At 40.3% G+C, this 494,980-nt stretch overlaps 7 protein-coding genes, 1 non-coding gene and 4 pseudogenes across 13 annotated transcripts; 6 read left to right on the forward strand and 6 right to left on the reverse strand.

Annotated features, from left to right (window-relative positions):
* Positions 1-21,973: 21,973 nt before the first annotated feature.
* Positions 21,974-23,257, reverse strand: Becn2 (beclin 2). Its single transcript, XM_020174738.1, has one exon. It carries the CDS (start codon positions 23,255-23,257, stop codon positions 21,974-21,976), a length of 1,284 nt encoding a protein of 427 aa, XP_020030327.1.
* Positions 23,258-27,029: 3,772 nt separating this feature from the next.
* On the reverse strand, positions 27,030-27,125 carry LOC141414558 (small nucleolar RNA U13; annotated as a pseudogene).
* A 22,743-nt stretch (positions 27,126-49,868) lies between these two features.
* On the reverse strand, positions 49,869-83,747 carry Exo1 (exonuclease 1). 3 transcript variants are annotated; one of them, XM_074047206.1, is made up of 16 exons: positions 83,493-83,747; positions 82,761-83,179; positions 82,457-82,557; positions 81,793-81,966; positions 79,236-79,355; positions 78,747-78,870; positions 77,172-77,309; positions 76,521-76,733; positions 75,019-75,206; positions 74,207-74,303; positions 70,357-70,582; positions 67,467-67,713; positions 61,293-61,857; positions 59,237-59,338; positions 57,293-57,486; positions 49,869-55,526 (listed from the first exon to the last, which is right to left on the reverse strand). In XM_074047206.1, the coding sequence occupies exons 4-16, from the start codon at positions 81,951-81,953 to the stop codon at positions 55,391-55,393; spliced, it is 2,511 nt and encodes an 836-aa protein (XP_073903307.1). In that variant the 5' UTR covers positions 81,954-81,966; positions 82,457-82,557; positions 82,761-83,179; positions 83,493-83,747; the 3' UTR covers positions 49,869-55,390. The 3 variants fall into 3 exon arrangements, with proteins under 3 accessions (XP_073903307.1, XP_073903308.1, XP_020030319.2); XM_074047207.1 differs by lacking the exon at positions 82,457-82,557 and having other exon boundaries at positions 82,761-83,082; XM_020174730.2 differs by lacking the exon at positions 82,457-82,557.
* Positions 65,224-65,342, reverse strand: LOC141414442 (small nucleolar RNA SNORA36 family; annotated as a pseudogene).
* A 5,786-nt stretch (positions 83,748-89,533) lies between the features above and the next one.
* LOC141413636 (protein S100-A14 pseudogene) lies at positions 89,534-91,124 on the forward strand (annotated as a pseudogene).
* Positions 91,125-128,693: 37,569 nt separating this feature from the next.
* On the reverse strand, positions 128,694-260,451 carry Wdr64 (WD repeat domain 64). The gene is made up of 28 exons (XM_020174737.2): positions 260,307-260,451; positions 254,122-254,252; positions 242,862-242,964; positions 239,832-239,935; positions 238,564-238,593; positions 237,361-237,471; positions 234,644-234,858; positions 229,854-229,988; positions 209,751-209,830; positions 203,842-203,981; positions 183,844-183,970; positions 180,579-180,727; positions 177,143-177,266; positions 173,616-173,791; positions 170,244-170,414; positions 161,605-161,735; positions 160,747-160,848; positions 159,249-159,318; positions 158,289-158,325; positions 157,467-157,603; positions 155,846-155,951; positions 153,913-153,971; positions 152,073-152,182; positions 139,822-140,010; positions 137,119-137,224; positions 134,839-134,919; positions 133,596-133,709; positions 128,694-129,232 (listed from the first exon to the last, which is right to left on the reverse strand). Exons 1-28 carry the CDS (start codon positions 260,449-260,451, stop codon positions 129,143-129,145), a joined length of 3,273 nt encoding a protein of 1,090 aa, XP_020030326.2. The 3' UTR covers positions 128,694-129,142.
* Positions 215,462-215,565, forward strand: LOC141414354 (U6 spliceosomal RNA). Its single transcript, XR_012439407.1, has one exon. It is a non-coding gene; the product is annotated as a U6 spliceosomal RNA (small nuclear RNA).
* Positions 260,452-272,233: 11,782 nt separating the features above from the next.
* On the forward strand, positions 272,234-313,325 carry Opn3 (opsin 3). Of its 3 annotated transcripts, XM_020174734.2 has the most exons (4): positions 272,234-272,715; positions 303,430-303,749; positions 309,293-309,544; positions 311,367-313,325. In XM_020174734.2, exons 1-4 carry the CDS (start codon positions 272,352-272,354, stop codon positions 311,628-311,630), a joined length of 1,200 nt encoding a protein of 399 aa, XP_020030323.1. In that variant the 5' UTR covers positions 272,234-272,351; the 3' UTR covers positions 311,631-313,325. The 3 variants fall into 3 exon arrangements, with proteins under 3 accessions (XP_020030323.1, XP_073903312.1, XP_073903311.1); XM_074047211.1 differs by lacking the exons at positions 303,430-303,749; positions 309,293-309,544; positions 311,367-313,325 and adding exons at positions 274,869-274,882; positions 276,864-276,920 and having other exon boundaries at positions 272,235-272,715; XM_074047210.1 differs by lacking the exons at positions 303,430-303,749; positions 309,293-309,544; positions 311,367-313,325 and adding an exon at positions 276,552-276,689 and having other exon boundaries at positions 272,239-272,715.
* Chml (CHM like Rab escort protein) lies at positions 276,881-283,807 on the forward strand. Its single transcript, XM_074047208.1, has one exon. The coding sequence runs from the start codon at positions 276,881-276,883 to the stop codon at positions 278,789-278,791; it is 1,911 nt and encodes a 636-aa protein (XP_073903309.1). The 3' UTR covers positions 278,792-283,807.
* A 573-nt stretch (positions 313,326-313,898) lies between the features above and the next one.
* On the reverse strand, positions 313,899-358,581 carry Kmo (kynurenine 3-monooxygenase). Of its 2 annotated transcripts, XM_074047209.1 has the most exons (16): positions 358,435-358,492; positions 353,509-353,584; positions 347,845-347,914; positions 347,504-347,601; positions 346,489-346,578; positions 341,675-341,723; positions 338,977-339,064; positions 336,806-336,971; positions 325,999-326,070; positions 325,081-325,202; positions 322,318-322,465; positions 319,865-319,922; positions 317,490-317,572; positions 315,592-315,693; positions 315,444-315,503; positions 313,899-314,240 (listed from the first exon to the last, which is right to left on the reverse strand). In XM_074047209.1, the coding sequence occupies exons 5-16, from the start codon at positions 346,555-346,557 to the stop codon at positions 314,064-314,066; spliced, it is 1,194 nt and encodes a 397-aa protein (XP_073903310.1). In that variant the 5' UTR covers positions 346,558-346,578; positions 347,504-347,601; positions 347,845-347,914; positions 353,509-353,584; positions 358,435-358,492; the 3' UTR covers positions 313,899-314,063. The 2 variants fall into 2 exon arrangements, with proteins under 2 accessions (XP_073903310.1, XP_020030324.1); XM_020174735.2 differs by lacking the exon at positions 353,509-353,584 and having other exon boundaries at positions 358,435-358,581.
* Positions 358,582-370,312: 11,731 nt separating this feature from the next.
* Fh (fumarate hydratase) lies at positions 370,313-396,483 on the forward strand. The gene is made up of 10 exons (XM_020174732.2): positions 370,313-370,489; positions 377,763-377,897; positions 380,480-380,590; positions 382,938-383,114; positions 385,493-385,675; positions 387,695-387,860; positions 389,515-389,718; positions 391,152-391,279; positions 393,484-393,637; positions 396,290-396,483. The coding sequence occupies exons 1-10, from the start codon at positions 370,364-370,366 to the stop codon at positions 396,430-396,432; spliced, it is 1,527 nt and encodes a 508-aa protein (XP_020030321.1). The 5' UTR covers positions 370,313-370,363; the 3' UTR covers positions 396,433-396,483.
* A 48,753-nt stretch (positions 396,484-445,236) lies between these two features.
* LOC109693429 (RNA-binding protein 7-like) lies at positions 445,237-446,061 on the forward strand (annotated as a pseudogene).
* Positions 446,062-494,980: the final 48,919 nt, after the last annotated feature.

Consider the following 494,980-nt stretch of genomic DNA (forward strand, 5'->3'; position numbering starts at 1 on the left):
GATGTAGGATATTTGCTAGAGAATATTAACATGGCAGCAGATGCATATCTGGCCTTTGATTTTATTAGCTCATTCTTTTCCACCCCTATTGAAAAGAGCCCAAAACATTTTGCATTTACTTAGGACAAGTTAATTATATGCATCAACAGACTAGTTCCAAGGCTGTATTAACTCTCCCATCCTCTGTCATATTAAGGCCTGAAGAGAAAAAGATTACCTGGGTACCCCAAAGAGCATGACACCAGCCCACTTTATCAATGACCACATGTTGATCCAATCAAATGAGTCCACAGGAAGCCTTGGTAAGGCACATGTGCTTCACAGGTGGGACATAAATCTTTCAATAACTCAGCGAGGCTGACTTTCAATGACCCAGACAGATAAGTGAAGCTTTAGGGTGCAGTGTTCTGAGCATGCTCAGACATCCTCTCCAAATCAAGAAAAAAATATTGCATTTCACACTTTTCAACACAGGGAAGGAAAGGCAATGGTCAATTGGTCTCTTGGAGTTCCAAAGACAGCACATTCTCGTTTGAAAAGACTGCTTCAATCTGTGTTCTAGAAGACACAAAGGTTGTCAACTTAGGGAGGTGGCCCAGAACACTGTCCTGCTGCTTGGGCCATGTGACCAAGCAGCTCTCACAGTGTAAAGTTATCTGTGGTGGAGAAAGAGGCTGAATTTGGCTCATGGTAAGCCTTAATACCAATATAGAATTACAGTGTCCATCCCTGGGGTTGAAAAACAGCCATGACTTGCAGTAGGGAATGATTCATCCTTCAAAAATTAGCTCGCCATGGGCCATTAAGAGACAATGCAGGGCTGGTGGAGTGGCTCAAGTGGTACAGCACTTGCCTAGCAAGCATGAGGCCCTAAGTTCAAACCCTAGTACCACCCAAAAACATAAAAAAAAAAAATTTAAAAAGAGGCAATGTGACCCAAACCACTCATTATGTGGTAGATTTTGTCAGAACCATGAAGCGATTAGGAGTAGCTATCCATCCTAAATTGGAAATGGTACATGTAGGATCAGTCACATGCAAAGACAAGGGCACAAGTAAACCACGTGATCAGGTGACCCAGTCCTCATGCATTCTATCACCTTTATACAAGGTCCCTTCTTTTTTCAATCTAATAGCCATGTGGGCAGGGTTCCTTGTGATCAGCTGACAGAGGAAAAAAGAAAGCTAAGTATTTTCCCAAATGGGGAGGCTCAGTACATGGTAAAGGTAAAACCAGACAGTAACTGCACCTATCCCCACCATGGGGACCTGAATTCTCCTATTGGGCAGAGCTTGGGGCAGAGCACCCAGTAATATGGACTCATGGACAACAGAAAATGTCTTGCCTGATTGGTCAGGGGCTTCGAGGAAAAAAAAAAACTTGCTGGATGTTGTGACCCATGTCTTTGATCTCAGCTACTTGGGAGGCAGAGTCAGGAGAACTGTGGTTCAAGGGCAGCCTAAGCAGTACAGAGACTGGTCTCAGAAACAATCTATAACACAAAAGGGCTGGAGGTGTAGCCAGGTGGTAGTGCTTGGGCCTTGGGTTCAATCCCCAGTACCAGAAGAAGGAAAAGGAAGATAAACGAAGAAGGAGAAGAAAGGAGGAGGGGAAGAAGGAGGAAGAGGAGGAGGAAAGGGAAAAGGAAGGAGAAGGAGGAGGAGAAAGAGAAACAAAAAGATTCTTAAGGATCCTTAATTTAAAGATTAAAGACCATTCAAAAAAAAAACAGGAATCTGTGACAAAAAATCTGAGAAAAGCATAAGTGTGGATCTGTAGACATAGAAATGAAGCCTGGATATCTATGTGTCACATGTTGATGACTGCCAGAGAGCATTTACACCGAGACAATACCAAAAGACCCACTACAATTATTTGGTCAGTTGACAAGGTGGACTGTGGTCACCACCACCCAGCTTTCCTGGGGCTCAGACAATGAGTAAATGAAGGAGCACCATGATGACATGGTCACATGGATAGAGGCTAAGCATAGAGTCACAGCATAGCCCCCAACTCAGAAGGGCTGATCTGAATACACTACGCTGCTTCCGGTATCCATGAGCAGCATCAGAGGCCAGTGCGGAGGCCGTGATATAACACGTCTCTCAGGGAGTCCAGTCAGTGGAAGCAGATGGCTCAGGCCTCATTTCACTCCTGGAAGGGCTGCAGTCTCCTGTGTAATGGACATGTACCAGCTGGCTTTTCTGTGCTGTCCATTAGTATGTAGATAAATCCACTGAACTTTTCTAGAGTGTGAACTACGTGCCAGGCTCTGTGCTAGCACAGAGATACCTTAGTTCTTCAATTGCTGTTATGGGCTTGTTTTTCTTCTTGGGGCAAAATAGCAAAATTGCCAGCATTAAAACCATTTCACAAGTTAACTAAGCAGACTGTAAGTACAAGTGACTTCCTAATTTGGTGGCTCACTTGGGACCAGGAACCAGAATCATTTATTTCCTTTGATGGTCTGACTCCTCGATAAAGTGTTTTCATCCATGCTGATCAGATAAGCAAGTCTTACTGGCAGATTGCATGTTAAGGGGTAGATGATAATAAAGGCAAAAAAATAAAGTGGAATGAAATAAAGTTTGAATCTCAGCTTTCTACCTTGAGCTGTGAGTTTGTTTTCCCATTCTGAGAGTTGTGTCTAGGCTGGGAGGTTTGGGGTCTCTTTGCCTCACATCTCCTAGGCCCTCACCAGTCTTTGAGAAGCCAAGGTGAGTTCTCCTGGGGGAACATGAGAGTTTTTAGTGGTGGTCCTGAGACTCTTTCTCCTCTATGCGATGGACACATTGAGGACCACTTCCTCTACTCAGCCCTCCAACCTGCAGAGGCCTCTTATTCTAGAGGTACATATTTCATGTTACCATGGCTTTCCAAACCTGTGTATCACTGTCATCAGCTCATAGTCAGAAAGGATGAACAGTGACTGCCAAGGTAGCAAAAGGGATCTATCCTCGTCACTCCCTGAGCCCCAAACACTACTTGGCAAAAGGAGGCTTATCTCCAATCACATCACAGAACAAGCCAGCTGAGAAAAGCCCTCTGGGACGTTAAAATCATCCTACAGGGGCATACAGAGCAAGATGTCCACCATGTGGAACCTGTGATGCCAGCTTCCAGAGAAGGAGAAGGGGCACTGAAGCTCTAAACTTACTGTACACAGCAAGGGCCTGGGGCAGCAATGATCTTGTATAGAACAGGGGTCCTGGGACTTACCAGTTTGTTTGTTGTTTTGTTTTGGACTTACCAGTTTGTTTGTTGTTTGTTTGTTGTTTGTTTGATCTACTTGAGCTGAGTAGATCAATTGCTCTTCCGCTTGAGCCATACTTCCAGCCCTTTTGGCTTTCACATTATTTTTCAGTCTAATGCTCGCCCAACTGAGCTATCTCGGCTAAACCTATTTTTCAGACAGGGTCTCATGCTTCCTCATCTGACCTTGGATGGCAATCCTAGCTATGTCTCCCACATAGCTGGGATTACAGATGTGCCCCAACACACCTGTTGAGATGGGGATTTGTTGAGATAGGAAGTGTCACTAATTTTTTGCCTGGGCTGGCCTTGAACCATGATTCTCCTGATCTCTGCCTCCTAAGTAGCTGGGATTACAGATGTGAACCACTGCACTGGTCTAAAAGGAAAAATATATTAATCACATATATCAAATGTACAATCTTGAAACTGGGTTATTTGGCAGGGCAGAGGGGGAGCTGAGGGAGAAATGCTCTACAAAGGAGGGAGAGACAACTGGGTCTAATAAGGAAGTTTTGAGGAAAAGGAGAAGAATCCAAAGAACACAGTGTCTTAGAATCTAAAAGATGAACTTTCAGAAAGAGGAAGTGGAAAATTCTGAGTATTGAACGATTAACAACAACCTAGATCAGGGCTGAAAAGTGCTGTGTGCATCTCTGCTGATCCTCCAAGAGCGAGGCCATGCATATGGGGACAGACCCCAGACAGCGGATGTGGCTGCAGGAGCACAGAGGCCCTGAGCTCAGTGGCGAGAGAGATTACGTTGTGCCTGTGAAAACAAGGCAGGAAGGGTGGCAGGGGGTCTGGCTTCCCAGCTGCAGGGCACAGGCAGCAACGGGGTGCTCCTACTCACTGAGCTCTGACTGCATCATTTCATAGACTGGCATGTGGCACATAGAGTTCCACGCTGTCCTCACCACTCTGGGCATGACAGCACACCCATCTTGATAACGTACTCATTTGCCATATGAGATCCAGAGTCTAACTTTCTAGAAACAGGAGTGATAACCCACATCTGTTCCCAACAGCCAGGTGCCTGGCAAAATCAAGGGAACATTGACTGATAGTTATGTTAAGACGGGAAGTCTTCACCAAGTTCATGTTTATACCTTTCTGAGCAGAAAGAACAGCCCCTCCTCCATCCCCACCTCAAGCCTCCCTCTTCTCACTTCCTATCTCACCACCTTGCTCTCTCTTTCCTGGACGCCAAATGTCTTCTACCCCCCCAATATCTGGGTCTAAGGAGGCAGAGGCCGGGCTGGGTGGGGTGACGGCCAGTGCTTCATGTGCTTTGTCTCTGGGACAGGTCGGTCTCTGAGCAGCATGTTTCCCATCCCACAGGTCTGCCCAGTATCACGAGCACAGTTGGTGCTATGGCTGGATCTTAAAAAGAGTCCCCCAGAGCTCATATGTCAACGGCCTGATGCTATTGGGAGCTGCTGGAACCTTTGGGAGGTGGGGCTAGCAGAAGGAAGTTAGGTCACTGGGTGGTCCGCCTTTGAAGTGGATATTGGGACCCAGTCCATACCTCTCTTTCACTTCTCAGTACATGACATGAGCAGCTTTATCCACTACCACCTGCTCCCCCTATCCCCACTCATCACAGGCCCAAAAGCAATGGGACCAACCAACCACGGACAGAAACCTCTGAAACCATGAGCCAAAATAAACCTTTAATTCGATTTTGTTACTGTGTCATAGCAACAGAAAGCTGACTATCACAGTCTTCTGTTTATTAAAATAGCTATAGCTAGGACTCCTATCAAGAGTAGGTGTTCCACATGCACAGGAAATCAATGCAAGTCAACTCCTGTATAGCTATCCTTATCTCAACCAGCAAAAACCCTTGTTCCTTCCTATTATTGCTTATACTCTCTCTACAACAAAATTAGAAATAAGGGCAAAATAGTGTCTGCCAGGTATTGAGGGGGTGGGGGGAGAGGGAGGGGGTGGATTGGGTGGTAAGGGAGGGGGTGGGGGCAGAGGGGAGAAATGACCCAAGCCTTGTATGCACATATGAATAATAAAACAATAATAAAAAAAAGAGTAGGTGTTCTTATTCCAGCCATTTCCCCAAGCTGTCCCTCTCCTTTTCCCCGTGATCCATGTAGCAGTGACATGCTGTGACATGATCACCTCCTGACTGTCTAATTCCTGCCCTACACACCCGCACAAGCAGCACCAGCCAGGAGCATGATGGGGCTGCATAGCATACCAGAGACCCTGCTCCCCCTCCAAAGAGAAGCTTTCCACAGAAGGAAAATGATCTAGCTCTCCCTCTGCCTGAATGAGGATACCTTCCAGGAACACTGCTCCTTTGTTTATTCCATGATCTTTACTCTATGACTCCTTTCATCCCTATTATATCCTTCAAGGTAGGCTGCCTGTTCTGGATGGTAACCGCCATGTCCCAGGTGAGAAAGCCTAGGATATATACCGAAGCCCATGCAATGAAGGACCAAATGCTGCTGCTGGAATTTACTTCCCCTCATCCCAACCCAGTGCTATTTCCTTCTACCTCTGTCTTCAGCCTTCAAAGCCGAGTGCATGTGACTTCCTGGGATCGTGGGGTCTGTAGGGAGCCTTGTATGAGTCAAATACTCTGCTTTGAGCAGATATGCCCTTTGCTTTGAGCAGACCCAGGGTTCAAACAGAAGCCAGGAAGGAGCTTATATGCTTCATTATCCACTGCAGCCATCAGCTAGTCAGTCAGTCCCCATAGTCAGCAGCAGCAGCTCCATTGCAGTGGGTTTTATACCACTATAGACAAAAGTGGCACCCAGCCAAGTTATTATATCTACTGTGCATATGAATCCAGTCATTAGCTTCACAACTAGTTGTCCTTGAGTGGTTACCAAGTAACAGTGTACTTATCTCTAGAGTGCACCCGTATACAGGTGATTAATTTAATAACCACTTTCCTTACACCATGGCTTGGGGAAGTGGGGGGACTACATATGCTGAAGATGAGATTTGGTGCCAGGTGCTATGTTACATAGACCAGATGACTTAAGCCTCCCAGGAAAACCATACTTGGCAAAGTGAAGCCATTTATCCAAGACCAGAACTATCCAGTGGTGAATGGGTAGGAAGGCCAGGCCTGGCGTCAGCTTTGTGAAGTCTGGGCCTGCACTTGGAAATTGCACAATCTGTTTGGATTCCACCTAAGCGAGTTCTGTACAAACGGTCTTGATCTCTGCAATATAGGAATTCTGCCCATACTTTTGACCTGCAAGACAACTAGGGAGGATTAAATGAGATGTCAAAGTTGAAAGCTACTTGGCCAGAGAACAGTGAGCACTTGCTCCTTACTGTCTCACACATCTGCCCTTGTTATCCCACACACCCGAAGTCATAACCCCACCTTTTTTTTGGTGGTACTGGGGCTTGAACTGAGGGCCTACACCTTCAGCCACTCCACCAGCACTTTTTATGTTAGGTATTTTCAAGATAGGATCTCGTGAAGTATTTTCCTGGGCTGGCTTTGATCCACAATCCTCCTGATCTCTGCCTCCTGAGTAGCTAGGATTACAGGTGTGAGCCACCAATGCCCACCCTCCCTTTTTTTTAGAGCCTTTCTTTCAGATCCTGTCTGAAGTGTAGACAAAGCAGTGCCTTTGCCAGATGTGCACACTGGGGTAGGGTCTCTTAAAGGGTAAATGCTTCTTGCTCTGCTCAGCACACTGATGGGGACAAGGAAGGCACCCCCATGTTTTGGCTTAAGGCACAGCAAAGAAAACATAGCTCATTTTAAAGCTTCAGAGGGTTAAGTGACATCACTTGACACATGTTGGTTAGGTGCATCTTCATAGGACAGAAAAATCTGGCTGGAAGCAGGATAAGTGTTGATTGCCTCTTTCTTCAAGGATTCTCTATGATTGAGAGTTTGTCTTTGGTTTCTTTTAAATTTTAGGGGGCGGTACTGGGGTCTGAACTCAGGGCCTTGCAGATTGTTAGGCAGGCACTCTACCACTTGAACCACACCCCCAGCCCTTTATTTTGTTTTAATGGGAGCATTCTGGTATCCTCTCCTTGGAGCCTGTCACAGTGAAGCTAATCCAGTGTGAAAGGGAGGTAGCTAGGAGTGGGAATGAAAGCCAGACTCAGATCCCAACATGTGCTGGGAGCATAGCTCAGTGGTAGAGTGCACATTTAGTATGAATGAGGTCCTGGGTTCAAGCTCCAGCACCTCATAAAACAACTCTTCTTGGTCTCAACATGGTAGTCTACAACTAGCTGACCCCTCCTCACCCGCCAATAAGGCCCACTGAGTTCCAAGGCCATTCTTTTTTTTTTTTTTTTTGCTTCTAACTTTTTTTTTTCTTTTATTATTCATATGTCCAAGGCCATTCTTTTTCCTATTCCTAGTTGGGTTCCCTTCTGTGTCACTGCCCCTTCTCAACCTACATCACCATCCCAACACTTGATGCACATCAGTGTTTACTGAGCACCATGTCTGGGGTGCTTTCTAGGCTGTGTGGATCCAACCATAAACAGAATAAACAAGAGTCCCTGCTCACAGTTTTGGCCCCCAAAGGAACACTCCACCCACCCCCATCCAAAGCAAGCTGGCAAGATGCAGAAGTGGGAAGTGAAGGCTCTGGGAACAGGAATGCTTCCTTCCCACTGGTGGCAACACTCCCATTCCCGGCTTCACCCATCCCCACTGCAGAGCAGTCATCTTTTTACCAAGGACAGCTGAGAGTTGTCAGGAATAGAAGCTTTGGGTTCATGTTGGGAGTATCTGCCTGGGAAATGACCCATACTTCCCACAGCTGCCTGACTTAGCCCACCTTCGGGTTTGAGGTCTGAGGTCTGAGACTGGTATGGGTGACTGTGCCTGCTTCACCAACAGAGCAAACAGAAGTGTGCTGAAGGTGAGGCTAGGTGTCCATCTGGACATCTGTACTGGCACACTGTCATCCACTCCGAAAGGAATCAGACCTCCAATTGCCTTTGTGCTCAAGGTGAGGTTGGGCCTCCAGCTGTGCATCTGTGTTGGCACAGCGTCATCCACTCCAGGAGGAATCAGGCCTCTGATTGACTGATGCAATTGCACTTTGTTGCCTCCCTGCCTCCTTGATGTGGGGGAGCAATGGCAGGATAGGGGAAGTACTTGTCCTGTACTCTCACACTATGCTTCTATTATGTTTACACTTAAGTATTTGAACCAACTGGAATTTACTTTGGCAACCAAGAACTTACCCAGGTTTCATCTTTTTTCCAAATACCTGCCCACTTCACATATGCATGTGGAATTATCTCCATAGACATTCCAATGTGAGTCTGTCTTAGCATCATAACACCAAGGAAACGCCTTACGACGATAACCATCTCTATGATCATTCTTATGGCTCCCAGCAATGCTGTGTACATCGTATAGGTAGTTAAGATTTGGTGGTCAACTATAGAAACAACAGTGCCAACTTCATAGGGAGAAAACAGAACTATTAGGTTTGGGCATAAATGGCTATTTTCACAATGATTGGCTCAGAGAAATCATTATTGATTTGGAGGAGTCTCCCTTTGCAATGCCTTAGTCACCTTCTTTTCACTCTCATAAAATAAATAGGGCCAGATAGAAAATGTAGTTGTTTATATCACCAAAAGCATGGGCTCTAGAGCTAAGCCCAAATTCACTTGAGGGCTTATACTGAAGATCTGTGTTCTACTGTCCATGGGTCATCTGATTAGTGCCTACTTTTATAAATAACATACTTTTGGAATGTCCTCATGCCCACTGGTTGCTGTCTCGGGCTGTTTCTATGCTACCATGGCAGAGCTGAGTAGCTGCAGAGGGGATCACAACATTTACAAGGCCTAACATGCTTATGATCTAACTCTTTACAGAAAATGTTTTGTTGATCCTGTTCTAGGTTTCTCATAAGAGTTCTGTCACCAAGACATCTCAAGGAGGCCTAGAGAGATAACACACACCTTGTAATCACAGCTATATCACAAGCATAGGTAGATGTGTCACAGTCTGAGACCTGCTCTAGGCAAAACGCATGAGACTCTATCTGAAAAGTAAAGCAAAAAAATTTTTTTTAATGATATTGTGGGGACAGACCAGGGTTGTAGCTCAGTGGTAGAGAATTTGCCTAGCATGTGTAAAGACCCTGGGTTTCATCTCCAGCACCTCATTTTTTAAAATGCTGGGAATAAATCTTTTTGTTGTTGTTTTGATCTTGTACGAGATGAGACCCCTAATCCGGTTACCAGTGACTCATATCTGTGATCCTAGCTACTCAGGATGCAGACAGCAGAAGGACTGAGGTTTGAAGCCAGCCTAGGCAAAGAGTTCCCGAGACCCCATCTCTGAAAAACCCAACACAAAAAAGGGTTGGTGGAGTGCTCAAGGTGTAGGCCCTGAGTTCAAGCTCCAGTACCACAGAAAAAAAAAAAAAAGAGAGATGAGAAGCCCATTCCAAGTCTACTGGACTTACTGATTCTGTTCTGCAGAGCCTTTGCCAGAAAAGTTTAATTACAAGCACATCTGCAGAGATCATCATGGGTCAAAAGGCATTCTCTTTTTTTTTATGGAAATGGAATTCAAACTCAGGCCCTTGCACTTGCTAGGAAAGTACTCTAGCACTTGAGCCAGGCCTCCAGTCCTTTTTGCTTTAGTTTATTATGTAGATAGGGTCTCACATTTTTTGCTTGGGCCCCTGGACTACAGTCCTCCTTCCTCTGCCTCCTGGCCTGCTTAGCTGGGATTACAGTCAGCACTACTATGCCCATCCCTTAAAAGGCATTCTTAATCATGGCCCTGTTGTCACAGTCTCCTCCATGCCTCCTCATCCTTTCTTTGCCTCTAAAAGCACATGTGGAAGATTCTAAGTGTCTATTTTTCTTCACAAACCAAGGGAACCATTAGCACCTATTTCCCAGAAAACTCCCCCCAGGTTAGTGGACATGAGCTCACTGTAGTTAGATCCAGTCATAGGGCACTAAGTCTACCCTTTGCACAGTGGGCACTGGAGCGACTGGCTCTTTGCAATGGAATGTTTTGCAGTGTCCTGGCCTCTATGGGCGAGAGGCACATGCCCCACCGTACAGTGATACATTGCCAAATGTCCCCTAAGTGGGGGAGGAAGGGGGTGGGGACCACTGGTCTAAAATCTTCTCAGAACCCCAAGTGTGGTCTTCGGGCTAGCAGCTTAGCAACGGCCTCAGACTACTTCTCAGAATTCCCACGACTCAAAACCTGCAGCTCAAACCTGCTGCCCAGGTGATTCCTAGCGCTGGAGTGGGAGACTCCATGGCCGCTTTCTCTCAACCTGCTGTGAAAGGGCCAGGGCACGCTTCTTTATGTCCATCTGACTGCAGCTCAAGCCAGGTCAACACGGTGAGCACAAACCTTGGCCCAGGACCATTTTCAGACGGCCTGGTGTCCTAGGAGAGTTGGGCTTTGTCATCAGATGGACCTGGGCCAGAAGGGTCTAAGCTGTGGGGCGCAGGAGTTATTTGGTGCCTGTGTCAGTTTTCTCATCTGAAAAAAAAAAAACCCAAAAAACCTAGTCTAGGTTCCAGGACATGAAGACCTCCTGAACAGGCTACCTGGAAAGATGGGTCCCCTTGGCTACGGAGTTTCGCAGTCACGTGTGTGGCCCTGGCAGAAGCGACTCCCCAGATGGTACCAGGTGTCACCCCTCCAGGTGGTTCAGAACCCAAGCGGCCTCAAGCTGACAAAAGCCACCAGGTGGCGCCAACTCCCTCCTTTGGGTTTAAGTGGCTCGTCGGCTGCCAAGTGAATCCCCAAATGTTTAAAGGTCTCCAAGAGTTTATCTAAACCTCTGGAAAGGCCGCACCAGGTGTAAATGGGGGGAGGGCCCTCCCCGCGACGCCCACGGGAAAGAGCGGTGGAGAGCCGGGGAGCAGCCAAACTACTGAAGATAGAACACTGGCTTCCCAGCGCTGCATGCTGCCGTGGCAACCGGCTCCCGCCGATGACGTCATCGCAAAGGCGCTCGCGCCCAGGTGGATTATGGGAGCCTGGCTGGAGAACCACCGTGCGGATATGGGAAGCGGGTACAGGAGGAAACGCAGGACGTCTTTACAAAGGTGAACACTGATGAATATCACCAGCATCAGTGGCAAGCGATGGTACCGGAATGCCTTTTCAGCTCAAGGGATCCCAGCCTGCGGGAGGTGGTGGGGTAGGGGCGTGAGTTCGAGGCCAGCCTCGGTCCCACAGTGAGATTCCGTCCCAAAGACAATAATAGTTAATAAATAAAACAGAGCACCTCCAGTGCTGCATGGTGGTTGCAGCAGCAAACAGTGTAGCCTCCTAGAGCAGAGGGAAACGGGAATGTGAAGAGGTCAGTGGGCAGGACTCTTCCTTAATAGACACTGAGGGAGGAGGAAAAGAAGAAAATAATAATAGTGAATAATACTGAAATTCATCACACCTGTGTAGGAATATGACACAACGGACGTGGGAAAAATCTTCCTTGAGTTAATACCACCTCCAGGGTAGCTTTATATTCAGAGAGCCATGTCCTGGGGAGGGACAGAAGACTTCCCATTTACTGAAAATGACTAACCCCAAGACATTAAATACCATGGTTCCCTCTGAGTGCCGTGTCATTTTGTCCACGTTCCCTCACATTTGGTGTGCTGGCCCATGGCTGTCATTCTGTCTGTCCACCGTCCACCATGTTCAACATTTCAGCACCAAGGCACTGTTTCCTGTTGTACCTGGACATCCCTCCTCTTAGGGACAGCTGTTCGTCTCATTCCTCAAGACTCCAGGCTTTCCCTTGGCTTGCTTATGTGCACCTTCCATTTAGTTGACAATATTTATGTGGGCTCTACACTAGTCCTAGAGCTCTTACTCGATATTCCACAAGGCCTTGAAAGATATTTATTAATGTTATTACCATTTGTATCTTAAAAATAAAATGAAACATTTTTAAAAATCAAATAATTTTCCTAAAAGCACAAAACCAATATGCCTTCAGATCAAACTCAAATGTATCCCATCCTGTGTCCAAAATATTACATAGGACATAGTCTAAAATAATGTTTTTAGGAGAAAGCAGAGATTTATTAGGATGCCGTTAGAAGGAAAGACAATGGTGGACAGTTAAGGCAAAGGAGCATAGCACTACTGAGGCAGGCTAGCAAAGGGAAAATAACTCGCCATGAGACACCCTTCTCTCAAACATATCCTACTCCCTCAGGACAGCCCTGAGCCATTTCTAGAGCAATAAATCACCTGTGAATTTTCTGGGTAAGTGAACACCCTGCTTGTCCATACACTGTGCATAGCCATCTCCCATTGACAAATTCATGCCACTGGCTGGCAGAGTGGCTCAAGTGGTAGAGTGCTTGTCTATCTATTGTGAGGCCCTGAGTTCAAACCCCAGTACGGTAAAACAAAACAAAAAAAGAAAACTTCATGCCACCAAACTCACAGAAACCTCAATATTGATATTTTAAAATGAGAGCCATTAAGATGGGCATGGTAATTCATGCCTGTAATCCCAGCACTTGGGAGGCTGAGGCAGGAGGACCACAATTTCAAGGCCAGACTGGACTACACAGGGAGACCGTGTCATAAATAAAAGTAAATAAGGCTGGAGGAGTAGTTCATAAAGCTCTGAGTTCAAATGCTAGTACCACCAAAAAAAAAAAAGCAGAACCTCTGTAGCTGGGCACCGGTAGCTCACACCTATAATCACAACTGTGCAGGAGGTAGAGATCAGGAGGATCGTGGTTTGAAGCCAGCCTGGGCAAATAGTTGGAGAAACTATTGTTGGCGGGAAATTGAGCTGACAGAGGAGTCTCTGAGGCAGATTAGTGAAGCTTCGTCCACTGTGCCGGCACAGACTCAGCGGACTCGTGTCCAAAGGCCGAACCCTGAGAACAAAGGAGTCTCACCTTAAATACACTTGCAAGCAGGTTACAGAAGCAGAAAGCAAAGCTCAGCCCACGTGTGGCTGCATGTGACTTCATTGGCTCTTTCATCTCCCCAGTGCTATGTGACCTTCACGTTTCAATTCTTTCAGTTTTATCCCTCTGCTTTGCCATCCCTTCCCCGGGTCTCTCAGAACACAGGCTGTCTGTTTCTTTCCTGGTCTCCCCTTTCTTGCTACACTATCTCAAAAAAACCCATCACAAAAAAGGGCTGGTGGAGAGGCTCAAGGTGTAGCCCTGAGCTCAAGCCCCAGTACCGCAAAATAAATAAATAAATGAATCAATAAATAAACAAATAAAAAGCTGGGAACATGGCTCAAGTGGTAGAACACCTACCTAGCAAGCATGAGACCCTGAGTTCAAACCCCAGTACCGTAAATAAATAAATCAACACATTCTCTCCCGAAACTAATTCACATGAGAAGATAAATTACAATCTTCTGATTGCTGGACGAAGACAGACAAATTATACCACAACAGTGCTACATTCCACAGTTAACAGCCTGAAGAACTCTGCCCAAGATACAAGTTTTCACTCCCAATAGCAGAACGCGCACTGTGATTTGTCTTCTGGGCACTCAGAAACGTCACAGGCCCTGCTCATGTCCTCCTCCCAACATCCTCGTCAGGAATCTCCATCAGACACGGAGACACCCGACAGCGTGGAAGCCTGTGTGCTCTGTGTGTCCGAGAGAAAGGGCTCATTCAATCTGGTAGCTTCGATTTCATTAAACTTGATTAGGTTTAATGTAATATGTATAATTGTGGTATGTGACGTTGTACTAAGCGGTAATGTGTAAGTGCATTGAGAGAATTGGAGTTGTAGTGTAAGTTTGTTAGCTATGTCTCTGTCAATCTATCCATTAAAATTTAATTTCAGGGCTGAAGTGTGACTTCAGAGGTAGGGTACCTGCTTTACAAACACAGAGCCATGGGTTCAACCCCAGCCCCATTAAAAAAATTAAAATTCCAGTTTAAAACATTTGTACCAACGTAGGCTCACCAAATGTGTCTATGTCTTTGAAAGTTATACCACATATAGTGTGTTGTTCAGTAATGTTTGCTTTTGAGTTTTGTTTTAATTTTGACAGTACTGGGGTTTGAACTCAGGGCCTCCCACTAGCTAGGCAAGTGTTCTACCTCCCAGTCTTTCCTTCTTTAGTTATTTTTCAGCTAGGTTCTCAGTTTTGCCCAGGCCCAACTACCTCTGCCTCCTGCATAGCTGGGATTATGGACATATATCACCATGCTCATTTGTTCTTTGATATAGGGTCTTGCTAACTCATTTGTGGCAGTTCTACCCATGGGGGGAGATCCCATGGGGTCAAGACAACAGGCTCACTGAGAACAGTCCCCTTCTGAAACATGCTCCATATACCCAGGGTCCTGCACTCCTCTGCTCAAGGCACCCACACCTATGTTAGGGACTGCACAGGCTTCTTTGCCTGTTTTCCCGAGGTGGCCTGTGCTCTGGCATGCACACCTCTAGCCTGGATGGTCAGCTGCTTGCCCAGCTGCGGAGGAAGCTCATGCATGAGAGCCAGTTTGTCCACATGGCAGCCTTGTGGGATGACACCTGGGACAGGAAGACAAGATCATCCCACAGTGTGTCCCAGACTGGGACTTCAAGGTACCCAAGGATTCTAAATTGGAACCTAGCCTTCCAGGTAATTATGACGTGGTGCTTGTCAGGCAGGAGGCTAGAACATGGGCTCAAGTATAGGCTTTCAGGTCTGTGCTGTGTGTTGGTTGATTTGAGGGAGGGTTGTAGGATGCATGGTGGTTTTGCTCTGAGTCAGATGCTGCCACAGATCAAGAGCGGGAGGCCAGGCTCTATGGCTCATGCCTGTTATCCCAACTACCTGGGAGGCAGAGATCAGGAGGATCTCAGCTCGAGGCCAGCCCACGCAAAAACATTTGTTTGTCTCAACCAATAAGCTAGGTATGGTAGTGTGTGTTTGCAATCCCAGCTACTCAAGAGGCATAAATAGGAGGATTGCAGCCCAAACCGGCCTGGGCAAAATGTGCCCAGGCTGGTTTCTTCATTCTGAAAAATAAAGAAAAAAGGGAGGGATCTGGAAGCCTGGCTCAAGTGGTAGAGTGCCTGCCTAGCAAGCTCGAGGCTCTGAGTTCAAACCTCAGAATTGCCAAAAACAGAAAAAAATCAAGAGCCAACTATGCATGGTGGCTTTCCCATGGATTTTCCTTGCAATCCCAGCACTGGGGAGGCAGAGGCAGCAAGATTTTCTTGAGCCAAGGAGTCTGGAACCAATGAGAGATGAGAGGGACAAGAGTTAAGCCTTGTTGGCACACTGTGGAGAAAACAGCACCCTGGGAGTGTTAGTGCTAAGCCTTTATGGTAAACCCCTTGTATATGTTTAATTTTCCTTTAAGTGTGCTAAGATGTTGGGGACCAGGGTGATTCTGCTCCCTAAATAGAAGGGTCTAGCTGTTAGACCCTTCCCTGGTATCCTGCTGCCTTCAGTGAAGGACTGTCAGCCAGCCAGCTGAACAACCCTCATGCCAGCACCAGCTTCCTGAGCCCTCCATGGACGCCTTGAGGAAGCTACACCACAACCACAGCTTGCTGCCAAAGCACAACTCTGGCTCTGAAGGCTCCGACTCAGCAAACAGCTGTCCTGGACTTTTTGCTACCACAAGCCTTGGTGAACTCCAGGTGGCCCTTCATTCATTTTGGCAGGGGGAATTCCCCTGGTGGCTCAGCAGAAGGCCTGACATCGGTGACATGAACTGCATGATTGTCACAGACACCCTCATCTCATTCCTATCTGGCTGTGTAAGCAGGCCGGGCAGCTCACTTTGAGAGTCACCCAGGAGATGCCCTCCTGTGCCTGCTTTGTGTATGTGTGTGTGTGAGGTACTGGGTCTTGAACTGAGAGTCTACAGCTTGAGCCACTCCACCAGCCCTTTTTTGTGATGGCTTTTTTTGAGATAGGGTCTCACAAATTATTTGCCAGGGCTGGTTTTGAACCTCGAAATCCTGATCTCTGCCTCCTGAGTAGCGAGGATTACAGGCATGAGCCACTGCTCACAGCCTACTTTTGAGTTTCATCATTAGCAGAGTAGCTGAGCTGATAACATGAAGAAAGAAATAGCAGTGGAAGTGACAGCAGGGCAGCTGTAACACCCCAGCTGACAGCTGCTATAGCAGAGGTGGTGGTGGCAGCTACTGCAGCAGGGCTGGTGTTGGCTGCTGTGACAGTCTCAGCAACAGTCTCAGCATGGATGGTAGTGGTGACAGCATAGACAGTGGTAAGATGCAGTGTGGGGCTGAATGTGGCAGCAGCCATCACCCAGGTGACATGATGTGGAGCAGAAGCAGCAGAGGCCAGAGGCAATGAGCAGAAGGAGGGGAAGGGGGTAGAGGGAGAGAGAAAGAGAGAGACATACACACAGAGACAGAGAAACAGAGGCAGACATGTATGGAGCTGAGGCTGAAGGTTATACAATTAAGGAGAAACATGAATACGTGTCCCTGTAGGGTTTAGGGCCCCAGCGCCCAGGCCCAAAAAAAAAGCTGTGCCACTACAGGGCGCCACCTGCAGCTCTCTGTGCCCTGCTGCTTGTTGATGATTGCAAACTGCCAAGGGCTCATGATAGGGGAAGAGCTTCTCCTCACTTACCCACGATTCCTATGTGGTGGACTAGAAGGACCCAGCCAGCTGATGGGTATCAGTGAGCCATCCCCAACAAAGCTAAAAATTAAAGTAATGCTGATGGGACATTTTCCATACTGTGCAGGTAGGTATGCTCCCAAGGCCCTCTCTCTGCACTTCTCAGAATTCTTACCTTCTAATTCTAGTGCTCCTTCTGCACAAGCAAGCCCTCTCTGACCTGCTTTATCATTTCCTCTTTACACTGAGCTCCAAGTCATGCTTCACTGTATTAGTCAAAGCACGACAAACCGACAGTTTTCCTCCTCCATTTCAACAATCACTAGGATCTGTTTTGTCTTTTCAGGGTTTTACATATCCCATTAGTCTTCAGTACCTCCCTTATTTACTTATTTTTAAATAAATAATATAAATAAAGTGAGGCAATGTTTATTTTATCTTTCGGATTTTTTGAGACAGCATCTCAGTATGTAGCCCAGGCTGATATGATCCTCCTGTCTCAGCCTCCCAGGTGACAGGATTATAGATGGGTGTCACCAGGCCCCAGCTTTTACTTTTAAATAAATAAACAAAATGGTGATGCTGGGGATCAAGCCCAGCGCTTCATGCTTGCTAAGTCATTGCTCTACCATTGAGCTATGTGCCCAGCTGAGTAGCTTCCTTGATGTATGGCACAATGTGATATCAGCTCATATGTAACACCCACACACACACTGGAATTAGTCATTTCTCTGAAAAGCACACATAGCACACATGAGGTCCTGAGTTCAAACTCCAGTGCCACCAAAAAAAAAAAAAAGGACAGTGTTAGGGTTTGAATTCTGAACCCCATACTTGCTACCTGGGTGCCCTTAACATTTGAGCCACTCCACCAGCCCTCTCTGTAGTACTTTTTATCTTAGAATATATTTACTAACATGACTGCTTTCAAATGTAATTAAAATCATTCTTCTCTTTACACGAGTATGTTAAGTTTTGATAAAATACTAAGTTTAGCTCAGCTATTCAGGAGGTGGAAGAATCACTGGAGCTCAAGATTTCAAGACCAGCTCCCCCACCAAAAAGAAAAAGAAAGAAGGAAACACACTATGTAATAATAGTGTCATAATATGTAATAAAAATATTATTTGTTTCCTGTCTTTCAGTTTGGGAATATAATAAACTCAGTCTTCCATACTTGGTGCCCTGTTTTCTTAAAGAGAAATGTCCAGAGCTCACACCTGTAATCCTAGCTACTCAGGAGGCAGAGATCAGGAGGATCATGGTTCAAAGTCATCCAGGGCAAATAGCTCATGAGACCCTATCTCAAAAAAACCCCTTCACAAAAACAGTAGGGCTGGTGGAGTGGCTCAAGGTATAGGCCCTGAGTTCAAACCCCAGTACCTCAAAAGAGAGAGAGAGAAATGCCCAGTGTCTGAAAGTTTTGTGGTATGCTACTACAAATTGCTGTTTGAAGACAGATGAAAAACACTCTAGAGGTCAAATGCCCCAATCCCCTACTTCTAGGTAAGGGGCTGGGGGGTAGCGTGCAATTGTCTAGTAAGCAAGAGGCCCTGGGTTCCACCCCCATCTTTGGATAAAACAAAACAATAAGCAACAACAAAACCTCCACCTTCCATCTTTTCACTAACCTCAAAAGCCTATATTTTCTCCAATTCGAAATTAATCTCAGCTGGGTGTGGTGGTACATGCCTGTAATCCCAGCACTTGGGAGGCTGAGACAGGAGGCTCTTGAGTTCCAGGCCAGCCTAGGTTGAATAGCAAGTTTGGGCTGCATAGCAAGACCTTGTCTAAAAAAAAAAAAAAAGAATAAGCCCTTCTACCTTCTTCACAATCCAGCCCCTCTGCTTTCCCCTCTGGCCTTAACTAAGGTCCTGTATTCCCCACTGCAACACCCTCCACATTGTATGTTATTTTTTTCTCAGACTGTATTTTTAGTCTTTCTTTCCTTCCTCTTAGCTCATAAAACTCATTTGTCCCTGCTTAGAAAGTCCTATGCTTGCTTCATCTGTGTCCTTCTCCCAATGGCCAAAGGTCTGGAAAGGTTTTCCCCATGTTCACACTTCTTCTTAACCTCCTTTTCTACTGCCTGCTAGGGCTTGCCATGACCACTCTGAAACTCACCACATGCAAGGAAAACTCACTTTCTTGGCGCACTCCTTTTCCTTTTGGTGGTGCTGGGGTTTGAACTCAAACTCTGGGCCTCATGCTTGCTAAGCAGATGCTCATACCGCTTGAGCCACTCCACCAGCCATTCTTGACTCTCTTAACTTTCTGGAACCTGTCTTCTCTTTTTCACATCCTCAGATCACTAACTGTCCATTACCAGCTATTGCCTTTGTGGCTCCTCTGGGCTGCTGTATCTGAGGGTCCCTCCGCTCCAGGCTCACTGATGTGACAGTCGGTCTTCTGTAGTCTACGCTGCTTCATTGTGACTTCACTAAAAAGGTGGGCGATTTGTCTGGCCATAGCCAAGGTTGGGATGGAATTTCAATAGTTCCTACTAACTACAAATTAAAATTTCTTGAGGTGGTACTGGTGTCCTTAGGGATGGTGCTGTTCTGTACACATCCATCCTTTTCTCTGCTAGCACCCTCTCCCCTCAAGCACACTGTAGCACACTGCAGCACAGGAGCTCCAACCCTGCTGGGCATCTAGCTGCCCTCCCCTTCTAAGTCCAGATGCTTCTGTTGAAAATGAACATTCTGGAGTGGAAGCCCGGCTCAAGCAGGAGAGTACCTGCTTTGCAAGCATGAAACCCTGAGGTCAAACCCCAGTCCTAACAAAAATAAAAGATAAAAAAATAAAAATTGGGTTTTGGTGGCTCAAGCCTGTAACCCTAACAACCAGGGAAGCAGAGATCAGGAGGATCACAGTTCTAAACCAACCCAGGCAAACAGTTTTCCAGACCCAACACAAAAAAGGGACTAGGGGTATCATGCCTGCCTAGCAAGCATGAGGTAACACCAGTGTTACCAAAAAAAAAAAGCTTCTTTCCTAAAAATGGGTTTATCTTTTATTTCAGACTTAAAATTTCTTGGTCCATAAGTTTCTGCCATTTAAATGACCTTGATGGAAAATGTGTGTCAATGTGAGAAATTTTGAGATGGGGGCAGAGGCTGGAGATGGAAAGTCTCAAAATGAAACAGGATAAGGCAACAGCAGATTAATTCCATGTGCAGTCACAGTCTTTAATTTCTTTAAGATATGTCAAGAAAGACTATTAAAGCACAAAGAAAAAATTAAAATTCCCTATCATCTCACCACTCAGTGAGAGATGATTTATTCACTCACCTATTCACCAGGCACTCACTATGCTGCAGGTGTTGTGCAGGCCACTTGGGACACCAGCACCCAAGAACTACATATGGACCTGACAGACATCCATAGCAGGCAGGGTCAGAACACTGCGACCTTAGAGTCAAATCCCCAAGAACACTGCTGGGGTGCAGGTCAAGGCACAGTGCCAGAGGCCCTGGGATGATCCCCAGCAAGCTAAAAACAACAGAGTAAATGAACACGGAACAGCCACATGTGTCACTCACACATTTTCCCTGGCTACTTTCTACACTATAACAGCACAAGTCAGTAGTTGGAACAGAGATCGCCCAGCCCCCAAATCCTGAAATATTAACTATTTGGCCTTCTATAGAAAAAGTCTGCTGAGCCTTGCCAGCATGAAGTCCTGTGCAAAAGACATTTGTCATATTGGTTTTCTGTGCAAGGGACTTTGTCACAGTGCTCAAATGTTTATTTTATTCATTTAGCAATACTGGGGATTGAACCAGGGCCTCGGGCATCGTGTGCTACCACTTGAGCCATGCCCCCAGCCCTTTTGCTTTGTGTATCTTGTTTTTGAGATACGATCTCAAAAAAGCTGGACTGGCCTCCAGCTTAATACCTTCCTGTCTCTACTGCAGAGTACCAGGGCTTGCACACAGGTGTGTACTACCACCCAGCTCTCAAGACTCAGTTACTGAATGATTTAAAACTATTCTCAACTTTTTTGTTCTTCCCTCTCTGCCTGCCTCCTCCCTTCCTTCCTGTCCTTGTTTGTTTTTGGTTTTGCAGTCCTGAGGATCAAACCCATGCTAGCCAAGCGCACTACCTCTGTGCTGTACCCCCAGCCCTTAAATGCCTTTTTCTGTGGTTGCTCTGATAGAAAAATATTTGATTTGCTGGGTGCCGGTAGCTCACACCTATAATCCTAGCTACTCAGGAGGCAGAGATCAGGAAGATTGGGATTCAAAGCCAGCCCAGGCAGATAGTGAGAACTTATCTGGAAAACACCCATCACTAAAAAGGGCTGTCGATGTGGCTCAAGTCATAGGCCCTGAGTTCAAGCCCCAGAACTGTCAAAAAAACAAACAAAAACAATTTGCTATTCAACCTAGGCTAGCCTGGAACAAGAGCCTCTTGCCTCAGCCTCACAAGTGCTGGGATTACAGGCATGTACCACCACACCCAGCTGAGACTAATTTTAATTACAGGTGTGAGCCACTGGCGCCTGGCTTTCAAAGTTAATTTCAATGAAACAACACAGCCCAATAAGACACACTTGTCACATTAAATCATGAAAGATTATGTAAAAATTTATTGAAAGTTTCTCAAGGATGAAGAGGAAGATTTTTCACTATATATTACAACACAAACAATCTGAATATTCTCCCTGACCCTACTCTGCCCACAAAGTTCTACTGCATAAAGTTGGCCCTGTTTTTTTTGGCGGTACTGGGGTTTGAATTCAGGGCCTCACACTTGCTAGACAGATGTATTACCACTTAAACCACTCTACCAGCCCTACTTTGTGTTGGGTATTTTCAAGATAGTGTGAGAGATCCTATCTGCCCTTGCTGGCCTTGAACCATGTTCCTCCTGATCTCTGCCTCCTGAGTAGCTAAGATTACAGGCCTGAGCCACAATGCCCAGGCCCCAGTTTTTCCTAATCATAAAATCGCAAACCTCTGCTTTTCTCTTTACCACCCCCTCGCCTTTCATCCTCAGCCTCTATTCCTTCCCTCTGCACCCTTTCATCCTTTGAGTGGATGTGTTGCCAAGGATCAAACCCAGGGCTTCTTGGAAATGTTTCTTAAATGAATCCTTGGTGTGCCCATTTTCTTCTAGTTTTATAATCTGATATCTTCACAATATTCTAGAAGACAAGCTAATCATGGCGGTACCTTATGGATGCCCAACTGAGGCTCCACTTCAAATTAATCAGCATGAACTTGAGAGCCCTGGTCCACTGCTCCTCCGTGTTCAGATGGGTCCTGATGGAGCAGCACTCCCCACTGCCCAGGGCATCCTCCATCAGTCCTCCCTTCACGTGGATCGTGTAGGGCAAGCAGAGACCCTCCTTGCCCTTCTCTGCCTCCTCCTTGAACTGCTGCATGCAGTCCAGGAAGGCCATCATCGCACGGTCAAACTTGTTATTCAAGAAAACATTCTGGCTGCCATCAGAGAACAGGGGCAGCCTCGCACAGTCACCTGTCAGAGACTTGAGGTAGGAATGGTTTCCGCAGGCAACGAGCTGATACCTCTGAAACTTCAGTCCAACCGTGTTGGACAGGGCAAGCAGCAGCAAAGCCACCTGTCCCCAGGCAGCGTTGATCTCTTTCCAGCCCACGGGGACACCGGGGAGACAGCCCAACCTGAAGTTATTGATGATGCCCAGGGGGCCCTCCTCCCAGATCTCAAAGGTGGCATTGAAGATGTCCGTCTGCCTAAGCCTGTGCAGGTGGTGTTGGGCATGCCTCAGCTGGTTCTCCAGGCTGCTCAGCTGGTCAGTGAGCTCCAGCTGTTGCCACTTGAGTGCACTGTAGTCCTTATGGTGCTGCCTCTCCTGCTGGCGCAGCTCCTTGGTCTCTGCCTGGGCTGCCCTCAGGTCTGCTTCTGTTTGCACACGGCTCTCCTCCACGGCCTCCAGCTCCTGAGCCAGCCTAGCCTCCTCCAGCTCCAGGCCCTGCAGCTCTGTCTGCAGCTCCATCTGCAAAGCCTTCTTCTCGGCCTCACCCATCAGCAGGTCAGTCTCCAGGCAGCGTCTGTAGTTCTGACTGTCAAGTTCAACAAAGGTTAACTCGGTGTCCAGCTGCTTTAAAAGATTGTCAGTGCACTCCTCACACAGCGGATGGTCCACATCTTTCTGTCCTGAGAGGATGTCAAACAAGTCTGCAGTGGTCTTCTGGACACTGCTCAAAGTTCTTATGGAGACAGCATGACCGAGGAGAGTGAAGTGGTCGACACTTTTCTTGAACTTCCTGCCACTGTCAGAAAGGAGTCTGCTGGAGGCTCTGGCTTGTGGCTCTCCTCCATCTGTCATCCCTCTGGATGGGCCACCCTCCTCCAGGGCATCTGCTGGCCCCCGCTGTGCTGAGTCCTGCACCTCTGTGGGCTGACTGAGTTTCAGAGGCTGACAGCAGCGCTGGCACAAGAAGCGCATTGAAGACATCATAGAGGTGCTGGCTCTCACCTTGCCACCTCAGTTTCCTCTGGTTCCTTGGTCACTTAGTTTCTGGAGAGTGACTCGTTTTAAATGCCTCTCTCCCCTCCCTTGTCACTCTCAGACTTAACACCTTGCAGTGGTGCCCTTCTAGGTTGCTCTAGACCTCCTTTTGCTCCCCATAGGCCAGTGGCTCTTTCTAAAAGGAAAATCTGATCATCTCATTTTCTTCCCTTAACATTTTCAAGACTCACCTTAAAAGTGATCTTTCTAAACCAAAAATCTGATCATGACTGTCCCACCTTAAAAATGTTTAATTCTCTTATCTCACTTAAGATAAAGTCTAATCACCTTAAACTGACACTAAGGCCCAGCCCATACTTCTCCTGTCTCCTCCATGTCCCTGCATACTACTTGCATTTTAGTTTTTCGAGCAGATCATGCTATTCCCTTTATCCCAAACACACTTTCTTCCCTTCTTCACCTGGCCAGCTCCTACTTATTCTTTAGGGCTGGGGTAGATAGCATCTCCTCCAGGAGGCCTGCCCTGACCTCCAGGTTTAGACTACTCTCATGACACACTTAGCATTCTTTATCACAGCAATGTCATGGGCATACATGGGCATACACAGTTTGGAGGTATGTATTTCACCACCAGCTCAGCCACAGGCTAAGATATTCTGCCTTGTAATTAACAAGACAAACATACCAATCAAAAAGAAGCAAAGACATTGACTTCAGTCAGTCAGCCCCAGTGAAGCACATATGTTGGCCTGAGATACTTGTTCTAAATCAAAAATCTCAGCCTCTACCGTGCTCCTAACGACCTGGTGAGGAAGAACACTACCTAAACACACATGGGAGAATCCGGTTCTTACATTACCAGTAGACCCAATGAGGGGCAGAAAGCCAGCCATAACCAATGGCAGGAGGAGGAGGCTCATTGCTGGGAGGAGGCAGAAAGCCATCCTTCAGATTCACTGGGGAGTGACCTTGGTCTCCACAAGTTTAAGCACATGGGGCAATTGTGCTACACTGGGCCACATGCTGAGGAATGCAACTCTAGGGAGGAAACCACTCCCCATTGATCACCCTTCACTGAAGTCTTCAAACCCCAGTTAGACTGAGTCGCTACCCTGGTGGAATCGGCGATTTATATCTGTTCACTACTTGATCCTTCCTCCAGCTCTTGCTGTATCCTGAGCCCCAAACCACTGGGAGGTGGGAACACCGTGAATATATCCCTACTTCACAGTGAAGAAACTAAGTGTAAGTCAGGCGCTGGTGGCTCACGCCTGTAATCTTAGCTACTCAGGAGGCAGAGATCAGGAGGATCACGGTTTGAGGCCAGCCTGGGGCAAATAATTCAAGAGACCCTATCTTGAAAAAACCCATTAAAAAAAAAAGGTGAAGGGCTGGTGGAATGGCTATGGCTCAATGTGTAGGCCCTGAGTTCAAAACCCAGTACTGAAAAGAAAGAAACTAAGTGCAGAGAAATCAATAATTATTCAAAAAGTCTCTTAGCCCTCAGGACCTCTGCAAAATATTCCTGAATCTATAAAGAATAGGAGTGTCCTCTAGAAGTTGACTGCAGGGTCCACTTTCCCTTCACAGGTCACTCGGTATTCCCAGAGCCTGTCAAGGGGGCCAAACAGGCAACCCTGTGGTTGGTGAGGAGACAGATTAGTTGCTCAAAGTGCTTTAAACAATAATCCGGTGACAGTCATGAATTTAGCAACAAGAAGTTCACGCTGCCATAAAGGGATGCCTGATGTCTTCTAGTCTATGGCCCAGTTGGAAGAGATCCCCATCAAGCCTGCCCTTCCTCCGTTATACTTCTCCCAAAAGGGCTGGGCAGCAGCAGAACAGGACTGGAAGTACCCTCAAAGTACTGGTCAGTTCTGAGTCTAGATTCATCCCTGGGGGTGAAATGGTAAGGCTTAGCTGGTCATGGATAAGCCTATTTTGGTTCACTAAAATTAAAGGAAAACCCAAGCCACACCTGGCTGTGAGTTTGAATCTGACCACAAGGACAATTCTTCAAACAGATGAAGAGAACAGGTAAAAGGCAGTAGGAATTGCTTCCGACCACTCTGAGTTATGTAACCGAATAATGCATACAAGATCATCCAAAATCCATCTCAAAGCCCTTCTTCAGTGAGGAAGTAGACGAGCCTGGAGCACTGCTCTCAATTGGAAAGAAAATCTCTTCTGGGGGGAGAAATGACCCAAACAATGTATGCACATGTGAATAAATGAATAAAAAAAGAAAATCTCATTTCTGGAGATTTCCCCCCAATTCCTGCCTCTTCCTTCCAAGATGGGCTTTGTGAGGCTGGGGAGGTGCCCACAAGGAGGACTACAGATTGGAGAGTGAGGCAGGGCAGGGTTTTGTTACTGCTACATTGCTAGCAGTAACAAAGGGATCTTCATTCCTTGCTGGTTTGCTTGGACTCTTTGCCTATTCTTTCTCATTATTTCCAATTCCTGTCTCTCTTTTTAAACTCAGGGTCTTCACCTTGAGCCACTCCACCAGTCCTATTTTTGTGAAGGTTTTTTCAAGATAGGGTCTTGCAGAACTATTTGCCAGGGCTGGCTTTGAACCTTGATCCTCCTGATCTCTGCCTCCTGAGTAGCTAGGATAATAGGCGTGAGTCACCGAGCCACCGGTGCCTGGCCTTTTTTTTTTTAATGGAACTGGGGTTTGAACTCAGAGCTTCATGCTTGCATAGCAGACAATCTATCACTTGAGCCACGCCTTCAGTCATTTTGCTCTGGTTTTTTCTTTTTGGAGATGGGGAGTCTGATGAATTATTTGCTGGGGCTGGCTTTGAACCACAATTCTCTCTATTTCAGTCTCCTAAGTAGCTAGGATTACAGGTGTGAGCCACTGGTGCCCGGCTCAATTTCTGTCTTTCTTAAACCCACTCTACTGCATCTTCACCATCCCATAGAAACTCTTCCTTACCAAGGTCACAAATGTTATCAGTGTCACTAAATTTTTAACCTCAGCGGACTAGAAAGCAAAGTCTCCTCCTACAAGTGAGGATGGGAGTGAAGACAGAAGAGAATTGAGAGGCTGGCTGGTCAGCTGGAAAGGTCCATGGCTGTCAGGATTGGGGGTACATCATAGCCACGCGCATGTGAGTTGTCACATGGCAGGACTAAGCCAGGGAGAAGTTGTAAGTGGGGGCTGGTGAGGAAAGGTGGCTGCATTACATGATAGGAGGAAAAGACAATGATGGTCACAGTTCTTAATTTCAAAAACTTAGGAGCCAGGGTGTCAGAGTACCAGTGAAAAGTATAGGAGGTATTTGGGGGTGGATGCAATGGGGATGATGGAGGACTTTCGCCCTCCCTCTCAACATCCCCCTTGTGTATATCTTTCCTCTTCTTCCCCTTTGACTCCTCCAGGTACGTGATGCTGTCTGTTGGAGTCAGTCTTGGATTCTAATCTTGATTCAGTAACTGGTTACTTAACCCCCAGAGTGATCAGAATCTTCCTCTGAGAATGAAATGAAACCGAAGCCATCTTGGAGGACACCTTGGCTGGTAAGAGGAAGCTTAGAAACTCAATTTCCTCATCCTGTGTAGGTAGGTTGTCCTACACAGACAGCTAATTCCTGCTTTCTCCTTCCCCTGTCCTTCTTGAAACTTCTCTACTTACCGTTTCCAATTCACTCCTTAAACTTTTGCTACCTGGCTTCTGATTGTTAGTAGAACAAACAAATGATTTGTGCCCCAGTCAGCAATGAAATCTTTTCTTTCTACTTTTTTCTCATGTCAAAGAGGTAACATGTTGACAAGGTTTGAGAGAGGCACATGTCACCAAAATGTGTGGCCACCCAATCATCACACTTATGAAGCAAAAAAGGAGTGATGAATCATAAACAACACACCCCCAAACCTCTTTTCAGTCCTCTTTGGGGTTTTTTGGTGGTCGCTGGGGTTTGAACTCAGGGCCTCACACTTGCTAGGCAGGCACTCTACCACGTGATCCACTTGATCAACCCTATTTCTTTTGTGTTGGGTAATTTTGAGATAGGGTCTCAGTTTTTTTGCTGGGGCTGTCCTCAAATCTTGATCCTCCTCAAATTGCCTGGATCTTCAGTGCTCTTTTTGATTGACTTTTCTTTCTTTAACATTTGAAGTAATTACCATATTCCTATTAAAAGGACAAGAAAAGAAACCCTTATTTGGAGCTAGGAACCAGTGGTCCACCTATAACCCTTGGGAGGCTGAGGACAGCCTGGGGAAATAGTTTGTGAGACTCTATCTCCAAAATAACTAGAGCAAAATAGACCAGAGGTCCATTTTGTATGCTCATAGCAGCATTATTCTACGATAGCTAAAAAATGGAAACAACTCAAGAATCTGTCCATCCATGGACGGAATATGGCACCTACATATAACCAAATATTAGTCAGCCATAAGGAAGGAAATTCTGACACATGCTATGCATGTGTCATACATTTGCTCAGTGAGATAAGTCAGTCCAAAACAATGCTGCATGGTTTTCCTTATCTGAGGTCAAGTTCACATAGTCAGAAGGTAGACTAGATATTTCTGGGGCTGAGCTGGAGGAAAGGGTGTAATGGATGTGGAGTTTTGTTTAGGGAGCTAAATTAAAAAGTGCTGGAGGATGGATGGAATTGGAGAACATCATTCTGAGTGAGGTTAGCCTGGCTCAAAAAACCAAAAATCGTATGTTCTCCCTCATATGTGGACATTAGATCAAGGGCAAACACAACAAGGGGATTGGACTATGAGCACATGATAAAAGCGAGAGCACACAAGGGAGGGGTGAGGATAGGTAAGACACCTAAAAAACTAGCTAGCATTTGTTGCCCTTAATGCAGAGAAACTAAAGCAGATACCTTAAAGCAACTGAGGCCAATAGGAAAAGGGGACCAGGTACTAGAGAAAAGGTTAGATCAAAAAGAATTAACCTAGAAGGTAACACCCACGCACAGGAAATCAATGTGAGTCAATGCCCTGTATAGCTATCCTTATCTCAACCAGCAAAAACTCTTGTTCCTTCCTATTATTGCTTATACTCTCTCTACAACAAAATTAGAAATAAGGGCAAAATAGTTTCTGCTGGGTATTGGGGTGGGGAGAGGGAGGGGGCGGAGTGGATGGTAAGGGAGGGGGTGGGGGCAGTGGGGAGAAATGAACCAATCCTTGTATGCACATATGAATAATAAAAGAAAAATGAAAAAAAAAAAAAATAAAATAAAAAAAAATAAATAAAAAATAAAAAGTGCTGGAGGAGTATGGAGGTGATGGTAGCATGACAGTGTGAGTATTCCTTAAAATTGACGGAAATCACTGTGGGCATGCTTGCTGTTCCAGCTACTTGGGAGGCTGAGGCAGAAGGGCTGCTTGAGCCCAGCGATTCAAGATCAGCCTGGGCAAAGCAGCAAGACTCTATCCCAAAGAATAAAAACAAGCCAATGCTGGTGGCTCATGCCTATTCAGGAGGCAGAGATCAGGAGCCAGCCTGGGGAAATAACTCCGAGAGACCCTATCTTGAAGAAACCCTTCATGAAAAAGGGCTGGTGGAGTGGCTCAATGTTTAAGTCCTTTTAAGCACTACAAAAGTAAATAAAAATAAAACCAGGTTAAAATGGTGTATTTCATGGAGTTCATGGTATGTGTGCATGTATGTACCATAAAGGAGAGACAGAGAGACTAAAGACTGCTCTGCCCGGGCCTCAGAATAGGTTTCACTATTAAGCCTTTGCAGATTCTGTGACTTCAGAGACCAGTGTGGAAACATGAAGTTTCTGACAAAGGACTTCTGCTGTGGAGGCCAGAAACCTCCAGACCAGATATGACTCCCACAGGATGGGAGGGCATTGCTCAGGAGGACTGGGGAGCCCAGCTTCATGGTTCATGTAAACATTTAAAGAGGAACTTCAAGCTTTACTTCTTGTCTTACTTCAGGCTGTCCTTGCTAGCAAGACTGCAGGAGAATTAATTGGATTAATCTGGAATGAGAATAGGTTTTTTAGAACACATACTATCAAAATATTCAAGCTGGGTGTAACATACCTGTAATCCCAGCACTTAGGAGGGAGCTGAGACAGCCTGGGCTCCATAGTGAGATCCTGCCTCAAAAAACAAGTCCGACTTTCTGTCCCAGCTCAGCCTCCCATTTAGGACATGACTTAAGATCATGGTCTGCTTGTTCTGTAAAATGTGCTTAATGCTAGCAACTAAATGCTGGCAGCAATCACTGTGGGCAACGCCATATGCACAGGTGAAGATGAGTGTTCAATAAATGGTCGATAGGCTCCAAGTTGCCAATACAAGCAAGCACACAGCTTGAAGGTCTGGACCTCCCACCTCCCCACACAAGTGCTCACTTACAGTACCTTGCAATAAAAGTTAGCCTGGTGGTACACACCTGTAATCTCAGCACTTGGGAGGCTGAGGCAGGAAACTCTTGAGTTCAAGACCAACCTGGACTACACAGTGAGACTCTGGTTCAAAAAACTCAAAATGAGAATAAGATATAAGTTTACAACAGAGCTAGCTTGAGAAAATCCCCATATAAAATAGTCTTTATTTAAAAAAAGCATTCTCCGAATTTCTACAAGTGGATCTTTGATAGTGCATGTTACAGATCATTGGCTGCTCATAACCAACATTAACATCTTGGGTGTCAATGCCAATTGAAGGTCAACTCTTCTTCCAGGCCAGTCTACCTGCACACCACACATACTGGTGCCTGCAGATCTCGGTGTTAGTTGATGGCATCAATTCTTCCCATCTTTTGTCTTTCTTTTTTTCCTTTCTTCCTGTGGCAGGGCTGCTAGACCCTATGACACCACTCAACTAATTCTAAATAGTTGACAGCTTATTCCACTAAAATTCACTAGTAATTCTCTTCTCTGAGAATCATATGCCAAAGATAAGAGTAATGATCAAAGAGTGAAGTTTTTTGTTTGGTTTTGGTTTTGAGACAGGGTTTTCTTATGTAGCCCAGGCTGGCCTTGAACTCTCAATCCTCCTTCCTCAGCCTCTCAAGTGCTGGAATCACAGGTGTGTGCCACCACGCCTAGCCCTAGTATTGTGATCCTTTGTTGCAAGGAATGCCCTTAGAGATCGCTAAAGATGACTAGGACTGTGAGATTCATACACACCCTAAGCCCTTGGCTATTTGAGCCTGGGAGGTTCAGACTTTTGTTGTCATAGTCCTCATAATCTTCAGCAGGGAGGAAAAGGCCCTGGAGATAGTTCAAGGTTTGATGTCCTGAAGTCACCTTGAAGATGGTGAATGCTCACAGACACAGGCCACCCACTGCCTCCCCTGGCTTCTTTCCGGCAGTCTTCCTCTACACCCTGGGCCCTGGACTCATTTTCCACATGCGTTCTCTCTGCAGGACCAAGCTAGGGCAGCACACTGTCCTGCTCTCCAATCCTGGTCCTGTGGTTCAGGATGTTCACAGGCATGCTGATTCCTTCTGCTCTGTTCTGGTGGGCTGGAAAAATTCTGGACCAGAGCTCAGGAGTCAGCTTTTGCTCATAATTAGCTATGAATTTTCTGTTGGGTCTGTTTCCACATCTGTAAAATGAAAGACTTGAAACAAACAGCAAAGTCCTCAATCTTTACCGTTTTTGCCCTCTTTAGCCAGGGTTGCCAAAAAGTTCTTGTCCTCCACCCAAAGTCCTTCCCACCCCACTCCCACAGAGGTCAGTGCTGGGGTTTGAACTCAGGGCCTACACCTTGAGCCATTCCAACAGCCCTTTTTTGTGATGGTTTTTTTTTTGAATTAGGGACTATTTGCCCAGGCTGGCTTCAAACCGAGATCCTTCTGCTCTCTGCCTCCTGAGTAGCTAGGATTACAGGCTTGAGCCATGGGCACTTGAACTCTTGATCCTGCTGCCCTGCCTCCACCTCCTAAGTGCTGGGATTACAGACACATACCTGTCCAGCTGTAGGATGTTCAGTTTGAGCTGGTGACAGGATTGCTCACCATTACTATTCATTTACTAAATGCTACTGCATTCGGGAAGGGACAGAAGCCAATGTGTGTTAAGCACCCACCATGTTCGTTGACTCAGTGTGGTAACTGTATTACTGCTAAGAAACTTTTCTGCTGGGCGCTGGTGGCTCACCCTGTAATTCTCTACTCCAGAAGCAGAGATCAGAAAGATGGTGGTTTGAAGTCAGCCCGGGCAAGTATTTGTTTTTTTTAATTTTTATTTTATTCGTATGTGCATACAATGTTTGGGTCATTTCTCTCCCTTCACCCCACCCCCTCCCTCTCCCCCCCACCCCCTCGATACCCGGCAGAAACTATTCTGCCCTTATCTCTAATTTTGTTGAAGAGAGAGTATAAGCAATAATAGGAAGGACCAAGGGTTTTTGACATAAGGATAGCTATATACAGGGAGTTGACTCACATTGATTTCCTGTGCGTGGGTGTTACCTTCTAGGTTAATTCTTTTTGATCTAACCTTTTCTCTAGTACCTGTTCCCCTTTTCCTATTGGCCTCAGTTGCTTTAAAGTATCTGCTTTAGTTTCTCTGCGTTGAGGGCAACAAATGCTATCTAGTTTTTTAGGTGTCTTACCTATCCTCATACCTCCCTTGTGTGCTCTTGCTTTATCATGTGATCAAAGTCCAATCCCCTTGTTGTGTTTGCTGGGCAAGTATTTGTGAGACCCTATCTCAAAAAAACCCATCACAAAAAAAGGGCTGGTGGAGTGGCCCAAGGGGTAGGCCCTGAGTTCAAGCCCTAGTACTGCAAAAAAAGAAAAGAAAAGAAGAAGAAGAAAAAAGAAATTTTTCTTCTATATGGGGGACTTGGCTCAGACAGTAGGCAGGGAGGAAGTGACAGCATGCCATCTTCAAGCCCAGCTTTCCGACAGGACTTGTGCTCCTGTCTTGTGCCTGGAGACCAGCGTGTCTCACACAGGAGTGGCTCCTTCATCATCACTGCCCAATTGGAAAACAGCTAGATCCCAGCCCGGCCTGGCCCAGCCAGCGAGACCTGCAGAAACCCTGGGAAATACATGCTGAGTGAAAAGCCATTAAATTGGGGGTTATTATCACAGCAAGGGCTGACCAACTGAGAGGTACCTTCCTCCTATTTTCTCCTTTGAATCCTTGCAAAACAGGCAACAGGACCAGGCTGTTTCCAATAGCTGGAGGGAAAGTAAAGCCAGGTGGAACTTGTCTAACACTTCCTGTTCTCTGCTGGAAAGCCCTGGCTCCTCTCCTTCTGTGAGTCAACCCCGAGGGTGTGACCCTCAAGATGAAAACCACTTCTCTTGGCACAAGCAGAGCATTGCAAGGCTTAACACCGCCCAGGAGGAAAGGGCAAAGTGTCTGACATGGATGGAAAGGCAGTTCGGAAACTGGTTGGGAAGAATAGCAGGGCCCTCATGGAATCAGCTAGGAAATGTTTGTTTCAAAGACTTTTCCAGGTTGGGTGCCAGTGGCTCACACCTGTAATCCTAGCTACTCAGGAGGCAAAAATCAGGAGGATTGGTTCAAACCAAGGCCCAGACAAATAGTTCTTGAGCCCCTATCTCAAAAGTACCCACCACAAAAAAGGAATGGCGCAGTGGTTCAAGTGGTAAAGCGACTGCTTTAAGTGTGAAGCCCTGAGTTCAAACCCCAGTGTTACAAAAAAAAAAAAAAAAAGACTTTCCAAGGTCCTGAGGATTTGTTTTCAGATTTCCTCATCAGGGACATCAGGCCTGGGGACAACTGAGTAACTACAGCTCTGTGCTTGAGGCCTTTGGGAGGCGATTTGATTAGATAAGGCTTTCTAAGAAACCTTTCTGCTAGTGTCCTAGTGTTGAAGGAAGCCTCAACCTGCATGGCTTCCCAGGTGTTCTGAGTTTATGCAGCCTGGCCCAGTCACACAAGGTCTGTTGTTACTTACACAACATTGGGATGATTTTCCTCTTTAGAACATGTGGAACTCTCTAGTTGAGACTGTCTGTTCCTTTTCCCAGAAGAATCTTTTTTTGGTTGGTTTGTTTTTTGAGACAGGATTTTGATATACAGGTCAGGCTGGCCTCAAACTAAGATCCTCCTCCCTTAGCCTCCCGGGTGCTAGAATTACTGGCATGTACCCCTATGCCAGCCTCCCAGAACAATGTTCTTCTGCCTTTCAGGCATGTTGAAACTTCACCTGCTTAAGCAGGCCTCAGTGGACTTCTGCATAGGTGTAGGGGGTCCTCCAAGGTGTTTGCCGTTGTAGCACCTTCATCAACTTACCACTAGTTGTAGTTAGTTGTTGAGATATTTATCGTCTATCTTTCTGTTAGCATGTGAGATCCATCAAGCCCAGGATGGGATCTGTCTTATTAATTGTTAGGGTCCTTATGCTTGGCTGTGAACTCCTGAACAATAAACCCTGTGGTGGTGTTTGAGCCATCTCTCTGCCTCTTCCATGCCTCTTTCATGTTCTAACATTGATAGGAAGCTGCGCTTTAATTTTTAGGATCATCACAGAAAGAATAGAAAATATATATAACTTCAAAACTGGTAAAGTGGCGGAAGAGATTGATGAAATAGGTAGAAGCAAATCATTTTTTTTCAGTACTGGGATTTGAACTCAGGGTCTCACACTTGCTAGGCAGTGTGACTTGAGTCACCCCACCAGCCCCATTTTGTGTTGGGTATTTTTGAGACAGGGTCTCTCAAATTATTTGCCCAGGCTGGCCTCCAACCATGATCCTCCTGATCTCTGCCCCCTGAGTAACTACACAGGCATGAACCACCAACACCTTGCTCAAAAACATCTTTTTATCATAAAGCATTTACACTAAGTGTGAATGGACTACACCTCAAGGATAACTTATTAAAATTTATACATAGTTTTATTCAGTAATAAAAGACATGTAGCTGAGAATTTTAAAATGAAAAAATAGATATCATACAAATATTAGTTTTCCCAAATCTGTTTTGCTGACAGAATTATCTTATGTCATAAAAACACTGTAAGAGATTAAGGCAGAAATACCACTTTGATAAAAAGTAGTTCAAGTCACTAGAAAATGCAGCCACATTAGGCCATGAAGAAAAAACAGGATTCATCACAGCAGAACTGGAATCTGCGGAATAGTGGCCTCTGCCCCACTCCTTAGTAAATTAAGGAGTTTATCAGTGCCAGCCTGTAGCTGAAGCTGGACATTTTAGCTCATTGCAGTGAGGGAGAACCCAGCATGGAGAGCACGGGTTTCCAGCAAGAGGTTAGGAAGAACTTCCCACAGGGCCAGGACTGTGTGAGCTAGGGAGGGTGGAAGGCACTGGCTTTGCTTTGGCTGAGCTGCCCTGCTGTCAGGAAATAGGGACAAGTCTATGATTGGGTGCCCATCTCAGTCAATCTTACCTAGAAGGTGAGAAGAACAGACTGTGGTTAACACTATGACTGGTTAGACAGTAGAAGTCACTCAGCCAGGATAAGGAGACATGGTCATTTCTGTGATTTCAGTGACATTCCTGCTTTTGTCTGTGGTCAGATGTGCTTAAGGGGTGGCCTTGGTTTTGTCTTGACCCACCATGGTCAGAGATGTTGCTTCCTCAAGTGAATGTAGTGAAAGATAATCATCTCATATGCCTCATATGCATTTTAATTTATAGTCCTTTATTTATATGTGAAATAACTTTTTTCTTTTGTCAATGATTTGTTCCTATGCTACTGTATTTTTTTTTTTTTTTGAGACAGGGTCTCCCAGGCTAGCCTGGAACTCAAAATCTTCCTTCTGCCTCAGCCTTCCAGGTGGTATGTGTCACAGCATCCAGCTATGGAATCATGGTCTGAAATTTCTTAACCTACAAGGTTTAAGTCATTATTATGCCCTAACAGCATGCTATTAAACCTAAAAACTTCAGACACTTTTTTTTTGGCAGTACTGGGGTTTGAAGTCAGGGTCTCACACTTGCTAGGTAGGTGTTCTACCACTTGAGCCACTCCATCAGCCTTGCTTTGTGTTGGGTATTTTCAAGATAAGAGTCTCATGAACTATTTCCTCAGGCTGGCTTCCAACCTTGATCCTCTTGATCTCTGCCTCCTGAGAATCTAGGATTACAGGAGTGAACCATTGGCACCGGCTAGAAACATTTATTTTAAAACAGACATAAATATGAATGGCTTACTATGTGCTAATGTTCTAGGAACATTCCATTATGACCACATTGACTCCTCTCCCAAGCACAGAATGGGTGGTTTAAACAATGAATATTCCTTTCTCACAGTCCTGGAGGCTGGGAAGTCTAAAATCCAGGTGCCAGGAGACTGGTGTCTGGTGAGGGCCCACTTCTGCTTCATAGAGGAGGCCTTCTCTTCTAACTTCACATTAGAGAACTAGGAAGCTCTCATAAAGGCCCAGATCCTACTCACAAGGGCTTGTCCTCATGACCCAGTCACCTCCCAAGGACCCCACCTGCTAATACCACCATCTTTGCGGTTAGGTCAACACATGAACAGTGAGGGAATCCACACAGTTAGGTTTTAGCACCCTAAAGTAAATACTTGTATTAATTACATCTTCTGAATGATGACCGGGAGGCACCAGAAACACTGGGATTTTTCTCTCTGCAAGGTGGGAGACTGCACCTTCTCGTTTATGGGGGTGTTAGTACTCTTGACAATAGACCAGTCTGACCCACTTGCCAGTGGCTCTTCTTTAGGCAACCAGACTACTTACAACTGCTGCCATGATTTTTTTCAAGGCTCAGTGTGAAATGTAATGTGTAGCTTTTTGTTTAAAAAAATTAAGTTTCAAGACAATAACAGCAAACCATCTGACCAAGGGGCCTAAGGGCAAGTCGTATGGTCATGGCACCTGCACTGGGCTTGAAGCATTGGGACACAGCACAGTTATGACAGGTCAAGAAGTCAACCTAGAGAGGCTAAGTAGCTCTGTCACAGGCACTGAGGCAGACCCTTGGCCTCTGATTACAAAGCTTGGGTGAGTTCTTTGCAAGACTGCACACCATCTCTAACTGCTGAAATTTGTACTTGCGAAATTGACCTTAACCTGAGGTACCAGCAGGATGGAAAGAAGTAAAGCATAAACAAGGCACTTTTCCAAGGGGTAGGAAGAAAAAAGCAGAGTTGGCCTTACTGCCCAGGACTTGACACCAGGCCTCACATAACTTGGACCCAACTGCTATGAGGGAAAGACAGGTCCTCTAATCCTGGGAGTTTAGAAGAAAAATGACCAAGAAACAGGCTGCTCTTTGTTGAAAATCACAGTAACATTCCAAACTTAGAGACCAGTGAAGGGAGAGAAGGCAGGGACAGACTTGGGAACATTTAAGGAACTCTGACCCTATGACTCTGAAGGACCAGGACAATATGCCTAACTGAACAGCTGGCAAGAGACTGGGGACACCTTTCTTTTAAACTCTTGTAGATTAAAATCCTAATCTTTATGATTGTGATTCTCCCTCACACCCCTATTTCCTGCAGAATAGTTGTTGATAGGACCTATGTGAGTCTAACACTCAGTGCTGCTGGGGACCTCAGCTTAGCTGTGACAAGTCACTGGTTTGGGTTCCCTGCTGTGTTGGGACATGTGGAAATGGGGTGACAAATGCAAGGAAGCATAGGAAACAGCTGGTTTCCCTCCATGATGTAGTTACCATAAAAGACCTCACCCACCACAGCCATGTCCTCTTGCTGTGAGTTCCAAGCAAGTTCTCTCACTGTCATCTTGTCCAGTGAGCAGAAATTCTGTGCCCTGCATGCTTCAGGGTGCTCTCCGGCCAAAGAGAGATGAAACCTTGGCCTTGGCTTTGGAAGAGTTCAGTGTTGCTAGGAGCTGGGCAGGAGAGCTGCGCACAGCATTCAGAGCAGATTCAAGCCAGAGTGGAGGGGCCAAAAGTTGAATGTCTTAATATATGGCATTGGAAACAGGGTTGTTTACACATTCAGAAGCTGAATACTTCCCTCCCTTGTAATACTAAAATACATCCCAGGTGGATCAAACACTCACATGTAAAAGAAATGAAATCCTAACAGATTTAGCAAAGCACAAAGCTTTAGTGGGTAACATTTTATGGCCATGGAGTGGAACAATTTTTCTAAAGACTTCTGTGACATGCATCCCAGAAGCAACATAGGAAAAGAATGAAAAAACTTGATCTCATAAAAATTTTAAAATGTTTGTAAGAAAAGGCCAATCATAAAGAATATCAGAAGAAAAGGTATATTTTGCAGCACTCATGGCAGACAGAATTCTAAAAGAAACAAAGACTCTTGCAAATCAATAAAAAATGATGAATGTCCTCCTATCCACAAGGAAGCAGAATTCACTTAAGAGAAAGTGAAAATTGCCAATAAAAATTGGACGAGATGCTTGGAGAAAAGGTACACCAAATAAAATAGTATTGAGCACTTTTTCCACCTGTAGACTGGGGTAAGTATTTTTAAAGTTTTCTATTTCCAGGGTAGATGATGAAGTGGGGGGACAGACAATTTTGATTTGTGTGTAATCTAGAATAATATTTTAGGAAGAAAGTCAGTATCATTTATCATATTTTAAAATGTTTATACCCTTCACCTATCAATTCTACTTCTAGAAACTTATTCCACAGCAATACCAATACAAATATGTAAGGATACTGATAGCACACATTGTTATTATGAGTGGGGATCTGGTCGATGTCCAGTACCTTGTCATCAGTTAAGTCTCACAACCACTAAGCCATTTTGCAAATGATGAAACTGAGGCTGACAAAAACATGCTGAAGGTCATTCCACCTTCCGTGAGCAAACCCAGGCCAGCAGTTTCTCCAAAGCTTGTGCTTATGACCCTGTCACACATTATTACAGTTGTTCCTCAGTATCCACAGGGAATGGGTCCCAGAACCCCGTGAGGATACCAAAATGTGCAGATGCTTGAATCTACTATAAACAGTGCAGTATTTGCACAAACACATACCCTCCCATTGTTAGGTTTCTCACAATACCTAATTCTATGTCAAGACTATGTAAGTCATTATTATACTGTATTGTTTAGGGAATTATGGCAATAAATATTTCTGTATGTGTTCAGTAAAGATGGAATTGTTTTTCCAAATGCTTTTGATCCTCAGTTGGCTGAATTAGCACCTATGAACTCCTGGATATGGAGGGCTGACTGTATATGCAGTAACAAACTCTAGAAGGTCCAAGTTCAGTAGCAAGTGGTAGATGAAATAAATAATGGTTCATCCAAAGCAATATTATCAGCTACAGAGGCAGAATGAAGTAGATTTGTGCTGGACCTTTCATTTGCTGTCATTAGAACAACCCAGGTCAGAAATCTGGAGGAAAGGAGGGGCCATTTAAAATGTAGTGATAGACAACCCACTTAACTTTTCTCAGGTCTGCACGCACACACACACACACACACACACACACACACACACACACACACGAACTAGGATAATGACACTGCATTGAAGCACGTTCAGGAACATGACTTCTCTATAAAAACTTCCCTGAATTCTTTAAATTATTCTTTTTTGAAAACTATCTATTTTGTTTATTTATTTTGCTGTTTTGTGGTGCTGGGGATGGAATCCATGGCCTCACTCCTGCTAGGCAGGCACTCTACTACAGAGATATACCCCAGTTCACACTGATGTATTAGTATTTCAGCTTTATTTTCACAAGGAAATTGAGTAGATGGTGGAGTTTCCACCCATCCTCTACCCTCACACAGGCATGACCTTCCCATTATCAGCATTCTTCATCGGAGTGGTCCATTTGTTATAGTTGATGAGATGACACTGACACATCATCATCACCCAGCATGCATAGTGTTCACAAGCTTTTCTCGTTTAATGTACCAACATCATTTTACCATGGTATCAAATAGTCTCCAACATCTTTTTTTTTTTTTTTTTGGTAGCACTGGGGTTTGAACTCAAAACCTCACACTTGCTAGGCAGGCTGTCTATCACTTGAACCACTCCATCAACCCTTTTTTTGTGTTGGGTATTTTCAAGATAAGGTCTCTTGAACTATTTGCCCAGGGCTGGCTTTGAACAGTGATCTGCCTGAACTCTGCCTCCTGAGTAGTTAGAATAATACGGATGTGTCACTGGTGCCTGGATTCCAACATCATTTTTCCAGAATACATTATAGAACTTACTTATCCAATTTTCCATTGCTTTAAAATTTTTAAATTAAAAAAAAAATTGCAGAGCTGGGGATAGAATCTAGGGCCTTGTACATGCTAGGCAAGTGCTCTGCCCCTGAGCTACATCCCAGGCCCATGGAGGTTTTCTTTTTTTAAATGAAATATTATTTTAGGTACTGTGACAATAGTGTATTACCTAGGAAAAATAGGTCATTTCCTACTCACATCTCCCATTAGCAACTGCATATGAAGAGATTTTTAAGTTCATTATTTTCAAGGGGAAGTTTTATGTAAGATATAGAAGCAAAGCTAAACCATCACTAACAGAATTTATGTTCTCTTTAGAAAGGTGGGTATTTATTAACTTAAAGAGCTAACTGACACACCAGGGATGGTGTCCTCTATGCCAGTGAATGAGGCAGTCAGTAAAAGATAGGATTCAGGAGGAAAGATTTCTGTGGCTCACTGTGTCATGAAAGTCTTTATGAAGAACCACAATTCTCAACACTGCTGGGCAGTAGGGCTGACGATCTGCAGCCCAGCCCCAGACATTCTGCTTAAATGGGCCTGGGGTAGCTCACACATCTGCATTTTTGTAGCAGTCATGAAGACCCCAATGTAAGATGTGCTTGCATACCCTCAAAGGATGGGTAGGTTCATCAGGAAAAAAATAGGGTGCTAGGTAGAAACAAGGTGAATAACAGAGAAGGGTGTGAAAATGTACAAATAATGCTCAGAGATGGGAAGTATTGATGCAGAAATATACCCTTTTGGTTTATATAAGTGGGAGGAACATAAATGCAGTCTAATCTCTAGGCTCACAGCCTCCTGCTTGTTCCCTCTGATGGCACTTGAGAGTTTATGGAAAGTTTTACCTACAATACCTTATTTGACTTTCATATTCACTGTGTAGGGAAGATAGAAATGATTACCTCCCTGCTACTTAAGGAAACCTCAAACATTACTTGGCCTTTGACTAACATTGAACTTTGCTAACATTTCACAGAAATGAAGAAAAAATTGAAAGATAATTAAGGAGAATTCCATTTTTGATGATAGGGGGCTGTTTCATTTTGGATCACATTTTATTGAAGACAACTTATAATAATAGAGTATGGGAAAAATCTTAAAAGTCTATCAAAAAAGTAGTTCAAAATTTAGAAACTGTGTTATTCAGCCTTAAGTTACAGTGACAAAATACCTGATTATCAACTTAATAAGAGTAAAGGTTTATTTTGGCTCATGGTTTCATTCAGCCACATTTTTGGGGGCCTGTTTTAATATAGTACATCATGGTGAGGAGTGTGTGCTGGAGCAAAGATACTCACTTCATGGCATCCAGGAAATGAGAGAGAGCAAGAGACCAGTGTTCCACAATGATCTTTGATGGCATACCCCCAATGACCTACTTATCTCCCATCAGGTCCCACCTTCAGAAAAGTTCCACCACCTCAGCAGCATCATGGGCTGGGAATCAAACCTTTATCACATGGGCCTTTGGGGGACATTTGAGATCCAAACTACAGAAAGTGAAGAAATAAAAGTGAGCTGGCACACCACAGTCCACCTCTTACCATGAGTCCACTTGTGCCATGAAGATGCCTGCAGATCTGGCCACAGGCCACTGAGAAACTGAACACTCAAGGGTTCAAGTGAAACACAAGTATTTCTGCTACCTCTTTCTTCTTCTTCTTCTTTTTTTGTTTTGGAGGTACTGAGGTTTGAACTTGGGACCTCACACTTGCTAAGGAGTGAGGAACAGTGACCAGCTCCTGTTCCTTCTTGAGTGGGAAGTTTTGGGGCTGGTGGGAAGGAGACCTGTCCCTGAACTTGAAAAATAAATGCTGATCCACCTGAGTACTTTCCCCACACATCCAAGGTCAAATACAAGAGATCTGATCAAAGTTTAGAGGGTTATAGTTCCTACTGCTTGGTAGCTACAAATGAAAATCCTCTGGAAAATCTCATAAATAAGTTTTCAATGGCAAAAAGTAGCACCAAATCAGAGACAAATTAGTACAGCAAGGAAAAGTTACCATGAATAAGAACAAGTAGAAAGCTGGGTGCTAGTGGTTTACGCCTATAATCCTAGCTACTCAGGAGGCAGAGAGCAGGAGGATCTTGGTTTGAAGCCACCTCAGGCAAATAGTTCGTGAGACCCTATCTTGAAAACACCCATCACAAAAAAGGGCTAGTGGAGTGGCTCACAGAGAAGGCCCTGAGTTCAAACCCCAGTACCACAAAAAAAAAAGAACAAATAGAAAAATCAGCTCCTAGGGGGCATGGTGGTCACATCTGTAATTCCAGCACTTGGGAGACTGAGGCTCTAGGCCAGCCTTGTTTCAAACAAATAAACAAACAAAACAACTAAAAACAAACAAGCAAACCAGAAAAATCAACTCTTCCCAAAGCTTGCTGCAAAGACTTTATCTGCTGAAATTATTAAAAGCACATTATTTCTAATGTCTAAAAGTTATGGCAAGTTCAAAAATAGCTTTAGGGCACAGGAAATTATAAAAAGTGAAGTAATAGCTTCTAAATTCCTAATCCTTGTATTCGCTCTTAAGCTTCTCCTAGAACATCGCAACTCCAGAGCACAAATCTAATTGTGTCACCATCTTTAAGACTTTTCAATGACCTACTTCCATATTTTCAAATAACATCCTTAGTGACTTACTGAAAGCAACCTTTCGAAAAAGGAAATTGAAAACTTCTCACAGCTTACTTCCTTAAGCATTCCTTAGGCAGCGTGATATCCAAACTACAAACTGGATCACTGCATCCCAGCCCCAAAAGCATTCTACCAGCCTACCTGGTCTTCTCAGGATGCAGTTCACTTCTCTTACCTGTACCTCAAGGCCCTCACCCCCTCTCCAGGCTTGTGTCTTAGGCTCCTGTTTGTTGCACCCACTTCATTTCTAGCCACAACAAAAAGATTTTAGTTCTTCAAATATTGAAACCTGTTTGCTGTACCTCAAGTGTTTCTGTCTTGGTCTAGCTAATTTTCTTAGATGCCATTTCCTCCTGGAATTATTCCTGGACTCCGGGTCTGAGTCAGATGCCATAGGTCCTTATGAGGACAATGTCCCCCTGCATTGCAACATGCTGACCACCATGAGCATGATAGAAAAACTGTTCAGTGAATAAAATAAAGTTTGAAAATACGTATTTTGCTGTGATCCTATGGTATGCCACTTTCTAAGTAATACTACACGACAGCATCAAGCTTTTATAGAACAACTATTAGAACTGGTGTGTGCGTGTGTGTGTGTAGTTAAGCACCATACTGAGTTCTGAGTTCTGGTATTTGAGAATGTTGAGGTCTATCACAAGGGAAAGGACTAAACCTATGTGCACCTCATAAGAACGAGCACAGCTAATTCTAGCTGGATAGCCATACTTATCAAGTGGACACCATCAGGGTGGAGATCACAGGGCGTTCTCCTTGAGTTTGGCAGAAGTTAGTAACACTGAGAAGCTGGGTTCTCAAGTCACTGTGGATGTTATCTGAAAATAACAGATCACTAGAAGGCTTAAGAAAGATGGTAACAAAATTAGATTTGCACTCTGGAGTTTTGATGGTCTAGAAGCTCAACAGGAGTCCCAGCTACAACAGGCTGGAGGGTTAAGTGGTGGGTGGCGAGGAAAGTTTCAGGACCTGGTTAGTACTGGGTAATCCAAACACCTGACCATTGTTCTGTTCTTGTGTGGCAAGTGAGCACCAGACCTGCACGGGAAAATGGAGTGAAGATGTGCTGCTGCAGTCAGCTCTCCTGGGTAGAAACTGCTTTGTTTCCTTCTACCAGGCTCTTATTTACTAAGGTTCGAGAGGCCCCAAGAGTGAAGACTCTGTGAGTTGGAAGATGTCTATGTACACAGCCCACCCAATGTGGGATACATAATGGGGGTTAGTAGAAACAGTTCTAAATAAATCAATGTAGAGATTCATATTGCTGGGATGGAGAATGTATGTGGAGTACATGAAATCTGGATGCAAATTTATATGGAATAAAGGAGGAAATTTGTGTGAAAACTCAGTTTTTGGTGACACCACTGGAGTCCCCAGTAACAGAACTCTGATAGGTACTGAAGCAAAGCCTGACTTTGGTTTCCTTTAGTTGTCCCCACTTTCCACTGGGATATCCTCACTCTTAGAGCTTTGAAGAGAATGCAAAGTGTTCTAAAAGAGCTCATTAAAAAATCATGACAGATGCTCTGAGGAAGCTGCCTGTATTAGCCGAAACCTTTGAGAGATTGCTTCCAGCTCAGAGACTCACCAGCCACATGGACTTACTGAACCTTACCTGCTATTTTTAGTTTCCGATCATATTTTATTGAGTCCAGCTGGCCAGTGACAACATTAATCCCTTAAGCTCTGCTTTTCCTTGTCCTGTAGACATGAGGAAGGTCCAGAGATCCTAGCAAGTGGACTGAGCATGTCTACTGAAAATTCCCTCCCAGGTATCAGGAAGAACAGGATGTAGTAGAAGCAAAATGCTATTATTGGACTTTCAAAATGCCTGAAAACTGATGGCCCTTTGGTGAAGCTTAATAATTAAAATATAGTACCAGTAAAATGTCAAAATAAGAAAGAAAACTGCTGCTACATAAACATTGGCAACTGTCACTTTCTTACCCACGGTGGTATCTGTGTCTATCCTTAAAAAGGAAAGAAAAGCCTCCAACAGGATCTGTCTTTTCCAGCTGCTTTCAGATTGCCTGCAGGAGCTGAAGGAGGCCCTGTAGGGCTGAGGAACATCAGCCTCTCCTCCCACCTCCACACCTTCCAGGCAGCAGGAGGTCAGTTCTGAGGGTGGAAATGGAACACATCTGCTCCCTGGTCAGAGAAGCCACTTTACCCATGATGAGTTAAGAATTTATCTTTGTTGGGGCTGGGATATGGCACAGTAGCAGAAAGCTTGCCTAGCATGTGCAAGGCTCCACATTCCATCTCCAGCACCACCAAAAGAAAAATAAAGAATTTGTCTGCTCACTGTCTGAGGAAGGTATTCAGAGAGCCTGTTTAATTCTGGCCCCCTCAACATCAGTGGTAAAACCTGAACTAGGGACTGAAAGGTGAGCTGGCAGTACACCTCTCAAGCTACAGCAAATATGCAAGTCAACGTTACTTTCCTGTAGCAGCTCTTAAGTTTTTTTGGTGTGTGTGTGTCTTAGGGGTGGGACCAGAGCCTTGTGCACTGTGAGACAACACTCTATCTCTGAACACCCCCTAGTTTACAGTTCTCAGGAATACCACTCTACAGGCTGTGCCCATACATACTTAGGAGTATTTTGTGGTGACCTATTCCCTCTATTCCTGTTACCTAGATCCCTCTTGATAAACATTATTTTTGTTTCTGATTTTTTTTGTGTGTGCATATGTTGCAGTACTGGGTTTGAACTCAGGATCCCACAATAGCTAGGCAGGTGCTCTACTGCTTAAGCCACACCACTGGCCCTGTGTTTTTGTTTTTAAGACAGTATCTCACTATGTAGCTGGAGCGGGCCTCAAAACTCACAATCCTCCTGCCTCAGCCTCCTCATTGCTGGAATGATAGGCATGCCCTCCCATGCCTGGCAAACATTATCTTTAATAAATTATATTAATAAAACAGAGTTTGTCTTTGCTAAAGAAATTAAGCATATTGGTGGCATATAGGTCCTCACTATACCATGGTCTTAGACTGAATTAGATAAGGAGTTCTGGATAGTGTTATAGTGTCACATGAAACTATTTTAATGCCATAGTAATAAAGCAGATGGAAGATCAAGTTACTTTACTCTGAAGTATTCTGCTTCTCTTCACATAGTCAGGACTGACGCCAAAGTATATCTTTCCTCTCTTAAAGGTAGAGTAGTTGGCCCAGATAAAAGGAGTTGAAATTGGTGTTAAAATCCAGTTGTGTGTCAAAACAGTCTTGTGCTCTGTACTTTTCCAATATATTTTGTCACACTTCTGCAGTTCCAGGAATATGAGTAAGATAGTTACTGTTGTAACTGAGATCTGGCATTTAACAGATGATAGAATGGTGGTGCATATAAGTTAACTCACCTGCCTAGGATCTGACAGAAGGTTCACAGGCTCAGTTCTATGCACAGGTAGGATGCCCCACTGCAATTGCTTCATTTGTTCATTATGGTTTCAGTGACTCTGCTTTCCCATCTGGAAAACATTGCAATTGATTCTGACCACTTCCCCACATTAGGTCCAGGAGCATCTCCTCCATCTCCAAATATTGCTATTTTGGGCCTCCCCAGTACCATTCCATGCTGTCATTGGTAACTGAAGAGTCTTCAAATAAGGATGATTTAGAGGGAGGCAACCAAGCATCTCCAGACTTGTTGAGGCATAGAAAAAAAGTGAGGTGTTTTAAAAAAGAAAATTTGCCTTTCTTCCTGCCTAGGAAGCTGCAATAAGTATTGTTGAGCTCACTCTGTGTCCTTGAGTCCCTAGGGAGGGGAAGAAACTTGGCCTCAGCCATTGGAAGTGTCCATCCCCCAGGCCCCTGCACCATGGACAGCATCTTGCCAGCAATCAGGACAGAGTTGTTTTATGAGGCTCTACGCCAGGCTTGGCCGGCTTGCCATGGTGTGGAATTCCGGGATGAGGCTTTCTCTTAGCCTCTTGTCTCCTTTCTCCACCTGGTATCATCTAACTAATCCCTTGAGCTCTGTGGCTCTCATAATTGTCTTTTTTATTGACTATGAAGAAAGAATTCTACATTTTAAATATCAACTTCATGAGATTTTCCTTTCCATGGTTACCTACTTATTCCCCCTCTTCCTCTGTTTTTGGTTATCTACATTCTATTTTATTTGAGAAAAATAACTATTACAGTATTACCATTTTTAAAATTTTTATCATTTTTACATGGACTTACATGAGTATACATTATTTGGGCCACCTATATTACCATTTAATGACTCAGTCAGGATGTAAGTTATGCTACAGGATCAACTACATCCTGAAATTCAATAGCTAAGCATAAAAAAAGCTTTATTCTTTTTTAAAAAATTTATTTGTTCTATTGTTGTGCTGGGTGGGGGTACATTGTGGCATTTACAAAAGTTCTTAAAATAAAAAATGTTTTATTTTTACCCACATCACAGTCCACTGCACTTCGGAAAGCTCTCCGGGGTCCAAAATAAATTCAGTTCAGAGGTTACTTCAGACCTACAGTCTTGTCATTCAGAGCCCTCTGTTCCTAGTTTAGATGAGAAAACAGATGGAAATAATGTGGTCTCACTGCCTGAGACTGGATGCCTACAGTGGGACCTGAAGAGGGCTGTGGCCTTCCACTGAGGGAATTATGTGACCCTCCCCCTGACTCGTGAGCTCTGATTTTTTCTACTACCATTATTTTCCAAACAATTGCAATGTTCTTTATTGGTTTCACATATTAGCATTTGACAAAAAAAAAAAAAAAAAAGTATGGGCTCTGGAATTAAATCATTTGCACTTGAACTCTGGTTCTATCAACCACTGTTGTGTGACCTTGGTCTAACTGATATACCCCTCTCTCTGTTTCAATTACCTCATGTATAAAATAATAATAATAATAAATAGTGATGTCGACTTGTGAGGCTGTGAGCAGTAAATGAGTTAATACATTAAAAAAAAGAAAGTTTAGAGAAGTGCCTGGGACATACCACTCAGTAAGTGTAAGTTACTGTTTTCACCATTTTCTTGAAGAGCCTGAAAATCAGAGGAGCCAGAGTCTATGAACAAGACAAGGCAACAGACTTCCTCATCAGCATCACCCACTGCCATTATAGGAATAAGGAGGAAGCATATTTTTTACGTTTAACACTGTGCTAATCACTACATTTCTTCAATTATTTCTTCTGAAACTAAGAATTAAACTCAGCAGAAAAAAATAAGCATGCTTTAGATAGTGGGATTTAACTATTCATTCCATTGTGGAATGCATTCCATTGAATTTTAAATTAAAAAAAAATATGCTGGTTGGAAATGTTTCTGTGTTTTTCTTTGACACAAGGTCTTTAGTATGGAACCCAGGCTGGCCTAAAAGTTTTGATCCTCCTGCCTCAGACTCCTGAATGCTAAGCTTGCAGGCATATACCACTATGCCCAAAGTAAGGAAAATATTTGGAGACATTCCTCTAAGCACTCTGCTCAGCCCTGCAGTTCTTAAATAACCACACCCTCTGTTCCCTCTCCTGAATGTATCCAGCCATAACCCTCATCTCTTTCATGAGTCAACTTCAAAGGTATTTGTGTCTTGTCCATGTAGATGAAAAGAGATGTTCTGACACCCAGGCATCCCTTAGATGCAGGAAAGTAGGAAGGAAAAATACACATTACATGTGTCTGCAAAACAATCTGGAAACTGGATTGGAGAAGGAAGTTCAAAGTGCATGTTTCTAAGACCCTGAGCAAATCCTTGCCTTCTGTATCTCTTGCATTTATTGTAATGTACTCTGAGGATAGTAGTCATTGGCCCTGTGGCTTCCTAAGAAGCCTCCATTCTTACAGTGTCTGAGGCTGGCGGGGTCGGGGGGCGGGGTGTCGCGGTGGTGTTGGAGGATGCAGTAGCAATCAGCCACCATCTGAAAGTCTGGTATCTTGGGAGTTTTCCTAGCCTGACCCCAGCTATGTGGTGTTATCCAGAGATGCTTCCATTTTAGCTATAGGATGTTTGGGAGTTGTCTTAGTTCTAAGCTGTAAAACAAATCACCCCAGAACTTAGTGGCTTAAAACAACCAAAAATTTCAAGTTTATTTCACACAGTTTATGTGGGTCAAGATATCAGGCACAGCCTAGCAGGGTTGTTTGGCTGGGGGCCTCTCATAAGAGAACAGGGAAGATATTAGCCAGGGCTATAGTCAAAGTATTAAATAGAAATGAATTTGATTCCAAGATAGCTTACTCACAGGGCTGGAAAGTCAACAAGGGCTGTTAGCACTGGCTGTTTTTTCCCACTTGGACTACTTCATAAAGGTTGCTTAAATGTCTTTATGACATGGCAGCTGGCTTCCCCTGGAACAACTGACTCAAGAGACAAAACAAGGTGGAAGCCACAAAGTCTTTTATGACCTAGCTTCAGAAGTAGCACAATCATTTCTTTCTTTCCTTTTGTGTACTATTATTATTTTAGGGGGTACTGAGGTTTGAACTCAGGGCTTCATACTTGCTAGGCAGGGACTCTAACACTTAAGCCACTCCACCAACCACCACACATCATTTCTGAAACCCTGTGGTACAGACAAGTGAGCCCTATTCAATGTGAGAAAACTCTAATAGCTAGAGACAAGATGCCACTCAAATCTTAAGAGGCAGTGGTCAGTGGGGGACCAGAGGGCTGGCCACCATAGTGGTTATTTTCTGTTCCTGTTTTATAAGCTGGAGATAATTATTTTGACTTCACAGCAATATGCTTTCATTCACTGAGTCAAAAAGAAATTAGATATGTGCACTGTACAGGTACTGTGGCAGGTGCTGTGGATTCAATGAAAAGCAAGAACCAGTCATCGTAGTTTCTTTCTCAGTCTTTCTGGAACTCACAGTTTACTGGGAGACAGGAGGCAGTGAGTGATAAGATAAAGACAAGCAAAAGGAAAATTTCAAGTGTGACACAAAATGAAGACAGATAACTGAGGACTGGGAATGGGTAGTCTCATACTGAAACTATTTTAGCTACCAATTCCTGACCATACCTTCATGTGTAATGTCAGTTCACTGGAATGTCAAAATCAAGAATGGAGATCGGAAGAGAAACTGCTCATACAAAACCCTTCACGGACTCTCTACCACCAAAAAGTGGAGTCTATACCCCATGTTATACCAGTCAAGTCTGACTCCCTCCCTAAATGTCTAAACTTTTTCTTCCTGGCCCCCTTCTCTGACTTACTTTCCGATAGGTCTCAGTTAGTCCTCTCACTTTTCTGCAAACATTTTGTGCATCTCCTTCTCTATGCTTTGGTCACACAACATCAAAGTGTGCCCCTCCTCACCTTATAACAATCTCAAACCCATGCATCCTGAAGATTGTCTTGAGGAACATTTGTCACACACATTCATTTTGCATTAAAATTTGTCAGACATGCTTATTTATTCTTATATACATGAATATGAGTGGCTCTGGCTCGTCACTAGCAAACATTTCCTTAACACTGAAGGGTGTGGAGGGGACTGAGCCACAGCACCTGCCCTCATGGGGTGGCAGGCTTTACGGTTGCATTCCAGTTTCTGTTCTCTGCATCAATGTCTTCAGCTCTAATCTGGTCTAAGCCTACCTGGCAAAATGCCCCAACACAGAAATGGCTTCTCAGAATGAGTCTCATCATGGAAAAATAAGAAGGCTGCCAAACAGTTTACCTTCTTCTGGTCTCTTGTCTGTGAATTAACTTCATATATTTTTGTGGATAGTAAAGCTAAAAAGTTATTAAAATAGTCCTACTTTGGGATGCAATAAACTAGCTTTAAAACAGTAATTACCATGAAATCAGGCAAGACTCTTTTTTTTTCTTTCCCAAATGTAGTAATGAAATATTCAATGCAGCACTGTTTGAACACTTGAGAAGGAAAACATTTTTAAAGAATTTAGTAAATTATGACATATGCAGTTAAGAGACTAAAGACATGTAAATCTATGTATGTTAAGAGGAAAAGGTATTCATATCACATGCAGATTTTAAAAGTTAGCAGCCAAAATCATGTTTTTATAGTCACAGAAAATGAAGTTTTATAAAAAATAAAATACTGATCAACTTCATAATTGGGACTGCATTAGGATCAGGGGTATTAATCAAGAAACTTGAAAATAACTTGTAATGTAATGTTGGAATTTTTATAAGAGGGAGTATTTGTCTTACTTGCAAACTTAAAAGAAATAAAGCAGTACTGTATAGAGATGCGATTTAATAATAAATTCGAAGGTCTTTTCAGACATTAAACAGTGTGAAGGAACTGCCCTCTTCTGGAGATTTTGGAATAGTCATTAAATTATTACTCAAAAATCAGAGAACTCACTTGTTTGGTTCAGAGAATTTGAAGAGGCAATTTCAAGAGTTAGAGGTCAAGCCCTATGTCCTATGAGACATGAAAAAAGAAGAAAACAAATGTTCATTGGTTTATTCAAGGTCACTCTGAATTATAAGCAACTCATAATTGCATGCTAAGTCTTCTGATTCTTATCTGCAATTCTTTGAACTGTTCTTCTGCTTCCCCTAAATGATTAATCAACAAGCATTGAACAAACACTGAAATGCGTTTAGAAAACGTCAGATGTTGTGCAATATACAGTACCTGGTAGCAAGGAGTCAATGAGTAAGAACGTAGAGTACTGACTGACTCCAGTTTTGCTGGGAGATGAGGAACAAAGATGGATAATGCTTTCATTGTGGAGCATCGAACTTAACCAACATTTAATAACAGCACTGCCCTGACCACTGCACCTAGCAACACCTAAGCAACACCTTAGTGTAATAAACTGGATATTGGTGGGGAATAAGTGACTAGATTGCTTCTGGCTACAGAAGCACTTATCAGTTTCAAGTATGATGATGCTACAGCCCAGTTACATTTTTCTGGCCATGGTCTGACTCCATCATAGCCTTCTTTAGCCTAGCATGGTCAGAGGATGAATAGTTTGTGGGAATAGGTCCTCTATAACCAGTTAAAAAGCAAAAATTTGGGAATTTTGCTCCCATTTTCTGTGTGGGGAACAGGAAATGTTTCTCATGTCCCCCCCCCCCCATCTATAATTTACCCTATACTACTAAAATAAATTCTTGCTTAAAAAAAAACTCGGGGACTCCACATCTGCCTAGGGTGAGGAAAGCCTAGGAGATTTAGTCTCACATTAACAATAAAAACTGGACTATCCAAAAAATTCTAACTTTCCTTTCAATTATCAGAGAGCTAGTATCATAGGGCAAGGTAGCCTAAAGTCTAAGAATAGACAAGGCTCTAAGGACGGTGGATGCTAATATTGGCCTACCTCAAACAGAGTGTGGGAGAAAAATAGGGCCTTCACACAAGAGAATAAAACTTCAAGTTTTTAATGAAGTGGAAAAGGGTAAGCATGGACCAGCGTGGGAGCTGGACACAAAAGAGTTCATACCACGTTCAGAGTTCTCCCATGGATCTGCAGGGGGTGTTCTAAAGACAGACTAAAGACAGGGCAGAAGACCAGAAGAGCAGCTGTGAGCTTGGCTCCAGTGGTAGAGTGCTTGCCTGGCAAGCAAGTCCTGGGTTCAAGCCCCAATACCACAAAAAAATGACCAGAAAAACCTTATCAAGAGGTGCAGGCATAGCATATTTTGTTCTACAAAAAACTTAAACAGAGACCACTGCAGCTGAGAAAAGGAAAAGGAAAACATGAATTAATCTATCTCTGAGGAAGGGGCAGAAAACTGTGCCAGGCCCACACATTAGAAATCTACCACTACAGAAGCAGCAGAATCATTGAGAAAGGCTACCATCATGTCCAGGGACACAGGCCGCTAAAAAGTAAGGCTAAGTGGAGGCAACAGAGGGATGATAATCATGGCAACAGCAAAACCTAAACCCAGATTAGAGTTCCCAAGGTCAACTCTACCTGCCCAGTAGTAAGAGGCATAAATACCTTGCACATTAGTAGCTATTGTTCTACGGTAACATGCAGCACTCAATCAACAACCATATACCACAAAAAAGCAAGGAAAAAAGAAAAAACTGTCAACAAGCAAAACAGAACCAGACTCAAAGATGATTCAGATAATGGAAATATCAGGCAAACAATTTAAAATAACCATCACTAATATGTTAAGTCTAGTGGAAAAGGCAGAAAAATGCTTGAATAGGCAAAAGAATGTCAGTAGAAAGCTAAAAATCGTAACAGAAATGCTAGAGATAAAAACCACAATGAGAAATGAATTTCTCAAGACACAAAAGGAATCAGTGAACTTCAAGATGGGTCAAGAAACTGCACAAACTGAAAAATAGAACAGAATAAACATTATAGCATCCAAGAGCTGTGATACAGCTTTGAACAACTGTGTGTATGTACTGCTCAGGACTGCTTGCTAGACAGGCACTCTACCATTTGAGTCATACCCCAGCCCAGTTTTGAATGATGGTTTATGTATAATTCCAATTATCCCAGAAAGAGAATGAGAGCTAAAGGAGGGAATGGAAGAGAACCACACTGCTTAGTATATTTGCATTTTTCCCTTTGTACAGCAGAACCTCCCCTCAGCTGTGCTTCATGGTCTTTAAGACTATAGACTGTCTGGTGTCAACTATGCAGAGTAAGCTTCAAGTCTTTGACTGTGGTGGTAAGGATACTCACATGAGAGATAGAATCTGTTGTGTCTAATTACTGCACTTCATCTACTGTAAGGTACACATTTCAACATTTTGAAAATAATACCTGTGTTAAAAGTTGATGGGATATCAATTTAATGAATGTTTTTCTTTTAATGGCACATAAAGTAAAGCCTCTTACAATCAATGTCTTTGATTTGATGAAGTATTTTAACTATTTTAAAAATATACAGTGAAACAAAAAATTCAAAAAACTACCATACAAAACAGCCACATAAACCAGTAAGTTATTATAAGGCTAATACATTGCCTTATGATATGGCAATACTGTAACTGTTAAATAAGATAGTTATAAGGCAACCATCACATCAACACCAGCCATAAAACCTTGCCAGCCTTCCCAACTCCCTTCCACATGCTTTGTCCTAATGTCAATGCCCCCTGCCCCACCTACAGTAAGCCACTATGATGACTTCTGTAGGTATTATTTTCTTGTATAGATTTGCTATTTTACCACCAAAGCATTTATCCCTAAATAATCTGGCTTTGTGTTTTTTGTAAATGCAGAGCTTCCTTTCCCATAGCTTTCCTTACAATTTAATTGTTCAAGATCACAGGGCATTTAATCTGCAACTTCCCAGTCTAGATTTTGCTAACTCTATACTTGTTCCTGACCTTGTGTGTCCTGCAATTTGGCTGGTAGTGTGTCTCAGACTCATCTTTACTCCTTTCGGCAGAATGATAGGCAACACAGTTTATTGAGAGGCATAAAATACCTGGTTGCCTTTCTGTAATGTTAATATTAGTTGGTGTTCATAGTCTAAACCCATCAGTTGCAAAATGGTGGTCTCATCTCCATTATTAGAACACCAGAGATATTTGCTGTTTTCATCTGCCATCTGATAGTCCAAATAACAGTTCACAGTGGAAAGACAGAAGAATGTTTGGTTTTCCCCTTTCCAAGATAATGAATTAATATGCAATCATCCTCCAATAGTGGTCAACTACTTTTATGATGGCTTTCAATAAATTGCAATTATTTGATAGATTTTCACTATTTATAAAGATGTTATTTCTGCTCTTGATTCTTTCTTATTAAAATAACTGTGTATGAGGTCTGGTGGAGTGCTCAAGTGGTAGAGTTCAAACCCCAATAATACCAAAAAAAAACAACAAAAAAACCCCCAACTTTTCTATAGTTTCATAAAACTGGTTTTCCTAAATTTTAGGAAATCATGGTCATAAGATGATTTTTAAATGTTCAAAACCAGGATATCCTGTTGAGACTTTTTGTTTTGACTGTTTTCTATTCCATTAACCTTTTCATCTCTTAATCAGTTTGGCTCTCTCCCAGCAGTTACTCTTCTGAGGGGCACCCCTTCCTAAAAGTGCCTTAGTAAACTTGGTGAATGAGTTTCCACAATTCACAGTTCACAGGGCATGGCTGTCTTCAGTCTTTCAGACCCTATTGCAGGCCTCTTGCACTCACTCACCATCAGTCACCAAGCCTCTTCCAGTTCAAATGCTCTTCTCAACTTGGCCTGCTGTGCCCATCAGTGGCTGTCTCCTTCCTCTGATTCACCAGAAGAGATGCCAATAACACTTGTGGTCTTGGGTCTGTGGTGGCTTGTCCTCATCCACTTTTATTTTGGAACTTAGAATAGTGTCTTCTAAATTTACTATTAATGCGGTCTGTGGACTTTCAATTATATGAGGATTTGGAAATTGAACAAGGAAAGATAGCACTGTTGCTATCTTTCCTTTTCCTGCTCTGTTTTTTAAAGATTTTAAAAATCCATTCTGTCTTCAGCTTTACTTTGCACTTGTTTCACAGGAACCTGCAAATCTCCATTTACTGGTTTCTGACACTTTCTAGCCATATTTTTTTAAATCTTCCTTTACTTACCTGATGTCTCCACTTCTATTCTGTAAACCCTTGTGCATTTGTAGTACATTTTATTCATCTTCTGACATAAGTGGCATTTGGGGTGAAGAGATAAATATCTACAGACAATGTCTAACTTGAATTCATAAGTTGTTCTGTCATAGAAAACATCGCCCTGCTCCTCTTGTTCTCTGGGTTACTGTAATTCCAGATCTGTACTTGTGTATCTGTATATCTTTGCAACGTGTACCTATCACAGACCCCAGATGTCTTACACAGCACTTAGGGCAGCACTTTTAAATAATGCCAAGGAAGTTTTAGTCCATACTTCCAAACAAGATAGGAGAAAAATGATATATTTTGAAGCCTAAGAATATTAATGATGTAAGAAGTAGTTCCTTTCCCCTGAGGCTGAAAACAATTTACCTTCCCTGTTAACCTACAAATCAACCAAGCTGCTATAAAGCATAGCAGAATCTTTAACCCCTGCAATTACCTCTCCCATCCCAGCAACTTCACTTTCAATTTAACTCTGAAAGATGACAGGAAAGGCAGCTGGAAAACATTAAAGCCAAGAGAAAGTATTTCCTCCAGGATAGTTACAGAATTGTGCTTTTTCTTACAGTAGACAGAATTACTGAATATCTTTCATCAACTCCAAGGGGATTTCCCCAATTAACAATAAAACTTCCAAAAAATGTCAAAGACAAAATTATTCTATTTAGCTTTTTATGAAAAAATTATATAGTTAATATACAAAACGTATTCAATTTTAAAAATTGCATCAATCTACAAATGAATCTTTCAGGCTGGTAAATGACCCATTTTCAAACAGGGAGTTCAAATTGATGATCTTATAAGTGATGTAAGAAAGCAGTTGGCACTTATTGGAATATTGCTCTCTGAACATGTGCACACTCAGGCTTATTAAATATATCTTCTTCTGCTTCTGGAGTGAGCTGGATGTTATCCTTGACTGGAGACAGGGGCTTCTTACAAGAAGGAAGCTTTTCAGAATCTCTGCAAAATATAAAATGAATTTGGTGCTCTTTGGGTACTAATTGTTAAAGAAGAAATAATCTACTTGGAAAATTAGATTATGAATTAGTATATGAAGAAGCTAAAACCCTTTACTGTAAAATCTATTTCAATTCACTGTAGAATACATTCAGGTTCTCCTCTAAATACTTCCAGTAAGTCCTGAATTTTGCTTCTCAATGCCTCCACCTGCTTTCAAAGTTATCTTTCAAGGCAGGTGCTAGGATAGGATGCTACTAGATACGTGCACTGGCTAAGGCAGAAAAGTCCAATAGGGACTTGTACTGCTCCTTAGTGTCCTTCTCAAGTCTGCTAAGAACCAACATAGATTAAACATGGGTTTATAAAAATCGAATAATCATAATAATATTTAGACTTTGTTTGTCTTATCTATTGTACTGACATTTGTATTGATGATGCTACAGCAGAACAGGGTAAAAACTGCTAGCAGATCAGCATGAAGTAACATAGTGACACCAGCAAGGGATGTGGCTCAAATGGTACACTCTAAGCCCTGAGTTCAAACCCCAGTACAACAAAACAAAGGAACAAAATGCACAGTGGAGCTGGGCACGAGAGGGCAGAGACTGAAAGGATTGAGGTTTGAGGTCAGCCTGGGCAAGTTACTTCAGGAGACCTCTATCTCTAAAATAACCAGAGCAAAATGGATTGGAGGCCTGGCTGAAGGGGCAGAGTGCCTGCTTTGCAAGTGTGAAGCTCTGAGTTCAAACCCCAGCCCCACTAAAAACAAAGAAATTCAAAGTGTCAGGTTCTATGGTGCAACTAATCTTAAACTCCTGCTTGTTTAGTTTGGATGGACTGGCAAAGAAAATTTACAGTTATCTAAAAAAAGGCTACCACGATACATAATTTCCAATGACAAATATGTGCTGCCATTTTTCCTTCATGAATTTCAAGTAATACAACCTATCACAACAGATCAGATGGAGAAACAGATATAAGATCCAGCTGAGTCCTATTGAACCAGACAGTAAAAACATGCTTCCTTCATCTTTAACAGTTCTATTATTGTTACTTTTAATGTCTTATTTTCATTTCCAAGATGGTTAAGTGTTAAGAAATGTAATCTACATAAGCCAAACTGTTTTTGAATCCTCAATAATTTTTAAGCATATAAAGGGAAGTTTGAGGACTGCTGCTATGGCTTAATCCTAGACTATACACAAGGTAAAATAAACTATCTGTACTTATTTCCACTCTTTCCAGCTCCTCTGACTATGATAACGTCTGTTAAGAAAGGTTTAATCCTATCACCTGTCTTGATACACTTGCTTTACTCAGTAAAAGAAAATTATAAATTGATATTATGTAGCTAATTCTGAACTCTAACACAAGGGAAGTACTGTGGTTAAATAATGTCACATAAAAGATCTATCTTTTAAAATGGTACTTGCTACTTACATTAGAAGTATGGCAAATGCATCACATAAACTCAATGATTTCCTCCATTTTAGATGTGGTAATTTAGGGAAGCATTAATATAGCTATAATCAACCTGTCTGAAACTTTCTTCTCATTATAATTCTGAGAAGAAGGAAAGAGGAGCTGACACATCTAAGATTTGGCAAAGTAATGGGCTTAACAGAGACTCCAAACCAGACTGAGGGCTGACAGTGAGAGAAACAGAAACTGACTCAGATGAAGCCAGAAAGAGTTGGAAGAAAGGAACTGGAATCATGGAAAAGAATAGTTTATCCTAAATCAGAATAAGGAATCGGACAACTCACTTTTTAAACCCAAAATTCTTCCAGAGCTCACTGATTTTTATCTGAAGTCCCGGCTTATTCTCAGCATCATGATGATTTCTCTTCTGGATGCCTGTGGGCTTCTTGCTCAGTCCGCTGACTCGGGCTGGGATAAGAGGCTTGATCTTGGTTGCAGAAAGAGAGTTCACAGAACTAGATTTATGAAGTCCAGGAACCTGAAGATTAAACAGCCATTTTTATTTCTGTTGTTTTGTGTTCTTTGACAGAGTCTAATTATGTAGCCCAGGCTGGCATGGAGCTCATGAGTGCTGGGACTGTAGGTATGTGCAACTGAAATGCCCATTCATTTTGTTGTTATTGTAAACTGTACATCTGGCTGCTGGTGAATTATTTTTATTTCTATAAGCAAATTATTGTACTGGGGGTACACTGTGACATTTACAAAAGTTCTTACAATATACTATAGTTGAATTCAACACATCTATCATTCTCCTTTATCCTTCCTTCCTCCATTCTTAGAATAATTTCAACAGGTTTCATTTTCCATTTACATAAATTTGTATACATTTCCACTATATTCACACTCCTACACCCTTTCCTTATATCTTCCCCCTCCTACAATGTATATAGAACTTTTAAACCTGTTGAAATCACCATAAGAAGGAGACTAAGGTAAGAGAAAAATAGAGGGGATGAACCAATTTGGGTTATAATACATATATACATGGAGAAGTCACAATGGAACACCCTGTATAGCTATCTTAAAGAAACAAAACTGTTAATGCCCAGTTTAACACTGCTCTAAAAGCAACTTACAGTTAATTTCAATGTATTCCTTATATACTGGAAGACAAAAATAACATAAGCAATGCATAAAATGTGCTATTTACAAATGTATACTACAGAAGTTATCACAATTACTTTAACAGGTAACACATCTGGCATAAAGTTTAAGATTTGAAAGAATAGTGAGTTTCATTCACTCCCACTCTGCCTGTCTTTCCAGAGGTAACTACTATTACCAGTTTCCCTGTGTGTCCACTAAGTCATTTACACACACACACACAAAATCTGCACCATGATTATAACTTTGTTTTTCTTTCTTTTTTTCCCCCTACTTGTGTTATTGGGATTTGAACTCAGGGCCTGCACCTTGAGCCACTTCACCAGCCCTTTTTTAAATTTGTGATGGGTTTTTTTTCAAGATAGGGTCTCGACAACTATTTGCCTGGGCTGGCTTCAGACCTCATTCCTCCTGATCTCTGCCCCCGGAGTAGCTAGAATTACAGGTGTGAGCCACTGGTATCCAGCTAACTTTGCTTTTCTTGATTCCACTTGTTTTAAAACTGATTAATCTAGCTGACGGAATATAAATAATGGGAAAGTTGAAACAAAAACAGTGGCTTAACATGGGTCCATAGTTTTAGGAAGCTCTTTTGTCAGGACATCAAAGCTACTGAGTCACAGTCATACATGCCTTGGGAGTGGCAACATCATCCCATGGAATTCATCCCTAACAAATTAAGAAAAAATATGCACTCAAATATTTACCTACAAGACCTTGGTTGCAATGCTGCTTTGCCAAAACAAAAATGCTTTAGAGTAAATGACCATGATCATAATGGGCATTATATAACCCACGCAATGGTATAATTCATCATAACGACTGTGTAAGTACAGGGAAAAAATCTTTAGTTAGGTACCAACTTAGCATATGAAAAACTCAGTTAAATAGGCTTGGGGCTTGGTAAGGCCCCGAGTTCAAACCCCAATACCATCAAAAGAATAAACAAATAATCAAAAACAAAACAAAAAAACCTATAGGCACAAATATTATCCTAGGAAGTTTGAAAGTTGACTTTTAAAAAAATCAGAATACAGATATTTTGATTTTGCTTGTATTTCTCATTTTCTGGTAACAAAATACATTGTCTCTGATATTAAAAAAAATTAAATAAGGTTTACCTTGTTCCTTAGAAGTGTGTCTTTCTTTGAAAAATGAGGTAAGTGTTGCTTGGAGTTCTGATTACCTTGATTATCAAGTGACTTAATATTGCAGTCAGATTCCTAGATTCCCCAGATCGAAAACAAAAATTGAGACTTTTACTATATAACAGAGTTTTTATGACACTCAAAATAAAGCTTCAGAAAACAGACGAAGTAAAAGCAAATAAACAAATCAAAGCCTCAACAGCACTGTGGCTTTCAGGAACATTCTATGAATCAAAAAAAGATTAAACAGATTTTATGTTAATTGTTAAGAGTTCAATCCTTTGAGAATTAATCTGTCCTAAGAGGAATGTACTATATGTGGTGCAAGAGGTGATTCACTGAATGATTCCCAGTTTAGTCTATTTTGGGGAGGAGGCTAATATTTCTGTGACAGATAGGCTAAAAGATGGCTAGCCCAGAAGACAAGTGTTTGCTGTTCTATTAGCATAACCAGCCTACAGCTGCCAGCTGGTCAGAAAGGCTTCTCAGTAAGTGAAACTGGAAGATGGGTGCAAGAAACAGAATGTCCCAAAGTTGCTCAGTGGACTTGCAAGTATCCTCCAAATAGTGAAGTTTCTATGAAAGACACTGAAGCAGTGGCAACCATGGTGACACCCAAATTGCACCGAGAGAGAGAGAAAATGCAGCCTGCAGCGGCAGCTCGTTTAAAGAAACAGAAAGAACCTTCTAGGCCCGGAGGACAAACTGAGGCAAGAGAAAAGGAAAAGAAAGGCAAAGGTCTCAACAACAGCAAAGATTTGGCCTGGCATACTCAGGACTTAAGATTCCAGTATATAAGCTGATTTGGGCTTTCTCCAAGGCAGAGCAACTTACCTCCACATTTTAACTTGGCTTTTTTTCTTCAACTTGAATCCAATAAACTCAAGTTTCCTTTCTGAATTTGAGTATTTATATATGTTATACTAATTTATTAGATGCTACCCAAAATTCAGGATTATCAGACATCAAAATTTTGTTAAATATTACTATGGCTCTAATTGTTCTCACAATGTGGTAACTATATTTGGTAAACATAAAACAGTGTATGTGTCAGGTACAGTGGCTCACGTCTATAACCCCATATTCAGGAGGTGGAGATAGGGAGAATCACAGTCTGAGGCCAGCTGGGGCAAAAAGTTAGCGAGACTCCATATTAGTCAATAAGTTATGCCTGTGATCCGAGCTATATGGGAGACTGTAGGTAGGAGGATTATGAAGTAAGGCTGGTCCAGAGCAAAAACTGGAAAACAACTAAAGTAAAAACGGGGTAGGGTAGTGGTTCAAATGGTAGAGCACCTGCCTACAAATGTGAGGTCCTTCCTGAGTTCAAATCCCCCTAGTAGCAACCCCCCCCAAAAAAAAACCCCAGTTTCTTACATTGGTAAATATGAGCTAATGGAGATTAAAAAAATGTTATGATGTTATTATGTCATTTAAAAATATGTCACTTCAAGTAAGTACTGCTCATAAGATTCAGTGACATATAATTTTGGAGTTCTGACTTTAGTCAAATTGAAGTCAGAATAAAAGGTTTTAAGAAAAAGGGATTTAACAAAATTGCTATTTTATTCTTATTATAAAAGAAATTTAGCAGAAAAAAGAATAAATGGAACTATTTCTGAAGTACTAAAATGTAGCATATTAATACAGCCAACACATTAATACTCATTTCTTTCTAATTCTCAAACGTTAACCTGAATTCAAGATTATATTAAATAGTAACAGATTTAAATAGTAAATTTAAAGTAATTCTTCATTTTAAAGGTTACAATTCTGCTTAGGTGTTAACTGTGCACAACTTGAGTCCCTTCAAGGAAATACATTGTGATTCAGGAAGCAGAGTTAGTTTAAATGACAGACACAGAAGTCTTACAAATGAATAAAATGGTAACTTTCTACACAGTAGGATTTAGAATGAAAAAGTAACCAGTCATCTCCATAATGCAGGCAAAATTTTCAGTTGTCTGATTAATGCTTTACTTTCTCTTACATATGCATTTGAAAACAAAGACTTTATGATTTGACTTACCTCTGAGTCAGAATCCTTACTAGAAGGCTGAGAGAGTTTTGATGCATTTAAACTGTGTGGGGATAACTCTATGCTTTCCTGAGACTGTGAGGACCAGCCCATCTCATGTAAAGGCTGAGCTTCATCGCCTGACTCATCATTCTTTGACTGAGAGAGATCAGACATGGCCTTGTGCTCTGAGAGACAGGTAGGGGAATCGCTCCTCCTTCGGAACTGTTGCAACACTGTGCTTGCAGAGGGGCTTGGAGTTCTTGAAAAATGTCCAAGACTTCCAGACCAACTAAAACAGTTTCTTAGTGTCCCCAGAGTGGGTGGTGAAACAGTCCTCGTGAATTTGCTGGTCTGGGAAGATGGAGACTCATCATCAGCAAACACAGTCCTGTCATTTGAAATCTGATCACTTGAATTTTGCACATTTGTGTCAACCAGCTTCTGGCCTTCTACATCTGGACAGTCTGACTCACTGAGAGTAGTAGCTTTATCTGCAGCAGCGGTTTCATTTATAGACTGGCTACTTACTTCCTTTGATACACAGTCAACAGAATCCAGAGAACTGCAAAAGAACCTAACAAGAAATAGGAACAATAATTATAGGTATTTTAGAGTTAACTCACAAGGATGTTAAGATTCAAAATAAGAGAGGTTTTGCTCTCATTTCCTATGTGGGAAACAGGAAATACCACTTTTTCTCTCCCCCCCGACCCTGTTGTTCTCACTCTAGAGACAACCCACTTTCAGTCTGTTGAAAGTGTAAGCCTTTCCTAATAAACTTTACTATTACTTTTACTGAAAAAAAAAAAAAAGATTCAAAACAGAATAATGATCCAGTTCCGTAAAAAAAAAAAAAAGTTTCACAGATAACCCAATTTCATAAGTAAAGGCAACACATCTTGAACTTTGTTGATTACATCATTCACACATTTAGAAATTTGACTTTATAATGAAGTTTTCGATAAAATTTTCCAAATAAGGGCAAGCAGTTATATGCACATATATTTAGGACTCCAAATTTTATCTGGACATAATCATTACATAGTTGTTCTCTCCCTTAGCCGTTTTAACCCCCAAACAGAAGTTAAGTTTCTTGAGGGCTGGCACAGTGGCTCAAGTGGTAGCACGCCTGCCTAGCAAATGTGAGGCCCCGAGATCAAATCCCAGTACCACCAAAAGAAAAAAAAAAGAAGTTAAGCTCTTCCAAAGCAGGTACTGACCATATCTTTACATCCTCCACAGTACCTAGGTGAGCAGCTTACACATAGTCAAATACATGAACAGATAGATAGAAATACAACAAAGGACAATTTTCAACTGTTGCCTCATATTTCATAGGAAGCAAAATAAATTAAGACACCAACTTCATTTTACCTAGTTTCCTAGCATTAAGTCACCTGGGAACTTGTAGCAAGACCCTACTCTTATTTTCTATCCTTTAACCTGCTATTTTAAATACTGAGGCTAAGACTTTAAAATCAATCATTAAACTCCATTATTTACTGAAGACACAGTACTTACTCAGTGAAGCAGTTTAAGAAAAAAAAAAAAAAGATTGAAAGACCAGTACATAAGTATCAAGAGAGGACTGATTCAAGGAGAGCTTTTCAGTTTAGAAAGAAAATCCTAGAATCGATGATCAGGTATGTATGAAACTTAAAGAAAATTTACCTCCTTAATAAGCACTGTTCCAAATCCAAGATGATAACTAGAATATTTACTAAATGTTGGGAGTAAAAATCTTGTCTTTCATCAAATCCCTAGATCAGCTGTAGTATAGGGCAGGAAGGGAAGCCTTAAGTAGGCTTTTTATAGGTAGAATACCTAAGAGCCCAGATCTGATCACAAATTCACAGTACTTCTGTGATGCCCAATGGTTTTCCCATGTATCACTTCACAGGTGAAGAGAAGGTGCTGAGACAGCATCCAGGTTATAAAACTAGTCAACTAGAGAGCAGAACTAAAACCTATTACCCCCCCACACACCCCTGCCCCTGTCCCCAGGTCATGGCTACTCCTTCCCTATGGTATTACTTAAAATTGTATTTCTAGATTTCAAAAAATAGACTGAAATATTTCTAGGAGAAGTGTTGGCATAATAAAACAGACTTTCAAACAGATCAGACAACTTTTTGCAGGTTTAAAGAGAGGGGTGACGTGCACATCTGCTCATCTATTAATGATGAGGCCCTGTGCCAGTGGTTCGTATACAGAGCTTCAGCTTTATATTATTATCATATCATCATCCATGTTTTATAAAAAAAAAGTCTGGTGAGTTCAAGATCATTCAGTGCTGGGCCCTGGTGGCTCATGCCTATACTCCTAGCTACTCAGGAGGCAGAGATCATGAGGATCAAGGTTCGAAGCCAGCCTGGGCAAAAAATTCTCGAGACCCTATCTCAAAAAAACACATCACTGGAAAGGGCTGGTGGAGTGGCTCCAGGTATAGGCCCTGAGTTCAAACCCCACTACCACACATACAAACACACACACAAAAAAATCATTCAAGCAGTAAGATGATAGAGCAAGAATTCAGAATCAGAAAGTCAGGCCTGTCAGACTGTTCACATCAACTGTGACCACCCTGGGAAAACTTAACCCTTCAGAGTCTCAATCTCAATTCTGAAAATCATTCATTTTGTTATTGTTTTCTTTTCTTTTTAAGATAGGGTATCACTATCTCACTATGTAGTCTAGGCTGTCCCCTGCCTTAACCTCCTCAGTGCTTGGATTATAGATGTGTTTTTACCACATTTGGCTAAAAACTAACTTTGAAATCTATTTTAATTAGATGTTGCTATTATAACCCAGATCAGAAAATCACACATCAAAGACATACTTCCATTAGTATTTCACAGGAAACTGATAGAAAAAAATTATTTATCCAGGCATCTCAATGTCCACCTAAACAATCTGTAAATAAACTATATAAAATAGGTGTGTATAGTCTCCAACTTGGAGATTCCTTACGCTTCTACAATCACTACCTAAGCAAATCCTACAGAGATACACAGTTAGTATTTTTATTCATCATCTTCAAAGAAGATATCAACATTAAGCAGAAGACAGCCTACTCTCACATGAAGGGAAAAGAAAACCAAGTTCCAGTCATTCCTCCAAGTGACAACAGTCAGCTTTTGGCACCTTTCATTCAGTGTATTCCAGTATCTTTTGCGACTTTCTTTTTCAACACTCCACATTTACTGAGGATGTAGCAGAAGAATCAAAATGATCTGTAACTATATGGTGCTGTGACCTGAGCAGGCTCCATGGAGAGTCTCACCTATTAAACTTGAAGAACAGCAAACAACATTCATTCTAAGTCTTCCAGAAGAATACAGTGACTGGCAAATTCTCTCTTGTTTAAGAGTTATTATATGATGCCTAGATGACTTCTGACACTCAACATTTCCTTTTACAGATTATGGTACCCATTACAATTTGAATGTGTTTCCCAAAAGTTCATGTATGGGGAAAGTCAATCCCCAAACTGAAAAGCTTATGGAATTTGGAGGCAATTAGTTAGATGAGGTCATGAAGGTAAAGCCCCATGATGGCATTATGGTTTTTAAGAGGAGAAAGACAAACCTGAGGCAGCACACTTGCTCTTTCTCACCATATGACTGGTACCCTTTGCCATGCTACGATATGACAAGAGGGCCCTGGCCAGACACCAAGGCGCCAGCACCATGTCTGCCCCTAGACATCACAGCCCCCAGAAACATGTGCTAAATAAACCCCTATTATTTATAAATTACCAGTCTGCAGCATTTAGTGATGGCAACAGAACATGGGCTGAGACATACTACCATTCAAAGTCAACAGGAGTAATGCATGGGACACTGATCACCTACCAGGACTTAACACAAACCATTTAATTCTCTCAACCACCCTGAGTTGTTCCAACTGTCAGCCTCAGCCTCATCTTGTTTTCTCTTCATTTTGAAGGCTGGGAGGTAAATGGATAGGGCAATACTAACCTTCCCTAGCCCATTTCAGTGTTCCAAAGTTTAATTAACAGATAGGAATGCTGAATGAACTGTACTTAACACTTTGGAAAGCACAGACATAATTCTCTTTTTTTCCAGACAGGGTCTTGCTACATATTCAAACTCTTAATCCTCTCTCCTGAGTGCTGGGACTATAGGTGGGCACCACAACAGTGGGTGAAGGGCCTTTTTATTTTTTTAATTTTATTTTGGCAGTACTGGGGTGTGAACTCAGGACCTTATGACAACTTGAGTCATACCATCAGCTCTTTTTGCTTTAGCTATTTTTAAGGTAAGGTCTCATGTTGTTGCCTAGGGCCAGCCTCAGATTGCAATCCTTCTACCTATAGCCTCCTATATTGCTGAGATTATAGTATGCACCACCATACCCAACATATTGGTTGAGATGGGTTCTAAACAACTTGTTGCTCAGGCTGGTCTCAAACCCCAATCCTTTCAATCTCTACCTTCCAAGCAGCTGGAATTATAGGCATGAGCCAACACATCTGACTTGGGAGGTCTAGTGGAAAATTAAGCACCCAGAACTTTTTTCTTCTTTTTCTATACTGAGGTTTGAACTCAGGGCCTACACCTTGAGCCACTCAACCAGCCTTTTTTGTGAAGAGTTTTTTCAAGATAGGGTCTCGCAAACTATTTGCCCAGGCTGACTTTGAACCACGATCCTCCTGATCACTACCTCCTGAGTAGCTAGGATTACAGGCGTGAGCCACCGGTTCCAGGGTTTGAACTCAGGATCTCACGTCTGCTATCAAGCGGCGCTCTACCACTTGAGCCACTCCGTCAGAAGTTATGTTTCTCAGATCAAACATCTCATGAATGAATAGGCCAGGACCGAAATACAGGTGGCCAGACTCCAGAGCACTGACTTCAAAATCTCATTGCCGTTTGCTGTAACTATGGCAATAGCCTAACCAATCTGATGCTTGTACTCCACTTTGGGCCTTTTAAATCCTATCTTCATCGGGCTTGGTCTATCTAAAACTGGCACTGAATCATACCCTTCCTCATTAAAACCTCTAAGTATTTCCCACCACCTCTAAGGAAGAGAAAAGGCTGTTAGTTTGGCACATAAGCCTTCCGTGAACTGGCCTATTTTTGCTCCCCATCATACCTTCCCCCAGCTCGCACTCTGGCAGTAGGAATAGTAGCCACAACCATCGACTTTACCGGACCTGCTTGATTCTGTTTGGAAGGAATGTGGCTGGACTCTTTGTTTACTTACTGTTCATTTAGAGTCAACAGGGACACCCACCTCCTACCAGCCCCAGCCTTCCACTCCTTACACATGCCCTGATCCCTGTACTTAACACACTGTGGAAAAACCTTATGAACCTGTTTTTCCAACTGAACTACAAGTACTTCAATAACAAAAATGTCTTTTTCATTTTTGTAATCACAGCACCCAGCATGGACTCAGGTTCTCAGCTAATATTACAAATCTTTAGTCATCTACATTTTAATATATTTCTGCAAAATGTTATAAAGTCCTCTAAGAAACTATAAGGAAAAAGGGAAAAGGAACGCCCTTAAAAATATCAGAATTTTTGTAATGTGAAATGTAACCTTAGGGGCTACTATCCTTATTTTGATTCTGTATCAAGAGACTAGAGAACTATTAGAAGTTAAAGGAAATAGCAATGCATTGCTGAACTAAGGCAGTACAGAAAATCCTCAATTTACATGGGATTATGTCCCAGTAAACCCAGAGTAAATTAAAATACTAAACTGAAAGTACATTTTTTTTTGATGTATATATACTGGGATTTGAACTCAGGGCTCTGTGCTTGCTAGGCAGGCACTCTACCCCTTGAGCCACTCCACCAGCCCTGAAAGTACATTCAATACACACAGTGAACCAAACAGTATTGGTTGCCTCCTCTTGTGAGCATGTGGCTGCTGCTGATGCCCAGCATCACAAGAAAATCATACTACCTATCACAAGCCTCAGATAAGATCAAAGTACAGTTCCTAATAAGTGCAAAACCCTTTCACACCACTATAAGATGGAAAAATTTTAAGTTAAATCAACACATCAGGAACTGTCTGTATATGACAAAATTATAATCACACCAAGGTCTTATACCTACTTCTCCTTATCAATTAATTCAAGACAAAGTTAAGTATCAGCAGAGTACATAATACAACAAAGAACATTCTGAAAATATAACTATACCTGCTTCTGGTCCCTGGAACCACAATTGCACCACTTTCTTTGTTTTTTCTCATTAAAAATGTTGCAAATTTATTTCTTGTCCTAGGTGCTGTGCTTAAGCTTTCTGTGTGAGTAGCTCCATCTCCCAGGTCAGGCACAATCATTTCAGAAGTGTTCAATAATTTATTATTTCCACAGATATCTTTCTTTGTCTTCTTTATAAATGAAAGAGAATACTGATTCAACAGATCATCTTCTGATAGTTCTTCTACATAAAAACAAAGTCATCTGTTAGTCCTTACTTCACTTGTAGTAAAAGACTTGCCGTTGTCTTCACAGTAGTTCCTATTCTGCAGTTGTAAAGGTCAAGTTTTACTTTTCTTTTGTGATGCTAGGGATTGAAGCCAGGGCCTTGAACATGCAAGGCTCTACCACTTAAGCCATATCCTGAGTCATACTTTTTTTTTTTTAAACTATGCCTCACAAAAGGAAACATAAGATGACTTAAAAACAATTCCCTTATCTATATAATTTTACAAATTGTTAACAATTTTAAGTAAAATTACCCTTATCAAAATTTCAAGACATAATCAAGTCCATATGACTACATGCTTATTATTTTAAGCATCTAATTTTGGATATAAAAAAAGTTGGGACAATTTACATATGATTAATGATTATTTTATATACCATCTGTGTGCTATGGTTTTTGAGGTATACGTGACTATCATATAATCAAAATTAATTTGTGCTCTAGTTCAGATCCTCTTTAGCTATGAGGCCTGAGAAGATTGTCAAGTGCATTCTGTGGTATTAGAACAAGGCCAAGACAGAACACAAAACAAAGTCAAAGACTGAGATGGGTTAGGACACACAGATATGCTAAGGTGCTTTAAATTAGCTCAACTAATTCTCACAGTTTGAACATTTTCCACTCCACAGAGGCATAAGGTATACAGATTATACTACCGTACAATCTTGTATTTGGAGTACCAAAAACTAGAGAAAAATATTCAAATTTCTTTATTATTTATTTATTTGGTGGTACTGAGGTTTAAACTCAGGGCCTTGCACTAGGGCTGGTACTTTACCACTTGAGCTATATTCCCAACCCTTTAAACATAGATCTTTAAAAAGCTATCAATCAGGAAACATCTTCATCCCAGGTAAAAACTAAATCTGTTTATTATACAGGGAGGTAGGAGTCCTTGGAAGAAAAAAACATGTATCTAGGATCCCAGCAAGGCTTCTCCAAGAACCAGTCACACCCATCTTCTCATTAGGTTAAGGCTGTTACTATAGCTGTCTAGTGTAATTATGTAATTGAGCATATCTTGAATTAAGCAGGACACCTTCATATCACTCACATTATCACTGTGGACAATGTATAGCAGCACCTACTGCATATTAGTTACACAGATCTGAAACAAGTTGTACAATCTTAGAGATTACTGCTGACTGTTAGTCTGAAAAGAAGTCAGTCTCATGTGCTCTGATTCCTATACTTGCTCTAATTCAGTTAAAACATTATACAAGCAAACACAACGGAACCAAAACTTTTAAGATGCAGGGAACCACATTTATCTAACTTCCAAATGACTCACATATTACAAGATAACACAAAAATTTTTATAAAGGAGGGTGTATGTGAAAAAACCTGGCAGAATAAAGGTTACAACAGGAATAACAAGACCTATACTTAATAGTAACTTGAAAAATTCAATTATAAATTCAGAAAATGCCATAAAAATCATAAGCAGGCTTATAGAAGCTAAAAGCACAGTGTTTGATAAAGAACTGAAAGAGTGTCATGACTGCAAATATTTAATGTAGTCTGTAGTAAGCAGACCATATCAACAGTCATTACTCACAATGAGACAACTATTAAAGTACTGTATTCTATCCAAAGCACAACCTCAACCTTAGCCTGGAAGAGAAATTCAGCAGGGTCACAATGGCATCTCTAAATATGCAAAGACCAACAGGACTAAAGTTATTCCAATAGAGAGAGAGAGAGAGAGAGAGAGAGAGAGAGAGAGTGTGTGTGTGTGTGTGTGTGTGTGTGTTGTGCACAGGCCCATGGAAAAATTCCACTGATAAGTGGTGGTTGTAAGGAAGCTTAGTTTGGCATACAGAACTTACTGATAATGAACTGGCTACATAAAGTGAATAGACTATCTTAATGGTAGTGTAAGAACAGGAAGGAGCTGATGTGTATCATGTTCTTGCTATGTACCAGGTGCTTTCACATACCTTGCTATGTAACATTACAAGAACTTGTGAATTAGACAGGATCGTTCTCATTTCAAATGACAAACAAAGGTTCAGAGATATTATCATGAAAAAGATTTAAGGGCAGGTCGAGGTGGCTCTCATGCCACCTAATATCAGCTACTCAGGAGGCTGCAGGTGGGAAAATGGCTGGTCCTGGGCAAAAACATGAGATCCTAACAGAAAACAAAACAAAAAAACTAAAGAACAAAAACAGGCTAGGGGCATGGCTCAAGTGGTAGAGTATCTGCCTAGCAAGCATGAGGCCTGAGCTCAAACCCAGGTATAGGAGTGGGGGTAGGTGGTACTCAAAACAGATCATAGCAGCTGGGCCTGGTGAAAAGGTCTGTAACCCAGCTACTCAAGAGGCAGAGGCAGAAAGATCACAGGTTTAAGGCTAGTCTAGGCAAAGTCAGCAAGAGCCTATCTCAAAAACAAAAGGACGGGGGACAAAGCTGGAATGGCAGCAAGAAAAAGGCCCTGGGATCAATCTGCAATACTAGGGAAGAACCCACAGGCCTAAATGTAAGAGCTGGAATTACAAAACTTGTAGAAGAAAATATTAGTGACCTTGGGCTTGGCAAAGATTTCTTAACCAGTACTCACTAATGCTAGCATTTTACAAAAGTAAAATACATACCACTTCTTGGTCTTTTTACCATGGATGACTTCCTTGGAAGATTTAACCCTTCGGTACTAATTACTTGTTTAATGCCCACAGTACTTGGGCTTTCCTTCAACCGTGTAGCATCTGAAACAGGACCCAACTCAAGTCTAGAGCAGTAATACTTATGCCAAATGCTATTAGCAGCAGGTGACTTCTGATATCCTTTGTCACTCCAACTATGACTTCTTGAGGGGGGAGGCTAGAAAAGGAAAAAGTTACTTGAAGGAAAATAAATCAATGCATTTCCCTCTGTATCAACATAAATTATAAATACATTATATTATTCTTAAAAAGAAACAGATTTTAATGAAGTATCTGGTGATATGCCTCTAAAGAATCATTTATGTACTCTTTAAAATGCACTTGACGGTTATAAACCATAAGAATAAGTAATCAGCTATCCTATCTCTAGAAATTGGTTGACCTCAAACCAAAACAGTTTCAGTTACAAAGTACTACTAGGTTTCATCAGACCCAAATTTGGTACCATCTTTAGTGCACAACACTGAGAAACAGAAGTATACTTTGGTCTAAACTGAGCACTGAGCCTTGCATAAAACTTCTCAGAAGGGGTTTAATGCTAGTTAGTATAAGTAATCACTTTTAATGCTAACATAAGTTGTTAACAATTATTACATCAAGACAATGATCCGCTAAGAAAATGTCAGTGATAGTCTAAGAGAGGGACAAAGAGAAAAAAATTAAGATACAAAAAAATGGCATTACTTCAGACATGAATCCCACATGACAAACTCCTACATATACTGGAATTAATTAATTTCTCTATGAAAAGGGAAGTTCTGGCAGGGACTTGGGTTTATGGATGATGGCCACGTTAACAATCATAACCCTGCTGTTCAACTGGACATATTCGGTACTACCAACTATTTTTTAATTTTTGTGACCAAAAAGCTTAAGAATCGTTCCTAATGAAATTATGGTATCACCAAATTCAAATGTTTAATGGCCAAGTAAACATTTTTATGTATCCGCTTTTTTTTTTTTTGGCAGTACTGGTATTTGAACTCAGGACCTCACGCATATTAGGCAGGTGCTCTCCCACTTAAGCCACAACCCTGCTCTATACTCTTATGTTCTTTCGTGAAGATGGCTCTATACCACACCAGATACTTCTATACTGGAGAGGACAGAGTATAGATAAAAATGTCTAAAAGACTTACTAGAAGACCCAAGTGCCTACAGAAGGGAATACCAATGAGAAACTGATTCCACCTGCAAAAACCTGGAGAAAGGCTCATAAACATCAAGCACCAGATATCATGGTGGCCACATATGATGGAAGGGCTGAAAAGGGATGAATTATTTGACTAATGGGCCCCTGTATTCAGCCTGACCAGAAACTCAACACCATTCACCGACAGAATCAGAGCAACTGGACTTTTGAAACCCAGAAAAAAACAGCTAATGTTTTAGAAGGTGGAAATTCTTTGTCTGAAAACAAGATTAAATAGAAAGCTAAATTCCGGATGGCAAGGAACCACTTTATCCCTTCTTAGCTTGCCCCAAATCACAACATCCATTACACTGCTCTCAAAATGCAGACAGCCAAGTTTACATACCCTAAGTAGAAACTGGAGGGTCCCTTTATGGAAGAATATACTATACAGAAAACATCCTAGCAGTGAAGAGATCACAAAGCAAATGCAGTTACTCTTTAGATCATCCAAGAATAAAGCCCAACACCATAAGCCTCCCATTCAGCTTCTGATAAGCTTTTCAGTGCCTCTCCAAAGTGTCTACTACAAACACCCCTCAAAAAAAAAAAAAAAATTTCAGAGAAAACAGATAATGCAAATAAAAGAAAATGCCCAAGAAATTAATATTCTCAGAAAGGTAAGAGACTGTATTCATGATACAGAACTTAAAAAAAAAAAAACAGAAGTACAATTAAAAAAAAGTAGCCCTTAGGTTTCAAAATACGCCAGTAGAAATAAAAAAAAATGTGAGGCTAATGCAACCCATGAACTAAAAGAGTAAATTTAATTAAGTAGCCACATTGTAACTAGTGGCTACCATCCTGGATAGTGCAAGACTAGCTGATAAAAAGGATATAGCAGCATGAATATAAAGTTCATGTAATCTGAGATGATTGACATAAAGTCCTCTTATATTATCATTGTGAAGATTACGGTGCTCTCTTGCTAGGCTTGACTTATTTGACAGTAAAGATAACTTTTCAGTGCTCAACTGGTCATCGGTTTATCTTCTTCAGGCTCAGGGTTCTGATTCCTTTATGTGAACTCTAAGACATTCTTTGTTTGACAATAATGAACATCCTAAGAATTCTCTTAGCATTTTATCTTCTTCTACACATGCCATTTTCTTCAGCCTGGAATCACTCAGTCTTGAAAACTCCTATTTACTAATCCTTGCAAACCAAGGACACACACTGGTTTCTCTTTGATCAAACAATGGAAAGGATGGGTTGGGTTAAATGTGTGACTTGAGCAGGTTACCTAACCTCCCTATAATTCCTCTCTCAACTATAAAATGAAAATAGTACTAACTTCAGAGGCTGGTGATTATAAGAGTCACTGTGTCTAAGGTGCTTAGAGTACCACGTGAAATTCAGTACATGCTCAGAACTGTTATTATCATGAAGCATTCTATTCTTAGGTGGAGTTAGGCATATGCCTTTTGTGTCCATAGAGCCTACTGGGCAAGGGCAAAAACATTTGGACGAGACTGAAGATCATAAAACAGAAATACGAACTAAAAAGATAAACTAAAAAGATAACTGAAAGAAGCAAGGAATCTAAGCAATTAATGAGAAGCCAAAGTTAATTTTCAAGTTTTCTAGTCTAAGAAAATAAAAGCTATCATATAACTGACATTCATTTGTTCATCCAATAACTGTGGTAAATACAATATAGCAGCAAAGATCACAAATACTCACCTTTATGAAGATTATTTTCTATTGGGAAGAACCAGAAAAAGAACAAGAGAAGAAGCCTAAGGTAATAAGTATGCAAAAAGAAAAATATAAGAGCAATATTAAGGGAAGCTGATAAACAATGCAGTTTGGGTTCATGTATTGAGGTTATAGAAAAAACATTTATGTGGAGAACCAAAAAACAATGAGAATTATGAGATTGGTACATAGACGAGAGATGGGTAAAGGCAGAGGTAGACACTTGTGGATTCTCTGGATAAATAAGATAAACTAAAAGTCTTAAAAACTTACAGAAAAAAAAATGTGAATAAGAAAAGAATAGAAAATGAACAGAAATATGAAGAGAGATTAACAGAAGACAGTATCTTAAGAGATACACGATGTAGAAAACGAGTTCAAAGACACAACAGGGGCGCTCACTAAATATTTGCTAAATTAAGAGTCAATAAAAAACAGCATGAATTAAAGGGTAGTATTTTTAGGTTTGGATTTTCAATAATATCAAATGCCAGAGAACCAGAATGGGGTGAGATGGAAAAAAAAAAGGATCAAATGCTTGGTATATTCACATGAAATGCTCAAGTCTAAAGGTTTGATTGATAATATACAATACAGTCACTTTTTAATTTTAAAAACAAGGAGTTGGGGTATGGCTCAAATGGTTAGAGGACCTGCCTAGCAAGCACAAGACCCTAAGTTCAAACCCAATACCACAAAAAAAAAAAAAACCCAAAAAAAATTAATACAGATATTTTGAAAGAGAATTTCTCTGTTACTTTCAGTGTATATGTATACAGTGCACAGATACAGAAATGCTTCAAAGATGCTTAGTAAACAGATTTGCTTTTAATCACAGCTCTTGAAATATAACTAAAACGTGATTTTCTATAGCAGTCATTAAAATGTTACCATAGCAGTATCTGGATTGTAGTCATCAATCTGCTCAAAAGTATTTATATCTTTATTTCCAAGTGCTATTTGAAAAGCTATAGTGTCATCAACATACCTAGGTTGGTAAGATTAAGGAAAAATGTCATTATTGACAACCAGTAAGATGCTACTGTACTGAGATAGGAAAATGTTTTCTATCATCACAGGAAATTTTGAAGGTTGAGGAATCAGATGGATTCTACTTAACTTTCCATAGCATAATTACTAAAATAACAGGTGTAGCTTGCTGGTCTCTGTGTGTCCCTGCAGGAGTTGGCCATCTTCTGAAGCCAAGCCCTGAGTCATCACTTTCACTCTCTCGAGAGAGATAGGGGAAAGTTTTGGCCACCACCTAAATGACTGGGAGCTCTGCCTCAGTCTCAGTGCTGGTGGCCAGCAGTCATGGGAAGGGCATCTTCCCCTGGTGCACTTACATGCCCAGAATGCCCCTCTATGGGTGAGCTTGCTTGCCACAGGGGTTCTCTCAAGTGCCACCTTTGGAACTGGAGTGTGTGCCATTAGAGACTGACCCACTGCCTACATCTGTCAAGTCATCTCAGTAATTCCATTATACAGCAGAGGAGCCTCAAGTTTACAAACAGAATTAAATTTTCACTAGCATGAAATTATAATGAATGAAATGTGGTATTTTCACTATGAAAAAGAAAGAAAAAAACAATTTGCAATTTTTTTAAACTGAAAGTCTCCATAAAAATACTGTAATAATACTACTAATAGTATTAATGGATAAAGAACCATAAAACTCAACCACTGTGGTTCAGAAAGGATACTGCCCAGCGTAGCTTAGTGTTTTGGGATCAATGTCGTCTTCATAGGCATTCAGAGGGACAAGTTTCCTTTTGATGGGATCAAAAACTAGCTGATAAAGGAAAGTATTGTTGGCTCGAATAAATCCGTTGATGTAATCCTCTGGTACTATTACATTCATCTTGAGATAATGTCCAATTTTCTTGATAACCTAACAATGGATACAAAAACATTTCATCTGCAACTGAACAGGGAATGTAATAAGCACAAGACTGACTGCTTACAGAGTGAGAACCTGAACATTCATGTTTCCATCTACATCAAAAATTACCAGCAAACATGACTATGTCATATCACAAATTCTCATTCTTTGACTTTTCTCTTATTAGTCCAGAAGACCAAAAATGCAATTACACATCAAGTTTATGCTGAGGAATAAATTTAAGACATGCTATTGAGTCTCAAATTCCCTTTAATCCAGAAAACAAAACACAAACTTAAAGAATCTAAGAACTAAAAAAATTCAGATAATCTTAGATCACATTTTGAAAGCTAAGTCAACATTCTAATTTCCAGTAGCCAAGGGCACTCAGGCTGTACAGTCACACACAGCACAAGGTTTGCTCAACATCACACTACACAGACAAACATGGCCCATAAGACCACACTGCCACGTGACGTAACAGCCATCATACTCTGTGTAAGCGCATCTGGTAAAGTTCAACGACGACCAACTATCTAATGATGCATTTCGTAGAACATACCCCTGTCATTAAGTGACACATGACAGTATATCAAACTCACAGATGAAGGGAAAACCCAGAAAACTGAAAACTACAGGTTAGCGAGGTCTGTTTCTCTATTGTCACCTGGGCTCTTGTCATCCTACCTAGAGCTCTTTCCATTGTACTAACTTCCCTTTAGCCCTGAGGACTCTTAAAATAGAACATGGGGCTTGTGCTCTGCAGCTCTAAGGGCCTTGTAGAACAGTCCAAGGGGAGAAATGAGCTGAGGTAAGGGTATCAGAGAAATCAAGTAGCAATGATGGACAGTGTCTGAGTTTCCCAGAAGATAAATACCACCTGATTACCAGTGAGATTAAATGCAGATGGTAAGCCATGTTATGGAGATAGGCAATAAATGTAAATTTTTCTCTAATATTGTTTATGTTTTGAAAAATATGGTTTTTTCATGAATGTATGTTACTATGTAATGAGTTTATCGATATGTTTAAATGAATTAACAAATGTGATAAAGGTCAGCAATAATTCTACCCCAGATATTTTGCCCTGAAGTCTAGTCTTCATTTTGAAGACTACTACGGATTTAACAACTGCTGAACCATTGTTCTTCCAACGTCTGTTAGTTGTTAAAAGCGAATCCTAGCATTTTAATTACCTGTTCCTTTCAAAAGCGTAACACTGACTGTTGACTAGTAGGGTATTTAAAATCCACATTCAGAATTCATTCTATTATTTACAAATGCTTCAGAAGTTGAATATGGCACTTGGTAGGTCACTCTTACCTTTACAATATCTGGATTATTAGCCAGTCTTAGAACTTTGCATGCTTTCGCTAATCCAATTCCACGCAGGGATGAGAGGTAGTCACAGCCTGAAAGAATACACATGTAACGGAACTTCTCTTCTGTGAATACATCTCCAAGCTGCCTGCACATTCCTAGCCGAGCCTGGTCAATCTCTAGTCCATTTCCAAGCTGGTCCATTTTTAAAATCACCTTCAAAAGGAGGGGAAACTTGTTAATACCTAGAAACACCACTTTGATTTATCATTATCTAATCCACTGTAATAATTCTAAAAAATCTTTCTCATTCTGAACAAATGTCCAGAGCACTTAAGTGTAAAGCAGCAAAATCCTACTTTGTGTGTTACACAAAATAATAATGATCATTATAAGAACAGATGTAACTTGCAGATATTAAATAAAACAGTAGTTTGGAAGAGGAAAAACTTCAGCTCCTTGATATATACTTCTTTTTGTTTTATTTTATTTTTTAAGACAAGTCTACTATGTAGCCCAGGCTGGCCTCGAACTCACAATCGTCCCGCCTTAGTCTCTGAAGTGCTATGATTACTGGCACATACCACCTGCCCAGCTAATTATACTACTTCTATCCACACAGAAGAGGAGCACATAGTCGCTGCAGTTAAGTACCTTCTTACAGCCAAAAGCTAAGAGATCAGAGTCCTCTGTAATTACAGCTTGTACAATACCAGCTTTGTTAAGGTAGGCCAATTGAGCATCAGCTTCGTATGGAGCCACAATGCAATCTACTCCCTGAGACCGGGCAGCCTGTAAGAGAAACCACAGTGAATATACAGCATGGAACATGGAGAACACTAAACAACAATCTGCTTGAAACACATTTGCTACTAACCTCAATATGTACCTGCTACCATTACTTTCAGAAAACATGTCCTTTGAAAGTTTTTCTACTTTTAGTTCTAGTATATTTTACACTAATCACACAATCACTAAGAAAATTTTTTTTAAAACTTACAAATGTAGAGAAAAGAGATACTGCTATATATCCTAAGGAAGGAAAAAACCTACAGGCTACAAAATTAATTACTTCAGATAAAACTAAACTTCAATCTTAATGGTTATGTTGCAAAAGCATATTAAGATTCCTGTCTGGAGTTTTGCATCTATTTTCCCAACAAAAACAACAGGTTGTCCTGTCAGTCCGCACATCTATCCAACACTGTAATCACTGTACTTAAACCAGGGAAAACACTTTCAAGATAATGTTGCCAAGAAGAGAAGCCATGATTAACAGGTAACTTAAACACAAACTTCTTTGTTCCAAACCTTGAGCCTTGGTACTAAAGGTCTAAGGAAAGGCTTTAGGGAGTTAAGAAATGGTGGAAGAGGCATCAAGATTCTGTGGTTAGCACTTTTGGTGACTACAAGTAGATGTGCCTAGCAGACATTGCATAGCAATGTCCCTCTCTAATCCTTTGGCACCACTATTTGTGTCCGCTCCGGGCTCCTGTGCCACACAGGAGAGGCTCCCCTCCCCTTCTACAGTTATAAAGAACACACGCTATCTCTATATGTCACATGTTCTCCTGAATCCTTGCTTTCCACCTTAACCCATTCAGAAAGATAAGAAATACCCACATAATACAGAACCACAAAATAGGAATTTCAGTGCTTATTTTATCTCAGAAACTGGACAGCGGGACTGCATGCCAGAACAAAGTTGACCCTATCTTTATCATCACCCTTTACCAAGCCACTCCGAACACAAGTCCTAGAAAGGGGAAAGTGAGGGCTGACACTATGGTTCAAGGTGAAGCGGAGAGAACAGTCCAAGCAGGAGCAGATCAAGGAGGAGTCTGCCTGGGGCAGCAAGGTGGGTCAGACAGATCTCTGACCAGTACTCAAGAGTGCAGGTTCTGGTAAGTGCTTAAGATTATAAGGGTGGTGTGAGAATGAAACCCCTAGAAATCTGCCTCTCTATCATTATTAAACAATATGCAATTCATCTATCCCAGGCAATTATCTAAAAGAAAGAGCCTCATTTATTCTTTATAGGATTTTTTTTCCCCTGTAAACTGTAAGACTCCTCCCTTTAAGTGATACCTTTCCCTTCGTCCTGACATCTGTCCTTTACTTTAGTTTAGGCTTAGGAAAACTTTCCTCCCTTGTTTTCCTTGCCCTTCCATAAATTAGCAACTTATAACTATGTTAAGTGAACTTAGCCATCTGTTCTAAATGGCTTACTTTAATTACTTTGTGGGCCATAGCATGTGTGATATTGACAGACCGGGTGAAACACTCTCGGGCTTCTGAGACTTTCCCCTCACGAAGAAGCTGCTTTCCTTTAAGAAGATTGGCTTGTCGTCTTCTGCAAAGGAAGAATATCTCCTAAATATACAAGAAATTTAAGAAGCTGACAAAAAAATAACCATGACAAAACGATCGTTAAAAAATTTTGCTAGACTGGAATGCAGTTTGACTCACATGAAAGTGCACATCAGATCCTTGAGAATATTAACTCAGATTCTTTGGGCTTCCAGACAAAAAAGCAGAGACTAGACACTTTCTTAAAATGATAAGAATCTAACAAACAGAACATTTAAGGAAATTTGTTCATGTAGGAAGCTATAAAAAAACTTCAACAATTTAAGAGTTTAAACATTTGATGTCACATGTCCTACAGCATCTGACCTGAGCACAGTTGTTAAGACAGTAAGTACCTCATCAACTTACTCTCTTCTGGACCGCTCCACTTCCTTCTTAGAAGGCAATGTACATCCATCAAATACGAGAACAGGCTTGATGCCGTGAGACAGTAGCATATTTATAAATTTCATGCAAAATCCTACGTACCTATGGGGAAAACACACATAAATCTTTTGCATCTCTTCATGTAATACTACTGCTCTATTTAGAGACCAGCTGAGACAATTTTGAGGAATGACATTTTTATTTACAAATTGTAAATAAAAATGGTGGAATGGCTGGTGGAATGGCTCAAGGTGAAGGCACTGAGTTCAAGCCCCAGTACCACAAAAAAAAAAAAAAAAAGTTTTCATAGGAAATGGGACTGTTCAGTTAGACTTGGGGTCAAATCCTGCCGTGTACACTTACGAGCCAAGTGATAGCTGTAAGCCCATTGACACTGATTTCCTCAATTATAGACTAAAGGGCTTCAACATCCTTTCTGACATTTAATTGTTCTAAATCTCATCTTTCCTCCTCCATTTTTAAATGTGTGAAACATTTCACATCTATTGAAAAGCTGAAATACTAAGCACTTAATTTCTCCAATAGCACATTATAGCCAAGAAGTTTAATGGTGACACAGTGAATTATCTAACACATAGTCTAAATTAAAACTTGTCCAATAATCCTAGGAATGTTTCTTCTAATCAGAGATGTCCTAGTAAAGGTTTAACAACCAGTTCTAGGGTAGAGCATCTGATTCCATGACACAAATACTCCACAGTAGCAGATAGGCTGGGCCAATGTGGAGTCAGTGAATGCTGTGGTGGAAAGAGATGATGTGCAGTGACCTCCTAGAAGCTGGCTCCAGCACACCATTTGTTTCTACCATTTGTTTCTAAATCCAGGATCTAAGCAGGGATTGTGTAGTGCTTTCAGTTTTGTATTCTGACAAGGCAGTATCAAGAACAGCTGGACTTAAAACTCCCATAATTTCATAAAGAAAAAAGACATTTTAGCTCAAAATAGGAACGGGAAAACACAATCTTAAAAGACAGTCTTTTAAATCAATACAGTCATGTCAATGACAGGTCTACAACGTTATTTTCTATTTGTTGTACATCAATGAGATGGGAACTGCGTCAGGAAAGAGTGATGATTAGGACCTGCTGATGTATGGAACAGTGAATAGGATCCACTGATTACCTATCAAAGCAAAAATTAGGATAAAGCAAAACTATAAAATCATAATAAATTTTAAAGGACATAGCATCAGATACATGGTACTTCACTGACATTTTTCTAAGTTAGCCCACACAGGTCTACTATAAAGGTTTATCATAGACTTATCCAAATTTTCTGAGGAGATGGTGACCTTTTCTGGCTAAAACCTCTATCCAAAGGTGGACAAAAAAAGGAAAAATCAATTATACTAAATATGACTTCTAAATTAACAGAGATTAATTAAAATACACAACAGATACTGTTTACAGTCCTAAAACTTTTTAGTTCAGTTAACATTTATCAAGCACCTACTCAAGGGTAGGCTCTGTGGGTTCCATCTCTCCCGAATTTTAACAACTTAATTAGAAAAAACTCAAGCTCAGGTGTTTGTCCCACAAAGAAATATTCAAAAAAATCCTGAAAGTAGCAATGAAAAACTTAACATTTAGCTACAATTATAATTGTTCAAATTCATCCTGGAAAAGAAATTGCTCTCAAAGAATTATCTTTGGGCTGGAGGTATAGGTCAGTGGTAGGCCAGATGCTTATCATGGAGGGTTTAATTGTCAACACTTCCCCAAAACAAAAAACAAAAAACTCTTAGCAGTTGGAGTGGTAGATGTACCCAGGCTACTTCAGGTTCCACACATACTGTTACAGGTTTCTTTTGTTACTTTTAGTTACATTAACTCTATAAGCCTGAAAGTCCCAAACATTCATTTAACCATAACTACCCCCTTCTTCTTGCAAACAAAGAGGACTAACCTAATTTACCTGTTGTGCATTATGCTTAAGTCATATTAAGATCTGTGAACTTTTCTTCCAGGAGATAAATTATATATTGTGAAAGAAAAAAAAACATAGTATGGCTAAATCTCTGTGGAAAATCTGTCCAAAAATTATACTTGTTTAATACTTCTATTTTTAAAAATGTCCAGTAAATCTCCTCAAATGAGGTCAAGAGTTGAGACTGGATGTCAACAGGTCCCACTAGGATTGGCTATAAGTAAAGTAAAAGAAAGTCAAAATATTTGTCCCTTTGACTCATTTTGCTAACAGATTAGCAGTGTTTGGTTATAACCATATACTTTCTGAAATCATGGATTTTCAAACCATCGTTAAAAAGTTTGTCATAGGTAAGGAATAAAGGAGATAATTTTTGGTCTTTGACCATTAGTGTACAAACACTCTGGCGTAATAAAAAGAATAAACATTAGGTCTATAGAACAGAAGGAAATTTAGCAATATTCTAAAACACAAACTTTCATTTCTTAATAAATTCTGGCACTGAGTGAAAATCCATTTCTGGGAGAGAAAAAAAAAAAAAGCACTGTTTCATTCCAAATTTTCAAAGAATTAATGTCAGGTCCAAACTTACCTATCAGTAGGTTCACCTTTGGCTAGTTTTTCAGCACAAGCTATTGCTCCTTTGTGAAGCCAGCAATAGGTATCCACAGCTACCACCTGCCCTTTGTACTTTCTCACATGGATGGGTTCAGAAGCTTCTTTGATGAACTGTAGTAATCCCTGTATCCCCATTGTGTTAAATTAACTACATGATATGGAGGGAAAAACAGCAATAATTACAGCAAAATGTCTACCAAAAAGCTTTAGAAAAATAAAGTTTAAACTCCCACACAGAAATTGTTATTATTTAGCTAATTAGCTAATAACTGGCCTCCTCCCTGCCAATTTTCAGAGTCTAGAATTTACATTAATCCTAAACTACCGTTTTCATGCTACCTGATAGTTGTTCAATGTTTATTCTTTCCAAAGTGCTTTCATAGTGTGTGAAATCATGTGTGCCTCAAGCTCTTAACACAGTCCTAAGAATAGAGAGGTGATAAAATTTTATGAGCCTCTCCTTTCTTTAAAAATCTACAAAATCGTGCGTGCTGTGGCATCACACTGCCTCTACAAAAGGCCATTAAAGTGCCAATATGCAAATTCACACAGGAGTAAAAACTGAAAAGGTTGTAGAAAGGTAGAGACTCCAACTGAAGAAAAATGAAATGAACAAAATCACAGAAATGGATCTGTACCTTTGTGTACTGAAATTCACTGCATTATTCCAAGCAATTAACACTGGGCAATACAGCAGTGGCGGGGCATAGGGACAACTCCGTCAGATTCTCTTGAAAATCTGTCCCAGAGAAACGTGCATCTAAGAGGCTGTGCAAACACAGTTGCAAGAAGAATGCTTTCACTTCCCACTCCCGGGTAGCCCCTTAGCCCTGTCTACACAGAGATTCTGGACGTGCAACACCAGCGTTGTCTGGCATTTCTCAAGGCAAGTCTCTACCAAATGTGGAATTTGGAAAGTGGCGCATGAGAGGGCGGCCTTACCCAAACGGCTGATTCTCTAGTCCAGGCGTTCTCAGCGTCAGAGGGACTCACTGAAACACCCAGTGGCTTTGAGTCACTAATTTTTCTGACTGGGGCGCGCGATTAGGACGCAGTCCTCAGTCCAGTCTGACAAACACCCCTGGCTGCCCCGACGGCCGTCCTTATACGAGGCGCTTCTGTTCACGCGGAGGAAACGCACGCATCACGCATTCCGTGAGGCTGGGTAAGTTTCTTCCAGGCCGAGTGAACACGTCCTCTGTGGCATAGTCAGCACCGGGCGCCCTTGGCTTGGCACGGGCCCACTGGCGATCACTTGCCGCACCTGAGGTGACAACAGCAGCGACTTCACCGTCCCCCTGTCCCGCGGAGAGACGCGGACGCTGACTGCAGGCCCCTTGAGGACACCGTGCTTCCCGGGGCTGCGCGTGGAGGAAAACAAGTCCTCGTCACCTTTCCCCGCAAGCGGGGAGATCGCACGAAACACTGGGCTCCAACTCTGCGGGGGCACGCGCGCCGTGGGACTACCAGGCGTCCGCTCCCGCCGGGTCCGGAGGCCCACGCACGCCACAAGCTGGCCTTCCCTCCCTGGAAGACACTGGGTCTCGCGCAGACCTGGGGGACCGACGGGAGCCCCCCGTTAGCCTCCGCGCCCATCACTTCTAGGGAAGGGCTCTGTCCGCCTGCTGGAGAGGACACCCTGAAAACCGCCCGCAACGTCCCACATTCACTCACTTTGAAACCGCCGCGGGTCCGGTAGAATACAGGCAACTCCGAAGCAGCAACACCTGAAACTCCTTTCAATTTGCGCGGGAACGCGTGCGACCCCGCCCAGGGGACGTGACGTCAGCCTCCCGCGTCTCCATTTCCCACTCTTATCCGGGTCCTGAACCTTCTGCCTCTCAGGGTGCAACAGGGCTTGTTGCTCCAGCTCCCTCGCCGCCAAACGCTCGAATCCGGAGCGACTTCCGGAAGGCTGGGCCGGCTGGTGCTACCGGCGGAAGGGGAAGGACGGAACGGAAGTTTGGGTGTTTTCGCTCGCGCCAGGGTTGCTGGGAGTTGTAGTTCTATCCTGGCCGCAGCTCCAGTTCTGGGCGCTGGAATCAGAAGAGTGTCGCTGCGCGTTTGTGTGGAGGTGTGTTTTGCTGTTGCTTTAAACTAAGAAAAAAAAGCCCCGCCAAAATCATTTCCTTGCTCCACTCACTCCCATTTCTTCATCCTCTCTCTGGAATGACCGGTCGCCTCCGTGCAAACTGAAGTTAAACTAGAATTACCCTGGCCCTTTTCCCTATTCGATAGTGTTATTACTATAACCTGTCTTTAGCACTTACGTAGTGCGGGGCTTCATCGCTCTCGGATAGAGGTCAGGAAAATTTACTGGATTAAAATGGGCCTTGGTACACAGACTAAAGACACACTGGACTCGGGTGGGCACTTGGGGCTGGATTATCGTCCCTCTAGCTTCACGTTCTCTTCATTGGCTTTTTAAGGAATCGGTAATTTTGGAAGTCGGGTCGCTGGGCAGCACATAGTGTCCACTGGCTCTGGGGCAGGAGAGTGCCGGGAGGAAGCCGTCCTCGCAGAGGACAGTTGCTTTCCTCATCCCCTTGCACCTCCGGGAAAAGACCCCTTTGCTCCGCCTTCTTTCTGGGGAAAAGACGCCTTTTGCATCCTGACAATTAACTGCAGAATTAAGTATTCCTGGGAGAAGAAACACGAACCATAAAAACTTTCTCTAAATGTGCAGAATCCAGAACATCTGGTGACTTCCCTGGTACCTGCCACAGGGCAGGGTGTTTTTGCTGGCCACATCCTGCATCTTCTTTGGTTTGCTGGCTTTCCAAATACATCTTTGTCTTTGCTCCAACAACTTGTCCCAGCTCATTGGCCTTTTCAAGTAGGGAGCAGCAGTAACACTCCAGACCTGGCCACTCCTTCTGTCTTTGGAATAGTGTAGTGAAAATATTGGGGCAAAATATTAGGCCACACCACAAAGGATGTTTGGGCTTTAGAGATCAACAGGGACTAAAGGCATTGAATGGAGGAAGAAGTGACCGCATTGTTTCCCTTCTTTCATACTGCTTTTCAAGTCTGCCTAACATCTATACTATTACCGTAAATATTATTGAAAAGGCAGCACTTTTGAACAGGGTCTCCTTTTTGCTAAGTATATTAGTCTGTTTTCCATTGCTATTAATTTCTGAGGCTAGGTTACTCATAAAGGAAAGAGAATGAGCACGGTAGCTCATGATTGTAATCTCAGCTACTTGAGAGGAGGAGATCAGGAGGATCATGGTTCAAGGCTATCCCAGGCAAAACATTAGTGAGACCTGATCCCAACAAATAAGCCAGTAATGGTGGTGCATATCTATAATTCCAGCTATGCAGGAGGCCATAGGTAGGAGGATTGTGGTCTGAGTCTTGAGACTGGCCCTAAGCAAAAATGAGAGGCATTACCTGGAAAGTAACTGAAGCAAAAACAGGCTGGGTGCATGGCTCAAGTGGTAGAGCACCTGTCTAACAAGCACAGGCCCTGGTTCAGATCCCCGCTACCCCCAAACATATTATTTAGCCCACAATCTCAGCACCCCAGATCGTGATGTCAGCACCCCCTTGGCTCCAGTGAGGGCCCCTGGCTACGTGACTGCATGGCAGATGGCATCAGGGAGACATCACAAGGTGATACAGATAGCCAGAGAGAGCAGAACTAGCCGGGGTCTGTAAGAATCACATCAATCCCTTCCCAGGGCAGCACCGGTGCCTAACTAATTATTGTAGATTAAGCTCCACCTCTTTTTTTATGGGACTGGAATTTGAACTCAGGGCTTTACACTTACAAAGTAGCCCTCTACCACTTGAGCCACACCTCCAATTCATTTTGCTCTGGTTATTTTTATGGAAATGGGGTCTTGAACTATTTGCCCAGGCTGGCCTCAAACTATGATCTCCTGATTTCAGCCTCCCTCCCAAGTAGCTAGGATTACAGGCATGAGCCTGTAATGATCAGGCTTCCAACACATGACCCCTTGGGTCCAAGTCAGAGATTCTGATAGAGGAAATATCTCCTCCCACAGTGGGAGCAGTGACTGCATCTCCAATGACTTTTGCAGATACCACAACTCTTCTATGGCCCCAGAGAATTCACTCATCTCAATGCTTCAGAATTTTGATTTTGTTTTGCTTTGATAAAAAAAATAAGTTACACAAAATTCAGAGAATGCAGTCCATTTCTGGGTGAGCATTGGACTTAGTCATAGGTACAAAATAGATACTGTTCTTTTGACTTTAATGGAAAAGCATGACTTGCAACTGGCTACAAGGTAGTAAGCTGATGGAAGACATCCAGTCACCAGATAGCCAGAGGGGACACTTCTACTGAAGTCTCCATGAGACATGTCTTGAAACAAGGAAACAGATACCAATATATGAGCAGCGTGAAACCAGCTAGCACAGAATGCTTAGTGAACAGAAATCAAGATGGAAGGGCTGAGCCGCACAAAAGGCTTACATGCTTACCATAGAGTGGTCCTGATGCCCAGGGCCAGTCCCGCACGCAGCAGATGCTCTCAGAGTGACACAGTAATGATTTTCTGTCCACTTACTAGTCCTTCAGCCTCCAGGGGACTCACTCACTCAGCAGTTTATTATCAGAAGCAGAGAACAAGCACACGCCTTAATCCTGCATTTAAAATCTAGTAAGTGTTTTCACCAAAACATCTGTGTCTGGTCTGTCCACTGTTTTCATCTGAATTTGTCTGCATCCCTAATGTATGTGGATGTCTTTTTTACCCTTTATGTACTGCCTCAGATGTGACTTGGAGTCAATTGTGGTCTATATTACTCATTAGCTGCTTATTTGCTGACTTTAGAAAAAGGTTTTGTATATCTTTATTTTTCAATTTCCTTATCTGAAAGCTAGGACGAAAATAGACCTGACTGGCCTGCTTCCTAGGATTGTGACGATTCAACAAGATAACGTATATAAAGTATACGGTTCAATGTCTGGATCGCCACACGTAATGTTAGTTAAGTGAAAAAAGTTTACACTGCTTAGCTGTGTATAGTGATTTCTAGTTTGCTTACATACCTTTTTCATCTTTTTTTTTTTCTATAACCTAGTGAAATAGCCAAGTCTGCCCTTCGTCACAAGTGAGAGAGGTTTGGTCTCCAGTGTCACCTGTAATATCATAGTGGTAGAGGCAAGATGTTTTATTTTAAAAGATATTTTCATCCTTAGATTATTTTCCTTTTCACAATCTCATACTATGTCCTTTTAAAATGAAACTGCTGATCTGTTTGTAGTTGATTTGTCTGCCTTCATTCATCATGGAAGAATTAAAATCTTCCCTGCAGATCTTACCCTGCAGTTCTTCATCCTGAACCTGTGGTGTCTCTCAAGAATGGCTCTGAAAATGGAACTGTTAAATTAAAATTACGCCTATGCATGTTATTGCTCATTTCTGAAAAGTTGCTGACATTTGTTTAGTTCCCTAAGGAAAAAAATTAATTTTACTAAGCAGAAGCACCCTTGGTTATAAGTGATAGAAACAAAACAAAAAAAAAGACAAAAAACCAAAAACCCTCTCAATATGGCTTTTTTAAAAACAGGAATTCCATGGCTGGAGGATTGGCTACACTGGTAGGCACCTGCCTAGTAAGTGTGAGGCCCTGAGTTCATATCCCAGTGCCACAAACAAAACAAAACAAAACAAAAAACTCCACAAGAATTATAGTTTGAATTGTGCCTCCCTCTAAAAAAAACCAACCAAACAAAAAAAAAAAAACAAACAGGAGAACATCATTCTGAGTGAGGTTAGCCTGGCCCAAAAGACCAAAAATCGTATGTTCTCCCTCATATGTGGACATTAGATCAAGGGCAAACACAACAAGGGGATTGGACTTTGAGCACATGATAAAGCGAGAGCACACAAGGGAGGGGTGAGGATAGGTAAGACACCTAAAAAATTAGCTAGCATTTGTTGCCCTTAACGCAGAGAAACTAAAGCAGATACCTTAAAAGCAACTGAGGCTAATAGGAAAAGGGGACCAGGAACTAGAGAAAAGGTGAGATCAAAAAGAATTAACCTAGAAGGTAACACACACGCATAGGAAATTAATGTGAGTCAACTCCCTGTATAGCTATCCTTATCTCAACCAGCAAAAACCCTTGTTCCTTCCTATTATGGCTTATACTCTCTCTTCAACAAAATTAGAAATAAGGGAAAAATAGTTTCTGCTGGGTATTGAGGGGGTAGGGGGGAGAGGGAGGGGGCGGAGTAAGTGGTAAGGGAGGGGGTGGGGGCAGGGGGGAGAAATGACCCAAGCCTTGTATGCACATATGAATAATAAAATTTAAAAAATAAAATAAAATAAAAAAATAAAAACAGGAATTCCATGGCTGGAGGATTGGCTACACTGGTAGGCACCTGCCTAGTAAGTGTGAGGCCCTGAGTTCATATCCCAGTGCCACAAACAAAACAAAAAACTCCACAAGAATTATAGTTTGAATTGTGCCTCCCTCTAAAAAAAACCAACCAAACAGAAAAAACAAACAGGAGAATCTCAAACCCCAGAATGCCAAAGAGTGACCTTATTTGGACACAGGGGATATTCATACATAGATTTGTCTAAAGGACAGATGCATTAAAAGATGCGGGGAGAAGATGGCCTTTACAGCAAGGGAGAGAGAGTGAGCACATCCCTCCCTCTCAGCCCTCAAAAGGAATCCACGGTGTGGACACCTCCATTTCAAATTCTAGCCTCCAGAATAGAGATGATAAATTTCCATTGCTTAAGCCAATTAGTTTGGGGTACTTTACAGCACCCCTAACAAACAAATACACCCTCACGTTCCCAAGTTCAGGAGTAACTCAAGCATTTTGTCATCGTGGCTCTAAGGGAGCAAATGCCATCATAAGACTTGGTATGTTTCATTATCTCTTTTTCTTCTGTGCTGGTATTTTACCATCACAGATCAATTTCCTCTCTTCTTCACATGTCTGAAACCAAGATTCAACTTACAATTTCGTCTTATGTTTCTTTGTTGTTAGTAGTATATAAAACACTGGCATGTCTTATAACTAACGGTGTTTTAGGAAACCTAAGTAATTGAGTGTTTACAGCCAGGCTTTCCTGTGTGCAATCCTTTCAGCTCAGATCTTAATATCAGAAAGTCAAACACGATTGTCTTTATCAATTATTTCAGCAAAAAGCCCCATGCAAATGCTCATTGACTGGCTTTGGGCACACCCAACTCTAGAAAGCAAATTTGAAGAAGGGAAAGGGAATCTTAACACCACTAAATTGCATGCCAAAGGCGATTTCCCAGAGGTTAAAGAAGAGCTGTTCCTAGGACAAGGAGGGCTAACTACTTCCTACTTCGGAGGCCTCTGCCACCACAGGTGCCTGCCTATGCCAGGCACTGTCACATGACCTTGCTTGGTTCTCATTAGGACTTTGGGAAGCAGGAAGCATTTCTGTATCTGTTTCACTAGCCAAGAATCGGAGGCTTGGTTCTGTGGGCAGAACTGAATATTATCAAACAGTGACAGAGTGCCTGAAATGAGCAAGACACTCCCTAAGGATGAAAAATACAAGAATGATTGTCAACCTGGTGCCTAAGATGCTCAGAGACCAGTGGAGAGACAGACCCTCAGCACCAAACAGCTTACAACAGAATAAAATAGCACCAACACAGAAATCAAAAGTGTAGAACACAGTACTATGAAAATAACTAGATCTGCTTTGGCAGGAAGGGGGCCGAGTACGGAACGGGGATGGATTTTGCACACCCTTCAAATAATTTCTTTAAACCTCACAGCTCTGGGAAACCAAGGTACTGTGTACCTTGCAAAGAGCCCGGTACACAGTAAGTATGCCCTAAATCATTATAGAGTGAGTGATTGAAAGGGCGGAGCAGATCGTATTGCGAGAACCTAAACATCATTGGGACCCATTTTACCTTACAAATGTCTTCGGTCATCTGTCTGCTAAACTTGCCCATTGTCTCTTCATTGTCAAAACCCCCCCTGTTTTGATGTAAACACATTTATTAATTTTTCCCTTATCATTTATGGGTAAGAATTTACAGTAGTGGGGGGTTACATTGACTTAAGCACAATATATTTACAGGTAAAATACCAACGCAAAACCCCACTGAGCAATAAACAGACCTAAACAATGAAAGACAGGAATGGAAACAGGTCATAGCAAGGGGAGGGCACTAACAGAAGAAGGAGGGTAAATGAAGAAAGCAAAGAAGGTAAATATGGTTGACATACTTTTTATACAGATATGAATATATCAGGTGCCTGCCTGGTCCATTTGGAGCATTCAAACCTGCCTGTTGAAATCACCATAAGAAGGGGACTAAGTTTAAATAGGATTGTATTGGATTTAGATAAATTTAGTTTAACTTGAAAAACTTTGACATCATTGTAAAATTCAATGAACCCATTTGAAGCCATTTGCTTATGTAATCATTTGTGAGGGCTTTTTATGAGCCTTTTATTTCCCCTTAGAGATCTTGTATATTCTGGTTAGATCAGTTCTCTGACACTTTATTGCTTTACTTTTACAAATTGTAACTCCTTTTAAATTTTTCTAGTTGGTTATTTCTGGTAGAGAGAAATGCTATGATTTTTGTAAGTTGATGTTGTATATGGCAATCCTGTGAAAATGTATTTTTTCTTACATTTTGTTGAGTTGTACAAACTCTTTATATTAAGAACATTCACACCTCCTGTCCTGTCTCAGCGGCTGGCTGCCAGCAGGCAGATCGTGAGCTGTTGGTTGCTCTGAGGCAGGCTGTAGGACAACAAAACTCTCACCAAAGGACCAAGTGTACCAGGACCACGAGACTGTGTTGGTCAGCCAACGCTGAGGCTGCCCAGGAATTCAGTGATGTGGAGAGGGCCATTGAGACCCTCATCAAGAACCAGGCACTGGTGGAGGGTGGGAAGGAGATGCTGACCTCTGAACTATGGGACCTGGTTACCCGAACTCATGCGGAGCAACTGTGGGCTGGAAGAGAAAATTGCCAACCTGGGCAACTGTAACGACTCTAAACTGGAGTTTGGGGGTTTCTGGGAGCTGACTGGAGAAGCAGCCAAGAACATGAAGTTGGAGAGCCCTGTCCCTGGGAGTTGAGAACCTCCCCGTGAAATTCTTGGGGGGATGTAGGGGAAGAAGGGACCTTAGAGACTATGACCCAGAAATAAAACTTCTTTCAGCCACCTCCCTATTCCCATCCTGCACCTCTCCTCATCTCTGCAAAATTCAGATGCATAACGGCCTTTCCCAGGGACTCTCTGCACCCCATCCAGGGTGCTCCGGGGATGCCCTACTTAGAGCTATGGGTCCGGGAGTCTGCACCCCAAGGAAGCTGAAGGGATGGACTGGGGCTGGGGAGAACGTGAGGAGGGATGCTGGAAAGAGAAGGATGGTGTAAAGGCCAAGCGATTTGGCAGTGGGGAAGGGCTGTGGGAAATGATTTGAGGAATGGGGCTGGGAATATGGCTGGATATTTGGTACTAAAAAGGGTCTCTGAGAATTAACCCTCTCAATCTCCAATCTAAGATAAGTCTGTACTATGCGGTCCCTTGGTCTGCTCCCAGATCTCTCATCCTTCTCCTTAGGACTGACTCTTGGCAAGGGCGGATGCCGAGGGAAGCAGGATTGGGGGAAGAGGCTGAGGAGAGAGTGACTTTCAGGTGAGAGGACCAGCTGGATACTTGGGTATTTATAAAATGATGGATGTTTTGTAATATTTGATTAATAAAAAAATGGAAAAAGCAAAAAAAAAAAAAGAACATTCACTATTTGTAATGTAATATTTGTTTCCCTGGGTTGTCATCTTACTTTTAATTTTTTTTTTTTTTTTAGTTCAAGGCTTAATATGAACCTCCAGCAAGAGTGGCAGTACAGCATTGGTGAACAAATAGGCACGAAGGCAGTGAAGCAGAAAAGAGAGGCCAGAAAGGAGCCTGAAAAAAATACAGTCGATTATCTTAGATAAAGCAGCTAAGAGAACTCAGTGGAGTGAGCATTGACTTTTAATTTTGTTTATAATGTTTTTACAGTTACATGTTTTAAATTTGTCAAGGAATCAATTCTGTTCATATTACTTTGTGATCTTATCCAGTGAATTTGTTTTATTTAGCAAAGTGAATTATGTTTTCCATTGTTTTTGTCTACAATAGCAATCTGCTTTCCCAAAATACAGATCGCTCCATCTAGGCTGGCCAAAGCTGTCAAAAAAAGTGTGCTGTTACTTTTTATCCACTAGGGGCCAACACTTGCTTGGAAAATGATATGCCTTCTCCAACTCACCTTTTCCTGTGGAAAGGAGGAGGAAACTGACTAAAGAAACCTCAAGCAAAACAAGTCATTTTCATTTACATAGATGATATAGGAGAACTGATACAGAAGAGCCTAGACAGAGATAAAAGGCTATTTTTAAAGGCAAGAAGTTACACAAAGGGATTCCAAATAGTTTTTTTAACGGAAAGAAAATAAATGTAGAAAATTAAGTAAAAGTTTATAATCTTGCTAAAATTTAACTCAGGAGAAACTACAAACTAACATATAAGTAAAAAAAGATTCGGCTTCTATTCAAAATCCATACTAAGCTTTAGTAAATAAGAAATAGGTAACAAAACCCAGCAATAATGTCCTTTTCTTCCTTCACCTGTTCTTTGCTGCCTCCCACATGCTGTAGGATTCATGCACAGGTCCTGTAGTAGAAAACAATTCTGAAACAAAATAAAACAAAACAAACAAACAAAAAAAAACCCCAGTTGTTTTAATTGAAATGAGGTGAGCTATAGGGAGCACTACCCTGAAGGACCACTGTAGTCCCAAATAGTCATTGAAAGGTGATTCCTGTCTGAATCTCACTGATGTTCTTAAAATTATGTTTGTCACGCAAAGGAAGGAAAGAAAGAACTAAGGAAGGTTGGGAAGGAAGGAGGGAAGTCAGGCCAGCGAGCAAGGCTACAATTCTCTTATCTATGAAAACACAAAGGACAACCAAAAACAGCGCCTTACATACAGATGACTTATATTTAGGCCTGGGGAAGAAAACACGATCAAAGCTGCTATAAAAAGCAAGGTGCTATTATTATTACAAAGGTCATACGCAGCTTGGGACCTGGCTTCCATAAGTAGGGCGCTACATCATATAAAATATGAGAATTCATGCTATAAAAGAATTTATTTTTATATCAGTTGAAATAAGTGTATGAAAGATTTATGTTTGCATGTGAGATGAAGTACAGTCTAAAAATCAACTCAAATATATCCTAAACATGACAAAAATTACATTATAAAGCAATTTCAAATTAATTTATTTCTGTTTCATTTGATTTAGTACATATAAAAGGTATGTGCATTAGGAAGAATATATTTATCAGTACTAAGCAGTACCATAAATTATTTTGTAAAGTTTATTTACTTAAATTTAACTACATTTATTTTTGTATGTTAGTAAAAGGTATGTACATAAGGTAGAAAATGCAAATACAACAAAAAGGTTTTCTTTAAAAAACAACAAATGCTGGGGAGAATGGGGGGGACCCTTATACACAGTGATTAGTCTAGTCTCTGTGCACATCAGAACTATCACACAATATTGATATACCTTTTCTGCATATATACCCAAATGAATCAAAGTCAGTTACCATAGAGTCACCTGTGTATCCATGTTAATTACAGCACTATTCACAATGGCCAAATTATAGTATTGTAACTAGTAGTTCTATGCCAGAGGCCCAACTCCAGAGATTCCAACATGTCAGGTCACCCAGTACTCAAAATAAAGAGACAAGAAGTAATGTGACAGGCAGAGAAGTCTTATTATGCAGTACGGGCACTGCCTAGGAAGAGGCAAAGGAAGCCCATCTTTGAGGTTTGACATGAGTTTTAAGGTATAACTAGAGAAAGAATTGTGGCAGTGGGGGAGAGGGATACATAATGAAACAGTTCCAGACAAATGTGTCCTGGTTTTCTGGAGAAGTTGTTATTATCATCATTTGAGTGAATAAATTTGGTTCTTGGGAGATGACTATTCCTGCTCCAGCCTCATCATTATACAGTGCCAGTATCCTCATTTGTCCTGTGAGGCTCTGCTGACCCTTTCCTTGGGGGTAATTTCAGTCCCTCAATTTAAAGATGTTATTGATTAATCCTGTACTTCCTAGAACCCAAGATAATAGTAGGGGAGAGAGACTGGAAGAGACAGATGTAAAACCGAGATAAGGATGCTCAGCTTTGCTCTAGCTTTTAGTTAATTCATGACCCTAAGTAAGGAGTCAGTGCTTTTTAGGAAAAGTAATTTCCAAATGTTGTATTATCTGTTGTAGTATCAGCCTAGGTGCCATCTGCTGATAAATGGGTAAAGAAAAATGTGGTATACATACATAATGGAATTTTATCTAGCTATAAAGAAAAATGAAATTATGTCTTTGCAAGAAAATGGATGGAACTGAAGATCTTCATATTAAGTGAAGTAACCCAGTCTCACTAAAGCAAGTATTACATGTTTTGCCTCATATGTGGAGTTTTTTTTGGGGGGGTGGGGGTGGGGAAGGACATGGATGTAAGGGGGGAGTATGGAAGGGAATAAAAGGAGATGGGGAGAGAGGACAAAAAAGTAGACAGTACACTGCATATATGCGTGGAAATGTCATAATGAAGCCATCATTTTGTGTAATTAATATAAACTAAGAAGAAAGAGAGGGGGAGAGATGGAGGAAGAAAGGAAGAAAGGAAGAAAAGGGCTTCTTTGATAAGTCTGCTATCTCTCTTCTTCATCCCTTTTCTCTGGTCTCTTGGCACCATCATCCAGAAGTAACCATTATTGGCAGTTTTTTGCCATCAATATGCATGATTTTTTTTACAGAAATATTAGCATGATACACAATTCCATAGCTTGCCTTAAAACACCACCAATAACAATAATGATTTAAAATAGCATGGTTTGTTCTTCATTTCAGATCATTTAGACAAGAATGAAGTATGCCTTGTTCTTCTTAGCATATGCATTCCTTTGGGTGACTGTACCACCGTTGATTGGTCTAGTCTCCCATTGGAAGATATTTGGCTCATTTTCAGACATTGGCTACAAAAGATCACAATTCAGTGATATTCTGTATATCTGTTTCTTTTGTGGGAATATGATTTAAGGATAGAAACTAAGAGGAATTGATGGGTCAAAAGGTAAGAATGTTTTAATGTGTACAGGTGCTACAAAATTGCCCTTCTGTGGGTTGCAACCAATTTATATTCCCACTAAGGGGGTGACTATCCCACCACATTCTCTCCAAGATTGCTTCCTATCAAAGAGTTTGTTCTTTTCTAATCTGTTGGCTAAAAAAAAAATCTTCTTGTGATCTTAATGTGCATTTCTCCCATTATAGGTAAAATATTATCTTTCATTTTTAAAATCATTTTGAGACAGAGTGAGCCAACTCTTCTCAGGGTGTTTGGCTAAGAGCTAAGCACTATTAAACACTGTTATATGTTAATGATAGGTCTTTACTGTAAGCACCTTTTTAATGTTTACTCTTCCATTGTTAGGGCCTTGTAGCTTATCTTTTTATGTTTTCATCTTATTTTTTTAAATCTCATTTATTTATTTTGGCTATAATTGACAGCAGTCAGACCCTTCCCTTGTGCCTGCCTGCCTTGGAGCCAAGAACTGCTAACCTGGTATCCTCTCTTTTGTCAACTAACTGCTTTGAACTCTCTACGGATGCCTTGAGGGAATTACACTCCAGTTGGTGGAAAATTGCAACAAGCCAGGCCCCTGCTCCCGAAGGCCTTCCTCCAGCCAGGCCTGCTTCAGCTATCCCAAGCCAAGGGGAACTGTAGAGACCCTTCTCACCTAGCAACTACTCTCACTCCCGCTAGGGGGCGCACCTCCCTAGTGACTCCATAGAAAGTTCGTGATTAGTGGAATGGGAAGCTGTGCAGTGATTGGTGCAAAAAACAATCCTATATATGCATGCCTCCTGCCCCTCCACACGCAGCTTGTTCAGCTCACTTTTTGAGCCAGCTGGGAGATGGCGTCCTGTGCTCTCTTCTGCTGCAGCATTAGGCCCAGTAAAAGGCTTCTCCTGAGTGGTCTTTTCTTGCTTGTTTGTGATCTTTATAATGGGTAGAGAGCCAGCTGAGCTGGCAACATGAAGAGATGACCCAGAGCGGGTAGTAGCTGTGCACCTCGGGCGAGAAGGTGGCTGGAGAGTTCCCAGGAGTGACCAGGAACGCTGAGAAGAGCCAAAAGGAGACACTGCAGGCCCCAAGTGCTGGAACAGTTCCAGCTGCCGAGCTTTAAGGGTCAGGGTCTAGACAGCCAAAGTTTAGGCGCTGGAACACTAGCTGCGGTCGAGGGTCAAGGTCCGGACACCCAATGCCCAGGAGCTGTAGTATCAGCTGCTGCTGGAAGCTGAGGGTCCCAACGTGCAGGGCTCAGAGCTCCAACACCATCAGGCCCTGATCACTGCTGCCGCTGAGAGCTGAGGACCACAGCAGCTGCTGCAGACCAAGGCCCAGGGCAGCAAGCCTCCAACGCGAGCACCGAGAACATAAGCCTCTGCACTGGAGCCTGGCACCCTAGGCCAGCGATTTAATGACAATTCATCTTTCCCCATTGAATTGAAGGGGCTGTTTCTCACAGCCTGCCTTCCAAAATGCTTTTGGTCTGTTCCAGACCCTTTTAATTGATCCGCACCCTTTGTGTATATTATATAGGGCTAGTCTGATTACGATTGCACCATAACATGATTTAATGTCTAGGAAGTCTAGCCCTCTCTTTTTAAGGTTTTCTTTTCTGGAACATAAATATCTTAATTTACCCCTATGAAATTTGAACTAGCTTATTTAAATTTTGTTTTTATGAATCACATAGAATTTACATATTAAGGACTGAGATTGTGACTCAGTGATAGAGAGTACTTGCTAGAGTTCAGTCCCTAGCACTGTGATAAATAAACAAACAAAATTTATACATTAGTTAGGGAGGATTTCCATTATTATGAAATTCTGAGCAAAAAACAAATTTCAATTTGTCTTTTATATCCCTCAATTTAAAGTTTTTAATGAAAAAATTTCAATGTAGCTTAAAAATTTTTAATATAGATTTAAAATTATTCACTACAGACCTTGTATGTTTATTGTTAAATTTATTCCTAATAATATTTTAATTACTATTGCATATTATCTTTTCCTGCATTATATCAATTATTTAATTGCTGTTTTTCTATAGAAAAGCTACTGGGTTTTTTGTTTGTTTTTGGTGCTGGAGCTTGACTCAGGGCCTCATGCTTGCTAGACAGATACTCTATCACTTGAGCCACCCCACCAGCCGAAAAGTTACTCATTTTTTAAACATTAATTTTATATTCAATCAATTTACTGGATTTTTTTCTAGATTGTAATGGCTTTTGAAATAATTCACTTGAGATTTTAAGTGAGAAAAACATAGTTTAGAACTTCTTCAGTTTTCATTTTTAGGGAGTAAAGTGAGAATATACCTTAAAAAATTAAAGTTGCACAATTCATTTTTGTTGTACATAGAGCCTTTACTTACAGAATAAATATGGATCTGTTTACAAAGTTTTCATAGATTTTAGTTTTTGAAATGTTTGTAAGCATATACTGTACAAAATCATTGGTTCCATTGTCACATTTTACACGTGTGTAATGTACTTTGGCCATATTCACCCCCATTACTCTCTCTTGTCCCCTTCCCCCTCACATTGGTCCTTTCACTCTTCTCAAATAGTCCCCCTTCTACTTTTATGGTATATTTTAAATTAATAAGAGAGAGAAATTAGGAATTTACTAGGAAAAATGGTGAGCTCTTGATTATCACTAAGAAAATTAGAAGCCCTGGTTAATAGCCAAATGCATATAATTAAGATGAACATTATTGATCACAATATCTATTAAGTCTTTTGTAGTATGGGACCTGCATTGAAATTCCAGGCTAAATTCTAAAAATTGCGGCTGACCCAGTCCGGCTATGTGAGCACATCCTTTAAGCCTGAGGCCCCTGTAGCTGATGTAGAGAGGACCATGGTGTCCTTTCCTGCCATTGAGGCCTGCTGCTAATGGACAGTGATTGCTCTGGTCTGCTTCTTAGTTCTCCTTAGCTGGAGATGAAAGAATGCTCTCTGACCCTTCACAAAAGGAAGGGGAAAGAAAGATATGAGAGCATCCCTGATTCATTTGAATATGACTTGGTGATGGAGTGTCAGAAAGTCAATAACTGTCATCCTTATCAGAATGGCAGTGCCATGCATCCCATCACCCTTGGACTGGGCAGCTTGTTTCACCCTGTGGAGGCTCCCCTGCTTAGCTGGCTTCCTTGAGGTTAGCATTGTGCATTGGCAGGCAGCCTGCTCCTCCCTGCCAAAAAGTATTTTGTATTCAATTCACATTTTGCTTCCATTTATTTTTATACTTTAAGAAGAGTACTGAATGCTAAATATGTCTAAACACATTCTTTGTGCATTCAAGCATTTCTGTTAGGCAAGCCAATAAATTCTCCAGGCCTCTTTCTATTCATTTTCACATTGGCTATAATCAGCTAGGTAGAGCGTTAGAAGGAGAGTCAGATGTTATTTATGGAGTGTTCACTTCATAAATGGGCTCATACAATAAATATTGTTCACTTTGATATTAAAATATTTAATATTTAAATATTGCCACTTTAATAAGCTTTCTTGACTTTGTAAATAGAATTCACCTTTTTTAGTGATTTATAATTACACTGTACTGTGTAACTATGTATTAATTATAAGTTATTAACATAACTATCAATATAACAATATTATGTAATTATTACACAATCTTATTATGTATTAAGTTCTGGTATATCCATAATTTAATTAATCCCTTATTGATGCAAATGTGGGTTGTTCTGGCAAAATTTTATTGCCTTGGGGCTGGGGGTATAGTTCAGTAGTAGAGTGTGTATTTGGTTTGTTCAAGGCCTTGGTTCAATCCCCAGCATGTCTCAGAAATTCACTGCATTCAGTATTGCTCCCTTTAACCCACGGTAGATAGCCAGACTTGAGAATGAGGATAGTAATAGAACCCACACTTCATCCAGAACAAGAGCAGTTTTTGGTAGAGCAGAAGCCACCGTGTGGCAGCAGAGAACAGTCAAGGATGGTGGCTGTGATGAGGGCCAGGAGTGTGTGGCTTTGAGGGCCCTGGCGAGTGATCTGACTTATAGGAGACCATGAGACACCCACAGTAGGTGGATTGTCACTTCAAGTAATCCACATTGGGAGAAAATGGCAAAACACTGGTACCAATGCTATTATTACTAGCTTTATTTTTTTAAAAAGATGCCACCATGATGGTGCCAGTATCTTTTATACTTTGTCTTTATCTTTTATACTAAGGAAAGAATTAATTTGAAGGAGAGTTGAGTAAAAGCTGCTCTCTTACCCTTCCAGTCTAAATCTATCTAGAAAGAATAAACTGGGGAATGAAGTTAAAATGAATTATCCTATGAGAGAAAAGCCTATTTCTAAAAAAAATGAATTTGGCCCTCTCAGGAAAAGAAAAAGGGAAGAAAGAACCAGTAATTTACAAACTTCTTGATTTTTTTCTTACTTTCTTCTCCCCAGTGCTTCAGTTCTACTCCATTTTCCTTCAGGTCCCTTCCAAATCTACACCCCATTTCATTAAAATTCCATAAGGAACTTCTGGATATTGAGTGAACTAAAACTGCTCTGGGGGAATTAAAAATACAGTAAGAAAACAATAGGCTCAGACTTACTTGTCATTTAGGAAATTGGAAATAATGGAACCAAATGACACTCTGAACAGATTTTGAAAGTGAAGTAATCACAATTGCATTCTAGTTCATATTTGATATGAAATTTAAATATAATATATAGCTCTCTGAGTATATCTCATATTGCATATAATTTAGATTTTTGAAAAACTGAAATAATCATATTATATGAAGAAAAGTACCAGAATAAACTTGATGCTGTAGTTTGAATCTAGAATGCTCTCCAAAGGCCCATGTATTAAAGGCTTGGCTCCCAGAGTGCAATCTGGAGGTGGTGGAAACTTGAAAGGGTGGTGCCTAGTGGTGCCCTTGAAGAGGACCATGGGACCCTCGGCTCTTTTTCTTTTTCTCTTTTGCTCCCCTGCTATGAGGTAAATATGTGCCACCACAGAGCCCAGAGCAACAGGGCCAATCAGTCATGGACTGGAAACTTCAAGACTTGGTCAAAGTAAGGTGATTATCTCTGGGATTTATTAAAGTGGCAGAGAGCTGACTAACACACTTGGTTCTTAAAAAAGTAGCAAGCTATTCTGGAATACCAAGATACCATAACACTGTATTTCAATCATTTTTTGGGCAAAGAAGCACCAGAGTGGTATACTAAGCCAACAACTAGAGGCAGCCTACGAAATGGGACTGAGAAGCCCAGCACAGTGACAAAGTTGGAGCTGCAGTCAGAAGTCCTAGACTCAAGAAAGCTGATGTCTTCCTGGGTTTGGAGCAACCTGTTCCTCTCCTTGGGCCTTACTTTTTTTGATTTTTAATGTTTAGTTTGAATTGTCTTTAGTTTCTAGATATCTTTGGGCTTTGTACCCTGTGGCCAAACATAGGCCCTCTATCTGCCTGATACCTCGAGTCCTAGCCCTTCCCTGACACACTACACTGGCAGGGCAACCCAGTTCTCCAATACTGGGTGACAATTTTACTTCAAGGATTATGCTTCCTCCAAGAGAATCAGGTTTTTTTATCTTTTAATCAAATGACAGGCTAATTGAGACAAAGGTGAGAGTGAAGAGTGAACAGGCTTATTGTCTTGCAGTAAGACATACCAAAGCAGAATAAGTAAAGTAAGCAAAAGGAATATATGAAAATACAGGCAGGTAAAAGAAAATTACTGGAGCAGAGCGCTTGTAACAGACCCAACACTGTGTATCCATAGAAGAAATTGTCTGAAAGGTCTGGGGTCCCGGTACCTTCAAGATGATACGAACAGGTTTAGATTACTGTTAAGTCATCAGTGATAACAGTTAAGGACTTGTTAGCTCAACCAGGTCCTTGGTGGCCAATGCATTCTCAGAATGAAGACCCTAAAGTGGAGTCAACATGAGATGTGTGTCAGATGGCAACCTAAAGGCACTGGTATAGACAGTCCTAGAAGGTGTGTTATCTCAGTTTCCAGATGTCAATATTTGTAGGGAAAGGTTCCAGACACCAGCTATCTCATTTGAATATTGACACACAGTTGTCAACATGGATATCAGTAAGCCAGTTGTTTTATAAGAGAAAGCTCAAAATGAAGTTAGTGTTGTCAAGGCAGTCATGTTAATCACAATTATAATTCCAACATATTCACAAGATTCATAACATGGAAAAACACACATCATAACATTCCCTAGTCACGACTCATTTGTTTGGAAAGAGAGCTTGGCTACTTCCTAGTAACCATTGTGCCCAGTCCTTGTTTGTAGTCTCATCTTTCTTTTCTAGGGCCTCTAGTGCCTAGCATTTGTTTCCCCTGAGCTGAGATCTCACTCTTTTAAGGGACAATGGCTTAGACTTGCCCTTCTAGGCTTTCCTGACTTTTGCTTCTTCAGGGAGGTCACATCCTGGTTCCCGTCACTCAGATCCCAAATCTAGGCACCATTTGGTCACCTCCAACCCAAGGAAGAAGAAGCAAAGGACATATGAATACCTGACTGCTTTCTCCCATGTGATGCCATGGCTTCTCTTCCATGAGTTCCTTGAAATATCTTTGGCTAGCACACTTCCACGCAGAGCTCATCAGTCCACATTTTCATGTTGTGGTCCTATTAAGCACTAGGAAGAAGATGGGAAGTGTCCTCTCACCATCTGTGGTAAACTCTGCCATCTTTTTTGTGGTGGAAGTATAATCTTGCTATGTAGTCCAGGCTCGCCTCAAACCTGTGATCCTCCTGTGTCAGCCTCCCTGAATACTGGGATTATAAGCAAGTACCACCATGCTATCATTTTCTCTAGCTATATGATCTCAGTTTTCTATGGTATTTTTAGGTCAGCAACTCTTTCTCTGATTGATTTTGGTAATTGGACAGTCTCCCTTACCCAGCACTCTAAGAAGGAACCTAAGGAGCATGACTCCCTGGAATACAATTTGAGTAACACTGGGTGTGCATCATTCAAAACCATCCTCCACAGACTTCGTTGTCCTTCTGTTCCTGAAATGCCTTGGCCCCCTTCCATCTGGGTGGTAGCTTGCTAATGCAGTAATGCTAATAATGTTAGGTGGAGAGGGCTTTATTTCCTAACTGCCCCGGCTTTGGAACCAGAAATTAGTCCCAAGACATCCAGCTCTTGTCTCGTTCTTGAGGCTTGGCCTCCATAAGCAAACAAAATGACAGCACAGCATTTGTAGGTTCTGTCCCCACTAAAGGATAGAACTCGCCTGTGGTCTTCTATGATACAGGAAATGACTGCTGTGGAGACTGAGTGAACTGAATGCAAATTAGGAGGCCAGAGGTTCAGATCAGTTTCTATCTTTTACATTCAGTTTATTGACTGTGTTTTTCATTTCTTCAACTCTGATACAGAAGTAGTGATTATTTCCTAGGAAGGTGTTAGAATATATGCAAGAGCAAACTTTCTGAGTGTCACTATTTCCCCTCCGCTTCCCAATACCCATGCTGAGTTTCTGTTCTAAGGAACTTTCCATTCTATTGTACTCCGGATCATGGTTGGGTTTGCCTTTGAACTGAATCAGTATTCACAGGAGAAAGGATTTTCTCTCCAGGCAGAAAGCTCTGTGGGTTTGTTTCTGTTTTTTTCAAAAACACATCTGAAGCTGCTTTGACCATGACTTGGAGTCTTAGAATTCTAACTGGTGATGGATAAAACACATGAGTTTTAACAAGATGTTTTTATTTTTCTTTTTGTTATTGTGAGTAACAGAGGAAATGTCAGAACTGACATAGATTAAAAACCTGACAGTTGCCAGAATGTGAAGTTTGTTTTTTTCTCTCTTTGGTTAGATTTGTCGTGTTCATTTGGGAAAGGGCAGCATAGAAAGGAGAATAGGATGTGGAGATGTCAGGGGATTTTTTGAATGTAACCCTTGCACGATAAGAACATAGTGGAGTGAATAGGTGAAGAAAAGCTGGAAAGATGTAAGTGCACATTTCTACTCACATGTGATTAAATACATATATATTTTTTCCTAAATGGTTTCACATGCACCAGTTCATTTGCACTCCACAAACCCTGTGATGTAGGTATTATAATTTTCATATTGTAAATGAGTTAACTCATGTACAGAGAACATCAACAACTTTTCCCAAACCATGCATCTGTGGAGTCAGTCTTTGAGTGGAGGGACGGCATTGCAGAGCCTCTGTTCTTTACCACAGACTCTGAGTTGTGAAGAGTGAGAGTTTAGGGAATTCCTTGAGGATTCAGGGTCACTTGAGGTAAGTGTGGGTGTCTAGTGTCTCTTCAAAGTAGAGTAGATCCAGTCAATCAGCCCCTCTAGAAGAACCAAGACAGTCCTGGAACCCCAAATGAAATATATTCTGGGTTGGAACTCAACTGGCCTGCAATTTGAAGAGAGGAAGAGGGATTCTACTAATTGAAAATTATCTTGTGAATACTATATAAATCTCACATGGTGCAGGTGAGTTTTGTAAACTATCTTCAATAGAGTATAAATAGTAAAATTAACGAAGCCTTTAATCTTTACTATTGCTTCAGCATATCATTTTCCTACACACAGCCTATTTATAAGCCTGTTTTAATGAGACTATTTTCAGGAGATGGACAGAAATGAAGAAGCAAATTTCCTAGCAAACACTGCAGATGAGTCATTATATGCGTATTCATGAGCAATACGGAAACTCATTCGATTAGCCCTGCCATTGTAAGACGTTTGGAGGAAACGTTAGAAAGTTTAGCTCATTTCTATTCATTGAAAGATTTTATTTAGCCACCTGTGCCTCTGTGCTTTCTTCCAGTCTATGGGTTTTTTTCTATAAAAAAAGCTCTAAAAGTAGATACAACATTCCTTTTATAATCAAATGTCTCCTTCAGAAATGTTGCCATAATAAAAATAGTAACTAATACAGATGGCATATAGTTATGAGTTAATTTAGATGCAACCATCATTATTTAATAATATAAAAATGGGAACTGGTGGTATAAATGTGCATTCTTTTTAGTCAGTCCCTACCTATCTGATTTCTAAATCTTGCTGACCCCTCTAAGTATTGCTTTTGTCTCTCTGATTTTAATGTGATATTCTTTTCCTTTAAAAATTGGGTGACATTTTTTATGTAGCTTAAAAATATTTTCCTCCCTAAGCCAGGAGATTTGTGCCTTTGCCAAACTGGGACGTTCCCTGTGTCCATGTGTTTTCTGCACTGGCTTCCTTCCTTGTATCTGTAGCACTTGGTTGCTTACATCTGATTCCATCTATTTCCTCTCTCAGGTGATAAGCTCCTTAAGGACAGAGCTCATCTTATATTTTCCTGAGTATCTCTAGTTTTTAAAATTCAATGTTAATTTGTTTGCGCAAATTAATATCCAATTCCTGTATTTACCTACTTATTTACTTATCAAGTAAAAAAAACAGTGGTGTCTCTATAAATGTAGGCATTTCATTAATAGGTAAATTAACATCTTTGGGCATCCAAAGTATAATAACATTCCCTCTTTTCTCTCTCCCTTCCTCCCTTCCTCTGTTCCTTTCTTCCATTCTTTTTTCTTTCTTCTTCCTCCTCTTTTTATTTTTTTTTCAGTATGAGGGATTGAACCCTGGATGTTGAGCCTGCTAGGCAAGCACTCTATGACTGAACTGCTCCCCCACCCCTATTTCTCCTAAGTGCTTCTAGATGAATTGAGAGTACAAGCACACAGCCAATATGTTCAAGTATTTATTACCAAAACGAGCATAGTCATCCTGTACATATCTAAATACAAGCCACATAAATATAGTCCATTTAATTAATGGGCTATAATTAATGCCTACGTAGGCAAAACTTGTATCACACATTAACCTTGGAATATTTTGGAGCTTAGCCAACTTTTCTGGCAATATCTAGCAAACTTCTAGCCATCTTCTCCCCAGCTCCCCAGCTGGTATATTAGTTTAGTGAATGCCATACACCTTCAGTGTCAATCTGTAACACAATTTAGAAAGTTAAATCCATTACAAAAATATAAATTTCAGAATCAAGTAAAAAGCATATGTAGAATACGAGATTCTTCCTATCTTACTTGCTGTGATAGCTTGGCTACCTGCAGTCTGACTTGAAGTTTTGCCTGTCCTTCTTTATACTCACTCCTGAGAGCTTTTCATTGTTCTGCTCTGCTTTTTCTGTAATGAGTGCTTAAAAACTGCTTTTGCTGAGGAGATGACTCCATACTGGGCTCAAGAATTAACTGAAGTCAGGAAGCTGTCAAATGACTTGGATGTCCCTTTTCCATAGAAATGGAACAACAAATTGCCAGTGGGGAAAATGTAACTGGAATATAAAAGGAAAAAGCTTTTGTTACAGCCAGCTTGCATGCTGGACAGGTTGTTGTGCTGGTTATTTAGGAACTCAAACTGACATTTTTCCTCTCTCCATGCTGAAGAGACCAAAGTTAGCATTCTTTACTTGTCAATTAAACTTGGTAATCTTCTCCACCTTTTCTCTCTCTGACCACCAGAAAGAGTAAATGTGTCAATGAAGATATACAGCCAGGAGGACCAAGACTGTTACCTTTTGCTGGACATGCATTTTGTCATGTACTCAAACAGAGCCCCTGAGCTTCCCTATACAAAGCAGATAATTTCTCTCAGAAGTGGGATAACATTGCTTTGAGAGGTTGACTCTCTCTGTCCTCCTTTTTGGCTAATAAATAATAAACCTTATTTCCTTTTCCTCAAAATTTCTTGTTATTTATGAATTGGCATTGAGGCCAGGGTACTGGCTTTCCAGCAACACTTCTTCTCCTTCTGTCTTCTGTGTGTGTGTGTCTCTTCAGTTAGTCCTTCAACACATGAGTTCTCTCTCTCTCTTGCTATTTCTCCCTCTCCCTCTCTATCCCCTTACCTTATTCTTTCTTTTCAGTCTGGATGGATCAGATACTCTGACAAACTAATCTTCCTGGATGTGTTCTCAAGAGAGGATGAAGGTATTATGGTAGGTATGGTTAAATAGCTAGGTATCTGGAAGCGATGTTTTCATTGGATAATTCAGGAAGATGCTACTCAGAGATGTTTTTCAGATAGCAGTTGGTGGATGAACCTTTCAAATGCTTCCAAATTGAAGACCATCCTCTCATTCCTGGGCAGGGCTGAACATATGGATGCAAGATGACTGATTAGAGACTACAAGACTAACAGCTTTATTAATAGGAACATCAGCTTATTTGATTGTGAGCTGAGGTCCCTGCAGGCACCATCCACTTGTATCCTGATGGAGGTCCACTTGGACCACATCCTGACAAGGAGTCTGAATGGTCATTTTAACAGATGACCTGGCTGACAAGGAGAACAGTCTCAATTAACTATGAGGTGCCTGTTATCATCCTTGTTTTTGTGTAGAGGAGATTGACTGAGGTTTGTCCTATCTCAGAGCCTTAGGCTTGATCAGGCATTTGAATTCATAGTCCATGCACAACCACTTCTACAGCCCCTGTCCTTGAACACTAATGAGAGCAGGGTGTGTCAGTAAGAAACATTCCATTTCCGCTCTCACAGCACCTGATGCGTAGCCTCTACCCTGTGGATGTGATTTGTGGCTGTGAGACAGGTTTGCTCTCTTGGTCAGGGCCAGCACTCACAAATTGTCTTTCATGGGCTTTGTCCTTCACAGACTAACATAGGATGTGAAGTTTGTGGTTGCGTTGTTTCATTTGTTCATCAAATTTATGAATACCTATTGATAAAGTAATAATGTCGCCATTTTTTGAATCGGTAGCCATTTTATCCTCAGGCCTCACTTCTTTGCCTCTTTGATTGCTGGCTTGTGCCACCACAAACGGAGACTCCCGTGCACACTCTAACTTCCTCAAGCTCCCTCTTCTATAAAAGCCACGCCTAGCCCAGAGTCTGTGCTGCGCCATCTTTCCCTGGCCAGCCTGGCAGTTCAAGCCTGCCATTAAACTTTGCTCTTGGACATGAAACTTTTCTCATGAGCTTTCTTTGGAAGCAGCGTTTTTCCTAACATTTTGGTGCCGTGATTTGGATCAGGTGTGCTCCCGGCACTGACTTGCTCTCCCGGCTTTTCCCCCGCTCATCCTGCCCTCTCTCTCTCTCTCTCTCTCTCTAAACTCCCATTCCCTTCCTCCAGGATCTGAGCTGCTTTGCCGGAACCCCCGATCCTACAAGACGCCCTCACTGCTCACAGAGAATTTCCTCTACCCCAGCGCGCCTCCAATTGCCATCCACCACTGGTCAATCCTCCCTCAAGGTCCTCTCTCAGTGAGTCCTCCTTGCAGGCGGAGCCATGATCTCACTTTCTCATTTCCTTGAAATCCTAGCGCTAGGTCTCGGCTTTCTGTCATCTCTGGGGACTGGGTCCCCTAGGACTGTGGGCCCCCGGTGATGGAGACGTCTCTCCCGGGAGTCCCACCTCTACTCTCTCCTGAGGGATCGATATCTCGGGGATGCCCATCATATTCTCTCCTCGCTTCAGGCCTCACTATGGAGGTTGGACAATCCCAAATTCCTTCAGACTCCCTATTGGGATGTCTCCTGACCAACATTGGACCCCTTCACCTAATGCCCCAAAAGCTCATTTTTCTCTGTAATCAGGCCTGGCCCCAATACACATTAGATAATGCCTCCAAATGGCCACTTAATGGCACTTTTGATCCCAATATTTTAAGGGATTTATACAATTTCTGTGAGCGTGATGGTAAATGGAAGGAAATAGCCTATGTCCAATCCTTTTCCTATCTCTGCACCAAACCCTCCCTCTGTACTTCCTGTTCCTTTGCGCAGGCTCTATTAGCTTCTAAACTAGCCTCCAAACCATCTAAATGCTCCACCCTCTGCCCTACCTTCTAAGCCACCTTAATATTCAGAATCTCCTAATGCGTGCTTCCCCCTTCAACAGGTAATGGTAGAAAGTAGGCGAATCTGTGTCCTCTTCCAGCTTTCAGATCTAAGGGAAATTAGAAAACATCTGGATAGCTAAACTTATGCCCAGACAAATGCATCCAAGCCTTTATCTCTGTGATCCAAATCTTTGAATTGACATAAAAGGATATTATGCTTCTACTAGACTAGACTCTTTCCTTATTAGAAAAGCAATGGGTTCTGGCCCAGGCCACTCAGGTTGGAAATGATTACCATTTACAATGAACCCCAACACTAGTGGCACCTAAAAATGAGGGAATAAATGTGTCTATACCTATAGGGGCACAGGAAGTCCCCATGACAGAGCCACAATAAAAGGGGCTGGTGATATGGCTCAAGCAGTAGAGTGCCACTTTGCAGACATAAAGTCTTGAGTTCAAGTCCCAGTATGGTCAAAGGAAAAAGAAAAAAACATTTGGGGATAAAGAAGCAGCTCAGTGGGAGAGTGTCTGCCCAGCATGTGCAAGGCCCTGGGTTCAATTCCTCAGCATTGCTAAATCAAAAAAAAAGAAATGGTAAGGAAGATAAATGGCATTAATGTCACTTCAGCCATCTCATAGTGGAAGGGCTAAAAAGGGCCAAAGTCAAACCTCTAAACTATTCCCAGGTAACTGTAGTGCAGCAAGGCTCTGAAGAAAACCCCCTTACCTTTCTGTAGCATCTGAAGGATGCTATCAGAAAGCATACCACAGTGGACCCAGAGTTACAGGTGAGAGAGGTTCTCTTCAAAGATAAATTTCTAACAGTCAGCCCCAGATATTCATAAAAAACTCAAAGGCTGTGGCTGAAAGGAAAAAAGCCATTGAACCAAGTAATACAGCTAGCCATGTCTGTATGTATAGCTTATGTCTGTATGTCTGTATGTCCGGGACCTTACTAACAGGACAGAAAAAGATAAGAGACATCATGACCTCATTGCTGCTCTCAGAGAGGGCCCCACCTGACTGGGGCCTGCATCCTGAACTTGCTACACTGGTGGACAGGAGGAGCACTTCTGCAGAGAATGCCCAGAAGGGGGACATCTTGGGAGACAGCCCCACCCCCAACCAGGACCCTGCCCTCTCTGCAAAGGTAACCACTGGAGGTCTAAGTGCCCCCATCTTCAGATGGAAGGTGAGGTGCCACCTCCTATGGATTGATGGGTCCCAGCCTCCTGTCCACACTCCACTTCTTGGCATCAATGTTGAGGAGCCTCAGGGTAGCCATAATGGTAGAGAAGCAAAGGTCATTTTCCTCCCAGACGGTGGAGCCCATTTCTCTGTCTTACCTTTCTCTCTGGGTCCCCAGTCCAATGACAAAAGCTATAATTCAGGGCAAATCTGGCCAGCAACTAGAGCACTAGTTTACCTGGCCTCTGGACTGCTCTTGGGGAGACCTCCTCTTCTGTCATTCTTTCTTCATAGATCCTGAAACTCCAGTGCCTCTGCTGGGGTGGGATTTACTATCTCAACTAAAAGCTCAAATTCTCCTCCCCCAAGGCAGCTATCTTTGCTGCCCCTTCCTTCAGGAACAAATAGATTCCACAGTGTGGACTGATGGGATGACTGTAGGGTGAGCCAGGATGGCTCTCCCTATTCAAATAAAATTCAAAAATCCCTCACAGTTTCCCCACCCAAAACAATATCCCCTCAAGCCTGAGGGATGATGAGGCCTTATGCCTATCATAAATTCCTTAAAAAAAAAAAAAACAAGGGCTACCAATTAGTTGCTCCAGCTGCATTAATAAATTTAAAATTCTTATAACAGTTAATTTTAAAATACAAGTTACAAAGTAAACAACTGGAAAAGATATAGATAGGTATTGAATGTATTTTTTGAGAAGTTAAAGGAAAAAGGAATGGTTTTTTTGGATGAGAAAGGATTTTGTAAAGAATGGTTTGTCCTAAAGATTGTTTCAAATAGGAGGGTTAAGGACAAGCCATGAAAGGGTTTAGTATGTTATATGAAGGTCTGAGTAAGTTTTAAAAGTATATAATAAAAAGCTTCGGTGTGTGATAAAGTTAAAGTTGAGTATAAGCTGAGAGTTGCCTAAAAGATTTTTAGGGTCATGTCAAACTAAAATCAAATTCTCTATGTCTATAAAATAATAAGGTTATCTTAATATTGTTCTGCTCTGAATAACATCTACAGAAAACTGTTATAGGGAATGATTTTATCAAAGAAATTATTTGTGTTTTCTGCTGATCTTGTCAAGCTTTAAGTACTACTAAATCAGAGTTCATTTATGTATTTGCTCATGTGTCTTAAATGACCACCTTGTAACAATGTTGTGTCTATACTTTATCTAGATATGGTACAAACATTTACAAAGTTAAAAATGCAGATTTATATAAAATAATGAGCTAGAGCTCTCTTTTATCCAAGAGTGTTACATTTAGCCTAAATCCTGACAGTCAGCCCCTGCCTCCCACAGGTCATCTACCTAGGTGTGTTCTTAAAAGGACAGACTCACTCCCTGAGTCATGAGGGAATCGACCCAATCCTCTGTTTCCCACTCCCCCATACCATAAAGCAGCTTACAGCTTTTTTGGGAGTTACAGGATTTTGCAGAATCTGGATCCCTAGATATGCAGCCCTTAACAGACACATTTTTATGCTCCTTCTAATATTTCTATTTGGGTCTTACATAATAAATGCTCCAAATAATGTATGGCTGCCCATTTCTCTTAGGACACTTGCCTCCACCAGACCCTGCTCCTCTGGCTGACTATCTACCTTATCTTAACCTTCTCAGGGAAATTCTCAGAGAGCATGCAGACCAGATCCTGCCCCACCCTATAACAATTTCTGTTAAACCAGGGGATCTTTTTCTCCTAAAGGATCCTTACAATGCCCACTGCTGTCAAGTCCAATGGGATCCCCGAGTGGCAGCATCTTTCAAGGATAAAACATTGCCCACCAACTTCAGACTCTTCCACTACAGCAAAGGATGAGTACTTTTGTGTACCGCTGGGCCCCATGCGGCTACACCTCTCCCATAAACTCTCTCCTTCTTCCACCCCTACATAAGTTCTTAGTCCTCATCTGGCTCTTAATTTTCCACCATAGGTGGATTTAAAACACTGGTGGGCAGTGAGTCTAATTCTTGGAACATATAAAATACTTCCCTGCTTCCTTCCTTTAGTTATGCGATCTTTTGGGCCCACCATTATAGAGACTACTATAGAAAGAGAAACAACTGCACATGTAATGATGCAACTCCAAAACCAATGAGGCCTTGACCTGATCACTGCAAAGATGGGTGGTCTCTGCCTGTTTTTACAAGAAGAATGTTGCTTCTATGTTAACCAGTCAGGGGTAGTAAAAAATTAAATTAGGCAACTACAGGATCAATTAGAAAAATGGAAAAGGGAGTTAGAAGACTCTTGGAATCCTCTAGGGAAGAACATTTCACAATGGTTCTCCTGGCTATTGCCCATCCTAATGCCTATGTTTCTTGCTCTCCTATTCTTAATCTTCCTCCCTTGTATCATACTGCATGTCTGCTACTGCTAATCAAAAATTTAACCAGTTGTACCTCCAGGGATATCAACCTCTCCAAAACCACCTGAAAAAACTACTGTGAAGGCCCCATCCAGTACGCCACAGAAGCCTGAGGATCTTGCCCCATACAACAGCCCCTGCCAGCAAGAAGCAGCTAAAGAGACTGATGCTTTGCCCCAATTCCTGATCCTCAGCCCCTACCCTCATCATTATTAAAGAAAAAATGAGGGAATGATAGAGTAATAATGTCGCCATTTTGTGAATCAGCAGCCATTTTATCCTCAGGCCTCACTTCTTTGCCTCATTGATTGCTGGCTTGTGCCACCACGACCGGAGACTCCCTCGCACGTGCTAACTTCCTCACGCTCCCTCTTCTATAAAAGCCACACCTATCCCAGAGTCAGCACTGCGCTATCTTTCCCCAGCCAGCCTGGCAGTTTGGGCCTGCCATTAAACCTTGCTCTTGGAAGTGAGACTTTTCCGTGAGCTTTCTTTGCAAGTGGTGTTTTTCCTAACACCTATTACATATGCTTCTATTATTTCATGTAGATTTCTAGATACAACATTTATGTTTTCCATTATTACATTTCCAATATTTTTGGCTAGAGTAAATGAATTGGTTTGGTACTTGTGTAAATTTCTGTGCCATATACATCTTTGTTTCAAGGTTAGTAAATATATACTTTTGTTAAATCCTTTTTGATTTTTGCTTAGGAGAAAAGAAATGGGAGGGCAATGTTTGTAACTGTTGAGCACTCTGGTAGGCACTGCATGTGCCTTAGTTTACTGGATCTTTCTTTCATATAAACATGGAGGCATCATCTGCTCTGAGGATGTGAACAGCAAAGCTGAATCTTGCAAAGGCCAAGAGACCTGCTCCATCCACAGCTAGTAAAGGAGCCGCAGGACTTGAAGCCCGGTCTGTCTGGCTGCTCGCTGTTGTCTGCTGCTCCCTTTCTTAGCCCTTTGTGGTTACTTAGTTAGACAACTGGGCCAGGAATTTCTCTCAGCAATTTTTTTTTTTTTTGTGGTACTGGGGCTTGTATTCATCATCTTGCACTTACTAGGCAAGCACTCTAACTCTCTAGCCATATCACCAACCTCTTTTGCTTTATTTTACTTTTCAAATAGTCTCATGCTTTTTCCCCAGGGCTGGGGTCACACTGTGATGCCATTCTCCTACCTATGCCTGCTGCAAAGCTGAGATTATAGGAGTGAGCCACAATGCCTGGCCTCAGTCCAGCATTTCCTTATATGTGATGAATGATGCTGCCATGTCTATCTCTTTCCCCCATTCTTGTCAGCCTCTCTGTCATCAATTCAATTTCAAGCAAAGAAACTTGAAGGCGCTGTCCTTACCCTTTTGTCTCTGCTTCCTCACTCCCACTCACTGCTCCTTAGCCACTGCAAGCTTGTCACTTGACTTTTCAAGGTCACTAAATTCCTTGAGTTCTCATAACTCACAGTAAACCATTCTGCTCTGAAATTATCTGACCTCTGTGAATTAACAGATATACATATATCTATGTATATATAGACATACAGATATATATATATGAAGGAAAATGATGTGAAGAGACACAAGGAGAAGATGACTAAATAAAATTAATATATCCTAATAAAAATGTTTTTAAAAAAGATGGCAGAGGGGCTGGAGGTGTAGCTCAAGTGGTAGAGCATCTGCCTGAATAGCAAGTGCAAGGTCCTGAGCAAGGTCCTGAGTTCAAATCACAGCACCCCCCACCAAAAAAAGGCAAGGGAGAACATGATGTTTGGAATTAACAATGTCATGCTACACTGGTGTTCTAGAATCTGATGCTTAGAATATAGAAGGGTATGGTATTCTTTGAAGAAGATGGGTGTGGGGAGAGAGACTGGAAAGGAACCAGATCAGTATCTGGTAAAATGTTTGAAGACAGATCTTCTTCCTCTTGTATCAATCATAAAATAGTTTTGAATTTCAATTGGGAACGTTTTAGAAGTTATATAACCTTTCCTATATTTCCAAAGAGGAAATGAACTGTATGGTTGGATTTTCAATGCCACAGCCCAACTCCTGAAAATTCTGATATAATAACAAATAACTCTAGAGGAACGTTATATGGAGGGAAATAATGAAAATATTCATTTGAGAGTATTTTCTGACAGTTGCATATTTCTTCTAGTCCTTCTAAATGACTTTTTAGTAACATTCTCCTTTGTTTATAATAAAGCTTTTAAAATAAAAGGAATTGTATGAACAAAAGCAGAATTCATGATCAGTTGCAACAAATGTTTTTCTTCATCCCCTGAGGTCTATTTTAATCTATTTTGTTTTCTTTCTTATTTTTTCTCTTCTTTTCTGACTTATCCTGATTTTACTAATTACAAAGAAACAAGGTTTTGAATTCTCACCCCCTTTTTCTTTACTCTGCATGCCTATTTATGTTGGAAGGTCTAAGTTCATCACCCAGACCCCTTGACGTTTATGAGCCCATTGAGTGAGGAGGTGCTCTCTTACTCATGCAAACATTTGCTACTGAAATTTGGATTTGCAGATAGACTTGGTTTTATTTTGGTCATGCTTTATGATAAATGAGTCAGCTTTGAGATAGGAAGTTATTACCTACCAGATAAACATAGAAACAGATGAAAGGGAAACAGAAGCCTAGAAGAAAATTTGAAGACAAATTTTATGCCTTTTTAGTCTTCAAAGCTTGAACTACAAAATATATGTATATACAGTGAATTTTCAGAATGGTAAAAATCCTCTCTATGATACTATAATAGTGGCTACATGTCATTATACACTAGTCCAAACATAGAGAACATGAGAGTGAAATGATGGGACTGGCAGAGGAGACCAAGGGAGGAAAAAAGGGGGAAAGAAAGGTAGCAATCAATAGTGAAGTGCATTACATCTGTGTATGAGCAAGACACAAGGAAAAGACACTGAAAACTGTTAAACAACACAGGCTAGGGGAAATGGGCGAGAAAGTGCAGTGGAGGGGCTTACATTGACTCAAGCACAAGGCATGTAGTGGAATAGTACCAAGGCAAAAATCCATGGAACAATGAACAGACACCTAAACAATGAAGGATAAGAATGAAAAGCAGGTCACACTGCAGGGAGGGCACTCACAGGAGGGGAGGGTAAAAGAAGGAAGTAAAGAAGGTGACTATGGCTGATGTACTTTTTATACAAGAAGGAATATAGAATATTTAAACCCGCTGAAATCACCATAAGGGGACTATGGTAGAAAGGCAAAAAATGGAGATGAATCAATTTGGGACACAATACATGTATACTTGAAATGTTATAATGAAGCTCCCTGAGTAGCTATGTTTTTTTTTTCAGTACTGGGGCTTGAACTCAGGGTCTACAACCTTGAGCCATTCCACTAGCCCTTTTTTTTGAAGGGTTTTTTTGAGATAGGGTCTCACAGAACTATTTGCCTGGGCTGGCTTTCAACCACGATCCTCCTGATCTCTGCCTCCTGAGTAGTTGGGATTACAGGTGTGAGCCACTGGTGCCCAGCCTGAGTAGCTATCTTAAACAAACAAACAAAAAATTTTGTTTAAAAAATGAACAGAAAAGTAAAACAGGTCCTGTCTGGGGGTTGGTACCAGTGTGTGTGTGTGAGGGAAGATATAAGTGAGAGCTGTTGAAACTCTTCTGGAATGGTGGGAGGAGGGATAAAGGAGAATGATGGAGGGGGTGAACTCAACTATGATGTAGTAAAAGCACTTTTGGAAATGTCACAATGAACCCTTTGTACAACTACACTATACTAATAAATAGATAAATAAATAAATGAATAAATAAAATTTTGAAGAAAAAAGAGAGTGAATCCTCATGTAAACTACAAACTCTGAGCAATGATGATGTGTCACCTAGGTTCATCTTTACGGCAAATGAACCTCCGTAGTAGGAGGCTGTACACGTGAGGGGCATGTGAGGAATATAGAGAAGTCGCTTTACTTTTTCTACTCTTGTTTTTGGTATTGCAGCACTTTATTTCTCCTTATACAATGATGTGTTGCTGGTGTGGGGGGCAGAGTATGAGAAGCCTATGAGAACTTGGCATAAGCACAGCTATGCCCAATAATCTGCAGGCTGAGTTTGGCACGGTCCCAGCTGCAGAAGAAGGCAAAGGCAAAATGCAGCACAGCTGCTTTTCCTAAGTTGTTTACGTTCAGAGAATAGCAACAGGAAGGTTCTTCTTTTTCCCAGTAACTACAATGCCACACCCCCTGAGAACTGTTGCTCCACCTCCTGTCCTGAAGAAGGACAGGGAGCTGTTTGAAAGGTGGGCTGCTGAGGGCTGCTTGTGAAACTGCTGCTGATGCTGCTGAGGTGGTTGTGTGTCTCCATCCCAGCTTTCTGCACTAAAAACTCTAGATACAGGCTTAAAAACGCTATGCTAAAGAAAACATGGGACAGTGCAAGTCTAAGGACCGAGACCTTAAGAGTTATGCTAATGCAGTTTTTAGATGCGCTGCTATTGTTTGTCTGCAAGTCTTAGCACTGAGACTTTAAGAAAACTAAAGAGAAAACCTGAAACAGTGTGAGTCTAAGGAAAGAGACTTTAAGGGATAGAAAAGAAGCAAGATTTTAAAGAAAGACTTTAGAAGTAAGGCCTTAAAGAATAGAGAAGAAAAGAGATTGTAAAAGAAGAGTTATTAAAGAAAAGAAGTAATGAGGTTGTTGTGTGTCTCCATCCAGGTGTCCAGCACACCTGACCCCAGCTTTCTGCATGTTTGTCTTCTATCTTTTGTCCTTTCTGCATCTCCAGTTACTCCCAGTTAGGTTTCTAGGACAAGCTCTCACGGGTCTGAGAGCTTGGGCCTAATGTTCTCATGTAACAGTAGAAAACCAAAATCTGTTGTCGTCTCTTAAAGAATTGAGTACAAAATACCTTACATAAATTAAAAGGATGAATAAATTTACAGGTATAAATGCAAACTGTTTCCAACTCAAGGCAAAAACAACCCATGGCCCTCAGGAGGGAAAAACACGATTAAGAACGGAAATTGGGTCTTTCTCACCCTTTGAGACTGGCAAGACGGGGAAATCTTGCCAGCCTTAGAAATCCTGAAACTGCTCAGGATCTTCATGAGGTAGTCTGTCAGCTCCCAGCCAACCAGGTCCAGAAGCAAGACAGTACAGGGCACGGTGTGTGTGGACCTGGTCAGGAGCCCATGGCACTGCTGGTGATGATGCTGTGCTCAGTGGGGTACTTCAGGGTCAGGATGCCACGCTTTCTCTGGGCCTTGTCACTCATGTAGGAGTCTTTCTGGCCCATGTCCACCATCACGCCCCAGTGCCAGGGGTGCCCGACAATGGAGAGGACCATGGTCCTGGGAGCGTTGTCTCCTGAAAAGCCAGCTTTGCACAGGCGGAGCCATTGTCAATGACAAGCGCAGCACTTTCCTCCTCCGTGGTGATCGGCAGAGAACCAGGCTGCAGAGCAGTAGAGTTCACCAAGGGAGACCTCTGCTCAATTTTGCTGTGGACCTAAAATTGCTCTAAAAGATGAAGTCTATTTAAAAAGTGTGTATGCGTATCCATATAATCACCTATCTGTAAAAGATCTTGTCCCACAAAAATACACATTAATTTACCAAAATACATATGATACAGAAGTATAAAGTAAATGACTTGGACAATCTGTACCAGAGGAATATTTGTGCAAGAATCTAAAACATGGTGTACACCTGTGATCCTAACTCTGCAGGAGGTGTAAGTAGGAGGATCCTGGTCCAATGCCAGTCCCTGTCAAAAAGCCTTTCAGAATCAAAAGATTTTTAAAAACCTATTTGAAAAGTAACTAAAGTAAAAATCACTGGAGATGTGGCTCAAGTTGTAGAGTGCCTGCCTGGTGGAAAGCCCTGATTTCAAACCTCAGTGGCACAAAAAAAGAGAAAATATAAAATATAATTATGTTGTAAAGCAGTTTCTGAGCCAGATATAGGTGATGCATGCCTATAATCCCAGCACTCAGGAACTAAGGCAGGTGGATCTGAGTTTAAGGCTAGTGTGGCCAACTTAGCAAGATCCTGTCTCAAAAATAAATAATAAAGTAAAATAAAACAGTTGTTGGAGGAATGGTACAAATTTGGTTCTAAAATTTCTATATTGTCAGGGAGAGGAGGAAACAATATCCAGAGATCAGAATTATGGTGTCCATAATTCAGGTTGATTAGTTCTCTGGACAAAGCGCAGCCTTTCCTAACCCTGAGCCCTGAGAGAGAGAGCTGTAAGGGTCCATGTGACCTACACTGCTGTCATTGCTGTACCCTGGAATAAGTAGGGCAGCAAATTCTCTGTGAGCATTTATTAGTGTCCTTCAATTTAGGTACAACAAAGCCAAAGAAGCCAGTGAGGAGAGAATTTGCAAGGATGCTGTCAGAGGAGGGAGGTACAGGCATCAAGCTTACAAATTCATCATCTTACATTTTTCTGTGTGTTACAGTATTTGCTGTTAGCGATAACAGCTCTTTGGAGGGCAGGCTGGCAGGCACATTCAGCTTTGGCTTGACCTAAGCAAGAGGAGCCTGGAGTTCTGGAGACCATGACTTGGTGGTGGCTGAGACTGCAACTTACATTGTCTCTCTGCTCTTCACTTTCGACAGCTTTTATTCACCTCCAGTGCCATGGAAATGCACCAATCAGAAAGGAACAAGTCATTTTGATTTAGTGTCTTCAATTGGAATATGGTAGTTACAGGACAAAAATCACGTGATAGGTTGGATGTTGCAGAGCAGACACCACGCCATGAGCAAGAAAAACAGCACGCGTTACCAGCACATCATTGGTGGCTTTTAAGACGTGGCTTGATAAACAAGACAGGTCACACCCTATTTTCCAGACCCAGAAATCAAGGATCAGGAAATTTAAGTTTCTTATCTGATGTCACACAGCTTGATTCCAACTGGTCTCTTAACAGTGACCTAATTCCAAGCCCCTTTGCATGTCTCCCTGCACCATGTATGTGAAGCTGCCATTGAGCAAGTCCTTACAGAGACCTGCTCCATGCCAGGAACTGTTCTAGATCTTGGGGACACAGCACATGTCCGTCAAACCAGAGTTTCTACTCTGAGGGAGTTTACGTTCTAGAGAAGGGTAATAGATAATAAAATATAATCAAGTACTATAAAGAACAGGAAAGGAAGATTAATAGCCAAGGTAGCAGTGGGAAGTGGGTAGAGAAGGTGGATTTCAAATAAGATAGTCAGAAAAGGACTCTTAGGGTGTGACTTTTGAACACAGATCTCAAAAAGAGGGGAAGGGGCTAGAGACAAAAGTCCACCTGATCTGCTGACTGAAGCACATAGTGCTCTCTTTTTGATTCTCTGCATCCATATGTTGACCCATATAGTTTAGACTTTTTTTTTGACTACTGTAAAATTGCTATTGGTGATTATTATCACATTGGTAATTATTATGAACTGTTCTCAGCTTGATGGGAGTAAAATCTGCTAGACTAGAAGAAATTTAATTATGTCATCCTAAAATGTGATAAAAATATGGAAAAAATATCCTGGTCACACACAGAAGACTTGGCAAGGCCAGGGTGAGCTCAGCCTTGAAACTGGGTTGAATTAAATAACAGATGGGACTTCAGGATATAGAATAAAAAGCCAGAGTGTCAGGGCTAATGTTTGTATCCTCCACAGAGTTCATCCAATAATTCTTTTCAGTCAGACTTTAAAAAGTATAAAACTTCCTTATCCTCAAAGGGTTTAGACAGTTTAGTTTATTAAAGATGAACAGAACAAAGCAAACAAACTCCATGAGATGTAAACAAATGAAATAATAGGAAATGGCATATAGCTGAGGGTGGCTTCCCAGAGACTCTCAGACACTCTGAGGATGCCCACAGGGTCTGGAAGGGCCCTGCTCATATTTCTTTCTTCTTTCCTCCTTCCTTGTTCCCCTTCCTTTTCCTTTCTTTCTTTCCCTTCTTCTGCTCCTTCTTCTTCTGTAGGACTGGAATTTGAACTCAGGACTTTGCACTTGCAAAGCAGGCACTCTACCACTTGAGCCACTTCTGTGGTTCATTTGCTCTGATTATTTTGGAGATGGGGTTTCAAGAACTATCTGCCTGGACTGGCCTTGAACAGCTATTCTCCTAATCTCAGCCTCCCAAGTAGCTAGGATTACAGGCGTGAGCCACTGGTACCTGGCTCACATTTCTCTCTTATTTTGCCCTAGGGTCAAAGGGTTACATTCCTTATTTTGCAATGCTGAATTTCTCTAATAGATGGAGCAGTGAGTGATCAGGTACAGTTCCTTTGGTCTTAACACTTAAGTCTTCTTTCACGTTTCCCACTGAGTATTTCTTAAAGAACTCACACTGCAAGTGAGGCAAATCTCCTGGGGAGACGAAAATGATCTCCTGAAACTGAAATGTGATGCGTGCCACACCCTTCACCCTGCCCTGTTACTCCTCTTCTGCTGGATTAAGAAATGAACACGATCTTAACAGCTTCAAACAACACAAACTAATTATCTCAGCGTTTTCCAGGCCAAAGTCTGAAATCAGTCTTGCAAGGCAAAAATCAAAGTGTCAGCAGTGCTGCGTCCTTCTGAAGGCTCCAGGAAATATTGCCTTAGTTCATATGTAGAATCAATATTTTTTGTATTTTTCTTTTCTATTGGTTCGAGGACATAATACCAACAATAACAGTAACAGCAGGAATAATGGTACAATAGTAACCACTTCAGTAGTACTTCCTATGGGTGGGGCACAGACCGTTCTCCATATATTAACTCACTTAATTTTTAATTGTTCTATTGACAACAGTCTTACGAACTAGGGACCACTCACATGCCAAGATGGATGAAATGTCACATGACTTTTTTTTTTTTGTCTGATCCCAAACCAGTCCAGGTTAGGACTCTACCAAGTAGTTATCAGCCATCTCTGAAGTGTCCTCACATTGGTATTTCAGTTAGATCTTGGAACCAGTCAATAGCACTTCATCTTTGATTCCAGGCTTTCACTACAACCCAGCTGCAGGCCCTTGAATCATCCTCTCATCCGAGTGCTGTTCACAGCCTGCTCCATCCTGGCTTGTCCTCACACTCCTGCCCTATTTTCTAGTCCTTTCTACCAGGTATGACAGAATCTCCATTCAAATGCAAGCTACTCCATTCTCTGAAGACAATCTGGGCCAGAAGGTGACAGGATGCATTCTAGGCATATTTTTCTCCGTGCCCTGTAGAACCACTTCTCCATTCCTTCTCAGAAAACCTTCTTCCCTGAGCTCTATGCTCTGCTGCTGGGTCATCTTTTCTCCTTCTCATAGTGCTCCTAACTGAACTTTTGTCACTTCTTCACATTTACTGTGAACTACTGGTTCAGGGTGTTTGCACCCTTAACATCTTTGTATTCTGTGGCAATTCATTTAACTCAGAACTTCGGAGTTCCCTGATTCACCTCCAGATGTCTTCACTCCAGAAATTTTTCCCAGAAATATTTCACTGTGATCCTTAATTGTCTCACCTAGAATTGCTCTACTTTTATGTTCTTAAATCCATTAGCCCACTCTGGTCATAACCTACTATTTGTCAATCACTCTTTTTTTGTTCGTTCGGCTTTTTGAGACAGGGACTCATCATGTAGCCAGACTGGCCTCCAACTTTCGATCCTCTTGCCTCCACTTCCTGAGTGTTGGGATTATAGGTGTGCATGCACCACCGTGCCAGCTCTCCATCACCTTTCTTTCTTTCTTTCTTTTTTCTTCCTTCCTCCCTCCCTCCCTCCTACATCCCTCCCTCCTACCCTCCCTCTTTCCTTCCTTCCTTTCTTTCCCTTCTTTCTTCTTTCTCTCTCTCATTCTTTCTCTCCATCCCTCCCTGTCTCCCTCCATCCCTTCCTCTCTCCCTCCCTCTCTCTCTCTTTTCCTCCCTCCCTCCTTCCTTCCTTTCCTTTCTTTTTCTGTGCTGGAGATCATACCCAGGGCCTAGCACATGCTAGATATGTGGTAGACACAGGCCCTGTCTACCACCGAGCTACATTTAGCCCCTCACTCTTACTTTTTAACTCACCTTTGACTGTACTAGGTAGTTCATGGCCATGCACTTTCTCCCTGATTATCTGTATTCTTCTTGATTCACTGTCCCAAGGTCTGCCATATTATCACTGCCTTGCTGTGTCACTGAATCACTTATCTCCTCCTCTTGTCTTTCCATCTGGTTCATTCTACAAAATCTCCAGGCAAACCACAGAGCTTCTCATTCCTTCAAGAGCCATAGAGAAGACCCCATAACTCCAAAGGCTGAGATCATTACAAATTCATGATGTTTAAAATATAGCAGGACCGTCAGTGTTACTTGGCAGTCTGTTATACCTTCCATTCTTCAAGAATATTCACATTTTCTCATTTGTACAACTGTCTACCAAAAGCCCATCACCAATTTTACTTGAGATTCTCTAATGTTGTCATCATGTGGGCTGAGGAATCAGATGGACTCCGATTTCACTTTAAGCTTCTCCACTTCCTGCAGATGTGGATTTGGGCAAATTACTTCACCTCTCTAAGCCTCCACCTTCTCATATGTAAGTGGAAATAGCAATGCCATTATTGTAATATGACACTCATTGAGAAAGTCTGTCTGGTGTTTCACATGGCTCTGATACACAATAATTACTTGAACCAAAACAAACCTTTTCTATTTATAAAAAATAAAAACAACATAAAAATAAATACATATTAGTTGTTTATTTTTCATAGGGTAAACTGAGATAAACTGGCAGAACTTCTCTCAACTGTCTCCTGTGGCAGCGACTAATTCATCCTCATTTGCACCGTTTCCTTATTGCTCTGAACACAATGGGAGATGAGAACTGCCTCTGGTCAGCTGTGGATGTAGCTCAGTGGTAGAGTACTTGCCTGGCACATATGAGATCCTAGGGTTCATACCTAGTACTGCAAATAAGTAAGTAATAAAATGAAAGAGAGCGAGAGAGAGAGATTGCTTCTGGTCTCAGGCAAACCTGATTTGTTAAATATCACTGGTATTTTCTATACCTTCATTTTCTCTTTCTTTCCTTTCCTGAGTCACTTATCAATGTCTTTAAACATCTGCCATATTGAAAGTATCCTCTTACCGTTCTATATCCAGCTCTCCTATGTCACAGCCAAAAATGTTATTTTTCAAAGGAGAAATATAGACTAGATGACTCAACATCCTTGGGGTTATGAGAGAGCTGAGTGAAAACATCACAGCCCAAATAGTCTTCTGTTATTTTATTTGATGTCATTGCCAAATGGCACATCACTGAAACTCTTTGAAACTCTTGGCTTCTATAATACCTTTTTCTGCTATTTCCACCCCCCTCCTACATCTCTGTTTTTATTCTAAGCATCTTCTCTTACCACCTCTTCATCTCATCCTTTTTTTTGTGGTACTGAAGTTGAACTCAGGGCCTCACACTTGCTAGGTAGGTGCTCTATCATTTGAGCCACTCTGCCAGCCCCATCTTTGTCTCTTAACACTGTTATTCCTCAGGGTTCTCGTCCTTCTGTTCTCACCTTCTGCACTCTCTGGTTGATCCTATCAACACCTACTGATGTGCCTAATTTTCCAGCTTGTGATTTCCAAATCTGTCTCTGACCCAAAACTTTACCAAAACCTGAAAATCTGAAAGGACATGTAAGTACCAGAAATAATTATAACTCAACATTGAATGTGTTAAACACTGCACTACACTACACTACAAAGGAAGTTCAGAAAAAAACAACATGTTATCATAGAAGCCACATACCAAAAAACAGAAGCTTTCGTCACGATCGATTGTAGGAAAGATTTTTGAGAAGAAAATGAATTTCATCAAGCTGTGAAGTTTGATAAAATTAAAAACTGGAAGTATTTGATGGTCATGAGCAATGAGAAAAGGAGAGTGAGGGAAAGCCTACAATGTAGCTTATGTGAGAAAATAAAGCTAAATGTGTGGGCTGGGACTGGTTCCTGCAGGATAGCATTTGTCCTTGGTTGTGAGTGAGAGCCCAATGAATTACATGTGTCTTGCGTGGTTTTGCCATTAAAGTAGTAGTACTTCATGTTGCATTTCCTTTTTTTCTATGGTGCTGGGGATTGAATCTAGGACCTTGCACATCTAGGCAAGTGCTCTACCCCTGAGCTATATCTATAGTCCACAATTTCCTGGTTATTTAAAATAGAAAAATAAAACTTAGTACTCAAATATTTTGCTTCCTTAAAGCAGGGCCTTTTGAGAGCTACTGAGTATATACCGTCTGAGCATACACGATGGTAAATCTTAATTTAGTAAATGTCTTCACACTAGATTCAAGCATCATATCCATCTAGTCAAAGTTCTTAAATAGTGCATCAGTATGTCTCTGGCATTTCAAAATAGAGCTAAGGAAGAAAACATTATGCTGTTATAATTAATTTGGCTTTTACACGTTAGAAATAAGAGGACACACCTATGCTGTGTTATTTTCAGAGAAGCACCTGTAATTAACAGCTTGCACCCTTCTCTCACAGTTCATTATTCAGAAAGAAAACTAACATTATTAAAAGAAGCTAGTTTATTTTTTAGGGTGCAACATGCAACCATTCTAAACATCAGGTCATGACAACACTTTTGGTTTATTTTTGATGCCATAACATGTAATTTTAAGTTTTTTTTAAAAAATTCCATTGAGAATAGCACACTTACAGAAAATTGAACACAACAAGGATGTGAAGCTTGATTTATCATCACAAAGTTTACACCACTGTAACCATTGACAGATAAGGAAATAGAAAGTTTCCAGCATCTGGGACTGTAACAGCCTTTGTGTGTGAGCCAGAGTTTCTGTCAGAGGAAGCAGTGGAGGACTGCAGGAGAAGATGGGCTGTGTCGCAGGGGTTGACTTTGTGCAACTTTGAGAGCTTAGCAAGCAGTTGACACACAACTGCTGCTTCTAGGTCTCATGCTAGATTTGAAATCAGCAGGACACACCATGTGACCCAGGGATCAGAGAAGCTAAAGGTCTGGCGTGGTTATAGGAATAGAGGTTACCCTATACCCAGGTAAGCCAGGAGCTCAGAGAAATGGACACTAAATGCAACAGTAGCAGGTACCCCATATCCACCTTTTGTGTATAAAAATACATGGCTGCTGCTTCACTTCTGTCTTCTGTATCGTGCCATGTTCCAGTATCCTATACTGACCAGAATTATGGAGAAGAAAATTCTGCACAATGTGGTTACAGCAAAGCTTAGTTGGCATAGTACAAATCTACTACTTTCGCTGAATTAACTACTCTTCTGCTGAAAAGGTAATCACTAACCCAATTCTTACAGCAACCACTTACTTGTGTTTATTTTTCATTATAAACCCATAATTATTCATTCCTAAAACACTTTAATCATATATATTAATTTATATAAGTGGAATCCTTTACATTTTGCTAATTCATATCTGACCTCTACAAAACATGATCCATCCATGTTTTGGTCATAATTGTTGTTTATCCATTTTCAGTGGATTTGTGTATACTCAGATTTATTTATTTTATGTTTTCCACTAATAATGGGCATTTGAGTTATTTCCAGATCTGGGCTATTGTGAGTCATCTGCCATGAACAATCTTTTGGTATGCCGTGCATATTCTGTGAGATACACAGACCAAGATTGGAGCAGCTGGGCCATGGACTGTGCATTGGTTCAATGTTAGTAGGTAATGCCAAATTGTTTTCCAAAATGCTTAAATCAATTTATACTTTCACCAGATATGGATAAGAATTGCTGTTGCTCCACATCACTGACATTGGCATTTGTCTTTTAATTTATTTTTATTTATTTTGAGATAGGGTCTCACTATATGGCCTTGGCTGACTTCAAACTCACAATTCTTATGCTGCACTTTCTGAGTGCTGAGATTGCAGGCATGCTCCACCATACCCAACCTTCTTGCTCCCTTTATTTTCTTAATGTGTATTGTGATATTAATATGAGATGTCACCTTTCTTTTGGTTAAGTTTTGTATAATACACTTTCCCCATATTTTTCTTCAACAATTTGGTGTCCTTATATATTAGACATATTTCTTGTAACAGTATTTAGTTGGGTTTTGCTTTACTTGATCCATTCTGATAAAACTTTTTCTTTTAATTTTCATATATATCTTATTTGGGCCAGGTGCTGGTGGCTCATGCCTTAATCTTAGTTACTTGGGAGGCTGAGATCAGGAGGATTGTAATTTGAGGCCAGTCCAGGCAAATAGTTTGTGAGATACCATCTCCAAAATAACCAGAGCAAAATGGATTGGGGGTGTGGCTCACATGGTGGAGCACCTGATTTGCAAGTGTGAAATTCTGGTTCAAACTCTAGTCTTGCCCCCCCGCCCCCAAAAAAATCTTATTTGGCATTTGGCTGTCCCTCCTAAATGATATTTTTCTCTTGATTGGAGGTTCTGGCATTTATTTCAAGAATTTGAGGATATTATTCTTTATTTCCTGGTCCTCTTCCTTTTCATTCTGTGGAGAAGCTGGCTAAAGGCAGTCTCCTCAGATTACTTATGAAGACAATTTGCACTTTATTTCATTCTATTGCTTCCATAACTTCCTTTCTTTACTATTTCCTATAACTTTAATATGAAGCATGTAGATTTGCATTTATTTTTACTAAGATTTATTTATCCTACCTAAAGCAAATGACACTTCCTGAATCTGGCTATTCTTAGGTTTTGAAAGAAATTGGTGTATTGCTATTATCCTACTCTTTCCTTCTGAAGCTCATTACTTTTACTCTATCATCTTTTTTTCCTCCTCTCTTTTCTGTTTTTCATATTCTAATGAGTCATTACAATAATTCCTTCTAACTTGTTTTTCAGTTCACTAATTTTCTCTTTAATTGAACTACTCTAGTGTTATATCCTTTATATTTTGCTGAAAATTTTTGTTGGTATAGAATTTCCACTTAGTTCTGTTCTCATCAGCAAATTCTAATTTTCTGCTGAAATTCTAACTCTTGTGTTTTCACAGTTATGAGTGAGCTATGTCAGAAACATAGATGGACATGTTTGAGTCTTTCAACAATGCCAGAATTTATTGCAGAGTGATAAATTCACACGCCACATCAATTTTGTTGGTTTTAATTTACCAACTACTCCTGATTTTGCTTGGTACTTGTGGGTATTGGCAAACACAGATTCCTTAATTCCAATCTTAATTACCAATATTAACTCTCAGATCACACGCCACCTTTCACACAATGATGAATAGTTTAGAGAATGGCTAAGAAAGGGTTAAAGTGACTGCAATCCAGTGTCAGGTGTTAAAGGAGCCTTAGGGAAGGCAGTGGGAGAGATGCAGAGAGTGTCACTGCAGGTGGTTAGATAAGATAATAACATAAGAATCCATTACCCAGCCGCAGAACTTTCAGATACAGGGCTGAGGGAAGCACAGAGCTGGTTCTAGCACCAAGTAGATCACTTCAAACAGGGGGCACAACCATTGAGTTAAAGCCCCATGGGACAGAAGTATTAAGATATTCATAATTTAATGTCAACAAATCATACCTTTTTTAAAATGGTTAATCAGTCTGCCATTTCATGGATGGAGGAAAACACAAAATTGTTCTGTATATTATATCATAAGTATGTAGACTATCTTTTTTTTTTGAGGTACTAGGGGGAACCCAGGGCCTTGCATGTGCTAGGCATGCACTTTACCTCTGAGTTACACCCCAGCCATAGAATGTCATTCTTCACAGGAGGTTGATACAAATCCTTTATAACATACAAAAATGCTGAGTTATTAGGTAAATCCTAAGTGGGTCAAAAAATTGTAGATTTCTAGTATAATAGGCTTGATAGTGAGTTCCTTTAGCAAAAAGGGTGGAAGATGTCAGTTTAGGGTCTTGAATGCCATATTAAAGGGATTTTGTGCTTGGCAGGGTACTCAACATTGCTTGTTTTGGGAAATCTATGCCTACAAATGAAGTGGCCTTTTTAACCATGGAGATTGAAAAATGGAGAATGGAATTTGTTAGACTGCAAAAGCACAAAGAGAGAGACAAGGAGAAGGCTCAATGTCAGCACAGGTTTGTGCAGAAGAAGGAACCTGCAGAGGGGTTCTCCAGCAGATGCTAGAGCCCACTGCAGCTTACAGACTGGGGGATTTATAGGAGAGGAAGGACCTGGAAAAGGGTGGGGGAATTTTTTTTCATTGTGGCTTGTCCATTGCTGGGGGTAGTCAATGAACTGGGTCTTGTGTTCTTGTACAGGTGCTGGGAAACAGGGCATTTCAGTCACAGACCAATGGCATAGGCTGCCGCTAGAGGTAGTCAAGGAACTAGGTCTTGTGCTCTGCTAGGAAACAGAATGTTTCACTGGGTGGGGAGTGGTAGGAGGGCATCTCTACTGGAGCCAAACACCTCTAGGGTCAAGCAGGGTTTAAGATGGCATTAATGATGTCAAGTTGAGGCCTAACAAAATCATTTTCATAAATTCCTCAAAAGTTTTCTTTTTAGAATTGTTTTAAGTAAAAAATTTTCTGGCATATTTAACAGGCATTTGATGTTCCATAACTACATTCTCTTTTCCTAGAGTTTCTTCTTTTATTTGAGTAGATTATACATACTGTTTTAAATTTTAAAATGCTAATGATCAACATTTTCTCTTGGAATGTTAGTTTCTTGGGTAATTAAAATAAAGAAAAAAGCTAGAAGATAAAAACAGTAAAAGAAAACATCACATTCCTGTTAGTAATAAAAATCAGCACATGACTGTGAATGGAATGCATATAAATGCGGAATTTATATGAATAACATTTTTTTTAGTTCCTCAAGCATGCTGGGATTTTAAGAATAATAAAACCCTTCACAGAATGGGAGCTCAGAATTTAGAAGAGATCACATTTTTTTCTTTCCAAGTGGCCTAGTGCTTTACGGAAAGTAGACTGCTAAGCTGGAAACACATCAAATACTCAGAATCACTTCCTGAAGGGGCCCAGGGCAGCTAACCTCAATCCTGAGACTAGATGCATGCTTTTGACATGTTAAAATTGAACTCATTATTGATCAAGTTTAGATGCTTTCATTTTTTACATGCATGCCCATGAAAGATATTGATTATTTGGCCAAAAATACCAAATTGAATCCTAGACTAATTAAGAAAATGTCAAAATAATGAAAGAGAGAGAGAAAGCAAGCAAGACAGAAAGAAAGAGAAAAGATGAGCCCCAGAAACTTCAGGTACCATTTAAGTTCTATTTTTCTGGACTCTTCTAAATTAAATATAAATAATTTCTGACTTCAAGAAACTGAATATTTTCTCCCAGATGACATTTCCCTAAATGAAGTAGACAAGTAACAAGAAGACTGACTGACATGCTTTCTTTTTAATAATAATGCTTTTTGTATACCACACAGCATAACACACAGTTGATTTGCCTCTTACTGAACACATTCTATCAATTCTGGTTATGGACTAGGTGAACAATAGGAGAGCATAACAAAGGCTAAGCGTTGGTAACCATATGATGTTAGATCTACTTAAGCTATTGATTTCATTTGTTTCCTGTGTCATTTTGTTGACGATAATCAAGAAACAATGCTTTTTGGTTAAGTGGATTTCCATGTGTGAAAGAAGGTAGCCCACTGGCTGCAGCTGCTGCTTGCTTGTTCCAAAAGTTGAGGTCACCAGAACTTCTTAAGCAACCTTCTCCATCAGTAGGATGACCTGAAGGTCCTGAGATGGGTGACAGTCGGTGGACACTCATGCTCATCCACACCTTCTATTCTATGTGCAGCACAGCAGCCAGTTCTGAATTCCCTATTTACTTGGCATCATGGCTGGGAAGAAGGAAGAAGCCAGATTTATTTGTGGAACTAGGTTCTTTTTCAGACTTCTCTTTCTTGAAACCTATGAAAGAAAGAGCACGTTAATTAGTAGCTAGCACAATATGCAAACTCAGTTTTCCAGAACCAACGTTCACCATTATCGAAAGATTTTTTAAACTCTTAGAAAAAAGGCATAGTTACTTACTTAAGAGTCCTGTAGGTCTCCAGGCAAAAGAGTGTTAAAAATAGAAATGTTAAAGCTACTTGCCGGAATGAGGGGGGTAGCCATCTAGGCTTCAACTGCAATTTGGAAAGGATTGGTTCAAAACAAAACAAAGCAAGACTTAGATAATTAGTGATGAATACTGTATATTGATAATACCACAGTCCTCTCTCACTGGTAGGAAAATAAAATCAAGTGGTGATCACACAAATGAGAAAGTCTCTTCTGAATTGGATATTTGGAAGAAATAAGCATAAAACTTTAAATTCATTTAGTTTGGATCAAGAAATATCTAATTTTGTCAGTAATGTTCAACCAGCATTTGTAACAGGCACCATCTGGACGCCATATATTTTTGGAGATATTGGTAGGCTTGGTAATGTGATTTTGCAACACATATCAATTTAAGTTTATGGTCTATTCTGAGAAAGAGAGATTTCAAAAAGGTGGAGGTGGCAGGAAGAGGAGGTGCAGAGTCACAATGTTAAGGAAAGGACAGGAACCCTCTAAGGTCTAGATTCAAGCACCCAAAGACCCCTTTGGCTTCACTGCTAGGTCACATTGTTCCTCCTCTTCCTCCCAGGAAAACTGTAGGAGGCTTCTTTCCCAGATCAACCCACCAAGCATAGCTGAGGGAACTTCCCCAGCTGCATGGGTCTCTCTTTTATTTTCTATACTTCTGCTTCTTTTTAAAGCTCATTATTTTTTTCAGCAATTTTTATTTTCCTTTGGCAGCACTGGGGTTTGAACTCAGGGCCTCACACTTGCAAGGCAGTTACTCTTACTACTTGAGCCTCTCCGCCAGCCCATTTTTTAGCAATTGTTTTCAGTGCCTCTTAGGTGTCAGCTTGTTCTAGACATTGGAGTTTAGTAAGTCAGACAAAGTTTGTGACTTTACAAGTTTTACATTCCAGTGGTATAGAAACAAAAATAAATTTTTTTTAAGGAAGAAAAGATGCCATGGAAATGGTGTTAGAAAAGAAAAAGTATTGTTATATTATACAATGTCAGGTGGTAATCAGACCTATGGAGAAAAATGAAGCTGGATGAGGGGACAGCATTCATTATTTGAACACTGCAGAGAAGGTTATTCTGACCAGGAGAACCCGGCAGCTCAGGCACCTCTGAATTACAATGCATTACATTTGAGTATCCAGGCTCTGCTGTTAAACTTGTGAGCTTCAATCCAGATTTATTACCAGTTCCTTTTGGGATCTTAAATAAGTTACTTATGTTCTTAACTGTAAAATGGGATGATAATTGTAATTACTTCAAAGAATTATTGCAGAATTATGTGAAAAGTACGTATCAGCACACAGCATTGGACTGGCACACTAATGTGAAAATAAACATTAGTCATTATAATTAACAATATTACTGAGTTAAACTTTTTCACCTAAAACAAAATTGTAAGACTTTCTCTATCATCAACTATCCCTTGGAGAAACTATGGAATATGCTATTAGATCACTTTACTATTTTTCTATGATTGGATATGTTTCTACAATTTTGAAAATGGGTTGCAATTCATGAAGTTTGAATGCTTCGCCTCTCTTCCCACATTTATTTTTTTATTCTGATTTTTTCGCTTTTTTAAAATTCATTTATTCACATGTGCATACATTGTTTGGGTCATTTCTCCCACCTGCCCCTCACCCCCAAAATGATAAGCCATGGTGTGGTTCCACTGGGGTATGAAACTCATCCCACATTTAAGCTTTTTGGAAAGTTTAAAAGATCCATGTTTTCCTATACTATGGTTAGGGTTTTTTTAATTGTTTAATTTTTAGGAGACTATATACCATTTAAAGCTGCTGATACTTGGAATCAGCATGACTTACTATTTAAAAATAGAAATCAAAATAGAGATACCTGTTACTGAACTCACTCAGAGGACTTTCTTGCCTCTACGGTGGGTTCCTTGATCTAGGAATGGGTTATGGTAGTGAGAATAATGCAGAGCACATTGTGGTATTCCATAGATGTTTATTTCACTAAATTGAAATCTTGACACTTTCTGAGGTCATTTCATGCCCACTTTCCTCGAAATACTTTTTATGAAAATAGGCATTTGATATTCATTTATTGATTATATTTCACCCACTATTTTATTACATAGGCTGTCTGGGATCCTAACATTCCAGACACCCAACACAGTGGTGGCTTTAATCGGTTCCAGTTTCCAAATTTCATTGTCTTCTTTTAAGGGCACAATTTTCTAAATAAGAAATTTCATTTGAATTTTATTTTGGAAACTAATTTCATCTCCCTGGCCAGGTTTAACAATTTTTCTTCATTGCATCAGAAGATATTTCTAAGTCATGGGTTTGTGGCACCTTTTCTGTAAGCAAATGGAGATGTCTATCTCCTTTGCCTTTATATGTGATCAATTATACATCAAAATGATGAAGAGAAAATATTTATGAGAACAGAAAATATTTAAAATTCCTTTGTGTTTGGACAAATAGTTTTTTATTCTTTATGATATCTGGTAAAATTAATTATAGTAGAGTCAACTTCTGATTATCTGAGTGTAGATCAGTCATTATGCAGATTAACTATCACTAATTTTTTTCTTGTGGTACTGGGGATTGAACTCAGGACCTTAGAACATGCTGCCACTAAGCTATATCCCCAACTCTTCATGGCTAATTTAAAATTTCTTATTGCCTTCCTATTGTTGCTTAAAATGTATTTGTCTATATTCCTCCTGTCACTTAATATTTATTTGAAAAACATAGGTAAAGGCTGGGTGCAGTGATTTACACCTGTAATCATAATTATCTGGGATTTGAGGCCAGCTTGGACAAAACGTTGGTGAGACCCCCATCTCAACCAACAAAAACTGGATACAGTAGTGTGTGCCTGTCATCCTATCTATGTGGGAAGCTTAAATAAGGTCCAGGCTGGCCCAGGCATAAATGCAAAAGCCTATTCAAAAACTATCTAAAAAAACCAATAGGTCTGGGCGTGTGGCTCAAGTGGTAGAGCACTTGCCTAGCAAGCATAAGGCCCCGAGTTCAAACCCCAATACCACCAAAAAAAGAAAGAAAATGTAAACATGTTTCATATCATGTGAGATAAAGTTTAAAGAAGAATACAAATATGGGGCATAAAATAGATGAATTATAAAACCCAATACAAATAATTTTTTATTATCTTTTAATTTGGGGTTATTTGTACCACGGTGTTTCATCCTTTCATTAAAATAATTAAAAGAAAATATTATTTTTGTAGAAAACCCCTCTGCTGCCAAAAGCTCTTACTTGAATTGGCAGTGTTGATTAACAGAATCATTTATATTCTCATTACATGCAGAAAACCATCAAAATTATGGTGAAAATTTCCATGTTAATTAAGTAAAGCAGCTTTTTCAAATGACTTGTGTTGTTGTCATTGTCTTTGTAATCTATTATTGAGTTAGATGCAGGAAATAAACCATTTCCTCTCTGTTACTAATCTGATTTCAAGCTAAGTCTTCTCTTAATGTTTGACCTATTTTAACGAATATAAAAATGATCCCAGATTAAGTCAGGCCTATTTGAACTTCTAGAACTAGAGAGAGAAGATTGGAAGTGCACAGGCCATTGTGGTTTACTAGAGTGAGCAAGAAACTTGGAGTGGAAGATCTCAACTTAGCTCCTAATTAGTATGTGATCTTTCGTAAGTCATTCGACCTTGCTATAGGATCTAGCTTTTTTCCAACTCTAAGATGAATCTAACATTTTCTTTGTATGTAATGTGGAAATAACAGAAGCATTTATAAAAAATACTTTGTAAAGTGAAAAACTTTGTGTATTGATTCTGTTAATACATGGGAAAAAATTCTTGCTGGGGAGACAGAGCCTACTGACTGACGTCATAGCTCCATCCTGTATAGGTACAAGAAGATGAAAAAGCAAGAATGGTCATGCTTCTCAGCTGTGTTGTGTCAAATTGCCTGGCTGCTAAAACAACTCCGTGAATTTCTGTTGTGAAGCAGTAGGAAAACCTCTTTTACTGTGAGTCGCAAGTTCAGTTGGATTTTTTTTCTCCTACTCTATCCAGGAAATTCATGATTTTCATCTTGCCAAGCTAAACACACATACATCTGGAATATTCATAAAAATAAGGATGGAATAATAGTAGGCCCAGAATGTTTCTGGGAACAGAGAAATAATTAAAAACCCAACAGAGAGGGGTAGATTGTGGAATTAGAGTCCACTGTGGAATTGGAACTTACTTTCTCATGTTGAACATGGACTCCTTTCTTCTTTCCTGAAATGCCATCTATTGACTCCTTCTGTGCTTCTGAACCAATGAGTGGAAGGAATCTTAGACTAGTGGGGCTTGGCACCTAGAAGTCATAAATAGAGCAACTCAGACATCCTTAAAGTGGTTACTTCTGTAATGTGAGCTCAGGGTGGGCATGCAGATGAGAAGGTTCATTTGCTTCAAGCCACACCCCTGCCCCCCATTGTTCTTTTTTTTTTTTGAGACAGGGTTTTTGTTTGTCTTTTTTTGTTTTTGGGGTGGTACTGGGGTTTGAACTCAGGGCTTCACACTTGCTAGGCATGTGCTCTACCACCTGAGCCACTCCACCAGACCTGTTTTTTTGTGTTGGGTTTTTTTGAGATAGGTCTTATGAACAATTTGCCTGGGCTGGCTTCAAAATGCAATCCTCCTGATCTCTGCCTCCTGAGTAGCTAGGATAACAGGCTGAGACAGGGTCTTGCTATGTAGTTCAAGGCTGGCCTTGAATTCAAGCTCCTCCTGCCTTAACCTCCCAATTATAGGCATGTGCCATCCCAGTGTTAATTCTTGATAGTCACTGTTAGCATCACCTGTTGGCTTTACCAATTACAATGAGTGTGTCATTGGAAAAGATAAGTAATGTTTAAGATATGTGTTCGATGAAGCTGAAATATTAGGTATTTGTTTTATTATTTCTTGGATTCATTAATTAGTTCTTTAACATAGGTTACCTTGGGAGCAGAGTTGGAGGTAGGGATTTGAAAGGAAACAAGGGGCAAATGGATCCTGAGCAGACAGGCAGCATGGGCACAGTAATAGAGGACTGGTGGACCAGTGATGTTTATGGTATGGCAAATTGTCTGGCATGTCAGGAGTATAAGGAGGGTCCGGGGAGAGGGTGATGGAAAATGGGGTCCAACAGATTAGGCAGAGGCCAGATTATAACATGTTTGTATGCCAGGCAAAGGCACTGGATTTTATCATGAAGGTGATGAGGAAGTAGCTGCTAAAGCTCAAAATACCTACCATGTGCAATGGCAGATGAGTGACTCGAACTGTGCTCCACAAAACCAGAGACTCTCCTGGGACTGAACACCATGTGTCTATGGAAGCATCAGTGGGCCTGGTTATGTGATTTTCCCCAACCTTGCTTGGTAGCCCACGGTCAGAAGAGAGAAGTGAGATTTCATATTGTTCTGTTACCCCTCTAGTCCTAGAAACCTGTGACTTACCCTGTATATAGGCAAAGAACCAAAAACAATCCCTGCCTCTCTGTTTTCAGTCATGAAGCCTTCCAAGGCGTACCTGCGAGTCTGCAAAACAAAGCAATGAGTATTTACAGAAGAGGGCGCATTCTGTCAGGGCAAACACCTGGCCCACGTCCCCACTCTCATTTCCTAGCTGTACATCTTAGGCAAGTTCCTTGCCTGTTGACAATTACGAGAATCAAATAAGAACATTAAAGACCATGGTAAGGTGTTACTCAAATGTAACATTTAGTATCGTCTGACAAAAGGAAATTAACAGAAAAGAAGTGAGTGGATTAATATTGCATAATGAGAATGAAAAGGAAAGGGCAAAACAAGATTGCTGAAGAAAATTAGAGAACCCAAAGTAGCATGCATTCAACTCAACTTTAGCCCTGAAGCTTTTTATTTTACCAGCCAATTGAGGAAGAAGGCTGGTGATGTTTGGGGCATTCAGTTGTTTCAAGGGTTCCATTACCCATTTAACGATTTCCCTGAATTTATGTAGTGTTTCACTTGTTACTGTAAAAATGATTTCTTATCTCTAAATTGAATATTAAAAGTGAGTACCAACCTTTATTTCTAGGTTGTGCTATTTCGATCCTATTCCACAAAGCTGACCATCTAATGTATGTTAATGTACAGATCTTTGCCTATAGAAAGCTTATGATTTAGCCAGGTGTGACAACTCATGCCTGTAATCCTAGCTACTTGGGAGACTGTGATTGGGAGGATCATGGGTTCAAGACCAACCCAGGGAAACAGTTTGCGAGACCCCCATCTCAATCAATGACTGTGCATGGTGGCTCTTGCCTGTCATTCCAGCCATGTGGGGTGCACAAAAAAGAGGATTGTGGTCTAGGATAGCTCAGGCATACAGTGAGACCTTATCTCAAAAATAATCAGCATGAACTGGGGCATGGCTCAAGTGGTTGAGCACCTGCCTAGCAAGTATAAAAACCTGAGTTCAACCCCCAGCACCACAACAATTAAAAAAAAAACAAGAAACAAAAAAAATATATGATTTAGTGGTGGGGGTGAAAAGTAAAGACAAAGACACAAAGAACTCTAACTCAATGTAGAACATACTAAGTGAGAATGTTATGAGCTGTGATGAGAGACTAGAGAGGCTGGGGCCCTCAGAAAAAGTGGAACTTGTTAGTAGAATTTGCTGAGAACCTAAAATGTACCTGGCAAGTATTTTCTCAATCTTCACCACTCTTTAAGGGACTTCATTTTAAAAAAAGCAAGAAAATATTTAAAATCACACCAAAGTCTGTTAGACTCCATGTCTGGTGACTATACTTCCTGTCACCCTGTGTTCAGGAAAAAGAGGCAGATGACTTGTATTTGGGCAGGAAGGTAGGGTTTTGACAATTGTTTTATTTGAAAATCATTAAATATTAAATATTCGTTAAATATGATGTGGCTACTGTAAAAGAATAAAGACATGAGGAACATTCCTGGATCCATTGGCCTGCTGCACGCATTAGGACCATACCTCAGATCTGAGGTCCTTGGTGTTGGTTCCCTGGCCTCATTCCTGCTCATCTGCCTTTCAGACATTAATATCCTGAACTTTGTGATTTAATTCTTTCTTTTATTTACATAATTGTATCTTATATGTTTTTTGTCAACCAATATTTTTACCTTTTCTTTTTTTGTTGGGTCTGGGGTTTGAACTCAGGGCTTCCCACTTGCAAAGCAGACACTCTACCACTTGAGCCACACATACAGTCCTAATTTGGCACCTATGGAGGTAGAATAATAGCTACCAAAGGTGCCTGCACCCTAAGGACCCCATCCTGTGATTACTGCTTATAGACAAACCCAGCAAAAGGGATTTTGCAGACATTTCTAATGGTAAGCATGTTGAGGCAAAGGGATTTCCAGGCTTATCTAAGTGTGTCTAGTTTAATCATATGATTCTTAAAAGCAGAGAATGTATCCTGCTGGGTCAGAGGCCAAGTGACTACATGGTCAGAGAGATGCAGCGTTTCTGGCCTCGAAGATGAAGGAAGGGACCTCAACTAAGGAATACGGACTCCTCTGGAGCCTCCAGAAAGGCAGCTCTGGCGACACCTTAATTTCAGCCCATTGAGTCTTACGTCAGATTTCTGACCTACAGAATTGTACAATACTAATTTATGTAGCTTATGCTGCCAAATTGGTGGTGATTTGTAACAGCAGCAATAGAAACTGATATACTATTTGCATTCAGACAGTGAAGTTTTTTGTTTTTGTTTGTTTGTTTGTTTTAGCTACCTTAGGGGAAGAAAGAGACTTGAAATACTTAAAATCATGTTCCACTTCAAAGGCCTTGGGAGGTGCACGTTTGAAAAGCAATGACATTGAGCTCATTTTTGTCCACCTACACATAAAGATACAAGAAAAATGTTAGGTACATACCTGTACACCCTTCATTCTCTACCAACTAAGCGAATATCTGCTATGTGCTTCCTCTGTGGTCCCCAAATTCCCTGGCTTCTCATGTCACCAGTCCCAATGATGCTCTTCTTCTACCTAATTCTTAATCTACTTAGCTTCCCAGATTTTCCTCCAGGGAAACACAGCAATTACTATTCTGCCTGAATATTCCTTATAAATAAATTCTTCAATGGCTGCATAGTGCGCATGGGGCAAACTCTTTAATACATTCAATGCTTGACTTACATTTGACCTAGGGAGGCCTCCTCGATAGTTGAAACTTACTTAGGTATATTTACGATGTCATTACTAAGCATTAAAAGCATTTTAAAAGACAATAAATAATATGACCTGAGATGCCCATGTTGCTACCGAGAAGCAAAATTGTTTAGCAATAAGACAATCTGAGCAGTTAATCCTTCAGTTAAGCTATCTTAAACATACCACCCCCTTCCATCCTTCCATATCTACCATCTACAACTGTCCCCCTGCTTGTACCTTCTCCATTAGTGATTATGTATTTGCTTCACAAATATCTTTTGAGTGCCTTCAGGGTGCTGGCACTTAGCTACAAACTAGGGATACAATGTATCAAACAAGTTCCTAATCCTCAAAGGTCTAATAATAGAGTGAAGAAGACACACATTCACAAATTAGAATACATTGCCTTAAGGATGGAGACACATGGGTGTTCAAAACTAAGCAGTTACTCAAAAGATGAACTTGGGTGAAATTTTCTTGGTGAACTTGGCCACATCTTGATGAGGCTCGGCTCTGCAAGCCCACTTCTTACATTTGAGCCAGCCACCTTCTCATTTGCTCCTAACTGGCCACCCCAGTGGCGTCTCTGCAGTCGCCTGGAGCCCTTCTTGGTTGTTACCATGTTTGGACTTGTACTTTAATTTTGTGTAGATTCTGACTCTTAGATTCTGTTCCTATTTACAGCCTTTCTACAATCCTTTGCATTAATGGCATTGGGTCTCCCAGCTTTGGTTCGTTTAGGATTCCTTGAGAGGACTTTGTCTTTGACAATCCCTGTGGTGCTTCCCAGTTGACAATCATCCAGTTGTCTGTCCAGGTTCTGATTTGCTGGGTCATCTCCAGTCTAGGCGAGTCTGGCCTCCCCAGGGCTAGACATGTTAGACCCTCACTATTGAAGGCTGAGCTCTGCTGATATGGAGAGCTCAGGTGACCACCAGTCTCTTCCCCTGTAACAAAGGTCTGACCATAGCCAAAGAGGACTGGAATTTGCAAAAGCACAAAGCTTCTTCTCATTCTATATGGGAGGAAAGTTTTTCTCTTCTTTATGCCTCAAGTCTTCCATAAAAAATAAGCAAACCCATGAAACAAAGTCTTCTTCAACTCTAGAGGTGTATGCCTTCTTTAAAAAGCGAAAGCTGTACTATGAGTTGTTGGTACCAGTTATCCCGCCTCCCCCCACACTTTCTCAGTCTTCTAATGATCTCTATTATATAAAACAATTGATTTTTATTCACAATAACTTTGAAGGTTCCAAATACAAAGTAATAAGAAGAAGATGGAACATCTTATGTATCTGATTAGATACATATATTGAAAAATCACAATGTACTACATAAATATATACAATTATTACATGTTAATAAACTTTTAAAAATGCTTAAGGACAGGGAAAATCAAAGTAATCAGTTACCCTGCTTTGATCGTTACCATATAAATTATCAAATGTGACCCTGCACCCCACAGAATTATGCAATTAAAATTTAAAAAGCACTCTGTCCTCACCTTGTATCTTCTTATTTCTCAGCCATATGCTTTTCTCCCATAATCCACTGAAAATCTACCCCCCATAGTCATCAGTCTCCTTGTCATGTCAAGTGTGTACGTGTGTACTTTTCTATTGTCACTCCCCAGTTCTACAAATGGGTCCTTCTCTAATCCTTTCTCTTTCTTTCCTCCCTTCCTTCCATCCTTCCTTTCTTCTATCTCTTTCTCTTTCTTTCTTTCTCTCTCTCTTTCTATAAATGGGGCCTTCTCTAATCCTTTTTCTTTCTTTCTTCCCTTCCTTCTTTCCTTTTTTCTCTTTCTTTCTTCTTTCTTTCTTTCTTTCTCTCTCTCTCTCTCATTCTTTCTACAAATGGGTCCTTCTCTAATTCTTTCTCTCTTTCTTTCCTACTCCCTCTCTCCCTCCCTTCCTTTCTTTTCTTCCCCCTGCCTTTTCTTCCTTCCTTCCTTCCCTCCATCCTCTCTCTCTCTCTTTCTTTCTGGACTCCAAGATTAAAAAACCATATAGTCAATCATTATTTGGTGCCTTTGCTTAGGCAAGGTCCTTTTGGTCTTCTTTGATTATACTCTACTTCCCCTTTGGTTATTAAAAATTAGATGTTCCCAGAAGTACTACTACAGTGGATTACAGTTTTCATTTGTATATTTCTCCCTCCTTCCAAAATATGAAAAATTTTGGACTTTTCATATTTGAATTCTTCATGTGCAGCACAGTATTACATTATCATAATTGTTTAATTCTTGTCTGTTCATCTGAAGGAAAAGCAATGGTCTTACCTTTCCCGGTCAAATATCAGAGGATATTCGTATTTTTGCTTCTTCTCTGTGAACTTGCTTTCTTCTTTTATTTCTATTGGACATTCAGTAACATCACAAGGCAAAATGAAGTCGGTTGTTTGTGATAAATCAAACATTCTTCGCTGTCCAAAATATCCACAATAATGTCCATTGAGGGCCTGCCAGAGCCTGAGGGAAGGCAAGGAAAGGAAGATATGTAACTGGAGAGTTGAGAAGTGATTCTATCCACAGATTGTCTGTATGGACTGCACTGTCTTCCCTAGGATTTTTAACTTGATTTCTATATCTTCCTACTAAGTAGTGTGGAGCTTAGCATTAAGTAAGCTTTTTTTTCAAACCCTGGTTTCAAGCATATTAGACAAGCACTCTATCACGAGCTACATCCCTAGCCCATATAGGAACATTTTTATCACTTAGCGCTCTAATCTGCAGCCTTTCTGGGAAATGTCAATTTGAATCTGTTCTTAGGATCCTCCTCTATCCAAGCCAGAAAACTAGGAACGGATTTTTCTACAAACAAGTTTGCTCCCATAAGCTAATCAGAACCCACATTGACTGACAGTCTTTTAGTTGAATTAGGCCTTTGAATGGGTTGTATCTCAGCTTTCTACTTATGAAATCAGCAGCACAGAACTTGTGGGAGGAGAGCCCCAGGGATGCTTTTAGTAGAATCAAAGTCTTCTCAAGCTCCTACTATTATGGAGCCACCATACTAATTTTTATGGGTAAGTTCTGACATAGTATGTCAAAAGAAGTATCTCTTTACCCAAATGCATTATTTCACTATCAATTCACTCCAAGAGGTCCCTCTAAATAGCTCATGTGGTTTCAAGTAATATAGAATGTTATTAGCAGAAGTGTGTGCCCTATATCATATGGAAAAATAAAGTGGTACTCTGAAGATTTTCCTTTTATGTCTTGATTTTCACCTCAGAGGAACAAATGATGGACACATAATCATGTGTTATGCTGCAATGACCCAGAAGGTGAAGGACAAGCTGAAAAAATAGCAGTAGGTCCTACAAAGTGAGGTAGGCTCCTGTCTCAAAGAGGTAGGTACTGGCCCGGTGTGGTGGTTCATGCCTGTAATACCAGTGATGTAGAAGCATAGACAGGAGGATCATGGTTCAAGGCTGACCCAGGCAAAAATGGGAAATCCTTCCTGGAAAATAACTGAAAGCAAAACAGGACGAGGAGGTGTAGCCCAAAGCAGTAGAGCACCCACCAAGCAAGCGTCAGGCAGTAGTACTGCCCTCCCCACCACAAAAGGTAAGACCCTGAGGAGCAGGCAGAAGCGGAGACAGCCTGTCCTTGCAGTTGACAGTGTCTAGAGGACATAAGCACCTCGTATCCCACCCAGATTTAAATCTGCCAACATTACAGGTTGTCCTGGCTTCTCAAAGCCAATACCAAAGGGAAATACAGACCAGCTCTTTAAACACAAAAGTTGGAAGGGTAAAGGACTAACTTTGGACAACATTGAATTTATTCTGCTCTTTTTTTTAAATTTATTTATTCACATGTGCATACACTGTTTGGGTCATTCCTCCCCCCTGTCCCCCTCCCCCACCCTCTTCCCCACCCCCTTTATTCTGCTTTAGACCCAACTAAAGCAACAGACTCTCCTTGTGTCCTGGTGTTCCATGCTGCAGGTAGAGCTCTCCCAGGTAGCTTCCTGTCTCTCTCTTTGAGTTCCTGGCCTTAGATATGCATCCTTAGCTACCTTGATCCTTACTTTAATTCCCTGAGGTTGTGTCTGCACACTGATCCAGTCCCAAATTTAAGCCTCAATTATGTTTATTCCCTGTTTTAAAAGCATAATTTTTTTTGAGACAGTCTTACTTTATAGTTCGCTATGTAGGAAGGTAAAACAGGTCCTGTCTGGATAATGGTACCAATGGGGAGGGGGAGGATATAAGGAAAGGATGAAGGGGGTGAATATAGTGGAAATATTATGTACTCATGTATGTAAATGGAAAAATAAGACCTGCTGAAATTATTTAGTATTAGGGGGAGAGGTGATAAAGGAGAATGATGGAGGGGCAAATTTAACTAGATATATTGTAAGAACATTTGCAAATGTCACAATGTACACCCACTACAACAATAATATGATAATGAAAAACTTAAAACAAAAACAGGCCAGCCTCAAATTCATGATTGTCCAGTCTCAGTATCCTGTGTGCTGGGATTGTAGGCATGTATACTCTCATCCAGCTGCAGTATGAGCTTCAACAAACTAGATTTAGAGTGTTAGAATTATTTGTCTCTTTAGAAAGTAGCAGTTCATATTAGCAAAAGGATGTAGCTTAGTTACAAAGAGAGTCAAGACAGCTACTATTTTTTTTTTCATTTTTCTTTTATTATTCATATGTGCATACAAGGCTTGGTTTATTTCTCCCCCCTGCCCCCACCCCCTCCCTTACCACCCACTCCACCCCCTCCCGCTCCCCCCCTCAATACCCAGCAGAAACTATTTTGCCCTTATCTCTAATTTTGTTGTAGAGAGAGTATAAGCAATAATAGGAAGGAACAAGGGGTTTTGCTGGTTGAGATAAGGATAGCTATACAGGGCATTGACTCACATTGATTTCCTGTGCGTGGGTGTTACCTTCTAGGTTAATTCTTTTTAATCTAACCTTTTCTCTAGTTCCTGGTCCCCTTTTCCTATTGGCCTCAGTTGCTTTAAGGTATCTGCTTTAGTTTCTCTGCATTAAGGGCAACAAATGCTAGCTAGTTTTTTAGGTGTCTTACCTATCCTCACCCCTCCCTTGTGTGCTCTCGCTTTTATCATGTGCTCATAGTCCAATCCCCTTGTTGTGTTTGCCCTTGATCTAATGTCCACATATGAGGGAGAACATACGATTTTTGGTCTTTTGAGCCAGGCTAACCTCACTCAGAATGATGTTCTCCAATTCCATCCATTTACCAGCGAATGATAACATTTTGTTCTTCTTCATGGCTGCATAAAATTCCATTGTGTATAGATACCACATTTTCTTAATCCATTCGTCAGTGCTGGGGCATCTTGGCTGTTTCCATAACTTGGCTATTGTGAATAGTGCCGCAATAAACATTGATGTGCAGGTGCCTCTGGAGTAACAGTCTTTTGGGTATATCCCCAAGAGTGGTATTGCTGGATCAAATGGTAGATCGATGTCCAGCTTTTTAAGTAGCCTCCAAATTTTTTTCCAGAGTGGTTGTACTAGTCTACATTCCCACCAACAGTGTAAGAGGGTTCCTTTTTCCCCGCATCCTCGCCAACACCTGTTGTTGGTGGTGTTGCTGATGATGGCTATTCTAACAGGGGTGAGGTGGAATCTTAGTGTGGTTTTAATTTGCATTTCCTTTATTGCTAGAGATGGTGAGCATTTTTTCATGTGTTTTCTGGCCATTTGAATTTCTTCTTTTGAGAAAGTTCTGTTTAGTTCACGTGCCCATTTCTTTATTGGTTCATTAGTTTTGGGAGAATTTATTTTTTTAAGTTCCCTGTATATTCTGGTTATCAGTCCTTTGTCTGATGTATAGTTGGCAAATATTTCCTCCCACTCTGTGGGTGTTCTCTTCAATTTAGAGACCATTTCTTTTGATGAACAGAAGCTTTTTAGTTTTATGAGGTCCCATTTATCTATGCTATCTCTTAGTTGCTGTGCTGCTGGGGTTTCATTGAGAAAGTTCTTACCTATACCTACTAACTCCAGAGTATTTCCTACTCTTTCTTGTATCAACTTAAGAGTTTGGGGTCTGATATTAAGATCCTTGATCCATTTTGAGTTAATCTTGGTATAGGGTGATATACATGGATCTAGTTTCAGTTTTTTGCAGACTGCTAACCAGTTTTCCCAGCAGTTTTTGTTGAAGAGGCTGCTATTTCTCCATCGTATATTTTTAGCTCCTTTGTCAAAGATAAGTTGCTTATAGTTGTGTGGCTTCATATCTGGATCCTCTATTCTGTTCCACTGGTCTTCATGTCTGTTTTTGTGCCAGTACCATGCTGTTTTTATTATTATTGCTTTGTAATATAGTTTGAAGTCAGGTATTGTGATACCTCCTGCATTGTTCTTTTGACTGAGTATTGCCTTGGCTATTCGTGGCCTCTTGTGTTTCCATATAAATTTAACAGCAGATTTTTCAATCTCTTTGATGAATGTCATTGGAATTTTGATGGGAATTGCATTAAACATGTAGATTACTTTTGGCAGTATAGACATTTTTACTATGTTGATTCTACCAATCCATGAGCATGGGAGATCTCTCCACTTTCTATAGTCTTCCTCAATCTCTTTCTTCAGAAGTGTATAGTTTTCCTTGTAGAGGTCTTTCACATCTTTTGTTAGGTTTACACCTAGGTATTTGATTTTTTTTGAGGCTATTGTAAATGGAATTGTTTTCATACATTCTTTTTCCGTTTGCTCATTGTTAGTGTATAGAAATGCTAATGATTTTTCTATGTTGATTTTATATCCTGCTACCTTGCTATAGCTATTGATGATGTCTAGAAGCTTCTGAGTAGAGTTTTTTGGGTCTTTAAGGTATAGGATCATGTCGTCTGCAAATAGGGATATTTTGACAGTTTCTTTACCTATTTGTATTCCTTTTATTCCTTCTTCTTGCCTAATTGCTCTGGCTAGGAATTCCAGTACTATGTTGAATAGGAGTGGAGATAGTGGGCATCCTTGTCTGGTTCCTGATTTTAGAGGGAATGGTTTTAATTTTTCTCCGTTAAGTATAATGCTGGCTGTAGGTTTGTCGTATATAGCTTTTATAATGTTGAGGAACTTTCCTTCTATTCCTAGTTTTCTTAGAGCTTTTATCATGAAATGATGTTGGATCTTATCAAAGGCTTTTTCTGCATCTATTGAGATGATCAAGTGGTTTTTGTCTTTGCTTCTGTTAATGTGGTTTATTACGTTTATTGATTTTCGTATGTTGAACCACCCCTGCATCCCTGGGATGAAGCCTACCTGGTCGTGGTGAATAATCTTTTTGATGTGTTGCTGAATTCGATTTGCCATTATTTTGTTGAGGATTTTTGCATCAATGTTCATTAAGGAGATTGGCCTATAGTTCTCCTTTTTGGAGGTGTCTTTGCCTGGTTTTGGGATAAGTGTAATACTGGCTTCATAAAATGTGTTTGGCAGTTTTCCTTCCCTTTCTATTTCATGGAACAGTTTAAGGAGGGTTGGTATCAGTTCTTCTTTAAAGGTCTGATAGAATTCAGCAGAGAATCCATCAGGTCCTGGACTTTTCTTTTTGGGGAGACTCTTGATTGCTGCTTCCATTTCATTTTGTGTTATAGGTCTATTCAGGTGATTAATTTCCTCTTGGTTCAGTTTTGGATGATCATATGTATCTAGAAATCTGTCCATTTCTTTTAGATTTTCAAATTTATTTGAATATAGGTTCTCAAAGTAGTCTCTGATGATTTCCTGGACTTCCATGGTGTCTGTTGTTATCTCCCCTTTTGCATTCCTGATTCTACTAATTTGGGTTTTTTCTCTCCTCATTTTAGTCAGGTTTGCCAGGGGTCTATCGATCTTGTTTATTGTTTCAAAGAACCAACTTTTTGTTTCATTAATTCTTTGTATGGTTTTTTTGGTTTCTATTTCGTTGATTTCAGCTCTTATTTTTATTATTTCTCTCCTTCTATTTGTTTTGGGATTTGCTTGTTCTTGTTTTTCTAGGAGTTTGAGATGTATCATTAGGTCATTGATTTGGGATCTTTCAATCTTTTTAATATATGCACTCATGGCTATAAACTTTCCTCTCAAGACTGCCTTAGCTGTGTCCCATAGGTTCCGGTAGGTTGTGTTTTCATTTTCATTGACTTCTAGGAACTTTTTAATTTCCTCTTTTATTGCATTGATGATCCATTCTTCATTAAGTAATGAGTTATTTAGTTTCCAGCTGTTTGCATGTTTTTTGTCTTTACTTTTGTTGTTGAGTTCTACTTTTACTGCATTGTGATCAGATAGTATGCACGGTATTATTTCTATTTTCTTATATTTGCTGAGGCTTGCTTTGTGCCCTAGGATATGATCTATTTTGGAGAAGGTTCCATGGGCTGCTGAGAAGAATGTATATTGTATAGAGGTTGGATGAAATGTTCTGTAGACATCTACTAGGTCCACTTGATCTATTGCATATTTTAGATCTTGGATTTCTTTATTGAGTTTTTGTTTGGATGACCTATCTATTGATGATAATGGAGTGTTAAAGTCTCCCACAAGCACTGTGTTGGCGTTTATATATGCTTTTAGGTCTTTCAGGGTATGTTTGATGAAATTGGGTGTGTTGACATTGGGTGCGTACAGATTGATGATTATTATTTCCTTTTGGTCTATTTCCCCTTTTATTAGTATGGAATGTCCTTCTTTATCTCGTTTGATCAATGTAGGTTTGAAGTCTACTTTGTCAGAGATAAGTATTGCTACTCCTGCTTGTTTTCGGGGGCCATTGGCTTGGTAAATCTTCTTCCAGCCTTTCATCCTAAGCATATGCTTATTTCTGTCGGTGAGATGAGTCTCCTGTAAGCAACAAATTGTTGGATCTTCTTTTTTAATCCATTTTGTCAAACGGTGTCTTTTGATGGGTGAATTAAGTCCATTAACATTAAGTGTTAGTACTGATAGGTATGTGGTGATTCCTGCCATTTAGTTATCTTAGTTGTTTGAAGGTTTGATTGTGTGTACCTAACTTGATGTTACTCTCTACTGTCTGGCTTTTTCTTATCCTGTGGTTTGGTGCTGCCTGCCTTTTCATGGTTAAGTTGGGTGTCACTTTCTGTGTGCAGGATCCCTTGCAGAATCTTTTGTAATGGTGGCTTTGTGGTCACATATTGTTTTAGTTTCTGCTTATCATGGAAGACATTTATTGCTCCATCTATTTTGAATGATAGCTTTGCTGGGTAGAGTATCCTGGGGTTGAAGTTATTTTCATTCAGTGCCCGGAAGATCTCACCCCACGTTCTTCTTGCTTTTAATGTTTCTGTTGAGAAGTCTGCTGTAATTTTGATGGGTTTACCTTTGTATGTTACTTGTTTTTTCTCTCTTGCAGCCTTCAATATTCTTTCCTTAGTTTCTGAACTTGTTGTTTTAATGATGATATGTCGTGGAGTAGTTCTATTTTGATCTGGTCTGTTTGGTGTCCTGGAGGCCTCTTGCATTTGTATGGGAATATCTTTCTCTAGATTTGGGAAATTTTCCGTTATTATTTTGTTGAATATATTACGCATTCCCTTCGCTTGCACCTCTTCTCCTTCTTCGATGCCCATGATTCTCAAGTTTGGTCTTTTGATGGAGTCAGTGAGTTCTTGCATTTTCTTTTCACAGGTCTTGAGTTGTTTAATTAGTAGTTCTTCAGTTTTTCCTTTAATTACCATTTCATCTTCAAGTTCTGAGATTCTGTCTTCTGTTTGTTCTATTCTGCTGGATTGGCCTTCCGTTTTGTTTTGCAGTTCTGTTTCGTTCTTTTTTCTGAGGTTTTCCATATCCTGGCTGTTTTCTTCTTTATTGTTGTCTATTTTTGTCCTGAGTTCATTTATCCATTTATTCATTGTGTTCTCTCTTTCACTTTGGTGTTTATACAGTGCTTCTATGGTTTCCTTTATTTCTTCTTTTGCTTTTTCAAATTCTCTATTTTTATTGTCTTGGAATTTCTTGAGTGTCTCCTGTACATTTTGGTTGACCCTATCCAGTATCATCTCTATAAAATTCTCATTGAGTACTTGTAGTATGTCTTCTTTTAAATTATTCTTGTAGGCTTCATTGGGTCCTTTGGCATAGTTTATCTTCATTTTGTTGGAGTCTGGCTCTGAGTTTCTGTTCTCTTCATTCCCCTCTGGTTCCTGTACTAATTTTTTGCTGTGGGGAAACTGGTTTCCTTGTTTTTTCTGTCTTCCTGTCATTGTCCTTGGTGTTGTTACTGTCCCTGTACTGTGTGTAATTAAGTATTTTCTAGCTTGTAATAATAACAATGGTAATATTGAGAATGGAAGAGTGAGCTGAGATGGAAAGCAAGAAGTTAAAGAAAAGGGGAAAACAAATATACAGACAAGAGGGAGAAAGCAGAACAAGGTATCAGACAAGAGAGTTTCAAAGGTATAAACAGGGAGTGTTAGTGTACTAATCGACAGTAAGCTGAACAGACAATAGAGTGACAGAGAGAGGATTGAAAATCAAAGATAAAAAAAATAAAAAATAAGTATATGAAAGTAATATCTATTTATAAAAATGAATTAAAATAAAATGGAAAATAGAAAATTTAAAAAAACAAAAAAAAACCAAAAAACCAAAAAACTTCCAAGTTTATATGCAATGCAATTTCAGTCTTAATAATTTGGATGTCCGTCTCAATCTCCAGTCCTGGAGTTGGTGCCTCAGATGTTGTTCTGTAGTTGTCTCATCAAAGGGGATGCATAAAGTAGGATAAAACTACACTCACACACACACAGAAGAAAAAAAAAAAAAAAGCCCCACCAAGTGTCCCCAGTTCAAATGCAATACAGTTTCAGTAAGTTTTTCGGCTTGCAGGTGTAATTCGGTTGTTCTCTCATCAAAGGTAGGGAGAAAAAGAAAAAAAAAGCGTCTGGAGGCAGTTCTGAGAGTGGTATCTGCAACTGTGGCTTGCCTGCCTGCTGCTCTCAGCCTGTAGCTGGCGGCGTTATTTATGCAGATCTCTGGGGTGAGCTTAGCACTCACCTGGTCCCACAGGCTTTGTTTGCTCAGAGTTCTCCTGTGCGGGGGAGGGGGGCCTCTGCTACAGGCTTTTCCCTTTCCAAGCACTGGGAAAGGCGACACTGCCCCGCGTTGTCAGGCCTGCGTGTTTATTTACAGTTCACGTGGGAAGTGGGTCTTCCCTCCTCTCACAAGCGTCCCCGCTCCTGGTTGCTGGCGCGCCCCGCTCCCGCCAGAGCCTCTCCGGCCCGCCCGGCTCGTTTATTTCCAGTCCCGGGAAGGATTCCCTTCCCCCAATCTTCAGCGCTCAGGGCGCCCCACCCTCTTTCCAGCGTGTCTTAACTGTTCTTATTGCTTAGTACTCAGTTTCTCTTTTTTTCCCGGGTGGAGGTCAGTCTGTCCAGGGGGCTATGCTGCTCTGGCCCAGGCTTGTCTGTGGGGGAACCGCGGTACCGCGAAGCTCACCTGGTCCGCGTCTTCCCAAGCCGCATGGGCGCCGGCCACTGGCGGCCCGGGGGCCTCCTCGGTTCTCCGTTTAACGTGAAGTGGAGATTCTCTGCGCCGGCTGGAGGTGTGGAGGGGTCAAAGTTATGCCTTTTCTCAGTGATTATGCCTGCAAAGTGTGTCTCCAGCGTCTCTCCAAGATTTCACTATAGGAGGCTCGCTTTCTGCTTCCTACCTCTAGCCGCCATCTTGGAATTCTCAAGACAGCTACTATTAAAGCAAGTGCTTTGAGTATCTAAGGAGCCTTCCCTTTAAAGGAACCATAAAAATAAAATTCTCCCTGTGAAGGACAACTGGTTTGAACAGTGCCATGGTCTGAATGACTGTGCTCCACTTCATTCATATGCTGAAACTTAATCCCCAGACTTGTGGTTTTGAGGTGGAGCCTTTGGGAAGTATTTACCTCTTGAGGGCTCCACCCTGGTGAGCAGTACCAGAGCTTGTCCTGGTCCATTTTCTGTTGCTATAACTGAATGCCACAGGTTGGGTAATGTATAAAGTATAAAGGTCCATTTGGCTCCTGGTTCTGAAGTCTGGGAAATTCAAGATTGGGTTGGGCGGTCGCATGTGGTGAGGTCTTCCTGGCCGGTGGAGACTGCAGAGTCCTGAGGCCATGTGGGGCATCACCATACCAGGCAAAGCACTTAGCTCAGGTCTTTCCCTCCTCTTCTTACAATCTCAGACCCATTGGAGCAGGGACCCACCTTATGGCTGTAGTTAACCTTGATTACTTCTCAACAGTCCTAGCTCCGAAGACTGCCTCACATTGGGGATTAAATTTCAACATGATTTTTGGTGGGACGTTGAACTATAACAGTGCCTTTTAAGAAGAGGTCTGAAGAAACTTGTTTATTCCTTAGCTAGAAGGCGCCATTTATGAAGCACAGATACTCAATCTGCTCTTGCCTTGATTTTGGACATTCCAGCCTCCATAATTGTGAACACTAGGTTTCCATGGTTTATAGATTACTCAGTGTACAGTACTTTCTTATAGTAACCTGAACAGACTAGACAAGAGGGGGATGTTCACAACAACACAAGCTTGTATACATGTGGTTGGTGTGTGTGTGTGTGTGTGTGTGTGTGTGTGTGTGTGTGTGTGTGTTACAATCTCCAGTTAACACTACACTGATGGATGTCTAAAAATAAACTGGAGAAAAGACCAAGGGACTGAGTAGGTAAAGACATCTATAATAGTGAAAAATTCATGTTCGTAATCTTTCCTACAAGGAAAACAACAGGTCTTTTCTTTGTAGAAGTAGCTCTAACCATTTGTTTCCAAATAGCACCTTAGCCACAGATTCACTTGAATTCAACATTTCTGAAGGTCTTCCTTATCTTTCTACATTATAATAGCTTTTAAATTCTCCTTTATTGTATTTATTTATTTTTGGTGGCACTGGGGTTTGAACTCAGGGCCTTGTGCTTGGTAGGCATGGGCTTTACTGCTTGAGCCACACCTCCAGCTACACTGTAATTTTTAGTGACTCCTCTCTTAGTGGCCCAAACACTTGTCTAGTTGTACATGTCAGGTGCCTTTTTGACACTCATCACTTACCTCTCGTTACAGGTACAGCTTGTGTCTTCTTCATCTCATCGGCTAGATGGTCCTCAAATTTAAACCACTTGCTTCCAGCACTGTTACCACTCCCCTAAACTTAGCCTCTCTGTTCACCATGGACTTCTGTCTTCTTGTATCCACTTTTACTGCCTTGCAGTCCATTCTTTTCAAAGGTGAATCAGATCATTTTGTTCGCCCCCTAAAATCCTTTAGTGGCTCTTCTTTCAGGATGAAGACAGAAATCTTTAACAATGTCTCCTAGACACTGTCCCTGCCTAACTCTATCCTCAAGCCACACAGATGGCTAGGATCTGTTGAATCTCAGACTTGGACCTTTATCCAACATCAAGTATCCCTTCCTCTTTGCTTATATTTTGTTTAAACTCTCTCATACACTCCAAAGCCTCTCTCTCTCCCTCTCTCTCACCTAACTTCATTTTTAAGGGCATAATTCATTACCATGATATTAAGACATTTCAATAGGCAGGAATTTGTCTCTAAAAATAATGTTTCCTATCTTTCTCTTTATATATGTATATGTGTTTTGAGTATTTTGTTTGTATGTACTTAGTATTATGTAATTAAAAGCAATGTAATTGCTGAGGCTCATGCCTGTAATTCCAGCTATTCAGGAGACAGAGATCAGGAAGATCATAGTTTGAGGCCAGCCCAGGCAAAAAATTCTTGAGACCCCCATCTCAAGCAATAAAACATTGCTGTGGTGGTGCGCCCTTCATCCCAGGTGCAAGGAAGCATAAAGAAGACGGTGGGCACAAATGCAAGATGCTCAAAAATAATCAAATCAAAAAGGGCTGGAGGCATGGCTCAGGTGGTGGAAAGCCTTCCTGGAAAGCCCAAGGCCCTGCATTCAGACCCTGGTAGTATCCAAACGACAAACAGGAAGGCTTTACAAAATCAATCACAGAGAAATAATTCGCTCACTCTCTTTTCTCAGTATTAGACTTCCTTTTTGTTTGTTTGTTGGTTTTCCTTCCTTCTTTTTGAATGTTTGTTTGTTTGTTTGTTTGTTTTATTTTTTTAGGCACAGGGTCTTGCTCTGTTGCCCAGACTATCCTGAGCTTCAGGGCACAGGCAGTGACAGGGACTACAAGTGTTCACACCATGCCCAGCTAGATGCTCTTTCCTGTAACTGTTCTATGACTTTTGATTTCAAGCCTCCTTCTGTGGTCTTCTCTAGGCTTGGGTCTAGCTCTCTGAGCTGTCTGTCTTGTTCAATTCTGTGAAAGACTCCTGAAAATATTTGTCAATACTTTTTAACATAGATGAAATGGGCATGGCATCTCACTCTCTTGAGTATAGAAACAAACTGCAAATCAGTGGTGATTTTCACGAAGTCCTTCTGTCTCCTTTCTGTTAACCAATGAGTCAGTTTACCAAGGTTGCATTTGAACCTGCGACTTCAGCTCTAGCATGATCTCTTTCAGCTCTCACACTGGGAACCCTGAGTTCTCAGTGGAACGTATTCTTACCTCACAGAGCCATCGATGGAGGCAGTAAGCACTATTTGCTTTTCTTCCACATACACCACCTGAACGATTTCTAAAGAATGAGCACGCCAGGAGAGCAGCTGCTTGAATTTCTGGAAATCAACAATAAGACAAGTGCCTTTGGATACATCAAGAAGTATAATCTTAAGCAAAGTTATTTCTGATTAGAGAGCCATGTTTAGGAGCGGATAGACAGCTGTGCTAGGTGATTAAGTCACTGCTCCAACTGGCTCTCCTCTTGCTGCCTGAGGTACCAAAAGTCCCAAATTTAGAGACTGATTAATCTGCTCATATTCCTGAGAGGGGATGCATCTTATGACTCCAGCAATTTCTCATGGAATTGAGGATTAGCGCTCATTTAGCTGATGGTTGGTAGATGACTAGATGGAGGAGCCGCCTTAGGAGATTTTGTGGGAAACTGAGGGTAAAGATAATAACAAATGGGGGGAACAGAGCTGAGAGGCGAAGGCCCAGAAGGAGATTATTGGCAATAATACTTTTTAAAATGGTATTTAGAATTAAATTCAGGGCCTCATGCTTGTGAGGCAAGCGCTCTACTGCTTGAGCCACACCTCTAGCCCTTTAGCTCGCTTGTTAGATAAAGTCTCACAGTAAGTTTTTGCCTGGCTTGGACTTGAACCAAGATCCTCTGGTCTTTGCCTGCCAAGTAGCTGGCAAGACTTTTCTTTTTTTATTGCTGTGCTGGGTGGGGGTACATTGCGGCATTTACAAAAGTTCTTACAATATATCAAATATATCATACCTGAATTCACCCCCTCCACCATTCTCCTTTATTCCTCCCTTCCCCCATTTCTGGAATACTTTCAACGGGTATCATTTTTCCATTTACATATATGAGTACACATTATTTGCACTAATGTTTGATGACTGACCCTTAAATTAGCTTTTTATAGCACATAATAACCCCAGAAGCAGCTGCTGACCCACCCATTTTATCTAGAGAAAGACCTGGCTAGTTTGTTCATTGGATGGGATGTAGGGTAGGAATTCCCAAAAATAATTGATCCAGCTTGTTCTCCTTCAAAAAGATCATTGGGGTCAATTGTTAGGTTCCTTCAGGTTTATCCTCAAATTGGGAGTCCTCAGTGGGCCTCAGCACACACCTCTACGTCATGCAAACTAGGGTTACTAATCTGGAATCTTGCTCCGCATTGGTGTCCCTTTGAGCATGTTCCCCTCTCTCGTGGATGAGTACACTAAGACCATACGTCTTTCTGGGTCATCTTCCTGGTCATTTGTGTGACCAAAGTCCTGGCAGTTTGGAGCTCTTCTATGAGTCTTCTATTCATTTAGACTTTAATAAAGTTTAGGCATGGCTGGGCACCGGTGGCTCACACCTGTAATCCTGGCTACCCAGGAAGCAGACATTAGGAGGTAAATTCCTCTTAAATTTTTTGTCTCTGACTTAGTTTCCTTTTGGCTGTTCTTAGAGAGCCAGGGTAGAATCTGCATTCTCCTACATATGTTTCAAAGCCATTCAAGAATATCTGGTCATCTAAAATCTCTCTCTCTCTCTCTCTCTCTCTCTCTCTACCTCTCTCTCTGTGTATTTCTTTCTTAGTTCTGGGGATTGAAGTCAGCGTTTGCACATGCTAGGCAAGCACTTTACCAGTGAACTATACCTCAGATAGGATGGTATTCTCTGAATTAAATGTTTTTGTCATGTAGCTCAAATTACAATGGTGTATTTGCCTTAAAAGTGGAGACATTTATATTTCTATCTTCCTGATATCTAGTCCAGAGAAATTCTCAATAAATAAGCACTGACCCATTTATTGACATGGAAAGGTAAAGTTCATACCTTTTCATCATGAGGTGGATCCAGAAAGGAACCGATACTGCAGAGGACAACGTGTCCTTCTGTGTAAAATTTAAACATCAAAATTCTTAATCATATACCACACTGTCTAAACAAATACTACCGAGAGTGCCAAGTCTTCTTTTTTTGATGCCATTTTTATCAGGCATATATATATATTCACATTCTATTCTCTCTCTCTCTCTCTATATATATATATATATTCTATTCCATTCAATAGAACTTGTTATGTAGCCCAAACTGCCCTCAAACTCAAAATCCTATCCTCCTGAGTGTTAAGATTACATGTCTGTACATAAGTCTTTATACACAGCTATTATTTTATTTCTGGGTTAGTAAGTCATAATGATGTTGTTTTATTCACTCAGTCAAAGTTTTTTTTTCTAGAGCTCAGGGTGGATACTAATAAACCAAATTGTGTCCAGTTACAGAGATAGTCATCCTATAATTCAAGGACAGTTACAAAAACCAGATATAAAAAAGCAACAACTATAACTAGACATATCATGACATAGCACGAAAACAAAGATAAAGGAAGTGTCAAAAAAGCAGATGGGGAAAAAATGTCAAGGTAAGAATAACATGAAACTAAGGAATCATGCTAGTAAGAGAATAAGTGGAGCAAAATATTTAACGTGTTGTGGGAATAAAAGACACCAGCATAGAATTCTGTGCTCTGAGAAATTATCTTTCAAAACTAAAGAAGAAATACTTCCTAACATCAACAAGAACTGAAGGAATTTGTCACTAGTAGGTTTACTTTGCAAGAAATGTTAAAAGAAGTTCTTCAGAGAGAAGGAGAATGATATAGGTCAGACACAGATCTACATAAAGAAAGTAAGAAGAGTGACAATGAATAACTTAAGGTAAAATAAAAACATCTCTTTTTCTTCATTAGTCTAACACAGAGCAGTTTCTACAAAACAATAATAGCAATAATGTTCTTACAATTATAACTTATGAATGACTGACATGAACAAAAGCAATTATTCAAGTATTATAAAGCACACTATCAATGAAATGATATAGTGTTATTTGAAAATGGACATGGGACAATTATAAATATATAAACTCTAGGCCAACAATTAAAAAATTTTTTTAATAAGAAGCATGACTAATAACACTAAGAAAGGAAAAAAAATGGAATTATACAAAATACTCAATTAAAATCAAGAAAATGCAGAAAAAGAGTGGAAGATAAAAATAAGAACAAAAGCAACAAACTGAAAATAGTAACAAATATAGTAGATATTAATCCAAGTATGTCAATAATCATTTTAGATATGTATAGTCTAAACATACCTAATTAAAAGGGAAAATGCTGTTTCATTCTAATTCTAACAAATTAACTGTTTTGAAAAACATAAAGGGAAACAGTAGTCCAGCTGAAACTGTTTTACACATATATGAGTGTTCACACACATTATCTTTCAAAGTATGGGAGAGAAGATTGATTCAAAAGGCAGAAGAGGAGAAATAGGAAATAAAAATGAAAAGAAGCACTAGTATTTGACGGAAGAATTTAAGTCCAACTACATTAATTCTACCAGATATAAAATAAGGTTCCCCCTTGAGGAACAATAACCCATTTCTTTCTACTGTATATCTCTACTTCCTTTCATAATGAAGGTTAATGTAATCTAAGCCTTTCGTTTTAAAAATTAAAACATTATATAATTCCCAATATGAAGAAACAGCATGCCTTGCTTTAAGTAAAGACCTAGAATAAGATCGGTTCTCCTGATGTTCATTCACTCTTCCGTCTGTCCAGCAGCTATCCCAACTATCTCAGACCTGAGTATAATTCTTAGACTTTCTTTTGTCCTATTACATGTCATGTACTGTTCCTATAGCCATTTTTATATCCTGTCAGTTGTTAAGGTGCCTGTTGGTGAACACGTAAGTAATCCCTTACCCATGTTTCCAGCCAGCAGTATCCTGCAACATGAATCAGTATTCAGGGACTTCAGAGAAATGGCAGAATGCTTCGTGAAGGGTAGCAAGTCTTTCAGTAATTTCCCCTGTATAAAGAACAAGGTGAATATAGCTTCTTCCATGATAATAAATTCTATAAAACATTAATGTTGAAGCTGAATTTCAATTTATACACCTCCAGAATTCTCTGTTATAAAAATATGATTCCCTTTGTAATAAAAAATCATCTAAAACTATCCATAGAGACTTATTTCTTTGAAACTAAATACTCTACAGGTGCAGACAGCCAAGCATGGAGACTCTACTACATATAGTGTCTACAACTGGGGCCGTCCATGACTCTTTTCATGAAATTCCTCAGGTGGTATTTCCAAATACATATTCTCCTTTTAAATAAACATTCTTTTCTGGTTTAAGTGTATCATCATTGCTTTCACCAGGAATATTTGCTATTTTTTAGAAGTATCTACTTTTAAATATTGGTGCAAGATAAGGGATTGTAAGAGATTCAAATCCAAACAATTTTTTTCCAGCATTTAGTATAAGCTAGCAGTGGGGATATTAAACATGTCACCTGCTGCTTGCTTCCTGAGACTTTACTTGGGTGTAATCTCCTGTTTCTCTCAGTCTTTTATTTGTCATGGACAAAAATAAAGGCACTGCTCTAACACCAAGAGCATCTCAGAAATAGCTTGTATTTTCAAACCAGAGACATCACTACTAGACTAGCATCTACAGATAGACTTTGAGCTGGCCTGGGACACAGTCCTGTTTTTCTGTTTTGTTGGATCCATTTTCTGTCACAAAACACTGGTGTTATTTCCTGGGTTCTCCAGTAGAAAAGAGTCTTATCACAAGTAGGACACCTCCCTGCCTCCTACCCAAACTCCTCACGGTCCTTCTTCCATCATCTTCTGTCCTCTTCATTTTCTTCTTAATTTAGGATGTATACCCCTCCATCCAAAATCTTGTAAAATCTTCTGGTGAACTAAAATTATTATTATTTCATGGTAAAATGCTTAAGGGCATTCAAAATGATGTGATACCATCTTCCAAGAGTTCGGCTCACTACAAATTTGTTGTATACTCAACATTTCAGTGTTCTTTTACTATAACTCATTACTAATATCCCTGATTATGATTTAAGTATCCAAACAGAATATTTATTTATTTATTTATTATTGTTTTATTATTCATATGTGCATACAATGCTTGGGTCATTTCTCCTCCCTGCCCCCACCCCGTCCCTTACCACCCACTCCGTCCCCTCCCTCTCCCCCCCACCCCCTCAATACCCGGCAGAAACTATTTTGCCCTTATCTCTAATTTTGTTGAGGAGAGACAAACAGACTATTTAATGGCATTTATTCATACTCAGCTTAAAAGAAAGACTTGAAACATTTTGGATGATTTGTTCTTTTGAGTTACTAAAGTGACCTACTGTGAAGCACGCTCAACAAGCAGGCTGCAGACTGCCTATTTGGCTGGAGGGTTGAAAAATGTGAGAATTGGATGCCATATGGACAAAGACAAAGATTCATCCAATTATCTTCTTTCTCATCCCATCCATTTCATTCCCACGAAATACCAAGCCCCATTACCTCCATCGTCCACAGGCGGAGGTGTCCGTCCTCGTGCGCAGTGACTAGGATAGGAGGCTGAGGTTCTGTCACATTAGGAACTAAAAGATGTTTTTTGCCTGCTGGCTGTTGCTCTCCCACGGTATCGGCTTGATCGCCTATGGGGACATTAATAAGCTATCATGTTATTTGTAATACTTGGAATGCTAGATTTTGTGTAATCTATGTAAAAGAACGTAAAAGGGAAAGTAGACAGGAAAAGAGTAAAACAACACATGTTTTTCTCCAGAGTTTTTTTTAACTCAAAAAAATTTCACAAAATGCAGAACAAAGAAGTATTAAAAATGGAATCCTGGAACACTGGAAAATCTAAGAGGCTTATTTTTGGTCCCATTGCTAAAGCTTCTAGATGCTGCTCCTGACAGCTAAAAATGAGTTCTTCCTCTAGCATGCCTACACGTCCCGAATGGCTTATAAATCTGTATGAATTGTAGGAAGATGGGCTGGAGATTAACAAGCTCAGTAATATTTTGGACTTTAAATACCTAGAATTAGTATTTTAAAAAGCATCATCATGCCTTTAAGACTACCAGATCCCATAACACCTCAACATTTGGTCACAATAAGAACATACATTCATCAAAGTATTTTATCATATAAAGTCCCTTTTGTAAAGAAGTTGTCTGGATTCAGGTGTAGAATTCATATGTAGAATTCAGGTGTAGAAGCTCAGTGGTAGAGCACATGCTTAGCATGTATGAGGCCTTAGGTTCGAGCCCCAGCACTGCAAAAATAAAGAAAAGAAGGAACTGCTTTATTCTAAAGAAGAGATATGATACTGACCTTTCACCTCACTGTCATGTATGCTTTGCTTGCTTCCCTAGATGAAAGGAGAAGGGAGAGAAAATGTACCTATGACATTGTAAGGAAATGAGACATACAGGATGTCTAGGTTCTCTGGGTAGCTAAATGTGCATTCCTAAGCACTAACTTTAAAATTATTTTAAAAGTAGTTCTTTGAGAAATATATTTCAGAGGATTTTCGTGTTCTTTAACATGGAATGCATAACCCACCATTTTCCTAGTAGCTCAAGAATGCACAGTGAAAGCAGAAATTATACACCCACTGCACACCCAGTTCTTGGTGTACGTGATGTCCAATCCTGTTGGTAACATACAACTAAGTCTTCATTACTCTCTTTTTACTGATGAGGAAATAGAAACTCAGACTGAGTGATAGTGCTAGATGCAGGACCTGGACAGAAGTACATATCTTTGTCTAGCTTACAGATCCCTCATACAAGCTTATTCTTTCCAGCATGCTGGTTGTTTTAAAATAATTTTTGCTGTGAAAACTTTCCTTCAAGCAAAATCCTAATTAGAAATACAAGAGGTGAAAATGTGTAATATTGGAGCTAAGAACATAGTTTGAAAACAACTGTATTATAGTATGTGTTGCAATATAATTACATTACATCCTATCTCTTCTCCCTGTGAAATATAACAGCTTTTAGCAAAAAAAGTTAAACTTTTTTAGACTAGAGATAGTCTAAAGTTACTTTATTATTTTATGGTGTAAAATAAAAATTCATATTTTATTTTTATTAATGCTCATGTATTAATTATTCAAAGACATGAATGCCTTGAAAAATAGAAACAAAATGAAAAAAACGCTGCAGACATTGATTTTCAGGGAAACACACATTTCTCCTTTACTTTCCACCAGAGGAGGGGCTCAGATGCTCAAGATCACTATTTTTGAACTATTAAGTGTTACAGGAAGGCACATTATTTTTTGCCTACCTTGCTACTCTGTGCACCCTTGCTAGAATCACATTGGGTTGAAGAACATATGGAATCTTGACTTGATCTCCTAGAAGGGGAGGGAAGAAACCCAAGGATGGAAAGTTAAGATATTCTATCATACTTAAAGAGTGTTCTTTTCTGCTTTAATTTCAGTTGATTGCTTCTTTCATCATCTAAGAATACCAGGCCACCCACTTATGAAACTAATCACACCTTATACTTTGTGTAACATATGTTCATTAGCATGGTTTGATGGGAGACAACTAGGGAGCTTGAACAATTAAAGGGTACCGCTGCCTGGGTCTGGGAAATGCAAATCTAGCCTGGCCCATTGCCAAAACTAGATTGAGTCAGTCACCAAAATGGCAGGAAGTAGGTGTGGCTAACTTCCTGCATTATTGTACCTTGTTCTGGCCTGATCCTGTGTCTATCATGGTTTTCTGAAAAGGGTTAAAAAGTGACTTAGGGTACTGGTGCAGATATACCTAGTATTAAGTTCTTAAAATATTCTCCAAATAGTTTCAATGAAATGTCAAGCAAGAGGTAGGAAAGATGTTACACTCTTGCTCACGGGTAGGTAACCCCAGACTAGCACAGAAACTTATTTTTTTGTTTACTTTTTAATTTTATTTTATTGTTTTTACATTTACATACAAGTGTATACATTATTTGGGCCACCCCCCACTTCCTGATCTGCCCTCTTGTTCTCCGATTTTGTTAAAGAGAAGACATGAGATAATTTTAAAAAGATAGAGTTTTTGCTAGTTTAAGATAAAAATAGCTATACAGAGAGATTCCATGCACATGTGTGTTACAAGCCACATTGGTTCATCACTCCCAGACCTCTTCACTACTTCCCGTTCCCCTTCCCATAGTGGCCTCTGCCAGCTTAAGATTACTTTATTTGCTTCTCTACTGTGAGCAAATCAACCACATTCAAGTTTTAGGTTTCCTTTCCTTTCCCTATTCCTCCTGTGTGTGTTCTCCCCTTAGTGTGACCAATGTCCAATAATATTACTGTATTTGTTAGCACAGAAACTTTTGATTTCTCTCCAGAAAGGTGTTTAACATTGCCTAGTCCCTAAAAACAAGAGTTCTAAAGCAAATATAAATAGGAAAAATACCATTTGTCAAATATTTAACAAATAACCTCTTGCTGTCTCAGGAGTAGAGGGAAATTGCTCAGCTGTATTACATGGAGTAAGAAATCTACAATATGATCTTCCAACTTTTCCCTCCAAGGCTTACCTTTTGCTTTACAGCAGTTACTAAAAGTGTGGCCACGTGAGCATTTCTCATTTCTGCTACTGTTGAAAAGGGAGCTATAAGGCTGGTATCTAAGGGAATCACACAGTGCTTAGACCCCTGACGACCACCCCAACTACCTAACGACAGTGACAGCAAAGAAAGTTGAAGAAAGTCAGCCTAATTTCTTTCTTCTGTTGACCATTCCTCAATGCTGGGACCACAGAAGTCCGGGGAAGTGCTGAGTTACCTTGCACATTCGGGAGGACGGAAGAGGAAGAGTATGTCGTTAATTCTGAAGCGCTTGGGATCCAAGTCAGGGTCCACAGTGAAGCAATCTTCAGGTTGGTACCTTAAAATTAGCATTAATTTACATGAGAAGTTGCACAAGTTAGGTAACTTGCATTCCTTACATCCTGTATTCTACAAACCTAATCAACTCCTAAAATGTTGATATCATTGAACATGAATGGAAGACCTAGAGAAGCAGAGTTTGAATATGTCTAACTTAATAGGGCCCTGTATAGCCACACTGGCCCTTGCTGATACCACCCTGTGGAAAATTGAATGTGTTGGGATAGTGAGAGAGAAGGCAAGGCCTCGTAGAAGGCCTCTTAACAATTCACTTTGGTGACTGAGTAGATGCTGGTGGACTAGGAATGAAGGAGGAGGAGAAGTGTGGGGGCAGGGCAGGTTGGACAAAGTTTTAAGCTTGAAGGCTTGAAGGGTCTAGGGAACAAGCTAGATGGGAATTTCCCATAGACAACTAGATATGTGTGTTTCAAGTTTGGAATATATTAGCATTTGAGATTATAATGTATTTTGAGTACTTGTTGAGGTCATAAACTTGGACAATATCACACATGGAAAGATCACATACTCATGTCAGAACAGTAAAGGTGAAAGCTATTTGTAATACATATATTTAAGGTCTACATCACATACATTATCTTGGAAACTTGACAGTAAGAACATAGTGTCTTCATGAACATAACCTCAAGAAAAGCCTCCCTTCAGAGTCACAACACTTCTTCTTTTTTTTTAGGATTGCATGTTATTTTGACTTTCTACAATAAAACTCTTATATTAAGGCAAAGACACAACTTACACTTCTTTGACAGTAGATGCTAGGAAATTCCATAAGATGATCATGCCATTTGAGGTTCCAGCAACTATCAAATTATACCCTTCTACTTGCAATAAATCAATGCAGCTCACCTCAATACTGATGTCAGGAGTCTAAAAAAAAGAAGGCAACAGACTTACTGACCGGTAGGAACAAGAATGCTATGTGCAAAGATTGTAGTTGTGATGAGCTTAAAAGAAAATGTCTTATTCTAATGTTTTTAAATCACGGAGCATCAAATTCACTAAAATATGTTCTTTCTGGCATTAAAAAGTTTTGACCTGCAAAATTCATTAAAACAACAAAAATAGTGGCTGATGGAGTGGCTCAAGTAGTAGAGCTCCTGCTTAGCAAGCATGGGGACCTGAGTTCAAACAGTCCTGCCAAAAAATCTAAAAATAAAATAACTTTCTACACTGCCTCCTTTCTCTCAGCTTTGGTCACCAATCATTAGATTATCTTCCTATCTTTCTCTTCCCATCAAACATCTTGAAAGAATGTTTTACATTAGCTGTTCCACTCACTGGCTATTCCTTCTCTTGGACACTCTAATTGTCTGGCTCTGCTTCCCAGTTCTCTGGACACCTTTCCTGTTTAACATGAAAAACTTCATGTTAACAGACATTGATACTTTTCAATTCTCTTGCCTTGCATACTTGTTAAGCACCTTAGGTTGTTTGACTACAAAGTTAAGTAGGATGTCTGTGATCTGAGAAATGTGTATTTTAAGGATGCAGATGAAGTGCTGATAACTGAGCAACTTGAAAGTGCTGTTTTGGAGGCATGCATAGGACTAGATAGGACACAGAAGAATGACATTTAAATAAGATCAGAGGTCACTTGCTCCTGCAACTTCATTGTTCTCTCCTTCCTGAAACAACTTGCTCTCTTGACATCAGACTCTCCTGGCTTTGCTTGTGATATGGTTTCTATCTTACATGTCTCCCAAAGGTCCATATGCTAGAGGCCTGGTGGCCAGCCTGTGGTGATATTGGGAGGTGATGGAGCATAAGAGGTAGGGCCTAATGGAAGGAAGTTAGGTAACTAGGAATGTGCCCTTCAAGGGAATATTAGGACCTCAACCCCTTCTTTTCTTCCTCCTCTTCTTCTTCTTCCTCCTCCTCCTCCTCTTCCTCCTTCTTTTCTCAATCTCTTCCCCCATACACCTTGATCTCATTCTTGCCTCTTTCTTTTCCTGGCTGCCATTAAGTAAGCAGTTTCCTCTACCAAACAGTTCCACCATTTTGTCCTACACACCTAAAAGCAATGGGGCCAAGGACCATGGACTGAAACTGTCAGCCAAAATAAAAATTTTCTTCTTTTAAGTCATTTGTCTCAGGTATTTTGTTACAGTGATTGAAAGTGATTCATATAGACTGCGTGTCTATGGTCTTTTGTTTTCTGTTTCCTAACTAGTACCTTCTTACAGTGTTTGCCTTTTCAATACTAATATAATGCTCTCCAGCAAACTTGCTTTTTTCTTTTTTCCAGTTCTTTCTGGGTGATCTCAGTCCCTTGTGTTTTAATAATAGGCCCAATGTTAAATGACCTCATATTCTAGTCTACTCCTTTTTCAAAAGCTTCAGGCTCAAATACTCAATTCCCACTTAGGAATTTTATAGACATTTCAAAGTAAGTATGTCTAACCCATCACCTTCCTTAAGCATGATCCTGGAGTGGCCTTGATTCCTCTCCCAATTGTGTGGCCTCCATCTCTAATTAATCAGTTGCAAGTTCTACTACCATTATTGCCTGGATAGTTCTGAAATCTTCCTCCCCATCTCCACTGTTGTGAACTTACATCTTTCAACTCTAACCATAGACTATGGCCTGAATTTTCTGCTTTTAGTCTTATCCCACTCAAATCTGTCATGTAGGCAGCATGAAGAGTGAACACCACACAATGCAAATTTGATTGCATCATTTGTCATTTAAAGCCTTCTGTGATTTCCCATTCCTTTCTCCTTCTCTTCTTTTCCTTCTCCTCTCCTCCTCCTTCTCCTCCTTCTCCTCCTTCTTCTTCAGTGGGAGTGGGTGAACTCAGGGCTTCATGCTTGCAAAGCAGGCACTCTACCCCTTGCGCAATACCTCCAGTCCATTTTGCTCTAGTTATTTTGAAGATGGGGATCTCATGAACTATTTGCTCAGGCTGGTCTTAACCCATGATTCTCCTGATCTCGGCCTCCCAAGTAACTAGGATTACAAATGTGAACCATGGGTGTCCATGGTTATAGGAGCCTCAAGATTCTTTCTGTCATGAGCACAATCCAGTCCCCTTTTTTTCCAGATTATACAATCTTACCTCTATAACTTGGATCATACTATGGCCTCCACTTGGGGTTCACTTTGCCATTTCATCACCCTTTAGAAACTCTTATCTGGTCCAGCCGATTCCTAGTAATTCTTTATATCTTCTTCAGGAAAATTCCCTTCCCTGAGCCCTTTAAGATCTCTGCTGTCCTCCCAAAGTGCAGGAATCTTCCCTCATTAATCTTGACATCCCAGTGCTAAAAACATCACATGCTCAGTTACCAAGTACTTATAAGCAAAGACTTTTAGGGAATCTCCAAGTACCATCCATGGTTTTCCCAGGTGACATTTGTATTTCTTTTATAGAGTAATTTAAAGTATGCAGAAAAAAAGAGGTACTATAACACCAGTTATGACAAATACCAAAAATACAATCTCAAAGGCAGTTCCATTGCACGTCAGTAGTTCATTATGTAATTTACTGCTATCATTTTTCATGTTTTGTTACCATGCAGTCCCTTGACAACTGCCTCAGCTCTGCCTCACTATGCATTCGTCTTTCCATTTCCATTGGCCAAAGCAGGGTTCTATACATCAAATGCATATGCTGAACTTAGCATTCCTAATGATGCCTAGACTCAGAGGGAAAAGTAGGCTAGGATTACCCTGTGAAGAGATGCATTTTGTTTTATCTTTTGCACATAACATGTGATAGCATTATTATGACATAGACATTGTACATATTTTCAAAGTCCTTTTAGCTAACAATGAAGCCTATTTATTTAAATTGGCAATGAATGGATTTCAAATTGCTGTGCCAAACTGACATTTGTTTCAATACAAGGAATAATAATATTATTTCTCTGTCCTATAATAAAAAGATAGTTTCTAAAAAATCTATAAGACAAGCTATAGTATATTGTACATTATATCACAGTTGTTTTAGTAATGTTAGGGTAAAAAAACTAACACTTTTATTGTTCCTTCTAAAATATGAAATTTTCTTATATTCCTTAGTGTTTGACCCTGTAAAAGCTGAAAATTATAAGATCTTTGAGCTAATAAAAAAGTTTAGGCTTAAAGTTGTGGGTTTTTTTTTTTTTTGTGGCACTGAGATTTGAACTCCAGACTTCATGCTTTCTAGCCAGGTGCTCTAATACTTGAGTCACTCCACCAGTCCAGACCTAAAGTTTTATAAGAACTAAAAGAGTAATTTCCTCACTTTCCACAAGCAAGTTCTCCAGACCCTTCACCTCTCACATGTGTATGCCTGCACCTGACTTCATTGAGAAAATGTGAGAACCTCACAGAAACAGCTTTCTGAGAGATTTTAGTTGTTGTTTGATGGTACTGGGGTTTGAACTCAGGGCTTCATGCTTGCGAGGCAGGTGCTTTACTACTTGAACCACTCCACCAACTCAGCTATCTGAGAGATTTTTAACTAAGTTTACTAATTTAGTATATACAGCTATTTCTGAAATATTTTGAAATGTATTTGAACTCTAGTTGATAGTGATTAGCCTTTTGTTGATCACAAACATTTCAAGAATCTTAAGAAAAAGTAATGGTGGCATTCCACTCAGCAGAACAAGGGAGAGGCTAAGAAGACGTATTTCAAACATGTTATGCTAAATGAAAGTAACCATTCAGGATGCCACTTACGTGACATTTAGAAAAACAAATTTATGTTGAAAAAAATTAAAACAGTGGTTGCCTCTAAGGGGAGGTAAGTGTTGACTGGGCACGGGCGTGAAGAATTTCCTGGGGTAATGGTTATGATCTTTATCCTGATAGGACTTGGTTTGTTTATGTCACTCTTCATGTTATTGAATAGCAAAGTGCAATTTTGTGCTTGGGGTGGGGTTGCAGTACTAAAATTTGAGCTTAGGGCCTTGTGCTCACTAGGCAGGAGCTCTATAACTTGAATCACAACCCAGCTCCTACCACCCGCCTTTCTTTTTTCAGGTAGGGTTTCGAGATTTTTGCCCAGGCCTGGACAGTGATTTTCTTACTTAAGCTTTCCAAGTAATTGACAGGACAGGCATGTGCCAGTATACACAACTTTTGACTTGAGATGCAGTCTTGCTAACTTTTGCCCAGGCTGATCCCAAATCACTATCCTTCTGCTCTTTACCTCCTAAATAGGGGGGATTACAGGCATGAGCCACCATATCCAGCCTGTGCATTTTATGTACATTTCACTAAAACAAATCTGTAATCCAATAGTGACCAGTTAGTGATGCATAGGCTGGACTGTTTAGGGATGATGTGTGTCCATGCTTCCAACTTCTTTGGAATTATAGTATAAAAATAAGATTGTGTGGGTAGAGGATGGATAGATGAATAAATATGTGAAGTAAATTTTACAAAATGTTAATGGTTACATTTAAGTGAGCAATATATGTGTGTATTCACTGTATAATTCTTTCAATTTTTATATGCTTGAAAAATTTTATAATAAAATGTGGGGAGAAAAAAGCTATGAACCTTGCATTCCTCGGAAAAGAAGCTTTGCAGTTAATTTCAGAGACTGTTTTTTTAGACTCCCAGATGCCTATTCATGGACAGGGAGCCCATGGATTTCAGAGTGAGGTCTCTGATTTGGTAACTTTTTTTTGAGTCAGAGTTTTGCTATGAAGTGCAGGCTGGTCTAGAACCCTTAGTCCTCCTGTGTCCATCTCCCAACTGCTGAGAATGTAGGTGTGTGCCATCATGCCTGGGCTAGCTCTATAACTTTTGAAGATCTACCATTAAGTACTCACCAGGAGAAATCTCCTCTATCTCCTTTTTCCTGTGTTGTGGAAAATAAGATGGCTTCTTTCAGTCTGCTTATGCTTATGGAATTCAGATAATGTACTGAATAAAAAGCCTGATGATACCCCTTTTTTTTTTAACTCAGGGCTTTCACCTTGAGTCACTCCACCAGCCCTATTTTTGTGATGGGTTTTTTTGAGATAGGGTCTCATGAACTATTTTCCTAGGCTGGCTCTGAACCCTGATCCTCCTGATCTCTGCTTCCTGAGTAGCTAGGATTACAGGCATGAACTAATGGTATCCAGCAGTATCCTTTCTTGATTTATATTTTAAAACAATAAAAACATCAACAATAAAACAGGTGCTTTTATTATTAACCAAATGATGCCTCCAGAGCAAGTTGACAAGCTTACAAAAAATGAAGACTGTGAAAAAGAAAGATGGAGTTTTATTATTGAAAAATCCAGTTAAAAGTACATGACAGAAACATGATAAAACAGGGGCAGGGGTTGTGGCTTGAGTGTTAGAGCACCTGGCTAGGAAGTGTGAGGCCCTGAGTTCAAACCCAGTCACTGTCAAAAAGAAGAAAAAATATGAACTAATAACTGGCCAGAAAAAGTGAGCCATTTTTGTGACCTTCTGATACGGTCCCATACTTATTAAAATCTAAGAGAATTAAAAAAGAGATTGATAATTAAAGAGATTGGTATTGATAGAAGGATAGATTGATAAGCTATTTTTTGGATAGATGAATGAATTCCCTATTGAAGCCTAACGATCTACATAGTTCTTGATAACCAGAAAACTTATCTATGTCCACATTCCTCCACGTCAGTATTGACACAGCGAAGAAAGATCCCACACAAAGTGAAAACACTAAGAACAAACCAGAAAAAAATATTTGGAACTTGTATCAGACAGGACTAATATCTCTAATATACGTAATGATTTATTTGTATGTATATATTCCTATTATATAAAAAGTTTTCAAAACATTTCAAGAAAAAGAACAACTTAGAAAAAATAGTCAGAAGATAAAAACAAATGACCCATACATGTATATACTAAAAGGTCCACTCACTATTAATAAAAGAAATGCAACTAATATATCCCAAGTCAGGATTTCTTTTTCATTTGACAATATGCACTGCTGGCTAGTGGAAATGTAGAATTGTGTGACTGCTATGAGAACTTGGTAATATTCTGGAAAATTACACAGAATTTACTTTTTGACAGTAATATCGTTTCTAGGAAAATATTCTGAAGATTTACAGTGAAAACTTTGAACATATATTTAAAAGTTACACATATAAAGGCTGTTTGTTAAATAGCCTCACTCAGAGGACTTGTTGAATAAACCATGGTATATACATTCAAACAAAATACTATAGAGCTTTCAAAACAAAATATGAAATATGAGTACACCCACATTCATACAGCATTATTCTCAATAGTCAAAAGGTGGAAGTAATCCAAGTGCCCGCTGAGAGATGAATCACTAAACAACACGTGGTTTATGCACCCATGCAATAATAGCATTCAGCCTTTAAAAAGAAGGATATTCTGACTCATGTTGCAACATGGATCACCTTGAGGACATTATATGAAGTGAAATAAGCTAGTCACAATTTTGCAAGACTGAAGACTTCTAGAGATGGATGGTGACTGTGGGTGTGCACTGACGTAAATGTACCTAAGCCCCTAACTGTATACTTGAAAATGATTAAGATGGTCAATTTTATGCTAAATATTTTTTACCACACTTTTTAAAATGGAAAGATGAAGATTTCTACAATTTTCTCCAAAAATATTATTAAATGATATAAATAAGGAATATGTAATCTGCATGGTATTCTATCATTTCCTTAAGAAGGGGTGGGAGGGAACAAAGTATGGAGAAGTATTTGATTATAATCTTAGAAACAAATAAAAATCTTAAGAACAAAAGGTTGAGTGTGTAGATTAGGGAGGGAACAAGGGGGCCAGGATAGGAATAGAAGTTAGGAAAGACCTTGTTTCATATCTCAGAATAGAACTTGTTTTGCAGATTTCATTTTGGAACTCTTTAAATGTTTTGCAAAAAAATAAGAAAAATAGTGATGAGTTTTTGTTTTGTTTTGTTTTTTTGTCTGTACTGGGGTTGAACTCGGGGCTAGGCAGGGGCTCTACCACTTGAGCCACTCCGCCAGCCCTTTTTGTGTTTGAGATAGGGTGTTTTATTTTTGAGATAGGACCTGGCTTAGTGCCCAGGCTGGCATGGACCGTGACCCTTCTGTTCGTGGTTACCAGATAGCGTGGCGTGAACATGTGCGTAACGCAATGTAGTCTCGCAGAACTTTGCGCCCAGGCTGATGTAGAACTATGATACTCCTGATTTCTGCCTCCTGGGTAGCCAGGATTGCAGGCATTGACCGTCATGCCTTGTCTAGAAAGGTTTATCTTTAAAGACAAATTGCAGTAATAAATGAAGCTTAATGGCAAAATGGTAACTCCAAATGAAATAACAGACAAAGGTCTGACAGATGCTGACAGACAAAAAAGGCAGAGAGTCATTCTATGAATCTCGATGGAATACACAGTACCACCACCATCCATGATGAGGTCTTGCTCGAGAAAAAGAATCAAAGTTGTAAGCAATTAACTAGATTTAAGTCCCAGGTTACAGGAGTTGCAGAACTCTTAAATAGTACCACAAGGATACAATCGGCAGCATCCAGAGAGTGTGACGCTATTGCGCAATTCTCCAGTTTTTTTGTTTTGTTTTGTTTGTGGCATTGGGGCCTAAACTCGGGACCTTCACCTTGAGTCACTCCACCAGCCCAATTTTTTGTGATGGGGTTTTTTGAGATGGGGTTTCAGGAACTATTTGACTTCGAACTGTGATCCTTTTGGGAACTGCCTCCTGAGTAGCTAGGATTACAGGCGTGAGCCACTGGGGTCTGTCATGTTCAGTTTCTTTAGCACATAAATTGTTAGGGAAAAAGACAGATGATAAGATATTTACACATTAAAAGGTACTTTAATAGATTGTTCAGCCAACTGCAGCCAAAGGATCTTGTTTTATGCTGTTTGAAACAAAGTAAAATAAAGAAAATTGTGAGAAAATTCTGGGAAATTTGAACACTGAGTGGACATGTGATGATATTAAAAACTTCTTGTAAATTGTTTTCAAAACTATCTTAGAAGGTAGTGGCATTGTCGCCATTTTTGACTCATTATTGTTTAGAGATACATTCTGAAATGCTCGGTGGTGAAATGACATCATGTCTAGGACTGGCTTCAAAATCTATTGGTGGAGGATGCGGGTAGAGCCCTTGCCTAACAAGTTTGAAGCCCTGAGTTCAATCCCCAGTACTTCCCAAAAAGAAAATCCGTTGGTGGTGGGCACAGGAAATGGCAGGAATAAAGAAGAAATTTGGTCATACACAAAAAACTTAGGAGCTGAGAACTAGTACAGAGAAGCTCATTACATATATTTATTTATTATATATATAGATATTCTGGAGAATATATACAATATATTTATTTATTATATATATAGATATTCTGGAGAATATATACAATATATTCTCCAGAATAGAATATAAAAACTAAAAAAATCAAGAAATGAAACTTACATTACTATGTTGAGAAAGGCTTGTCTGAACAATTAATTCAACAGCTGGGAACGGAACAGACATGCTCCTCTCCTTAGTGTTCAGATGCACAACGTGGTTTCCGAGCTGCAGGTAAGGCATGGCGTCAGGCAGCTCCCAAATCGCTGTGAGGAAAACGTCATCCTCCTTACCCTGTAGTAGAACCCACAGAGATGTGAGCGCTCAGTGATTTTTATTTGAACTCTTTTAAAGACACAGAGAAAAGGACTACACAGTGATACATCCGTCATCCAGTTTAACAAATCTTAAGCCTTATCTTATCCCGTGCTGATATAATTCCTTTTTCTACTGACCGTATTCACAAACCTGAATGTGATGTTAGTCTCAGAAGTTCAAATAGCTCTACATATGCACACAAATATGTTATATGCCGTATATATGTATAATGATACTGCTGTCAGGCTTTTAGCCATTTTATAAATGTTATCAAACTCCATGGCTTCTTCCGTTTGCTTATTTCACTAGTATGATGTTTTTAGATTTACACAAATTATTACATGGGACTCTAGTTCATTTATTTTTAACAGTTTTATACCTTAAGATGAGTATTCTACAGTTTTTAAAATTCACTTGCAACCTGGATGTTGAGATTGTTGCCAGTTTTTCACTGCTGATCTTTATGGACAAGTGCAATGCTTTCTAGAGAGTATGACCAGAGTAAAATTATGGAATTACAAGATATGCATATCATCAACTTTACTAGATACTGTCCACTGGATCTTCCAGGTAGAATTATCCATGTCCACTCTCACCAGAGTAGATGAGAGTTCCCCTTTCTTTACATTCATGTACATTTGTACAAATAACTCATTTAAATCTCAAAAATATTAACTGAAATAAGCAAGCAGAAGAAGAATCCATGCAGGCAGACAGCACTCTACAATGGCTAAAAGGCTGAAAGCAATGTCATATATATGTATATGACACATGTGTGTTCTGTGTATTCATGTGTACATGAACAAGTAAACTTACATGCTGGAATTATTTGATTTAGTCTTTTTTTTTTTTGGCCTGTCTGATAGTTTGAAATGGGACAGTCTAAACTAATTAAAATATGTTAATTACATCAATTGTACTTCCCTAATTGCTAGTGAGTTGAACATTTTTCATGTGTTGGTGAGACAGCCAGCTGGGTTTCCTTGTCTGTCCTTTGTCCATTTTCTACTGGATTCTTTGTTTTCTTTCTGGATTTTTGAAATTTCTTTAGATATTTTGTCCCCTAAGTCCCCAATTATTTGAGGCATAGTTGTCTTCTCACAGTCTAGGACTTGTCTTTTCATTTCGTTTTATTTAAACATGCTATTATTGTTTGAATGTAATAATGATACCTTTGCCACAGACCATCTATGAATATGGCATGTATCTTTCCATTTACCCAAGCTTTTTATTATGCCCTAGGCAATTTTTTTCACAAAACTCTTGTATATTTTTTGTTAAATTTATTTTGGGTACCTTACATTTTTATTTGCTATTATAATGCAATCATTTAGTCTATATTTCTGCTTTCTAACTGGTTATTACTGGTGGGATTGTGTTAAGTTTTGATTTTTGAGTTTTGTATTGGAATAAAAGCCAAAATTTTAAGACTGGTTGATCTTTCCAGGTGGAAAAGCAGCTGTGCTAGAGTGGAGAGAATGATGGTGTCAGGGTGAAGTCAGCTGATTTCCAGTCTTAGTTCTAGTACAACTGTAGATAAGTACATATTCTCTTTGGGCTTTATTTTTCCTATTTGTAAAATGAGGACTTTGACTGATTGATGGATAAAGGCCCTTCCCTTAATGAAAACTTTTGATTCCAGGTGTGGCTCTCACACCTGTATTCACTCATATCTGTGTGAATTTAAAGATATAAGTCAGTAGTGTGCATACAGCCTAGACTAGTGTTCACATCATTGTGGGAATAGGCATATTCTTAGATCCAAGCAGCGAGCTTCTGGGTCCCAACATAACATGACATGAAACCCCTTATCTCAGGAAGGCTGGGCTCTGACCTTTGACCTCTCATAATGTGAGTCACCAGAATTGAACCCTGATTTGCTGTGGAAAACTTTCAGGGCAAAAGTAGCAATGGTATTTTGGTTCTTTGTCTCAGGCTCCACTTTCATTTAAATTTTTATCTATTTATCTTATTATATTGTCAGCTCTGTAGAGCTAATTAGGAGATTTAAAAATTCCCCTAATATCCCTTCTATATTTACTATTATCTATTTTAAAAGAAGTTTCTTATATTTCCTTATTCTTTCAGTCCTTAATGAGTACCTATTATGGGCTGGGCAAGAATACGAATATAAATAAGAGAATATTCTGCCCTTACCAACCTGAATCTACAGGTCCTGAATGGAGTACCAGGATAATCAAAGTGAAAAACACTGCAGTAGAACCCACATCAAACAATTTTGATGTGTGAACAGAACCATGGTTTTTTGCGGCAGCATTCCTTAAAAAAGGAATGTCTGTGACAACTGTCTAAGAGGAAGGGCATCCTGGTGAGCAAGTGCAAGATCTTTAAAAAGGAAAATTGTCCTATTGTGCTTCAGAGTGTGTTACTCAGACGTTCCTTTCCATGGTGCCATGTTGGATTGTGCAGATAACAAGGGAAGAGTATATTGAGTCATGGAAGTTTTTCACTCCTTTTCTCTAACTAAAAGGCCATTAGTCATCTTCACCCATGCTGGTATTTCATGATTGCTGTCCTATTCTGGACTTATTTTCTGATCTTAGTTTCCAGAGCAGAATAATCAAGGCAATGAGTCCTTGAGTTCTAGATGACAGAGTGAGATCCACTCAGCCATGATAAATTATTGTAGCCTCCACTTTAAATTTGAAGAAGGCATTTAATATTCTTAGGTGGTTACAGAAAAATAAATTAGCCTATTTTAGTCCTTCTAAAACAGGCCTGAGCAGATTGCATCATTAACCTTAAAATAAACAGAGCAAGTTTGGTGAGAAACAGAAAAAGTGACTTGAGCAAGCCTGGATGTACTGTAGGTTATAAATGACACAGCCTTGTGAGGAGCCAGTCTGGAAAGCCAAATGAAGGCATGAGCTGTGTCAGTGGCAGCAGCCGTGTGTAAATTCAACCTCCAGACGGACCCAGATAGAATCCTGGCCCATCCAGCAGTAAGAGCGCAGTGGACAGGATGCTGGGCCAAGCGTCTGTGCCTTTTGCTTTTTCTTTGACCTGGGCAAAGTTAGCTATGTCACAGGAAGGGTGGTGAATACATGCTATCCTCAGCTGGCTGGCAAGACAGGAGTTAAACGGGCATCATTTGCTGACTCACTGGGATTTCCCCAACGCCACCTATAGCACAAATATGAACATGGCACTGTGAACCTGGATCATTTTGATAGTCCCATTCCGCTCCAAGACAAGGACCAGGTACTGGTGTTTCTCTTCAGATTTGAGGAAAATTAGGCTCTGCAGCCAGTGCTCCTCCTCCTTCCAGTCCTTTCCTTCTGGCAGTGCTTTCAACTCTTGCCCACTTCCAAAGTCCCAGATCTTAACTGTTCCTGAGCACACAGAGGAAAAGACCTGTGAGTACAATAAGGCATAGAAAGCCTTGCTCTTAGCTCAGGGGACATCAGTCCCATTGAGAGGGTTCTACAAACAATTTATCCTGTATTTATTTCTTACTAAGACTGGCAGGTAAGTCTCCCTAACCTTGCTGTGCATAAAATATATTTCAGTGTGCCTTCATTTGTCATAGGCTGATAAAAACAAACAGGGCCAGACAGTCTCTTGAAGTCTGTGACCGTTTGCTTTGGTTTGGATACATGTCTCTCAAACGCCCATGTGTTAACGTCTTGTTCTCCAGCTTGGTGCTATTGGGAGATGGTGGAAGCTTTAGGAAGAGGGGCCTTGTTGGAGGGCCTTAGGTCATACTGGGGTGTCACTGAGTGGGATTGTTGGACTCTGGCCCCTTCCCTGCTGCTAGGGGGTGAGCAGCTTTGCTTCAACATGCACTCCCATCATGAGGTGCTGCCTCACCACAGGCCCAAAATCAACAGGCCCAACTGACCATAGGCTGAAACCTCCAAATCTGTGAGTTAATATAAACCTTTCCTCCTTACAAGCTGATTGTCTCAGGTATTTGTTACAAAACACAAAGATGCCAGACACAGTTTGCTTTGAAACCCTCAGACTCTCCTTACTAAATTGTTTGTTTTCTTTTTTAGTTAGGGTTTCACTGTGTAGCCCAGGCTGGACTTGAACTTACTATGTAGCCAAGGTTGGCCTCAAACTCAAGATCCTCCTACCTCTCCCTCCCAAGTGCTGGGATTACAGGCATGAGCCACTACTCTGAGTGCTGAGATTTCTTTCTTAAGTGAACCTTTTATGTCTATTCTCCCAGTGCTTTTGGCTTGCTAAGCACCCCCATACAGGAAGGTTAGCTGTCACACTTCCTATGGTGCTGATATGTTTCAGGACTTTAGCTCTTATTGGATAATGACAGGTTTGAGAGAATTTTAACAGGTTAAGAAACTATCAAGCTTGGAGCTGTTTCGTTGGTTTCATGGGGGAGAAGAAAAAGGTGTCAAGTTTCTTTTTTCAATATTTGAAATACATTGTGTCAATACCCAATTCTCAGTGTAAATGTATTTGGTGGTAATTAGGTCATGATGGCGGAGCCCTAAGGAATGAGACTAGTGCCTTTATAAAATGATATTATAGAGCTTCCTCATCCCAGTTCTACCATATGAGGACACAGCCAGAAGCTTCTGCCTATGAACCAGAAAGGGTCCTCACCAAACACCAAATCTTCTGGGACCATGATCTTGGGTTTCCCAGCTTCCAGAATTATGAGAAATCAATGTCTGGTACTTATAAGCCAGTTTGTGGCAGTTTGTGATAATAACCCAAATGGACTGAGACAGTTCCTGATTACCATTAATTTCCTTCACTTAATTTAAATGATCTGGATGAAGGGACCTGAAGGGATGGCAATCAATATAGTGGGTGATCGCCTATTTCTAGCTCATTGCTGTGTAGAGAAGTGTCCTTTCACATAGGCTTTTCCAGTTGTCACCCTAAGTTTAGAATCCAGTGGGTTCCTTTCCCAGCATGCTTCTTCCTCTCTTTAACCCTAACATCCCATTTCTTATCCCTCAGTCCCAGTCCCGCTGGACACCCAAGGTTTCCACCATGCTGCTTTCCTTCCCCTGTGCTAGGACCTCCATCAGGAACACATATGCCCTATCATCTCTCCTGTTCACTACCAACATTAACCACTGATTAAATACCCCCCAAACGCCTCATATGCAGTAATTTCTCTGGATATAAAGTGAATAGTTCCTGCCCTCAAGGATTGTATGGTCTTTCAGGAACATAGTCATACAAAGGAAGTTGTCATGTTTTCTTTCATTCCTGGTTAAGACAGACCACAGTCCCATAGCCCAGCTCTCCTCCTACCTTGGGATTTTGGCTGTCCCAAGTTAGGCAGAGAGCAGGGAGAGGTACTGTGTTCAGTTCCTCCTAGGTGGTGGTGAGGGTGAGATTATGAGAGGGGACTGATCATTGTGGCCAGAGCTGCAATGAAATCAGAGAATCCTACTTCTGGTGGTCTTGAACCTACAATGTCTGTCAACTTAACTTATGTAGCTCTGGGAAGGACAAACAGTCAATATTTAAAAGACTCTTACATTATAGGACTAACAATATAAAATGTGACTTGTTTGCTTGAAAATACTACTACTGTCAGCCATATATTAAGTTGCCTAATTGATAAAAAAAATTGTGTACATTGCTCAGAATTTCTAGGATTAGAATTTCTCCTATGAACATGGGGTGCACTTATGGCACAGTAAGGCTAAGTTTTTAAAAAATTGTTAGAGTATATTGATTGTACAAGGGGTAGACTGCTTTCTTAAGCATTGCTATAGGAGGGAATAATGCATTCCAGGGTCTTGCACTCCGGTTGCATTTATTTGCGTCTCAGCATTCCTGATTTTCTTTCATGCAGTGTTATCTTCTGCTCACATTTTCAAAAATCAGATTTTCACATCAGGATGCTCATTTGTCCCATCAATTGGTTTGTGAGTCAGCATTTATTTAGTAAATATATCCCTAGAATAAGCTTATTCTATGTAGTGTATGCAGCTGGCCATATCATCTAGGCAAAGCAGCTCCTTTGTAGGAGTTCAGAACAAGATGTGGTAAAAGTCTGCAGCTCTCCAGTTCCTGGAAGGTCTGGCAGAGCCGGCAGCAGAAGAAACATGAAATAAAGTACTTATCCTGGACCTGACATTCTCCCAATTTGGACGTGCCCCATGCCTCCAAGGAGTCTAGACATAGAAACAAGTCCAATATAGAAGTTTAGGCATTCTACATCAAGGTTGGCTGGATATTTTATCTGGTCCTCAAATCTACTGTAAACAAAAATGTTGTAGGAGCTGGGGATGTAGCTGAATGGTATAATGCGTGCTGAGAATGCATGAGGCCCCGAATTTAATGCCTAGCACCACAGTGTGCGTGTGTGGCCATAGCATTAGATCTAATGCCTGTCACTTGGCTAATAGTACCTCAAAGAAGAAAGACAGAATGCACCAGTGCAACACAGACCCTTCCACCAAAGATTAAACAAGATGGTGTATGTGACGGGCTTTGTGAACAGTGACAGTTACTATATAAATGCAATGTAAGTTATTGATTATTTTTCACATCACTGCTCATTAAATATGGCCATTCATATGCCCATTAAATGAGAGACTATCACTGTTCATGGGGACACAGCCCTCTCTCTGACGTATTTCCCCATGCACACTAATTCGTACTCTCCCTCCAACCCAAAAAATGAATGAGTTCCTGGCACATCTCCTCAGAACACTAAAGCAGAAACATTATATTCTGAACATTAGTCTGACCATTGTATGCTCCTGTGGCAAAAAGAAATCCACTTTCATCAATAGAAGCGCAGGTCAGTTCGATATTGAAGCCGTGAGGATCTAAAATATGATATATTTGGAGGCCAGTCTCAAGTTCCCATACCTGTAGAAAAGAACAGCAACAAAATCAAGTAGTTCATAAAGTTCTTATCTAAATTTTTCCATGTTCAAAACAGCCTCCAAATTGGTGCTCTCCACACCTGTCACCTTTCCCAGCCCTGCCCTGACTTTGATTTGATCACAGAAAGTTCTAAAGGATGTGTGCTGTCCTGTCCTGTGGTGTATCTGCTGCAAATTTACGTGACTGAGACTGTGGTCAGTTGTTACTTTCTACAGTTTGGCTCTGGAATGTCCTTCAAACACCCCTGCATTAGAGGTGTGGTCCTCAGCTTGGTGCTATTGGGAGGTGGTGAAACCTTTACAGGTAGGGCCTAGAGGGAGATTTCAGGACACTGGGGGCAGACGCTTGAAGGGGATATTGGGACCTGACCTCTCCTCTCCTCTCTCTCCCTTCCTAACTACCATGAGATGAGCAGCTTGTTTCACCTCACACTCCTGCCATGGTGTACTGTCTCATTAAAGAGTCAATAGCAATGGAACCAACCAACCATGCACGGAAACCTCTAAGTCTGTGAGCCAAAATAAGCCTTTCATCTTTTAAAATTGATTATTTCAGGTATTTTGTTATGGTAATGGAAAACTGATAAACACATTACTATAGTGTGAGACAAAGTTAACAGCAAGATAGAAATAAACCAAATAAATGTACAACAGAGAACTTAGGGAATGAGGGAAAAGATAAGAGAATGACAGAGCATCAGTAATATCATAAAACACTACATCTGTGAAGGTAGAGGATATAAGGATGTGTATTAAAAGCTGTTGAAAATGGGGGATGGGAGGTAAAGGAGTAAGGGAGAGTGATGGAAGGGGTTGGACCAGAATAAAGTACACTCACAGTGGAGATACACTGAGAAACCCCTTTGAACATCAACTTAAATATTAAGAACGAAATACAGGACTGTAAAATAGGTTCAGTGTGTGTGTATGGAGGGGGACACTAGTGGGAGGAGAAGGGTGAATGAAGGAGATTAGGATGAGGGTATATGGTTGATGGGTTTCATATAGATATATGAAATAGAACAGAGAAACCTCTTGCAATTGCTTTAAGTGGGGTGGAAAGGAGGTTGAGGGGAAAAGAGGATGGCAATTAAATGAATGTACAATATAAGCCTAATCAGAATTGTCACTATGAATTCCCCCTGTACAAAGAAAATATCCTAATAATTTATTTTAATGTAGAACAGAGAAAAAAATCAAACTATATTTATTTCTAAGTGACAGTCATCCAAAATTGTAGCCAGGGGTCATGGGACAGAATGTGTGATGAACAGCATATGAGAGGAAAGAGCTCACTAAGTAGTTCTCTGATTAGAAAAACAGGCCAAGAGACAGAGATAGAGAAAGAGGATAGGGCAAGACTCAGAGGAGGCCATCTGTAAATGGGTCAGATTTAATTTAAAAATCCAAAGACATGTCAACATTCATCATTCTGTCAGGTGTGGTGGTATACATCTGCAATCCCAGGACTCAGTAGGCTGAGGCAGGAGGACTGTGAGTTTGAGGCCAGCCTGGACTACATAAAAACACTCTATCTTCAAAAAAAAAGAATGATCATTCTCTCTCTTTGGAAAAGCCATAAACCTGTGGATTTACCATCTGAATCTCTCCCTCTTTGTGGGTCTGCCAAGTTCAGATGTAAATTTGACAGCAAGTGAGAAACAGAATTGCACTGGCAATACAGAGTGGTTGCCCTTGAGGCATTGGGGCTGGGGTCAAAGGGCACAGAAATGGGAAGGTACACTTCTCCTCCAGGGAACTGAAAGACAGCTGTTGCAGTTGGGGAAGAAGGAGTGTAGAAGAGAGGTAGCAATTGTCTGGGGACCAGTCATGAGCTGGGAAGTGCTCAAGCAGGATTTGAATGAAGTCAGCTTGGCCTGAAGCCCCAAGTTGCTAACCTGTGTGTGTTTCCAGATACAGATGAGCTCTTTAAGGGGGGGAGAAATGTGGACCACTGCATGAATGAGTCTCAGGGTCACCCATCTTCCATGCCTGAAGTACAATCTGTCTCCACCAATCAGGTATAAAACCCCACCTAGATGTCCCTGCCCCTCTCCTCTCCCAAATAGGGAAAACAGACTTCCCTTCAGAGGTCATTAGTGCACAGAAAGCAGGGCAAGTTTTATTTTAGTTTTTATCTTTTTTTTATTTTTAGGTATTACCAGAAATGAGTGATAGTTAACTGAACTCAGGAGTTGTGGGTAAGGCAAATCTGGGCCAGAATTTGGGGGTATCTGGAGGAACTCTAACCACTAACCCATACAGCTCCTCTTAGAGAGCATGCATGAAATAAAAGAATGGACACCTCCCACCAGCACTGCCAGGTGATTTCAGTGGTCATAATGACAGTCACAATTAGCATGGCCCAGTGCCATGCCTCTCACCACAGCAGTGACAGGGACAGAGGGATAGTGCATGGAAGTCATGGGTGTTCGTGGCAGACAAACACAGGCTCATATCCCAGTCCTTGTGCTCGCTTTCTGGGCAAGTCACTTATCTCTCTGAGTCTTGGTTTCCTCATCTTTAAAATGGAAGTCTTTATCTGTACACAGGGAACTTTCAAGAGGATTAAATGAGGTAATAGATTTAATGCTTTTAGCACATATCCTGTACCTGGTTAAAGCTAACACCTGTAAATTTCTTTCCCTTCCTTCTTAGCTCTAATCATAGCTCGATTAAAAATTAAATAAAAATACAAGCTAGTTCTCTCTGTCTGCTATATTTCCTTTAAATTTTCTGGTTTGATAGGAAGCACTGGCATTAGTTATCCAATTAAGCATGTAGGTGCCATGTGGTTTGAGCTGGCTTAAATTCTGTTTTCCAGGTATTGATGAAAGCTTAGAAAGAGCTCTAATGCAGCCGGTCATGGTGGTACACAGCTGTAATCCCAGCTATTCAGGAGGCAGAGGTAGTAAGATCACCATCTGAGACTTGCCTAGGCAAAAGTATAAGACTCTATCTAGAAACAAAAACCAAATGACTGCTGGCAGAGTGGCTCAAGTGGTAGAGCACCTACCCTAGCATCCATGAAGCTCTGAGTTCAAACCCCATACTACCAAAGAAAATAAAATTAAAAGAAAAAAGTCATGATTTAAAAAAAAAAACAAAACAAATGACTGGGGCATGGCTCAAGTAGTAGCCTTGTGTTAAATTCCCAGCACTGCCAAAAACAAAAAAAGCTCCAATGTAAGGTGTCATCATATGTACCGGTGCATTTACTTAACCATGAATGATTTACCTGTTAAAATCCTATTTGTTCTACCTTTTCCTGTTGAAAGAGACAGCATGCACTCACCTTAATTATGGACTCAGAGCAGATAGTGAGCACTTGGTGGAAATATTTGTTGTAAAGCATGACATTGATTTCCCGTTCATGAGTGTGAGGAATGTGTTTTGTGTCTTGAACCATCCTGGTCAGAGGATACATGTCCATAACACTCGATCCTGGAATGTAAGTAAGAGTTTCGTAATGCTCAATATTAGAACTTGGGGATTACAAAGGATTTTACCTAACCAGTTGGGTTTGGAAACAGCTGGCCAGTGAGATTAGTAATAGCAATGCCTATGAATTTAATGAGGTAAAATACACTCCCTTTTTTGATCAATACACAAATGTGATTCAGCCAGAGAAAAGCATTCATTTGGGACTTCAGGATTTTTCAAGCATAGGTCATTTTGACCCCCAATTGCCTCGCTTCTGTGGTCCACTTGCCATTCTTTGTTGTGCCCGCTGGATGGCTTTCCATCTGTTGCACAGCAAGGCTGCTGATCAGTGCACAGCGAATGGAAGCTTCCTCCCTTTAGTGATCAAAAAGTGTTGCTACAGAGACCCTTTCAACTAGCAAACAGTAAAGTGCTCTGTGATTAAATGTACTGAATGAGAATGATTCCAAATCAGTGCTAGTGACATCAATGTCAGCAATGCAACATCCTCTGTCAATCATCACAGTGGCCTGGGCCTGAGGTAGAGAGCATTTTTCTAAGTGTACTTGGTTTGGTTTTACACTTGTACTCTTTATACTAACTATAGTACAATATCATTTAACTCTTAAAACCAACTAATCGCGTGCTCTTTTTTTACTGTAATTTCTAGAAATACTGATAAAATCTCAAAGCATTCTGTAGTTCAAAAAAATGAATCTTCTTGCATTGAGCTTCTGAAATTTCTCCAAAAATATCTCAACCATGTAAGTTTTAGCGGGCATTACTAAACACTTTCTTAAAGTGTTTGAATTTTATGATAAAATCTGTTTCTGTGTAAAAAAGAACTGAGCAGGTTCACTTGGTAACATTTCTCAGCTCAAATACCTCGCCAGGGAACTGTGGGAGGCAGGAAACTAGGTAATCAAACCACACTTGGAGCTTCACTGAAGATCCTTGAAAGTGAGACTGGCAGTCACTAACTTAACTCAGAAAAAAGTCAACAAAATTAGATTTGCTTGCAGACAAGTGACAGTTTTCTACTCTTCTGGCTAGTTGTGCTACATCTATGGAACAAGGAAGTACAGAGAATGAATGTGAGTGGGATTCAGGAGAATCCTTTGATCCAATCTTCTGCTATCCTGTTGGGGACCAGGCATGAAACCTGGATTGGGAAATAATAGAGCTCGCACAGCCTTTCCATACTAGGAGCTTGCACAGCCTCTCCTACGATATTTTTCCCAGCACCTGGCATCTTGACTTTTGTTCCTGCATCTCCTTGAAGAATACAACCTGCTGTGTCTGCATAACAGCCCCCTGATGCAAAACTAGATAAAGTACCAGAACTGTTAGGAGACTCCCTGATGCTACATTAATCAATACCTTAGATAAGGTGTCCTGCGTGCCTTGATGATTCCAGAACTGATGTGTTGTAATTAAGCTTCTATAGCCTTAGCAAAATTAGTCCACCAAACCTCACTCCTTTTACCTTGTATCAAAGAATTGTTGAAGCTTGATTTTTACCTGAGTCTTTTCCTTGTACTGACCTATACAATAAACACTCTGGCTCAGGTAAGCAGTCACATTTCCCACCAGGAATGTGTAGCCCTCCCAATCCCACTTTTCTGTTTTATATCTATATGTCTGTGTGTGATCATGTCTCATTGCCCTCTGCTGTTAGTCAGGTTCATGCAGCACCCACACAGGTCGCAGGCACTAGTCAGTTGAACTGTTTGAGGTTTGATTTTGCCATTTACAAAACAGGTGGTTGTATGATAAAATGAAAAGTTAAAAGACTAAGCAAATGGTTGCTGCCTTAGTCAGCATGACAGTATTGGCAGCAACAGCAGTGCCACACTCTACAAAGCACCTCCAGAGGGCAGTGGTGCTGTCACTGTGGCTTACAAGGCTGCCCTCAGGCTATCTCATTTTAACCAAAGCATGAATTCATAACACTTCCTGTGATTCTGCTGTCAAGTTGATGGCTACAGCCAATGTTTGCAGTTTTAGTGGTTAAGCAATACATAGCTCTATTTTTGTAAACAGAAGTACTACCAAAAGTATATAGGATTGTGAAGAAATTTTGATTTTTCTGTTCTTTCTTCTTTTGTCTTGGTATTTTAGTCCTCACTTCCTGTAATGATAAATAGGATGAATGCCAAGCCCACTAATCAGGCATGCAAATTGGGGCACCAAGAGACCATTTCAAGTCATGCTAGTTTTAGAGGAGGACAGATAGGTGGAGGGTGCTTACAACTGGATCTATGTTCTGTCTCACAAGATGGAAAATTATTTATTGATCATGAAGTTTTAGTTCACTCCTAATCTAGGAAAAAAAGCACACAAAAGTTAAAAATAATTGTATTCAGCACCAGAAACAGCACCAGTCATTCCTCTGACTTAATTAATCTCACAGGAACTGGTAGCAGTGGGTCAGTGGGATATGCTTAGGGTATGCAACTCTGGCTTAGTGTTCCAGAAAGAAGAATTAATATTAGTACCATTCGTTTTTCTTCTAAACCTAAGGAACAGCATTGACCCTAAATGACTAACAGGGTACCTTGTCTCTTAGTGTGTCTGTCAAAGTAACCACAAAAGTTAAAAATGGTGGCAACCAATCTGTTGGAATCAATGGTCAGGATCTGTCATCCTGGATCTGCTCCTTTTTCTCTGTTGCTCTTTGTCTAGAAGCAAAGGCAGCTGGGAGGGTTTGCACCCTTCTTCCCCTTCTCACCTCCCCACAATCTGTGAGGCCAAGTTGCCTTACCACAGAAGAGGAGCTCATTCTGATGCATGCTGGAGCCAACACTCTAAGACAGGACCATACTCCTGCTCTTAAAAGTCAATTCATACCCCTCAACAAGCACCAGGTTAAATCCATCTTTTCTGCTCCACCAAGACTGTGCATTTCCAGGTTCAAGACCGCAAAGAACTGGACTGGTATTTTCAGAAAAGTGCAGTTGCATGGTTCATCCACTTACCTACAGAACAAGGGGAAAGAGTTGAATTGAAATAAATATCGTGGTTTGTAATTTTCCCTTCTCATTTTTTCCCACAGTAAGTGCTCAAGTGTGCTTTAAAAAAAAAAAAGTTAAAACTCAAGATATGAGATTTATTTTCTGTTGTTTGGGCACACATACCTGTGATAAGCATGCCATGATTGGCATCATATATCATAGAATAAATCTGCATGTCTCCTGGTCCTCCCTGGCTGTCATGGAAGACTTGTAGCAGGGAAAGAGTCTGTATATCCCACACTCTGAAAACCTGGGAGCATAAAACAGAGTTCACCACTGTTTATACTTTATCACTGAAGAGTTGTAGGCAAAGCATTTTTAGAGTCTGAAATGTGATCTTATACACTTGCAACAAAGTGTGATTTATGCCGTGAGCTCATGACTATACAATTGCTAAGCTTCCGTTGGATTCTTCGTCTGCTTACTGGTCATTAGTATCAGAGAAAATTAGCAGCAGTGATTAAAATTTGCTTAAGGGTAAAGCTTTAGGAAGTGGGCAACAGAACTAAACAGAACTTTTTCTAAGGAAGAAATCCAAATGGCCAAAAAAACACATGAAAAAATGTTCACCATCCCTGGCCATAAAGGAAATGGAAAACAAAACCACACTAAGATTCCACCTCACCCCTATTAGAATGGCTATCATGAAAAACACCACCACCAACAGGTGTTGGCAAGGATGTGGGGACAAAGGAACCCTCATACACTGCTGGTGGGAATGCAAGCTAGTGCAACCACTCTGGAAAACAATATGGAGGCTTTTTAAAACACTAAACATAGATCTGTCATATGATCCAGTGACCCCACTCTTAGGGATATACCCAAAGGAATGCGACTCAAGTTATTACAAAAGCACCTGCACATCCATGTTTACTGCGGCACTATTCACAGTAGCCAAGCTATGGAAACAGCCAAGATGCCCCACTACTGATGAATGGATTTTTAAAATGTGGTATTTATACACAATGGAATTTTATTCAGCCACATAGAAGAATGAAATTTTGTCATTTGCAAGTAAATGGATGGAACTAGAGAACATCATCTTAAGGGAAGTTAGCCAGACTCAGAAGGCCAAAAATCATGTACTCCCTCATATGCAGATTATAGACCCAAAATAAATGCAGTAATATTTTAGACATGGGTCACACACTAAGGGGAGAACATGCATGGGAGAAATAGGGAAAGGGAAGGAAATCTAAAACTTGAACATGGTTGATGTGCTCCCTGTTGAGGAGTGAATAAAGTAATCTTAAATTGGCAGAGGACACTATGGGAAGGGGACAAGGAAGTAGGGAAGAGGTCTGGTAGAAATGAACCAATGTGCGTTGTAATACACAAGTGCATGGAAGCAGTGCTAGGAATCTCTCTGCATAGTTATCTTTATCCCAAACTAGCAAAAATGCTATGTCTTTCATATTATCACTTATGTTTTCTCTTCAACAAAATTGGAGAAGAGGGTGGAACAGGTTCTGCACAGAAGGGAGTAGGGGGAGGTGGCACACAAACAATGTATATACATGTAAGTAAATGTAAAAACAATAAAATAAAAGGAGAAAAGGAAAAAAAAGGGTAAAGCTTTAGGACCTGGATTTTTCCATCATCCTAGAAGGGAAGGGGAAACAATATTTATTAATATTTAAGAATCTGGCAGAATAATAAAAGATTGATTATGACTAACAGTTAGAAGTCATATTTCTCTTTTGACTATGGATGAGAAAATAGGGAAACTTTTAATAAGTTTAGGTGTGAGGTTTCAAATCATTCTTTTATGATTTATGAAGATGGGAACAACTCCTAGGAATGTCCCTCTCCCCTTACTCAGAGAGATAAGAATTATAGAAATGAATTTTTAAGGATAGTATAAATATAGTAAGAATGCAGGGAAGTTGGTTATTAGCATCTTGAGGGGTAAAGAGAGCTATGTAATTATTCAAATAGAACTTGAGTTGGTAATAGACACTAAAAAGAACAATAATATACAAATTCAGCACAACTAAGTCAAGTTTACACTCTGTCACCTGAAATAACTGATCTTGGTCTTCTTTATTATTCTGGCTTTTTGTTTTGTTTTGTTTTTTGCAAGTTACAATGTGATTGAACTTCCCACTCTTGGTAGGAATGTAAATTAGTACAGCCACTATGGAAATTAGTATGGAAGTTCCTAAAAACTCTAAAAATAGATATACCATATTTTTTTGCTATATCACTCCTGGGTATATACCCAAAGAAAATGAAGTCAGCATCCAATAGAGATACCATATTTATCATGACACTATTCACAATAGCCAAGCTGTAGAATCAGCCAACTTGACTATAAACAGATTTGAATGAATAAAAATGTATGATATATGTTAGTCACACTTTTCATTGTGACAAAATACCTGAGTAAAGCAACTTAAGGAAGTAAATATTTATATTGATTTCAGTCCATGTTCATCTGGCTTCAATGTTTCTAGACTGTGGTAAGGTAGAACATCATGGTGGAAGGGTAGGTGGAGAAAAACTGTTCACTCATGGCAGCCAGGAAGTAGAGAGAAGTATAGGTAGGGGCCAGGGCAAGAGACAGCTCCAATAATGCATCCCCAATGAGCTACTTCTTCCAGTGAGGCTCCACCTCCTAAAGTTTCCAACACATCCCAAAATAGTGCCATCAGCAGGAGACCTAGTCTTAATGCATGAACTTATGGGGACTATTTCATATTCGAACCATACAGTATATAAGCACAATGGAGTAAAATGAAATCATGTCATATGAAGGAAAATGTTAAGCAAAATTAGCCAGACACAGAAAGGTAAGTATTGTGTTGTCTTTCACATGTGGAAATTAAAAAAAAAAAAAAAGACTACCTGAAAATAGAATAAAGATTATGAGGGAATGGAAAAGGGTGGGGGGAAAAGGGAAGGGCAAGAGAAAGTAGGAAAGAGGGGGATACAGTTAAAGCATGGTGTAGGCAGGTAGGAAAAATCACAATGAAACCATTTTGTATAATTAATAGGATTAAATAAATATTTAAACAAAATTTTTAAAAGCATACTTTAATTTCAGAAGAATGTAGAGGAAGAGAGCCTTAGGAATGTAAGAATTAGAAAGAATTTCCTAGAAAAGCACCAAAACCATGAGTCATGAAGGACCGATGAATTTAACTAATTTAAATTAAAAATCTTTATTCAATGAAAGCAACAATCACAAAGACACAAAGGTTTTAAAAATCCCTCAAATGTTTATCAGCATGCCAGATAAGTAATGTGACACAAACATACAAAAGAACCCCACACAGCAGGTGAAATAAACGAAGCAGAGTCTGGGCTTTTAGCTCAGAGGTAGAGCATTTGCCTAGCATGCATGAGCCCTTGGATTTGATCCACAGCACCAAAAAGAAATAAATAATAAATCAATAAACTGCCATATTAAGCTATATGTAATCACATGGATCAATTTCAAAATGTAGTATGGATGAGGAAAAAAATGAAATTTCAGTAGGTCATATTCACCAAAATATTTATAGTATCAATTTTATATAAAGCATGTAAAATCAAAATATATTAGGGACATTAACCCATGTTCTAGAGGTATAAAACATTGTATGCTTATTTATAATTAACAAAAACACAACAAAAATTCATCTCCTTTAGACAACATCCATTGATCAACTGTCTAATTTAGATCTTCTTCCTCCTGATGCCGTAAAACCTGTTTAAATTAACAGCAATTAGGGAGAGATCCAAGATGGTGACTATGGAACAGAAGCAGATAGCCTGAGCTCCGACTCCAAAACCTTGCTGAATTGCTGGAGTCACACTTGGCAGAAGTAAAACACCAACCACAATCTAACCTTTGACACCTGAACTCCTAGCCCTGGAAAGCTTCCCCACAACACATTATTCTGAGAAAACTTGAGGGTTGCCACTACCACCACAGCTGCTGCTGCTGGCTTCAAACCTGCATGCAAGACATTCAACAGACCAAACTGGTGAGCACCATGTGTCATGCAGAACTCCCCCAGCCCTCCATAAGCCAGCACAGCCCCTGGGCAGACTGACTCCCCCCCAAGAAAAACTAAACAGTAAACAGCAAACTGTAATCTAGTACAACAACAGAGAGGGCAGGAATCTGAAAGTGCACCAGAGAAGCAGGGGAAGAACAAGGATCTAATCTTGGTGTGAACTATCAGTAAACAAATGCTGGAAATGACCCAAGCCTTGTATGCACATATGAATAATAAAACAATAAAAAAAAATGCTGGAGAGGCAGGAAGGCTGAGAACAGGTGGGTGATAAGCCACCCCCAAAGCAGGGCAGGTAGCAGATCACAGAGCTTATCTCCTGAGCCAGCAAGCAGCACCCAAAGCCAAACTGCCCTACAAAATTGAAAAACAAATACAGAACCACCATAACACACTGACAGCAGGGAGAGGCTGATAGAACACTGACCCTGCCACAGAGAAAAGGGGTGGGGCAAAGATATAAGCCCCCAGCCTGGAAATCCCAGTAAACAAGCACAGCAAAAAGCTACCTCCAAAGCAGGGCAACTAGTGGACTACAGAGCTAATATCCTGAACCTGAGGGCAGCATTCAAACTTAAACAGCCACACTTTGCTGGGAGAGAAGCTGACCAAACAGCTGCAGCTGAAGGGTAACACAGCTATCAGCTGAGGATATCAATATCACGAACCACCCTGCATGATCTGGCAAACCAACCTCACCTCACAATTTCAATTCTACTGGTAGACAGAAGAACAAAGCACGACTCACAAGCCAATCACCTGGTGAGACCATGTCAGAGCTTCTGTTTATATGCTAATACCAGGAATGGATACCTGAGGAGGAACTCCAGAACTTAAACTAAGACTGACATTCTATTGTTCCTGAACCTGGTGTTTTTCCTTTTTTTATTTTGTTTAGTTTTTGTTTGCTTTTATTTGTTTGTTCATTTTTTCCTGTTGATTTCTTTGGGTTTTTTTCCTTTGTTTTGTTATTGTGGGTTTTCTATTTTTATTCCTATTATCTTTTTTCTTTCTCTTTCTATACTATTAGCTTTACCATCATCATCTTCTCATCCCTACTCTCATCCCCTTCACCCTCTCTTCTCCTCCTGTGCTAAAATCCATTGCTCCCCTCCCCAACAACTCGTTCTGCCCCTTCTCACCCACTCTCTTCCCATGCCTTCACCTTCCCCACCCATCTTCCCCACCCATCTTCCCCAACCTGTCACCAGACTACCCCTCACTCCTACACACTCACCACCTGCTGACCAACCTACTATATCAACTTTACACAACCCCAAACCCCTGCAATCCCTGACACAAGCACCCTCTACTACAGAAATACACCTAAACACACACAAGGACCACAAAAACCAGCTTCCCCAACTCACCCACCCCACTTCAACCTCCAACTTTAGCACCACCCTATCCAACACCCAAATTTCTGTAGCTAGCATTACAAACATTAACCCCCCAACTCCTGCTGCTTATAGATATTACCACCAAGGGGTCTTCTATATAATATTTAAACTACTGGTTGGGTATTAAACCTGTGAATTAGTTATTACTAAATTACACCCAGACCAGGGACAGAAACAGCACATTAACCTAGCTAAAAACCCAAGACAATCACAACACAAAAATTAAATTAAGGAAAAGAAAACAGGTGACTGAAAATACCAACTAGCCTATGAAGAGCACAGCTGCACAGTACAAGTGGAGTGATGTGAAGAAGAAAAGGGGATGGAAACCACTCTCCTAAAAAAATAACTTAATACAGGATTCAGAGGGAAATGAAGAAAATGGATACCCAGTTCCAGACTCCAACAAAACAAAGATAAATGACACCAAGGAACCCAGCGATGCCCACAAAAACACCCTCCAAGAAGAAATCCTGCAGGTAATCACTGAGAATTTCATGGAGATGATACCAGACACAGTTAACTAAAAAATACAAGAGGCACTCAAGAAATTTCAAGACACCAAAAATAAAATGAGAAGACACAGAAACAAGTAAATGAACTCAAAGGAGCCCTAAATAAACACCAAAGTGAAACAGAGAACACTATAAATAGAGAGATAAATGAATTAAAGATGAAAATAGACAATATTAAAGAGGAAGTGACCCATGACATGGAAAACCTCAGAAAAAAGAATGAAACAGAAACACAAAACACAAGGAAGTCCACTCCAGTAGACTAGAACAAGGAAAAGACAGAATCTCAGAACTTGAAGATAAAATAGAACTAAAGGAAAAACTGAAGAGCTATTAGTCAAACTACTCAAGACCTGCGAAAGGAATATGCAAGAACTCATCGACTCCATCAAAAGACCAAACCAATCGTGGGCATTGAAGAAGAGGTCCAAGCAAAAGGGATTTGTAATATATTCAATAAAATAATAAAAGAAAATTTCCCAAATCTAGAAAAAGGCTTTAGAGAAGCCTCCAGGACACCCAACACACTTGACCAAAATAGAACTTCCCCATAAAATATTACCATTAAAACAATAAGCACAGAGAATAGAGAAAGAATATTGAAAGTTGTAAGAGAGAAAAAAGAAATAACATACAAAGGTAAACCCATCAAAATCACAGCAGATTTCTCAACAGAAACCTTAAAAGCAAGAAAGGCATGGAGTGAGGTATTCTGAGCACTGAATAAAAATAACCTCAACCCTAGGATACTCTATTCAGCAAAGGTATCATTCAAAATAGATAGGGCAATAAATGTCTTCCACGATAAGCAGAAACTAAAACAATATATGACCACCAAGCTACCACTATGAAAGATTCTCCAAGGAATTCTGCACACAGAAAATGAAAGCAAACAAAACCACAAGAGGACAGGTAATATCAAACCACAAGAGAAGAAAAGACAAGGAAAAGGACAATAATATCGATTTAGCTGCACACAATCAAACCCTTAAACAACAAAAACATCTAAATGACAGGAATCACCACATACCTATCAATATTAACACTGAATGTCAATGGACTCAACTTCCCCATCAAAAGGCACCATTTGACAAACTGGATTATAAAGGAAGGTCCAACAATTTGTTGCTTACAGGAGACCCATCTCATCGCTAGAAATAAGCATAGGCTTAGGGTGAAAGGCTGGAAGAAAATTTACCAAGCCAGTGACCCCTGAAAACAGGCAGGAGTAGCAATACTTATCTCAGACAAAGTAGACTTCAAACTTACATTGATCAAACAAGATAAAGAAGGACACTTCATACTAATAAAAGGGGAAATACACCAAAAGGAAATAACAATTATCAACCTATATGCATCCAATGTCAGTGACCCAATTTCATCAAACATACACTAAATGACTTAAAAGCACACATAGATGCCAACACAGTAGTAGTGGGAGACTTTAATACCCCTCAATCACCAATAGATAGATCATCCAAACAAAAAATCAATAAAGAAATTCTAGAACTAAATCACACCACAGATCAAATGGACCTAGCTGATGTCTACAGAATATTTCAGCCAACTTCTGCACAATATACATTCTTCTCAGCAGCCCATGGAACCTTCTCCAAAATAGATCATATCTTAGGGCACAAAGCAAGCCTCAGCAAATATAAGAAAATAGAAATAATCCCATGCATTCTATCTGATCACACTGCATTAAAACTAGAACTCAACAACAAACACAACAGTAAAAAACATGGAAACAGTTGGAAGCTGAACAACACATTGCTCAATGATCAATGAGTCATTGATCAAATAAATGACCTAATGCTACATCTCAAACTCCTAGAAAAACAAGAACAAGCAAAACCCAAAACAAGCAGAAGGAGAGAAATAATAAAAATAAGGGCCAAAATTAGTGAAATAGAGACCAAAAAAAGAAAGAAAGAAAGAAACATACAAAGAATCAATGAAATAAAAAGCTGGTTCTTTGAAAAATAAACAAGATTGACAGACCCCTGGCAAGTCTGATTAAAATGAAGAGAGAAAAAAACCCAAATCAGTAAAATCAGAAATGCAAAACAGGAGACAACAAACACCACAGAATCCAGGAAATCATCAGAGACTACTTTGAGAACCTATATTCTAATAAATTTGAAAATCTTGAAGAAATGGACAGAGTTCTAGATACTTACGACTCTCCAAAATTGAATCAAGAGGATATTAACCACCTCAATAGATCTACAACACAAAATGAAATTGAAGCAGCAATAAAGAGTCTCCCAAAAAAGAAAAGTCCAGAACCTGATGGCAATTCTATCAGACCTTTAAAGAAGAATTAATATCAACTCTCCTTAAACTTTTTCATGAAATAGAAAGGGAAGGAATACTGCCTAACTCATTCTGTGAAGCCAGTATTACACTCATCCCAAAACCAGACAAAGACACCTCCAAAAAGGAGACCTATAGGCCAATCTCCTTAATGAACATCAATGCAAAAATCCTCAATAAAATAATGGCAAACCAAATCCAACAACATATCAGAAATATTCACCATGTCCAAGTAGGCTTCATCCCAGGGATGCAGGGGTGGTTCAACATACAAAAAAACCTATAAATGTAATACAGCACATTAATAGAGAAAAGACAAAAACCACTTGATCTCAGTAGATGCAGAAAAAGCCTTCAGTAAGATTCAACATGACTTCATGAGAAAAGCTCTAAGAAAACTAGGAATAGAAGGAATGTACCTCAATATTGTAAAGGTTGTATATAACAAACCTATAGCCAACATCATACCTAATGGTGAAAAACTGAAACCATTTCCCCTAAAATCAGGAATGAAACAAGGGTGCCCACTCTCTCCACTCTTATTCAACATAGTCTTGGAATTCCTAGCCAGAGCAATTAGGCAAGAAAAAGAAATAAAAGGAATACAAATAGGTAAAGAAACTGTCAAAATATCCCTATTTTGACAGGGAGCCACATCTGCTCTGAGGGGCTTAGGAAGAAACAAAGGTTAAAAGATTTCATAAAGAGACTGAGTTGGTGCAGAGAGGAAAATCAAAGAAGATAAACAAACTCTGGGGTGGCAGAATGGAATATTTATAAGCTAGAAATTAAATATTACATATGAGCAAGTAAACTTAAATTACAAGAAATTCACTGTCTAGTATCAATAAACATATTAGTGCTGATTTCAAACAAACTGGGAGTACAGGGGTTTATAGAAGAATTTTTTCAACAATGGGAAAAAATTATGAAGCTGATTAAGTTCTAAAATAAGAACTAAAGTCACAAGTCACAAAATGCCAAAGGACAAGTGAATGCTTTGCCTGCACTTTTTGTGAGGAATAGTTAATAAATAACAGTGAATTAGAAGTCTGAAAACAAGCTTGTGCATGCTCATGCTCAGAGTGCAGATTGTTTTGATTCAGCAGTTTTTCCTGGCTTTCCTTCCTGCAAAATTCATGCAAATTACTATCACAAAAATGTGCTCAGAAAGCACCTTTTTTTTTTTGTAAGTGTTTATCATAGAATGATTAGAGTAGAATGTCTGAATTTTTAGGGGCTGGTTCTGGGTTATAAAAAAGGGTACATCCTAGTATAAAAAAGTGCAACACTAACCACTCATACAAAATTCACTGTACATCAAATAATCCCAGAACTCTGGGCAAGGCACCTTGGGGCAATGCCCAATAGAAGAAGCGCTGCTACTGGTCTTGAGTAGATCAAAGTCCAGACAGACACAGGGAGAGGACAAACAGTTCTTCTGCAGTGTAAATGTTTGAAGCTGGGCATTGGTGTCTCACACCTGTAATCATAGCTATGCAGAGAGCTGAGATAAGGAGGACTGAGATTCAAAGCTAGCCCTGGACAAATAGTTCTCGAGACCCTGTCTCAAAAATACCCAACACATAATTTTACACAAAGGTGCAGGGATTATGAAATGCCTTTGAGAGTTAACACAGTGCCATGAACAAAAGGTAGATTGGCAAATTGGCACAGGTATAGCAGTGCAGTAGAAATGGCAGGCACTTGACATCTGAGTAGGGAATTCAATGTAAAAATGTATTTATTAGGTTTTTACAAGTAACTTAATAAAAAATGTTCTAGCAATGTGGAACTAAACTTGTTAATTTTATTATTTTGTTCTCACAGTTTTTTTCTTGTGTGATAACTGGCAAATAGAAAATGAGATAAAGACATCCAACATGGTTTTTTAAAAACTAACTTTTTAATTATAAAATTGTTGCATGTACTTTTAAACAGTATGCTACAATTTGGATCTAGAATGTCCCCTGAAAGCCCGTGTGTTAAAGGCTTGGTCCCCAGGGGGTGGTGAAGACTTAGCAGGAGTTCTTAGGTCACTGAGGATGTGAGCTTGGAGAGAATCCTGGGACCTCAACACCTTCCTCTTCTCTTTTGCTTCTTGGCCACGAGGTGAGCAGCTTTGCTCTATCATTTCCTCCTGCTATGATGTTCTGCCTCATTACAAGCCAGAACAATGGAGGCAACCATCATGAACTGAGACTGCTAAAACTAAGACAAAATAAACCTTTTCTCTTTATAAGTTAATTACCTCAGATATTTTGTTATAGCAATTGAAAACTGACTAATGCACAGTAAAAAACAACAACAGGTATTCTTTCCTACCTATCACTTCCTTTGGCTGCCTCAGTTTTGCTTCTTATGCTAAATCATTGTTGAAATCATTGTTTGAAGATACTGTCTTGCTTCATCACTTAACAGCTGTGTGGCTTTGGGTGAATCACTTAGCTTCTCCAAGCTCAGTTTATAAGGCAGGAGTAATATCTGTGCTTATCACAGAGATTTCATAAACATTAAACGAGTTCATGTACACAAAACTTGCATGTGCACTGAGGTATATTTATCTATAGATTTACTTAGTCTTTTAAATGTCTGCATAGTATTCTTTTGTACAGGTGTTCCACAGTTCACTGTAATTAGACCCTTATTGTTGGAAATTAGACTTATTTCCTTCATTCTCTTTATTAAAGTGAGAGTGAACCTTCTGATATGTGTAACTTTGTAGAATTCACTGCTTTAGGAAGCAGTCTAACTACAATTGGGTGATAAATTATTAGAAGTAGATTTTTGTGTCCAAGGATGTGAGCATTTTCAGTTTTGTTAGTGGTTGCCTTTCAGGAAGCTTGTCAGTCCTACAGTGTCTTCCAGATTTCAAAGTGCAAACTGGCTTTCATGTGTAGGTCCAGTTTTGTGGGCACATTGATCTTGGTGTCTGTCATTTTTAGGTTTTGTCATGAAAGACTGGTGGCACTTAGGCTTTATTTGCTGCCCTTGATTTTTAGCTCCTTTGGGCATAGATAACTTCAAAATATACGCAGAAAAGTGGCATGCACAGGACTTAATGACTGACCGGTATTGCCACAGGAGAAGCCAGGCTTCCTAGGAGGCTAGTCCTAAGACATAGCCACTTAGCTAGCCAAGGAGCAATGCCTGGCTTCTTTGGGAACCATGTTTTATGAGAGATGAAGGTTAAGATCAACAGAATATCCAGATAGTTACCCTATAGGAGTCATAGTGAATATGAGTGCGCAAATATGTGTGTGTGGAGGTGCAGAGGTTTGAGGGGTCTTAAAGCTGGTGGGGGGATGAGAAGAAAGTCTACACAATAAAATAGTACTACAAAGACACTCACACACAATGTAATTGACAAAGGAAAGGTCCTAAAAGGCAAAACTCAGAAACAGCATGGCTCATCTTAAGTGCACATTCAGTAATAGCAGAGTGCCAGGTTATAACACAGAGAGTGATAGTCACACAAAAGCAAGCTCATGTGAGGACTGGTTGCCCACTGTCTTTTGATCTCCTTAGCTCCTGTGGCTGAGAACCAGCATGGGGTTTCCTTAAAGGCTATCTATGAGCTGAGCACTGAACTCCAAAGTGTGTGCTCTTATTCTCTTTTTTGGGGGGAGGGTCTGGCAGGGGGTTTGAGTTCAGGGCCTCACGTCTGCTAGGCTGGTGCTCTACCACTTGAGCCACTCTGCCAGTTCTGTTTTGTGCGAGGTTTTTTTAGAGATAGCATCTTGTGAACTATCTGCCCTAGCTGGCTTCAAACTTCGAAACTCCTGATCTCTGCCTCTTGAGTAGCTAGGATTACAGGCGTGAGCTACTGGTTTACCCTCTTTTTTCAGTTTGTATTTTTTCTTTCCAAATGTCCACTCATATTTTGTTAGCTAAAATTTCCTAATGTATCTTCATCTTCCCCAGAAGTGTTTCCTATAGTCATTCTGAGGAAAGTTTTGAGATTCATACCGATTACACTTGAGAATGTTGTAAATCACGGTTAAACCAAAATGTTTAACTCAATTGTCCCAAGCAGGCAGAACAAGGACAGAAGTTACCAAAAGGTCAGAAGCCATAAAACCAAGCTCTCAATTATGGATGCTTCCAGCAATCCAAAAAGTAAGAAAAACAAACATACACACGTGCATATGACACCACATAAAATAATCCCATACAGGCAGCTCAGGAACTGATGCAAGGAAAGATTTCATGTAATACCACTTAAAGACACCATATTTTGGAAAGGGCCAGCCATTCTTCCTGTCCCTTGGCCTGTTGTGAGCATCCCCATTTGTCATTCCCCAGAGGGTCAAGAGCTCTATATTTCTCTGGTGGAGGTTTTATGGAGGACAGGGTATTTCACTGAGATTTGAATGAACACAATATTTGGGAATGGGAAGAAAGATGTTTTGGACAAAAGATGGAAAAGCACAGTCTCTAGGTAAGAGTTTGATAAAGCTCAGAGCATCCAAAGGTGGTGATAAGTGAGCCAAGTTGAAAGGAGCTTTAGTTTCCAACTATAGAGAATATTAAAAACTGGGAAAAAAAATTTAGACTTTATTTGTAAGGCATGAGGTGCATTTCAGATATATAAAAAGGCACTGACAAGGGTGCAGGTGATAGTACAATATTTGGATGGCTTGGAGAGGAAGGGACCAGAGGTGCCTTCTCATATTCACCTTCAATAGGGAGTCCCTTGGTAGATCTGAACCAAGTGATTGCTATGGAAGAAAGAATTAGATGATGGATATGAGACTCATTTTAGGGGTTCAGATTTACCTGTTCCTGGTGTAGGGAAGCAGAAGTTTCCAAAGTAACTATGAAGTTGGATCACTATTCATTGAAAAGAAATGATACCAATAACAACTAGAGGAAAACCAGAAGTCAGAAAAATATTTGATGTGAAAAGAAAATTCGGGGAATTCCAAGATGGTGACTAGAGGGAGGAAGCAGAAAGTGTGCCTCCTAAAGTAAAATCTTGGAGAGATGCTGGAGATACACCTTATGGGCAAAACCACTGAGAAGAGGCAAAACTTTGACTCCTCCACACCTCCAGCTTGCGCAGAGCATCTCCACTTCATGTTGAAGGGAGAAACCAGGAAGGATCCTGTACCACCACCAGATGCCAGCGTCCAGACAGCTTGGGAAGATGTGGACCACAAGGTGAGCTAAGCAGTATGCAGTACTCTCACAGACTACCCTGGGCCAGATCAGCATAGCCCCATGGACAGACCGACCCCAACTCAGGGAAAAAAAGAGAAACTGAATAATAAGCAGTAACAACAAAAAAAAAGACACATAGCAAAGAGGGTGGGGCACCCTGAGCACTGAAGAGGGGGGGAGTGGAATCCCTCACGGAACTGTAAATAAACAAGCTGGGCCGGAGAAGGCAGAAGCAGCGGCACACACCCAGCAACCAAGAGCGGGAAAGCTTGTAAAAGTGGAGGTGGGAGGAAAACTCCACAGGAGAGGGGGGAAGACCCACTTCCCATGCGAGCTGTAAATAAAAACACTGGCCTGAGAGAGTGGGTGCAGTGTCACCTCCCCCAGTGTGCTTGGAAAGGGGAAAGCTTGTAACAGTGGCTCAGGCACAGGAGAACTCTGAGTAAACAAAGCCTGAGGGGCCAGGTGAGTGCTAAGCTCACTCTTGAGATCTGCATAAATAAAGCCTCTAGCAACAGCAGGCTGACAGTAGCAGGCAGGCAAGCCACAGCCCCAAATAGTCATTCATAGAACTGTCTCCAGACTCTTTTTTTTTTCTCTCTCCCTACCTTTGATGAGACAACAACTGAACTACATCTGCATGCTGAAAAACTTACTGAAACTGTATTGCATTTGAACTTGGGACACTTTGTGGGTTTTTTTGTTTTGTTTTGTTTTGTTTTATTTTGATTTTTCCAGTCTTTTTCCCCTTTGATGAGACAACCACAGAACTACTTCTGAGGCACCATCTCCAGGATTGGAGGCTGAGGGATGAACACCAAAATTATTAAGCCTGAAACTTTATTGCATTTGAACTTGGAGATTTCTTTTTATATATATTTTTTTTTCATTTATTTATTTTTTACTTTTATTTTTATTTATTTATTTATTTTTATTTTCAATCCTCTCTCTGTCTCTCTAATGCCCGTTCAGCTTCACATTTTATGAAGCCAGTATTACACTTATCCCAAAGCCAGGCAAAAACACCTCCAAAAAGGAGAACTATAGGCCAATCTCCTTAATGAACATTGATGCAAAAATCCTCAACAAAATAATGGCAAACCGAATTCAACAACACATCAAAAAGATTATTCACCATGACCAAGTAGGCTTCATCCCAGGGATGCAGGGGTGGTTCAACATACAAAAATCAATAAATGTAATAAACCACATTAACAGAAGCAAAGACAAAAACCACTTGATTATCTCAATAGATGCAGAAAAAGCCTTTGATAAGATCCAACACCATTTCATGATAAAAGCTCTAAGAAAACTAGGAATAGAAGGAAAGTACCTCAACATTATAAAAGCTATATATGACAAACCTACAGCCAGCATTATACTTAATGGAGAAAAACTGAAACCATTCCCTCTAAAATCAGGAACTAGACAAGGATGCCCACTATCTCCACTCCTATTCGACATAGTACTGGAGTTTCTAGCCAGAGCAATTAGGCAAGAAGAAGGAATAAAGGAATACAAATAGGTAAAGAAACTGTCAAAATATCCCTATTTGCAGATGACATGATCCTATACGTTAAAAACCCAAAAAACTCTACTCAAAAGCTCCTAGACAACATCAATAGCTATAGCAAGGTAGCAAGATATAAAATCAACATAGAAAAATCGTTAGCATTTCTATACACTAATAATGAACAAACTGAAAAAGAATATATGAAAACAATTCCATTTACAATAGCCTCAAAAAAAATCAAATACCAAGGTATAAACCTAACAAAGGATATGAATGACCTCTATAAGGAAAACTATAAACTCCTAAAGAAAGAGATTGAGGAAGACTATAGAAAGTGGAGAGATCTCCCATGCTCATGGATTGGTAGAATCAACATAGTAAAAATGTCGGTACTCCCAAAAGTAATCTACATGTTTAGTGCAATTCCCATCAAAATTCCAATGACATTCATTAAAGAGATTGAAAAATCTACTGTTAAATTTATATGGAAACACAAGAGGCCACGAATAGCCAAGGCAATACTCAGTCAAAAGAACAATGCTGGAGTTATCACGATACCTGACTTCAAACTATATTACAAAGCAATAACGATAAAAACAGCATGGTACTGGCACAAAAACAGACATGAAGACCAATGGAACAGAATAGAGGACCCAGATATGAAGCCACACAACTATAAGCAACTTATCTTTGACAAAGGAGCTAAAAACATATGATGGAGAAAAGACAGCCTCTTCAACAGAAACTACTGGGAAAACTGGTTAGCAGTCTGCAAAAAACTGAAACTAGATCCATGTATATCACCCTATACCAATATTAACTCAAAATGGATCAAGGATCTTAATATCAGACCCCAAACTCTAAAGTTGATACAGGAAAGAGTAGGAAACACTCTGGAATTAGTAGGTATAGGTAAGAACTTTCTCAATGAAACCCCAGCAGCACAGCAACTAAGAGATAGCATAGATAAATGAGACTTCATAAAACTAAAAAGCTTCTGCTCAACAAAAGAAATGGTCTCTCAACTGAAGAGAACACCCACAGAGTGGGAAAAAGTATTTACCAGCTACACATCAGACAAAAGACTGATAACCAGAATATATAGGGAACTTAAAAAACTAAATTCTCCCAACACTAATGAACCAATAAAGAAATGTGCAAGTGAACTAAACAGAATTTTCTCAAAAGAAGAAATTCAAATGGCCAAAAAACACATGAAAAAATGCTCACCATCTCTAGCAATAAAGGAAATGCAAATTAAAACCACACTAAGATTCCACCTCACCCTTGTTAGAATAGCCATCATTAGTAACACCACCACCAATAGGTGTTGGCAAGGATTCGGGGAAAAAGGAACCCTCTTACGCTGTTGGTGGGAATGTAGACTAGTACAACCACTCTGGAAAAAAATTTGGAGGCTACTTAAAAAGCTAAATATTGATCTACCATTTGATCCAGCAATACCACTCTTGAGGATATACCCAAAAGACTGTGACACAGGTTACTCCAGAGGCACCTGCACACCATGATTATTGCAGCACTATTCACAATAGCCAAGTTATGGAAACAGCCAAGATGCCCACTACTGATGAATGGATCAAGAAAATGTGGTATCTATACACAATGGAATTTTATGCAGCCATGAAGAAGAACAAAATGTTATCATTCGCTGGTAAATGGATGGAATTGGAGAACATCATTCTGAGTGAGGTTAGCCTGGCCCAAAAGACCAAAAATCATATGTTCTCCCTCATATGTGGACATCAGATCAAGGGCAAACACAACAAGGGGATTGAACTTTGATCACAAGATAAAAGTGAGTGCACACAAGGGAGATATGAGGATAGGTAAGACACCTAAAAAATTAGCTAGCATTTGTTGCCCTCAATGCAGAGAAACTAAAAGCAGATACCTTAAAAGCAACTGAGGCCAATAGGAGAGAAGGACCAGGAACTAGAGAAAAGGTTAGATCAAAAAGAATTAACCTAGAAGGTAACACACATGCACAGGAAATCAATGTGAGTCAACTCCCTGTATAGCTATCCTTATCTCAACTAGCAAAAACCCTTGGTCCTTCCTATTATTGCTTATACTCTCTCTACAACAAAATTAGAGATAAGGGAAAAATAGTTTCTGCCTGGTAGTGAGGAGGTAAGGGGGAGAGGGAGAGGGAGGGGACGGAGTGGGTGGTAAGGGAGAGGGTGGGGGCAGGGGGGAGAAAAAAAATTAAAAAATAAACATTTAAGAGATTGGAAAGTCTCCCCCAACTCCTGAGCATGAATGGCTTCACCTTTTTCTATAAACAGATATTATCTTTCTTTGAATTTTCTAGAAGGGCTATAGTTCTCAACTCATAGCATTTTCCTTTTACTATCTCAAAACCTTCACTACCCTTGTAACACCATTTTTTTTAAGTTTAGTGTTTCTTTATTACAAAAGTAATCACTAGTAAGAAAGAAAAAAAGCAAAAAAAAATTAATTCAGGGTAGGTAAGGGAGGGGGCGGGGGGAAGGGGGGAGAAATGACCCAAACATTGTATGTACATATGAATAAAAGAAAAAAATAATCCATCCACAACCTTGTCAACCAAGTAATCATTAAAACATCTTACTACTAATTATGATAATATAAGATGTGCAATTGTATATTTTGAACTGCGTAATTATATACTCTTTCATCACATTGCACACATAATATTGTTTAGATATTTTCATGTCAGTATGATCTATGTGTTAAGTACGATATTTCCACCATATAAAAGGAGATGTCATAACTTATAAAATTGAAGACTTTTTTCTGAATTTTTACTGGTTACCTCTTTTCAGCAGCAATATTGAAGTATCGTCTACCTGCCATAAAATTCACCTACTTTATAAGATTCTATCAGTTTTAGTAAATTTACAGATGTACAAACTTTGTCACAGTCCTGTTTTAGATGGTTTCCAGAAAATTCTAGATCTTTAAAAAGAGAATAAATTATTTCTTATCGAGATCCCTTAAGTAACTTTTACAATTGCCTGCAGGTGTGAAAAGCAGGCACCTTGTATGTACAAAGCTGACTTTGGGTGTGCACAGCATCCTACATAAGCCTATTTTATCCACTGTGGAGGTGGTTAATGTGGCAGTCCCCTGACCCACCTCTCGCTTTCCTCAGTTCCTGTACCCACAGTCACCTGAGGTCTGAAAGTATTAAATGGAAAATCCTCAAAATGAGCAATTCAGAAGTTTTAAATTGTGCACCATTCTGAGAAGCCTGAGGAAGTCTCCTACCATCCTTCTCTGTCTGGCCTGGAATGTGAATTGTCCCTTTTTCCAATCTATCCACATTGTACACTATTAGTCACTTAGTAACCATCTTGGCTATCAGAGTGACTGTCACAGTCTTTCAGTGCTATGTTCAAATAACCCTTATTTTACTTACTAATGGCTCCATAGTGCAAGAGTAGTAATGCTGGCAATTTTATTACAGTGCAGTGTTACAATTATTCTATTTTATTCTCAGTTATTGTTATTACTCTCCTCTTGTGCCAAATTTATTCATTAAATTCTATCCTAGGTATACATGTATAGGAAAAAAATAGCATATATAAAGTTCAGTATAATCCATGGCTTCAGGAAACAAATGATAACAATAACAACTAAAGGAAAACCAGAAGTCAGAAAAAAGATTTCATAGGAAAAGAAAATCTATCTTTACATTTGCAGAAATTTTAAAGAACATGAATTAAAATTGCACAATATGAAGGTGATGAACTGACTACATATTTTTGTGTACAGTGAATCAGTTTTTTGCCATACACTGAGCAAACCATCCTCTGCTCATAGATTTTAAATGCTACTTTTATTATATACAAAATTGTCACAAACATATTCACTAATTCCTGCATTCTCTCTTTTGTTTATAGGTGTGGCTATTCCTGCTTGCACATCTGCTGCTCTGTTTAATTTATTGTGGCTTTATACTATATTATTTTAATATCTGATTAAGTATCATGTAATAATTATATCTTCCAAAGTTTCTAAGAGATTCTTGTATGCAGTGTTTTTATATTAACTTTAAACTTAGCAAAGCAATACTTAAGTAATTTTAAAGAGCATTCCTGTATAGATTAATTTAAAGGAAATTATTTTTATGTTGTTTGGTTTTTGTTTTTGAGACCAGCTCTTTTTTTTTCTTTTTTTTTTTTATTGTTTTATTATTCATATGTGCATACAAGGCTTGGGTCATTTCTCAAGAGATCAGCTCTTGTGTTATATCCCAGGCAGGTCTGGAACTCAAAATCCTTCTGCCTCAGCCTCCCACATGGGTTAGGGTGTGCATGCCACAGAGACTGCACTGCAGCCTCCCTGTGCAGGACACAAATGTCTCTCTGCTCAGCTCTTAAGTAAAAGCCTGTCAGTGAGGCTTCCTGCTGTCTTAATGTTAATAGTGAGTGTTCGGTTTTCGGATCATTCCTAGGCAATTGTATTTTTGGTCTTGTGAATGTTATCCCTAAGACTATGCTTTCCTAACTAGTTATTGTTCTTGAAGAGCAATTTATATACTTTTGTAAATTGCTTTTATAAGCAGTCACCTGATTAAACTTATCCTTTGTAAATAGTTTAAACTGATCTTACTGAACTTTTCAAGCAATCACATTATTTGAAAGTACAATTCAGTCTCCTCATTTCTAATAAATCCATTTTTTGTGGTTACATTATATTGGTCAGAACATTTAAAACACTGTTCCATAACAATGGCAATATCAGAAACCCTTTTTCTGTAACAATAGCGTTCTGTCTACAATGGGCAGCCACTTGTGTCTTACTACTGAGGAAAATGCAGGATTTCTTCCCATTATCCTATCCTTGTCTTCAAACACTTTCTTTTTTTTTTTTTAATTCTAGTTTTAAAATTTTTTTTCCTAGTAAACTAGTTTTTTTTTATTATGATATTATTGTACTGGGGGTACATCATGATATTTTAAAAGTTCTTACAGCATATAGTTGAGTTCACCCCTCCACTTCCATTTTCATACATGAGTACATAGTATTTCCACTAGGGTCACCCTCCTCCGCCCTAAACGCACTTTCTCCAGGCAGTCAACAGGAAGAGCCAGGGCTCATCGTTGCCTTCTCCACACTGACCATTTCTCAGTGGCTTGTGCCTTCCAGTAGGCGATTTTCAGGAAAGGCTGCTTGCTTCGGTTGTGCTCTCTTCTCATTACCTTTGCGGAGGAAAGGCTGACGACGTGCTGGTCTTTCTCATTGGTGACGATCTCGGTGATACTGAACATGTGTCCCACCAGCTTCCCCACCGGCTTGGTGCTGATGTTGGGGTGCCAGAGCCGGAGCACTTTATCATCGCCTAGAAAGGGCAACAGTGAAAGATGCGTTTTCTCAAGTGCAGGTTGTACTCTGATCTTGCTTCTAATAGGAAACCTCAGCGGTTTCTCCCAGGACGCCGCTGGGGACCAGCCTTGTGTGCGTCTGCTGCCTCTTGTCCAGGCTGTTTTCTGATCTTTGTGTTTACATATACAAATATGAGTTCTCGTAAGTATTTTATGACTACTTTCTTGATCCAATACTTTCCTACTTTGTCATGCAGCAATACATCATTGGTATTTACAAAGATTATTTCAGGCAGCTGCTCTTTTGTTTTTATATACTTAGATTATGCAAACATTATAATAATAAAAGAAATCAAGGGACGAAGAATCCTGGACAGAATCTCCACCATTAGAACAGATCAACTTTATAAATTTTTTTCATCTTTGCTTCTAGCACATATAATTTGTACATAATTACTATCATAACACAGATACTATATTTTAATTGTTAAAATTGTCTGAGTACATAGAAAAGATTGAAACAGTACAAAGAGCATAACTTCCATTTTTAAAAAATCTTTCCCCCCCAATCCCTAGTTCCCTTCCCTGTACCAAATACTGTTAACTTTTTAAATATAAATTACATATTTTATATCAACTATTTTTTTTTGAGACAAGGTCCCACTGGGTTGCCCAGTCTGACCCCAAATTCCTTGCTTGAGAGCTCTTCCTGCTTCACACCCTGATAGCTGGTGGGTGTGCTCCCCCATTCCTGGCTCCCACTCACATATCTTATGTTTGTGGAAGATCATGGGCCCATGTGCTCATCCTATCACTTTAGATGTGATTGAACAGCTTCTTTATCCTTTTTAAATACATTTTTATTCTCCTTCTTTATTTTGGAGACAGGGTCTCCCTATGTAGCCCAGATTGGCCTTGAACTCACAATCCCATCTTTCAAGTGCTAGGATTATAGGTGTGAGCAACCAAACACGACTATTTTTATTCTTAATTGACATATAGCAGTTGTACATTGTAACATTTCAGTACATATGGAGAAAATGTGTAATAATCAGATCAGGTTAAATGGCATATCTTTCACCTCAGACGTATATTTCTTTGTGCTTTCTTTGGGAGCACTCAAAATCTCTGCTAGCTATTTTGAAATATTCAATTAATTGTCAACCATAGTTACACTACTGTGCTACAGAACACTGGGAGGTACTCTTCCTGTGCAACAGCATGTCTGTAGCCATTAAGCATCAATTTTTGTTTTCTATAGTGCTGGGTACAGGGTCCCACGCATGGCTCTACCACTTGAGGTATGCCCTTAACCAAAGCATCTTTTCTTTACCTTTCCCTCTCCACACCCTTCCCAGGCTCTGGTAACCACCGTTCTGCTCACTGCTTCCTTGAGATCAACTTTATGGCTCATACATATGAGTGAGAACATGTGTATTTGTCTTTCTGCGTCTGACAAATTTCAGTTAACAAATGTCCTCTTGTTCCACCCGTGCTATTGCAAATGATAGAATTTCATTCTTTTTTTATGACTGAATAACTTCCATTGCTATTTCTCAATTTCCATCTATTGATAGATTGCTGTCAATTCTAGTTTCTTTATTCAGCAATACTGTAATAAGTAGTTACTTAATTTGTGTGATCTTTTCCTTCATTCAGATTAAGTACTGAGGACAAGTTCCCATGAGTAGGATCATTCCATTAAAGGCTATAAACATTTGGAGTAGCGAATCCCAAGGCTTCTAGTTTCATTAGTCTGATCTGCACATGAATGTTACCATGATTTAAAATACTTGCTATTTTAATAGGCATAAACTGATACTTCACTTTTGTGTTCATTTAATTTTATAACAGATAGTGCTGTTGAGTATTTTCTCCCATGCATTGCTACTAATTTTATCTCCTTCTGCAAATTGTTTGGCTACATCCTTTTCCAGTGATTGATTGGATTTAATGACATGAAAAATAAAACTGAATCAGAAATTTATCATCACTTGTGCACACACACGTACATAAGCATGCACTTTCACACACACATGTGTATCTACTTTTATAACAAGCCCATGTCCCCTTCCTGGATACACAACTCATCTGTATTTCCCAGGCTTCCTGTAGCACATGAGGTTACGTTATGTGTTGAAGCCCTCATCCTCAATGCCATGAGGCCTTTGGGAGACGGTTAGGTTTAAATGGGGTCACGAGGATGGGGTCCTCATGATGGCATTGATATTCTTAAAGAAGAGGGTTTGTTGCCCCTCTCCCTACCATGTGAGGACACAGCAAGAAGGAGGCCATCTGTAAGTCAGGAGAGCCCTCACTAGCCATGCTGACACCTTGATGGTGGACTTTAAGCCTCCGAAACTGTGAGAAAATGAATTTCTGTTAAGCTATCTCATCTATGGTATTTTGTTATGGTAGCTCGAGCTTATTAAAATAGCAACCAAAATATTTTAAGGACTATGGTAGATGAGTGAATAGGATATTTCTTAAATTTAAGCCTTCATGCTGTCTTTAACAGCAATAACAAAACTTCTTGAGAACTTACTGTGCACTTGGTATTTTACTGGATGTTAAGGGTACAAAGAAATTATACACATTGTCCCTGCCCAAACTCTACTTTTTGAGATGGCCCAAACATAGTATTTTAGACTTAACTCCAACATTTCTCTTCCAGGGCCCTCCCAGCTTCTCCAGTGCGTTCAGTTCTGTTTTCTTCTGCAGCACCGGTCCTATTCATCTGTGGTTATCTGTTTACGTGTCTGTCTATTGTTTAGCTGTGAGCCTTGTGTTTCTTATTTGTGGCAATGCTTCACAAGTCGTAAATGCACAATTCATGTTCATCGGAAAATACTTGGACTATGTCTATTTTGATTTGAAATCTGGCTCTATCACCTTTTTTTTAATGGAATGAATTTATATGTATTTATTTATTAGGTGGTGCTGGGGTTTGAAATCAGGGCCTCGTACTTGCTAGGCAGGTGCTCTACCACTTGAGCCGCTCCGCCAGCCCTGGCTCTGTCACTTAGGCGCTCTTAACCTTGAGTATGCTGCCCCATCTCCCTGTGTCTGATTATCTATATGGTGGGAATCGATGGAGTTGTGTCATGGTTTTATTATTGGAATAAACGGGATCATGCATGGATAGCTGAACAGCTTCTGGACTGTAAGCTGAGTGTTTTTATTGCAACTAGTTATTGTTGTTATTCCAGGTTCCTGCCTTCTACAATGTAGTCTACAAAATGTTTGGGGGAGGGGGAGACAAACTTTTACACAGATACATGAAGCATAATATTCCCTGCTTTTGAGTATTTATAATCCAAGGATAGCAATTGGGCACAAATGAAATATATAGAAAGAAAGTATATATTCACAGAAAGTATCAAATCTGAAGATAGGACTTTGTTATAATAATGTATGATGGTTTACAAGGGGTTAATTCCCTGTTTCTTTGTTATTTTTCATCAGTTTTCTTTATCTTTTTTTTACTTAAGCCAGGATTTAGATAAAGCCACTCAGGATTTAGATCACACTTTCTTTTAGCAAGGTCTTAGCTAGTCACTTCATCTCAGCACATCACTTTTGGTGAAATGAGCCAGACCAGTTCACAGAAGAAAGCAGGGGACCTAGCATCCCAATGCTCCAGATCACCATAGTCCAGGAAGAGCACAGGTCGGGGGCAAAGAAGGACTCACCCTCAGATCTGCCACTGACTCCCACGACTGGAGGCAAATTGCTTTCAAGACATGGCTGCTTCCCATCTGTAAAATTACGAACTGCAGTGCTTCCAGCTGTGAGGTGTCACGGTGTGCTCTGGAGGCAAGCTTCCTTTCTTATGTAATGAGAAGATCTGAGGTTCCCGTTTCCTGCTTCCAACGGGACAACTCACCATGCAGTATCCTGCATGCTCTGCTTTGCAGGAGCACTGCCACAGTCACTTTACTTGGCATTGTTCAGAACCTGGGCCTCAGCCCCACAGCTTGCTTGAGATAATGCTGGCCAGGACCTCCCCTGAAATGGGCACCGTCCCTCCTGGAGGGTGAGGTGAGGCTATCCCCAGGAGAAAATCAACAACTGTGTATCACAGGAGTAAGGCTTCCACCTGACACTTGTCCAGGCCTCCTGAACTAAGGGCTGCGCCCACATGCACCATGGAGAACACTCAGCCTTCTCCTGTCTCCTACCAACTTGTCCAGCTCTGTGGATGCCATGGATGTTAGCAGAATCGTCACGCTCTGTGCATGGTGGCTTTTTAAAACCAGAATGAGCAAAAAGGCAAGGGATACTCAGTTCTCTGTGCCTATAGGATTCATTTGTACTACTTTGTGTTATATCTTTCCATGGATTTGTCTTATTTGGACCGCTAGATTTTGAATTCTTGAAGGTTAGGAATACATCCTGATGCAGCTAAGGTTTATACAGTCTAATCCACAGCAGTTGTATAAAAAGCATTTGTTGAATAAAACATGGAAAAACTGTATGCAAAGCCCCAAATTATCTTGGAGATAGATTATTGTTTATATACACTAAACTTCCCATATGAGGATCTCTCTCTCTCTCTCTCCCCTCTCTCTCGTGGTTTTGGGGGTTGAATTCAGGGCCTCATGCTTGCTAAGCAAGGGTTCTGCCACTTTTAGCTTTTCTGCCAGCCCTTTGATTGGCACTGGTTGTTTTGGGGATCAGGTCTCCCCTTAAGCCTGGGCTAGCCTGAACTTCCATCCTCCTGATCTCTGCCTCCCAAGTAGCTAGGATTACAGGCAAGCCACCAAGCCTGGCTTAATTCTTTAATTATTAATTAAAATAATCAGAGATATGCTATTTTGTAAAAAGTTCTTGATGGTCCGCAAGTAGTGCTCAGGAAATGTTCAGAGTTGTTTTTTCTTTTTTGGTAAGTACCTGTGTTGTGTAGTGTTGGGTTGGGTTTCCTGGCAGGAGCTTCTGCTTCTTCAAGCCCATCAAGTGTCCTGCACACTTCACACCCAGCTTTCATGGCACATTTGAGTCACCGGGTGGCACACACTGTACATTAGTGATGTGCTGAGCTGAGTCACTAATGAACAAGACCATTGTCCTGGGGAAAGGTGTTTTCGGTTACTGAGAATTTGCGTTTTCTGCTAATAGATGCTCCATAGCTGTGACAATTCAACAAAATACACATGGTGAAAAGAATTAGTTGCCTGTCAGTCACATTGCTACATGTTTCATTGTCTTCATGAGAGCTAGGAAACCAATAATTAATAAGTTTTTAAAGCTGTGGATAAGAATTTTTCCCCTCCTCCAGCAGGTGAGCAGGCTTCCTGTCTTCCACTTTATTCACTCCTTAGAAGCTGTATTCAAGGTTCTGTCCCTGATCCTCTTCTCTGTCAACTCTAAAACACTGACTATGGGTCCTTTTGGTCATGGACTCATTTTGAGAGTTTAATAAAATTTTACTTTCTCTCCAGAACAAAATACACATAAGCACACAAGGGTCATTCTTGTGTCCTTATGGAGCTCCAGGACTCCTTCAGAATCTAGGACTTATGCTCTCACACATTCAGAAACCTCTAACGGAAAACAACAATAAAGCAAATTATAACAAAATGCAGGAATTTTGTTTCTTTCACATATTCTTGGGCTGAGGAAGGCTTTTTTAAGTGTCACATGAAATCCTGAAGCCATGATGAAAGGAAAGGGCAGATTGGATTTTATACACATTTTTAAATTCCACAAAATATTATTCGTCATAAAATACAAGAACACTGTCTACAAAGCAGAAAGCCTCTCTGTACCGTGCACTGTCCTCCTACCTCCAGTGACAATGACATTCGCCTTTGTACAGTAGCAAAAAGTGTTTGCTCCTCGTGGCATGGCAAACTCTCGGACAGGCCTGGGAGACAAAAATTAGATGTGAAAGGCGTAAGCTTTTCTTTACAAAGCTAATTCTGACTTACAAATAGATTGCATTGAACAGGCACATCTGTAAATCATCTGTCCACAGACAACCTTCTAAGGAAGCACTGAGTTCTCATGTTCTACGACTTGCACCAACGGCCCTCAGAGGCACGTGGTGAAGGTTCAGTCCTAGCCGTGGCACCCTTAGAAGCCAGCAGAACCCTTAGAGGTGATGACTAGTGGGAAGCTTTCTAGCATCAGCACTGGCCCTTGTAGGTGAGTGGCACCCAGCGCCTTCCTCTTCCTCTCTTGATTCCTGGCTGCCATTCTATGAAGAGTTTGGTCAGCCACGTTCTCCTGTAATGTGCCACCACAGGCACAAAAGCAATGGAGCCAACTGGCCATGGACTGACACCTCCATAATTGTGAGGTAAAAGAAACCTTCATTTTTAAGGTGATTTCTCTCAGATATTCATTGTGATATTGGAAAGCTAACTAGCCCATTTAAAAGTATAAAAACCTGTGGCAGCTGGCATGGCTCAAGTGGTAGGGCAATTGCTCTGAGTTCAAACCATAGTTCCACACACAAAAAAGTATAAAAACTAGCGTGTACAGTGGCTGATGCCAATAATCCCAACTATACAAGGTAAACAATCCCTATACCCTGGAGGCATAGATCAAGAGGATCATGGTTCAAGGCCAGCATGGGCAAAAAGTTACTAAGACCCTATCGCAACAATAAGCCAGGTATGGTGCTTCATTTCTGTAATTCCAGCTACATGGGAGGAATATGTAGGAGGATCATGGTTTGAGGAAGCCTGGGCAAAGAGCCCAAGACCCCATCTGAAAAATAGTTGAAGCAAAAAGGATTGAGGCCATGGCTCAAGTGGTAGAACACTTGCATAGCAAGGTCAAGATTTGAGTTCAAATGCCAGTACCAGAAAAAATTAATAAAAGTGTAAAAACTATTTTTAGTTTGTTGATATTATAAAAACTGGTGGCCAATTGGATTTATCCCTTATCACCCCACACCCATTGTTTTCTTTTCCCTCTCCCCCCACCAAGACAGAGTCTCACTATGTAGCTCAGGCTAGTCTCAAACTTGCAATCTTCCTGCCTCACCTTCCCAGGTGCTGGGAATACAGGCGAGCACCACCATGCTTTGCCAGGCCATTGTCTTCCAATCCCTACTTGAGGTACACAAAGCACAAACTAGTCAGGCCTGTAGTAGCTCCACCCTACATCCTCAGTACATGAATTATTCTTTTTTTTTTTTAATATTTTTTTATTTTTATATGTGCATACAAGGCTTGGGTCATTTCTCCCCCCCTGCCCCCACCCCCTCCCTTACCACCCATTCCGCCCCCTTCCTCTCCCCCCGATGAATTATTCTTTAAATGCTTTTAGTATGCTTCTTAGTTCTTAGGCAAATAAGAAAAAGAAACCAACATTTATTGAACTACCTGGGCCAGGCAGTAAACCAGGCACTTTACATGAGTTAACTTAAGTAACTTTTATAGGACTAAGAGGTAGCTATATTAATTCCCATTCACAGATGGTAAAACTAAGGCTCAGGACAGCTCAGTGGTCCCAGAGCTAGTGACTTCAGGGACAGAAAACAGCTCTGAGTACTCCACAGCAGCCCTAGGAAGGACACCATCATCTTTCCAAGACAATCACCTGCTCTGTGTTGGGTAACTAATAAAAAAAGAACGCAGAGTAGTTAGTTCTCATCTGTGGGAAACTGTAAGGCTCTCAGGAGCTAGAGGTTTGATTACGTGTGGATGTGCTCTAGGTGGCATAATTAATTGCAGATGCTCATTTTCTTCCTGGCACAAAACAATTGTGAAATTTCCGAATTATAAGCAGGATGGTAATCACTCCTGAAATGGAAATGTTTTGAGAGGAGGCTTTTTCCTGCCTTTTGGGAGCTTTGCTGGCTCTTATCAACAGCTGGCCAATTCTGTATTTGTGTGAACATAATTTCATCTGGCTCAGCCTAGGACTCATTACAGGAAATTGCAGCAGCAGGAACATGTCACATCTAGGAATGGAGGACGCCAACATTCACACTTGAGATGGTTCTCCAAGGCTGTTCAGAATGCCATTGTGCTGTGTCACTTGAGGAAGCTCTTCACCTTCTAGATTTAGCAGGAGAGAGACCCAGAAAGGAAGGAGCTGAAGTGCTCAGTGCATCTGACTCAACCAGTCAATGATCTCTGTTTGCTGATTTGTCAGAGTGTTTTTATCTCAGTCTCCTGACTCTCAGCTGATTGTATCACTAACCTAATTCTAAGAGATCAGGTAAATACTAGGAAGCCCAGAATTGGTCTCAAAGACCATTCGACTATTTAAAAAAAAAAAAAACAGATGCCCTTGAGCAAAGACCAGAATGTTCTGACTAGTTAGAAAATTAAATCTTCCTGATAACCTAAGTGTTTCCAATGACTAAGTACCAAATTGATGGAACACTATGGATGGTAGGAATGCAAATTTCCTACAACACCATTACCTAAATTAAAAATGCATTCACACATACGGTTTTAGGAAACATGTCAGCAAAAAGATGCACTAAGCCCAATAGAACTGGTGTGTGCATGTGTGTAACAATACAAGAATAGAAAGGAATAAAGTAAGAAAAAGGAGACTGCAGGAGTGTGAGTGACTCAATTCTGCTCTTGAGTCTAGCTCCACACAAAATAATGTTAGACTTGTCTAGCTTCGTGATAGTTTTAGGGCCATATTTTTCCCTGAGAGAAAGATATACAATCTAAGTGTGATTTTACAAAAAGGCTTCTACCTCGTTTAAAACTAAACACAGAAAATCACGGCTCCATTGACCATTAGCTCCTCACACCTGCAAAAAGGAAAGGTTGGAGCCATCATGATTTGTTCCCAAAGGAAACTCTAGCTATTTCCTTTCTTCCAGTGTTGAAGCATTTATTATCACCATGGATTTTGACAACATGTGAAGATAGAAGTCTGTGTAAACTCCATTCTCCATGCTGGCAAGGTGGCACATGCCTGTAACCTCAGCACTCGAGAGGCAGAGGCAGGAGGATCCTGAGTTTGAGGCCAGCCTAGGCTATATAGCAAGACCTTCCTTAAAAAAGCAAATCTAATCAAAATGTCCATTTAAAAAAAAAAACAAAACTTTTTTTGGTGGTACTAGGGTTTGAACTCAGGGCCTCATACTTGCTAGGCAGGTGTTCTACCACTTGAGCCACTCACCAGCCCCAAAATATCCATTTGTCATGAAAGAGCATAAGCAAGTAAAAGCAAACAATAATGCCTTTGATTGTAACATCATTTTGTAGTTTTCAAAGCACCATTTTCCATCTCAACTGATTTGAACACCCCAAAATCCTGTGAGATAAAATAACCTCAGAAAACAACCTCATAAATGAGGTTATTGAAGTTCATTCAAATCACACCCAAGACCACATGGCCAATACATAAGGGGCAGAGATGACATTAGAGTTCATGTTCTCTCCCCAAAATTCATCCCTTCACTCATATTCTGTCTTAGTAAACGCTCCTCCCAAGAGAAGCCTGGCAGTCGCCTACTTGCAAACATTCTTCCTCTGGGTAAAAATCCACGTGTCAGGCTTCACCTTCTGAAATCTCCTCAGGGAGATCTCTCCTGACTGTCCTGTCAGAAGCAATGCCTCCCATCAGGCTCCATCCCCTAGCACTGCTTTACTTCCACCACACAGTCACCTAAACTCAGATGCTTATTTGCTTATTTTCTCTCCCACTCCAGCATGAGCTCCTGAGGGCAGAGTTAGTCTCTTACCCTGGCGTGTGAATCACGACTTGGGATAGATTTGGGTCTATCATAGGCACACAGTCAATACTGTTAAACAATGAAACACATCCCTTTCGTTTATTCTTCACATCGTGTAGAATAAAACTTATAAACTATATAAGAATCCATTCTCTCTCCATTCCTACTTCCACAGCTAAGTTCAAATCCTCATCATTTCTCTTCTAAAGTACTTCCGTATCTTCCTCACTTGGTCTTCCTCTCTTCCACTCACCTTTCCCTAAACCATTCTCTAATTTGCTGCAAAGGTGATGTGTCAAAACACACACACACACACCACATAGTTTATCACTCTCCTGCTTCAAGAGGTCAATGGCTTCCTCTATGCTTTGGGTTAAAATTCCATCTCTAGCAACGTATCAGATCCTTTCATCTTGGCTTGTCTAGCCTCATCTTTCCAACTTTTCTCCTCTCAGTGTTCCAATCATAGTCAACCACTTGCAACTTCTAGAACTTACCATCTCCTTTTCCATTTTCATACTTTGCAAATACCATTTCTTTAATGTCCATTTATCCATCCTACATGCACTCTGTTGCTTTGCCTGGATAACTCTCCTGAAAACTCCTTCAGGAAGCTTTTCCCAGGCTCCCCCCATAGTCCAACCTTAAGATCCTCTTGTACTCTCTTCTCCTCCCCATCCCCTCTCTTATACCTACACTGTCACGCTTATCTCCCTCTGTGCAAATCATTTACTATTTTCTCACTTATCAGGTACAAGATCAAGGATCTAGTCTGATTCATCTTCAACTCTAAGCACCAAACATAATGACTCATCTTGAGAATTTGTGAACAACATATATTTGGATTCCTACTCTAGAGTTTCTTCAGAAGTCATCTATGTAATCTTGCTAAAATTATGAAGCAAATCAGAAAGAAACTGTTAGATAAAATCATAAAAATGTTACTTTTTTGTAAAGATACACATTAAGATTAATTAAAATGTAATAAATACAAAAATTGGGATATGAAAGGAGTATCTAGCACAGTCAGAACAAGTCCCTGGAGTAGGTACTACCTGATCCTTAATGGATCATGAAGTTTTGAGGACAGGAAGAGAGGAGAGTAGGGAGGAGGTATCAGGCCTCAAATGTGTACAACATTCCAGCATGAGGCATCTGGAAAGCAGCAAGAAGTTCAGAGTTACAGCAACAAGTTCAAGGTAGAGTGCAGAGGGTTCCACAGGGGCCAGGCCACAAATGTGCTCTGTGTAGGGGCTGGAAAAAAGTGGAGGTATTGAGATGACTGGATGTCATCTTCAGAAGAACATGTGGGAAGATAAATGGCCAATATTTTGACAGGGATAAAATGGAGGCAGGAGACCAGTTTGATATATGAGCCTGGAGAGTGTGAAGGAGAAAGATAAGGAAGACTGATTCAATGAGTGTTTATGAGGCAATCTACAAAGTTTCATGAATGATGGTTTGGGAGAGTTGAGGAAGAGGAAACAGTCATGCCAAGTTTCCAACTGGGCTGATGAATGGATCATGGTATAGCCAAGCAAAATGCAATATGCTATAGTTGGTATATATTTAGGGGTGATAGAAGTTAAGTTAAAATATCATCATTGGAGTTTGAGGGGCTATGGAATATCCAGGTGAAGATGGTGAGCAGATATACTTGTAACCAAAATTCAGTTTGGGTTTCACCAGTACATGTTATCCATGTGTGGGAGAAGATGAACATCACCCAAGAACAGCAAGAAAATGAGATAAAAAGTTACTAATAATAGGACTCTAGAAAATGACATTAGCCAGGGCAAGCATAAAAAGAAGAATCACAAAGAAAAAGTACAAAGAGTAATACTCACATCAGCAGCACATATACTAAAATTAGAACAACACATAGATTAGCATGGCCCTTGCGCAAGAATGACACACAAACTCATGGAGAGTTCCATATTAAAAACCAAAAAAGAGAACAAATAGTTCTGAACATCTAGGAGAAAATCGGCTTTCCAGAAACTTCTGCCTGAGGAAGATGGGTGATACGGGTGATACTGAATGCCCCAGGGCTGTCTGATGCCACAGAGTTGCACGGTGGGGGCCACATTACAGAGGAGTACAGCAGGAAAAGGCAATGAATGCAGAGTTCCCTTTCCAAAAGCTAGAAGAGGAAGAGAAGATACAATACAATGACAAGGAAATTGCAGACTAAGGGAAAGGTTACTCATATCTGAAGAGACTCAGGCATTAGTGATTGACAGTTGATTGATAGGTTAAAAATAAGCAGAGTAGGAACAACAGGGAGAACAAGACCTTAGAGAAGGTATTGAGCCCACCAATGCAGGTTTAATGCTCTAAGACAAAAAGAAAAGAAGTAAAGTAGGTGTGGACATAGACACTTATGAAAAGTAGAGTATGTTGAAGAACGCCCCCTCCAGTCTTCAGGTTTTGCATATGTAGAAAGATAGTGTATCAGTGGACAGTGGACCATTGGGCTAGGCACTGAAGAGAATGGGAGAGGAAGTAGATCCAAGGATGAGAAAAGGGGTGGAAGGGTTAGGATTTGGTTGATGGATGCAGTGGGCAGGCAGGGGTGTAAGGCAAAGGAGAATGCTAGAGAGATATGAGCCCAGATAACTGACTTAGGGTCAGATGGGTGGGAAGGAAAGACAGTCAAGGAGAAAAACTGAAAAATGCAATATAATGGCAAGATAAAAGTATCAGAGGCCTCAGGAACTCAATGAGGAGGTGTGGTGAGACTTAGAGCCTTCAAGATTGACAAAGTAAAGCACAGAGTCAGAAAGAAGGATCCTGAAATTTCTCAGGTTCTAGGTGACAGGAGGCAGAGAGCTGTCAACACTGTTCAGATAATCTCTTGATTTCTATTGAATCGTGTAGATTCAATAGATCTACACATGATCTAGACCAATCATGTAAAGACATTCTTTAAGAAGGAAGAAATTAAACCATTCTGTCTCTCTAAATGCAGGTGTGATGTGTTTATTGTGACTATTGTAACTTTTCTTGTTCATGAAATCACTACCAAGTTTAATTTTTAGTCTTCTCCAACAGAGAAAAGACAGCTTCTTCAACAAAAACTGCTGGGAAAACTGGTTAGCAGTCTGCAAAAACCTGAAACTAGATCCATGTTTATCACCCTATACCAATATTAACTCAAAATGGATCAAGGATCTTAATATCAGACCCCAAACTCTAAAGTTGGTACAGGAAAGAGTACAAAATACTTTGGAACTAATAGGTATAGGCAAGGACTTTCTCAATGGAATCCCAGCAGCTCAGCAACTAAGAGATAGCATAGATAAATGGGACTTCATAAAACTAAAAAGCTTCTGCTCAACAAAAGAAATGGTCTCGAACTGAAGAGACCACCCACAGAGTGGGAGAAAATATTTGCCAGCTACACATCAAAGGACTGATAACCAGAGTATATAGGGAACTCAAAAAACTAAATTCTCCCAAAATTAATGAACCAATAAAGAAATGGACAAGTGAACTAAATAGAACTTTCTCAAAAGAAGAAATTCAAATGGCCAAAAAACACATGAAAAATGCTCACCATCTCTAGCCATAAAGGAAATGCAAATTAAAACCACACTAAGATTCCACCTCACCCTTGCTATAACAGCCATCATTAGCAACACCACTAACAACAGGTGTTGGCGAGGATGCGGGGAAAAAGGAACCCTTATGCACTGCTGGTGGGTATGCAAACTAGTACAACCACTCTGCAAAAAAATTTGGAGGCTTCTTAAAAATCTAAACATACATTTACTGTATGATCCAGCAATACCACTCTTACAGACATACCCAAAAGAATGTGACACAGGTTACTCCAGAGGCACTTGCACACCCATGTTTATTGCAGCACTATTCACAATAGCCAAGTTATGGAAACAGCTAAGATGCCCCACTACTGACGAATGGATTAAGAAAATGTGGTATTTATACACAATGGAATTTTATGCAGCCATGAAGAAGAATGAAATCTTATCATTCACAAGTAAATGGATGGAACTGGGGAACATCATTCTGAGCGAGGTTAGCCAGGCCCAGAAGATCAAAACTCGTATGTTCTCCCTTATATGCAGACTTTAGATCAAGGGTAAACACAACAAGGGGACTGGACTTTGATCACATGATAAAAGAGAGAGCACACAAGGGAGGTATGAGGATAGGTAAGACACCCAAAAAACAAGATAGCATTTGATGCTCTCAATGCAGAGAAACTAATGCAGAAACTTTAAAGCGACAGAGGCCAATAGGAGAAGGGGCCAGGAACTAGAGAGAAGGTTAGTTGCAGAAGAATTAATTTAGAATGTAACACATATGTACAGGAAAGCAATGCAAGTCAACTCCCTGTATAGCTATCCTTATCTCAACCAGCAAAAACCCTTATTCCTTCCTATTATTGCTTATACTCTCTCTTCAACAAAATTAGAGATAAGGGCAAAATAGTTTCTGCCTGGTAGCGAGGGTGTAGGGGGGGAGAGGGAGGGGACATAAGGAAAGGGAGGGGCAGGGGAAAGGGAGGGGGCGGGAGAAGGGGGGAGAAATGACCCAAACATTGTATGCACATATGAATAAAAGAAATAAAAAATATTTTTTTAGTCTTCTCTGTAAGACTTATCTCTTTGGGCTTGCCAGAGCCCTATACCACATACACTCCCTTTCCTAGCTCTGCTTATAATCCTAAACTATCTCACTGACTTTCAACACACTACTTTGCATGGTTAACTTTTATCCTGTACAACGATGTCATGGTCAATGTTTAATATGCAGCTGGGGCCAAGAAGGGGAGAGGGTCATTGCTTCCTTCTGTCTGCTGTTTTCCATGGAATGTTTATTCTTACTGTAACCAATTTCAAACTACCAATGTGACATCTTTGAACATGGGGTTGGGAAAAAGATATATAGCTGTATCATTGTATAGTATTTATATGCTCTAGAAATTTAAAAACCTCAAGAAAATAATATTAAATTATAGCAACGCAAATGGGAAACAATAGTTTGAGATTTTATTGTCCATTTTTATTGTTGTGCTGGAGGTACATTATGGCATTTACAAAAGTTCTAGGAATATATCAAATATATCCTCCCCACCTCTTCCCCACTTCCACTAGCACCAACCCTGCCCCACCAGGCAGGACTTGTTCCACCCTTCTGTTCTCCAATTTTGTAAAAGAAAAAAAATACGTTTTTGTTCACTAAGATAGCTACACAGGAGTTTCCTCATGACATTTCCATGTATATATGTATTATAACCCAAATTCATTCATATCCTCTATTTTCTTCTTTCTACCCTGGTCCCCTTCTTACGATGATTTCAACAGTTTTAAAAATTCTATATTCATTCTTGTATAGAGTACATCAACCATGTTCTCCTTCTTAACTCCCTTCTTTTACCTTCCCTCTCGTATGTGACCTCCCTTTAGCGTGGCCTGTTTTTCATAATATTGCTGTACTTGTATTTTGTTTACATTCTACATATGAGAGAAAACATGTGACTTCTGACCTTCTAAACCTGCCTAACTTCACTTAAAATGATGTCTCCAGTTCATCCATTTACCTACAGATGACAAAATTTCATTCTTCTTTGTGGCTAAATAAAATTCCATTGTATATAAATACCACATTTTCTTAATCCATCCATCAGTAGTGGGGCATCTTGGCTGTGTCCATAGCTTGGCTTTTGTGAATAGCACTGCAATAAACATGGGTGTGCGGGTGCCTTTATTGTAACTGACTTACATTCCTTCAGGTATATCACTAGAAGTGGTGTTGCTGGATCACATGGCAGATCTGTTTAGTTTTTTAAGAAGCCTTCATATTGTTCATATTGCACTAGCTTACATTCCCACCAGCAGTGTCCTTGCCAACATTTATTATTGTTGTGTTCTTGATGGTAGCAGCCATTCTAACAGGAGTGAGGTGGAATCTGATTTGCATTTCCTGTATGGCCAGGGATGCTGAGCATTTCTTAAGTTTTTTAGCCACTTGGACTACTTCTTTTGAAAAAGCTCTGTTCAGTTCATTTCACACATTTCTTCATTGGGTCATTAATTTTTTGGGAGTTTTGTTTTTTGAGCTCCCTATAGATTCAGAATATATAGGGAGATGAATAGCTAGCAAAGATTTTCTACCATTCTGTGGGCAGCCTCTCCAAATCATTTCTTTTGTTGTGCAGAAGCTTTTTAATTTCATGTAGTTTCACTTATCAGTCCTTTCTCTTAGTTGCTGAGCCATTTGAGTTCTAGTGAGGAAGTCATTACCCATGCCTATTAATTCCAATGTATTCCCTGCTGTTTCCTGCACTAGCTTCAAAATTTTAGGTCTTATAGTCCTTAATCCACTTTGAGTTGATACCTGTATAGGGTGAAAGACATGGATCTAGTTTCTGTTTTCAGCATGCAGCTATCTAGTTTTCCCTTGTTGTTTTTAATATAATTGAAACATGAAAGTATACAATTTAATCTTATTATTGACAGTTTTTAACAACAGGCATGCCAAATTCCTAAAATCTTAGCAATCAGCTCTCAGACATTAATACAGGCTAACTCTAGTATCCCCTAGTTTTATGTCCACTTTTCTGTTTTGTTTTATTTTTTTCACTTAGATTTTAAGCACTTTGAGGCAGAGTTTGTGACAAATATATTTACTAAATATTTGTTGAATAATTAATACATTTCTGAATTGCTGACTAAACTATAGTGCCATGATATTTTCTGATTGTCACATTATGTGTTATAATTACCCTACTAAAAATGCCCAGGAGATATATGCACTGCCTGTATCGCCTGGATATAGATCTGTGCACCTCAGAAATTAGAACAATTCAGATGTCAAAGTAGGTATATGTCTTTATAGGACCATTAGGGTGTGTTGCACTTGAGTATGTCTTCGCAGAATTTCTCTGTGGCTAAGAATACATCATGAACCTGCCAGCATAGTATAAAATCTAATTGGATATAAAGCTGCATCAATTTCTTAATGAAATGCTTCAGAAATGCACTTCTTTAAAATGTCAGCCTATAATCACTGACAGCTACTTATGTTACAAAAACTAAACTCTGTAATTAATTATACCACAAAATAACACTGGTAGAATCTGGTCTAGTGTCAAGAGATGAAACTATTTTCAATGTACTATGAAAGCTTTAAGTTCAACCCTCAATGGAATATATTACACACCAAAATAAACATTTTCAACTTTCCGTAAAACAGTAGAAAGGGTAAGGCCTCCGTGAGGTCTACAATTTTCAAAAAATGAAAGGTAGTCAGCCATCTCAGAGATGTGGTGCTCTATTCTACCACTGGATCTCTGGTTCTGTCACTCCACTGCTTAAATTAAAAACATTAGAGTTTAAAGAAACTCTGAACGTGCAAGGCTATTGCTTGTTTTCCTGTGTGTGTGTGTATGTGTGTGTGTGTGTGTGTGTGTGTGTGTGTGTGCATATGTGAATTTTATTGATAGCCCAAGGGGACCTAGAAGGCATCATCTGTGTTCTGTTAGGGGGTGAACTACTCACACCTTTCCTATTACCACTTTTAGTTGTACCAAATGGGGGGAAGAAAGCCAAGGCAGGTAGCTAACTCTTAAATTCATTTACATTCATCCACTATTTAGATACAAAAGCTGAAATTCAGTAAAACTGGCTAGTATTTAGAACTACATTTTAGAAAGGAATTCAGTGGAACCAGGGAAGTGTTTTGCAGTTATGTTTTAATCTATAGTATTTTAGACAGATTTGTGCTTATTCTTGAGAGCTTGTTTGGAGGTTCCAGCAGGGAGTGCAGCCACTCCTATACCCTTTACCTAGGAACAGTCCTCCTGTGTTAGGGAAGGTTGTGCTCTTCCACAGAGCACACAGCTTCAGGAGGAACACACGTGGTGGAAGAGGGAAGGCACACCCACCCAGCCAGCCAGATCAACCCTGGTTATCTGTGAAGTGACAGCTGTCACAACCAGATCCCCTCACATCTTATGCTCATTCTTAAAACAAATATGGCTGCTGTTGTTTCTTGTTGCAATAAGCCAGTTTCTTGCTTATAATTCAGCACATTTTAAGATAATTTTTTTTCTTAGACAGGGTGTCACTATTTAGCCCCAGGCTGGCCTTGGGTGTTAAGCTCTTGAGTGCTGGGATTATAGGCAAATGCCTCCATACCTGGCAATGGCAATAGCTGGATAATAGCCTGTAATCCCAGCTATTCAGAAGGTAGGAGCAGTAGGGTTGCGAGTCTGAGACTGGCCTAGGAAAAGGTAGTAACAATACCCTGTCTCAAAAACAAAACTAAAAATAAAAGGGCTGAGAGAGTAGCTCAAGTGGAGGAGGTATTTCCTAGCGTGTGCAAGGCCCTGGATTCAAGCCTGCACCACAAAAAAATTATTTTTTACGTCCATAACACAATTGAGAGGAAAGTGCAGGCATTTCTCATATACTTCTTGTCCCCACATATAGACAACAACTTCTACTATCAAAATCCTACACCACAGGCCTGGCGGTGTAGCCCAGTGGTACAGCACTTGCTTAATATATGCAAGGCCCTAAGGTTCAGTTTCCAGAACCACACCAAAGAAAGAACAAAATCCTGCTCTGTTGTGCTACATTTGTTATGATCAATATACTTGCACTGACTCTCATTACCACCCAACGTCCTTGTTCACACTAGGGTGCATTCTTGATGTTGGCTATCTTATGGGTTTTGACAAATATATAACAGCGTTATCTAGTATTACAGTAGCATACAGAACAGTTTTGCTTCCCTAAAAATCCACTGTGCTCTGCCATTCATTCCTCTCTCCCTCCTACACTCTAGCAACACTGATCTCTTCACTGTCTCTGTAGCTTTGCCTTTTCCAGGTCACAGGGTTGGAATCATCACACAGTATGTAGCCTTTGCAATCAGCTTCTTTCACTTAATAATATGCATTTAGGTTCTTCTAAGTCTTTTTGGCATGGCATCTCACTTCTTCTGGGTGCTACACCATAGTCCATTGTCTGGATGCACCACAGTTTGCTTAGATCCACTGAGGGACATCGTTCTTCCTTCCAAGTCTGGGCAATAATGGTTAAAGATGCTGTAAGTGTTTGTGTGCAAAGTTTTGTTTTTGTTTTCGTTTTGTTGTTGTTTTGCTTTGGTGCTAGGGATAAATCCCAAGGCCTCATACATACCAGGCAAGTGTTCTACAGCTGAACACACCTCCAGCCTGCTGTATGCACGTCTTCTATGGATGTAAGTTTTTAACTCTTACATGCAAATGCCAAAGATGGCAACTGCTAGATCCCATATTAACAATACATTTAGCTTTGTAAGAAACTATCAACAATGTCTTCTAAAGTGGCTGCCTCATTCTGCATTCTTGCCAACACTGAATGAGAGCTCCTGGTGCTCCATATCCTTGTCAGCATTTGGTGGTGCTGGTGTTTTGATTTTGCCATTTCTCATGGGTATGTAATGATTCCTCGTTGCATTTCCCTAACAGAGCTAATGTGGGTAAATATTTTCCCATGTTTATTTCCATCTGGATGTATTCTTTGGTGAGGTGTCTGTCCTAATATTTTGTCCATTTTTCAATCAGGTTGTTCATTTATTTATTATTGAATTTTAAGTTCTTTGTGTATTTTGTCCTTCGTCATGTGTTTCACAAATATTTTCTCCCAGAGACATGTCTTTTCATTTTCTTGACAGTATCTCTTACAGAGCAGAATTTTTAAAAATGTAATAAAAGTCCAGATTGTCAATTATTCCTTTCATTGATCACACCCAGGTCACCTGGATTTTGTCCTGTGTAATCGTCTAGTTTTACAGGTTTGCATTTTACATTTAGGTTTCTTTTCCATTTGGAGTTAATTTTTGTGGACTAAGGTTTGAGTTTGCTTGTTTTGCATGTGGATGTCCCATTGTTGTAGCGCCATTTGTTGAACGTGTATCTTTGCTTTAATTTATTACCTTTGCTTCTCTGTCAAAGGCAAGTTGAGCATATCTTTGTGGGTCTGTTCAGGGCTCCACTCTTCAGCATTGATCTGTTTGTCCACATTCTTGCCAAAAAGCCACACTGTCTTGATTACTGCACCTGTGCAGTAAGTCTTGAAGTCGTGTAGTGTCAGTCCTCTGACTTTTTATTCTGCTTCGACACTGTGTTGCTTTTTGTAGGCATTTGGCTTCCATAAGTTGTCTGCTGAGATCCACAAAATAAATTGCTGAGGTTTTTTGAGAGAGTATTGAGTCTCTAGATCAAGGTACCCACAGATACCCAGTCTTCCTATTCATGAAAATAGTATTTCTTTCTATGTATTTAGCTCTTTTTTATTTATTTTTATCAGAGTGTTACAGTTATCCTTGTATAGATATATACAAGGATATATCTTACACATATTTTGTTAGGCTTGTGCCTAGGTGTTTTGTTGTTTTGAATGCTAATGTAAATGGTACTGTGTTTTTAATTTGAAATTCCATTTGTTTTAGTGGACTATGGGAAAGTGATTGACTTTTGTATACTAACTTTGTATTATGCAAACTTAATTTAATTAATTATGAATTCTAACATTATTTTTGTCAGTTCTTTTGTATTTTATATGTAGGCAATGATAGCATTGTGAACAAAGACGGTTTTGTTTTTCTTTACCATTTAGTGTATCTTTTATATTATTTTCTTGTCAATGGAATACCATTAGCTAGGATGTCCAGTATGATGTTGAAAAGGAGAGGAAAGAGGGGATATCTTCTCTTTTTTCCTAATCTTAGTGAGAAAGCTTCCAGTTTCTCACCACTAAGTATGATGTTAGCTGAAGGTTTGGTGGTCTTGGATTTGAACTCCAGGCTTTGCACTGGAAGTTTTTGTTGATGACATTCATCGAGTTGAGGATATTCTCTCTACTCTTAGTTTTTGAGAGTTTTTATCACGGTGTTGGATTTGTCCATGAATTTTTTTATGCACCTCTTCATATGACTGTGTAATTTTTTTTCTTTCCTGTGGATAGGATGGATTAACTTATTCTGAAGTCTTTGTGGAGAAATAATTGGCTTTTGATTGCTGAACCAGCTTTGCCATGTTGGATGAATCCAACATGGTCCTTGTCTCAGTCAGTTCAGGCAGCTGTAACAAAGTGCTGTAGACTAGAAGGCTTAAGCAAAAACCACTTACTTTTCAAGTTCTTGGGGACTCGAACTTCACAATCCAGATGTCAGCATGGTCAGGTCCAGTGAGAACCCTCTTCCAGGCTGTACGCAGCTGTTCTTTCCTTGAAACCTTGCTTGGCAAAAGAAAACTAGGGAGCATTCTGGGGTCTCTTTTACAAAGACATTAATCCCAGTCAAGAGCACTCTGTCTTCATGACCTAAACTGTCTACCAAATGTAGGATTTCAACATATGAATTTTGAAGGAGACAAACATTTGATCCACAATAGTCATGGTATATAATTCTTTTTATACCTCATTGAATTTGATTTGCCACTTTTTTGAGGACTTTTGTGTCTATGTTTGTGGGAGACACTTGTCTGTAGTTTTCCTTTCTCATAATGGCTTTGTCTGGTTTTGGTACTAGGGCAAGGATGGCCTCATTGGATTAGTTAGGAATTTCCTCTGCTTCCATTCTCTGAAAGAGAGTGCAGGAAATAAGTATAATTTCTCCCTTAGATGTTTGGTAGCATTCACCAGCTAACCCATCTGGGCTTAGTGTTTTCTGTGGAAAGTCATTAATTATTGATTCAATTTCTTCAGTATGTATTAGGCCCCACTTTCTTTTCTCTCAGTGCTAGGGATGGAGCCAGGGCCTCACACATACTAGGCAAGAGTTCTACCACTGGGCCCCACACCCCTAGCCCAATATAAACCTTTTTGGTTCGTTTATTTCTTCTTTTGAGTTTTGGTACGTTCTTTCTTTTTAGGAATTGGCCCATTTCATCAGGTTATGAACTCTGTAGACACAGAGTTGCTCGTAACACTCTGTCACTGTCCTTTTACTGTCCTGGGGCTCTGAGCTCACATGCCTTCTTTAATTTCTGGTATCAATAATTTGTGCCTTCTTTCTTTTTTTCTTAGTTAGCCTGGCTTACTGGTTTTATTTGTTTTTTATGGAACTAGTTTTTGGTTTTGTTGATTTTCCCTATTTATTTCATGCTTTCAGTTCCACTGATTTCTGCTCTGTTTTTATTATTCCTATTTCGCTACTTAACTTTGGATTTTATTTGCTTTTCTCTTCCATTTTCCTAAGGTGAAAGCTTAGGTGACTGATTTCATATCTTTTTGTCTTTTCTAACATAAGCGCTCAACACTAAATTTTCCTCTAAGCACCGATTTCTCAATATTGTGTGAATTTTGACAAGTTGCATTTTCACTTTCAATTAGTTCTAAACATGTTTGAATTTCTCTTGAGATTTCTTCTTGGACTCTTGTGTTATCTGGAAGTGCGTTGTTTGACCTTCACGTATTTGGGATTTTCCAGTTACCTTTCTGTTAATGATTTTAGCTTAATTCCATATAATCTAAAAGCAAACAGTGTTTCTGTTCTTTTCAGTTTGTTCAAGTATGGCCCAAAATGTGGTCTGTTTGGATAAGTATTCCATTTGAGCACAAGAGGGTGCATTCTGCTGTCACTGGATGAGATAGTCTGTAGACAGCCATTATATTCAGTTGATTAATGGTATTGTTGAGCTGAATTTTGTCCTTAATGATTTTCTGCCTGCTGGATCTGTCCCTTTCTAATAAAGGAGTGTTGAAATAGATTCGTCTATTTCTCCTTGCAGTTCTATCAAGTCTTTTTCTCCTGGAGTTTGATACAGTGTTGTTAGGGGCATCCACATTAAGGATTGCTATGTCTTTGTAGATAATTGACCCACTTACTTGTTAAGTAATACACTTCCTTGTCCTTAATAATTTTCCTTATTCTGAATTTGCTAGCTTAATATAGCTATTCCCATTTTCTTTTGATTATTGTCAGCATGGTATTTTTCACATTTTCTATCATTTTTCTTTTAATCTACATATGGTTTATAGTTAAAGAGTGCTTCTTATAGAGAATATATAATTGAGTCTTATTTTTTTTATCACAATCTCTGTCTCCTAATTGGTATGTTTAGACTATTGACATTTAAAGTGGTTATTGATATAATTGGATTAATATCTACTATATCTATTACAGTTTTTTATTCATTGCTCTTATTCTTTGTTCTATTTTTGTCTTCTTCTGCTCTTCTTCTGTCTCCTATGGTTTTAATTGAGCATTTTATATGATTGTATTTCCTCTGCTCTCTTTGGATATTTCTTCCTCTTCCTTCTTCTTTTCCTCTTTCTCTTCCTCCTTCTTCAAGAAGTTGCCCCATAGCTTATAATATACATTTGCAACTATTCTGAATCCAGTAACCCTATACAAATTCATGAGTAATCTAAGTACTTTCTAATCACAAAACAATACTACTCCTTCCTTCCTGTCCCTCTCTTATTGTTCCATTACTATTTTACTTGTGCATACATGCATACATGATCAGAGAATCGTTAATTATTTAGAACGGATGCTTATCTGTTAGATTAAGAAAAATAAAAGGTATTTGTTTTCTTGGACGTTCTTTCTCTTTAATGTAGATACAAATTTCTTACTTCTGTAATGTTCCTTCTCTTTGAAGAACTTCTCTTAATATTTCTTGTAAGGTGGGTCTTCTGAAAGAAAACTGCTTCAATTTTGCTTGTCTGAGGTATTATTTCTTCTTTATTTTTAATTTAATTTACTATTTTTTTGAGGCAGAGTGTCACTATGTAGCCCAAGCTAGACTCCTTGTAATCTTCCTGACTCTGCCTCCCAAGTGCTGGTGTGCACAACCATGCTTTCTACTTTAGTTCCGAAAAGCAATTTTTCAAGATACAAAATTCTAGGCTGCTTGGTTTTGAGATATTTTTTCCTCAACACTAAACATGTCATGCTATTCTTACTTGCAGAGATTTCAAGTTTCTGAAAAATCAGGTGTAAATCTTTTCTATAAAGTATTTTCTTTTAAGATATTTTCATTATCTTTGATTTTCTGTATTTTGAATATGATTTACCTAGATACAGTTTGATTTTTCTTTGTTTGGTATCTGCTCTTCTTAATGTTCTGAGAATTCTTGAATTTATGTGTGGTTTTAATTTCAGAAAATTCTTAGTCATTGTTGCTTTAAATATCTCTTCTTTTCTCTCTTTTTCTGCTATTCCCATTACACATGTTTATATTTGTCCCACAGTTCTTTGACATTTTCTCTCTTTCCCTCTCCCTCTGCCCTGCCCCTCATCTCTATCTCTCTTTGAAGCATCGGGGTTTGAACTCAGGGCCTCATGCTTGCTAGAGAGGCACTCTACGACTTGAGCAATTCCTCTAGCCTTTTTTTTTTCTCTGTATCTTCCTGTTTTGGAATTTTCTCAAGTTCTTAGCTTCTTTCCTCAACTGTGTCCAATCTACTAATGAACTCAAAGGACTTCTTCACTTTTGTTAGGGTTTTTGATCTCCAGTGGTCTTTGTGATTCTTTCATAGAATTTCCATCTCTCTGTCTACAAGACACACCTGTCTTGCATATTATCTACTGTATCCATCACTACTTAATTGTTTTAAACTTCTTGTCTGATCATCCCAACATCTTTACCGTTTCTGAGACTCGTCCTAATGTTTGTTCTGTCTCCTACGACATTTTTTTTGATAGTCAGACACAATGTACTGAGTAAAAGGAACTGCTGAAAATAGGCTTTAATTATGGAGTAGTGAGTTTAGGGGGAGGTGCCCAGTGGTTACTAGTCCCACAATTAGGTTCCAGTCTCTTAGAGGCCTGTGCTTGTGAACTATGAACTTCACACGTGCTACTCAGGTTTGCCCTTAGCTGGGACTGGACAGCTAGCATAGGTTGGAGTTGAATATTTCCTTTCTCTCAGATTGGGCTGTCTCTGATAAAACCCCAATAGTTTAGGCCCTGCTCACATAGTTTCTCTGGAGGGCAGGCCTTGTTAAGAACAGAATGCCTGGTATATTTTGAAATTGTTCCTTTTCTTCTTTGCCAGAAACATGAAGGGTTTTACTCCAATGTTACCTATGAGAACCTAGGTTGAGCTCCTAGAGGTAGAACCCACAAAACATGGGAGTACCCTATGACTGGGCGCTCCTCAAGTTTTTAGCTCTCAGAGTTGTCCATGGTGAGCCCCTAGGAATTTGTCTGTGACAGCTTGTCTTTCTACCCTGGCACTGGTTATCCCAAAGGTTTGTTTCTACTCTTGTATTTCTGCTTTTCTCAATATCTGCCACTCCCTGACCCCAATTTGAGAGAGCAAACTTGCCCCATGAACTTTTTTCTCTGACAGAGCTAAGATTTTGGTTTCTTTGGTTTTTTACATGTTGTTGAAATGAAATGACAACTTCCAAGCTCCGTACAGGCCAGACTGGAAACCAGAAGTCTCTGTGCATTTTCTAAGGCATCTTCATTGGTGTATAATTTATTCTTCATTTGAGTAAATAATTTAGCCATACACTAAAATTCTTCAGTTTTAGAGCAGTAAGTTTCATTACCCATGCCCATTTGAGATTTCTGATCCTACTGCTAGCCCTGGGCAACCACTAGTCTACTTCCTGTGTCTATAAACTTTCCCTTTGGGACATTTCACATTAATGAACTCATATAGTAGGCAAACTTCTTATCCAGCATCTCTAGCTTAACATAATATTTTCCAGGCTTATCTGCTATAACATATACTGTAAGGAATTTTAAAACAAATTGAAATGCAATGTCTGTTTTCTAGTTATTATTAAATATTTAAATGGACTGCAAATGAGTCAGCACAGTGTTGAAACTAACCTTTCTATAGACCATCTGGTATTCACACAGAAAGCATGATGACTGTGCTACACACACGTCACAATCACAGAATCGATTAGCCAACCAATCATTTTTAAAGTACAAAATCTGACCAACAAAACAGTATTTGTAAAATACAGTTATTGGTACAGCTGTATTGATTTATTCCAGTAGATTACAGTAATAAACAATGAATAGGCAAAATTGCTGGGAGGAGGAAATACCAGATTCAGATTTGCATGAATGACTTCCATTTCCTTCAGAAAATCTAATTAAACTTGTCAAGCAAAGGGAGTAGCTAATATCTGATTTTTTTTTTCTGAAAACCAGTTTGAAACTTCCAGGAATATAATAGGCTTATCAGTGTGAAAGTTCTGAAAGCCATAGAACATTCCCACATTGAAACTGCTGTACTTACAAATTGTCCTCAAGTCTCTTCATAGATTCCAAAACCAGTGAGTGAACACTGTCTAAGGAGCAGGACCCAAAGCAATTTAGGGCTTGAATGAATCTGATCTTCATCACCCAGTCATTATGTAGCTTCCTTTTAACACTGGGAGTGGAAAAAACAGGGAGGATGTTATGTTAGACATGCAAAGACAAGATGTTGAGGTTTTTCTATTCAGCATTTCATTTGATTTTAACTGAATCACAACCCTGAGTCTGTGTTACAATAAATCCCATGCATTATTCCATTTTTAGCTATTTAAAATTTCCTAATCTAACAAAATTAAAAAGGAAACATAATTTTAAAGACTCTCATCGAATTTTGAGCTATAAATTCAGCAGTATAGGAATAATCTAGAAGAATCTCAACCTAGCATTGGTTATGTTACCCTTGCTCTACTGAAAAAGTTCTGATGAAAGGAATGGATCACTGTTTCATGTGTCTGATATCTTATGAGTTAACTCACTTGAAAAACATGTCTCTGTTTTCCACTCATACTTTCAACACTGAAGAACTGGGAAATCCAGATCTAAGCGCCCTCTGCCAGAGGTTTGCTCATCACAGGACATTTCAGGGAGAGTCCCCAGGTTGGAGGCCGAAATCTCTACGTCAAAATTCTTGCTCTAATTAGGAACAAACCATCCCGACGGTGCTACATTTACTGATATTTGATGGAGTGTTGATTTCCTCACTCACAAACACTTATTGTTCACTTACTGTACCCCAGGTACTCGGGTAAAATTCCTGCCATCCATCTCATATTCTACTTGGGAAATAGATATGTTTATGACTTAAGCATGACAGTTGTACAATAAGGAATTAAAGTCGAGAAGGAGGTTTCTTTTTCCATGATACAGTTTGTTTAATTTCAAACTCTGGGTGCTGGCTCATTCTTTAATTTGTAGAATGTTCTGTGCACCCGTGTTTGCTACCCTGGCCCCCACCTAGTCAATATGAATGAATTCCATGAATGTCAACTTCAAGAAACTTTTCTCATGGCTCTAGAATTTAACCACCCTCTGCTTTTGTCAGGTTCTGGGATCTCTATTATTATTTTTTAATGTTGTATTTTTATTCCCAATAACACAGCTCCTTTTTTTGGCAGTACTGGGCTTTGAACTCAGGGACTCATGCTTGCTAGGCAGGCGCTTTACCACTTGAGCCACTCCGCCAGCCCTACTTTTATTTTTTGAGATCATATCTCACTATTTCCCTGAAGCTGGTCTGGAACTCTCAATACTCCTGCACTTGCCTCCTGAGGCCTGGGCTGCCAGGCGGGTGCCATGCCCAGCTGAGGCTCTCTTGTGTAAGAAAATGTCTCAATGCTCAGCCTATATAGGCTTGAAGTCTTGAAGGATTTAATCTGCATGGTGGTCATCTACATGCAGATAATCACATTCAAGAACCAGTGTGAATCAGCATTCATTTAACTATATCCAGATCCTCAAATGCCTCAGGTTCCCGAACCTCATTTCAGACATCTAGGTGATGGAAATAGAAATCGGAGAATGGGTCTTGGAATTTTTTGATGAGTGGCTCACATGTTTGTAGAGAGAAGGTTCATGTCTGGGCCTCTGTTCTAACAGCCAGCACTGCTGAAATGAGAGGCCCAATGGTACACAGGACAAATTAGAAAAGTCCCCCCATGAGTCTCTTCCTTGGTGGGACTAAGTAACACAGCCCCTACATGAAGCGTGGAAATTGGAGCCAGTTTCTTAATGGCTGTATCATCACTGTTCCAGCAATGGGGCTACTCTTAATTCTATGTTGTAATCTGTTCTGAGCTCTTAGTAGTACAGGCTAATTCAGGAATAATATGTGCTAAATGAATAATAAGGTACAATTATGTGTTTTTAACATTTTTCATTATAAAAGGGAGATCTTCATTGTAAAAAAATTTGAGAAAGTAAAAAATCATGAGGACACATGTTAGAGAGGATGTGGGGAAAAGGAACCCTCACACACTGCTGGAAGGATGTAAATTTATACAACCACTATGGAAGGCAGTATGGAGGCTCCTCAAAAACTAAAAATAGATCTGCCGTATGATCCAGCAACACCACTCCTAGGCATACATGTCTGAAGGAATGTAAATCATGGAATAATGGGGACACTTGCACACCCATGCAGCACTATTCACAATAGGTATTACATATACATATGCAGTAGAATATTACTCAGCCATAAAGAAGAATGAAATTTTGTCATTCACAGGTAAATGGATGGAACTGGAGAATGTCACGTCAAGTGAAATAAGCCAAGTTTAGAAAGACAAAGGCCGCATGTTTTCTCTTACATGTGGAAGATAGATCCAATTACAAATACAAGCATTATCATATATATGAAGCATGTTTCCAAAAGTGAAACAATTAAAAGAGCTAAGGGAGGAGGAAACAAAGAAAAAATAGCAGTGAATAAAATTGAAATACATCACATCTGTGTAGGGACAAGAAACATCAAAATGCAAGTGCAAAGTATGGAACAATACAGGGTAGAAAGAAAAGGGTAAGGAAGATCAATAGAGGAGGTTAGACTGATGAAAGTGCAATTTATTTCCAGGTAAAGTACCGAGGTAAACCTCCCACTGAACAATGAGCATAAACATAAGCAATGAAGGTCAGAAATGTAAAACAGGCCATGATGAGAGGGTAATAGCAGGAGAGGGAGAGCAAGTTTGAAAAGGGTAAAGGAGGGTGGATATGGTTGATGTACTTTCTATACACATATGAATAGGAGACATTGAAACCTGTCAAAGTCATTTTAAGAAGGGCGGGAGGGAGAATAATGGAGGGGATGAACCAAACTGGAATACAATATATGTTTATATGGAAATGACACAATGAAACTCCCTGTATAACATTATATACTAATAGAAAGATTTTTAAAAATATGAGGAAGGAAAGGAAAATGACTTTTCTGAAGTCTGAGAATCACTGATAATATTTTAGCTATTTACACTCAGTATTCTTCCAGTAGAAATACAAACACATGTGTGTGTTATATACAAAACTGGATGCATGTGTGCACACAAAAATAATGTTTTGGAGTGCCAAGGATTTCACCCAGGGACTAGGCGAGTGCTGTGCTGGCACCATACCCTGAACCCCAGGGAAATTTTTCCTTTACCACTATATCAACAAATATTTCCATTCAATATACACAAAATGCATAAATGTTCATTCATGGAATTTAGGTAACGTGTTATGTTTATCTTATGTATCTGACTCATTTGTGTAAATGTGAATCATTTAATCATCCCCCAGTGTTGTACACTGGACACCGCCATTAGCAACAATGCTGGGATGTTGGAACACCCAGGAGACCGGGTCCCAGTGTATAAATGCTATGAGACACTGGATGAATCTCAACCGCTGTCGAGGTAGATCCAGTTCACACCCCACCACAACGGTGTGTGAGAACACTCATCTCATAGCACTTTCCCACGTAAGCTTCTCCAATTCTGCAAGTGAAAAAGTGTGTCTGATTTTAAGTTGTACTCCCTCGATTAATAAGGAAACATATCTAATACCAAATTTATGTTTTTCTCCTAATGTACCTTACTCTAAAAACTTTAAAGACTTTGAAGTTGTAAGGAACATAATTGTGTATCTCATCGGTTGGTGATAACTATTGACATTTTTGTCTGATGATGATTTTGAAATGTTTATTGACCATTTATTTGCACTATGTGTGTGGGTGTGGGTGTTATCTGCTTATGACTTTTGTTCATTTTTCCCTTGAGGAATTATTAGTTTTAACCGAATTCTAAGACCTATTAAGGAATATCAACTTATCATTTGTCATACTTGAGTCAAATATTTATTTGTTATTTACTTTTTAAATAGATATTTTGATATCAAGAGGTTTTATTTGGCATATGGTCAAATTTATCAAACTTTCTCTTTGCAGTACTAGGACTTGAATTCAGGGCCTACACCTTGAGCCCCTCCACCAGTCTTTTTTTCATGAAGGGTTTTTCAAGATAGGGTCTTGCAAACTATTTGCCTGGGCTGGCTTCAAACTGCAACCCTCCTGATCTCTGCCTCCTGAGTAGCTAGGATTACAAGCATGAGCCACTGGTGCCTAGTTTCAAACTTTTTCTATATCCATTGCTTTTGTGTTTAGAATCTTCCACATTCAACTAATAATAATTATGTGTGTGTGTGTGTGTGTGTGTGTGTGTATGTGTTTTTACAGTTTTTTCCATGATTTTGGCTTTTTAATACCTGTAGGTTTTGGTTTATAATAACATTTTTAAAAATCTCAGTTGCTTTATCTGTGTTTCCTATTATCCTGGAAGCTCCTTGAGACAGAAGGCATTTCTTTTTTGTTATTTGTTTGTTTGTTTCTTTGAGACAGGGCTTCCCTATGTAGCCTCGGCTAGCCTCAAACTTGTGATCCTCCTGCTTAAACTGGGATTTCTTCTTTTTGTGTGTTTTTTTCATTTTTTTAGCATAAGTTCATTGTACAAGGGGGATTCATCGTGCCAATTCTGAATAGCCTTACATTGTACATTGGTTAGATCACCCTGAAACCATCTCTCTGCCACACCCTCTCCAGGCCCTGAGCTGGGATTTCAATGTGTGCCACCATGCCCAGCTTAGGAAGCATTTCTTGTTCAACTTTGACTCTCAAATGACTACTCTGAGGTCTGGCATCTTGTTTTACAGATAGATAGATAGAGTTAAATAGATATAGATATATAAATGAGCAATGCCTACAATTACTAAAACAAATGGACAACTCAAATAATCACTTACCTTTTAAAGTTCTTTGAGTCTAAGACCTGACTTTGTAATTTCTTTTTGCTTTTCGCCTGCTTTAGTCCAAAGTCATCACTATTTACTGTGAATCTGGTCACAAAGCCACCATCATCCCCCAGGAGGATGTCATCTTTGCAGAGCTGGTCAAACAGAGGCACAACACACACACACAGGAGGCAGTGATCCATGGGCTTTATGATGTAATACTGCTCCTACAAGCAGAAGAGTGCTTTTAAGGCTTGTTACGCTGCTCTAATTAGAGGATTCATGGGGCTTGGGTGTAGCTCAGGAGTAGAGCATGTGCTTAGCGTGCATGAGGCCCTGGGTTCCATCCCCAACATGGGGGAAGGCCCCTATTTTTTTATTAAAGTTTTATTCTCTGATGTTTTTCATTTTGGATAGTGCCACAGTGATAAAAGAACTTGAAAAAATATCCAAGTTGATGAAATAAAGTTAATGAACCTCACTGTGAGCCCAACATTACGTTTTTTAGGTATTTTGGAGGGTAAGGGGTACAATACCTACCTGTAGCTCGGTAAGTGATGAGGTTTGGTGATGTGTGACTGTGAATAGCCTTCTCTTGGATTTGTGAGAAAATATTTACAAGAAGTCTAGAAAAGTTTAGGTGTTACCAGGCCACTGTCATAAATTGAGAGAGAGAGAGAGACAGGGAGGGAGATAGAGGAAGGGAGGGAAGGAGGAGAATGAAAGAAGGGAGGGAGGAAGGGAAGAAAATGAAGAAAGTCAAGTCCCACATATTTTATAAAGAATCATCAGGAGTAAAATAGGATCCTAACACCCATGTTTATACAAAACTAGTCCACAAGCCTTTGTCAGGCTGGCTCTGTATTACTGAATGGATTAACTGTGCTATGCTGTTCCGGAACTCAGTCTCTACCTAACATAGAAAAAACCACTTTGCTTTCATTTTTTTGTTATTTGTTATATTTCCTTTAGAATGAGTAAGAGCCTGATATATTTAGAGGTTTGTTCAGTCATTCAACAATAATTACTGAGCACCTGCCATGGGCCAAGAATTGTTCCTGGCATAACTGTACAGTGATTCTGACTTTGCGGAGCTGCGCTGCTAGTGGGGAAGACAGCAGAGCGAGACAGATCATATAATAGGATCTGCACTCAAGGAAATGAATTCGAGTGTTGCGTGCAGTTGAAAGGCTATTTTAGTTCCCAGAGTCAGCAGTGATCTTTGACCTGAGACCTGAATTAATGGAGAGAAAGATAAAGAAGCAGAGAGGAAGGAACCATTTAGAACATTAAAATGTAGAAGGAAGAGAATATGGAGCCTTGTCCTGGGCAAGGCAGGAGGAGAGGGGGGTGTGGATGCAAGGATATTTTGTCTTCAGAGAGAGGAAAGAAAGAAGCAAGTTGGGGTGGATTTCCAGTGACAGCTGTAGGTGGGAGGGCTGGAACTGGAAAGAAGGCAAGTTGGTTTTCTCAGGAAAATAGGGGCAGATGTGTCTCCTGAAAGGGAAGAGCTGAGGAGAGGAATGAAATGCTCAAATGGCTGTGAAGAATGGGAGGGTGAGTTGGCCAGGGCAAGGAGGATGCTGGCAGGAGCCCCTGTGGCTCAACTAGGCTGCAGACCCTGGGTCTGACAAGGCCAAGCTGGGTGACTTGAGTCTTTCTCCAGCAGCACTTAGTCACATGGAAGAGCAGGTGGGCCTACAGAACCTATCTAGGTTAAAAGGCACAGATTAAAGGAGGCAGAGGGCAAGGATGGCCAGCCTTGATGGTCTACCTGGGGTTCAGGCAGAGAGGGGCTGAAGCCTGGAGAAGACACTTTCAAGGGATTGGAGGCATGTGTGGAACTGAAAAGCAAGCGTGACAGCAGCATTGCTGGAGGGAGAAGAGAGTACAGTCAAAGTCACCCAGGGTTCAGAAGTTAATGAAGCCTGGTCTGCACCCCAATAAGGCAGTAGCACAAAGCATACGAAAGCATGCTAAGCAACAAACTACTTTCCTTCAAATCAGTTCAGCATCTGTAGTTGGTTATGACATCGTTTACAAATTGCACAAGAAGTTTAATTTCTCACCCTGGTTAGGAATTATTTTTTAGTCCTCCAGGCACGGAAAGGATGCTGCATTAGATTTGTTGATAGAATTAGACTTTTTTTTATAATTTTCTTACCTAATGAAGATAGACTGGAGAGAAAGACTTTGAACTTGGTAACATAAGCATAACCAGAAAGATAGACAATGCTTAGATTCAGAGAAAGATATAAAAGAAAACAGGAGCCAAGCATGGTGGCATATACCTGTAGTTCCAGCTACTCTGGAGGTGGAGGTGGGAACATCACTTGTGCCCATAGGTTCAAAATAAAAAAAAAAAAAAAAGAATGACCCTCTCCTCAAAATCAAAAACTCCTAAATAAAATGTACATTACAGGGAAAGTACATTCCCTTTTGCTTTGTTTTTGAAAAGGGCCTTGCTTTGTAGACCAGGCTGACCTGGAACTCTCCATCCTCTTGCCTAAACCTTCTGAGTGCTGGGATTACAGCACTCTGGGCCACCACGTCTAGCTCTACAACATTTCCTTTTAATCACAGAATATTTATAATGAATTTAATCTAAAAGTTTAGTTAAATCTTCTCATTTTATAGATGAGGCAATTGACATGCACTGTGGAAAGCGGTCCACTCATATCTCAAAAAGACAATCTCATTTCTTTTGATTATTTCTTTTGGTCCAGTACCTGGCTGGTCCCTTGAGCTTTATAATCCCAGACAATAATGGTCCTTTCTGTAGTGGCGACAATTCGTTTCAGCTGAGCGAGGTAATCGCATCCTGTAATCCATGAGTTATCCTGAGAGAAAATGACAGAACTGGGGGTTATAATGTATCTCCTTCCGTAATGTGGCGTTGTGTACCCCAGAGTAGGCGTAGGAAGTGCTCCCACTTCCCCCTTTCTCTGCACCACCAGCTAGTGTGAGAGCCACTTCCTAAAGTAGAAGTGCACAGCGGCTGGGAAGCGCCAGGGTTTCCACTGCTCAATTTTGTGAGACCACTTCTTTACATGGGCCCAGGGCACCAGTTAAGCAAGTTCTCTGGTTCTGCCGCACAGGGCACCAGTTAAGCAAGTTCTCTGGCTCTGCCGCATGCTAAAACTTTTGTCTAGAAAAGACCTTAGTGATCATCTGGTCCATAATAAGCTGAGTTTGGTGTCTTGCCCAAAGTCACCAGGCTGGCATAGCTGGAACCTATAATAACCACACTGCTGAGCAGAAACAAGAGCTTCCACTCCGGAGTGTCCAGAGCACAGAGAATGCGCTGCGTGTTTCTGGAGTGCCCTCACGTCTTCTGGAAAGTGTTCGAAATGCAGTGTAAGCAATGGAGCCTCAGTTTAAAAAGGATCCGGCTCCTTGCCGGGCCTCTCATTCTGTGGTTCTGGGAACTCATTCGGTGGGTACAAGTCCAGTGTTTCCCCGTCTCTCATAAATCCAGGGGTTCCAAAAGCAAGTCCTGCAGACTTCCATCTGCCACAGGTTTCTGTTCAGATTAGCCATATGGAATAAACTAATTCCAACCTTGCACTAGAATTTTTATGGTGTTTTCAAGTTTCAAATAAAATTGTTTCCTTATTTCCTTGTTGTTCTCATAATCTGAATTGTGTCCATTTCTTGCACCGCCTAATAGTAGGTACTCAGAAAAACTTAGGAGAAGCTCTTAAATTAAATTTTTAAGAAGTAACCAGTTTTCAAGCAGGTATTTTAAACTCCAGGAAGCAAGGCCTGGGTGATCTTAGTGTTGGGCCAAGTCAATAAGCATAAGTTTACATGTATGAAACACCTTTTCTTCAGAGTCCATTCAGGTGCTCCAAGGAGACTGATTAACTGTGCAGAAACCATCATCACAACTGTAACTATGACGTCATTAGCAATCTTTTCTATGTACTTACTGTAATACTGGTGCTGGTCAGAACTCTCATCTGTGAATAAAAGGGAGAATGATAAAACCTAGTTGGCACTAAAATTAAAGATGGGAGTATTGCTGTACACATCACACTGTCTGCTTGGCCTAATCTCACGTGTTTCCTCCCTTGTTCTCCTCCCCCTGAAACATCTTGCCATGGAATATTGCACAGAGTCTGCATTGAGCAAGGCTTATCTCCACAGCTTGTGCATAACTCTGGTGATTGAGCACATAATAGTCTTGCACATTATTATTTTATCCCTTCAGTATTCATACTACCTCACACTTTTAGTTATTTAGGGTAACATCAGTTACCAAAACTTGGAAATGCAAATCAATGCTAGCTACAATGACAAGAGTAGTTCAAAGAATGCTAAATAGATGAACATAGAACCATGTTAAAAAAAAAAAAGCATTGCTTCATGTGTAAAGTCTCCCTCTGTTGAAAGAGCTATTGAAATGCTGTTTTATCCAGGGAAACTTTTCTTGGGTGACTGGTATGCCCTGGGCACTATGGTAGCTGAGAGTCACAGATGTGACCCATGTAGGGAGCTGGTAGGTTTAAGCAGCTCTCCCACCCTGGAAGCATAATTGCTCCTAAGATGAAAGCAAGTAGCTGAAGTATCTCAATGCCCCAATTTCTTTTGCATGCTCACATCTTGGGAGATGTCTAGGAAATGATTATGCAAAACAGAAAAAGTAGATCAAAGAGAGTGTGGAATCTGTTTATCATGGCCACCCACAGACAGTCTTTCATCTGAAGAGCCAGAAGGCTCTCCAACCAGGAACTTACTTCTAGATGAGGAAAAGATGATGCTGTCAGGAAACTCATGAACAAAGCAGAACACCTATGATTTCCTCTTTTACTTCCCTGTGTCCATCTTTGGTGGAAGTCACCTGCTTAACGTTCTCTTACCTTCTTCATGTTTTCACAATTCTTATGGATGTATTTTGGATTTTTTAAAATCTAGCAATTTTGCAGGAATTTTTATTAATGACATTTGCAGCCTATATCACCAAGAAAATCCTTACCTATCTTACTTCATACACAGTCAAAGTTATGGATTAACCTATTAGAAGATATTTGGAGTTATTAATGGCTTCCTTTTTAACACATTTTCCCTGTAATCTACACCTCCAAATTACTTTCCTCCCAATGCCTTATTTGTAAGGCATGTAACACTCAAAACATTATTTATCCTTGGCATCTCCAGTCTGAACATAATTTTTATTGGTTGTAAGCTTTCCAATTACCTGGCTGTTAAAAACTGTTATTAATCCTTTCTGAGACGCTGTTATTATCAAATCCAACTGAGGGATCTTGACGATGCACTTAATCACGTCCCGTCTTCTACTACCTGTCAATAGCACGATATTCCTTTCAATTTCCAGGGGCAAAGATCCTAAAACCCATTGTTATGCTGGAGAGAGAGACAGAGAGAGACAAAGAAGAAGGAAGGAAGGAAGGAAGGAAGGAAGGAAAACAACTGACATTTTGCTAGAAAGCACTAACTTACTTAAAACTAAGAATAAAACCATAAAAATCAGCATCTGTTATTTTTTAATTACCCTTAGAGATACAAGCTGAACAACAGAGCTTTCCAGCTAAATGTGGAAGACGAATGGATACTCTCCCATACCATTAATATATGCACATTTCACAGAGAATGCATTTTCTGAGCATCTTTTGGAATCATTTCTAATTTGAGGGTTTTCACACCTGTTAGGAATCATCACCATCAAGCTTTTCACAGAATAAGAACTTAATATAATCTCAGACTTTCCCATAGAAAACAACGAAACTACTTCAATATTTAAAGTTTTCCTTGAATTTTGTGCATTTAGGGGGAAAAAAAAAACACTAGACACTTTGATGTTTCTCTGCCCATGTTCTGAGTGATAAAGTCATATATATTAGACTTCTTCCCAGGGTGACTTAATTTTTGTTTTGTTTTTTGGAGATAGAGTCTTGCTGTGGTTTTTTGACCTAGGTCTTTCTGTGTAGGTGCTCTGGCCTCAAACTTGCCATCCTCCCGGGATTACAAGTGTGCCCCATTATGCCAGGCTCCAGGGTTTTAAGTTTTATAATTGTAAGCTCTTAGAGAGAGGCAAGGAAGTAAACAGATCTCAATCCTCTAGGGCTACCACCACGAGCATACACTAACAGAAAAGATATTGCCCCAAAGGAGTGCAAGTTGGTTGTTGGGGGATGTGATAAGTTGTACTCACTTCGTGTGTGGAGTACAGGTATGCATTCAGTACAAAATCAGATATACTCAGTAATTAATATCTGAGCTGCTAAAATTTCATGGAGCAGGCTGTGCTGGGGAGGCGATCAATAATGAAGTAAAATTGAGAAATTGTATCTGTCCCAGGCTACCATCTCTGCTTTCACTCTTTTCCCAAAATGGACTATTTTTAACTCAGAAGCCAGAAACAACTTTTAAAGAAAAACGCAGGTCATGCCTCTCTGCTACCACCACAGTTTTCTTGTCGTTTTCTGCCTCACTCAGACATTTCTACATCTGTCCTCATGCCTCATGTTGTCTCTCTAAACTCATATGCTATTACTCTGACTCGGCCTCCCCCAAATGCAAACTTTGCTCTCTAGCTTCTCCCAGGCTTTTGTCCCTTCTCACCTGGCTTCCCTCTCATTCCCACGCCAACTTCCTCCCGTATTCCTGCTTGGTTTTTCTCCGTAACCTGCTTACTTCATTTTTTCCTACATGACTTCGTGCTCCAGACACACTGTCTATGTTTATGTCTAATCTGTTTTGTTGTTTGTCTCTTCCCATGTTCTCAAGCAAGTATGTCCATGTGAGCTCACTGACTTATGCCTGCCTGTTCACCGTTGTGTCCCAGCACTTGGAAAGGCCCTCGCCTGTAGCAGAAATATTGTCCGAAGAGAAACCAAGCGACAGAGAAATAGGAGAACAAGAACACAGACTTTATTTGATGCAGGTGGTCCCAAATGAGCTCACACTCAAAATTCTGGGCCCCATCAGTGAAATTACAGGGTTCTCATTGGGCAGTGCAGGGGATCAGGTTAAGGTGAATGTGCTGGGTGCTAATAGGTGGCCTCACATTGGGGACTAGGGATCAGGCTGTTTAGGCGGGAGCAGTGGAGGACCTGTGTTGGGAAGTCTGTTTACAGAAGGAGACAAAGAAAGGCAGGAATGGGCAGTTATCTCTGCATGGGGACTTTTATCTTGGCCCTGGACCCATTTTATGGCTTAACTATCAACTTCTCCTGTTCTTATAACCTGCTTAAGGGTGATCTTCCTGTTCAGGCCCACCCTGTAGACCTCAACACATATTACTGTAGAGATAAAGGAGCTATGGAATGACACTACAAAAATGCTTTCACAGTTCCAATTTAGGTTGCCAGCAACACCGCTCTCCTGTGCTCTGACCCTGTGCAGCTCAGTGACAGTGGTAACAGAGTACCCCTTTGTGTCTATTCTTTGATGATGCTTCCCATGGCCAGCAGCAGCTGGCCTGAGGAAGGGTCAAGGCCAAAGTCCAGGTGCTTTTTTACAGGAACACCAGATTCAGACTAGACTGCATGCTTCTCAAAACATGGCATGAAATGCTGGAAGACAGAGTGAACTCAAATTTTTGCCTTCTTCCTTCCTAACCTCCCACTAGGAAGGAATAAAGGAAAGAAAACCCAAAGTCAGATAGGCATTCCCAGGTCCCCAGGCTCAAATGTGAAAATAGAGGACAGACACATGTAAACCAGAACCGGAGCTAATGCCCCTCAATGGTTAGCCCAAACTCACAGTTTTAGAGATTAGCCCCAGGACAAGCAAGGGTAAGTGGAAGTGTGTGGAGGAGTCCTATCTTGAAAACTTGATTTTAAGGCTGGCAGAGTGGCTGTTTTAAGGGCTGCAAGAGTGCCTGGGTTGCAAGCATGTAGGCCCTGAATTCAAACCCTACTATTGCCTACCACTCCCCCACCCCAAAAAAGAAAAGATTATTTTAAAGACACAGGATTGCCTCTGGGACTTCACTCCGAATATTAAGATGCCATCAGGATAACTTGAAGTCTGAGCCTCTTTGGGAAAATGTGAATTTTTTTCACCCTGGACAATCTCTAGTGTTTCAATTTCAACTGCTGGTACGGTTTTTTCTGAAATTGCATATGAAACTTACTTTTTGCCACGGTGAAGAATTGAGTAAGTAAAATGAAAGGTGATTCTATGGAAATGGATACCTAATACTTATTCTTTGAAAAAAACATTAAAATTCATACTAATTTTGAAGGTGTATGTAAAATGTCACCTGAAATCACAATTCGCTGTTTTCTAGACACAAGGAAAACCAAATTTTCTTCATCCATCTGGGAAACAAGAGAATCTTCTTCAGAGGAGAAGTATCCAAAGATCTGAAATCCCAAATAACACATATAAACATAAGCAGTCCCTCAGAATTGGCTGTCAGACAATAACAGATTTGATGTTGGTTGAATTTAAGCCTGATCTAGGTTAACAGGTGCCTTGCTGTATAATGTCATAGGGCTGCCCAGATTTAAAAAGTGGTAACTGAACATATTTGAGGCAGATGAGATGTTAGGGAAGGTTCGGGACTTTTAAAAGCCAATGCAGCCTGATTTACAGCACCCTCACTCGCCCCTCCCTAGCCCATTCTCTCCAAACCCAGAGAGCTCCTTTCAAATTGCAAATCCTTTAAGTTAGGGTGGAAATTTCTTTCCACATGGACTTGGGGTACCTGAGAATTAGCATAGGTGTATGCATTAATCCCCCCAGCTCCTTCCCCTGGCCTGTAGGCCATTGGAGATGGGAAGTGATGTGGATTTTCTCCCCACTTCCATGTTAATGATTGATATAAAAAGGACTTAAGTGCCTCCATAGTACCTGGTGAGACCCCAGCTCTAATCCCTTTCCCCCTTTCTTATTTCCCTCACTGCATCCATTTGATCTGCTTGGATTCTCCCTTGTCAGAGTGCAAGGGCCCAAATACTCTGATTAGAATCAACAATTCCAACATCTTTGTCACACTGTATACTGAATGTTTTCATTCAGTGAAATGAATGTTTTCTTTTCTTTTTCCAGTGCTAGGGATGGAATCCAGGCCCTTGCTTGAACTTACCCCTGAGCTACATCCCCAGCCCTGTGGAGCGCTTTGAAACATGGGTGTGCACAGGATCCACCCGGGAATCCTGCCAAGGTGAAGATTCTGACCTCTGGGGTAAGGTCTGGGAGGCTGTGCCCCGGGGGCCACAGTGAATTAAAGGAGATAGTGACTGAATGACTCAATGGCACAAACCTATTGTAATCAGTTTGTTTTGATAGCATTTTATTTCTTGGGTTAGCATGTCTTTTCATTAGTTGTTTTGCAAATGTTATTACTTTGTTCATTACACACCCACAACCAAGTCTTGAAGCTTGTCACACCTGTCCTTTCTTATCAAGTCTCACAAGCAGACCTCTTCTATGGGAGACCAGGATTATCAAGATGTCCTTACTTGTCTTCCCTTTTTCCCACCACCAAAATCACACTCAGTAAAATCTTAACAAACTGATTGTCCATTCAGAAATAATTATTCATGTTTCATGGGTACAAAACCTCTCTGGGTTTAACATCTAATTCCCTTGAAGAATAGAGAGAAGAGAAAGTGAAGTCTTTTGGTGGCTGGCTCTGAACTGATGTGCCAGGGATCCTGTGTCTCTGCTCTTCTTTTGGCATCACTCATTGGTGCATTTACTTAAGTCAGGTGCTGATCTGCACTTTGGCCTTATCCCTGAACCCACAAATGGCCTCGTGGCAACAGCTGGCACCCCTGTAGTCAGATGTGGGAGTTTAAGCTCTGCAACTAATTACTATTCAGAACAACTTCACTTTCTGAAGCCTCAACTTCTTCATCACTAGAATGAAAGGATAAACTGTGTTTAAACTGAGCTGTTTATTTATCTATTTATTTATTGATGTCACTGGGGAATGAATTTAGGGCCTCACCCTTGCAAGGCAGCTGCTCTGCTTGAGCTACTTTACCAGCCCTTTTTTTTTTGTGATGGGTTTTTCTTTTTCTTTTTTTTTTTTTCCCCCAGATATGGTCTCGCTATCCATTTGCCCAGGACTGACTTCAAACTGTGATTCTCCTCATCTCTGCCTCCTGAGTAGCTAGGATTACAGACAGGCACGAGCCACTGGTGTCCAGCTGAGCTGTGTTTTTAAAATGAGGTTTAAATGACTGCTTGTGTAAAGCACTTTGCATTGTGACTCACACACAGTAATTGCTATTTAAAAATAATGGTTATTACCTGAACATGGTGCACGACCTCTATTCCTACCTACTTAGGAGGATTGCATTTCAAGGCCAGCCCAGAGAAAAAAATTGGTGAGACCCTATTTCCAAAGAACAAGTCAGCCAGGCGCTGGTGGCTCATGTCTATAATTCTAGCTACTCTGAAAGCAGAGATCAGGAGGATTGGGGTTTGAAGCCAGTCCAGCCAAACAGTTTGTGAGACCCTATCTCAGAAAAAAACATCACAAAAAAGGGCTAGTAGAGTGTCTCAAGGTATAGACCCTGAGTTCAAACCCCCATACTGCAAAAAAAAAAAAAAAAAAAAGAGCCAGGTATGGATATGAAGGTACACACCTGTAATTCCAGCTATGTAGGATATAAAGGTAGGAGGATCAAAATCCCAGGCTGGTCCCAGGCGAAAAGCAAGAGACCCTACCTGACAAATTAACTTAAGGTTGTGGGGAGAAGCTGGGAGTGTGGCTCAACTGGTAGAGTTCTCGCCTAACAAGCTCAAGGCCCCTAGTTCAAACCCCAGTGCCAATAAATAAATGCTATTATTATCCTTAGAAAGTTTAGGTTGAATATGCTTCCTGGGAGAGAGAAAAAAATATATAAATTATATAAAGCCTACAACCACTAATGAGAAAATAAAACGGTCCTTATGGATAGTATTCAAACGACCAGTCTACAAACTGATTTGTCTAATTAGAAAGTTTTATTAGGTGAGTCTGAACCTGGAGTTTTGGACCCCTGGCCCCAAATCCTGGGATTCCACATGTCAGTCCAGCCACTCCCATATGCCAAATAAGGAGACATGGGGAAGGACAGAGAGAGGAAATTTCTTATGTGGCCCAGGACACACAGTGGGATTAGACAGAGTAAGCACTCAGTTCATCTGGAGCCACCTTCAGGGTACACACGAGCTTAAATAGACAAAGAATTAGGGCAGGAGACAAAGGTATGCATAAACAGTCACAGTCATAATGTGGCCTGGCTAGTCATTATCTCAGTCCTTATTCTTCCTGAGAAGTTGTTATCCAGAGGTAATCTATCCTGAGGAGGCTCTACTGTGAGGGGTAGTTTCTGTCCCTTGTCATTTAGATGTTATCCATCAATTCTGTCCTTCCTAGTGACTGCAAAGAGAATGGCTTATAGCAAAGACAAATACAAAACTGAGACAGGGATACCAAGCTATGCTGCTGCTAGTTAATGTGTGGGCCCAAGGAAGGAGTCAGTGCTTTTCAACAAAAGGAGTTTAAGAACCTCTGATAGGTTTTACTGGATAAAAGAAAACAATGGGGGGGGGTTCCCCCATAAGAGAAAAAGAAGGAAGTCCTTGATTCAGCATGTGATTTTCACTCAAATCACAGGAACCTGAAATTCACAATGAAAAGCATGTCAAGGGGTTTCACACAAACAAAAAAAAGGAAACTCACAAAGTGGAAGTTTAGCAAAGATTTATTTGGCAAAAGAGGATAAAGTAGGAAGAAATAGAAAAGGAAAAGAAAAGTGCCTCCTGCCTGACACACAGAAGACAGGACCAGAGAGGTTCAAAATGGTGGTCGTGGTCCCAGATATCTTTGTACCTTCTAGGCAGGGGGATTCCACCTTGAATCCCCACCTAGCTGCAGGGTCACCTAGCAACCATCAATCATTTCATTTCCATAGGTTAATGTTTTGCTGTTATTTAAACATAGAGGAATGGTTATGACTCAAAATAAGGGACTTGGTGAATGTGTTGTTACCCAAAACATGGAGACAATAGGTGTAATGTTTGGGCATTCCTTTATACAAATAATCCATTCATCAGACAAGCCTTCTGTCCTCTCTCAGTTCCCCTTATTCATTCAAGGATTCTCAAAGAAGGGAGGGTGATGGGTGGAATGTTTGCTGCTCTTAGTGATTTTTCAGATTTACTTCCCAGTTGTCTTAATTTTCTGAATCTGGCGTTCCAAAATATTTTTTTACTATTTTAATTTCACTGTTGCCTCATCCTGTCTATCTTGTCTCAGCCCACAAGAAACTGATGACAAACGGAGCCACTGTGGGAAAGGATTAAGTGACTTCCACAGCCAGAAGAAGGAAGACAATTCAGCTTGTCGCCCATCTAAATCCATCAGTACCTACAGCCTTTACTTCCTTTCTTACCCCACTGGGGATTCTCAATTACACATTCCCAGTCCTCCATCTTTTCACACCACTGCACTGACCTGGCAAGAAACCCCTTTGCTGAGTGATTCCAATCTCTTCTGCAGCTGATCAGCCACACGGAAAAGTTCCTGGGTACATAGATAGGGCCACCAGTCACCTCGAGCCTCAAGGTGTCCTGGCCTACTTGATTTCTCTGTGTCCACAGAAGCAATGCCAAAGCTGCTGTGCTCTCTTTACCATGTGACTTCACCTTCTGGTCATTCTCTGTCATGGATTTGGTAACTACAGATTGGTAACTACAGGTTGTACTGGGGACAAGCGAATAGGAGAAAGCAAAGATTTATTAGGATGACATTAAAAGGGTGAGAAAATGGCAGGCAGCTAGGCAAAGGAGCATAACACACAGAGACAGGGTTAAGAGCAGGTTTTATACTTTATGTTAGACTACTTTTGACTGGCTGTTTCCCTTTTAATGGACATTACTGATTGGTTGTCTCTTCCTCAGATCATGGTTTGAATTTCCCATGTGGGGCACCTCTCCAGGAGGTTTGTTTTTACTTCTGCATTCCATCTGGTCTATTTCCTGTGCTTGACCTATTTCCATGTTCCATCTACTCTTTAGAGTTTATCTGCCATGTCTCCCTAAAATGGGGGCTCCTCCACACTCTCCAAAGCTGCCCTCACTCCAAGCTGGTTTGGGACCCTCTTTCTTTCCTTTCCGAGGGAATCCCTCTCCCCTTCTTTGGATCTCATCCCCTCCATCTCTTCTGTTTGTCTCCTTTTTCTTTCTTCAGCATCTACGACCCTCCCTTTCTACTGACTTTTCAACATTCAGACACGTTCAAATCTCTCTTCTCCTGAAAACAACACAGCAAACCTTCCAAGATCAATTTCAACACAGATAATAATCCTCAGTCCTTGCTTCTCTGACTCCCTTCTCCAAGTGTCACACCTCCTTACATGGATGTTGAGTTTGAATTCCTCTGAAAGCCACATTTTGCTTTCTATTGGTTGTAACAGCAGACACTTTTTTTTGAACTTTGACAGCTTCCTTTCTATATTATTTTTTTCTGTTGCTGCCAAAACAAATGACCACAAACCTAATGATTTAAAATAACACCTCTTCATTAGCTCATGAGTTCCATGAAGTATAAATCCAAAATGGTCCTACCAGGCTCAAATCAAAGAGTTTTTTTTTATTGGAGGCTTTGGTGGTAGAGTCAGCTTCCAAATTGGTTCAAATTACCGGTCTGAGGTTGTTTGTTTGCTCATATCACTGGGGGCTGCCTAGCTTCTAGAGGCTTCTATTCAGTCCCAGTGCCTGGGCCCCACATCTCAGCAATAACAGTGGAGCCTCAAGTTCCCTTCACTTTTGGAATCTCTTTTCCCTTCCCATCTTGTTTCTAAGGACTCATCGGATTACTTGGAACTCTCCAGATAATCTATGATGATCTTCTTAGATTAAGTCCATCTGATTACTTCCCTAATCCCAACTGCAAAGCCAGTCACAGCATTACCTAGAAAAGAGTGCAATCCCACCCTTGTTTTATAAACACCACTCAGTACAATTTAAATTATGCAAGAAGTTTTAATTGTAAATGTTTGATAGTCACATGAGCCTGAGATGCTAGTGTGAGATAATAACTTCAAATAATAAAGTGAAATGTGAGGCAGTGTAAGGGGAGCAATGACAGAGGTGACTCCATTTTGGATGAGAGAGGTACCTTAAAGCAGACATCTAAAGGGGTGTGGGAAACAGCAGGCTTCTCAGAAAAATTACAAGTCTCTTACCAAAATAATAAGATGCAGCTGCACAGTGTGGGTAGTGGTCCAAGGCCAGGACCAGTTGAGCAGAATTTCAAGGACAGGATTAACTGATCAGACCTTCTTGGAATGCTGTGTTCCATAAGGAAAGAGACAGGTGGCCTAGTTCAGTGAGAAGCTAATTCAGTGCCAATCAATCACAAATATAGTTTCAAGGTAAAATAGTTGGACCTAAGCCACGTAATACTCTATATCACACCTATTGTTCAGTTATGCTATGGCTTGTTGGGAGCTTTTGCTGTCCTTGTAATAAACTTTGTGTTTGCTTTACCCTCAACTCTTGGTCCCATGTATTCAATCAGCAACTTTGCCAGGACATGAATTCGGGATCAACAATCCAGTTTCACCAGTACTATACGCAGTAGGCCTTAGAAATGGTCCAAATCTTGGTTCTACTGTCAGCTAGTCAGTCAGTGACCTCAAGCAAAGTCCTTATTTTCTCTGTGCCCAAGCTTTCCCCATCTGGAAAACAAGGATAATGAGTAATAGCCCCTACCCACTGTCAGCAGTGCTGTGAGGATTAAATGGGGAAGTGTGTGAGTAGTTTACTTAGTAATCGGGAAGACGAGAAAGCCCTTAGATGGCCCCAAGTGCCAGGCAGGAGTTCAATCAACGTCAACATTTGAGGATTGTAATTCCCAATGTTTCCAGAAACCCTACAGGAAAACACAACCCAGGTGTCCCTTTGCTAGTTCGAAATCATCAACTAAGCACCTTTCCTGCTTGCCCAGACAACACATCAGTAACACACTTTGCATGTATGTGTTTATAGTCCTGGCCACATGCAGGTAGATGTCCTTATGCAGGACGTCTGCTCCTACAGAAACAGTCAATTTTGCTACTGAGATTATAACATGATATTACAACACTTCCCCAAATAGCTTCCAAATGATGCTAAATATATCAAATTGCTAAAACTTAGTAAAAATTTGAGATACCGTACCAGGTAAACTTCAGAAGAAATAGCAGAAGTTTAACATTTTGATTGTTTCCAGCAAATAACTTGATTAAAGGATAGAAAATATCTCATTTTCTTGTGATGAATGGTAGCCTCAAAGATCTCAGATTTCTCTTGCAACATTTAAAATTTCAGTTTGTGATGGTGCCTGTGCTGTGGTTTGAGTGTTTTGTGACTGTTAGACATGCTGTGACTATTAGAGTACCAGTAGGTCTTGCTCCATGCTTGAAGCGATTCCTGTCTGTTTGGTGGCACCAGGGTTTGAACTCAGGGTCTCACCTTTGCCAGCCAGTGGCCTCCACTCGAGCCACACCCTTAGCCCAGATGACTAATAATATTTTAAATCACTTTTTAAAAATCCCTGATTACATAACGAACATAGATGTATTGTAGAACACACGCAGAAAATGAAAAGTAGGTAGAATAAAACAAAATTCTGCATGTGACTTATTTTTTAACCTACCCTAAAACATTCTTTTAACACTTTTGAAGCTAGCAAATAGAATTTTAGCTTTATAATAACTCATTTTAAATTTACTTTGGAGGAGGACCACAATTATTGGCAAACTGTGTGGTGTCATATGATTCTTGTTTGCATTAGTTTGTATTGTGCCCCTAAAAAGAAAAAAAGGTCATGAGATGCTCACTGGCAACCCAGACTAACATGGAGTGGTGGGGACAGCCACCACTGGGCACACTGGGATGGTGTGTGCCCCAGACTGCCTGCTCGTCAGCTTTAGAGACCTGTGCCCATCACACTTACTCTGTTTAATTTTTCTCACCATGCACTGAAAGGCAGGTGCAGGCTCTAAGATTTCACAATTTGCCAGGTGTGTTTGCATCTAAAACCTAGAAAAAGAAAGTGGAACTTTTCATGGCTTATATTTGGAATCAGATTGGTACCGCTGTGCCTGACTTTAAAAGAAGAAATCTGGTGTGCTTGCCTAGTATGCATGAGGTCCCGGGTTCCAACCTGTAAAAAAAGTACAGTTCCAGTACTGTAAAAAAATTTTTAAAAAGAAGAAGAATGACTCTAGTTCTTATTTCCTGATAGACTGATATTCACTGGTGAGTTGTTTTTAAAGACAGGTAGTCCTTCCTGAGCTGAGTGAGTTGTCATTAGTTCCTGAGCTGAGTGAGTTGTCATTAGTTCCTTGCGCGGGTGCCATAGCTGCCGCCCAGCAAGGTCAGGTCACAGAACTTGAAATAGAACTGCCTACAGAGCCTTGGCACAGATCCTCTGTGAGAAAAACGACAGAACAATAAAAGCTGAGTCTTCCCGTACCATTTCCTCAAACTTCAGGTGACTTTCCACGTACATAAAGTTATGTCAGAGGCTGGTCACAAGTTGTCCTATTAAGCGTTCATGATTTCTAGAGGGCCATACATGGTGGTTCATGCCTGTAATCCCAGCTACTTGGGAGATCAGGATGATCTCAGTTTAAGGCCAGCCTGGGCAAAAAAGTCAGCAGGACCCACATTACAACATACAAACTGGGCATGGTGGCATATGCCTGTAATCTCAGCTATGTGGGAGGCATAATCCGAGAACAGTCCAGGCAAAAAGCATGAGACTCTTTCTGAAAAATAACTAAATGCAAAAGGACTGGGGGTGGTTTTGCTTAAATGGCAGAGTGCCTGCCTACCATGTGCAAGGTCCTAAATAAAAAACCCTAGCATGAGGGGAAAGAGACTTATAGGACCCCAAGTGATGGAACAGGTTGATGTTACATGTAATTAATAAACAGAAAATCTCAGCTTCACACCCAAACCAGCTTTCTGTGTTCTTCAGATCAGTTAACCTTTCTCTTTCATTTTTGTCACCATTATTATTATTATAATAAAAGGATCATGCAGAATCTGGACAGTGCAGAATCTCCATCGTGAATCTGTTGTAAAGATTAAATGAGAACCTGACAATGTACAAAAAAAAGACAACTTTTGCAAGTGTAAGATCACTATGGTTTTCTAACTGGAAAGAGAATGAGAAGGAGCAGATGTCAGAGAGAATGAGGCTCACTTTCTGCATCTCTGTGGCCAAAACTCCAGCTTCACCATAGAATCCTATTTCCTTACATTCAGAGGCCAAATTCTCAGTTAACACCATGTACTGGGTCCCATGGCTGGTGTTTATGGGATATATTAGGCTCTTGTTTCCTGAAGTGGGTAATGTCATATCAGCACACTTCTTTCATCTCCTTAAGTGCACACTTTTTTTATATTGGCATGAAGCTTTTGTTATACATTTATTTTCCTATTTTTAGTGGATCAAAACTATCACATTAGCAATTTGCCACATTAATCATAGAATTTATAAGAAATATTCACAAGGCAATAGAGAACAATGAGGACGTGATTCTGGATCATATCCACTGGAAGTTTAGTAGAATTCAAGTTGCCAATAAATGTGAGAGAACCAAGAGACTAATGCAGCGTGATAGAGCCCAGATCCTGGCAGGCAATGCACCCAAGCTGCCCTCCTACGGTCACCCTTCCACTGGAGACCCAAGTGTCAGACCTATGCTTTCAGAGCAGCACTGTCCAATGGGACACACCATGATGACAGAATATTCTATATTCAACCTGTCCAGTCGATACCTACTGGTTTTGCAAGCTGAGCTTTTATTTAACTAGCCTGCAAATGTGTGGTCACTGGGCAGCAAAGATTTAGTCTAGCTTTTTTTCATGAGGTTTGAGGGGCCCCCTTGTCTACCAAGAGTTCATGCCAATGCTTTTAAACTATGACCTAGATTCTGGGATCCCAAAATTCCCTGCTCTAAGGGCCATGGGCCTGTTTCCAGGAACAGGCACACAGGTGCATTCCCATAACATGGGCTGCACATCACAGGTGTGTGCACCTGGTCTGAGGGATGGCTAAGGGATAAAGTTTAAGATTGTAGTGTTATTTTTCTCCTAACTTATTGGAAGAAATCTGTTAGTAGCTTTTCTAATATTGAACCATCCTCACTTTTCTGGAGTAAATTCTACTTGGAAATAATTTTTATAGTACTAGCAGGATTAATTTGTTAAAATTATATTTAGAACTTTAGTGTTTATTATAGTCATAAGTAATATCGACTTGAAGTTTCTTTGTTCAACCCGGTTTTACTTTAACCTCATAAAATCAGTTGGGTAGCTTTTCCTAAGTTATAAATAAAATTAACATAACATGGGAATTATGTATTCTTGAAAGCTGTGGTAGATGCTTTTCTCATCTGTAATTTTTCCCAATAGTAATTATTATTTCACTGGATTATAGGTTTAGGCTATCTTTTATAATAAATTTCTAATTTTATCCTGTGGGAGTTTGTTGACATGTTCTTTTTAGCATAACACCATCAATTTTGAAATGGTGCCCTATGTAGCTCAACTCAAGAAATACTTTTCCTATGTTGTGCATTCCAAGTTCCATTTACACATATTTATCAGCTTACTAAATGTGATGGTCAAATTCTTTAAATCATTGCTTTTTCTCTTATCTATAGTAGTTACTGATTTTCTAAAGAGGGTGGGATAATTTTCAAAAGTTGTTTAATTACTCTGTATGAATGTAATTTTTTGAGTAATATACCAATCAGAAAAACTCAAGGAATGACAGAAGTGATCAGTCATAGCCTCCTCTTCCTGCTCTTTTTGTTTCTTTTGGCTATACTGGTGTTTGAACTCAAGGTCTCACACTTGCAAGGCAGGCACTCTACCATTTGAACCACTCCACCAACCCTTTTTTGTGTTGAGTATTTTCAAGATAGGGTCTCTCAAACTGTTTCCCTGGGCTGACTTTAAACCTCGATCCTCCTGATCTCTGCTTCCTCTTCCTTCTCCTCTTTCACTTATGTTAATGATTTGGACACACTGAAAATTGGTATACATTGACATTATTGAAAAGAAATATTTCATTTAGAATGAGATGAAGGTGCTTAAAAATCTTAGTTATTGTTAATAGTCCTTTTTTTTTCTTTGCAGTACTAGGGTTTGAACTTACGATTACTAGACAGGTGCTCTAACACTTGAGCCACTCCACCAGCTGTGTGTGTGTGGGGGGGGTATTTTTTGAGATAGGATCTTGTTTTTGCCTGGGCTGACCTCCAACTATGATCCTCCTGATCTTTGCCTCCTAAGTAGCTAGGAGGCATGAGCCACCGGCACCCAGCCCAACTAATTGTCAGATTGGCCTAAAAGTATTTAAGAGTCTGCTCCTTTTATATTGTGGGTGGTGGTCATGTCTTGACAGCTGTAGCATGAAAACATGCTAGGTACACATTGTGGATTTAAGATCTGTGGGAGTAACACTTTAACTGTTTATTCTGAGCAAAGACAATATCACAAGCATGAGCCTGGAGTACCTCACACCAGTCGATAGATGCATCCGGGTTGTTGCAGAGTTTCCTATAAAAGCATTTCGCATCTTGACTCTTCACTTCGGGACCAAAGAGCTGCTGCACCGATTCATAAAATCTTTCATAATCAATTATATCTGTGGTGGAAAAGCACATTTTCATCAAATTCTAAGGACTGAATTTCATATTTCAGCTACTTTTCTATTTCCCAAGTTTTTATTTCCTTTTTGCACCTATAAAAATCAAATTTATTTGCAATTTAAAGATCTTGTCTTTAGAAACTTAACTAGGCTGTTGGCTGAAATTTACTAATTCAGAAGAAAATATTTTTATGTTGGTCTTCTGCACCCTCTCCAAAGTTTTGAATCAATTATTTTAGGAATTTTGTGCAAGAATACAGAAATAAGAAAATGAATTACTTCTTTCTTGTGAAGACTTCCAATTGGAGTCTCTGCTAGGATTCATCTTTTTTTTATTTTATTTTATTTTTGAATTTGCATACATTAATAATATGAAGGGATTTCATTGTGGTAATTCCTTACATGCATACAGTGTTCTTTGAACAAGTTCACCCTTCCCCCCAAGAATTCAAGAATGTATTCCCTTTCTCTGTCTCTCTTCCTCTCTCTCTCTTTCTCCACCCTCCCCCCTTTTTTTAAGAGGTTCTGGGCTTTGAACTCATGGCCTCACACTTGGTAGACAAAACACTCTACCATTTGAGCTATGCCTCCAGTCCTAGGATTCATCTTAAGTGTACGGTAGACCTGTGCAAAGAGCAATTACTGAGTGGTTCTTTGACACTGTGTAAACACACACACACTCACACACACACACACACACACACACACTACCTGAATCTTGATTTTACCAATTTTAATGATTCATATTGAAGGAGTTATATACAAGGATTCTTCAAACGGTATAGAAACAAAGTCAGATTGTTTTATTTAGTTAACAAAGTTATATTGAGTATTATGTGTCAGAACTGAACTAGACATTGGACTTACATAAGCAAAGTCCCTGTTCTTCTGGGGCTTGCATTCTAGTGGGAGGATCAGAAAAACTAACAAGTGAACAAACAAGTCACAGATGGCAGCAAGCAAGGCTCGTAAATAGAGACAGACATGAAATTAGTGGTTGTCTGTTCATTGCTGCAAAAGGGCACAAGGGAACTTTCTTTCTAGGATTCTAGCATTATTCCTCCTAGTCTGGGCTGGCGCTATAGGTATGTCCACTAATGTTCAAATTCATGGGGTCACATACTTAAGGTTAGTTACATCATGAATTAGTGACATTGTGGGTATGTCATACCTTAGCAACAAAGTGAAAAAAAAACAAAGATAAATAAGCAGATAAGTGAGAAGGAAATCAGTGGGGAGAGGTGTGATAGCCTGCATGATGTTAGGGATGGAAGGGCTTCAGGGACGTTTCTCTGAGGAGGTGGATTAAAAAGTCAGAAGGGAGTCAGCCAGGTTAAAGTAGACAGGAACATTTAGACAGAGTGTAAGAAACAGAAAGCCCTGAGGGTGGGCAGAGCTTGCTGCTCTGGGAAGGTCAGGGAGGACAGAGAATGGTGGGTCCTGGGGAATGTGCTGTGAGCCAAGACCAGAGACCAAGCAGGGCTGAGCTGGAGTCAGAGTTGGTACTCTATTCTCAACATGATGGTAGACTAGAGGAAAGTGACATTATCTCACCTACATTTTGCTTTTTAAATGCACTGTGACCACTGTAAGAAGGCAACATTGGAAGCTGTAAAACCAGTGGAGGGTTGGATATTGTATTAGCTCAGGCTTCAGATGGTGGAGGTTTGGGCTAGGGTGATACCGAGCCTGACTGCATGCTGTGGAGTCCCATTTATGCCTCTTTTCTCAACTCAATTATCAGAAACATACTATTTCACTCTTGAAAGTGTCCCCAGTTGAATGGTAAAGAGTTATAGGCACCCTAGAGATAGCAGTGGACATGTGAGATATGATCGGAAGTTGCACTGCACAGATTTGTGAGTGGATTGGATATCATTGGGAGCAGAAAGTGATGAGTGAAGGAAAGGCTGGAATATAGAGCAAAGGCTTTCATACAGGGGGGTTTTGGTGTCTCATACCCCCAAACACACAGAGAGAGAAAGAGAGAGAGAACAAAAAATTATTTGGCCAAAATGTCACTAGTCCTAAGGTTGAGAAGTCTTATTGTTTCTGGTTTCAAAACTCAGAAATGTTGGTTAATGGGAAGGGACTATGCCTCCCAGGGAAAATAAAATATTCCATTTTGGTCATGTTAAATTTGGAATTCCTGTGAGACATTCAAATAGTTATTTAGCTATTTTAAGCTTATACCAACTAGTGTCACTGAATGAGGGTGATGAGATTTCCCTGTCCTGGGATGATCTGAATTCTAATAGGTCATTGGCAAGATTTAAGAGTGATGTTACTGGGACAAATCCCTGCAGTCTACCTAATATCATTTTTGAGGTAGACACTGTTCCATTGAAAATATTCTTGCCTGGTGAAGTAACTGCCTAGGAAGTTTGAGGCCCTAAATTCAATTCCCAGTACAAGAAAGAGAGAGAGAATGTAAGAAAGAGAGAAGGGGAAAGAAGGGACAAAAGAGGGAAGGAAGGAGGAAGGAAGGGAGAGAGGAAAGGAAGAAAACATTCTTAAGCTAGGCATGGCTGTCTATACCTGTTCTCCCAATATTCAGGAGGTTGAGGCAGGAGGATCTTGAATTTGAAGCCAGCCTAAGCTACATAGGGAGTTCAAGGACATAGTGAGAGCCCCATCTGAAAGAAAGAGAGAAAGGAAGAAAGAAAGAAAGGAAGAAAGAAAGAAAGAAAGAAAGAAAGAAAGAAAGAAAGAAAGAAAGAAAGAAAGAAAGAAAGAAAGAAAGAAAGAAAGAAAGAAAGAAAGAAAGAAAGAAGGAAGGAAAGAAAGAGAGAGAAAGAAGGAAGGAAGGAAAGAGAAAGAAAGAAAGAAGGGAAGAGAGAGAGAGAGAAAGAAAGAAAGTAGGGAGGGAGGGAGGGAAGGAGGAAGGAAGGGAGGGAGGGAGGAAGGAAGGGAGGGAGGGAGGAAGGAAGGGAGGGAGGGAGGAAGGAAGGGAGAGAAGAAGGAAGAATGGAAGAAGAATGGAAGGAAGGAAGGAAATTCTCTCCAATTCTTAGTTCCTAACCTACAGAAAAAAGTAACCTGTTTTTCCAATATTTGTTAATAGAAATGAATTTATTTCAGACAGTATTAGCAGCCTGATGTAAGGTATGATTCCATTTTTCATCTCCTCAGTCTTTTAAACTAGTCTCTCAGTCATGGAAGGTCATTTGTCCAGCAGTACTTGTATTTAGTCTTTTTCTTTTTCTTTTCCTTTTTTTTTTTTTTTTGATAGAGGAAGGAAATTTCCAATGCAGCTCTGTGATTGCAAGCTTCTCAAGGAAAGCAAGGCAAGCTCATTTGTTCAGTGCACATTTCAGGAGTGCCTCTTGACACCAGACTGTGCTGGCTCTATAGTATCAAAACCTTCAAAGCACTCCTAGGTCAGTGGTAGGGAAGGAGGGACAGAATGGAACACATCCCTATCAATATCAGCAGGCTAAATACAGCAGGTCAATTCCTCCATTCAGCAAAAAGTATGTTAGCAGTGCTGGAAATGGCTGTGCTTGGGGAAAGTCTGGAAATTTTTGCAAAGAGGTGACAATCGATTTGTGTCTGGAAAGGTGAACAGAAATTTACAGTAAAAAAAAAAAGGAAGAAAAGAACTCTACATTAGAGGAATGATGTGTACAAAATTAGAGTCACAAAAAGTCTAGCATACTTAGAAATGCTGCAAAGTTCATAACAGGACAAGATGGAAAGTGCCAGGAGCTGTCTGAAAAGGTAGGTTGAGGTAGATTGTGAATGTCACCATGTGCCAAGTTAGTATACATGGATTTTAAAGGTGAGCTAATAAGCCAGGGCTACAGTAGGTCCAGTTTTTGAAGGAAAAACTCTCTGCAGAAGTACAGAGAAAGGAATAACTCTTGGTAGGAAGACTGTTAGAGCAAGACAGTTTTAGTAACTGGAGAGAGAGACCAAGACATAGTCAAAGGTTTTACCAAGATGTCTGCTTAGGAGATAGGTGGATAGTGTTTACACCGTAAGACTGAGTGCGAACCCAGCAGGCAAAGCTCAATGAGAAAAAGATGCAAAACCAGAATGAAAAAGAGGAATCAGGAGAGAGTGGGGTGACAAAAGACACAGGAGGAGAAGGATTCAGGGGTTTCTCAAAGCAGAGCAGCTAACAAGGTCACTGCAGTGAAATGACCAAGTGGGTGCAATCATATTAGTTTATGGCATCTTCAGCAGTGCTGAGGGAAGCTAGCCTGGAGCAGGTGGGAAGCAAAGAGGCGATGCCACGGGGAAAGTAGCAGAGAAGCAAAGGAGAGACACACAGTGGTGGCTCAAAGGGAAGAGAAATTCAAGGGCAAGACGCTGGAGCATATTTTTAGAATGAGAGGACGAAGCCAGTGGGAAAGAAGATTTCGTGGCTGTTGCAGCAAAGTGATAGCCTTGGAGCGGAGGACGGAAGGCAGGTGCTGCTTTAGGTAGTTTAGAACTGGAGGAAAGGGAGTTTGAGAGAATTCTTGTCTTTGGACCTGGCTTTCTCCTGTGATACAGGAAGCTTGGCTGGGAGGAGCGCAAATCCCCTAGAGGATTCGGAAAAGTTGCTGAGGTTTCAGAAAATAAATTGCAGTGAGAGGCAGAACAAACAGAGGAGAAAAGGAAAGCTTTGTAACTTAATTGGAAAGGTCAATCTAGATCACAAGATGAAAAGAGCATAGCTAAAATGTCGGACACTTACAATACTCCAACACTCCCAGGCGGGGAAGACTTGGGCAGGTGGCTCATCTCTACCTCCCATTTTTTCACAAAGAAAATGGTAATATTTGCCTATTTAGATTGACATTGAAATCAAATGAAATTATATTTATTATAGCGACTTATAAAGTAAGTCAAATAATGCCAGTTTGGGTTTGGACACCAAAAGTCAAGATTTTTAGTTACATCTTACTACACAGGTTGGCACACTGAAAAGATGGCCAAGCTGTCCCTTCAGCAGGTATGTGGACCCTGCTTCTTCTTCAACAGAGTTTGCTCTGTTGGCTTTGACTGTGCTATTCAGCCTTACTCTTTTGTTTTTCTGGTATTGCTGGGTTAACCCAGGGCCTTCAGCATGCTAGATAAGCACTCTACTATTTGAATCAGGCCCCCAGCCCTTTAGTTTTTATTCCATTTTTGAAGCAGGGTCTGGCTACCTTTGTCCAGGCTAGCCTCCAGCTCCTGAGTAACTGGGATTATAGGCATACACCACCATGCCTGGCTCAACCTTACTCTTCATGCTGTCCTCAACATCCCAAAACTGAACATCGTACTGTTCCTTCCACCTAGCCATGGTCATGATGTACTTTTACTCTCTGTTTTGGTTTCTCTGCTTCTCCACTTCCACCACATACACAAATCACTCCTGCTTGGAGACATGAGGAGTGTTGCCCAGGCAGTAGAATCCTATATCTCACCATACTGTAGGTAAACAGATGATAGGGTGAGTGAGTGCTCCCCAAGGGCCTGTGTATGTCAAAGGCTTGGTGGCCAGCCCATGGTGCCTTCGGGAGGTGGTGGAACTTTTATAGGATGGAGCCTAGTGGGAGGAAGTTAGGTTATTGAGGATGTGCCTTTGAAGAAGAGGAGTATTGGCCCCTGGCCCCTTCCTCTCTCTTCCATGACATGAGCAGCTTCTTACATCACAGGCTCTCACCATCACATACTGTCTCACCACAGGCACAAAAGCAACAGGCCAACAAGCCGTGGACTGAAGCCTCCAAAACAAACCTTTCCTCTTCTTAAGTCAATTATCCCAGATATTTTGTTATAGAGATGGAAATCTGAATAACACAGTGACACCATTGGCTTCCCACATGGTCACTATGCACTATTGAGAATATAAGGTCAGCCAGTAAACCATCAAATGATGGTGCCTACAGAAGAACTCTAGTTTTGCAATTGAGACAACTAAGGTTCTGAAAAGTAGAAAATGCTTCCCCAAATCCAGTTAGCTATTTAAGGACAGAAAAAATACTCAGGTCTTGCCCTAATTCAGGTGCCATGTCGCTTTTCTCTGACTGCTGAAGCCGTGTCCCAATTCTAATCAACGGCCCCAACTGTTCTTACCTTCTTTTTGGATAAGCAATCCTGCTCTTTCATCTTTTTTCTGGGCTGCAGTCTGTTCAACCAGTTGTTTAAACCCATTCAAGGCTTCTTTGAAACTGTTGATCTGAAGTGACTTGTTAAAGCGTTTGTCCTCTCTGGAGTCCATATAAGCTTAGGGAATCTTTTATTTCTGCATAGAAATAATACTGCAAATTTACCAATGTGGGAAGCCTTCCAGTTCTTACAATACGTCTCTGCTATCTCGTTTTTTCCCTAGGTCTCATTCCTTTGATCTTAAAATCCCATTTTATGGGGAGGAGTAAGAATTGTCAGCAGGATGTGAGCCAGGAAGAAAGCTGGCTTCAGTCTAATGTGTTTCACATGGGTAAACACTTCAGTCAAACCCCTGACCTCACAATGTCACCAGTGTCCTTTACATCACAATATCTCTGTAAATCCCTACTTTTTCTCAAGGGGGTTGCGGTCCCCCCAGAGGGATGTGTGTGTGTGTGTGTGTGTGTTCACTTCTTAAGAGGGAAGCAGACGGGTCAAGTCCTAGCAAGGAAACCGGGCATCACTTTCTCCTCCTGTATCTCTTCTCACCTCAAGCCTTTTGTCTACTTCATGATACTGCATGAAGTGAGGTTCACACTCATTCTTGTAGCTATACTAAGTATGAAAATTTGAACTTCTAAGGTTAAAATTATATTTTAGCCCCTGCCATTTCTGCCACAAGTGAAGACATTTCTTGCTCCTTTATGTACTGACCTGGGTTAAAATAATAAAATATGCTAAGAATAAGGAAGTAGTTCCTGGTTCTGTGGATTTTTCAAGGTAAGGAGTCAGTTGAAAGGAAAAGAGGCCTTTCTGTATCTCTTTTCCTTTAATTGAAATCTTCAGTCTTATTCATTTCAATTGCTTTCCAATCTTCAACTTTTTGTGGAAAGAGATATCTGTTTAGCAACAGTTATCTTCCTATGACTTAAGTGAGTTGGATGAGGTTGCTACTCCCTTGCTTGTCCATCTGTTAAAACATCTCAGCAAGACCTCGCACTCAGAGATGAAGCACATTGTCTTGGGTGGGTCCTCAGGTTCCATCCCTGTCCCCTTGGTATGCATCTCTGGCCACCATCTATTAAGAAAGAAAATATCTATGTAATATTCTAAATAGAGAATCTCCAACACTATTTATTTCTTCTTTTTTCCCCTAAATACTATTCAGTAATATCTGGAGAACCAATTTTCCTATAATACTTATGCTGCGTTTTTATACTCATTTATCCATTCATTCTGTTGAACACCTAATTCATACTAGGGGCTGTTTTGGGCACTGATGACACAACAATAGAAAATAGCTTCTTTTCTTGGTGGTGGTGGTACTAGGGTTTGAGCCCAGGGCATCACACTTGAGCCATGCCCTAAGCCCTATTTTTTTGCTTTAGTTTATTTTTTTAAATAAACTAAAGAGTCTCATGCTTTTGCCCAAACCAGGCTCAGACCATGATCCTCCTGCCTCTGCTTACAGCATAGCTGAGATTATAAGCATGTGCCTCATGCCCGGCTTGCTTGATGAGGTGGAGTCTTACTAACATTTTGCCCAGGCTGGCCTCAAACTACAATTCTCTTGTCTTCACCTCCCAAGAAGCTGGGATTACAGGCATGTACCACCATGCCCAGGTCACCAAATGACTTCTTGAATTTATGATCTAATGGAGAAGACAAAGAAACAAACCAGCAAATAGTATGTAAAAAAAAGAGAGTAGAGGGGTGCGTATGTGTGTGTGTGTGTTGAGGTTGGTAGGGGAGATGAGGAAAGGTAAACTACTTTATTAATAAAGAGACATTTGAGCAGAAACCAGAAGGTAGAGAGGTAGCAAGCCATGTGGATAGATGGTAGAAATGTGTTCTAGGGAACAGCGGGAATAAAGTCTTGAGATCAGCATAGGCTCCACATGTCTGAGGAACATCAGAAAGCCCAGTGGGACTGCAGTGATAAGAAGAACAAGATGGGGTGCTAAGGTTAGAGAGCCAGGGGTGGTGACCAGATAATGTGAGACCTTGAAGGCTGCTGTAAGGACATTGGCTTTCCTTCAAAAAATGGAAAGTGTTTTGAGCAGAGTACTGCCATGACCTGACTTATATGGGAAAGGATTGCTCCAGGCACTTTGTGAAGCATGAGCTGAAAGTGAAAAAAGCTAGAAGCAGAGAAAGCAGTGAGGTCATGCAGGGAAAATGACTCTCCAAACCCTAGTCAGTATAATGCCAGTGTGCAGCAGGCCACCATTAATCTGTTCCTTGTACCAAGGTGCTAACTGCAGCAAAGCAGAGCCATCCTTCTCAGGATCTGACAGTGTTCTCTGGAGACCTTTGAAATTTCTGATAAGGGCAAGAACAGTGTACCTGAACTGGTATTTCTTCTTTGACCAGTTTTGCGTTTGCCCTCTGCTGGGTGCCACATAAACTTAGAGCTTGGGAGTAGGGGTTCATGGGTAGTGGGGCTTACAAGCTAAACACATTTACTTGTCAAGATAGACTTGTTTGAGTCATTCTTCATCTGTCAGTGCTGTCCCAATTCAGAGGCAGGTGTTTCCTCTATGCTTCCCTGGGAAACTCACACAACAGGTGGCAATTTCAATAATTCAAGTAAGAGGTGATAGAGGCTCAGGTTAACGTGTGGACTGTATTTAGATCTTGAATCCACAACTCAGCTGAAACTGATTATAACACAAAACAATTGAAAATTGGAATAATGACTAGCTATTTGATATTAAAAATTATTAATTATATTAGATATTATAACAATGATTTATGTTATATTGTTTGCCTTAGTACATTCCTGCTGCTATAACAAAATTATGTTAGACTGAGTAATTTACAAAAAATCAGAATTTTATTTCCCATTATTCTGCAGACTGGGAACAAGACCAAACCTCTAGCAGATTCAGTATCTGGTGAGAGCCCCTTCCTCAGAGATGACACCTTCTGAGTGTCCTCACATGGGGCCAATAGAGCTTCTCTCAAGGGCACAATTCCATTCATGAGAACAGAACCCTCATGACCCAGTCACCTCCCAAAGAGCCTCCAACATGTTATACCATCAGCTTGATGGTTAGGTTTCAACAAATGAACTATGTGTGTGTGGAGTGGGTGGTTTACAAACATTAATACCATAGCACTGAATTTTTTAATGTTATGTTTTAGAGCTACATGCTGAAATATTTACAGGTAAATATGAAAATATAAAGGAATAGTCAACTATGCCAAATACACTGACAGTTTACATAACGTGAAGACAGAATGTCAGCCTTGGGATGTGAATTACAGTGACCTTGAGAAAAGGATCTCAGTGGAGTGGTGGGTTAAAGAAAGTGGAGACAGAGGGAAGGTGTAAATACATATGATAGCAATGGCTTCGTGAACATCTTAGCGTGTGCTGGAGCAATTCACAGGTGTGACGGCATTTGTAGAGCTATAGGATGCATTTGTGCTTGTATTCTCTCAGTTGCAAAGATGATATAGCCACAAATTCAAACAATGTTTAAAAAATCATCCTGTTCTTATCACTTTTACAAAACTACCAATTTTAGAAAATTTCTTTCTAGTTCATGCCATATGCTTTGATAATTTTGCAGCTTCAATAGAACTATCCACATTATTTAAATTTCACTGTGTTAGTTCATAAGCCTGTCCTCATGCTTCTAATCCCCTTTATTAGAAAAAATTTTTTATTTTTCTCCAATATGTTATTTTTAAGTGTTTTTTTTTTACATATAAGAGACTATGAAATGTGACAGAAAGTTTAGAAGCAAACACATACTTAGCTATATAAACAGAAGAAATGATATTGTCGCTATTTTTCTAGAAGAAATACAAGTGATGGGCTGGTGGTTTGGGTCAAGTGTTAGAGTACCTACCTAGCAAATGAAAAGTCTTGCGTTCAACCTCCAGTTCCACCTACACACACACACACACACACACATACATGCACACACAAAGAAAGGATGTGGGTGGAATAGGCTAGTTTGTTTCAGCTTCCATGAGTGTTATGACAGCCCATCTGTGGAAGTCAGCAAATGAGAGTGACCAAAGCCCAAGGTTGGGTCCTCAGCCGGTCTGTCATGTGGGCCAAATGGCAGCTATCTAATGGGAATCTTATTGGAGCGATAGGTTACTTTGTATTTCCTGATTCTCATTCACCATGGCCAACTCCAGTTTTCAGGGTAAGAATTCCTCTGGGGTAGAATGAGCATTCCAGGCTGATGCATGTAGCAGGCATTAGTGACAGGCTAGAACCTCAACAGAAAGTAACCCTAGCTGACCAGGTGCTGCAAGGTCAGGCTTACTGAGGCACATTCAAGATAAAAAGATGAATTGCAGGCCGGAAGCATCTTCGTAACAATACTCTTCCACATGTGTCCCATTCCTGCAGTATGGACTAATGTCTGAGATATTCTGTGGCACAGTGTCAGAATGCCATCATCTTTTGCCATCCTTTTGGGAATTTTCTTATCTTCAAGCTTATATCCTATATCTTTCATGGTTTGTCCCCTCATTTTTGGCAGCTCACATCCAGAAATAGTGCCTAGAAGATATATTTTTGAGGCTTACATCTCTGAAGATATCCTGATCTTTCCTTGATCAATGTTTGGTTGGGCATAGAATTCTAGGTTGGACATTATTTTCTTCCAATATTATTATTATTCAACTGTCTTCTTGTTTCTAGTACTGCCACTATAAGAAGTCTATTCTGACCAGTTTCTTTTATTGATCATAAGCTATTCTGATTCCTAATTCTTTGTTCATAACGTATTTTTACTTTTATCCCTTAGGAAACTTAGAAAAATTCGATTGTAGTAAATTATCACTATAATGAGAATTGGTGTATATACATATATATATATATATTACATATAACTATATATATTTTACATATTTATATTTAACCAGTTCCATGAAAAAATTGAGTATTTACTCTTGCCTAATTCCTTGGTTAGCTAAACTCTGTTCTTAACAGTGCTGTTGTTTGGATCTTGAATGTCACACAAAAGCCCATTTGTTAAAAGTTTGGTCCCCATCTTGGTGCTATTAGGAGGTGGTAGAAACTTTAATAGGAGGGGCCTAGTAGGAAGTCTTTAGGTCATTGGGGTCGTACCTTTGAAAGGGATGGTGGGACTCCATTCCTTTTCCTTTTTTACTCCTGGCCATGAGATGAGAAGCGTTCTTCCACCACATGCTCCCACCATGGTATTCTGCTTGACCACAAGCTCAAAAGCAACAGGGCCAACCAATCATGGACTTAAACCTCTCAGACTGTGAGCAAACATAAGCCTTTTCTCTTTAAAAGTTGATTATCTCAGCCATTTGTTATAGTGATATAAAGCTAACAAAAAAATAGCAAGGCTGCAAATCAGATTTCATTTTAAAAGCAAATGTATCACATACATAAACTCTGGAGTTTATGTAGATGTATTTGATCCCTACATTCCACTTGTCTGAAGTTAGAATTGACAGAACCTGAAGACATGCTAGATTCTCTCTTTTTTATAAATGTTCAATTGCATTCACTAAATTACATTCCTAAGACTGGAAAAAGGCAGATAAGTTTGGCAAGATTTTCTTTTTTTTGTTTTGTTTTTTGGTTTTACTTAGATTTTATGTTGAAACCTTCAAATACATTTTACAAAGAGGGGTTGAAATATAGATGTTTATGAGAAGAGGCCAGCTGAGTACTGAATGCTGAGCCTGGCACAAGCCTGGTTCTACCAGTAAGCCTCGGGCCCCACCCCTGGGCCCTATGTTTTGAACAGCTGGACTACAGGAGTAACACAGTCAGTCTCCCGAGCTGGGTTTGGCATTCTTTGTGGTTAGACTACTACAAAGTATGGGCTGTTGATTATACTGGGGACAGAACAAGGTCAGGATCGTGACCCGCACAAGTCAGACAGCGTTCCCACCTGCATGAAATCCAGCCCACACAAGCCAAGGTCTTGCCTGACTTCAGCTGGCTGTTCACATATTCGTGGCATGACTCTCATTTTCTTGTGGCAGATAGCAAGTGGAGTTGCCAGGTTACTGCTGATGACGGTCATTTTTAGAAGCATTAGGGTGGTGTCCTGCACTTTGCATGATTCATCTTGCACTCCAGGGCATGTCAGGAATGTTTAAACAGAAACCATTGGTTGGTGTTTAATCCCTTGGCTCTAGTTCAGTCCTTAAACTTGAGTGTTCATGATGATCTATCACTTTTTTCTTTTCACCATCCTTCCAACTGCTCCATAAGAATATGGTGCAATTATTTGGCGTGAAACGAGTTACACGATCTTGCACAGGTCACACGTTTTCTGTAAAATGGGCAGATTATGTAACCTGCAGAACTTTTTACTTAAAAATGCATCTTGGAAACTGCACACAAGGTTTGCTTTCTTGTTTTCCAAGCCGTCGCGGGTAAACGAGAGGTCATTGGGTCAGTCTGTTACCGCGCAGGTACGTTCCGTTCAAGTACCGATGCACTCACCGGCAGAATCCAAGTCCCTCCCACGCCCGGGCCGGGCGGCGTCTACAGGGCGGCTCGGGACTGGGTGTCGCGGGGCGGACGCCGGAGGCGGCCTGGGGGTCGCCCGCCGGACGGAGGAGCCGGCTCGCTAAACCACGGCGCCGCGCACCGCGGAGGCCCGTTGCTGACAGCTCCATCCCGGCGGACGCAGCCCCGGGGCCTCCGCGGTGCGCGGATCCACGCCGCGCGAGCCCGGCGACAGGGACCGAGCTGGCAAGATTTTCTGTAAGGACATTTCTTCTCACCAGGGACCAGAGTTAGGGGGCTAGGGAAGGAGGTCTTCCCAGCCCCAGGAAGGAGATGAGTTGGTTGAGTAAGAGGTGAAGTTTCTTCCCAGCTGAACATGCATGGCGCAGAAGGCTAGGGTTGTTTCAGAAAGGAACACCAGATAAAGCTTATCTCCATCCCCTCTCCCATACTTGGCAAAGGACCTTCTTGGAACATGGAAATTTAATGACTTGATAATGTTCCAGTGCATCAGATATTAAAATGAACCCCTTTCTGCCTTGGGAGAAAACCTACAAAGGTTGGCTATGTGCCATTTGTATAGGCTTTAGTGTTTCAGTATTACAATGTTCTAGATTTATGTTAACTAGAATTGACCAGAAAAGCTTTGAGACCTGCCAAATTTTAATCAAAGGACTAGAAGAGCAAGTGGAAAGAAGACAATCAAAATGAATGGTGGCAAAGAAATTAAAGTCACTTTTTGCTTGCACCAAAAGTCCTGCTTGCTCAATAAATTGTTTACATCAGTAATGAAATCAAAATCTTCATGAATTCCCTCATCCTAAGGGGCAACCCATATGGGAGATGTCTGGAGGATTGGGAACCAGTCTGCATGCATTTATTTGGTCATTCTCTCTGCCAAACTCCTTAAGAAAAGACAGCAAGTTGACTAGGAGCTAGAAGAGACCCTTAATGAGCACTTCAAGAGGACAAGATTTTCCCTTACTTCTTTCCACCACCTGGAAAGAGAGAGGCAGGCTAGCCAGATCTCCACAGCAGACCACTTTAGGAATTTGGTCCAGGCAAGGATGCATACCTATATCCCTGGGGGCAGATGCTGGACTCTTTGTAGAGGACCCACACTGGATCAACTTGGAGATGCCCTACTGGTGAAGACTACCTGTAGAGTCTTGGGGACCCTAGGCTGTGCTGAGAGGGAGACCCAACTTACCAGGTGATGAAGCCATTGCCCCGTGGTGCTCAGGTTTTCTTGAGAATACACAAATCACCACAGAGGAGGAAAAAGTTGTTTAAAATCTGATATACTCAGAGGTCACTGACATCAGATGACAACTTTACCACTCAAGATTTTTACTGGTAAAACTGGAGTGGGCAAGAGTAACATCGTTAGGTAGCGGGCAAAGGAAATGGAAGAAACTGAACTTGTTCTCTTTCCCACCTCCATCCTCACAGTTCTCCTAGCCTGAAGCAGACACAGTTTTGGAGGGTGGATATGTGCCATTTGTATGGGCTCTAGTGTTTCAGTATTACAATGTTCTAGATTTATGTTAACTAGAATTGACCAGAAAAGCTTTGAGACCTGCCAAATTTTAATCAAAGGACTAGAAGAACAAGTGGAAAGAAGACAATCAAAATGAATGGTGGCAAAGAAATTAAAGTCACTTTTTGCTTGCACCAAAAGTCCTGCTTGCTCAATAAATTGTTTACATCAATAATGAAATGAAAACGAGAATGATTTGAGTGTTTTTCTTTTTCTTTTTTTTAAATTGTGGCTTAATGTACAAAGTGAAATCTTCCATTTTAATCATTCTAAAGTGTACAATTAAATGGTATCAAGACATTCATAATATCACATAACTATCACCACTACCCATTTCCAGAACCCCAAAAGAAACTCTGTGCCCACTAAACAATTCTCCATTCCTCCCTATGCTCAGCTCATGGAAACCATCATTCTACTTTTTGTGCATTGAGGCAGGTCCATAGGCACCTCATATAAATAGGACATAATGTTTATACTTTTGTGTATGGTTTACTTTACTTAGCATACTGTTTTTAAAGTGTATCCAAGATGCAGTGTATTCTAGAATTCCATTCCTTTCTATGATTAATATCCATTACATATAATATACAAACTTGTTATATATTATATATAGTATATTGTATATAATTAATCTTATATATGATATATAATTTATATATATTTTGTACTATATATACTACGTATATATGTATATACTACATGATCTATATTATATATATATAATTATATATATATATATATATATACATATATATATATATATATATGTATATATATATATATATATACTACCTTTTGTTTATCACTTCTTTGTTGATAGACATTTGCATTATTTCCACTTTTTGGCCATAATGAGTAACACAAATAATGTGGATTATCTGGTGCACAAATAATCCATTCAAGCCCCTGTTTTCAGTTCTTTAGGGTGTATCCCTGGCAGTAGAACTGTCAGGTCATTTGGTAATTCTATGTCTGCCTTTGGAAGGAACCATCAGACTGCTTCCCATAGCAACTGTCCCACCAGCAAGCACCAGGGTCCTAATTTTTCCACATACTTGCAAAACTTATTTTCTGTGGATTTTAAATACTGTTTTATGTTTTCATAATAACCATTCTAATACATGTGAATTGGTATTTCATTATAGTTTGGACTGCATTTCCATAACAACTAATGATGTTAAGCTTCTTTTCATGTGCTTATTGGTCATTTGCATATTATTGGAGAAAAATCTATTCTGGACTTTTGCCCATTTTTTAATAGAATTGTGTAAGGTTTTACTGTTATGGGTGGTGTGTTCTAGGAGTTCTTTATGTATTCTGCATATTAATCCCTTATCAGGTACATGATTTGCAAATATTTCTCCTTTTGTATGGATTGTGTTTTCAGTTTTTTGATAGTGGCCTTTGATATGCAAGGTTTTTTTTTAATGAAGTCTCATTTATCTATTTTTTTCTTTTGTTACCTATGCTTTGGTGTCATATCCATGAAGTTTTTACAAAACAACTTCATGGGCTTAGCTCTTATATTTAGGTCTTTGCCCCATTTTGAATTAATTCTGTACATGATGGAGCATAAGGCCCAACTTCATTCTTTGGTATATGAGTTTACACTTGCACCAGCACTTGTTGAAAAGACTGTCCTTACCCCCCCACCCCAATGTGTTGGCATCTTGTCAAACATCAGCTGACCTATATGTGAGGGTTCATTGCTTGATTCCATTCTGTTCCACTGACCCATGCGTTTAACCTCATCCTAGAACCACGCTTGTTTTAAGCAGTAGTATTTTGCCATTATCCCATCAATACATAATTCTGAAATCAACACAAAACATGTTATTATTGGCAAAGGAAATCACATATGTGGTATTTCATCTGTTTCTGCCAAATTGAATAAGTACCCTTCACAATTTGTGGTATTGTAAAGAACAAGTATCAAAATTCCCAAACATTTGCCGAAAGTCTTTTACTGGTCCTTTTCATTCATCGCTACTACTCCTCTTGCTTAGGCATTACCCTGGACTCTCTGGTAGAATAAAGCCAAGTCACCTCATGATCCAGCCAACCAGTGCTCACCCACCTGTCCACCCTCATTTCCATTCTTACTCTGCTATATTGCTGTTCCTCCAACACACCAAGCACAAATCCCACCTCAGCACAAGCACCCTGTGCTCACAGTATTCAGTTCAGCACTACCTGCAATCGCCTGTCTAAATAATCTGCTTCCTCCCTCTCCTATACCCTTTTTCTGCCTTTTAATTCTTTATCCTACATATGTTCTCTCAACACTACTAGAATATAAGCTTTATGAGGAAAGGACTCAGCACTAAAGAATGAATAAATACATTTAGCAAAGAATATAGTGACTCCATTACTCATTCAACTAATATTTACTGGGGACTTACTGTAGAGGGTGCACTATGCTGAAAACACGGTGGACATTAAACATACAGAACATAAGTGACTGTATAAGTGCAAAATATAAAATTAAGAACTTTTTTTAGGGTAGGTGGACTGGATGGTCTGTTAGATGGAAAATGAAGGTTAGAAGTCTTAGAATCACAGCTTTGAGAGAAGAGTACTGCCCTGCTCCTTGGCTCAATGCTCTAGGGTGAAGCACTGACCCAGGGAATTTGGGATTCCTGGAATTTGGGGTGATTCCTAGACACTGGTTATTCTTTTGAACAGAGAAACAATTACTTTAGCTTCCATAAACTCCTTGCTAGTCACCAGTGTCCAGGACATTGGTACAGGACTGCCTCCCCGTGTGGGTCCTTGTTAAGGACTGTACAGGGACAGTGACAAAAGCAGCCCTTGAAAAGTGTCATCACGTTCACAATCTATATTTGACTTGTACTATATTTCTCTTCTATGGAAAAAGCCCAGAGGAAAATGTGTGCTTTTCTAAATATAGCTCCTACCTCTCTATACGTGCTAGATTTAGGTTAAAGCTTTGACAGCACAGCTCAGGCGGTCACCTCCAAAGAAGGTTTTCAATAGGCCTGATCTGCTGGTATTTTCAGACAGGACAGGAAGGACTTGGGGCCCATCCAGCCTGGGGCATAACCTTGGACCCGCTCTCACGCCTTTTCCCTCCTTATCTTGAAACTGAGGGTGGCAGGCTTCCTATCTCTTCCATCATGGCACAATCTTAAAGACCTTGGACGCGTCCTCCGGTTTTTGGGTGTTTTAGTGTTACCAAGTTTACCGGGTTTTTTGCAGTTTTCCCCGTTTGCAAGATTGCTTGATATTCTACGGCAAGCTTTTAATGACTTGTTTTCTTTTGCATACATTAAGTGTGTGACGCGGGGTGGGCATCATTACAGCTTCCCAGGAAGTGGAGAGGCCAGGGTGGGAGCACTTCTTCCAACCCTCTCGCTGGTACTTGGTTAAGCGCATGCGCTCATCAATATTTATGAATGAGTGAATGCAGAAGTGAGTGACTGAAGGCTGAATGGATAGGATGCTTTCAAGCCGGGTGCGGGGAGAGGAGGTGTGAAAGCCGCTGAAGTGCACTGCTGTTTCCGCGTTCCTGTCCCCTGGTCTCGCCCGGCGGGGGTCCAAACCCGGCCGAGGGTGGAGCGGCCCAACGAATGGGGGCGGGGTACAGAGGAGGCGCGCAAGGGGCGGGGCTACGAGCGCGCGTCTGGAGGGCGGGGGCGCGCCCGCGGGGAGGGCGGGGAGGAAGGAAAGCGCCGGGGGGCGGGGCTACGAGTGCGCGCCTGGGGGGCGGGGACGCGCCCGCGGGCAGGACGGAGAGGAAGGAAAGCGCCGGGGGGCGGGGCTACGAGTGCGCGCGGCGGAAGGAACCGCGAGGCGCGGTAGCAGGCGGGGCTACGAGGCGCGCGGGTGGGAGGGGAGCGCCAGCAGGGCGTTCTGCGCGCCGCGCGGCGCCACTCCGCACCCTGGCCAGCGCCGCGGGCGGAGCGAGGGCCCCACCCACTGAGCTGCGCGTCGCGGGCGGCCCCGCACGCTGAGCACTCCGCCTGCCGAGCGGCGCCGGGCCATGTACTCGGGGAACCGCAGCGGCGGCCAGGGCTACGGGGAGGACGGCGGGCCCGAGGGTCCCGCGCCGGCGGGGACGCGGAGCCCCGCGCCACTCTTCAGCCCGGGCACCTACGAGCGCCTGGCGCTGCTGCTCGGCTCGGTTGGGCTGCTGGGCGTCGGCGACAACCTGCTGGTGCTCGTCCTCTACTACAAGTTCCAGCGGCTCCGCGCTCCCACCCACCTCCTCCTGGTCAGCCTCAGCCTCGGCCACCTGCTGGTGACCCTCTTCGGAGTCACCTTTTCCCTCGTGTCCTGCCTGAGGAGCGGCTGGGCGTGGGACGCCGTGGGCTGCGCGTGGGACGGGTTTAGCGGCAGCCTCCTGGGTGAGTTGGCCGGGTGGGTGGGAGCGGAAGCGTCCGCGCTCGCGCACCCCGCGGGCCCCGGGCCCCGGGCCCCGGGCCCCGCCCCTCAGTCGCCTCTGCTTTCACCTCCCTGTGCAGGTCCTTGTACCTGCTGGGCCTGTAGAAAAAGTGATCAACTCGTGAAAGTTGGAGAAGGGGCCAAAAGAGGGTTCCTTCGTGTTACTTGTTTCCTAGAATGAGAGGTGGAAACCTAAAATCGTAGCAGTGTGATCTTGTTTATTTCTTTTGCTCACCCACAGTTTGCAAACCTTTGAATGTCTCCTAGGGAGTGAGAGTCTTTCATTCACAGTGCAAATTGGCACGTGCCCTACAAGATATTTTTACTGTTTTTCTTCTCATACGTTCCATCCCACCAAAATAGGAGGTGAGATTAGAAATGGCTCAGAGAATTCCTGCTCGGGTGAATAATTAGCCATGCAGTCAGTCGATTTCATTAACGACAGTACCCCTCCTCGTTACAGAAGACTTCAGCCTCACTGAGACTTGACAGTTGGAGGAGTGACGAAATCCGGTATATTATGGAAGACATGAGTTTTAAGCCTGGGAAAGAAATTGTGGGCTCCAGGAATTTCATTTGTACACAGATTTCAAGTAGAAATGCGTATTTCTCAAGACTCAAAGTTCCTCTTTAGAATCCTTATATTGATAAGTTATTACAGCTTTTATCTTGGCAGATAAAGGAGAACAAGCTCTGTGTAACATACATATTTTTATTCATCAACCTCCTATGCTGTGATAATCCCAAATATTGTGCTATTTGTCATGATTCCTTTTTGTTGTTGTTTTTTTGAAGGAACCAGGAAATGTCAGAAAAGTCTCAATTTCATTTATTTGATTGCCTCAGTGATTCTAATGTTCTGTTCTTTCTGTCTAGTAAGCACTAATCCTAGAATTTCCTTTGTACAAAATTCCTTTGTACAAAAATTTGAGAGTTTCCGTTGTACAAAAATTTAGGGAAGACACTGTAGGCAGTGATACATAGCTATGTGATTTCACTCCTTTTGTTAATTAAAAACATCTATTCAGCAATTTTTTAGGCAGTACTAAGCTTGAAAGAGTGATTTCAGCCCTAGCCCCTGTGGTGGGCAACAGGTGTTTTGTTCACCGATGTGAAAGTTATTTCCATAAAGTGCCTTTTCTGTGCTGGGAAATTCTGTTTCTATAAGTGGGAGTTTCAAAACAAGGATGTATTGTTTTTTTTTTTAAATAATTGCTAACAGCATCCATGTTTTCCCTCACCCCTTTTCACCGTGAGCCCCACCCTCGTGTGTCTTCTGTCTTTTTTTCTCCTTCAGCACTCCTTCTGGAGTCCATACCATCAGAAATGATTTTCTGAGACTACTAGAAACATTCTCCACACATTATCTTACCTGAATTCTGCTCCGTTTTTCAGGGCATTTTATTTATTTACTTATTTATTTAGGTGATACTGGAATTTGAACTCAGGGCCCTGTCCTTGTTAGACAAGCACTTTACTACTTGAGCCATGCCTCCAGCCGGCCCCCCCTTATTGGTGGTACTGGTGTTTTGAACTCAGGACCTCATGCTTGCTAGGCATGCACTCTACCACTTAAGCCACTCCACGAGCCCATGCCTCCAGCTCTTTTTGCTTTAGATTTTTCAAATAGAATTTTGCATTTTTTGCCCTTGATCCTCCCACCTATGCCTCCTCACTAGCTGAAATCACAGGCGCGCACCTCCACACCTGGCCCTGTTTTTAGATATTTACTGCCTTTTTTTTTTTTTTTTTTTTCTTCAACTGACCTTGAACTGCTATCTCTACTGAGTGGCTGGGATCACATGTCTTGAGACACAGCACTTGGCTCTAAGGGCATTTATTTAGTGCTTTCAACCATGACTGGTGTCCCCATTTTAAAATGGGAGGTAAATATGTTGGGGTTAGAGAATCAGAGACTTGATTAAACTCTGAAGGACAAGTCGAGAGTGAGGTTACTGTGGTGCTTAAATGTTCTCAGCAAAGATAAAGAATTTCTTTGCCTGGAGTATGCTTCTAATTTAGGGTTATGGATAAGGAAGGTACTTCCCCTCTTGTTATCCTTGAGGATGGGGTATTGAAGGGAGAGGAGATTTTTTTTTTTTAATGCCAGAAGTAGCTGCTTTCTCCAGAGTCTTTGAAGAGGCTTACTTGTCTGGTGGGAAGACCAAGGGTGGGTCCTGCTCTTCATTCTGTGGCTAACTTACCGTGTGGGCTTTCCCAAACCTCTTACTCTCCCTGGCCATCAGTTTTCTCATCTTTATTAAGGAGTAGTTAATGTTCTTTAAGATCATCCTAGCTGCTCTGTATTTTGAGGATTCTTTGGTGTCTGTAGGTTAGAAATTGCTTGGCATTAGTGCTGATGACCTGTGTCTTCATCTCTTATGTCCTCTCAGCCCTGCCCCTTTCTAAGCCAAGGATGAGCACATACCATGGTTACCTATTTGTTTCCCTCTTCACACCCTGCTGGAAGAAGTCCAAATTAATTCAGACATTCTTTCTATACATACATGACTAGACAAGGCAACTGCTTTTTTTTGTTGTTGTTTTCAGATTCTGGCCTCTCAGGGAATGCTAAAAATAAGTAAAATGTCTGATATCCTTAGGATATTAGGATCACCATTTCAGTGAAACTGACCAGTCAGGTCAGTTTCCTAGTCAATTTCATCTAAGTTTGAATGAATGCCTTGTTTTACCAATATCCAGTCCTCTTAGGACTGACCTAGATTTCATTATACTAATCAGAAATCAGAAATCATGTTACTGATAATGCAAATTAGAAGTCAAAGTACTCTCAGTGCTACTGTGCAGTAGTGAGCAATAGGCTAGCACTGTGGGGTGTGTTGTGCTTCAGCCTGAGGACCCACAGGTAGAGGTGAGTATGCCTTTCAGGCCCTTAACTGTTCACCTCTGGCCACACCTAGCATCACATCAATAGTCTGCTTGTGGAATATAACCAGCATTACGGTGGAGAGACTTTCCATTCAAAAACAAGAATAATAGCATACCAGTATTAGCAGAGGATGTAGAGAAAGGCCTCTTGCTTAGGACACAGTGATTTGTGATTGCAGAGACAGTCTGATAAAATGCCAACAACACCTTATTCATATGTTACAAACAAGTGTTACTTATGTTAATGCATGAAACCAGGAATTTTCGTTTTAACTTACAAACACATTTGTGCATATGTACAGTCATAGAATAATTCATTACACATTTTCCCCTCAGTAGGCCCGCTCTGTATGTACCTAAATATTTTTAGATGCTATTTGTTTTACTGAATTAATTATTTTAAAATAATCTGACTGATTAATTCAGTCAAAATAATCTCACTTAGCTACCACCAGATCCTAATGCTGGTTGGGCATAGAAAGGTCTTACTATCCCAGATTTGCCAGCAGACTACATTGGCCATAAAAATATTCCTACCATGACAGTATGAACATAGTGTGTAATGTGTTTCCATAAACACAGTGAAGGCACACATTTCTTTTGTTCTACATTCATAGCTATGTATGATTTCATTCAAATATTTTTAAAAGCAAAGAACTATATTATGTTAATTATTTTTATTTTTGTGGGACAGTGTATCCATTCTTTGTATGATTGTATTACCTGATTTGGGGGAGGTTGTCTCTATTGTTTATTTGCAAGAAATTAGGAAATATGTAAGTCATTTAATGACTCACTTTAGCATATAGTATTCATAACAAGTCATATAATGGATTATAATTGCTGATGCATGAAATTGATTTTATATGTTGTTTACAATTGTATTCTTTTTTGAATTTTCTTCTTTCAGAGAAGAGTTCCAGTCACAAATGCATATGTGATGCAGTTTGACATTTACTGCTAAAGTGAAATGCAGACATGAAAACGACACATCTGTATTAGTATTCTCAGATGTGACTAGATGTACTCTCTCATGTTTCTATGCTACTGACTAACTTTTAAAATGTCTTAAAAAGGTAATGGTTAGACAGCTGGGACCTGCACACTCCATGCTTCTGGAATGAACTGAGACATCACCAGGAGAGATTTTCAGCATAATCACACCTGAGAGGATCCCCCGGCCTAGATCATTTGCATTTCCTTCATCAGCAGCTGTCACTAGACTCTTCACCTCCTAAGATGGCAGACTGTCTTCCCACAGAGTTTGATGTGGTTGTAATAGGGACAGGTTTGCCTGAGTCCATCCTTGCAGCTGCATGTTCAAGAAGTGGACAAAGGGTTCTGCATATTGACTCAAGAAGTTACTATGGAGGGAACTGGGCTAGTTTCAGCTTCTCAGGATTGCTTTCCTGGTTGAAGGACTATCAACCAAACAGTGAAACTGAGGAAGAAACTACTGCTGCATGGCAAGACTTGATCCATGAAACAGAAGAAGCCATCCCTCTTCGCAAGAAGGATGAAACCATTCAACATACAGAAGTTTTTTGTTACGCTAATCAAGATACAGAGGACAGTGTTCAAGAGATTGGTGCTCTGCAGAAGAACCCCTCCTCAGACACATCTAGTACCCTCACTAAACCTCTGGATTCCACTTATCTACTTGAAGAAGGGCATAGAGAAGTTTTGCTAGAAGTACCTGATGTAGAGGAGTCAGTGGAGAAAGAAAAGAACTGCGGAGATAAAACTTGTATAGGCACAGTTCCAGAAGGAGATAAAGATGAAGACAGACCTGCAGTGGAAGACAACACTGATCAACCAAAGAGAAATAGGATTACTTACCCTCAAATGATTAGAGAAGGCAGGAAATTTAATATTGATTTGGTATCAAAGCTGCTTTATTCTCAAGGATTGCTGATTGATCTTTTAATCAAGTCAAATGTTTGTCGTTATGCAGAATTTAAAAATGTTACTAGGATTCTTGCATTTCGGGAAGGAAAAGTAGAACAGGTACCTTGCTCCAGAGCAGATGTCTTTAATAGCAAAGAACTCACTATGATTGAAAAGAGGATGCTAATGAAATTTCTTACATTCTGTTTAGACTATGAACAACATCCTGATGAATACCAAGATTACAAGCAGTGTTTATTTTCAGAGTACTTAAAAACTAAAAAATTAACTCCCAGCCTCCAACATTTTATACTACACTCAATTGCAATGACGTCAGAATCATCTTGTAGTACATTAGATGGCCTTAAAGCAACAAAAAACTTCCTTCGGTGTCTTGGAAGGTTTGGCAACACTCCCTTTCTGTTTCCTTTGTATGGCCAAGGAGAAATTCCCCAGTGTTTCTGCAGAATGTGTGCAGTTTTTGGTGGAATCTATTGTCTTCGCCATAAAATACAATGTCTTGTAGTTGACAAAGAATCTGGAAGATGCAAAGCAATTATAGATCACTTTGGTCAAAGAATAAATGCTAAGTATTTTATTGTAGAGGATAGTTACCTTTCTAAGGAAACATGCTCAAATGTGCAATATAAGCAGATCTCCAGGGCAGTGCTCATTACAGATCAGTCTATACTAAAGGCAGATTCAGATCAGCAGATTTCCATCTTGATAGTGCCTCCAGTGGAACCAGGAACTTGTTCTGTTCGGGTCACAGAATTAAGTTCATCAACCATGACGTGCATGAAAGGCACTTACCTGGTACATCTGACCTGTTCATCTTTGAAAACAGCAAGGGAAGACTTAGAGTCAGTGGTGAAGAAATTATTCACTCCCTTTACTGAGACAGAAGCAGACGAAGAAGAACTCAGAAAACCAAGACTCTTGTGGGCTCTTTATTTTAATATGAGAGATTCCTCAGGAGTCAGCAGAAGCTCATATTGTGACTTACCTTCCAATGTCTATGTCTGCTCTGGACCTGACTCTGGACTGGGGAATGAGCATGCAGTCAACCAAGCGGAAACGCTATTCCGGGAGATATTCCCAAGTGAAGAATTCTGCCCTCCTCCTCCAAATCCAGAAGACATTATCTTTGATGGTGATGATAAGCAACCAGATGGTCCTGAAACCAGTAACATTAGGGCCAACCCAGAACCTCCTGAGGAAAAGCAAGACCTAGAAAGCCCAGGAAAGCACCTTCAGGATTAGAGAAGAGCGAAATGGAAATGCTCTTCATCCAGGCATCGGAATGTTCTTGTTTGAAGAACAGTTTCTGGATGAGTAACTAGATTTGATTGTGTGATAAATGCTATGCAAATGTCCTTCACTGTCTTTGTGACAGTGGGCATTGGATGTCTTTGTTAAGCTATTAGTAACTGATTTACTGGTTATTGAACTTTTTGTTTCAGAATCTGCTCCATGACCTACAATCTTAAAATAGAGTTAGCTTTATTTTATGGCTGGGTATATATGTGAGGGTTTCATATGAGCAACTTTGCTTAAAGGAAGGTAATACTGCCACTGTCTTCAGTTTTTATCATTATCTACAGAATAATTAATAATGTCTGATGCTTTAGTTACCTTTGCAGTTAATTATAGTTGCTACCACCCCCATTTGAGTAGTGAAACACATACACAAATAATTGTGTGAATCTTTTGTATATAATAGAAACATGTAGAGTTGGTAGTAGGATTAGCAACTAATACAACACCAATATGATAAATACAATGTCTCTAATTCTTAGAAGATTAGCTTGCATGATCCTTTATTCTTTGTGAAGGGCTGATGTTACATTTTGCAGATTTCACACCCTTGACCCTGGTAACTAATGAGGCCACCCATAGCCTCTACTTTACAGAAAGAACCAGCATTTGTAGTCAAAGCTCATTTTGGGGAGGTATATTGCAAAGAAAATCTAGGGAATGCAATTAGCTTAAAAAATGTCTGCAAAACCCTATTCAGACATCTAAAAGAACTTCCAACAAGCAACTCCAGGCCAACATAGATAAATTAACCCAGGAAAAGATGCTTTAGGATGGCTGGCCTAAAATCCCTAAAAAGGAATTTATAAGGAGTAAACTGAACTAGGTATTTTTAACCTGGGATTGCATATGTTTTTGTTTTGTTGAGACAGGTTCTCACCATGTAGCCCAGGCTGGCCTTAAACTTCAGTCCTCTTGCCTCAGAGCCTCCTGAGTGCTGGGATTACCACCACACCCAACATTAAATAACTTTAAAAACTTTCTGTAAATAGATTCTCTCAAGTTTTTCAGGATGAGCATGCTACCGTATTGGCTCTACCACTTTAATCAGTCATGCTAACTGTTAGAATGAATCAAAGGAGGACTTACCACGCCCCTACGTTTGCTCCACCCCACAAACAGTGAGGTAACAGTCTTCATAATCACTTCTTCCTCTTGGCTTTTATCTTTTTTTTTTAATTTATTTTTTTATTATTTTATTATTCATATGTGCATACAAGGCTTGGGCCATTTCTCCCCCCTGCCCCCACCCCCTCCCTTACCACCCACTCCGCCCCCTCCCTGTCACCCCCACCCCCTCAATACCCAGCAGAAACTATTTTGCCCTTATTTCTAATTTTGTTGAAGAGAGAGTATAAGCAATAATAGGAAGGAACAAGGGTTTTTGCTGGTTGAGATAAGGATAGCTATACAAGGAGTTGACTCACATTAATTTCCTGTGCATGTGTGTTACCTTCTAGGTTAATTCTTTTTGATCTAACCTTTTCTGTAGTTCCTGGTCCCCTTCTACTATTGGCTCTTGGCTTTTATCTAAAGAATAAAAATTCCCCTCCCCTCCAACCTCCCTAACCAACTGGTTACATCAGTCATAAACTGGTTGCATCCAGTGGCAAACACTTGTTAGAAGAGGTGGACTTGGTTTGTCCCATTTCCATCCTGCATGCAGAAGCTGATGCTCTTTCAGGAACCAAATCCACTCACAGTAATTTCTGCTTTGAAACAACTTTTGTTACGTGCTGAACACTTAATATTGTGCTTTTTCATTTCAGTTTCCCAACAACACTATGAGGCAAATCTCATGGTACATGCTTTCAAAGAGGAGATGGGGACTCAAGTAATAATTTGCTCAGAGTCTGCTGTGTGGAGGAGCCAATATTAGAACCTTGTCTTACTTTCACTGTTCCAAAACCCTGCTCTTTCACTACCTTTTGCTGTTAGAAGAGTATAGGTACTGTAAGAGAAGGAAAAGGTAGCCTTGAGAACCAGAAATTAATGCTGCTGTGAAGAAAAGCAGAGGATGGCCTTGCACCTTTCTGAATCAGAAAGGTAAAGAGTAAGATTAATTATTAAAAATAAATGTATTTTTAGCGCTATACATCTTATTGAAGCAGAGTTTGGCTAGTTTTAACAAAATATAACATCTTTTGATTTGAACACAGTTATAAAAAATTGTAGTAGGCCCATATATGTTCCAAATATACTCTTAATGTTCTTGTGTATCTGAGGAAAATGAGAAAAGACAGATTTAAGTAGAAAGGGCATGGATTGATATTAATACTGAGTTTTTAAATATAGCAAAGTGATATTATTTGGCAGACCCTAAAGATTAAATCTACTAAAACAACTGAAATGAATGACCTACAACATAGTAATTAAAATTTTAAAATATTAGCCAAGTGTGGTAATGCATGCCTGTAATCCCAGCTACTCAGGAGGCAGTGGTAGGAGTATTTGGAGTTCAAGACCAGCTCTGGCAAAGGTATCAGTGAAACCTTTTCTCAAAAAAAAGAATAAAAGGTGAGGTGGGGAACTGGGAGTGTAGCTCCAGTGGTTGTTCTGGGTTCAGTTCCTAGTATCACAAAGAATGGAAAGAAGGAAGGGAATTCAGACCTACTGAAGTTTTTCAGTATCATATATTTCTTAAAAGAAATAGAGAAAAGGCACAGAGACTTTGCAAAGCTGCAAAAGATGATACAGCTGAATATAAAGGAAACAAGTAACTATTAACACTAGACCAAAATAAGGATTATTTAAAAAAATAAGAAAATTGATCCATTTAACTCCATGCAGAGTAAGTTGGAGATATGACAAGTTATAACCAAGAAAGAGCATTTAAAAATTTAGTGGAGGTTATAATCTAGTATAATTTTCTGACAAGTTAGAATTGTACCTCTAAGACTTACTGGTGAACTTTCAGATATTTACATAATAAACAATATACATGTATCATGAAAGATGACAATGCCATTAATTGCATAATTTGAGGCAAATATGGCCGCAGTACATAAAATCAAACATTTTTAAAAGGGTCTCATTCTGTATAGAGGCAAAATGTGAAGTACAGTGTCATCAAACAATACAGAAACCAGTGAAAGTAGTTGTTTACTGTGACTCAGGCCATTACATCAACATTAGTAGAACAAAGTGGTAAAGACTCAAAGAATTAACTATGATCTCTTCTAAAAAACTATCATTCATCTTTTATTTAAATTTTATAATGATTTCATAGGCTTCTAAATGTAATCACTTAAGAGCCAACATTATTCATATTGAGAAGATGTAATAAACATGGCTCATGTAGAAGGGATATGATGTTGGTACCATTTTTATTTATGTATGGAAGAGGAAACTTGCCATTGCAAAAGAAAATATTTCCAAAGTGAGAAAGATACAGGAGATAGAAAATATTTCTACTAACATGGCTTTATACGTAGCTAAACATATACTGTCATACAAATGTACTACTAATAAAAGAATAATTTAGGAAGTTACCGATATATAACTTGGAAATCTCATTTCTAGATTCCAGCAGTGACAGAATTTTTAAAATACTTAAATATTAATATATGAGTCATTTAAATAAAATTATACAAACTATATTGGGACAATTTAAGAAAGATGCTTAAATAGAAGCATGTTGAAGGGGATAAATTTAAAATATGAGCCTATTCCCATGGGCGACACCCTGGTGTAATGGAAAAATGGTAATTGGGGAGTTTTCATTTCACTGCTTACTGGGAAAATCACTCTTAGCTACCATTCCACCATCTCTTAAATATAATACAGAACTGAATTATTGTGAGGATTGAATTAGCTCGTGTATATCAAACCACTTCCAAAGGAATACCAATATGTGACAGTATGTAGATTTATCACAATACCATTTAACATTCCACCTGGAATGCTTTATGTGATTTGACAGAACGGTGGCAGTTTAAGAAAGTAAAGCAGGCAAAGATGTTTATACTTTAGGAGAAAAAAATGGGAGCTTTGCTTGTCAGGTCCTTAAAGGATGCTCTAAGACAACCTCTAAACATTTGGTGGTGCCAAGTGGAAAGTAAGCCTCTTAGAAGCATTTAATAACTTGAAAATGTTGAGTATAAAAGTAAAAAGGCTACTATTTTCATTGCGGTAATGGTGTAGAGGGACTTTGTGGCAATGAAAGAAAGCACCTAACTCATGCTCCATGAAAACCACTGACAAGGTTGACTAACTCAAAGAAAAATGAAAACTATATCAAATAGGAAGAAAAGATGGGATAAAACTATTTGCATTGCACAGCACTTAATTTTTAAGTGAGTGCAAATCCTTAAGGCTTTGTAACTCTTGGCAGACTTACAAAGGAACAGACTGCAAATGAGAAGATGCAAATAAAATTCAGTTCTTACAATGATATTCAAGTTAGTGAATATTAGATTGTAAGTTGAGACAACTTTGACAGTCCATGCTATTAAGCGAGAAGGTTTAACTTTGCTTGTGTCTTTAACCAGTAGCATCACACTTTGGCAGTCATTTTAAAGAGTGACCTGGAAGACTGACAGGAGCCCTGTAACTGGTCTTTTAACATATGGCTGGAGCCACACCTTTGTCCCCTGGGAAAATATTTAAAAGAAAAAATAGCTACTTTTATAAAGATGTTTTTAGCATTTCCATTCATAGAAGTGTTTTTTTTAAAGCTCAGCAATTGAGAAATGAATAAATTTTGATGTTTTGCTATTTCTCTCATTAACTGTTAACATAGTCTTTAAATAATCTTGATAGATGTAAAATTGTATGCAAAAATGTGAATTATAGGAAATTATGCTTACTGTTTTATATTTGTGTAAACATTTAGGTCTCTACATTGAAAGGAATCCAAAGACATGTAATAGTAGTTTAACATTAAGAGGTTCTTTATTTTTTCTTTAAAATACTAATGTACACAATAAAAATAAAAGATTAATTGATAAAGCAATGAGAAAATTACTGATTTCTGGGAAACTTCTGAGATTCTCCTTTAAATGAAAAGAAACGCATTTCTAAATGTTAACATCAAAAAGAAAATGTCCAAAAATATGTGGCAGAAAGTTTTACAAGTCTTTGTCAGAAGAAATTCTTTGATAAGAATAAAAAAAGTAGCAATGCATTTCAGTACATCAGCATGAAGACACTCCATACTAATTAAAGTGTGACAGTGCCAAGCCAAACAACACACATCACTGGGGAGCCTTGGAGCCCTGAGAAATGAAGGTGGGATTCACAGATGGCCAAACCTGGTGGGCGTGACCTGTGCTAAGAAATCCAAATCAAAGCGATTTAATTCAAGAGACATTAGTTAAATGCCTAATGTGTGTTATGAATTGGCATTGTTCTAGAGATTACAAATGTAAAAATGAATAGGACAAGTTCACTGAACCTGAGAAACATTCTTTTGGAATGTTTACCTTAAGGTAAGATACCTTTGAAGAACGTTTAAGACATTTTCTATTGTAAAACAAAACAAAACAAAAAAGACACTTTCTACCCATCACACTTTAATTGTAACTACCACTATTCCTCTCCCCTTAATCCACAAAAGGAAAAAAGAGAGAAGCAAACCTCTGACTTGTGGTGCGTGATAGTTCTCTTAAAGGGTGCCAGAACGTTTTACTACACAGTTAGAAACAAGCTGCTTAACGGTTAAAAGCTGGGTCAGTTACCACTTCCTAAAATCCATTTCTGGTAACATTCAGTGAAGTTTTTGACAGTAAGAAGCTTTCTCTACTGTCTGGGAAGGCAGCAAAGGGGAGATGGAGCACAGGGCATTGAGCCTGTAGGAAGCAGAAGTAGAAAGAAATCTAAATGTGAGAAACAGATCTTGAGGTTTCAATACCAAGAAGTTCTCTGTTTAGGATAGTTTTATTTGCCTTCATCTTGATGGATTAAGTGGAAACCATATTCCCATTGGTACCTTGAGGTAGCTGCTTCCTCTTTTGAGAACTTTCATTTTAGTAATTTGAACCTTTGTTAGAAAGAGGTATTTTTGAATATAATTCCTGCCTATCTAACCAACACCTGAGTATTCACATTTCAACAGCAGGGGTCGTGGTACCTCCAGCTCTCTGTAAGGCCTGAACAGTGCAGAATATGAGTGATGCAACTGAATCTGACAGTAGCGTGAATGTTGGGACAGCAGCTCTGGTACAGCATGTGTAGAAATGCTTTCTTCTGACAGCTGTGTTATGTGGTCCTCAGGGTACCCACCTAAGGTAAGAAAGCATGTTACTTGAATCCATTTTACAGATGAGACCCAAAAGAATTGAAGCAACTTGCCTGGACTTGCTCCTAGTTAGTGTTTTGATCTACTAGTAAGCTTAAAGTACTACTGTTTCCCTCCATCTCAATTCTGAATTATTGCCCACAGGAGTGCATAATACATAAGCCACTTTTTAAAAAGAGGTGGTTTTGAAAGGTGTTTTTGAACAAATAAAAAGTCCTATAAATTAAGATCTGTGTGAAAAATGCTGGAGTTGAAAGAGTCAGGGGAGTTGATTAAGCTCACTCTATCCTGGCATTGGTGTCAGGAGCCTCATTACTTTATATAAAATACCCTTTGCTTCCTGCTATTGGCATTTGCTTGTTGCTAAATAAAGGGATGCACATAAGAGGAAAGAGGAACAAGTTTATATTCAGAGGTTTAGGCCCATGGGTGTTTATAGTTCAGAAAGAGACATCTTTAGGTATTTTATACTTTAAAGGAAATAATCCGTGGGGACAGTAGTGCAGGTTTTATGCCAGATTTTTTTTTACATGTCATGTAATTAAAACAGTACTCCATTTTTGTTGGAAATTTATTTGTTCTTTTATCCATCTTTTATACTTAGAAATATACTAACCTAGTAGGATGAAAATACTATTTTTGCATCTCTGTAAGTTAATAACATTACAAGTTTGTAGTTAAAAGCTTTTGTAACAGCTGGCAGAGTGGCTCAAGTGATAGAGCACCTGTCTACCAAGCATGAGGCCCGGAGTTCAATCCCCAGGACCACCAAAAAATAAAAGCTTTTATAACAATTTCAAAATTTATTACCCAGTATAAAGAAGAATTTTTATGGACGGTCCAGCTAAAGAAGAGCCAGAGATCTTGTTTTCAGGCAATTGGTGATATAATTGTGAATTTCCTATTTCAATAACACTACTTAAAAGTAGTACACATTTAAAGAAATTTTCAGATGTTCCATCAATAATTTTACTAATTTTCTCTCATTAGGGTAGTGGTTCTCAGACCAGCATGTTTGCCCTTCAGAAGACATCAGACAATGTCTGGAGCCATTCTTGGTTGTCAAAACTGGGAGGGGATACTAGACATGTAGTGAGTGCAGGGCAGGTTGCTGTTCCACATCCTACAGAACACAAGGCAGCCCTCAAAATAAAATTACCCAGCCCCCAGTGTCAATAGTGCCAAGGTTTGAAAACGTAAACATTTTGAATATTCATAAGGAATCTGCTTTCCTTCCATTTATAGTCCCCACTTCTACCTCTTTAAACCTCAAGGTTGCTGGCTAAGTAACTTCTTCCATCAGGGTCACATTGTCAGTAGGAGCTCCTACTGCTTTGCTGCTCCCATGTATGTCGTCTACTCCCTGTCTCCCATCATGAGCCAACAGTAGCTTCCTGCCGGGACATTATGATAATGTAAATTCCAAAACAGAACTCAGAGAAGTAGGAAATACTTCTCATCCTTCTCCAATTGTCAAATGTAGATTAGAAATTGTGTGGGGCTCTGTTTTTAATTAGTCATTTCACCAGAAGCAAAGCAATTGAAATAAGAGAATGTCTTTCTATACACTGCAAACAACTATCTCAAAAGCAATGTAAGAATAGCATACTTTTTTTTTTTGAAAAGTTACTGTTCACAGGAGAAACTATCAGGAAATTAATCATATTACACATATAACGATAGCTTGTGTGTTTTACTGGAGTCAGTACAAAACTGAAGAAACCATTCACAATTGAACTGCGCCCACATTTACATTCACCAAGCAATGAAACAGTGCAGTATCTTGGCCTTTTATACATGGGTGTTAACTACAGAAAATTCCTAATTGTAATGATGAGTCAGTATGCTTAATGCATCTAAGAACCTTAACTAGATTACACTGCAGTGTGAAGCAGAGGGTTCAGTGCAATCCAGCATTTATCAAGGAACAGATCCTCTCTGTTCCTTTAGGGAATACAGATATGCTAATCGTAACTAACACTGAGCACTACTTAGTGTATACCAAGCACTGTTACAAGTTCTTGATATATTTACCTTATTTAATTCTCATAACAACCCAGTTAGGTAGGTATTTTTCTTGGCCCCGTTTTGCACATGGGGAAGCAGACACTTCGAAGGCAAAAAACTTGACCAATATCATACAGCTGGTAAGTCGAAGAAGTGGGCTTCAAACTCCAGCAGTCTGACGCCATAATCCTCATGCTATGACTGATAACCTCATGTCGTGTCTTCAGAGAGGAGTCTGATGAAGTCCAAGAATACAAATAACTACATTTGTTCCAGGAACTATTCTCATTTCTCCAATATATCTCATTTTTAAAAAAATAGTCTGGAAGGGTAGACATTAATGTCTCCACATGCAAAAAAGACATAAGCTCAGTAGTTTTCCCAGCATTACAGAAATGGTAAGTAGTACAACTCAAGGCATTGGGGCTGAGATGGTTGTACGATTAACCACTATATTGTACCAACCGAGCTGAAATGACTAGGATAACAGGCATGGACAAACTTAATGGATGCACAGGGAAGTTATTTTTACTCTGTGTGGGAAACCTGAGAATACTTCACATACACAAAAAAAGTATTTGAACTGGTCTCTTGAGGCTGTGAAGTATTTCCACAGGCTGACATTAGGGGAAATGCTGCCTCAGAAAGCATGGCAGAGCAGGCTGACAGGCTTTGAGGACACAACCTGCCTAGCTTGAACATGGAGTGCCAAGACTGGTGTGGAGTCAGGTACATGGGGTAGGGGCCAAAGCATCAGCAGTATTGAACAGCAGGCTAACTAGGGTTGGTACTTTTAGTCAGTGTGTGGCAAGGCACCAGGGAAGGTCATTCTATGTAAGATTTAATGTTTCAAAGTTTGGCTGGTGGTAGAATGAAGAAGACAGGAATGAAGGTATAGAGACTGGACGCAGTGACTGAAAAGGAGGAAGATGTGATAAAACCTGGGTAGCACAGGGCAATAGGAATGACAGAACAACTTGGAGGTAGAAATACAGGACCTGGAGAAAGACTATATATATCCCAAATAAGAGGGAAAAAAATTTAAATGACTAAAATTTTATTTTTGGTGCATTAATAAGTAATACATTTAACAAAGACTGGAAACAGGTTTGAAGAAAAGCAAATACAGTTTTGCTCATACAAGGTGATCAGGAGATGGTTCTGGAAGGTTTTGGAGTGCTTTGAAAACCATGTTAAGGAGTTATGACTTTATCCTAGTAGAAATACTTAATGTTACTAAGCAAGGAAATGAACTGGTTGCAATATGTGATATATATATATCATGTCATGTCTATGTGGAGGGTCACTCCAAGAAAGGCTCGAATGGAGAAGAGAGACCAGGCACACAGTTTGGCAAAAGATGGTGAGAGGCTGAACTGAATTAGGGCAAAAGTCAGGACAGCAAAGGACACTTGAAAACTGCTGAGGAAATCAGATCAGTATGATTCTTGTTGACTATGGAGAAGTCAGAAGACAATTGAGAGAACTGGTAAATACAGATCAGCAGGGAATGCAGGCATAGTGCCCTACCTGATTATTATAACTCTGCTCCTGAATTTATTAGTTCTCAGCTAGGAAGATTCCTCTTCTAAGATTCCTACCTCTATACCAGTCCTCCCACCCACAGATTGTGAAAATTAAAGGATTTGAGTTAGAAACTGCTAGTACGAGTAATTAAGATCAAGACGTAGCAAAATAGAAACCAAGCCAATAATAGGAGAAGAGATGCAAAGCCCTGATGACATTATTTTAGGCCATAAATTATGTGACTCTCATTTTATTTCTATTGGGAAAGTATGCCTGAAACCAGTGACACTTTGGACTTTCAGTTACATGAGACAATCCATTTGTTTTTGCCCTTTAAGGAAAAAAAAATGTGGCATTGAAGTAGTTGAATTTTAATAGGAGCCTGGTGCAAAGTGTTGGCATTGAAAGGAGATTGGGTAAACCAAAGTTTTAGCAAATGGTTTTTCAACTGATGATTCTCAATAGTAATAGTTACAAGCTGAAGAGAGCATATGAATCCAAAGGCAAGTTCTTTACAGTAAAGGTTACCAGGCATCACTCTGGTGATCAGATCACTAGGGATGCACAGGACAATCCTAATCAATGGCTAAGTAGGTGGAGGCAAATTTTGTATTATGATGTAGAAGATGGAATAAAATGAATATCTGATTATATGTTACTGGGATTTGGTTTCTCTTCACGTGGGTATTTCGAACAGTTTTATTGAAATCATTATTTTATGTACTTCCTCATCTAACCTATTGCCAAGAATTATCTTAAGGAGGAATTGTGGGTGTATGTAAACCTATAACTACATGAATTATAATGTCCATCACCAACATGTACTCTGTACTGTATGCCAGGTACTACTATAAGTGCTTTGTGCATATTAATTCTTAATTGTCATCCTAACTGTAGGATACCTGGATAGTAATACTCCACTTTACAGTTAAGGAAATTGAAGTGCCAGGAGATGAACTTGTTCGAGATAACACAAAAGATGGAGGATATGGAACTACAACTCATTGCCCTTGATCACTATGTTAAATTGTTTCTCCTTCACAGCACTTAGAAGAGGGAGAAACTGAAAGAAGTCCAAAGGCTCACTGTGTGGAATCAGAAGAAGCATGTGTTCTAGGTATCAATGTCCCACTGAACAAATCTATCAGGACCCAGATCCTGAGACTCTCCTTATTCTCCAAAAGATGTTCAAAACTAATCCCATCATAGCTCTACTGAGGTCAGTCCTTAGAAGAGGTGAAAGCCTCTCCAATTGGCCAAGATTGGACTCACATTTTTTATGTCCTATGTATTTCTTGATCTGGTCCAATCCTGACCTCCCCTCATGTGGCCTCATGAGTAGTAAATTCTCCTATATCTCCCATGTATCTCTGTACATTTTCTCAACCTCTTTACTTTGACTTAACTCTAGCTGCCCCCAAGGACCCTGACTTCCCAACTCTCCCAGCTGTCTTTTCCCTAACACTCCAAATTCCTCAGGACCATGTACTGGAGTAGGTGACACACTGAGCATCATGGCTGCTTCCAAAGTGTCACTCCCTTGTGGTATAACCCTTTCCTTCATGGCATGCCCCCATAGTAAGACTGAAAAATTGAGCTCACAGTATCAGACAGATGTGCAAGAAATACAAAACCTCTTTGGCTATCACTTCTCTTGTTCACAGTGTTCTCTCTCCTTCCTGGATCACTCCCAGTAGTTGAAAGTCTAGCCGTAATCCCCAACTCTCCTTTGACTTGTGGCTGCCTCTTTTCTATTCTTTCTTTAGAGTCTATCTTCTGATTACCTTCTGTTTGCTACTTCGATATTCCCTCAGTGAGTTTTTTCATTTTGTAAATTATTTTAAAGTAGGATATAAAGGATACCCCAAGTGTCCATGCATCTACCACACAACATGAACAAAGATATTAGTGTTTCTAGATTTGTTTTCCATCTTTTTTTCTTTTTTGGCAGTACTGGAGTTTGAACTCAGGGCCTTACACTTGCTAGGCAGGCGCTCTTACACTTGAGCCAAATTTGCCAGCCCTTTTTTATGTTGGATATTTCTGAGATAGGCTCTCACGACGTATTTGCCTGGGGTGGCCTTAAACCTCGATCTTCCTGATTCCTGCTTCCAGAGTAGCTAGGATTACAAGCGTAAGCCACTGACACACAACTGTTTTCCATCTTTAAAGAATTGAAATATTGCAGATAAAATTCATGCCTGTGTATTTCCCCTCTCCAGTCACAGACATGAATGTAATATGAATCTAAGTAATACTTCAGTTTTTTTGCTCAAAATTTAATTACCCATTTCCTCTTTTTGATGTAATTGAGTTATTTTCTGTTTTTCAGTATAATACAATAGTCAGTGTTTCAAATAGGATCCTCATAGCATTTCTTCCTACTTAAAATACAGAATTTCTGTAGGGCTATGCTGACTAGTGTAGTACTCTTGAATACTTGAAAAGTAGCTGGTCTTTGCTGAAATGTAAGTGAAGGATAAGGAATTCAGCCTTTGCGTTTGGGGGTGATCCATAACAGTTCGGTTAAATAAAATGTCATATATATATTGAAGTTCACCCCAGGCAGGTAGGCAGTACTTACTCTATGAATCAGTGCTACTGTACCTTTTATGTTTGAAATAGTTCATTATTTAGAGATCTTTCTATATCAACACTTCCTCATCTCTTGGCGTTTGAAAACTTTCACAAAAACTTTCCAGTTGCCTCATTTGGGCTCTAAAATTTGCTTGACTATCTGCTGCTTAGGAACTTCATGTTAGGAGTTTGGGAGTTGCCCCTATATATCAAACAGAACCTTTGGTTTGGACTGGTGGAGTGGCTCAAGCAGTAGAGCACCTGCTTAGCAAGCGTGATGCCCTGAGTTCAAACCCCAGTACCACCAAACAAAAATATTTTTGAGTTAGTATTTTCGCAAATCAGTATTACACAGGGCCACCAAAGGCAGGGTCACACACAAAGCTCTCTAGTGAGAGGGCCAGGGTCAAGGGCTAAGCCAGCACTTCTAATTTATATAGGCAGCTCTGATATTCATGTTTTACTCACTTTTAGCTATTACTACTCTTTACCTCTTTTTCCATGACTGTTATAATTCTGGGCTTCTTTCAGTCCAATAAGCTAAGGTGATGACACATTTTATACCAGACACAGCATTTCAGAAAATGAATGAAAATGATGTCATTTGAAAATGAGTCTTAGACATCTAAGTAAATGCCCTTGTAGGTGAGACTTGCCCTGTCATGCATAACCAGTCATCAGACCTGCACAAGCATGCTGCAGTGTCATCATAAAGAGGAGGTGGGGTGGAGATCCATGTTGCTTCCTGGGGCGTTCTCTCCTAGGATGGAGGACAGAGTGAAGCCTGGGTGCACAAGAAACTTAAGACATCTTCACACACACACATACGTCTCTACAGTGTGGGCTTGGGAGTAAACTCTTATTTCTTAAAGATGTAGAAGAATTCTTAGATAGGAAGAAAAACAAATGTGTATCCAAAAAAGACTATGACAATGAGGAAAAAAATGCCTTAGACCACCGAAATCCTGCTATGTATGTGAAAGTCTTATTGAAGAGAATACGACGATCCTAAATGGCCCTCAGTATGGTGCCACTGCTGGGATGGACACACAGAAAGGTGGTGCTGTTGCTCTGCTGCAAATGGAGGTTGTGATGGAAAGACTTCAGGGGCCGGAGTGGAAATGAGCCACACCAGAGAGATGACAGGACCATCCCTTCATGCTGACTAATGTGGGTGCAGACTGCACAGTCAAAGATCTGCCATGTGACTTGGTGTGAGGTTGACATGAAGGACTCAGACACACTTGAATCCTCTACTTTCATGTCTGCCGTGGTGATTGGATCTGTGGAGAAAAGCCTGAGAAAAATGCAAGTAGACATAAGATTTCCTTAAAGCAGATTTCATTTTAATCTAGATCAATCGATTTGAAAGTCAGATTCATCAGACCTACTGGATCAAGGTACTAGCTCAGGGATAAACCTTGGGGTAAGCATTTTAAACAATCTCCCAGGAGATACCTAGTTATTTGAAGAACTGGCCAAGTGAGATGCTGCTGTGATCTAGAGGGCTTTATTTATTTATTTATATTTATTTGGCAGTAATGTGGTTTTAGCACTTGCCTGTACCTGTGAGGCAAGTACTCTACCACTTGAGCCATGCCCTTGACTATAGGGCTTTAAAGTATACATTGGAGAGAGTTAAATGCACACTAAACCCAATTTGACAGTGTGGGAGAGAAGCCTGAAATAGTGTGCATGGTTCCGGGAATCAACCTTGTTCTAACACCTGCAAGCTTAGGTTTGTGGCTTTGAACAAATATCTCATACTTACAAGGCTCCCCCTTCCACCTCCAATTTTTTCCTAACTTCTCTTCCTTTGTTTGACGATGTCACCTAAACATGATGAAGACTGTCAATGAAGTGCATTTCTCACCTATCCAAAATGCCCCTGGTCATCAAGATGCTTTTTACATTATACTCCTACACAGCCAAGACACATTAGTGCTTTAAACATCAAGCATTTTGTTCCACTATCACACTGCAGGCTATACAGCAATCGTGTCTTCCTTTAATACATCCTGACAAACTTCTATCCTCATTCTCCTTTTATGGCCCTTGGTATCTTGTATTTTTAAGTTCAGTAATTATACACAGCTTTTCATTCTTAGAAAAATGACACTGACCCTCTGACTGTTTCAGTACTCTACACTTGAGTCAGTAGCCAAGAAATAGAAAGTAACTTAAAATGGAATTGCAGTTCTTATCTTCTGTACAACCTAAACTCTGGGCTCTTGTAAGAGTTTTGTCAATTGTAAAGTGCTTGGATGGAAGTTTAAATAGGTACCTCTGAAATACCCTCATATTTTTTTCACTTTTCATTTTTAAAATTGTGTGTGTGTGTGTGTGTGTTGCTGGGGTAAGATGGAACCCAGGGCCTCACATATGCTAGGCAAGTGGTCTACAACTGAGATGTCTCCTCCCTCCCCGCAGTCCTCCCTTACATTAGTAATTTGCTCTTCTGAGTTATCTTGGATTTTCTTCCCTTAGTAACATATTTATAATCCAGGAAGGAACACTCAGAAACTACACTCGCTGTGACAGGCATCCCGTCATAGGGCTATCTATTCCACAATTCAGTCATAGGTTGCATTTTTTTCATGGAATTAAAGACCTCAAGCTTTTCCACTGACCACAACCAACTTGCTTTGTCAAATCTTTCTAAGGAAAAACCCCAAAAGAGTTCTGGACTAAGCAGACAGAAGATCTGGATTCTCATCCAAGCAGAACCTTTGATTTTGTACCTTAGGCTAGTCACAAATCTCAGTCCCTTTTCCTACATGTTAACTAAATGGGAACAATGATTCTGTCTTGTCTCATTTCTATGAAGATTTTTAATTTTTATTAGGATGTATTCATTGTACAGGCATCTGTGAAGATTTAATGAGAAAAATACATGGAATAGAACTTTAAAAAGTCTTAAGACATTAGCCAGGTAAGTACCAGTGGCTCATGCCTATAATCCTAGCTACTTGTAAGGTTGAGATGGAGGGTCAGCCCAGGCAAATAGTTCATGAGACCCAATCACCAAAATAACAGTGCAAAATGGACTGAAGTTGTGGCTCAAGTGGTACAGTGCCTGCTGTCTAAGCCCAAAGCCCTGAGTTCAAACTCTAGTCTTATCCCACCCACCCCCAAAATATAAGATATCATATAAAATGAGGTGTTGTAATGTATTATTGTGATTGGAGAGCAAGAGATGATAAATCTAATAATACCACCAAAGACTATATCATCCATAAAAATAAATATCTTACAGGGATTTATTTATTTATTTACATGCTACTGGAGTTTGAACTCAGTGCTTTGTGCTTGCTATGCAAGCACTCTACTATTTGAGCCACACCTCCATGCCTATAGGGATTTTTAATAGTAAAAAAAAAAAATCATATAATGATTGCCAGTATTTTGAGTTGAAATAGGGATCCCTTAAGAAAAATATCAGGGAATTGGTCTTGTTTTGAGTTGTACATATTACCACTTCACTTTTGTCTTTTCATGAAAATCCAACCATGGCTAATATTAAGCAGCCATGGTTGGTGAATTACAGAGGTGACCAGAGTTGCTCCAGAAGAGAACTACTATCATATGTACATAACCATTGCCAGTATGTAATAATCCCTTGTCAGCTATTCTAGGTGCCAAGGGTGATGTCAGAATATAAAATACATGGTCCTTGTCTCTAAGGTATTTACAATTTAACTGTAGGGATAAGACATGAGTACAGAGAATTGTTCCAAAACAAGGAAGATATAGTCTGTGTTAGGTCTGAGCAAGTGAGGCTCCACCTGTACAGGTAGAAATGGTTAGAGACAGTTTTCAGGCAGGTCTTTGAATGTTCACAAGATAAGCAAAGGGAGCTTTGCAGAAAGGACCTTACAGAAATAATAATATGATGATCTTAGCATAAGCTTGCCCAGAAAAGAGTCTTAGGCAAAGCATAAGTCCTAATGATTTATTGGCAACTAAATCTCAGCGAATAAAGAGTAAGGAATGGAGAAAGAGGCAGGGAAAAGAAGAGGCAAAGTGTGAATTTGTGCAGCTAGTGTGGGCTAAACTTCACAAGAGCCACAGCAGATTGCTTTCTCTTGCAGGATGTCTTCAGTAAGGCTCTATGGAACAGTGCAGCTTGGAACAGTCCACAGGGTGGGAGGGGAATGTGAACCACTTAATCTCTAGCTCCTTCTAGTCACATGATGCACATTGGTCCAATTAACACCCCTTTGCTTCTATTTTGGGTCAGCCATGTCCAGATAGTTGCTGGGGAAGCCAGGGCCTCTGTGGGTCCAGTGCAGTGAGGGTACAGGTACAGATTGGTACCAAGTGTAGGTCTTTGGCAGTGGCTCCAAGAGTAGCAGCAGCTGGACCTTTGTGACCACCACTACTGGGATGCAAGGCAAAGAGTCAAGGCCCACGGTTGGGAGCAGAAGTTTGTGAGCTGGGTCAAGGATATCTGTGATGGCACATTAGCAAGTCCACTCTATTAATCTGGTATTTCAAGTGTATGAGAGAGGCTGGGTAAAGAAAACCAAATCAAGTTGGGATTGGTGGTAGCCATCATCTAGAATGTGAGTCTACACTAGAATAGTAGAAATGGTCTGAGGCACAGATGAATTTAGAAATATCTCATAAGAAAAGTCTGTTGGTTTTAAATGCAAACATGAGACAGAGAGAGAGGAAAGAGGAAATTAAGCAAACAAATGTATTACTAAGGTGGATCAGAGATCACACCTTGCCAGAACACCATTGTCTGATAGTTTCCTGGAGCATAGTATGATGAATTATTGTCAGGTCTAGGTTGTAAGAAAATTTTTGAGTTAGTGGTAAAAACAAAGAAATTGTATGCCTCCCAATTTTACTTTGCAGTACCACTGTTATTTTGAGTGAAGTTAAATTAGGGGTAGAACTCAGGCTGTCTCAAGTCTGGTAAGTGCTTCCACCTGACTCTTCAAGACTGGTGACTGGCTCAGGGTGCTTACATGGGCCATTCTGAAACTTAAGGCATACCACAAAGTGGCTCTGAATTCAAACTGCCCTTTCCCACTACAGCTGTAAACTCTGGTGTCAAGGGGTATTTTTTGGGTCCTGCTAATGTTTTGGAAGTGATTTGTCCCCCACAGGTTCATGTGTTGGACACTTTGTACTCAATGTGGCAGTATTAAAAAGATGGAGCCCAGTGGGAAGTTGTGAGGTCATTGGGGGTGTTGTCCTCAGAAGGGATCAACACTACTCATGGGACCAGTTAGTTCCCAAAAGAGAGGTTGTTAAGAAAGGGGAAGACTGGCCCTTCATCTCTCTAGCTTCCTGTGCTCTCTCCCTCTCCCATGTATTCCACCACAATGCCAATACAATGATGTGACACAGCCATGGTGGCCCTTGCCAGAGCGGGTGCCATGCTGTTTTGGACTTTAGTCTCCAAAACCATAAGCTGTATAAACCTCACTTTTTTCTTTTGGAATTACTGGGATTTGAACTCAGGGCCTCAGGCTTGCTAGGCAGGTGCTCTACCACTTGAGCCATCCCACCAGCCCTGTTTTGTGTTGGGTATTTTTAAGATAAGTTCTCACGAACTATTTGCCTAGGCTGGCTTTTACCACAATCTTCCTGATCTCAGCCTCCTGAGTAGTTAGGGTTACAGGCATGAGTTACTGGCAACTGGTTAAACCTCTTTTCTTTATAAAGTGTCTAGCATTGGAGACTTTGTCATAGCAACAGAAAATAGACTAATACAAGTCCTTTAGTGTAATAATTACTCATTTCCCCCCATTGTGAGCCATCTTGCTCAATATCCTCTCCTGAGAAGCAACTATGTTTAAGTATGGACTAGGTTCTAATGGGACCAAGACAGGGCACCCTTTCCCTTGGCCACAGTGCCCAGAGTTAAGCAATTACCAGGAAAGAAAGAGAAAAAAAAGGCTAAAAGAGTGTTTAAATTAGAGTCAAGGTAAATAGTCCAAATCTGGAATATCTGTCTAAATAGGACTACAGAAAGACAAAGAACTAAATTTGAAGCCAGAGGAGTCACAGACCAAAGAGAGCTGGTGTGAGAAGAACCAAAGACAGTGGAGGAGACAGAAGTCCGGAATGATTTCCAAATGACTACATGGGTACCTAAGGTGACCACACCTGGGCTTGCCAACTGTGTCAATAACTATTTACCCCTGCTTCTCCTTTTCTTTGAAAAATCACTAGAATTATTGGGGGAAATGCATGAGAAATACCATGCATTCTTACTAATGCGAAGAGAAGTAAGAAGAGCTGAGAGACCAGCACAGACATGAAATGGAGAAGCTAGCATCGGACCTCAGCAGGAGGACTGCCTGGTTAAATTACTCTCCTGCTAGCATTCACAGGCCATTGTCAAGGGAGCGCCAAGTTTCTCAAGCATTTGGGTGGCTTTGTTTCCACCTGGCAGTGAAAACTATATTTAAGCTGCTTACCTGAAATCATCATTTTTCAGGGCCTCACTTCCTAGGCAAGCACTCTGTCACTTGAGCCATGCCTCCAGGGCTTTTGCTTTTGGTTTGTTTTGTTTGCTTGTTTGTTTTCCCATAGGGCCTTGCACTAACTTTGCCTGGACCAGCCTCAGACTGAGGTCCTCTTACCTCTGCCTCCCAAGCAGCTGGGACTGCAGGCAGGTACTACCATACCAGGACTGAAATTGTAATTTCTTAAATACATGGAAAGAGTATTAACTTTAATGATATGCTGGAGGTTTTTTTAGAATTGAGTCTTTGGGTACAAACATGAAGAATATTAAACATTAAGAATTTGTCTTCAGACCAAATAATTGAAAAATGGAATTTGGTGAAAGGGGGAAGCAAATAGGAAAAAGGAAGTCATTAACTAGATCTAATATGTGCCTAAAAGAAGTATACTAAACAACAACCATCATTTTTGGTGGCTTGATTTATTGATCAAATGGAAATGGCTCATTTCAACATTTGGAAATATTCAAGTGAAGATGGTCATCTCAAATTTCCTCTAATATTCTCCAGCTTACAAAAGTTCTGACTTTACAAAATGACGTCTGTTATCAAAGGTAAAAAAACAATTGCTAATAATCACTACATGATTTTGGTATAAGAATTCAGAAGAGTACAGTTAGTTGACTATAGAAGGAATGTTCTTATAGTTAATAAGAATTGAATATCCTTTCATTGCCACCAGGATATACATGTGATCAAGAAAGCTCTCTCTAACTTCCAAACAAGAAAAATGAGAACTAGTTGATCTACGAAGAGTAATTGTGCATACATGTATTCTTTGCAGTGAGGAGGATCCTTCAAGACGTGCATTTCTCATTTCTTTGGAGTAAAATTTTTAGTCGAAAAGTGGAATGGACAAATTTAAATGATTTGGCATTGTTTTATATATAATATATAAACATATATGTACACACTGATATATACATGTGTATGAAATCATTAATATATTTATAAATCATTGGTTATATTTTTATAAGAGTGAAGTAATAGTTTTATTTTAAGTGTTGATAGTTATATTACACAACACTTTATTTATTTTTCCTTATTGTGCTGGGCATGGGTACATTGTGGCATTTACAAAGGTTCTCACAATGTATCAACTATATCATACTTGAATTTACTCCCTCCACCAGCTCTGCCCTTTCTCCCTCCCCCAATTTATGGAATAGTTTCAACAGGTATCATTATTGCATTTGCATGCATGTGTACACACCCCCTCTCCTCACCACCTCTTCCTTCTCTTCCTTCTTCTCACTGGTGCCAGCCCTCCACCCTGGGCAGGACCTGTTCTGCTCTTCTGTTCTCTGATTTTGCAGAAGAAGAAAGAGAAAAGATAAAAAAGAAAAACATGACATTTTTGTTTATTTGAGATAAAGGTAGCTATAGGGGAGTAGCAATATACATGCTATTTCCATGTATATATGTGTTATACCCACAATTGGTTTATCTCCTCTAATTATCTACATTCTACCTTAGTCAATTTCTTATGGTGGTTTCAGCCAGTTTAAGATTTCTGTATTCATTCTTGTATAGAGAGTATCTCACCCATATTCAAGTTCTTAGTTTCCCTCTTTTACACTACCCCTCCCATATTTGACCTCCCCTTAGTGTGACCAGTGTTTCATAATATTGCTGCATTTGTATTAGGTCTATATTCCACAGATGAGAGAGAACATGTGGCTTGTGGTCTTCGGAGTTTGGCTAAATTCACTTAAGATGATGATCTCTAGTTCCAACCATTATCTGCAAATGACAAAATTTCATTCTTTTATACAACACTTTAAACTTAAGATTAAAACATTTATATGTCACCATTAAGTATATGAGTACATACGTAGTTTTTCAAAATGAGATGGGTGAGAGCACCAGGAAATCTGAGAGTAACACCAGGCTAGGTGAGGTTGGCTTCACACTGACCTTTTCTACTCAAGCCTAGTCTATACCCACAGTCCAGTCACTCTTGCAAGAATTCAAGGAAGCTCATTTTGCCTTTGTGAAGTTGCTCTTACAGCTAGAATGGATCCTGACCCATCTGTCTTCTATAACCCAACTCAATTTTAGTTCTTAATGAAGCTGTCCCCACAATGAAGTCCCTGGGAACCTTACTTTTTCTGCTCATTGCACTATAAACTTCATATAGATAATATTTCATACTATCTTACACTGCCCTCAACGGTGGCACGAGTGGGTCTTGGCATTACAAAATGCTGTTGTCACTTGGAGGGAAGGGCATCACAGTCCAACTCAGCCCGGTGACACACAGTTCACAGACCTGATCATTCCTGGGTTTTGGAGGGATGTCCTGCTGGTCCTGGTAGAAACTGTGGGAAAAGAGAGGTTGCCCTCTAGTGGCAGTAAGTGGTGTAAAATTCAAAGGCAGTACTGTGTTTTTAAAATTGTCTTCAACACCTGTTGGTTCCTTAATATTTCTCAGCCACAGACCTCTTTTTCCAAAAGGAGGGTACCGTATGTAGAATGACTGTCCTGAAGCCTGATGCCAAAACTGGTGCCTGGTTCACAGGAGCCATCTGCTCCTTTGCTTTTCACAGTTTAAGGGAAACTGATACACCACATTAAATAATCAGGCTGGACATGGGCTGAAATGTACATGAAGTAGTTTAAGACAGTCCACTCATTCTCAACCTCCTAGGATACATTCTAAGAATCAAATAGAATGTGACAAATAATTTGACTCTGGACTGAAATTCCTTGGTAAATTTTGGAGATTTGCTACATATTTTGCAAGGAAGATGTAGTTTAGACCATTTCAAGTGAGTCACCTCTGAAGACTAGTTCAATCTGCCGATGGCTGCCACCCGTTCTGTCTGGAAGTGCCAGAGAAAAGTCTTCCCCACCTAGGTCTGTTTTAACCTGTCACTGTCTGAATATTGGTGACAGAAATCAGGCACTTGAAACTCACTGTGCTTGCTAATACACAGGCATGGTTTTTAAGAAAAAGGCAATGGTAACAAATTTAAAATGTTTTTGACCTAAATAATCAGGAGGAAAAATTCACTAACCTGTGGCACACAGGTTGTCAAAGAGCTGAGAGTGTCAGGTCTCTGTCACCTGACAATACTGTTGTGTCCCTCTGCGTGTCCTCTTCCCCAAGCCTTATGTTGTTCTCTGTCCCTTATTCTCTTTCATCCCTAGAACTTCACTAATTCACTTGTTTCATTTTTTTATTGATCTTACCACTGGACTTCAAGTTCCATGAGGCACTTGGCTTCACTCATCTCTTTGTTTTCTAGCAGAATGATTGACACATGTAGAAAGCAATAGACAGTTATGACTGAATGAATGAGTTAATATTTGAGCATAGTCATAGGCTCATACTAGGTTAATACCAGCTTATTGCTCTCGCTCCCAAAAGTCATGGATTTATCTCAAAGGTACGTTGTGATTTATCAATTTACAAAAGTGCAGTTATTTGCACTAAGTTTTCTTACCTGTGAAGGAATAAATCATATTCAATGTAAATCTGCTGAAAGTTGAAGGCCAAACTATGTTTTAGCATTTGAAGGTAGTAATAAAATTAAATACCATATATTTAATAAGAAAGTTTGCAAACTAAAGAATCAAAAATACTACATTAGAGCTGGCAGAGCATTTCAAGCGTAAGAAAGCCTACCTAGTAAGCAGCCCTGAGTTTAAATGCCAGTGCTGCCAAAGAAAATGACATGAGAGTCAACTTAGATTATTAACTTCAAGTTTGGAGATTTCCTTCTATGAATATAATTAAAGAAAGGATATCACTTTTTACATAAAAACTTAATAAGGTAAAATAAATTTCTAAAGATAGCACATCAGATTTATCTTCATAATTACTTATTATAATTTGAACTTAAGTCCATATTTGCCACTATGGCCCTGCTTTCTGAAGCATTTCCTTATACTGTATTCCAAAGCCCAGTCTTCTTTTGGTCACTAAAGTGTTTAGTAAACATTTGCTTATTTACTCCATGAATATTTATTGAATGCTATAAGTATCAGACTGAAATAATAGTGCTCCCTACATCCCCCTATGCAAAAAAATGGTATAAATGATCATTAACTGTTTTGCCAATTTCTTTCTGAGTCAAATATCTATTTATTTTACACATTTATAATAGCAGAATATAGAATTTTATAATGTGAGTAGATCTTCAATTTTATGAGAACAAAAACTAAAACCTGAAGATACCTAGTACTTGCTGCAAGTTACGAACCTACTTAGGGAAGCTGGGACTGATCCTCAGCCCTCTTAACAGCCTCCCCACCAAGCACTGTTGCTCTCCTCAGAAGGCCAGTCTTATTTTCATTCTTTCCATGAGCCTCTTTTTTTCAACCTCCTTCCATCCTCTCATCCAGCAGATGCTGATGTATTCTAGGCAGTTCCCAGTTTCACTTTCTTCCCCATGTCTGCACACACAGCTGGTAGCCTTTGTCTCGCTCAGTGTAACCCACACTGTACTCATTAGGTAGGTTAATCTCCCAGCAATTTCTCAACATCTCTGTCTCCTTCACTCCTCACATTCAGAAAGTAGATAGGTTGTGCTGATGCCAAATGCTGGATGTCCCCAGAGTCCACAGTATGCTGGTGATGGCTTTGACATTACCTTATCTGGACCCCATCATATTCAAGCTGGTTTTCACAGCACTGGACTGTGTTTCTCAAGTGTAATACTACAGGTGGAATGAATGTCCCTTCAGAAGAAAAAGGAGGAGGAAAGGGAGAATTTGATTTTGTCAATTTCATGCAGATTTATAATTTACTACATTGGACATAAAGGGTTAAAGAAAATACAAAACCCCAAAACACCCATATCCAGAAATCAGAAACCTTTCTCAGAATGGTCTGTTGTGCTCTCTTACTGCTTTCCCCACCTCCTCTGAGCTGGGACATCTCTAAATCCTCTCCTCATTCGTCAACCTTTTGCTTTCCTTTTACCCCTCTGCTCTGGTATGCATTCATTCTTCCTGGATTGTTTTTTTGCCTTGTGCATAAATGCTTCCTTGTCTGTGACTCCAATGCATTGTGTCACAATTGCAGCACTTGCCCATCTGAAGTCATTATAGTAGTTTGCATGCCTTCATTCCCTCAGACATCTAGAGTTCTGCCTCAGTCATCATCAGACCTCCTGTGTTTCCATAGTGCCTGGCATTTCTTCTACACAGGCGCTTGTTGAGTGAATACAGCACTCTCTCAGGAGTGACAGAAAAATACACAAGTCACATTTTTAAAGTGGATTTGTTGCAAAATAGCAGTATAAATGAAGACCAGGACACAGACGACATCCCCACCTTGTCAGCAATCCTCGTATCTGGTCAGTTCCTATGCTGACATCTGCTGGGAGGGGCTAGGTCAGCCATAAATAAATTTACATGACTGGTGAGTCTGAGATTGGGGAACCCACTTTAATTTTGTCTTCCGTAGTGGAGTGAAGGCAAAACTGAAGGCGATACTTGCTCTAGCAACTCACTCTAGAGTATCTCTTTGGCAGGAATATCTAGTGCAATGGCTGCATCACTGGGGCAGGGATGCTTTTGAGGCTTTTATTTTTGTCCCACTACAGTTCACATGCTGTTTTCTGTTCTGCTTTTTCCTTTGTAGGTAAATGTGTTTCTGAGTGTCCTGGGGAGTCTGGGGAGTTATTACTCCTAGATCTGTGTTCAGAGCATGCAGTTGGTCTCAGGAAGCATGTGTCACTTCTCTTGTGCCTCACTTCCCCCCGCACCATGCTATGCTTTTCTCCTCTCTCTTCTTGCAGGGATTGTTTCCATTATCACTCTCACCGTACTGGCCTATGAACGTTACATTCGTGTGGTGCATGCCAGAGTGATCAGTTTTTCCTGGGCTTGGAGGGCCATCACCTACATCTGGCTCTACTCACTGGCGTGGGCAGGAGCACCTCTCCTGGGCTGGAACAGGTACATCCTGGACATCCATGGACTAGGCTGCACTGTGGACTGGAAATCCAAGGATGCCAATGATTCCTCCTTCGTGCTCTTCTTGTTTCTCGGCTGTCTGGTAGTGCCACTGGGAATCATAGCTCACTGCTACGGCCATATTCTGTATTCTGTTCGAATGGTGAGTTGAACACTACTAAAGCCCCTTCCCATCTGTGCCCTTGCCCCGCATTGTGTGTGGAAAATCCAAACTCTTTCAGTATAACCAGCAGTAGGCCAGAGCTGCAACAACACTATGGACTTTCCATTTGGTAGAACTCTGCACTATGAGTTACCCCTTGAAAACATCAGTGAGGAGTAACATTACTCTATGTCTGTCTCTAAGCCAAAAGGAGGAAAAAGTGATCCAGACAGCAAAGTCAACAACATAAAAAACTACTTTATGCAGAACTCTTAAAATTTAAGGATTCTAAAAAAGAGAACTCTACACTTCCCATAATTTTATTCTTCAAAGATCACATGAACCCATTACTACAAAACGGCACAGATGTTTTGCCTGAAAATCACGTTAGAGACATAAAGGACTAGAACTGACTACAAACAGGTTCCATTCTGGTAAGCAGCAAGGAGAACATTTGAACAAACCAAGAGAGAGAGGGGACACACTCCATATCCCAGTCTCTAACTACAGCTGTGTGTGGCTTCTCACTCACTACTTCCTACTTCATCCATTCTCCACTTTCATCAAAGTCAACCCGTTTGTTTTAAACCAAACTTAATTCCAGGCATCCCTGTTTTTTAATCTTTTTTTGCAGTGGCTGGGGATCAAAGCCAGGTCCTCTCACATACTGGGCAAGTGCTCTGCTACTAAGCTACATCCCCAGCCCACCATGCATTCCTTTAATCATGACTCATTGCCCTCTACTTCTGTGCTTCTACTTTCTTATATGCACCTATTTTGTTGAAAAAAAAAATCCTAGATCAATTCAACTGTCGGTTTTCTCCATACCTGTAGTCAAAATGCAAAGAGGAGCTAGAGTAAAGAAATTACATGTATCCATACACATATGTCCTTACAGCCATGACTAGCAAGCTTCTTGTATCTGTAAGGTTCAGTCTCTCACACTATGACTATTAAAACGTCTCAGTATTCATTTTAATCTCTTGACCTACTACCCCCATTCTTATCAAATACTCATGCTTCTTATTTGTTGGACAAAACAAGGCCTTTATCAAGGACTTCCTCAACTCCCTGCTTCCTTTTATATAAATGCTCCATACCCACATTGTTTCTTCAATTCCTCTCTTCAGTTATCAGGTGACAGAAGTCTTCCAGGACCAAGCTAAATCTATAGTCTCCCCAGCCCAGTCTCTGCCCCAGGGAGCTCTCTTCAGTAGAATTATTTTCTTCTTCACTTATATTTTCAGATGTTGAAACCTTAACTCCCAGTGTAATGCTATTTGGAAACGGGACTTTTGGGAAGTAATGATTAGACCAGGTCACGAGGGTTGGACTCTGATGAGATTAGTGTCTTTATGGGAGATACCAAAAAGCTCTCCCTCTCCCTCTCTCTCTCCCTCTCTCTTCCAAGTGTGCATAAAGAGGTCATGTGAGCATACCACTAAGAGGAAAAAAGACAGAATAAAACCTACCTTGTCGACACCTTGATCTTGGACTTCCCAGCCTCCAGAATTGTGAGAAATAAATTTGTTGTAGTTCAAGGAATTATTAGTTGAGTAAATTTATCTGGCATTTATTCTTCAACCCATTGGAAATTGGTACCTCTTTCATCTGCCACTCTCTCACCAAAATGGCTCTCATTTAAGTTATTATTGATCTCCCAAATGTTAGATAGTGAACATATTTCTGTTGTTCTCTTGCACCTGTGGCATTTGAGACTTGACAACTTCCTTTGTGACTTTCTCCTCCCATTGATTCATTTCCTGCCATCTTTATTACTGATTCTCTGGCTCCTGCTTCTCCCTTCCTTCCTCCCTCCCTCCCTCCCTCCCGCCCTTCCTTCCTTCATCCCTCCTTTCTTTTCCTTTTTTTTTGGGGGGGGGGACATGGTCTCACTTTGTTAACCCAGTGACCTCAAACTCACTCTAGAGCCAAGGCTAGCCTGTGATCCTCTTGCCTCTGCCTCTCAAGTGCTAGGATTGCAGTGTACCACTAGGTCAGCTTTCTGACCCAATTTTCTAATGTCTTCTTTCAAGGTTTATTTTCTTTGGGTCTCCCCAGATTTTTTTTTCTTAATTATTTCTTATTGCACACTTACCTGGGGTGATTTCACCTACTGCCAGAATTTCTCTTCCCCCCCTTGCCCCATTTTGGTGTTACAGGTGTTTGAACTTGGGGCTTCACACTTGCTAGGCAGGTGCTCTACCACTAGAGCCACTTTGCCAGCCCTAGAGAATTTGTCTTTAACAAAAGCTTGATGACTTTGAAATTCCTATTTCCAATCCAGGTCCTTCTTCCAACTTCTGTCAGATCCTCACAGTCAATGCCTACTGAATACCCCCACCATCTAGGTCCACAGACTTGTTAAATTCAGCATGTGTGAAGATTAACTTGCCATCATTCCCCCCAAATACACTCCCTTTATAATTGAATGGTCATATTCCTAGTCACCTAACCCAGAAGTTAGTGAGTCATCTTTAGCTATTCACTCATTTCCCCCACATACACCCAATTAATAATCAAATCTACCACAAAGATTTTTCTGTATTCCCATTTTTCCTTCTTCCATGGATATAGACTCAAAAGGACCTTAGTTCTCCTGACTTGATTTCCTCCAGTCCATTCCCTGCCACCGAGTACTTGTTCTCAAATAGTACCTTCAGGGTTTCCATTGCCTTCATAATTGAACATGAAGCCCGTGTGAGGCTAGCAGTTCCTGTGTGGCATCTCCTATCTGCTTGCCAGCCTCATTTCTTGGCAGTTCTCTCCTCTTGCCACTTTGGGCTCCAGTCAACTTCAGGTTCCCAGAGCCTGCTATGTGGTGCTTTCACCTCCTTGCCTTAGCCTGCTCCATTTCTCTGCAATATTGTGCCTCTCCTTCTTATCTGGTTAATTCCTCTCCTTTCAGAAGGCTGAGGTCAGGGTTTTCTTGTCCTAACCCACCCTCAGGATTGGTGATCCACCCATGCGCTCCCATATCCTTCTCTGGTCCCCTCCCTTATGGCATGCATCACCTATTGTGGCAGTTGTCTGTGTACCTGTCGCCCTGACCAAATAGTGGATTCCTTAAGAACAGAGATTGAGTATTAGCACATTTTTTTTACTTACAGCTATGAGAGTACCTGCATGTACCAAATAGTCAGTGACTATTTTTGTAATAAGTTATAAACAGTGCATAGAGAAGGGAAGGCAGGGGAAGTGGTAAAAATATAAAGAGGTTTGACTTTAGCCTGTGCTGTTACCTCAACAGAGATCTTGGTTCAAGTGGTTTGTCTATAACTCATTTGTAGAGGAGTGACACATTAACAGTAGTGAAGATTTAGCTAGTTCTTGAGAATGACAACTTGTGTGAACTATTTGAACACCTACAGGGTATCTGGGGCTGTAAGCTCTAGGCAGCAACTACTTCTAGAGGGAATTCTAGAAAATTTGTCTTAAGTGGTTTATTCTTTAGGATGAATTTGTGCATGTGCTCTGTCTTCATCTATATAGATTAGGAATACTATTCTCAAATAATTAAATAAAGGATGTGAGCTCTACTTCACAGTAGAGCTCTTTATTTGGGAAACATTGAATGAGCAGAGTGAAGGCAGCTCCTCCTCCGCCAAAAAAAACCCCTAAAAATAAAAGATAATCATGGAAACTTCCCAGGTTCGAACTCAAGTATATCTTCTCCTTATATAAAAGAAGATCTGGGCAGTGTGGACCCACATTTGCTTAAATTACCCTCTCAAGCAGGCATGGAATTCCAAGCTGATAAATGAGTACTCACTTTGATAAATGATGAGAGGGGATAATGACTGACTTGCCCAGAAAATAGTAGAGATAACACTGTTGGAACATAGATAGTGAGGGCTTGGAGGGCAGATTACTGAGATGTAGTTCTAAACTAGCTAAGTGAAACTCTGAAGAGTCAAAAATGATAATCCTACATATTCCATAGAAATATAAAAGTATATATGCATGTAAGTATGTTAGTTTCAAATATAGGTCAAATTTAAATAAGTACTTAATCCCCAAAACAACCCCTTAAAATCACACATATGGAACTGGAATCCAGCTTCTGTTAACTGTAACAGGTTATACTCCTATAATAAGATAATTATAGGATAATTATAGGAAGATAATCGACTTGCTGAAAACCATACTGACAGCAAAAGTGGTAAATTTGGGGTATTAATCCAGATCTTCTGATTCCAAATCTAGAGCTTTTACTAAACCCCCACAACTGGAGGTAGAACCCCTTCCCTTCAAAAAGTGATGTTGCAACAATAAAATAATATCCTATCACAATCAATAAGATAGTTTCTTCTAAAATAGAATTGTACACATGAATAATGACAGTAGCAGAAATTTAATGCTCATTCTCCCCTAACATTCTCTCTACTCTAAAAAAATCAAACATTTTAATTTCCATGTTTTCTACTATTTTTTGTTAATCCCAACACATAATTTTAGTAAGAATATAATTTCTTAAATATCAGTAACTGAGGAATATCAGTTCAAATATATTTTTAAATACTATTTCACATGCTTTAAATAACTTCTTTGAAAAAAATTCCCTTAATTTTTATGGAATTGCTAGAACTAAATGGTGCACTTAGATTTTGTTGAAATGCAATCAATTTCTCAGCTTAAAATTATAAATACTAGCTTCAAAAATTTGCAAAGTACCTTCTTAAAAATTACTAAAGCATTCATATTTTGTAGCAAAATCAGTATAGCTTCTTGCAATGTTCAGAAGTACTCATTTTTATTTAACAACACATTTTTGATGTGCAGGAATATTCTTTCCCTTGACTTGCTAACACATTTATGATAATAATATCGAAAGAACCTCTTATTTGAGAAACTCAAAGAACTTTTCATCTGTCCATCATTACCCTTCTGAGTTTGAAGCCAGACTCAGAGTAGCTGTGCTGACTTCACAAGAACAGGACTCACTGGGTTCTACCAAATGCTGAGAAAACCAACCACACACAAATTCCTCATCAAACTCCACTGTGTAGTCGTTAGCAGTGGATTGAAAGGCACAGTATTTTCCAGCAAGAACTAATTTGTGAGTCCATCCTCATCAAGACCAGCTGTAGGTTTAACTGTGCAGAACTCCTGACATGACATGAGTTTGTTGCCTGGTTGGAGAATTTGTGGGTTAGTGCTATGGGAAAAGAGCTCCCTGGATCACGGAGAGATTGTTTCCACTTCATGATGACTCTGGCTGTCTTTAGTGACTTGGAGAGCAAGCTGAAATAATTTATTTTATCCATATTAAGTAAATTAGAAATGTATTAAAGCCTGCTAAAGATTGAAGAGGATTTTTAGCTTAGTCACAATATGTCACAGTTGAGAAGACTGAAGCCAAAGGGATGAAGGCTAGGCCCAACTTCAGGGTTTGGATCAGATGTCAATTTCCCAAGGTCCTGTCCAGTTCTCTTTCCATTAAGGCAAGGCCAGGAGTGGTGACTGCACATCTATTATCAAAAGATAGCAAAAAAAAATAATTTCCTTCTTCCAACCCTTTCCTTTCTGTCTCCTTTCTGCAGCTTCGTTGTGTGGAAGATCTTCAGACAATCCAAGTGATCAAGATTTTAAAATACGAAAAGAAAGTAGCCAAGATGTGCTTTTTGATGGTTTTCACCTTCCTGACTTGCTGGATGCCTTATATTGTGATCTGTTTCTTGGTGGTCAATGGTTATGGACACCTGGTTACTCCAACAGTATCTGTCATTTCCTATCTCTTTGCTAAATCAAGTACTGTATACAACCCAGTCATTTGCATCGTCATGATCAGAAAGGTAAGCTTTGCGATTCAGTGATTGCTTTAGCCCTGGGGTAGGGACTGGAAGATATACTTCTATACAGATAATGCAGAACAGCTTCAATGATAAAAAAGCCAAGTCAAGAATTTTATAGAAAAGGAAAGCGTTCATAAAGAAATGTAGAATATCGCCAAAGAATATACCAACCCTATATTTCTACCAGTAGAGGTTTACACTTGTAAATTTTTGTTAAAATTAATACTTAACTCATCAGAAAATTTTGTCTACTGCTAATAATGGTTATGATTTAAATAATAATCACAAAGTTAATAATACATTTAAAATTCTTAGTATATTATGCAGGTTACATCTGTTACCTTTACAATGAAATAGGCATTCATCTCAAGAACTCCTTACTTTACTTATGGGTTATACAAAGCACTACCACTTAATAGGCACATTTTAAATACATTCATTAAAAATTATTTGTTGTGCCTTTTCTCCTAGCCGTTGAGTTATAAAACAATCTTCTAAACTTTAACGTGCATACACCACATCTAAAAATGCAGTAAAAATGTACATTCTGATTCAGTATTTCTGAGTGCCCAATATTTTGTATTTCTAACAGGATCCCAAACGGTCTTGACATTTCTGGTTTCTGGAAACACATCTTAAACATAAAGTCTAAAGTATACAAAAAACAAAAGCAAGTAAATAAGACAATGGTTCTTGTCCACAGGCACTTACCATTTATAGAAAAAGCATTTTTAGGCACACATACTCTACTTAACTCTTATAATAATATGTCTTTGGCACCAAACCTGACTTATTAAACAATGATTTGTATTGTGAATAAATACTCAAGCAAATAAATATTTTAAAATATAAGTTAAATGCTAACTTGAATATGATGAGAGTCAAAGAAGATAGAAATCAATTTAAAATAATTAGGAATTATTTGAATAATCAATATAATTGTATTTTACTGATTTTCCTCATCTGGGAGAGCTCATGCATTAAACTTGCATTTTGCTCTAAGCAAAAGGGATAACAATTAATTTGTTAGTTGCATGTTATGTTGGTCATAGTAGACTTTTACTGTGTTACAAACAGCCTCAGTATTTCAGTGGAGTTCACCACTCACTCAGGTCAGAGGCCACAGTCTGACCATTCAGAGAACATGGGATTTCTTCCATTCAGTATCTGCTTCTCTTGCATTTGGTGATGCTCCCAACTTCAGACCTTGGCTACCATGGTTATTGTAGAAGGGGAAGAGCACAGAAGAGCTGTGAAGGGCTGAGAAGTATGGTTCAGTGTGGGACCCAGGACAGTGAGGAGAGTAGTGTGTTGGTGAATATCAGGACTTTGCATTTTCCCCAAATGATTAATTTCTATTTAAAAACGTTCTTCGCCTAGTTAAAAGAACATTAGTGAGTTCACCAGGCTGTGGACTCTGCCAAGAAGGGCCTCATCTGTCTTTACTATGTACAGGATCTCTAGATTATAGCACAGTGGCTGTCAGCTAGGAGATGCTGAGTATTTTTCAGAGTGAATTCATGTTCAAAATCCTTTAAACACATAAAGTTGTCCTCAGAGAAGGTGCATGCATATTGAAGTTATAGAGATTATAAAGTATTAAAAGTTTTATGCAGTATAGTTAATATGAATTATAATATCTAAAAAGCAGGCCCTGGGGAGACCCAACTAGATTTAAACATTACCACATAACTCCATCCTGCATCAGCTAACAACAACAACAAAAGAAAACAAAAAAACAAATTAAGGTCAACTAATTTTCTTCAATGTTAATCCAGCTTATGGACCAGATGTTTATTTAATAACTTTTTTCTTTGCCCAGTTTCGAAGATCCCTTTTGCAGCTCCTATGCTTCCGACTGCTGAGATGCCAGCAGCCTGCTAATGACCTACCAACAGTGGAGAGTGAAATGCAAGTCAGACCCATTGTGATGTCACAGAAGGATGGGGACAGGCCAAAGAAGAAAGTGACTTTTAACTCTTCTTCTATCATTTTTATAATCACCAGTGATGAATCTCTATCAGTTGATGACAGTGATAGAACCAGTGGGTCCAAGGTTGATGTAATCCAAGTTCGTCCTTTATAGGAATGAATGACAGAGCCATGGAATTGTCCCCAGGTTTGGACTTCTATTGTAAGGCTCATTCTGGAATCCCCATTCTATGTAATATGAACAGAACTTCTGTGGCCACCAGGAAACCCAAATCGCCCAGATGCTCTCTGGCCTCAAGAAGTGACTGAGCAAGACAAAATTTTTTAACTTAGTGGGTGCCTTACAAAATGAGAAACCACTTGCAGCACAAAATGGGCACCTGACACCATCACCTTCTAATATGTTAGAAATTTCATTTCATATATATTTCAAGTGACTATATTTGCCAAAGCACAATATTATTTTTCTCAAAGAAATTTCATTGTAAAAGTAATTTTGCCTCATCTACATGTGGGAAATAGTGTTTGGGCTTATGCAGTGTCATGTCATGTGTTTAACCAAATTAAATTTATCCCCAGTGCTGCACCTCACAAAAATTATCAAAGAGACAATTCTAGAATGAAAATCAATCCCCTACATTTGTCTTAAACAAAAGACAGTTGTTATGCATATAGTATAATAAAGAGGAGCCTCAGACAAATGTGCTGCTAAGCAAGTTCCAGAAGATACCACTAAGAAGTGTCAAAGCAAAAAGACTAGGATAGATTCAAGTAATCATGGAGTGTGGTTAGGCACACAACAGTAGAGAATAGACATGGTGAAGATGATGTTGATGGCAGATTAGTATGTCCATCTATTTCATTTCAAACAGTGTGACAGTATTATCCTTTCCTTTAATAATTGCCCAAAATTTCACCAAGAGTTCTGGATTTAGAAAAAGAGTTCCCAGTAAACAAACTTGAACTTGAAGAAGGATGAAAATAAGTGTTTAAATGTACTCATAAAATATGTACATTGTTCATTAGTCCAATAGTAATTTATGGTCAGAGTTAATGAAGAAACCATTTTTCCATAGGTCATTGTTTTAGATGTGTAGGAAATGAGAATATGTAACCCCAAAATATGCCCCATTTTGCATAAGGATTATTTTAAGCTGAAGGTAATTGAGAAGAAGTGATACCAAAAAACCTCTCAGCCCTCCCCCTATTTGCCTGAGAGTAGGACATATATTTTTACAAGGTGAACTCCTCCTCTCCCTACCAAGAAGAACAAGGTGACCACAAGAGACACTTAGGACACTTTCAAACATGGAGACAGCTCATTTGTCTTCCTACAAGTTGCTGCCTCCAGAGACTCAAAGTTATTTGCCTTTGTCTCGTCACTTTTCTAAGTATTTACTGTTCTTTGTAACCAGGTACTAAGCCAGCTCTTTGAGATTCCCTAGTTCTCTGTGTGTTACCCACGTATATATGAAATATACATGTTCATAAGCTTCTCTTTGTGTTGGTTTTCCTCTTATTAATCTGTCTTGTATTATAGAGGTCCCAGCCAATGAACCAAAGATAGGTAAAAGGAAAATTTTTTTCTTCCCCTACACAGTAAACAAAGATCATTAGGATTCAAGGATGTCTTTGACAATACAGAGAACACTGAATCATTTAATTTATTGCCTAATTTTTTCTTTCCAAGAAGACAACTTCTCATAGTGTTACTTCATTACAGTTAACCATATTTGAAGAACTTCTAAATGACTCAATTGGTCTATTGAAATTTGCTTCTGAAAATCAGTTCATTGATGCTTCTGTTACAGCATGTAGTTCAAGAATAAGTTACTGAATTTCTTCTGGGGGCCTGAAATGGTATAAAATATGGTATCATGTTGCTCTAACAGCTTTCTCCTGTTTCCCTTCCACTCTCTTGTATATGTGGATATTTAATTTAAGAATAAAACTCTTTTTTATCCTTCACTTAATATGGTATTAGTGGCCTTTTTTCTTATCTTCAGAAGGTAATAATATTGGTATTTGAATACTAGGAAATAACAATTCATTCTGGAACTCTGGAACTCTCCTGAATCCTTCATTTAAGCTTTTGGTTATGTCAAGTGAGTCTGAGTCCTGCAGTTAGCTCACAGTGAAGAAAAGAGCACCTAATATTAGGCAAATTGTGTCTTTTAATCCTAAGTGCTATCAGTCTTATCATGAGCCCTATTAGGGATTTTAAAGAAAAAGTATGACCAGTGTCTTCCCACAGGCCTCTGGGGCCTTACTTTTTGAGAAGTGAAAGAGATCTTAGCAATTACATTTTTAAATTTAGAATGACCCAGTCTGAGTGCACAAAATGTGATGGGGAAACTATGTGTTGCAACTTAAAAATAGTTGTGGGTTTTTTTTCTCCAAGTAATTGTAGCTAACACACAGAGAAAGTCCACAGTGAATTTAATTATACACTGGCAACTATCTTCCAATAGTGAACTTAACATGGCGATGGAGGCATGCTTTGAATCTTTGATTTGATCACAAAGAAATCAAACATTTGCTATCTTGCAAACCTTCTATCGTTGGGTGGTGAAATATGAAATTGGTTCTAGTGACTCCTCAGAGTTTGCAGAGAAATGCGCCCCATATTCCAGAAGAAGCGATTCCCTGTCCATGGCAGTCTTCTCAGGTAGCCCAGAGGTCTTGGGGATATGTAGCTCACAAGCAAATAGACACCACCCATGGCCATCAGTGACCCAAAGACACAGAGTCCTCTGTTTATCACCTAGAAGGACATAAAGAATCTCACATCGTTTGTCCAGAGATTGATGTATTGAAATAAATTTCATTCTTATACCCTATTTCCTAATTACATAATTTCATCCTTGTTCTTTAACCTGAGACAGCAATTTAATTACTTGACTCCTTGTTTGTTGTTTTGATTTGCTTTTTGGTGGTATTGGGGTTTGAACTCCGGGCCTCATGCTTGCCAGGCAGGTGCTCTACCACTTGAACCACTCCACCAGCCCTAATGCTTGGCTCCTGATTTCTACCACTGTCCTTATTATCCTGCTTTTGTCTGCTGCTGCCTGTTTCCCCACTTATGCTTTTATCTCTGTGAGGTCAGGGAGCCTATTTCATTCATCTTTGTGTGGATAAATCTTGATTTCTTCTGAACCACTCTCCACACAGCAAAGTGATCTTTCTAAATTTCAATGCTGAGTCCATGAGCCTCCTTCAGCAGGATGCTGAAGTCTTGCTGACCTCTCCAGCTCCCTCTCTGGCCCTTCTCACATCTCTGTGCTGCCTTCCAGCTCTACTGACACTTGTCCTTCACTGGGCTGAGAGGCCTGTTGCTCGTGTTCCTCTCCTGTCTGTCCTGCTCCCGTTCTTCCAGGATGGTGCTTTCCTCTCAACCACAATTGTCCATCTCCCGCTTTGGTCTCTGGGCCATGTGTAGGGTACAGCCTGCACCTAGTTCAGCCACCATTACTAGCTCTATGTCTTTGCATTCAATAAAACTATTGCTGAATGAATAAAAGAAGTTGTCAAATTGCTAAATGGGATGATCAGGAATCTTAATTCCATTGAATGCTATCTCTGGGTCAAGTACTCAAAATGAATGCATCACTGCATTGCGTTGGAATCAGTGTTTTATAAGTGATGCAGTTCTAGCCAATATCACAAAGTGAACATGCACAAATAGATCACATTGCCAGAATAAAAAGCTGAGAAATATTAACCTCGTTTTTTTTCAGATCTCTTCCTTTCAAAAGCTATCTCTCTCTGTCTATCTCTCTGTCTCCCTATCTTTATTTTTTCTACGTGATATTCTATATACACTCTGCCCTTTATGCACTCAGAACAGGCTTTATTTGGAAGACAAATCCTATCATTTCTTGAAATAAATATAACCTAACACATGAACACATCATATTTTTAATACTATAATTTTATCTTTTAAAAAAACAGTGTCATTTGTTCCAACCTTGTTTTGCCAATGCCATCGCAGCACTGCTTCATGGTACCTTATTCTGGAAAATGTGACCTGTAGAGAAGTTTAGAAAGTATTCTTGTGTGTTCTTGAATGGCTAAACAGAGGTTTCAGATGAGTAAAAGTCTTAAATCCAGCTTACCATGGTATAGAGAGGGATAAAGGTAGACGGCATGAGAGCATGAAGAAATCGCTCTATGCTCGTTTGAAGAAGGAACTGCCAGGAGTTGACATGTGACCGCATCTGTGATAACAGGAGAGTCAAAGCACTGTGAGTGCCTAACACAATTGATCACTACTTACATTCCCACTCATCAGCACAACAGACACAAAATAGTCAAATTCCCATTGCCATAATAATAGTCATTCCCAATCCCTTTTATGAAAACGGAGGGAATGAGCCAACTCAGGTTATAATATGTATACACAGAAATGTCACAATGAAACTCCTTTTTTTCAAAAGTGGAGAAAAGGAAGGGAAAATATGTCCTGTCTGGGGGTTGATACCTATGGAAGGGGGAGGATAAGGAAAGGGTGTAGGAGGGTGAATATGGTAGAAATATTATATATTCATGTATGAAAATGGAACAATGAGACCTGTTGAAACTTTCCAGGAATGGGAGGATGCAGGATAAAGGAGAATGATGGAGAGGGTGAATTCAACTATGATATAATGAAAGAACTTTTGTAAATGCCACACTGTACCTCAATGCAACAGTAAGTAAAAAAAGAGGAAGAAACAGTAACAAAAGTATGCTAGGGACTTCTGGAGTATGTAAAGAAATTGCTAAAAGGCATGATAAAATGAGCTGTTTTTTATGTTTCACTCCTGAAAAAAAATAAAAATAAAAGACATGAATATTGAAAAAAAAAAGAAATTTCAGTAGTACAGGACATCACCTTGAACATGTACAACAACTACACTAACCCTATCAGGGAAGTCTGCCTCCCCCTCCCCCTCCCCCTCCCGCTCCACCCTATGCTCAGTATATTAACTCTTTCAGCAAAGAGTTTTTTCAGCCAGGTTTGTGATCTGTGAGCTCAGTGATCTGACCAACTTCAGGGGCTTCCTGGTTGGTTTGTAGGGTTTGTAGTATTGTTTATGGCAACAATGGACTGTTTAAGCCACGGCCATCTTGATGTACTTTTCCTTATCAGGACAAATACCGTGTTCTAGCTGTCCTGTTCTTATAGACCCTGGAAATCTACGCTAATAGAGTCTTCCAGTGTCTTCTAGGACTTCCTTTTCCACATATATGGTGCAATTCTGCTCAAGTTGGTATCCACTTATTTCCTTCTGTTTTCAGGAAAGGTGGAGAACAGCCACTCTTTTCCTTAAATTTATCCCGAAGAGTTTTTTGTCTAGTTTTTGTTTGTTTGTTTTTTGAGACAAGATCTCACTATGAGCTTGGGCTGGGCCTACACTGGCAGTGCTCTTGTCTCAACCTGCTGGGTGCTCAGCTCTATCTTGTGGGGTTTTTCATTCCATTTTTTAAAAACTATAATCACAATCAGCTGTGAACTTTTTATGTGAATGGCTTAAAGTAGAATTAATGTGTATTTCTTCAGAGTACTAATATTTCTGAACAGGAACTTCTTTAGTATTATATTTTTTCAGTGTATAGGATTCCAAACGGTAATGCCCCACGATTACTTTATGCAGGTTATAATGTTAGGGTGGAAAGGTCATTTAACATTTCTTAGATTTTGTAATTATGCTAACATATCTCAAAAATATATTTTCATTAAAATAGCATATTACTAACTCTCTCAAATCTAAGATTTGAGTTGTGAGATATTTTGTCATTTCTGTTACCTCCTAAATGTCCCTGAAGTGCAGGTGGAAACAATTCGAGCGGCTCACTGTTGTTGGCTACATGATCACAATCCCCACATGTCTAAGGAACACTGCATGTGTGTGTTCTTGTATGGCCCTACCCTTACGCAGCACACACGAGACAGGGCTGGAACAAAGGAACAGAAAAGAATTGCTAGTCTATCGGTGAAGCGCCTCATGGAATGGAGCCACACCTTACTCACCTCTATGTAATTATACAGAGACAGGTCTGAGATCGCGTGGCTATCTGGAATCCTAAATCTTGAGAATTCAGGAAGACATAAACCTAGCAACAGAGTTAAATAAGATGTTTTTAAAACCATACACGAAAGTTTGCCAGACTCCATCTAGGTCAAATTAGATAGCATACGCACTACCAACATTCTCTCTCATATTTTTAAAACCACAGGTAATCCTGCTGTGTGACCAACAAGCTCTGATTATTGAGCAATGCCTTTAGAGAATTTCCTGTTGTAACTGAATAAAACATGATAAAGTTAAAATTTATTATACTTATTGATTGGTAAAATCATTATTTTCTCTGTTTCACAAGGTGAAAATTTTTCACTTATACAGATAAGTGACTGTAAAGGACTCTCACCCTGGTTCACAACCCACTACTCTTTTGTGCTCCTTTGCTACCCCTTCCCAAAAGTTTGTTTCACTCAACCTACAACACTTTAGCTTCTAGAGTGCAGATTCCATGTTTTCTTCCTATTTAAAGTCTTAGCCTGGTATACAGGAAATACTACATAAGTGTTTGACTAATGAGTGACTAACTGGTGTTACTTTCATACAACCAAACAGCTCTAGTTGTTAGAGATGCGATTTGTAAAGTCAGGAATCCTGGGCTCGACTCTCAGCGTCACCATTTCCTAGCAAGTTACTTAACCATCTCTAATTCCTCTATGGTAAAATGGGGACAAGACTAATACCAATGTCCCATATTTTTTGCATGGACTGAATGAGATAATGCATTTGAAGCACAGCAAGATGCACAACACATACTAAATGCTCAGTGATGTTAATTATGATTCTTATTCACAATTACCATTTTATCTTTGTTCACTAGTATCCAAAACTAGTGTTGACAGTATGTTCTGATACACAAACCCAAACCAGTCATATGAGGGCTAAGAAGGGAAGAAAAAAAGAACCTATGGATCCTGGCCTCTGAATGAGATGACTGGGAAATGAAGATGAGAGGGAGGAGGAAGAGGAGGAGAGGGGGTTGGAAGGAAGAAGAAGGAGAAGCAGAAAGGACGATAAGGATAAGAAGGAGGAAGAGGAAGCTCTAAGCCCTTCAGACGCAGGCACCAGTCTCTAATGACTTCCCATAATACCATAAAAAACATTTATAATAAGCTTACTTTATGACAGACTTTTTCTTTTTTGCGGTACCAGGTCTTGAACTCCAGGCCTTCACCTTGAGCCACTTCACCAGACCTATTTTTGTGAAGGGTTTTTCGAGATAGGGTCTCACAAACTATTTGCCTGAGCTGGCTTCAAACTGTGATCCTCCCGATCTCTGCCTCCTGCGTAGCTAGGATGACAGGCGTGACCACCGGCACTTGGCACTTTTTCATTTTAAACCTTTACATAAATTATTTAGCCTTTACAACTCTCTGAAGTCGGTATTATAGATGAAAACAAATGGAAGCTTTAGAAAGGTGAAGTGACAGTTCATAAGCTAATGAATTAACATGAAATCTGGGTGTACAATTCTAGGCAAGTTTTCTAGTCTGTCCCTTACCTGAAACGGGTTCAAACTTAGGGCTAACCTTTGAGAATTACATATAAGAGCTTAAAACTTCAGCATTTGTAAATTAATACATTGGCTGAAACAATTTTAATCAAAAGGCAATGGAAGATGTCAGAGTTTCTAAGAGTGCTTCCAAGGGCATGCCGTGGGGTGCAGGCGAGTGGTGGGCGTTGAAGGGAGAGGGAGCACAGCTCCACCAAACTTTGGCACTGTGAACTTTTATAGCATGGACCTTGTTATAGTTTGGATTGCAAACATTCCTCAAAGATCCATGTGGAAAAGTTTTGTTCCCCAGGAAGTGCTACTGGGGGGGGGGGTGGTAGAACCTTTAAAGCTGAGTCCTCCTGGCAGGCCTTTGGGCCATTGAGGGCAGGCCCCGAAGGGGATTGTGGATCCTGGATTTCTTACTTTTTTCACTTCCTGGCCAGAAGGTGAGCAGCATGCTCTGCCACTTGCTCGTCACCATGATATGCTGCCTCTTACAGGTCCAATGCAATGGGGACCATTGATCAGGGACTGAAACTTCTGAAACTGAGCCCAAAAGCCCTTTTCTCTGTGTAAGTTGACTATCTTGGGTATTTGTTATAGTGATGAAAAACTGACTACTACAGAGCTCCTTGAATGAACCTTAAGGAAGCGAGGTCTCCCTCCCTGGGAGCCGGTCATCTGATATGGACATAACGGTGACAGTGTTGTTAACAGGAAAGCTTGTAATCCTGAATAGGAGATGGACGGCATGGCTTAGTGATCCGCAAAGATCAAAAGCAGGTCCACAATTAATCAATAGTCCATGTCCGACTGGGATATTTTACTTACTGAAATCATTATTGAATTTATCCATTAACTCATCAAATACCAGACAGTCTTCAAAGCCCTGAAACAAGAAAAAGTGGGAAAAAGAAACTGAAAATCATAAAATACTTAGCAGTGATGATCAGAACCACCACTGGCGAGAATAATGCACAGCTGTTGTCCTCACCTAGTACAGCAGCTGAGTGGTCACTGGTGTCACTTTATGATCACAAAAGGTCATCAGCCACACACGTGACCATGGTGTTGTCTTTGCCCAATTCATATTTGTAAGGTTATAATGATTTGTAAATTGATCAAAATTTTAAATTACTTTCCTAATTTTTTTCTTAGGTGGTACTGGGGTTTGAATTCAGGGCCTTACAAGTCACGCCTCTAGCCTTTTAATTCTCTGGTTACTTTTGAGACAGTGTATTGTTTTTTTGCCCAGATTGACTTAGACCACCATCCTCCTATATGTACTTCCCACATAGCTGAGATGACAGGTGTGCACCACCACGCCCAGCTTTTTTCCATTGAGATGGGGGTCCTGCAAACTCTTTTGCCCAGGCTGGCCTGGAACTACAATCCTCCTGATCCCAGCCTCCCAAGTAGCTAAGATTCCAGGCATGAGCCACCAGGATCGGCCAAGCTACTGTTGCAATTCTGATGGCTACTGACACTCCTTCAGGGAGAACATAACGATTATATTTCTCTAGCATGAGTTTTGGAATTATATTTATTCAGGTCTTTAAGATTCGTACTTAGCTGGGTGTGGTGGCACATGTCTGTAATCCCAGCACTTGGGGGGCCAAGGAAGGAGGATTGTGAGTTCAAGGCAAGCCTGAGCTTTACAGCAAGTTCCAGGCCAATTTAGGCTACAGAGAGCCTGTCTCAAAACAACAACAAGAAAAGACTCATATTTAGAACAATGTAGTGATAGGATAAAACTGCTTTAGTTCCTATAACTCAAAATTAAAGCAAATTTCAAACATCAAGATTTCCATAAAATTAGTAAAGTAATATGTTGAGAATTCATTTTTTTCTAGGAATTCAAACAATCGTTTTAGAGACAATATAAAACGTAAAAATATTTTCCACATCAGTTTTAGACATTACATCTAAAGCAAGTAAATGTATTTATCAAGTGTATTATAGGATATAGACTTTCAGAAATAAGAGACATCAAAGGCCAGGCACAGGTTCTCATGCCTGTAATCCCAGCTAGTTGAGAGGAAGAGATTAGGGTTTTGGAGTTCAGACAAACATTTGAGGTAGGTATTATCAAAATTCCAGTTTCACATACGAGAAAGTACAGATAAAGTGGTAAGCTGTGCACAAATGCAATGCACTGAAAACCCTGGAGTAAGATTTGAGCCAGTCCGCTGCCAGATCTGGCTCTTACCCACTGTGCAGTGACTGAGGTCTTCTGTTGAACCCCGGGTCTTGAACTTGTGAGGCAAGCACTTAACCACTTGAGCAATGACCTAGTGCTCTTATTTTGTTGTTTTTGTTTTTGAGATAGGGTCTCACTGCTGACTTCAAACTCCAGGTCCTCTGATAGTTGCCTCCCAAGTAGCTGAGATTACAGGCATGGACCATCGTACTTGGCTTGATGTCATCTTGTTTTTATAAAACAAAATGTTCATCACACTGCTTTGTGGAAAGTGTAACTGAATAAATTCACAAGCTATTTTTACTTGAAATATATTCCAATAATCAAAACAATATATGACCAATGATTATTAAACTATTAGCATACACAGAGAAAAAGCTAAGATTCCTGGAAATTAACATTCAATATTTGAGAACTATTTTTCTTTCTGAAACTTCTTTCTAGCCAAAATAGTAAAACTCTCCACGAGACAATAGTATTCAACATCTAACCTGGTTCATAGTTTTATTTAATCCCACCGTATTTCCCTTTCTTTTGGAAATAAAAAGTGAAGAAATGGATACTTTGAAATCCTTTCCTTTCTCTGAAGCTAACAATATATACTTATAATCTCTAGAAAATTTTTTGTTTTAAAACTTAAGGTTTGAGTTGGGTGCCAGTAGCTCACACCTGTAATCGTAGGTACTTGAGAGGCTGAGATCTGGAGGACTGAGGTACGAGGCCAGCTCAGGCAAATAGTTCACAAGACCCCATCTCCAAAATAACCAGAGTAAAACAGACTTGAGGTGTGGCTCAAGCAGTAGAGCACCTGTTTTGCAAGCACAATGCCCTGAGTTCAAACCCCAGTCCCACCAAAAAAACCCTAAGGCTTGAATTGCTGATAGGTGACTCTCTGATACATTTTCAGACGGAGCAGACTACCCTTACGCTTTATGCCTCTTCCTCCATGGGTTATTGGATGGAGCAGTCTAAATCCTGGCTGGAGCTGCCAATCATCGAGTTGAGTAGCCAGCGTAAGTGCCGGACTGACTGCTGTTGGACTCATATGGCAATGGTTGGCTCATACCTTTTATTTAAGACTCACCGCATTCATCCCTTGCCCAAAAAATGGGACGATGGCGTGAGCTGCATCTCCCATTAGCACACAGCGTGACTTCAGGTGGAAAGAGGAGCACTTTATGGATATCAGAGGCTGGGCAGGCAACAGAAAGAAATCCTCTCCCAGGGCCTGCCTGTGGAGGAAAGCAGCCAGGACGTGAGGATGCTCAACTGGGCACTAAACACAGACTTACCAGCTTTCTTACCATAGCATTTGCTGAAACGCACGAATTCCAGAAACACAACAGGACAGGGAGAATTGAGGTTGCCTCTAGTTCTAGTCCTATACTCCCACTGTCCTAGTTCTTTTTCTGGTTTCGACAATGTTAATCACATCCACAAGGAGCAAGCTGGCAGTGTCATTTGAAATATTCCTGCCATGTCATGAAAACCATACGATAGGTGTGGGTCAACAGAATTTGCAAATACACTGGTATATTGCAGGCTTCTAAGGAAATAATGAACAAATGCTATTGTGCATTTGATTGGATGACAACAAACCCAAATGAAATCAGTGTGAACCCTTGTGAAGATAGACACAGAAACTGGAATATGCTGGTGACAATATCCTTCAGCTGACCTGAAGGAATAAAACCAGGAGCTCCACTGGGCTACATGGTGCGAACAACCTCCTGCTGGTAGGACATCTACAGAGGTTTGTGGGAGACATAACTGGGGAAACAGTGCATACTCTTGAGTCTTAAGTCTGCTCATGTTAAGTGAAGTGAGCCAGGTCCAGAAAGACAAAAGCCACATGTTTTCTCTCATATGTGGAAGATAGATCCAAAAGACAAACATATACTCAAAAACAAACATGATCAAATACAAACTCTAATGTACAACATGTTTGCAACATGGAACTACTCTATGGAACTTGGGGAAAGAGGGAAAAGAAAAGAGAATGGTAGAGCATCAGTAATATCAAAAAACATAGCATCTGTGAAGGTAGAAGATTATAGGATGTGTATTGAAAGCTGTTGAAAAGGGGGGCAGTGGGAGGGAAGGGGTAAGGGAGAGCACTGGAAGTAGTTGAGCTGACCAAAGTAAAGTATATTCATAGCAGGGATCTATCAAGAAACCCCTTTGAACTTGACTTAGAAATTAACAATGAAAGACTACAGTGTGGGGGGAAGTACTTGTGGGAAGGGGATAAAGGGGAAGGATGCGGTTGATGGACTTCACACACTTATACAAAATAAAACAAAGAAACTTCTTGCAATTGCTTTAAGTGGGGCAGGGAGAAGGTTGAGAGGGAGAGATGGTGGGGGTGATCTAGCCAATGTACAGTATGAACCTATTTGGAATTGTCACAATGACTCTCCCCTGTACGACGGGTATATCCTAATAAAAAAGTTTTTTAAAAAAATTGTAAAGTCTTAAATCTGGCTAGAAAGGCAAGAAATAGCCATGGACGCTATGAAAAGTACGTAAGAGCTAAATCTGGTGTGCAGACTGACTTCTTTTCACAGCTCAGGAGGAAAGGTCAGTCTGAACTGACTTACTCTGCAGGAAGGGGTGCAGAGCAAGCAGTTTTTAAAAGACTTGCAGTGGGCGATTACCTTTACATAATGCACTTGTAAACTTTTCATAGCTACCCTAAAAGGCTGGTGTTCTGATGTCATTTTAAAAGGGAGATTCAAGGAAGTAAGGGGCCCAGCAGGATTAAAGTTGCTCTAAACCAGGAGGGGAGGTACACATCTGGGATCCCAATGCAAGAGTTTGGGATCCAGCCTGAGTGTCACAGTGAGACCTCCCATAACAAAACAAAACAAAACAAAACATCCTGCCCTGCTATATGCCCCTAAAATTTGTATGTTGAACTCTTAATCTTCAAGGTTTTAGAGGTAGAAATTTGGGAACTGATTAGGTCATGCAGTGGAGCCCTTGTGAAATGGGATGGGTGCCCTTATAAAAGAGATCATACATAGAGAGATGCCTTGTCCCTTCTGCCATGTGAGCTCACAAGAAGAAGCCACCTTCTACCTGCTGGTGCCTGGGTCTTGGACTTCTCAGCCTCCAGAACTATGAAAAAATCGGCATCTGTCCCTTAAAAGCTACCCAGTCTGTGGTATTTTTGTCACGGCAGCCGGAACACGCTAAGCCATGCTCTTTCTGCAACACTGTGCTGCCTCCCTGAAGACATCATTGGAGTAGGAGGTGGGCTGGATCCAGGGTCGGGGTGGGGGTTGGGGGACGTCGGTCCCTGAATGAAAGCACAGAGCACAGTCCACATGGCCAGTGATGTGATGTGGACATGGGCCGGAGGCACAGCAGATCACAGGCTGGACAGCTATCACGATCAGTCGTGAGCGGTGCCAGCTTCACGTGCTGAGTGCTTCCGGGGTGATCTCGCTTGTCCTCACAGCAGCCCCTGAGGCAGATGCTGCCGTTTATCAGCATTTTCCTGTGAGGAGCCCAACACATAGCAAACTGAGGTGGTTAGCCAGGGAAGGCTCTGAGGCCTGAGGCTACCCGATGCACCAGCTGTGCCACGGATCTGTCTCCCAGTGCAAGGAAGCACAGCCAGTCCCTGGATCCAAGAGGTCTAAAGACATTGGTGGCTCCTTTCCAGTGGAAGCCCACCACGACATGACTTTCCTCAGAACTGCTGCTCACAGCAGAGCATCCACTGAGGCGTTTGCAAGTTTCTGTCCAGGTCCCTGCATGACTATCATGTTTAATCCAAACTGAAGTAAGTCATCACCAAAGCAATCAAGGGAAAGGTACAATTGCACATCCTGAAACTTACTCTCCTATCAGAGGGATGGAGTCTGGAAAGTACTCCTTGAAGAAATTCAGCACATCGCTGCTGGTTCGAAGTTTTTCAAACTCTTCAAAGGGCATGAACAAGGTGCACGTGAAAGACTTCTCCTGTTAGAAGAGGTACAGGTAAGAGAGAAGGGGTCTGGTGATGCTGGCACAAATAGGGAGCCCTAAGTCACAGGACTTCTTGCTGGGACCAAAGACCTCCCAGGGAGAAGGTCAAGCAGACAGGAAGGTCACTGTGGCTTTGTGTCCTAGTTCCTAAAGAAAGTTGTGCCAGGTCCCAGAGTACAAATGTCTGCCCTGAAAGCCTCCCATTTCCACCAGCCTAACACTGCACTCTTTAAATTATTAGTAGGTCAATCAGTTTGGTTTTTCCTCCTCTTTGTCTTCCTTTTAAGACATCAATAGGCACCAGATCCCAGGACAGAGAGCAACAAGAAGACCAATGAGAGAACAGCTAGCTAACTAGATCTATATAGGGGGAAAAAAACCTTGGGGTTTAATGAAAGAAACACCACGTGTTCTGTTTTTGTTGTTTTTTTTTTTTAATAATATGTATTACAATGTCTTACAGACCCTAAAGACAGGAGGTATTTCCTAATATGTAACCTAAATCTCTTCAGCATCATTGAAGGGCCGTTTCCTTCTAGTCTGTCTTTGATGGGGATGACATCTCTCTCACATAAACTCCTGTTATTCACTCAAGTAAATTCAATCTCCTTTCAAAAGTTCATAATTGGACTTCCAAATTATTGAAGTAAATAATTGAAGTAATTTTTTCCTCAGTGACCCAAAACCTCAAAGATGTCATCACTAAACTTACAAAACAATAAGGAAATCAATTAGGTAAACATGAAAGTAGTAAAATTGCAGATGGCAGAATTAGTTAAGAAACTATTACCATGTTAGCAAGTGCAATCATCATAAAGGTATGTCTGGGCCAAATATGCAGATAATTGGGTTCCATGGCATACTGTAGGAGAAAACACATACATGTTGAATTAGTGCATTAATACAACATCTATAAAGTGCCTCTGCTTTGTATCATTCCACAGTAACTTAAACAGGGGTGCCATATACACGGTGATATGTGCTTGTGTTTCTACACAAAGTAGAAGTTGTCTTTGTAAGCTGAACTTTAGATGGGGTTTGATACCAGGTCTTTCCCAAGCCTGGGACATTGGTGGCTCCTGTTTCCCAGGAAACTGGCTATGAGTTTTCCCTGCTCACAGCAGGTAGGTTACTAACCTAAGAAAACACAATGTAATAAGTAAATAAGATTTCCTTCCTTCCTTCCTTCCTTCCTTCCTTCCTTCCTTCCTTCCTTCCTTTTTTTTCTCTCTATCTCTGTCTCTCCCTCTCCTTCTCTCCCTCCTTCTCTGCATACACACACATACACACACACACGTATGTATACATACATATATCAGTATATGTACATATAAAATATATGTGCGTAGATGTGTATGCCTGTGTGTATACATGTGCATGTAGCATTTTTGCCTTATTTATACTGGACAGAAAAGCCCCAGGTTTAAGCAGTAAGAAGAGCACTAAGAGAACAGCGCAGTCTCCCAACAGCATTTCATGCCCTATCATACCTATTGTGTGTTAGGAAAAGGGTCTGTACCTGCCTGGGTTCTTTTTAGCCACAGAGCTCCAAAGAAAGCCTAATGCATAGAGGTAGCAATGACTCCTTTACCCTCAAAGATCTTAGCGTGAATTTAATTAGGCAAGATGGATCCACATGAAAAGCTAAATCACTTTGAAGGATGGACTGCAGGAGGCCCATGTATTCCAAAAAGGTGTCAATTAGCCAGGGGGAAAAATGCCCCTTCTCCTTCCCAAGAAACGTTCATTCACACCAGGGAGACACTTCTCCTTCAATATCTGTCCATGCCAAAATCTCCACCCTCGGGTAATAAGAAAAGCTGTAAAACCCAATTTCCAATCTGACCCAGGCAGCCACCAGTTTCCAGGTCCTGCCAAATGACCCCATGCAGCCTTTTCTTTCTCTTCTCTGCAAAGAAAACTTTTCTGACCTTTGCTGCTCAAGTCCACCTTTGATTTATATCTAAGCACGGAACAAGGACCCTCACCACCTGAAAATTCCTGCATATCAGCTGGGTGACAACGAAGGGACACTTGTTCACCTGATGTTGGTACAGGTTGTGCCAAACTGACAGGGACTGTCTAGGAAGTGACCATGATCATCTGGCACTTCAATGGAGTCCATCCTCTAGGAGAGACCAAAAACCATGGCTTAGCTACAGTGGAACTCTCAGGTCAACTCTTTTTTCTCTCTCTCTCTTGCTAAGGAGGGTTTCTCCCTCAGGAACCTGGAGACAAAAGCTCCAAGACCTCTACAGCTGTAAAGGCAGGCAAACTGAGAAGTTGGGGGCCAGCCAGGGGCTTATACCAGACTGCCAATTTTATGTGGGTGGAGCTAAAATCTCAATGCACGGAGGCTTTTTTCCTCTCAACTCTCAGCTCCCTCTTTAAACCCTCTCCCTTTCAGATCTGACCCACTAAGGAGGAGGTCTGAAAATGGCCAGTGGGAAGGAAAGTTTCTCTTCAAGCTGCAAGGGTGCTCTGGCTGGGGCACTTCCCCAGTGGGACCTGAAGGCTGGAGATGCAACTTCCTGACCTGCCCTGAGGCTCCAAAGGTGGCTAAGTATTGGAACCTCTCCAGCTCTGTCCATGGCACACAGACAATCAGACCTCTACATTTTCTTCACAGCTCCCGTGCTCCGAGAGTGGAGGTCACCCCTTGCTTCCAGTGCTCCAGTACTGCCTCTGGTGGGACTGACCTGAAAAGCAGTGATGACTAATAATCCCTCATGCATTGAGCCTGGGAACTGTCTTTCTCCCAATCCTCAGGATGAGTGGCCACCCTCTTTGTCATAGACAGCAGTGGGCTTTCTTCAGCCAAGTCTGGGAAAGATCTCTACATCCCCCTGTTCAAAACCTAATCCTTAGACTATGTCCTCAGGAGCTCCATATCCCTTCTACAGTCCCCATTTCAATTGAGTACACTAAAAGAACTACTCTCTAATTGGGCTTAACTGTTTTGGTTAGGCATCTAGTTGATCTGGTTAAGCAGGTTCCCATATTCTGCCCTCAGGGGAGAAAAGGAGACAGAGATCACAGCAAAAGAATAATGCCTTCAGATTCTCCCTCTCTTTTCATAGAATATATATGTCTCACAGGGTGTACAGGGGGACAAAAGTCTGCTCATCAAAAGTCCCCATCCACGACTCCACAAGGGTCCCTCCTCTGGCCATCCAAGCCCTCTTGGTTGCTTTAGAGCCCCTCACTGGTAGAGTTATTTTTAAATTACAAGCCTTCAGCTGGTAAAGGAGAACCAGGTACCTGGGTCACAAGGCAAACAGGCAAAATAAGACAAACCGGCAAAAAAAAAATTGGTCAGGGTCACTCCAGCTGCAGCCAGTCGTACCTAAATATCTTCCCCATGACCTTAGCCACAGGTGACAGTGGCAGAAGAGCATGGGAGAGAGGGAGGCCCTCTCCCACATAAAGGATCTCCTCACCTGGAGATCCTTCATAAAAGGAGAAAACTCCTCTTTAGGTGATCAATTTTCCCTTGCTTCCCTTTTTAGATGGAGAATCAAGCTTCCAGGATTCTGGAAGGATCCCACTCTTGCCTGCTTACTAAAACATTGGAAAGACCTTGGTCCAGAAAGTCTTCAACAGAAGCAACTTCAGTTTTACTACACCCAGACCTGGGTCTCCTCTGGGAGATGAGGAAAAATGGCCAAAAAGAGGGAGCATTAATTATAATACCATTCTTCAGTTAGATATTTTCTGTAGAAAAGAAGGAAAATGGACTGAAATCCATGTTCACCGTTTCTTTTTCCCAAGAGACCACCCAGAATGGCTGAGCAAATGCAGGCTAGATACCCAGACCATGGTGACCCTTTGCAAAAAGCCCAAACCTGAAAATCCATCTGATGCCCAAGGGCCCCCAACAATGTCAAAGGGGGCCTCCCTGTGACAAAAATCAAATCTCCAGGGACACCACAGGGGATATATCCTACCCTAAGGAGTTCATGCCCTCACAGCTCCCCCTCTACTCCCTACCCAGATACCTCATGCCCCTGACATCGTCCCACAGGACTCTACCCCTCCAGTTAATTCCTGGAGGGGGTAGAGCTCATGTGCTTTTTAGATTAAGTGAGCTTAAAGAAATAAAAAAGGATTTTGGAAGTTACACTGAAAACCGGGTCAGTACATTCCAGGCATTCAGAGAAGTCAGCCAAAATTTTGAGCTAAGCTGGAAGGATGTAATGATATTATTATCTCAGACTCTCACTTTTCTGGAGAAATGGTGAATAATAGATCAGGCAGCTGTAGCTGGGTATGATTATAACTTAGATAAATGTGGCCCTATGGGCCTGTCTTAGACAGGGCCCTTGGAGGGGGAGGGAGGGGGGGAAGAAAGACAGAGACACTGTATACCTAAAAGGGAATCCTGATTCCCAATTCCCCCGGGAGATCAGGCAGTGCCTAGATATGATCCTAAGTGGGACCTCAGAATGACAAGGATGAATGGAGTCATAACCACTTCATCTACTGCATTCTTGAGGGTTTAAGGAGAGCCACAGAAAAACCCCTTAATTACTCCTAAGTCACAGCTGTACAGCAAGGACCCTTAGAAACACCAGTATCTTTCCTACAGAGACTTAAGGATGCTTTACAAAAGCATACCAACATTGTACCACAGTCACAGGAGGAGGAAATTGCCCTAAAAGATAAATTTCTAAAACAGCCCCAGATATTCATAGAAAGCTTCAAAAACTAGTGGCTGAAGGGAGCAGAGATCTAGACCAATTGGTCGGTGTAGCCACATCTGTATGCTATAATGGGGACTTAGAAAAAGAAAAAAGGGCCTGGAAAAGGAAAAGAGAAAGGATAAATGGCAGGAGACTCTGATCGCAGCGCTCTTAGAGTTTCCCCTAGGACACAGTCAAACCCCAGACATGTTTTCAGTGTGGATAGGCAGGCTGTTTTAAGAGGGAGAGCCCCCAGAGGACGCCACCTCCGAGGCCCTGCCCCATCTGCCAGGGAAATCATCGGAAGGCATCCGCAGGGAACCAAGGCCAGAGCCTCCCACCTGATGACGGGTCCCAGGCTCCTGTGACCATCATAAAACCAGAGGAGCTCTGAGCGATATTTACTATTGAAAAGTACAAGGTCAGCCTCCTTATCAATACTGGAGCCAGCATCTCAGCTATTCCTTTCTCTCCCAGAGCCAGGTCCTCCATGAAAATTACTGTTCAAGGCATATCAGGCCAGCCCCTACAGTGTTATTTCACTTAGCCTCTAGCTTGCTCCTGGGGAGATTTCCACTTCTGTCACTCCTTTTTAATTGTCCCAAAAACCCCTACTCCTCTGCTAGGGCAAGATCTTCTATCTAAATTGGGGGTGCAGCTCCTTTTACCCCCAGGAGAGTACTTTTGCTTGCCTCTGACAGAGGAGCAAGTAGACCCCATGGTATGGATGGATGGATGGGCAAGAATGGTGGTCTCAGTCCTAATTTATCTCAGGGATCCCTCTTGGTTTCCCCATCAAAAAATATCATTTAAGACTGGAAGTTAAGGAGGGGCTAATTCCCATAATCAAAGACTTAAAGAGACAGGGACTGCTAATAGAATGCTACAGCCCATATAATACTCCTATTCTCGTGTCAGAAAGGGACCTAACAAATAGAAGCCAGCCCAAGATCTCCATCTGATCAATGAAGCACTAGTACCTCTCCACCTTGTAGTTCCAAATCCCTATACATTTCTATCCCAAAAAAACCCCTGGTACTGCTTACTACTCTGTCCTGGACCTAAGGAACTCCTTCTTTTGCATACCTTTATACCTTAAAAGTAAACCTATCTTTGCCTTTAAGGACCCCACATGAAAGGCTAGACAGATCACCTGGACTGTCCTCCCCCAGGGATTCAGAGACAGCCCCCATCTCTTTGGATTGACTCTAACCTAAGACTTGGCAGAATGGCAATAACCACAAGCTACTCTGCTACAATATGTAGATGAGCTCCTGCTCTGTGGACCAACTGAGCCTTTGATTTTGCAAGCTGCTGAATCCTTACTAAAGTTCCTAGCCGATAGAGGATATAAAATCTCTCAAGAAAAAGCCCAAGTGTGTCAGTCTAGGGTTACATATTTTGGTCTTGTCCTGGAGAAAGAAATGAGGGCTCTAGGAGAAGATAGAATCCATCCAATCCTGTTGTTTCCTCTACCTAAGACTCTAAAACAATTGAGGACCTTTTGTGGGGGAGGTCACAGGATACTATAAAATTTGGATCCTGGGATATGCAGACCTAGCCAGGCCCTTATATCAGATTCTTAAGGAAGCACAGAAGGATACCCAGCCCTTTATTGAATGGGATGACAAGTCAGAAAGTGCATTCCACCAGTTTAAAAAAAAAAAAGGCCCTTATGACAGCTCCAGCCCTGGGTCTTCCAGTACAGGACAAGTTTCAATTACATGTCTATGAAAAGGGAGGACTGGCCTTGGGCGTGGTGACTTAGCTCCAGGGCATCACTCTCCAGCCAGTAGGCTACTTAAGTCAAGAATGAGATCAGGTAGCCAGGGATGGCCAGGATGTCTTCAAGTGGTTGCTAAGGTTAGCCAAACTAAAACTTCAAGTACAGTTTAGTACCTGAAGCTCAAAAACTTGTCCTAATCCAGCCCCTGACAGTTTATACCCCACATGAGCTAGGGGGAATTTTAAACTCAAAAAGAGGACTTTGGCTGTATTACAGTCATCTGCTTAAATACCAGGCCCAGCTGCTAGGAGGGACAGAAATAACTTTAAGGACCTGTCAGAGCTTAAACCCTGCATCCCTTCTACCAGAGGCAGAGGGAAATCCTGAACACTCATGTGAGGAGGTACTTATGGAGAATTATGCTGCCTGACCTGTCTTGATTGATCAGCCCTTAAAAAACCCAGATCTAGAATTATACACCAACAGCAGCTCCTTTGCCAAAAGTGGTGTCAGGCATGTACGATTTGCAGTTGTTACAGAATTTGGCATCCTCAGATCAGGTCCTCTTCCTCCTAATACAAGTGCTCAATTGGCAGAATTTGTGGCCCTAACAGAAGCCCTAAAACTGTCAAAAGAATAGAAAGTAAACATCATGACAGCTCCAGCCCTGGGTCTAAGATTCTAAGTATGCCTTCCTGATCCTGCATTCTCATGAGGCCATCTGGAAGGAAAGGGGAATTCTAACTATACCAGGATCTCCCATTAGACATGCTAGCCCTCCTAGATGCTGTTCTATTGCCTAAAGAGGTCTCAGTGATTCCTTATAGAGGTCTCAGTGATTCCTTATAGAGGTCACCAAAAAGGGAAAAATAAGATAGCACAGGGAAACAAAGCAGCTGATGAGGCAGCTAAGTAGGCAGCCATACAGGAATATATAGCTGGCCCTCTCCTCTGGGAGGGGACTCCCCTTCCCCCAGAGAGACCACAATATTGATCAGAGGAAAGTAAACAAGCCTCAGACCAAGAGTACCAGTTGGAGCACCAGGGCTGGTGGGTGTCCCCTGAAGGGAAGCTATGGCTCCATGAGACACTCTAATAGAAAATTCTTAAGACCCTCCACCAACTTGGTCATTTGGGCTTAGACTTTGGTTTTGGTCAACAAAATGTTTGGGGGGACTAAATTAAGGGATACCACCCACAACTAGTTGTATAGAGATATGAAATGAGCCCCCCAAAATACCCCAATAATAAAAGACTCCAAGTGCCAGGGCACAGAGGCAAGGTCCTACCCCAGGGAAGACTGGCAATTAGACTTTATCCATATATCAGTATTGGTGGACATGTTCACTGGGTGGGTGGAGGCTTTTTCTTGCAGTACAGAAAGTGCCAAGGAGGTGGTCTGAGTTCTAATCACAGAAATAATCCCTCACTTTGGTCTCCCCAAAAGCCTTCAAAGTGATAATGGGCCTGCATTTAAGGCAGAAGTAACTCAGGGACTCTCTAGGGCACTAGGCTTAGAATACCATCTCCACTGTGCCTGGTGTCCCCAATCATCTGGAAAGGTAGAAAAAACAAATGAACTTTTAAAAAGACACCTGGCTAAATTGGCCCAAGAAATCCACTCCCCCTGGACCAAGCTCCTCCCTACTAGTCTCATCAGGCTCAGAAACACTCCAGGCATGCGGGGACAGACCCCTTTCGAATCTCTATATGGCAGTCCCTTCCTAATCAATGACCTCCTTCTTGATCAAAAGACAGCTTATTTAATTTCCCATATCACTCAACTTGCTAAATTCCAACAAACACTCTTGAAGACCAAACAAGCCACCCCCAGGGAGAATATAAAGGGACCCCCTCTCTTTTGCCCTAGTGACCTAGTCCTAATAAAGTCTCCAAATCCAACCGTGACTTAAACACCCCGCTCTGGGAGGGGCCATATCTGGTTATTCTTTCTATTCTGACGGCAGTGCGAGTGGCTGGCCTGGATTCCTAGACCCATCACTCAAGAGTCAAGGACTAGAATTCCTCTGTGAACATCACATCTCCACCTCCAGATCCAGAATTGGAGCCTGCTTCCTTCTATGTGAATCTTTGGATGGATTAAAACTGCTGTTCAAAAAGAAGACGCCTACAGATACAGCTAAGTCACCTTCATGAGCCTCCTTTATCAATACCTCCTAATCAATCTATTCATTCTGCTTGCAATTACTTTGGGAACAGGACCAGCCTTACAGCTCCTTCTAATTGGACTAGAACTCAAAAGGCAGCATCAGCACGTTCCTTTCATTTGCTAATTTTATTGCTATGGGGCTTGGTTTTCTGGGTACACTAGCACCCGTATATGGGAAGAGCTACAGCCCTTCATGGAAGACCAATAGAATTTTAAACCTCTCTCAAGCATTTGCCCTTCCAAAATCTTCACTAAAGGACTCCTGGATTTGCTATGAGAGACCAACAGCCACTCACCTGCCGACATGGGTCCTATTAAATTTCACTCAGGGTCCCTTCCCTTCATTAATATTCAGTACAGACAATTTCTCCTATGCCATGGTTCCTCTTACAGGGGTCCCATGGAAGAACCAGCCTACTATGTCTTACTCTTGGCTTGGGTTCATTTCTTAGCAAAATTTTGGATGTTTAACATTTCTGTCCCAGACAGCTATACATCACTTTGTCATTCGCCAATAGAGGGCCTAGGGCCTACATCTCAAAGAATAGACATATTTGACTTCGCCACCCTGAAGGAGGACTATCATCTGACAACTGGCTGGTGCTGTATGAACAACTCTAAGAGCCCTATTTTTATGGGTCCGATATGCTTAGGGCTAATGCTTGTAAAGGGAGCCTCACCTCTAAGCCGACCAAGTCCTCAAACCTCACTGGTAAAAACTCTTTTTGTGTACTGATTACTGGCCATCACAAATATATTTTAACAAAATATATGACAGGATTAGGAAAACTGTATAACTCTACCTTTCCACCCCTTGTGCCTCCATCTTTCACCAGCAGCCTGAATGTCTCTGACTATTTGTTTCCAGGAGACCCCTCCCAGGCCCAGGCTAACACCCAAGGTATTTTATGCCTTGAGGAAGGATATCTCTTTGTAGGGAGGTATGGAAAAAGGACCTGGTATAGGGACTGCCATGCCTACACCCAAACCATACTCAAGGAAATTGCCCAACTGATACCCAGTCCTGAACATATTTCTTTTTGTTCCCAATTAACAGGAACAGTTTCCCATAGAGATAAAAGAGAGGTTACTTTAATAGTTTTAGGGATAACTGCATTAATTACAGCCCTAGCTGAAATCAGCTATGGGGTGATTGCCAATCATGTAACTGCAAAAAACCTAACCAAAGTGGTAGAGGACACCTCAGACCAGGGAGACCTTGCCATTAAGGACATACAGAGGTCTTTGTCATTCCTTCCCTGTGTGGTCATGGACCACCGCCTGGCCCTAGATTTTCTTTTGACCAAACAAGGGGGGATATGTGCCATCACCAATACCTCTTGTTGTGCTTATATAAACACTTCAGGCATTGTAGAGGAACATGTGGATTACATTCTCTGAGAACAGTCCCCCAAACTCAGGTTTCCACACAGGTATGGGACCAAATAAAATCCTAACTTCCCTCCAGGACTTGGTTCCTACCCTTTCTGGGGCCTATAGTTGCCATTATTCTTTTACTTGTGTTTGGGCCTTGCATTTTAAACTTACTTATCAAGTTTGTTTCTTCTCACCTAGAATCTATCAAACTAAAGATGCCCCTGATGGAGATGAAAACAATCTATGATCACGGTCCCCTTGGTAACCCCTCTCATGGTCAGCCCTGATGTCGCCGGCCCCTTCATCGCCCTCTGTCAGCAGGAATCAGTCACTGAACAGACTTCGTTGTCCCTATTGCTAACAACAATTAGGAATACACCCCATGTGTTGCGATGTGACACCCTATTTCAAGTTCTCTAGCTATTTTCTAGACTCCTGCACTTCACTAGGATCCATTAAACCAGTTTAAACCTTTATAATGGAACTTTTAGATGCAAATGAAGCATTTAATTGTTATCTATTTATTCTTACTATAAGTCAAATTCTTATTGCTTTTGTTATCTTTTTCATTTTCCCTAAAAATTTCCTATGTTTATTTGATTATGACAAAGCAAAAAATAAGGTTGTCAGTTTATTTTTAAAATAAAGTGATAAGCAGGGCACAGTGGCTCAAGTCTGTAATCACCTTCTTGGGAGACTGAAATTGGAAGGATCTTGGTTTGAGGCCAGGCCAGCCAGGCAAAAAAAGAAAACTTTTTGAGACCAACCAATGGCTGGTGTGGTGGCATGTGACTATCACCCCAGTCACAGCAGCAAGTATGAATAAGAGGATCTTGGTCCAGGTTGTCCCAGGCAAAAAATCAACACCCTATCTCCAAAATAACCAGAGAAAAAAATGGTTGGAGGAGTGGCTTAAGTGATAGAGTGCCTGCCTAGCAAGTGTGAAGCCCTGAGTTTAAATCCCAGTATTGACCAAAAAAAGAAAATAAAAAAGATTTATTATAAAATATTATTACGTAAAAATTTGCACACTACTTTTTTGCTTCTGGTGTCACATATCGCATATAGCAGTGGGACCAGAGAATGACAAAACACGGTGGAAATCCCTTTGCAACAACAGGTTAGACATTTCATTTGGTTTACTATATAACTATTATTTGACTTAATCATGGTTATAAAAACTCTGCTTTCTTGATCCAGGCATGGTGGTTCACACCTGTAATCTCAGCACTTGGGGGGCTAAGGCAGGAAAATCATGAGTTTGAGGACAACCTGGGCTACACAGTGAGACTGCACAAAACAAAACAAAGTTAAAAGAATTCTGAATTGTCAGTATACTGAAGAATTGATTCCCAATCTGTTTTTTTCTGCCAAGAGAACATAGGGAATGACGTCTTTATGTACCACGATTCCCCTGTGTGTTCCAGTAGGGCGCTGAAACACCACTCCTTCCTCCCACTCCCTGAAGAAAGCATAGCCAAAGGTAGTGAGAATGATACACTGACAGCAATAAAAAGATACCTTTCAGGTAACTTACTATGAATCATAAAACTCTGTGGCAGACCTCAAAACTGGTCAAGCGGAGTCAGGGAGAAGCTCTGCTGTGCCATGTGTGTCTATGCCTAGAAGGGAAAGGACTTACAGCCCCGTTCCTGGGTGGGATCGTCAGCTCCATGTACCCATGAGGAATGTACCGCTGACTGTAATCAAAGCGCGGTTTCTTCATGAGGTGTGTTCTAACAGCTGAGTGCGCCCCGTCGCACCCTATAATGAGGTCACAAGTGACATCTTTGGGAATTTTGTTGGATCTGAAAAATAGAAGGAAACATCCCAAAAAATGTAGTGAAAATGCTGCTGCCCTGCCACGTGGCTGTGAAAAGCAATTCCCTCTGGGGAACTCAGACACCTTACTCTTCCACATTTGAGTCCATAGATTTAAAAGTGAGATGAAAACACTGGGACACTCAGGGTTTTGCTCATGAGAAAGAGAACAGTACACAACTGTGCTGATAACAAAGACATGCCAGGCCACAGGAGGTGACAAAGACCTGTGCTTCTGCACAGAGGACAAGGACCCTGAGAAAGGGAAGGGGCTGGAGTGTGTGGATGAGTGATGTGCCCACACCTTACACAAGTACCAACAGATGCGTGGGCACAGCACAGGTGGGGGCAGCGTCTCCCAGGATCATTGAGGTTGACTTCAGCAAAGGACATCAGAAGATAAGCTTAAGATCATCCCAGGACCCAGTTCCAGGACACCAGTCTGGAAGCACTCAGTTTCTTTTTATAAGTGGCACAGTATTTGCATATAACTTCTGTATACTTTAAAATCATCTTGAGGTACGTATAATACCTAGTGCACGGTAAATGTGGGCCTGAAAGTTGCTGTACTGTATTGTTAGAAAACAGTGACAGGAGAGAGTCCATACATGTTTATGACAGATGCCATTTTTATTCTGGAGTTTTGAAAATGCAGTTTCGTATAATAGTTTAGAGCTGAGGTTGGTTGAATCCAGGGACGACAAAGCCATAGGCACGAAGGGGTAGCTGTGTGATGTGTAGAAGGAGGGAGGGGAAGAGACTCTTAGATATGAAGTGAAAGGTCTAACACATTATCTGACAAAAACTAGAAATGAATCTTCTCTGCCAGAAGGATGATGCATGCAAGGTGACAATTTAAGAAAACTCCCTTGACAGTGAGAAGTGAGGCAGAGTGCAGAGGGAGGGGACATGAAGGGGACATGAAGGAGCCAGGCACGGTGGTGCAGCAGCAAGAGGGAAGACAGCCACTGCAACCAGCAGGGAGGGAGGCAGACAGCCTGGGAGAGCTTCCAGACCTCTGGAGAAGCAGGAAAAGAAACCCCAAGAAGGCTTCTCAGTACCTGGAAAGGGGACCCAGGAGTCAGGGTGGGATGTTTTGGGATAGTCAGCTGTTCAAGGCTTCCCACAAATTTGAGATGATGCAAGCTGTGCCCATGATGGCGAATTTAACATTTACTGATTTTCTTAGGACTTCCATAAGGAGAATGGAGAGAAAAGCCTGGACTAGAGAGGTTCATTTAGAGATAAGAATTTGCAAGAAGTTGTAGAATCCATGGCTGGGCACCCATGACGTACCCTGAGTGGGCTATGTGGCCTGGAACTTAGAGGACATGGAACTGGCCAAGAACACTTGGAAGAATGACAGAGAAAGGGAACAGGAGATTCAGGGTAGTGGTGGCTGCCTGTTTCCAGGGAGGCGAGTGTGGTCATCAGAGCATGAAAATGAAGAAGTCACTGGCAGAAGGTAGTATTCAGAAGGTGCCCAGGGCTTATTTTTTCTTTCTTCCTTTCTTTTCTTTCTTTCTTTCTCTTTCTCTCTCTTCTCTCTCTTTCTTTCTTTCCTTGGTACTGGGGCTTGAACTTAGGGCCTTGTGGTTGCTAGGTAGGCACTTTACTTCAGCTCCTTTTTACTATAGTTATTTTTCAGATAGGCTCCCATTTTTGCTGGGGCCAGCCTCAGACTGTGGTCCTGCTACCAATGCCTCTCAGGTAGCTGGAATTACAGACATAACCACCCCACCAGGCTTATTTGTTGGAATGGAGTCTCGCTACGTTTCTGCTTCTACTGGCCTCTTACTGAGATCTCCACCTCCCAGGTAGCTGGTATTACAGATAATCAGCCATTGCGCCCAGCCTCCACCTAAAATTTCTTGGCTCTAAAGACTGTTTGAATTTCCATTTCAATAATCATTTAACTTTTTCAAAAGAGCCAAAAAACAAAGTTTACAGTAGAGTGCTCCACTCCAGGCCTTCCCTCTGAGCCAGGATTACCCAACCACGGTGATCCTTCCTTCCTCGGGGTTACATTTCACCAGCCTCTGGCCAAAGTGCACCTTCGCATTGGGGTATGTCTCAACCGCTGGGGAAACAGAGAGAAAGAAACAATGGCATTTCAATTCTTGTTTCATTTAATCAAGTGGGACAGTTATGATAGCTATTAATTAATTACTTAGTTTTTGAGATAGGTCTTGCTATATATCCCAGGATGACCTTGAACTCATAATCTTATCTCCACCTCTTGAATGGTGGGATTAAAGGTGTGTGTCACCAAGCCTGGTCAGAGATTTATTCTTAACAATGCAAAATGAATTTGTTAAAATGGTAATTTGGCAACTGTTTGGCATAGTATAATTTTTAGTAAAACAGATTAATAAAAATGGGTGCCTTCATTTTTAAATACCCAACTGAGGCTGGCGGAGCGGCTCAACTGGTAGAGTGCCTGCCTAGCAAGTGTGAGGCCCTGAGTTCAAACCCCAGTGCTGCCAAAAAAAAAACACCCCAACTGATTGCATCCTGCAAACTCTTACATTCCTGTAATTGCTAGTACTCTAGAATAAACAGATATATCATATTTCAACAGTTGCTTCTCATTTAATTGTTTATATAAGCAGATAATATTAAATCCCAAAGAGTTCTTCACAGAGCACTGGTCTTGGATACACTAGAATGAAAACAGTTCATGAATAACTTTCTTGAAATGCCAATATTTTGATATATTAGATTCATATGTTTTATTATAATTCACCACTCCTGTTTTTTTTTTTACATGGTTAATATAAAGTTAAAAATTACACCTGTGGCTGCATTCATGGCCCCAGTCTGGACAGAACAGCTTGAAGATTCCAGGCTGCTGACTCGGAGAGTAAAGAGGTTCTGGGGGAAAAGACTGCTGAAACCGGTTTTATTCAGGATTTATCCAACTTACCTAACCACATGTTACCTTTCTACCCTGATTTGTTTAACAATTATTAACACTGCATAGAAGAGTGACCAGTGACCCAATCCTAGTGAAATGCTAACACAGGGATCTGAGCTGCTTACAGTGTTTTTAGAAGGGAGATGAGGTAGAAAGAAAGGAGCATTTGTAATTGGTTGACTATGTGAAATGGGTGCTTATACAGTTGATACCTTACAAGAATCTGAAGTTTATATGCCAGACAAAGGTTGGCCAAGAGAGTTGTGCCAATTTTATTAACATTAACACTTTATGAACTGCATGTTGTACAGCACAATCTTAAAGAAAAGCATCTGTACACCAGTGTGTACCTTTGTTATACTAGAAGATGTTTCATATATAACATTGGAAGCAGAAACGGAGTTGTTAAAAGCATGGACTCAAGTTCAAATCCAGATTCTGACACATATTAACAGTGGGACCTAGGAACTCTAAGCCTCCCTTTCATCCTCTTCTTGCCCAACAGCTGTTGAGAGAATTGTACACATCAACGCATACCCACCACTTATCCCAGGGACTACACTTCAGTGAATGCTTACTGTTATTTCTGTCTTAGTAAATTCAGAGGATGCTTCAAGGAGGATGTCTTAGGTCTGCTATACTGCTTTTCTAAAAACTGTCTTGTGGTCTATTTGCTTTCAACATGAATACACTTAGGAAACTGACCCTATCTCCCTGTAACCTATCCAAAACAGTCTTCCAAATATAGCTAAAGAGATGGAGCAAAGAAGAACTCTAAGCTCCCTCATAAGTCTTTGGAAAAACAGCTGGAGTGACTTCTCCACCACACACCCTCTCCCAGTTCAATCCCATTTGTTCAACTCCATCCACTATAACGGACACGTGGCCATCTCATTTTGTGTGGGGACTGGGGAGAAACAAGGAGAGATCACATCGAACCTCTGCTCTCCAAGGGTCAGAGGCTGCTCAACTACATCAGGAGGAGTAGGTCTAAAGGATAAGAGGACGAGGGCTGGAGCAGTGACTCAAGTGGTAGAATCTTAAGGTCCTGAGTTCAAACTCCAGGGTCACTTAAATAAATAAGTAAAAAGAAAAGAGAGTATAATTACTTTGCTGGCGATGAATCTCTTTAGTTGAAAGACTGAAGAGAAGGAACTAGTATGATCTAGGATTAAACTTAGTAAAGATTGAAAGGCTAGAGGGCTGTGACTACAAGAGTGATTTACAGTCTAGGGACTTTTCCATTAACTGCAAGGCCTTTTTAGTCGCTCAATGCAAACTTTACAATGTCCTCTTTCTTAACCTCTTCTACTCCTACTTATTTGGTCTCCTACAAATATCATGAATCTACACTCTCTCCTCCAATTATGTTACTGTCGTGTTAGCCAGAGTCCCAGTGACCCTGCAACGCTCTCAAGGTCGCAACCCTCTCTCAGCCTCCACACTGCTGCTTCTCATCTTCCTGAAATGCACATCTACTCATGACTTTGCAGGTTGTCTCTCCATCTCTGTTGTGCCTGAGACTGTGAGTTCTTTGCCTGAGAGTGAGCACCCATGAATTCCAGTGCCTGCGAGATGACAGGTCTCCAGCACAAGATGAACAGGTGGTTTTCATTTAGATAATTGATGGATAAAAAAGATACCTTGGATTCTTAAGGGCTTTGTAATGTACAAAAACCCACAAAAAGGAGTACTGGATGCATCCCAATAACTCACAAGACAAGCGAGTTCATGCGTTTTAATCAAACTGGTGAATAAAGGCACTGGACTTACCAGTCAGTAGATCCTTGTTTAAGTTTTTTCTGCTTATAGAAAGAATATACTGCAAGAAAAACAGAGCAGACATTGTTTCTGGAAAACGGACAAACTCTAAGTTACTAAGCAACAAGTTATCTTTATTATTTAGAAGAATAGTTTTAGCTACATGGTCTTAAAGCACTTCAACCAAATACATTAATACAAGGCCTAAATTTTGCTAGGCAAGATGGTTTATGCCTTTAATCCCAGCATTTAGGAGGTTGAGAAAGGAGGATCCCAAATTCCAGGCCATCCTGTGCTAAATATAGTGAGTTCCAGGCCAGCCTGGGGCTATGCAGTGAGAGTCTGTCTCAACAAGGCAAAACCAAACCAAAACACAAGCAAAAGAACACAAACAAAAAACAATATCCAAATTTTCAACTTAGGTTTTTTCAAAGTTTGATACTATAAAAACTAAAACCTTCTCTTGTAGCTAAAATATTCATTAAGATAGTTTGGTTTTAATAACAAATCATAAATGCCATATTTTTGTCTTAGGTCTCTAAATGTAGATGTTGTTACAGTGCATTTCAGTAATGACAGCATCACTGGAATAAATGTACTATTTCCCAAAAAGGCAACCCTGAAGGCCTCATTTCCATGTCACGTGTGTGTGTGTGTGCGCGTGTGTGCTGGTTGTGGTGGGGGCGGTTGGGAGGAGTAGGACTGACTCTCGCTGGGATATATGTTGGTTGTTTCTGACTTTATAGGACAATTCAGCTGTGCCAACCATCCTATGAGGCAAGGTGGACACAGTGCCTAGGATCCACAATACTTAAGGAGTGCATGAGAATATTTTAATTTTAGTTTATTTTAAAATCAGAAAGAAAAAAGTAAGTACAATAAAATGGATATGTAGTAAATCCTGGATTGTTTATATTCATCTTGTACCAATAAATACATAAAATCTAATTTTTAGTATTTACTGCTTTGTAGAAAAAGAGCCTACCCAGGGCCCCAGGAAAGTAACAACATAGTCTTGCAATTCATGTTGAATTTATTGTTCCAAATTATGGAACTCACTTTTTTTTTTTGACTTTTTGAGACAGAGTCTTGCTATGTAGCCCAGCCTGGCCTCAAACTAAAAATCTGCCTGTTTCGGCCTCTCAAGTGCTAAGATTTTTAAAAAAATAGCTTTAATATCTGTTGAATTAGTATACATTAATATTATGGGGGGGGTCACTGTGGTGATTTCATACAAGTGTACAGTGTATTTTGAACAAGTTCACCCCCTCCCCAAATGCTAGGATTACAGGCATGTACCACCTCACCTGACTCATCACAATATTTTTTAACACAAACATGCTAATTTATGACTCTTCATCTTATCACAAAGTAGAAATTTTACCTTAACAGCTAAATCTAAACTTGGTATAAAAACAACTTGGTCATACTGAAGTGGCAATGGCCAAAGAGAAGCTTCCTGTCTTTGCTGTAAAATAAAATTAACAGAGAAGGAAACTCTTCACTCTGAACCTCATAGCACTGTTTGCAGTCTTCTGTGTTATCAATCACTGTGTTTCAGTGGAAACCAAACTTCCTGCTCAAAGTACATCAGCCAGGGCTGGGGTGTAGCTCAGGTGAAGAACATTTGCTTAGCATGTGCAAGGCGCTGGGCTCCATCCCCGGCACTGCAAGAAAACTAAACAGTGCTAGGAAACATTACATTAAAGTGAAGAACATATTCTTTCCGGGTTATTTATCAGGCTTGGTTGACATTTGTCATCTGGGAACCGACAGACACATCAGTCCTGCAGGAACACCAGAATGTTCTTCTCCAGTCTACTTCAGGAGTTGTCATCCCTCCTGCCAAGTCGCACTTCCCCAATCCCTGTTCTAGAGGCTAGTCTTGTGAAGAATAGATAAGAATAAACAAGTCAAAGGTATAAAGTGGCACTTTTAACCCAAAAGGTACAAAATAACAAAACAAGAGGTGAGATCATATCCTTTTAGAGATTTGTACAACAATGGTTGTAACGCTGACAATTTGAGATATATTAGGGGAAGGGTTTACTTTCTTTCTCCCCAATGCCCTGGAAGGAGAAGGCTTCCTAGAAGGGGCTGCCTCTTCATCTGGAGTTTAGGCACTGAGGAGGGCCAGCGGGAAGCTCTGAGAGTCAGAGGACTTGACAGTTCCCAGGGTGGTGTGGGAAGGAGACAGCATCTACCCAGACAGGTATCAGGTGGAGTGCCAAGAAAAAACAAGGAGGGAAAGCCAGAAAAGTGACCAAAAGGATTCTGGATGTCACATGTTGACCATGGGGGATTTCTAAACTGTTTGCCTGTCCTGTGCAACAAGGTTCCTGCATGGCTGCAGAGCTTCAGCTGAGCCTTTGGAGGTCGATGAAGCAAGGGATGATCTTCATCATGAAGATCTTTCAGATCTGGATCATCATGGAACCCAGCCATTCACCAGGTGAGAGGGCATCAGGTGCCAAGGTGCAGAGGAGGCCGGAGAAGGTAGGGTCTGGGGACTGTAGGCATACCTTTGTACTTTGACAAGCTGTGAAACTGAGCCACTGACAGCAACTTTATGTATCACTTAAAGGGCAAGGAGGTTGTCAAGTTTGACTGAAATATAAATGTAATGATGTAAAAACTGAGAAACGAGAGGTGGCTGTAACTTTAATATTAACTCAGTTCTTAAGAATTGAGAAAGAGGACCTGGAGTGACAAGCACTTGCCGGTAGGCCCAACTCCATAGGTCCAAGACTGCCAGGTAAAAAACAGGAAATCCTATCTGAAAAATAACTGAAGCAAAAAAAGGTAGGGCATCTGCCTAGCAAGGGCTAAGAATTGAGCAATAGCAGGAATGGTGGGTGAGGAGCCAGTAACTCCCTTTTGTAATGCCAGGAAGGCTCAGAAATGGGAACTGCCTCTCTCTCTCTCTCTCTCCCTTTCTCTCTTTCTCTCTCTCTCTCTCCCTTTCTCTCTCTCTCTCTCCTCTCCCCTGACACTTGATTGGCTTGGCTGGGACTCTGGAGAGGGTTGGAGGTGACTGGCTTGACCCTCCTCTGCACATTCCCCGCCAATACAAGAGAGGATCCTTCCTCACCCCATTTATTTCTCTCCCAGTGCTCAACATGCAGGTCCGCTGCCTGTTTCCTTATCTACGAAGCAGGTGGCTGGAGTCACTGAATGTAAAGTCTCTGCTGTGCTCGAGGGTATTTACAAGTCCTCTCCTTGTGAATGTCTTAGAAATGAGGTCTCTCCCAGCTCTCCTCCAGAGGTGGCTTCCCATTTGATCAGGAGGTCTATTTTGCTGCTGATTTGAGATTTCAACAAAATATCTCAAATCTCACTTTCTCTCTGCTGTCTTCTTGAAAATTCAAATTCTTCTCCCTCTCTGAACCACTTAGCATTTCAGGTCTTCACCCTACTTTCAAGCTCCCTGAACTCACTCAGCAGCAATCTCTTCCTCGTGAACTTGTGACTGTCCCTCTGTCTCCACCAGGTCCCAGGTCCAGGCTCCCCTCTGTTTGCTCAGTAAGCAATGCAGCCTGTGGCACGCAGGACAATTACTGTTCACTGGGATAGCACATGCAGTACACACGGCTTATACTTGATTTGCATGTAGAAATCTTACTTGCCTGTTAAGGAGAGACAACTCTTGTGTCTTCCACAGCACCCAGATCAATCTGAGGCTACTAAAGCAGGATATGTCGACTAGTTGACAATGTTTATCTCACTACAGATAGCTGTGTAGACTTTCTTCCCATCCTTCCCTGGCCAGACACATATGTTAAGACTGTACCTATGTTCTCATAATGCCAAAATAGGCAGTTTACTATTTTTTAAAAGCTGTTAATAGAAAATTTTGGCTCTTGCCCCATTCCAAAGCCCCTACTTATTGAATGTAAACGCTGGGGATCGTCACACTACACAACAAGATCTTTTTCTCAGGAGATACATGCTTTACCTCTTGCTACTTAAAGTATGGTCCACAGACCAGCAACTTGGCCACCACCTGGGAGCTTATGGGAAATCAAAGCCTCAGCCCCTGACCAGCTCTGCAGAAACAGACTCTGTACTATAACCAGAGGAGTCTGAGAAGTCCTGATCAGAAGGACACGAACCTTACTCGGGCTCCATGCTTGCTAAGGCATGGTTGGGTAAAAATAATGCAAGTTGGAATTTTTCTCTTGTTGGTGGATGTTTGGTGCCTTTGCTCTCTCTCAAGGAAACAAACTCAGAAAGCATAATTACGAAGATACATATTTTCTCCAATTATGTGTGCTACTGTGTGAGAGATTTCAAAAACACAAAGCAGGGTAATTGATTTTCTTTCATAAACTCTATATTACCATGTAGCCTCTGTTGTTTTAGAAATTATAGAGCACTGAAAGCATTTCTAGTTCCTTCTCTACATTCTATTATAAGCAAATTTGGGGCAAGAGGTTAGTTAGAGAAAGGCAACAGCAGCATAAAGCCCTCCAGAGTTGTTCCTGTACACCATACATGACACAATGTGCTCATTTTCTCTAACTGAAAAGGAGATGGGAGGCAAGGAGCATCCCAGGCAGCCAGCCAGGAGCAGAGCACAGAGCTAGGAATGGCCTAACAATAGAGCGGTAGTAATAGCTCTGTCTTTGTAACATAAAGTATGGGCTGGACTGTTTTGAGCATGTCCTGTGGATTAACTTGATAATCAGCATATATGCTTCTAGGGTTTAGATTGGGGCAGGCAATGTCCAAGGTGGGGTTAGACAGGAAGGAAGGTATCAAGAAACAAGCAGTGAATTCCAGACTTTATAATTAACTCACAAACCAGTATCTCCAGGTAAACCCACCTGAGAGTTTGTCCCATAGGGAAGGACGGACTTCTTTCCTGAAAGATTATGAATCATTCTTCCTCTCATAGGAATACCTTGAGATACAATCTGAAAAGAACCAGAAATAATTATTGCCATTACTGTAACATGGCCTCATGAAAGTAAGATAGATGAATTGAAAACATGATTTTTAAATTACTTCCCTCAAACTTTTTTAAATTATGAAGGACAGTGGAAGGTCAGTGTGTTGAAAACCCATTTAGTCAAAGCAATGCTCCTGAATATAGCAGTATGTTTTTGCCTTAGATCTTAGAAGTGACTGAAAGTTTATCATAGGTTTTGGGAAGCGACTCATTGTCAGAGAGGCTAAGAGATTTTCTCATGAGGATGACAATGAGCTGCATGAGGAGAAACCTCAGGACTCCTAAACTTTATTGCAAATCTCTTCTTACTTAAGACTGCTGCTGTTTGGAAAACAGTTGTGGGAATGCACTTGTGTTTACTTATGCTATCAAGGACACACTGTGGTGCTGGAGTTACAGCTTAGTGGTGGAGCAGTTGCCTAGCATGCAAGGGGCCCTTGGTTCAATTCAGAGAGAGAGAGAGAAGAGAGAGAAGTGGGGTTTGATTCAAAAGCCTTCTATTTTAGACTACAATGCTGTGTATGAGAGATTATGGCCCTATGTAATAAAAGAAAATGGAGTTCACCTGCCTGCTCTCACCTGGATGCATCTCAACTCCCTCTCTACTTAGGCAGGGATCCGCCATCCTGTGAGAACCCAGTGTCAAAAGGAATCATCAGGTGGAGTTGTGGTGTCCCCCTGTCACCCCAAGTCCCCTGGGTGCCTCAGGTGCCAAATGTTCAGCCTCTTGTCAAATCTGGAACCTTGAAAACCTTTGTAGCATGAGTTTTCTTTCATTCAGCAGAACTTGGCATTCAATGTTACTTCAAACCAGGATAAAATCAAGACCATTAAATTGTTGAAAACTATCAGGTATTATTTTTTCTAAGGAAAATGTACTGACAAGGTACCTGATCTTCCAGGCCAATGGCTTTCAAGGCTTGTCGTCCTCTATAAGAAAGAGCCAGGTTAATGCTTCTCCCACGTGCAGATGTAGCCAGCCGGATATCTACAACATTGGAAGTGACTCTGTGTTATGTACACCTCCTTAAATCCTAGACAGTAGGAGCATTTCACTACACTTGAATAATTATTGCATTCTGAATCAAATTAATCATTAAATTAAATTTAGATCACTGGGGCTCTTAACAATCCTCACAGTTCTTATTTTAATTTTTTATTCAGAAAGTCTAAAGAGAAACAGAGGTGGACGAATCAGAATCACCTCTCACATTTTTCACTGTAGACTCACCTTCCCTGGCTTCATATACATCCACTTGGAAATTTCTCCTTGCCAAGAAGCATGCATTTAATGCTCCAACCTAGGAAGCAAAATAATTTTGTTCAGATCTTCCATTCATATGTGGAATTTTTGTTGGCAAAATGAAACAATGTGTGTGGATACAATTTACTAGGCTTGTTTGATACAGTGACTTTTCACAGTCACAAGTGAGGAATAAAAGGCAAAAGTAGTAAGGTTAATTAAAGATTAAGTGGCATAATTTTAGGAGTAGTTTTTTGTTTTATTTGTCTTTCTTTTTTTCTTGCTTTTTATAGTAAGACACAACTTTCATACAGGAAAAACATAGAACATGTGTAGCGGGGCTGGGATGGGGCTCACTTGCCTAGCAAGTGTGAGGCCCTAAGTTCAAACCTTAGTACTGCAAAAAAAAAAAAATCCCAACCAAAACATGTGTACTGTTTATAGAATAATTAGAAAACAAAACTTTATAACCTTACAGCCCTTATAACTAACACATCAAAAAATAGAATATTCCCAGACTCCTACAATATCCCCCCAATTTCACCTAATCATTGTAGCCTCATACCTAGAGACAAACATTATTCTGATGTTTATTTTCCAGCCTTTAGATAAGTCTGTCTTTATTTGTAAGTATTCTGATGTTTTTGTTAACCCATCCTTGCTTCTTTATAGTTTTGCTACTTAGGTATATGTCCCTAAGCAATATAGTTCAATTTTGCCCATTTTTGAGCCATATAATTAGAGTTACATTCTATTTTTTTCATCTTGCCTCTTTAACACAGCAGTATGTTGATAACAGCTCAATGTTATATACACTTCCTTAAATCCTAGTACAGGACAAGCTACCATTGTACTTGAACAATTATTGCATTCCGAATCAAATTAAAAGACTTTCTAATTCTTCTAAAGAAATGCTAATGGTGAATTACTATTAAATTATTGGGTCTTGTGTTTATGAGGTTCATTTGTGTGATCCCATGTGAACTTGGTATCATCTGCTTCTCTACTATGCAAGTTTTTGTGAAGTCTCACAGACAATCGATCCTGCTGTCAAGGACATTCATGTTCTTTTCTGGTAATATGATTTAACAAAGTTTCAGCACATCTCTTGCCTGTGATCCCACACATATGTGGTGGTTTTTCTTTAAGGTTTATGGACTTTTAACTGTATTATAGGCAAACAGCCTTAAAATTTGTGCTAAGGCTTTTTCCCACCATAGCTTCTGATGGTTTGTCTTTGACAATACTTGGTGTTCCCTGATTTCTAAATATTCTGGGTAAATATATCAGGCAAATGTAAAACTGAGCCCATATTTCCTCATAGCATGATAGTTGACTCAAACTGGACACTGGACAACTTTAAGTAAGGTCTCATCCAGGTTCATTTCTATTATTATTTTAGTAGATACTTACAGTAACCAATTTAGGTATGTGTCTTCATAGCTGAGGCCAAAAATTAGCTTTTTTTTGTACCTTCCTGATCCATTTAGGATGTTAGGATGGTGAAATGTTGTCTACTTCTTCCTACATAAGTGAAATGATTCCTTGAATACTTAATAAAATTTTGCTTAAAAAGAAAAAATACTGCAGGAAAGGTGGAAAAGAGAGCCTTCTTAATTTTCAATTTAAGTAATCCCTGCTTACTTAAAGTGTTGAGCACTTTCCCACACATCCATTGGCCATTTCCATCTTGTCCTTCACACAGTGTCTGTTTAAGCCTTTTGCGGGTTTTCTATTGGGTTTTCTGTTGTTCTTCTACTGATTTTTTAAGTTGTTCCTGATTCTGAGTACAGGATTCTTGTCATTTTAAAATGCTGCAAATATCTTCCTCCATTCTATACCTTGCTTTTTAAAGTCTACAGTATGTTTGGAAAGTGGGAAGCTCCTTGCTTTAATCTAGTCGTATCCATCCATCTTCTATTTCATTGTTAATGCACTTGGTGTCTTGTTTAAGAAATCTTTCCCTATTCTGACAGAATTTTTCTGTCAACTGTCTTCTCAAAGCTTTATACGTTTGTCCTCCTGAGAGTGCTGTAGAGGATGCAGTGGCTTCTTTACTGCCCCATCGTTAGCAACTTGAATTTAGTAAGGTCGTCTGTATTCAATTATCACACCTGAAGGTTGTTTTTTGTTTGTGTGTTTGTTTTTGCTTCAGTACTGGGGCTTGAACTCAGGGCCTACACCTTGAGTCACTCTGCCAGCCCTTTTTGTGATGGATATTATCAAGATAGGGTCTCTCAAACTATTTGCCCAGGCTGACTTTGAACCACGATGCTCCTGATCTCTGCCTCCTAAATAGCTATGATTACAGGCATGAGCCACAGGCACCTGGCCACAACTGAGTTTTTTAATAGTATTCAATACCGTTAACTAAACCTTTCATCTTAGAATGTTAACTTTCCTTTACTTTCTGGTTTTCTTAATGCATTTTTCTGACCATTCCCTCTTTCTCTCTTTTACCTTTACAAGGAAAGACAACCAAATGTTGGAGTTTGTCAAATCATCCTCCTAGTCTATCTGCGATAGCCATGGTGATATAAATTTATGTGCTTGATCCAGATCTCCTTTTCAGCAAATGCATGTCATATTTAATTAATGTAGTTGCTTATATATCTCAAATTACCTCCAAATCAGCATATCCATACGAAAGCTTATGATCCTAGCCTCCTGCCTCATTAATTTTCTACCAGTGAACATTTTATGCCAGTGAACATCTCATCCATCCAGCTGCTCAAACTAGAACGCTGGGAGTGGTCCCTGGCACCTGTCTCTCCCCATGCTCACCTCCAGTCCAAGCCCTATCACTTCTACCCCATAATCCTGTCCACCTACTCATCCCTTTCTGTGTTGCCATTCTGTTCCTAGTGTTCATCATCATGATGCTTGACCGATACCAAGTTTTCTGTCCATCCCATCAGATTCATTTGGCCTCTTGCAAGCTTATTCTCTACGAGCAGCCATTTGGGGTGGTGATGTAATAAGTTCCTTGCACAACACCTCTGCTGAGAGGAAAAGGAACTCAGCGACATGAACCTGGCATTTGCAGTCACTCCTAGAGGAATCTCTACTGAGAATTCCAGCACAATTTTTGAGAGTCCTGTAAGTAGAAGGACAAAATTGAAGTTTGGAACACCCAATCCCCCAATTTCTGTTCGGGAGGGCAGGTTCTGATGAGCCACACCCCGTCTCCTGATTTGGATAAAGACTGGAAGGTGGCACAGCTTGGAGTGGGGCAAACTGGAAAGAAACCAACAGTCAAAAGGACCAAAGCTTGTCTGGAAATCATCTCCTAGTCTTGATCTGATTATTCATCTGAGATTGCTGGTAACCATGGACACCCAACAGAAGCAAACATAAATCCTCTCTGGACAATAATGACATCATCAAAGCCCTCAGGTTTTCTCCATATTTTACTATACAAATCTAATCATGTCAGCCTTCTGACTCAGCCTTGCTAGGCTTTCATGTGCTTGTACTGACAATGGACAAAGAAATGATGGCATATTCACAAAATGAAATGCAATAATATGAATAGATCAGCAATACTACAAGTGAAAAGAGTAAGTCTCAGGTGATTTCATTCTCATGACAATCTTACAAAAAACAATAAAAATGAGCCATATGCATAGTCATATATGCAATTTTTAGAATATATGCATTTTTGAGGTACTGGGATTTGAACTCAGGGCCTACACTTTGAGTCACTCCATCAGCTCTTTTTTCAGATGGAGATTTTTCAAGATAGGCTCTTGCAAACTTTTTGCCTGGGCTGGCTTCAAACCGCTGTCTTCCAGATCTCTGCCTCCTGAGTAGCCTGGATTATAGGCATGAGCCACCAGCACCCAGCTAGAATATATGCATTATTGATGTATGCTTTTATGATTGTGTATATGATAAATATATAGATTAAGAGGCAAAAGAATGATAAATAATATTTAGAACAATGCTTCTAACAGATGAGGCAGAAGCATAGAGGTTGACAGAAGTCACTGGAATATATTCATTCTTGTGTTGAGTAATGGGTTCACATGTGCTTGTCATTATTAATAAATAAATAAGCAAAATAGTAAATAAAAGTGTCTTAGCATGGAGTGGTTGCACAATCAGGAAGCTGAGGTAAGATTGCAAGTTCTCAGCCAGCCTGTTTATACAGCAACTTCCAGGCCAGACTTGGTTACATAGTGAGACCCTGTCTCAAAAAAAGTGTCTTCTCCAAGACCATAATAGTGTGTCAAAGGTGATGGTAACTGCTATTCTGTGTGTTTATTTCCCCTTCTCACTTTCTGTAAAAAGCACTTAACTGGGAATAACTGTCAATGACACGTGTAGTGGTTAGACTGGCAAGACAACTAAGAAGGCAAAAAGGTAGAAATGGAAATAGAAATGTGGTATGTCAGCCATTTGAAGCCCACCAGAAACTCCTGGTTGAGGTACAGCTGGGTTCCTGACCATAAACAGGGAAGGAGGGTGATGAGAGGAGAGAAGAAATAGGCAGGATCAGACACCTGCAAGCAATACAGCAGATTTCACAAAGCAGTTTCCACTAAGGACGTGAACAATTATAAAAGTCCTACATTTGGTTCACAGCACCAAAAGTCTTCAGCAGTGAACCTTTGATCACACAATACCTGTACACTAAAAGTTCTCTTAACAGGGGGCCTCGCATGTCTGTGTAAAAGCTAGGCTCCAAGGACACTCCTTTGTTATATAGCTATGGACTTAGTTTACCCCTTCCCCTCTGTCCTCTTTCTTTTTGTCTCCTCCTACTCCCCTCACTGCAGATCCTGTGTTTTGACCCACCTTGGTCCATATTGGGATGCTCCATTTGCCAATTAGGAACATTATTTCCAAACATATTTTGTATAAATGCCAGGGCATGCTTAACACATGTGTTTAGCTGGTGTGCTTTTCTGGTGGCTCCCAGGTGACCCTCTAGCTGTGATTGTTCAACTACTCAATGACCATGATAAAATTGTTTGCTCTGGCTTGGATCTTAATGTCTCCAAAGGCCAATAGGTTAAGCCTTCATTCCCAGTTTGGGAGTGTGATGGGAGGTGGTGGAATATTTAAGAGATGGGGACTAGTGGGAGGTCTATAAATCATTGGGGGAGTTCCCACAAAGGAGGTCTGGAGACCCCATCCTTTTCTTCTCCCTCTTTTCACCTCCTCACTACCATGAGACAAGTGGTTTTTCTCTGCCACGTACTTCCTGCATGGTGTGCTGCCTCATCACAGGCCCAAAAGCAACAAGATCAACTGATCATGGACAATATCTCCAAAACCAAGAGCCAAAATAAACCTTTTCTTTTTATAAGCTTATTAGTACCAGGTATTTGTTATAGTGACAGAAAGCTGGCCCAAGCCTTTTAATTTATAAATGCTAACCCTAAAAGGAAGAGGATCAAGATTACAAAAGTTCATACATTTATGTATATTTATGTAATATGTTTTAAATTAATCTGCTAATGTAATATTAAACACGTGTTGAACTACTTTTGACTTAATGAAACATCATACATGTTTCTGAGTTTGTTATTAAATATACTTTTTTTAAAACTTGCTTATATTTCCCTGAATCTGTATTTATTTATAGAACTATACAATTTGATCCCTCAAGAACTTGATCTTTGAGTCAGATGTGGTGACACCCACCTGTAATCCCACCACTTAGGAAGCTGAGGCAGGAGGATTGCAAATTTGAGGACAGCCTGGGCTATACAATGAGACCCTGTATCAAAAAAACCAGAATTTAATTTTTTGACATATCAATATGATAAGAAGAATCAGATTAACTCTACCTGATAATAAAGCACACAGTGTCTTTTAGGGAGAAGGTATGCTGACTTACACTAATAAAAAATTAACCATTCAACAAGTGGCTTCCTACTTTGTTAGCTATTACACCTGATGGAACTGCAGGTGACATGCCAGTGAAGCCTTACCCTGAGCTCTCTAAAGCACGACATCATCTGCACTTAGCCTCAAAAGCCGAGCAGTGATCCTGATGTTCCCTCCTCTGACTATGACAGGGTGAATTCACTAGCTGCTTTCTTTGGGGACTCTTAGGAACACTTGCTTGTGACTTTTTCTCTAGCCAAGATCTTTCTCCTGACTCCTTCTTTGATTGTGGAATCTGTCTACTTGTGTGCATTTCAGGCACCCCCATCTCAGCATACCTAAAATTCACCTCTACCCTCTCCTTTATTTGAAATTCCTAAACTTCCTCCTCCTTCTGAATTCTGTATCTTGGAAAATTCCATCATGAATTCCCCCACCAGCATAGCTGGATAAAATTTATCATTCTACTCTATGTAAAATCTACAGTTCTCTAGGCAACAAGGCCTATTGATTCTCTTGAATCTCTTTCCAAACAATTTCCTCCAACCCACACCACTTACCTTCCCTGGCTCCTCTTCTATCTTTTACCTGCACTCCTGAGCATTTCTCATAAACCTTTCTTCCCTCACTCTCTATCTAATCAAGCCATACCCCACTAGTCACCTTCTAAAACAGAAATTGGGCACTGTATGTTCATCCTTTATTGGCACCTCATATATCCGCAGGACAAAGTCCCAAATTCTAAACATGATGTAACAGATTCTTCCGTGTGGCTGAGCCTGTCTCTCCAGCTCATTCTTCATTATTCTCATGAACTATCTGTAATGTTACCGGAATTCCTGCCTATTTCTCAGCTATGCCACGCACTTTTCTACCTCTGTGCTTGAATATAGTGTTCCTCTACTCAAGCTATCTTTCCCTGTCTTTGGATTTGTGAAATGTTTATCCTCCTCCAAGTTCATATTCTCAGAGCAGTTTTTCTGATACCTCTACTCCTCTGAAATACTTAATTGCCTTTTCTTCTGGAAATCCACAGATACATATTTGCATACATATGCTTTCACATCTCTCACAATTATTCCAACCTAACTTTTCCAGCAGGCTGTAAATTCTCTGAGAGGAATGATATTTGTATCAAACTTTCTGTTTCTGGTACAAACCCCAACACCTGCTACATAGTAAGAAACTGAGGCTTCTAATAAAAAAATTAGAACATACACATAAACATGAAAAAAGAATCTTACCACTAGGAATAACTAGTATGAATGTCTTTATATAAAGTACATGATATTTCTTTTAAAAATGATAGCAGGCTTTCTTTCATTATTTCTTTCAAGAGACAAATAGTACAGTGTGGAAATATTTTCATGACAGAAAATGCCTTTGATAAAAATATTTAATAATTGTGCTATAGTTCGTTGTATGCAGTACACTTACATATAGGTCTCCATGTTGCTTTAATTTTTAGATGTACAAACATTTATGTGGCACACATTTTTTTCCCTAAAAGTCCAGTAATGGTGTGGTTCTGCAGAGGGCAAGTCTGCATGAAAGGGACCAAAGACCCCTGAGAGTCCCCCAGCTTTCTCCTAGCCCCACTGGCTCCTGGGCTTTGTTACTATGGAGGAATGGAGTTAGAACAGCAGAGGAATGAGAAATCAGAGAGAAGGGATAAAGAAGAGCGAAGTGAGTGGGGAGGAAATTTAACCAGCCCAGAGTACAGGAGCAGTCAACTTCACCTTCCTTTGTTTGGTTTATAAGATAACTGCACAGCCACAAAAGCGTCAAAGCAAGTGGAGCAAGATTATTTTTAGGAGGTTTTGTTGTGAATTTTGAATAGTTGCCAGATTTGGTATTCTAAAGAAACCACCTTAAAGACTCTAACCACTTTTACTCGCTCTTCTGTGGAAAGACAACAGTTTCTTTCAATGTGATGTCACACACAGGCTGACTTCAAGGGAGAGGAAGCTGATACTGCTGTGTAAAATAGCCTATATTTTAAAGACTACCCATCTTTATATCATAAAATAGCTTTCAGGAGGAAAAGTACTAATTTAAGATTGCCATCAACAGTGTGTGCGAGTTCTCTTTTCTCTCTGAGTAGATAGACAGAGGAATGGATGCAGAATAAGTGAGTATGGATAGACAGACAAAAAATCTGAGAGTATTGGGGGAAGGATGGTCAAATTGGGGAAAGGAAGGAGAAGAGGAAGGGGAGGAGAAGGAGAAGAAGGAGGAGAAAGAAGAGAGGGAGAAGGAGGAGGAGGAGGAGCAGGAGACACAGTCTTTGTAGGAAATTAACACAGCTTTGGCTGTGTGAACTGATAGTTCATCTCAGACACTACTCATCAGGTAGCAAATAAAGTCTGAGGGATGAGTTTTCCATATGTAGGCAAGAGGACGGACTCTGAGGCACAAGACTGTTAGGGAAAAAAAAATATATATATAGCTAGCATGACAGCTACAAGAAAGCGTGTCTGATAAGAGGAAGTAGAGCTCAAATACAAAAGAGATTGAAAGAGGCTAGTAGAAAGATAAAAATAGGTCTCTTGACATTGAACAAAGGAAGAATAACTTCCACAACCACAAAAACATCCATTCTACTTCTGTTTTTAGAAGGCTATAGCTAGGGCAAAACTGAGGGCCAAAGATCAGAAAAAGGTGAATAGAGATTTTAGTATTAACAAAGTAAAAATTATCAATGAAGGCTAACAGTAAGTCCTTTACATGGCATGTATCATTGATATTTACAAAAAAAAGTATTTGAACCAAACTACATACTTGTGTAGATCCAAGATTATAAGACACTTCCCTATTGACATGTGTTGAGGATGTTTACTTTGGGGAAAGGGAAGATGTCCAACTGACATTAGATTTTTTGCGTTTAGGAAGGGCTAGGTCGAGAACGAATGTGGAGATCTGTGAATGAGGAAGAATTAAAAAGAAGCAGAACTGTGGAGAGAAAAGGCTCAGGGATCCAGTTCCAGGCTAAGATGAAGAAGCTGGCCACAGAGTAAGCTTTCCAGAGTGTGGGCCGTGCTGCAGACCCACCTGGTCCCATCTCCTAGCTGTCCAGCACTGCTTTCTAAATTCTAAGCCCAGTGAAGATGGTTGGTGAGGTGGACAACTGCTGAGGAGACAGGGCAGACACAAAAGGGCCAATCTGGCATCCGTAGCACTTTTTGAGCCTGAAATCCGTGAGAGAATCTAACATCTGTAGCTGTGAGACAAAGCCTTTCAAGAAGTCAAAGCTGAGCAGCTTCCAAGGTGCACAGATGAAGTGATTCTACCATGAGGAGTTCAAGGTTTCCTCAGGGAGAAATCCAGGGGTGATACCCACAGTTTTGTGCCTTCCAAAATCATAAATCCTCTTACGTGTGTGATATCTCCCTTTGGATTTCTAAGAGAAGTTTTAAATACCATTACCACTGCACCCTAGTCTAAGTCTTGGGCTAATATAACAGCCTCCTAACTGCTCTATGTCGTCTTCCTACAGTTATCCCAGTCATTCTCTGTGGAAAAGCTTGAGGTATGTTTGTTTGTTTGTTTGCTGAAATGGGGGCCTCACTATGTAGCCCAGGTTGGCCTTGAACTCATGATTATCCTGCCGCTACCTCCCAAGTACTAGGAATATAAGCATGGCCACCACACCCAGCATGAGGGATCTTTTACGATCACAGTTACATTTCTTACTTAAAATCCTCCCATGGATTTCTACTGTGCTTTGAATATGATTTGACCTTCCTGCCTGGTCTTCTAAGATCCTACAAGAGCTGACCTAGCTTCCCCGGTCAGCTACTCCTCTGCTACATTAACTTTTGCCTTCCTTTCTGCTCCTTGAACGTGTACACCTGATTATAGTCCCAGGGTTTCTCTTCTTGCTGTTCCTTCTGCCTGAAATGTTCTTTTCCTAGATCTTCCATGATTGGTTCCACATGTAGTGTCTGGTGGGTCACAGCCCCTCTTCAGAGAGGCTGTCTTTGGCCACACTCTAAAGATAGACGGGGTACCCTCTATTGCATCACCCATCTGCATTTCTCCCATGGACTTTATCCCTAACTGAAATGATCTTGTCTCCTTCTTCATTGTCTTTCTCCTCCCAGGAATGCTCACTCATGTCTCCCTGCTACCTAAAAAAATTTAGGTACATCACAGGTGTTCAATACAATTGGCCAAATACATGAATTCACATTTTGTTCAACAATTTCATAGGAAAGAATTAGACAGAAGCCAGATATAAAGCAAAGAAAATGTGTCATATCCAGTGACCAACACAGCATATGACAGCAGTCCTTAGCATTTTGAATTTAGAATCAAGGTAACCTCATATAATGTTAGATACTCAACAAATTCTGTTGAGTAAATAAATGAGTGAATGAATATGCACCCATGAGTAAAAAGCCTGAAAATGAATCCTAGCTACCCAGGAGGGAGAGATCAGGAGGATCACAGTTTAAGGCCAGCCCAGGCAAATGTCCAAGAGACCCTATCTAGAAGATAGTCGACTCAAAAAAGGGCAGGCAGAGTGGCTCCAGAGTCCTTGCCTAGCAAGCCAGCCTAGGGAAACAGTGCAAGACACCCTATCCTGAAAAAAACCCAGCACAAAACAGAGTTGGTGAGTGGCTCAAGTGGTAGAGCACAAGTGTGAGATCTTGAGTTCAAACCCCCATATTGCCAAAAAAAAAGAGTAGTAATAATAGAATACCACCAATGGTAATAAAAATCTGAATTGGTTCTTACCAAGCCACCCCCGATGACAACGACTCTTTTTCTTTCAATGTCAGAGGAGTCCATAACTGCCCAAGTGCTTTTGACAACTGTTGCCGCTGTCACAGAGGGAACTCTCTCCCCCACACCGGTTTCTCTCTGTCTTTATACTGCCCCAAACCTAGGGAGGGGCTCTGTAAGCCACAGCAATGTTTAGTCAGGGTTAACTTCATTCGAAGTCCAAAGTGCAATCAGAAAAAGAGAACTCATTGCCACAACCACATTTTGGAAACTCCAGCCAAGTGAAGCCATTCTCTTGCGTGTATGACACAGATTTTTAAAAACAGTCTTCTGGCTCTTCTTCTTTTCTATAGCATGCTAGTTATTACTCATGACTAATCATGAATGAAACTTCCCTGTCTGAGGTCCAAAGCATCTTAAACTTCTCTCAGACACCAACATGATGTGATTTTGCTACTTATCTGTGGGTTATTCTTGTTATGAAGACCAACCAAGATTTTCTTCTAAAAGGTTCTTAAGACTTTACTGGAGAAAAACTTTTGCCATGTCTTAATTAATGTTCTCCTGAGCAAGATTTTTAACTGCATCACTGGCCATACTTCATTCTTTTAAGCACCAGTGTCTAAGACATTGAGAATCTAACCCAGGTGATTATTTCACCTTGGCTGGGCTCTGTACAGTCACTTCTGGCTTCATATCATCTATTCACTCTTTTATCTTTCTTGCCTTATTTAAAATGTGTATTATTTGGTTTTGTGCATATCTGCGAGTTGAAATATTTTCTGGAATATGATTTGGTGTAAAGTAAAATAACAGAGATGAAGATGCTTTTTCTCTTCCTGGTAAGCACACAAAGAATTCAGAACAGTTTTTCTCTGGATAGGAACTAGAATTAAACATCATTCAATAGTGACCCCTGGTGGATAAGTACGGTTAGATTTGTTAGAAAACTTTTTGCTAGGTATTTTTATTTATTTATTTTGAATAGGTAATATATTCACAGAAATTCAAATATAAAGCAAGATATAAAAAGGATATACAGTGAAAGATAATTCTTCTGATTTCTTTCTCTTCGGCAATCTATTTTTCTTGCCTAGAGTCAACCATGGGGCAGTGCTTCTGGTGGAGAGATCACCCTAGTTTTCTACAGGGTTTGTGTATCACTCCCTCCCCTCCTTCCCTCCTCACCGCTCCTCCTTTTCTTTCCTCTCATCGTTCTTTCTTACTTGCTCTCACTCTCTGCCTCCTACTCTTCCTTCCTTCCTTTTAAAATGTAATAGAAAATTGTACCTTTTAAAAAGCTTTTTAATAAAACAGGTCCTGTCTGGAGTTTGGTGTCAGTGGGAGGGAGGAGGATATAAGGGAAGGGTGTAGGAGGGTGAATGTGGTGCAAATATTATGCACTCACGTACGAAAATGGAAAAATGAAACCTGTTGAAACTGTTCCAAGAATGGGGGGGAGGGGAATAAAGGAAAATGATGGAGGGAGTGAATTCAACTTTGATATATTGTAAGAACTTTTCTAAATGTCACAATATACCACTAGTAAAACAATCGTATGATTTAAAAATTATGGACTACAGCACAGAAGAGTAAGATATGTAAAACACAAATGTAGAGTATAATGACTTCCTGCAAAGCAAGCACCCTAACACTCAGGTCCAGAAAGAAGCATCTCCAGAACCACAGAAGCCTACGTACATGACCCTTGTGCATCACGCTTCCTTTAGAGGCAACCTCCTTTCCAAATTTGTCACTTCCTTGTTTTTACTTAAGATTGGACTGCCATACAACCGTCTCTAAAATAGTTCTGTTTCTCTTTGTATGAACTTTGCTAGAAATGAACTCATACTGGGAATTTTTTTTGTAACTTGTTTCTTTTTCTCAGTGTCGAGTTTCTTAAGATCTATTGTCGCATGTCTCTAGTTTAGTCAACTCCTTTAATGATTAATGAAGTTGAGCTCCTTTTTACCTGTTTGTTGCTTTTTTTTTTTTTTCTTCCTTTGTAGGCTGGTGGAGTGGCTCAAGTGGTAGAGGGCCTGCTTAAGCATGTGTGAAGCCCTGAGTTCAAACCCTGTACTGCCCCCTCCAAAACAGTGTTTCTTTTTTTGCCTAGACAGTGCTCATTTGTTGGGGGAGAGGTCTTTTTCTTAAATCTCATTAGATATAAGCTTTGTTGTACATACATGTTGCAAATGATCTCTTAAATGCTGTTTGTCTTTCTGCTTTCTTAGTGATGTCTTCTGATGATAATATATTCCTAATTTTAACATATTCAGGTTTATCCATCTTTTCCTTTGTGATCAGATATTTTCATGTCATGCTTTATAATTTCTTTCAAAATCTTGAAGTCATAAGATAGTCTTCCATTTTGTCTTTTAAAGATTCTTAATTTACCTTTGAGTTTTAGGTCTATAATCAACATGTAGTTCTTAATGCATGCTACGAAATGGAAGCCAAAATTTGGTTTTTTTCCCCAAATGAATGTTCAGTATCCCCATACTAAGTGAAAGGTTTCCCTTTTCCCACAACTATCTTTGTGACAGGTCTAGTGTTCACATGCGTGAGTCAGGTTCTAGGTTTCTATTTTATTTCATTCCAGCTAGTCTATACTTACCTACACTAATCCCTGCTCTAGATTTAAAATAGCCCTTGGGGCCTTGATCGACTTGCCCACATTGTTCATACTTTCGTAATGATTTTTGGAGCTTTGCATTTCTGTTTATTTATTTATTTACTTATCTGTTTATTTATTTATTTTGTGGTACTGGGTTTGAACTCAGGACCTCATACTTGCTAGGCAGGTGTTCTACCACTTGAGCCACTCCACCAGTCCCCCATTTATGTTTTAAAATTAGCTTGCTAACTCCATTAAAAAAAAAAAAAAACAAGAAAGAAAAATACTTTAGGATTTTTTTTTTTTGCTGGAATTGTTTCAAGGCTGTAGCTCTACCTGGAAAGAAAAACAGATTTGAATCCTGAGTTTTTCAATCCATGAACACAACACACATTACTAGTGAAAAATCTTTTACATTAGGAAGCTTAACAGATGTTAAATTAATTTTTATATTGGTTACCATTTACATATTACTTCTTTTTCAACCTTTTGATTTCAACTATCTTGTATAATCAGGCTTTGTTTGTTTGCTTATTGGGATGTAGATAATGAACCCAGGTCCTCACACTTGGTAAGAGCGGGTTCTCCCACTGAGCTACAGCTCCATGCCCCAAACTTATGCTTTGAAGGTGGCCTTTGTAAGCAGCATTCAATTGAATATTTTTTTAAAATCCAGCCTGTAATCTTTATCTCTAAACTAAGTATGGTTTTCTGTAGTTTCACTAAGATATATTCAAGAAAATATTTTTCTTTTCTTTTTGCAGTACTGGGGTTTGAACTCAGGGCCTTGCACTAGCTAAGCAGGTGCTCTTCCACTTGAGCCACACTTTTACCTTTTGTTTACTTTTTCAGATAGGGTCTCATAAACATGAGACCCTGGGTCTCAGACTTCAACCCTGTAATCCTCCACCTCTGCTTCCCATGTAACTGAGATCATAAGTATGTACCACTGTGTACATCCCTAAAGATTTCTTACTAGGGAATCATTGGGTGTTCTTGAAAGTGGAATTTTTCTTTCTCCTGTTAGTTCTAGAATACTCTCAGTCACTACCTTTCCAACTTCTTCAGTGTCTCTTATCCTTTTATCTGTATTTTTCTCTTTTGTCTTTTTGTGCTTCATTGTGGTTAGTTTTACTGTATCAATTGACCATGTGTCTTTTATAACATGAACCTTTTAAAATTTCTTCTTTTGGAGGTACTGGGGTTTGAACTCAGGGCCTTATGCTTGTTAGGCAGGCGCTGTACCACTTGAGCCACTCCACCAACCCACTCTGCTCTATCTTTTATATTTATTTATTTTGGGTTTTTTCTTTTTTTTTTTAGACAGGGTCTTGCTATGTAGCTCAGGCTAGCGTCAAATTCATGATCCTCCAGTCTCAGCCTGATACTTCAACTCTTATGTCTGACATACAGGGACGCACCTCATAAATGATCTAACTAGATAAGGGTCTAGGACTGTAGCTCAGTGGTAGAGCACTTTCCTACTACTATGTGTAAGGTCCTGGGTTTAATCACAGCATCACAACAAAATAATTAGATAAAACAGTATTTTATGACATTGAAATGGACGTGAGATTCTGACAATTTTGATGTTTCTACAAAGGGGTCAAATAACTGTCTAGTGACTGGCCAAAACAAATCATATTTCAATCAAATACTTGAGATAAGAGATGAATAATGAATCATGCAGTTCTGTACAGCTGTGTTGTTTAAAACAATTTGGTGATGATCTGGTAGGTAAGGTTTGCTGCCATTTTGGTAGTAAGTTCCAGTTCTTTTTTCAGTTCACTGTTAGGATAGATAAAATCATTTTGTGTTATTACCTCTCATGAATTTCCCTAATTGCTTGCTGTAAGAAGGAGTCATAATACATGACTATTTCTCTAGAGGTAACAGTTTCCAAACCTCATGTTGTTTCCTTTCTTGTTTGTTTATTTTTGACAATCTAAATCTAAATGAAATTCATGTAGCTACATTTTATAACAACACCTAAATCATTTGAATTTGATGTTTTCTGAGTTGGAAGAAGAAGAGATAATTAACTTTTGTATGAGGTTAGGTGAAAGAAAACAGATCTAGGTTAGAACAACACAGTTGACGACTTTTAGAAACTGAAAATAACCTGAGATGACTGGTAAGAGAAAGGACAGCAGACATTTGAACAAGGAAATAGTGATTATAAAGTTAGGAGTTAGACCATGGCCACTTACTCCTCTGTTCTTCCTAAAAGTCGGGTGGAAAACATTGCCTCAGAGGAGCCTTGGGAAGGCTCAAGACCACCCCCACTTCTTTCTCCAGAGCGGTGAAAAGAGCTGAGCCTGGGGGACTTGCACCTATAGGACAAGATGGGAATTTATAGGGTTAACTTGTGTCCATAGCCGCAAGCAGTTCCTCTGAATTGGAATTCAATTATCTTTTAGTCCCTAAAAGGGTGTTTTAACAACAGAATAACAAGAGGAACTGCTTTACAGCAGGCACTGTGGAATATTTATACTCTCTCTCTCTCTCTCTCTCTCTCTCACACACACACACACACACACACAAATGCATACATGCACACCAAATCCACATTGACGGGAATAATAAAACTTATGAAAACTGCAGTGTTTGCTCTGTTGCTTTTGTCATTTGTGTATCATCAAGGTGGACAGACTCCTATCTGGCTTTGATCAGCTTGCTCAATAATTGTTTACTCCTAATGGAGCAGGCCCTTTGTGCTTGCAGCTCTGCCAGAATTGTCTTTTATACCTTCATGGCTGACTCTTCTCCTCTAGATCTCAGCTCTAACACAACATCCTTATCTTGAATATGGTTGTCTGAAAGAAACACCCTCCATCATAGTCTAACCACCTTCTTATTTCCTTTGTTATGTTCACAATTACATAAAACTGATCTAGGGGAGTTTCAGGGGGCTTGGGGGTAAGGAAACCTGATGGCTGAGAACCGTGGTTTGGCTGCTGATAAGGAATCACATCCTGGACTTCTGATGTTAACTGAGCAATTTGCGACACACTGCAGGGTCTTGCCGACCACAGCCCCACAACCTGTGAAAAATGACAGCCCCAGTCTGACCATCCAAGGCCATGAACTCCCACCCCACATGTGGGTCTCTGGAAGTTGACGACACATTAACTCACTTTTCTGCAGAGTCCAGTAAAAGCTGAGGCGTTCGAAACCCCCATTGCAGTGCTCCTCCTTGAATTTGTGGCCCTCCTATCTGGAGGTGCTCTGCTTTCTCTTTGCTTTGCATTAACGAACCTGCTCCTGCTTAAGTCTTCTCTGTGTCTGTCCTTGAATTCTTTCTCTGATGACATCAAGAACTTTCTGGTCCCTGTACCCGGTGACGCGAATCCAGTGACAAAACTACCTGATGAATTTGCTTATCAAATGGATATTGGGGTAAGTGAAGAGAAAAGAAAGTAGGTGGACTCGCCAGAACTTTTGGTAAATTCGGTAAAGTGTAGCATGTGTTGGGGGAATGGAGCCAGCATTCAGGGACCAAGGAAGACTTATGGGTCTTAAGCAAAAGACTGACATTTATCACTTGGGATATTTTAAGTTTGAAATATGAGCCCTGAGGGAGATAACTAAACAGAGATATTAAGTGTACAGCTGGATATATGACTCTGAAGTGAAGAAACGTCTAACAAATCAAAATAAGGTAAAGTAAGTTTGGTGTCATCAGTATTGAAAACTATGGGAATGGATAACTCATGTAAGAAGAGATAGTCAGCCACTCACAGTGGCACACACCTGTAATCCCAGCACTCCAGAGACAGGAGGATCATGAGTTTGAGGCCAGCCTCGGCTACATTGTGAGACAGGGTATCACACACACACAAAAGTGTGTTGATTGAGAAAATGGCTAAAAATGAGACTAGTGTGTATAATTCAATACCATTTACCCTTTTTTGTGTGTGGTAGTGGGGCTCGAGCCAGGGCCTTCACCTTGAGCCATTCTACCAGCCCTTTTTTTGTGAAGGATTTTTTTTGAGATAGGGTCTTGCAAACATTTGCCTGGGCTGGCTTCAAACCACAATTCCCCGATCTCTGCCTCTTGAGTAGCTAGGATCACAGGCTTGAGCCACTGATACCTGGGCCAACATTTTTTAAATGCACAAAATGATGGTACAAATTTTACAAGAATACACAAACATACAAAGCAAACATGGTAAGTTGTCTAGGACTCTGAAAGAAAGGTTGCAGGGAAATATAGAAAAGGAAATTGATATTTAAAAAGGTACGAATAGACCTGTTTGATCATGCATCATAAAGTTACTGTAGTTTACTCAGATCTCTCTACCTGAGGTTTAACTTTTTTTTTTTTTAAAGGAAGAAAACAGAAATACCATGTAAAACTGAGCCCTGAAGAGCTTCCTCATTTGCAAGGGAAAAATCTAGCAAGGAATACTAGGAAGGAGCAGCCAGTGACTTAAAATGAGAGTAGCAGGGAAGAAGGTGAAGAGAGTTCAACATTTCAGAAATCAAGGGAGAGATGTTTCCAGAAATTTCCAGGAGGAAGTTGTGGTGATTGTGTCAATGCTGCTGAAAACACAGGAAGCTGTCCCCTGGATCTGCAGCATGGTGTCATCTGTGGGCAGAGTATGGGTGGAGTGCAATGGCCACCCACAGCCAACTGCAATGGACTGACAGAGAGAGGAAGTGGAGATGGTGAGCAAATGTGTGCTAACAACAAGAGGGAGTTGAAATGGGACACAAAGTCAAGACAGCTGTGTTTCATTTGTTTTGAACTCACCATGAGAGATAAGACAGCAAGGTCACAGTATTAGCCTGCAGGATGGATCAATAAAGTGAAATAAATTGACAAAATAGAAAGAGGATGATGAACCATTAACAGGGCAACATCCTCAAAAGGGCATGGAAACTGGCACAGTGGAAGAGGAATTCATCTTTTTCTTGGGGAATGAAGAGAGAATTTGGTTAACTGCATTATTGTCATTGTTAATTTTGATATTTTTCAAAGTTTAGTTTTTAATTTTTGCAACAGGGTTTTCCCTATGTAGTCCAGGCTGGCCTCCAACTTGGATCCTCCTGCCTTAGCTTCACAAATACTGGGATTATAGAAGTGTGGCACCACACCTGGCTCTTTGAAAAGTTTTTGAACATACACATTTTCTTAAGAATTAAAATGTCCTGCAAGACATCCAGCACAAAGAGCAAGTGACTTGTGTACCCCCTGCAATTTTCCTTACTCAGAGGCATTTTTTCAAACTCCCAGGCATTTAGTCTTTCACATCTCTAAACGTTACTTCTTGCGATTTTTTTAGTTTGTGGTTTTAGGCATTAGCTCGTGGCTTCCCATTACTGAAATAAAGAATAATTTTTTTCACCATTTCCCAATCTCTCCAAACCCCTACGCTTTTCCCACCGATATTAGTCAGGTGTTTGATTTTACTAACTTATCTAAACTATTTTCCTTCTCTTTGAATATTTGCTGTACTTTCTGGGAGAATTTTATGGCTGGATCTTCCAAACTTTCTATCAGGTTCCACTAAGAAACCCCTCAAAACCCCCCAGGATAGGAGGCATCCTAAATTAGAGTCTTCAAACTCTTTCTTTTTGTGGTACTGAGATTTGAACTAAGAACATCACACTTAGTAGGCAGATGCTGTACCACTTGAGCTACTCCACTACCCTCAAAGTCTCTGAAATAATTGGAATTTTTTTTTTCTTGGTGCAGGGGGTCAAACCCTGGGTCTCACAAATGGAAGGCAAGTGTTCTGTCACTGAGTTACACTCCCAACTCCAGGACAATATGACGTACAAGCTTTGAACCTTGCTATCAATTTTGTCAACCAGGTGTTGAGATCTAGAACAGAAGAGAAAATCACTGCATTGTTCATGTGTCCCTTACAGAAGAACATGAGATGTATCCCATAACTTGAGCAGAAAGCAACATAAAACAGAAACACAATCAGCTAGTGTCAGCAAGAAGCAACCAGGTCAATATGATCAAACAAGTACAGTGTTAAAAAAAAAAAACTCCAACTAAAGTAAAAATGTTACTTTACATAGATAAAATGCATCCTAACACAAAAATACACAGAGTCCATTCATTATTAAAGGCTTTAAATACATTCTCATTATTAGCAACAATAAATTGACTAAGCTAATGTTTCCAAACTTTGCTCATTTATATAGCAAATATATTTAATATTTTGCTTCTAATTAATACACATTTTATTTAAATTTTTAAAAAACTTTAGGGGCTGGAGGTGTGGCTCAAGAGCTAGAGTGCCTGCCTGCCTGGCAAGCAGGAAGCCCTGAGTTCAAGCCCCAGTACTGTCAAAAAATGATGCCCCAGAAACCTTATATTGCTGCTAAAGATACACAATCAGTTTCACTGATAAATAGAAAGGACACTCACAGAGGTACTTGGATATTTGCGATTTTCTTTTCCATAAACAGGAATCGTCACAGGTCCTACCTCAGTGGGCTGGTTTTGAGTGTTGAAAGAATTAGTATGTATAAAGTGCTTAGAAACATTTGTGTAACATAATATGTATCATAGGCCACTGTAAAAATGGTTAAATAGAGCATTTGTATAATGACCTTCAATCTGGAATTCAAAAAGTTAAGCTGTGGGTCAGAAACTAGAGATATACTCAAAACAAAAAGAAAATAAAATGAGAATTATATATCAGGCAAACAATAACCAATACAGAACAGGTATAGAGATATCACTCTTAAAAAAGGAGTTGAAAATAACCACCAAAAGGAAAAGAACTATTAAACAATGAAGAGACAAATGGTCTATAAGAAATGACAGGTCTGGGATGCCGCTGAGTGGTAGAGCACTTGCTTAGCATGTACCAAAAAAGAAAAGACCAAAAAAAAAAAGGAAACCAGAAATTTATGTCCATTAAAACATTGAGTGATAACAAAAATAATTCTTCTATAAGAAACTGGATAAATAAAATGTTTTATGTGCATGTCGTGTAATACAATTAAGTTAAAAAGATCATGGCTATATCTCAAAGCATAAAATTCAGTTACAGAACAGTAGAACTTTAAAGTAAAATTCTAGGGCTGGGGACATGGCTCAAGTGGTAGAGCACCTGTCTGACAAGTGCAAGACCCTGAGTTCAAACCTCAGTACTGCCAAAAATAAATAAATAAATAAAATGAGTTGCTAGGAGGATGAGGAAGAAAATGCCACTTCATTTTAGAAATGTTTTATTCCTTTTATTTTAGAAAGAGTGTGAAGCAAGCACATCAAAATGCTAGCATGTCCTAGGAAATGGTAATATTTGATGAGAAATGTACACCAATGACAAAAATGTTTTATTGCCTTCACATTTAACTAGCCTCGCTTGCTTTTTAACTGTGGAATGTGCAAACCTTTGAGATGGAAGGCACATTATTTCCTAATCCTATCACTTTTTCTTGTGAGTTTTATTTTTTTCTTTTATTCTAAATAATCCTTAGTTTCAGTTTTTCATCAATTATTCTAATAATATCTCAATCATTTGACAAGCGGGAAGAGAGACTAAGATATGAAGAGTTTGTATGGGTTTTATGGAGTGCTCTGATTGTAATTCAACTATTACAGTCTCTATTCACATTTTATATTTTAAATATATGAATCAAACTTAATTTGTTTAATCACAAAATTATACAAACAATGGTTTGCTATTTCTTGTGCATTTGGCTTTGCTGGCTTTCGCTGTTTGATATCTGGACATCACATTTTTCTTTGCTTTTCCTCTCTTAGGTGGGGCCTCGCTAGGGAATCCAGGCCTGCCTGGGCCTCTCTGGTGCTGGGATTACAGACACGACCACCACAACTGGCTCTGCTCTCTTTTTTTAACTGTCACCTGGTTCTAAGCAATAGAAAGTACAAGAGATGAAAACATGGTTCCCACGCAATTTCTATCAGTTGCTGCTTTCTGCCATCACCATTAGAACAATAGACCTTTCTTAATTTGAAAATGTATACATCAGCTTGTCAAAACACTTGAGAACCTAAAGGCAAAAACTAAAATTCCCAGATCATCTGTAATTGTGGACAGATTCTACACTACATTCAGAAGCACATTCTGAGAGCTCATGTTTAGAAGACAAAGGAAGCCCCGCACCAGTGGTTCACACCTAGAGTCTCAGCTACTTGAGAGGCAGAGACCTGAAGGATCACGGTTCAAGGCCAGCCCAAGCAAATGGTTCTGAAACCCTATCTCAAAAATGCCCACCTAAAGCAGAGCTGGCTGAGTGGCTCAAGTGGTAGGCTGCCTAGCAAGTGCGAGGCTCTGAACTCAAACCCCAGTACCGCCAAAAAAAGAGGAGATGGAGTTCAAAATGACAGATTTTTAAAATCAGTGGCTGTCTTTGAGTGGGAGATTGTGAATGAGCATTTCATTCTCTACACTTTGCTGCACTTTCTCAAAAACTTCTTACCAGCGGGAGGGGGGAAGATATAGGGAAGGAGTGAAGGTGGTGAATATGGTGTAAGTATTATGAACTCATGAATGCAAATGGAAAAATGAGACCTGCTGAAACTATTTCAGTAATGAGACAGAGGGAATAAAGAAGAATGATGGAGGTGGTGTGTTTACCTAAGATACATTGCAAGCACTTTTGTAAATGTCACAATGTTCTCCCTGCACAACAATACAAAAAAATTTTTTTTCAAATTTCTACTAGGAGTATGTGATCTGGAAGAAACGGATTCATGTCATGGGTGACAGCATAATGAATAAAAGAGTTAATATTTCTACCCAGGCTATTCCATCAACCAAACGTGGTCGGCTAAAATTCCGCCTTCCGTCAGCCACAAACTGGCTCAAAAGACAATCGGAATCAATGTGAGTCAATGCCCTGTATAGCTATCCTTATCTCAACCAGCAAAAACCCTTGTTCCTTCCTATTATTGCTTATACTCTCTCTACAACAAAATTAGAAATAAGGGCAAAATAGTTTCTGCTGGGTATTGAGGAGGGGGGGAGAGGGAGGGGGCGGAGTGGGTGGTAAGGGAGGGGGTGGGGGCAGGGGGGAGAAATGAACAAAGCCTTGTATACACATATGAATAATAAAAGAAAAAAAAAAAGACAATCGGAACTTCCTTTCCCATAATTCCTTTCTCAACAGTTTCCCATGAATCCAAGGGCTTCAAACAGCCGCACTACAACAGTGAGGAGTTAATCCGCCCCCTCACCTTTTATTGGTCATTCACAATTAGTCCCGCCCCACAGTCTGAGTTTCAGGCTACTGATTGGGTAAAAACATGGGCGGAAGGCGGGTTCTGAGTATGGGCGCGGAGGCGTGTCCACAGACGACCAGAAATTCTACCCACGCTTGCACAGCACCATGTACCGAGCAGTCTGGATTCTTGCGCAGTCGCGCCGTTACCCGAGGGCCCCAGCCTCAGCCTCGGCTCCCAGCTTGGGTGGCGCGGCCGTCCTCCCACTCTGTCTTCCGAACGCCGCTCGAATGGTGAGCGCAGGCCGCGAGTCCCCGGCCTCCCCGCGGTGACCTTCAGCGTTCTTCTCGGCGGCCCGGACGCCGCGTGCTGGCAGCAGGGTTTCCCAGGCGTCCTGCGGTCCCGGCGCTGGGATTGGCGCCCGCGGGTCTTCCTTCCATCCCGGGCGCCCCCGGAGCGCGGGAGGAGCCTCCGCCCGAGGGGTGCTGCGGTGCCCCGGCCTTTGCCCGAGCACCCGCGCCGGGCCGAGGCAGGGCGTTGGGCGGCCGCCCCTGCCGCGCTGGCCGGGATGGGAGGAAGATGCGGGACAGGGCTGTCGGCAGGCCGGGCCAAGAAGCTGAAGGTTTACGTCCTACGAGTTGTCAGGCTGAGTGTGGTTCCCCGCAACCTTGGCAAAACCCTGAAATCCTAACACGGGCCTAGTACTCTGAAGTGAGCTTGAAAAGATGGTGTAGCACTAACCATGGCTGAGTCGGTACTTTGTATTCCGAAAGACAGCCAAGGAACGGAAAGGTCCAAGTTCAGGGCTCAGTGAACTTGGTGTCAGAACGTCAGCTTCCGCGCTTTCGGGCCTTGAAGAGGGTTGAAAGCCAGTGATGCTGTCAGGAGTGTCTGGGAAGAGCAGTTCTCCCCCTTCACTGAGCTGTACATGAGGTTTGCAGGCTGAGATGCGATTTAAGATCCTACTGTGCTACTCAAAGTTGAATCTTGGCGCCGCGGTTTTCACACTGAAACTGAAGTTCTTTCCCAAATACCCTCCCGGCGACGCAGTCTTGTGAAGTCTCTGTAAGAGGAGGGGGGAACTCCGTGTCCCAAGACCACCGGGGAACTTGGAATAAAGAAATGAATTTTGACGCAGTCCACAAAGGAGGCGCACAGGTGGCAGGCCAGCAGAGATTTGTTTAGCGTAGAAAAATGAAGCAGGGTGCAAGGAAAGAGGGGAATAGGCCCCAGCGCCTCCTGACAAGCTGTGGGAAAGTGGGAGGTCAGGGCTCAACCTGGGAAGCCGGAGGCTTCTACCAAAGGACTTAGTGTCCCCTGTCTGGGCTGTGAGTTTCTAGTTCATAACCGGTCACGTGGGTGTATGGTTACCTCCTAATTTAACAATTTTCCTATTTCCATACTATCTACTCAACCGTGGAGACAAAGAGGTTCTTCTGTTCTCTATGGTCCGATTTTTACGTATTTTTTTTCCCAGTGACAGATCTGCAAAACCGAGCCTTTTCTACTCCCAGATCTAATTACTCTTCTAGGGGCAGTGTTTCTCTGTTAACATCTAAAACAGAAGGGGGGAGTTGATGGAAATTCAACTCACATTCTTGAATACTGAATCAATTTCTTGCTGTTCTAGGGATTTTTTAGTCTTATTTCCTGGTTCTGTCTCAGCTCCTAAACCCAGCTTAATTTTTGATACATTTTCTAATTTCCCTGTTACCTTACTTCAGTTTGCACATGGGAATGTACCCCTGTAGTGAGTGCTCACTAAATGTGCTCTATCTTGTGTACTTCAAAGGGCCAAGGGATACTTCCATGGCATTACCCTATGTAAAACCAGAAAGTCCAGGCTGCTTTGCATTACTGCAATTTTAGAATCATTAAAAATTTTTTGTTGCTGTTGCTTTTTTTTTTTTTTAATCTACTTAGTGTCTTATAAAGGGGAATGGGAGAATGGAGAACTTTTGAAGCAAATGTTAAAAAATAATACTCTGTGCTCTTAAGGTTGTAATGTCAGAAAGTAGATGAGGGCAATTTTTGTGTTTTCATAGTTCTAAACACATTTTTCATTCTCACTTTCTGAGCTTTAAATGTTGATTTTGTTTAAAAGTTCTTGTTGCTAGTGTTGGGAAATTCACGTGATACAAAAAACTAAAGGTTACCTTTTATTTTAAGGAACTCCTAAAAGTTCATTAAGCAGAAATACAGTTGTTGGATGCCTCCATTTTATGTGCCCTGTAAATCAGACAGTCCCTAGATACTACTGTGGAGAACTAAATAAGCATAGGAGTTTATTAAATGAGCAAACCCCTCCCTCACCATGAATAATTACAATGTGATAAATACTACAGAGGAGAAAAAATGCAGTGAGAGTGACCGTGTTCAAGGAGGAGACCCGCTGTTGTCTTGCCTTGTAACACGGGATAGAGAATCCTACATTTTTATAAGGTCATTTTTTTTCTCTTCAAGATGGCCATAAAGTGTGGAAAGATAATATTTTATTCTGTACTACAATGTAATATCAATAAACCATTCATTATTTATTTGCCTCTTTTGAGACTTGGTCATCACCCTGTATTTTAGAACCATCCCGAATTTCAGAAAAAAACTGAAAACTCAAAATACAGTAAAGTCATATGTGGAATTTTTATGTATTAAGGGTCTTTTGCATGACAACTTGGATTTTGAAATACTCTTAAACCATCTTAGACCGAAATTCTGAAAAGCATTTTACTTTGTCTTTAGGAAATGCATTGTTTATAGTTAAGTGATTATCCATGCATTTGCATGGAGTCATCTTACAGGCCCAAGCCCTATATGTTTTTTTTTCCTCACCTTTCTGGTTTAGACTAGAATGCAAATTTTGAGAACACTTTAGCACCCTTGAGGTCCCTGGGGTTAGTGGTTGTTAACAGTACTGGGTACATTTCAGTGAGTGCTATAAAATGATTGTAAGTAGACACACAAATCTCCCAATTGGAAACTTGCACCTTTGTGCCTACCCTGTGCCATGCTGTTAATCCCTGAAGCAGCAAGCTGCCTTTCCCCTTAAAGCCTGCTCTCTGATAATTAGATATTAAGACACAGTTTCCAAAAAGACTAGCTTTTTGTAATTTGTCAACTAAAATCTTCTATTTCAGAGGTGCCATTCATCACTGGTAATTTCCTCAATAATTTAAGTGAGCACCCCACCTCTTCTTACCCAAGCTACTGGGGAGAGGTAATATATGTAATAATGTGTGGTTTTCAGTCCTGAGGTAGACTCATTAGTGGTTGGTAAAATCAGGGTAGTGGGTAGTGGCAAGCATTGGGTTATTTAATAGAATAAAATAACATAAAATAGAAAATATAAGTGCATGCACTTAGAGTTTCCTGAATTTTTTGTTTCAGGTTTGTGTGCCATATATGTATGTTTGTGTAGATACTGAATCATTATGTAAAGTTGTTTTTTGTACCATGGGCCAGTGTTCGAGGAAACTTGGCAGTTGCCTGACTGGACTCATCGTTCCTCTGTGTGTGTGCTCATCTAGGGCTGGGGGTGTGGCACAGTAGCAGAACACTTGCCTAGCGTGCACAGTTCTCTGGGTTTGATTCCTAGCAACACACACACAAACACACAACCCCAAAGAAACACAACAACAACAGAAAAACAAATATGTACCCATCTAACCAATAGATACTAAGCTTACATAGCTATTACTCCTGACAGTTTTCCTCTTAATTTCTGTCACTTAGGTAACTTTATGTTATTTCTAATTTTCTTAGTGGGATCAAAGTACTTTATTAGGTTGAATATCGTATGCATCTAGCTGGTCCTTTGTGCTTTTCCTTTCATCTTTTCAAATAACATCTTCATATATTGAAGCATACTTAAAGAGTTTTCATAAATAGCTGTATGGCCTTTTATTGCACCAGTTTTGTGGAGCACACTCTACTTAGCTAAGATGCTGTAAACAATGTTCTTTTTGAATATTTGGGATTTTAAAAACTTACGAAGACTGTGTGTGTGTGTGTGTGTGTGTGTGTGTGTATTTAAACTGAGACAGGGTCTCACTAGGTAGCCCAGGTTGGCCTCAGTCTCCTGAGTGCTGGAATTACAGACATGTGCCGTTGTGCCCAGCTATAGGAAGTACATTTTTTGAAGCGTTTGCTAAGATTGTGATTTCAGTCACAATTCTACATTTCTTTTTTTTGGCAGTACTGGAGTATGAATGTAGGGCCTTGCGCTTTGCTAGGCAGATGCTCTACCACTTAAGCCACTCCTGCCTGTTTGTGTTAATTATTTTTGAGACAGGGTCTTGCTTTATGCTTGGGCCGGCTTGGACCGTGATCTGCCTATTTGTGCTTTCCAAGTAGCTGGGATGTCAGATGCATAGTACAACACCCAGCCCCTGCTTGGGATGGGGGCCTTGTGAACTTTTTGCAGGGGCTGGCCTCAAACCACAGTCCTGATCTCCACCTTCCAAGTAGCTAGGATTACAGGTTTGAGCAACTGTACCCAGTCGAATTCTACATTTTCTTAATGATTGAGCTCTGTTGAAGTCTAAGATTCGTTTAAGACTATCTTTATCTATCCATCTCTCTCTACCTGTATCCATCCATCCATCCATCCATCCATTCATTCATTCATCTATCTCTGTCTCTGTCTCCATCTCTGTCTGTCTCTCAAAGTGCTGGGGATTGAACCCAAGGCCTTGTGCTTGCAGGCAAGTGCTCTGTCACTGAGCTGCATCCCAAAGGAATTAAATTGTTACTTGTAATTAAATCAGATTTGGAATTCAGCTTTTTTTTTTTTAAGATTTGAAACTGCTGAGCATAATTAAAATATCTTTTTGAGTAACTTTGAAAGGTTTCAAATGTTATAATCTATTATTTAAGAGATGAGTTATTGGTATTTTATGATGAAACTTTAATAATTTTGAACGCAAAAAGTGATATTAATTTGTGAAACCAAATTAGATTTCATAAAACAATGTTGAAAACTAATCTCCCTTTGGATCCAGCATCCTGGTACTCTTTCTTAACAAGGTAAGGAAGAGGAAGAAGCACCTGATATTCTTGTGCCACTGTTGTCATTTGTTATTGACCCACGAATATTCTAACATACAAGGATATTTACTTAGGATATCTGAGATGCAAAGTATTTGTGCATTCGAGATATAAATAAACCAGTTGCTTTTGGCTTGACAGGGTAGGAGATAAGTTGTTATATAATGGTGTCTATGAGATTGCGCTCCATTAGAGAGAAATCTTACTGTACTTCACTCCTTTTATTTTACAGAATAGAGATACAACTCTGAGGACTTGAGGTCTGATCTGAAATTAGTATCTCAGTTTCCTGGGCTTCAGAAGTGATGATAGAAAGTGAACCCCAACAGCTTTTGGAGTGAGACAGGCCAGAGTTTTAGTCTAAGCCCTTCCTCTTGCTATCTGGGTGATTTGCTCAAATTATTCCGCCTTTCAGTGTCTCCTTTAAGATTGAGATCTTAATGATAAAGTCTCCTAGGGTGCTTGTGAAGGTCAAATGAGGTAGTATAGGAAGAGCGTTAGCTGTTTCTCCCTGTTCGCCTAGGCCAGCCCTCTACATACCTTTAGGTGTGAGTGGGGAGAGTGGTGGATGACAGAAGCCAGGCACATTTCATTGGTTATAATTCTATATTTCTAACTAGACACAATGACACTTTTCTTTTTACACAACTCCAAAGACTTGGTAGCATAAAGGGCTTGATAACTCTTTCTAGTCCTAGGAGAAAACCACAAAATAAATTTTCCTTGTTAGTGAACTGTTTACTAAAACAAATTATTTGGCTAGGAATGTTTAAATCTTTTGAATCATGTGATCAAATTTATCTCATAATTAATGGAGGATGTGTATGTTAAAGTTCTGAGAGTCTCTGAAGTCTCCTTAATACAAATTCTCATGTGTAAGTTGTAAATTAGTATTTTATATTAAGTTTTTTTTTTTTCATTTTTCTTTTATTATTCATATGTGCATACAAGGCTTGGTTTATTTCTCCCCCCTGCCCCCACCCCCTCCCTTACCACCCACTCCACCCCCTCCCGCTCCCCCCCTCAATACCCAGCAGAAACTATTTTGCCCTTATCTCTAATTTTGTTGTAGAGAGAGTATAAGCAATAATAGGAAGGAACAAGGGGTTTTGCTGGTTGAGATAAGGATAGCTATACAGGGCATTGACTCACATTGATTTCCTGTGCGTGGGTGTTACCTTCTAGGTTAATTCTTTTTAATCTAACATTTTCTCTAGTTCCTGGTCTCCTTTTCCTATTGGCCTCAGTTGCTTTAAGGTATCTGCTTTAGTTTCTCTGCATTAAGGGCAACAAATGCTAGCTAGTTTTTTAGGTGTCTTACCTATCCTCACCCCTCCCTTGTGTGCTCTCGCTTTTATCATGTGCTCATAGTCCAATCCCCTTGTTGTGTTTGCCCTTGATCTAATGTCCACATATGAGGGAGAACATACGATTTTTGGTCTTTTGAGCCAGGCTAACCTCACTCAGAATGATGTTCTCCAATTCCATCCATTTACCAGCGAATGATAACATTTCGTTCTTCTTCATGGCTGCATAAAATTCCATTGTGTATAGATACCACATTTTCTTAATCCATTCGTCAGTGCTGGGGCATCTTGGCTGTTTCCATAACTTGGCTATTGTGAATAGTGCCGCAATAAACATGGGTGTGCAGGTGCCTCTGGAGTAACAGATAAATTCTCATGTGTAACAAATAAATTCTCATGTGTAAGTTGTAAATTAGTATTTTATATTAAGTTTTTAAATGGTATTATAAAATACTTGTTGAAGAGTTAATTTTCTCCCTAAAAGGAACTTTGTGTTCATATTCTTCTGGGTAATGGTTTATCTTCAAGGTGTAAACTCCGTAAGTTTTATGTAAGACTGTGCGTGTGTTTCTGATCATTTTGCCTAACTATCCCAGATTTTAAAAGAGTTTTATCACCCTTAAAAGGGCAAGAACCAACCTAAGCCATCTCCCCTTGCCTATGCATTGACTTTAATTTATAGATGAAAAAAGTTGGCTTGAAGAGGGTGATACAGCTACTAAATGGTGAGGTAGTTGTCTGACTGCAAGGCCTAAACTATTTCTTTTGCATGATGCTAATTCTTATGTAGGCCATATCTGAGCTTTGCTCAATAGATAATATTTACAAATTTCTCAGTATTATTCTTAGACTGTTTTCAGAAGCTCCCAGTAAAATAAATGTTAACCTAAGTTCGAAGTTGGCCAAAATTCAACCAATAATAGCACATTCCTGAAGTGGAAAAGGTTCTATGGTATTTCAGAGATTTCCTTTGTGTTTATCATTTGTCTAATGTATGAATTCCACAATCTGCCTTTAACATATGCATTAATAAATTTGCAGGTTAAAAATTTCTCAAATCTGAAAGCAGAGTAGGGGGGTGACAATTAAAATGGATTTTTTTTGTCTTTGTAATATTAATTAAGATTTCTTTCCAATTACAGCTGATAAGATACTGTTGCTTTGATACTAGGTTTCTTTTGAAGTTCTAACAGTGTGTTTGTCACCTTATCTTTAGGCAAGCCAAGATTCCTTCCGTATAGAATATGATACCTTTGGTGAACTGAAGGTCCCAAATGATAAGTATTATGGTGCCCAGACTGTGAGATCTACAATGAACTTTAAGATCGGAGGTGTGACAGAACGCATGCCAGTAAGTGCCTTTGCGGAAATACTGGCTTATTTTGGAAGATGAGGCTATATTAAAATGAGTCACCTTAATATATTATAAAATATAAAAAAAAATTATTAGAAAACTGGCTATGTGAGTAGTAAGTTGTTCTCGTTCATTAAAGGGAACCTTTAAAAGTTTTAATATGCTATTCTTTTGAGCCATGACTTTTGAGTATTTTAGGTTTTTATTTGCTAGAACTGAAATGATTATCTTCTCATTCTTACTGGAATTTGCAGATTTTTGCTAGGATTTCACAGTTTATAAACATTGTTTACTTCAGTACTCAAATTCTGTTTTCTTTTCTTTTTTAGTTTTTACTTTTTTAAGACTTAGGTCTGTACAGCACACAAACACATCAAGAGTATTATTCTTCACCATGTCTAGCATACAATAAATGTTTAAGTGTTGAGTGAATGCCACATGAATGATATGATTTAATAACTAGAAAACTCTACCACATTTCATTAACTCTGAAGTGCCATCAGTTAGAAGGTATACTAATATGTACCACTTGGAAAGAAAAGCTGAAGTTACGATATGTCATTCATTATAAGATTCATCTTGCTTTCAGAGATGTTAAGATGTGAGGAGAGTTGATAAGATACATTCCATACCCTTCTGGAGCCCAGCTGGAGTATGAAAAATAGTCAGTGCAGGATGGTCTTAGAAGTAACCAGGCTTCATCCAGTGAGATACTGTTTGCCAGTTATCTTTCCAATATACTTTTTATCCTGACTAATTTTAACTTCCATAGTTGAATTCATTTGTGAACCTCCAAGACTGGTTTACACAATTTTGTGACAAGCAGTTAAATCTTAGAAGAAAATCTCTTTGTCTTTGCTACCTCTGGCCTGCTTGAGGATGAGGTAAACGTAGGGTCTGACTACATGTTTGGGCAGCAATGGGTAACCGCTGATCCTAAAATACTCTCCTGAGATTAAGAAGTCAGTCCCAGCAGACACTGTGGGGAGTGAGTATGGTTCATGTTTTGATTGTCCTGCTTCAGCTAGTAGGTTCTGAGGGGCCTGGTTGTTACTACTGTTCCATAGGCAGGGACATATTCATATCTGGGTTATATGTCTCTGGAAGGTAGATACTGGGGTTTCAGTTTAGTCACATTTGACTTCATCCATATTAATTTCTTGAGCTTTATTAAATATGAAACTGACTGTACCCTGATCTTAGTAGTATAATTAAACCTAACACTTTGCACCTGAGGTGCAAAGGAAAACAAAGCCAAAAGAAATTATTAATGTTTATACTTCATCTTAGAAGGGCCCAGGAGTGATAAGATGGACTTACAATGTGAGTAATTAAGAAAATCATGATCTTTCTTTTCTCCCCAGTGATATATTATGCTATCTTATTTTAATGGTGTTCAGTGAAACTGACCTGTTTTGTTTTAATGGGCCCATTAACACTAGGGTCTGTCTTTCCATTTAGATGATCAGTGTTGATTGAATTTGGTTATGACTTTGGTAGTGTGGTTCAACTTACTGTCACAGTGTTTGTTCCTATAGGAATTTAAATCCTCATTTGTTTTCATGCTTAAAACTTAAGTTTCTAATCCTGTGTACTATTTGTTTTATAAATTTGTTTTCTTTCTCATGCCCTTTGCTGTTTTTCTCATCCCCTCTGCTCTTTGTCCATTTTGACAAGAACTCATGATTCTCTTGTCTGACAAAAAACGTTAGTATTATTTCATTGAAATCTCATCATAAGTTGTTTAGTTTAACCTTTTAAAGTTTGGTAAGGCAAATTGCATCAGAAAATGTAAAGATTTGCATATTAGCAAATGAAAAAGTGGTTGCATATCAGAAGATAGCAACTTTTACTTGAGGAACCGGGGGCTTAAAAAAATTCTGAGAAATTTCTGGTGAATTACTGAGTCTTTTCTAAATAGACTATATTGCTTTTTGACTTTGGGGTACAGTGATTGCCATTCAGCAGGTGGTTAGTTCATAAGTAATTAGAAGTTAAATAAGGTCATTTATTTATTTATTTTGTTCTTTTGAGACAGGGTCTCACTGTGTAGCTCAGGCTGGCCTGGATCCTATAATCCTCCTGCCTCAGCCTCCTGAGTGCTGGGATTACAGATATGCACCAATATGCTTGGCTTTTTTTTTTTTTTTAAGGAGAAGGAAAAAATTATAATGCAGTATTCAATTCAGTAAGGAAAAATATTGATTCTTCCTAGGAAATGATTGCATACCATGTGTTTTAATATGTACCCTATGAAATCAGCACATAAATTTTACAGTGTATATGCATATAAAAAGTACAATGACTTGCATTGGATATACCAGTGTGTATGTGTATATTTTAGTCATAGGCATACATGAAGACTCAATGTATTTGCTTTTGTTTGATTCTCATAGTTAACTATATATTGTCTCAAATCTTTCTGTAATTCTAAATATTCGAGGGTCATAGTGTTAAGTAAGGTACTGTTTTAGGTATAGTACTGTGTTTTAGGTATAGTTTTTGCATCTGTGTAGAATAATAAACTCCCATGCTTAGCTAAAATTGCAAATTTGAGATCTTTTTCTGATTATTTTTAGATCCCAGTTATCAAAGCTTTTGGAATCTTGAAACGAGCAGCTGCTGAAGTAAACCAGGATTATGGTCTTGACCCAAAGATTGCTGATGCCATAATGAAGGCAGCGGATGAGGTAGGAGGTGATAATTGTGTTTACTTAATGGTATTAAGCCCACGTCATCCACTAGGAGATAAAAAGTTCCCAGGAGGAAATGGCACTATGAAGTCTTGAGATGATGAATTTCAAGGTATAATGACAGCATTATTGTTTGATGAGGATATTAATATGTACTTGTGTACATTGTGAAATTCTGAATGATTTTACATCTCTTAAGCTTCTCGGATTTCCTTGTTAACTTACGTAGTTCTAAGAAAATTCTTTGTAAAGACCATTTGAACTTTGTATCACATTTTCTATTTTATAAATACGTGTATAATGTATTTTGCTCTTATTCATGTACCTGTTCCCTTCTGTTGTCCCCTCTCCTTCTTCCTGCTAGTCCCCTCCCTTCCCCCAGATAGTCTCTCTTCTATTGTCATGTCTTTTTAAATCTAGATTCCCCACATGAGAGAAAGCACACAATATTTATCTTTCTGGGTTTGGCTTGTTTCACTTAGCATGATCATCTCCATCCATTTTTCTACAAACAACATAATTTCATTTTTTTATGGCTGAATAAAACTCCATTGTATATGTACCACATTTTCTTTGTTCTTCTTTTGATGGTCACCTAAGCTAACTCTGTAACTTGGCAATTGTGAATAGCGCTGCTATAAACATGAGTGTTCAGGTATCTCTGTTGTATGCTGACTTGGATATATGCCCAGGGTGCTATAGCTAGATCATATGATGGTTCTATATTTAGTTTTTTGAGAAACACCCATACTGATTTCCACAATGACAGTACTAATTTACATCCTCACCAGCAGTATGTAAGGGCTCCCGCCCCTCCCCATTCCTCTACCCAGCGTTTTTTTTTGTTTTGTTTTCTTAGTGATAGCCATTCTGACTGAGGTGAGAGGAAATTTCAGTGTAGTTTTGGTTTGCATTTCCCTGATGGCTAAAGATGAACATTTTTTCCTTATATTTATTGGCCATTTGTACTTCTGCTTTTGAGAACTGTTACAGTTCTGTTTATGATAATAAAACAAATTAGACAGCTTCTAATCATAATGGCTTCTTATGTATGTTAGAGTTATATTAGTTATATCATGAAACATGGAAAATAAGTTTTTTAAAGATTTGTGTAGGACAAAACGTAACCTACCAGAAACAGAGGAAAGTTGGCAAAACTGTGCAGTTTATGATCTTAATTTTGTTTGAAAAAACAAACAGAAAATGTTCATGTGTGTATGTGTGTCTATATATATAGAAGAATATATAAGAACCCACCTTCCCCATACCAGAATCCTTGAATGCTCAAGTCTTACACAAAGTGGATGTAATATCATCTTCCCATTCACCTAGTACAATGTAAATGCAATACTATACTGTGTTGTTTGGGCAATAATTACAAGCAATGAAAGTCTATACATATTTAGTATAAATGCAACTTTCTTTTCGAATCTTTTCATTCTATGTTTGATAGAATCCATGGAGGCAGAAGCCACAGACACTGAAGGCCTTGTGCATGTGCACAATGCCCTCTGCACAAGATAGAGATTGGAAGGAAATGCCAGTGAGCTGATAGTTATGACTTTTAAGACTTTCGTCAGTTCTCAAAATTTTCTACACAAATCACTTAGTTTCATATAACTGGAAAAAATTATTTTAAGTTAACCAATTGTCCACAATAATAGATTTCTCAAATGCATTGTGATTTTGAAGCTAAAATTATTTTAGAAATGAAGTACCCACCATTTTAGGAAGTTTACAATTCAAAAAGTAGCACATGAACTAAGAGTATAACAATAATGACAAAAATAGTGGCAAATCTAGGCAGTGCTTGTTCCTACATTTGACAGTTGCTACTCATTGGACATTTGTGCCGTGAAGTAGCTATTAGTGAACTCACATTTTCAAGTGCCTCGTTCATTATCATGCTCACTCTGGAGTAACATCTGTTGGATATTCCTTCGGAGCATCAACAATAAATGTATCTAAATACTTTACATATTTGCCAACTTAACAGGTGGCCGCCCTCTGTTAAGAGAAGGCAGTTGGAGAAAAATAAGAAAGATGGCTTTGATTACGTTTTCATTTGAAGCCAGTGAATTTTCATACCATTTATATATATGATATTTCATTTTTTGAAGGATGTATGGTTAGAAAAGTGGTACTATGGAAGCTTAGAGTTGTAGGACATCGCATTTAACTCTGTAAAACTGTTAACAAGTCATTTAGCATGTGAAAACAATAAATATTTAAAAAATAGTTCTGTAAATGGAGCTTACCCAATCATGGTTGATTAAAGTAGCTAAATGGGAATATTGAATATTTCTTATTTCAATAATACTCATTTTTAATTTTTTTTCTGCAGGTATCTGAAGGTAAATTAAATGATCATTTTCCTCTTGTGGTATGGCAGACTGGATCAGGAACCCAGACAAACATGAATGTAAATGAAGTCATTAGCAACAGAGCAATTGAAATGTTAGGAGGCGAACTTGGCAGTAAGAAACCCGTGCATCCCAATGATCATGTTAATAAAAGCCAGGTGAGTATATGTTTGTTCCTTTTTATTACAAATTGGAAAGCACGCCTGAGAGTTTTCTTGTAAGGCAAGCAGGCACTTTTTGACAAGGGGAGTTCATTTAGCTTAGATTATTTTAGCAGAGAAGACTTAAGTTTCTTACTTCTTTTAGGAATCTTTGCTTTGTTTCAAACTTGATAAAAATCACTTTTAGGACATCTAAATTTAGCTTGTATGTACATTTTTAATCTTTTTGTTTAAAAAATTGTTCATTTTGAAATTTTAGCCTTATAATGAAAGAATGGCAAAGACAGTTCAAAACTTCTTTTATTCCCTTCACCAGCTTCCCTTAATGTTAACACCTTACATAACCACGCTTCATTAATCAAAACTAAGAAGTTAACATGGGTATAATACTCCAATACTCTTAAATGAACAGTAAGCTTTTGTAGGTTCTCCCCAGTTTTCCACTGATGTCTTTTTTTTTTTTTTCCCCAGGATCCAGTCCAGGCTATATACTACATTTAGTCACATGTCCTTTGTCAATCTGTGATAGTTTCTTGGTTCTTTTGTCTCATTCGCTTGGGACTCTATAACAGAATACCTTAGACTGGGAAGATTTAGTGTCTATCGGGGGCTTACTTGTTCCTATGAATAGAACCCATCTTTTCTCATGTGTCATCACATAGAGGAAGGGGAGAGGCAGCTTCCTGGGGTCTCTTGTAAAGCACTCATCCTGTTCATGAGGGTTCCCCTCCCATGCCCTAATAACCTCATAGAGGCCCCACCTCCTAATACCGTCATTTGGGATTTAGGAACTTCAGCATATAAATTTCGGAGGGACATAGACCATTTAGACCATTTGAAAGTAGTGGGTAGATGTCTTATAAAATGTCCCTCAGTTTGGCATACCTGATCTTTTCTCATGATTAGGTTGAAGCTGTTCATTTTTGGGAAGAGCATCACTGAACTGAAGGGTCCTTCTCATTGCCAAAACTAGATGTACTAGATGGCAAGATAGCATGTTACAGGTGGTGCTAACCTTGATCACTTGGTTATGGTGGTGCTTGCCGGATTTCTCCACTAATTAGTTGTCATTTTTCCTCATCTATACCATATTTGTTAGAAACGAGTGGCTTAGTCCTCCCTACATTCTAGGCACTATGCTTAGTTTTCAGTTCCTAAAGAGTGGGGTAGGAGGGGTAGGAAAAAAATTTTTGATTTTGTGTTAGAATCACCAGAGTAATTAATAGGGATGCTTTGAGACTATGGCAGATAGCCTCTTTCTCCTTAAAAGGGATGAATGGTACTAACCTTAGCATCCATCAGTGAATCTTGCCTCCCAAGTGCTGGGATTATAGGTGTTTGCTACCACCCAGCTCCAGTTGGCTTTGGTGTCCTTTAGGTGTGGTACTTTTTTTTTTTTCCTTCCCTTCTTTCTTTTAAAATACATCCTTATTTCCTGGCACTATTAAGACATGTAGGCTCATCAAGTTGTGTTTACCCTGCCCCAGGCATAGAAGCAGTCTTTTTTCAAGGAACTCTTGAAACTCATTGCAAAATGATTTTTTTAAAGCCAAGGTCTGGGTGTTAGGTGTAATTTAATGTATTTCTAAGTATTAAAAGGAAAGCTTTTATGTAAGTTCATTGTATAAAAGGTTTTTCAAACCTTTAAATATGTATTTACTTCTTACATAGTCTTTAGTCTGAAATCTGCAGTAGGGTCAGGAAGCAAGGCGAAGTTATCAATGACACAGATTGAAGACATGTTGATTATTGAATTTAGTGAAAGGTACAAGAATATTCACTGACTGTTCATTCTACTTTAAGTGGTTTGATAGTTTCCATAATAAACAGTCCAAATATATAAATAATGAATATATCTTTTAAAATAACATTATACTTTTAAAAATTACAGGCTCAATAGTTGAGGAAAGAGTGCTGAATGTACAATACATGGTCAAGTCTCAGTTTTACCAGTTCCTAAATATTGAGGGAACACATATAATCTCTTTGAGAGCTTGGCTTTCCTGTTGTTGAAGTGATAACCTACCTCATAGAACTGTCATGAATCTTAATAAAGAAAGAAATGCTTATAAGATTAGATACACTGTAGAGTTTGTTATTATTTGCTACCTTCAAATGCTGTCATTTATTAGCAAGCAGATTTATGCAATGCATTTATTGTACTATGTATATAATATAATCCAGTATTTTCCATGTAGGAAACCACCTTGCTTTATATTTTACTGTAAGTGGACCTATGACTTGTCACGTAAATACAGTTGAGTACTACCTACACTGAGCTTTGAATAGTCGTTTAGTGAGTTTTTTGAGATAATCAAGTTTTTTTTCTTGCCTCTGATTTAACATTTTACTTTTTTTTGAAAAATTTCCAACAGAGCTCCAATGATACGTTTCCCACCGCAATGCACATTGCTGCTGCAGTAGAAGTTCATGAAGTACTGTTGCCAGGACTGCAGAAGCTACATGATGCTCTCAGTGCAAAGTCCAAAGAGTTTGCACAGATCATCAAAATCGGGCGCACCCACACTCAGGATGCCGTTCCACTTACTCTTGGGCAGGTAGAAGAGCTTGACTGATTTTGTTCAGTTTATTTTGTTACAGATGACCAGTGTTTCACCCTTGAAATTGCATGCGTTAAAATGCCAAGTTTATTACAGTTGCATACACTGACAGAGATTGTTCTTTTTTAACCAGTCAGCAGTTTTAGGACATCCACTTAAGAGCAGAGTGTACTGAGAATGAGTTACTGCTCAGATCCAAGTCTGTGTCTTGCTGTATACAAGCTATGTGATCTTAAGAAAATAATTTAGCCTTTCCGTGATTCAGTTTTCTGAGCTGTAAAGTAATACCTGTTCCATAGGATGGCTGTGGGACTCTATTCATGGAGAGTGTTGAGAGCCATGTCTGGCACCTAAGAAGTACCCGGTCATAATTATAATCATCATCGATGTTATCATGATTTCTTCATTTGGTTCTCGTACTCTAAATTAGGTTTATTTAACTTAATTTTAAAGTAATTAAATGAGGGAGAAGTTACTCTTTAAAATTATGTTGACTGCATGTGAAGGAGGTATTACTCTCTTCTGTGATACACCAGAAAGTGTTTTTAATGTTTCTTTATCAGCACCTCAAGGAGTATCTGATAGTGTGCATTGCAAAGGAAACATAAGGAAATTCTTGAAACAATTTTTGTCCCAGATCACACTCCAGCTTGGGAGGTAGGACACACACAAATTATATATTAAGAGATGGCTATATGTGCCAAATATCAAATGACATTTGTCAAATAATATTCTCCTGGTAATTGAGGTGAGGGTGAGAATATGTCTGCCACTCACTTGATGGATTCTTGGTTGCGGTTTTGAATAAATGATAGCAAGCATAAAAGAAAACTTGTTCATTACAAGTTTAATTTCATTACAGAAGAAATAAATGAGGAAAACTCAATAAGTAGTTACAATTCAAGTGGTGACTAAATTAAACCCACTTGATTAAGGCTGTGTCTCATTTCTCTGTGCATCATTGGCTCCTAATACATTATTTCTAAGGAGGAACAGTATATGTCTTTGAAGCTGCTGTTCCCTCTGGTTTTTCCTATATTGGGTGTGTCACGTGTTGGAAACCACTGTATTCAAGTTCATTTGGGCCATGACTTAGTCTCCTATATATAATCATCATTTTGTAAGTGCCTGTGCATGTGATATGTCAGATGGCTCAGGTATATTTACAAGCAGTTACATCTTTTGAAATGTTTTCTTTAGAACAGTGTGAAATCCTATTGCTAATCAAAAGTTTCCACACTTTTTCAAAAAAAAAAAATGTAGGCGTATATCTTGGCTTACCTAACTAAGTTCAAGTTTATGCCTTCTGGCCTGCATAATTATTAACAGGGACCCTACTATGTGCAAAACTCGATAGGTTGTTTGGTTGTTATTACCAGTGTGATATTGATGCAGAATTAAGAACAGGTTCTGCCTGAAAGTGGGGGTGGGGGCAGGGAGGAGAAAAGGCCCAAACAGTGTATGCACATATGAATAAATGAATAAAAAAAAAAAGAAAAAAGAAATAAATAAAATAAAAACTGAAAAAACAGAAACCATAGTGAAGCTATAGTTCCACTGTGACCCTCTCAAACTGTTCAGTGAGTCACTTAGTCTCTCAAGTTCCTTTAACGTGTTCTCATGTTCCCTCTGGTTTTTAAAGTGAAATTATATGAGGAAGATTTCTGTGTTTGCATTTTCCTTTGGAGAATATCTGATATTTTTCATGAAGTTACTTGGGATATACCAATAAAAAGGAAATCATCTCATTTTATTTTTTAAAGTTTTATTTTATGTGTTGTTTTTGTTAACTTTCTATTAAAAGACTAATGCTTGTAATTACATTGTCACATCTTACAGGTTTATAAAACTTCATCCTTCCCTATACTTTGCTCATTATATCAATTGACACAGTGTAAACACCACTTTGAGTAGCTTATGATTTAGTATTCTGAAATGCATTTTATTTAATGCTACTAGAGTAACTCGTGAACCATTAGGAAATGTATTCTTACCTTAATTTTCTTCTCTTTCCAGGAATTCAGTGGTTATGTTCAACAAGTACAGTATGCAATGACGAGAATAAAGGCTGCCATGCCAAGAATCTATGAGCTTGCAGCTGGAGGCACAGCTGTCGGTACTGGTTTAAATACTAGAATTGGCTTTGCAGAAAAGGTTGCTGCAAAAGTGGCCATGCTCACAGGTTGGTGTTCACATAAATCACTACTCATTTTCACTATTACATATATTTTCTACGTGTTTGTGCCTTGAATTCTTCTGCATTTTAGAAATAATATTTTCCCAACAAACATTTTTTATGCCCATCTCAGAAGTTGTAAAGTTAGTCCTTTCACTTTTAAAGGTTTTTCCACAGGTGTTTATACAGCATGTAATTAAAATTTATCAGTGTTAGCTTTTCTTTCTATCTGGTAATACTCAATTATTTTCCCTATAAAGCTGTTTTGAAATATAATTTTCAAAGTAGGCAGAAACAGCTAACTGTTGAGAAAGTCATTGAATGATAAATATGTTATAGTCTTAATTCCTTTTTATGCCACACATCATACTTCTTTGTATTATTAACTTTTTAAAATCATGTCTTTCCTTTAGAAAGAGAGAATTATGCAATGCATATTATAGCTTACCTACCTGATTTTAAATCGCACTTTAACAGCAATATTATGGGATGTCTATCACACTAAGGGAGGTCACACATGGAAGGGATAGGGCAAGGGAAGGAAACTAAGAACTTGAATGTGGTTGTCTGTACAGAAATGAATATAGAAATCTTAAACTGACTGAAACTACCATAACAAAGGGACTAAGGTAGAATGAAGAAAACTAGAAGAGATAAACCAGTTAGGGTTATAATACATACATGCATGGAAATATCACAAGGAGACTCCCTGTGTAGCTTCGTTTATCTCAAGCTAAAATGTCATGTTTCTCATTTTATCTTTTCTCTTTTTTTCCTCCTGCAAAATCAGAGAACAGGAGGGTGGAACAAGTCCTGCCCACAGGGAAGGGCTGGCACCAGTGGCGGGGGCTGGGGGGGGGGAGGTGTTGGGGAAAGGGAGTAGGAGGGTGACTATGGTGCAATAAAATGTGTACACATGTAAGCAAATGCAAAAATGATACCTGTTAAAACTACTCTAGGAATCGGGAAAGGAGGATATAGAGATGGTTGAGGAGGTGAATTCATGTTGATATATTTGATACATTGTAAGAACCTGTGTAAATGCCACAGTGTACCCCCACCCAGCACAACAGTAAAGGAAAAAAAAAAATCACATTTTAATAGAAATGTGTTTTTAGGGTTTAGAATGTGTAGGTTTTAAATTTTTTAAACATGAGAGAGATTGACACTCTAGTTTATTTTTGTTCCCTGTTCTCTCAGGATTTTGTGGTCCTTGGCTAGAGTAGTGAAAGGAGTAGAGTAACATGGACAAAGAAATAAATTGTACTAGGATAGGATTGTGGACTAAAGTAGAGTAAATTTCACTCACTTTTCACCTTTCTTCCTCTATAATGTATATATTATACTTGTTATTTCATGTTTTAAAAGTGCTAGCACCAGATTCTTTTTATTCTGGACTTTGTAAAGAAATGTAGACAAAGTGTGAGTTTTAAGCATTTTTTTTTCCTCTGAGGTATAATTTTTTATGGGAAGGGTACTAGAAATCAAACTTAGGGCCTTGCACATGCTAGGCAAGCGTTCTGGCCCTGAGTTACAGCTCTAGCTGTCTGCTCTATTTTTGCTTTTCATATACTGGAACTTCATTTTTAACTTCTGAAAGTAGACAAATACGTTTAATTTTACTTATTTGCCCAGGGAGGTTGTTTTTCCTATTTTTCAGGCTTGCCTTTTGTTACCGCTCCAAATAAATTTGAAGCTCTGGCTGCCCACGATGCTCTGGTAGAGCTCAGTGGAGCCATGAACACCACCGCCTGCAGTCTGATGAAGATCGCAAATGATGTTCGTTTTCTGGGTTCTGGTCCTCGGTCAGGTCTGGGAGAATTGATCTTGCCTGAAAATGAACCAGGAAGCAGTATCATGCCAGGTAATCACATAGCTAGTTGGAACTGGAATTTCACTAGATCCCAGACACTCAACTACAGAATGTGTCTTTTTTGTTTTTCACAATCCTCAAACTGACTGGGGACATGTGAGGCATGCTTGTTCCACAATGTCCATGTCATCATCTTGGGTTAGATCTTTTAAGAGCATAACCTGACAAATCAGGGAAAAGAATCTGAGTTACCAGCCTGTATTTTGATTCCCACGTGAGAAAGTGTGGAATAGTTCTGTTCTTTGCTGTCTAAAGCTAAGAGTATTCTAGAATAAGCTGTTAAAATGATCAGCATGGGTTGAATAAAAACGAGTCTTGCCAAACTCCCCTTGTTTCATAATTGTCTTGGGTTGTGGGGCTGTCAGATAAGAGAGGTGACATAGACACTAGAGTCTGGATTTCAGCAGGTCATTAGATAAACTCCCTTGATAAACATTGGTTTCAGTGGAGAAGTGTGGGCATTGCTGGCAGATGAATGTCGCTGGATGAATAGTGTTATTAATGAGTCGAATTTAGTTTGGAGGAATATCTTGGTAGTAAGATGAAGGGCTCTACCCACTCAATACTTTACTAGTGACTGAGGGTAAAGTCAGAATATGTGCCAGTCATGTTAGCAGGTGGCAACATATCAGATGGCAGAGACAGGATTCACAAAGGCCTCTATAGCCTAATCTGTGCTGGGCTAAAATTGACAAAGTAACTTTTTAACAGTGAGAAAGACCTGACTCTGTAGATTCTTTAAAAATAAATAAAAAGAGATCCCGTTTTAAAGTACTTCATGTTCAAAAATGACATAAGAGCTTAGTTGATTGCAAATCCAAAGTAATCTTAAAAAAGAGAAACGGAGACTACAGAAAAGCACTCTTGCTCTGGTCAGAGGAATCTACCTTCTTTGGTTCAACTTTGAGCTAGTCAAAGTGTTGCTGGGGTTGTAGAGTTCCAGAGACTCATGTAATGAATAGGAAGGTTCCACCCTGACAGGAGGCCTCCCAGGTGTTGGTCAGATATCTTTTGTGTTTCCATAGCAACTGGCACGTGCCTGTATTATCTGCCTCTTATCTATTGAAATTGTCTGCTACCTTCCTAACCTCCAGGCTCTGGGAAGGTAGGGTCTGTATCTTTGTGATTGTTTGTGCCTGGCTACATAAATATTTATAAAATGTATTAAAGCCATGAAGGTGGAGAATTGTATCTAATGTATAGATATGACTTCTCATTAGCCATTGAATGACTCAGTTCATTGGCTACTTGTCTGCCTTACTTTGATGGGCTTGTTTCATTAAATTGGCCATGCTTTATAATATGTCTTTATTTAATCATACAAGATTTCTTTCTTTGCCTGCTTGTTTACCATAAAACCTAATCTCAACTGGCACATAGAAGCATTTATTAATGGCATTCTTTCACTGGTTGTCTTCTTGAAGGCAAGGTGAACCCCACTCAGTGTGAAGCAATGACCATGGTTGCTGCCCAAGTTATGGGAAATCACGTTGCAGTTACTGTTGGAGGCAGCAATGGGCATTTTGAGTTGAATGTTTTCAAGCCAATGATGGTGAGTTTTAAATTTGATGGTTAGCAGTTTTTGAACTAAAGGCTTTTTTATCTTTCATAAAGTTTCTGGAGATTTCACGCTAAGTATTTGGATGAGATAAGTCATTGTTGGAAGTCAAGCACTTACTATGTTAGAGGAATAACCCTAGATATTAGGAATTCATTGATACAAGCTCAAGTGACTTGATGGTTTGCTGTTTAAAATGGGAAGAAAAATTCTTGAAGTAAAGTACAGGTTTCTTTGTCCCTTACCACTGGGATGCCAGTAGCTAGAAATAAGTTCAAGTCCCCTCAATTAAAAAAAAATAATAAGCCTCCCCTCCATCCTGTCTCCTGATCATGTCATGCTTTGCTTTCTTCTTCCTTCATATGCAGTCTGGTTAGAATAATCCGTGGTCACTTTCATTTATGCTTTGATCACTGCAGTCCAGCTGCAGTCCCCGCCACTTATGCTTGCATTGTTCTCCCATCACTAGCAACTTCCTCAATCCATATCCCACATCTGATGCTGCCTGTCCCCATCCAGACATTCTTCACCTTGCTTTCTTTAGCACTTTAACCCTGGTTTTCTCCTTGTCCCTCTCAGGCTCTCTTTCATTGCCATTTTTCTCTTCACTTGTCTAGGAAACATTGTGTCTACCAAAACTGTCCTTTTTCCTTCATCTTTACAAAGATGGAACAAGATGGTGTTGTCTTTCATCCATTTTCCCTTCCTTCAGATAATGAAGCTGTGTCATCATTTGGTATTACTTACATTTGTGTAAAGCATTATATCTAAACTATACTGAGGCTTACTTCTTATGGGTATATAGTATAAAGTTGATAAGAATATGCAAATGACAAGTATTAAGAATATTCAGTGACTTGATCAAAATTCATCAAGTCCTGCTGTTTCATGCACTGTACTGGGTGCTCACAACAGAACAAATAACAAGACTTACTTTTTTCCTCCTCATGGGATATACTCTAGTGTTAGGTAAGATGTGCCAAAGAAGAATTCAGATCTATAAACTTTTGCTTCCAGGCCATATTCCAAATAATTTCTACCAGCTGCCTGGAACATAACAATCATTCATTGTTAGATTTTTATCATTTGCTGTGGGTGAAAGAAACCACCATCTTGTTCTGGCTTTGGAAGGATGAAGGAAAAGAACAGTTTTGGTGGACATTAGTAATGTTTCCAAGGCATGTGGAAGAGGCAGAACCAGTCAAACAAAGCCTAAGAGGGGACAGGAAGAGAATTGGGGAGAAAATGCTTTCTTACTAGTTGAGGTGGGTTTTTTTGGCTTTACTATAAAACTAATCAAGATAGTCAATATTTGCCTTATAATAAAATCATTAGTATTAAATTAAACTTAAAGCCCAGTGCTATTAGAGTCCTTTTGGAAGTATTATTTCCATATCCTGGGGATTTAGGCCAAAGGATATTAAATGTGAATATATCTCAGTACATATGAAAAATTTATCAAAAAGAAACAAATCCTAAAACATACCAATTACTTTAATACTGTAAACATCAAATGAAAGTAAAAGTAATCATGGAATACTTGTGTTTGTGTTTTGTTGTTTTGGGAGTATTAATAGTGCAGATTTATTTAAGCAAAAGCTAAATTTTATTGAAACAGAAGTGAATATAAAATAATAGTATACCCTCAAGGAAAACTATGGGGTGAATCAAAGCTTTACTCTTTGTTTTTTGAAGCATAAAAACTTGGTGTCATTAAGAACTGAAAGCCCTTACTTTGTCTGTTACCTCAAGTACATTCTGAACTTTCTAGCAAAGGACTTGGAAGACCTTTACTCTTCCTCCTGCATGAAAGATTCTTTGTACATCTGTGGTTGTCCAAATCCTGTGTAGTAAGTAGGAATGTACCAGTCCCTACAGTTGGAATTAATTCTTCAGCAGCACTATTGTTTCTAACACTCATACCTCTGTTTTACATACACCTATGGGCTATCTTGTATTTACTTAATTGTATTTCTATCTTTTCCATCTTTTTTACCTTTCTAGATTTCTTTGTCTTCAGTTCCTAATGTCTTTCTCATTGTTGTCTTGGGTTGCAGTGCCTTACAACTTACAGGAGTGTTAACGTGTTTATTGACTTGCATGTTCAGTATAAACCAGCAAATAATATGTCATTGGATTTTTAAAAAACACATTAGGCTTAATGTTTACCTCTCTGTCTTTTTCTCTCTCTCTGAAAGATTAAAAATGTGTTACACTCAGCAAGGCTGCTGGGGGATGCTTCAGTTTCCTTCACAGAAAACTGTGTGGTGGGGATCCAGGCCAACACAGAAAGGATCAACAAGCTAATGAACGAGTCCCTAATGTTGGTGACAGCTCTTAATCCTCATATAGGTAAGGGCTCAAGGAATAATGATGTCACTTTAAGTACAAAGTTCAAAAGGTAGAAATTTTTGAAGAGAATACTGAGTAAGTATTCATGGACAACACATTTCTTTTGGACATTGTTTCAGTAAAGTCTCTTAAATAGTTGAAATTGTGTTAAAAGCTACTCTGTATTTCTAGATTTATGGTGTTATTGTTCTTTTTAAAACATGGTCCACCATGCTTGATTTTATTTGAAATGTATTCAGAAGTAATATTTCAAATGTATTTAATGTTAATGTGATTCAGATGCTAAATAGTCTGTGCAAACCCTTAGAAAGTTACTGATAACATCTTCAGTTGGTAATGTCACTAGGTGGCACTGGCTGATTTGCAACATGAAAGGAATTCTGTTCTCTACTTTCTGTAGATGCACTAATGTTTGATCTGTAGTTTTATCCAACTCATATATGGAATGTTACCAATTCAAAGAATAAAAGATTATATATTCATTGCTTACAGAGAAAGGGAAGAAAATGTAAATATTTTATCTATCATGCTTTTTTATTGTAAACGTTTTCTTCAGTTGTTACTAGTTCATTATGTAGAATCAAACAAAAAGACTTAGATTGTATCTTAATAGTGATCTCCACTAAGCAGGCTGTTTTGGCTTTTGTAGGTTTTGAGACATTTGTTGAATTTTGTGAGGATGAATTATGTGTGGTGTTGAAGTATGTTAAAAGCTTTGTCCCCCTTCTGCTGAGCTCAAGTCTTTGATTCTCTGTTTTAGAACAAGTTATAATACAGTCATTTGGTTACCACTTTAAAACATTCTGTAATCTTGAACATTCATGGCAGTTCTTGGCTTCTCATCAAAAGTATAGTTTTAGTTTTGTAAGGTTAGAGCTCATTTGAGTTCTGAGCCCAATATGATATCTCGTTTTTAGTTTAGTATTGAGGTTGGTAATGATATTTTGATCCATTTAAACAATGTACCTGCAGCATTCCTCTGGAAAGAAAGAAAGGAGACCCCAAAGGCTCTTGTGAGAAATGTTTCACTTCCCAAGGTTTTATCAAAGCTTTTCAATTAGTACTAACCTCTAAAGCTGAGTGACTGATAAATCTTTTTCAGAATCCATTTAATGTGAAGCAAGAAAGCTTAGCTTACGATGGTATAAGGATGAGATGGGCGAACACTACCTTACTAGCTGAGCAAGCTTGAGCCTTACAGTCCTCTAGATCGTGGGTTCTTGGCATGCGTGGGATATAACAGGCTGATGGCTAAGTGTTTTGTAGAATTTGACAACTGAAAGTGGTGACCTTGAATGCTTAAACTTCAAAGTCTATTAACATCGAGCACAAGATACATGAACCCGAAGAGTTTCACATGAGAATTCTTTCTGAAAGCCACTTTGGTCACTTGGTGTCCTTTTTAACTTGTCCAGCTTTCACAAATTGAGGTCAGTAATAAAATCAGCTGTACCCATAGATGTTTTATAGATGGTTAGTAATGGTTGCATTCAGACATAACATACTGCCTCTGCAGGCTTCTTCCCTTTGGTGGTTTTCCTCTGATCTTTTTAAGTGTTTTGTTTTTGTCTTCCTTCATTGGTTTTATTTTCATTCTTTCTTTTGCTTTCTGACTTTTAAAAAAAAAAATTGTTTCATCAAGACAACTTGGCAGGACTGCCCAGTCCCTACCTTTATTTAAAAAGCAAATAACTGAAGTATTCAAACAGTATACCTGGATCTTTTTCTGTGTTTTGTTTTTGATTTGAGATACTGTCTCATTGCAAGCCCAGACTGGCCTTGAACTCATCTTTCTGTCTCAGTCTCCCAAGTACTGGAATTACCCTCATGTGCCATCACGCCCGACTTACCTGTGGTCCTTTGTACCACGGGTATTTCTCTTAAAACTTCCCCTCATAATGTCTAAGGAGAGGCCAGGGAATGGTAGCCATTGCAGTGGAGAGCCCAGAGTAGCGGAGCTACAAGGCAGCTTTGCAGACTCATCTCTGTCCAGTGTAGTGGCTGCTCCTCCCTTGTGGAGAGGACTTCTTAACTTCCCCTCTCGGAGCCAGCCATGCAGCTGCCACTTGGACAGTATTCTGTTTCTGTGTTCTGCAGGCCAGGGACATTTAACTTCTTTTTTTTTTTATGGTATTAGAGGTTGAACTTAGGATCTTGTGCTTGCTAGGCAGGCACTCTACCACTTGAGCCATGCTGCCAGCCCACATTTAACTTTTTTTTTTTGACGGTACCAGGGCTTGGACTCAGGGCCACAAGGGCAAGGCGCTTGATCACTGGAGCCACTTCACCAGCTCTGACATTTAACTTCTTAATGCTTCCTTAGAAAGATAACTATTGCTGGTTAAATATGTTGCTTGGAAAACACATACCAATGTATATTTTTATGTCTCTTCTTCTTTGTGGAAAGTTTGAGTAGTGGGCAATTTCATATTAGGAATGGATCTGTTGCAGAAGGTAGAATACGTTTTAAGTCTGTATTCCTTAAGAAAAATTAAGGTTTTATTCTGTAGAAGAAATAGCACTTATTGAGATAGTCATTGTTAAATATTTTTTAAAATAGAATATGTCATTGAAAAGGCCTATAGCATCAATATCAAGAACTTTAGGAAACCAGAGTTCACTACTAACTCCTGTTACCTGTTTTTTCTTCAGGTTATGACAAGGCAGCAAAGATTGCTAAGACAGCCCACAAAAAAGGATCCACCTTAAAGGAAACTGCTATTGAACTGGGCTATCTCACAGCAGAGCAGTTTGAGGAGTGGGTGAAACCCAAGGACATGCTGGGTCCAAAGTGATTTAAATAAATTTATAATAAAAATAAACTGTAAAATTTAAAAAAAAGCAGACTCTTCACATTTCTTAAAGTGGATGTATTTGAGAGGAAACTGCTAGTGGACTTGAATCTCAGGCAGAGCAATTTGATCAGTGTATAAATCCCCAAGACAGATGAGTTAAATAAGTGTAAAATAAAATACAATGTAGAAGATATAAAAGAAAATGGACTGTTTTTCTTTACGTTAAATGGTTTGTAGGACAGTAGAATCTCTGATATTCGTGTATGTGTGCCACTTCATAAGTTTTCTAAAACAGCAATGTCAGTTTTTAAAGGGTTTCAGAATTTTTAGTTGGTGATGGTTTAAAAATCCCTGTATAGCAAAAAAAGCCCTTGCTATTTCGTTCCCAAATCGTGTCCCCAGCCACCTTTAGTTTGCTCATGCTCTTGTGCATAAGCTTATGAGTGGGAATTAGTTCTCTAGGGAGACCCAGAACGCTGATCTAAACCTGAACTAAGAGACTTGCTGAAAGCAGGGTCAGTGTCCACTAATTATATAGGGGGTTGGAACATGTATTTGTTTTCTTTTTTCTCCTTCCATGGATAGTTTAGCAGGATCACGAAGAGAGTATAAGTAATGTTCAGTTAGCTAAGTGTTTTTTTAAATGGAATACTTAACCATTGTCCTTGGAAAATTCATCACACTAACACCAACTCCCCTTTGATAATTTAGAAGTAGTTGCTTTATATAGCATTTAATAGTATAATTATGCCAAGTGTGGTGGTACATGCCTGTAATCCCAGCACTTGGGAGGGTGAGGCTGAGAAATCCTGAGTTTGAGGTAACCTAGGCTACATTGCAAGACCTTGCCTCAAAAAAAAAAAATAGAAAATGGAAACTAGAAATATTGTGATAGAAGATGAAGTTTGAATTCTAATTTCTGAAGCCTGAGTAGGCATTTTTATTGTTTTTTTAAAAAGACTCAATTTTTTTATCTAACTGTAGAGCCTAGAGAATCTACTCTTTGGCCCATGTAATGCCGTTTTTACCAGTTAACTCAGGTGGTCTTGATATACAGCTTGCTTTGAAATAAAGTATGGTTTCCCTTAGCCACTTAAAACTTACCTAAAATTAGATTGTGTAGCAGGGTCTGGAAACCAACAACCAAAATGACCACTGATCTGTAGTTATAAGAACTGATCTGTAGTTATGACAAATGTATGGAATGTCTGGAGCAGGCTTCCTCAGTCTAAATAGTCTTGACTAGAGACAGGGGCACTTAGGATAAAGATCACAGCATATGAACTTCAAGCCTTGTCAGTCTGTACAACCCAGGATATTATAGGTCATCATGGAATCCCTTGAGCTGGCAGTCATTTTCATGTGATGTGTGATGGAATCTACATAAGGCTTTTTAAATCCCCTGTTGGATGATTGTACTGCTAGCCAACTTCAGCATTGTTTCACTGGGGATAGTCTTGTTCCTTAGGGGATACCGTGATATCCAGTCATTGGGGGTGTCACACCTACAGAAAGGACTGCTGGCATCCTGTGAGTGGAGGGAGAGATGCCACTAAACACTGAACTCAAGAGTCCCTGCAGCAAGTTTTCCAGCCAAAATGTCAGCCATGCTGAGATTGAGAAAATTAACACTGAAAGTGTCTTGAAACACCAGTCAGTAGGCTTTACCATGGGCACATTGTCCATCCATTCTGAGTCATTTTAGTAACTGAAACTCTTAAGATGTCTTAGACGTGAGCATGGACAGTACAAGTTAAACTGATCATGGTGCTAATGCCTTGGAAAGACCTATTCCCAGTGAAGACGCCAAAGATTTGTATTGAATAAACATGAATGGGGTCAAAGACAGAACATAGGGCTTTTTTTGCAGACTATTGCTATGAAGCCCAGGTTGGCCTCAACCTAACTTACCACCTCTACATCATGAGTGCCGGAATTACAGGCATGTATTACCACACCTGGCTTTCTTGAGGAAATAAGTTTCAGAGGATGACAGTCATGAGATTTATAAACTGGTCAATCTGGAACTACCTCAGCTCAACACACAAGTAGCACAGGAATTCATGGAAATCCACCAGCTAAGTTTACTCATTTCTTTAACTTCAGTTTGGCTGACAGGAAAAAAAAAAAAATTTAGAAAAAAATTTGAGACTTATTTCGTACTCAAACCTGGAAGATTATGCTCTGTGTGTGGCTATTTTATGCTTCTCCTCTGTCATTACAGCATCTGTAACTACAGCATGAAGAAATCTGAAAAAGATCAATATAGGTTTGTGGTTTTTTTAAGGTTTTATAAAGAGAAGACTCAAGCTAGTAAATAAAATGAATTTTGAGTAAATTAACTTAATTGACTTCAGCAATTAGCACAGGACTTCTAAACTGGGTGAGGAGAAAGAAGCTACTGATCATTGTTCTCCAGTTAGCAGGTCAGGAAGTAGAGTAGAGAGGTCATAAACCATGAAGACAATGTGGATCTGATTACCCTGGAGTTACCAGCTGAGATGTCACCCTGCTCTTCAGGGCTTTCCCCAAAAGACTTGGGGTGCCCAAAGAGCTCATTCCTTTCTACCTGCCATATTAGCATCAGGTTCCATTTATAAGCCCATGGGACCTGGGAATGTGTTTGGATTACAGTCGGTTACAAGTACATTTTTGCTTGCCAGGCATCTTTTAAATAATATTTTTCTTAGTGTATATTAATCATACAAAATGGACTTTATTGTGACATTTTCATATGTGCATATAGTATTCTTTGATCTTATTCACCCCCATTACCCTTTCTGTCCCTCTCCCTGATCCCTGTCCCCTAATAGTCTCCATCTGCTTTCATGTAGATTCCATATATAGGTCTGGCTTATTTCACTGAACATGATGATCTCCAGTTCCATCCATTTTCCTGAAATGGATGAACAACACAATTTTGTTCTTTGTTGTTCAACAATACTCCATTATATATACATGTATGTGTGTGTGTGTATATATATGTATCTATATATTTTCTTTATCCATTCCTTCATTGATGGGCACCTAGGCTGATTCCATTAACTTGGCTATTGTGAACACTGAGTATGTAGATACCTCTATTGTGTGCTGACTGTAACACCTTCAGGTGTGTACAGGAGTGGTACAGCAGGATCATATGGCAGTTCTATTTTTTAGTTTTTTAAGGAACCTCCATGCTGATTTCCATAGTGGTTACATTATTTGCATTCCCACCAACAGTATAATGGTTCCTTTTTCCACACATCCTAACCAGCACTTACTGTCTGTTTTCTTGATGAAAGCTATTGTGCCTGAAATAAGGTAGAATCTCAATGTAGTTTTAATTTGTTTTTCCTTAATAGCTAAAGATGTCGAACATTTATTTATTTGTGGTACTGGGGTTTGAACTCTGGGCCTCATCCTTGCTAGGCAGGCACTCTACCACTTGAGCCATTCTGTTAGCCATGTTTTATGGTGGGTATTTTTGAGATAGGATCTTGAGAAACATTTGCACAGGCCTGGCTTTGAACCATGATCCTACTAAGCTCTGCCTCCTGAGTAGCTAGGATTACAGGGGTGAGCCACTGGCACCCGGGTATTTATTTTTTTATTTATTGGCCATTTGTACTTCTTTTGAGAATTGTTTATTTCATTTGTGCATTTAGTGATTGGATTACTCATTCTTTTGGTGTTTAATTTTTTGAGTTATTTGTGGATGTTAATTCCTTATAGAATGAGTATCTGATAAAGATTTTCTCCCATTCTGTAGACTGCCTCTTCACTCTGGTAATTGTTTCCTTTTTGGTACAGAAGCTTCTTAATTTGATGCAATTGCATTTGTCATTCTTGCTAGTATTTCTTAAGGTATTGAAGTCCTAGTTAGAAGGTCGTTGCCTATCCTATATCTTGAAGTGTTTCCCTATGTTTTCTTCTAGTAATTTCCAAGTTTCAGATCTTCCATTCTGGTTTCTTCATTCATTTTGAGTTGATTTTTTGTAAATAGTTAGAAATAGGGATATAGTTTCAATGTTCTGCATCTGGAGGCCTCTTGATTTAGTAAAAACATTGCTTTCACCACTACCTTGCACTCCACCAAAATAATTATCCATATTACTGCAATATTAATTTATCTTCAGTGTTGAAGGGTACAATTTTGTGTTTGTTTTTGTTTCTGAGACAGGGTCTCCCTGTGTAGCCCAGGCTGGCCTGAAACTGGCGATTCTCCTGTCTCTGCCTCCTGAGAATTAGAATTACAGACATGCACCACCACAGCTGGCTTGTTGAAGTTTTTAATAGAGTTTGGCAATAATATTTACCATATCATGTCACATTTAATATCTCAATGAAAAGAAATTGATTTTCTGTCTGGAATATCTAATGACTAATACAAAGATGGCATCATTTAACTCTTCTGCTAATGAATCCAACATTGTGAATTAGATTCTGAAAAAGACACTTACTTACAGTCTGAAATTTGAAACAAGAATGTAGAGCCTCAGCTTGTTTGATCTCAGCTAGAATTATATATATTAAATAGGTCAAATTTTTTTTATCCCTTCTGTGCTTGTCCACAAATGAACTACAGGTATTGACTTTGGGTTTGCAGGTAAATTATTGTGAGTATAGAATGTTCAAATAATGAGATGCTGTATCATAAAGCTCTTTTCTTGAAAACTAGTATGAGTTTTCCTTTGTTCCCTCTTCTCCCCTTCCCTATTTCTCTCCTTTCATTTCTTCCTCCCTCTCTTCTTCCTCCATTCCTTCCTTTCCTTTTATTGACAAATAAATGGATTTGAAGCAAAAATACATCAAAGGGACAAGAGAAGGTATGTTGGATGGCATCTGACCCAGAGGAAACCACAATGATTGTCATTGGTAACTTAGATTCAATTCAGCAGAAAAGAAAGGGCAGTGTTTATTTTAAACTGCAATTAAATGACCTAAGTAGGGCTATCGTATTCTTTTCAGGTGTTTCTGTACTCAGAGAGTCTTGCTCATGGTTGGAGGGTACTCAGTAAATTCTCCAATAGTGAACATTGGAGGAATAGCTGGGAGTATAATAAAAGACAATCTTCATTGAGAACAATATTTTAGCAAGTATACTTTGCTTGCTTGCTTGCTTGGGGTTTTTTGGTGCTGGGGATTAGAACCCAGAACCTCACACATGCTAGCCATGCGCTCTTCCACTGAGCTACGCCCCAGCCCAGCAAATACACATTTGAAAGAGTGTTTTACTGAGAGAAACAACACAATAGAAAGGTACATCCTTAGTCATGATGTGAAGGTTCTTGGTCTCAAGTGTTATCCCTCAAAATTTGCTTTAAAAACCAAGAATGAAAGGAAAAAGCTGAGATTTAGGCCATGTCTGCTTAATAGTGGAAAGTTAACTGTCTTTCCAGTGAGATACAAGCTTACAAGAGTTAATTTTGGGTTGAAAACTGTTGAAGACTAAATTACTGAGAAAACTATCACCCAGAGTTCTTATGGATCAAGCCAGGTTGAGTGGCCATTCCAGTTGGTTCATTTACATTGTACAGAGAGGATGGGTAAAGAAGAGCTCCTATAAATAAAACTTGTATGTTTTTGTGACTGTCAGACCAACCAGAGATAATGGAAAGGTCACATGCTCACTATAACTGAAGATGTGTTCATTTTAATTAAGACTATTTCAAATACATTTCAGTTTTTACCTAGTGAGAAGCAAAGTAGATAGGGACCCTCATGGGAACAAGAGATGGGGATAGGTTCTCCAGCCCTTAATTCTTAGTCTGTAAAAGTAAAAATATATTTCTTTATTCTCTTGTGTACATGAATGGAATGTTCCTGTGCCTTATTCCCTTATCCTCCTCCTATTATGCAAGGGTCAAAACCAGTCAGGTTCAGGTGGTACCCTGATGTCTCCATTATTAAGGGAAGAAATATTCTTTTCTGGGAGTTGGCAGAGATTTTCCAGGAATTTGGGCACCACCTCTTTTGCTTCTTTTATAGTTCTTTCCAGTCATTGCCATGCCATGGTTGAAGTTTGACATTGCCATTGTGATGTGTCATTTGACATGCAGAAGGGACTATAAGGAAGCTGGAGGTTGTCTGGTGGTCACTCTGGGCAGCCATCTTAGATCCAACCAGTCTCCCCACTCCCCCTTAGCAGCTTCCAGCCCATCCTCAAAGGTCAGCAAAGTTAGGGTGGAATCGAAATTCGTCTAGGTCAAGGCTGGGGGTGTAGCTCAGTGATAAAGTGCTTTTCTAGCATGTGTGAGGCCCTGATTTCAACAACCAGCACTGCCAAAAGAACAAATAAGCAAAAAAAACAAAACAAAGTATATAAAAGTTTTCTGCCACAAGTGTGGACGCACACTCAGGAGGTCAGATCAAGGCCAGCCAAGGCTGCAGACCAGACCCTGTTTCAACAAAAACAGAGCAAAAAAGTTAAGCTAGGTCACCTAGGCAGTATTGAGGGTAACATTTATACTTCACATTATTTAGATTCAATTTATTTAGTATATTTCTTGTCATCCATTTGTATTAAAGTCAAAATACTGCTTTAAAAACTGAGTTTTGGCATATCTTGCCATAATGTAATTTATATTACAGCATCTGTGTACAGAATGGCAGACATATTTAATGTTCCAAGAAATTCATTTTTAAAAACAGCTTCATTGGGATACAATTCATACAATTCACTCAAGTATACATAATCCCGTGATTGTTGGTATACTCACAGAGTTGTGTAGCTATCCCACAGTCAATTTCACAGCATTTTCATTACCCAAAAAAGAAACTAACCATTAGCAGTCATTCCTAATTTCCCACCCACTACACACCTGTCCACTTCCTCCCCTGCCAGCTTTGGTTAATCACTTATTTGTTTTCTGTCTCTATCTGTATAGACATATTTTAATGAAAATGTATCTGTAACAGTTGTATTCATCTTAGCTTGGGGGTGCACATTAGATTCTCTTTGGGAACTTCATTTTTTTTTTTTTTTTTTTTTTTTTTTGTAGAACTGGAGGTTGATCTCAGGACTTCGTGCTTGCAAAGCAGGCACTCTACCCTTGATCCATACCTCCAGTCCATTTTCTTCTTGTTATTTTGGAGATGGAACTATTTGTGAGCTATTTGCTGGGGCTGGTCTCAAGCCTTGATCCTCCAGACCTCAGCCTCCCAAGCAGCTAGGATTACAGACAGGCATGAGCTGCCAGCATCTGGCAGGAACTTTTTTCATTATTTATAGAACATTAGTTTCTGTAATCAAACTCACAAAGATGAGACCTTACATATTTAATTCAATGTATTACCCTTGTACAAATGAAGAAAATTAAATTTAGCATTTGTAAGTGGCTGTTAACTTGTGTACAATGCCAACTCAGTTGGGATACTTTATTCCAAGGTTAACAACACAGCTAATCTTGGGAACTTTTAAACATCAATTGATACATAGCTCCACCCCTAATGAATTCAATCAGAATTTCTGAGGGAGGGGATTGAACCCAGGGCCTCATGCATGTTAGGCAAACATAACCACTGAGCTCCATCCCCAGATCCCAGGCATTGCATTTTTATTTAAAAAAAAAAACCCACAGCTTCCCAGGTGATTTTTATGTGTGACTAGGGCTAAGACCCACCACAATGGTGATTTTTCAATACATAGATTAGCAACTCACTATACTCAAGATAAAAATGACAATCTTAGTCTAATGAATGTACATTGTAACATCATTTTTAAGAAGCCATTGGACAAGATTTCACCTTATCCATCATTCTATTCCTTTAGGTTATCTAGTTATTTCTCCTTTATTTCTGTGTAGGACTTTATAAGGGAGAAAATTTTCATTGCCATTTTATCCTAAATGATCAAGCTTGTTTTTTGGTTATTAGTTTAAGGTGATTTGTTTGTACTAACAGCCTTGTGGCGAGAGTAGAAACTTCAGAGTTTCCTAGAGTTTTGTTACTTTTCCTTGAATAAAAATTATCCCCACCCCAAGGTAAAGGGTAAGGGAGAAAAATGGAAAGGGTTGAATGGACCAAAATAAAGTACACCCACAGCAGGGATACACAGAGAAACCCCTTTGAACATCAACTTAAATACTAATAACGAAAAATAGGTACAGGGTGTCGGTGGGGGTACTTGCGGGAAGGGGAAGAGTGAATGAAGGAGATTAAGCTGAGGGTACATGGTTGATGGGACTTCACATGTTTATATGTTTATATGTTGGGTGTGATCTAACCAATGTACAATATAAGCCTAATCAGAATTGTCACTATAAATCCTCCCTGTATAATGAATATATCCTAATAGAAAAATTTACAATTAAAAAAAAGTATCCTCACCTCAACACACACACTGAGCAAGTTGTCTCTACTAGTATTCTGATTTTAATTTAATCAGTGTTTGATTTTATCCTTTCATAATTATCAGATGTAATTTTATTGGTTATTCCTCAGCACTCCCCCTCATAAATGATGCACATTCCAGACACACACATCCCATGTGAGCTGACCTTTAACACCTGCCATGAGAGTTGACCTTTGAATCATTAACCTCTGCCCCAAACTACCCAGAGACCAGGACTTCACTTGATTCTCTTTTTTGTTTTTTACTGTTGTGCTGGGTGTAGGCAATTGTAGCATTTATAAAGGTTCTTACAGTGTATCAAATATATCATACTTGAATTTACCCCCTTCCACTACTTTCCTCCATCCTGATTCTTGGAACAGTTACAACAGGTATCATTTTTACATTTATATAAATGTGTATACATTGTTTTACACCATATTCATCCTCCTACCCCTTTCCCTGCCACCTTCCCCCTCCCACCAGTGCAACCCTCCCCCCCCACCAAAGCAGAACCTGTTCTGCCCTCCTGTTCTCCGATTTTGTAGAAGAAAAAACGAGAATCATGATGCTTTTGCTGGTTTGAGATAAAGATAGCTACACAGGCGTTTCCTTTTGTTGTTTCCATGTATATATGTACAAAGCCCCAATTGAGTTGCCTCTTCCAATCCTCTTCACTCCTCCCTAGTCCCCTTCTTAAACTGCCCTGAGCAGTTTAAGATTTCTATATTCATTCCTATACCGTGAGTACATCAACTACATTCAAGATTTTGGTTTCCTTCCCTTGTCCTATGCCTCCCTTGCACAGCCTCGCCTTAGAGTGACCCCTGTCCCATAAAATTGCTGCATTTGTTTTGGATCTATAATCCACATATGAGGGAGAACATGCTGAGTCTGGTTAACTTCACTTAAGATCATGTTCTCCAGTTCCATCATTTACCTGCAAATGACAAAATTTCATTCTTCTTTGTGGCTGAGTAAAATTCCATTACGTATAAATACCACATTTTCTTAATCAATGTATCAATAGTGGGGCATCTTGGCTGTTTACGTAACTTGGCTATTGTGAATAGCACCGGGTGTGCAGGTGCCTCTGGAGTAACCTGAGTCACATTCCTTTGGGTATATCCCTAGGAGTGGGATTGCTGGATCATACGGCAGATCTATTTTTAGTTTTTTAAGAAGACTACATATTGTTTTTCATAGTGGTTGTACTAGCTTGCATTCCCACCAGCAGTGTTTGAGGGTTCCTTTTTACCTGAATCCTCGTCAACATTTGTTGTTGGTGGTGTTCTTGATGGTAGCTATTCTAACAAGGGTGAGGTGGAATCTTAGTGTGGTTTTGATTTACATTTCCTTTGTGGCCAAGGATGGTGAGCATTTCTTCATGTGTTTTTTTTGGACATTTGGACTTCTTCCTTTGAAAAAGTTCTCTTTAGTTCATTGCCCATTTATTTATTGTGTCATTGATTTTGGGGGAGTTTAGTTTTTTGAGCTCCTTGGATATTCTGGTTATCAGTCCCTTGTCTGATGTACAGCTAGCAAAGATTTTCTTCCATTCTGTGGGCAGCTTCTTCATTTTAGTGATCATTTCTTTTGTTGTGCAGAAGCTTTTAAATTTCATGCAGTTCCATTTGTCCATCCTTTCTCTTAGTTGCTAGCCACTTAAGCTCTTCTGAGGAAGTCCATGCCTGTGCCTATTGCTTCCATTGTGTACCCTGCTCTTTCCTGTACTAGCTTCAAGGTTTCAGGTCTGATATTAAGGTCCTTTTTTTTTTTTTTTTCATTTTTCTTTTATTATTCATATGTGCATACAAGGATTGGTTCATTTCTCCCCCCTGCCCCCACCCCCTCCCTTACCACCCACTCTGCCCCCTCCCTCTCCCCCACCCAATACCCAGCAGAAACTATTTTGCCCTTATCTCTAATTTTGTTGTAGAGAGAGTATAAGCAATAATAGGAAGGAACAAGGGGTTTTGCTGGTTGAGATAAGGATAGCTATACAGGGCATTGACTCACATTGATTTCCTGTGCGTGGGTGTTACCTTCTAGGTTAATTCTTTTTGATCTCACCTTTTCTCTAGTTCCTGGTCCCCTTTTCCTATTGGCCTCAGTTGCTTTAAGGTACCTGCTTTAGTTTCTCTGCATTAAGGGCAACAAATGCTAGCTAGTTTTTTAAGTGTCTTACCTATCCTCACCCCTCCCTTGTGTGCTCTCGCTTTTATCATGTGTTCATAGTCCAGTCCCCTTGTTGTGTTTGCCCTTGATCTAATGTCCACATATGAGGGAGAACATACAATTTTTGGTCTTTTGGGCCAGGCTAACCTCACTCAGAATGATGTTCTCCAATTCCATCCATCTACCAGCGAATGATAACATTTCGTTCTTCTTCATGGCTGCATAAAATTCCATTGTGTATAGATACCACATTTTCTTAATCCATTCGTCAGTGCTGGGGCATCTTGGCTGTTTCCATAACTTGGCTATTGTGAATAGTGCCGCAATAAACATGGATGTGCAGGTGCCTCTGGAGTAACAGTCTTTTGGGTATATCCCCAAGAGTGGTATTGCTGGATCAAATGGTAGATCGATGTCCAGCTTTTTAAGTAGCCTCTAAATTTTTTTCCAGAGTGGTTGTACTAGTCTACATTCCCACCAACAGTGTAAGAGGGTTCCTTTTTCCCCGCATCCTCGCCAACACCTGTTGGTGGTGGTGTTGCTGATGATGGCTATTCTAACAGGGGTGAGGTGGAATCTTAGTGTGGTTTTAATTTGCATTTCCTTTATTGCTAGAGATGGTGAGCATTTTTTCATGTGTTTTCTGGCCATTTGAATTTCTTCTTTTGAGAAAGTTCTGTTTAGTTCACATGCCCATTTCTTTATTGGTTCATTAGTTTTGGGAGAATTTAGTTTTTTAAGTTCCCTGTATATTCTGGTTATCAGTCCTTTGTCTGATGTATAATTGGCAAATATTTTCTCCCACTCTGTGGGTGTTCTCTTCAGTTTAGAGACCATTTCTTTTGATGAACAGAAGCTTTTTAGTTTTATGAGGTCCCATTTATCTATGCTATCTCTTAGTTGCTGTGCTGCTGGGGTTTCATTGAGAAAGTTCTTACCTATACCTACTAACTCCAAAGTATTTCCTACTCTTTCTTGTATCAACTTAAGAGTTTGGGGTCTGATATTAAGATCCTTGATCCATTTTGAGTTAATCTTGGTATAGGGTGATATACATGGATCTAGTTTCAGTTTTTTGCAGACTGCTAACCAGTTTTCCCAGCAGTTTTTGTTGAAGAGGCTGCTATTTCTCCATCATATATTTTTAGCTCCTTTGTCAAAGATAAGTTGCTCATAGTTGTGTGGCTTCATATCTGGATCCTCTATTCTGTTCCACTGGTCTTCCTGTCTGTTTTTGTGCCAGTACCATGCTGTTTTTATTGTTATTGCTTTGTAATATAGTTTGAAGTCAGGTATTGTGATACCTCCTGCATTGTTCTTTTGACTGAGTATTGCCTTGGCTATTCGTGGCCTCTTGTGTTTCCATATAAATTTAACAGTAGATTTTTCAATCTCTTTGATGAATGTCATTGGAATTTTGATGGGAATTGCATTAAACATGTAGATTACTTTTGGGAGTATAGACATTTTTACTATGTTGATTCTACCAATCCATGAGCATGGGAGATCTCTCCACTTTCTATAGTCTTCCTCAATCTCTTTCTTCAGAAGTGTATAGTTTTCCTTGTAGAGGTCTTTCACATCTTTTGTTAGGTTTACACCTAGGTATTTGATTTTTTTTGAGGCTATTGTAAATGGAATTGTTTTCATACATTCTTTTTCCGTTTGCTCATTGTTAGTGTATAGAAATGCTAATGATTTTTCTATGTTGATTTTATATCCTGCTACCTTGCTATAGCTATTGATGATGTCTAGAAGCTTCTGAGTAGAGTTTTTTGGGTCTTTAAGGTATAGAACCATGTCGTCTGCAAATAGGGATATTTTGACAGTTTCTTTACCTATTTGTATTCCTTTTATTCCTTCTTCTTGCCTAATTGCTCTGGCTAGGAATTCCAGTACTATGTTGAATAGGAGTGGAGATAGTGGGCATCCTTGTCTGGTTCCTGATTTTAGAGGGAATGGTTTTAATTTTTCTCTGTTAAGTATAATGCTGGCTGTAGGTTTGTCATATATAGCTTTTATAATGTTGAGGAACTTTCCTTCTATTCCTAGTTTTCTTAGAGCTTTTATCATGAAATGATGTTGGATCTTATCAAAGGCTTTTTCTGCATCTATTGAGATGATCAAGTGGTTTTTGTCTTTGCTTCTGTTAATGTGGTTTATTACGTTTATTGATTTTCGTATGTTGAACCACCCCTGCATCCCTGGGATGAAGCCTACCTGGTCGTGGTGAATAATCTTTTTGATGTGTTGCTGAATTCGATTTGCCATTATTTTGTTGAGGATTTTTGCATCAATATTCATTAAGGAGATTGGCCTATAGTTCTCCTTTTTGGAGGTGTCTTTGCCTGGTTTTGGGATAAGTGTAATACTGGCTTCATAAAATGTGTTTGGCAGTTTTCCTTCCCTTTCTATTTCATGGAACAGTTTAAGGAGGGTTGGTATCAGTTCTTCTTTAAAGGTCTGATAGAATTCAGCAGAGAATCCATCAGGTCCTGGACTTTTCTTTTTGGGGAGACTCTTGATTGCTGCTTCCATTTCATTTTGTGTTATAGGTCTATTCAGGTGATTAATTTCCTCTTGGTTCAGTTTTGGATGATCATATGTATCTAGAAATCTGTCCATTTCTTTTAGATTTTCAAATTTATTTGAATATAGGTTCTCAAAGTAGTCTGTGATGATTTCCTGGACTTCCATGGTGTTTGTTGTTATCTCCCCTTTTGCATTCCTGATTCTACTAATTTGGGTTTTTTCTCTCCTCATTTTAGTCAGGTTTGCCAGGGGTCTATCGATCTTGTTTATTTTTTCAAAGAACCAACTTTTTGTTTCATTAATTCTTTGTATGGTTTTTTTGGTTTCTATTTTGTTGATTTCAGCTCTTATTTTTATTATTTCTCTCCTTCTATTTGTTTTGGGATTTGCTTGTTCTTGTTTTTCTAGGAGTTTGAGATGTATCATTAGGTCATTGATTTGGGATCTTTCAATCTTTTTAATATATGCACTCATGGCTATAAACTTTCCTCTCAGGACTGCCTTAGCTGTGTCCCATAGGTTCCGGTAGGTTGTGTTTTCATTTTCATTGACTTCCAGGAACTTTTTAATTTCCTCTTTTATTGCATCGAGGATCCATTCTTCATTAAGTAATGAGTTATTTAGTTTCCAGCTGTTTGCATGTTTTTTGTCTTTACTTTTGTTGTTGAGTTCTACTTTTACTGCATTGTGGTCAGATAGTATGCACGGTATTATTTCTATTTTCTTATATTTGCTGAGGCTTGCTTTGTGCCCTAGAATATGATCTATTTTGGAGAAGGTTCCATGGGCTGCTGAGAAGAATGTATATTGTGTAGAGGTTGGATGAAATGTTCTGTAGACATCTACTAGGTCCACTTGATCTATTGCATATTTTAGATCTTGGATTTCTTTATTGAGTTTTTGTTTGGATGACCTATCTATTGATGATAATGGAGTGTTAAAGTCTCCCACAACCACTGTGTTGGCGTTTATATATGCTTTTAGGTCTTTCAGGGTTTGTTTGATGAAATTGGGTGCGTTGACATTGGGTGCGTACAGATTGATGATTATTATTTCCTTTTGGTCTATTTCCCCTTTTATTAGTATGGAATGTCCTTCTTTATCTCGTTTGATCAATGTAGGTTTGAAGTCTACTCTGTCAGAGATAAGTATTGCTACTCCTGCTTGTTTTCGGGGGCCATTGGCTTGGTAAATCTTCTTCCAGCCTTTCATCCTAAGCATATGCTTATTTCTGTCGGTGAGATGAGTCTCCTGTAAGCAACAAATTGTTGGATCTTCTTTTTTAATCCATTTTGTCAAACGGTGTCTTTTGATGGGTGAATTAAGTCCATTAACATTAAGTGTTAGTACTGATAGGTATGTGGTGATTCCTGCCATTTAGTTATCTTAGTTGTTTGAAGGTTTGATTGTGTGTACCTAACTTGATGTTACTCTCTACTGTCTTGCTTTTTCTTATCCTGTGGTTTGGTGCTGCCTGCCTTTTCATGGTTAAGTTGGGTGTCACTTTCTGTGTGCAGGATCCCTTGCAGAATCTTTTGTAATGGTGGCTTTGTGGTCACATATTGTTTTAGTTTCTGCTTATCATGGAAGACTTTTATTGCTCCATCTATTTTGAATGATAGCTTTGCTGGGTAGAGTATCCTGGGGTTGAAGTTATTTTCATTCAGTGCCCGGAAGATCTCACCCCACGCTCTTCTTGCTTTTAATGTTTCTGTTGAGAAGTCTGCTGTGATTTTGATGGATTTACCTTTGTATGTTACTTGTTTTTTCTCTCTTACAGCCTTCAATATTCTTTCCTTAGTTTCTGAACTTGTTGTTTTAATGATGACATGTCGTGGAGTAGTTCTATTTTGATCTGGTCTGTTTGGTGTCCTGGAGGCCTCTTGCATCTGTATGGGAATATCTTTCTCTAGATTTGGGAAATTTTCCGTTATTATTTTGTTGAATATATTACGCATTCCCTTCGCTTGCACCTCTTCTCCTTCTTCGATGCCCATGATTCTCAAGTTTGGTCTTTTGATGGAGTCAGTGAGTTCTTGCATTTTCTTTTCACAGGTCTTGAGTTGTTTAATTAATAGTTCTTCAGTTTTTCCTTTAATTACCATTTCATCTTCAAGTTCTGAGATTCTGTCTTCTGTTTGTTCTATTCTGCTGGATTGGCCTTCCGTTTTGTTTTGCAGTTCTGTTTCATTCTTTATTCTGAGGTTTTCCATATCCTGGCTGTTTTCTTCTTTATTGTTGTCTATTTTTGTCCTGAGTTCATTTATCCATTTATTCATTGTGTTCTCTCTTTCACTTTGGTGTTTATACAGTGCTTCTATGGTTTCCTTTATTTCTTCTTTTGCTTTTTCAAATTCTCTATTTTTATTGTCTTGGAATTTCTTGAGTGTCTCCTGTACATTTTGGTTGACCCTATCCAGTATCATCTCTATAAAATTCTCATTGAGTACTTGTAGTATGTCTTCTTTTAAATTATTCTTGTGGGCTTCATTGGGTCCTTTGGCATAGTTTATCTTCATTTTGTTGGAGTCTGGATCTGAGTTTCTGTTCTCTTCATTCCCCTCTGGTTCCTGTACTAATTTTTTGCTGTGGGGAAACTGGCTTCCTTGTTTTTTCTGTCTTCCTGTCATTGTCCTTGGTGTTGTTACTGTCCCTGTACTGTGTGTAATTAAGTATTTTCTAGCTTGTAATAATAACAATGGTAAGATTGAGAATGGAAGAGTGAGCTGAGATGGAAAGCAAGAAGTTAAAGAAAAGGGGAAAACAAATATACAGACAAGAGGGAGAAAGCAGAACGAGGTATCAGACAAGAGAGTTTCAAAGGTATAAACAGGGAGTGTTAGTGTACTAATCGACAGTAAGCTGAACAGACAATAGAGAGACAGAGAGAGGATTGAAAATCAAAGATAAAAAAAATAAAAAATAAGTATATGAAAGTAATATCTATTTATAAAAATGAATTAAAATAAAATGGAAAATAGAAAATTAAAAAAAAAAAAAAAAAAAACCAAAAAACTTCCAAGTTTATATGCAATGCAATTTCAGTCTTAATAATTTGGATGTCCGTCTCAATCTCCAGTCCTGGAGTTGGTGCCTCAGATGTTGTTCTGTAGTTGTCTCATCAAAGGGGATGCATAAAGTAGAACAAAACTACTACACTCACACACACACACAGAAGAAAAAAAAAAAAAAAGCCCCACCAAGTGTCCCCAGTTCAAATGCAATACAGTTTCAGTAAGTTTTTCGGCTTGCAGGTGTAATTCGGTTGTTCTCTCATCAAAGGTAGCGAGAAAAAGAAAAAAAAGCGTCTGGAGGCAGTTCTGAGAGTGGTATCTGCAACTGTGGCTTGCCTGCCTGCTGCTCTCAGCCTGTAGCTGGCGGCGTTATTTATGCAGATCTCTGGGGTGAGCTTAGCACTCACCTGGTCCCACAGGCTTTGTTTGCTCAGAGTTCTCCTGTGCGGCGGCCTCTGCCACAGGCTTTTCCCTTTCCAAGCACTGGGAAAGGTGCCACTGCCCCGCGTTGTCAGGCCTGCGTGTTTATTTACAGTTCACGTGGGAAGTGGGTCTTCCCTCCTCTCACAGGCGTCCCCGCTCCTGGCTGCTGGGCGCACCCCGCTCCCGCCAGAGCCTCTCCGGCCCGCCCGGCTTGTTTATTTACAGTCCCGGGAAGGATTCCCTTCCCCCAATCTTCAGCGCTCAGGGTGCCCCACCCTCTTTCCAGCGTGTCTTAACTGTTCTTATTGCTTAGTACTCAGTTTCTCTTTTTTTCCCGGGTGGAGGTCAGTCTGTCCAGGGGGCTATGCTGCTCTGGCCCAGGCTTGTCTGTGGGGCTACCGCGGTACCGCGAAGCTCACCTGGTCCGCGTCTTCCCAAGCTGTATGGGCGCCGGCCACTGGCGGCCCCGGGGGCCTCCTCGGTTCTCCGTTTAACGTGAAGTGGAGATTCTCTGCACCGGCTGGAGGTGTGGAGGAGTCAAAGTTATGCCTTTTCTCGGTGATTATGCCTGCAAAGTGTGTCTCCAGCGTCTCTCCAAGATTTCACTATAGGAGGCTCGCTTTCTGCTTCCTCCCTCTAGCCGCCATCTTGGAATTCCTCATATTAAGGTCCTTAATCCACTTTGAGTTGATACTAGTACAGGGTGACAAACATAGATCTAGTTTCAGTTTTCTGCAGGCAGATACCCAATTCCCCAGCACCATATGCTGAAGAGGCTGTCACTTATGCAACCAAGCAAGGCAAGTTTTGCCTGGTGTGCAGCATGCCCAGCCCTGAAGTGCTGGGTTTTGCAAAAGAAATTATTCTGGAGGTAGACAAACATGAGGACATCTGTCTCCCTGAGGACAAGGGGAGGTGGTACTTATGGGATGAAGAAACAGTGGTCTGAAGGATGGAGAAAAAAGGTGATTGGAGGCAGTAATTTAATTAGTGGTGTGCACGCATCAAATGATAAGGCTCTCCACGAGAGCGTTCAGAAAATGCCAGTGTCCACATGCTCTGATAGTGCACTATGGCCTCTGATGCTACAAGGTCACCATCAGACACTGGTTCTGACCCAAATGAAGGGATGGTGATTTCAACTGGTTTGAGCTACCTCCAAGTTCCTGGAAAACAACTCAGATAACCATTACCCTGTGACCTACCATCAGAGGCGTCATCTATGGTAATGCTAATGAGAGTGTACTGCTTAGCCACTGTGACCTCTAAAATAAAAGCAAGTAATCAAGGAAAAATGAAGCTAGAGGGGTTTTCAGGTTTTCCCTCAGTTCCATTTTCAAGGCAGCTTAATTTTTGCTGACACCAGTCATAATTTCTGACTAACAAGTGATGAAGTCCTTTGTAGTTTGAAGCTATAAATATAGTTGTCATTTTGTAAAACCTTGGATAACCTTTTCTATGCTACTTGAACTTGAATTTTGTTTTGCTGGATTGCAATCCCAATCAGCTTCAAATAAAGGCTCCAGGCAAGATGGCAACAGAGCGACATCGGGCAGCATTCTTCTTTACAGACATGCCTTATTCAACAGCCATTCTCACACCACATTCCCTGCACAACTGTTAAGAAGTTAGTGCTGGCAGCAAGCTAGTCGATTCTGTCAACACTGGCACAGAGTGGGGAAGGCAGATTCACAGAGATTCAAAGCAGCAAACCCACCTAAACACAAACCCATCCCACAGACAAAAGATGGAGCCCTAGGCCGGGCAGCACTGCCCCCAGCCACAGCTCCACATAAGCATCATGCTGGGTGGCTTGCTCCTTAACAGTGAGGTAAGAACAGGGCATGGCAGCTTCCCACTTGGGAAAGGACAGCACAGGTATAGATTACAGCAACAGCCTGTCAGTTTGGTGGTGACCTGGGAGAGGAAAAGCTTCAAGTTTAGTGCAAACTGTGTGGGACTGGGGGTTGAGGGTCCAGAACCCAGAAGTCTACACCGGAAAAGGTATTCAGAGCTTCAAATCTACCTCCCACCCCTCCCAAGCTGGAAGAGGAGCCCAAGGCTGTGTGTGAATGGACACCATTTGAGTCAGGTTCCCAGCAAGACTGCCATCTACTGGTCTCAGAGTGAGGCTCTGTGGGGAAAAATAATAGCCCAGCAACAGAAAATTCTGATTTTTTTCCATTTTAGTTTGTTAGTGCTTGTCACTATTTTGTTTTGGTCATTTTTTATGAATTCATTTGAATTGATTTCTATATGTCTGATTTGGGGAATTTTGTACTCTCATCTTCTCTTTAGTTCTGCTTTTCCTCCCTTTTTTCTGCAACCTTCTTCTGTCAGTCATGACATACCTTTCAGCATTCGATCTTAAGCTGTACCTTCTCCTTCCGTTTCCTAACTCCCTTCCCCAATTATAGTGTTCCTCCCATTTACAACTGAACTCCTTCTCACCCATATTTTCTTCTATCTCTATTCCCCCATCAATAATCCTTCTCTGTCACCTATACTTTTAGCAGGTAATTACATTGCCAGATCATCTTTTTGTTTTGTTTTGCTTTTGTCTGTTTAATTTTCTCCATTTCTCTTCTTCTTCTCTTCCTCAACCCAATATCAACTAGATCTCTACCTGTCTTACCCCAACCTCTCATCAACCCCTTCTACTAGGCTTCACCATCACCCTTTTATGCCTTATTAAGTCATACACATTCTATTAGTCATTCATTAACTAAGGTCTTCTGGAATCACGAAGGTTCATCTGTGTTCCTACACTCCTCTAAAGATACTAGAGCAAGAGCAGTGATTGGCCTTCATTAGGGTCTGCTGTAATCTCAAGGTTGTAGTTTTATCAACTGTGATAGTTTTGCAGCTATGCTTCCTCTCCCTGAGTGGACCAGAGAACCAGACCTGTCATCTTGAGCACCATGGTCAATATTGGATTACTGAACTGCCTCCTCCATAATCTAGTGAGAAAAATTCATCACAACCTACCCACTACCCAGTCTTAAGTAATCTCTAGGAAATCCTCAACTAAAGGGTCATGGGAGACTGAAACCTCCAACTAAAAACTCAGCCCTGATGTATAAATCACAAGGTAGAAACACAAATAATATGAAGAAGCAAGTCAACGTGTCTCCTTCAAAAGTCAACAACTCCACAAGAAAGGGCTTAAACAATAGCGAAGAGGAAGACATTTCAAACAAATTAAAAAACAATGACAAGAAAGATCAGTGAAATTGATGAATAAGCAGCTGAATGACTTCAGAGTACATAAACAGCTAATTAGCTTCAAATAACTATAAGTTTCTGTGTTCTTAAGTTGGCTTTATTCTTCGTCATCATTGTATAGGCACAAACAATAGAACACAGCAAATGTATCATATAATATTCTTTTATTCTGTATAACTATCCTTGGCATTTTGTTCCCTGCCTATTACCTTAGGACAGTCATAAGCAGTCTAAGCAGCAAAACCTGAGAGGAAACCAGGGTGTTGCTGTGTAGCTTGCTTCAGTTAAATCATGGATCTTTTTCTAGTTCTCAGTTCTTCTTTGACCTGAAACATTGGATCAAAAACTTTCTGTCAGGTAACTTCAGTTCTTTTATCCCAGCTGTGAGACAAGTATCCTGGTGTTTGTCTCACTGGCCAGTCACTATTTTCATTTTACTTTATTTTTTTAAACTTTTCATTTTGACCTATTTTAGGCTTACAGAGCAATTGAGAGAATAGTATAAAATAGTATAAAAAGTTCCCAGTAACTTTAATGCCAGTAAAATATTATTGACTAAACTACAGACTTTTCCTTAAATGTCATCCATTTATCCACTGTCGTTCTTTTTCTGTTCCAGGACCCTGCATTGCATTTAGTTGTAAACTCTCCTTGGTTTCTTCCAGTATGGAACAGTCTCAGCCCCTGACTATCTTGTAGCACTTGATGCTATTTCAGAATACAAGTCAGTTACTTCATAGAATGTTTTTCAATTGGGATTCTGATATTTCCTCATGATGAGAGCTAAGATGTGCATTTGGGCAGAGTGCCACAGAAAATAATAACATGGTGTGCTCAGTGAATCCTTCAGATGGTAGGTACCTTGATCGTGTGTGCACTGTAAATCTGCTATTTCTCCCTTTGTCGTTAGTAAGTATCGTGGGGAGATGTATTGAAACCATCCAAGTCCTTTTCTTCTCAAACCTGAAGCCATTAATTTTTTTCATCCATGGGTGAATCTTGTCTGCAACTGTCATTGTGATACTTACTTAATACAGGTTCTTTGTTTTGTTTGTTTTTTTCTTCCTGCATTTGTTAGTTAAATTTCCACTACAAGAAATTGTTTTCTTCTGTCCATTTACTTGTTTATTTTATTATTTATTTAGAACACTGTGAAAGGATGGATATTTGTTTTTCTCTGTGTATGCACAGTTTCTTCTGACTTTGGCCAACCTTGTGTTTTATTGACAAACCCTCATTTTTGTGTGTGCATGTGCTGCTCCCTTGCCTTTCTGGCACCACCCGATTTTGTATCCTTATGATCTCTAAACATTTTTGTAATGTAACAAGACTGTGAGGGTAGTGTTACCATCAAAGAGGAAAGCTGAGTTGATGTAACTGGTAGTTGCCTACCTATGAATTAGTTTGCTGCCATGTCTCAAGTATGCAGCTGTAAAATAAGAACCATCTTGCCTCATTGACATCACTGCTGTATAACACCAGAAGGTAAACCGAATTGGTCCTTTGCTTAGGGAACTGAATGTGTGCTTTATGTGTCTACAGTGAACCTAGGAGCACTTTAGATTATTGGGGGAAGAGGGAAGAGTTGAAAGACTTGAGGTGCTGATCAAGAAAAAACACATGACCCCAAGGCAGTAATAGTGCCCACAGGCTTTACTGGATGCCTGTGACAGGTTTACCTAAAGTAGCAGTCCCTCATAGCATGGGACCTTCCAAAGCCTAAGGGGCAGAGGCCACCACTCAGAGAGGAGAAGGGCAAGGAACTCCCAGGAAGAATGGGGCTGGAGGGGGCTGTGCCTTGGTGATGTCACTCAGCAGTACAGCAGGGGTCTCTGAGTCTGAGAATGCCACAGGGCAATAACAGCCTGAAGACTTTATGGCTGGAGTTTATCTCATTTACTGACAGCAGAGGGTGGGTGCCTTTTTACAGGGTACACAAAATCTGATCTATCTGGTTGATTAGACTGATTTAACAATTGGATGTGTAAACCTTTTTAAGTTTGAAGCTGATGGGCTTTTGAACTAGTAGGTCTCAGCCTGCAGCGAGGAAAGAACCTAAGTGCCAGTAAACAAAGGCCATTGCTGGCTCATTTATGCAACACACTTCACGCTACATCAACTCTCAATTTTCTGAATACAAGAACGAGTTTTGAGGGTGAGCTGCAGGGCTGAGCAGTTTGTTAACAAGCTGACATAGGAGAGGGGTGAGTTGTGAATGACAGACTGTGCCTAGAGATAAGTAGCAGACAACAAAGACCAATTACAAGCAAACCCTACTGCCAGGATGAATTAATACAAATAAAAAATCCGCTGAGCATTGGTGGCTCATGCCTGTAATCCTAGCTAATTGGGAGGCTGAGATAAGGAGGATTTCAGTTTGAGGCTATCTTGGGCAAACAGTTCTTCAGATCCCATCTCCAAAATAACCAGAGCAAAATGGACTGGAGATGTGGTGCAAGCGGTCGTCACTTGCTGTGCAAGTGCAAAGCCCTAAGTTCAAACCCCAGTCCCACTAAAAAAGAAAATTAAAGAGGGGAAGGATACAGAGGATGCTAGCTGGATGACTTTAGCCGGTATATTTTATGCACGGGACTATTGCAATCATATTTTACAAACTTGCTTGCATCTCTGTTCTTCCCAAGAAAACATCCAATGAGACTCTGAAGATGATGTGTGGCTCCTTACCATGCTTACCACACATACAAGGGGCACCTGGGAGACTCTGACATGGTACCTCTGATAGAGTGGACAGTATTGCCTTGGGGGCCAAGGTTATCTCCAGATTCAACAGTTACTATATTGTGACCACAGACAGAAGACTTACCTTTGTGAAGCAATATGGCAGTAGGACTAACTCACATGGTTGTTGTTTGTCCTAAAATGAGTCCTAGAATATGAATTCTAGAGAGGATGGCCTTCCAAAGATGGTTCTTAGTTCATGTGGTGACAGCAGATGGTTCCCCTGCCTGATGTGATGGAGACAGCCATGCTTATGGAGACATCACTCTACAACATTGGTTTGAAGACACACCAATTGCTACTACTCATGCAAATAGGTGCCAGATGCGTGTTGTCTACCTCCAGATAACCATTGTCTTACACAGTGCCTGACACATAGGAGGTGCTTCATGAAGACACTCCTTCAACTACTATCTGAGCTTCCACTTTAGGCAATTATGCAAGATGAGTAAGTCCTAGGGATTTGCTGTGCAACGTAGCACTTATACAGTATTGGGAACTTAAAAATTCATTAGGGGGCAAGACCTCAGGTTAAGTTTTTGCTAGTCAACTTTCCATCACTATAATAAAATGCTTGAGCTAGTTAACTTATCAAGAGAAAAGGTTTATTTTAGGTCATAGTTTTAGAGGTTTTCCTTCATCATTGATTGGCCCTGTTGTTTTGGGTCTGTGGTGACACATCCTGGCAGAAGAGTGTGATGGAACAAAACCATTTGCTCTTGGCCAAGAAATAAAAGTAGAAAGGAAAAGGGCCAGGGACCCACAATCCCCTTGAAGAGCTCATTTCTAATAATCTTAGGGCCTCCCACTAGGCCCCACCTCTTGAAGGTTCCACCACCTCCTAATAGTGCCATGCCTTTAACACATGGACCTTAGGGACATTTTGTTTTTTTAATTTAATCTAATTTATTAACAGGTGCACCATTTGTTGGCTTTCTTGAAAAAAATCAAGCTGTAAACTTTTGTTACTAATGAAAAATAACCAGGTATGAAGCAATTTAGAAAACTTTAAGGGTGTATTGAGGAAAACCTGGCTTTAAAAAAAACCACATTTGTTATTACCAAAAAGACCTTTGGGACATTTAACATCCAAATTATAGCAGTATTTGCACCACAGTAACTAAAATAAAAATAAAAAGATTTGGATAAATGCAAACATTACTTATTAAATCATCAATGTCAAATTAGCCTAGCACTGTCCTAGGGGAATCAGACATCCTGATGAAAGCAAGTCTAGGCTGTGGGGTGGGGTGGTGGCTGCTGAACAGCCAGCGGGGTGGGGGGGGCCGGCAGGGGCAGAGGAGGTAGAATGTGTTGGAAGATCACAGAAAACTAAGAGAGAGCTCATGAAAATAAGCACTTCATGCAGGTATGAGCACATTCTCAGGGATGAGCTTGGTGTCAGACCACTTCTGAATGTCTTATTGGGGATAAGATATTAGGAATTAACTGAATTTGGGATATGGTTATTACTTCTTAGGGGTACAGTAGAAAGGGGTAGACACCCCCCCCTTTTTTTTTTGCAAGATCCACAATCCCATTATCTGCAGGGTAACCTCAGAAGGTTACTCTGCACAAGAGAAAAGAGGAAATGGGAAAAGGAAGTGACAGGAACATGAATCAAATGAAGGAGAGGAGAGGCTGGCTTGCTGGCACACACCTGTCATCCCAGCACTAGGAAGGCTGAGACAGAAGGATTGACAGCTCAAGGCCAGCCTAGATTTCATGCTGAAAATTTTTTGCATTTTTTTAAAGCAAAGAAAAAACACACACATGAAAGAGGGGAGACACAGGGAAAATAAGGGAGACAAAGAGAAAAATGAGATGTTAACAGCATTGAGAAGCCTGCCATTATTGTCTGGAGCCTCTACTCTACCCAGATGTTGCTTAGAACAGGCCAGAGTCCTCAGGGAACTTTCCCCTTTTTTTCTCACCCATGGTTGTCTTTGAAAGGTACTCATCGGCTTCTCAAAGTTGTTCCTACAGAAAGAAGTCTTTAGAATCGGAATGCTATTGGGTCTCAGCCACCCAAAAGGACATTTGTGGAGAGTAATTGGGCAAACTGAGGGTATGAACTCCAGAAGAAACAATGTATTTTGATGAGAAAAAATGGTTGGCAAATGCTAAGGTTTTTGTGAGTAATCTTGATGATTCTTTAAGTAATTATAATTTGTTCTGCATGCTGTCACAATAGTTTTGATTTGTGGCTTTTTCTCAAAGAATAAAGTTATTTATTTGTCCTTATTTTTAGGAAGAGACTCACAGCATTGAAATATTCCAAATATCAATGATGTTACTTTTCTTGAATATTTTTCCTTTCTAGTGCCTGATGAGTCACTGGGCTATCATTTTGTCCCCAGTACATTATGGTGACACCAGTCTTAGTCACAAAATCATTACTGTGGTAGGTGTGTGGGGGAGGTATATGGAGAAAATCCACATAATGAGAAGAACGCAGTTTAGTCTTAAGGTTGGAGTGATTACCCAGATTTTCAGAGAAAATTTACTTTAAGGCAGATTTTCAAATTTTTCAATACTTAGCTACCTTGTTATCAGGCTTCCCTCAGACAAAGTCTTGTTTTGCAGGGATATACAATTTGGATTCTGTAGCTCCATAATTCACCTTTCTTTTCAGGAAATTTTTCTAGAGGTAGACGGAGTGCAGTCCTGAGTGTAACCCCAGGTATGCTCTGTGCATAAAGCCAGAGCCCGAGGAAAGCCTGGCTGGCTGGAATATAAAACCCATAAATTTTCCTGCGGAGGAGACAGACACCAAGTTATGGTCGATTAGTAAAACACTGCATGCTGTTGAGAATCTAAACACAGGAGCCCTTTACAAACATGATAGAGATCAAATACTTCTGTAATAATTAAAGAACTCTTCCCAGCTGTGTTACAACACATGAAAATATAACACAATATTGTGACTTTCATTTTTCTTCTTTTTAAATTTTTATTAGGACATACTCCTTGTACAGGGAGGATTCATTGTGACAAGTCTGAATAGGCTTACATATACATTGGTTAGGTCTCTCCCCACACCGCCCCCCTCGACCCCCTTCCAGCTCCACTTAAAACAGTTGCAAAAGGTGTCATTGTTCTATTTCATATATGCATATGAAGCCCATCAACCATGTTTCCTCACCTTCATCTCCTCCATTCACTCTCCCCCCTCCCACAAGTACTCCCCAACACTGAACCTATTTCACAGTCCTGTGTCTCATTATTAATTCTTATTGACTTTCCTTTTCCAATGTGTCAGTGAATTGCAAGTAGAAAAAGAAGTAGAATTGACTGGGATTGTCACTGTACCGCAGAGCCAACGTGGTCAAGGAGTTGACGGTGAGCAAGCAAGAGGACCAGAATGCTGAATGCTGTACACTTGTCTTTATTAATAAGCTCAAATGCAAAGAAACTGGTGAGGGCTTGAATGCTATTCAACAACCATTTTCCAACAAGAAGTACTTAGCATTTGCCATATGTTTGGGTCTTCATGGGTCTAAGGTTTAAAAAGTCAGTCTTTGATCAAGAAAATGTGGTATTTATACACAATGGAATTTTATGCAGCCATGAAGAAGAATGAAATGTTATCATTCGCTGGTAAATGGATGGAATTGGAGAACATCATTCTGAGTGAGGTTCGTCTGGCCCAAAAGACCAAAAATCATATGTTCTCCCTCATATGTGGACATTAGATCAAGGGCAAACACAACAAGGGGATTGGACTTTGATCACATGATAAAAGCGAGAGCACACAAGGGAGGGGTGAGGATAGGTAAGACACCTAAAAAACTAGGTTTGTTGCCCTTAACACAGAGAAACTAAAGCAGATACCTTAAAAGCAACTGAGGTCAATAGGAGAAGGGGACCAGGAACTAGAGAAAAAGTTAGATCAAAAAGAATTAACCTAGAAGGTAACACACACGCACAGGAAATTAACGTGAGTCAACTCCCTGTATTGCTATCCTTATCTCAACCAGCAAAAACCCTTGTTCCTTCCTATTATTGCTTATACTCTCTCTACAACAAAATTAGAGATAAGGGCAAAATAGTTTCTGCTGGGTATTGAGGGGGTAGGGGAGAGGGAGGGGGCGGAGTGGGTGGTAAGGGAAGGGGTGGGAACAGGGGGGAGAAATGACCCAAGCCTTGTATGCACATATGAATAATAAATAAATAGATAAATAAATACTCAGTCTTAACCTAAAGGTTACGGGACAGATAGACACAGTGAGGGCCCTAGCAAATAAAGGACTCATAGGCATCGTACCATTCCCTTTAGAGGCTCCGTTCACTCATGGGTAAAATTACTATTTGGAAAGATCTTGAAACAGGTCATCCTTTGGTTGAACCACACTGAAACCATTTAAAACATCTGCTCTTTGTTTTTATTAAACCATCAAGCCACAGAGGCCCATGACGTCTCTGCAGAGCCTGCTACTTTCATTTATTTTAGGTGAGAATTACTTTTTAATTTCTCTCTGAATTGTTTGAATCACCTAAGATTACTTGCTTTGGTTTTGTCACTAAGCAATGCCATTTATTAGAACAAAAAAATCATTGTTAAGGAAGCATTGCTTCTTTTTTTAGTGAACATTGTGGCTTTTCACATATTTTACTTTTATTTTCATCCTGTTAACGTTCTCTAGAATTTTTCCTTTCTGAGGGTTGGGAGGTAGGCAAAGAAACAACTAAGGCAGATGGGCTGTTGGGCCTGGCATGGTTCCTTCTTTTTCTTTCTTTCTTTTTTTTTTTTTTTTTTTTTGTGGTTCTGGGGAGCAAACCCAGGGCCTTATCCATAGTAGCAAATGCTGTTACTGAGCCACACCTGTGGGGGTTGTTGTTTTGTGACAAGGTCTTGCTCTGTAGCTCAAGCTGGCTTGGAACTCATGACCCTCCTGCTTAGGCTTCCTGAGTTCTTAGATTACAGAAATACTGGTGTGTGCTGCCATGCCTGGCCTAGCCTGGCTTTCAATATCTATCATCAAGAGTAAGAAAGGAAACTCCCTGGCATGAGCTTCACATTTATTTGGGAACACTGGAGATTTCTATTATCATATTTTATCAATTCTAAGTTGCTTTTTAAAAATACTTTTAGCATCTCTAAAATTTGATACATCTTACAATCCATGGCATTTTATGATTTTATTTTTCTTAGTGGTACATAAAATGTATGACATCCTCGAACTCAGTAAAACATGGCAGCTTCTTTGTTGTCTCATAAAGGAGGGTTTCTCTCCCACTTAAAGAGAATTATCCATAGATGGAGGTGGCCAGGTTTCTAGTCTTGACTCTGGAATTAAGGTGGTCATGCCCATTAACTTTTCTGATCCCACATGTCACCATCCCCAAATAGAAGACACTGAAAAATCTTTAAGGCTCCCACTAGCTCAACATTTGAATCTAGGCCACCTTATTAGAATAGGGCACAGGAGGTGCCAGGGTAACAGAAATGAAATTGAATTGCTCTTCTTGCTCTGTGAAGTGCCTGGGTCATTTCCAGATGGAAAATGCAGTTTAATGATTGTGGTGAACAAGGAATGTCCTAGCCAAGCATCATGAGGATGTAGCAGCTTAATCGGAGGACTGGGTATGTGAGCCCACGGTTTATATATTTGGCACCACCTCGGGGTCCACATGAATAGAAATGAAAGACTTTAGTTTTGAAAATAAAATGTTTCAGATTTAAATTTGATTTGCTTATGAATTATTCTTGGAAATAAGAGAAAATGAGCTAAATCTCCAAGTCACCCTCCAACCCTCCATCTGCTGGCTCACCCCCGTGCCTCCCCTGCACCTTCTGTGCTCCTATTCCGCCACCAGGGCCCAATGTTTATTGTCCCCACGGCTCCCATTCTCCAGCCTCTAGCCTCTGCGCACAGGTCTGTTGCCCACAAACAACCTTCACCTGCAAGGCTACTGTAGTGTGCGGACACTCTTTCCAGACACTCTCTAGCAAGCCCAAATGATACTCCATACACAGCAACATAGCTACTATCACAAACCAGTGAGCCTCTCTTGAGTCAATTTTGAAACTCTAGTTTTATGTTTCCAATAGCTGCAATCTGTGAGCAAGTGAACAAAGCCAGGAAGGCTGCTAATCTTCACCTGCATGGACATACTGCTAATAACATCACTACACTTATCAATGATAATTATGTATTTTGTTACTGTACCGATCTGTCGTTATTTCATCATTATTTCAGGTTCACACAACAGGGCATTAGTCTAGCTTTTAGTGTTACCTAAGTCTATTAATTACAAGGACAATGGTGTCTATATAAATCAATCACTCGCCCATCATGACACCTAACAGCTGTGTGCATGACCCAGAGCCCTGGTTGCTTCTTTGAGAAACTGACTTCTCACTGCTGCAGCAGAAAGGAGGATGAGTTACATGATGAGTGGGCATCAGAAAGGAAATTTAGGGCAATGTAAATGCAGCCAGTTGGCTCTGTTGAATGGCCCTGGCAGCACACAGACACTGACACATGATCTCAAACCCTGGAGTCACAGAAGCCTACCATTGCTTCCTTGAGAACAGATGAACAGGTTTCCTTCCTCTTTACCTTAGTACCAGTGCTGTCATTACTACTTTTTAAAAATAAAGCTCATGCTTATTTGTGTCTTGGGTTTTAGAGCACAGTAGACTCTGAGAAAAGACATTAAATAATGTGGAAATCTTCATTCTGATCTCCTGTGTCCCTGGTTACTTAAGTCAATCATAAAAAGTGATCACTCATTTTTTCCTCTCTTTTTGGGGGGAGTCAGGGGTTGAGACACAGTCTTGTTATATAGCCCAGGCTGGTCTTGAACTCGTGACCCACCTCCCACAGTCTCCAGTGCTGGAATTCCAGGCATGTGCCATGACACCTTGCTTCATTTTTTCTTCTCTATCGCCTCATCTGTATGAATCATTACTCCTTTAGATTTACAGAATAATATTCTGAGAAATGTGTCATGATATGTGTGTTTTCATAACAAACAAAACCGACTTGGTGACAGCATTCAGTAAACATTGTGAGCATCAACTAGGAGATGGGGTGCCAGAATTGTTTCTCAGCTTTTTTTCTATCTTGCTTACTCCTGAGTAAAATATAAAGAAATTACTTCTGAGCAAGTTAGTGGCTAGGGGAAACTCCTATCTAAACAACCAGTAAAATATATGAATTTATTATTTAAAACAATGTCATCTGTACACTATAAATTTTGACTTACTATAGGAGCACTATTGCAATTATATACTTTTGAGAAATCAGAGTGGTATAGAAGTATATGAGGAAGAAAGTCTGAAGCATTGCTCTGATAAGTTATAGAGCTTAAGAAATGGAGGCAATGCTGGGTTCATGGTGGCTCACACCTATAATACTAGCTACTTGGGAGGCTGCGATCTGGAGGATCATGGTTCAAGGTCAACCTAGGCAAACAGTTCACAAGACCCCATCTCCAAAATAACCATAGAAAAATGGACTGGAGGAGGCACAAGTGTAGAGTTTCTGCTTTGCAAGCATGAAGCCTTGAATTCAAACCCCAGATGAACCAAACAACAAAAGAAGTGGAGGTTGTGGGAGAGCTTTAAACTTCCCCTTTTTTTTTTCCCACCAGTAGGATTTGGCCTGTACCAAGAAACTCATAGTACAATTTCTCCTTTCACTCTTGTTTCCTGGGGCTTAGATAATAGACAGCACCAATGTCTAAAGAGATCCCTCAGAAGCAATTAGAAATACTGCTTTCTTCTGAAGTCTGTTTTCTGCTTGATTGAGGAAGGAGATTCTGGAACCTCATGACATTGGACTCCATTGCACAGTGACAGGATGACAAGTGTTTGTGTACCAAAGGCAATTTTAGGTCTGGAGGATTACTTGGAGAAGAAAGCCACAAATATCGAAAACTAAAAGAGGTTAGGTGAGGGCATAGGAAGAGTAGAACTCACTAATTTATTAATTGCAAATTGTAGGGGAGACATCAAGTTAATTTTTCATCCCTTATTGAGAATTAGAGAAACTGCAGGAACCCAATGGGAGAACAGTTTTCAAAACTCAGTCCATACAGCAGAACATGGAAAATAAGAAGAATATAGACATCTTTGAAAAAGAAAGGAAAGCAACAACAATGGGCAGGAGTTAAATATGTCCACATATATTATGTGTGTATATATATATATATATATATATATACATGCACACACACACACACATATAGTTTTGCAGTTCTGCAATTTGATCTCATGCACGAACTCCTACACTTGAGCCACTCTGCCAGTCAAATGTATTATTTTGACAATGTAAGTGGATTACATTTTCTGGCAAAAGTGAAAATTTTTCAACTTGTTTACAAACAAAACCAGGCAACCCCTAGTTTCATACTGCAGTGTTTATAAGGAATGGATACACCTAAAATAAGGAAAATCAGCTATTAAAAATAAGGAAGGATAAAGACTTATTGGATCAACACATTTGGAAAAGTTAAAACAAACAGATAAAAGCAGTTCAAGGTGCTTCAAAATACAAGAGGGCACTAGAGACCAAACTTCAGGCATATTTACCTTAAAATAAACTTTTGGCTAAGTGTGATGGCACACACCTACAATTCCAGCACTGGGGAGGCTGAGGCAGGAGGATCACAAATTTGAGACTAGTCTGGGATACTTAGCAAGTCCCTGTATCAAAAATAACAATAATTAAATAAAATAAATAGACTTTTGGCCCTTTAAAACTACATATCCTTTTCCTAGCACATAATGAAACGCCACCAGATCAAAACTGGTTACGGTTCTTGTGCTGAGACCTAGTTTTCATTACAGTGGGACGTTCCAGTCCTACAAATGCCCGTGGCCATCATCTCACCCTAACTCCCTTTCCCGACAATTTCTTGTCCTCATTTGTCACTATCCCCTTGATTCCTGAGAAATGCTTTATGTACATCGTTCAAGTTACCAAGTCTCTTTTTGTTTGTTTTGCTGTTTTGTGTTTTCTGAGATAGGGTCTTGCTACTTGTCTAGACTGGACTTGACTTCTGGTGCTCCTGTTTTAGCCTCCTGAGTGCTGAGATTACAGGTATGTACACCATGCAAGCCCCAATCTCTTTATGACAGGTTAGCTTGCCTCTGGCCTACAACCCTTGTTTGTTTTTGCCTTTAACATTCTCTGTAAGACCCAAGAACGCGCTCAGTCTGCCTGAACCAGGTCTCCTGAGTGGCAGCTCTGATCAGACCAAGTGAACTCTCTTTTGTTTCTTAGTCAATTTCTGCTTTAGCTTCTCTTAACTATCAACACATACAATAAAGGAAAGGAGGGACATTGCTATTTACAACCTGTGTTCATTCATTTTATCCCTAGCCACTCATGTTCACTACCAATCTCTCCTGTGTGCCAGGCTATTTGCCACATGCTAGGGATACAACTGAGTTACAACCCTAATTGAGCTTGCTTTCTGGTGGGGGAGACATGTTGAACAATTATATAATATAAAGCTAAATAATGATAAATGCTACAAAGGAAACCAGAAGATAGTGATTGAAGCACCAGTTTAAAAGGGAATGCTTTTCACCTCTCAGGAGGCTGAGACAGGAGAATTGCAAGGTTGAAGCCAGAGTGAGGGCAATATAATGAGTTCAAGGTCAGCCTGAGTTACATAGGAGAAAAGAAACAAAGAAAAAGGAAAGAATGGAGGAAGGGAAGAAGACAGATGGTCATATTTGTATCCTTTCGCATTGTCAGAATTTACTGAAGAAAAATAAATCCTAAACTCTGTCAATTTCACTGATTTGAATTCACTAAGCCCTACTTACTTCACTTGGTAGACTTGGTAGCCAGGGCCACTGGCAACCACAGATTCTTTTACTCCAATCTTAATTACTAGTATTAACTCTCTAGTCATACACTACACTTCACTCAATGATGTGTAGCTTAGAGAATGGCAAAGAAAGGGTTAAAGTGGCTGCAAGATTCCAAGAAGAGCAGACTGCTGAAAAAAGAGTCACTGCAGGTGGTTAGAGGACTTATTACCACACACACTCAGAGCCACACAGAGATGTCGTGGTGCAGGAATGTCAAAGCACACAGTTAGTTCCAGGCTTGCTGAGTCCAAACAGCAATTCAGTGGGTCAGGTCAAGCAGGGGGATTGTGCTGAGCTGAAGCAAGGGACAGAGTTGAGAGCTTGTTACCTTTCTATCCATGATGCATGCACTGGATGGTCTAATAACAGGCTGGTGGGTGCTGCTGGATCCCAGTGTCAATGCCCCTCCTTTTATGAGATCCAAGTGAGGAATCCAAGTGAGCAGTTTTCGATCTAGTGTATTTGATAAACTCACAGGACTGGTTTTTCTGATCTGGGTTTGATGCACCCATGTATCCATGTGTTCCTGATTTAATTTGATAAGTTCATAGATGGCACTATTTTATTCGTGTAAGTAAGTTATTTACTAGTCTGCCTGATGGCTTGTGCTAGACAGATGGTGGCTGTTTTCTTACACAAACATCACGTAGAGACATTGTGCCTCAGCATTTGCACTCAGCATGGAGCAAGTTTCTGCTTTATAAAACGAGGTCAGTCAGGGCAAGGCACAGCCTGAAAGCTGCTGTTCTATAAAATGTGGAGTGCTTAGAGCAGGACACAGCTCATCTCCGCTTCTAGTGAGTGTAGAAAATGTAATGTGTTCCAGACTGAAGTCCTGATTTCAGCTCCCCATTCCTGTCCTTCCCCCCACCATCTGTCACCATCTCCCCTTGTGTGTATTGTCACCCTAGGTTCCCCAGTGGTTTTCATGCTTCTGTCATTGCTCTGTCCCCAAACTGTTCACTTAGAATCCAGAGTAGTTATTTAAAAATGTTAGTCAGATCACGGCCTTATTGGTCAAAACTCTTACTGACTTTCTATCCCATTCAGAGTAAAAGCCAAAGTCCTTTCAATGGTTTACAAGCCCTGCATACCCGGATGGCCATCTCTCTAATTTGATATGACCCTCCCCTTGCTCACTATGTCCCAGCCACATTGACACACACATCTAAGAGTCTTTGCAATGGCTAATGTTCTTCATGATGTCTTTTTGATTTATTTTATCTGTGAAATCTTATCTACCATTCATATGTACCAAGCCATTCTCAAGCTAGGATGCCCTTGTCATTTACTTTGCCTTATTTTTCTCCAATGCACCTGGTATCATTCGATGTTATTTGTTCCTTGTCTATTATCCTAAGAGAGTAGAGTTTGTTTTTATTTCATCTCCAGAACCAAATATATAGTACTTGTCTAATGGATGCAAGAAAAAGCATGTTCATGAGGAAAGAGTATGAATAGGATAAAACATGAAGCTTTTTCCTGTCAAATGATAAAGTAAACCTGACCCTGGGTAGGGAGAATCAGCATTCCTAAGGACGATTGCAGAAGGAAGAAGGGTACTACTCTTCAGGAAGAATGCCAACCTGTGATGTCTGCAAGTGTCTTGGCAGGAGAGGACTTTCCTTGTGAAGGGAGGGGTGAAGAAGCCTGGAGAGACCTGTGCATGTAGAGGAGACACGAGCAGGTGGTGTGGACAGTTTGAACAGGAAAGTTTTGCATTCAGTGCTTGTATAAGCTTAGGGGAGAGCTGCAGTTCAGCAGCATGGGGGAAGAAGAAAAACCTCATAAAGTCTGAACACAGCAAAGTAGCAGGCAATTTGTCCAGATCAGTCATTGGGAACCAAAGAAGGAGGAGAATTTGGAAGCAGCTTAGGCTGCTCTAACACAATACTACATGTTGGGTGAGTTATAAACGAGAGAAGTGTATTGCTCATAGTTCTGAGGCAAGGAGTCCAGGGGCATGGCACTGCTAGATTGTCTGTTGAGGACCACTTCCTAGTTCACAGGGGGCACCCTCCCCTGTGCCCTCACATGGCAGAGGGCAGAGGGGCAGCTGAACCTCTTTGTGTCTGTATTTCATGGGGCTGACCCATTCTTGATGACTCCACCTCACACCTTAGCCATTCCCCGAAGGTTCCACCTCTACTACCATTGCCACCTTGGAGATTGGGATTGCAACATGTGAACACTGGGGACACAAACATTCAGACCATAGCAAGGTCTGAGTCAGTCAGGCTGTGTATGGCTTTGTCACAATTGGGTCATCCAGAATCTTGTCTAAGTCGTATGGGGAAGACTGGTATTGGACAGGGGTCATTTCTCAGAACTCACGTGGGCTAGGAAGTGGTGGTTCTTGACTGCTACATTGTCTGTACTGTTAGCCCATGCAGACTGGTCCCAGTGAGGCCATACTGCAACTTCAAGACTGGAGAGAGGCAGCTGTGCATACAGTGTGTTGCCAATAGTGGACTTAGTGGAGAGGTCACTCCCTAACAGCCCTGTACTTGTCTCTTCACTGTCACACCTCAGCATGTCTCCATCTGCTATTCTAGCTATTGGTTCTTGATTCACTTTGCCACCCTCTTCTGGGTCACTGAAAGACAGAAATTGAGGGTGACTCAATGAGGAAAGTTGGGAAATGTTTCTTATTTTATTCATTGTTCCACCAGCCAGAGTGATAATGATATTACTAGAGATGAAAAGTGATGATTTCAGCTATAAATCATTTACTAGCCCCAAAGTAAGTTGAAATTTAGTTGTTTATGTTTTGTTCCATTTAAATAGTTTGCTCTGGGAGTCAGCTTTGGTTTCTAGACCTAGTTTGGCACCAAATCCCACTATTCTGTAGATCTTATTAAATACATAAATCTTGTGTTTTCTAAAGTGCTGCTATGTACAAAAAATAACTGCAAGCTCTTACTCTAATAAGAACTTTGGAGATGCTAGAGATATATTGGTCTTAGTTAGAAAATGTTAAGTTTGAATTATGTGCTTAGTAGAATGGCTTTAGCAAGTTTGTATAATGCCACCCAAGTGATGTTTCAATTCCTTGTTTATAGAGAAAAAAATCTCAGGATACCCTGGAGCATCTTTTTCCAGTCCTCTCTATACTAAGATAAGGTACATAGATGAGTGGTCCTATAGGGAAGGGGGACCTGAGCTATTCTCCAGCACCTGAGAATAGCTACATTTCCCAATAAGCAGTGAAAAAAAATGACTTACAATTGTCTGAAATTTATACTTTACAAAATGCTTTTAAATATACCATGGTATTATGTTTCACAACAATTTAGCAAGAAAGAAATGATCCTCTCTTTTTGTTGATGAGTAATAAAAGCTATTATCTGTATCTCACTTCTTTCTTGCCAGGCACCAGGCTAAGCACTCATTTGGTCTTTGCAACAATCCTATGACATATGTGCTCTCTTCATCTTTGGACTACACACTCTGAAAGTGAGACTGAGGGAAATGAAAGCATTTGCCTGGGGCCAGGTGATTAAGTGGCAGAATAGAAATTTGAACACGTGCAGCTCTCAACCAGTGCTCTCCACTCCAGATTGGCTCCACAATTTTTACATTATCTGTGTACTACTGTACTACCATATACACTAAACATGTACAAAAATAGAAATTAGAAAGAGAATAAGAAAAAGTGCAAACAGAAATTTCATGTTTTTCCCCACAGTCCAATAGAATGTCTGTACATCCCTGAACTAAACCTCGGTGAGTCTACTCTTCTAAGTGATTATCTTCTATGGGCTGTTCAATGAGGAACAAAGCTCTTTGTGTCCTATAACTTGCTCATAATCACGCAGTAAGCATAGGATTCAGTGAGCTCTCCAGCTCTCCTTAATGCAGGTCCTTTCCCATACTGCCTCTTGGCCAGCCTCCTGCCATGGCATTCTGTGTTATGCTTTGGGTTGGAAGCCCACAGTCCCTAGTCTGGTCACAAAGCCCTACCCCCCTCAGTCATATCATCCTCAGACACTCTGGAGAATAAGAGAAATTGGTGCTCTGTCATAACTGTTAGAAGGAATCAGGCCAAATCTCCCAACCCCAATTTCTCTTCATAGAGAACATCTGCTTTAATTGGACAATTGCTAACTTCTCCCTCACTTGATGCTACAGAGGACTGCCTGCTTAGCATAGTTCAATATGGATTTTTTTTCCTACAGTTTGTACTTGACTGCACTCATTTTGGGGGGTTCTTGGCATTTCCAGATTTAGTATTTGTCATCTTATTTGAATGTTTTTTTTATTTTTTTGCTAATTTCCAATGATTCTGTGTATAGGAGCAATACACACTATTGTTCTAGCTAGTTACAAATTCACCTCTGGGCATGGGGTCAGAGGAAGTTGGAAGGTTGACACCATGCCTTTCCCAGGAAGGAAGTATGAGCCAGACAAGCATCGTCCATCACTGTATGTCCTTAGCAAGAGTCCATCAGGGACTCTTGTGCAAACTCAGGGTACAGAAAGTGAGTTCTTGGGGTGAAAGCCACCAAGTAAGGCAAGTACCTGGGAAGCGCCTTCAAGTTTAAGAGACATTTAAAATCTTGCCAATGCTAGCCACTTATTTTTTAAAAAACAGCTCACTTTCACCAAGTGTAATACAAGGCAGATACTAATAACAGAAATGATGTTGCCATTTCTTACTTTTTGTTTACTCACAAGAGAAGCATATTTGTGACAAGGAAATTGGTACAGTAAGTCACTTGATGTACTCCTGATTTTCCAATAGACACATGTGAAGTCCCCTCTACATATGCTGAGGATAAAACAATGAACAAGACCAGGCCCTTGTTTTTCAGGAGCTTATGGAGCGAATGGAAGTTCACACAAAACACAACCTGTTTAATTCCCTTTACCTTATCTGCTTCTATGGTACTGAGACTTCAGGTAAGCTAGTCATTTCACATAAGAATAGAAAGAAATACCTGGGGTCATGGCCCCTCCATAAATTTCCATACTTGATCCAGGTTACAGACCAGAACATCTTAGGGGTGGGAGAGGCCCGGACTCTGGAAGAACCATAGTATAATTCTGAAATTTTATACTATTCTTCTTTCTCCTAGCCTTCCTCAAGGGGGCCTATGGCCTTTTACAGGGGTAACTGTGCACTGGAGAACAGGAAATAAGCAGATTTCTTGGGGACTACTGAGCAGTGCGTCTGATCTCCAGGAGACCCAAATCCTCACTGCGGCCTTGCAGTCTTGTTGGGGCTTTTGGAAGTCAGATGACCAAAAGAATTTTACCTCCGGTCTAACTCACAGTGGGTCCAGTGGTTTCTCAGCCTATTCTGTGGTTATTTCCCAGTTCTGAAATGCCTATTTGGAATAGACATGCTTAAGAGTTCACAGAGTCTCTGATCCGTGCAGTGCAGGCAATCGTGGTAGAAAAGGTCCAGTGAAAGTCATTAGAATTGCCTCTTCCTAGAAAATTGTAACTCAAAAACTATACCACACCCCTGGAGGGATTGCAGGAATTACTGCTGCCTAAGGACTTGACAAATGAAGAGGTGGTGGGCTCATCATGCCCCTGTTGCATTATCATGTGTGGTCTGCTCAGAGGATGGATAGTCATAGAGAATGACAGTGGGTTATCATAGACTAGCCAGGGGGTGACTCCAGTGGTAGCTGCTATACCAGATATGCTTTCACTGTTTAAGTAAATTAACCCCCACACACCAGCATCTGGTATGCAGATATTGCCTTTCCATCCATCCCTGTCCGTAAGGTCTACCAAAATACACTGCTTTCATCTGGCAAGTCCAGCAATACACTTTCACTCTCCTACCTCAGGGGTATGTCCGCAATCCAGCCCTAGGTCATCATTTAGTTCTTCAGGATCTCAGTCATCTTTTTCTTTTATAAGATATCACATTAATCCATTACACTGGTGACTTTTTTTGGGGGGGGAGTGGGACTGGAACCACACCTCCAGTCCATTTTTCTATGGCTATTTTGGAAATGGGGTCTCTCAAACTACTTGCCCAAGTTGACCTTGAGCCATGATCCTCCCGATCTCAACCTCTCAAGTATCTGGGATTACAGGAATGAGCCTCCGCTGCCCAGTGACACTGGCAATATTTTGCAGATCGAACCTGAGCTAGATGTAGCAACTACTCTAAACTTACTGGAAAGACCGCTGCATGGGAAATGAATTCAACTACAGTCTAGGGGCTTTGTATCTCTATGAAATTTCTAGGTGTTCAGTGGTGTGGGACATGCCAAGATATCTCCCCCACAAGGTAAGCGGTAAGTTGTTGCAACTGCTCCCCAATTCACCAAGAAAGAGGCAAGCATATAGTGGGCCCCTGGATTTTAGAGGCCACATACTCCTCACTTGAGTGTGCTTCTTTGTCATCCCTGCGTACAGTGCTTTGCCAATGTGTAGACTTACGGAGTACTCTGTTCACAGTTACGGTAGTCCAACCAGTATGACTTGTGATCAACTGGGTCACTTTGTAACAAAAGTACTACAGCAGTGAGCCTATGATTAAGGAGCTCACTGCTGTTTCCTCGTCCCCCATTATCCTGAAACAGCTGACTTGAGAGAATGGGACGGTGGCATTTTGAAGACTCATAACAGTGCCAGGTAGGTGGCAGGACACAGCAGGGGAAGGGCAAGGTTCTCTAGCATCCAATATATTGTGCTGTGTCTCTCAGAAGCAAAATTCTCAGGTCCAGGAATCAAGGGGTAGAAATGGGCTGGCACCACTCACCACTCCCTCTAGTGATCCACTAGCAAAAGATTTGCTCCCTGTTCCTGTAGCTTTCTTTGCTGGTCTGGAGGTAATTAGATTTGAGGGAGAAATGCTTCCCTCAGGAGCACAAGGATGATTTCATTCAATTGGAAATTTTGAGTCACCAAGGTAAGGAATGATGTCATGGTATTGCCCAAAGTGATTGACCCAGACCACCAAGAGGAATGGATGATGACTCCACAATGGAGGTCTCTTAGTATCACCTCACCATCTGACTAAATAAATAAAAAACTACAGCACCCTATCCAAAGAGGACCCTTCAGATTTGAGTTACCCTGCCAGGCAAAGGTTCCTTTTGAGGACCTTATTGAAAGCAAAGGAACATAGACTGAATGATAGAAAAAGGAAGTTATAAGTGACCAGTTATAGAAATGAGAATTATAATTGTTATGAGTATTTCCTCCTTATTTTATTATGAATACACTTATGTATAAACAAATTATCTTTATTTTTTATTTCCTATCAAGGAACATAAGATGCTTTGACTTGATATCAGTATTTAGGTATGATTAATTTTACAACATAGTATTTCAGTTACAAGATGTCAGGAGAAGAGTCGATATTATCAAGGATTTTTACCTCTTCTTCTGGGAAAAGTATTAGTGCATTTTTGGTTGTGCAAAGGATTTCTGTATCATGTTAAGTGGCATTATGACCTTGTTATTGTCTTTATTTTGAGTTTAAGTGTGGTTTAAGATGTGTAGAGGTGCTATGCTGTAAGGGTTGAACTTGTGATGAACTGATCTTATATGTCAACTTGACTGGGCTAAGAGATGCCAAGGTAGCTGGTCAAGCACTTTACATGGCATGTCTTTGAGAGTTTCCAGGAAATATTAACATTTGAATCAGTGGGCTGAATATGGAAGATCCAGTCCACTGAACAGAACAAAAGTAAGAAGGATGAATTTGTGTGTTTTCCTCCTGGAGATGGGACCTCCCATCTTCTCATGTTCTCTGGCCTGGGTACTCCTGGTTCTCAGGATTAGGGACTCTGACCAGGACTTAACACCATTGCTGCTCCAGTTCCTAGGCCTTTACATCAGACTGAATTGTATCACTGGCTTTTTTGGGTCTCTAGCTTACAGATGGTGGGTCTTCTTGATCTCCATGGTCATGTGAGCCAATTCCCACAATAACTCTAGCTATCATCCATCTATCTATCATCCATCCATCTATCATCCATCTATCATCTATCTATCTATCTATCATCCATCTATCATCTATCTATCTATCATCCATCTTTCTATCATCCATCTATCTATTTATCATCTATCATCTACCAATCCATCTATCTATCATCCATCTACCTATCTATCCATCTATCATCCATCTATCTATCATCTATCTATCTATCGTCTATCTATCTATCACCCATCTATTAATCTATCTATTGTCTATCTATCATCTATCTATCTAGTTTATCATCTATTACCTATTGTCTAGCTATCTATTGTCTATCTATCTAGCTATAATCTGTCTAGCTATCATCTATCTATCTAAAGTCTATCATCTATCATCTATCTATCTATCATCTATCATCTAATGCATATGATATACTGCATAGATATGTTCTGATATGTATATATTATATTATATAATATATATATATGTTCTGTTTTTCTGGAAAACCCTGATTAATGCAGTACTTTAAGAGTTTAATTGAAATCATGTTCCTTTCACAGGAAATCCTGATGTTCTTTCCTTGGTGTGGCTCCATGGCACAGCCACTGCCACCGAGCTTTATGAAGTCTCCCTCTCTAAAGAGGCTTCTTAATGTCTCATAGAATTACTTCGGCCTCCAGGATGCAGGTCCCTGGTTCTCTGCACAATGGGAAGCCATCCCTATTGGATTATGGAGAGTCTTGATTACTCCTTCCAAATTAGTTGTTTTCTTCCTCCTAGAATTTTTAATCAGTACAGTTTGCAGTATATCCAGAAAGTGGAACACCTCCAAACATTCATTTCCTAGGGGATGTATTATGTCTTACTTTATATATAAATAGTTGTTGAATATCTCACAAGTTAGAGTAGATTAAGACTCTACTTAATATAAGGGAAAATGGTAAAAGAATAAAAACAAACACACACTGAGACTGAGACTTACTGTGCTCCTGGTCCTGTTTGAGGCATTTCATTGAGTATTATCAACGCTTATGATATAGTTACCATGTTAAATACCTGGCTACCTGAAGCCTGGCATGGTAGCCTATACCTATCATCCCAGCACTCAGGAGGCTGAGGCATGAGAATTGCAAGTTCAAGGCCAGCCTGGGCTGCATAGCCTGATACTGACTCAAGAAAAAAATCAAAAAACACCAGAAACAAAAACAAAAAGCAAAAGCCAAGCCATGCCGTGTTCCAGCATCATGATCACAGCATGAATTTGGTTACTGTGGCTCATCTCGGGGACCTAGAGAAACTGATAAGGTCCCAGCAGAGATTGCTGTGACAGACGATGGTCCCCAAGGAGGTCCCTGATGAGAAAGTACAGGCCCAGGCAGAATCCTGAGGGCAGAAACTTAAGTCAAAAGCCAAAAGGTAGACACCGGGTTTTAGACACTTGGGAAATGTTGACTCAGGAGGAGGGATCAGCATCACCTACAAGCCAGCTTTGCCTGAGCTCAGCATAGTACTAAGAAGAACGGTCCATTTTGACCCCAGGAGGATCTGAAGGATCCTCCCTGGTGCTTTTGGGTAAATTCATCTGCAGAAGGGAAGAACATTCCTTGAGAGTGTCATAAGGATCAGATGAGGGAATATCTGACAAATGCCCAATACTGAGCCTGTCATACAGCAGTCACCTGCCTGCAACTGCGGAGTTTTAAAGTCTGAAGCAAGGCCCACCCTAATTTGCTCTGCATGTTTCCCTGAGGGGATGACCCCAAAAAAGTGTCAGGAAATGAATGACACACTCTGTTCCTGGGTGGACCAGAAGTATGTGGCAGCATGTGTGGTTTATATGTCCTTATGAGGGTTCTGAGTCACTCTGAACACAAAATAACAGCTCTGTGTAAGGAACTGCTGCTAGCAGACCTAGTGGCCTAAAAAATCAAATAACAATAGTTCTCATAGGACAAAAAAAAAAAATCCCCAAATCTCACTTCCTTCTGGACTTGTACCTCATTTTAACTTTGTACCTCTCAGTGAGGATGATTTGTGACTCTCCCAATTGATTTGACAATGGATTTGCTAATCTGTCTTGCAGACTGAGTTAGAACAAACAACTTCTCAGGTTTCAGACCAGGAAATCCAGCTGGAGTTCCGAAGTCCCTGGCAGCACTAAGTGGGAAAAAATAGGAATGGATGCAACCTTTCAGAAACTGTGTCTTAGTCCATGTGTGATGCTATAACAAAACATCTGAGAGTGGGTAATTTATGAAGAATAGAAATAAAGTAACAAATTTCTCATGGTTCTGGAAGCTGGGAAGTCCAAGACCAAGGCGCTGTCATTAAGGCTCTGCTTCCAAGACAGAGTCTTGTTGTTCCAGCCTAACATGGCAGAAGATGGGAGGACAAAACCCCCTAAACTAGTTCCCTTCATCCCTTTTATAAGGCACTAATCCCTTATGATTTAGCCACCTGCGAAAGGACCCACCTCTTATCACCATATCGGGGATTAAGTTTTTTTTTTATTGTTTTATTATTCATATGTACATACAACACTTGGATCATTTCTACCCCCTGCCCTCACCCCCTCCCTTACCACCCACTCCACCCCCTCCTTCTCCCCCCCCCTCAATACCCAGCAGAAACTATTTTGCCCTTATTTCTAATTTTGTTGTAGAGAGAGTATAAGCAATAATAGGAAGGAACAAGGGTTTTTGCTAGTTGAGATAAGGATAGCTATACAGGGAGTTGACTCACATTGATTTCCTGTGCATGTGTGTTACCTTCTAGGTTAATTCTTCTTGACCTAACCTTTTCTCTAGTTCCTGGTCCCCTTTCTCCTATTGGCCTCAGTTGCTTTTAAGGTATCTGCCTTAGTTTCTCTGCGTTGAGGGCAACAAATGCTAGCTAATTTTTTAGGTGTCTTACCTATCCTCATATCTCCTTGTGCACTTGCTTTTATCTTGTGATCAAAGTCCACTCCCCTTGTTGTGTTTGCCCTTGATCTAATGTCCGCATATGAGGGAGAACATATGATTTTTGGTCTTTTGGGCCAGGCTAACCTCACTCAGAATGATGTTCTCCAATTCTATCCATTTACCAGCAAATGATAACATTTCATTCTTCTTCATGGCTGCATAGAATTCCATTGTGTATAGATACCACATTTTCTTGATCCATTCATCAGTAGTGGGACATCTTGGCTGTTTCCATAACTTGGCTATTGTGAATAGTGCCGCAATAAACATGGGTGTGCAGGTGCCTCTGGAGTAACCTGTGTCACAGCCTTTTGGGTATAACCCCAAGAGTGGTATTGCTGGATCAAATGGTAGATCAATGTCTAGCTTTTTAAGTAGCCTCCAAATTTTTTTCCAGAGTGGTTGTACTAGTTTACATTCCCACCAACAGTGTAAGAGGGTTCCTTTTTCCCCGCATCCTCGCCAACACCTGTTGGTGGTGGTGTTGCTAATGATGGCTATTCTAACAGGGATGAGGGGATTAAGTTTTAACATGAATTTTAGAAGTGACATACATTTAAACCGTGGCATTCTACCCTTCCCCCCTAAAATTCACGTTCTTTGCACATAAAAATGTATCAAGTCATCCTAATATCCCCAAACTCATGCCAGCATCAACTTTAAAATCTAAGTGCAGAGAATCTTGTAAATGTCACCTAAATCAGATATGGATAAGATTCAAGGCGGAATTTGTTAGTGGTCAAGTCCTCCTCTAGTTATGTAAATCCATAAAATCAAACAAACTTTATGCTTCCAAAAGACACTTGTGGGACTGGTATATGATAGACATTGTCACTCCAAAAAGGAACTACAGAAAGGAAGAAAGGGGTAATGGGTTCCAGAGGAGTCTAAAATTCACCAAGCCATGGTAATAATCTTTTCGACTTCATGTCAGGCCTTCCAGACACCCGGGACAGAGGTTCCATGGCTCCAGGTGCCCTCTTCCCAGGGCTTCGCTGGGGCAGCATTTTCTGCACTTTTCACAGGTGGGAGTCAATGCTTGTGGCTCTCCCAGGCCAGCCCCGGATGATGCTGGCTCTAAGGGTCTGAAGTGTCCGTGGCTGCTCTGCTCCCATGGCTTCACTAGTCGTTGTCCATGTGGGGACTTTCTGTGACAGCCACCTCTGCAGCAGTTCTCTCCTTGGTCCACAAGTCTCTCCAAGGCGTCCTTTAAGATCTAGGGGGATGTGGCCATGCCTCCTCAGCCATGCACACTGCATGTCTGCAGAAGCAGTGCCACTCATGGTTTATAGCTCGAGTTGTGGCTCGAGCCACAACTGGGACAGCCAAAGAGCACTGCATCACTCAAAGTGACCTTGGGAAGCAAGCCACAGATACCCAAGGCCCCTACTTTAAAATAATTCTGCCCACAAGACCCTGGCATTCTGGGGTCTATGATGGGTGGGGCTCCCAGGAAGACCTCAGAAATTCTTCTGGGGTCATCCTCCCATTGCGTTGAAGAATAGCATCTGGCTTCCTTTTAGACATACTGATCTCTTTATCACACAATCCCTTGCCTTCATCCTCGGCATTCTATCCCAAACACACTTGTATTCTTTATAAGACCAAGCTGAGAAGTTTCTAAATCTTTAAGTTGTTTCACCTTTGATTATAAATTTCATCTTTCATTCATTTCTCTTTTCTTACATTTTACTATAGGCATATAGTAAGAAGCAATGAGGCAGCATGAATACTGAGTATGTTGGATGGTTTTGTAGATATTTCTTCTACCAAATACCCTACCATATCACTTGTAAATTCTGGTTTCTACAAAGTACTGGGACACAGACATAATTCAGCCAATTCCTCTGCCACTTTATAAGGATGACATTCCCTCTAGTTTCCAATATGATACTCTTTTTTCCTTCTAAGATCTCATTAGAATGGCTTTGACTACATATTTATACCAACATTCAGATCATGATCACTTAGATATAGTCTGTCTGTAGCTCTCTTTGGAGTCCTCACTAGGGTTGCCCCATTTGTCCCACCACGACAATACAATCTAGCCTTTTTCTAACATGTGCCTCCAAACCCTTCCACCCTTTACCTCTTACCCATTTCCAAAGCTTCTTCCTTATTTTAGATATTGGTTATAACAACAATCCACCTCTAGTAACAATTTCTGTCTGGGTCCCACATTCAAACTATAGAATTGTGGTTTACAGGGCTGGTGGGGTGGCTCAAGTGGTAGTGTGCCTGCCTAGCAAGCCCTGAGTTCAAACTCCAGTACTGCTTCCCCTCTCCCCTAAAATAGTCTTGCTTAACTATGGAATTGGGGCTTATTCTCCCATGGATATTCTTTGAGCCACCACTTCTTATTTCCTGTCTAGAGTGAAAGAAATTGAAAGCATGTAGACCACAGTGAGAGTGGAAAACTTGGAACCTATGTAAAAGGGTGTGTGCATGTAACCCAAATACCTTCAGCTCTCCTTGCATTACCACTTGCTGTCAGTCTTGCCAGCACCTGACTTAGGCAAAGTTTTAGCAGTTGCCATATTTTGACAGTCCACTACATCCTCTTCTACCTACTGCCTCTTCCTGACTCACCAAAGCAGTCAGAGTATGGAGATGTTTTATTTTTTATTTTTTTAAGTGTAACCCAGGCTGGGCTCGAACTCGTGATCCTCCTGCCTCATCCTCTTCACCTCGTTGATTACCGGCTTGTGCCACCATGACTGGCTGGAGATGTTTTATTGAAGTTCAGAGGAGGAAATTGAAGAATACAAAATATTTCACTTCCAGTCTTTATAGAACGATGCTGTCCATATATAGCCATATATAGTTGTTCTCTCTCTTTCTTTCTCTCTCTCTCTCATCACTCCCTCTCCTTACCCTACTACTCAGTCACTGGAAACCATGAACTCTACACTTCTTTTTCCTCTCCTCTCTCCTACACCATGCTCTCCACTCACTGGTGTATCCATCTAGAAAAGAGCACTTCTAGCATGAGCTGATTTATAAGTGCATATCTAAATTTTCATTTATGTTTATTTACTATATCTATCGGATAAATGGTAATTTTAAAAGAGAAAATTAGAAGCTACATGAAAAATACAAACCAATACAAAAGACTGAGAAATCCTGTCATCTACATTAGAAAAATGGTTGCAATAATAAAAGCTGTTCTGAGTGGCAGACACAGTTCTATAAAGGGATTGTTTCTCAGTAAAAATATCAGAACTGAAAGTTTCCAAGGCTGGGTCTTAGAATAATTCTACCCAAGTGGAGAAGCCATCTCTTAGGCAAGGACAGACACACCTTTAAATCTGAGGAGGATTGAGAAGCTCATGTTACCACAGTTCTCCAGAGTTGCCTTCAGCCTGTGAGAGCTGCCATGTTTGCAGTAGGGAGATTCACCTGGAGATGCCTAAGATTATGCTCCAACCCACCCCAGGAAAGCCTGCAGCCATGATGGACTGGTGCAGTGAGGAGGCAGGAACAGACAATTGACCACAGAGTGGCACTATCACCTTTTCAGAACAACTCTGTGGAGCCTTAAATATGCCTGAGCACCCCGTGGGATCAGGCTGAAGGCTAAGCTTTAGGTGCAACCACATCTTAGATTGGCTTCTTGCTCTGCCCAATCCTATGTCTTCCCTTCCACTTCTTCACAGGCTCCTTTTCAGAGAACCCCACAATAAGCCAATAGACAGCAGGCTGCTCCTCTCACCCTTGGGAGACCTATGCTGAGACATCTGCTGTAGTGTATGTTGTGTGCAACTTATGGGTCAGTAGTTTCACGGCCCTCCAGCCTTCCTTTGTGGCTATGGTTTTCCTGCTGTCTTGATGGTAATGTGTGGTAGATTAAACAATAGCCACCACGCTCCCCTTCCCTTCAAGAGATGGGAGTCAATCGCCTGTTCCTCGAATCTGGATTGGTCATGTGATTTGTTTGGACTCATAGTCAAAACCAACACAAAGAAAGCTTTGAAATGGATGTGCACATTAGTCTTGCTCATTTGCTGTTCTTGGAACCCAGGATAATTGACTAGAAGATGAGAAGTGTGAGCACAGCTGTCCTGAATGTCCCACAGACAAAGCTGTCCAGGCAATTAGCATCATGCCTTAGATATGTGGGTGGGCCCAGTGGAGATCAGAAGAACCATGTGGCCCAACTGCTGACCCATAGAATCAGGAGTTAAATAAGTTTTTATATGCTAAACCAGTAAAGTATGATTGATATATAGTATAATAAGTTGTGATGGGTCGTGTCCATTTATACATTTTTGCATATAACTGCTATTTCAGGCTCGTATTGCTTCCATATATGAGGCATGGCATATGCATATAAAATATAAACACATAAATATACATATATTACAAACATGGCTCTTTTTTTTGTGGTACTGAGGCTTGAACCCAGGGCCTCATGCTTGCTAGGCTTCCTACAGGTGCTCTGCCACCTGAGCCACTCCTCCAGCCCTCAAACATGTCTTTTGAAATCAATGTGCTTTTTTGAAATCTAGACTGATAAGTGTTGTAAATATCCTTAATTTACATTCTCTTGGTAAGCAATTTATCTACTGGAATGAAGGAAAAGAACCTTACGTTTATTGAGTTACTTCTGCACGCCAGGCCTTCACATAGGCCATCTCATTAATCCTTGCAGTTTCATGGCCAGTGAGTTAAGTCTACTTTTACAAGAGAAGAAATGAATGCTCAGGGGAGGAGTGCAGCTTGCCCAAGGTGATCCGGTCAGCAGATAGATTTGAAGATGCCTTTCTTTCAAAGATTCTATAATCAGTACCTCCTGTAAGTGGGAAAATGTTCTCTAGGTGCTTATTTGGAAATGCAGGGATTCTTGTTTATAATTAGATGAGCTAGTGAACTCTATTTGATTCCTTCCTATTCTTTATGTGGAGCTTTATATTTTATAGGAATTATTCAGGCAATTGTTATTTCCAAGTTTTGCTTTATTGCAGCATTTCCCAGTTCTCAGAGTAAAGGGTATGCCTTACTAAATTTTCAAATACACCCTGCTAGTCATATGTAATCTAAACTATGTCCTCAAGTGTAATATATTCTATATCGTGAACGCATATTTTCTTCTGCATCTGTATGTGTCAGTCGTTTCCTTAAGCTGCAGAGAGGTAAAGAAAAATAAAATATAGTTTATTGGTTTACTGGTAGGTACAGAGATAAGGGTTAAGGTCCGCCACAATGAACAACCTTCTACTTTCAGTGGCTAACAAAGTCAAAGTCCATTTGCTACATGTGTCAAGAGTTCGGGGAGGGTTTCTGCTGGGGATAGTTGGGAGAAAGGATTCTGCCCCTGGAGCCATTGGATGTACAGGCTGAAGAGCAGTCACCTCAGCACCCAGCCTTTGACATCTCATCAGATCCAGAAGGAAGCCTCAGGGCACCTTGATCATCTTCACGTGCTGCACTTCTGCAAATGCTGCGTCTTGAGACTGACCATAAGCCCAACTGTGAGGTCAGGGACTTTGCTTGTTCTTCATTGTGTCCCTCACACAAGTACACAAGCTCACTGTACAACAGATGTTTGCTGAATTTATATGTGATTGAATGAAGCTCTGTGCTATTAGCATAGTATGCAGCACAGGTGTCATTCAATAAATCCTTGTAGTGATAAAATGGATTTTTGCATCTTCCCCTTTTTCTGTGTTAAGAATTGTTAAGATAGGGACATGACCCTTGGGCCTATGTGGGGACTGACCAACATAGAGGTGGCAGACAGCATTCTCTTTGTCAGTGACCTTGAAACTAAAGTGACAGGAAGCTCCTTTCTGAGCTGTTTTACCAGGCCAGTAATAAAAGTGAAAATTCCAAAAGATGAGGAAGGTAAACCAAAGCAGTTTTCATTCAAAACTTGAAGTATGTGTTCCTTATGCAATGAATCTACTTAGTGGAATGGAATTTTGATGGGGGCTCATCAAAATTCAGTTTAGATCAGGAAGGAGTCGTGATCACAGGATACCAGTTTATTATAGCCATAGCCCCGGAAACATTTGGAAATTAAAACCTCACCTCCACATCTCCTAAAAGCAGATATGAAAGAATTGTGGATGCTTTGCCTCCAACATAACGAATAGTTCAGAGATTGTTCTGTTCTCCAGAAAATTGTCAGAGACAAGCAGTGGTGAACAATGCTCAGTGACAGACGTCACCTGGTGGGAAATCTGGTTCTCCACTTGTGAATTGGTCAGGATTTTCACCATCAGTTCAGTCACATAGTCATACCTTTAACCAGTCTTCACGCTCACAGTGGTGCCAAGTAGACCATCATTACAGCACAAAGTCAGACAGAATTCCCATCCCGACCCAATTCATAGACATGATAGCCTTGAGCAGCTTCCACTGATGCTGCCATAGATGAGCCTGAGCCAAACCCAGGCTTGTGACAGAGGAAGCAGGGATGATTTCTTCTCAAAGGCAGGAATCATGATGGCTGGAGCCACAACTATGACAACAAAAGAGACAGTGGTAGAGATGGAAAATGGCACTTACCTTGAACTAGTAAGTGTTATAGGACATTGTTTTATGAGGCCATTTTAGGCTATTTTGGCTAAGGTGGTCAGAAAATATTTTGCAAAACTATACATTCACCACATTTTTTAATAAAAATGTTAAAACCTATAGCTACAATTTCATACAGAAATGAGAAGAGTTGTGGTTCTAGTTTTATTACACCTCAGGGTTTTATGAAGATGAAAGAATTTTATGCAAAAGAAAGTGTCACAATTCCTAATGATTTTAGACAGATTAGGAAGGGTGACTTGTATAGATTATATTATAAGGCAAATATATTTGAATTATCTGTTATCCTTTAGTGTTGCAAGAAATTTCTTTTTTTTTATTTGTATGTACATACAATGTTTGGGTCGCTTCTCTCCCCCCTCCCCCTGCCCCCTTCCTTGCAAGAAATTTCTTGTTAATCATTTTGGTATGTATAATAGGAAACATACAAGTCGATAGTCTAAAGTGGCTATCTGTATTTTGTTAATGAGAGAAGATAACTTTTCAGTGATTCATTTTATAAACATTTTATTTGAAAAAACTGATTGGGTATGTATGGGAGAAATCATATTGCCTAACTTAGAGAATTTAAATATACATTCTATGACCATGCTCTTTTGAGTTTTACCCTGACTGAACATACAAGTATAAATCTGCACATACTGAAAATATCCTTTTTGAGAAAACAGAATCATGAATATGTAAGTATTACCTCCTATCGATCCAACCATAGAAACTTTAACATTTTCAGAGTGCTCAGGTCATGTGTGCAGGACATAGTTCATCATGGAGATTGTATAGGGTATTGTTCGTGTGTGTGTGTGTGTGTGTGTGTGTGTGTGTGTGTGTGTTTATGTACATTGGAAAGTAATGTTAGCATTTTCTAATTTAAAAAAACTTAAATATGTTTTAAAAACTTTCTTGTATCACGATGCTGCTTCCTTTTCACAGCAGAATTGTTTATAAAAATCCACTCCTTGAAAAATTTGGATCCTTTTTAATACTAGCCACAGCATTTGTTCTTTGTTGCCTTTTAATAGCTTAAAAATATAAAAAAGGAAAAATTGTCAAAATATAGTGAAAACCCTAAGGCATCAGAGTATATAGATGCCTGAGTTACAGATCTGAGGGCCATGACAGGTTGAAAAATTCTAGGGAATATTTGTTTGCTGAATATTTGTGTCTTTAGTCACACTGCACCAGTTGTAGAGCCCTTCCCTTCCTCACTGTCCATTTCCTTCCTTTCTTCGTTTTGTTCCTACAGACATGAACATATTCCGTGGAGCAGATATGCTGTGTGTTTGGAAAATACAGAGGTTTAGTAGATGCAGCTTCTGCTGTACACAAACAAAACCCATCAGCAAGAACAAGAACAGGAGGCAAACAGTGGCAGGCACCACATTCCAGCCACCGTAGAAGTCCTCTCTTGCCTGTTCTGTGGGGCCAGAGAGGGGCTAGCCTTAAAACATCTCCCACACCAGTTTCTCCTTTCCCCATCTGGAGTTCCAGTCAGTGCTACCCTCCACTTCCTCATTCTGATGAGAGGAAAATGGCAGAGAAGATGAAGCCAGAGTGTGGCAAGGCCTTCATCTTCCTGGCAAATGTGCCTCCAAGACTGTTCCTCTCATGACCAGAATTTCAAGTGTCAGAAGAACAATTTTAACTCCTTTTAAGAAGTAAATTAACTATAATGTACATAAACAGCTGTTTTCACAGATGTAGCTGAGAGCTGAGTTTGGCGACACCCTAACGAACAGGGGTCAGTGATGTTTGACATGGTCAAGAGAACTGACTTACACCAACACTGCTTCCCAGACAGATACCCACCAGATAGCACACCAAGTTGAAGAGCTCCATGTTCTGCAGAAACCTATGCTAAACGGATCGTGCACTTCCTCAGCAGCTTGGAAAATGTGATATACTTGCAACTCTGGGGTTTCACATCTTATTAGGACCAAAGCTGATGTCAACTTAATGTCATTAGAAGAACAAAAAGATTCTCTTTTTTTTTTCATGCACAAAGGTCCATTCTAATCATTAAGCAATAAGGACATAAAATGTGCCTTGCTGAGATATGGGCTAAATGGCTGTCTGTTTTCAATTTCAAAGACAGTCAGTGGGAACATGACATATCTTCAGTGTGGCCACATCACCAAGTACTGCGAGTGTCTCAAAAGTGACCTGCTGTCTGTCTGATGACCACAGCCACCTTCAGTCCCCTTTGCCCCAGCTGGCTAAGTGACTTACCTCTATTTTATACTTTTGTCTTGGTAAGCACATAGGCCAAATTATGGATGTCAATCATGAAAAGTCATCTAAATAGGACTTATTTTGTTTAAGATTATAAGGAAGGGAAAACAGCACTCTGGGTGAAAAGAAATGTTCCAACTGCTTGTAAACTGTAGCAGACAGCTTGGAGACAATCACCCTATCAAGAAAGCCCCTCCATTGTGTGGACATCTTCAGTAGAAGCCCTAGGTCCTGTACACATCTTCAATCTGTGGATCCCAGTGATTGATAATTCCTCTTTGAACTTATTTCTGGAGTATCACCTAACTCAAGATGTGCTGAGGTGCCCCAAGGGTCCTTATGATCTTACCAGCATCTACGCTTCAGAAACTAACATGCATTAATGACAAACGTTGAGAATCACATTGTTCATTTACTTCAATGACACTTTTCAGAGGTTTGCACCCATTCATAGAGTCTGAATCTGGCTTTTCATCTTGCCATTTAGTAGCTATCTGATTTTGGACTTCTTGCTAAATGGTTCTGGGTTTCATTCCGTTGCTGATATTGAAAAATGAAGATAGTGGTATTTTCCCTTCTGACTTTAAAGTCAATTTTAACAAGAAATAAATATGATAAAGAATGTAACAATGCCACAACCACAAAATGCTACAAAGTATTATTAAAATAATCAGTGAATAGTCCTTCTGCATTATTGCTAATATATCAGGGCTATGATAATTCCTATCTGCCCTACATTAAAAAAAAACCCTTAGATCAGATAAATGAACCACAATCTTTTTCTGTTATTATTTTTAGTTCTGGAAGTATGTTGAGATGGAAAAAAAAACACTTTAAAGCCTATTAGATCTCAACAAATGCTTGCTTTGCTAAAGAAGCTTGGGATAAAACTTGAGTTGAAAGTACCACTATACAGATAATAATCTTCAGTGACTGAAAATTTAGAGAAAAGTGTCTTGCCTCTTCATTAAAAGCTTGGACAGAATTTTCAAAGACTTAGAGAGCACAGATCATTTGCTCTATGTTGAAAACTGTGAGGGCAAAGCCGGTTATGGTGCATGCCATAATCTCAGGTATTCAGGAGGTAGAGGCAAGAGAATCGTGAATTCCAGCCACCCTGACAAAGATAGCAGCAAGACCCTGTCAGACAAAAATAAGAACAAAAAGTGCTGGGGGCATAACTCAAGTGGTGCAACACTTTTCTAACAAGAATGAGGCCCTGGGTTCAACCCCCAGTCACTCACACACAAAGCTATGATGTCATGGATATTTTTCACCAAAAAGAGTATGGATCTGGAATCCCCTCAAGGCCCAAATGTGAAAGGTTTGGTCCCCGTTTGGTGTTACTGGGAGGTGGTGGAAATTTTAATATATGTTGACTGCTGGGAGGCCTTAGACCATTGAGCATGTGCCCTTAAAGGGAAGTATGGGATCCCAGCCTTTTCCTTTTCTTCTTCTTTGCCTCCAGCCACACCAAAGTTCCCATCCTGATTGGTTTCCTCACCACAGGTCTAAAAATCAATAGGCGAAATGATCCTGTGCCTCCTAAACGGTGGCACAAAATAAACCTTTTCTCTTTTTAACTTGGTTATATTAAGTATTTGTGGTAGAAGAGGAGGGAGTTCTCTCAATAAGTTATTGAACGTGGTGAAGTAGAATTTCTAGACATCTACACAAAATCGACACAACGGTCTTGTAGGGTATCGGATATTATCACCCCGTGCACCAATACGGTTGATTAAAGAGCACACCGATATGGCAGGATAAGTAATAAAAATACAAGCTGTTTAAAAGTAAGCATTTAATCCCAGTGAAATTCTACACCGTCTCATTACCTTTGCTGTGAAAGTGAGAGACTAGAAACAAAGGGCAACTGGAGGATCCTGGGTGTGGTTTTCACTCAGGTGCTGGGTGACAGCTCAACATTTTTAGGATGGCGTGAGAACGAGCATCTCCAGTGACAATCCCGTCATGGCAATTGATTTGTTCTGTATAGTAGACACATCCTGACTAATACTGGGAGAAAACGTTCCCTGAACATTTTGGGAACTATTTTATATATTTCATTTGGTTTTAAGCCAAGCTGTTGAAAACCAACCAAGACAGAAGAGAAAATCTGGGACATGGTGTGACAGAATGACTGATAATGTACAAAAGGACAAGAATATGATTGAGTTACCTTTTCACTTTGTTTCTCTTTATCTCCGTTCCTTTATTTTTTGAGACAGGGTTTCGCTACCTAGCCCAGGCTGGCCTCAAATTATTGGTTCTCTTACCTCTGCCTCTCCTGCTGGGATTGCAGGGGTAGGCCAAAACACCCACCTTTTGACTTGCCATTTTAAAGGAGTCCAGAAAGCAATGAAATGAAACATTCAAAGTGCTGAGAGGAAAATGATTTCACTCAGCTGTGGAACCTAAAGAAGCTGATGTCATAGAAGACAAGAGTAGAAGAGTGGTTACCTGAGGCTGGGGGAGCAGGAGGAAGGACTGACAAGAATTAATGAAGTCATTCAAACAAAAAAGGAAATTATACTAGGCAGTAACTTTAATAGCAAATAAACAGTTATGGAAAAGGCAAATATGTTGGTAAGTATAAATTTTATATGGGGCTGGCTGAGTGGCTCAAGTGATGGAGTGCCTGCCTAGCAAACATGAGACCCTGAGTTCAAACCCCAGCATCACACACACACACACACACACACACACACACACACACACACACGTGACATTCCTATAATCCTAGCTACTCAGGAGACAGAGATCAGGAGGGTCTTGATTTGAAGCCAGCCTGGGCAAATAGTTCTCAAAACTCTATCTTGAAATTACCCAATACAAAAAACGGGGGGAGTAGTTCAAATAGTAGCATGCCTAATAGCAAACATGAGACCCTAAGTTCAAACTCCAGTATCACAAAAAAAAAAATTCAATATGAATGCATACTTCTTTTTTCTCTTTTTAAAAACATATGGCTGCATAAAGCACTAATGATAACACTGAATTGGGGTCTGTCATACACACAGATATGTGACATTAACAACAGAACAAAGGGAGGGGACTGGAGCTGTATGGGAGTATAGTGCTTATATTCTACTAGAATTAAGTTAATATCAACATGAAATAGACTGACAATTTAAGGTGCATTTTTATAATAAGATAGCAAAAAGGAATTTAAATATTACAATGCTTATTTAACAAAAAATTGTAACAGGAACAGGGGAGCAAACCAAGACATGACACATAGAGAAAGCAAGTAGTAAAATGGTCAATGAAAATCCCATTTTGTAACATTATATTAAATGTTATTAAATGTATAGTTAAATTATGTGAATACACTAAACACTATAGTTTTAAAGGCATCTAATACATTAGAATAAATTATATTAAATCTGAATGAACTAAATTCTCCAGTAAAAAAGTGAATATTTTCAGACTGGATATAAAAAATAAAACTGAACTACATACTAGATACTTAAGTTTATTGACTATTTAAGTGCTAAATGCAAATCAGTTGAAAGTAAAAGCTAAATTATATAACACACAAATATTAACTACCTATAACAGAGCTGGAGCAGCTACAATAATATAGAATATAATTGACTTGAATATAAGACAAATTACCAGAGAAATTCACCCGGAAGTACAATAATTACAAATGTATAAGCAACTAGCAACAGGACTCCAAACTCCATGGAAACAAAAGCTGATAGAATGAAAGGGAGGTGGATAGTTAAGCAGTGACAGTTGGAGATACCAGTAACCTACTCCCAATAAGTGAGAGAACAACACAGGAATCAGCAAGCACTTAAAGACTTGAACAAAACCACCAACCAGTGTACACTAGTTACGTCTGTAGAATGTTCTACCCAGTGACAGCAAAATATATTCTCCCTAGGTGTGTGTGACACATTCCTCAGAATCAGCATCGATAAGATGCCAAATCACAAAACAAGTTTCAATGTATTTAAGAGGATTATCATGTTAAGAGGAGACATAAGAGGATATAATATTTTGTCATTCATAAATATTATATTAAAAGTTAAAAGAATGAAATTTTAGAAATCTGGATTATGAATTTAAAACACACCTTTAAATTACCCACTGATTGAAAAATAACTTATGAGATAAATTGGAAGTTACTTAAAATGGATGTAAATAAAAACACTACACAAAATTTTTCTGACTGGCTGTAAACTGATAAACTATATTTTTATTTCTTAAAAAGATAGGTTCAGTCTTACCGTATGATTTAGTAAATCCACTTTTTGTGTCTAGAAGAGAAATGAAAACATATGCTCTGGAAAAGACATGCATGAATGTTTGTAGCAGTATGTTGCCTAACAAATCACATGTAAATCAGTGGGCAGATGAATAAATGAAATCCTCTCACGTGATTATCACACAATGAAATAAACTACTGATATGTGGTAAAAAATGGACAGACCTCAAGAAGGTAATGCTAAGTGAAAGAAGCTTGATGCAAATTGCTGCCGTCATGCGACTCCATTTAGGTAAAATGTGCAGAACGAGCAGAGCTGTAGGGACCGAAAACACTGTGGTTGCCTAGACCTGGGACGAAAGCAATCTCTAATGAGTCCAAGGAAATATGCTAATATCAGATTTGTGTGATGTGTACAATTATATAAGTATATTAAGAGTTATTGAATTGTGTAGTATAATATAGTAAAATTTGCTTGAATTGTGCAGTATAGTAGGTATATTTTATGGCAAATAAATAAGTTATGTCCAAAAATTACAATCACCAGCCATGGGAGGAGAAATCTGAAAGAAACAAAATTGACAATGATTTTATAATAGTTGGAACTGGCCAATTCATCGTGGTGGTCCATTAAACTACTTCTTCCACTTTTATTTATGTTTGAATATTTTCATAGGAAAATCATTCTTAGAAAAAATTATTAACATAAAATTAATAAAACATAAGTGTTCTCATAGATAAGTCAGCCTGAATTAACAATTTCAAACTGTGATTGAGAATGAACTATGTGCATGATTTTATCTTAATGTTTTGCACATTTTTTTCTCCAGTTTCTAGTTGTTTGAAGCAGATATTCATGATGCTGTTCTTCAATGTTTTTTGTTTCTTTTCACTGAACTTTCATTGTAATGAAATGAAATGAATGGTAAAATCTAGAAATATTCTTTTCTGCATTATCTCTGTAGATTATGTCCTTTTCCATATTTTGTCTGTAATAATAGAAGTTTCTTTGTAAAGAATAGAGTTTTAGTCCCCACAATCTGTCACATCTAGTTACTAAAGCAAAATACTTTGCAATGTAGTAAGGTAATTGGGTTTTGGAAAAAAGTAATTAGACCCCTAGGTGATGCCCAGCAGGGGCAGTAATTCAGGGCCATGCTCGGAGTAGCAACAAGGTCGTACTTTCCAAAGGTGATATACTCCAGAGATGACTCAGGTGATGGCACTTGTCAAAGGGCAAAGCCCTTATTGAAGAAGCCAGCTGTAATTCTAGATTCACTTATTTGAAAATCTCAAAAAGAATAGTGAGAATAAGGAACATTTTAGAGTGTTTGGCAGTACCCCTGCTTCCTATGAAAATAAAATCACTTATGACATTTGAGCTGTGGCATGAACCTTTTACTAAGATATTTATTGGGGAAGCAGTTAAGAGCCACTGGAAGACTTATTCCCTCCTCTTGATTGTCCCTAGCAATCATCAAGTTCCAAATAGTACTAACTTCTAGAACTGGAGTACGGTGTTAGGAAAGTCAGCATAAATTAAATGTTAACTCTGAAATTTTTCAAAAGCTTGTGAAAGGCATGGGAGAATATCAGATACATTTATCAAAAACCTCAGGCATTCCTGAATCCCCATTCTTCTTACATTGCCTGTCAAACAGCAGGAGCTTTGTAAAGATGCACTGAACCAAATGTTAATTTATCAGCATTAGCAGTGACTAATGTTAGACTTTTAAGGATGTAATGCCTCAAATGATAATATAGAGTAGTGTTATATATAATCAAGGACAAAGAACATTGAAGTATGTGTGTGTAATGATTAATGAAAAAAGACATCATCCATGAGAGATGCAAGAATTTCTGTCACTAGAAAAGTAGACTAAAAATAGAGTAAGGAAAAATATCCAAGTTATACCACAGTCTAGAAAAAATGTCTTGTTAACTCTCTTAACCTCTTTGCAGCTTTTCACAACATCTGAGTATTTAATCCATATGGAAAAGTCTTCCAATTTGGAAGTTATCAGAAATTGATATAAATACATTGGTTATTGGGAAATAGCTTCTTCCACTGGAAACTGACATTCTGTTTGGTTCAGCCTCAATGGAGGCAGCATTAACTGTGACCTTGAGAAAACCAATTCACTTGTCTGAAGAAAATTGACTTACTCACTTGCACAACTTGCAGCATGTGCGTAAGTCGGCATTTCTCCCCATGTGCCTTGGGATGAAAGTCTTAGCAGAGTTGAGTTTGCTAGAAATGGACATTCACCTGCTAGAGACCTCTTACTTTCCACAAAATTTAACTAAAGTGGATCATAGGTCTAAATGTAAAACACAAAATAATAATACTCTTAGAAGAAAATATAGCAGAAAATCTAAGTGACTTTTGGTTTGGTAATGACTTTTTAGATAAAACTCAGAAAGCATGATCCATGAAAGAAAAAGTGCATGTTGGATTTCCTCAAAATTAGAAACTCCTACCCTGTGAAAGACTACTCAGAAAAGGAAACAAGCTCCAGACTAGAGGTCATATCTGATAAAGAATATACAAATCACTCTACAACAACAAGAAAATAAACAAGCCAATTAAAAATGGACAAAAGACCTGAACAGACACCTCACGAAATAAGACATTCAGATAACAAATCAGCTCATGAGGTCATATTTTATTAATGAATTTCAAATTAGACTAATCATGAGATACTAAACGTATTCACTCGACTGATGACATTCAAAACTGCGAGAAGACCTAACACAGAGGGCTCGGGAAAGACAAACGTACAGCCACTCAGGAAGATGATCTGACAATGTCTCTGAAAACTAAACATGTTCTCACTGTGTGATCCAACAGGTGCTCTCCCAGATATTTACAGAACGTTTTTGGCCTCACAAAACCCTGCACTCAAATGTTTTCTGTAGCTTCATTCATAACTGTCAAAAGTTGGAGCCAACCAAGATAGTCTTCAACAGCTGAATGGCTAAACTGTGGCTCACCCATATAATGGAATGATCTTCAGGGATGAAAAGCAATGGGTTAAGAAGCCAAAATATGACATGAACAAAACCTAAATGCATATAACTAAGCAAAAGAAGCCAGTCTGCTGAGGTTACATACAGAAAGATTCCAGCTATAGGAAACTCTGGAAAAGGAAAACAATGGAAAAGGTAGAAAGGTCAGTAGTTGCAAACATTTCAGGGAGGAAGAAAGGAGGAGTAGGTAGAGCATAGGAAATTTTTGCGGACAGTGTTCTGTAACGGTGGATGTGTGTCATTATGTATTTGCTAAGATCCATGGAAGCTAAAACCTAGAGTCAACCCTAATGTAAACTGTGGACTTTTAATTAATAATAATATATCAATCTCGGCTGATTAAATGTAACAATTGTACCAATTGCAAAATGTTAATAGGGGCAACTGGGAGAGGGGTTAAGAAGCAATAAAGGTGTATGACTGCGCTTCCTGCCCAAGGTTTCTGTAAATCTAAAACAGCACACAGGCTCACATACAAACAACAATCTGTTTATTAACAGTCTGTTAATAAGGAATAAATGTTGCCCAATGTAAAAAAGGTTTTATGTCTAAGTAATTTTAGAGACACTTCATACTGTTTTTCTCTTTATGATCACTAATGGGAAATTAGGTATGAAAGACTGAAATCTTGTAGTAAAGAAGTATGCTTAAAAGCCAGGTGTGGGCTAGAGGTATGGCTCACGTGGCAGAGCGCCTACTTTGCAAGCATGAAGCCCTAGTTCAAACCTTAGTCTCATTAAAGAAAAAAAAGAAGCCAGATGTAGTGGTACACATGTATAACCCCAGAACTTGGGAGGATAAACCAGAAGGATCACGAGTTTGAAGATGGCCTGGGCTACAGAGTGAGATCCTGCCTCAAAAAGTCAAAAGTAAAGTGTGCTTGATATAATTTTCCCCAAACTTCCTAAGCTTATTTGATCATAGACCTTTCTCCCCAAGAGAAAATTATGAACATACTGAGGAACTAGTGTCTTGTAGAACTTCCACTATCACTAAGATTTCCTTCAAACCTGAAAGTCTGTTTTATGAACTTTATTTGTAGAATTCAAGCATCCCTAGATGAATCTACAAAATCAAGTTTCTGAACCTACAAAATGAGAGCCAGACTCTAGGCCTCAGGGGCTCAGGGAAAAGCCCCACCTTTTCTGCTTTCTGCCCTCTAAAAGCTGCAAGTTTGTTCTTTCATAAATATCTTTCAGAGGATTTGACAGGTCAGCTACTTATTAGAATACAATGATGTCACATTACCACTTGAGATCAGGAAGAGCAGTAGCAGTCTTCACATGGCATTGTTTTTATCCAAATCACTCCTAACGGCAAGCCAGGAGGTCAGAGCTGGACGGCTGCTTACGTTCACAGGCTCACAGGCTCACAGGTTCACAGGTGTGGGTGCGGCTGCACTTCTTAAAGGCGTTTGGTTGTGTTGATTGCTCAGTGCATCCATGGAAACAGAGAGGCATTGGCTCAAACTGTCTCTATTTTTAAAAACTGCTTTAATTTTCCTTCTGGCTTCTAAATCTGAAGTACTACTTCCTCTGATCTGAGGAAGTAGAGGAGTAATATTAGTCAGTCCTGCCTCAGTTTCCAATTTCTGCAAGCTGGAAACCTTCATTAGAAACATGAGAAGAAGAAAAAGATATATGAGAAGAATATCAGTAAAAACAAAAGTCCCCAGATTGCCAGAGAAGAGCCTGGCTTGGCTACAGGGTTTGTTGTTCATTTGGTGTAGGACTTTTCAGTGGACATGGGCTATATCCAGAAGTGCCATCTGTTTTGTAAGTTCTGTCCAGCCATAGACATGACCACTTGGCCATTTTTCAATGAACTTCCATCTTCCCTTGTTCCACATTCAGTCTTCCTCATGCTGGGTTCCTTTACCTCTCTCATGCTAGGACTTAGCCCTTGGCTTCTGGATCCAGGTGTAGGCTGCTTCCACTTGGAGAATGTGTCCTGTCAGGTCTCTATGGCTCTGACTGGTATTTTCCAGACTGTTTAGATAATAATGGCAGAAAAAAATCTTTACAGTTTCTATACAGAAGCATTTTTTTCTTTGGCTGGGTGTTGGTTGAATCCACTAATGCAGGACTCACAGATATGGGGGACCAAGTATCCATTGTCTGGCACTCAGTTCAAAATATCTAGCATGTAAACAAAACATGATGAATATCAAGAAAATTAACAAAGGAAACAGAACTTAAAGACACCTGGGTAACGCATATCATTAGACACAGATTTTCATATGTTCAGGAATATAAAGATAAAATTTACCATTTTAGCAGAAAATTGACAATGAATAAAAGAACCTGATGGAATTTTAGAATTGAAAAATATCACAACATCAATTAAGCATTTTATGGACAGTAGTCATAAACAGTGCAAGCTAATACTAAAGAAAAGCATAGAAAATGCAAAAAGAACAGGGTAAACATAGATGATATGCCATGCTTGGTCTCTCTCCTTGAAGCACAGCCATGGGTGGGCGGTGCTCCATCCATTCTGATCCTCAGCAATCCCACTGTCCAGGCCCCAGCAAACACATGGAAAGAATCCAGTGCCGACCTTCTCACCCTCCCGTCTCCTGCCCGCTTTCCTGGGTACAGAGGTTTCTGGAATTCACATGACTCCTTGTCCCCTCTGCCCTGCCCTGTGGAGTCTGATAAGGGATCAGAGAAAGAGAAAACAGAGAAACTCACGTAATGTGTCTACTTCACCAGGAGTCATGCCAGCAGCTCGCTGAATATTTACAGCTCTGCCACTTCACAGAGACAACTAAAGCTACTGGAAGTTAACTTCTCTACAGTTAGGAAGGGGCAAAGCTATGATCTGAACATAGTCACAGATGATTCTGGAGCCAGATTCTTTTCTCTCCATCTCAGGGCTTCACTAGAACATCTAGCTCAAACATACAGACATGTGATCCAAATCTTGTGCATCAGACGTAAACTTGTGTTTCATGTTATTTTTCCAATACCACTTAAAAAATTATAAAAAATATTAAGCACCTTCTTTCTTTCTTCACATATTCATTCAATAAATATTTGTTGAATAACTACTAGCTCTATATTGGAGCATGTTCTCAGTATTTGGATTATTTCAATTAAAAAATGACAGAGATTTCAAAACGATGGCTAGGTAGAGAATCAGAAACCCTAAGTTCTGTGACCCCAGAAACCTCCTTAAGACATTAGAGCCGCACTTGGGTAATTCTGATTGTTCCTAGTGAAAATAAAACTGCCACCACATTAGGTGTAGATAAAATTCAAAAACTGACCCTTAAGTCAGCCTTTAATTGAACCTACCAGCTGCAAAAATAAAGTGCAGCATAGCCAGCATGACATATCTGGCCTCCAGCCACAGTAAAAAAGCTCCCTAGCCATTTTTGTTTCTTCTCCCAACAAGCAGAAGACAGAGTTTCAATCAGAAACTCTGTGACATCTTGGACCCCTAGCCTATGAAAAGCCTTCCTATGCCACGCTGCACTGAAAAAAAGTAGGCCATTTCTCCCTGTCAGTTGGCTCCAATGTTGCTTGCTTGAAACTGCAGAATGATCAGTTAAGCATCACACACCACACACAACTCTCCTACCCACCCCTTGGGAAAATAATCCAGTGCAGCCCCCGGGCAGACTGAACACCCTCCAGCAAAACTGAAAAACATAAACAGTGAACTGTAATCTGACATCAACAGCAGAGGTGGGGGTGGAACACTGAACCTGCCCCAGAGAATAGGAGTGGGGCAAGGAGTTGAACTCTCAGCACTGAACTCTCAGTGATATAACCCAGGTAAAGCAACAAAGGCTGAGAGCAGGAGCAGGGTGATAAGCCAACCTCCCAGAGGAGCTGCTAGCACCCAGCAGAGATCAGGAGAGGCATAATGGCTGAGAGGAGGAGTTGGGTGACAAGCTAGCCTCCCACTAGCACCCAGCAGAGATCCGGAAAAACACAAAGGCTGAGACAAGAAGTAGAGCAACAGGCCAACCTCCTAAAGCAGGGCAGGAAGTGGATCCCAGAGCTGATCTCTGAGATGAGGGCAGCATTCAAAAATTAAATTGCCCCACCTTGCTGGGGGAGGAGCTGACCAGAGCTGCAGCTAAATGGCAACACAGCTGCTGCCTGGTGAAACCAATAGTTCTGACCACCCTGCAGGAGTTGACAGTCTTACCTCACCTCACAATTCCAACTAATCTTGTGGACAGAAGGTCCAAATATTACTCACAAGCCAGTCACCTGGTGAGACCACATCAGAGCTTCCACTTGTCCAATACCAGGATTAGACACCTAAGGAACAACTCTAGAACTTTTGTCAAAAGACTAAACTTTCTGTAGTTCCTGAACCTGGTAGGTTTTTTTAATTGTGTTTTTTTTTAATTTTAATTTTTATTATTCCTGTATTATTAACTTCACCATCACTATTCTCTTAACCATATTCTTACCCTCTTCACTTTTTCTCCTTCTACAATCAATTGTTCTCCCTCCCAACTAGCCTTTCTGCCCCTTCTCATCCACAGTTTCCCCCATCTTCACCTCTCCCTCCTATCCTCCCCCAACATGTCACCACACTACTCCTCCCTCCTACACACTCACCACCCATTGACTAGCCTACTGTACCAACTGTATACAGCACCAGCCCCCTGCAATCCCTGACACAAGCACCCTCCTGTACCCAAATACACAAAAGGGCCACAGAACCCAGCAGCCCCATATCTCTTAACCCACCCACCCCTTTTCCCAACCCCCTTTTTAGTACCACTTTTACTGATTCCCCCAAATCTGTAACTAACCTAATAACCATCACCCACCCAAACTCCTAGTGTTTATAGATATTATCACCAAAGGGTTTTCTATATAATATGTAAACAACTGGTATGGCATTGAGCCTGTGAATTTGTTATTGCTGTATTACACCCCTAGGTCAGGGACAGAAAGAACACATCAAACTACCTAACAATCAAGTGAGTCACAACACAAAAATTAAATCAGGGAAAGAAATCAGGCAATCAAAACCACCAACTAGCCTATCAAAAACATAGTTTCACAGCATCAAGTGGAGCAATGGGAAGAAGAAGGGATGAAAACCACTCTCTTCAATAAAACAATTCAATACAAGATTCAGTGGGAAAATGAAGAAAATGGATACTCAGTTCCTGACCTCAACAAAACAATGGTAAATGTCACTAAGGAGCCCAGTGAAAACCACATAAAAACCCTCAGAGAAGAAATTTTGGACAATATCACCAAGAATTCATGGAAAAGATACTAAACATGGTTAACCAGAATGTACAAGATTCACTCAAGAAATTTCAAGACACCAAAAATAAAGAACCTGAGAAGACACATAAACAAATAAAGGAACTCAGAGAGGACTTCAACAAACACCAAACTGAAACCAAGGAAACTATAAAAAGGGAGATATATGAATTAAAGAGGACAACACAAAACGTAAAAGAGGAATTGAACAAACATATGGAAAACTTCAGAAAAAAAGAATCAAACAGAAATCCTGGAAATAAAAAGTCCCTTTGCTCAAACAAAAAACACAATGGAAGGCCACTCCAGCAGACTAGAATAAGTGGAAGACAGACTCTCACAGCTTGAAGATAAAATAGAAATTAAAGAAAAAACAGAAGACATCTTAGTCAAAAAACTCAAGAGCTGTGAAAGGAATATGCAAGAACACAGTGACGCCATCAAAAGACCAAACCTGAGAATCAAGGGAATTGAAGAAGGAGAAGAGGTGCAAGCCTAAGAGATACATAATATATTCAGTAAAATAACAGAAAATTTCCCAAATCTTGAGAAAGTTTGGTGTCTCTAGGACACCAAACAGACTTGACCAAAGTAGAACTTCCTCATAGCATATTATCATTAAAACAAGCACAGAGAACAGAGAAAGAATATTAAAAGCTGTAAGAGAGAAAAACAAAGTAAAAGCTAAACCCATCAAAAAATCCCAGCAGATTTCTCAACACAAAACTTTAAAGCAAGAAGGACATGGAGTGAGGTACTTCAGGCACTGAATGAAAATAACTTCAGCCCTAAGATATTCTATCCAGCAAAACTATCATTCAAAATTGATGGAGCAATAAAAATCTTCTACAATAAACAGAAACTAAAGCAATACATTTAATTGTGAATGCACACAATTAAATCCTGAAACAACAAAAAGAAATAAATGGCAGGAATCACCTCATACCTATCAATGTTAACACTGAATATCAATGGACTCAACTCCCCCATTAAAAGACACCATTTGGCAAACTGGATTAGAAAGGAAGATCTGACAATCTGTTGTTTACAAGAGATCCATCTTATTGACAGAAATAAACACTGGCTTAGGGTGAAAAGCTGGAAGAAGATTTACCAAGCCAATGGCCCCCAAAACCAGGCAGGAGTATCAATACTTATATCAGATGAAGTAGACTTCAAACCTACATTGGTCAAATGAGATAAAGAAGGACATTCCATACTAATAAAAGGGGCAATACATCAAAATGAAATAAAAATTATCAACCTATATGCACCCAATGTCAGTGCACCCAATCATCAAACGTACACTAAAGGACTTAAAACATATACAGACTCCAACACAGTGGTAGTGGGAAACTTTAATACCCCCTCTATCACCAATAGATAGGTCATCCAAACTAAAAACCAATAAAGAAATCCTAGAACTAAATCACACCATAGACCAAATGGACCTAGCTGATGTCTACAGAATGTCATCCAACAATGGTACAATATACATTCTTCTCAGCAGCCCATAGAACTTTCTCCAAAATTGATCATATCTTAGGGCACAAAGCAAGCCTCAGTAAATATAAGAAAATAGAAATAACCTTCTGCATTCTATCTGGTCACAATTCATTAAGACTAGAACTCAACAACAAAAGCAACAGCAGAAATTATGCAAATAATTGGAGGCTGAATAACACATTGCTCAACGATCAGTGGGTCATAGAAGAAATAAGAGAGGAAATCAAAAGATTCCTGGAAGCTAATGAAAATGAAAACACTACTTACCAGAACCTATGGCAAAGGCAGGCCTAAGAGGAAAGTTTATAGCCATGAGTGCATACATTAAAAGGACAGAACAATCTCAAATAAATGACCTAATACTACATCTCAAACTCCTAGAAAAACAAGAACAAGCAAAACCCAAGACAATCAGAACTAATAAAAATAAGGGCTGAAATTAATGAAATAGAGACCAAAAAAAGAATCACCAAAACAAAGATCTGGTTCTTTGAAAAAAATAAAAAAGATTGATAAGCCCGTGGCAAATCTGACTAAAATGAGGAGGAAGAAAACCCAAATTAGTAAAATCAGCAATGAAAAAGGAGAGATAACAACAAACACCAAGGAAATCCAGGGAATCAATAGAGACTACTTCGAGAATCTGTATTTCAATAAATTTGAAAATCTTAAAGAAATGGACAAATTTCTAAATACTTAAGACCATTCAAAACTGAACCAAGAGGATATTAACCACCTAAACAGATCTATAACATGTAATAAAATTGAAGCAGCAATAAAGAATCTCCCAAAAAAGAAAAGTCCAGAACCTGACAGATTCTAAGCTGAATTCTACCAGAAGTTCAAAGAAGAACTAATACCAACACTCCTTAAACTTTTCCATGAAATAGAAAGAAGAGGAACTCTGCCTAACTCATTCTAGGAAGCCAGCATTACACTCAACCCCAAACTGGACAAGGACACATCCAAAAAGTAGAACTACAGTCCAATCTCTTTAATGAACATCAGTGCAAAAATCCTCAATAAAATAATGGCAAACTGAACCCAACAACATATCAGAAAAGTCATTCACCATGACCAAGTTGGCTTCATCCCAGGGATGCAGGGATGACTCAACATACACAAATCTATAAATGTGATAATATAGCACATTAATAGAAGCAAGACAAAAACCGCTTGATCATCTAAATAGATGCAGAAAAAGCCTTTGATAAGATTCAACACCATCTCACGATAAAAGCTCTAAGAAAACTAGGAATAGAAGGAAAGTATCTCAACATTGTAAAGGATATATATGACAAACCTATAGCCAACATCATACTTAATAGGGGAAAATGGAAACCATTCCCCCTAAAGTCAGGAACGAGACAAGGATGCCCACTCTCCCCAATCCTATTCAACATGGTCTTGGAATTCCTAGCCAGAGCAATTAGGCAAGAAGAAGAAATAAAAGGAATACAAATAGATAAGAAAGTGTCTCTATTTGCAGATGACATGATCTCATACCTCAAAGACCCAAAAAATTCTATCCAAAAACTCCTAGACACCATAAACAGCAGCAATGTAGCAGGATACAAAATCAACTTAAAAAATCAGTAGCCTTTCTATACACCAACAATGAACAAACTAAGAATATAGGAAAACAATTCCATTTTAAAAAGCCTCAAAAAATAAATTACCTAGGAATAAACTCAACAAAGGATGTAAATGACCTCTACAAGGAGAACTACAAACCCCTGAAGAAAGAAATCGAGAAAGACTACAGAAGATGGAAAGATCTCCCGTGCTCATGTATTGGCAGAATCAACATAGTAAAAATGGCTATACTACCAAAAGAAATCTACATGTTTAATGCAATTCCCATCAAAATTCTAATAACATTCATCACAGAGATTGAAAAATCAACCCTAAAGTTCATTTGGAAACACAAGAGACCGTGAATAGCCAAGGCAATACTGAGCAAAAAGGGGCAGTGCTGGAGGTACCACAATACCTGACTTCAAACTATACTACAGAGCCATAGCAATAAAAACAGCAAGGTACTGGCACAAATTATCTGTATTGGCACAGATATTAAGACAAGTGGAACAGAATAGAGGAACCAGATATGAATCTACACAGCTACACTCACCTTATTTTTGACAAAGTCACCAAAAACATACAATGGAGCCTCTTCAACAAATGTTGCTGGGAAAAGTGGTTATCTGCCTACAGAAAACTGAAATTACATCCAGGCCTGTCACCCTGTACTAGTATCAACTCAAAGTGGATTAAGGACCTTAATATTAGAACTGAAACCTTGAAGTTTGTACATGAAAGAGTAGGGAATACCTTGGAAACAACAGGTATAAGCAAGGACTTTCTTGGTAGTATTCTAGCAGCCTAGCAACTAAGAGAAAGGATGCACAAAGGGACTTCATGAAATTAAAACACTTCTGCACAACAAAAGAAATGGTCTCTAAACTGAAGAGACCACCCACAGAGTGGGAGAAAATATTTGCTGGTTATACATCAGAGAAGTGACAGACAACCAGAATATACAGGAAGCTCAAAAAACTGAACTCCATAAGAATTAATAAGCCAATAAAGAAGTAAGCAACTGAACTAAACAGAACTTTTTTGAAGGAAGACATCCAAATGGCCAAAAAAACACATTAAGAAATGTTCACCATCCCTGGCCATAAAAGAAGTGGAAAACAAAACCACAGTAAGATTTCACCTCACCGCTGTTAGAATAGCCATCATCAAAAGCACCACCAACAGGTGTTGGAGAGGATGTGGGAAAAAGGAACCCTCAAACACTGCTGGTGGGAATGTAAGCTAGTGCAACCACTTTGGAAAACAATATGGAGGCTTCTTAAAAAAACTAATAGATCTGCCATATGATCCAGCAATCCCACTCTTGGGGATATACCCAAAAGAATGTGACTCAGGTTACTCCAAAGGCACCTGCACACCCATGTTTATTGCAGCACTATTCACAATTAGCCAAGTTATGGAAACAGCCACTACTGATGAATAGATCAAGAAAATGTGGTACTTATACACAATGGAATTTTACTCAGCCACAAAGAAGAATGAAATTTTATCATTTGCAAGTAAATGGATGAAACTGGAGAACATCATCTTAAGCAAAGTCAGTCAGGCTCAGAAGGCCAAAAATTGATGTTCTCCCTCAAATGCAGTAATATTATTGGACATGGGTCATATACTAAGGAGAGGACATGCATGAGAGGAAACCTAAAACTTGAAAGTGTTGATGTGCCTACTATAGAGGAGCAAATAAAGTAATCTTAAACTGGCAGAGGCCACTATGGAAGGGACCAGGAAGTAGTGAAGAGCTCTGGCAGAGATGAGCCAATTCTGGTTGTAACACACATGTGCATGGAAGCAATGCTAGGAATCTCTCTGTATAGATATCTTTATCTCAAGCTAGCAAAAATGCCATGTTTTTCTTATTACCTCCTATGTTTTCTCTTCAACAAAATCAGAGAACAAGAGGGCAGAACAGGTTTTGCCCAGAAGTAGGGAGTGTTGGGAGCGGGGAGATGGCCCAAATAATGTACACACATGTAAGTAAATGTGAAAATGATAAATGTAAGTGAAAAAAAATGACAGAACCCCCTGTCTTTATAATGCTCGTATTGTATGAGTAAGGAATAGAAAATAAACACAACTGCAAATAAATTGTATAGCATATTGAAAGATGATATATAAACAGCAGAGAAAGGAGGATTTTTGTTGGTTGGGGTTGGAGTTGGGGTTGGCTGTATTTTAAAATAGAGTTCTGACTGAGAAGATGGCATTAGATCAGACTTGTAGGGCCACAGGCACAGTCAGTTGGTGGAAGAGTTTCCAAGGATGATGGTGTGACGGAAGGAGGGTGAGCGTATGTGCTGAGGGCAGGGGAGTAACCTGGAGACACAGGCACCCTTTGGGCACAAGAAGTTGGAAAGCCAGTGGTCATGACATGCAGAGGGACTGCTCATGTAGGACATGTTGAATGTGTTTGCCAGTGTTTTAACCCTCAGCATGGCCTGCAGAATGAACTGAATATGACAGGGGCTCCATCATCTCTACATCTTGCACTGACACTAAGCCACCAGTCAGATGGGACTTTAGCTACCCTCATGTTTCTAGAGACAGACTCACCTGAAGTCACATTTCACTTTGCTCATCCTGGTCTTGTGAAATCACTTTTAGAATTCAGACTTGCAGGAGTAACATGTATTTCAAAGATTTATAAATAAATTCAGTACATACAAGTTCACATTTAAATAAGTCAAGAATTGACCATTTTACCAAACGATTCATAATCCATTACTTAAAAAGACAAGATCTATGGCTCTAACAAATTTTCACAACTGACACTCTCCTCTTTAGGAACAGAAGCAGTACAGAGAACAGGAGGTGTGACTGACTATACCTGGACTGGGGTTTTTCTTCCTCTTGGCTCTGAAAAGTGAGACGGTAACACGCTGGAATTGGGGAGCCTGTGAAAATTCAGTACCACAGATGCTGAGGCCAGTTCATTCCAGCAAGGAGCAAGAATGATGCGGAAGCATCTGTCATTCTTCAAGGACATTGAGGAGAAAAAAAAGGAACTGCCCTTTCTACTACCTTCTCAGCACACATGCTCACTCTCATCCGGTTACACCTCCACCCTTGGAAACTCTTTCACCAGACAAATATGCTGTTAAAATGATACTGGATTTTTGAAGTGCCTTTTCTGTTTTCTGTGTTTGTGTTTATTTTTAGGTGTGTTTAAATGTTATCTAATATTTACACCTATATGTTAGATAGCTTCCTGTTACTGTAACAAATATCTGAAATAATAAGCTTATGTTTTAGAAGTTGACAGGCCATGATTGAATGGCTCTCTTGCTTTGAGAGCCTGTGGTAAGGGTGCTAGCATCTCATAGCAGAAGCGTGTGGAGAAACTGTTCACCTTGTTGCTGGGACATAAAAGAAAGAGAAGAGGAAGAGAATGGAGTTTCAGTATCCCTTTGAAGAGCATGCCCCCTCTAAATGTTGCTTCCTAAAGGCACTACAACCTCCCACCACTGAACAGGGTTAGACTCAGACAATCAGTGTCTGCTGCAGGAGGCAGAGGACCTGGGGCACAGCACACGATATTTGCCTAGCTGTCTTGGTACAAACCAGCAACATACCCTCAAACCAACTTAGCCACTTTTGTCAAGAAGAACAAAACTCCCCACTTCCTCTCAGTTTCATATTTGTACCTTATGTCTTCAGGGAAACAACTTTGCTTAGTTCCACCTCTGTAAGATCTGGAAGGATGCCCTGGGGTGGGAGCTCAGAGCCCCTCAGTTCTGCCTCTCCAGCACACTTGACTCTCAGGCACCCATGACAAATGTGGGTCAACACTGAAGGAAAATTCCCTTCTTTACAGACCTCGAGCCCTACAGACACCATGGGATGGCCACACTATGTCAATGCAACTTATCCAACATATGCCAAACATCAACTTTTTTTTTTTTTCTGAGACAAGGTCTTGCTATGTGGTCCAGGTTAGCCTCAAAGTCACAATCCTCCTAAAGGGTGGATTACAGGTGTGTACCCTAAAACTGGCCATCCATCAGCATTTGATCAAAGGGAGAAACAGGAGAGAAATAGTGACAAAAATTCAAGCCAGAGCATTTCAATTCCAAAGAGAGTCTCAATTCCAAAGAGAGCGAGGGTCACAGCTTTGAGCCCTGGTTTTTCAGGCTTACTGCTGACAGGCCTACAGAGAGGATATATATGCAACCCTGCAGGTACCCTGTAAGAATCCTGTCACCCACCTGTCAGGCATCTTGGCAGGTCCCTGGGCCTGGTTAAAGCCAGGAAGCCATGATGTTCCCGTGGTGACTTAGTGGCTTGAGGTGGGCTTGGCTCAGAGCTGAAGCATATGGCTCAGGAAGCCTGACTCATTGCTTTCTGGTGTTTGCCTCCTCAGATGTCTACTCAAATCAAAAATATCATGTGTTCTGTGGTGGCATCTTATGTGATGGTGACTCCCAGAGCAGAGGAACTGGCTCTCTCTATTCTATGGACGTGAAGAAACTCACTTGGCTTCCACAATGTCATCATCGTTAAGTCATGGTTGTAATGTGGCCACAGGCACCCTGGCATCCTGGAGTTCTCCTTTTAGTCCTCTGTGGTGCAATTTGTACCTCAATTACAATTAAATGAGCAAAATGATTCGATGATAGACTTAACTTTGACATCATTCAACTCTAGATTCAAATCTCAGGTCTACTGCTTCACAATGGGTCAACTTAATCAGGTCATCTAGGATTGAGCCTAGACTTATGTGACTGTAAAATGGTAATAATAGCATTTTGCCCACTGCACTGTTTTTGTGAGGAATACATTAGATTATGTACCTAAGCGGCTCTGCACAGAGAGTGGCGTAATTGCAGTACAAGAATTGCTGGTGTTACCACTGGTCAGTCTGCATTTGGGGCTCCCTCCTGTGAGCTGGATTATGGGCAACTCTGCTTCTGTTGATTTACTCCATAGCTGCAGCTGAATGTATTCCACTAACATGGAATTTTTTGCCTGATACGGAAAACTGCAAGGAAGATTCTAAGATGTAGAATTGTCTGAGTGGAGGAGGTGGAGCTTTGGACAGTGAGGTCTCAGATATTTCAAGCAAAAAATCTGGTGGCCTTGATATGGCAGCCAAACATTTGGCCAGCTTGTCACCTGCTGTTCTTTTGGATATTGACCATGTGCCATGGCAACTTTTCTATTTGGATAGGTAGTAGGGGAAAATCCAGAATCCTGGCATATGATTACAGAGTTTTTTCTTTTTTTCTGAAGGAGACATCTGTACTGAGACTAGAGTTAGCTAGTCTGCAACCAGAAATGGTACCTGCTGCCTGTATTCTAAATTAACTGAGAATCTTATTTGGAGTATTGCAGAGTTTTAAAAAGAAATTTATTCTTACCAACCTAAGTAGGCAAAGAGAGTGGCTGGCAGCAAGTCTGCCAGTTCAGTACTTTCCATCCAGTCTCTTGAGTTTTGCAGACACACAAAGTTGTCAAGTTGCATTACACTTGACATCTCCCATCATTATTTTGAATGAACTCAAGGCATCAGCCATTAAGTGATATAACAGCAGACTAGCAATAGCAGGAACTCAGTGGGTAAAAGAATGGAAACTTCACGCTAAATGCCATGTCCCAATGAAACCTTTGCCTCTAGTTATTCACACATAGACACATGGAATTAATTGACCAAGAGCAACTATTCCAAAGTTGGAAACTCCATAAGTTTTTAATGGAATTATATTGCCAAAGACTAATAAGACCTTGTAATTGCTAAAATTCTAGGCCCATTCCTTACCCCAAATTCAGAATGATAGGAACTAGGCCTAAACTATCCATGGCCCCAAAATGATGTTCCATGATACTTGCTTCATCTGTGGTCATGATGACAACAGGTAAGGAAGAGCTCCTGGGAGCAGAGCCTCAGGCTCCCACAAGCATAACTGTTGTGGGGTACAGGGGTGCTGCTCCATGGGTTCTTGTCTTCTCTAGGCTTAGGAATGAGCTCAGGAAACACGGATAGTGCACACACAGGTAGATTTATTAGAAAAAGAAAAGGCTGCAGCTAGAGCAGTGCAGTGGAGCCTGTAAACTGGTGGCTCCCTGCTCATGTGAAGGCTGGGACTTTGTCTGGATGCTTTAACTCTGGGTTAGGGTATCAGTTAGATGGGTTCTTTCTATTGGTCATGGATTTGCGTGTGCAGGCTCTCTTAGATGAGTTGGTCTGTTTGCCCCTTATTGAGAGCATCCTATCTATCAGCCCCATGGCAGATGAATGAGACCATGTATCTCCTCCCCAGGGTGCAGGGCTCATAGTGCTCTCTATGGGGGATGGGATACTGACTCACTCATCTGTCCTTCAGGTCCCCAGGCCCAACAAAACCAAGAAAGCACAGAGTCCTGAGCACTGCCCCTTGGCATCAACTTTGACACTGTGTTTGCTTTGTGTCCTCCACCATTCTTCCTTCTGGAAAAGAGACATATTAGACCATTTTGCATTACTATCATGAAATATCTGAGGCTAAGTAACTTTATAAAGAACAGAGATTTATTTAGCTCACAATGCTAGAAGTTCAAGAACCCACATTCATGGCCTTCTTGCTGGCAAGTCCCAACATGACACATAACATGGCCTGGCAAGAGACAGGGAGCTTGTGCATGTCTGTGTCTGTCTTTTGGTCTCTGAACTTTTTTACAAAGCTACCAGCATTCTGTCATGGATACTCAAACTTTGTCACCTATCTAATCCTAATACCCTCCCTAGGGGCCCAGTTCTAAACACCCTCTTTAAGGCCTCACAATGGAGATTGAGGTTTAAAAAGTGAAGCCTTGGGGGTTCAAACCATGAACTACCGCAGGAGTTAATATTCCACTTACACTGCTCCCTTTTTAAAAAACCATTTAAATATTGAGAGTGCTAGGGAAACAGAACTTAACTTTCAGTTAGCCAGTCACTAGCCTATGTGAGGTTCCACCCATCTAATGAAAGGACTGCCCCAGAGATTCTGAAAAACTCATTAAAGCAACTAAATTAGGCTTTGGTGTGTTGCCTTTGGGGACTGGTGATTAATATGTTCTGCTTTAAAAAAAAAAAAAAGACTGTAAAAACAAATGGTCCCCAGATTGAAGAAGGTGCCCACAGAGTGGCAGAAAATCTTTGCCAGCTATACATGTGACAAGGGATTAATAACCAAAATATACAGAGAGCTCAAAAAACTAAACTCCCCAAAACTCAATGACTTAACAAAAAATGGACAAAAGAACTGGACAGAGCTTTTTCAAAGGAAGAAGTCCAAATGGCTAAAAATGCATGAAAAAATGCTCACAATCCCTGGCCATAAAGAAAATGCAAATCAAAACCACACTAAAATTCCATCTCATCCCTGTTAGAATAGCTACCATCAAGAATGCAAACAACAGCAAATGTTGGTGAGGATGCCCTCAGACACTGCTGGTGGGAATGTAAACTAGTACAACCACTAAGGAAACCAGTAAGGAAGGTTCTTAAAAAACTAAAAATATATCTGCCATGTGATCCAGCAATACCACTCCTAGGGATATACCCAAAGTAATGTAAGTCAGGTTACTCCAGAGGCACCTGCACACCCATGCTTATTACAGCACTATTTATAATAGTCAAGCTATGGAAACAGCCAAGATGTCCTACAATTGATGAATGGATTAAGAAAACATGGTATTTTGGAACTTGACGAGATGGGGCCTAGTGGGAGGTCTATAGGTCATTGAGGGTTTGCTCTTGAAAGGGACCATGGGACCAGTCTCTTATTCTGTTCTTTGTTCCTGGCCATGAGGTAAAAGGTTTTCCTCTACCACACCTTCTTGCCACCTTACCACAGTACCAAACCAATAGGGCCAACTGATTGTGGTCTGGAACCTCAAACACTGTGAGCCAAAATAGGTCTTCTGGCTTGATGATTATCTAATAGCAATGTGAATCTGACCAACAGAGTTGTCAGGAGAATCTGAGGTTATGGAAAAGAGAGGAAAGCCAGATGTTCTTTGTTTGGGGAAGTTAGTAGAAGTGATAACTGAACTTAGAGGATCAAGGGGCAGTGGGGTCATGCAGAAGGCAAAGGGGAGGCTTCCACGGTGGAGAGGGTAGTATCTGAGCAAACTGAGGATGCTGGAGAATGTGACTGTGCCTGGCCCCAGAACAGGCAAATTGATAAACAGGGTGAGGAAGGGCCAGTAGTCCCCTTTCCATATGGACTAGGCCAATGTCCAGCAAAGCAATCTCTACCTTGGCTCAGGTACATTCTAGCGAGTGTCCCTCAGGGATGGTTGAGTCTCAGGTGGGCAAGACTGAAGGACAATCCCCTTTCTTGGCGTCCTATGTAGAGATGAACCTGAGTTGTTCATTTGATCATACCATATGTCTTGTGCTCTTCTGTCTTTTCACAGGACCCACAATAGAGTGCTCATGTAGGTTGTTAAGCTGGATTTAGGCCTGGTGCCAGTTATTTGGAGGAGCTGTCAGGGATGCTAGTTTCTTGCTTCTGTTAAACTAGAGGAAGGCTGGGCTTAGGAGTCATGGAGAGTCATCACTTGATCCCCAAATCACTCACAGTTACACTGTTGGATTCTGCACAGACTGTGGAAGCATTCATTTACCTTCTACATATTTTTTATTTGCTAGTTGCATTTCTGACAATAAGATGTGATATTAGAAACACAGTCTCCTTGTCTAATGAAGGTGTAGCTGAATTCTGGGCAACAAAATCAACGTCATGTTACTTACCTACATCAAAATTGAAATCATTTCATTGATCTTTCTAATGTTCCCTGATTTCTGTTCTAGCATTTTAAGAAATTGCAAAGAAAGATATTCTCAAACATAGCAGACTTTCTAAGCCCCAAGTGGTCCTAAATTTGGAATGGCTGAAATTGAAATGTCAGATAATGGATTTGCTCAAATCAGGCTGAACAAAGTCCTCCCTCCTGGCTTAATAAAAATGGTTGCAACCTTTAAGTTCATGTACCAGATTTTTAAATTCTCTGTCCCCTTTAATCTACTGAGAAAGAAAACATAAAATGGTGTAAGAAAGTGGGAGAATCTGTCCATTCCTGTTACAACATCCCTTTTCTCCTGTATTAGACTGGGTTCACTAGAGATACAGACCATATAGAAATACAGATGCATAATACACAGGTGTAAATATAGATGTGCCACATGTATATGGCAGGAGTATATTTAAGTATAAAAATGGTAGAAAGAGTGAGAAAAATTATAAGGAATTGGCTCATGTGATTAAACTGAAGGTCCAGGAGAGTCCAAATCCAGTAGGCTTAGAAGTTAGAAGAGCCAATGTTTAGTTTGAAGGCAGGAGAAAGTCCATTGTTCCAGCTTGAGGACAATTAGACAGGAGTTCCTCGGGGTGTACCTTTTTCTTCTTTTCAGACTTTCAAACTCTTGGTTGAGGCCCACCCCCATTATGGAGGGCAGTCTGCTTTCCTCAGTCTGCTGTTTTCAAAGTTACTCTCATCTAATAATACCTCACAGATACAACCAGAATGTTTGACCAAATATCTGGGCACTTGATGACCCAGTCAAGTTGATATATAAAATTAGTCATCAGAGCTTAACAAATTAAAACTAGGTATTTACAGCCTAGATCTGGCTGAGAGTCCAGTGTCTTTAACTTTTTTCTAAGTAATTCGTAGTCAATAGATCAGAATATCAGGAACACATCTATAGTAGGAAAAAAAATGTTTCTTTATACTGTTGAAGAGGGATGGTTTGCCCCAGCTTACTGGGGATCTGTCTGAGGATCCTACTGGGGACTGGGCAGCATTAGGCAACTTTGAGTGGAAAGCAGAGACCAGTTCTGGATTTCAGACTGCTAGGAAGCCAGGTCAGCTCAGAGATCAGGAATCTTAACGATTGCTCTCTAGGAGGGGGAAGAGGAGAGTGGGCTTTTAGGTATAATTGTTACAGAAGCAGAGTCCACTCAGGGTCATTGCATCACTTTTGTGTCACAAAGTGGTCCTGTCTTCTCTTGACCATTGTTTGTCATCTTCCTCGAATATGTGGTCTGGCTGTCAGCATGGCCACTTTTCATTTCCTCATTACCAACATTTAAAAATCGGGATTTTTTTGCCTAAAATCTGAGTTTTCCTTCTGTTGAAAATGTTTGGAAGACTGGGTAATTCTGGGCTTTGGTTTCCAGAACATACTAATTGGCTAGCTCATCTCCAGTTGGCCCCAGTCCCCATCTACTTATTATTACTTATACATGCATACTTTGTTCTTTTGTGCTAACTTGCTCTCATTTGCAGATATAATCATTTTCAATCTCTAGCCTAGATGACTAGCTAACCAGAAACTTTCATGGCCTAGGTCTTTCTAATTATCAAAAGGGTTCAATTCTCAAAATTTCTTCACAGTTAGTGAAATGGAAGCACTTACCTAAATCACGTTAAATTTTGGTCTATCCTACTCTTGGAAAAATAAGAAGAAAACCTCAAGGTATCATCTATCAAATTTTAATTGATGGCTTAGTCACCAAGCAGCTCAATTGAGTTAGGTTGGCTTTATTTCTAGATAAACCCATAGGGTGTCCATAGCTTGTCTGTCAGCGGGATTCTTTAGTACAAATGCAGAATAATCTCACTTAAACAGGTTTAAACAAAAAGTGTATTGACTCACATAATTGGAGGAAGACTCATCTGCACAGCTTGATCCAGGCAGTCTTTTTCATTTCTTATCTGTTCTGTTATGTTGGTTTTAATGGAAGTGGCATGGCTTCTAGAAGCTATATCCTCACATGCTTTAAAACAGTGGACAGGAGGACTTCTCTTTGTCCAAGAAAGGGAACAAAAGTTGTTTTTCTGAATACCATTGGTCCAAACCAACTAAGACATTCATTCCTATAGTAATCATCTCACAGAGGATAGAATACATTCTATTATATATCTAATCTATATATTATCTGTGTCCTACTTGATGTATCTGATCCTAAACCATGAAGTGGTCAGTAACCCCCATTGACCTGGAGTGGGTCTCAAAATAAAGGTTACTTCTGAGAAAGAAAAGGTGAACAGTAGCAGAGAGCAACAAACAAGGCATGTTTGGGAATCCCACACAGTACCGTGTACTGTTACTTGATGGCATCACTGCCTGTCCAGGGTCTGACTTTTACCTCAATAAGTTCAGAAACGGTGTTTGTCTCAGGCATCAGGTCATGGGATCTAAATCCATAAAAAACCTATCGGAAACTAATTTATATTGGCTCAGGCTTCCTGGGGAGCAGACTGAGATGGAGATTTGTATGCAAGAAATTTGTTGACGAGTTCTCTCAATGCATACGCGGAGAAGTGAAGAAAGTAGGAATGGGAATAGAAAATGTTTTTGTGACAAAGTCACTAAAATGGGACTTCAGTAGACATCACAGAAAGCTCTGGCCAGGACTGCTCCTTTCTGCATGGGGTCAAGCTTTTGTATATTCCTCTTGGTTGTAGGCTGCTTCAGAAGAGAAAGTTGGCCTTGAGCAAGGTGTCTCTTTTAGGCAAATCCCAAAAAGTGACTCTGCTGACAGCTGCCAGCTACCAATATTCCCAGCAGCTGCAGGAATGATTGTTTCAGTCTCAGATGGGAAGGCAGGCCTTGGTAGCACACCACTGCACCCACTACAACAGCGTAGGACTCTACTCTAGACACATAACTGGGGAAGACAGAACTTGGTATCATAGCACAGCATCCACTGTAACAATGGACACTGTGTCCTAAATGTGTAACTGGGAAGGCGAGCCTTGGTAGCACAGCTCAGCAGCCACTACAATGATGCAGAACTGTCTTAGACATAAAACTGGTAAGGGAAAATAAATCTGTATATCAACTTAGCAAAGAATCCTACCCAAAGAATGAAAGTTTCTTGGGAAACAAAGTACTTTTCCAAATGCTGTTGGTGAACAAGGCAATGAAATAACAAAGTGGAGCCGAAGATGCACTTAAAAGGAGCTACCTCCCTGCGCACCTGTGTACTTACACCTGCCTCTGAGGGAGCAGCAGACTCACATCCTATGCAGGTGAGTCACACCACCTCCTTCTCAGGCTGGACAGACACATGTACACATCCTTACTCTTCAGCTCACTCTATCTACTATTTCTTATCTTACCAGCCAGGACAACCTTCCCACCTCTGCCCTTCTCTCATCTCATCTGTCCTTATGTATGCTAATGGAAGCTTTCTTCCTGGAGAGAACTGTCTCCTCTCAAAGCCTTAGGAAGCCTACACTGGCAGGGTGAGTCTCATCTGAGCGTGTTTATTCATCCACTTACGTAAATTCTCAATATTTTAACCAGAGACTAATTCTGACTCTGTCTTTCCAACTATGTGATCTTGTTCAAATTATCGAGCTCTCATTTTTCTCATCTGTAGAATGAAGTGCTGCGGGAGACATTCTCTAGCATGTTTTTTAGTATTCTAGGATCCTAATGCTCTAGTTTATTTAGGATAAAATTAAAACAAATCCAAAAATAAAACAACACATTTAAATGATCACTTTAAGGTTCTCTCAGTCAGAGGCCAATAAGAAGACAGAAAAGTATGGCCAGGTGTAATGGTACAAACCTATAATAACAGCTACATGGGAGGCATAGGTAAGAGGATCGTGGTGCAAGGCACACCCAGGCAAAAATGAAAAATGCAAGATCCTATCTGAAAAATAACTAGAGCAAAAAGAGCTGGGGGTAGGGCTCAAGGGCTCAAGTGGCCAAGCGCCTGCCTAGCAAGTGTAAGTCCCTGGGTTCAAACCCCAGTACCACCAAAAAAAAAGGAAGTAAATTTAAATCTTTAGTAAACAAACCCATATTAATGACAATACACTCTGCCAACAGAGTAGCTGCAATTGCAAGTTACCCTGGTTACACATTTGAAGTAGGTAGACTGTGCGTTTGTCATGGAATCTGTTTAGATTCTATTTGAATACGATTTTGATCTTCAAAACAAATGTCATTTCTTAATGCTCCTAATATATTTCTTTTATGCCATGGTCAAAGCAGTTACAAGTCATGGGAGCAGGTTGTCACTGTTACAAGTCAGAAGACCCAAATTCTAGTCCTACCTGTCTGTCTTCTAAGTCGTTCATGTACAAAATCTTACTTAAACTCTTCCAGCTACTCTAACTTCACAAAAAAGAAAATGAAGTTTAGACATGAAATGATTCTCCCACGATCCTAGAGGCTGTTCAGTGGTGGAGCTGGGATTCAAATCCTGGAATTCTGACTCCAAAAACCGTCTGCTAACCTCGCCCCATGTTGACGCTCTGGACGTGTCAAAACTGAGCCTCTTGTTCCTAAGCAAGAGATAAGCAGGATTTATTGTATATGCCAAGAGATTACCCAAAATCTTATAGCTCAAACCCTTAATATGTAAGTGAACGCTTATCTTGGAATTTTCTTTCTATAAACAATTTATTTCTTCCTACTAGGTATATACTCAAGCTGACGGTATATTCATTTAAATACGGCTTAATGCTTAGATGTCTCTTCTCTTTTTGAAAGTTACACATTCTTCTTTTTAAGCTCTTGGTTCAATTCATCCATTCTGGCACTTCTAGGAACAAATTAATGAATTTACTGAAACCCCAGCAGCGTCTGCTCTGTGTCAGCCACTGCTCCGAGGTCAGAATAGAAAAGCAAACGTGAGCATTATCTTCCACCAGAGAGCTCACAGCTCAATAGGGGACTCAGACAAGTAAACAAAGAATTAAAGTCTAATGGGATGATCGCTGGCGTCGCTGAGAGCCACTCTGCCCGGGCGGAGGAAGGGCTTCACAGGGTGACTTCTCTCCGACCGTCTCTCTCATGCCCCGCCATTGTGCTGGGGCTGGCACGACACAGGCCAGAGCAAACGCTGGCAAGAATGTGGAAGAAAGGGAACCCTCACATGCTGTTGGTGGAGTGTACACTAGAAAGCCACTATGGGGACCAGCATGGAGGGTCCTCAGAAAATTACAAACAGGCCCACCATCCGTATGATACAGCCATCCCACTTCTGGGTATATATCTGAAGGAACTGAAATAATATCAAAGCAATATCTACAAACCCATGCTTATTTTGCAGCACTACTCACCATAGTGAAAATATGTAATCAACCAAGGTGTCCTCTGACTGATGAATGAATAAAGAAAATGTGGTACATATTCACAGTGGAATATTATTCAGTTGTAAAGAATGAAATTCTATCAGTTGCAGCCAAGTGGATGGAACCAAGAATACTATGTTAAGTGAAGTAAGCCAGACACAAAAAAACTAGCACCTGTCCTATCTTACCTGTGAAAGTTAAAAAATGTCAACGTGAATGTAGAAAAGTGATTAGTAGAGATTGAGAAGGGTTGCGGGTGGTAGATGGAAGGAGGCGGGCTTTAATCAGCACATGTGGTATGCATATACTTAAATATTGAATGTATATAATGAACATGCATAAATCAAAAGTAAAGCAAAAACAAGGCCCTATAGAGTTTGCCATCCAAAAAGACAAGAGAGGAATTTGTCAGACCAAACATTGCCAGGGCCTTGTTCAGAAAACTCTGTGCCAGGAGAGGGGCAGAAGAGAAAATGAAAAGGTAGGAGGGGAACAGATCACAGAAGTCCCTGAAGGGATGAACTCACTGTGTATGACAAGAGCGTAAGATCACTTCAGGTGTTTTCATTTGGGGAGTAATGTAACCAAACCCCTGTCTTATAAAGACAACTCTAGCACCTGAGTGCAAGTGGATCACAGAAACTCGAGGAGGAGGAAGAACAACAAGAGACACTTTTCTATGTTAAATTTTGGCTAAGGACTTAGGCTAAGATGTAGGCACGGGAGGGAGATTTCAAGAGAAAATTTAAAGGCAGAATTAGCGAGATTTGGTGTGCAAATTATGAAGATGTCCACAAAGACTGAAGATAGTTGTCATGCTTTGGCATTGGGTGTGGAGTAATTAGTGGTGCCATCAACAAAGACAAGGGAATAAATTAAAAACTAGGAAATATAGCAGCAGGTTCATGGATGAGGAGAGGAAGATAATTCTATTTTGTGGGTATCAACTTTGAAGTATCATCTTGATATTATAATGCCAAAAGGAAGCTCTATATATGGAAGTTTTCCCTCTAGGAATATAATTAAGAAAAGGATATGGCTTTTTTCCCTTTTTTGGTGGTATTGTGGTTTGAACTCAGGTCTACATGCTTGCAAGGTAGTTGCTCTACCACTTGAGCTACTCTGCCAACCCTGCTTTTTTGTTGTTTTTTGATATAGGGTCTCACCAACTATTTCCCTGGGCTGTCACTGGCTTCAAACCATGATCCTCCTGATCTCTGCCTCCTAAGTAGCTAGGATTACAGGCATGAGCCACGGGCGCCCGGCTGCATGTTAAGAACTTTAATAAAACCCCAGGACCCTGGCCTGGACCACTAAAATCAGGCTCTTTGTGAGCAGGGCCAAGGCTTCAGAATGTTTTTAAAGTTCCCAGATGAATTCAATGAACAGTCAGAACCCCAAAACAAATATGACATATGCAGCCTATTCTGAATGTTAGGGAGTGGGAGCATTTTCCAAGCTAGAACATCATGAAAAATCTTGAAGTGGGCACTTGCCAGGACTTTATTTTCCTGTTTTCTTCTGGCATTGACAGGTTACAGAAGTGAGATATGGAGCCTAGAAAGGGGTTCAGACCAGCACAGCAGGAGTGAGCTCCAAGCTTGAAGCGTGGGTCCTCTAAGGTCTGTGTCTCAAGGAGCAGTTGATTTTGCCAGAAGAGAAGGTTGGAGCAACACTTAATTACGGTTTTCAAGGGAGGAGGAACATCTGTTCCTGTACTCACTGAGGCCAGGACAAAGCGGGAAATGGCTTACAAGTCAGCCAGATGCTCATTAAAGACAAAGAAACGCTGGAGATGGTGGAAAATATGTCCGAAGAGGATATTTTCTTTAGAATATAGAGAGTATCCAGTTATAGAAGTACATTAAATGTATGCTAAGGATCTTTTTGACCCTTAGGGAAAACTTTTACACTGAAGTTATCTCATAAGCTTCCTATGATTTCAGTGAGGAAAAAGAAAGACTGCCATGAACTTGGACAATATTTCATCAACACACACACAGACACACATTCACATGCAGAAAAAGGAAGGTGAAGAAAAGCACAGGCAGAAGTTCGGGGTCTGTGTCAGGGATGGATGCTCATCTCAGGCAGCAGAACGTGTGACTCGAGGCTTCACCCACAGAGTCTGCACCTAGTAAGACCACAGGAGACACACGGCTGCTGGTGCTGATTCAATAACTTGACAAGGATGAGGCCAGAAAACTTGGGATTTGCTTGCCATTTTTTTCTCACCTCACGCTCATTATTAAGTGTCACATAAGGCCATCCCACATCCTGCACTCAATCCACATCCAAGGCTGAGAGAAGAGAGAAGGGCCAAGGACCATGAAGGCTGCAAATATTCTGTTTCATTAGGGCAAAGTCTCCTTCAGTGGATTCTGCTAAGGGTGCCTAAGCTGAGAGAGAGCTAGCTGCATAGCCAAAGTTCATTCCCCATTGTCCCCTAAGAACCCAATGTTGTGTGTGATGTCACTGTGCTCAGCTAAAAGGCTGCATTTCCCATCATGCCTTGAGTCTAGGGGCCATCAGTGGCATGGCCTGGGAGTTGTTAGGCTTGGCTTTTGGGACAGAATAAGACTTTTCCTATCCTTCCCTTTTAATTTCCTGCTCAAGTCCTCCACACCCTGTCTGTAGTGTGGCCTCCAGGCTGGGACCAACAGGTTATCTTATCTTAGGCACTGCTAGATGGCCACTTTCTGGTCCCTTTCACTTCCTGGCAGAACACAGAAAAGGAATGGTTCTTGCAGCAGCCCCCTCCCAGAGAGAAATAGAAAAGGATTATTCTGGACTCACACCCATCTCTCACCCCACACCCACCTGCCTAGCTTGGTGAGAAAAAGGCTGGGAGTGACATACTGACAGTGTCCTCCCAGGCAAGTGCTGAGAGCAGAGAAGATGTATTCATTCAAGAGCATTCCCTCCTCTCTCCTTACCTTCTTCCCCTCCCCTCCCCTTTCTTTCCTTTTTTTCCTCAGCCTCCCAAGTGGTGGGATTACACACAAACACCATGCCCAGTTTTAGCCTTTAACTTTTAAACCCACTGGTCTTAACCACCTCCAGGAAGAAAATTGGTGGGATTTCAGGACAGTCTTTTTCTCAGTACTGTCCCTTAGTATATCCTCCTGGACCCCAGGAGGGCAGTTTATATTTTACCCTCAGAAGAGTTTGAAATGAAAGACAGCAAGCCATTAATCAAATGAACTCTAAACCCACATTCTAAGACAGGACACTCATTCTGTCCTGTACAATGGGCAATCCACAGCAACCCCTGTCAGCCCTATCAGCCCCTGTCATCCACATCAGGGTGTGGGTGGATGGAGCTCAGCTGGGGCCATTGACAGAGCTGCCTCCTCTCTGGCCTGGTGTTCTCAGGTAGCATGACTTCATCTACCTAGCTGGCTTTCCCCGGCAAGCATCCTGTGAGAACAGGCTGCAAGTGCCAGAGCTTTCTCTGACCTGGAAGTCACATAGCCTTAGAAGGACTTCTGTATTTTATTGGTACAAGTTAGTCACTAAAATCAGCATAATTCAAGCCCTCACAGTGGAATGAATCTCAACAAATTTGTGCCTAAGTTTTTGGGTTTTTTTGCAGTATTAGGATTTGAACTCAGGGCCTGCGCTTGCCAGGCAAGTGCTCTACCACTTGAGCTACACTCCTAGCTGTCTTTACTTTAGGTATATTTTTGAATAAGGTCACACATTTATGCCTGGGCTGAGTTGACTTGAGATCCTCCTGTTTACACTTGCTGTGTAACTGGGATTATACACACAGCACTAAGACCAGCATATTAACATGGGGTCTCGTTCTGGGTGCCAGTGGTTCACCCTGTAACTCTACCTACTTAGGAGGCTGAGATTGGGAGGATAGAGGCTCCAGGCAAGCCCAAGCAAAAATATTTGTGAGATACCATTTCAAGAGAAAAAGCTACACATGGTGGAGCATGTCTGTCATTCCAGTGATGGCAAGAAGTGTAAAATAGAGGATTGTGGTCAAGGCTGGCCTGGACAAAAATTGAGACTATTTCCAAAATAACCAGATATGTGGCTCAAGTGGTAGAGCACTGGCTTGCAAGTTTGAAGCCTGAGTTCAAGCCCCAGTAGCACCAAAAATTGGGGTCTTGCCAACTTTATGCCCAGTCTGGCTTTGAACCACAAGCCTCCCTATATTCACCTCCCAAGTTGCTGGAATTACAAGCTGAGCCACCACTCTCCTGGTCTTTTTTTCTTTGTATGTTTGTTTTAAGAACTAGTATCTTGCTATGTTGCCAGCTGGTCCCAAACCAGGCCCAAGTTATCCTCCCGCCTCAGCCCCCCAAGTAAGCAGAGCTGGGACTATGGGTGTGGCTTAGTAGACAAGTTTTGAAACTCATGTGACTTTTCCCTTTCAATTTAGTGTCTCCTCTCTCCTCTCCCACCTCCCACGGCCAATCTATAATTTATATCTGGTGTGTTCCATTCCTCTTATCTGACAAGTTACCTGCTTGTTGATGGATTGAGTGAACACTAATAAACACATATTGTTTCTTTCACAATGTAAGATATTTTCATATTAAAGAAGCTTAAACAGCTTGAAATAGATTTTGAAGAATGATGCTTTGAGAATGTTTTCTAAGAAGACAACACTCGAAGTGGGGCCCAGATGACAAAGCACTTGTAACCGTGTAAAACAGGGAGAATGTCTTAAAGTAAGCAGATCCCTACAAAGTCAGGTCCTAGAAGCAAGCTCAAGACGACCGTTGCCAGATTCAGTGGAGATATAATTTATCAGTTATTTTGGTGTAGTGACTAGTGTATGCCAACCTAAAAAGGTAGTAATTGCCTCAAACTGTGTGAAATTCCCTGAAAAACACATTTGGACCTGAGAAAGATATGGTGTGATGTGGTTGTCTTCACAAAACTGCGGGGCAGGACTACAGTAACAGAAAGAAGTGACGTTCCAAATCACTGACCTGGGACATTTGGGCTGTTTGGGACGAGCAGCAGAGAGTGCTAAGAGATCATATTCAGTCAAAGAGGCCCAGGCAAGGTGCCATTTTGGAGAATGGAAAAGGCAGTTTATATTTCAATACAAAAAAAGATGTCTGTCAGTTTTTCATTTGGGGCAATGTGTCAGACTAAATGTATTTTTACAAATCAGGCTGGGGATATAGCAGTATAGAGTGGTAATTGCTTAGCATATGTGAGGCCTGGGTTCCATCCCCAGCACCATGACAATAAGTAAGTGAATGAATGAATGAATGAGTGTTGTAAAATCTTGTGGGAGAAAACAAATGGCAGCATACAAAATATGTGTTTTGAAGAAACCTTTTTGATTGAAAATATTGCATGCAGGGAAGAGTGGAACGGAAGGCTTTATGACTGATATTTTGAATTATAACACCAGGGTTAAGAACATGATGACATCCTATAGGGCTCTCTGGCCTCTTTCAAAGCTACAGCTCCCTCTGCAACAATTCTAGTCTGACCCTACAACCACAGCAGGTGCTTGGAGACTGCTTCTGCTGGAAAGCACTGGCTCCTGTGTTGGGTCCCCGGGTAACAAAAAACAGGAGAAAAGCCTGGCATCCTTGCCTTCATTTTGTGCCCACCTCCTTTGTCTTAAAACTTTGAATCAGATGCCTGCTTCACTCCATAGTATGCCTGTCAACCACTCAAGGCATGTGTGTCTGAAAACCCACGAAGGGGGCTAGACTGATTAAACTACAATATGTTTATAGGTAAAATACCAAGGCCAAAAAAAAAATCTTTTTTGGCTCAAAACTCTTGCTCTGCAAAGAAGTACTGCTTCCTTTGTTCCCAGTTCTCAAAGCAAACAAGACAAACTTCCCGCTGATGTCACTTGACATAACCTCAGGGACATGAAGAAGCTTGTGGCTCCTTCTGTTTTCCTATTAATGATGAGGAGGAAGAGGAGAAGGAAGAGGAGGAGGAGGAAGATTAGGATGACAAGGAATCACCTAGGCTGACTTCCCTCATAAATTACAAACTAGGGAAATCTCTGGGATAAAACGCCATCCACTAGGAAAAGAACAGATGGCTCTAGTTTAGAAGGAGCTAGGCAAACAGTACTGGGAAGTGGACCCGGCTCTAAGCACACAGCGGGCTAATGAAAGAAAACAAACATTTAGTAACCAGTGTGGAATGAGATAACAAGAACCACAGCCACCATCACAGGGCTTTGAGCAAGGCAGGGAGAGCATAAACGGAATCTCATCCATTAACAGTGTGGTTGTGGTCCTTTGTTCTCATCTTGAGAACATTAAATATCCCCATTTTATTTCTAGTGATTGGCAGATGACTCTCAGAGACAGAGAGTGAAAGGACCCCAGATTTTGGGGCTGCACATTCTGGGGTCGAAAAGAGGACTTTACCACTTCCCAGCTGTGTGTCTTTGGAAAGTTTGCTTCAGTTCTGAGGCTCAATTTTCTCATATGTAAGATGAGCTTGGTCAAAGTCTGCCTTTTGGGGATTTTTTGTGAAGGGAGGTGTCTGGGATTGGTTCCCTGGCAAACAGAATGAGATGGGAAATTTGCATCTAAGAGTTTTATTGGACTGTTCTCATGAGTGACACTGACAGGGAAGGGAGGTAGTTCCAACAGAATTCTGGAGCTGTGGTAGCTTTTCAGATGTGTCCGGCCTGGCCATGGCGGGGCTGGGCCTTTAGGTTCTTGCCATGGACCAGACGCTGGACATGCACTGCTTCCAGGGAGGATGTGGGAGTTGACTGGTGGATGTCTTTAGCTTAAACATTATCCCTAGCTTGGTGGGTCAAGTGCATCAATTGTAAAGGGGGCTCCAAGGTGTGCCCTGCAGTGTATCCAAATCCACAATTCACTGGATATAGCCTCATCTTCATAGTCGCATGCTTGTCCTTAGGAGATATAATCAGGGCTAGGCAGAGTGCTTGCCTAGCAACCTAGCAAGCATGACACCATAGGTTCAATTCCCAGTACAGAGAGAGAGAGAGACTCTTACTGGACATTTCAGCTGCCACATTGGACTCCATCCTAGGCATCATCTGTCTCTTTGGTCCCAGTCTCAACTTCCTTCCCTGCTTACTTTATAGGCAAGGATCTTCTGAGCGCTCCTGACTTTTCAAACCCAAGCTCTGGAAACGTTGACCTTGGGCGTCTTTGCACTTTTCTGCTCATCCATGCTTTAGTCTGGATATAGGAGCTTATAGGACCAAAACAACAACAGCAAACTGTCAACAGCCAGAGAGATCAAGTTGGAGCTGGCAAAATAAGTCCCACTGAAAGAATTGATCAGATCTTCTCCATGACACAGAGGACAGTGGATGACCTGGCTGGGGATACCCAATAAGCTGCCATATGGCACTACCATACAGCCCTGGGAATGACTGTTTCATTTTGTATATTATGCAAATCCTTCTAAAGCACAAGTGCTGGCTTTGCTTGACAGCAGCTAATAGGGGTCCGAACTATCTAATTTTACCTCTCTGAAACTGTAGGAGGATCCCACGAGGAGGAGGGTGGTGTGTTCCTTGTTTCATGACTTAAAGAAACAGGCTTTGAAGTGATTCACTTGTCAAGGGTCAGAGTAACTTCTGTTTGGCACCCTGACTCTTCATAATTATGTATGCACGATGGCCTAAGACGTTAGGAGGGGCGCAGGGTCCATACCAGCTCTTAGATTCATGAGCGACCCCTTAGTTTCCAGCAGGAGCCAGTGCATATGTAGTGGGATGAGTAGTGTCTCCCTAAAATTCATATCTCAGAGTGTGACATTATTTGGAACTAGGATCTTTGATTATAAGTAGTTAAGGATCTCAAGATAAAATCGTCCTGGATTTAGAATCAGCTCTGAATTCAATGTAGTTTCTGTCTTTATCCATGATAACTTTCCTTGCCCTGAAATCTTCTCTGTCTACAATTAACGTCACTCTTCCAGCTGCCGTTGGTTAGTATTAGCATAGAATATTTTTTCCATCTCTTTACTTGTAATTCAGCCATGTCTTTTAAAAATCTGTTGACAGTCTTTGTGTTCTTGTTCTTGTTGTTCTGGAATTGACTCCAGGACCACAAGCTTGCTAAGCACACAGTGTACCACTGAGCTACACCCAACCATGCTGATAGTCTTTCAACTGGCATACTTGGATCATTTCTATCTCAAGTGATTATGTGTATAGTTGGATTAGTATCTCCCATCTTTACAACTGTTAGATAACTTTCCACTTTTATTTTCAACCTTTGTTTTTTTTTTAGCCAACCCAATCATGCCTCAAAAGAGCAATCCTTTTGCCTTTGCCTCAGCCTTCCAAGCATTAGGACTACAGGTATGTGCCACCATGCCTTGCTCAGTTTGCAGCCTTTTTTATGTTGTATTTAAATGTGATTCTTAAAGTAGCAGACAGTTGAGCTCTTTTCTTTTCAATCTAGTTAATTGCAGTCTTGGTATCTATATCATTGTCATCATTGATGTATTTGGATTCATTTTGCCTTTGTACTATTCTTTCCTATTTCACACTTCTCCATTTTGTCCACTTTTTGCCACCATTATTAATTATATGTCAGATAATTAATAAATTCATGTGTTAATGAAATCTTTTCTCATTCCATTTTTCCTTGTTAGCTTGACACATATTCATTACCTTATAATTCTGTTAGTGGTTACCTGGTCATTGTAACATGTATCCTCCTTTAAAACAATCCAATAAAAATGATTTTTACTACTTAGTCACAACTTTAGAAAATTTTAACTCCATTTAATTCCCTCCTAATGTTGTGTTACTCTGTCACGTATTTTAAATCTCATAAAATATTGTATTTGGTTTTTACTTTATTGGTTCTGAGATTTGTGCTCTGGGCCTCACCCTTTGTAGCAGGTGCTCTACCAATTGAGCCACACCCCTGGACCTTTGTTTTGTTTTAGGGGGGGTTTTGCTTTAACTATTTTTCAAGTAGGATCTTGCATTTTTGTCTGTGGCCAGCCTCAGACCTTGATCCTCCTCCCTATGGCCTCTTGTGTAGCTGGGCTACCAGGCACTCATCACCACACCCAGCCATTGGTTGAGATATGATCTTGTGAACATTTTTCCTGGGCTGACCTCAAACTGCAATCCTCCCAGTCTCTGCCTCCCAAGTAGGTGTGATTATTGGCATGCACCATGCATTTTTTCTTTTCCTCAGACCTAATAGTTATTTATTTTACATGTTTACTCTTTCTAGTGCATTTCGTCCCTTTTTCCTTTTCTGTCTTTTCTAACAACAAATTTTTTTTCAGAAAATGTCATCATTTAAAACATTATATATAATATATAGGATAATGTAGATATTAGAATATCTATGAAGATAATTCTACTAATCATAGAATTCTAAATTTGCCATTATTTTCTTTCAGCACCTTAAAAACATCATTCTTTTATTTGACTTCCATTGTTCTGTTGAGAACTTAATTGTCACTTTAAAGTAATTTATCATTTTCTTTTGCTGCATCTAAGGTTTCTCTTTCATCATGACTATTAAAGGTTTTACTACCATGAACTTACATCTTGATTGGTTTGGCCTGAGGTTTCCAGCATTTCTTCTTTGCCATTTTCCTTTTCTCAGAAGAACTTCTGAGAACTTTTCTAATGATGGGAAATTTTCTCAATTATTGTTTGTCTGAGAAAGCCTTTGTTCCACTTTCATTTTTGAAAGACAGCTTCACTGATACAGGCCTCTAGGGTGGTGGTTGGTCTTTAGGTTGATATTTTGATTGGTTTTGGAAATTTCTCATAAGCTTTTTCATATATGGCTTCCAATCCTTCTCAGCTTTTATCTGTACGTCAGAACCCTTCATGGTGCCTCACAAACATCTCCCACTCTTTTGTGAACTTCCTATTAATTTTTAATCTCAGTGCTTCTATTTGATTATTTTGTGGGTATATCTTCCAGCTCAGTAATTTTGTTTTCTTCTGCAGTGAAACTTTCGTTAGCTGGGTGTGGTGGTACACACTGATAATCCAAGCATTTGGGAAGTTGAGGTGGGAAGAGAATGTGTTCGAGGCCAGCCTGACTTATATAGTGAAACCCTGTCTCAAAAAACCTAGGGTTGAAGGTGTAGCTCAGTGGCAGAACACTTACTTAGCATTTGCAAAGTCTGGGTTCAGTCCATCACTTCAGGGGAAAAAAAGAGAAACCTCTGTTAACATATGCATTTAGATTCTCAATTTCAGTTGTTTTTCTGAAATCACATTTTTTTTTTTTGGTGGTGGTACTGGGTTTTGAACTCAGGGTCTTATGCTTGCTTGTTACACAGGTGCTTTACCACTTGAACCACTCCATCAGCCTTGTATTGTGCTGAGTATTTTACAGATAGGGTCTGGCAAACTACTTGCCTGGGGCTGTCCTCGAACCGTGATCCTCCTGATCTCTGCTTCTTGAGTAGCTAGGATTACAGGCGTGAGCCACTGGCACCAGCTTGAATTTACATTTTTAAATAAATTACTCTCCTCTGGTGATGAAGGTCTCCATCTCTAATCCATTTTCCCCATCTTAGCCCCTGTATTCTTACCCATGCTAAAATATTGGCTTTTAAACCTTTGTTTGCTAACTTACTATTTTGACTCTCTTTAGCTCTGTTTATTTATTTTTTATCTGTCTTGTTGGTTTACAATCATGTGTTCTTGTCTGTTAGCATCTAATAATTTTTTTTGGCAGTACTGGTGTTTGAACTCAGGGCTTTGTGCTTGCTAGGCAAGTTCTCTACTATTTTATTCACACCACCTAACCCTATGCTTAATAAACTTTTTTAGTTTAAAGGTAGACCAAACAACTGTAGAGCCTCAAACTAATGTTTCTCTGCACAGTGGTGACCCCTTCTCTGCTGGTTGTAGAGCAGGGCTCCTGATGCTACCCCAGTCACAGGCTGTGCTGCACCAAGACTGCTTTCAGCTCTGTCTACCTCTTATTTGTCCCAGGCACTAGGATGTAGACTGAATGCTTTCCTCTGAGCTGGGCATCCTCACTGAGGGCCTCCCCCTGCGAACAACGAACTCTGACTCGTACATCAATGTCAGAGCCAGGCTGCAGAAAGCAAGGCTCCGCCCCCCAGAGGACCTGTGTGTGACAGTTAGAAGCCCCAAGTCATTCCCACTAAAGAAACAGGAAATTCCCAGAGAGGGAAATGGTCTGCAGTGGTTTAGCTCTCCCCTCCCCTCCGGTGAATCTCGCCTCCTTGAATTTCCAATTTTATCTCTTTAGTCCTATGAGAATTTCACTGTCTGGTTTCTGTCCTCTAGCTGTGACCCTCTGCCCAGGAAACCACCAAAAGCTCAGCCTATTAGCTTGCCGCTAGAATTGACACAATGCCCTCATCATCTTACCTTTCGGTGGCTTCTCATTGGCCATAATTTTGTCACCTTCATCCTTGCTCTTCGACAACTGTGTGATGCTGTGTTAGAAATAGTTTAATTTCTAATGGAATGTTTTAGTCATTCTGATGAGGAGCACAGCTTGGCTGTAAGCTACTCTATCCTGCTTGCAACAGAAATCCAAATTGCCACTGCTGGAAGTGAAGGGTGTTGATGTAGGAGAACTTGGTACCAAGCACCTGAATCCCATCTATGGAAGGAGGGGATAAGAGGATGGCGGTCCAGGCAGACCTGGGAAACACATGGGACCCTATCTTATAAAAAAACCAAGCAAAAGAGCTGGGATATGGCTAAGTGGTAGAGCACTTGGCTAACATCTGTGAGGGCCTGAGTTCAAAGCCGTTGTTCTATTGAAAAAAAACAAAAACAAAAAAGGCCTTTGTTTTCTCCTAAGGACCTGTAAAGCAGAGCTATTTTAACTTGATCGTGTACGTTGCGTAGTTGACGTAAAACAAAAGAAAAGTGAATCCAGGTTCTAAATCCAGGGACAACTGTCACAAGTGAACATAGAAAGAACTAGGTGCCACGTAGGATTGATACTGTTAGTTCAAACTGTGTTCACACTGAATGAATGTCATGAAGCCATAGCTCCTATAATGACATCATCCTTTTTATTTATATTACTAATTGCCCTTAGAAACAGTAATGATTGCCAGGTGTGTTGGCACTCGCCTGCAATCCCAGCACTTGGAGGCTGAGGTAGTTGTGAGCTCAAGGTCAGCCTGGGCTCCATAGCAAGAAATTGTACTCCAAAAAATCAAAGCAGTTTAAATTCATACAACTGCTTCAGACGAAATCTAGGCCACGTACCACAAAATAATGTAAGGGACCAGGCAGTAAATCCTCATGACTGGATCTTGTCGAATCCTTGCTATCTTAGAGAAGTGACAGCTGGAGAAGCCTTCTTTTAAAGACCTCACCACAATGTCCTGTTTCTCCATAGGTAACTCATTGGGAGTGTTTTTCTTTATTTGTGGTAAACAGTATGATTTGGTTTGAATAAGTGTCCCCCAAAGGCTCACATGTTAAAATTTGGTTGCCAGCCTATTCAGAAGTGGTCAAACTTTTAAGAGGTAGGATCTACAAGAGGAAGTTAGGTCAGTGGGGATGGGCCCTTGAAGGGAATATTGGGACCAGCCCCTTCCTGTTTCTCTATTTTACTTCCTCTAACATCCTCCCTCTATGATGTACTGCCTTGCCACAGGCCCAAAAGGAAAGAGTCAACCAGCCTTCAACTGAAACTTACAAACTTATGAGCCAAAATGAACCTTTCTTCTTATAAGTTATCTCAAGAATTTTGTTACAGTAATGGAAAGCTGACTCACACACAGTATAAAGCAAAACTCTGTAATGATGGATTTCTCATACTCTGTAGCTCTAAATACGTATTTCTCTCCCTCTACCCACCCTCCCCTTTTCTTTCTCCCCCTGCTCTGCACCATTTATTCTCTGTGTTCTTGGCTACACATAGCAGTATGGGATGGATTTGATTTGATGCTATGTATGGCACTCAATTTCATTTCCCCTAGGTGGAAAGAAGTCACTTTATTTTCCTGTTGGTCTTCCATTACCTTCATACTGTTTAATAAGTGAACATTCTTGCCTGGTTTCTTTCACCAGGAAAAACTTGTAATTCTAAGTAATTGGGATAACCTCTTAGGCAACTTCTTAAAAAACAATTTACTCACATAGTTTATAATGAAAATTAGAAAACACTGTACTATAAACACTGCACATCAGCCTGTCGCTCACTTGACCGTCTGGCTCACCTCTCTGGGGACTGATACCTGGGTAATTATGTTCTTGTTTAGCTTTGCAAATGCATTTTACAGATGTGCAAGAAAATAAACATACATGTTTCCTTATTTATTTATTATTTGGTGCTGAGGTTTGGACTCTAGCTTCGTGCATGCTTAGCACGCACTCTGCCCTTGAGCTACACCCCCAGATCTTACCTGTTCTTCTTAGCAGCAGCTTTTACGGTGACACCAACAACGCCAAGAAACTTTTTCTCATGATCTGTGGTCTGATTGTGGCTATGGTCCAGCAAGGATCGGCTAGACTTGGTGGGGTTCAAGTCAAGTCTGCTTCGTGTGTCTCTCCTTCGGGAGTCTGAGCTGAGGGAGCAGCAGTTACTTATGACAGATGGCAGGGGTTTCAGAGGACCTGGTAAGGCACTTGATGCTATAAATCTTTTTCTTGCAACAGGTATACACTGATTTCCATTCACATGCTGTAGGTTAATGCAAGTCACATCACCGAGTCAAGAGTCAATGGGGGCCAAGCGTGGTAGAGTACACCTGTAATCCCATCCCTTGGGAGGCTGAGGCAAGAAAATCAAGAGTTTTAGTCCAGACTGGGCTACATATCAAGGCCCTCTCCCCCTAAAAAATTCAGTGGGATGGAGAAGCATAGTCCTCCGGCGGGGTGGTATGGGGAGTGAATATGTGATGATTACTGATTCGGATTGTTATTAAGTTAGTATGGCTAGTATAATTAGCTTAGCATATCAGCTAGTATATTAGCTTAGTAGGGTTGGCATTGGTATGTTTGAATATAATCACTTACCATAAAATCCTCATTTTGAAATGTGTAAGTCAGCACATACCTGCAGTTACATAATAACCACCACAATGTAGTTTTAAAACATTTTCATCACCCCAAAAGAAACCCCTTACCCACCCACATCAGCTTTTCTCCTTCACCTTCCCTTAGCCTTCAGCTGCCACACTTTCCTTTGTCTTTATAGAGTTGTCTGTTCTGAATGTTTCATACAAACGGAATCATACAACGTTTATTCTTGTGACTGGATTCATTTTGCTTTGCACACTGAATTTGTTGTGCATGTGTCAACATTTTATTCCTTTTTATTCCCGAGTAATTTCTCATTATACAGGCATAGCACATTTTGTTTACCCATTATCAATGAATGGATATGAGGGTTATTTCTGCATCTTGACCATTATGAATACTGTCTCTATGACTACTGGTAAGCATGGTTTTTATGGCCACATGCTCTCATTTTTCTTGTCTATGTACCTAGATATGGAATTAGTAGGCCAATTTGAAGAACTGCCAAGGTGTTTTCCAAAGTGGAAGTGCAAGTTTACACCCGTTGGTAGTGTGTGAAGGTCCCTGTTTCTGTACATGCTCACCGATGCTTGTCACCTGTTTTTTATTTCGGGCATCCTGACGGGTATGAAGTTGCCTCTCACTGGGATTTTGTTTTGCACTGACCACACACCTTTCAATGTATTTACTGACCACTGATAGATCTTCTTTGGCAAAAATCTTTTCCACACCTATTAATTGGATTATTTGTTTATTGTTGAATTTTAAGAGTTTGTGTATTTTCTGGATCCCAGCACATTGTATCGATTTTGAAATATTTTCTTCCATTGTGTGGTTGTCTTTACTTTCTGTTTTTGGGGGAAGGGGGTTTAAGACTGGAGTTTGAACTCAGGGCTTCACGCTTGTGAAGCAGGTGCTCTGCCACTTGAACCACACCTCCAGAACCATGCTTTGCTGTGGTTATTTTGGAGATGGGGGTCTCATGAATTATTTGCCCTGACTAGCATTGATCCATGATCCTTCAGATCTCAGCATCCCACGTAGCTGAGATTACAGACATGAGCCACTGGCACCCAGCCTTTTCACTTTCTTTATGGTGTCATTTGAAGCAACAAAATTTTCAATTTTCATAAAGCCCAATCCATCTGGTTTTCTCCTTTTGTTGCTATGGTTTGGGTATCATATCCAAGGTCATATAGATTTACTTTTAAGCTTTTTCTTAGCCTTTTAGAATTTACATCTCATATCTATTTTGAGTAACTATTTGTGAGTGTTGTGAGACAGGGATCCTACTGCATTCCTTTGCATGTGGATTCTAGTCCTAACTCCATTTGTTGAAGAAACCATTCCTTCCCCAGTGCATAGTCTTGTCTGTTGGGTCAAAAACCAATTGACAAGAGATGTATAGGTTTTATTTGGGGCTTTCAGTTCTAATTCTTTCATTTATCTTAACGTGGACACCATATTGTCTTGATTTCAGCAGGTTTCTAGTAACTTCAAAACAGGAAAGTACGAGTCTTTCAACTTTATTTCTCTTCCTCAAGATTGGTTTGGATAGGTTAGTCTTTTTTGAATTTCAACATAAATTTTAGGATCAGCTTGTAACTTTCTGCCCAAGACACAACTGGGATTTTGGAAAAAGATTAATATACTTTTTAAAAGGGTAAATTTTATGGTAAGGAAATTTATTCCAACACAATTGTTATTAAAAACAAAATAACTACCAAAACCACTATGTTATTTTCTACCAGACTGAGAAAGACTCAGAAGCTTGGTAACACAATGAGTCGGAAAAATGTGGTTAACCAGGCATTTTACATAGCACAGGGCAGGGTGGGGAGGAGATACATGGGAATTTGCAATGTTTCCAGATGATCTGTCATTGGTTCAACAATTCAACTCCAAGCAATCCATTCTGTAGTCAGAAGTTGCACAAGTATGGAAAGTCAGATCTGTGCAAGATTGCCAACTCTGCCAATGCAGCTTCGGGACATAGGTAGAGTATCTTCTCATGTTCTTTTGTCACCTGTGTTTCTTTTTCTGAGCTAGGAACTCATACCTTTGGCTCTTTTCTCATAGGCCTCCTGTTCCAGTTCTGTCCTTGTGCTACTCAGATTATATTTGGAAACAAGACTGGAGGGATGGGCATAGCTGCATGGGGACATAGCACCAGATCACAGGCACTTTTTGTCAAAAGGATTAGGTGAGCTGCTACTGTGGTATAGAACATTTCTGATTAAATCAGTCTAACCCAAGAAATTATACTATCAATGAAAAACGGTTGTTCCCCCCTCCCATTTCCTCAGAAGGCAAAGTGTGATTTATTAAATTAAAATGAACATGGGTTAAAAAATCTTCCAAATAAGTGTCAGCCAAATAGCCAAACAGTGAACTCATCCTGGAAGAAATTCATTTCACATGATGTGAATTTATTCTTGCAGAATATTTTTGTCCTCCCTCCCTCCTTCTCTTTCCTCCCCCTCCCCTTCCTTCCTTCCTTCCTCCCCTTTCCTTCCTTCCCTCCTCCCCTTTCCTTCTTTCCCTCTCCTTTCTTCTCCTTTCCTTCCTCCATTTCTCCCTCCCTCCCTCCCTCTCTTTCCTCACCTTCCCTTCCTTCCTTCTTCCCCCTCCCTTTCTCCCCTTCCCTTCCCCTTTCCTTCCTTTCCCTTTTCTCCCCTTCCCTTCTCCTCTTTTTTTTCACTCCTGGGGATAGAATTCAGGATCTCATGCATGCTAGGCAATCTTTCTACCACTACATGCCCAACTATTTTTAAACTCTATTTTGAAAAAGGATCTTGCTATGTAGCCTAGGTTGGCTTTGAACTTACAATCCTCCTGCCTCAGCCTCCCAAGAAGTTCGGATTAGAGCTACTACAACTTGGAGTATATTTTTCTATCAGGTTTTGCCCTCAACATGTTTTATTTTACTATTTTCTATGAAGAGAGTTTGTAAAATTCTTTATCTCCTTTTTTTTGCGGGGGGGAGAGCAGTACTGGGGGTCAAACCCAGGGCCTTGTGCATGCTAGGCAAATTCTTAGCCAGCGAGCTTCATCTA

This window comes from Castor canadensis, chromosome 11, assembly GCF_047511655.1.
Source record: "Castor canadensis chromosome 11, mCasCan1.hap1v2, whole genome shotgun sequence".
Taxonomy (NCBI): domain Eukaryota; kingdom Metazoa; phylum Chordata; class Mammalia; order Rodentia; family Castoridae; genus Castor; species Castor canadensis.

Excerpts from the sequence above, each read along its gene's own strand:
- Exo1 (XM_074047207.1), bottom strand. The coding sequence starts at position 81,953 with ATGGGGATACAGGGATTACTACAGTTCATCAAAGAAGCTTCTGAACCC. Across the intron at positions 61,858-67,466 it reads GTTCCAGGGACCAGAAGCAG|GTTCTTTTGCAGTTCTCTGG; the intron begins GTATAGTTATAT and ends ATTTCTTGTTAG. Across the intron at positions 57,487-59,236 it reads ACACACTTCTAAGGAACAAG|GTTCCTGGACTTCATAAATC; the intron begins GTAAACCTTATT and ends TTTAATCTTCAG.
- Chml (XM_074047208.1), top strand. The coding sequence starts at position 276,881 with ATGGCAGACTGTCTTCCCACAGAGTTTGATGTGGTTGTAATAGGGACA.
- Kmo (XM_020174735.2), bottom strand. The coding sequence starts at position 358,488 with ATGGACTCCTCTGACATTGAAAGAAAAAGAGTCGTTGTCATCGGGGGT. Across the intron at positions 346,579-347,503 it reads CCATTGGCCTGGAAGATCAG|ATTGTATCTCAAGGTATTCC; the intron begins GTACCTTGTCAG and ends GGTTCTTTTCAG. Across the intron at positions 315,504-315,591 it reads TTATCCCTCTCTATACCATG|GTCACATTTTCCAGAATAAG; the intron begins GTAAGCTGGATT and ends ACTTCTCTACAG.
- Becn2 (XM_020174738.1), bottom strand. The coding sequence starts at position 23,257 with ATGTCTTCAATGCGCTTCTTGTGCCAGCGCTGCTGTCAGCCTCTGAAA.
- Wdr64 (XM_020174737.2), bottom strand. The coding sequence starts at position 260,451 with ATGGACTCCAGAGAGGACAAACGCTTTAACAAGTCACTTCAGATCAAC. Across the intron at positions 209,831-229,853 it reads AAGAGACTTGAGGACAATTT|GCCTGTCCGAGAGTTTGCCA; the intron begins GTAAGTACAGCA and ends TTTGTCTCCCAG. Across the intron at positions 153,972-155,845 it reads ACTGCTGGCTGGAAACATGG|AAGGACACGTTGTCCTCTGC; the intron begins GTAAGGGATTAC and ends AATTTTACACAG.
- Fh (XM_020174732.2), top strand. The coding sequence starts at position 370,364 with ATGTACCGAGCAGTCTGGATTCTTGCGCAGTCGCGCCGTTACCCGAGG. Across the intron at positions 370,490-377,762 it reads TTCCGAACGCCGCTCGAATG|GCAAGCCAAGATTCCTTCCG; the intron begins GTGAGCGCAGGC and ends CCTTATCTTTAG. Across the intron at positions 387,861-389,514 it reads AAAAGTGGCCATGCTCACAG|GCTTGCCTTTTGTTACCGCT; the intron begins GTTGGTGTTCAC and ends CCTATTTTTCAG.
- Opn3 (XM_020174734.2), top strand. The coding sequence starts at position 272,352 with ATGTACTCGGGGAACCGCAGCGGCGGCCAGGGCTACGGGGAGGACGGC. Across the intron at positions 272,716-303,429 it reads GTTTAGCGGCAGCCTCCTGG|GGATTGTTTCCATTATCACT; the intron begins GTGAGTTGGCCG and ends CTCTTCTTGCAG. Across the intron at positions 303,750-309,292 it reads TTCTGTATTCTGTTCGAATG|CTTCGTTGTGTGGAAGATCT; the intron begins GTGAGTTGAACA and ends TCCTTTCTGCAG.